This window comes from Rattus norvegicus, chromosome 15, assembly GCF_021556685.1.
Source record: "Rattus norvegicus strain SHRSP/BbbUtx chromosome 15, alternate assembly SHRSP_T2T, whole genome shotgun sequence".
Taxonomy (NCBI): Eukaryota; Metazoa; Chordata; class Mammalia; order Rodentia; family Muridae; genus Rattus; species Rattus norvegicus.
Window position 1 is genome coordinate 34,211,751 of NC_141548.1, and position 558,232 is coordinate 34,769,982.

Here is a 558,232-nt window from a genome sequence, read left to right on the forward strand (position 1 = left end):
GGGTCCTCGTTGCGTATCCAGTTTGTTAATCTATGTCTTTTTATTGGGGAGTTGAGGCCATTGATATTGAGAGATATTAAGGAATAGTGATTATTGCTTCCCGTTATATTCATATTTGGATGTGAGGTTATGTTTGTGTGCTTTCATTCTCTTTGTTTTGTTGCCAAGACGATTAGTTTCTTGCTTCTTCTAGGGTATAGCTTGCCTCCTTATGTTGGGCTTTACCATTTATTATCCTTTGTAGTGCTGGATTTGTAGAAAGATATTGTGTAAATTTGGTTTTGTCATGGAATATCTTGGTTTCTCCATCAATGTTAATTGAGAGTTTTGCTGGATACAGTAACCTGGGCTGGCATTTGTGTTCTCTTAGGGTCTGTATGACATCAGTCCAGGATCTTCTGGCCTTCATAGTTTCTGGCGAGAAGTCTGGTGTGATTCTGATAGGTCTGCCTTTATATGTTACTTGACCTTTTTCCCTTACTGCTTTTAATATTCTTTCTTAATTTTTGCGTTTGGTGTTTTGACAATTATGTGACGGGAGGTGTTTCTTTTCTGGTCCAATCTATTTGGAGTTCTGTAGGCTTCTTGTATGTCTATGGGTATCTCTTTTTTTAGGTTAGGGAAGTTTTCTTCTATGATTTTGTTGAAGATATTTACTGGTCCTTTGAGCTGGGAGTCTTCACTCTCTTCTATACCTATTATCCTTAGGTTTGATCTTCTCATTGAGTCCTGGATTTCCTGTATGTTTTGGACCAGTAGCTTTTTCCACTTTACATTATCTTTGACAGTTGAGTCCATGATTTCTATGGAATCTTCTGCTCCTGAGATTCTCTCTTCCATCTCTTGTATTCTGTTGCTGAAGCTTGTATCTACAGCTCCTTGTCTCTTCTTTTGGTTTTCTATATCCAGGGTTGTTTCCATGTGTTCTTCCTTGATTGCTTCTATTTCCATTTTTAATTCCTTCAACTGTTTGATTGTGTTTTCCTGGAATTCTTTCAGGGATTTTTGTGTCTCCTCTCTATGGGCTTCTACTTGTTTATTTATGTTTTCCTGGAATTCTTTCAGGGATTTTTGTGTCTCCTCTCTATGGGCTTCTACTTGTTTTTTTATGTTTTCCTGGAATTCTTTCAGGCATTTTTGCGATTCCTCTCTGTAGGCTTCTACTTGTTCTCTAAGGGAGTTCTTCACGTCTTTCTTGAAGTCCTCCAGCATCATGATCAAAAATGATTTTGAAACTAGATCTTGCTTTTCTGGTGTGTTTGGATATTCCATGTTTGTTTTGATGGGAGAATTGGGCTCCGATGGTGCCATGTAGTCTTGGTTTCTGTTGCTTGGGTTCCTGCGCTTGCCTCTCGCCATCAGATTATCTCTAGTGTTACTTTGTTCTGCTATTTCTGACAGTGGCTAGACTGTCCTATAAGCCTGTGTGTCAGGAGTGCTGTAGAACTGTTTTCCTGTTTTCTTTCAGCCAGTTATGGGGACAGAGTGTTCTGCTTTCGGGCGTGTAGTTTTTCCTATCCACAGGTCTTCAGCTGTTCCTGTGGGCCTGTGTCTTGAGTTCACCAGGCAGCTTTCTTGCAGCAGAAAATTTGGTCTTACCTGTGGTCCCGAGGCTCAAGTTTGCTCGTGGGGTGCTGCCCACGGGCTCTCTGCAGCGGCAGCAACCAGGAAGACCTGTGCCGCCGTTTCCGGGAGCTTCAGTGCACCAGGGTTCCAGATGGTCTTTGGCTTTTTCCTCTGGCGTCCGAGATGTGTGTGCAGAGAGCAGTCTCTTCTGGTTTCCCAGGCTTGTCTGCCTCTCTGAAGGTTTAGCTCTCCCTCCCACGGGATTTGGGTGCAGAGAACTGTTTATCCGGTCTGTTTCCTTCAGGTTCCGGTGGTGTCTCAGGCAGGGGTCCTGCTGCTCCTGGGCCCTCCCCCACGGGAGCCCAGAGGCCTTATACAGTTTCCTCTTGGGCCAGGGATGTGGGCAGGGGTGAGCAGTGTTGGTGGTCTCTTCTGCTCTGCAGCCTCAGGAGTGCCCACCTGACCAGGCGGTTGGGTCTCTCTCTCACGGGGTCTGGGAGCAGAGTACAGTAGAGTTTTTGTAAGCGAGTTCCTTTCAAGCCAAAGTGTCGTTAGGCAGAAACTCACGGCCTGAGCCCAGCATACCACCTCCTTGTCCCTGGACACCTAACAGAGACAGAAATAAGATCCCCCACAAGAAAGTAACTCTAGTCACCACATCAAGGGCCATAGCAAAGAAACCCAGAATGTCACCTCGCATGAGAAAGGGTGATGTGGAAGACTGTCAGGACAGGGCACAAAGAAAAGGGGCAAGTCTATGTCTACTACAGACATTCCTGCACAATATTGGTATTCTGTCTAAGCTCCACCCCCACAGTTGCCTGGCAACAGCCAGCTGTGCCTGACTATGAAGGGGGCTGCTTGCCCCCTCCTCTCCCTTTTGCTCTCTCTTCTTCTCGTCCCCCCTTGTCTTTGCCGCCAGCCTCCTTTCCTCTCCTCTCCTCTTCGTCTCTCACTAAAACTCTCCATGCGGAACCATGTTGGCTCGGTGTGTTTTGTCCAGACAAAAGGCCGAGATTTAAACCCCAACACACACCATGTCTTTACCTTCCCTATTCATAGTCAGGCAATGGAATCGGCCTAAATGTCCATCAACAAATGAATAATGCAAATGTGGCACATATTCCCAACAGAATTGTATTTAACCTTAAATAATAATATCTGGTGTGGGGTTCATGGGTCCCACGTCTACTCCACCACAGGGCTCGGCCTCTGTGGACGCAGGAGGCAGAAAGTTGACTGTGCTTGTCCCACACTGTTGGGCGGGTGTTGGGTGGCAGGGAAGCCCCAGAGGTAGAGAAGCACTGTCTGAGGTACAGGACACCAGAGCTGGCTTGGAGGTCTCCAGGCCTGCAAGGAGGCCAGGGCCGTCTGGTTCTCAGCACCCAGGCGCTGCATTAAGTGCAGAAAACGGAGTAGGGGCCTGAGGGCTGGATCTAGCCCCGGGCGAGGGGGAAAAAACGGGGGCTCTGACTGGTCCTGAGGGAAGAGTTCTTGTCTTGAAGGCTGCAGGCTGGCTTGAGCTTGGTTGGGAGCGCAGAGAGTACTTCTATGGGAGATTACACGGTGACTCTGTAGGTGAAGGCCTTCTCCATGGCTCCTTGCAGCAGATCCCGATGAAAAGAGACAGTCCACGTTTTTAAGGTGTTTATTGTCCTGGTGGAAAGTAGATGAGTAAAACCGTACCCACTTCTCAGGGTGGACCTGAGATTAAATACCTTTTGCAGGGAGGAGTGTCTGGGAAAGAAAGTTTATTGGCTAAGCCTCCAGGCCTTTAGGTACCTCTTTAAAATGGAGATCTGTCTTGAGCCTATGCGACCCTTAGGTCACATCCTTTACCTGTGTAGGGGCTTGGGACATTGCCCATAGATAACTGATGACCACAAATCTATGGGGAGCTGCTGCTAATGACAGGGGCCTGGTGCCTGGGAACAGGTGAAACGCCTACTGTCCCTTCAGGGTTTCCAGGGTTTCAAGCCTTAGCTCAACCAGGATAGATGGGATTGGGAAATATTAGTTAGTGAGATAACCCGTGTGTGTGTGTGTGTGTGTGTGTGTGTGTGTGTGTGTGTGTGTGTGTGTGCGTGTGTGTGTGTCTAGGCGATGAAACAAGAAAGGAAACCAGTAGGAGGAAAATCAGGCTTTAAGGACAGGTAGAGAACACATGTGACATAATAGTGGGATGGTGACTCCCAGAAAAGAACAAGCAAAGAGCAGGACAGGACAGGAGAATGAGGCAGTGGACTGGGTGACAGAAGGGAGATCAATGAAAGTAGTCCATATGAATTCCATAAGGAAATTTATTACTTGCTAACTTTAAATTTTTGAAAATTCAAATTAATAAGAGGAATAAGAATAGAAATACTTTTTTTTCTTTTTTTCTTTCTTTTTTTTTTTTTTTTTTTCCGGAGCTGGGGACTGAACCCAGGGCCTTGCACTTGCTAGGTAAGCGCTCTACCACCGAGCTAAATCCCCAACCCCTAGAAATAATTTTTAAAGGATCATACCCCAGGCCATATCCCTGCAAGTCTTATCAAATGGATGGGGTTGGTCCCATTATGTCTTGTTATTGGTATCCTCAGTTGTCATAGTCAGCAGAGCATACAACTTGATATTATCTGTTATGGAGTGTGAGGGAGTGCAAGAATTTCAGGATGAGTCACAGTGAAGTATGTGAGATTATTAAAAGGCAGCTATAGAGAGAAAAGAGGCAAAAAGGAGAGGCTTGGTCTGATCTTGGACAGGACTGTGTTTCTTCATGGCAAGGAGGCATTCTGCTACCTATGCGTTGAGAGGACATAAAACATGCAGGCCATGTGTGTTATAGCTGTTTTCTGCTGCTGTCTTTGCCAGAAGGATAGAATTTGAGTCCATGGAAGAGGGGGTCGTGTAGTAGGGGTAAAATCTTAACTGGATCAGCTGCAATGGATCAGGTGATTGCCATCCTGTACTCCTAAGAAACTTGGATATTATTTATTATTAGAAGGCTGGAAGCAGCAGATGACTTGGCTACAGAGTAGAACTGAAAAATTTCCCAAGAAGGTTGAGGGATATGGAGGAACAGAGTGGGCATAGAGTTGATTCAGGGTGACAGTGATTGGTCCTATAGCCAGGACTGTTGCACCAAAAATGAGCTATCAGAAGTAACAGGGTGCTACAGAGTATCACAGGAAGGAGACCGGGCTGGGGGGATAGAAAATAATGTAAAGAATTGTATCTGGTCTGGGGTGAAAGGATGAAGGTTTGTTTTTGCCAGGGTTTTTCCATAGCTTGTAAAAGATGCTTTTTGCAGATGTACCAGGATCAAATGGAACAACTGGAGCTGTTGTAGGGTGATAGTTATTAGAACTTGTGTGGAACATTTTGTTTGGGTATAGGATGAAGTCCAGCAAGTAAAACATAAAAAGACAGGTACAAAATGTGAGGATAATGAGGAGCAAAGACTGATCCCAGAAGAGTCAGAATGGGGGAGGAGTCAGAATGGGGAGGAGTCAGAATGGGGGGAGGAAAACAGGAGGGGGCTTGTGGTTGGATTTTTTTCTGGTTCCTGTCTATGGGAACATGCCTCAAAAAAAAAAAAAAAACTATTAAGCCCTGTGAGACAAAGACTGACAGAAGAGAGCCTTACTGAGTACTAGATGAAACATGCCAAGGAGGACAGAGATAACTGTCGGTAAAGTGGGAGGGTATTGCTGGGAGACTCGAGCAACCTTCAGTGAATAGTACAGGATTGAGATAGGATATTAAAGTGCTCTTTTCATGAAAATGAGATAGGTCGGTGAAGACAGGAATGGGTGTTTTTAGAAAAGTTTTGTCAATCCAAGTATGTTTTATTTGCCTTTAAGAGAAAAAGGAGGAGGTGGGAGGAGATGGGAAGAGAACCACTAGAAAAGGAAAAGGAAAACAAAGGCAAAAAATAAAATAAAAATCCCATTTCCCAGGCTGAAGGTGCAGTTTGGTGATAGATCCCTTGCCTGGCCTGCTTGAGGCACTTGCTTCAATGCTGACAACAAACCCACACACATACATACATATGCACGCACGCGCGCGCGCGCACACACACACACAGACAATCCCTTTGGCCTTGGGAAGACAGAGTAGTGAGCCTGATCATGTTGTCACTTGACTACTTCACCCTGACTAAGTCATATGTTTCTATAAGGCTTCTCCCTGCAAGTGTGAAGGAATCTTTCATAACTTCATCTTCTCTCTGAAGCTATAATCACAGTTGATGCCAGCTCTGTCAGACTCTCAGCTAGGACCGGCAAAACAAATTTAATGGCATATCTGACAAGGGCTGGAAGGTAAGGATGGCGCTTGCAACAAAACTAGCAGCCACAGACACCAGGAGACAGTATGAACTCAGAGCCGTGAAGTGTTTTCATTCTTTCATGGTGATGAACCGTCTTCTCTCCACAGAGAAGGGCATGTGGGAGAAGCAGCAGGTGTGCACTGCACTGCAGGTGTGCACTGCACCACAGGTGTGCATGCTCAGAACCAGGGACACACCCACTGGGAGGAATGCCTGGCACTCAAGAGATGTGCAGCCAAGGAGGAATGGAAGCATTCTGGAGACGTACCTTAGACAATAGGCTATTTTCTATTGGAAGCCAATCCTTGCTAGCACTTCAGCAGCATATACACTCACATTGGAACGACACAGATGAGGTTATGAATCCTTATAGCAGGATAACATGCACATCCATGAAGTGTTCCATATTTTTAACCTATATAACTTTTATTTCTTATTGATTGACAAAAAATAAATTTAATTTTTTAAGCAATAGAAAAGAAGTAAATCGCAAATATACTCCTTTTCTTTGCTCACGCTCAACAAAGACAGTTCACGGCCTGGGCTTGGATAGACTCCTCCCTTCTGAGGTTTACTAATGGTAATAATTTGCCCCATTGTAAACAAACCCAATCAACTAGGAAATAGGAGACAGTCGTCAGTAGATGGACGCTTGGAAACGCAGGGAGCTAAAGAAATGGTAGTGGACTATAGAAATGTAAAGACACAAAATGTGCACTTTATAACACAGGTCTCTTTCAGAGCAGAACACAGGCCAGTGCCATCTAGCACCAGGACATCTCCTAAAGGGCAGAATCCAAGCATTGTTTCTTTTTTTTTTTTTTTTTTTTTTTTTGGTTCTTTTTTTTCGGAGCTGGGGACCGAACCCAGGGCCTTGTGCTTCCTAGGTAAGCGCTCTACCACTGAGCTAAATCCCCAGCCCCCCAAGCATTGTTTCTTAACCCTTCCTGCTCAAGTTATTGTGTTCTTATAGTTTGTTTTGGTTTTATTCTTTTGTTCATTCATTTGTTTGTTTGTTCATTTGTTTGTTTTAAACACAGGAGCTTGCTATGTAGCCCTGACTGTCCTGGAACTCTACAGGTAGACTAGGCTGGCCTGAAGCTCATCTCCTAGGTGCTAGGATCAAAGGCATCGATAGCCACAACCAATTTATATTCTGTGTTTTTGTTGCCTGTATTTTCCTTCTCATCTAAGAAAACGCAAAAAAAAAAAAAAAAAAAAAAAAAAAAAACCAAACTGAATTTTAAAGTGAAAGCAGTGAATTTGCGCAAGATATTTATCCAAAAATATGTCATGGAATATTGAATAAATTATGAAAGGTAATAAAATGAATATCTATTATGAGAGAATTTTTAAAACAAAAATAAGAAATCTTATTGAAAATACCACAGAGAGCTAAAGCATCTCTAAACAAAAGATATAAAGAGAATTCTGAAAGGTCACACCCCAGAAGAGTATATTATTGATGGAATCTAGAATAAAGAAAAATTCTATAAGAACAAAACAGCTCAAGAGATGAGATTACAAAAGCCAAAAGGAACACTAAATGTGAGACGGTGTCAGCTTCACTGATCACTAGAAAAAGGCAAGTGACTGCTACACTTCTGAATTATTTTTATTAAATATAAATATGCTCTTTGAAATATTTTTATTAAAAATAAATAAAAAGCCAAGTGGCTGCTGACCCAAACATTTTTATGGTAGAATCTACCACAATTGGAATAAGCAGGTAGACTGAAAGGGCACACATCAATTTTGTATGCCCTTTCCTTCAGATAAACTCTCTCCTGTTAATCTAGAATGTTCACTTATCTCTGGATAGGTTTGGGATTTGAATAATGATCTATGAGTAATCCAAGAAAAGACTTGCCAGGACGGGGGCGGGGGGAGGGAAGGAGAGGAAAAAAGAGGCAGAGACATAGAAATACAGAGAAAGTGTAGAGCCTCAGGGTTGGTGGCAGGCATGGGTGATTTCAGTACTCAAAGATACATATAAATGTTGCATCTCTGAAGGGAAAGGGCTTCCCTACACAAGTGTTAGAGCTCTGCTCTGAGAGTTATCCTGGCAATCAGGAACCAAGGAAAACCAGGAATCACACCACACAACAAACCTCACATGAGAGATTTATTGTAAGGGAAAAGCCCAGAAGGGTGGCTGCCTCTGCTGGGGTGAGGAAGCAGCAGAGGACTGGGCAGAACACAGGGTTTAAATAGGGTTTCTTGGGGGTGGGGATGAGGTGGCCTAGGAATGGAGAGATTATGTGACCTGATATTGAAACAAGGTCAGGGATTGGTGAGATTCTGTTCCTTGGCCCTGGTCTTGGACTTGGGGTCAAGTCAGGGTCAGGGTGTTCTTTCCCTGGCCCTTTTACCCTACAGTACAGGCATGAGGAACATTGGCAGGGAATCAGTCTGAGATCTATAGCAAGTTCTAGGCCAGCCTGAGCTATATAGTAACATCTGTATGAACAAATAAACAAGTGATCTTAAATACACAATACCTTGGGGCACCAGGGGAAAAAAAAGCAAGAAAACTTAGAGAAATGAGTTTTTAACAGAAGCCTCACAAGATCCTAACGTAAGTACTTCCAAACACAAAATTATAATTCAATACAAAATAAGTCATCATGCATGAAAATCAGAGAAAAATATCAATTTATAGAATTAAATTCCTCAACAAGAAATAATTTAAATACTATAATATAAAATGTGTTCAAAATATTAAAGAAGAATCAACAGTTTAAAGCACATACTGATCTTGAAGAGAATTGGGGTTTGGGTTCCAGCACCCACATGGTGGCTTAGTCCTGATTTATCCAAGATTATTCAACTTCTGAGATTACCAAGGGCATAATTCTCTGCATCATGCTTGATGATATTCAGAATGCCACTGATATTCAGAAGTACCACTGTACGGTACCATTCCAGAGATTCATATTTTAGCCAAAATGAATCTATGCAAAGAGATTGTTACTATTTGAATTATACTGCTGTATAGTGTGTGTGTGTGTGTGTGTGTGTGTAGTGGTGTGTGCCTGTTTCTCCAGCAACTCTAGAAGCTCAAATAAGAGATCACCTGAGTCCAGAAGCTTGAAACCAGCCTGGGAAATATAGTTAGACTCTGACTCAAAAAGCAAAAGGCAAAATCAAACTAATACTTAATACCTAGAGGAAAAGACCGTAGCTACATGCTGAAGAGGTGGTCATCATGAGGTTTCAAATTCTAAATTAGCCTACAAAGGTTGAAAAGACACCAGTTGATAAAGAGGAAGGGGTGGGTGTTTCAGATAAGGGGGAAAGACTAAATGTTTTTTAAAGGTAAGAGTAATCAACATGTTGCATAAGAATACTGGCCTGATTAGCATTAGGAAGCACCTTAAATTCCATCCAGAGCCAGTAAAAACTATTGCATGGTGGAATGGGAACAAATTTAAACAACCATCTTTCCTAAAGGTAACAAGGCATAAGGATTTTTCAGTGGTAGCCTGCTTTTAAACATTTTTTTTTAATTTAGTCCATCATAAAACTTCTCAGTTAGTAAAAGTCTGCCCATTTTCAGATCTGTAAACATTGCTATTTTCAAAAGGCATTAAAAAAAGCAATCATATTCATAGTAATTAAGAAGTGGATAACACATTTAGATACGTTCGCTTTTACAATGTTTCAGTACGCATACACCAAACTCAAGGTACAAAATTGTTTTACAAAATATGTGAAAATGTCAGTTGCTGTTTTAGGAGGTGTGTGCCTCTGAACACATTTTTTTTTTAATATACAATCACATACAGAGCTGGAAAGAGAAACTATATGCACGGACTTCGTGCTTAACAGCTGAGTTGGACCTGCCACCTTAAGGCGCTCCTTCTGAAATACTATCGCTGAGCTGTGGGATTTTTTTTTTTTTTTCATTATTTGTTCACAAAGCCATTCCCATGCTTTCCTGATTAAAGGGCAAAGTCAGGACCTTTCAGAATTCTTCAGCTCCCCTCTCCGCCCTCCCCCACCAAAGTCCCACATTAAGGAAACTAGTCCCCTCGCTGGCTGAATGATTTATAAATTAATTCTTTAGCAGCCGCTGTTTCTCCCTGCTAAAAGTTTCTCTTTGAACTCTTTCTCCCTGGAATTCTTACTTCCTGTTCACTCCTATAGTACAAGTGGGGTTTTAGGATCTAGAGAAAACCTTGCAATGGCTAGAAAGACTTTTCCTAGCACTGTGAACCATACCGACTCCTTGTCTTCACAAAATACAGAAATGTCTCTCAAACAGAAATCTGTAAGTTTGCAAATTCTTAGCATCCCTGCTAGTGATATCCCAGGCTAATGACTTGTAGAAGAGGTACAGCAGCTGTTAGTAACGAGCATCCCTTTGGAATTAATCGGATCTCTCACAAGGGTAGCTAACTGACTTCTCCTCAACAGCTGATAGCAAGCTATGACAGAAATTGCTGCCCTGACCGAGAGCAGCCTGAGAAGGAGCCTCCTTCCCCTCCTCCCACCCCAGCGACGTGAGTCATAATACACAAAGCTCAAATTCGAGTTGATTAAAGGTGTGACGCGGTGGCTCTTGGGTAAGACTTAAAAAGTAAACTCGAGGCCTCTTTCTGGAACACAGGTGCCCAGGATAAAATCAAAAGCCCAGTACCACAGCCCGAGCACCCTGGGGGGGGGGGTGGGACCTAGTCTTTGCCTCCTGATTGGCTACCTATGGCCACCAGAGTCCTATGATTGGCCCTCGCCGCGAGGACTGCTGGGACTCGCACGTGCTGCTGCACCTCAGCTCTGAGAGGAGCGATGGCGGCAGAGGCTTCGTCGACTGGGTTGGCTTCCTGTCACCTAGCTGGGAGTAAGAGTGGAGCGCCGGGTGCTTCAGGGTGCCAGTGCACTCGGTGTGGAAGGAAGGCGTCCTTTGCCTCTGGTGAGGAGCCTGGGGCTGGCTGGGTGTCCCTGCGGGAGCTGTGCTAGGCCTGTGGTGTGGGTCAGGTCACGAGGGTCTGTGACCCGGGCCATGATTTCGGGCCATGGCTTGTGCACGGTTGGGCCCTCCAAGGTTCTCTCCACACACCCAGGAAGATGGAGACAGAAGAGGCGAGGCGTTTAGCTCTGCCAAGTCTCTGGAGCGCTTTTCTCATACTTCCCCAAGTTGGTAGGCTCATGAAACAGCAGGAGAGGAAGAAGGGTGCTTATTAACTGGAGTCACCCTCCTCAACCACAGCAATTGGAATTATTTCTCCTTCCGTTTAAAAAAGAAAAGAAAAAATGTTTCTCTGATCTTGTGATCAAGAAGAAATAAAACTCGATTTTCCTGGTTAGTTTCTCAGTTTTTCTTGTAGGAGTGTTAAGTACACTGAAAAGTTCCTAGATGGGGCAGAAAAAAAAGGCCCAATTTATTTTAAAGCGCAGCTGGAGAAAGTATAGTTCCTTTTGTGACTCTTGGGATATTGGTTTTTTTGTTTGTTTATTTGTTTGCTAGTTGGCTTTTTTTGTTTTTTGTTTTTTGGATTTTTTTGGTTGTTTTGTTTTTTGTTTGTTTTTTTTTTGTTTTTTTTTTTGTTTTTTTTTTTTTTTGAGGCGGCAGTTCTTAAGTGAGGTCATTTACAATCTTCAAAATGAACTTTCTTTTTTTTTTTTTTTCTTTCCTTTTGTTTATTGTTTTGTTCGGTTTTTCGAGACAGGGTTTCTCTGTGTAGCCTTGGCTGTCCTGGAAAGCACTCTGTAGACCAGGCTGGCCTCTAACTCAAAGTTCCGCCTTCCTGCCTCTGCTTCCCAAGTACTGGGATTAAAGACATGAGCCACCACTGCCCCGCTACAAAATGAATTTTTAAGTTCAGGTTATTTTAATGTAACTTGAGTACTTTAGAGAATTTTAACAGGTGTAAGTTACTGAATCAAGACTCTTGGAATGACTGTAAAGTCTTTTTTTTTTTTTATCTGTTTAATGTTTATACTTTAAACGTGAAGGTCAGTGGATTCTTTCAAGATGGATACCGTTTAGGAGACAGAACCTTCTGTAGAGAAATTAGTTGTATTTTCAGAGGGGAGCAACATCTCTTTGGAGGTATTTGTTTTGCAGTACTAGATAGTGAACCCAGATCCTTGTACATGCTAAGCAAACTAGCTGCCCTTGGTCCAGCCTCCTAAGTAGTTGGGATTATAGACTTTAGTATCTTTAGTCCTGGTCTTATTTAGAGTTTAGATCACTGTTTCTGTTAGGTAGAAAATGTCTATTTTAAAATGGAAATTATTAAAGAAAAATAAGGTTTTTGAGCATAACTTCTTAAAGCCAGAGGTTTGTCTATAAATTTATGTTACAAAATTTAGTAACTTAAGTGAAGAATTAGTTAATGCTTTGTAAGCTGAAGTGTGCTACAGGTCAACTTGTACAATATTAGAAATTTTATTAAAACAGTTGAAAAGTTTAATTGACCTGGTAATATCAGCCCTGAAATTTAGCCAAATTTGTACTAAATTTCAGTTTACCGAAAAATTAGAATATTCTTCTAAAAAGTCAAATTAATGAAATTATTATAATTTAGCAAGATCCTTTTAAATATGTTCTAGCAAAACATTACTAACTATAGTTTCCTTTAAAAAACAATAACTTTGGGGCTGGGGATTTAGCTCAGTGGTAGAGCGCTTACCTAGGAAGCGCAAGGCCCTGGGTTCGGTCCCCAGCTCCGGGGGAAAAAAAAAAAAACAATAACTTTGCTTTGGTGTATAAGTGTGTTTTGCCTGCATGTGTATCTGTGCGCCCCGTGTGCCTAGTGCCTGAGGAAAAAGCGGGCACCTGTTTGTAACCTTATGAGGAGACAGAAACTGATAGCTCTCTGGGAGTTACTTGCTAGCCATCCTAGCCTATTTGACATGCTCCAGGCCAGTGGATGACCCTGTCTCAAAAAAAAAGACTACTTCTGAGTAACAGATTCAAGGTTGTCCTCTAGTCTCTACATGACACACTTGAATAGTCACACACACACAAACAAAAAATAAGATGGCACTCTATTTTAAAGTTATATAATTTTTTAAACTTTATTATGTTAAGCTTCAAAGTCTACCTAGTACCTTTAAATATTAACATATAGATAGATAGATAGATAGATAGATAGATAGATTGTGTGTGTGTGTGTGTGTGTGTGTGTGTGTGTGTGTGTGTGTGTTGTACAAATGCAGATGCATGCATTTGAAAGCCAGAAGAAAACGTGCAGGAGCCCATAATCTTTATTTTGTAGGTTCTGGGGATCAAAGTCAGGTTACCAAGCTTAGCAGCAAGCACCCTTACCCAGTTGAGCCATCTTGCTTTGTCACATTTAAATCTTGATATTATGTTTTCACCCTAGGTTATGGTACTTTTCACAAATGCTAGGTTTGCAAAAATAATCTTAACGTGTGTCATAACATATGGTTTCTACCCTGGTTTGCAATCTTGCTAACATCTTAGATTACTGTGAGAGAATTCTTACCAGTGTTTCATTTCAGCCTTCCCTAACCCTCTCATAAGATAGAAAATATGGGGTGTATTATCAAACAGAATGAAGACTGTACTTGGAAACAGAAGGTTGGAGTTTGGATTAAACATTTTAATTAGCTAACTTACCAACATGTTTTTCTGTCTGTAGATTGGACACAATATTTGCAGCCAGTTAGACATATTTGCAAAGGTCAAGTGAAACATTTCAGAGCACTTTTTATGATTGTAAGATATGGCAGATTCATAGTTGTATTGGTTCAAAACTGTCTAGATTCATGCAAACATTATATAGCTCTGCATGATTTTGCTTCCTGACTTTTCCTCCCCACTTTTGACCTCTGCAGTTTCTCCTAAACGTTGTTTTAATAAGTTAGCCAATCTAACTAAACTAAGGATCTTTTATGTATAATAGAATACCTTTTTAATCTGATGGGTAACTATTCTCCAATTCTACAAATTGTAAAAAATTTTTATTGGTGAAATTTCATCAACAGGTCACCACCACGAGTATCCATGTGGTCATGCCTTTTGTGAACTGTGCCTGTTAGCACCTCAAGAATACACCACGAGTAAATGCACTGACTGTGAGGTAAGTTTTCTAATCTTTCATATTGAATACATACAAATGTTATAGGTTAAGATGTTAGACAAAATGTACCTAGTCAGAAACTGGACACTTCTAGCTGTTTAATGTCTGACTAAAGAAGCATTCACAGAAGGTAAGAGCTGCCATGGCCAGGAGATGCATCTTCATGTAGAAGCACTCAAGCCTGAAAACCTGCACTTGGATCCCCAAAACCCATGGAAAAGCCAGATGGGAGTTTTTCCTCTGACTACCACATTCATGCAGTGGTGCGTGTACATCCTCACTCACAGACATGTACACATGTGCACATGTACATCCTCACTCAGACATGTACAGATGTACACATGTACATCCTCACTCAGACATGTACACGTGTGCACATGTACATCCTCACTCACAGGCATGTACACATGTGCACATGTACATCCTCACTCAGACATGTACACATGTGCACATGTACATCCTCACTCAGACATGTACACATGTGCACATGTACATCCTCACTCACAGACATGTACACATGTGCACATGTACATCCTCACTCACAGTCATGTACACATGTGCACATGTACATCCTCACTCAGACATGTACAGATGTGCACATATACATCCTCACTCACAGACATGTACACATGTGCACATGTACATCCTCACTCACAGACATGTACACATGTGCACATGTACATCCTCACTCAGACATGTACAGATGTACACATATACATCCTCACTCACAGACATGTACACATGTGCACATGTACATCCTCACTCACAGACATGTACAGATGTACACATGTACATCCTCACTCAGACATGTACAGATGTACACATGTACATCCTCACTCAGACATGTACAGATGTACACATGTACATCCTCACTCAGACATGTACAGATGTACACATGTACATCCTCACTCAGACATGTACAGATGTAGACATGTACACATGTGCACATGTACATCCTCACTCAGACATGTACACATGTGCACATGTACATCCTCACTCACAGACATGTACACATGTGCACATGTACATCCTCACTCAGACATGTACACATGTGCACATGTACATCCTCACTCAGACATGTACAGATGTACACATGTACATCCTCACTCACAGACATGTACAGATGTACACATGTACATCCTCACTCACAGACATGTACACATGTGCACATGTACATCCTCACTCAGACATGTACACATGTGCACATGTACATCCTCACTCAGACATGTACAGATGTACACATGTACATCCTCACTCACAGACATGTACAGATGTACACATGTACATCCTCACTCACAGACATGTACACATGTGCACATGTACATCCTCACTCAGACATGTACACATGTGCACATGTACATCCTCACTCACAGGCATGTACACATGTGCACATGTACATCCTCACTCACAGGCATGTACACATGTGCACATGTACATCCTCACTCAGACATGTACACATGTGCACATGTACATCCTCACTCACAGACATGTACAGATGTACACATGTACATCCTCACTCACAGACATGTACACATGTGCACATGTACATCCTCACTCACAGATATGCACACATGTACACAAGACATAAACATTAAAAGAAAGAGAAAATGTTTCTATCCATTTTAGAGTCCTTCAAAGGGATGAAGATTAAATAGATATTGCCCACATATTTTGATTCCTATAAGACATTGGTGGAAAATTACCTCTTTTTATTTGTATCAATGTAGTATATGCCTTTTAAAAACCATTCTACCTTTCTGTGTCAAAGCCATAGAACAAATATGGGACTCTTATTTTTCTCTTCATCTCTCTGTTGAGAGCTGATGTTTTTACAAACATTGTACTATAATAGGACAGAGAAGCAAAACAAATGCCAAATGTTAATATTTACCCCAGAAGTACTAAGTTTATAACAGTTCAACTAGGTCTAAAATCTTTCAGCCCTTAAGAGTGAGAACAAATCAGTGTTTACATTTAGGACAAATATAAATACAGTTTGATTTCTTTCTATAATATGTTCCACAAGTTGACTGTAAAGTTCTGTAAACTTCCCATTCCCCTGGAGAGATGGATTAAATTTATATCCATTGGATTATAGTAGTTGCATTATCACCGTATATCCTGGCAGGGTGGTACGGGCGGGGGAGGGGGGAGTAAGATACAGATGCAGTTCTTGTTTTTATTAGTTTCATCTGAACTTCTACATTCATGAGCTAGAAATAATTCCAGCTATTTTTAAAATCATGATTTTAAGAATCACAGCTAAGTGATGTAAAAGTACTCTGCAGACTTCCAGGGCATTGATTTAAGCTTCCGTTATTTAGTGTAGATGCGTTGCCTTTCAGGTTATGTACAGTACTATATATGCCGAGATTTGTGAGAGCTTTAATTAGAACAGAAATTCCTGCTGCTTTGTTTGTCTTGGAATTACAAGTGATGCTCTTTACTGTGGGAGATTCCTATACCTTTAATCTTTGTGGCATGAGTTCTTGAGTTGTAGAGGTTATATGTTTGAAGACAAAATCCCTCATACCACATGATTATGGTGGTAGATTGTGACAGATTCAGTCTTGTAGAGGAAGCACACACAGAGCAAAAGAGAAAGCAGCTGGGACTATGTCTGCTGTTTTTCCCTTTATTCTAATGTTTAACAGTAACTTTTTCCTTTTTTTTCTTTTAAGCAAGTGATATGTGTATTCTTAGGATTTTTGAATAACATCATAGCATTTAGAATGTATTTACAAATAATGGTTTTGACTTTAGGATGGTGATAAATCTACTTTGAAACATTTTGACTAGTTGTATTGTTACTTTGGGAGCGATATAAACTGCTCCTCTTTTCCTCTGCAACTGCATCCCTAAGACCTGGTGATCAAGTTTATATTCAGATATTTGAGATGTCCTAGACCATCCCTATTTAATAAGTGAATTCTTCAGAAAGCCTTCCTGAAACTGTTGCTCAGTCCTTTTATATTAACACCTAAGACTTACTGGGAATAATGTTTAGAGAGAATGAAAAATCTACTCTAAATTAGTGAACAATCTGAATTTAAGAAATGTTGTTTATTGCTTTGGAATTGTATCTGTGCTTTTAAAATTGAGATTTATAACACTTGTATTTATAAATGGTTTATAGTTATAATTTTACATAGAGGTGCTGTTTGCTTAAAATTTAATCTGAAAGCTATTCATTCACAATAGGTATCATTTTGTTCTTCTGGATTTAGGTGAATATGATCTTCCATTTGTATTTCCTAGTTTTATGGTTTTACCTATATCCATGTCTACTTTTGATTAGTAGAAGTTAGTTGTTAATAATAATCACTATATGATTTTTAATGGCAAAGAGATAAGATTTTGTACTGAGAGAGACTCATACAGATAGCACTCTAGAAAGTCTACCTTTTTCTTGGCCTTTAGACTACTTTCAAAGTATGTTAGTTCAAGGTAAAAAGATAAATCATCCAGATAAAGAGATAATTATTAAAATGTCATGTGATTAAAAATGTCACTATATAAAAATTTCAGATAGAGCTGGTTGTAGTGGTGCATGTATATCTTTAATCCCAGCAGTATGGAGGCAAAACCAGGCTCATGTTTAAGTTTAAGACCAGCACGGTCTATAGTAAGTTCAGGATAATCCAGGCTATATAGTCTCAAAAAAGTAAACTAATCAGATAAATACAGTATCTGGGTCCGAAAACCTTGTTAGATATGACTGGAATGAGAACAATAGAGGAATGTAAAATTGACTTGATTGTAATCAAGTGTGGAGAAAACAAGATATGGAAGGAGAGGAATGATATTGGAGAAGAGGGAGGACACCAGGAAGAGGGAAGATAGGAAGAGTAATGAATGGGATGTGTGTCTGACCAGGGTACATAAGATGCATATGTAAAATATCACAATGAAATCATAGTTTTGCATAATTAGTATGCACTACTAATAAAAGTCACACTTTTTTTCATTTACAAGCAAGAAAAGTAACATAAATAGAATATAAGTGATAAGATGTGGGTGGTAGGGACTGGAGAGGTGGCTCAGCCTTTAAGAGCATTTGTTCTTGTAGAGGACCCAGGTTCAATTCCCAGCACTCACATGGTGGCTCAAAGCCATCTGTAACTCCAGTTTCAGAAGATTCAGCTTACTCTTCTGGCCTCCACAGATACCAGGCACAAACATGGTACATAGACATACATGCAGGCAAAACAATCATATATATATATTTATTTATTAATACATATTATAAAATATATGCATTTTAAGTTAGGAATCTTTATACAATTTTAACTGACATCTGGCATCATTGTATTTAATATTTTTGCATACTTTCTAGGAGAAATGTCCTCTATCAAGTCTGCTTCTGGGTACAGTAACCTCTTACTTAAAAAATAAGCTAAAAGAAGATTAACTAGAGATATAATTTCATAACTAACCATAAATTAAGATTTTAGCTCTCAATTTTGAGAATATGCTTAACAATATCCTTCAGTCCATTGTGGTTTGTTAAAGGTAACATTTTTCTTCCCTAGCTAAGCAAATAACATATAGGTAGGTAGCACATTTGACTTCGAGCCTCAGAAGAGCCTGGAGAGATGGCTTAGCAGTTATTGGCACTGTTCTTGCAGAACTCAGCTGCCCATGTTGGGCAGCACAGTCATCTATAACTCCCAACTGTAAGGGGAGCCAATGACCCTGTCTTTCACAGGTACCTGCAGACACATTCACACATAACAAATGCACATAATTTTTAAAAAATAAAAATAAATTTTGAATAATAAAACTTTATTAAAACATACTCTTCCATACCAAATATTTGTCTTTCATGATAATGATAATTAGTAGCCTGTAGTAATCTCCCTTATGTCTTAGCAACATTGACCCATCTTCTGAAAGTCCACAATAATAAGTATATAGTAAACAATTTTAATTAATTCAAAGTTTCATAATTTCTCAAACCCATTTCCTGTTTCAAAAACCCTGTAAGCAAAAAATTATGAGCAAAAAAAATCCTTGTAATTGCTAGCTCAGAAAGAAGTTTATATCTTGAATTGCCATGTCCTTTTTAATGTTTGGCAGTTTGATTGGGTCAGGGAAAGTATCTCCTTATTGATTTGCAGTTTTCTACCAATGAAACTTGATAGTCGTGACATGGAGTAGCTTTTCATGCATTGTGCATGTGAAGAAAACAACTGATAAGTCCTTAGCAGAGCTCTTGCATGTCTTCTTTTGAAGTATCTTTCTCTTAACTCTAAGACTACTCTCTGCAATGGAGTTAACACTTGCTTTGTGTAAGTATGCCTTCTCAACCTCTAATGTTGACTTTTAGTAAATTTTGCTGTTGGGAAGTGTTCCCTTTGTGGCTTACAGGATTTTTAAAAGCAGAGTTTCCTATATCCCAGTCATAGTATATATGTATTTTAGTACTTGTGTTATAAAGAACATATATTTAGGGCTAACTAAAGAGGTATCTCAGAAGAGAAAACAACACTTGTGGCTCAGACCTTATTATGTAGGTTCAAAACCCACAGTGGAAGGAGAGAATCAACTCCCCAAGTTGTTTTCTGACTTCTATGCATAGAATATATACACCTATACTCTCATACATATACAAAAGAATAAAAATATTTAGATTTTTAAAAGTATATATTTAGGAAAGATGGCTGATAACAGGCAGGCATGATTGACCAGAGTCTCCAGGAAATAACCTGGAAACACTGAAAACAACTATTTGGAAAGCATTCTAAACAACTGAGAGGAAAAGGCCAAGCCCAGGACAGTAGCAGCAATAGTAGAAGAAGCTGGGGGAACCTTTGGAGATAGATACGTGGTACTGCCAACCAACAGTAGAAACAAGATGCCATCTTGAAAAGACCCCGACTGCTGTAGCAATACTCCACAGCCTGAGAACCTTGTTGACACATACTCTCAGAATGTTCTTTTAAATGTTGTGAGACTGAACGCTAAAAAGTGACAGGTAATACTAGAAAACTGCAGGAAAGCCTTGAATTATTTTCCACTCAGCAAGCTGAAAGTTTGGAACCAAAATATATACCAGAACTTTTGACTCACACCCAAGCAGCTTGCACATAGACAGGACTGCATTCACAACCAGAGTCCTGAGAAATTTTCTCTGGTGCTCCACATCTGAGACTTCCCATGAAACACTGTCCGCAGAGTAGGACAGCATCAGTAATCCAGTATCCAAAGGAAAACTCAGAAGGGAGAACAGGTCCAACCACTGTAGAGGAACCGTAGTAACAAGACAACATTCCTGGAGCGAGAGAAAGAACAAGTGACAGTCTAGATGAGAGAAAGCCAACAATCAGGCCAGTCAGTTTTCATATCCTACATCTCCATGCAGCATGTTCTTATCCCATATCTATTCTGAATTTATGTGATATCCAGTGTCCTTTTAGCATTCGGCTTTGCCCCACTCTAGTATTCTCCCCCTTCCCAACTCCCTCTTCTCTACTTACTGATTTACTTTTTTCTCTCCATAAGAACATCTGGCCTGACATGCAGGATCTCTGCCTCAGGATCCTGAAAGAGGATGCTTTTTTTTCCCTGATAGGGTGTCTTCTTCCTCTTTAGGAAAATCTCATCATTTCCCTCCCACTTTTCTAAATCCCCTTCTGTTGCATGTAGCTATTGCTACCCTGCATAAGTTCTGGGAACAGACCCTGCTACCAGCCTCGCCCGGAGAATATTGGATCCTCAGATGAAAACACAAACACATATAATTGTTCAATTTCAACTTATCTTTTTGACACAATTGCTGGGCACTACTTGCTCCTGCTCTTATCAATACTCTTCGCTCTGCACCTCCCACCTGCTCTCAACTTCAGTTGTTCAGTTACGTCTGCTCCCAACTAAAGATCTCTGACCACCCTCCTGTAGAAGTGATCTGTGGCCACTTTACCCAAGATATCACATGGCCTCTTGGCTTTTCTCTCTACAAAGTATGAGACAAACTTCCTCTTTCTCCTGCATCTGTCTCTTGCCGGGGGGGGGGGGGGGGACTCAGGAGTCCCACCTATTCCTTCCACCCAGCAATTGGCTCATGACTTCTTTACTGACAGATCAAGAACTAATCGGGGAACAGGACCTTAGCATCAGAACCATCCCTATACCCTACAGTTCCTTCTTCTACATTTATTTTCTACTTTCTGCCATCCCAATACTAACTACTAGTCTTAATGCCTTTTTTCTTTCTACTTATACGCACAGTAATTAATATAGTACCCACAGGATTCAATGTTCCTTTTCCCTAAAATGATTAGTGCTCAAGGGTATTTCATGGTTGACTGTCACTTTGATTTTATCCAGTGGTCCTGAGTCTACAATTGAATAGTGACCTTTGTTGCAGATAGTATTCTGCTCAAAGGGGAACAGGAGAGATAGGCGCTGGTGCTCTGGAGACCAGTCCAAAAGATAAAAGACAAGTCATCCCTACCACAGACTAGTCCTTCCTGAACATGTAAACTCTTTCACTGAAAGAAGAAAGGTGACCTAAAAAAAATATACAACTAACAATCTACCTCTTAATGTCAAGTTCCAACTGTAAGCACACAAGAACATGAAAAGCCAGGGTAACATGTCTGCCAGTCTCAGAGGAATGGCCTCCCATAAGGGTAACTTAGGCAAAATTCCATACGAAGAATTCAAAGGATGATAAGTGTGTTTGAAGCAACTAAAGAGAACACTATAAACTTCTGAGTGAATCCCCTAAGCACAAAGATAGCCAAGTAATCAGGAAGCCAGTATATGACATAAGTTTAATTCAAAAAGGAGATGGTTTAAAAAGAAACCACCTTCAAAGATAATGTAAATGAAAGATTAAATGTTAAAAAAAAAACCCAGTTAAAATCTTCATTGAGTGGACCACAAGGAGGGCAGAGCATGAGGCTTGAAGACAGTATATGAGAATTGTTACATTCTGTTGACTTAATTTTTTAAATGGGGATTTTTTTTTAAAAACTTCAAGGTCTTTAGAACACCATGAAAAACTAATAATGAGTAGAGTTGGAGAAGAATTGTATGCTGAAATTATAGAGAACATTTCAGTACAATTACCGCAGAAAATCCCCTGTATTAGGGTTCTCTAGAGCAGCAGTTTGCAACCTGTGGGTAATGATAACCTTTGGCAAACCTCTATCTCCAAAAATATTTACATTAAAATTCATTACCATAGCAAAATCATAGTTATGAGGTAGCATAATTTTATGGTTTGGGTCACCACAACATAAGAAACTATATTAAAAGGTCATAGCATTAGGAAGGTTGAGAACCGCTGCTCTAGAGGAACAGAATATCCCCTATCTTTAAAATATATATATATATGTATATTATATATACATAAAATAAAGATAGAGGATTTATTAGAATGGTTTACAGGCTGTGGTCCAACTAGTCCAAGGGTGGCTGTATAAAGTCCAAGAATCCAGTAATCATTCCATCCATGAGGTTAATATTTCTTCTGATCTTCAGTATACACTGAATCCTGAAGAAGTAGACTCTAATTCCAGTGAAAATTTGACTTATTAGAGAGAGCAAGCAGACAAAGAGCTTTTCTTCCATGTCTTTATATAGGCTGCCAGCAGAAGCTGTGGGCCATATAAAAAGTATATTTCCCACTGCAGAAGATGTGGTAAAGTTGTATCTTCCCACTTCAGATATCCAGACTAGAAGCAGAGCTCCCCACTACAAATTATTAAATTAAGAAAAAAATAATCTCTCACAGGTGTGCCCAGCCATTTGGGTTTTAGTTAATGTCAGATTGTGATCAAGCTGGCAGTCAAGAATAGCCATCACATTCCCCAAAGTAAGAGGGGACTCATCCAAGTACAAAAGGCATAGAATATCAAACAGCACAATATAAGAACATTACCAGTGTCACACACAGTTAGCACACTAAACACAACAAAACAAAGTATACTGAGAGCTGCAAGATAGAAACACCAAGTCACAGATAGAGACCCATCAAATAGCAGCTGTTTTAAAGTCAGAAGGACATGGAACGATATACTTAAAGTCTGAAACACTACAGCTTGCAGCCAAGACTACTGTGCCTAGAAAAAATATGTCAGAATTGGTGGAGAAAGAAATATTCCATGATAAAAGCAGACTACAGTAATAAATAACTTAGCCACCTCTACAGAGGATGCTGGAAGTAATTCTTCAGACTGAAGAGAATGATAAACACTTCCAAAGTGATAAACACACAGAAAAAAAAAGATGCTAGAACAAATGAATTTAAAACACTAAACTCATCAAATAAACAAAAACAACAATTTAATTTACACTTTCAGTAATAACCCTATACTTTAATGCTTGTAATGCTCTATAAAATGACAGATTTGATTAAAGACCAAGATATATCTTCTTCCTCAAACTTGTATGTCAGAGACAAACACTATTTTATGGCTGAAGTGTGAAAACTAGTATTCTAAACCATTGAAATTAGAAAACCAGCATGCATCTCTAACAAAATAGATTCCAAACTGAAACTAGTCAGGACAGATAAAGGAACTTCCTACTGATTAAAAGAACAATCAGAAAGATACAAAAATTCTAGGTACAGGTGCACTAAGGTTCATAAGTACTAGGTACAAAGTCACAGATTAGCCCCAACACAGTTTTAATGGGTGACCCCCACCAAGAGATTATTCTGATAAAAACTAAACAACATAGTTAAATTACATTATAGACAAAATGGATCCATATAAATACTGCAAATAGACATTCTTTTAAGGATCCCATGGAAAGTTTGTAAAATAGATCACATTTAAGGCCACAAAGCATGTCTCACCAAATAGAAGAAAACTGAAATAGTCTCTTTGTATTCACAGTAGATAACTCTCGAAATAGAAAAGTTTGTTAAATGATGGATTGGTCACTAAAAAAAAAATCACAGTTCCTAGAGTTGAATAAAACCTGAAGCCACAAGACACCAAACTCTAGTGTGACGCAATGACAGCAGGCTCCATTATGGAAATCTCTATGGAGGCTTTTAAAAATCTAAACACAGAATTTCCACATGACCCAGGTATTTGGTCCATGGACATATACCTAAGAGATTCTATATCCTACCACATAGATGCTTGCATGTCCATATTTATTGCTGCTCAGTTCATAAGAGAGATAGAATCATCTAGATTTTCAGTAACAGATAAATGGATAATAAAAATGTGACACATGGGGTTGGGGATTTAGCTCAGTGGTAGAGCGCTTGCCTAGGAAGCGCAAGGCCCTGGGTTCGGTCCCCAGCTCCGAAAAAAAGGAAAAAGAAAAAAGAAAAAGAAAAAAATGTGACACATACACAGTGAAATTTTATTAAGCCATAAGGAAAACGGAATTAGGGAATTTGTAGGAAAGTGGATGAAACTGGAAATTAAGTGAGGTAACTTGGGCTCAAAAAGATAAACACCACATGTTCTCTCTAATTCCACTCTTAGCTTCTAACTTTCAGGTATGTGCATCTATGTGGAAGTGGATACATGTAGATCCCAGAAAACTAGATAGAGTTCATGGGAGAAGGACTCTTTAAGAAGAGAGGGTGGAACATATATAATTCAAAAGTGGAAGGCTGGATATTAGAAGTGAGAAGGTTTAATTTGGGAAGGGGAATAGGGAGATGGAGGAGAGGACTGGATAAGGTAGCATCAGACAAAACTAAAGGTATGTGAGAAGGCCATAAGAAAATCTGGTAATAAGATAATCAAAAATTTAACAGAATAAGTTTTAACAGAAGTACCTTGTTGATACATAAAACTGTTCCCCAAAGCCATAGGTTATTGTAAAAAAAAAATTACAGTGCCAGATTGACCAATCTGCAGAGACTCATAGATGGTCAATTCTCTATGAGTTGTTAAAGAAGATCCCAGAGGACCCCAAACAGTATAGGCAATTGTCACTCCCTTTGGTAGCCCACCAGAACTAGGCAATAGAAATCTATTGCTGAAAACATTAAATACTTTGGTCACAGGACCTAGAGAACTCAAGCTGGCACTGGGCTAGAAGTTTCTTCCCTGCCGCTTAGCCCTCATTGTGCCAGGAGTTATCATGAAGACTTGTTAGGGAAGACTCGTCATCAGTAGCATTAATCACCTGTAGACTTGGAACTCAGTCACTCAGGCAAGATGAGCCCACCAGTTTAATAATGGCCAGTCTGTTATGGATAATCAATGGCTTTCTAATTATATATGGTGGCTACTGCACAAGAGGGAATCCCCACCTGTTACTTTCAACCTGGTTAAAAAAAAAAAGCCATCGCTTTGGAGGTCATAGTGGAGATCAACTGCTGTTGATTTGCTAAGTAGACATGATGTGTCCATCAAGCTGCCTTCTAAACAGCTATGGGGTTTGCCCATAGATTAATGCAGCTGTCAGCTTTGGTCAGAGATGGTTCTTTTTTTCAGTGGTCAGTGGTGACTACAGAAACTCATAGGTGTCAAAATATTGACAATAAATGACTGTTTAATGCCCTTCTGCAAATGGGACATCACCAAGGCTCAGGGAATGCAGAAGAATGGACAGAAGCATGCAAGCCAGAGGAAAGAGTGAGAACACTGACTCCTGTTCCTAACTAAGAAGCTATATGTATTTGATACCTATGGTAAAGGAAAACACAGTTCCTCCAATGAAATCTTACTGAGCATATTAACCACACCCCCACATGTGCCCCACAAAAGAACTTAATGGTATCTTTGTAGACTACTGGCCTCATTTTGTTTTGTTTGTTTTTGTCTTACTGGTCTTTGTTTATTTTCATTTCAATTTTGGGGGATTTTTTTAAACAGTCTTGCTGAGTTGCCCATGTTGGTCTTGAGCTTAAGATCCCTCTGTCTTAGCATCTGGGGATACAGGTCTACACTACCAGGCCTGACTAATACTTTTATATTTGATGGATTTTAGGATATTAATTTGATCTTCAGAAAACTGGCACAATTATCCACTTATCCAATTCTTGTTTTATAACCAGTGATGTATTTAGAGTTTATGCTATATGGGATTTAATAGTTTTGATCAGAATAAAGATATCACACAGCGTATTCTTTAATAGCAATTTTTAAAGTGTTGTTGCAGTCATTTCCTTTAGAATTGTAACAAAGGGTTATTTGGGCCAATGTTCTGTGTAATAGCCATTAGGGTACTAATTTCCCCCATACTGATTAAGGTAAAACCACAAGTACAGTTTTCCCTTGACTTAGAGAATTTTACAGTCCTTATTGTTACCTGTTCCTTTTTTGTGAATAGTACACAAAAAATTATTTGGGCTCTGTATTAGTGGAATTTAATGACTATGAATTTGTTTAATCTTATTTTGTCTTAAGGTTCGTACAACTGTCACTATGAATCAAGGTCACTACCCAGTAGATGGATTTATTAAAGAAGATTCTTCTGTGGAAGCATTGCCACCTAAAATGTATGTTCTTGTGTGCATTTGCTTTAGCACTTTAAAGCTCAGTGTTACAATTTTAGAATCATTGATAAAATGTGACTGTTAAATGTGTTTTTAGCCTATTGTTTGTAGAGTGCTATTTATGTTCATTAATTTGTTTTGACTGTTCAGGATCTAGCTTCATAAGAAGGCAGAACTTTACATACAAATAAAGAAGTACAAGGAAACCTTCAGCCTTCTTTAAGAATCCAAAACTAGCCCAAGTTATTGTAGCTGAATGATAGCAACTTATAAAGAGAAAATAACTTCTCTGTTGATCTTAATGGCAGGAGTACAGTATGAGGTAAAAGGTGATTTGAGAGATCATTTATAAAAAGAATTATGGCAACCTTTGAGTTCTCTTATTTTTCCATCCTTCTGTGAGACTTGGCCTTCGAATTAGAGATTTTTAGTACCATTATAGTATATATGGTACCATTTAGTACCATATAGTAATAGGGTTTATTATGCTTTCATACATGCATATATTTTATCATATTTACCCCCTTTATCCTGGATAGAAATTTTTAAGCATAACTGAGCTAGACACAACCATTGTTATTCTTTTATGGCCTTAACCATTTAGTGTTTCAATCAAAAATTCCGGGCTAGTCTATAATTCTGTTAAGGAGAACAGAACCATCTTGTTCCTCTCTCCCAAGAGCAATACAAAGAACAAACAAGTAATATTTGTTAGATAGAAGCCATATTTTTATATTTTCTAGTTTTTGTGAATTCTTCTGCTAGTCAAGCTAATGTTATCTTTTTTTTCTAATATCATTATATTTTTTCTCCATCTTTATTAAATTGGGTATTTCTTATTTACATTACAATTGTTATTCCCTTTCCCAGTTTCCAGGCCAACATCCCCCTAACTCCTCCCCCTCCCCTTTTCTATGTGTGTGCCCTTCCCCATCCTCCCCCCATTACCACCCTCCCCCCAACAATCACGTTCACTGGGGGTTCAGTCTTGACAGGACCAAGGGCTTTCTCTTACACTGGTGCTCTTACTAGTCTATTCATTGCTACCTATGAGGTCAGAGTCCAGGGTCAGTCCATGTATAGTCTTTGGGTAGTGGCTTAGTCCTGGAAGCTCTGGTTGGTTGGCATTGTTGTTCATATGGGGTCTCAAGCCCCTTCAAGCTCTTCCAGTCCTTTCTCTGATTCCTTCAACGGGGGTCCCGTTCTCAGTTCAGTGGTTTGCTGCTGGTAATGTTATCTTTAAAGCTGGATTTTGGTGGGAAAAGAGAGATAAAAATTGACTTTTCAACTTTTTAAGTGATAATTTTCTTAATAACTATCTTAGTTAGGATTATTATTGCTGTGATTAAACACCATGAACAAAGCAGCTTAGAGAAGAAAAGATTTTCTTTCACCCACATTTCCATAGAACAGTTCATCATCAAAAGCAGTGAGGGCAGTAAGTCAAGCAGGACAGGAACCTGGAGGCAGGAGCTGATGCCAGTACACCAACTTTCTACAACCTTACCTAAATGATTGTTTGTGTTTATATAGATGTTAACTTTTTAAAGCGTATTTAAATGAGTAGTCATTTTGGAAATAAAAAATATAGGAGTTTTCAAGGAGCTGTCTCATTTTGGAACTAATTTTATAAGTAATAACAGGTAAATTATCCAGGTTTCTAATATTATTATTCATTTACTCCCTACAGATTCTTGCTATCCCACTATCTTTTATGTCTTCCATTGCTACTGCACCACTTAATTCTCTTCCTCGCTCTCATTTCACTTTCTACTCTTCCTTCCTCACTAGTTATCATGGCCTGTCCAGTTCAGATCCCAAATTCTTTAACTCAAATTACTGGATTTTTCACTATCCTACCATAGTTTTTCTTTACGACTGTAATGAGTTATGGACAAACTAAAGGAACGACTCTAATTGTATCTTTGGATAGAAACCTTTCACTGAAGTTTGGCATCTAGTTGTTAACAGACACAGTACTTCTCTCAACTCCTGTAAACATAATTCTCCAGTCACGTTCTCCATGAGCCCTGTGCAAATGATGAGACCAAAGCTTTAGGAAGCATTGTGATTCAGTGGTCATAGATCTGTCTCCATGGAGTAGCCATTTTTTATCAAATTTGGGGTTGCCATATTTGAATATTTGCAAAAGCCCAACAGATAATGTATTGGACAGTGTGGAGTGAGCTTAAACAAAGAGTAGACTTCATGGTAAATGAAGAGGGCTCACTCCCAACAGAGAAGGCAGCATTCTTCCTCCATTCAAGCCAGTCACTACCCTGTTAAGGCTGACATTCAGTGTTCTCAGAGATTTTTCTTCCCTCCAAACATCTTTACTTCATTTTGAAATTTTCTGACTTAAAACATCATACAAGTTAATGAAAGCATACTTCTGTTTATATAAGTATAATGAATGTCTAGTACAAGTTAAAATTTTTGTTCTAAATGACAAGGTTTTAAATTAAACACTGTATAAATTTATATTAGAACTTTCATTCCTAAATGTAATTTTGTTTAAACAGCTTTATATATAATTTGTTTAGTGTGGCATTCTGATGTTTCTGAAGTAGGGTGTCATGTTACCCAAACGTGTAAGGAAAGGGGTTAGACCATTCCTAATGCAAGTCCCTTCTAACAATCTGACAAAATAAGTTATTGGGCATTTTCTATGGACCATGAGCACTATGCTGTTTAATCCTTAACAAGGCCATTTTTAATAGCTCTTATTTCTGCATGTAAGTACTTTTTAACAGTGTTCCTCCATGGTTTCTGCTTCAGATTTTTTTGAGCTTCTGTCTTGACTTCTCTCAGTGATGGGCCATGACCTGTTAGCTGGGATGAGCACATCCCTCCCCTGAGTCACTTTTGCTTATCACAGCCCCAGAGCTACATGCGGCATACAGTACACTAGGTTGGTTTGTATTGTCCAGCTCTTATTTTCTTAATTAATTTTGTCTCAAAGGGCTCTTTAACTATTGCAGTATTTCAATAAAATCTTTATAACCATTGCCAAAAAGTACTTCTTATTTGTATTCTTGACTTATTTTAATTAATGAGCTTAAAACATCTCAGACATTATTAATATTTCCTGCCCAAGGACACTTCTGGTTTTTAGCTGGAGCCCCAACCTCGCTGATCCCAGCCCGCAGCTCACTGCTCCCAAACCCCTTGGGAGAGAGAGCTCACCGCCCAGACAGGTGGGCACTCCTGAGAGTGCAGAATGGGAGAGACCACCAATACTGCCCACCCCTGCCCACATCCCTGGCCCAAGAGGAAACTGTATACAGCCTCTGGGAACTGGAAGATAGGGGTGCTGGAGCTGCAGATCCCCCACGCTCCAGACACCACCCAGACCTGAAGGGACCAGATCAACAGTTCTCTGCACCCAAATCCCGTGGGAGGGAGAGCTAAACCTTGAGAGGGGCAGACACGCCTGGGAAGCCAGAAGAGACTACACTCTGCCCACATTTCTGACTCCAGAGGAAAACACCTAATGCCATCTGGGACCCTGGTGCACGGGGCCTCCTGGTTGCCGCCCTCACAGAAATCTCAAAAGCATCCCTCCACGAGTAACTTGAGTCGAGGGACCACAGGTAAGACCAACTTTTCTGCTCCAAGTGACCTACCTGGTGGACTCAGGACACAGGCCCACAGGAAGAGCTGAAGGCCAATAGACAGGAAAGACTACACTCCCGAAAGCAGAACACTCTGTTCCCATAACTGGCTGAAAGAAAACAGGAAAACAGGTCTACAGCACTCCTGACACACAGGCCTATGGGACGGTCTAGCCACTGTCAGAAATAGCAGAACAAAGTAACACCAGAGATAATCTGATGGCAACAGGCAAGCGCAGGAACCCAAGCAACAGAAACCAAGACAACATGGCATCATCGGAGCCCAATTCTCCCACCAAAGCAAACACTGAATATACAAACACACCAGAAAAGCAAGATCTAGATTTAAATTATATTTGATCATGATGCTGGAGGACTTCAAGAAAGACAGGAAGAACTCCGTTAGAGAAATGCAGGAAAACATAAATAAACAAGTAGAAGCCTATAGAGAGGAATCACAAAAATCCCTGAAAGAATTCCAGGAAAACACAATCAAACAGTTGAAGGAATTAAAAATGGAAATAGAAGCAATCAAGAAAGAACACAGGGAAACAACCCTGGATATAGAAAACCAAAGGCAGAGACAAGGAACCGTAGATACAAGCATCACCAACAGAATACAAGAGATAGAAGAGAGAATCTCAGGAGCAGAAGACTCCATAGAAATCATCCACACAACTGTCAAAGATAATGTAAAATGGAAAAAGCTATTGGTCGAAAACATACAGGAAATCCAGGACTCAATGAGAAGATCAAACCTAAGGATAATAGGTATAGAAGAGAGTGAAGACTCCCAGCTCAAAGGACCAGTAAATATCTTCAACAAAATCATAGAAGAAAACTTCCCTAACCTAAAGAAAGAGATGCCCATAAATATACAAGAAGCCTACAGAACTCCACATAGATTGAACCAGAAAAGAAACTCCTCCCATCACATAATAGTCAAAACACCAAATGCAGAAAATAAAGAAAGAATATTAAAAGCAGTAAGGGAAAAAGGTCAAGTAGCATATAAAGGCAGACCTATCAGAATCACACCAGACTTCTCACCAGAGACTATAGAAGCCAGAAGATCCTGGACAGATGTCATACAGACACTAAGAGAACAAAAATGCCATCCCAGGTTACTGTATCCTGCAAAACTCTCAATTAACATAGATGGAGAAACCAAGATATTCCATGACAAAACCAAATTTGCACAATATCCTCCTACAAATCCAGTGCTACAAAGGATAATAAATGGTAAAGCCCAACATAAGGAGGCAAGCTATACCTTAGAAAAAGCAAGAAACTAATCATCTTGGCAACAAAACAAAGAGAAGAAAAGCACACTAACATAATCTCACATCCAAATATGAATATAGCAGGAAGCAATAATCACTATTCCTTAATATCTCTCAACATCAATGGTCTCAACTCCCCAATAAAAAAGGCATAGATTAACAAACTGGATAGGCAATGAGGATCCTGCATTCTGCTGCCTACAGGAATCACACCTCAGAGACAAAGACAGCCACTACCTCAGAGTGAAAGGCTGGAAAAGAACTTTCTAAGCAAATGGTCGTAAGAAGCAAGCTGGAGTAGCCATTCTAATATCGAATAAAATCGATTTTCAACCAAAAGTCATCAAAAAAGATAAGGAAGGACACTTCATATTCATCAAAGGAAAAATCCACCAAGATGAACTCTCAATCCTAAATATCTATGCTCCAAATACAAGGGCACCTACATACATAAAAGAAACCTTACTAAAGCTCAAAACACACATTGCACCTCACACAATAATAGTAGGAGATTTCAACACACCACTCTCATCAATGGATAGATCATGGAAACAGAAATTAAACAGAGACATAGACAGACTAAGAGAACTCATGAACCAAATGGACTTAACAGATATTTATAGAACATTCTATCCTAAAACAAAAGGATATACATTCTTCTCACCACCTCAAGGTACTTTCTCCAAAATTGACCATATCATTGATCATAAAACAGACCTCAGCAGATACAGAAAGATAGAAATAATCCCATGCGTCTTATCAGGCCACCACCGGCTAAAGCTGGTCTTAATAACAATAAGGGAAGAACGCCAACATATACATGGAAGTTGAACAATGCTCTACTCAATGATAACCTGGTCAAGGAAGAAATAAAGAAAAAATTAAAGACTTCTTAGAATTTAATGAAAATGAAGGTACAACATACCCAAACTTATGGGACACAATGAAAGCTGTGCTAAGCGGAAAACTCATAGCTCTGAGTGCCTGCAGAAAGAAACAGGAGAGAGCATATGTCAGTAGCTTGACAGCACACCTAAAAGCTCTAGAACAAAAAGAACCAAATACACCCAGGAGGAGTAGAAGGCAGGAAATAATCAAACTCAGAGCTGAAATCAACCAAGTAGAAACAAAAAGGACCATGGAGGGGTTGGGGATTTAGCTCAGTGGTAGAGCGCTTGCCTAGCAAGCACAAGGCCCTGGGTTCGGTCCCCAGCTCCAAAAAAGAAAAAGAAAAAAAAAAGAACCATGGAAAGAATCAACAGAACCAAAAGTTGGTTCTTTGCGAAAATCAACAAGATAGATAAACCATTAGCCAGACTAACGAGAGGACACAGAGAGTGTGTCCAAATTAACAAAATCAGAAATGAAAAGGGAGACATAACTACAGAATCAGAGGAAATTCAAAACATTATCAGATCCTACAACAAAAGCCTATATTCAACAAAATTGAGAATCTGGAGGAAATGGACAGTTTCCTAGACAGATACCAGGTACCGAAGTTAAATCAGGAACAGATAAACCAGTTAAACAACCCCATAACTCCTAAGGAAATAGAAGCAGTCACTAAAGGTCTCTCAACCAAAAAGAGCCCAGGTCCAGACGGGTTTAGTGCAGAATTCTATCAGACCTTCATAGAAGACCTCATACCAATACTATCCAAAATATTCCACAAAATTGAAACAGATGGAGCACTACCGAATTCCTTCTATGAAGCCACAATTACTCTTATTCCTAAACCACACAAAGACCCAACAAAGAAAGAGAACTTCAGACCAATTTCCCTTATGAATATTGACGCAAAAATACTCAATAAAATTCTGGCAAACAGAATCCAATAGCACATCAAAACATGATCAAGTAGGCTTCATCCCAGGCATGCAGGGATGGTTTAATATACGGAAAACCATCAACGTGATCCATTATATAAACAAACTGAAAGAACAAAACCACATGATCATTTCATTAGATGCTGAGAAAGCATTTGACAAAATTCAACACCCCTTCATGATAAAATTCCTGGAAAGAATAGGAATTCAAGGCCCATACCTAAACATAGTAAAAGCCATATACAGCAAACCAGTTGCTAACATCATACTAAATGGAGAGAAACTTGAAGCAATCCCACTAAAAGCAGGGACTAGACAAGGCTGCCCATTCTCTCCCTACTTATTCAATATAGTTCTTAAAGTTCTAGCCAGAGCAATCAGACAACAAAAGGAGATCAAGGGGATACAGATTGGAAAAGAAGAAGTCAAAATATCACTATTTGCAGATGATATGTTAGTATATTTAACTGATCCCAAAAGTTCTACCAGAGAACTACTAAAGCTGATAAACAACTTCAGCAAAGTGGCTGTGTATAAAATTAACTCAAATAAATCAGTAGCCTTCCTCTACACAAAAGAGAAACAAGCCGAGAAAGAAATTAGGGAAATGACACCCTTCATAATAGTCCCAAATAATATAAAATACCTCAGTGTGACTTTAACCAAGCAAGTAAAAGATCTCTACAATAAGAACTTCAAGCCTCTGAAGAAAGAAATTGAAGAAGACTTCAGAAGATGGAAAGATCTCCCATGCTCATGGATTGGCAAGATTAATATACTCAAAATGGTCATTTTACCAAAAATGATCTACCGATTCAATGCAATCCCCATCAAAATAGCAATCCAATTCTTCAAAGGGTTAGAAAAATTTGCAAATTCATCTGGAATAACAAAAAACCCAGGATAGCTAAAACTATCCTCAACAATAAAAGGACTTCAGGGGGAATCACTATCCCTGAACTCAAGCAGTATTACAGAGCAATAGTGATAAAAACTGCATGGTATTGCTACAGAGACAGACAGACCAGTGGAATAGAATTGAAGACCCAGAAATGAACCCACACACCTATGGTCACTTGATTTTTGACAAAGGATCCAAAACCATCCAATGGAAAAAAGATAGTATTTTCAGCAAATGGTGCTGGTTCAACTGGAGGTCAACATGTAGAAGAATGCATATTGATCCACGCTTATCACCCTGTACAAAGCTTAAGTCCAAGTGGATCAAGGACCTCCACATCAAACCAGATACACTCAAACTAATAGAAGAAAAAGTGGGGAAGCATCTCGAACACATGGGCACTGATGAAATTTTCCTGAACAAAACACCAATGGCTTATGCTCTAAGATCAAGAATCGACAAATGGGATCTCATAAAACTGCAAAGCTTCTGTAAGGTAAAGAACACTGTGTTTAGAACAAAACAGCAACCAACAGATTGGGGAAAGATCTTTACCAATCCTACAACAGATAGAGGGCTTTGTATATCCAAAATATACAAAGAACTCAAGAAGTTAGACTGCAGGGAGACAAATAACCCTATTAAAAAATGGAGTTCACATTGATAAGTGGCTATTAGCCCAAATGCTTGAGTTACCCTAGATGCCTAGAACAAATGAAACTCAAGACTGATGATCAAAATGTGAATGCTTCACTCCTTTAAAAGGGGAAGAAGAATACCCTTGGCAGGGAATAGAGAGGCAAAGATTAAAACAGACACAGAAGGAACACCCATTCAGAGCCTGCCCCACATGTGGCCCATACATATACAGCCATCCAATTAGACAAGATGGATGAAGCAAAGTAGTGCAGGCCGACAGGAGCCGGATGTAGATCTCTCCTGAGAGACACAGCCAGAATACAGCAAATACAGAGGCGAATGCCAGCAGCAAACCACTGAACTGAGTATAGGACCCCCGTTGAAGGAATCAGAGAAAGAACTGGAAAGCTTGAAGGGGCTCGAGACCCCATATGAATAACAATGCCAAGCAACCAGAGCTTCCAGGGACTAAGCCACTACCTAAAGACTATACATGGACTGACCCTGGACTCTGACCTCATAGGAAGCAATGAATATCCTAGTAAGAGCACCAGTGGAAGGGGAAGCCCTTGGTCCTGCCAAGACTGAACCCCCAGTGATCGTGATTGTTGGGAGGAGGGGGGTAATGGGGGAGAAGGGGGAGGGGAACACCCATATAGAAGGGGAGGGGGATGGATTAGGTGGATGTTGGCCCAGAAACTGGGAAAGGGAATAACTATCAAAATGTAAATAAGAAATACTCAAGTTAATAAAGATAAAAAGACAAAATATTTCCTGCCAAAAAATACCAAGTAAAGGTGAGTAAGAAATTAGAACATGGTAATAAGGTATTACTTTTAGGAGTTTGCTTAAGTTAAATTTGTATTATGATTAAATTATATGAAAGTGATTTTTCCTGGATTCTTATTATTGATAATTGAGAACATATTCTTATAAGTCTTCATCTGAACTATTTTTGGTGTGATGGAAATGAGAAGACTATGGAGATTATATTCATGCTTGTATTTAAAACAACTCATTTAACCTTTTTCAGGGTAAATAACTGCTCTTCAGGTCTTGAAAAGACAGTGGACCAGCTTATTATCAATTTAGAACATTCATCCTCCATACACAGGAATGTTTCAAGCCCATCAGCTGTAATGTCGGTATGAAAAACATTGGTTATGAAGTATTGGGAAACCAAACATTGGGCTTTTTGTTAGGTAGCTGAACTTTGACTCTTAGGATTCCTACAATTATGGATTCCTTTAAAAAGCTTAAAAGTAAGATAAACCTACTCTCCTTACTTGAATTTTTTGTTTTGCCGTCTGATTGGACAGTCTTAGTGTGTTTTTATTATTAGCCTGTTTGTAAATCTCTCTTTTCCTGAGGCATACTTTGAATCGATTTCAAAGTTCTTGATACTTACTCAAATATAGTTTTCTCCTCTGTGAACCTAGTTACTTAATCCAAATTCCCTGAAACATGTACAGTTAAAATTTTCTAAATTCTGAATATAGTTTTCTAGTTATTTTAATGACAGCCAAGAGGCCTAGCTAACTGCATTTGTTATTGATGATGATATTGATTGTTGTTGAAGATTGAGTTTTACCTACTACTATTCTGAATAATGTTAATGATAACATTTCCTTCTTTGAGCTTAGAGAACAGACTCCAAAGTCTAAGTTAAATATATAGTCTTTCTGTTAAAAAAAATTAATAGTCTAGAAGAGGGACTGAAGTCTGAATCTTATTCATTTTCTTTTGTTTTAACTCAAATTAAAAAAAAAACAAGTAAAAGAATAGGGCCTCATGTTGCTCAAGCTGGACTTGAACTCACTACATACCTCAAGATGATCTCATCCTCCTGCCTGTACTCCCCAAATGCTGTCATTACAAATGTGTGTCACCACATAAGTCTTAGCAGAGCCTTATTTATAATCATCGTTCATTTATATTCATCTTTCCTAAAATCTGTATATATACTTTTTCCTTGATACATTTTTCTGAGATAATTTTAAATTGATAAAATGGATTCAAAGCATAGTTTTATGTTAAACACTATGGTGGCCTTAGTGGTAGATGTTTGTACTGCCAACACTTAGAAGACTGAGGCAGATGGCTCATAGGTCACTAAGGATGGTGGTATGTTCCTATAACCATGACACTGTAAAGACAGGGCAGGAGGATTATTGCAAGTTTGATCTACATAAGTGAGTTCCAAGCCAGGCAGAAACACATAGTGAGACCCTTTCTTACAAAGTGTGTGAGTGTATATGTGTGTTTATGGGGAAAAGTCTAGGATGCTATCAGAAAATGTTAATTGTTTCTACTGGCTGAGGTGGTAACTCCATGGTAGAATGCTTTCATAGCATGCCTGAGGTTCGGCATATCCATATAATGGGAATAAAATTGTTAATGTTCTTATTTCTAGATAAGTGGGATTAGAAGTATTTTTATTGTTGTTTCTTGGTTTTACACTTCTGTAGTAGATCTGTGGTACATTTGGAACCAAATAATAGTTCAAGTTTTTGCAACTATAATGTATCTAAGTATCTATTTTTCTGTTTTATATTTGTATATGATTCCCTCTCAGGAGACAGAAGAAATTGATGAAGCACTGAAGATAGCAGGCTGCAATTCTGAACAATTAAGTAATGCTATAAAAGTAAGCATTTTGAGTAAATTCTACCAGGAGATAAAGCATGACCTCTTTATGATAAAATAACCTACTTTTTAATAAGCTTTATTATAATAAGCTTGCAAATAAAATCATCATGCACTGAAATTCACCAGTTCTAAAGTCTATACATATCACTGAACTTCTGTACAGTTGATTCACATTAGACTTTATACTTTCACTACTGAATATGTTTTATTTACTTATCACTAAAAGTCCATGGCCAAATTAGAACTAAAAGGACAGTTAGCTTCATAGCCTTATCCACAGCTTATGTCCATTGCCTGGATTCAATCATTCTTTATTCCTTAATATTTACAATTTCTTTTTCTCTTTCATACATGTTATACTATACACAAATACACATATTTATATACATATATAAATATTACTGGCTATGTTCTGCATATGAGTTGAGAACATGTGGGTAATTTTTTCTTTTTGAGATGGTATGACTTCAGTTAATATTATATGTTCTAAGCCCATTCATTTCTTCTCAGTGCTCTGTGTGTGTATGGAGGCTTGAACCTAGAGTGCGATGCATGTGAAGCAAACACTACCATGAGCTACAGCCCCAGCGAAAATGACCTCTATAAATGTGTACATCTGGATGTGTATTACTGAGGTTAGGTAATCATAATAGAGAAACAGGATTATGCTTGTAGCATTGTTATTCTAAGAAGCTTAGTAAAAATCAGAGGTTTTGAGAAATCAGAGTATGTACTTTCTGTGAACTGAATTTTCATATTTGCAGATATCAATTACAGATAGCTTCTTGGTTAAGAATAAATCCTTGTCCACTTCTTCCTCTCAGTGTTGGGGCCTCATTTGTTCTGATCCTGTGCAGGTCTTTTGTGTGTTGCCACAGTCTCTGAGTTCATGTGTACATTCCTCTTGGTTACTTCTAGAAGACCATGCTTCCATGGAACCATCCATTACTGCTGGCTCTTACAGTCTTTTGCCTCCCTTCCACATAGATAGCTGAGTGTTGGTAGTAGAGGGGTTGTTGAAGACAGCTTGTTTCATGGGACCATTTGCTTAGAAAACTGTTTTCCAGCCTTTTACTCTGAGGTAGTGTCTGTCTTTGTCACTGAAGTGTGTTTCCTATATGCAGCAAAATGCTGGGTCCTCCTTCAGTATCTGTTGGTCTATGTCTTTTTATTGGGGAATTGAGTCCATTAATGTTAAGAGATACTAAGGAATAGTGATTGTTGTTTCCTGTTATTTTTGTTGTTAGAGGTGGAATTATGTATGTAGGTTTGTTGAAAGAAGATTACCTTCTTGCTTTCTGTACAGTGTAGTTTCCCTGCTTGTGTAGGAGTTTTCCATCTATTATCCTTTGTAAGGCTGGATTTGTGGAAAGATACTGTGTAAATTTGGTTTTGTCGTGGAATATCTTGGTTTCTCCATCTATGTTAATTGAGAGTTTTGCTGGATACAGTAACCTGGGCTGGCATTTGTATTCTCTTAGGGTCTGTATGACATCTGTCCAGGATCTTCTAGGTTTCACGGTCTCTGTTGAAAAGTCTGGTGTAATTCTGATAGGTCTACCTTTATATGTCACTTAACCTTTTTCCTTACTGCTTTTAATATTCTTTCTTTATTTTGTTCATTTAGTGTTTTAACTATTATGTGACAGGAGGAATTTCTTTTCTGGTCCCATCTATTTGGAGTTCTGTAGGCTTCTTGTATGTTTATGGGCACCTCTTTCTTTAGGTTAGGGAAGTTTTCTTCTATAATTTTGTTGACGATATTTACTGGCTCTTTAAGCTGGGAGACTTCGCTCTCTTCTATACCTATTATCCTTAGGTTTGATCTTCTCATTATGTCCTGGATTTCCCAAATGTTTTGGGTTAGGAGCTTTTTGTGTTTTACATTTTCTTTGACTGTTGTGTCAGTGTTTTCTATGATATCTTCTGCTCCTGGGATTCTCTCTTCTATCTCTTGTTGGCAATGCTTACATTTGTGTCCTGATCTCTTTCCTAGGTTTTCTATCTCCAGGGTTGTCTTCCTTTGTGCTTTCTTTATTGTTTCTATTTCCTTTTTTAGATCCTGGATGCTTTTGTTTAATTCCTTCACCTGTTTGGTTGTGTTTTTCTGTAATTCTTTAAGGAATTTTTGTGTTTCTTCTTTAAGGGCATCTACTTGTTTACCTGTGTTGTCCTGTATCTCTTTAAGGGAGGTATTTATGTCCTTCTTAAAGCCCTCTATCATCATCATGAGATGTGATTTTAAATCAAATCTTCCTTTTCTGGTGTGTTGGGATATCCAGTGTTTGCTTTGATGGGAGAACTGGGCTCTGATGTTGCCAAGTAGTCTTAGTTTCTGTTGCTTACGTTCCTGTGCTTGCCTCTCGCCATCAGGTTGTCTCTGGTATTAGCTGGTCTTGTGACTTTTCCCTCCTGTAAGCCTGTGTGTCAGCTCTCCTGGAGATTGTCTTTCTCCCGGCAGGATCTGGGTACAGAGAGTTGTGGGACTCCATCAGACCTGGGCGCAGGCCTGTTCCAGATGGGACTCTCAGAGCAGAAGTAGTGGTCTTAACCTCTGCTCTCAAGTGTGTTGGAGTTCCTGGAGGTGGGCTTTCAGCTCTGGGCTCAGGCAGAGACTGGAAGGATCCTGTCCTGACTGCTCCTAGGTTCCTATGTTCAGAAGGCTCTAGGCAGGTTCCTCTTGGTCCAGGAATGTGAGCAGAAGTGGTGGTCTTCCCTGAGCTCTCAGGATTGTCCGCACTTCTGTGAGTTCATACAGAGAGCTGTGGGACCCCATCAGCTCCAGGCACAGGCGGAAACCGGAAGCTACTTTCATGTCTTAAGATGTTTTCATTATTTCATTCAACTGTCTGTATTTTCATAGTCTTTACTAAACATTTATTCCAATCCTCTTAAAGTGCTTGAACATATTCCTAATTGCTGCTTTGAAGTCTTTGTGTTGTGTTTCGGCTAACTTGCATTTCTTGGGGCCTATTAGAATGGGTTGCAGTCTTCTAAAGGAGGCATATTATCTTGACTGTTCATATTTGCAGTTTTGCACTATTATCTGGGACTCTATGGTTATGATATTTTAGGCATTTCTTGGTATAGATATCACAATTGTTCTTGTTGAATAGGTGTTCATTCTTTGTTTTCCGTTGCCCATTCTTGATCCTAAGCAAGTATGTAGCTCTGGGGTCCCTGGTAGAGAGTGGGTCTGTGGACGATACAAAGGAATGGAGGTAGGCTAAGAAGAAAAACTAAGAAAAGAGGCAGTAGGGAAGAAATAGGGAAACCTGGGTTTCCGTCAAGGAGAAGAGTTCATGGGGAATGGAAGTAGTGTAGGAGGAGTGCAGTAGGACTAAGAATAAATCTGGAGACAGGAATGAAAGAGCTAGGAGACCCTGGGTCTGCACCAAGGACTGAAATGTGTTTTCTAACTTTGTTCTGGGTGTTCATTTTGTTTTATAACTTAGAGAATCCTGGCTGTAGAGAAAGTTAGTGGTCAAAAATGGCTTTTGTCTTAAAATGACAAAAAGGAATAAGAAAAAAGTTTATAAAACCAATCCGTAGAAACTCAGATGTTAACTGTTTTTTTTCCTTTGCTTTGTCAAATTATCAGTACTAAAATGTCTACAAGAAGTGATCTTACAAACAAGGGCCAGAGTATAAAGCTGAACTTGCTGGTTTGTTCTATTAATTAACACTGCTGTGGCTGTTTGGGAAAGTCCAGGAAGTATCTTCTATATTCAACATTATATTGATGATTCAACTACTACAGAATAAAAATACAGATTAGTTCATTGAATTATTTTTTTCCAGATGCTTGATAGCACACAAGATCAAACAAGACAAGAGACGGGCAGTCTAAGAGAGGTTGTGGAGAAACAATTCGATACACTTATTGCTTCTCTTGATTCCAGGTAATAACTTCAAAATACAGATTGAATGACACTGAAAGTTTTGTCATTCTGTTCCTTTGTTTGGCCTGAAGTAACATGTTACTTTAAAACAAGCCTGGAAGGTAGTGGGTGAGTCTGGAAGACTGATTTCCAGCTAGGTGTGGTGACTCATGCGATTAATCATAGCACTCAGAAGCCTGATAGAGCTAAGTTTCTGTGAAGTAGAAATCAATCTCAAACAGTAAGAGATTCAAAAGAAACAGGCAAAAAGGTTGACTTTGACACAAATTCAAGTGAAAACGTTTATACTTCCAAAATTTTATCTATCTGCTTTTTAATTCCAGAGCTAAGCTAACTTTAAGGTTAAGTAGATTCTCTCATTGTCCTTGTTCCTGCTCCTCATAGCTCTCACTCTCCTGTGCATGTGCCTGCCTGCCTGCGTGCGTGTGAAGATACAGAACCACATGATCCTCATGCTCCCGTTTCCCAAGTGCTATTTCAAGTCTAAGCCTCCACATTTCTTTATTACAGCAATTAACAAAGAAAAATGTTTTTCATAGCTGAACTCATATTGTAGAATTCATATATTTGGAGAAATGAAAACCACTTTTTCTTCTACATGGGCCTACCATTTTTTTATATGTGATTAAAAGAATGATATGTATCATAATCATATATGTGATTAAAGAATCACAAATGTAATTCTTGAAACCATATGTAAAGAAACAGGCTCCTGAGGCCTCTTATAGGACCAAAGCAGTATGTATGCTCAGTGAGTCATTTCCGTCTGCCTCTACACCAACGCTTAAGTTCCTTACTTCTTATGGCACTTTATGTTCTGTGCAAAAACGTTTGCTTTTCCTCCGTGTGGTACTCAAGACCTAGCACATGGTCGGCAGGTGTGGTGCTATTGAAGAATGTACCTGGGTGCATATGTTTTTATGAAGTTCAGATGATTTTTTATTTCTTTTTTATAGTTCATGCTTTTGGCTTCCTATCCAAGAAATACTTGACAAACCGACATCATGGTGCCTTTCCTCTGTGTCATTCTCATTTAGACCTTTGATTCTGTCCTACCTTGCTTTCTCTTGCTGTGGTACAACATTCTTAGCAGAAGCAACTTAGCTTATTTTGGCTGACCTTCCAGGTGGTAATGTGCCTCTGGGTGAAGTCAGTCAGAAGCCTAAGGCAGAACTCTTAGAGGGACGCTGCCTGCTGGCTTGTCCTCTGACTGGTACTCAGCTGGTTTTCATACATAAGCGGGGCCGTCTGCCCAGGGATGGTGCTGCCCACAGTCAGGTGGATCCTTCTTCATCAGTCATTAATCAAGATAACCTCTCATAAGCATGGCCATAAGCCAGTCAAGGCAGCTCTTTAACTAATATTCTCTTTGCTGGTGACTCTAGTTTATGTCAGGGAAAACCCACAAGCACACTTAGATTTCTTTGGATGTTGTCTTAGTAACTTTTCTGTTGCTGTGAAGAGACAACATAAGTGAGACAGCTTACAAGTGGTCGCTTGTGTAGTTTCAGAGGGTTAGTCTATATCCTGGTGGGGAGTATGGCTGCAAGCAGGCAGGAACAGTTTACCGAAGTTCTTTATCTGATCTACAGGTAGCCCACTGAGAGAGACTGGGCCTAGGCTTTTGAAATCTCAAAGCCCATCCTCAGTGACACACCTTCTCTAGCAAGGCCACACCCCCTAACCAACAGTTGGAACCAAACATTCAAATCTATTACCTTATGGAGGTCATACTCATTCAAACCACCACAGATATATACCCATATAAATATATATATATATATATATTAGATAGATATATATATAGATATATCTATATATATGTGTGTGTGTGTATATATGTATATATGTATATATGTTGTAGCTGTACGGTGGTTTGATTTTTGTTTTTTGTTTGTTTGTTTGTTTGTTTGTTTGTTTTTTGAGAAACCATTATACTACTTTCCATAATGACTGGATTGATCTACACCCCCATCAACAGTTTATAAAAGTTCATCTTTCCTCTACATCCTTAACAGCATTTGTGGTTATGCTCTTACTGATAGTCATATATCAATTCACTTCTTTCTTTTTTACTAATTTTTCTTTACTTTTATTCTATGTGTCTGGGTGTTTTGACTGCATGTCTTGTCTGTGTACCATGTATATGCAGTGACTGCTGAGTCCAGAAGAAGACATGGTATTTCCTGGAGCTGGGGTTACTGGTGATGGTGAGCTTCCACATGAGTGCTAGGTATCAAACCTGTGTCTTCAGGAAGAGCAGCCAATGCCTTTAACCTCCAAACCCTCTCCCGCCCTTTCCTGCCTCCTTTCTAACACAGCTTTGCTAAATAGGAAAGTCTGCTGACACATTTTTTCCCTTTCACGCTTTTATGTGTGTGCTTCGCTTGCCTTCAGGTCTTGAAAGTTCTCCTGAGAATCTGACCAGTAATCTTTGTAGGAATCAGTTGTATGTGACAAATCATCTCTCTCCTCTTGGTTACATGACTGCTGCTCTCTCTGTCAACAGATCAACTGTGTGGGTTTATTTTAAATGGGGTTGCTTTGTAGATATCTCTGTTTCATCAGATTTTGGAGAATTTTGGTGGGGCATTTATTTATTTACTTACCTGTTTGTTTTGTGGTGCTTCCCTATTTCCTGAGATCTTTCTTCTCCTCTGTTTGTCTGCCTATTGATATGTTACAGGTCCTGGAATCTCTTCCTTTTAAGTTTTTTCATTCATTTTTTGTTTTGTTACCCAGAAACAATTTTAATTGTCCTGTCTTCCAAGCTTGCTGCTTCCACCAGTGCCTCCTTCCTCTGCTTTGTTTATTTATTTGACAGGTTCTTGCTGTACAATCCTTATTGGCTTAAACTCACCATGTAGCCCAGGCTACTTCAAACTCAGAATTTTCTTGCCTCAGAAGCTGGTATTACGGACTTACTCCCCCATGCCTAGATTTCCAACCCAGGACCAATGCCAAGCAGGCATTCTACTCCTCAGAACATTTGCTGCCATTATTCCTTTTCCTGTTCTTTTCTCTTGATATTAGAATTTTATTCTTAGGCAGCCCTCCTGATTTCTTCTGCCTCTTTATTCATGCTCTCCTTTGTTTCTTTGAACATGTTTAAGACAACTGTTTCAAATCAGTCTACAAAGTCCAATGCCTGTGCTTCTACAGGAAGTCTCTACCTCTGTCATCCTCCTTTGAGCCACATTAAGTTATAGTTGTTATTCATTCATATCCTTTGTAGGATCTGTGTTGAAACTTTCTCAACACAGTCTGATTCTTGCTGGAACATTCTTCATAGAATGGCTGACAGATTTTTGAGCCTTGGGATTTGTATAAGACGAAAGCTTAAGGTCTGCTCAAGTTCAGCTTAGCCTCTCCTTGGTTTCAAGCTATATGTTGTATGTCTGTGTATAATCTCTGACCCTACAAAAGTGTCTCATTGCAGCTTCCTGCACATCCCCCAAGCCTTTCTGCTGCCTATGATCTAAACAAAAGATCAATCCTTCAGACAGCACAAAGCACACTTAACTCGTGTCATCTGTCTGGTCTGGTCTTCCTCTGGTTGGAGGTGAGGTGTTGGCAACTGTATTCTGCTTCTAGAAGACACAAAGTATCTTTTTAAAACATAATGTTTTCTAGAGTTCTCATCAGATGATATTAGCCAGTATGGGTTGGATTATTTTTTTTATAGCCATGGGAGAATGAGACGTTCTTAACTCCTTTCTAATATCATTCTATAGAGGCAAGCTTTTAGGACATTATTACAACTTAACAAAAGGGACATGTCACCTTTAAAAAGCCACTCTCAAAAACTATCACCAAATGGTTTGAATTTACCTTCAAAACCTAGCATTTTTTTTTTTAGTGTTAGCAAACTTGGGGTTTTTTGTTTGTTTGTTTGTTTTGTTTGGTTTTGGTTTTGGTTTTTTTTTGGGGGGGGGTTTGCTAGAGGCTAGATTTGATTTGGAGAAAATAATGAGAGAACATTTTGTTTAATGATTAAAGTACTTGAATTTTTTTCAGTTTTCAGTTCAGACATGTTTAAATTGCTATAATGAAGTAATTCTGCCCAAGAGAAGAGAAAGGATTTGAGTAATACTGTGTAGCTAGTGAAAACAACTGTTTAGTCAATCATTCAAAAAAATATCTTGAAGATGATTATTCATTGTCATCCAAGTTCTGGTTTGGTGCTGTTCTTAAATCTCATTATATACTCTTCATGGACTGTGTATCTATGGTAATATTTAAATATAAAATCAAACCCTGGCAGAAATGAGTACAGATATCTCTGTAGGGACACAAAAGGCTATGGGATAGATACAGAATCTCTCCTAGCTGGGAAGAATGCTCTAAATTATCCTTCATGTTTATGACATAACTATATCTTTTAAACTGTTTTCTGTTTTTAAGATGTATTTTTAATTATTTTAAAGATGTATTTATTTATTACTACATTGCAAGTGTTTTGCTTAGTGTCATGTATCAACATATATACCTGGTGCTCATGGAGGTGAAGAGAAGACATCAGACTCCATGGAGCAGCTGGAGTTGTTGTTCCAGTTGAAAGCCGCGATGTTGGTGCTGAGAACTGAACCCAGGTCTTATCAAAAGAATAGTACTAATCATTTTAACCACAGAGTCATCACCTCAATTACTTTATTTTTTAATTTTATATCTTAATTGTTTTTTAATGTGTGAGTGTGATGCTGGTGATCACAGAGGATAGAATGGGGTTTCAGATCCCCTGGAACTGGAGTTAGAGGTGGTTGTGAGCTGCCTGACTTGGGTGTGGGCCCTAAACTCTGGTCCTCTGCAGAAGAGCAGTATATGCTCTTAACAGCTGAGACCTCTCTCCAGCCTTTATTTGGTCTTTATTTATTTACACATGGTATTTCAGTTTAATTGAATGCCTCATTTAGCCACATTATATGTGAAGTTTATCAACTAATAAAATTAGCTTTTCACATGATGTTCAGTTAGAACATGCCTATTTTAGCTACATTATTTTAATTAGTCATTATCAGGGAAATGAATGTATTATGTTAGTTAAATTCATTGCTTAGTGAAATTAGGAATACTACTCAATAATAAATTTACATATTATAAATTCTAGTAAAAATCACAAAATAACTTTGTCTTAAAGGAAAAAGAGCCTGTGTGAAGAACTTGTAAGACGTACAGATGATTATTTATCAAAATTAGTAACAGTTAAAAGCTACATTGAAGAGAAGAAAAGTGACTTGGATGCAGCCATGAAGATAGCAAAAGAACTCAAATCAGCTCCTTCTCTGAGGACCTACTGTGACCTGACTCAGGTAATACCAGTGCTCCAGCGTGAGTTAGCGCTGGGGCCTACTCCACATACTACAGTATGGACTCGGTATGTAGGACCTACTGCACTAAACTCTGCCGTACTCCTTTACTACAATGAGATTCTAGTCAGATAAACCATTATCAAGTCAAAAATATTTTAAAACAAAATGTACTTAATTCAGATAATCTACCAAATGACATGACTTAGCAGCAGTGTACTTTAGAAAGTCCACTGCTTATTTTTAATGGTTTATTTTTATCTGTCTGTCTGCCTGCCTGTCTGTCTGTCTGAATTTTTAAGACAGAATTTCTCTGTATAACAGCCCTGCTGTCCTGCAATCTACTTTGTGGACTAGACTGGTCTCAAACTCAGAGAGATTTGCCTGCCCCTGCCTTCCAAGCGCTGGGCTTAAAGGTGTGCTCCACCATACCTGGCTTCATTGCTTACTCTTAGGACTTTGTGATTCTCTGCCACTGCCCAGCTCTGTAAGGATGGATCAGTTCACAGAGATTAAAAATAAAATTATGGTATCTACTGAATAATAACTGTTTTTGAGATATTATATAAAAACAATACATGTATTACATATTATATATAATATATATACATACACATACACACACACACACATATGAAAAAATCTTTGGGACTGTCTTTGTTGCTAATTGATAGTACTTAGCTGTTTGAATTCTTTTTTTGTTTTGTTTTTGATACAGGGTCTTTCTGTGTAGCCCTAGCTGTCTCAGAATTTGCTATATAAACCAAAGTGGCCTAAAACCCAGATTTGCCTATCTCCACCATCCAAATGATGTTAAAGGCAAGCAGTGCCACACCTGGCAGCATTTGAGTTCTAAGACAAAAACTGTTACATTTTAGCCTTTTAATATTTTTATAGTTTAAAGTATAAAATTTAAAACAAAGTAATTTGACAATGAGGTAAAACTGGGGTTTGTGTTACTTAGGTTTCCATCACTACAATAACTATCTGAGATAATCAACTATAAAAAGGTTAGATTTTGCTCACAGTTTTGTGAGCATTCGTGATTGGTTGGCTCTTTTGCTTTGGGTCTCTAGTACCCATCGTGTAGGAGAGTAAAGCAAAGCAAAAGCATGTATTTCATGGCTAGCAAGGAAAAGAGGGAGGAAGAGATTGGGATCTGACTGTCTTTTCAGTGACATTCTACCAGTGACCTAAAACCTCATATTAGTCCTTACCTCTTGAAGGTTCCTAACACTTTTAGTAGCACCACCTAGGTCTTTAGAGGACACTTAAGTTGCAGGATGTAGAAGAATTGTAAGACACTTGAGTTAAAGGACCCTTATAAGCAGCAAACAAAATGAGACTGTTTTCTTCTCATGAGTTTATAGCTGAACTTTTGACTTAAAATTTTAATTCACGATTCCATTCCTCCTGTCTCCTTATGTACACAATGTACAAATCAGGAAATAGTTATTTCATCCGGTCCTGTTTTATAATCTTGGGCCTAGAGAGAAAAGTTGTGCAAAACAGAAACATCTTTCTTAGAACACAGATTTTCAGGACAAGAATAACCATATCCTCTTAGCTAATTCTGCTTCATCTTCTTTTTTTTTTTTTTTTTTTTAAAGATTTATTTATTTATTATATATGAGTACACTGCCGCTGTCTTCAGACACACCAGAAGAGGGCATCTGATCCCATTACAGATGGTTGTGAGCCACCATGTGGTTGCTGGGAATTGAACTCATGACCTCTGGAAGAGCAGTCGGTGCTCTTAAACACTGAGCCATCTCTCCAGCCCCCTGCTTCATCTTCTAAGTGTGAGACTCTTCTATTAATCTTTATGTCCTCAGAGGTTTACTTTGCAGAAATCGAACAAATTCAAATGATGCACTGAGGTATAGAATTAGAAGCTATTGATTTGTCTCCAGAATCTCTAACTTTAAAGAAAGGGTGAAAAATGTGCCATTATCTTCTTCCTGATTCTCCACTAACTGTAAAAAAAGTAGTAAAATGTGTTGTTTACTCTGATTAACTTAGGAAGATGAGGCAAAAGAAGGAAGCGTTTAATGGTAACACAGGTGTGTATGAATCTGATCAGAACTTTCTATACTCAGATAGTTATACTCTGTTGGTTTTATCTGTTAATATTAATATGTATAACTTTAAATTTCTTTAGAGAATTTTGCAAGCATTTGATTTGTGCCCTTTGCGAGGCCAGAAGTAACCTTAAATGTATTAATTTAATATTCAAAAGATCATTTTCCTTCTAAAATCCTCTTTTAGCTATATTTTTAATAAAAGAAAATTCACATGTGAAGTGTACATCTCTCTTGACTGCAGATTATCCGGACCTTGAAGTTAAACTTTGAAAGTGAACTATCACAAGTTAGTTCCATAATTCCAAGGAACCCTCCCAGGTGAGTAAGTCTTACTTCAGGAAAACATACCAAGGGTTATTAAATACTAAGTGATTATAATTTGAATTTTTGGATCATTCATGCTTCCTAAAGTGACAACAAAATTAGAATAATTTTATAACCTATTTATTTTTTATTATAAGTTATTTAAATGCTGTTTAAGTTATCTAATGTTAGCAACTGTTGCATAGAGAAGAATTAAGTCTATGAGAACATTTATTTATATATTAAATTTTCAGGTTGAATATAAATTGCAGTGAGGTTATCTGCATGTTCAACAGTATGGGAAAGATTGAATTTGAGGACTCAACGAAGTAAGTATTTTTAAGAATGGCAGCATGCTGTTAATATCTGATAATACCTACAGCTAAAAGACAGGTGAATGTTTAATTTGATTCAAGTGCTAAGATGATCTAAAAGCTGCATTTCTATTACTAATTTCTGTTTGTAATACTTTTTTAAAGGCCTGAGAGATTATTATTACTGATTTATATGCTTTGAAGCTCTTTGAGATTCATTCAGTCAACAAGCATTGAAACGGATTTGTATGCTAGACCCCAACACTCTAGAAGACAGTGAGATAAACAGAGAAATTACAATATATAAAGTACAAACAAAAACAGATAAAATGTCTATGGTTGTGATAGTACAAGTAGACAGTAAAACTGATACAAAGGAATAGAATGGTCACTTCTTCTTGGTACAGTAGAGAACTGGAAGGATTCTATTTTCATTATCTGTAGAAAAATCTACAGTTGGAAAGGAGATGAAATGGAAGGTACACATCTGAGCAGCACATAGACGTAAACTAGCACATCATGAGAGCACCTGCTACCTTCATTCTCTATCCTTCTGTATCCATAGAAGCTAAATCCTTAAGGCTGTGCTGCTGTGTGACAGCAGTAAACTTGGTTTTCTACTTGCATGCTCTTAAGTATGATAGCTACTAGCCAGCTGTTGCTTAAATTAAAGACAAGTTCATTGAGACTCAATAAAATGACAGATTCACTTCTTTGGTTTCCTAAGCCAGATCTTACTTGTCACATGTCTTAGTATAGTCATACCACTATAACAAAATGCCTAAATAAAAATCTGTTTGCTCAGTCTAGAGTCTAGAAAGTTCAAAATCAAGGAACTGACAGGTTCTCTATTTGATGAGAGTCTTGATCTCTGCTTCCAAGATGGCAACTTACTAATATGCATAATGCCCTAGATTCAAACCTTAGTGCAAGGAGGGGTGGATAGGGTTGATAGTTTGTGTTGTTGACAGTTCTGTTGGATGATAAAAACCACTCAGAAGATTTTATACATGAAAATAAAAGTTAGATTGCATTTTTACTTTTTCATTTTATCTTCATTTTTATGGTGTGGTATGGTGTGTGTGTGTGTGTGTGTGTGTGTGTGTGTGTGTGCGCGCGCGCGCACGCACATGCCTGTGGAGGCCAGAATAGGAAGGCATCAGATCTTTTGGAACTGGAGTTACAGGTGGCTCTGAGCCACCTGATGTGGGTTCTGGGGACTGAACTCAGTTTCTCTGCAAGAGTAGTGGGTGCTCTTAAATGCAGAACTCACTCTCTCCAGCCCCATAGCCTACATTTTTAAAAGATACCTCTGGCCAGGCTGTGCACCTTTAATCACAGGACTAAGGAGGTAAAGGCAAGCAGATCTCTGTAGTCTAAGGCTGCCTCCATCCATGTAGGAAGTTCCAGGCCAGCCAGAGCTACATAGTGAGATAATCTGCCTCAAAAGAAGGAAATAAAGAAAAACTGTTTTATACACACACACACACACACACACACACACACACACACACACACACACACACACACGTACAGACATTTATACTAGGAATACAGGAACAAAGGTAAACTGAGCAGGGAATAGTCAGTATGTTCAGTTCCTATTCACTGGCCATCTGAGGAGGAAGGTGGAGGGCACTTGAGTAAATGGGCATGAGGCAAGATCTTGAACTTGATTCCAGAATTAGATTATTTATGTTGTTTTTTCTAGGAATTGAATTGTTTGGAATAATAATGAAACTGTCCTAGGTACTGTCCTTAATTGTCAGTTTAGCACAACCTAGAGTCATCTGAGAGGAGACGTCTCAACTGAGCAATTGCCTACCTTAGGTTGGTCTAAGCATGTCTGTGAGAAATTGCTTTATTAATCGATGCAGAAGGGCCCAGCCCACTAGGTGGTACCATTTCTAGTCCAGTGCTCCAGAGTCATGTTTAAAAGATAGTTAAGTATGATTCTACAAGTGAGCTAGCAATTATGTTTCTGCTTCAAGCTTTGCTTGGGTTGTCCTTACTTCCCTCAGTTATGAACAATGACCTGGAAGTAAAGGCCAAATAAATCCTTTTCTCCTCAAGTTGCCTTTGGTCAGTGTTTTATCACAGCAACAAGAAAGGAGACTAGTAGGGAGGGTGGTAATGGGGGGAGGATGGGGTGGGGAATCCCACATAGAAGGGGAAAGGGAGGGGTTAGAGGGATGTTGGCCCGGAAACTGGGAAGGGGAATAACAATCAAAATGTAAATAAGAAATACTCAAGTTAATAAAGATTTAAAAAGAAAGGAGACTAGTACAAATGGAACACAGGGTACAGTCTCCCCACAGGCAGTCCCTTAGGTTAGCTTTGGGGGTATCCATGGACAGTCAACAACCTTCGCAGGCTGTATGTTCTTCTAGATAAGGTTAGAGCTCTAATAGGGCTACTATCAGGTATTTTAAAGTTAAATATTATCCTGCCTCAGTAGAAAAGTCTTTGCTAATCTTCTGTTGATTTTAAATGAGTACTCTGAGTTAAATTTAAAGATTTATGACAGCAAGTTCTATAAGCTGCATGTTCTTATTATTGAATGACAGGTTTGCCCAGTGGAGCAAAAGTATTGAAAAAGGTCAAGGGTAATATCTAAATCTAAAACAATAAAAAAGTGACCTGACGTATAAATACAATTTAGATGGTGCAGGAAGAGAAAGGATAAAGGCAAACAGAAAAATGTGGTGATATATAAGGAAAGACTAGTGAGAGGGACTAGTTAAACATTCAGTAAGGTCTGAGGAGATTTATTATGAAAAGGTGTTTACAGTACAAGGTTGTTTACACACATAGATCCTTCCTAAAGGTCCTCCATACAACTCCGATTAATTTTCCTTAATGTCAGATGCATATTTTCTGTTGAAAGAAGCAGATAGACATATGTTGTTACTAAATTCAGTTGCCTCTCTCCAGTTTGTAAAGTGCCCACTACTGTTTCATGAAGAAATAAGACCCATCATGAACATGCAACCCCTTTGAACTCATCCTCTTGCATTTAAATTATTTAATTATAAATGTGATGGCCTAAAAGTGTCTGGATATGAGGACAAGGCAGAACAGTAGGAAGTAGGGCTGAGGAGATGGCTCAGTTAGTGAAGTGTTGTTCAGGTTCACCAGACAAAACCGGAGTTCAGATCTTGCCACCATGTAAAAAGCTGGGCACAGGAGGACCCAGTGCCCAATGTGGTGACCCTGTGGGTCGGGCTTCCCCCTCCACATTCTGTGGCTTGCACTCAATGTCGAAGGACATTGTGGGGCTGCTGCCTCTGGTGCTGTTAGGCGAGGAGACACCCAAGTGTGAGGACCTCAGAGTGAGACAATATATTTGTAAAGAACCAAAAACAAATGATGCTACGTAAGAACCGGTTAATTGTATAAACTACACAGCTCATGTTCAGTGTCTTCCAGCACCCAACACAACGTGTAAGGATTTGAAGCTCATTTTACTGGAAATGAGGTTGGTCTTCTCAAGCCCACATCTTGCCGAAATGTGAATGGCTATTCATACAAAGTGCCCGTTGCATTATCTCTTTTTGGGGGATGGCTGGGAGCAGGTCAATTTTACCTTGGATATCCTGCCTTAGGCATGTTCAAGTTTTGCACCATAGGATTTTGCAGAACTGGAAGCCTAATTGATTTCGTTCTTATTTCAATGCAGATTGTTGGACCTTAACATTGGAGGTAGTTACATTATAGACTGTTATGGAACCAGACTTAAGACTCGGCATTAACTAATGAGAGACATTTAGAAAAACACTGTTGTACCCATAAGTGTTTAAAAAGAGGAACAGATTTGAGCCTCCCTGATTTCAATCCAGAGCCCTGTGTGTGGAATTTCAGATTTTCCTTTCTCTTTAGTATCACTTTATGGATTCTGGGTGATGTTTTGACCTGTGCTTAACCTTGTTTTGTTGATTTAGTTAAAATATACTAAAATATACTATTCCTATATTCATTTAATAGTCTTTCTTATTCTGTCTCTGTGAGACAGCTAATCTATTACTCTGTTACTATTGTATTACTGTCATGTCCTTTACACGTTTCACACACACACACACACAGAGAGAGAGAGAGAGAGAGAGAGAGAGAGAGAGAGAGAGAGAGAGAGAGAGAGACAGCCAGGCACCACAGATAAATTCCCTGGAACGTGCTGAAGCCATACTCTGTGAGAGAACTTGTCTCAGCAAATAAATAAGAAAGACAGCAGTTACTAAATAAATAAATAAATAAATAAGGAAGATGCCAGAAATAAGTCTCTGATTCCACACATGTCTGTGGTACACACAAGCATGCACTCATGCATGCATGAGTTATCAGCAAACTAATAAGCATACCATACCCAGAGGATTGAGGTGATGGAAGTATGAACCTGGTAGACGCTTAAGATTGGTACCCACATTCGTTCCTAGTCTTTATTTTTAAGATGACAAAGTAAGTAGCAAATGATGCTAATATAATTTAAATGAAACACTTAAGCCAAATCAAAATGGCTTTTTTGGAAAATTCATGTTATTTTAGGATCAGATTATTATGATATATGACCGTTTGAAGTTTTCCTCAGTTTTTCAGTTTTGATACTCCTCCTTGACTTTAAAACCCTACAGGTAGACAGGTGAGCTGGCATACACCTGTAATCTCAGCACTTGGTAGGCTGAAGCAGGAGGATTATGAGCTAGAGACAGGCAAATTCCAAGCCAACCTGAATCCCTTAGACCCTGCCTCAAAACAGAACAGAACTAATGATCTCAAAGGCTGCTTGGAGCTTTAAGTAAGCAGTTTCTTTGGGAGTTTGAAAAGGGCAAGAGGGTTCTCTTGGGCCAGTGACTGTGTTCTAAAATTAGATTATATATTAGGGTATGCAACTCTTTTTTTTTTTTCCTTCGGAGCTGAGGACTGAACCCAGGGCCTTGCGCTTGCTAGGCAAGTGCTCTACCACTGAGCTAAATCCCCAACCCTGGTATGCAACTCTTAAGGTTACCAAAAGTCATTGCATTGTATGATAACATGTTTATGCTTCAACGAAGCTGTTTACAAACACCTCTAGCTCACCTACAACTTTGATCTTTTGGTTTGTGTCACAACTGTCAACTGAAAAATGAGAACGAAATAGCTTGAAGATCAATATTAAAGTAGTCCTGCTGTGTGTTTTTAAACAGATGTCACCCTCAAGAAAATGAAGTTGGACAGAATGTTCAAAAGAAATTTAATAGTAAAAAGGAACTGTGTTGTGATGTATACTCCTCACTAGAGAAGAAAAGGGTAGACACGGTCGTCCTGGCTGATGAAGCCCCTGTACCTCCTTTGCAAGCAGAGACCCCTGACAGGCATTTGGAAGGGGAAAACAAGCAGCCACAGAAAGAGGTGCTCGTGGTGGCTTCTCCTAAGACTGTTGCTGTACTGCCTCAACTGGGATCCAGCCCTGATGTGATAATTGAAGAAATTATTGAGGAAAACCTAGAATGTGAGTAAAATACAGAAAGATTTGTTATCTACAGTTAATGATCATGTGCTTAATAGAAACATGCTGCTCTAGTCTTGTCCCTCGTATTCTCATCATGGGCTAGCCCTGTTGATTCCACGCGCCTGCCTGCATACATCCCAGAACTGGACGGCTGCTGTTTAGCTTTTATCTGTTTACATTGGGTTTGAGGGGATGGGAAGAGTCTCACAGTATAATGCAGTCTGGCCCAGAATTCACTATATAGCCCACCAGGCTCCTATTTAAAGCAGTCCTGCCTTGGTGACTCGAATGTTGGGATCGCTAACATGAGCTACCATGCCTGGCTTGCCTTTTAAAGGCCTGTGTTGGAAAAGCCCTTTAATTCTAGCACTCAGAAAGCAGAGGTAGCAGATGTCTGTAAATTTTAGGCTAGCCTGGTATATATAGTGAGCCAAGACCTGGCAGGGCTACATGCTGAGACCCTGTGTCAGACAAACACAGATATGGTACCTGGAGAGTTGGCTCAGCACTTAAGAGCTTTATTATTGCAGAGGACCAGAGAACCTGGGTGTGGTTTCTAGCACACACATGGTGCCTTACAATCATCAGTAACTCCAGTTCCAGGGGATCCAACACCTCTTTCTGACCTCAGCAGACACCAGGCACCCATCCATAAACACATGTGTGCAGGCAAAACACCAATATATACATTAAAAAAGTAAAATTTTAAAATCTAAAAAAAGAAAATGAAAACTTCAGAGCTGCAACTTTAATATTTGATTACTTAGGGTATTTGACATTTTCAGGTCCATTATTGTAGGAGTGGACTGCTGTGCTGTATGTGATGTCATCAGTCTTCTTAAGGGCAACTTTAACACCATTGTTTGTTTTACTGGTTGACTTTGCAGACCAGGCTTTGAATTGAAATTTATTTGAAATATTTTAGTAGAATTTTAAACACAGAGAGAGTAAAAGCATAAAGAAAGGGGAGTAAAGCAGAACTCTATAAAGGGGATAATAGTGCATGCTTGAGAAAATGTAGGTTTCTCAACAGAGACCCAGAGTTAAATTTTAAATAAAAAAAGACAAGTCTTCCTCTAAATTGTCATCATCGATGTTTGGCTGACTTCAGATTGCCTATCATGACATTACTTATAAGAGATTGTGCCATTCCAGTATTTCACCAATTTAACCACAGCTTCTTAGACACTAGTGTCTGGTCACATTAACAGAATTCCTAAAGTTATTTTATTTGTTTTGATTAAAGCATGCTTCACAGATGAACCTATAGAGACTCCTAGATACCCAAAAAAGCCTCCTCAGAAAGAGCTGTCTGCTCCTGTTGCATCAAAAGCAGGTATTTGAACAACTGCCCACACATGATGGAGTTGAGTTTGCTGAATGTGTGGCGACCGTTTCTTTTTATTTTTTTCATTAATTTTTTCTCATTTCTATTTATTATCCAATTTTATTTACCAGTATTTTCATAGCTGTTTGATAGTGAAAGAGAATTATACTTTCCTATTTTTTGTGTTATAACAGGAGTGCTTCTTGTATTTTACTATTAAGTCTTGGCACTGACTTTTGTGTTCTAGAAATGTTACTTTGTCACAAAAATTAATATAGCAAACATTTCAAGCATCTTTCAATAGCTTATGTTATTTTCTTCTGTGTTTCAATATCTTTTGTATTGACTGACTCTTTTTTTTCCTTCCATCTTTATTAAATTGGGTATTTCTTATTTACGTTTAAAATGTTATTCCCTTTACCAGTTTCCAGGCCAACATCCCCCTTACCCCTCCCTCTCCCCTTCTCTACCGGTGTTCCCCTCCCCAGCCTTCCCCCATTACTGCCCTCCTCTAACAATCCTATTCACTGGGGGTCAAGCTTTGGCAGGACCAAGGGCTTCCCCTTCCTCTGGTGCCCCTCCTAGGCTATTCATTGCTACGTATGCAGTTGGGAGTCCAGGGTCAGTCCATGTATAGTCTTTGGGTAGTGGCTTAGTCCCTGGAAGCTCTGGTTGGTTGGCATTGTTGTTCATGTGGGGTTTCAAGCCCCTTCAAGCTCTTTCAGTCCTTTCTCTGATTCCTTCAACGGGGGTCCTATTCTCAGTTCAGTGGTTTGCTGCTGGCATTCACCTATGTATTTGCTTTATTCTGGCTGTGTCTCTCAGGAAAGATCTACATCCAGTTCCTGTCAGCCTGCACTTCTTTGCTTCATCCATCTTGTCTATTTGGTTTGGCCGTATATGTATGGGCCACATGTGGGGCAGGCTCTGAATGGGTGTTCCTTCTGTGTCTGTTTTAATCTTTGCCTCCCTATTCCCTGCCAAGGGTATTCTTGTTCCCCTTTTAAAGAAGGAGTGAAGCATTCACATTTTGATCATCCTTCTTGAGTTTCATGTGTTCTGTGCATCTAGGGTAATTCAAGCATTTGGGCTAATATCCACTTATCAATGAATGCATACCATGTGTGTTTTTCTGTGATTGGGTTAGCTCACTCAGGATGATATTTTCCAGTTCCATCCATTTGCCTGTGAATTTCATAAAGTCATCGTTTTTGATAGCTGAGTAATATTCCATTGTGTAGATGTACCACATTTTCTGTATTCCTTCCTCTGTTGAAGGGCATCTGGGTTCTTTCCAGCTTCTGGCTATTATAAACAAGGCTGCTATGAACATAGTGAAGCATGTGTCTTTTTTATATGTTGGGGCATCTTTTGGGTATATGCCCAAGGGAGGTATGGCTGGGTCCTCAGGTAGTTCAATGTCCAATTTTCTGAGGAACCTCCAGACTGATTTCCAGAATGGTTGTACCAGTCTGCAATCCCACCAACAATGGAGGAGTGTTCCTCTTTCTCCACTTTCTTGCCTGAGTTTTTGATCTTAGTCATTCTGACTGGTGTGAGGTGGAATCTCAGGGTTGTTTTGATTTGCATTTCCCTGATGACTAAGGATGTTGACTAAAGATTTCTTTAGGTACTTCTCAGCCATTCGATATTCCTCAGCTGTGAATTCTTTGTTTAGCTCTGAACCCCATTTTTATATAAGAATACACAAAGAACGTTTTACCATCCAGATCTCTTTTCCTTTTAATGTTGAAAGTTTTTATTACCTGAAAAATTACTTTAAAACTGATAGTTTTCTCACAGTTATAACCTCTGTTATACTTATATAGTTACTTTGGTTCTTCAAATTTAAAACTATTTAATTTATGATGCAAAGTAATAGGTTCCCTCATGACATTCTCTCGGACATTGTCAATAAACCTTGTCTGGTTTGTTCCCCTCCTGCCTGTGGCTTTCTCGTCCCTCTTCCCAGACGTCCCTCTGCTGTCACGTCACACGGTCCGTTATACTCTCTCTCCTTTGTTCCTTCTTTTCAATCTTACTCTCCTCTCATTCTTGACTGTTGACCTGTACACACACACATGTACACACTCACGTGCACACACACACACACACACATACACATTTAGATTCTGCATATGAGAGAACGTATACTGTATTAACTTACTGCCTCTGCCTGTTCATTTGACATAATGATGTCCAGTTCCGTCCATTTTCCTACAAATGTCAGGATTTCATTTTTCATGACCGCTTACTAAAGTTCCATTGTGTAGATCATTGCATTGCGTCTTGGATCAGTTCCTTTCCTGATGCCAGGACAAGACACCTGACTAAAGCAGCTCTAGGTTCTCTAGGCTCACAGTTAGGTGCAGCCAGCCCATGATGACGCAGGCAGCCTGGCAGCAGATCTGAGGACACTGCGTGCATTTTTCTGCAGTCAGGACAGAGGGCAGACATGTGTGTGTTCTACTTTCTTCTTATTCCACCCTGGAATAACATGCCACTAACATTCAGGGTTGGTTTTTCCTCCTGTTAAACCTCTCTGTTACTGCATTGAAAACATACTCACAGGTTTGCCTTCTGAATCCCGTCAAGTTGGTTATCACAGGTTCACCCTCTGTCAACTTGAAAACAAAATACTATCCTTGGCCTCAAATCTATGCGCACTTCACAACGCAATGTGAATGTCCATTTATAAGAGTCACCTGTGTGGTTTAACGTCAACACTGTTCACATGTTCATTTTTCTCTTGGATTAAAGAAGTGCATTAGTACTGCGAGGCTTGTGAGATTTTTGAAAAGGTAAATACTTGTGGTATACATTGTCACAGTGTAAGCATTCCTATTTTAGAAGTAAGGGACATGAGCATAGTGGTGGTTAATTTTATTTTGTTTTTGTCTGCCTTGAGCAAGGCTCAGCCTGGAGAGAGACTCAGTTGAGGAAATACCTCTATCAGATTGGCATATGGGCAAATCTATGGGGCATTTTCTTGATTAATGATTGATGTAGGAGAGCCCAAACCACTATGGTTGTTGCTATCCTTGAACAGGTGTTCATGGGTTATATGAAATCAAATTGAGAGAGCCATGGAGAACAATCCAGTAAGCCACGCTCTTCCATGGACTCTGCTCTCAGGTTCCTGCCTAGAGTTCTGACTCCCTTCATGACGGATTATAAGCTGCAAGAAAAAATAAACCCTGTTCTCCCAGGTTGCTTTGGTCATGGAATAGATCACAAAATGGAAATCAGACTAAGACACATAGCAAGGAAGGATTGGACTGATGCACTCTAAAACCATGTAGGGCAAACATCAAGTGCTATAATACTGTGCCCAGCACCTGGAGTTGTAATAGAATCCCGTGGACCCTGGTGGACTTGAGGAGGTCCCCATGCTTCCAGTTCTGCCTCCTGTACCACAGAGAGCCTCTCTGTTACTGAGACACCTTCTCTCCGGAGTGTCTGCAACTTTCCTTCACAGACATCCTGTTGTCTCAGTGTTACCCACATTCTGTGGTCTCCATTCCAACTTGGGCTTTAATCACAGCTTTACATAGTGGCCTCTTGGGGACTCTTGTAGGGAATTTGACACTGCCATGCATTGCCCATTCTTTTTTTTTTTTTTTTTTTTCCTAATTCCATTCTACCTTTTTTTTTTTTTTTTAGGTAGAATTTTTTTTTATTAACTTGAGTATTTCTTATATACATTTCGAGTGTTATTCCCTTTTCCGGTTTCCGGGCAAACATCCCCCTCCCCCCTCCCCTTCCTTATAGGTATTCCCCTCCCAACCCTCCCCCCATTGCCGCCCTCCCCCGAACAGTCTAGTTCACTGGGGGTTCAGTCTTAGCAGGACCCAGGGCTTCCCCTTCCACTGGTGCTCTTACTAGGATATTCATTGCTACCTATGAGGTCAGAGTCCAGGGTCAGTCCAAGTATAGTCTTTAGGTAGTGGCTTATTCCCTGGAAGCTCTGGTTGCTTGGCATTGTTGTACATATGGGGTCTCGAGCCCCTTCAAGCTCTTCCAGTTCTTTCTCTGATTCCTTCAACGGGGGTTCTATTCTCAGTTCAGTGGTTTGCTGCTGGCATTCGCCTCTGTATTTGCTGTATTCTGGCTGTGTCTCTCAGGAGCGATCTGCATCCGGCTCCTGTCGGTCTGCACTTCTTTGCTTCATCCATCTTGTCTAATTGGATGGCTGTATATGTATGGGCCACATGTGGGGCAGGCTCTGAATGGGTGTTACTTCAGTCTCTGTTTTAATCTTTGCCTCTCTCTTCCCTGCCAAGGGTATTCTTGTTCCCCTTTTAAAGAAGGAGTGAAGCATTCACATTTTGATCATCCATCTTGAGTTTCATTTGTTCTAGGCATCTAGGGTAATTCAAGCATTTGGGCTAATAGCCACTTATCAATGAGTGCATACCATGTATGTCTTTCTGTGATTGGGTTAGCTCACTCAGAATGAGATTTTCCAGTTCCAACCATTTCCCTACGAATTTCATAAAGTCGTTGTTTTTGATAGCTGAGTAATATTCCATTGTGTAGATGTACCACATTTTCTGTATCCATTCCTCTGTTGAAGGGCATCTGGGTTCTTTCCAGTTTCTGGCAATTATAAATAAGGCTGCGATGAACATAGTGGAGCACGTGTCTTTTTTATATGTTGGGGCATCTTTTGGGTATATGCCCAAGAGAGGTATAGCTGGATCCTCAGGCAGTTCAATGTCCAATTTTCTGAGGAACCTCCAGATTGATTTCCAGAATGGTTGTACCAGTCTGCAATCCCACCAACAGTGGAGGAGTGTTCCTCTTTCTCCGCATCCTCGCCAGCATCTGCTGTCACCTGAGTTTTTGATCTTAGCCATTCTCACTGGTGTGAGGTGAAATCTCAGGGTTGTTTTGATTTGCATTTCCCTTATGACTAAAGATGTTGAACATTTCTTTAGGTGTTTCTCAGCCATTCGGCATTCCTCAGCTGTGAATTCTTTGTTTAGCTCTGAACCCCATTTTTTAGAAGGGTTATTTGTCTCCCTGCGGTCTAACTTCTTGAGTTCTTTGTATATTTTGGATATAAGGCCTCTATCTGTTGTAGGATTGGTAAAGATCTTTTCCCAATCTGTTGGTTGCCGATTTGTCCTAACCACGGTGTCCTTTGCCTTACAGAAGCTTTGCAGTTTTATGAGATCCCATTTGTCGATTCTTGATCTTAGAGCATAAGCCATTGGTGTTTTGTTCAGGAAATTTTTTCCAGTGCCCATGTGTTCCAGATGCTTCCCTAGTTTTTCTTCTATTAGTTTGAGTGTGTCTGGTTTGATGTGGAGGTCCTTGATCCACTTGGACTTAAGCTTTGTACAGGGTGATAAGCATGGATCGATCTGCATTCTTCTACATGTTGCCCTCCAGTTGAACCAGCACCATTTGCTGAAAATACTATCTTTTTTCCATTGGATGGTTTTGGCTCCTTTGTCAAAAATCAAGTGACCATAGGTGTGTGGGTTCATTTCTGGGTCTTCAATTCTATTCCATTGGTCTATCTGTCTGTCTCTGTACCAATACCTGCAGTTTTTATCACTATTGCTCTGTAATACTGCTTGAGTTCAGGGATAGTGATTCCCCCTGAAGTCCTTTTATTGTTGAGGATAGTTTTAGCTATCCTGGGTTTTTTGTTATTCCAGATGAATTTGCAAATTGTTCTGTCTAACTCTTTGAAGAATTGGATTGGTATTTTGATGGGGATTGCATTGAATCTGTAGATCGCTTTTGGTAAAATGGCCATTTTTACTATATTAATCCTGCCAATCCATGAGCATGGGAGATCTTTCCATCTTCTGAGGTCTTCTTCAATTTCTTTCTTCAGTGTCTTGAAGTTTTTATTGTACAGATCTTTTACTTGCTTGGTTAAAGTCACACCGAGGTACTTTATATTATTTGGGTCTATTATGAAGGGTGTCGTTTCCCTAATTTCTTTCTCGGCTTGTTTCTCTTTTGTGTAGAGGAAGGCTACTGATTTATTTGAGTTAATTTTATACCCAGCCACTTTGCTGAAGTTGTTTATCAGCTTTAGTAGTTCTCTGGTGGAACTTTTGGGATCACTTAAATAAACTATCATATCATCTGCAAATAGTGATATTTTGACTTCTTCTTTACCGATCTGTATCCCCTTGACCTCCTTTTGTTGTCTGATTGCTCTGGCTAGAACTTCAAGAACTATATTGAATAAGTAGGGAGAGAGTGGGCAGCCTTGTCTAGTCCCTGATTTTAGTGGGATTGCTTCAAGTTTCTCTCCATTTACTTTAATGTTAGCAACTGGTTTGCTGTATATGGCTTTTACTATGTTTAGGTATGGGCCTTGAATTCCTAATCTTTCCAGGACTTTTATCATGAAGGGGTGTTGAATTTTGTCAAATGCTTTCTCAGCATCTAATGAAATGATCATGTGGTTTTGTTCTTTCAGTTTGTTTATATAATGGATCACGTTGATGGTTTTCCGTATATTAAACCATCCCTGCATGCCTGGGATGAAGCCTACTTGATCATGGTGGATGATTGTTTTGATGTGCTCTTGGATTCGGTTTGCCAGAATTTTATTGAGTATTTTTGTGTCAATATTCATAAGGAAAATTCGTCTGAAGTTCTCTTTCTTTGTTGGGTCTTTGTGTGGTTTAGGTATAAGAGTAATTGTGGCTTCGTAGAAGGAATTCGGTAGGGCTCCATCTGTTTCAATTTTGTGGAATAGTTTGGATAATATTGGTATGAGGTCTTCTATGAAGGTTTGATAGAGTTCTGCACTAAACCCGTCTGGACCTGGGCTCTTTTTGGTTGGGAGACCTTTAATGACTGCTTCTATTTCCTTAGGAGTTATGGGGTTGTTTAACTGGTTTATCTGTTCCTGATTTAACTTCGGTACCTGATATTTGTCTAGGAAATTGTCCATTTCCTGTAGATTTTCAAGTTTTGTTGAATATAGGCTTTTATAGTAAGATCTGATGATTTTTTGAATTTCCTCTGAATCTGTAGTTATTTCTCCCTTTTCATTTCTGATTTTATTAATTTGGACACACTCTCTGGGTCCTCTCGTTAGTCTGGCTAAGGGTTTATCTATCTTGTTGATTTTCTCAAAGAACCAACTTTTGGTTCTGTTGATTCTTTCTATGGTCCTTTTTGTTTCTACTTGGTTGATTTCAGCTCTGAGTTTGATTACTTCCTGCCTTCTACTCCTCCTGGGTGTATTTGCTTCTTTTTGTTCTAGAGCTTTTAGGTGTGCTGTCAAGCTGCTGACATATGCTCTTTCCTGTTTCTTTCTGCAGGCACTCAGCGCTATGAGTTTTCCTCTTAGCACAGCTTTCATTGTGTCCCATAAGTTTGGGTATGTTGTACCTTCATTTTCATTAAATTCTAAAAAGTTTTTAATTTCTTTCTTTATTTCTTCCTTGACTAGGTTATCATTGAGTAGAGCATTGTTCAATTTCCACGTATATGTGGGCATTCTTCCCTTATTGTTATTGAAGACCAGTTTTAGGCCGTGGTGGTCTGATAGCACGCATGGGATTATTTCTATATTTCTGTACCTGTTGAGGCCCGTTTTTTGACCAACTATATGGTCAATTTTGGAGAAAGTACCATGAGGAGCTGAGAAGAAGGGATATCCTTTTGCTTTAGGATAGAATGTTTTATAAATATCTGTTAAGTCCATTTGGCTCATGACTTCTCTTAGTCTGTCTACGTCTCTGTGTAATTTCTGTTTCCATGATCTGTCCATTGATGAGAGTGGGGTATTGAAATGTCCCACTATTATTGTGTGAGGTGCAATGTGTGTTTTGAGCTTTAGTAAGGTTTCTTTTACGTATGTAGGTGCCCTTGTATTTGGGGCATAGATATTTAGGATTGAGAGTTCATCTTGGTTGATTTTTCCTTTGATGAATATGAAGTGTCCTTCCTTATCTTTTTTGATGACTTTTAATTGAAAATTGATTTTATTTGATATTAGAATGGCTACTCCAGCTTGCTTCTTCTGACCATTTGCTTGGAAAGTTGTTTTCCAGCCTTTCACCCTGAGGTAGTGTCTGTCTTTGTCTCTGAGGTGTGTTTCCTGTAGGCAGCAGAATGCAGGGTCCTCGTTGCGTATCCAGTTTGTTAATCTATGTCTTTTTATTGGGGAGTTGAGGCCATTGATGTTGAGAGATATTAAGGAATAGTGATTATTGCTTCCTGTTATATTCATATTTGGATGTGAGGTTATGTTTGTGTGCTTTTCTTCTCTTTGTTTTGTTGCCAAAACGATTAGTTTCTTGCTTCTTCTAGGGTATAGCTTGCCTCCTTATGTTGGGCTTTACCATTTATTATCCTTTGTAGTGCTGGATTTGTAGAAACATATTGTGTAAATTTGGTTTTGTCATGGAATATCTTGGTTTCTCCATCTATGTTAATTGAGAGTTTTGCAGGATATAGTAACCTGGGCTGGCACTTGTGTTCTCTTAGGGTCTGTATGACATCTGTCCAGGATCTTCTGGCCTTCATAGTTTCTGGCGAGAAGTCTGGTGTGATTCTGATAGGTCTGCCTTTATATGTTACTTGACCTTTTTCCCTTACTGCTTTTAATATTCTTTCTTTACTTTGTGCGTTTGGTGTTTTGACTATTATGTGACGGGAGGTGTTTCTTTTCTGGTCCAATCTATTTGGAGTTCTGTAGGCTTCTTGTATGCCTATGGGTATCTCTTTTTTTAGGTTAGGGAAATTTTCTTCTATGATTTTGTTGAAGATATTTACTGGTCCTTTGAGCTGGGAGTCTTCACTCTCTTCTATACCTATTATCCTTAGGTTTGATCTTCTCATTGAGTCCTGGATTTCCTGTATGTTTTGGACCAGTAGCTTTTTCCACTTTACATTATCTTTGACAGTTGAGTCAATGATTTCTAGGGAATCTTCTGCTCCCGAGATTCTCTCTTCCATCTCTTGTATTCTGTTGGTGAGGCTTCTATCTACAGCTCCTTGTCTCTTCTTTTGATTTTCTATATCCAGGGTTGTTTCCATGTGTTCTTTCTTGATTGCTTCTATTTCCATGTTTAATTCCTTCAACTGTTTGATTGTGTTTTCCTGGAATTCTTTCAGGCATTTTTGCGATTCTTCTCTGTAGGCTTCTACTTGTTCTCTAAGGGAGTTCTTCACGTCTTTCTTGAAGGCCTCTAGCATCATGATCAAATATGATTTTGAAACTAGATCTTGCTTTTCTGGTGTGTTTGGATATTCCATGTTTATTTTGGTGGGAGAATTGGGCTCCGATGATGCCATGTAGTCTTGGTTTCTGTTGCTTGGGTTCCTGCGCTTGCCTCCTGCCATCAGATTATCTCTAGTGTTACTTTGTTCTGCTATTTCTGACAGTAGCTAGACTGTCCTATAAGCCTGTGTGTCAGGAGTGCTGTAGACCTGTTTTCCTGTTTTCTTTCAGCCAGTGATGGGGACAGAGTGTTCTGCTTTCGGGCTTGTAGTTTTTCCTCTCTACAGGTTTTTAGCTGTTCCTGTGGGCCTGTGTCTTGAGTTCACCAGGCAGGTCACTTGCAGGGGAAAAGTTGGTCCTACCTGAGGTTCCAAGGCTCAAGTGTGCTCCTGGGGTACTGCCTAAGTCCTCTCCGCGGCGGCAGCAACTGAGGAGATCTGCGCCGCTCTTTCCGGGAGCCTCCGTGCACCAGGGTTCCAGATGGCGTTTGGTGTTTTCCTCTGGCATCTGGATGTGCGCAGAGTGCAGTCTCTTCTGGTTTCCTAGGCGTGTCTGCCTCTCTGTAGGTTTAGCTCTCCCTCCCACGGGATTTGGGTGCAGAGAACTGTTTATCCGGTCTGTTTCCTTCAGGTTCCGGCGGTGTCTCAGGCGCAGGGGTCCTGCCGCTCCTGGGCCCTCCCCTACGGGAACCCAGAGGCCTTATACAGTTTCCTCTTGGGCCAGGGATGTGGGCAGGGGTGGGCAGTGTTGGTGGTCTCCTCCGCTCTGCAGCCTCAGGAGTGCCCACCTGACCAGGCGGTGAGGTCTCTCTCCCACGGGGTTTGGGAGCAGAGAGCTGCTGCGGGCCGGGCATTGCCCATTCTTAGCAACTCTCTGGAGTCTTTTTTTTTTTTTTTTTATTAACTTGAGTATTTCTTATATACATTTCGAGTGTTATTCCCTTTCCCGGTTTCCGGGCAAATATCCCCCTCCCCCCTCCCCTTCCTTATGGGTGTTCCCCTCCCAACCCTCCCCCCATTACCGCCCTCCCCCCATAGACTAGTTCACTGGGGGTTCAGTATTAGCAGGACCCAGGGCTTCCCCTTCCACTGGTGCTCTTACTAGGATATTCATTGCTACCTATGGGGACAGAGTCCAGGGTCAGTCCATGTATAGTCTTTAGGTAGTGGCTTAGTCCCTGGAAGCTCTGGTTGCTTAGCATTGTTGTACTTTTGGGGTCTCGAGCCCCTTCAAGCTCTTCCAGTTCTTTCTCTGATTCCTTCAATAGGGGACCTATTCTCAGTTCAGTGGTTTGCTGCTGGCATTCGCCTCTGTATTTGCTGTATTCTGGCTGTGTCTCTCAGGAGCGATCTACATCCGGCTCCTGTCGGTCTGCACTTCTTTACTTCATCCATCTTGTCTAATTGGGTGGCTGTATATGTATGGGCCACCTGTGGGGCAGGCTCTGAATGGGTGTTCCTTCAGTCTCTGTTTTAATCTTTGCCCTCTCCCTTCCCTGCCAAGGGTATTCTTTTTCCTCATTTAAAGAAGGAGTGAAGCATTCACATTTTGATCATCCATCTTGAGTTTCGTTTGTTCTAGGGATCTAGGGTAATTCAAGCATTTGGGCTAATAGCCACTTATCAATGAGTGCATACCATGTATGTCTTTCTGTGATTGGGTTAGCTCACTCAGGATGATATTTTCCAGTTCCAACCATTTGCCTACGAATTTCATAAACTCGTTGTTTTTGATAGCTGAGTAATATTCCATTGTGTATATGTACCACATTTTCTGTATCCATTCCTCTGTTGAAGGGCATCTGGGTTCTTTCCATTTTCTGGCTATTATAAATAAGGCTGCGATGAACATAGTGGAGCACGTGTCTCTTTTATATGTTGAGGCATCTTTTGGGTATATGCCCAAGAGAGGTATAGCTGGATCCTCAGGCAGTTCAATGTCCAATTTTCTGAGGAACCTCCAGACTGATTTCCAGAATGGTTTTACCAGTCTGCAACCCCACCAACAATGGAGGAGTGTTCCTCTTTCTCCACATCCTCGCCAGCATCTGCTGTCACCTGAGTTTTTGATCTTAGCCAATCGCACTGGTGTGAGGTGAAATCTCAGGGTTGTTTTGATTTGCATTTCCCTTATGACTAAAGATGTTGAACATTTCTTTAGGTGTTTCTCAGCCATTCGGCATTCCTCAGCTGTGAATTCTTTGTTTAGCTCTGAACCCCATTTTTTAATAGGGTTATTTGTTTCCCAGCGGTCTAACTTCTTGAGTTCTTTGTATATTTTGGATATAAGGCCTCTATCTGTTGTAGGATTGGTAAAGATCTTTTCCCAATCTGTTGGTTGCCGTTTTGTCCTAACCACAGTGTCCTTTGCCTTACAGAAGCTTTGCAGTTTTATGAGATCCCATTTGTCGATTCTTTTTTTTTTTTTTGTTTTTTGTTTTTTTTTTTTTTATTAACTTGAGTATTTCTTATATACATTTCAAGTGTTATTCCTTTTCCCGGTTTCTGGACAAACATCACCCTCCCCCCTCCCCTTCCTTATGGGTGTTCCCCTCCCAAACCTCCCCCCATTGCCACCCTCCCCGCATAGTCTAGTTCACTGGGGGTTCAGTCTTAGCAGGACCCAGGGCTTCCCCTTCCACTGGTGCTCTTACTAGGATATTCATTGCTACCTATGGGGACAGAGTCCAGGGTCAGTCCATGTATAGTCTTTAGGTAGTGGCTTAGTCCCTGGAAGCTCTGGTTGCTTGACATTGTTGTACTTTTGGGGTCTCGAGCACCTTCAAGCTCTTCCAGTTCTTTCTCTGATTCCTTCAACGGGGGACCTATTCTCAGTTCAGTGGTTTGCTGCTGGCATTCGCCTCTGTATTTGCTGTATTCTGGCTGTGTCTCTCAGGAGCGATCTACATCCGGCTCCTGTCGGTCTGCACTTCTTTGCTTCATCCATCTTGTCTAATTGGGTGGCTGTATATGTATGGGCCACATGTGGGGCAGGCTCTGAATGGGTGTTCCTTCAGTCTCTGTTTTAATCTTTGCCTCTCCCTTCCCTGCCAAGGGTATTCTTTTTCCTCATTTAAAGAAGGAGTGAAGCATTCACATTTTGATCATCCGTCTTGAGTTTCGTTTGTTCTAGGGATCTAGGGTAATTCAAGCATTTGGGCTAATAGCCACTTATCAATGAGTGCATACCATGTATGTCTTTCTGTGAGTGGGTTAGCTCACTCAGGATGATATTTTCCAGTTCCAACCATTTGCCTACGAATTTCATAAACTCGTTGTTTTTGATAGCTGAGTAATATTCCATTGTGTAGATGTACCACATTTTCTGTATCCATTCCTCTGTTGAAGGGCATCTGGGTTCTTTCCAGTTTCTGGCTATTATAAATAAGGCTGCGATGAACATAGTGGAGCACGTGTCTCTTTTATATGTTGAGGCATCTTTTGGGTATATGCCCAAGAGAGGTATGGCTGGATCATCAGGCAGTTCAATGTCCAATTTTCTGAGGAACCTCCAGACTGATTTCCAGAATGGTTTTACCAGTCTGCAATCCCACCAACAATGGAGGAGTGTTCCTCTTTCTCCACATCCTCGCCAGCATCTGCTGTCACCTGAGTTTTTGATCTTAGCCATTCTCACTGGTGTGAGGTGAAATCTCAGGGTTGTTTTGATTTGCATTTCCCTTATGACTAAAGATGTTGAACATTTCTTTAGGTGTTTCTCAGCCATTCGGCATTCCTCAGCTGTGAATTCTTTGTTTAGCTCTGAACCCCATTTTTTAATAGGGTTATTTGTTTCCCTGCGGTCTAACTTCTTGAGTTCTTTGTATATTTTGGATATAAGGCCTCTATCTGTTATAGGATTGGTAAAGATCTTTTCCCAATCTGTTGGTTGCCGTTTTGTCCTAACCACAGTGTCCTTTGCCTTACAGAAGCTTTGCAGTTTTATGAGATCCCATTTGTCGATTCTTGATCTTAGAGCATAAGCCATTGGTGTTTTGTTCAGGAAATTTTTTCCAGTGCCCATGTGTTCCAGATGCTTCCCTAGTTTTTCTTCTATTAGTTTGAGTGTGTCTGGTTTGATGTGGAGGTCCTTGATCCACTTGGACTTAAGCTTTGTACAGGGTGATAAGCATGGATCGATCTGCATTCTTCTACATGTTGCCCTCCAGTTGAACCAGCACCATTTGCTGAAAATGCTATCTTTTTTCCATTGGATGGTTTTGGCTCCTTTGTCAAAAATCAAGTGACCATAGGTGTGTGGGTTCATTTCTGGGTCTTCAATTCTATTCCATTGGTCTATCTGTCAGTCTCTGTACCAATACCATGCAGTTTTTATCACTATTGCTCTGTAATACTGCTTGAGTTCAGGGATAGTGATTCCCCCTGAAGTCCTCTTATTGTTGAGGATAGCTTTAGCTATCCTGGGTTTTTTGTTATTCCAGATGAATTTGCAAATTGTTCTGTCTAACTCTTTGAAGAAGTGGATTGGTATTTTGATGGGGATTGCATTGAATCTGTAGATTGCTTTTGGTAAAATGGCCATTTTTACTATATTAATCCTGCCAATCCATGAGCATGGGAGATCTTTCCATCTTCTGAGGTCTTCTTCAATTTCTTTCCTCAGTGTCTTGAAGTTCTTATTGTACAGATCTTTTACTTGCTTGGTTAAAGTCACACCGAGGTACTTTATATTATTTGGGTCTATTATGAAGGGTGTCGTTTCCCTAATTTCTGTCTCAGCTTGTTTCTCTTTTGTATAGAGGAAGGCAACTGATTTATTTGAGTTAATTTTATACCCAGCCACTTTGCTGAAGTTGTTTATCAGCTTTAGTAGTTCTCTGGTAGAACTTTTGGGATCACTTAAATATACTATCATATCATCTGCAAATAGTGATATTTTGACCTCTTCTTTTCCGATCTGTATCCCCTTGATCTCCTTTTGTTGTCTGATTGCTCTGGCTAGAACTTCAAGAACTATATTGAATAAGTAGGGAGAGAGTGGGCAGCCTTGTCTAGTCCCTGATTTTAGTGGGATTGCTTCAAGTTTCTCTCCATTTAGTTTAATGTTAGCAACTGATTTGCTGTATATGGCTTTTACTATGTTTAGGTATGGGCCTTGAATTCCTATTCTTTCCAGGACTTTTATCATGAAGGGGTGTTGAATTTTGTCAAATGCTTTCTCAGCATCTAATGAAATGATCATGTGGTTTTGTTCTTTCAGTTTGTTTATATAATGGATCACGTTGATGGTTTTCCGTATATTAAACCATCCCTGCATGCCTGGGATGAAGCCTACTTGATCATGGTGGATGATTGTTTTGATGTGCTCTTGAATTCGGTTTGCCAGAATTTTATTGAGTATTTTTGCGTCGACATTCATAAGGGAAATTGGTCTGAAGTTCTCTTTCTTTGTTGGGTCTTTTTGTGGTTTAGGTATAAGAGTAATTGTGGCTTCGTAGAAGGAATTCGGTAGGGCTCCATCTGTTTCAATTTTGTGGAATAGTTTGGATAATATTGGTATGAGGTCTTCTATGAAGGTTTGATAGAATTCTGCACTAAACCCGTCTGGACCTGGGCTCTTTTTGGTTGGGAGACCTTTAATGACTGCTTCTATTTCCTTAGGAGTTATGGGGTTGTTTAACTGGTTTATCTGTTCCTGATTTAACTTCGATACCTGGTATCTGTCTAGGAAATTGTCCATTTCCTGAAGATTTTCAAATTTTGTTGAATATAGGTTTTTATAGTAAGATCTGATGATTTTTTGAATTTCCTCCGAATCTGTAGTTATGTCTCCCTTTTCATTTCTGATTTTGTTAATTTGGACGCACTCTCTGTGTCCTCTCGTTAGTCTGGCTAAGGGTTTATCTATCTTGTTGATTTTCTCAAAGAACCAACTTTTGGTTCTGTTGATTCTTTCTATGGTCCTTTTTGTTTCTACTTGGTTGATTTCAGCTCTGAGTTTGATTATTTCCTGCCTTCTACTCCTCCTGGGTGTATTTGCTTCTTTTTGTTCTAGAGCTTTTAGGTGTGCTGTCAAGCTGCTGACATATGCTCTTTCCTGTTTCTTTCTGCAGGCACTCAGCGCTATGAGTTTTCCTCTTAGCACAGCTTTCATTGTGTCCCATAAGTTTGAGTATGTTGTATCTTCATTTTCATTAAATTCTAAAAAGTTTTTAATTTCTTTCTTTATTTCTTCCTTGACCAGGTTATCATTGAGTAGAGCATTGTTCAATTTCCACGTATATGTGGGCATTCTTCCCTTATTGTTATTGAAGACCAGTTTTAGGCCGTGGTGGTCCGATAGCACGCATGGGATTATTTCTATCTTTCTGTACCTGTTGAGGCCCGTTTTTTGACCAATTATATGGTCAATTTTGGAGAAAGTACCATGAGGAGCTGAGAAGAAAGTATATCCTTTTGCTTTAGGATAGAATGTTCTATAAATATCCGTTAAGTCCATTTGGCTCATGACTTCTCTTAGTCTGTCGACATCACTGTTTAATTTCTGTTTCCATGATCTGTCCATTGATGAGAGTGGGGTGTTGAAATCTCCCATTATTATTGTGTGAGGTGCAATGTGTGTTTTGAGCTTTAGTAAGGTTTCTTTTACGTATGTAGGTGCCCTTGTATTTGGGGCATAGATATTTAGGATTGAGAGTTCATCTTGGTTGATTTTTCCTTTGATGAATATGAAGTGTCCTTCCTTATCTTTTTTGATGACTTTTAATTGAGAATTGATTTTATTTGATATTAGAATGGCTACTCCAGCTTGCTTCTTCTGACCATTTGCTTGGAAAGTTGTTTTCCAGCCTTTCACTCTGAGGTAGTGTCTGTCTTTGTCTCTGAGGTGTGTTTCCTGTAGGCAGCAGAATGCAGGGTCCTCGTTGCGTATCCAGTTTGTTAATCTATGTCTTTTTATTGGGGAGTTGAGGCCATTGATATTGAGAGATATTAAGGAATAGTGATTATTGCTTCCCGTTATATTCATATTTGGATGTGAGGTTATGTTTGTGTGCTTTCATTCTCTTTGTTTTGTTGCCAAGACGATTAGTTTCTTGCTTCTTCTAGGGTATAGCTTGCCTCCTTATGTTGGGCTTTACCATTTATTATCCTTTGTAGTGCTGGATTTGTAGAAACATATTGTGTAAATTTGGTTTTGTCATGGAATATCTTGGTCTCTCCATCAATGTTAATTGAGAGTTTTGCAGGATACAGTAACCTGGGCTGGCATTTGTGTTCTCTTAGGGTCTGTATGACATCAGTCCAGGATCTTCTGGCCTTCATAGTTTCTGGCGAGAAGTCTGATGTGATTCTGATAGGTCTCCCTTTATATGTTACTTGACCTTTTTCCCTTACTGCTTTTAATATTCTTTCTTTATTTTGTGCGTTTGGTGTTTTGACAATTATGTGACGGGAGGTGTTTCTTTTCTGGTCCAATCTATTTGGAGTTCTGTAGGCTTCTTGTATGTCTATGGGTATCTCTTTTTTTAGGTTAGGGAAGTTTTCTTCTATGATTTTGTTGAAGATATTTACTGGTCCTTTGAGCTGGGAGTCTTCACTCTCTTCTATACCTATTATCCTTAGGTTTGATCTTCTCATTGAGTCCTGGATTTCCTGTATGTTTTGGACCAGTAGCTTTTTCTGCTTTACATTATCTTTGACAGTTGAGTCAATGATTTCTATGGAATCTTCTGCTCCTGAGATTCTCTCTTCCATCTCTTGTATTCTGTTGGTGAAGCTTGTATCTACAGCTCCTTGTCTCTTCTTTTGGTTTTCTATATCCAGGGTTGTTTCCATGTGTTCTTTCTTGATTGCTTCTATTTCCATTTTTAATTCCTTCAACTGTTTGATTGTGTTTTCCTGGAATTCTTTCAGGGATTTTTGCGATTCCTCTCTGTAGGCTTCTACTTGTTTATTAATGTTTTCCTGTGTTTCCCTAAGTGTGTTCATGTCTTTCTTGAAGTCCTCCAGCATCATGATCAAATATGATTTTGAAACTAGATCTTGCTTTTCTGGTGTGTTTGGATATTCCATGTTTGTTTTGGTGGGAGAATTGGGCTCCGATGATGTCATGTAGTCTTGGTTTCTGTTGCTTGGATTCCTGCGCTTGCCTCTCGCCATCAGATTATCTCTAGTGTTACTTTGTTCTGCTATTTCTGACAGTGGCTAGACTGTCCTATAAGCCTGTGTGTCAGGAGTGCTGTAGACCTGTTTTCCTCTCTTTCAGTCAGTTCTGGGGACAGAGTGTTCTGCTTTCGGGCGTGTAGTTTTTCCTCTCTACAGGTCTTCAGCTGTTCCTGTGGGCCTGTGTCTTGAGTTCACCAGGCAGCTTTCTTGCAGCAGAAAATTTGGTCTTACCTGTGGTCCCGAGGCTCAGGTTCGCTCGTGGGGTGCTGCCCAGGGGCTCTCTGCAGCGGCAGCAACCAGGAAGACCTGTGTCGCCCCTTCCGGGAGCTTCAGTGCACCAGGGTTCCAGATGGTCTTTGGCTTTTTCCTCTGGCGTCCGAGATGTGTGTGCAGGGAGCAGTCTCTTCTGGTTTCCCAGGCTTGTCTGCCTCTCTGAAGGTTTAGCTCTCCCTCCCACGGGATTTGGGTGCAGAGAACTGTTTATCCGGTCTGTTTCCTTCAGGGTCCGGCGGTGTCTCTGGCAGGGGTCCTGCCGCTCCTGGGCCCTCCCCCACGGGAGCCCAGAGGCCTTATACAGTTTCCTCTTGGGCCAGGGATGTGGGCAGGGGTGAGCAGTGTTGGTGGTCTCTTCCGCTCTGCAGCCTCAGGAGTGCCCACCTGACCAGGCGGTTGGGTCTCTCTCTCACCGGGTCTGGGAGCAGAGAGCTGCTGCGGGCCGGGATCCGCGGGTGTCAACTCTCTGGAGTCTTGATGAGAGCCTTCATGATCCTTTAGCCCTTGGATTTTGTTGTGTGCCTGAACCATTTGAACAGCATTTGCCAAGCCCTGCTGCCAGATTGAAATATAGTTTGGTACCCTTCTACCACAGCTATACATCTTTACCACAGGAGTTTAGAAAACACATTCCTAAACAACTGTTTTTCCACAGTATCTCATTCAGTTGTCTTTTAAAAATCCTTTTTTCCTTTTTATTGAAAAATAGATTCTTTTCCCATACAGTATAACTGTTGCTCCTCCCTCTACTCTTCACAGTTCTCCCACCTCCCTTCCCATCCAGATCCCACTCCCTTTCTGTCTTTCATAACAAAAGATTAGACTTCTAAGAGGTGACAACAGAACATAAAATATAAGACATAATAAAAACCATCACATCAAGACTAGACTGAGCAACCCAGCAGAAGGAAAAGAGCCCCAAGAGAAGGCACAAGAATTGGAGATCCACTCATTCACACACTTAGGAGTACTGATAAAAATACTAAACTGAAAGCTATAATATAATATATACACAAAGGACCTAGGAGACCCCTGCATAGACCCTGTGCTTGCTGCTTCAGTTTGTGAGTTCCTGTGATTTGGAGGATTTTGCTCCCTGGGCTCTGAGGAGAGGGGTTTGATGGAGACATCCCACTTAGACCTGTGTGTTCCAAGATGGGTCGCTCTCTCTTAATGCATATTGTCTGGCTGTGGGTCTCTGTATTTGTTCCCATCTGCTGCAGCAGGAAGTTTCTCTGATGATGTCTGAGTAAGAGGCTTATCTATGAGTGTAGAGAATGTCATTAGGAGTCATTTTGCTCTTCTTTTTTTTAAGACTAGTAGGAATTGGTTTTAGTCTAGGTCTCTAGGCTCTCTAGTCTCTAGTTCTTGATCACACAGTGAGTGTTGGGGATAGGTTCTATCTTCTGAAGTGGGCCTTCAGTCAAATCAGATGTTGGTTTCTTCTATAAGTTTTGTGCCACCATTGCTCTAGCATAGCTTGCAGACAGGAGAGCATTGTAGCTCAAAGGTTTTGTGGATGTGTTTGTGTTTTACTTTCTCTTCTGGTAGTCTCCAGATTACACTTCCATACCAGACACTAGACTGGGTGAAGGTTCTATGTATGGGCCAACTTGATCATCCCTTGTTCAATGAGTTGTGTTGGCATGGTCTTCAGGTAGAGGCTTACTGTCAGTTTGTGAAGAAGCACACTATTGTCTTGGCAACAGCCTGGGTTGTTTATTGATTCCCATGGGACCCCTCTGGTCAACAACTCAACTGGATGTAACCCAGTCCCAATGTTGGAAGCTTTGTTTGGTGACAAAAATGGCCAGTTGTCTCTCCCATTATTTGGAGACGTCATGAGGATCGCCTTCATATATTTTAGGGAGTTTGGTTTCACTGCACTAGGTTTCTATACCATCCCTCAGATGACCCTCGATTCTAGCTTCTCTCCCTGCATTTCCTCCCTCAGCCCTATCTTCCCTCCCTTCCCCTTCCCACCTGATTCTCCCATTCTCATCCCTCCCCAGTCCCCTTGATTTTCATTTATTTAATGGCTAATACTCATATATAAGGAAATACAGACCACATTAATCTTTCTGGTGCTGGGTTACCTTAGGATTTTTTCTAGTTTGATCTATTTGCCTGAAATTTTTATGATATCACTTTTAATACCCAAATAATTTTCCACTGTGCAAATGTACCATATTTATGTATCTTTATACATCCTTCTGTTTATGGACATCTAGGTTGTTTCCAGTTTTTGACTATTATAAATAGAGCAGCAGTAAACATGGGTGAACAAGTGTCCTTCTGGTAGGATGACACATTCTTTGGGTATATGCCCAAGAGTAGTATAGCTAGATCTTGAGGTAGAGCAACTCCCAATTTTCTGAGGAACCGCTATACTGATTTCCATGCTGACTACACAGACTTGCACTCCCACTACCACTGGGTGACTTCTCCTTATTCACATCCTTGCCAGCATGAGCTGTCAGTGTGTTGTGGTTTTAACTGTTCTGACAGGTATAAGATGAATGCAGTCGTGATTTGCATTTCCCTAGTGGCTAAGGATGCTGAGTATTTCTTTGTTTCTCAGCCATTTGAATTTTCGAATTCCCTGTTTAGATCTATACCCCATTTTTAAATAGATTTTTGGTTTTTTGATGTCTAGTTTCTTGAGTTCTTTATATATTTTGAATCTTAGTTCTCTACCTGATGTAGGGTTAGTAAAAAAATCTTTCCCTATTCTGTAGACTGCCACTTTGTCTGAATGATGATGTCCTTTGACTTAGAGAAGCTTTTCAATTTCATGTGATCTTAGTGCCTTAGCTATTGATGTTCTGTTCAGGAAGTTGTCTCCTGTGCCAATGCATTCAAGACTAGTCCCCACTTTTTCTTGTACCAGGTTCAGTGGATAGTTTTCTATTAAAGTCTTTTGATCCATTGGTCGTTGAGTTTTGTGCATGGTAATAAGTATGGATATATCTTCATTCTTGATGTAGACATCCAGTTTGACCAGCACCATTCATTGAAGATACTATCTTTCTTTTCCATTGTGTATTTCTGATTCTTTATCAAAAATCAGGTGTTAATACACACGAATATTTGTGCCTTTGTCTTAATTTTATTCCATTGATCCGCGTATCTTTTTATGCCAACGCCTGTGTTTTTTATTACAATAGCTTCGTAGTAGATTTGAAATCAGGACTGAAACCTCCAGCAGCTCTTTTATTATTTAGGATTGTTTTAGCTATCCTAGGGTTGTGTGGTTTTTGTTTGTTCGTTGTTTGTTTTCCATACGAAGCTGAAAATTGTCCTTTAAAGAACTGTAAAGAATTACGTTGGAATTTTAATGAGGATTGCATTGAATCAACAGATTGCTTTTAGTAGGATAGCCATTTTTACAATGTTAATCATAGCATCCAACTGATATCTTTTTTAATTTCTTCCTTCAGAGACTTGAAGTTTTTATTGTATAATTCTTTCACTTGCTTGCTTAGAGTTACCCAAAAATACTTTATATTATTTGAGGGTATTGTGAAAGGTGTTGCCTCCCTGATTTCCTTCTTGGTCTGTTTGTCATTTGTGTGGAGAAGGGCTACCAATTTCTGAGGTAATTGTGCATCCAGCTGCTTTGCTGAAAGTGTTTGTCAACTGTAGAAGATGCCTGGTGGGAATTTACCAGTCACTTGTGTTACTTCCATATCATGTGAAAATAAAGAAGCATTGACTTCTTCTTCTTCCGGTCTTATTTTATCCCCTTATTAAATGGAGTATTCTGTAGAGAGTGATAAGTCTAACTGCTGCATGATATAGTTTAGCTTTTGTTTCTTTATTGATTTTTAGCTTAAATAAAACTGTGTTGAATTTATCCACTATTGTTATATCAGTCGCTGCTTAGTTTTCCATGCCGTTTAATGCTTGTATTGTGAGAGAAGTCCCAACATTTACTATACATATATTTATAATTGTTAATCTTAATGTGTTATTAATATTGACATATCTTCTTAATGTATTATTGTTTCTTTTATTGCTGTGTAGTGGTCTTTCTCTTAAGTACTTTTGTCTTGAATAGCTATATCAATTTAATTTCTATTCACTTAACTCTTGATCTGTGGGTGTATTTTTCAGTATGATGATTTTCTTTGGAGACAACAGAATAGCCAGATGTTCTGTAATCCAGACAACTAATTTGTCTTTTTATTTTTATTCCTTCTTTTTTTTATTGGATATTTTTATTTTCATTTCAAATTCCCTTTCCCAGTTTCTTGTCCATACGCCCTTTATCCCATCCCCCTCCCCCTGCTTCTATAAGGGTGTTCGCCCTCCCCAAGCACCCCACTTCCCACCTTACTGCCCTGACATTCCCTACACTGGAGAAGGGGGGTTCCAGGCTTGGCAGTACCAAGGGCTTCTCCTCCCATTGGTGCACAACAAGGTCATCCTCTGCTACATATGCAGCTGGAGCCATGGGTCCTTCCATGTGTACTCTTTGGTTGGTGGTTTAGTCCCTGGGAGCTCTGGTTGGTTGGTATTGTTGTTCTTGTGGGTTTGCAAGCCCCTTCAGCTCCTTCAATCCTTTCTCTTAACTCCTCCAAAAGGGACCCAATTCTCAGCTCAGTGGTTTGCTGCTAGCATTCACCTCTGTATTTGTCATGCTCTGGTTGAGCCTCTGAGGAGACAGCTGTATTAGGCTCCTGTCAACATGCACTTCTTGGTTTCATCAATATTATCTAGTTTTGGTGGCTGTATATATATGGATGGATCCCCCAGGTGGGACAGAATCTGAATGGCCTTTCCTTTAGTCTTTGCTCCAAACTTTGTCTCCATATCCCCTCCTATGAATATTTTTGTTCCCCCTTTTAAGGACTGAAGAATCCACTCTTTCGTAGTTCTTCTTCTTGAGCTTCATGTGGTCTATGGATTATCTAGCTTTTGGGCTAATATCCTCTTATCAGTGAATACATACCATGTGTTTTTTTCTGTGATTGGGTTACCTCACTCAGGATATTTTCTAGTTCCATCCATTTGCCTATGAATTTCATGAGGTTATTGTTTTTAATAGCTGAGTAGTACTCCATTGTGTAGATGTACCACATTTTCTGTATCCACTCCTCTGTTGAAAGACATCTGGTTTGTTTCCAGTTTCTGGCTATTATAAATAAGGCTGCTATGAACATGGTAGAGCATGTGTCCTTGTTATCGGTTGGAGCATCTTTTGGATGGTATAGCTGAGTTGCCAGGTAGTACAATGGCTAATTTTCTGAGGAACCTCCAGATTGATTTCCAGAGTGGTTGTACCAACTTGTAATCCCACCAACAAGGGAGGAGAGTTCCTTTCCCCTACATCCTTGCCAATATCTGCTGTCTCCTGAGTTTTTGATCTTAGCCATTCTGACTGGCGTGAGGTGGAATCTTAGGGTTGTTTTGATTTGCATTTCCCTGATGACTAACGATGTTGAACATTTCTTTAGGTGCTTCTCAACCATTCACTATTCCTCAGCTGAGAATTCTTTTTTTTTTTTAATCTTTATTAACTTGGGTATTTCTTATTTACATTTCAATTGTTATTCCCTTTCCTGGTTTCCGGGTCAACATCCTCCAAGCCCCTCCCCCTCCCCTTTTCTATGGGTGTTCCCCTCTCCATCCTCCCCCCATTATCGCCCTCCCCCCAACAATCATGTTCACTGGGGGTTCAGTCTTGGCAGGACCAAGAGCTTCCCCTTCCACTGGTTCTCTTACTAGGCTATTCATTGCTACCTATGAGGTTGGAGCCCAAGGTCAGTCCATGTATATATAGTCTTTGGGTAGTGGCTTAGTCCCTGGAAGCTCTGGTTGGTTAGCATTGTTGTTCATATGAGGTCTCAAGCTCATATGAGGTCCCTTCAAGCTCTTTCAGTCCTTTCTAAGATTCCTTCAACGGGGGTCCCATTCTCAGTTCAGTGGTTTGCTGCTGGTATTCACCTATGTATTTGCTGTATTCTGGGTGTGTCTCTCAGGAGAGACCTACATCCGGTCCCTGTCGGCCTGCACTTCTTTGCTTCATCCATCTTCTAGTTTGGTGGCTGTATATGTATGGGCCACATGTGGGGCACTGAATGGGTGTTCCTTCTGCCTCTGTTCTAAACTTTGCCTCCCTATTCCCTGCGAAGGGTATTCTTGTTCCCCTTTTAAAGAAGGAGTGAAGAATTTGCATTTTGGTCATCCTTCTTGAGTTTCATGTTTTCTGTGCATCTAGGGTACGAGCATTTGGGCTAATACCCACTTATTTGAGTGCATAACATGTGTGTTTTTCTGTGATTGGGTTACCTCACTCAGGATGATATTTTCCAGTTCCATCCATTTGCCTATGAATTTCATAAAGTCATTGTTTTTGATAGCTGAGTAATATTCCATTGTGTAGATGTACCACATTTTCTGTATTCCTTCCTCTGTTGAAGGGCATCTGGGTTCTTTCCAGCTTCTGGCTATTATAAATAAGGCTGCTATGAACATAGTAGAGCACGTGTCTTTTTTATATGTTGGGGCATCTTTTGGGTATATGCCCAAGGGAGGTATAGCTGGGTCCTCAGGTAGTTCAATGTCCAATTTTCTGAGGAACCTCCAGACTGATTTCCAGAGTGGTTGTACCAGTCTGCAATCCCACCAACAATGGAGGAGTGTTCCTCTTTCTCCACATCCTCGCCAGCATCTGCTGTCACCTGAGTTTTTGACCTTAGCCATTCTGACTGGCGTGAGGTGGAATCTCAGGGTTGTTTTGATTTGATGACTAAAGATGTTGAACATTTCTTTAGGTGTTTCTCAGCCATTCTGCATTCCTCAGCTGTGAATTCTTTGTTTAGTTCTGAACCCCATTTTTTAATAGGGTTATTTGTCTCCCTGCGGTCTAACTTCTTGAGTTCTTTGTATATTTTGGATATAAGGCCTCTATCAGATGTAGGATTGGTAAGGATCTTTTCCCAATCTGTTGGTTTCCATTCTGTGCTAATGATAGTGTTCTTTGCCTTACAGAAGCTTTGCAATTTTATGAGATCTCTTTTGTCGATTCTTGATCTAAGAGCATAAGCCATTTGGTATTCTATTCAGGAAATATACCCCAGTGCCCATGTGTTTGAGGCTCTACCCCACATTTTCTTCTATTAGTTTGAGTGTATCTGGTTTGATGTGGAGGTCCTTGATCCACTTGGACTTAAGCTTTGTACAGGGTGATAAGCATGGATCGATCTGCATTCTTCTACATGCTGACCTCCAGTTGAACCAGCACCATTGGTTGAAAATGCTGTCTTTTTTCCACTGGATGGTTTTGGCTCCTTTGTCAAAAATCAAGTGACCATAGGTGTGTGGGTTCATTTCTGGGTCTTCCATTCTGTTCCATTGATCTATCTGCCTGTCTCTGTACCAATACCACGCAGTTTTTTATCACTATTGCTCTGTAATACTGCTTGAGTTCAGGGATAGTGATTCCCCCCGAAGTTCTCTTATCGTTGAGGATAGTTTTCGCTATCCTTGGTTTTTTGTTATTCCAAATGAATTTGCAAATTGCTCTTTCTATCTCTATGAAGAATTGTGTTGGAATATTTAATGGGGTTTGCACTGAATCTGTAGATTGCTTTTGGTAAAAGGGCCATTTTTACTATATTAATCCTGCCAATCCATGAGTATGAGAGGTCTATACATCTTCTTCAATTTCTTTCTTCAGGGACTTGAAGTTCTTATCATACAGATCTTTCAGTTGCTTGGTTAGAGTCACACTACAGTATTTTATGTTATTTGTAATTATTATGAAGGGTGTCATTTCTCTAATTTCTTTCTCAGCCTGTTTATCCTTTGAGTAGAGGAAGTCTACTGATTTGTTTGAGTTAATTTTATACCCAGTCACTTTGTTGAAGTTGTTTATCAGGTTTAGGAGTTCTCTGGTAGAATTTTTGGAGTCACTTAAGTATGCTAACAAATCATCTTCAAATAGTGATATTTGACTTCTTCCTTTCCAATTTGTATCCCTTTGGCCTCCTTTCATTGTCTGATTGCTCTGGCTAGGACGTCAAGCAGTCTGTTGAGTAAGTAGGAGTAGGGAGAGAATGGGCAGCCTTATCTGGTTCCTGATTTTAGTGGGATTACTTAAGTTTCTCTTTATTTAGTTTAATGTTGGCTGCTGGTTTGCTGTATATTGCTTATGCTATGCTTAGGTATGGGCCTTGAATTTCTGATCTTTTCAAGACTTTTAACATGAAGCGTTGTTGAATTTTGTCAGATGCTTTCTAACGCTGTGGTCATGCTTTGAGTTTGTTTACATAGTGGATGGATTTCCGTATATCCCTGCATCCCTGAGATGAAGTGTACTTGATCATGATAGATGATCATTTTGATGTGTTTGTGGATTCGGTTTGCGAGAATTTTATTGAGTATTTTGGCATCAATGATCATAAGGGAAATTTGTCTGAGTTCTCTTTCTCTGTTGGGTCTTTGTGTGGTTTAGTTATAAGCATATTTGTGGCTTTATAGAAGGAATTGGGTAGTGATCCATCTGTTTCAATTTTGTGGAATAGTTTGGACAGTATTGGTATGAGGTCTTTAGTGAAGGTCTGATAGAATTCTGCACTGAACCCATCTGGACCTGGACTCTTTTTGGTTGGGAGACTTTTCATAACTGCTTCTATTTCTTTAGGAGTTATGGGACTGTTTAGATGGTTTATCTGATCCTGGTTTAACTTTGGAACCTGGTATCTGTCTAGAAAATTTTCCATTTTATCTAGATTTCTCCAGTTTTATTGAATACAGGCTTTTGTACTAGGATCTGATAATTTTTTTAATTTCCTCAGATTCTGTTGTTATGTCTCCCTTTGCATTTCTGATTTTGTTAACTTGGATATACTCTCTGTGCCCTCTGGTTAGTCTGGCTAAGGGTTTATCTATCTTGTTGGTTTTCTCAAAAGAACCAGCTTCTAATTTTTTTTGATTCTTTGTATAGTCCTTTTTGTTCCTACTTGTTTGATTTCAGCCCTGGGTTTGATTATTTCCTGCCATGTACTCCTCTTGGGTATCTTGTCTTCTTTTTGTTCTAGAGCTTTTAGGTGTGCTGTCAAGCTGCTAGTGTATGCTCTCTCCAGTTTCTCTTTGGAAGCACTCAGAGCCATGAGTTTTCCTCTTAGCACTGCATTCATTGTGTCCCATAAGTTTGGGTATGTTTGCATTAAATTCTAAAAAGTCTTTAACTTCTTTATTTCTTCCTTGATAAGTTATCATTGAATAGAGAATTGTTCAACTTCCATGTATATCTGGGCTTTCTGTTGGTTTTGTTGTTATTGAAGACCACCCTTAGTCTGTGGTGATTTGATAGGATGCATGGGATTATTTCAATCTTCTTGTATCTGTTGAGGCCTGATTTGTGACTGATTATATGGTCAGTTTTGGGGAAGGTACCATGAGGTCTGAGAAGAAGGTATATTCTTTTGTTTTAGGATGAAATGTTTTATAAATAATCTGTTTAATCCATTTGGCTCATAGTATCTGTCAGTTTCTCAATGTCTCTGTTTTGTTTCTGTTTCCATGATCTGTTCATTGATGAGAATGATTCCATGATCTGTCCATTGATGAGAGTGGAGTGTTGAAATCTCCCACTATTATTGTGTTAGATGCAATGTGTGCTTTGAGCTTTAGTAAGGTTTCTTTTATGAATGTAGGTGCCCTTGCATTTGGAGCATCGATATTCAGGATTAAGAGTTCATCTTGGTGGATTTTTCCTTTGATGAACATGAAGTGTCCTTCCTTATCTTTTTAGATAACTTTTGGTTGAAAATCGATTTTATTCCATATTAGAATGGTTACTTCAGCTTGTTTCTTTGGACCATTTGCTTGTAAAATTGCTTTCCAGCCTTTTACGCTGAGATAGTGTCTGTCTCTGTCACTGAGGTGTGTTTCCTGCATGAGCAAAATGCTGGATCCTCCTTCAGTATCTGTTAGTCTGTGTCTTTTTATTGGGGAATCAAGTCCATTGATGTTAAGAGATATTAAGAAATATTGGTTGTTGTTTCCTGTTATTTTCTTTGTTAGAGAAGGAATTATGTTTGTGTGTGTCTCTTCTTTTGGTGTCCTTGCAAGATTACTTTCTTGCTTTTTTAGGGTGTAGTTTCCCTCTTTGTGTTGGAGTTTTCCATCTATTATCCTTTGTAGTGCTGGATTTGTAGAAAGATATTGTGTAAATTTGGTTTTGTTATGGAATATCTTGGTTTCTCCATCTATGTTAATTGAGAGTTTTGCTGGATATAGTAACCTGGGCTGGCGTTTGTGTTCTGTTAGGGTCTGTATGTCATCTGCCCCCAGGTTCTTCTGGCTTTCATAGTCTCTGGTGAGAAGTTTGGTATAATTTTGATAGGTCTGCCCTTATATGTTACTTAACCTTTTTCTCTTACTGCTTTTTAATATTCTTTCTTTATTTTGTGCATTTAGTGTTTTGACTATTATGTGACAGGAGGAATTTCTTTTCTGGTCCAATCTGTTTGGAGTTCTGTAGGCTTCTTGTATGTTTATGGGCACCTCTTTCTTTAGGTTAGGGAAATTTTCTTCTATAATTTTGTTGAAGATATTTACTGTCCCTTTAAGTTGGGGGTCCTCACTCTCTTCTATACCTATTATCCTTAGGTTTGATCTTCTCATTGAATCCTGGATTTCCTGTATGTTTTGGGTTAGGAGCTTTTTGCATTTTACATTTTCTTTGACGGTTGTGTTGATGATTTCTATGGAATCTCTGCCCCTGAGATTCTCTCTTGTATTCTGTTGGTGATGCTTACATCTTTGACTCCTGGTCAGGCAGAAACCAGAAGCATCCTGTCCCAGACTTCTCCTGCCTTTGTGGGACACCTGGTGGGTAGCCTGGAGCAGAAGAATTGGTCTTACCTCTGCTCTGAGGTGTGTCAGTGCTCCTGGTGATTGGCTTTCAGCTCTGGGCACAGGCAGAAACCAGAAGGCTGGTTTGTCTTTTAAATGGTGACTTGAGGCCTGTCTTGATTACTTCCTTCAACAAAGCCATATCTCCTAATTCTCCCCCAAACAGTTTTATCAACTGGGGACCAAGCATTCAATCAATATTACGGTGTCTGCTGTGGTTAGGACAAAACGGCAACCAACAGATTGGGAAAAGATCTTTACCAATCCTACAACAGATAGAGGCCTTATTTCCAAAATATACAAAGAACTCAAGAAGTTAGACCGCAGGGAAACAAATAACCCTATTAAAAAATGGGGTTCAGAGCTAAACAAAGAATTCACAGCTGAGGAATGCCGAATGGCTGAGAAACACCTAAAGAAATGTTCAACATCTTTAGTCATAAGGGAAATGCAAATCAAAACAACCCTGAGATTTCACCTCACACCAGTGAGAATGGCTAAGATCAAAAACTCAGGTGACAGCAGATGCTGGCGAGGATGCGGAGAAAGAGGAACACTCCTCCACTGTTGGTGGGATTGCAGACTGGTAAAACCATTCTGGAAATCAGTCTGGAGGTTCCTCAGAAAATTGGACATTGAACTGCCTGAGGATCAAGCTATACCTCTCTTGGGCATATACCCAAAAGATGTCTCAACATATAAAAGAGACACGTGCTCCACTATGTTCATCGCAGCCTTATTTATAATAGCCAGAAACTGGAAAGAACCCAGATGCCCTTCAACAGAGGAATGGATACAGAAAATGTGGTACATATACACAATGGAATATTACTCAGCTATCAAAAACAACGAGTTTATGAAATTCGTAGGCAAATGGTTGGAACTGGAAAATATCATCCTGAGTGAGCTAACCCAATCACAGAAAGACATACATGGTATGCACTCATTGATAAGTGGCTATTAGCCCAAATGCTTGAATTACCCTAGATCCCTAGAACAAACGAAACTCAAGACGGATGATCAAAATGTGAATGCTTCACTCCTTCTTTAAATGAGGAAAAAGAATACCCTTGGCAGGGAAGGGAGAGGCAAAGATTAAAACAGAGACTGAAGGAACACCCATTCAGAGCCTGCCTCACAGGTGGCCCATACATATACAGCCACCCAATTAGACAAGATGGATGAAGCAAAGAAGTGCAGACCGACAGGAGCCGGATGTAGATCGCTCCTGAGAGACACAGCCAGAATACAGCAAATATAGAGGCGAATGCCAGCAGCAAACCACTGAACTGAGAATAGGTCCCCTATTGAAGGAATCAGAGAAAGAACTGGAAGAGCTTGAAGGGGCTCGAGACCCCAAAAGTACAACAATGCCAAGCAACCAGAGCTTCCAGGGACTAAGCCACTACCTAAAGACTATACATGGACTGACCCTGGACTCTGACCCCATAGGTAGCAATGAATATCCTAGTAAGAGCACCAGTGGAAGGGGAAGCCCTGGGTCCTGCTAAGACTGAACCCCCAGTGAACTAGTCTATGGGGGGAGGGCGGCAATGGGGGGAGGGTTGGGAGGGGAACACCCATAAGGAAGGGGAGGGGGGAGGGGGATGTTTGCCCGGAAACCGGGAAAGGGAATAACACTCGAAATGTATATAAGAAATACTCAAGTTAATAAAAAAAAAAAAAAAAATATTACGGTGTCTGTTATAAGACCCCCTGGCCAATACCACTTACAGAAGAGTTTATTTGGGACTTAATAGTTTCAAAGCATTGGAATCCATGACTATCATGGTAGAGAGCATGGCACAGGCAGGCCTGGCACTGGAACAGTAGCTGGTAACTGGAAACATAACTATGAAACAGAGAGAGCATAATAGGGATGGCATGGACCTTTGAAACCTCAAAACCCACCCCTACTGACATAGCCCCTTCAACAAAGCCACACCTCCTAATTCTTCCCAAATAGTTCTACCAACTTGGGACCAAGCATTCAAATATATAAGCATATGGGGGTATTCTCATTCAAACCACCACAGGTGCATTTGCACATAAGGTCATTTTTGAGGAAGGTGTGCAGTTATTCATGGTTCTTTTTCTAGTTGTTTGGATTACTGGTTTTTTTTCCTTTCTCTTACTAGAATTGCTGCATTACTGTATTAGACATAATGGATCCCTTCCTAGATTTCCTGTGTTATATAACATGTTCTGTGATTTTGAAACCTCTCATGAACTTGAGTTCCAACTATAGAAAATATTTCTCAAATTAGACAAAGTATTTTCAGTTCTTGTTGCTAAAGAGTTCATAAAGGAGGCAGTGTGGTTCAGTGGTAGAACATTTGCCTAAGGTGCTTGCATAACAGCCAGGGTGTCACCTTGGCAACACTCACTCATACAAAGGCCATCCATTTGTTTTGTGGGCCTTTAAGGGTGGTTAACTCTTCCTGAGGCTTAATGAGTTTAGAAACTCATTTTAGCATGACTGGTTTGTTTTTGTTACTGGGTTTTTGTTTGTTTTGGTTTTGGTGTTTTGAGGTTTGGGGTTTGTTTTTTTTTTTTAGAAATTATAATTGCTTACCTTTTATGGTTTTTTCTATGTCATGTTTTAATAATGTGCTTTAAATATGAATTCTTGCCCAGGTTGTCCAGAGCTAGTTTTTGTAAGTCATGTCACACATCCTTGCCACTTCTATGTGCGAAAATATTCACAAATAAAAGATGCAGCCATGTTGGAGAAGAAGATGAAGCAGGTGTGCAGTAAGAGCTTGCACCTCGATCCCTCCGACACTCTGGAGCTGGGTGAGGCTTCCTCTGGACCGCGCAGAGCCGTTGTTTAAGAACTGTAATATTTGACCATTGGCCAAGCTGTATAGACTTGCTAAAAGATTTTTTTCTTTGTATAATATTCATGCGAACATTTTGGAATTCTTTAACATAAATTATTTAGGCAGGTTAGCTAACTATTAAAATCAATGTTAATACATGTTTGGAGTATAACAACTCCATTATGGAGTAAATTACTTTTCAAATAACAAAGCCCAAAGCACCCTCTTCAGAATGAAGTATGTTGAGAGGACAGGTTCTAGCTTACTGCAGTTCTCTGACTCACTGTGGTTTGAGCTAGACTTGCAGCCTCTCTTTGTTCTGTTGACACAGGCAAGACATTAACCCTTTCCTGCCCATCATCCAGACCACAGCCAGTGTTCTATAACATGACAGGCTTTACAAGAGAGAAGAAGAAATATATTAGTATATTAGTATACATAGGAGCTATAGAAAGTATGAAATGCAAAGAAAAGGCTAGATGGTTGAAGCCTAACCGTGCTGTAGAGAAGAAAGAACCAGGGTAGAAGAGAAGGAAGCTAGAGCCAGTAGTAAATTATTGCAAACAAAGTGTGTCTTATGCAGTGACAGCCTTCAGGTAATCTCTGACCTCAGAACAGATGAAGCACATGTTTCAGCTGTGTGGTGACTTTCTTACTGTCTTTTTTTCTGATGATTAATTTTTTTCTGGTTTTCTGACAATTGTTAGGGAGTTTAAGAGAGTCCTGTTCTTTTGGAAGTTCTCTTAGATAAGGAGCTTTGGGGAGGTTGACCTCAGTTTTGCTCAAGGGAAAATCCCAGGGAGGATTAGAAAGGTCTTGGGCCTGGCAGTTCATTTTGCTTAGTATGCCAAAATGACACATTTGACATACCATTTTCTGAGCCACATATCTCAATTTCCTACAGCAAAAGAACCAGCTCCATGTCAGGTGTAGTGGCATGTACTTTACATCCCAGGACTGAGGAGGTAGAGGCAGACAGATCTCTGTGAGAGTTGGAGGCCAGCCTGGTCTACATAGTTCCAGGACAGCCAGAACTATATAGTGAGACCTTGTCTCAAAACACTAACAACAGGGGTTAGGGATTTAACTCAGTGATAGAGCATTACACTAGCAAGCGCAAGGCCCTGGGTTTGGCCTCAGCTCCAGGAAAAAAAAAAAAAACCACTAACAACAAAAACAAGTCTATAGTATTATTGTGGAGAACAAGTGTGTTTGAGTACAAAAGGCTAAGAACATTGACAGCTCATAGGATATGTTCATATTCAGGCTTCTTAATCTTTTTTCATGGGCATTAATTTGAACTAAGTCCTTAGTTTATCCTCTCTTTTTCTAAATTGCACTGTTAATTAATTTTGGAATTTTTATATACTACTACTCATTGTATCTTAATTCTAACTCATATTTACCAAGAGAATGGATGCATCGTGTAAGTTAACAGTGATCTAGTGATCTGTGAAAGACCATCCTTTATTTCGTGATGGCAAGACAATCTCATTTGCCTGTGCTAATGTGGTTTGTGAAGCAAAGCTCCTCACTGAGTAACAGCTTATACTTTATGTTTTTAGCCTCTCAATTAGCTTTTAAGTTTTTGAAGTAAAGAAACTGCCACAATATATTGCCTTTTATTTTCGCAGCACTTGACAGTACTGTATAATTAGTATATCAATGAAATACAATTTCTTAGTTGGAAAACTAAGATACATATTTTAAGCTAGAGCTTTACTGGATTCTTTATTCATAAATGCTAATGATTTGTCTCTCTCATTATGTAGGTGCAAGAATATTTGTCAACAGTATTAAGAATAGAATGTGGTGTCGAGGAATTATCACTGAAATAATTCCAACAAAAACCAAAAATGTTAGAAAACCATGTAGTCCAACCAAATTCTCAGTCTGTGAAATTTCACTAATACAGATATTCATGGTAGATTTTGGAAATTCTGAAGTCCTGATCATCACGGGGTATGAATCTTTGTGACTGTTGTGTTCTTGGCCTGCTTAGAAACATTTATGGGAAAGAGGATTAAAGGAAGGAAGGAGGTGACTAATAGTTGAAGAGCTACCATCCTTCCCTTCTAAGGCCTCTGCTCTACTGTTGTATATTTGCCTTACAAATTAAGTTAAATGTTGTCCTTTATCAGTATTACTAGAAGATAAACTTGGAAAAGAGGTTTTGCTGTGCTCTAGATTGCACATCTTACGTTGTTTCAGAGCAGGGGCAAATGTAGCTGACGGTTTTAAATAAGGTACTACTAATATTTAGCTATTAGTTATTGGGTAAATTTTTTAATCTTGCTGATATAAATTTATTAAAGGATGCTTAAGTGTCATGCTGTCTGACTCTCTATAGGTATCCAAAACTCTGTTTCAAGTTTTGGAAAAAGAAGCTGAAACGATTTTGTATTGAGAGCCATTATTGTCTGTCACATGGTTACTTTATTAATGATCACAGCTTTCTGAGTATATGCATTATCCTTGTTAAGTTCAAACTAAGTGAGTTTGTGAAAGTTTAAATAAAGTCAGCCAAGGTTTACTTCTATGTAGTAAGACTGTCTGCTTATGGATTAATAAAATTATTAATAAAAAGTATTAAATTTAAAATCTATATTTCTACAAGATTTAACAAGGTAGTTATCCGTAAACATATATACCTTGTAAATAATAAAAGGAATTCAAAGATAGAAATATTAGTTTTTTATCTTTCTTGACATGAGGTCTTTCTATGCAGCCCTGGCTGACCTGAAACTGACTATATAGACCAGGTTGGCTTCAGACCAGCACAGATCCATCAACATCTCCCTCTGCCCCTCTGCCCCTCTGCCCCTCTGCCTCCTTGCTCTGAGATTAAAAGCATGCATGCTCACACCCAGTAAAGCATTGTTCTCAATATTACTTTTTCCTAGAGTTGGTGACACACATGTGGGACCAGAGCATGTTGGTGAGCAGCATATTACACTAAGTGACTTCTGTCTGCTTGTAAGGAAGTCGGAACCATATAGTGAAGAACTGTTGAAAGACATCCCACATTTAGCACACCTGTGCTCCTTGAAAGACATCGTTCCATACAATTCAGTAAGTGAGATAGAGAGCCATTCTCCCCCGAAGGCCTTGGAGTGTCAGTTGTGTTGCCAGTGAAGTCGCTGAGTTTGTCTGATTAACAGAACCAGTTAATCTTGACAAACACATTCTGTTTATAAACTATTAGTGCCAATAAAAGGTGCCATAAGCCTCAGCTTCTGTAAGTGAAAATGTTTGTAATGAACATTTGAGTTCAAGAAAGTTCATATGAACATAATAAATATTCAAGCAAAATACCACATTTTAGAGTCAATTTTGTAGAAAGTAATCAGTTAGAAAATGGGGTGGCATCTATTTCTATATATCCCCCTTCTCTGTATTTTATTCATGGCTCATGTTTTAGAATTATGAATCTTTTCACCAAGAAGTGCTAGGGGACTAGAATCATATATGCAGTCTAGGTGAGATTGCTGTGTTAGGAGGTCTGTGAAAGCAGGAGCGGGTGCTTTTGTTTGTCACCATTCACAGCACTTAGCAGCTCTCTTCTGCTGCACTGTAGATAGGGACAGATGGTGGGCAGAACAGACGAACGGACTCTTTAAGTAAGCGAGGCTGGACGATGGCCCAGTGGTTAAAGCACTTGCCGAGAACCCGAGTTCAGTGTCGAGCAACACATCAGACAACTGTTTTGGTTTTGGGTTTTGGTTTTTTTGGGGTTTGTTTGTTTGTTTGTTTGTTTGTTTTGTTTGAAATAGAATTTCATGTGGCCTACACTGACCCCAATTAGCCAGTATGACTTCTGCCTCTACCTTCTGAAACTAGGGTTATAGAGTTTGTCCTAGTTTGATTGATCTCTGTTGCTGTAGTAAAACACTGGCCAAAAGGGTTTCTTTGTCTTGTACTTCCAGTTCTCAGTTGTCATTGAGGGAATTCAGGGAGGAGCTCCAGGCCAGAACCTGAATGTAGGCCTGCTTGCTCTTCAGTCAGCATTACCTCTGACTAGAGAACTCACTCAGGCCAGGGAGAGCCTGAGGCCGGAGCCGGACGGACGGTGCTGATGCTCTTTGCTAGCTGGTTCCCTCACAGGCTCAGGGTTCGCCAACTCTCCTGAGCAGCCCAGGACCACCCGCCTGGCAGCAGTGCTGACCACAGCATTTGGTCCTCCTGCAGTAATTAAAAACCAAGACAATATTTATACGCATGCTCTCAGACCGACCTGTTCAGGTAACCTGAACTGAAGACTAGGGTGTGTCACGTAGACGACACTAATCAGGATGGAGACATGAGCACTCCTGGTTAATGTGGTCCGCATTATACTGCGAACTGAGCTACATCCCCAGCACCAAATTCTATCTCTTTTGTGTCCATTATTTAGTTTCTGTTGTACTGGGACAGTATTGTAGTCTTAAAGTATACATTCAGAATTGCCTTTTGAAATTCTGTAATTTAAGTGGAAAAGTCATATGCAACATACTTTTAAGTCATTATAATTTTCATTAATACTCGTTTTTAGCCAGGTGTGGTAATGTACATCTTTAATCCTAGCACTTGGGAGGCAAAGGCAAGTAGATTGCTATGAATTCAAGGCCAGCCTAGTCTACAAATCGAGTTCCAGGACAGCCAGGACTGTTCTACAGTGAATAGAACTGTCTTGGAAAACATAGATACACACACATATATACATACATATACACACACATATATACATATATATATAATTTTTAGATGTCCTTACCTTATATAATATGTATGAATGTTTTGCCTCCATGTCAGTAAGCATGTACCTGATGTCTGTGAAGGTGCCAGAGCCCCCTGGAACTAGAGTTACAAATGGTTATGACCCACCATCTGGGTGCTAAGAATCTTACCCCAATTGTAAGAGCAGCAAGCGTTCCATCCACACCACTGAGCCATTTCAATTTTCATGCTCTTCTAGAGTGACAAGCTTACAGGTATCTTAAGGTTGCATCCATATATTGTAGCATGCCTACATTGAACATATACAGACTGCTCTTGGTTTATGGCCTCAGCTCATTCCTAAATGCATAGGACTGGTTCAGTGCCTTTAAGTTGCAGGCCAGCTGATATACACACACTAACATTAAAGCTAATTATAAGTACTAACCACTTTAAAACTTTATTTTTCCCATAGAGTGAGGGCTGGGAAAAGGAGGCAAAAGTGGAATTTTTGAAAATGGTAAATAAGAAGGCTGTGTTAATGAAAGTTTTTGGAGAAGAAGATGATATCCTTATTGTAGATCTGCAGAAACCGCCAACAAATAAAATCAGCAGTGATATGCCTGTGTCTCTCAGAGATGCATTGGTTTTTATGGAACTAGCAAGGTAAGTAACTTGTTAAACTTAAATATTCAAGATTGAAGTTCTACAGGCTGGAGGATGGCTCAGGAGTTAGAGCACTGGTTGTTCTTGTAGAACACAAGTTTGGTTTCCAGTGCCACCCTCTATTCTCCTCAGACAACAGACACACGTGTGGCACGGATATTTACATGCAGGAAAAATATTTAGAAATACAGAGTAAAAGTAAATCTCTTTTGAAAGACTATAGCTATAAATAGGAAAAGAGAATTTGGAGGTTTTGTTGTTTTTATTTTGTATTTGAGACAGGGTTTCTCTTTGTGTAGCCCTGGTTGTCCTGGAACTCACTCAATAGACCAGAGTGACCCCAAATGTAGAGATCTACCTGACTCTGCTCCCAAATTCTGGGGTTAAAGATGTGTGCCACCGGGGTTGGGGATTTAGCTTAGTGGTAGAGCGCTTGCCTAGGAAGCGCAAGGCCCTGGGTTCGGTCCCCAGCTCCGAAAAAAAGAACCAAAAAAAAAAAAAAGATGTGTGCCACCACTGCCCAGTGAGAAGAAGAGTTGTAAAAATAATGGAATCTGGCCTGGGGATGTAGCTCACTTGTAGAGTGCCTGCCTGGCATGTGTAAAGCCTGGATTCAACCCCTAGCACGGTTGGAACCAGGCATGCACATTCCCGTAATCCTTGTACTCAGGGGGAAAGGCAGGAAGATTAGAAATACAAGGTCATCCTTGGCTGGATAGCAGGTTCAAAGCCAGGCTTGTCTATATGACACTTTGTTGTGAATGGTGATGATAAAAATTATAGGCTTGTGCTAGAGAGATTGCTCAGTGGTTAGGAACGTGTGCTGTTTTTATAGAAGACCCTGGTTCAGTTGCCAGCACCCACATGGTGGCTCAAAACCATCTGTAACTACATTCCAGGGTACCTGACTCTTTTCTTCTGGTGCCTGAGGACACCAGACATGCATTGTGTTGTATACACATGGATATAGACAAAACATTCATACACATAAAATCTAAAAATTATCATAAATGAGCTTTATCATGTCCTTGGTGGTTTCAAAACATTGTTGTCATGTTATCTAAGTATAGTTGTATATGAAAATTAAATTTAGTTTGCTTTTAGAAATAAAAAGTCATGGCAACTTTAAATAGAAGACTGAGGGAAATGGGTCAGTGGATAAAGTGCTTGCCACACCCATACTCAAGGGACTGAATTCTGATGCCCAGACCCAGAATAAAATAACCTCACAACACAAGCATCTAACCTCACTGCTCCTAGGGTGGGGTGGGAGGCAAAAGCAGTAGAACCTAGAGAAGCTCCACAGGCCAGCTAGCCTGACATACAGGGAAGAGGAAAGGAAATCTTATGTGAAACAAGGTGGAAAGCTAAGACCTGTACCTGAGGTTAAACTGTGACCTCCACTCATGTGCCATGAGCACCTTAATTTTCACACATATGCTACACACATTAGGGTAATTTGAAAATGTGTATAATTACTAAACATATTTGAAGTCCTGTAGGTTTCATAAAAAGCTATTACAGTTCCAGGAATTGTAATTTAGCTGTTTCTGACTTACATTATGTAGCCTTTGGAATGAGTTCATATCACTAAGTGATCCTAAGGTGACTTAAGTAGCTATGGAGACAGCAGAAGGTCCTAGCTAGTCTTATGTGACTCCAGAAATGGCCCACGTCGGTTTCCTTTAGAAAAGTAAAGGTAGAGCATTGAGAGTAGAAAGGGCCACAAAGATTCAACTGGTCTCCCCTCAGCACTACCATGGTCCACAGCAACCATGACATACATACCTCTGACCAGTTTCAGCTCCAGAGTGCTCTGGTACAAACTGGAGGGTTTATTACAGGGCTCCTATTCGTCCTGGCCTCCTAGGTAGAAACCATACCAAGTTGTAAGTTAGAGAAACATTGAAGATGGCATACTTTGGTAAATAAGTCAGTGTTGCACAAGCTTAAAACCTTCATAAGAATGAGTTAGCTTATTATGCTTTTAATTAGGTTTAGGTCACAATCACTGAGAAGTCACGGTGAAAACAATACAGCTTTATGCTATCGCCCACCCGCTTTGCCTGAAGAGATGACAGAAGTTTCAGTCATGGTTTGCCATATCAACAGCCCTACTGACTTCTATCTTCAGTTGGTAAGTGTGTACTTTCTTTAAAAGATTGTTTCATGTGGAAATGTGTAGCATAATGAATAAAGCTTAGTCAAGTCTTCTGTATATTTAAATTTCTTAGAAGCTGTAGCTATAAAAGGAAGTTCACAAGACTTACGGCAAAATAAAAATCTTCTACCAGTTAGTCAGTAATGGTAGAAAGGATAAGTATGTCCTTGTGTACGAGTGTCTCTTGCTTCCTCGTAGACAAGAGATTAGCAAAGCTAGTATCTAAGAACCATTATTACTAACTTCAAAGTGGAGTAAGCCTTCTGAGACTGAGACTGAATGTGTGGTTGATAAAGTAGTTTAGAGATCTAGTATAACAGCAGGCTTGTCATTGGCCTCTCACTGTGTTATATGAATTAGCTCATATATAAACCACATTCTCTCTGCGAAGTGATCACTAATGTCACAGAACTACTGTGGTTGGGGCTGAAGAACAACTCAGAGTTTAAGAGTACTGGGTGGTCCCACATGTTGACTCACTGCTGCCTGTAATTTCATTTCCATGGGATCTAATGCCCTCTTCTGGCCTTCCGTGGTATTACACATGCAAGTGGTACACAAGCATGCATGCAGGCAAAACACTTAGACACACGCAAATGCTGTGATAAAGATGCTACTGCCTCTGTTAGGTGGAGTCTGACCACATGGATAAAGCATCTTTTCGATAACCAATGGCTCTGAGTGCATACATCCGGGCTTGCACTGGGCCATGTTGCTTCAGAGCCTGTCACCTCCAATACAGCACCATCCTTTCTGGTTGCCTGAGTGATTAACGAAAGCTCATAACTTTGTAATAAACAGGACATGCATTTCTTTTTCTCCCAGTGCCTTTATGTTTTGGTAGATATGCATAATGTTCATTTACCATTTTAACATTTTTAATTATATTTTTTGAGAACTTCATAATTATTATATTTATACCATTTCCATTCCTCTCTCTTCCCACTCCTACTCATCCCTCGGTCTCCCGTGCCTTCTGAAATTCATGACCTCTTCTTATTTAATTGTTGTTACACACAAAAATACAGCCTGCCAAGTCCACTTGGTGGTGTTATATGTGTGAGATTTTATGAGTGCAGCTTGCCCCTCATATACTAGAAGGCACTATGTCAGGGCCGGTACCCAAGTCCTCTGTCTCTTACAATATTTCTGATTCCTCTTACACAATGTCCTCTGAACACTAGGTATAGGGATGATGTCGTAGGTATATTATCAATTGAAAGGTTGTTTGGAAAAACCATAGGAAAACATATTTTTGTTATTTTATATGTACAGGGATATATATAATTTGAATGAATTTATGCCACTTGGAATGAAAATATTCCTCTAAGAGCTATAAACTGTCTTAACAAAAATCCCAGTACTATGCATAGGAAACCTCCTTGGAGTTGTTGGTCAGGACTATAAGACAACCCTGTTTCAAAGAAAAGGGGATTTGTGAATTTACTGTATTCTTAAATAAAATAGGTTTCATTTATTAAACTTTAGGCTATTTGGTATGATCTGAACGTATTGTTTCTGAAGTTCCTTTACTTCCCTCTACCCTAATAAAGGACATTTGATTAGTTCTCCAAATGCCAGTCTTTAATGTTAAGAAATTCTGTTTCTTTGAGGCAAGATCTTGCTATTTGTCCTTGGCTGTCCTGGAACTCAGTACATGGACCAGGCTGGCCTCAAACTCATAGAGATCTGCCTGCCTCTGCTTCCTGAGTGCTGGGATTACAGGTGCACACCAACCCTGTTGCATTTTAGCTTGAGGGAATTACCAATTTATTTTAAAACTGCTAGGTAAATGATAAGGAAGTAGATATGTGTAACATCAAAGCTATCAGACTAATTAGTGAGCACAAGAAAAGATACTGCTGTTCGATAGGAGACATCAGAGTCACAGTCACAATTATGCATTAATGTTAGCGTTCTGGTAGTGTCTCTCTCTTCAGTATTGTATCTTCCAGTGTGTTAGAGAATTGTGAGTCACACAAAATCACCAGCAAAAGGTTAGCAAAACAGGGCTGGCTGCAGGATAACCAACCCTGTGGCTGTAGTGACTTTGCAGGAAGTACAGCAAGTACACGCTGCTCAGAGGAGGAATAGTAGTAGTACAGGAGTGCTGGCAAGATGGCTCGCTCACCACAGCAGACAGCCCGAGACGGGTCCAGGAAGCCACATGATAAAACCTGAGACCTGACCTCTGCAAGCTGTCCAGCTCCACAGGGTTGGTATAAGGATGCGGCCACATGAACCCAGAAGGTGGAAAATTCTGTGGAAAAAGAGGCTTTGATGTTTTGGTTTGTTCTGTAATCGTGCACATGTGTATATCAGAGGACAACTTGCCAAAATTGGTGCTCTCCCACAACCGTGTGGATTCCAGAAAACTCAGGTTGACAGCAAGGTTTCAGGCTTGTCAGACAGCACCTCTGCCTACCAAGCCATCTCACTGGTCCAGAAGAGGGTTTATTTTTTTAAGATTCATTTTTTATTATTTTAATTTTGTAAGTACAAGTGATGGGGGAGGCCAGAGACTATAGATCCTTCTGGGGCTGGAAGTTGAGGTGATTGTGAGCCACTTGACATGATTGCTGGGACAGAACGTGGGGCCTCTACAAGAGCAAATGCACTCTTAACCACTGAGCCATCTGTCCAATTCCGACTCTGAAAAGGTTATTTTGAAAAGATGGCTGTGCTAACTTACAGTTAGCTTATGAATTCTAGAGATAGAAGCAGAAAAATAATATAATCTTGGCTTGCATAATCATTCCGATGAGTTAGCGAAAACTAAATATTACTTTGAAACATTTACTGAAGCAAAATGAGAGCTGTTGGGAGAATGGTGGTCATGAAATTGTGCATTCAGTGGGCTGGAGGGGTGGCTCAGTTGCTAAGAGCATTGGCTGCTTTCCAGAGGACCTGGGTTTCTTTTCCAGCACCTACCTCCATAGTGGCCCACAACCATCTGGAACACTAATTCCAGGAGAGTCTAATGCCCTCTTCTGTCCCCATAGGTATCATGCCTGCACATGGTGACAGACATACATACAAGCACATACCCATGCACATAAAGTAAGAATAAATCTTTACACTTTATATATAGAATGACTATGTTTTCTAAACACTAAAGTTTAGAGTATATGTGTACACAGACATACTCTAGATGAATGTACAGTAAGTTACCCGTTGAATGGGATTTTAGTTTTGTGTAAATCTACACATACTAATTTTATACTGATTCTGAATGAAATAGGTCCAAAATAAACCTATATAACACCCAATTAATCTATATCTAGTATCAGCTTTTTAATGTTTATGAATTTCTGAGCAGTATTTATAATAAATTCAACATTCGAACTTCCATTTTCTATTAAGCTACAGTGTCATGTCCCTTTCTTCCTCAGATGGAGAACCTGGACTTTTTATCTCTTTTAAAAACAATTGAGGAATTCTATAAAGGTGAAGATGGAGAAAATCTGGAAATCCTTTGTCCTCTTCAGAATCAAGCCTGTGTAGCTAAATTTGAAGATGGAATTTGGTATCGTGCAAAAGTGATCGGTAGGAACGTGCATGTTATTTCCACAGGGAAATGTGCATCACCATCTGAACCGTTAGGAAGTAAATCATGGAGGTGTTACCTGCCCTTACCAAGTGCCCTGTCATTTGTCTTTAGAAGGCATGGTAACTTTAGAAGGTCCGGCTACTTGAATTTGATTTTCTTGATTAGAAATGGTTGACACTGGGACACTGGCGAGAAAACCAATAGAGGGTGAGAGCAGCAAAGCCCATTCTGAACGTTGGCTGCCTCTGCCCTCATCTGTTTCTTGCTGTTTTTTATTAGCTTGTTTGTTACAATGCAAATCTCTTAGTTTCCTTTCTGAATTACCACATCCCTCTTTCCTCGGGAATTGCTTTATTATTTAATTTTTCCTGTCTTACTGAACATTTTCTACACTCTACTCAAGTAATTGAGTTCAGTTAAAAAGTAATAGAATTAGAGCCAGGCATGATGGGATTGCAGCATTACACCTGTAATGCCAGCACTGAGGAAGCAGAAGCAGGAGAATCATTTCAAAGTCATCCTCAGCTACATCACAAAGTCAAGGCTAGTCCAAACTGTTTGGATGTGTGTGTGTGTGTGTGTGTGTGTGTGTGTGTGTGTGTGTGTGTGTGTGTGTATCTATCTCAGAAACAACAAAATTACTGCAATGACATGATCTGAAACTTAAAGGAAAGGCAGTGCGTGGTCTGCCTGTAGTCCCAGCTGCTAGGGAAGCTGGGGCAGAAGGTCCAGGGTCTGAGTGGCTTACACAACGCCATCTCAAACCAATCTGTGGATGTAGCTAAACAGCAGAGCATTGGCCGAGTATGTGTCAGACCTTTGCTTCAATTTCCAAAGCCACAAAAATAATACATATAAACAAATAAGGGTTGGAGGTTAGAGAGTTCTGAAAAGGAGGTATTGGCAACAAATCATGTGTGGTTGCTCTTGACCTATGGCTATGAAATAACAAGATATGAAGCCATTGGGTTTTGGAAGTTAGACACACCATAGGCAGTTTTGCCCAGTGTATTATGGTCTGGGTTTTTGTTTGGTTTGGTTTGGTTTTACCTCAGAAAACTTATGCTAAGACTTGATCCTCAGTGCAACAGTATTGGAAGGTAGAGCCTAATGGGAGATTTTGGGTTCGTGAGAGCAGTTTTTCTTGGAAGAGTGAACTTTGCTCTGGATTAATTACCAAGGGAGTGGGTGGTTTCAAAGCAAGGCTGCCTCTCACTGCCTCTTTAGCATACACCCACTTGCCCTTCCATTTCACCGTGAGTTGAAAGTCCCATCAGAAACCAAGTAAGAAAAGTAGCCATGTGCCAGCCACGGTGCTGAATTTCTTGACTATTCGCATGTGTATTTTCTACATTCTCCTTAAGTCAAACAATTAGATTTAATTTACAAAGTAATAAAATTAGAACTGTGCATGGTACTACATAGACTATTATCCCAACACTTGGGAGCTGGAGCCTCTCAAACAGTGAGCTACTACACATACCACTGTGTTTACAGGGTACATGACAGTTCGTTATATAGCAAGAGAAAGATGGGCTAGGTCCCGTTTGATTTCAGTGTCTGTAGGTATGAGCCTCTTTATTAAAAGGATTGAGTTTAGTTTGGCAATGTTTAAAATGTTGTCTCATTAACCTGAGAACCTAACTAGCTACTACTAAAACAAAGTTTCAAATCCTTTATGAAAATTACGTAGTCTTCCATATTAAGTTTCCTATCCTGTCGTCAGTGGTTTTAATTCAGTTAGTAGTTCATGCCTTAAGCTGGCTAAGCCTTTTTCAGATACGATTCTTTTGAATGTCTTTGTATTGCTATAAGGAAGCATCACAGACTGCGTTGGTTATAGGCAGTAGAAATACTGCTCACACTTCTGGAGTCTCAGAAGTCTGAGGTCAAGGCATGGAGTGGGGAGGTTCTGGTCTCCCTTCTTCTAAGAGTTAACCTCTGTTGCATTGTTCATTCAGACAGCGCAGATGCCATTTCCTTAACTGGCAGGAGGATAAGAATGAGTCAGTGTTCCTTCCACTCAAACATTTTACACGAGCATCTAGTCCCATTCACTAGAGCAGAGACTTAATGGCTCAGCCACCTCTCTTGTTGCATTGGGGTTAAGCTTCAATGTGATTTGGGAGGGAACAAAACTAAACATTAGAAGTAAAAATACTAGTCCAATTATCTTAAATACATGTGGAATAAATGAAACCTTTTATATCTGTTAAGTATTGGCAACTACTTTTAACATTAGGATTACTGGCTTCAAGTTATTGATTTATTGAACAGTGGGGCTCTTCAAGGACTGACACTGGAGAAAATCTCAGTTAGTCTTCATGGCGACTTTGAGGGTTAAAATGAAAATCTACGTCTGACTCAGCTGCTCTGTCTTCTTGCGTACTCCTTAGCGCTACTGAATGTCACACTGAGGACTACGTAAAAACTGGTTTGTTTGGTTCAGTTTGATTTTCTAGCATCTGTTACATTTACAGACTCATCTCCTTCTCAAATAAAGTTACTTTTTAATTCTTGAAACTGGATGGTTTTGTTTTTGCTTTGTTTGTCATTTCTTATAATCTTTAATGCTCCTCTTAAGGCCCCAGTTGCAGGTACTATTATACATCCATTTGTTTCTCTGAGAGATATTTTAGATCTTAGGCATTTTATAGCTCCTTGGTCTTCTCTCCATGCTTGTTTCACTATTTTAGAGTTCCATGTCCCTGCTAAGCTATAGACCCTAATTCTAGATTGTTCTTATGCCAGTTTTTCATTACATTATTTACTTTTAATTTATGTATTTTCCTAAGATAGCAGAAGTTTCATATGATTAAGCCTTTAGGATATTCCCAGTGTTGATGTAGTTGTAAACCATGGAGTCCTCCTTCCATGTTTCCAACTGTAGTCCTTAGTCTGCAGGATTGCGGCGCATCTGTTGTTCCAGAACTCATTTCTCCTGGCAAGACCTTCATTCCTCTCCTGTATTAGAGCCCTGTTTTCTGGATCCTGTGTCCATCACTTTAGTTTCCTTCTCTGTTTTGGTTGTACTGTCCTACATTGATTTCCTCAGAAAAGGGAGAGAATAAGAGGTAAATATGAGCCTGCCTGCCTACTGGCTCTGTTTTCATTTGATAATTTGGGTAAAGGGAAAAAATGCTGTTGGTTAAGTTTCATACTGTAGCTTTTTATAGTTTAAACTACATCTCAGTCAGAATCTTGAAGAAGGATAAAAATAGTAGTGCTGGAACAATTGGAAATTCCAGCCTAGGGATTCATATAGGAAACTGGGAGATTTCCCACATTCTCGCCTTAGACCTATGATAACAGGCACCATCTCAGCTCTCACGGATGCTTACTACCCCGGAACTAACCAGTGCTGTGCCACCTGCTTCTGCTTTTCCAGTCAGTAATGTCCGTTGCTTCCTCTGTTGGGAACACTGTGTTACTGCACCAGTCTTTCAGTTTTGAAATGATAAAACAAATTTCATAGCCCTGTATGTATGCTGAAGAGATATAAAGTCTGGACCATCCATTTGCGGTTATTTCATAAAAGTCAGTTTATTCTTATTCAAGTTTCTGTATAATTGAACTTCCCAAAGGAAGAACAGACTAACAGAGAGGCCTGTTAAATCTGTGATTCTTGATTTCATAACTTTTTAAGGATTGCCTGGACATCGAGAAGTAGAAGTTAAATATGTGGACTTTGGTAATACTGCAAAAATAACACTTAAAGATATGCGGAAAATAAAGGATGAGTTTTTGGAACCTCCAGAGAAGGTAATTTACCTGTTACAAACACTACAACTAGAATATTAGCCCTCATAGAAATCATTTTCTACATAGAAATGTCATGTTAATGACATTTTTGTCTATAAATAATGCCTGATACAAGGACTATAGACAGTGTTACTTTATAGATAAAAATACTCTTGAAGAAACACTGTGTAGGCCTAAAAGGTAGAGCTCTTGCCTAGCATGTACAAGGCCCTGGGTTCAGTCCCATGGTGTGTAGTAATAATAATACAGTGCCAAATAAACATTAATATTTAGTAAATGTGTATTTTGGTCATAAGTATTTACTGGTATATAACTTTTCATTCATCGTTATGAGCTCATGTCATGTGCTAAGAGTTTCAGTTTTGTGACATATTGAGTTATAATACTTATCTCAGAAGTACTTCAACTGTTGTTTAATTTTGTGTAGATAGCCAAATAGAGAAATGTGGGAGACTATGTAAAATACTTAACCGTATGATCTCAGTGGAGTGGGATAAGACAGAGGCTTATTTCTAGCTTATCTTTTCTTGTTATTTAAACTTCTACTAAAATGCCATTTTTAAAGATTTTTGTCACTTTTAAAAGTGCATTATATCTTATTTTTACTTTGCATGTGTGTGTGCACATACACAGCATGTCACAGTACTCATGTAGTCAAAGAGACAACTTGTGGAAATTGGTTTTTTCCTTCCATCATGTGGGCCCCAGGCATGGGACTCGGATTTTCTGACTTGGAAGCATTTCCCTTTACCTGTGGAGCCATCTTGCCAATTATAAAAAGAAACTAGAAAATGCCGATGAGCAAAATCAGTGGGGCCAGAGAGATGACTTCATTATTAAGAGCACTGGCTGTTCTTCCAAGGACCCAGGTTTGATTGCTAGCACCCAGCTGGTGGCTCACAGCCATTTGTAACTCCAGTTGCAGAGCCCCTAATGCCCTCTGTGGTGTCTGTGGGCACCGAGAGTTCAGGACTGCATGTGATGCACAAATATACAGAAGAACACTCACGTGCACTACACAAATAAATGGATATCGTATGATATATTTAATACTAACCAGGCATGGTGACACACACCTTTAATCTCAGTATCCAGGACACAAAGGCAGACAGATCTCTGTGAGTTCAAGACCAGCTTGGTCTACATACCAAATTTTGTACTAGCCAAGTTACATGGAGGACCCTGTCTCAAAAAACAAAACAAAAATACTGAGTGTTTTTACTTTATGTTCTTGAAGGATATGTCATTTATGGTGTTTTGTTTTGAGACAGACATTTACTGCCATCCTCTGTAGCTCTGGCTGGCCTGGAACTTGCCATGTAGACCAGACGGCCTCAAATTCACAAGAGATCCCCCTACCTCTGCTTCCCAGGTTCTGGGATTAAAGCAGTGAGCTACCAGGTTTGGTCATCTTTCACATTCTTAGCAGTTGTAGAATGAATATAAATTGTCCTGTCTCTCTGTATGTCTGCCTTTACAATATATCATAAATGACTTTTAAATGAATGCTTACTATTCTTGTATATGAATTGCAACAATTTCAACCAAATTGCTAATTCCAATAACTTTTGGTTATGAAGTTATTTCATGGGTACTTTATGCACTTGATGATTCCTAAGTAGTTTGAATTAGACAGTTTATTGATTTTGAGGATTTTACTTGATTTGTTTGGAGGCTTTCTTTCTTTGAAGCTCTGGAGTTAGAACCTAGGACCTCAGGCTTGCTTTTCCAGTGCAGTACTAACCAGGCTGTGTAAACGTTAGCTTTCTACACTTACATAAAACTTTAAAGTAACTAGAAATTAAGTTTATATTCTTAATGATGGAATTTTGTTTGATACAGGCAATTAAATGTAAACTGGCATTTATTGAACCAAGTAAAAGATCACACTGGTCCAAAAAGGCTAAAGAAAAATTTGAAGAAAAGACTCAAGATAAATTTGTGACATGTTCTGTTATTAGTAAGATATTTCTATTTTTCTCTATTATTGTTATTGTTATTATCATCTAAATAAGATTAACATTATTTAACAATGATCATATCTTAGAGCAAATTCAATGCACCTTGAGAAATAACATTCATTGAGAATTAGGATTGGGGGATTTTATCTCCTGTAAGCCTTACAGACAAAGCACACCAGACCAAAAAAACATAGCATTAAAGACTAAAATCATCCTTACGGCAGATATAATGGTTTGTACCTGTAGTCTCTGCAACTTGGGAGGCTGAGAATCACTGGGGCCCAGGAACTTGAGGTCAACTCAACAACATAGCCAAGCTCCATTAAAACAGTGAAACCATCAAGTCACCTTCACTGTGGCCCCTTGCAAACCTAAAGCCAGAAATTAGCTTGCTTGTCTGCATTTGCAGAATCTAAAGTTTAGTCTTAGGCAACTGAACGGAGACAGAACATGGTTGGTAAATAGCTTTTGTTTGCTTGCTTGCTTGCTTGCTTGCCTGTTTTTCTCTCCTTTATTTGTCCTAAGTGAATTCAGTTGTAGAGTCTCTCCACATTTTGAGAAAAGATATACCAGTTTTGGAAGTGCTCAGGTCTAAAACCCTGGTTGACCACTAACCCACAGTTTTCTAACACACACATGTTCTGAAAATCAAAGGTTGATTGTCTGAGTCTGATTTGAATTGTTAGGATGATAATCCTTTTTCTGGAAGCCTTATTGGAAAGCCTTTATCTCCTTTACAGTAAGCACACATCCTACCTCAAGATAGTAATGTGTGTGAACGCTTGCCCCATACTCCATTATGGTATTCATTGTATACAGTGTTTGTGCCTTCCTCAACTTGAAGAATTCTGAATCTCCAAACATCTGGCCCTAAAGGTTGTCAATAAGGAGATGGGAATCTTGGATAGAAACACACTCGTGCACGCGCGCGCGCACACACACACACACACACAAGAAAAAACTTAATATGTACATTCCTATGCAAATTTTATCTTTACCAACTAACATCTGCCAGAGTTGGGTTCAGTGAGTTCTAGTGTACAAGATGCATAGGCCATATTTATTTAGAGAGGATTTATAGCTGCTTCCCAATTCTGTCACATTATCATTAGATGAACCCAACTAGCATAAGAGGAGTCTACTGTGTACAGAGAAGAAAGAGAGCTGAGATGGACCACTGAAGGTTGAATAGCTTAAAAAATGATGCAGTGTCTATGATAACTTTGTTTTCATAAGAAATTTTCAAAAATATTCAGTTGAAGAGTAAAATAATTACAGAAATTGCATCCTTGGTCTGTAGAATTTTTACATCTGGCTTCTCTGAGATAAACAACAAAGTCCTTGAACGAATCCCTCTGAATTTGAAACAACTTTAATCTGATTAGCTGCTGCTCAACCTTTGTGTACAAAAACTTTGAGTTTAGCAGCTTTCTTCAGTACTACTCCATGGAAATACAGGGCATTTGTTTATCTTTATTACATGGGTTTGTTAGCAGGGGGGATAAGGCACATGCATGGACATCAGAGGAAAACTTACACCTTCCTTCCACCATGTGAGTCCCAAGAATCAAACTCAGGTCATGAGGCTAGGCAGTAGGTAGCTTGTCCCTCCCTCTCAACCCACCTCCCAGCTATCATGCTGGCCCTTGGATTTCTTTTTTAATTACTCTCTTTTTCATTTAATCATGTGTTAATACCAGTGATAGCCACCACTAATTATACCATAGTTGTTAACTAGGATAATTTGATTTAAGGAGTGCCAAAGGGTCCTGCACAACCCAGCCACTACCCACCACCACCTCCACTTCGTCCCTGTTTGCTTGTGAGCTGATGACATTGGGACTGTAGAACAGCCACGGCCGAGAAGGTAGCTCTCCAGCAGTGTGGATTCCCAGCTCATGGAGCAGGGAGCGTGGAGGAAATCCAGGGTGGCAATAAAGAATGGCTTGGAATGTTAGCCCTGTGGCATTTAAAGAACTGTGTACGAAGTAGGAGGGTCAGGGTAGCAAGACTCACCACTGCTTAGCCATCTGTTTATAGATAATTTCCATGAGACATTGAACAGTACCCCGAAATGATATTTCATTTGTTGAAAACAGTTTTCTAATATGTATTCTTAAACTATATAATATGTTACTGCTGGCAATTGGTTATCTTTTTATTGAATATCATTCCAATTAGCAACTACCAACTGCTGTTAATTTTGCAAAAGGTATAGTCATACATTGTCAGTATATGCTGGAAGTGGTGTTCTTACAGGCTGGAGAGAGGGCTCAGCAGTTAGCAAATAGATCTTCCTGAAGAAATGTGTTTACTTGTTCAGAACCTTACTAAGCAAGTTCCTTGCTATATACTATTAAGAAATAATTTCACCCTCAATTAACTCCTAGTTTAGATACAAAAAGGCAGTTTTCTCAGAGAAAAATTAGTTTGGCCTAAATAAACAAAAGTAACTGAAAAAATACTAGTTATTTGAGACTTCTAGATTTTTGTTTGTTTTAAAATCTTTATTAGCATTAAAACTATAAATCATCCAAAATAATCACTGGCCTAAGTTAATTTTCACTTACTTTTGTTCTTTTATTCTCCATAAAGCAATACATGAATATACAACAATATTTCTTCCTTTGAAAATATATTAATTTATAGTTTATGAATCCAAAACTTTAAACTGCTTTTGGTTCATTATAGAAAAAAATAGCACATTATAACTAAAAACGTATAGTACTCTATATGCTGTCCATTTGGGTAACTATTGGCAACCTCTATGGCTTCAGAATACTGCTCTAACTCCTAGGGAAACTAGCATTATTCAGCCAGAAATTTTACACATGGAAAAGTCATAAGTTGCTTCCAGTTTTTAAAAAACAAGTTTGCTGATATGTACAACTGTCAGTGTATATCTTTCCTTTCCCAAACTAGTCTTCATGGTTTCACAGAGATCCTGGAAAACGGTGTGCTCTTGGTTGAGCTTTTCGATTCCCGAGCTCCTGGAACAAGCGCTGTTAGCATTAATGAGCAGCTTGTGAAAGAAGGCCTAGCATCTTATGAAGCAGGGTAAGTAGTTGGTAGAGCATCACTTTAGTTCCTGGGTAATGTTTTAGTCACAAGAAGAGCAAGACATTTCCCTAGTCCTGCATCAGAGAAAAGATGGTAAGGGGGATAGTTGGAGGCATTCGTTTAATGAGGAGTAAAGCATCCTTCTTTTCATTCTTAGGAACCCTGAAACCCTGAAAATCAAGAGAAGGGTTTCTTGCCTAGAGGTAGTGTCACAAGCCTTTAATCCCAGCACTGGGGATGGGGTTGGGGTGGGAAGAGGCATGCAGATCTGAGTTTAAGGCCAGCCTGGTCTACAGAATGAGTTCCAGGACAGCCAGAGCTACATAGAGAAGCCTTACCTAAAAAAAAAAAAAAAAAAAAAAAAAACCGGAGGGAGGGAGGGAGGGAGGAAGGGAGGGATTCAAAACTTCCTGAGATCACCATTACTTCTAGGAAAAAGAGGCTTACATCTTACTTCCACGCAGAATCTGCTTAAGCAGCGTCTTGGGCCTATTTAGGAAAACCAGGACTAGAAAGCACTAAGGATAGTAAGAGTCTGCACTCCCAACCTTAGAAATTTTTATTTTCCTAAGTTTCTGAAGAGTTAGTTTAGCCAGGGTGAAGCATTATTGTCCTAAGTAAGGAGCAGTCAGTGACTGAGGTGATCTTAGAAGCAATGGAGCCTTTTGCAAAGAAGGTTGCCCTTACAGAGTCTCTTAGAGAACACCTCATGCCTGTATGAAGCCTTCAGAAAAGCCAGCGTTTACGCATCTGTTAGCATAAGCAGAGACAATAACCTGCAGTAGGGCTGCAGTGACTCCTACCAATAATGCCATCACCATGTTCCCCTTCACTGTCAAGTCACACAAACGGAAGGGGAAAGCTGAAAGTAAATACTTAATACTGTATTGAAACTATTCCCTCAAATGCGGGCTTTGGGGGCATGCATGTGTGCAGGCATGCATACATACACACAATCATGTACATGTGCATGTATGCAGGTGAAAATACATGTATCCATATGGAAACCAGAGGTCAGATGCAGGTGTCATTCCTTTGGAGCCATGCAAATTTTTTATGAGACATTATCTTTCTATCTGAGGCTCACATAGTATGGTAGGCTAGCTGGCCAGCAAAACACAGGGATCCTCCTGTCTCTGTTTCCAGAGAACATACATGTGCCACTAGGTCTATTTTTTGGTTTGGGAGGGGAGGGTTGTTGTTATTGATGTTTGGGTGCTGGGAATCAAACTGGGGTCTTCATGCTTGCATGACAAACACTTTACCAACTGAGCTATCTCTTTAGCCCCAAAGATAGGATTTCTTCAAGTTGCATAGATAATTAAGTTAATTTTGATAAACATGAAGTCATATACCATCAAGTTATGCTGTGACTTCTACATGTGCACAGCTACATGCACATACCACATACATACAAAGTAAATGTAAACCATAATCATAAGCCATTATCTATGGTGAATATGAAGTCTAGAGTAAAAGGAAATTATAAACTGTGGCCAAACAAACCTTTCTTCTAAGATCAGGAATAAAAAACTAAGTCAGTTTCAGAATTTCTGTTCAGCAAAATACTGGATTCATAACAGAGCACTTAAACAAGAACAAGACAAGCATCCAACATGGACTAGAAATATATAAAATTATTGTTGTTCATAGGTAATTTGATCTTACATGTAAAAGCATTTAAAAGGTCCACAAACTATTATAACTAATAAAGTTAAAAATCAGTGGGATGAGTTCAGCATGTTAGGGTCTCAAAATGAATTGCCTTCCAAAAAGGTTCTCAACAGTGGATGAGATAATTCAGAGTTGTGTGAATGTAGGGGCTTTAACACAGTCAATGAATTTATCCACTGATGGATTCATAACTTAATGGTGTTATTGGAAAGGATGTAAACTTTTGGAGGTTGGGACTAACTGGAGGATGGAGGTCACAGAGGCTGTAACTGTGGGGCCGTATTTTGGCTCAGGGTCTTCTCTGTCTCACTCTTTCCTAGCCACCTTGAGGTAAGCAGCCTCCACCACACACTCCTTCCATCATGCTGCTCTTCTGCCTCATCTCAGACCCAAAAAATGGGCCCCACCGGCCTTTGACTAGAACATCTAGAAACAAATCTTTCCTCCTTAGCTGTTTCTTCCAGCTATCCACCACGTGATAAAAAGGCTAACAACAAAAAGACAGCCCCACTTATGCAATAACGAGCATTTTACAAAGGATGAATGCAGTTCCGTCTATTGTAGCATCAAGAAGAGGAATGTGCTTTAAGAATTAGTCAAAACGAGACTGAAGACATGGCTCAGCAGCAAAGAGCACTGGCAGCTCTTCCACAGGAACCCAGCTCAATTCTCAGCACCCAGATGGTGCTCAGGACCATCTGTGACTCCAGTTCCAAGGGACCCATCACTCTGCCTTGGCCCTTGCAGGCACTACATGCACATGGTCCACAGACATTGGCAGGCAAAACACTCAGACATATAAAATAATTAACCAAGGAGGGAAAACTTATACAGTGCAAATCAGAAAACTTTTCTGAATGATGTTAAAGAAGACATCAATAAAAGGAAATTCATCCCATTTATGGATTAGAACACCTGATGCAATCAGTACAACCCCAAGTGAGCAAGAGATTAATGATCTATATCCAAATCCTAATCATACAGTTTTGCAGAAATAGAAAAATCCATACGAAAATTCATATGAATCTTCATAGTAAGTAGAAGAGTCCCAAAGAATCCAATGGATATGTACATCCTGATTTCAAATCTTACTACAAAGCTTCAGTAATCAAAACAGTATGACACTAGCAAGTATACGAAACAATAAATAAATACATAACTCTGGTACCCAGAAGAGATGTAATGGGTAAAATAAATAGGATTAGCAACATATAAATGAGAAAGCAGGAAACATAGAATTATTTCATTCATCTCTCAGTGAGGATGAAACCCTGTGGGTCATGTATGGGGTAGGGGTAAGATCATGAGCCTGAGTCAAGTAAAACTAGAAGCAGATAATACTTCAAAAAGAAAGAGTAGCTGTATTGAGTTCAGCTGAAAACTACCCAGTAGATTTAGCAAGAACAAAACAAAAACAACCAAACAAAGAAACCAAAGCAACAGCAAAATACCTGTCAGTGATCTTTGAACTAGATCTCAGCTTTTTTTCTTCATCCAGTTGTCTGAGGTTAGAATATAATCTGTTAAACATCAAATACTTAAGTCGTTTTACTTAATGCATTCTAGTGGTAGTTACATCCTTGTTAACAAACCGGTAACTTTTTACTGATTGATACTCTGTAGCCAACGGTTGATAAACCCTGAATTGTCTCTGTGAGTTCAGAGTATCAATGGGAAGAGTTGAAGTTATGAATAAGGTTGGTAAGCTTATCTATTTTTAAAGTAGAAAATTTGGGTTTAGCTTTTCTTTTGTGTGCTTGCTTTGGTGTTGGCTAAGTAGCCTTTTAGAAGAAAAAATCAACTTTAGTAATTGCTATTGATAACAAAGTTAGGAATCAGAAAATCATAGGTGAAACGTGTTCCTCTCTAAAAGTAAGCAAGTATTAATACTGTACTGACTGTTCTTTTTGCCAACTTCTGTTATTTTTCAGATATACCCTGAAAGATAATTCTAAAAAGCATCTTGAAGTATGGGACCCTTCTCCTGAAGAAATCATTTCAAGTGAAATAAACAGCTTAAGTCCTCTCTCTGTTAACTCTCTGGCTAACGAGAGTTTCCAGTCGTTGTACAACAAGGAGCTGCCTGTGAGCATATGTAATGTGCTATCCCCGGAGAAGATTTACGTCCAGTGGTTGTTAACAGAGAACCTACTGACGAGGTATAGAGTGTGTGAGAGCAACTGCCATGTGCCTTATTCTTCATAGTCTGTGCTTCAAATCGCTAGACTCCATAGTGTTCTGTTTTAAAAGCCAGGAGATTATTTCAACTAAATTGTCTCTAAACTCTTTTTCTAAAGCATAACATCTCTGTTTTAGTTATTTTCATAATACTAAAGTGTATTAGTGTTGAGGATTGCAGTAACAAATGGGCTATTCTTTGCTGACATAGGACTTAAATTATAGTAAAGAAAGCTGATGAATAAAACAATGTAGAGTGATGATAAAAGTAAAGTATTTGAGGAGAATGGTTTTAAGATGGTCAGAGAAAACCTCACAGAGACGATGGCTTTTCAGATGTTTCCTTATCTGAGCACTCAGGAGGTAGAGACAGGAGGATCTCTATGACTTCAATCAGCATGTTCTACATAGTGAGACCCTGTCTGAAAGAATGAGTAAACAGACAGACAGACAGACACCTTTAAGCTGTACAAAATGGAATATAGCTGTATGAAAGCTCATATCCTAAAGTGCTGTCAAATGTGTCCCAAGTGAGACGGGAGAGCATCGGGGTATATCTACGGGGCCTTTCTCTCAGCACAAGGAAGAACTACTTCAAAGGTTTGGAAATGCTTTATGCACTCAAGGAACATTGCATTCGAATTCGACAGAGTGAAGTGAGCAAAGGGTTTGGGTTGAAAATATCTGGTGAGAGAATTCCATAAGAAGTTATTTTAAATTAAAATGCTTTGCGTCTGCACAGTTTAGAGGAGAAGATGGTAGCTGCTTACGAGCACTCCGAATGGAAGCCTGTGAAGTGGGAGTGTGATATGCACTGCGCTGTTAAGATCCCGGCTAAAAGTCAGTGGCGAAGAGGCCAGATCATCAGGATGGTTACAGACACACTGGTAGAGGTGAATGCAGACCTAAAATGCAATTGTGAAAGTGCATTTTTCATTTCAATCAGTCCTATGATTACTTAGTTCAATTCTTTTTAAAAAAAAAAAAGGTTTGTTTATTTTATGTATATGCATACACTGTCACTGTCTTCAGACACACCAGAAGAGAGAACAGATCCCATTGCAGATGGTTGGGAGCCACCATGTGGTTGCTGGGAATTGAACTCAGGACCTCTGGAAGAGCAGTCAGTGCTCTTAACCGCTGAGCCGTCTCTCCAGTCCACTTAGTTCAATTCTTATTATGAATTTCAATTTGAAAAAAAAATTGTTGAAATTTCCCCTAAACTTAAATTTCCTGCTCTCATAGGTCTTGCTGTATGATGTCGGTATTGAACTAGTAGTGAATATTCACTGCTTAAGAGAACTTCAAGAAAATCTAAAGACAATGGGAAGATTATCTCTGGAATGTTCACTTGTTGATATAAGGTAATTTTTGGCTAAGTAAATTAATTTTCTCATTGTATATTATTTTAAATACTTTAGTATGGTTTCTTGTCAGTTTTAATTAATACTTTCTGAAACTTTCACAAAATTTTACTAAGGGTTTTTTTGGTGGGTGGGGGTGGGGTATTGTTGAGATGAGGCCCTTCCATATAGTCCTAGAACTTGCTATGTAGACCAGACTGGCCTCAAACTCACAGAGATCCACCTGGTGCATGCCACCATGCCTGGATTCATTAAGGATTTTAAGAAGAGGAAATAAATATTTGATTCTATAAATTTAATAGCATTAAATAAATACAGGGAAGCTAAATAGATTTTTAAACTGTTGAGAATAAAAAGTTTTGAAGAAAACTAAAGGCAGATAGAAATATGTTTCATAAATTTCCAATTATATAGAAAGCTAGAAGTGCACATTAATAATAGTAGTAGCACATAGTGTGGAAGACCAACAGAAAATAGAATCTGAAAACTGAAAAATCAACTGGGTACTTGTAATTCTAGCACTCATACGCTTAAAAATCAGCCTGAGCTGCATAGCGAGATGGGTTCAAAAAGAGGAGGAAGAGGGGAAACCAAGGAGGAGGAGAAGGAAGTGGAGGAGGGGAAGGAAAAGGAGGAAGAAGAAGGAAGAAGAGAAAGAACAAGGAGGAGGAAGAAAAGGATTGGGGTTAATTCAAAATAAGATTATTAGCAAAAAATCAGAGTTTGAAAAGTTGACAGTTCACAAACCTCCCCCCCCCATCCCACCCCCGCCAAATGAGAAGAGATCAGAAATGTGGACTAAACTGGAGAAGCACAAAAGCACACTGACTGCTGAGATTGCCCAGTGGGTAGAGGCACTTGGCCGCAGTGCATAGTGAGTTTAGTCTCCTGGACCCACGTGCTGGGAAGAGAAACCTCCACGTTTGTATTATTTATATGTGTATATACATATACATATATACATATATATACATATATATACATATACACAGAGTATAATTTTAAAGGAGAATGCAGACAATTTTAATTTTGAAAAGAAAAATCCAAAAGATTCCAAAATAAAAAGGTCTCTAACACCCAAGAAGAATCAGTGTAAGTTTAGCAGACACCCCAAAGACAAAGCAGATAGCAGTACAACAAAGCAGATACTACAATGCAATCCTCGGACATACACGAAAGACTGTCAGAACTGTGGATTGAGAGTGTGTGGCTTATCCAGGAAAATCAATCAGAATGCCGAACTCCCAGAGATAACTCAGTAAAATTGGCTTTCAAAAGAAAGAAAAGGGGTTGGGGATTTAGCTCAGGGTAGAGCGCTTGCCTAGGAAGCGCAAGACCCTGGGTTCGGTCCCCAGCTCCGAAAAAAAGAACCAAAAAAAAAAAAAAAAAAGAAAGAAAGAAAGAAAAGCCTAAGTCATCACTAGTGCGTTATAACAAGAAAAAGTTAAGTGACATTATAAATATTTAAGGAAGATGGAAGCTATAGAAGTTATATCCAGCCAAGCTTCAGTGTAGCTATAGGACAGATAATACAGAGATAAAAGGTATATTATATGTGTATGCATAATATATATTATATATAATATAGATATGTGTGTGTATGTACCTGTCGGGGGGCCAAGTATGAAAATAGGAAAATGTGAAAATAACCCAAGTCCATGTTAACATTTGTTTTTCACGGTAGAGGGTCCCAGCTGTGCATGTGATTACATTATTTCTCAATATCTCAACACTCTGTGGTACCTGTTATAATAAAATAGTTACTGCTTTTGCTTCAGGCCAACTGGGGGAAGTGACAAGTGGACAGCAACAGCTTGTGACTGTCTTTCATTATACCTCACTGGAGCTATAGCAACCATAATCTTACAGGTGGGTAGCAGGTGTGCTGTCTGTTTTGTCACCTTGACACAGCTAGAGTCATCTGGATGGTAGTAGGAACCTCAACTGAGAAAAGGACCCAGCCCATTGTGGGTGGTGCCATCCCTGGCCTAGTGGTCCTGGGTTCTTAATAAGAAAGCAGGTTGAGCAAGCCGGTAAGCAGCACTCCTCCACGGCCTCTGCATCAGCTCCTGCCTCCAGGTTCCTGCCCTGTGAGTTCCTGTCCTGACTTCCTTCTATGATGAGCAGTGATGTGAAAGCGTAGGCCCTTTCCTCCCCAAGTTGCTTTGGTTGTGGTGTTACATCACAGCAGTAACCCTAAGTAAGATACAGGGTAAAACAGTTACAACAGATTCATACTTATTATCTTGTTGTAGTTTTCACCTATACTAAGATTATTTTCTTGTTAAGAAAATAACAGCAAAATATTGGGACTGTATTTCCAAACTATGTTGGTATTATACCTGTATATGTGGCATGGAGGCGTGCAGTAATAATCCCAGAACTCAGGAGGTAGAAGGAAGATGAGGAGTTAAAGGCCTAGCAAGGCATGCTGTGCATGACTTTAATCCTAGCACTTAGAAGGTAGAAAAATCTTTCTGAGCTGGAGGACAGCCTGGCATACACAGCAAGTTACAGAGCAGCCAGGCAGGGTTACATAGTAAGACTGTCTTAATTAAAAATAAATAAACATATAAATAAGTAGATGATATACGTGTGTGTGCGTGAGTGCGTGTGTGTTAAGGGACATGGCTCATATGTAGAGGTCAGAGTACAACTTAAAGTAGTTGGTTCTCCTTTTACCTTTGTGAGTTCTGGGAATTGAACTCAGGTCATCAGGTTTGTCAGTAAACAGCTTTACCTGTTAGTGAGCTTGCCCACCCAGAAAAACTAAAATAAGTAAATGGGTAAACAGGTGTTCGCCACTACTCATGTGGCTGAAGCAAAGTATTTCTAAAATCACATGCCTGAGTTGAAATTTTTGTTTAAAATATACCATATAAACTAAAGGAACTGGTAAAATGTTATGTGTTTGTGAATGTGGATTTGGGAAGCATGTATTCTACTTTTCTGTGTTTTTACTTTATTAAATTTCTTATGTAACTCACTTTCCATGTTATACTTTTAATGTATACTTTTGTCACTTTGAGAACTTCTCATATGAAGGAGAGAGTTTTGTAGTAGCTTCTCTTGTGTGCTGTAAGGAAGTAAAGCACACACTGGAAACTGTACAGAGTGAAGGGAACGGAGAAGCATGCTAACTGCTGATGCTTCCTTTTACCTCAGTTGGGAAGGGGAATTTTTTTTTTTTATTTTCAGTCTACTTGGTTGTGGTTTTTTGTGTCCCATGAGAATTTTATAGTTTGTCTTGTTCTTGATCCATTTCACCCTGATAGTAAGATCTTCCTAATTCATTCACAAAACAAACCTGGAAAGGGAAAGGATTTAAAAAGATGACAGTGGGGGTTGGGGATTTAGCTCAGTGGTAGAGCGCTTGCCTAGGAAGCGCAAGGCCCTGGGTTCGGTCCCCAGCTCCGAAAAAAAAAAGAAAAAAAAAAAGAAAAAAAAAAAGAAAAAAAAAAAGACGACAGTGTCTGTGTGTCTGTCAGTACTGACTCTCTTCCATGCTGTTCCCCTTCTATATTTAATATCAAAGTCTTGTTGTCTGGGATGGTTTTCTTACATAGAAAATGTAGAAGAAATTGTTTTGAAAAATACTGCTCATAAGATTTCACTTTTATCTCATAAATCACTTCAGGAAAACAGCACAACGTGGCCATTGCCTGTGAAAATTTTCTGCAGAGATGAAAAAGGAGAACGTGTTGATGTTTCTAAATATTTGATTAAAAAAGGTTTGGCTTTGAGAGATAGAAGGTACAGACTTTCAATTAACTTATCGACATTAATTTCTGATGATGCTTCATAATTGCTTCTGTGGGTGTTTTCAAACCTGAGCTGCATTTTATTTGCTCTTAAGGATGATTGATAGTCTAACTCCTAAAGCACCAGCTCAGAAATAGACGGCTTGCCTTCAGTCATGGCCGTCCGCTCTTACCTACTGAAGCTGGCTTATCACATACTGGTTTCCAAGAATGTGTGTGCACTTCTCAGTGAGAACTATGTTATTGGGATCTTGGATAGCTAGATTTATGACTGTATTAACCCAGAGAGGATGATTTACAAGATGGAAGAAAGACAGAGATGGGAGGAGTTCCCAAATAGGATACATTCCCTTTTTGTCCTTGTATAGAGTTCTCCACATGTAACATGGCATCAGATTCATGATGATGGAGACCCAGAATTTTGAAAGATAATGTTGTGGAGCCAAGAGAAGAGTAGTTACCAATTGTCACCGGTTCCAGCTGGTCTGGGTAGATTTACCTTTGCTGTTTGAGCTATTGTTGTTAAGGAGCTTTCGTTATGGTGAAAGAGAAGAGATGGCCATTGTGAACATCATAGCAGGAGAAGTTGAAGAAGGGGAGGAAGAGAAAAAAGAGGGGAAGAGATCCCTGATGGTCCTTGCTTTTAACAACTTTCCCATAGAACAGGGAGCCTTGGGCATAGCTCAAAGCCAGTTTCAGGGATGAGCATCATTGTTTGACAAAAGGGACACATTTGTTTTGTGAACAAACATTTTCAGCTTTTTGTTGATATGAAAAAAAGAAACAGGAATGATTTTATAGGGAAAAGGTAGAGGAGAAGACTCAAGTGCCTGTCTCTGGGTCAGAGGCCAGCGTCTGGATTTATACATCATGCAGGCATCATCTGTGTAAGACTGTGTTGAAGAACCATGTGAATGACTTGAGCCAGTTTGTAACTAGAGAGTAGCCTACAAACAGAAGACAAAACATATATTTAAGGAATTACCACAAGTATAGGTCCAGAGGTCAATGAAGAGTTTGAAAATTGATTTAAAATAGAATTTGCTGATAAGGAGGAATGAGGTAAATGAAAAAATTAATAATAGACCTCTGAAATGCTTATTTTATATTTAAGATAGGTTATATGGAAAGGCATTAGTGGGTAATGAGTTTGTTATAGATGGCCTCAAATTGATTTCATTTTTTTTGGTGGTATTGATGTGGTTTGTTTTGAGACAGAGTCTTGCTATGTAGCCCTAGCTGGCCTGGAACTCACTATATAAGCCAGGTTAGCCTTGAAGTCGCAAATGTCAAACTGCCTCTGCCTCTTAAATGCTAAGATTAAAAGCTTGTCCCACCAAAGTTAATTTCTTTAATTTAATTTTGAGGTTTCTATTACAAGAATATTAAGTCACAAATAGAGAAAGCCTGACTACTTAAACCACAGAAAATAGCATCTATAGCATTCTAACTCTTCAAATTCCATGGTTGAAGTTTTGATACCGTGCGCAGCTGCTTGAAGTTCCAGCAGAGATGTAGCTTCCTGTCGGTGCCTCAGCTTACACAGCTTTTTGTTAGCCACATGGCCCGCCTTTGTGTGTGGTGGTATGTTTCATGTCCCAAGTTCCGAGGTCTGATGAAGATGAGACTGAGGTGTCAGGAAGATAGAGCTTCAGGAGAAAAATATTATCATCAAAGCCTCTAAGAAAAGAGCAAATCAGTATTTATAGAACGAATCTTTTGTATGATGCTCAGATACAAAACCCAAACAGTGGTAAATAAACCTTAGTCATTTTCCTGTGCAGTACTCCTAGTTCAAGAAACAAGCTGCCGGGGCTAGCGCTTACCTAGGAAGCGCAAGGCCCTGGGTTCGGTCCCCAGCTCCGAAAAAAAAGAACCAAAAAAAAAAAAAAAAAAAAAAAAAAAAAAAAAAAAAGAAACAAGCTGCCAAGGCTGCTTTTACCACAAGTTCTAGCAGATTAATATCCAAAGGCTTATTACAAAGGCCTGAATATCACAAGAGGGACTTTTTTTTTTTTTTCCGGAGCTGGGGACTGAACCCAGGGCCTTGTGCTTGCTAGGCAAGCGCTCTACCACTGAGCTAAATCCCCAACCACAAGAGGGACTTTTATACACAATTGGCCCTGTCTTTTATACACTGTCTTCTGTGTGCGGCTCCATGCATTCTGATTGGATGTTTAAACTATTAGTTAGTGATGGGCGAATGAGAAGGTTGAGGGAAGGAAGGCAGAGGATAGTTCAGTTGATCTGCATACTCACGGGGATACTGGCCAACCCATGTGACCGACCATTTCCTGTTTCTCTTTCTCATAGGGCCTCCTCCTCCGCCAACACTCCCAAGTAGTCATCTTGATTCAACAGTCATTTAAGCCAGAGTTTGTCAATGTTACCATGGAAAAAACAAAAAACAATAATTAAATATATATTAAATTTTTCCTATTGGTTTCTTGTGTGAGTCAGGGAAGCTAATGATTTTTAGCTCCTTTATGTTTTTAGCAATATTTTAGAGGTATTATTAAATTTTATTTTATCGTTTTATGTGTATAAGTGTTTTGCCTAGCACCCACAGAGGTCAGATGAGGGTATCCAATCTTCTTGAATTGGAGTTACAGATGGTTGTGAGTCACCATGGTGTTCTGGGAATTGAACCCAGGTCCTCTTCAATAGCAGCCAGTGCTCTTAACTGCTGAGCCATCTCTTTAGCCCAAGAATGATTTAAAAACAAACAAATGAAAAAAGGAGTTTAAATCTTGGACTGTTTTGTGCAAAAGCAGAAACTTCTGGGGTCTTCTGCTATGGTGGGGCTACACTTTCACCAATAGCTCTCCAGCAGACCAGTACCAGGTATCCCAGCAAAGCAAAGGTTTCACTGGTAGTTCTGGTATCTTGTTCATCAGAACCACAGAAATCCAATATAACAAATGGCCCCAAAAGAGCCATTAAACTTCCTGTGAAACGTCACAAGCCTGGCCTCAGTCTTATGTATTGCTCTCAGCATCCTGACCTTCCCAGCTCTTGCAGAAAGGCTCTCCAAGTATCGAACACTTCTTGTAAAAAGTCACAAAGTCCTTTCACATTCCTCCCCAAAACAACATGATCAGGTCTGTCACAGAATAGTCCACAATCCTGGTACCACCTTGTCTTAGGGCTTCTGTTGCTGGGATGAAAGACTGACCAAAAAGGAAGCTGGGGAGGAAAGGGTTTATTCACCTTGTTTCACATCATAGTCCATCATGATGGAGGTCAGGACAGGAACTCAAGCAGGGCAGGTACCTGAGGGTGCTGCTTATTGATTTGCTTCCCGTGGCTTGCTCAGCCTGCTATTATAGAACCCAGGACCTTCTGACCAAACATAGCACCACCCACAATGGTCTGGACCCTTCCACATCAATAACTAAGACAATGCCCTACAGCTGAATATTTTGGAGGCATTTTCTTAGTTGAGGTCCCTTCTCTCAGATGACTGTAGCTTGTGTCAAGGTGATATAAAACTATCCAGCACATCGTCAGAGATAATGAAGCAGGTTTTATAGTTTTTAGAGAGGTAGATAGCAGAGCTGCCAGGGAGGCATGGTCTGCACTCCAGAGAATGATCTGTATGCTGCCATCTTGGTCCACCAAGCCATTTCCCTGCTTTCCTTTCCTCCTGTGACTGTCTAGCATGGTAGACTCAAGTACATCCTGGACTAGAGCAAATGTCTTAGTTAAATGTTAACACATATTTGAATGATTTTTTTCATATTGTTTTCTACACAGTTTTATCTTTGCTCCCATTTAGATATTTTCTTTTTTGGGTGTTACAGAGTGAGTAAATCAAGTAACAGCCATTCGCCTGAGAAGTCTCTGGAAATACCCCTGGAGCAAGGAGATTCAGTAGTTACTAAGTGCTTTCAAATTAACTTTGATACTAACAAGAAAATTGCTGATAAAGTCAATGAACACAAAGTACCCGAATCTAAGGAAAAATATTCAGAAAGCAGAACCAACGGATTCTATAAACCACCAGCTGTTCCTAACACGAGTTCATTTGAGGCAATAGTGAGCTGCATTGGTGATGATGGAACTATATTTGTAGTGCCTAAATTATCAGGTAAGGTCCATTCTGCTATTCAGCTTTCTCCAGTGACTGGGCCTAGCAGCTCATTTTCTATGATAGACACACCTGGAAATCTTGGCAGGATTTAACCTCTCTGAACGTCATTTTCAGGGACTCGTTAGGGGGACTAGATGATTTCACCCAGAACATGCGGAATGCTTTTACTAATCTTAGATAAGCTATTTAAGGGTGTTTTTTAGTTATTTTAAATGATAAATTATTTCACCATACTGTTACCAGAGCTCCCCAGCCAGAGGTGTGTCCATGGGTCCAGTGTTTGTCTACATTACGAGAAATCAGAGCCTGAAAGATGACTAAGTGGTTCAGAGTACCTACTCTTTCAGAAGCCCCAAGTTCAGATCCCAGCACCCAACATGGGTTGCTCAAAATCTGTAACTACAGCTCCAGAATATCCAACATTGTTTTCTGACCTTCTTGGGTATCTGCACTCAATGAACATAGCCCTACATAGATATGTTGGCATACATATAATTAAAAATAAAAATAAATCTTAAAAAAGAAGCAAAAGAACAAGCTAGAAAGATGGCTGAGTAGTTAGGACATGAAATGTTCTATGATAGCCAGCAGGGTGGGGAGCATTGTGCTAAGGCAGACCGTTCCAGCACTAGATGCACTTTGCCCTCATCAGTTGACTGTCAGGTGCAAAGAAGGGAAGTGGCAGCTTTCCTGACAGACAGAAACAGTAATTATAAGGCTTCTTCAGACTACTCTGTTCACTTGATAAGTAATCCTGTTTACCTAGCCAGGGCCCTCAGGTTAGGACATTGGACATGGCCATTTTGAGACCTGCTTTGTAACCACAAGAGGCTGAACTTAAAGATGAACTTCAAAGCTTTCACTCTACAGCCTGTCATGGTGGATGCAGGAGTGAGTGAGTGTGTGTGTGTGTGTGTGTGTGTGTGTGTGTGAGAGAGAGAGAGAGAGAGAGAGAGAGAGAGAGAGAGAGAGAGAGAGAGTTTGTACGCACACGCGCACAAATGTACAGAAATGTGTCAGACCCCTGAAGCTGAACTCACAGATGTTTGCAGGGCCTGGGGGCTGAGATATGAACTCTGATCCTCACGACTGCTCAGCAAACATTTTTAACCACTGAGCCATCTCTCTAGCCACTTAAATTCTCCTTTTTAGAATCTCTTTTAGAACATCCTTATCATAATTCATGTAGCCAATACAAAATTTTTCAACTTCTATCATAAAATTTAACAAATGTTGCCTTATATTAAGAAAAAACTTAATATTTTCAATAAACTGTACTGTTTTAAATGTAGGATTGTAGGACATGGGGATCAAACTCAGGTTGTCAGGTTTACATAGCAAGCACTTTACCCATTAGTCTTCTTTCTTGCAAGCATCTTTTAAATATCTTATTTGTACTTATGTGTATGTGTCTGCCATATATGTGCTGGTACTGAGGAAGAAAGAGTACATTGGAGCTCCTGAAGTTTGAGCCACCAGTGTGAATGATAGATCCTTTGGAAGAGCAGTGAGCACTCTTAACCAGTAAGCCCCCATTTCAATAGATTTTTAAGAAATTAAGAATACCTAAATTTGGGGTTGGGGATTTAGCTCAGTGGTAGAGCGCTTGCCTAGCAAGCGCAAGGCCCTGGGTTCGGTCCCCAGCTCCGAAAAAAAAAGAAAAAAGAAAAAAAAAAGAATACCTAAATTTTTACAGTGTGACAGTAAAGATTGGTCAGGCCTTTGAACAGATAATCAAATGCAAAATGTATTTATATCAGAATAAAAGAAACTAAGACCACCTGCTTTTATTCTAAACCTCTTATTTATCATTTGTAATTATCCATATGTGTTGGGGGAGAGCCATAGGGCGTTAGATCTTTGGAGTTACAGGTGTTTGTCAGTCGCCTCAAACAAGCTCAGGTCCTGTACACGATAGGACCTGATCTTAACCACTGAGTCACTTCTCCAGACCCATAAGCCTGTTTGTTTAATTAGTTCATTAATCTTATGTGAATTGGGGTGGGTGTGGCTGTGAAAGCCAGAGGATAGGTCTGACATAGGTAGTTGTAACCTGGGCTCTAGACCTCTGGAAGGGCAGTGAGCACTCTTAGACTCTAAGCCATCGTTTCAAAACTTTCTGTAAATCAGTTTTGCTTGGTTTGGTCTACCCCTCAGTCTTGAATTCCAAAATTAATGTTTCAAAGAATTGGATCCTAGAGTTAACACTTTAATATCTACATTTCAGTTAAGTCTGACATAAAAACCTTGAATCACCAAGTTTATTTTAAAGGGAAAGAAAAAGACCAAAACAGGCAACTGTTCCAAAAATCTAAAAGTCATCCTTAAAATATTCATACATTTTAAATTAGGCATACCAAGGATAATTTTAGTATGTAGTGATTCTTTTAAATTAAAAAAAGTTGAAAATACATTCACAAATTATGTTTAGGAACCTTAGAGGGAGACAAGATTTTTACTCCCATTCTCTTTTGATACGTAATTCCTGTGAGATTGCTTCATCTCATGTGACCAGACACCTCAAAACTCCAGTTAAGATCCAAGTTACCTAAAATTACCTGGGGAGCCAAAGGGTGTATTTTTCCCTATAGAGTCTAAGGGACAACACACACACACACACACACACACACACACACACACACACACACACACACTCACCGCCCCTGCCAATGTAGGTAAATCTAATTTCTGCAACTATTAAATGTTCAGCCTTCTTTAGGTCAGTTTTGAAAGATCCACATTAAAACACAAAATGACACAAACACTTTACATTAATTCAGAAGCACTCTTAAGGGTGTGTGTGTGTCTGTGTGTGTGTGTGTGTGTGTCTGTGTGTGTGTGTGTGTGTGTGTGTGTGTGTGTGTGTGTGTGTGTTGTTCAATTGTTCAATACAGGAATACAGGATTTTACTATGTAACTTCAGCTAGCCTGGAACTTGTTTTGTAGCCAAGGGTGGCCCCAAATTCATAGAGATCTATTTTTTGTCTTCTAAGTGCTGAGTGAGATTAAAGGCACGTGTCACCTAAAACCCTAAAGGAATCAGTCAGCTAAACTCTTAGAGCCAACAGAATGCCATAGGCTTATTAGTATCCCCCTTGCTAACATAAATTACAAATATGTTTGTTGTTTGCTTTGTTTTTCAAAACAGGATTTCTCAATGGAGCCCTGGCTGTCCTAAAACTCACTCTGTAGACCAGTCTGGCCTTGAACTCACACAGGTCCACCTTTCTCTGCCCTTGAGTGCTGGAATTAAAGGCGTGCATTACCATACCCAGCTAGAGCTCTCAAATTATTATTCAATTCAGATTTAAGCAAGACAGGTGTCCCAAGACTCTTCATTTTGATTCCACATCACAGCAAAGGCTACACCCATGACTGTTCAAATCTCTGACAGTGAAGATACTTTATATCCTCTTGTACGCACACTGGCCAAGAAAAAGCCAAGTGACCAGACAGGGAGATAAAAATTAAGCCAGAGTCTCAAGGTGCAGCGTTAGGCAGCACTGAAAGCAGAGTGAGTGCTCTGCCAAACAAAACCTGATGGTTGTTACATAACCAGCCACTCAGCACGCAGCTTAAGGCATGGAATGGTGTTCAGCAGCATAGAATACTGCAAAGGTCTCTGTCACTGTAACTGGAGCTTTAGGCCACGCTCAGATACTGTAGCAGAAGAAACTTGAATAATAGAGTTGATATTATAAAGGATTTACTAAGCTTGCATAGAAGGCATTAAGTCATACAACGTAGAAATTAGCTAAGGGCATTAATGCCTCCTCCAAAATACCCCACAGTTGAGTTGTGTGCTAACCAGGCCTGTTACAGACAGGAGAATTTAGAATGGCAGGATGTAAATGTGTATTCACCAAGGCTGACCAGCAATTAGTCTTAATTCTCATACCAAAGGCAACAGCCCTGACTTACAACCAGCTCTTAGACCCATTTCTCTATCTGAGAAGATGTCTCTAAATAGTCAAGGGAGGATGACAACCATCTTTAAAACTTGGCCTGCCATAAACTCCCTGATTTCCTTCTTAAGAAAAGCATAATTTTCCAGGTGCAAGATAACAGCTATTTGAAAGGGGATGGCACTGGTATGTTTAAAAATAATTTTGCAATAGTATCTTTGCAAGGTAAATCCTTCTACCTGCCTAACAGGCAAGATTGGCAGTTGCCTGTTTCTGTTTAAATTGTTCAAAGTATAAGCTAGGACCCAAACCTGAAGGAGACTTACAGATGACACCATCTGTGAAATGATAAGTCCAAAGTGTTAAAAGCTTATAAAATTTTTACCCGTGGCCAGCTCACCTTTGCATATTAGCCAGAGCCAGATGTTACAGTAGCTCATTTTCCAGAGTGTAAAGTGAATTCTCACCCATAAAAACATGGGTGCATATTTCTGGTACAGCACCAGTTCTAAAGAGTCAATGTAGGACTGGAGATTGAACTTGCTGTTAAAAGTGTTTGCTTAACTTGCAAAATCCTTGAGTTTGAATCCCCAGCACCTTGAAAAATCCTTTTTTTCTCTGAAATCAGGGACATGTTCTACTGTATGATTTTATTGAAGACATGTACAGTTCCCCTTTTTTATTGCTTATTTATTTTGCCTGTTTTTATATTTCATTAGGGCGAGCAGGGACCTCTTTCTTTTTCCTTTTTTCTTTTTAATGTTTTGAGACAGCATTTCACTACGTGGTCCAGGCTGGCCTTTTGAATCTCCTGGGACTGCTTCTTACTGGTAGGACTGATTACAGGAATGTACTACTCAACCTGGCCTTAAAGTTTTATATGTCACATGAGTCTTAAATAACCCCATAACTGAATTTTAGAAAGCTGTGAAGAAGACATTTGGCTTCACTTTTGTAAAGGTTCAATAATTTTGGCCTAGCCCACTTGCTTGCTGAGCTTCACTTTCCACTGCTAGGTAAGGCTGCCTTTACCAAAAATCCTAGTTCTACTCTCAACAGCCTGGTTACCTGCACAAAATGTGCAGAGACCACACCAGCGGAAACAGACATGGATGGAGGAAATTCTCACAAGGTCCTACCCCAAGATGGATAGCCATGCATACACATAGTTGTATAAATGAGGTCATGCATTGGTGGCACAGATTGGGGACACAGGAGGAGTTGGATCCAAGAGGGAGGTGGAAAGAATAAAAACATAAAACCTTTATATTTAAAAAAAATATATAGTTCATAGATAAATGGATTTCTCTAACCTTTGCTTATTCTCTCTGTATATTCCTCTTAATCTTAATATAGTCTTTTCCCTCTTTAATATATATTGTGTAGTATGCTGTTCTATGTCCCATCTGTCAGTACAAAACACAGCATTAGCTCCAATGGGTATGAAAAAAATAAGTTATTCTGAGCAGTCTGGGAGTGACCATGACTCAGGAACATGGATCAAGTCTCCTTGAATGACACATGTTCCAGTGTGGAAGTGATTGCATTTTTTTTAAATAATCACAGAGCAAAAAGAACAGTCATAAATCAGTGCATTTGGAGGTTCTCTATGAAAAATAAAAGCTTGAATTTGTTAAAATAAGAAATCACAGCAAACACCTGAAAGTTGAGGGACCTTTGAGAAGATTTGGAACCTTCTTAAGGCTACCCGGGTTTGTATGCACATGCAGTGTGTGCTTTCTGAAGTGATCTCTAATTCACTCATGTGACTCTACCCCTCACAGTCTTAGGCTCAGCAGCTCCTTAGGGGGACACCAGATGATTTTAGTAGCTATGAATATACTGGCATTTCCCCCCAATATGTTAAGCACCTAAATGCAGTTTTTTTAGTTTGAGAAGCAAAACCTGTGAATACTTCAGACCTAGAATAAAAACAACTAATCTAGAACCTTTATTTGACATGTTTAATCATTACTAGAACTGTTTGGCTGTCATGAGTTGGTATCCCATCCAGTTTTCTTGGGTACAGATAATGTGGGTAGATGCTGGCATACACAATTTACAGAGAACAAACTCAGGTTTATACACCTACTTAAGACAGGGAAACTAAAGAAGCAAGACTGATAATCGCCCCACAGCTTGCCTTCATTGGAATCAGTTATGGGAGCATATAGATTCTGTGGAAATAATGGAGCAATTTGTAGTAGAAGAAAAATAGAGATGGGGCTCAGGGGATAGTTCAGTCAGGAAAGTACTTGCCAGACAGCATATGAACCTCAGTTCCACCTCCAGAATCCACTTAAAAAACCAAGTGTGAGGTCGAAAAGAAGGCTCAGTGGGTAAAGAGCTTGCTGAACTCTGATCTCTAGACTCAAATAAAACCTGGGTAGAAGCACATGTCTGTAACCCCCAAAGCTGGGGAACACAGATAGGAAGATTCTAGGGATTCACTAGCTAGCCCTGTTTAGTTAGCTAAAACAATGAATTCCAGGTTCAGTAAGAGATCAGTATCTCTGAAAATGAGGTAAAGAAACAATTAAGAGAATCTGGACATCAGTGTCATACTCCCCAAGCACTCATATGGGAAAGCATTCTGCATTCAACATGCATGTGTGCTCTTGTACTTTCTTTCTCTCTCTCTCTCTCTCTCTCTCTCTCTCTCTCTCTCTCTCTCTCTCTCTCTCTCTCTCTCAGAAAATACATTTATTTTTGAAAGTTGGCATGGTGACATGAGACAGTGACAAATGGATCTTTGGGGTTTGCTGGTCAGTCAATCCAATCTATAGCTAGTTCAGTAGAGTGAGAACCAGTCTCAGTAAGAAAAAGGTAGACCTGGCTGGAGATATGGCTCCTTGATTAAGAGCCCTGTTTGTTTTGTCCTGAGTTCAATTCTCAGCAACCACATGGTGGCTCACAGCCATCTGTAATGGGATCTGATTCTCTCTTCTGGTGTGTCTGAAGACAGCTACAGTGTACCCATATACATAAAATAAATAATTTTAAAAAGGTAGACCACTGAATGGCATTTATGGTTGTCTCCTGGCCTCCACATGCACCTTCACCCATGTATTCACACCAAGAAAAGTTAGAATTTTAACATATCTTCAGTATTATCTCTACCTAAACATAGACTTAATATATGACTTGTGCTATACTTCTCTGTGTTGTCAAACTGACACTGCAAACCCTTAGTTCTTTCTGGTTAAGCTATTTGGTATGTGTTTAATTGAAAAGAGTGCTTAGGGTAATAGTATATTCAGAATAACAAAGATAAATTATTCAAATGCTATTAGTAAAAAAAATTGTTTTGCTTTTTGGGACAAGGTTTCTCTGTGTCACCTACATTGTCCTAGTACTTGCTCTGTGAACCTCAACCTCACAGAGATCCACCTGCCTCTGCCTCCCACATGCTGAGATAAAGGTGTACACCACACCTGACAGTAAAACTTAAAACCAGGCAGCAAGTGCTGCCTACATCAGATGTTTACAGCCTCTGCTGGGAGCTGATCGTAATTCTTTGTACTGCCTACATTCTGAAGCTAATAGATTGTTGGTAAAGCATAATAATAACATTTTCCTAAATGTTTTATATTTTCAATAAATTCTACAGAGTTTGAGCTCATAAAAATGATGGATGAAATTCAAAGTAATTTAAAGTGCCTTGGCCTTTTGGAGCCATATTTCTGGAAAAAGGGAGAACCCTGTGCAGTGAGAGGATCTGATACTTTGTGGTACCGCGGCAAAGTCATGGAGGTTGTGGGAGGCACCATCCGGGTGAGTCTAATCACTAGAGGAATGCATGGTAGGAAATTAGATTAAAACACCTCTTGGTGAACTTAGGAAGATAAATATGTTACACTGTTATTTGTAACAATTTTTTTATTTTCTTCTGTTGCACTTGGTGTTTTTGTTCTGTTTGGGATTTTGATTTGAGACGTGGTTTCAGTATGTATGCCATCCACACCATTTGGTATTCTCCCATCTGAGCCTCCAAGTGCCAGGATTATAGACCTGCACCACTACACCTAGCCTTTGGTTTCAAATAGATTGGAAAGTAAATAATGAAGAAATGGCTTCAGGTGGGATGTGGCCACTCATGCCTAATGGACATATCATATCACTTAGTTGTAACTGGTAGGTAGCCCTGTGTGCACACATGCTAAATGAAACAACTTAATGTTTTAGCTTCTTCACAGATTTGCTTAAGACCTATCTTTCCAAGTTATGAGTTAGCTTACCTTACAAAGCAGTGAGATAGTATCTGCATTTCTTTCAGACTCTTTAAAGATAGCTTCATGTGGGCTGGAGAGATGACTCATCTGCTCTTCCAGAGGTCCTGAGTTCAATTCCCAGCAACCACCTAGTGGCTCATAACCATCTGTAATGAGATCTGATGTCCTTTTCTGGTGTGTCTGAAGACAGCAACAGTGAACTCACATACATAAAATAAATAAACCTTTTAAAAAATAGCTTCATGTATGAAAAATTAAAATATAAAACATAGGTATAAACATACCATCTTACTAAGTGATGAAATATTAAAAACATATTTCATTTTTGGACAGAAATTTACCTTGTTTGATGATAGTACATGATAATTATTACATAGCTCATGTTTCAGCTTCTTTTATATTTATGGATTCTGTAGAATTACTGTGCTTTTCCAGTGAGACATCACTCCAAGAACTTAGTGATTAATAAGGGAAGAACTCTTTAATAGTGGTGCACAATTGGTTCTAGCTAATGCTCAAAGAGGAGCCAGCTGTGAACAGATTTCTACTGGCTTACATTCATTTTCAGCTTATGCATTCCACATCTGCTGTTCTTACATCTCATTCAGGTCCCAGCTCCAATAATAATTGTACTCTTGGAACAATTTAAACAGAGACAGGAGACTGAAAGTCTGGTCACTCGGGCAGTTACAAGATTTACACAACAAGGATAGTGTCAGAATTACTTCTAAGTATATACACCAGTGTTGTTCTTTTCCGTACTTGTTATCCAGGGTCATCTTGCCCACCTGGCAGAATTACGCTTTTCCTGATAAAGGCACAGGGGACTTAGTGGTAGAGATTTTGACCCTGTGCTAACCCTTTGAGCTGGCCTGCAAAGGCGTGTTCTTTGATATTGGGGTAGGCCTAATGGCCACTTGCAAATCACAGCTGTCTCTTTCATAGGGAATGGAGCCTAATTGGAGGTCAGTGTTGGTAAACAAACATTAGCTGAACGGAACCCTAAACTTCAATTGTGGTACAGAATTTTCTTTCCTAGAGTTTCTAACAAGCCTGGCTAGTGAACAGTTTATCATCCAGTCATTTTGGAGGCAGCACTTCCTTAGCTAAAATCCAACTTTGTATAACTTAATATTTTCTCCAGTTTACTTTATAACGTCAATTTTGCTACAAGTTTTTTTTTAAGATTTATTTATTTTTTATATGTGAGTACACTGTAGCTGTCTTCAGACACACCAGATCTCATTATAGATGGTTTTGAGCCACCATGTGGTTGCTGGGAATTGAACTCACGACCTCTGGAAGAGCAGTCGGGTGCTCTTAACCGCTGAGCCATTTCTCCAGCCCTTGCTACAAGTTTCTTCTGCATCCTGAACACATTACCACACTGAAAAACATTTGGACAGACATTATTTTTCTTCAGCTACACAGAGAGATTGTGTCTCAAAAAACAAGCAAGCGAGAAATCTTATTACTACTTCTTATTTTTAAGATAGTTTAACAATTGAATTATCAAAAGTAAAGCATTTCAAAAGAAAGCTAGCTGAGGAATTTAATACTCAATTGTTTTGGTTTGGGTTTTAAACTTACATTTTAAATTATACACGTGTTTGTGTGTGGACATGTGCAAGTGAGTGCACGTGTTTGCAGAGCCAGATCCCCAGGAGCTGGGATTACAGGTGGCAGCTGTGAGCTGCTTGGTGTGGGTGCTGGGAATCTTAACTCAGAGCTGCTGCAAGAGCATGTGCTTACCTGCTGAGCTGTCTCTCCAGCCCTGTTTAGTGTAGTACTTGTGTGGTCTCATGTGCACTGCTGTCTGCATGTGGAAGTCAGAGGAAAGCTCTGTGGAGTCAGGTCTCTCCTTCCGTCTTTACATGGTTTCAGGGATTGAACTCAGATGTCAGGTTTACTCAGCAAGCACTTTAACCTGCCAAGTCATCTTACCAACCTTTAATACCCAAGTTTTAAAAATAATAATTAAAATGTTTGACTTACAGGCTACCTGTATGAACACTTCTTTTAACAATGAAATTTCATTCTCTGAAATCAGAGAATATATATTTTCCTTTTTGTTGAAAATAATCAAATCTTAATAGTTATCTTTCCAGAATATGTGTGTGGGATCTTCCTTTCCCTCTTTTACAAGGCATGGTCTCAATATGCAGGTCTGGCTGGTCTGGAACTAAATGTGTAGACCAGGCTGGCCTCTAACTCATAGTGATCCACCTACCTCAGTTCCTGAGTGCTAGGATGCCCTGCCGTTGGGTGCAACCTTTCAACTTGTTTTGTCTTTTTCAGACTGTGTAGCATAACAGGCCTTGAGGTCCAAACCTTCCTGCCTCTGCCTCCTGAGAGCTGAGATTATAGGCACAGGCCCTTGCCTTTCTGCTCCTTTGTGCTCACTTGTTTGTTGTTTGAGACAGGATCTTGCTAGTGAGCCATGGCTGGTATGTAACTCAGGTTGTTCTTGAACTTGTGGCAGTCCTGCTGCTGCTGCACTTAGAGCCACCTGAAGACTCGGTTCAGCTTTAAAATGTTTATCATTAGTGGGTGTGTGGGGCAGGATGCTTCCTGCCACACATGTCGGAGTCAGGACGGTTTGGGGAGTCAATTCTTTCCTTTCACATTTATATGCACACCAGGGATCAAACTCAGGTCTTCAGTCTTGGAGGGAGGAAGAAAGAGCGGGTGTTGTACGGGTGTTTTGCCTGCATGTGGTCTGTGCACCATGTGTATGCAGCAGAGCCAGAAGATAGTGTCAGATCCCCTGAAGCCAGAGTCACAGACAGGTTGTGAGCCGTCACGTGGGTGCTAGGCTTGGAAGAGCAGCCAGTGCTCTTCAGTGGTCATCCATAGCCCACCTGCCCCCGCCGCCACCACCGCCGCCGCCACCACCACCAAGTAAAAAACTTTTTAAAACTAGGAAATCCCCTTTATCATCCAGCCCTTAGTAATGCATTTTAACCAAGACTTTGCTCGGTCTGTTGTAGGTACAGTACTTAGACCACGGGTTCACGGAGAAGATCCCACAGTGCCATCTCTATCCCATTCTGCTGTATCCCGACACACCCCAGTTTTGTATTCCCTGTCAGCTCTATCAGACTTTACCGGTGAGCACATAGTAGTTTGTGAGTAATTTTAAATATTGTCTTATATTTTAGAAATTAGAGCATTAATTAAGTCCCCTTCAAATGTGATACAAATTTTTCTCTTAAGTTTTTGGTGGTGGGGGGCGGTTATTCTGTATCTTTCTAAAGGCAGGGTCTCACTGTATAGCCTTGGGTGTCATGGAACTCACTCTGTAGACCAGGCTGACCTCAAATTCATGGAGATTCTCCTGCTTATACCTCCCAAGCACTGGGATTAAAGAGATGCGTCACCATACCTGGCTAAGGGTTTGCTTTTGTTTTTGTTTTTAATGGGTCTGAGCTGAGTGTTTCGCCTGCATATGTGTAACTATACCATGTGCATGTAGTGCTCACAGAGGCCAGAGATGGAGTCTAGAGTCCCTGAACTGGAGTTATAGATGCTCCTTAGCTACCGTGTAGATGGAGTTAGAGACAAGTGTTAGACACCATGTGTATGCTGGGAACCAACCCAGATCCTCTAGAATAACAGTAAGTGTTCTTAACCACTGAGGTTTTTCTCCACCCCCCAATACAAAATTTAAAAATACTTACAAGTAAAAGACAGTTCCAGACTTTTAATGAGGAAGACTACAAAATTATATTATAGTGTATAAAACCTGTGAGTAACCAGCTTATTCATATCATTCATATATATATATATATATGTGTGTGTGTGTGTGTGTGTGTGTGTGTATATATATATACATGTGTGTGTATATATATATATCCAGGACCTCATGTGTGCTAGGCAAGCACTCTACCAGCTAAGCTGCATCCCCCACCTTAGTTTATGCTTTGAAAGCATAAGATGTTGAGTACAATATGGAGAAACTCAGACAAATAGGAGTTTTAAAAAGGATGTCTTGTCTTTTTCTAATATATGCATGTTGGTGTGTGGGTGTTTACATAAGTATGAATACCCACACAGTTCAGAAGGGGAGTCCATGTCCTGGAGCTACAGTTACAGGTAGCTGTAGGCTGTCCAACATGTATGCTGGGAACCAAATTCCAGTACTCTGAAAGAGGAGGAAGAGCTCACAGGTACGAACCATCTCTGCAGCCCCCAAATAGGACACTTTACAGATGGTTTTTGCTGACCGCCCGTGATGCTCATGTGTTTAGTTCTGCTACCAAGAGCTCCCTGCTTATGGCTACCTCTTTGTGTCTTACTTTATTCTTCCTTGGTCACACGTTATGGAAGTGTGTGTGTGTGTGTGTTCACTACACACAGGTTGGGAATGTCTGGCAGCCAGATGCCATAGAGCTGCTTCAGGAGCTGCTTTCCAAGAGAGAGGTGGACATTCACATTATGGTAAGTGGACTTTAAAACATAGTTGGGTGAGACTGTTTGCCACGAAGTAATTTGAAGACTATTTTTATGACAGGCCATGTTATATATGATGTTCACATGTAAATATAAGTTATTTGTTAACATCTAAGACATTGCTATTTTGGTTCCTATGCTTGTTTTGAGCAAGCCTAATTTTGAACAAGTTGCTGAGACGTTTCATAAGCTTTAAAGTGGATGATTGAAAGATTTGTCACTAATAGTTACTTCCTTACGTAAATGCAGGCAGTATGACATTGTTGATGTGGTATCAGCTGTCATACAGCACTGTGCATGGTGCAGACAGCCCTAGCAGAGCATGTCACAGTCCCTAGCCTCAGAGTCCTTCCCTAGTTAGTGAAGCAAACCATCCATACTGCAAACAGCATGAGTGAGCCGGGAGACTGATGGGAAGGCAAACACAGCAGGACGGACGGCAGGGGAAAGAATTGACGTGACAGTCCTGAGAAGGAAGCAGAGGCATCCTGGGACAGCTCAGGAAATAGTCTGGAAGAAGGATAGAGGTTGCTAGAAAGGGGAGGAATGCTGAGTAGAATACAAGAGTGGCCCTATGACATAAAAAGCTGAGCGGTGAAGTAATAAGGCTAGCCCACAACTGGTGGAGGCCTGGCGGCAGGAGAGAAGAAAATAATTAGGAAAATATTTCTGTATTCAAGAGCCACAGTATCCACCTAAGCTGGAAGGTTGGCAGTAAGAGTCCTTACCTAGTTACTCCAAGAATCCTCAAGTCTCCTAATGTAAGGTGGAAATTAATTTTTACAGAGTCAAGGTAGCTTTCTTTACAACGTAGCCTTCAATAAAGCCACCACTTGTTTTACAGACTGTGAATGCTCAGTGCTCCTTAGCCCACTTGACTCCATGCCTTGCCTAAATATGCTCCTCCAGGCTCAGGAATGCTACTGAGGCATGAGCAAAACAGTCAAAAACCATGCCTGTGGAGCCTCCACATCCATGGTGGAAAGCACAAAAAAGATTAGGTATAGTGGCCTCAGAGACGTCTAGAGTATACAGGCAGATAAGGCCTTGGCAGCATAGAACTCTGGTATGGAGAGATGCAGCTGTCACAGTGACCAGGTGACATTACAGTCAAAAATGTAAGGTGTGGCAAGACAGGGCATGCTGTTGTGGGAGAAGGTACCAAGGGCGGACGTGTAAGTGGCAGTGTTTGGAAGGGGTGGCAGAGATGTGGTTGTGAGGCCCTAGCCAACACTGCCACACAGGATCTGACACAAAATATATTCTAGTATTTACTCCTGGCTCCTTCATGACTGTCGGTAGGAAACAGACGCAGATGGAGCTACCCAAAACCATTTCGCCTTCCTCCATGAGGATCTGCATTTGGAGAAAAGTGGAAATAGAAATGAGGAGGGGATTACCAAAGATGAAGTCAGCATAACCAGCTGCGGACATGCCCGTGCACGGTCACTGTGTGTGGACCGTGTCGTCCGTACTAAAGCATCATCATGATCTCCCTTTTGAGAACATTGATTTCTTCTGGCTCCTGCCATTTTGGAGATTTTTAGTTAAAATTCATTTCATCCCCTCTTAACCTGCTCTTAGTATAAATTAGTATCATCTAAGGATGACCCATCTGTAGTTTCTAGTAAGTAACTAGGAAATCCGACACAGATACGCAAGTATGTTTTACATAAGTCAAGTATGTTTTACATAAGTATGCGTTACTGCTTCATAGTCTGCAAAATATGAGGAGAAGGTTCTTTGCAGTGAGTCACTACTCAAGCTGTGTAACTGTGCTGCTGTCAGAAACCCAGTTTCGTATTTGCTGACTATAAAATCTTAGGCACCAAGTAAAGTGTTTGCAGTAACTGTCTTCATTATTGAATTTGATAGGAATTACCTGACCATCCATGGGGGAAGTTGTCTGTCCATCTCTATTTTGATGGGATGTCACTTTCTTATTTTATGGCCTATCATAAATACTGTATTTTTGAACATACTGAGGAGATATTTAAAGAAGTAAGTGAACTGTTTTCCTATATAATGTACACTTTAGTTGATTCTAATTAAAATGTCACACTCTGTCTGTTGCTTGTCTCCTGTAGCTCAAGTCAGCCTTAAAATCCTAATCCTTGTTCCTCCTTAAATCCCTCAGGCTTCTGGGATCACAGGCAGATGCCACCACATTCTGCAGGTCTGGAATGTGACCTACCTACCTGACCTGACCTATTGGGGGGGGGTGGTGTCTAAGTCAAGAATTTCTCGATTCTTTTTTGAAAAAGAATTATCGTGCGTTATGTGTCCTGAAAACATTTCATTTACATAAACTTCTATTATTGTTTCTCTGCCTTCTACACTAGTCAGACATAAAGATTATGTTAGCTAGTGTTGTTGAGTTTGAACATGAGGTACACTGTATAAAATCTGTATAAAATTTTATGCCCGTAAAAGGCTCTGTCCCCACTTAAAATGTCTTTTGACTTGAACTAGAAGCCATGTATTACAAGATAATGTCCCTAAACCCAAAATTCAAAATATTATTATCTAAAATTGAAGATGTTTCGAATGCCAAAAGATACTGAGAACTAGCATTCAAGTTTTAGCTGAGCATGATGGAGCATGCCTGTAACTCCGGCATCTACAGGTAGAAATGGTGTTATTAGAAGATCCAGGTCATCCTTAAACTGCCTGATAAATTTAAAGTCAGCCTGTGCTGCATAAGACTCTAACTCAGAAAATAAGTAGGAGTGTTGTCTTGATTTTAAATGTTTTATTGTTTTAATTTTTGTTTTATGGTATGAATGTCTTGTCTCCACATGTAGTTGTGGACAACATGCATGCCTAGTATCCCAGTGGCATCAGAAAGAGGGTGTGAGATCTCCTGGGACTGCAGTTACAGATGTTAGGATTTGAACCCAGGTCTTCTACCAACAAAGCAAGTGCTTTTGACAGCTGAGCCATATCTCTGGCCTCTTACTTATTTTTAAGCCCCGGAGATAGAACCTACAGTCTTGTCTTATGCATGCTAGGCAGAATGCTGCCACTGAGCCCTACCTGAGCACCTCTGCTTCTGAGATAGGGTCTGGCCATGCTAGCCTTCAGCCCACTCTGTAGGCTGGCTTTGCACCCTGGAATCCTCTACCACAACCTTTTATAAGCTTTAACAGGCCTGTGCTGCCAGAGTCACCTAACATTCAGATCTTACAGCATTTCAAATTATTCAGTTTAGCAATGCTTGACCAATATTGGCATAAATAACCCCAAATCTAAACAAAAAATCGGATTTGTTCTGGTGTCCAATATAAGGGATATGGAACCTTTGTAACTTATTTACATTCCCGTGGGGCATTTAGATCCCCACACTGAGTTTGCCTTAGGAAAGCTTGTTCCAGTAGCCTGGGGTGGGAAGGTTGCGTGTACACATGGTGTGGGGAGCAGAGGACTAGTGTCCTCTCTCTGCTGGCCTGGAGCTCAACAAATAGACAAGGCTGGCAGACCAGACCACCTCCACTTTGCCAGTGGGTTACAGGTACACACACCACACCTGGAATTTTATATGACTTCTCAGGATTAAACTTTAGGCCTAAACCTGAGGGCCAGCACCTTACCAACTGAGCCATCTTCCCAGGCTTGGTGATTTTGCCTTCATTGGTTTTGGTATTTCATACTTCAAGCTGCTAAAAACTTCAGATCTGTGCACAATGACATATCACAAGATTGTTTGTCAAGAGTCACGGTTTAATTGTTAGGCTTGTTTTTTCCTTTCCTTTTTAACTTTTAAGTTGCATTTTATTTATTTTGGGTGTATGTGTGTACACCTATGGATGCTGAAGCACATGTGTGGAGGTCAGAGAACAACTCTCAAGAGCTGGTACTTTCCTTCCATCATGTGGGTTTCGGGGATCAAACTCAGGGCATCAAGCTTGGCAGCAAGCACCTTTACTGACTGAGTCCTTTCATCAGCCTTCAGTGGGGTTTTAGTATTATTAATACATTATTTGAGAAAACAGCAGATTGCAAGAAAATACTGAGTTTCATGTCAACATAAAAGCTTTCTGTGCTGGGTGTAAGGTGAGTGGTAGGGAACTTGTCCTGCTTCACGGCCAAGGTTCATTTACAGCACTGCCTTAGTGAAGCGGTGGGGAGCCAGTGTGGTGCAGACAGCACCGCGGGGTGGGACTCTCTGAGGCCGGCCTAGTTAAATAGCAAGGTCAGTGCTACAGAGTGCACACAGTGAGACCCTATCTCAAAACGTAACTAACAGGACAACCATGTCTTGTCACAGAAAAGCTGTGATGTCACTTTGTGCCTATAACCCTCACTGCAACTGTTTCCTTACAGCATAGGGGTGTTCATGAAAAGTGCTTATAAAGATTGTTTAGCTCTCCCTCTGGGTTCTGCTTTAATTAGAACTAAGGAGGAGGGTAGGAAATCACCACTGAAATGTTCAGAAAAAATTAGATTCTTGGAATTGGAATATAAATAGAATATGTAAATAATAGATATTCCTGTGTTAATCTGAAAAGCTATGTGAATGCCAGTATGTACATACGTGCCTTAAAGCAGTATTTCATTAGTAGATAAAAGCAGCTTTTTAGTGATGAATAATATTATATTATTTTAGAAACCAAGAGGTCAGAATAAAAAGTACGAAGATGAAAACTGGAAAATAAGATTTGAGGTAAGTTACAACTCAGATATTTTTAAAGCCTTTCATCAGGGGAAAGGATCTGATTCAGATTCATGGCCAAGCAGACACCCGAGTTTAATACCCAGAACCAGGTGACAGAAGGAGAGGCCTGGCTCTCAGGAGTTGTCTTCTGACTGTCACACATGCCCACCCTCTGCACTTGCTCACCACACATATTGACTAAAAAGTAAATTAAGAACAAATGGGAGACAGGGTCTCACTAAGAAACTATGTAGACCAGAAAGCCTCAAATTCACCAAAATCTACCTATCTCTGCCTTCCAAGTGCTGCTATTAAAGGTGGTGCCACATGCCCAGCCACATCTTTTCATTAAAAGAATACTTTAAAAGGTGAAAATCTAGAATCATTTCCTTCTCATGTCCTCTCTATCGAGCTACTATTTACATACTATAAATTCGTGTAATTCATTGGACTCAGTACTCAGTGAGTTGTGCAGCTAATGCCACTAAATCAAGAGCAGGCTAAAAAGAAAGGAAAACGTCATTTTCCATCCTCCCAACCTCCGTGTTTGGTAAACACTCAGTCTGTGCGTCTTCCTACTCAGGGAAGTCAAACAGCCTGCTCCTTTGTCCTCCTTTTCCCTTCACCTTTTTCTTTCTTTTTAAAAATAATAGTTCTTATTTTTATTATATTTATTTATTGGGAGGAGGTATGCACATACCATATCCCACATGAGGAGGTCACAGGACATCTTGAGGGAGTCAATTAGGTCCTTCCCCATCTGGGTCCTAGGGATTAAATTCAGGCCATCAAGTCTGTAGATAAGCACGTGTATGGGCTTAGCCATCTCACCAGCCCTCTCAGTCTGTTGCCAGTACTTGTGCATGTAATTTGTAGCAGTACTGGATTCTGTTCAATATCAAGCAAAGGCTCCATTCACTTGCCTGCTGAGGGACAGTGTGACTGTGGGCACTACTTTCCACGAGCATTATGTATCAGCTTGTGTAAGCTTCCTCAGGGTGTGCAGGAGGAAACATGCTCAGTCTGATGATCAGTAGGTTTGAGACCTCAAGGAGCTTGAGACCATACTGCACAGTGACGTCAACTGCTGTGCCCACAAATCAGGGTGTGCAGGTTTCTTTGTATCCTCCGCATTGGTGAGGACTTTTCTTTCCCATCTTAGGCTACACGTCAAATAGCTTATCATTGTGTTTTATCTTTTTTTTTTTTTTGATGACTAGTAATGTTGAACTTTTCCCATGAGGTTAATATTTTTAATGTTTTTTAGAAAAATTCAAATTCACTATTTAGTTCAATTATCTTTTTTATTCTAGTTGTAGGAATTCTTCATATATATTATATACAAGTTCTTTTCAGATGTGAGTTGACATTTTTTTGGTATGTTTTGTAAAACAAGTCCTTGAAAAGTAGCCCAGGCTAACCTAGGCATCCCTATGTAATTTAAACTGACCTTAAATTTATAGTAGTCCTCCTGCCTCAATCTCCTGAGTGCTGAGTGCCCCAATCTATAGCTTGCCCTTTATTACAGCAGACTGATTTTATTATTCTAATTATGTGTGTGAGTACCTATGTGGGTTTGTGCACAAGAGTGTAGATGTCTTCAGAGACCAGAAGAGGACATCACATCCCTTAAAGCTATAGCAGTCATAGGCTGTTATGAGTCACCTAACACGGGTGCTGGGAACTAAGTTCAGTTCCTCTACAAGAGCAGTGAGTGTTCTTTAACCACTGAGCCATTGCTCCAAACCTCGCTCCTCCAACCCACAACCACTGCTTCCAGAGCTTTTCAATTTAATGAAACCCAATTTGTCCTTTTTGTCCTTTGCATCAGTTTTGATTCCGGAAGAGTTTTTCTGTCACTTGGTTTTTAAGGTGTGGTGATCAGGTCCTGGTGCCTCACAAATGCTAGGCAAACTGCCATTGAACTATACCCCGAGGAGGAGTTAAGCCTTCTTGGCACAGTTTCATTTCTATGTTTATAAAATGTGAAGTGGTTCTTAATTTGTAAAAAGTAAAATTACAAAATGGGTGCCACTTTATATAAAACTTTCCTGTGTTTAGATATTTTACCCCCACTTGGAAATATTAAACAGTAACAAAGTAACCTACACGGTTGACTATGATGACTTTTTTATGTTACTACATTCCTAAGGAGAAAGATACTGCTGGCCTTTGCAGATACCCTGCACCTACACTGTACACTCCTTCGCTTTACTGCTGATTCCCGTGAGCCTCTTGAGAATTGAATGCGTTTGTTTTTCCCTTATACTTTATAGAACTTAAGAACCGTCTTACTTTAACTTACCTCTTGTGAGCATTTCATGTGTTATTTTAGTTTTCTTATGCAGTAACTACCTGTTACAAAAGCAAATACATGCAGTGGAATAAGTCCCCCTCCCCTGCCCCACATGGATATATAAACCTTTAATTCGAGCATTTGGGAGGCAGAGACAAGCTGATCTCTGTGAACTCCCGACCAACCTGGGCTACATAGTAAGGCACTGTCTCAAATAAAGGTGTGTGTGTGTGTGTGTGTGTGTGTGTGTGTGTGTGTGTGTGTGTGTGTGTGTCTGTGTGTCTGTGTGTCTGTGTGTGTGTCTGTGTGTGTCTGTGTGTGTCTGTGTGTAGGGGGTGGGTGGGTGGGGGGAGAACTGTCCCTCTGTACTTCAGCATCCGTCTGTACTTCATTCAGCATCCCAGTACTCTTAATAAGTGCCACTTTTGAGCACTTGTCAACCACACTCCATGTCTCCCCTGCCACAGACCAGGAGTCATCCCACCTGCTGCTCGTGACCATTGGTTGGTTGGTTGGTTGGTTTTGGTTTTTTTGTTTTTGTTTTTTGGTATTTGGTACATAGAAGAGCTTGGTTCGTGGTAATTGAATAAGTTGACACCATAATAAAGTTTTATGTTAATTTTCATGATTGGTATTCTAAAATTAAACTTTTTGTGTGGTGTTTTAGGACTTGCTTTTGCCTGAAATGGAGGCTCCCATTTTACCACCATATCTGTCTTCACTTCTGCCTCCACCAGAGGAGCTTTATGCGGTGCAAGTGAAGCATATCGTCTCACCTGATGAAGTACGCGCCAGGGCCAGGCCGGCTGGGAATAAGGCTCAGGGACACTGCAGGTGTCTCCGTCTCAAACACTGTCTCTTGTCCATCTTTCTAGCTCGACAGTGGGGATAGGTGGCCTCCACTTAGCCCCATTCTGTTAGGTCTTCAGACACTTGGTAGTACTTCAGGACACTGGTGTTTCTTAAGCCCCTGCTGATTTCCCAGAGTTGTCGTCCATTACTTTTCCACATGTTTATATGGAGTGCTTAGGTTTTTATAAATGTAAATGTATTCATAGTTTCTGCCTGCATGTATGTGTGTGCACCACATGCATTCCTTATGCCCATGGAAATCAGAAGAGGTCCATCAAGTCTCCTGAAATTGGAGTTAAATGGCTTTGAGTCATTTTGTGGGTACTGAGAATAAAACTCAGGTCCTCTGGAAAAGCAACAGCTACTCTAAGCCACTGAGCATTTCTCCAGCCTGAGATTAATTTTAAAATGTTTACTTTAAATTTATTTTTATTTATGAGTGTTTTGCTTCAGAGGTCAGAATTTGCTGCAGATCATCAGTAAGTGGGGTTATAGATTGTTGTAAACCAGCACATGGGTGTTGGATTCAAACCTGAGTCCTCTGGAAGAGCAGCCCTCCGTGTCCTTAACCACTGAGCTTTTTGTCCAGCCCCAAATGTATAGCCCAAGTGAGCATATCCTACTTGCCAGATTAGTTATATTTTTAAGTTGATCTTTTCCCTGTGAAACATTGAATCTCACTCCTGTGTCTCTCCCTGCACCAAGCTCGAGTGCTTTTCCCTACTCCATGATTTTCTGAGTTTCTTAAGCTGTTTCCCACATTGTCCTATTCATGGTGTTTGGCTGCCTTCCTCTCTAGAGGGTAATAAGTCCATGAAAATGGGGATTTAGTCTCTTCTTTATTATATCCTTATAACCTAGGGAATACCTGATATATGGTAGTCAATTAGTAACTATTGATTGAATAAATGCACTAAAGAAAATTTAGTTGATGTCCCTGGCTGACAAGAAGGTGAGGGGAAAGCATCAGGAAGCACTGGCAGCCCTTGCCTTTGCAAGGGAACAGGCAAGCGGGGTGGGGGGGGGTGCCTACTTACATGCTTTAGATGACCTCTCTTAGTTGTATAATGTTTGTATAATTTTTGTATTATTTGTTGCTATGTGACAAATTACTCCAAACTTAGCAGCTTAGAACACCACATACTGGAGCTAGAAAAATGGCTCAGTGCATCCCGTATCAAGCCTGATAGTGTGAGATCGATCCCCAGAACCCACACGGTGGAAGGAGAAAACTGATCTCCACACATGTGCTCTGATACCTATGTGCCTCCCCCATAATATGTGTAAAATAATTTTTAATTTAAAAGTGCACATTAGGGTCAAAAACCAGAGAGTTGCTTGATTGAGTCTAGCTCAAGAGTACATGATATTACAGCCGAGGTTCAGATGGGGCTACAGACCCCACTTCTGAAGGTCACATTGGCAGGCATGGGGAGACATACCTGCAATTTGAACGCAGGAGGTGGATGCAAATGATTAGGAGTTGAGGCCAAGGTCAGCTGCATGACACCCTGTCTCAGAATAAGTAAATACTCATGTGACATGTCCAGAAGGCCCAATGCTGGCTCTAGGACCCTTTTAGGGATTGCTACAAGACTGCCTTCCTGGTTCCCATCTCTACAGCCAGTCTTCACAGCCACACGGTCACTTCCATGTGGTCTCTTGGTACAAGATCAGTATGGCAGGACGCACAGAGCACTGTACAGGGCTATGTAGCAGGAGACCAGGGTCACTGGGCTCTGGCTGGAAGTGTATTCCAGAAATGTCAGACTCTGCAAGGTTGGTTTCCCTTCTCCCCTGCCTCTCCCGGGTAGGTGTATATTTGCCTGGACTCTGTAGAAAGCTGTACTCAGCTTAACAATCATGGTGACACGGATGACAGTGGAGTCAGCTGGGAGCCGGAGTCTGAGAGCCTGGAGGAAGCACTGCAGAGATTGAACAAGAATGTGGAGACCTTTCCTCCCCTCACGGATTTTAGCTCAGGTATGCTGTGTTCTGAGTGCCTGGGAGCTTGGTGAGATTTGCCTCTATCAACACCACAGGGAGGCCGACGGGCTATGTATAACGTTAACTGGAGTTTCCTCTCCTCAGCATCACGTGTATGAGCTCCAAATTCTAAAGACACACATTTTCTAGATTAGCAAGGTGACCCAAGTGGGTTAAGGAACTTACCACTCCTATGGGGACAGTTCCACTCTGCATGACTCTGGTGAGTTGGAAATTGAGGGTACAGTCACATAAAGACATTGTTTTTAAGTCTGAAGCTTTACCACTAGCTCAAACTGTGACCGTTGACTTTCAGACTCCAGTGGTAATGACTTTAACTACAAATCACCTAAAATGACAGCTTTGGAAGTAGAGGCTCGAGCTGCGATGATTTGTCAAGATCAGTTAACATTCTTAGTGTCCTTCATAATCGTTCTTCACTTCTTTACTGAACTGCTGCGGTTCTCTTCTGAGGAAAGTGTGCCCGCTTGCTGTTGACAGCCCCTGAAGGCAATCATAGCTACACATTTTGTGTGGGGCATAGGGCTACCTTACATTTTCCCTCTACCAGGGGTGCCTGGACACCACTGGCACACTGCCAGGAAGCAGGGCAAAGTCCAAAACAGGTCCATGGTGGTTCCTGGTCTCCTTTCTGGGCACCCAGGCATCACCAGAGTATCGTCTAGAGAGGGGGTTAAGAGGAGAAGTCAGGAACAGGTATGAAGTCTAAGCTCACCCTCAGGCAGGAAGAGGAAGTGAGTCCCAGATTGGGGGAATCAGGTCTGGTTGAGAGGGAGGCCAAGAGTACCGGAGAGGCTAGAAGAGGGAAAGCCTTTCTGGAGAGTATTAGGCTGGGCTCTTTAGTTGAAAGCCTTCTCCAGGCAGCTTTCTGAGATGACCCTTGCTTGTTCATACTTGTTTATTTGATGGTGGGTGTGAATGCGTACACTTTATTCAGGGTGAAGCAGGGATTAAATACCTCTGGTGGGAAGGGATACCCAGGAAGGGGAGGCTCATTGGCTGACGGTTCAGGGCTGTCTGGATATAATAGCGTGGAGAACTCAGCATCAGGCTACATGACTCAGCACCTGGAGTCCTTAGCGGAGTGTCTGGAACACAGACAGATACGAGTCTGAGCTCACTCACCCTTGGCGAGTTCTTAGTGTGTTTGGTAATGTGGTCCACATGCCCTATACAGAGCTATCTTTATTCTTGTGTATCAGAGTATGTTTAAACAAATGAAAAATATGTCAGTCGAACTTCTCGCCTGATCTAATTAGTTTAATAAGCTCTAATAGGCCATAACTGCTTTTGGCTGATTACTGCTTACAGATCCTTTTGCTTGGAGTGTTCTTCCCTCTGACTGTCTAGCACATTTGAAGTCTGTTGCTCAGGTCTCCCTTATTGGAGGTCTTCTCTTACCTTTCCCAGCATGGAGCAGCACCCTCTCCTCCTCAGCATTTTACAGAAGCACTGTGAGCAGGTACCCGTCAGGTGCATCAGCAGCAATTGGAAGGGCACTGTGCACATAGGCCTCATAGTTACCAAAGGAGTATAAGAGAAAACTTAGTAGATGGGCTTTGTGTGTACACACTGACAGCCCAGAAAGAAAAATCCCTCCTCATTCATACCTCCAGGGAAATCATAGTCGGGCACAAAGTAACGTCTGGGTACTTCAACGCCTCCAAGATTGTTTTCATTCTTAGTACTGAGCATCTAACCCAGGGCTCTGCTCGTGCTGAGCAGGAGCTCTGCCTATGAGCTTCATCCCCAGCCCTTGGCAATGTGATGTCGCCTGTGTGGAAATGCACCTAGGAACTCTGAGGGTGGGCAACTGCCTTTCCTCAGAGCAACCTTAGACATTAATAAGAAAGCTGGATAAAATGTAGGGAGGAAAAAGAGAAGCCACCACAATAGTCAGCTCTGTGTAGTGACCACGTGGTTCTACATTTCTTTGTACTTTTTGTGTTAAAATTGTGGAAGACAACCAGTAACAGTTCTGTCACTTGTCTCCTTTGTCTGCCTTTCCAGAGATGCCTTGCCTTGCAGAATATGCTGATGGTTTATGGTATAGAGCAAAAATTGTTTCCATTAAGGAATTTAACCCTCTATCTGTCCTGGTATTGTTTGTTGATTATGGGTCCACAGAGAAGTTGACAATAAACAGGTAAAGGGAAAGAAAAAGTGGGATAAGATGCTGTTTAAGGCATATTTATGTGTGTGGTATATATTTCTTTGTGGGTGTGTGCCTATGCAGAGGTCCAAGGTCAATACTGGTGTCTTCTATTCCTCCCCACCTTGCTTTTGGAGACAGGGTCTCTAACTGCATCTGCTTTCCATTTCAGCTAATGCACCCCTTTAATCTTAATGTGTGTTCTCTTCCATGCCCTGTTCTAGAGAGGAATGTGTACAATGATGTCATAAAATAAAAAGTAAATGAAATCTCCTGGAGTTATTTTTCTCCTTCCACCACATGGGATTCTAGAACTGAACCAGATCTCAGGCTCCTTAGCAGCAAACCACCAACCCGCTGAGCTGTCTCACAGCCCAGATTGAGTATTTAAAATACATTTGTTTTTATTAATTATGTAGAGGCTATAAATATCAAATCCCCATGTGGCTAGACTTACAGGGAGTTGTGAGCCATCGAACATGGATGCTGGATCTCAAAGTTGGGTCTTCTGTAAGAGCGCAGTATATGCTCTTAACCACTAACCTCTTGATCTTGAGCCCCCAAATTAGGAATTTTTAGCATGGGTTTATAATCTTGATAAGATATGCATAAGGTTCACCATCTTAGTATGTAGATATACTCAGTATTTATTTAGATTAATTGGCTTCTAAATACATTCACAGTATTATTGAACTTTACATTTTCCAATCATTTTTAATCAATCTACACAGAAAGTCTTCCATCAGCCATGATCCATTTCACCCTCACCTAGCCCACTTTCTGTCCTTTCTGTGCCTAGTCTTCAAGGTTCACCCATGTGCACATGCCACAGGTCACTTCCTAAGGCAGTTATCTGTACATGTCTGTCAAACCTCAGACACTCTTCATGTGCTGACTGACGCTGGGATGTTTACTTCTTCCTACTCTGAGCAAGACTGTAGTGAACACAAGCATATGGGCGCCTCGAGACCCTGCTTCCAGTGTTTGGAGTGTAAACAGGAGATGGGATTGGCTGGATTGGCTGGGCCACATTCTGTTTTTACTACCTAAGGAACTCCCACAACTGTACATCACTAACAGTGCCCAAGGGGTTTTGGCTTTTCTGAGTTTTTTTGGCTATGTCATCTTTGCCAAATCCAGTATCATGAAGCTTTCCTCCCGTGTTCTACTGAGAGTAATATAATAGAGCTTTCACTGAGATTTAAATCATGGCATTCTGATCATTTTATCACTCTCTTGTAACAGATTACGTCAGATTCCTATTCAGCTTATGCAGTACCCAGCCCAAGCCATAAAGGTGCTCTTGGCAGGGTTTAAACCTCCCTTGAGTGACTCAGGAAAAACAAGAATACCCTACTGTCCCAGGTGGAGCATGGAGGCGTTGTGGACTATGATAGACTGTCTCCAAGGGAAACAACTTTATGCTTCCTCTGTGGTAACTATGTCTTAATTAGCCAAACCATTTTAAAGCTATTTCCATAAGCCCTATTAACTTCATAAAGTGTTTTGCTTCTACTTAAAAAATAATAGTTAAAGCATATAAAGCTATGTGGACTCTAGAAGTCTGAAGACAAGTTAAAATGTTTTTATTTGGGGCTTGGGATGGAATTCTACTAACTACCACAAGTTAGTCATCACCCTGGGCCCTGTCACACCTACCAAAGAAAAAACTAGTTTTAACAAACTAAAGTGATACATATTGAGTAATATAAAGTAATAAATATGCTTATATAATCCAAACACTTTGAAGGTAATGAAAACAAGCATACATACCATTGACTGATCTGAGGTAGACTCAAAGTACACTAGAGGTATAGGTAACTGTGGGCGGGGGAGATATAAAAATGACTGTTTTCATCTGAAGAGACCTGGAAAGCTGCTTAAGAAACGTGTTAGTAGGTACTCAAGTGACTCACTAAGTAAGCAGGGCCCAGAAAGTGACACACAAGCTGCACCCTGAAAACTAGGGGAGCTACACTGGAGAGGCTTGCATTGTAAGGTGGCTAGACCTGTTTCCAAGCTGCAGGTGGGAACTGGAGATATGGCTCAGGGATTAGAGGTAGAGGGACCCAAGTCTGGTTCCTGGTGGCTCACAACAGTCTCCCAGTTCTGGGATTAGATGCCCTCTTCTGAGCTTGCTGGTACTATAAACACTTGGTGATCTTAGATACATGATAGCAAAGAACTCATACACATTAGATAAGTTTAAAATATTTTAGAAAAAACTCCAGATGGAAAAGTAATCTCTTTTTAACTTATGTTGTACAATAGTGTCCCACAGGCAAGCAGGAACCTAGTTTTGCATGGTATTCTAGAACTGAACATTTTTTTTATCCTTACACACACACACACACACACACACACACACACACACACACACACAAATTTGTTTCTGGGTTCTAGCTCAATATTATAAAACCCAGAATTGATAAACTTCCTCCTTGACATGGCCCTGGGCTGGGATGATGATATAGAAGGTGTCTGTGAGTTAACCTTGGTCCTTGCAACTGGTATTCAGGCCTGCCTGCCTCCCTCCTTTGTGTTGTCAGGTGCTAGGACAAAGAATCCTGTATACTGGGGTTGGGGATTTAGCTCAGTGGTAGAGCGCTTGCCTAGCAAGCGCAAGGCCCTGGGTTCGATCCCCAGCTCCGAAAAAAAAAAAAAAGAATCCTGTATACTGCCTTCCACAGGAATGAACTCACAAGACAAGGCCATTACTAGAAAATGCTTTTGGACAGTCCTGTTATCTGTGCACTAGCATATACATAGTTCATGAAAGGTGTTTCTAAATAAGTGAAAAAATACAGACAGGTCAAATATTTATTACAAATATGCATTTCTTTACTTCTATGAATAACAGCCCAATTTTAGCCTCTACATAGTAGATAAAGTATATGGTGTATAGAATGTAAAGAAACCTTTACATTCTAAAATAGTAAGACTATTGACTATCTAGGCAGAGGAGAATGGAAGGAATAGGATTTAGCAGGAAACCATTAGGTTTGCCCTCTGAAAATAGAGTATGAATGAGTCTTGTGCCTTCCTCCCTAGGAGAGCAGCCAGAGCGGGGAGGGAAAGGGCACCAAAGACAGTACTGTGTTTTGTTTGTTGGTGTTGGTTTTTGTTGTTGTGTGAACTTCCTGCTTCTGCCTCCTGAGTGTTAGGATTATAGGTGTGTTACCACAACATTACAGGTGTGTACATTGTTTTTCTGATAACTATCTTTCAATTTTAGGCTCAGGCACCAGAACAGATAGTGACATTATATGAAGATGAACAATACCCAGTTCACATGTCCTTGGTAGAAATGGGGCTTGCAGATAAAGATGAATGATGTAAGTGTACTTGTTAGTCTCCTGTTCAGTCAGCACGTGTGTCTGCACAGGACTGCTGTGACCACAGAGATTAGTGCTTAATTGCTTATAAATGCATCTCATATTATTTCTCAAAGGTGACATTCTATAAGAACTCTCTTCCATATTTTGTTGCCTGAGGCCTTTCTACCTCTTGAATACCATTATCAATGTAGAAGTTGGTGTGGGGCAAGCAGAACAGGACGACTTGTACCACAAATAATTTAGGCTCAGTACCAAATGGCAGGCATACAGAACCACTGGGGCCCTAGCTAGCTAAATTCCTAGTCAGCCAGAACGGAGGACAGCGTTGAAGCCAACTCTAAAGGAATACTTTCTGTCTTTCAGGTGTACAAGAGCTCCTGCAGCTGTCCAGAAAAAGTTTTGTTAGATTTGTACCATTTCAGGTTTGATTTTATCTTGTTCTGCAGTGCTGTCTTTTTTTTCCTCCTTTAGTCTTACTTGGTAAATTGTTAAGGAATTGTGTGAAAAGTTAATGTTTTCTTTGAAACATTTTTGTTTTGTTTTTATTTTTATTGTAATTTCAAAATAAAAATTAGCCATATAGAAATTTTAGTTCATGTTATTAAGCTTCTGCTTAAGGAATAGCAGAATTGTCTAAGGTCCCGAAATGTCTCACTCATGAGCACCTCACTCAGAGGTGAGTATAATTGGGATGGTGTCTGTAATGACTTCGTAAGTCTGTGTGGTTTTGCTGAGTAATGGGAAACCTAGGTAGCATTCTCATGGTCCTCACTGCCCATCTGAGTGCATGGTCTGTTGTCAGTTACTGGGCGCTTTTTGTTGTTTCTTAATTGTGTGAGAGGTTTACTTATATGTGCACAGTAGAGAGATTTGCTGGGTCAGGGGGCAGTTACTTTTGAAAAAGTAGCTACACATTCCTGAAATGTGTAGTTTCTGTGAAATGGCAGTTCACACCACCATTTCCTTTAAAGTGTATGCCTCATGTCTTCTTCTGCAGCCTAAAGTAATGTAGCTTTTGCTTTTCACATTTCTTTCTTAAATCACGCAGAATGGCTATTTTTTAATGAGTAACTGTCAAGACCTGTTGTTCTAGTCATAAAGGTACAATGGGCAACTTTCCCTTTCTTTGAGCATGGCTTGTTTGTGCTGCCTACCACCTCTGGTAATAACAGGGGGCTGTGGTTGGCACACACCAGCTACTTCCTGCTGTTTTTGACAAGTTATGTAGCATCCTGGTTGTAACTGTTTTCGCCTAAGATTTGTTAGTACATGGTCTGGCCCGTCGGTGCTTGTCTCCATTCTTGTACAAGTCCTGAGCCTTTGTACGGACAGCAGTTTTCATCTCAGATTTGGCTGCAGTACTGTTTTGGCTTTCACTTCTTAGTTCACATCCCATGGAACAAGTATTTGGTATACTTCTTTTATTTTTGGCTTTTCTTATTTTGAAAACCTCTACAAGCCATGTGTGGTGGTGCATGTCTTTAATACCAGTTCTGGGGAAAGAGAGGCAGGTGGCTCTCTCTGTCTCAAGGCCAGCCTGACCTACAGAGTGAGTTCCAGCACACACAGTGGAGACTGGTCTCCAAAAGGCAAAGATATATATATATATATATATATATATATATATATATATATATATATATATATATATATATATATATATATATATATTATATAGTTTGCAACAAAGTAATGTTTTCCTAACTATAGAAAGATACATACACTAGATAAGCAGCTTTTGTGTTTCAAATAATGTAAAACAGAGACTATATGGCAAAACTTTAATTTAATTTTAAAATTCAAACATAATCTTTTTATTTAGACACACGTTATATAAATTAAACAACTGAACACATAAGAAATGTACATCCTCTGAACAGAAAACCATTTAGTGTTACTTCATGATTAATCCCACAAAGACCTTTCACATTTCTGTGTCCATTAGCACATTACCATCTTTGTCCTTCACTCTGACTCGGCCAGAGGTGTACTTTGTCTCCTGATGACCATTTGCATAGACAGTCTTAACAGTCCCATCGGGGTATTCTCGTCTCTTGAACTGGGCAGTGTGGAGCTCTCTTTGGCCATTATTAAACTCTATGATTTTGTTGCCATCACTGTAAAATTTAAACCAGAATATAATTTCTTTAAAAACTGTATATATCCTTATGGTCTCCATCTGCACCCAGAGCTAAGGCTGTCCCACAACCCTACGGACCCAAAGCCTGCCCGCAGAGAACTGGTCTCCCAGGAGCATTCTCAACTCCTAAGCCCACAGATGAGACCCCACTTCTGTTCAAAGAGGGAACTGCCAGGAGCGCACCGGAACTTAAGAGCAGCTGGGACAGGATCCTTCCGGTCTCCATCTACACGCAGAGCTAAGGCCCACAGCTCTACAGACCCAAATCCTGCCTAGGGAGGGCTGGTCTCCTAGGAGTGCTCTCACTCCTAAGATCACTGGCCCTCACAGGAAGGACAAGCTCCAGACAGAGACAGCAAGACTAACTAACATCAGAGATAACCAGATGTCGACAGGCAAGCACAAGTCTTCTTCATCAGAACCCAGCTCTCCCACCATGCCACAGAAGCAAGATTTGGATTTAAAAATCAAATCATAATGATGATAAGAGGACTTTAAGAAGGACATAAATAGAGGTTAGGGATTTAGCTCAGTGGTAGAGCACTTGCCTAGCAAGAGCAAGGCCCTGGGTTCGGTCCTCAGCTCCAGAAAAACAAAAAGGACATAAATAACTCCCTTAAAGAAATATGGGAGAACACAGGTAAAAAAGTAGAATCCTTTAAAGAATCACAGGAAAACACAGCCAAACAGATGAAGGAATTGAACAAAACCATCCAGGATCTAAAAATGGAAACAAAAACAAGAAATCACAAAGGGAGACAACCCTGGAGATCAGGAGTCATAGATGCAATCATAGATGTAAGCATCATGAACTGAAGAGAGAATCTCAGAGGCAGAAGATATCATAAAAAGCATTAACACAATAGTCAAAGAAAATGCAAAAAGCTCCTAACTCAAAACATCCAGGAGAAGACCAAACCTAACCCCTGACCTCAACAGGAGCTGGGCACAGTGGTAGGTACACAGCTGTAATACCAGCCCTCAGGAGTTTGAAGGAGGAGGACTAGATGTTCAATACCAGCCTCAACACAAAACCTTGCCTCACCTCCCCTGAAATTTAAAATAGAGCTGGAGGGAGCTCAATGGAAAAGTACTTGCCTAGTGTGCATGAGGCCTTGATTCAATCCTCAATACTATGGGAGAATAAAAAGAAAAGAAACGTATACCAGGAAAGCTGGATAAAAGTAGCCTTTGATTTTGGCAATTGCTTCTTCCCCTAAACACACTACTTGGTCCAATACAATTGCAAGTTCTGTTTGCAGTATTTCAGTTCAGTTCCCACTACCAAATCAGCCTTTACATGTGACCATGAAACGTTTCTACTAATAATTTATATAGATTATATCTTTATAAAATATATAAATATATAAAAAAGTAAATTAATATAAAGTAAATTATAAAGTGTTTAGTTTTAATTTTAGATGTGTTCAGCCTCTGAAATTATTTTTATTTTTTTGCAACAGAGTCTCTTTATGTAGCCCTAACTGGCCTACAACTCATTATGTAAAGTATGCTGTCCTCAAACTCCCAGTGGTCAGCCTGCCTCCTCAGTTCCTTGTGTATTCTATGTAGCAATTCTATGAAGTGCAGCTTGGTCTTCATGCGGGTGCCCCGACAACTGGAGCTTGGGCTGTCCCTTAATCTGTGGCCCGCCTGTGGATCCTGCTGTCATAACTGAGCCGTCTTGTCTGGCTTCAGTGGGAGAGGATGTACCTAGTCTTGAGGGGAGGGAGAATACCCGGGTGGGGGGTCCTCCTGAGAAGGGGGCCTGATATTGGGATGTAAAGTAAATAAATTAATGAAAAAAAAAAAAAAGCTTGCATATATCACCATGCCCAGCTCAAAGGTGGTCATCATGTTTAAATTTAGCTACTCAGTTTCCTTGGGGGGAAAGTTGAGATAGTTTTTTTTTTTTTTTTTTTTTTCACTAAATGAAGACTGCCTGAGTACTTAGAACAGTTAACACCAAGTGGATTGCTGGGCATATCTATGGGACACTCACAATGAATTTCCATGACCAATAGTCTGGAGTTACAGACTGGGAGTCAGCAATTCAGGACATAGATGGGCAGGTGTTACCAGCAGAACAGTCTTGTGCCACATATGTGTGTGAGACACAAAAGCCATTCCAAAAGCTGATGCTTCCTCAGGGGATTCCGTGCCCCATCATAGCTGCAACTGAACAATCCAGGTGATTTCAATGGCACACTACAATATAAGAACCACAGCTCTTAAGGAAAAAATAATCCTGACCAAATACTTGGTATTTGCCTATGAAAATAAGAATGGCTATATGTTGAAGCTAGATGCATTAGTACATAGTTTTCTTTTCTTTTTCCCCCGGAGCTGGGGACCGAACCCAGGGCCTCGCGCTTCCTAGGCAAGCGCTCTACCACTGAGCTAAATCCCCAACCCCCAGTACATAGTGTTCTTATTTCTCTCTTTACTACACAAAACCTGAAAAGTAAGAGTAAACAAAATCTTAAATGTGTAGTTAAACTATTCTACACTAAGGGAAAACACTACAATGACTGTAAGAAGTCCATGTACCACCTGGATTCGTTCTACTTCCTTGGCGAGTTTTACCATCAACTTGATGCTGATCCGTGTTACCTATTCTCATAAAAGGGGGTATTCAGTTGTCACATCCTAAGATGACAAAGGAAAAGCTCAAAATTAGATGTGGCACAGCTTCGCCAGGCTGTAATTAAAATGGTGGGATAAAAGGCTCTGCATCATCTGTACACACATGGGAGGTGAAGGCCAGCCTAAGGTACAAGAAACTCTGCTCTATAAAACAAACAAAAGGGCTGGAGAGAGGGCTCAGCGGTTAAGAGCACCGGCTGCTCTTCCAGAGGCCTTGAGTTCAAATCCCAGCAACCACAAGGTGGCTCACAACCGTCTGACGCCCTCTTCTGGTGTGTCTGGAGACAGCTACAGTATTCTCATATATAATAAATCTTTTTAAAAACAAACAAAAAACAATACTTTTAATTGTAGATTGGGCCTCCAGGGACCACATAAAACTAACCTTCAGAAATGTAATATTCAGAAGGATAAAGAGCTTATTGATTTTGAAAGTTTGTATCAAATATGCCAAGAGATTAAACGTGTAACACAACAGAGAGCTTGAGAAATTGAAAATACAAGCAAGATGGGAAAGTCTAAGCATGGTTCAGGGGTTCTGTCAACTGCACACTTGAGGGCAGCCTGCCTTCTGCATCTCCTGAATTCAGAATTCACTAAATTTCTAAACAACTTCCCCCCCTGAGTTCTGTGCAGTTTCTCTAAGTCCCATTAGCTCACATTGCTTCTAAACTTGTCAGTGCAAAGTGTCTGTGCTCACTTCTTGTCACTGATGCATTTTGCTTTATATTTGGGAGGCTGCACGCTCCCTTGAATGCAAAGCCAAAGAGGGACTCGACTCTATTCCCTTAGGACAGGGTCTCTCACTCAACTGGAACCTTTCGGATCAGGCTGGGCTTCCTGGAGCCACCTGACTTTCCCTACCCCATTCCCAGCACTGGGGTCACAGGGACATGCACCCATGTCTTTTATAGGATGCTAATTCCAATTCAGATCTTCACTCTGCACAGCAAGCGCTCTTCTCTACTGATAGATGCCCAGTCCCAAATGTTTCAGATTTATTTTAAAATTGACCCATGAAAATTGGAAATATAGAAACAGACTTAAGAGGTGCCATACCGTTGTACTCGGACAATTGTGCCATCTGGAAAGATGCTCTCTTCTTGACCATCAGCAAATAAAGTCTTAATGGTCTGGTCAGGAAATGTGATTTCTTTTCTTCCATCTGGGAAATGCTTTTCTGTTTTAAAAATGATTGTTATCAATATATTTTCTTAAAGGAAGGTTAGAGTTTAAAGTGGAAGCAAAGTAAGTTTGTACCTATTTGCCCGCTTGAGAAATGTAAGACTTCAAGCCCTTCTGGGTACGTGGTATGTGTGGTCTGGGCAGCAGCATAGTAGTAGACCTGCAAAGACATTTAGTCAATCTGCCCCTCTCCGGAGATGACGCAGCTAGAAGCATCGCCCTGCGCATACATACCACTCTCTCATCTGGCATGACCTGTTTGACGTCACCATTGAAGAATGTAACCGTGATGCTCTTCCCGTCCGCACTCACTTCTTTCCGAGTTCCATTGGGAAACAGAACAACCCGGCATCCATTTTTATAAACTTTTTCTACCTGAAAAGATACAATGGTAAAATCCTTAGTTACCCTCCCCAAACAAGTATTTATGTCCCTTTTTCTCTCCTCCTTTTGGTCAGCACACCCACTTTTCCCAAGGAAATGGACCACAGAGATAGCTTGCAGGTTAAAGGCACTTGCTGTCAAGCCTGAGAACCTGAGTTCTTAGGACCCACATGTTGGAAGGAGCACCAACTCCTGGAAGTTATGCTGGGACTTCCCCATGTGCCTACACAAATAGCTGTAAGGCCAAGGACAAAGTTATGCCAGCTGGTAACAGACCGGGCTCCAGAGCAGTATTTTGAAGACCACAGAAGAGAAAATGCAGGAGGCCTTGTAGCTTTGTGTAATGCAAAACCAAGGGACAATATTCCTCCTTTTGTTTGTCACTAAATGTTCAAGCCCCACAGTCCATAAGGTAAGCACCATCCACAGCCTTCAACACACAGCCATGGATGGGCCATGTGCATAATACTCTCCCTACTGGTAAATGAAGCAGGAGAATCTTTATTCCCTTCATCCCAGCCATCCTCAGGCAGCACAGCATCAAGGTCCTGTGTTTGTGGTGATGGCTGTAAGCCTGTGCTGACAGTTACAGGAAAGTACATCACACAATCACATAAAGTGCTTAGAAGCTGATGTGAGACAGCCACGTGGCTGCTTTGTGTCTTTTCCGTACTGTGCTTTTATTCTAGCGCACACTCCCATATAAATGTTTATGTAAACACCATACATGTGTTTATATCATCACAACAAAGTCACCTGTGCTTCAGCTTCTCTGTCGCTTTGTTCATTTGGGCCCTCAGAACAGCTCTACCGTATACATTCCTATGCACACACCCCCCACATACATTCACACACGTGTGGCATGGCCCGAGTCTGACGTACATGATCTCATAGGGCTGTGGAAGCACATTCTAGGATGTTCACATTGTAATACAATCTGTAACAATGCAACAGCTCTCAGAATAGGTCCCTGTGGTAAAGTGACAAGTGATACTCTTTTTTTCAGAGTCTAGGCTCCTTATTTTAAAACATACTTATTTTGTATCACATTTTTAGTGACTTATTGATTTTTATTTTTATGAGAATCAATTGGTGTTCTGCCTGCCTGTATGTCTATGGGATAGCATCAGATCCCCTGGAACTAGGAACTAAAGCTACAGAAAGTTTTAAGCTGCTACATAGGTGCTGGAAATTGAACCCAAGTCCTCTGGAAGAGTAGCCAGTACTCTTAACCACTGAGCCATCTCTCCAGCCCCAACACAACCATTACTTTAAATAAGTATGTCTTTAACCTTCCCATCAGGATGATTGATTTCTCCCTGAATTTCTTCCTCTTTTTCCTCTTTGTTTTTATATTCAAGGTCTGGGAAGTTCACTGGTTGAAGAGGCTCTCTAGGCAAGGCAGCCTACAAGACAAGACATTTTAACCAGTCACAATCTGCACCTATTAAAAGCTAGATTCTGAAATTACATGATTCTATGACCAGTGTTTGTTATATAGAAAACATTTGCAATGTTAAATAAAAGCCCTCCTTTTTACATGGTTTGGAAATTTAACAAATCTAGTTCAATCCTGAATAAAGTACATTGACATATTAACAACATAAAAAGATTTACTTGTCCTTTATCCAAGCTGCCTAAATCACGAGGCGGCACAGACTTGGATCTTCTAGATGAATTTCCTGTTAGAAAGTAATTGTCAGAGTTAGTTTTGATGCTTAATGAAAATATTTAACTTACTGGTCTGGTAAAACAGTTCCTTTGGGCCCAATGAGATGGCACTCGCAACATTAAAAACCTTTAAAAATTAATCCTTGGCTGGGTTCGGTCCCCAGCTCCGAAAAAAAAAGAACCAAAAAAAAAAAAAATTAATCCTTGGGACCCACATGGTGGGAAGAGACAAGAACCCAGTAGTACACACATTCCCACACCAGACACAAAACATTTCCTTTGTCAGTGCTGTTGTATTAACCCAGCTTCCTTATTTTATTTATGTGTCTATGTGAGTCTGTCTGTGTATACATGTACTCAGAAAACAGGAAGAGATGATCACATGCCTCAGCAGTTAAGAACCCTGTTGCTCTTACAGAGGACCCAGGTACAGTTCCCAGCCCCAACATGGCAGCTAACAACATCAGGCAAACTCCAATGCCCTCTTCTGGCCTCTGCAGGTACTAGGCAGGCATATGGTTCATAGACTTACAAACAGGCAGTACCATCCATACACAAAGCAAAACTACACCTTGCAGAGGAAAAAGGCCTAGCAATATTAAAATAATTTGGGTTCACATAGGCCAGCCTTAGCTGCAGCTCAAGACTAACCTGAGCTATGTGGGACTCCATCTTTTAAAAGAAAGGTTGATAAGCAATAGGTTAAGAAAAGGTTTTGTGATGTAGGTAAATCAGATTGGTTAAAGACCCAAATAATTTTCCTTTTAAAAAAAGGTCAGTGCTGGAGAGATGACTGAGTTTTTCAGTACCTGCCTTGCATACAAAAGCCTGAAGCCTTAAGCCTTGGGTTTCAATTCCTGGTAATGAGGGGGTTGGGAGGAATGTTTAGTATCCACATAGCTAGTTGCAAAGGGAATGGTATTCAATGCATTTAAATGATCGTGGAAATGCAAATTAAAACAACAATGACACATACGCTTAACCTGTTAGCAAAAAGTCAAATCTGGCAGTATTGAATGTACTGGGCAAGTATGGAATCCCACACTCTCTCAGTTACTGAGAGTATAAAACTAGGGCTAGGGAGATGGTGCTGTAGGTAACACAAACGCTGCTGGGAAGGTCCAGTCAGAGGACCCACGAGGGAAGTTACTTTCTGGGAAGTTGTTTTCTCAGTCCACATGTGCCGTTAAAAAATAATAAATAAATGTAATCAAAACTTTAAGAATGTATTAGTATATTTTGGAAATAATTTTGATACAATCTGTTGGTATTAAAAATATTCTCCCAATTGTCCAGTTATTCCAGCCCTTGCTATGTACCTCGGGAACGGCATGTGTGTATTCCAGATACAGAGAAGAATGTCTGTGGTACTGCAGCGTCACACACTGACTAATACAGATAAATTTGTTGAGGCTGGAGAGATGGCCCAGCAGTTAAGAGCACTGGCTGCTTTTGCAAAAAACCCAGGTTCAGTCTCCAGCCTCCACATGGTAAATTCATAATAATCACGGAAACAAGCTGTCAAAACAATTTATAAATTGTATGAGCATACATGAAATGCTATTGGGAATTATCTGAGGAGTAAGACTGATATAGACACCCTAAAACAAGCCCTACAGGGTTCAAGTTTCTCCAGAAATCTCATGGTGGGGGAGGGAAAGGCTACCGTGCAGGCTCCAGAGGAGGAACTGGCGTCAAAAACAGCACCCAATCCTGGGCACTTACCTCACAGTTAAGTGAATACATGCATTTCTGGTCTTTCTCTTGTCTTTTCTATAAAACTTAACCATTATAGTTTATCCAAACTGTAAATGAATCCATTCTTCTTTACCAATTTGTTTCCTCACTTCTGAAACAGAGACTAAAGCAGTCTGCAGAGGCTTCAAGATCACTCTGGTTTGATTCCTTGAATGTAATCCTCTCTCCTATTCCCATCCCTTTCACCAAGCCAGTCTCACTTTACCAAGTACCAGATTGGCCCTGAACCTGTGGTAAGCCTCCTGCCTGATAGGGTAACAACTCATGTCACCAAGCTTAGCTCAAATTACCTATTATGTTCTGAAATATAAAAGAAACATGTAGTCTCTTACCTTGTGCTGGCAAATACTTTTTCTTATATTTTTCTCCCTGGACTCCTAAAGAAGCATGACTCTTTTGAAATTGAATTGATGAGTTCTATAATATAAGAGATAATTTTTAATATAATTGTTATTCTACATTTTATGACACTGAACAAAAATAACTCAGTAAGAGCTGTTCTTCTGTACTCTCAATTACCATAGGAGGTCAGGTAAACGCACACACATACACATGCAGACACACACACTATCCTCCAACTCAAGACACAAAACAGACCTTCATGTCAGCTAGCCTCTTCTGCAAACCTCCCTCATGTCCCCAATGGCTGATGAAGCTGCCTGACCTGACTCCCCCATCGCCAATCTGTGCCTATCACCAGCACTGTCGGGACCTCCCACCTCCCTGTCTGTGACAGTATCTTGGTCTCATAACCTAACCCCCCCCCCCAACCCATCTGCGCTATCTGTCCAGCCTCACCTTAGGACAGTCCCAGAAATTGCCACCATCAATTGTATTAATTCCTTCAATAAACAGATGCACAAATCATAATTTCAAAACAGTTCAGTTACAACCAAACAATTAGAGTCAGGGACACTTCATAAAATGCTAAAGTACTTAAAGGCTAGGAGCCATGATTTGTACCAGCTCCTTTCAACTGCTTTGGCCACACAGCACAGTGAGATAATTCATAGCAGTCAGAGCAGGGACGGTTCAGGACTCTGTCACACCCCTGTGACCTCCTGTCCACTAGGAAGCTTCTATGATGAAGCATAGAGGACAAGTAAGTGCCTCTTCTCGGAAACTATATCCTATCTTCCCAGATCATGCCCTAACCCTCACCTGGACAATGTCCACACCCTAGAGCACACAGTCTATTAATCCATGCATGCTTGCTATGTCCCCTGCACCAGTGGCCTTGGGCCTTCTGATACACTGTACATTCATGGTCACTCTTAAACATTGCGAACCTACATCATCCTCCCCTGTGCAGCAATCTTCACCTTTGCCAAAATCTAAGTCTACATCAAAAGAGCTCAACAACAACCAAAAAATAAAGCAAATCATCTTACTGAAGTGCAGGGTCTCCCACCCATGTGACCCCACTGCAGCTACAAACCTGCCTTCCCTGCTGTCCTGGTTTGTTTTCTGTTGTAATAAAGACCATGACCAAAAGCCAGGAAGTGGAAGGCATCCCAATCAGAATCTATCACTGAGACAAGCCATGGAAGGAACAGAGAAAATGGAGGAACACTGCTTTCTAGCATACTCTTCATGGATTGCTTAACCTAGCCAAGGCCACCTGTGGGCAGTAGCCAGGACTACAGTAGGTTAGGTCCTCCCACATTAATCATCAAACAAGTAAATGCCCCACCAGCTTGCCAATAGTCCAATCTGACAGAGGTATCTTCTCAACTAAGGCCTCCCTGTTCAGTTGACTCTAGTTGGCCAGCTACCTCCCCAGGATCTTTGGTTTCTATTCTCAGTGTTCCCACATCTACCTTCTGCCTCATGCTTCTCCAGCTCAATGAGTGTGCTCCTGTTTCCCCAAGAAAGACAGAGCTTTAGAAGACTTCCCACCAGCTGCCACTCTGTATCAGCCTGGCCTGGACTTGCCTCACAACAGACTGCATCTAGCCAGAGCCAGCCCTCATCTGTTTTAGGATGCTGGCCCAGCTATTCCCTGCTTCCTCCTGCAGCTGTGTCCTCTTCACTGAGACACACTTAACCTGTTCATTCTCTTACCTAAAATAACAAAACCCTTACCCCAGCCTCTTCAACCACTGTCAACATCTCTACAGGGCTATTATGCTCTGCCCGTATCTTCTCTGCATCCTTGCCACCATAAGCACATAAGGGTCTTGATGTGCTGCAGTTTGGGGCTTGGGAAATAACCTGGCCATTAGTCCTCCATGGGCCCGGCAGGTCGCTCTCTCAAAGAACCCTTCAGGACACTAGGACAGCCTTTTCCCCTCCTCACCTGCTTTATCACTAAACCAGCTTTTCTCCATGAAGCACAAATTCTGAATGCATCAAGTGTCATCCACAGTCTGCACTTTCCCTAACAGCAGTCTAGGGCAACATTCCCATATTACAGCTAGGAGAACTGCCATGCTTACCTCACCACCTGAACTCTACGGTGGTTGAATGAGAATGGCCCCCATCGGCTCATATATCTGAATGTGTGCTTCCCGGCTGCCGGGACTGTTTAGGAAGCATTAGGAGGAGGTATGTCACTGGAGACAGGCTTTGAGGTTTCTAAAGTCCATATCACTTCCAATGAGTTAAATGGAAGTTCTGCCTTTTAAATAGAAGCTATTACCTGTTCCTCAAGCACTATGCCTTTCTGCCTTGCTCCCCACTGTAATACTCATGGACTCTTAGCTCTGCAACCATGGGCCCCAAATAAATGCTTTCTTTTGTATGTTTCCTTGGTCATGATGTATTGTCACAACAGAAAAGTAACTAAGACAAATGGTACACTACACAACATCCCGAATTTTGCTCTTGAATAAAGTTTACACTGGAACTGCAGTGCTTCTGACTTGAACAATTATCACCCTGTCCATCTCTAGAGCTTTCAGTCTTGTGACAGTCTCCTGGATCTGTGTAACACTAACCTCCCATCCACTAGTCCACCATTCCATTTTCCAGCTTTATGAGTTTAAATGTGCAAAACAGTCGCCATGATTTGACAAAATGGTTCCCAAACCTACCATGGACTCATCCTTTTTTGTGGCCATTATGTACTGGCAGGCCTTGGGACTGTTCTCAATAGCTTCTGCTCTCTTCCAGGCCTCCAGTCGGAATCTTTCCATTACTTTTATTTCTTCTCGGAGGTCTGTATTCTCTTTGACTAGCATTTCTATCTGGCTTCTGAGGCGACCGTGTGTACTTGACCATTTTGTTTCCTTCCTTTTCAAGTCTTCCTGTAATTCCTGTATTTGCTGTTTCAAAGCCTCACAAAAGAAAAAGTTACAGAATTAAAACAAGGCAATGGGAGAAGAGATGCATTAATAAAACAAAATGCCAGCCCAGCACAGACAGCAGGAGAACAGGCCTAGGCAATAAATGACACTGGAGTTTTCAAGAGCTGAGATGTAGTCAGGTAAATGCTCACCTTACATTGTCAACAAATGATCACAAGTCAGGGCAAAGCAAATTCAGCCCTGAGTATGGCACGAGGAAATGCAGCCTAACCTAACCACTAACTAAAATGGGTAAACTAAAAAAAAAAAAAAAAAAATGAATTCTTGAACAGAAGTCGACTTGTGCTAAAGAGAAAATTGAATCTAAAGTCAAAGCCACTTGCCCTGAAAATAGATTAGCCAAAATCCATGAGCAAGGCTGTCCAAAGGTGGTGTTACCTCTATTGACTGTTCAGTCAGTGCAAAATTGAATTCCTTATTCAAAACCCCACCCCTTTCTCACTACTGCACTTGTCATTAATGAGTAGAAAGCAATATTAAGAAAATGAAGGAGGCACTATGTTTGCCAAGCATGTACAGGGTCCTGGGTTTGGTCCCAGCAGCACAACAAACAAAAAGAAGAGAAAAAAGGGAAGAAAGGAAGGGGAGGAGGGGAGGGTGAGAGGCTGGGAATGTAGCTCAAAGGTAGAAAACACTTGTCGATTTCCCAGTGAGATTCCCCAGTAGTGAAAAGAGAGAAATGAATTGTTCTAGATGGAAAAACAAAACGAGTGAAAGAACAAACTGCAAACGTACACACAGAAATCAAGGCTACAGTCGGCAAAGAATGTCATCAGTGACTTGACAACTGCAACAAAGAAGCTAAGGGGCAGCACGAGACAGTCTGCCAAATAAAACAGGCATCCCATTCACTGACTCACTGCAAAGACCCGAGAGCAGAGTACCTGAATGGAACTGCAATTGCTAGAAATGGGAAGGACGGAGAGATGCTGCCGGCCTTCATATCAGATTATGTACCCTGGGGACTGGCGGCAGGCCTCTCACAAGGCTGAGGCATGGCTTTCATGGCTGCCTAATTCATGTTAGGCATTCGAGTTTCATAAAATCAAAAGGGAAAAGACACTGTAAAATTCATTCTCGGAAACCAGCATTACTCTGATAACAAAGCCCACACAAGTACACAACACAAATTCTCATTTCTGCCCATCATCCTGCTAACTGGGGTTTGAGCATGCTGGGCAAACACTGACTTACACCCTCAGGCTTAAACACTCAACAAAATGAATTCTCTTTTCATGAGACATACACCCCTGGGTGAGAGAACTGCAGGGACAAAAATGGAGAAGAGACTGCAGGAGAAGAAAGGAGGTCCTGTGACAGGCCCAAATTGGGATCCATCTCAAGGGGAGGCTCCAAGGCACTATTACTGATGCTATGATGTTCTTACAGACAGGAGCCTAGCATGGCTGCCCTCTGAGCGGCCCAACAAGCAGCTGACTGAGATAAATGCAGATAGATACCCAACCAATGGACTGAAGTCGACCCCTATCATTGAATTAGGGAAAGGCTGGAACTTGTTGAGGAGGGTGACCCCATAGGAAGACCAGCAGTCTCAACTAACCTGGATCCCGGAGATCTCATAAGACACTGAGCCACCAACTAGGCAGCATACACCAGCTGGTACAAGCCCAACACACATACAACAGAGAATGGCCTGGTCTGGCCTCTGAGAGAAGATGCACCTAACCCTGGAGAGACCTGAGGCCACAGGCAATGGGAAGACCTGGCAGGGTGGGGGATGTTGGATGGGGGATATCCTCTTGGAGATGGGGGAGGAGGAATGGGATGAGGAACTGTCAAAGGGCAGACTGGGAGGGGAATAATGACTAGACTGTAAAAAGAAAAAAAGATTAAAGATAATTAAAATAAATAATTGTCATCACTTGTTCCTGTTGACATGACCTTGAATAAGTGCTTATGTTTTAATGTCAAAAATTTCTCAATAAAGGTCTATGCAGACCAAATTAAATGCAGACAAAGTAAATAAGACCATATAACAACATGATTGGGTTGGTTTCATTCCAGGGATGCAGGGCTGGTTAAACATGTGAATAATAAGTGTAACACAGGGCTGGAGAGATGGCTCAGCAGTTAAGAGCACCCAACTACTCTTTTCAGAGGTCCTGAGTTCAATTCCCAGCAACCACATGGTGGCTCACAACCATCTGTAAAGAGATCCGATGCCCTCTTCTGGTGTGTCTGAAGACAGCTACAGTGTACTTATATGTAATAAATGAATAAATCTTTAAAAAAAAAATAATGTAGCACACTACATAGAAACAGATCGCATTATCATCTCAGTGGAAACACCTTGACAACATCAATATCCCTTCATGATAAGAAGCCTTAAAGAAGCTAGAACCAGAAGGCTAGAGCAAAAAAGGCAAGAGAAATAAAAGTAATACAAAAAAAGGAATTCAATAATCCCTGTGTGCAGATAACATGAGCCTATACTCAAAAATAGATTTTAGAAATAAGACTTCCACCAGAAAACCCTCTAAATCTGACGCATTCAGCAGAATGGCAAATTACTGTATATAGTTAATGAGCAAAAAATACTAAACTGCTAATATATTAAATCACAATCACTGATAGGATGTGACAGAAATCAAGAAAGCAGTGTCCATTATAATTGCTTTAAAATACACATATATCAGATTTCATATATCCTTGGATTAAATCTAACCAATACGATAAAAATTCTCTACAGTGAAAACTAAAAGACTATAAATAAATACATACATACAAAATACATACAAAAAAAATAAATAAAAATTGAACAGGACACTGAAGAGTAAGGTGAGTTCCCACACTCATGGGTTACCAGAATACACTGTGAAATGTCTGGACTACCAAAAGCAATTTTCAGATTCAGTGGATTCGAATTCCCAACATTCTTCACAGAAATAGAAAACAAATCTGTAAATGCATATGAGAGTACATGAGACTCCCAAAGCAATCTCAGACTGAAAGAGCCATGAGAGAGGCGCTGCAGAGCCTAACGTCACATAACATCGCCACAGAGCTGGGACTAGACACGGCTAGAACAGACGTCCAAGGTAATTCTATACATACAACTACAACCACCTACACTTGAAAAACAAACTTTGGAAACAAGAAGACCAAGTCACCTCTAGACTCTACACATGCCTTGTGGCTGGCACGTGCACACCCGCACACACGCGCACACATGCACATGTGCGCACGCGCGCACACAAACACACACACACAAACACACACACACACACACACACACACACACACACATTAACGTAATACAACATTTAAAAGATGAAAAATACTAAAGGTAGATTTAAGTGGTCAGAGCAAGGATGAGATATTGGTTCACCTTTCTATATGTTTATAATGGAAGTATGTATTACCTCACCTTCTTCAAAGGTTTATTGAGCACACCACAAGGAAGCGGTGGGCAAACACAGAGCTTTTCTATACATTACCTTTTAAGATGGGATTCTTACTAAAGCATCAAATCTAACCTGTATTTAATAAACCAAAGAACCAGAGTGTAACAGCACGTCTCCCTACTTAAATAAGCTAACAGAACAAATACCTGAAGAGCCAGGTACAGCGGTGCCTCAACCACCCAGGATGCTGCAGACGTAGGCTCTCAAAGCCAGTGAGGGCTATGCAGTAAAACCCTATCTTAAAATAAATAATAAAATAAAAACACAAGTGATATATGGTGTGTGGTAACTGCCGAAGACCAGCTCTGGAGGTCTGGTTCTCTCTTGAAGGAAGCTGAGAGAAAGAACATCAGCAGGGGCAAGACCTGGTCTGGCACAAGATTACGATTGCTTTCTATAACATTTACCTTATCTTGGCCCAGGTCCTAAGGCTGAAAGTTTATTTAACTCCTTGTCAGCTAGGTAAAGTTGCTCGCAGGCAGAAAAAGAGGAGACAGTTTGAAAAAGAATTCTCATCTTTATTGCTAAGGGAAAGTGAAAGGGGGGAGGTATCAGACTGTATGTTCTCTTAACTTCTAAGTTACTCTGCTGTCCTCCTTCCTCCTAGTCTTGCTCTCTCCTTCTGCTCTAATATCATCATTTCTAGTTTTTGTGACCTTTTTAGGAAGGCAGATCATATGTTTTTCTAAGTATCCTTTTTTTGCAAGTTCAGTAAAAGCTCAAACATAAATTCAAATCATAAATTGAATAAGAAGTTTACAACAGGTGCTCACATTGTTCCCATTACAACTAGTTATCTAGCTAGGCATTCATTATCAGTTACTAGTCCACAAGTTGAAAGTCTAAAACTATAATATTTTAGTCTAACTTAGCATTGAAGTTGTGTATAGATAAACCCAGTCAATATTTCATCTTCTGTCTTTGCATCTACAGTAAATCATTCCATTTTATGACCTTTGGTTAATTGTTTTATAGCTCCAAGGAATGTATTCTAAGTTGTAAATGCCCACTTTCTATCTTAGAAGCAGTTAACCTGTGACACATGAAGACTGACAGGGTTCTCATTGCAGTTTTTTTACATCAGAGAGGACTTTAGCAGCAGTCCTACTATAAAGGGCTTAGTAGCTATTAGTATAATTTTAGGAATTCTTATGAAATTATCATTAGTAATTAAGAAATCATGTGATCTGCAGAACTCTGCTCGAAAGGATGGACTAATACTTAGTGATTGTTATATATATTTAATAATAACAGCAAAGGCATATTAATAGCAGCAATCTCTCCTGAAATGTCATCCCCCTGGCCTTGCCTACAAGGGTTCATTCATTGTGGTTCATAGACCACAGTGAAACCACCTCAGGAAGCTACCTGCTGGCTTTTAGCATTTAGTCCTAGATGGCCTCTGGCAGGCCATCTACAGGTCATCTAATGCTACAGGTGTGCAAATGAAAAACAACACCAAAGTGCAGATGCCTCAGTCCTCCTTAGAAGGGGGAACAAAATCCTCAGGGGAGGTAGAGGGAGGGGTAGAAGAAGGGGTGGGGAAACGGGGAGCAGAATCAGGTATGAGAGGAGACGGGGATGATATACAGAGGGTCAGGAATTTGAACAGAGGTATGCAGCAATGGGGAATGGGGAACTGGAGTAGCCACCAGCAAGTCCCAGATGCCAGGAAAGCAAGAGGCTCCCAGGACCCAACAGAAATGAGATTAGCTGAAACACCCGACGAAGGGGAAATAGAATCTGTAGAAACCATATCCAGAGGTTAGGCAAACCCCCAGTTGGGGGATGAGGCCACCCACCCTTCTCAAAATTTTAACCCAAAATTGTTCCTTTCTAAAGAAAATACAGGGACAAAGAATAGAGGAGAGACTTCAGGAAAGGCCATCCAGAGACTGCCCCATCTGGGGATCTATCCCATATGCAGCCACCAAACCCAGTCACTATGACTGATGCCAAGAAGTGCTTGCTGACAGGAGCCTGATATGGATGTCTCCTGAGAGGCTCTGCCAGAGCCTTACCAATACAGATGAGGATGCTTGCAGCCAACCATTGGACTGAGCATGGAGACCCCAATGGAGAAGTTAGAAAAAGAACTGAAGGAGCTAAAGGGGTTTGCAACCCCATATGAAGAACAGCAATACCAATCAACCAGACTCCCCAGAGCTCCCAGGGACTAAATCACCAACCAAAGAGTACACATGGAGGGACCCATGGCTCCAGCCACATATGTAGCAGAGGATTGCATTGTCTTGCATAAATAGGAGGAAAAGCCCTTGGTCCTGTGAAGACTTGATTCGCTAGTGTAGGGGAAGGCCAGGTGAAGTGGGAGTGGGTGGGTGGGAGGGGGAGCATCCTCATAGAAGCAAAGAAGGGGTGGGGGGGGAGCAAGGAAAGGGGATTAAATTTGAAATGCAAATATATAAAATATCCAATAAAAATTTAAACTGACTTCTTCTGCTCACATTCCTGGTCCAAGAAGAACCCACCTAGAGCCCTCTAGACCTAGGAGCAGTCAGGGAGAGGATCCTTCCAGTCTCTGCCTGCGCTCAGAGCTGAAAGTCAGTCACCAGGAGCACTAACACACCTGAGAGCAGAGGTAAGACCACTACTTCTGCTCTGAGAGTCCCACCGGGAAACCTCAGGACACTCAAACCCAGGAGCAGTCTGGGACAGGACCCTTCTGTGGGCTGACCCAGTCCCACAGCTCTCTGTACACAGATCCCGCAGAAGAAAGCTGGTCTCCAGAAGTGCTAACACACAGACTTACAGGAGGGAAAAGCCACTGTCAGAGATGGCAAGACAAGCTAACACCAAAGACGACCTGATGGTGAGAGGCAAGCACAGGAACCTAAGCAACAGAAACCAACAATACTTGGCATCATCAGAGCCCAGTTCTCCCACCAAAACAAATACTGGATATCCAAACACACTGGAAAAGCAAGATTTGGATTTAAAAATCACATCTCATGATGATGATAGAGGACTTTAAGAAGGACATAAATAACTCCCTTAAAGAGATACAGGACAACACAGGTAAACAAGAGATGCCCTTAAAGAAGAAACACAAAATCCCTTAAAGAATTACAGGAAAACACAACCAAACAGGTGAAAGAATTGAACAAAACCATCCAGGATCTAAAAATGGAAATAGAAACAATAAAGAAATCACAAAGGAAGACAACCCTGGAGACAGAAAACCTAGGGAAGAGATCAGGAGTCATAGATGCAAGCATCACCAACAGAAGAGATAAAAGAGAGAATCTCAGGGACAGAAGATACCATAGAAAACATTGACACAACTGTCAAAGAAAATGTAAACCGAAAAAAAATCTCCTAACCCAAAATATTCAGGAAACCCAGGACACAATGAGAAGATCAAACCTAAGGATAACAGGTATAGAAGAGAGCAAAGACTCCCAACTTAAAGGGCCAGTAAACATCTTCAACAAAATTATAGAAGAAAACTCCCCTAACTTAAAAAAAAAAAGAGATGCCCATAAACATACAATACGCATACAGAACTCCAAATAGATGGTACCAGAAAAGAAATTCCTCCTGTCACAGAATAGTCAGAACACCAAATGTACAAAAGAAAGAAAGAATATTAAAAGCAGTAAGGGAAAAGAATCAGGTAACGTATAAGGGCAGAACTATCAGAATTACATCAAGACTTCTCACCAGAGACTATGAAAGCCGGAAGATCCTGGGCAGATGTCATACAAACCCCAACAGAACACAAATACCAGCCCAGGCTACTCATCCAGCAAAACTCTCAATTACCATAGATGGAGAAACCAAGATATTCCATGATAAAACCAAATTTACATAATATCTTTCCACAAATCAGCCCTACAAAAGATAATAGATGGAAAACTCCAATACAAGGAGGGAAACTACACCTCAGAAAAAGCAAGAAAGTAATCTTCTTGCAACAAATCCAAAAGAGGAGGTTCACACAAACATAATTCCACCTCTAAAAACGAAAATAACAGGAAACAACAATCACTAATCCTTAATATCTCTTAACATCAATGGATTCAATTCCCCAATAAAAAGACATAGACTAACAGACTGGATACGTAAAGAAGGCCCAACATATTGCTGCCCACAGGAAACACATCTCAAAGACAAAGACAGACAATACCTCAGAATAAAAGGCTGGAAAACAATTTTTTAAGCAATGGTGGCAAGAAACAAGCTGGAGTAGCCATTCTATAGTGACTTTCAACCAAAAGTTATCAAAAAAGATTAGGAAGGGCACTTCATATTCATCAAGGGAAAAATCCACCAAGATGAACTCTCAATCCTGAATATCTATGCTCCAAATGCAAGGGCACCTACATTCATAAAATAAACCTTACTCAGCACACATTGTATGTCACACAATAACAGTAGGAGATTTTAACACCCCACTCTCATCAATGGACAGATCATGGAAACAGAAATTAAACAGAGACATAAGAGAAGCTAACAGAAGTTATGAGTCAAATGGACTTAACATTTATTTATAGAACATTCCATCCTAAAACAAAAGGATATACCTTCTTCTCAGCACCTCATGGTACCTTCTCCAAAATTGACTAGATAATCGGCCACAAAACAAGCCTCAACAGATACAGGAAGATTGAAATAATCCCATACAACTTATCAGATCACCACAAACTAAGGCTGGTCTTCAATAACAGCAAAAACAACAGAAAACCCACATACACATGGAAGCTGAACAATGCTCTTCTCAATGATAACTTGGTCAATGAAGAAATAAAGAAATTAAAGACTTTTTGGAATTTGATGAAAATGAAGGCACAATATACCCAAACTTATGGGACACAATAAAATCAGTACAAAAAGGAAAACTCATAGCTCTGTGGGCTTCCAAAAAGAAACAGGAGAAAGCATAGACTAGCAGCTTGACAGCACACCTAAAAGCTAGGTAAAGAACAAAAAGAAGCAAATACACCCAAGAGGAGTAGAGGGCAGGATAATCAAACTCAGGGCTGAAATCAGCCAAGTAGAAACAAAAAGAACTATACAAAAAAGTCAACAGAAGCAGGAGCTAGTTCTTTGAGAAAATCAACAAGATAGATAAACTCTTAGACAGACTAGCCAGAGGACACAGAGAGAGCATCCAAATTAGCAAAATCAAAAATGAAAAGGGAGATCTTCCTGGTTGCTGTGGCCGCGGAGAGCTCATAAGCAACACCCCACAAGCAAACTTGAGCCTCGGGACCACAGGCAAACTTTTCTGCTGCAAGCGACCTGCCTGGTGAACTCAGGACACACAGAGGCAAAATTCCTCTAGGACCGGACACTTCCGGTATTTAGCAGGAGTCCCAAACCGGCGGATCCCTGCCCGCAGCAGCTCTCTGCTCCCAAACCCCGTGGGAGAGAGCCCTCACCGCCTGGTCAGGTGGGCACTCCTGAGACTGCAGAGCGGAAGAGACCACCAACACTGCCCACCCCTGCCCACATCCCTGGCCCAAGAGGAAACTGTATATGGCCTCTGGGTTCCCGTAGAGGAGGGCCCAGGAGCAGCAGGTCTGCTGCATCTGAGACGCCGCCGGAACCTGAAGGGACCGACCAGATAAACAGTTCTCTGCACCCAAATCCTGTGGGAGGGAGAGCTAAACCTTCAGAGAGGCAGACACGCCTGGGAAACCAGAAGAGACTGCACTCTGCACACATTACTGATTCCAGAGGAAAACACCAAACACCATCTGGAACCCTGGTGCACGGAAGCTCCCGGAAAGGGCGGCGCAGATCTTCCTGGTTGCTGCTGCCGCGGAGAGCTCATAAGCAACATCCCACGAGCAAACTTGAGCCTCAGGACCACAGGTAAGACCAACTTTTCTGCTGCAAGCGACCTGCCTGGTGAACTCAAGACACAGGCCCACAGGAACAGCTGAAGACCTGTAGATAGGAAAAACTACACGCCTGAAAGCAGAACACTCTGTCCCCATAACTGGCTAAAAGAAAACAGGAAAACAGGTCTACAAGACTCCTGAAACACAGGCTTATAGGACAGTCTAGCCACTGTCAGAAATACGAGAACAAAGTAACACTAGAGATAATCTGATGGCGAGACGCAAGCGCAGGAACCCAAGCAACAGAAACCAAGACTACATGGCATCATCGGAGCCCAATTCTCTCACCAAAGCAAACACGGAATATCCAAACACACCAGAAAAGCAAGATCTAGTTTCAAAATCATGTTTGATCATGATGCTGGAGGACTTCAAGAAAGATGTGAAGAACTCCCTTAGAGAACAAGTAGAAGGGCTGGAAAGATGGCTCAGCCGTTAAAGGCTAGGCTCACAACCAAAAATATAAGAACAAGTAGAAGCCTACAGAGAGGAATCGAAAAAATCCCTAAAAGAATTCCAGGAAAACATAAATAAACAAGTAGAATCCCATAGAGAGGAGTCACAAAAATCCCTGAAAGAATTCCAGGAAAGCACAATCAAACAGTTGAAGGAATTAAAAATGGAAATAGAAGCAATCAAGAAAGAAGACATGGAAACAACCCTGGATATAGAAAACCAAAAGAAGAGACAAGGAGCTGTAGATACGAGCTTCACCAACAAAATACAAGAGATGGAAGAGAGAATCTCGGGAGCAGAAGATTCCATAGAAATAGTCGACTCAACTGTCAAAGATAATGTAAAGTGGAAAAAGCTACTGGTCCAAAACATACAGGAAATCCAGGACTCAATGAGAAGATCAAACCTAAGGATAATAGGTATAGAAGAGAATGAAGACTCCCAGCTCAAAGGACCAGTAAATATCTTCAACAAAATCATAGAAGAAAACTTCCCTAACATAAAGAAAGAGATACCCATAAGCATACAAGAAGCCTACAGAACTCCAAATAGATTGGACCAGAAAAGAAACTCCTCCCGTCACATAATAGTCAAAACACCAAACGCACAAAATAAAGAAAGAATATTAAAAGCAGTAAGGGAAACAGGTCAAGTAACACATAAAGGCAGACCTATCAGAATCACACCAGACTTTTCACCGAAACTATGAAAGCCAGAAGATCGTGGACAGATGTCATACAGACCCTAAGAGAACACAAATGCCAGCCCAGGTTACTGTATCCTGCAAAACTCTCAATTAACATAGATGGAGAAAGCAAGATATTCCATGACAAAACCAAATTTACACAATATCTTTCTACAAATCCAGCATTACAAAGGATAATAAATGGTAAAGCCCAACATAAGGAGGCAAGTTATACCCTAGAAGAAGCAAGAAACTAATCGTCTTGGCAACAAAACAAAGAGAAGAAAAGCACACAAACATAACCTCACATCCAAATATGAATATAACAGGAAGCAATAATCACTATTCCTTAATATCTCTCAACATCAATGGCCTCAATTCCCCAATAAAAAGACATAGATTAACAAACTGGATACGCAACGAGGACCCTGCATTCTGCTGCCTACAGGAAACACACCTCAGAGAAAAAGACAGACACTACCTCAGAGTGAAAGGCTGGAAAACAACTTTCCAAGCAAATGGTCAGAAGAAGCAAGCTGGAGTAGCCATTCTAATATCAAATAAAATCAATTTTCAACTAAAAGTCATCAAAAAAGATAAGGAAGGACACTTCATATTCATCAAAGGAAAAATCCACCAAGATGAACTCTCAATCCTAAATATCTATACCCCAAATACAAGGGCACCTACATACGTAAAAGAAACCTTACTAAAGCTCAAAACACACATTGCACCTCACACAATGATAGTAGGAGATTTCAACACCCCACTCTCATCAATGGACAGATCATGGAAACAGAAATTAAAGGGACGTAGACATGCTAAGAGAAGTCATGAGCCAAATGGACTTAACAGATATTTATAGAACATTCTATCCTAAAGCAAAAGGATATACCTTCTTCTCAGCTCCTCATGGTACTTTCTCCAAAACTGACCATATAATTGGTCAAAAAACAGGCCTCAACAGGTACAGAAAGATAGAAATAATCCCATGCGTGCTATCAGACCACCACGGCCTAAAACTGGTCTTCAATAACAATAAGGGAAGAATGCCCACATATACGGGGAAATTGAACAATGCTCTACTCAATGATAACCTGGTCAAGGAAGAAATAAAGAAAGAAATTAAAAACTTTTCAGAATTTAATGAAAATGAAGGTACAACATACCCAAACTTATGGGACACAATGAAAGCTGTGCTAAGAGGAAAACTCATAGCGCTGAGTGCCTGCAGAAAGAAACAAGAAAGAGCATATGTCACCAGCTTGACAACACACCTAAAAGCTCTAGAACAAAAAGAAGCAAATACACCCAGGAGGAATAGAAGGCAGGAAATAATCAAATTCAGAGCTGAAATCAACCAAGTAGAAACAAAAAGGACCATAGAAAGAATCAACAGAACCAAAAGTTGGTTCTTTGAGAAAATCAACAAGATAGATAAACCCTTAGCCAGACTAACGAGAGGACACAGAGAGTGTGTCCAAATTAACAAAATCAGAAATGAAAAGGGAGAAATAACTACAGATTCAGAGGAAATTAAAAAACTCATCAGATCTTACTATAAAAGCCTATATTCAACAAAACTTGAAAATCTGCAGGAAATGGACAATTTCCTAGACAGATACCAAGTACCGAAGTTAAATCAGGAACAGATAAACCAGTTAAACAACCCCATAACTCCTAAGGAAATAGAAGCAGTCATTAAAGGTCTCCCAACCAAAAAGAGCCCAGGTCCAGATGGGTTTAGTGCAGAATTCTATCAGACCTTCATAGAAGACCTCATACCAATATTATCCAAACTATTCCACAAAATTGAAACAGATGGAGCACTACCGAATTCCTTCTATGAAGCCACAATTGCTCTTATACCTAAACCACACAAAGACCCAACAAAGAGAACTTCAGACCAATTTCCCTTATGAATATCGACACAAAAATACTCAATAAAATTCTGGCAAACCGAATCCAAGAGCACATCAAAACAATCATCCACCATGATCAAGTAGGCTTCATCCCAGGCATGCAGGGATGGTTTAATATGCGGAAAACCATCAACGTGATCCATTATATAAACAAACTGAAAGAACAAAACCACATGATCATTTCATTAGATGCTGAGAAAGCATTTGACAAAATTCAACACCCCTTCATGATAAAAGTCCTGGAAAGATTAGGAATTCAAGGCCCATACCTGAACATAGTAAAAGAAATATACAGCAAGCCAGTAGCCAACATCAAACTAAATGGAGAAAAACTTGAAGCAATCCCACTAAAATCAGGGACTAGACAAGGCTGCCCACTCTCTCCCTACTTATTTAATGTAGTACTGGAAGTCTTAGCCAGAGCAATCAGACAACGAAAGGTCAAAGGGATACAAATTGGAAAGGAAGAAGTCAAAATATCACTATTTGCAGATGATATGATAGTATATTTAAGTGATCCCAAAAGTTCCACCAGAGAACTACTAAAGCTGATAAACAACTTCAGCAAAGTGGCTGGGTATAAAATTAACTCAAATAAATCAGTAGCCTTCCTCTACACAAAAGAGAAACAAGCCGAGAAAGAAATTAGGGAAACTACACCCTTCATAATAGACCCAAATAATATACAGTACCTTGGTGTAACTTTAACCAAGCTAGTAAAAGATCTGTACAATAAGAACTTCAAGACTCTGAAGAAAGAAATTGAAGAAGACCTCAGAAGATGGAAAGATCTCCCATGCTCATGAATTGGCAGGATTAATATAGTAAAAATGGCCATTCTACCAAAAGCGATCTACAGATTCAACGCAATCCCCATCAAAATACCAATCCAATTCTTCAAAGAGTTAGACAGAACAATTTGCAAATTCATCTGGAATAACAAAAAACCCAGGATAGCTAAAACTATCCTCAACAATAAAAGGACTTCAGGGGGAATCACTATCCCTGAACTCAAGCAGTATTACAGAGCAATAGTGATAAAAACTGCATGGTATTGGTACACAGACAGACAGATAGACCAATGGAACAGAATTGAAGACCCAGAAATGAACCACGCACCTATGGGCACTTGATTTTTGACAAAGGAGCCAAAACCATCAAATGGAAAAAAGATAGCATTTTCAGCAAATGGTGCTGGTTCAACTGGAGGTCAACATGTAGAATAATGCTGATCGATCCATGCTTATCACCCTGTACAAAGCTTAAGTCAAAGTGGATAAAGGACCTCCACATCAAACCAGATACACTCAAACTAATAGAAGAAAAACTAGGGAAGCATCTCGAACACATGGGCACTGGAAAAAATTTCCTGAACAAAACACCAATGGCTTATGCTCTAAGATCAAGAATTGACAAATGGGATCTCATAAAACTGCAAAGCTTCTGTAAGGTAAAGGACACTGTGGTTAGGAAAAAATGGCAACCAACAGATTGGGAAAAGATCTTTACCAATCCTACAACAGATAGAGGCCTTGTATCCAAAATATACAAAGAACTCAAGAAGTTAGACCGCAGGGAGACCAATAACCCTATTAAAAAATGGGGTTCAGAGCTAAACAAAGAATTCACAGCTGAGGAATGCTGAATGGCTGAGAAACACCTAAAGAAATGTTCAACATCTTTAGTCATAAGGGAAATGCAAATCAAAACAAACCTGAGATTCTCACCAGTGAGAATGGCTAAGATCAAAAACTCAGGTGACAGCAAATGCTGGCGAGGATGCGGAGAAAGAGGAACACTCCTCCATTATTGTTGGGATTGCAGATTGGTACAAACATTCTGGAAATCAGTCTGGAGGTTCCTCAGAAAATTGGACATTGAACTGCCTGAGGATCCAGCTATACCTCTCTTGGGCATATACCCAAAAGATGCCCCAACATATAAAAAAGACACATGCTCCACTATGTTCATAGCAGACTTATTTATAATAGCAAGAAGCTGGAAAGAACCCAGATGCCCTTCAACAGAGGAATGGATACAGAAAATGTGGTACATCTACACAATGGAATATTACTCAGCTATCAAAAACGACTTTATGAAATTCATTGGCAAATGGTCAGAACTGGAAAATATCATCCTGAGTGAGGTAACCCAATCACAGAAAAACACACATGGTATGCACTCATTGATAAGTGGCTATTAGCCCAAATGCTTGAATTACCCTAGATGCCTAGAACAAATGAAACTCAAGATGGATGATCAAAATGTGAATGCTTCACTCCTTCTTTAAAAGGGGAACAAGAATACCCTTGGCAGGGAATAGAGAGGCAAAGATTAAAACAGACACAGGGGGCTGGGGATTTAGCTCAGTGGTAGAGCGCTTACCTAGGAAGCGCAAGGCCCTGGGTTCGGTCCCCAGCTCCAAAAAAAAGAACCAAAAAAAAAAAAAAAACACAGAAGGAACACCCATTCAGAGCCTGCCCCACAGGTGGCCCATACATATACAGCCATCCAATTAGACAAGATGGATGAAGCAAAGAAGTGCAGGCCGACAGGAGCCGGATGTAGATCGCTCCTGAGAGACACAGCCAGAATACAGCAAATACAGAGGCGAATGCCAGCAGCAAACCACTGAACTGAGAATGGGACCCCCGTTGAAGGAATCAGAGAAAGAACTGGAAGAGCTTGAAGGAGCTCGAGACCCCTTATGAACAACAATGCCAAGCAACCAGAGCTTCCAGGGACTAAGCCACTACCTAAAGACTATACATGGACTGACCCTGGACTCTGACCTCATAGGTAGCAATGAATATTCTAGTAAGATCACCAGTGGAAGGGGAAGCCCTGGGTCCTGCTAAGACTGAACCCCCAGTGAACGTGATTGTTGGGGGGAGGGTGTCAATGGGGGGAGAATGGGGAGGGGAACACCTACAAAGAAGGGGAGGGGGAGGGATTAGGGGGATGTTTGCCTGGAAACCGGGAAAGGGAATAACACTCGAAATGTAAATAAGAAATACTCAAGTAAATAAAAAAAAAAAATGAAAAGGGAGACATAACAACAGAATCTGAGGAAATTTAAAAAATCATCAGATCATACTATAAAAGCCTATATTCAACAAAACTGGAAAATCTGAATAAAAAAGACAATTTTCTAGAAAGATACCAGGTACCAAACTTAAATCAGGATCAGATAAACCATCTAAACAGTCCCACAACTCCTAAAGAAATAGAAGCGGTTATTAAAAGTCTCCTAAACAAAAAAAGCCCAGGACCAGATGGGTTTAGTGCAGAATTCTATCTGACCTTCATAAAGACCTAATTCCAATATTGTCCAAACTATTCCACAAAATAGAAACAGAAGGAACACTACCCAATTCCTTCTATGGAGTCACAATCAGACTTATACCTAAACCACACAAAGACCCAACAAAGAAAGAGAACTTCAGACCAATTTCCCTTATGAACATAAAAATACTCCATAAAATTCTTGCAAACTGAATCCAAGAGCACATCAAAACAATCATCCATCATGATCAAGTAGGCTTCATCCCAGGCATGCAAGGATGGTTTAATATATGGGAATCCATCAACATAATCCACTATATAAACAAACTCAAAGAAAAAAAAAAAACACATGATCATCTCATTAGATGCTGAGAAAGCATTTGACAAAATTCAACACCCCTTCATGATAAAAGTCCTGGAAAGATTAGGAATTCAAGGCCCATACCTGAACATAGTAAAAGAAATATACAGCAAGCCAGTAGCCAACATCAAACTAAATGGAGAAAAACTTGAAGCAATCCCACTAAAATCAGGGACTAGACAAGGCTGCCCACTCTCTCCCTACTTATTTAATGTAGTACTGGAAGTCTTAGCCAGAGCAATCAGACAACGAAAGGTCAAAGGGATACAAATTGGAAAGGAAGAAGTCAAAATATCACTATTTGCAGATGACATGATAGTATATTTAAGTGACCCCAAAAGTTCCACCAGAGAACTACTAAACCTGATAAACACCTTCAGCAAAGTGGCTGAGTATAAAATTAATTCAAATAAATCAGTAGCCTTCTTCTACTCAAAGGATAAAAAGGCTGAGAAAGAAATTAGGGAAACGACACCCTTCACAATAGTCACAAATAATATAAAATACCTCAGTGTGACTCTAACCAAGCAAGTGAAAGATCTGTATGACAAAAACTTCAAGCCTCTGAAGAAAGAAATTGAAGAAGATCGCAGAAGATGGAAAGATCTTCCATGCTCACGGATTGGCAGGATTAATATAGTAAAAATGGCCCTTTTACCAAAAGCAATCAACAGATTCAATGCAGTCCCCATCAAAATTCCAACTCAATTCTTCATAGAGTTAGAAGAACAATTTGCGAATTCATTTGAAATAACAAAAAGCAAGGATATCGAAACTATCCTCAACAATAAAAGAACTTCTGGGGGAATCACAATCCCTGACCTCAAGCTGTATTACAGAGCCATAGAGATAAAAACTGTATGGTATTGGTACAGAGACAGGCAGATAGACCAGTGGAACAGAATTGAAGACCCAGGGGTTGGGGATTTAGCTCAGTGCTCGTAGAGCGCTTGCCTAGGAAGCACAAGGCCCTGGGTTCGGTCCCCAGCTCCGAAAAAAAAGAACCAAAAAAAAAAAAAAAAAAAAAAGAACTGACGACCCAGAAATGAACCCACACACCTATGGTCACTTGATCTTTGACAAAGGAGCTTAAACCATCCAGTGGAAAAAAAGATAACATTTTCAACAAATGGTGCTGGGCACCAAAGGGAGGAGAAGCCCTTGGTCCTGCCAAGGCTGGAACCCCAGTGAAGGGGATTGTCAGGACAGGTAGGTCAGAAGGGGTGTGTGGTTGGGAGGGGGCAGGAACACCTTCATAGAAGAAGGGGGACGGGGGATGGGATAAGGGGTTTATGGACAGGAAACCAGAAAGGGGGATAACATTTGAAATTAAATTTTAAAAAATCTTATAAAAATTTTAATTAAATTTAAAAAAAGAGACAGAGAATCAGCATTGCCCTGTGGTGCCATGCAAGTATGGGAGGCAGAAAGTGAGCTTACACTTGATCAGCACAGGTACAGTTGTGTAAGCTGGGGTGTGTAACTCTAACGTATGCTCTGGATTTGATACTTAGCTAATGAGTTTCCTTAGGAAGCTGTGCATGTGTCAGTGTACAGACTCAATCTAGCTTCCTCTAGGTTGACAGTTCTCACACAGGCACTCATGGAGCTGGAGACAGCTCAGTGAGGAAGAGCACCGGCTGCTCTTCCAGAAGACCTGAGTCAGATTCCCAACACCCACTCGGCTTCTCACAACCATCTGTAACCCTAGTGCCAGGAGCTCTGACACCCTTTTCTGATCTCCAGCAGCACTGCACATATGTAATGCACATGCACATGCACACACGCAGGCAAATACCTACACATGTAAACGTGCACTCACTGTTTTCAACTGTTACTTCCTCTGCTCTGCCCACGTCCACCTCTAAGGTGACCAGAGCCACTGCTCGCCCTCTCCGTTCCCAAGTTTTGGAACTAAATCCCTAGTTAGTACGTGGACATAAAACAGCTATGAATGCAAAGAACCCCAGCAGCCACCGTGCTGGTCAGGATGAACATACAGCACTGAACTGGTCACACCCGAGTCCTGGCTCCTCCCTCCCCCTCTCCCCAGTCTCTGCAGGAGCTGTGTGACTGAGTGAAGGACTGGCAACTGTGTCTGTCAGAGCCACACTGTGATGAGGTGTCGCAGACACCACTTCTCTGCCCACCCACCCCCTTGAGACAGCGGTTCTCCCTCCACACCTCTAAGAGCTGGAATTAGTGGCACACATGATACCCAGTTCACACTTTCTTTCTGAAACATCAAAGAACTCTAAGGGATTCTTACAAGATGGCTGCCTTTATTAACCTGGAATGTGGTACAGAGCCAGCTACCTGTATTTCTTCCCGCTCCTTTTTATCTGGGAATGTTCTTGCAGCTGCTGTGTACTTCTCGAAGACTTTGCGCTCCTTTTGTAGTTTCCTCGTCTCCTCCTTTTTATACTCTTCTATTCGAGCCAGTTCTCTTGCTTTTTGTTGCTCAAAGTCAGCAATTTCTTTCCTTCAATAAACATAGCACACTGTCATGGGACAGTCTCAGTATAATGACCTGTGTACACCCGAGGGTGAAGGTATACACCTTCATTCCTAGCATTGGGTGGCCAAGGGTACATACAGGATCCCTAAGATACAGAAAGACTCAACCCCAGCCCAGGAAACACAGTGACACCCTCCATCACAAAACTAAAACAAAAAGCACTGAGTTATAATCCCCAGTGCTAAAAATAAGATCAAGTAAGTAACTCAGCCTATGACCCACTGGCCTCCAGGGCCAGCCAGTTCACTTGCCCTAACATCCGTTCATCAAGCCTCCATCTGGGCCCACTGTGAATCCAGGAAGGCGGATGCCACAGCCTCTTACACTGCCATGGGACAGACAGACAGTGACAGGGCCAGGGAGATGGCTCCGAGGGTGAGTCCTGAAAACTGTCCTCTGACCACATTGGTACCATGCCGTACACGAGCCTCACAACACATGCACGACACCCAAATGGTGAAAATAAGTAAGCGTGTGGCGCATTAGAAACATGAGGAAAGTAGAAGAGACGTGAGGCTATCTCTGGCACACTCGCCAGCAAGTGTAAACGTACTTTTTAAAACTGTAGTAAGTGTGGACGATTGGAGTGCACTAGCACCGTGGTGCTACGGACTGGATTAAAGAGGACATTTAAGGAGGCACACGACTCAGAACCAGGCTGCTGAGCTGGAACTGTGGCCCCTCCCTTAAGAACAGGCAGCCTCTGGTCAGTACCTGTTTCCTCATTTCTAACAATCCCTGAATCCTTTTATGATGTCAATGTTCTTGAAAAGTATAATTCTAATGAAGTATAGAATTTGAAGTTGCCTTGAGCGAAGACGACATTTTAATTAAGTTCCTACTTTCTACCCACAATTATTTTTAAACCACATTCTGTTTTAAATTACATGTGAATGTCATATGGGTGCACATGTGCATGGCACCTAATTCGTCTCTCTCTACCACGTGGGCCCTGGGGGCTGGCCTCAGCTTGGCAGACTTAGCAGAAATGCCTTTACTAACTCAGCCAGCTTGTTGGCCCACAAGCCTACTTTTAAAATAAGTATACAGTTGAGTTGGGGATTTAGCTCAGTGGTAGAGCGCTTGCCTAGCAAGCACAAGGCCCTGGGTTCGGTCCCCAGCTCCGAAAAAAAAAAAAAATAATAAGTATACAGTTACAAGATATAATTGTAAAAATAAAGACTTTTTCATTAGAAAATAACAAGAAGCTATTCTGCACCTTATTGTTAAACTCATCTCAGGAACACGAACCGTAACTGAGATTCTCTGTTAAGTGGGTTAATGCTGGTCTTTAATTCTTTATCTCTATTCTCTGAGGCCAAGCATATTTTAGAATTTATACTTTTCTAAATTTTTAGAAAAGAACAGAAATGGTATCAGGAAAGATGGTGGAATAGGAAACTGGAGAAACTGTCCTTTCACCTAAACAAACTAAGGCAAGAGGAGGCAACAAGCTCAGAACTCAGCTCTAGAGAGGTGAGCATCCAGCCGAGGCTGTGAGTCAGTTCCAGCATTTCCATAGGAGCGTCTAGTAACCTTAGGCCTCCTGTGGATAGTTCTAGGGACCATGCCATCCTTCCTGAGGTACCCTACTGGTGCAATGCTGAGAGAAACATGAGGCCTCGAGCTCTGGCCTGCCCCACGCCTCACTGAGGGCAGGAGGAGCCAGACTGATGCTCCCATGTCCTTTCCAGAGAGGCTTGTTGAAAGAATTCAGAGACAAAGCAGCTCATGAGGGTCAAAATGGCTAACCAGAAGTGCCCAGCACTCGCCTGCTTCTCCACAAAGAACTAAAGCAACATGCACATGGCTGCTCTCCAAGGTGAGCAACCAACACAAGAACAGCAGGAGAAAATGGAGCCCTGGGCCAGGCCGGTGAGGTCGCTCAGTGTGTGGGGTAAGTTTGACCCCAGGACTCACCCAGTAGAAAGAAAAAACCAATCTTGAATGTTGTCATGCATTCCCATGTAACTAACACACACACACACACACACACACACACACACACATTTTGTTTTGTTTTTGAGACAGGGTTTCTCTGTGTACCACTGGAACTCACTTTGTAGACCAGGCTGGCTGGCCTTGAACTCAGAGAGCTACCAGCCTCTGTCTCCTAAGTACTGGGATTAAGGGCTTATACCACCACACCCAGCAGTAAATGTAAATTTATATATTCTTTAAAAACAGAAACCTTGTAAACTGTAGACATCTAGGGCAATGGTATAACAAAACCAAAATACCCTCATGTGTTACCCAGTTCCACAGACAAGGACTCTGTTCTGCAGGGATGGGAGCATTAAAGAGAGTCCTAGCAAACTCGAGCACACAGATGTTCCCAGCACTATCTGTTGGCAAGTTCCAGTTCTCATGGGTTTACAATCACAAGATAAACTGAAATCTGCACTGTAGTCTTGCTTTGGAAAAGAATTTCCTATCTCCCAGGGAGCTGGGATCTGAAATTAAACTGCTCTGTGGGTCAGAAATCCACGCATATTCTCATATCTGTTCTACACTAGCACAGAAAATAAGGTAAGGAAACAGACTTAGCCCAAAAAAGTAGGCTGCCTCAAACCCACAAAATGCCCACACTGTAGGAGTTGGGTGTTTAGACAGAAGAGACGTGCAAGGCATCGTCCCAACCCCAACACACCGATAGACGACAGAAGTTTGCCCTCTACAACCTTTGGAATGACCAATGGCATATAGATTCGTGCCAGTGTGAAGACTGAAGGCACCACCCTTACGGCCATCTCCCACCTGGCACTATCAGTCCTGTCTAGCCAAACAGGCAAAGCTCTCTGAAGCTGCAATGCCCTGAGGGCGCTGGGGTGTAAGCAGCACTCGGCTGTCGTCCCACCCCAAGGGCAGGCACACAGCTTACATGCATCTAAAAGGAAACTACATGTACTAGCATTTAGCTTCTGCTCACTGCAGTCAAGAAGTAAGTCAGACAGAGACCACTACAGAAAAGCACAGCTAATCAAAATGCAGAATCGTGGACTCCGGTCCCAGTGGACACATCTACAAAGCACTCTAGCAGCCAATGCTCAGGGACATTGTAGAAGAGACTGCAAGAGCAGAGGACCAGGGAGTCTGCTGTGAGACTGTGTGTCCTAACAATGTAAGAAGCTCAGTAACTTAACTGCCGAGAGCATGAGCTGGACAAGGATGATCCTCAGAAAAGCACACCAGTTAGTTATCCAATACCAAATGGTCAGCCCTGAAAACCCACATACAAGGAGCATTACACAGACTGAGCGAGTGGGTTGCATTTAGGAATGCACATGTACATACATACACATATATGAATGTAATAACAATGAAAAAAGAGGTCATGAATTTAAAAGAGAGCAAGGGGGGGTGTGGAAGTGTTTGGTGGAGGAGAGAAAGGGAAGGGAGAAATGTTATAATTAGGTTATAATCTCTAAAACAGAGTAAATGAGTGAGAAGAATGCAAACTACCCCTAGGTTAAAACATACCTTTGTCTCTGGGTTAATCCATACACCAATTGAACCTAACTGCCTCACAGAGAACACTACCCAGCTGTAAAAGGTGTGTCCTTCTCAACTATGAATAGTGCATTCCTGCCGTAGCGGACCATCTGTAGGCCACGCAATCTGAGACAAGTGACATCATGCAGTACCTCCTCTAGCCAGAGCAGAGCAAAACCAAGCAAGCATACGGGAAGGCACAGCTCTGAGGGTGTCTGTTTGGTTGGTTTGGGGGTTTCGTTTCTGCTTGTTTATTAGGTGCATGGGATTGATAGAGCCTTATTCTGTCATTCTGTTACCCACAGTAACCTCACATCTGTGGCATCCTCCTGCCTCAGCTTACTCAGTGATAGGATTACAAGTCTGAGCTACCACCTATTTTAAACTATGTGTTTGCAGTCATTTATGAGTCTAAAGCATCCTTTTTCTTAGAAGGCTCTAAAGGCACATTTTATCTGTATGCATAGGGTCCCAGTCTAAAGTGTCCAGTTTCCTAGATACATAAACAATAATAACAAAATACATTCACGCTCTTAAAATTTTAAATCTGACTGAAATATACACATATATTAAACTACAGAAAAATTAGCGGGTTTTTTTTTTCAGCATAACAGTCTGACCTCCAAATTTGTTTTATGATTGGCTTCAATTTCTAAAACATTCTGTGTAATGAGGGAAAAGGCCATATGAACTTTTAATGCTAAAATCCCATTTTAAACATTGCTTTTATGCATATATGGGAAACAACAAAGGTAGCCAACTGTACCTCAAAAGTAGTTATGTGTTATTGAATGTTGTGCTTACACAGTTCAATTAACTGGCATTTTAAAGTAACGTAAAACAATATACTGCTCCTCTTTATAAAATTTTCTTCCAAAGGATCTTGGAGAAAATAGTGATGAATTGGAAAGCGATACAAAGTATCTCTGGACAATTCTAATTGTTCTTGGAATACAATAAAAACATGCCAGGGTTTCACACAAGGCTGCTGTAAGCTCAACTCTTCATATAGTAGCATACTTTCATGTTTCTCACTGGACTCAAATTGGGACAATCTTAAGAGATGAGCTCGCTGTGATTACACAGTTAATTCAACTGCTGCTGCTGAAGCATAACGGCCCCAACATGCTAGGCACATGCTAGGCACAGGATCATCCAATATTGTTGAATTTAGGAAAAACAACAAAGTAACAGGCCAGGAGAAAAAAATTAAAAACAAATGAACAAAAAACTCAAAAAAATCCAGCAAAGTAAGATCATGATTTGCAAAAAGGGGATACCATAAGATTAATTAAAAAGTTCCACACAAGTTTTAATATTGACAAAAATAAATATTGTTTTCAGTCTTAAGGTACATGTTTTGAAATTCAGAAGCCATAATGTTTATAAGGGACAGGTAATTTTCTAATTTTTTTTCTATTTGGCTCTTATTATAGCAATAATTTTCACATGTTGGATATTTTTAAATAAATGATGGATTTTATTTTAAAAAAATCTCCACACAGATCCTCTGAATTCATGTAGACTATTTCATTAAATTATTCCTGAGTTTGGAGGTACAGCTTTAGTGTTACAGTAACTATAAAATATCAACTGTTTTATCAAAAATATTTATACATAGTAACATTATATTGCTTTTGCCCTCTGTAACTGCCAACCCAAAATGCATAAAATGCATTTAATATAAATGCTAGAGTTTGAGGTGTCTGCGGTCCAGACCACTGTACAAAATGGTGAAATTAAAAAGTCTGCTTATAACTTAGAACATTACAACATATATATATATATGATACAACTTACACACACACAAGATAACTAGATTGATGTAAGTGTACAATGCATGTCATTAAAGGGTTAATCATGTTCATTAATTTTGGAAGATCTGACTAAATATCCTTGAGTGTTTAGACTTGGGAAATGTGCAGCTAACACAATGTCTTGGTTCCAGCTGATCGGAAGTCGTCACTCTTAATATTAAATAAATGCTGATGTTCTGAGCCACCACACCCAGCTTTTTGGTTTGTTTATTTTATTTATTTTTTTTTTTGCAGTACTGGAGACTGAACTCACAGCCTCATGTCTGTATATTCAACCACTGACCAGTTTTGACTATATTGGGAGACTCAAAAATTAAATAAGAGAGAAAGGTGAGAGTAGGTGCTGCCTAGACAGAGAATCAGACAGGCAGAAGAAAATACTACATGAAGTTAAAAACAAGAGAGAATGTGGCCATGACACCACAGAAGCAGAGACTTCAGTGATACTCGGGCCAACCAAGGACCACCAGGAACTGCCTGCCTCAGTCACCAGAAGGTGGGTGGGTAACAAAGATCAGCTGGAGGTCTGGACTTCAGCCATCCAGCTTCTAGAAACATGAATTTCTATTGGTACCCAAGTAAGTCACAGAGCTTTGTTACAACAAGCTGGGAATGACTATGACCAGCCAGTCGCCACTGGATTCAGAACTACAAACTGATTTATGAATTTCAACTTATCTTACCACTAAAAACTCCCTTTAATGTATGTGGCTAAACTGGGTCATTTTGTATAATTAAAGTTTTGAGATAGGTCCTCACGTAATCCAGGCTGGTCTTGAATGCACTGTATAGTTGAGGGTAACCTTGAACTTCGGATCCTCCTACCTTCAACTCCCAAATCTTGGGGGTGTAGGAGAGTGACACCACACCTCAAGTTCATGGGTGCTGGGGACCCAAACGTATGACTCCTCACGCATGCACGGTAAGCATTCTAGCAACTAAGCGATATTCCCATAACTAAAAGTACATTGATAACAAAAATGTGTCCTCTTCATTTATATTTGTTACAAGTGATCAAACTTTGAACATAGTCTTAATGAAACAATTAAATCATTGTATTTTCTCTTTTCATAAATGAAAACTTACCTCAGTTTTTCCAAGGCACTTTCTCGTTCAATACGAAGTTTAGCTAAAGATGTGTTCTCAGCTTTAAATTTTTCTATTTCTGATTCCAGTTCAATAACTTTCTCTCTTAAGACCTGAGATCGAACACTGTCACCTATAAAACAGATCATATATTCAACAGCCTTTACAACAAAACACTAGCCATCTATGAATGTAACAGTCAAGGTTTGCCGCTGGCCTGTATAGATTTGGGAGTTGAAGGTAGGAGGATCAGAAGTTCAAGGTTACCCTCAACTATACAGTGCATTCAGACAGCAGGAGGGAACAAAGAGCAGGGCTTTCTAAAAGCAAACAATTAACCTTAAGAAAGAATCAAGGCTGGGCCGCTGAGTGCCTGCAATCCCAGCACTCAGGAGGCAGAGGCAGAAGGATTACTCTAAGTTCAAAGGCAGCCTGGTCTACATAGTGAGTTTCAGACCAACAAAGGACTAATATTATAGGTAAAAAGAAAGTTTAACTCAGATCCTTTAAAACAGACAAGTATTGAAAATGAATTGATTCGCATGAGATCTGAAGAGCTAATCAACACCCAAACCAAATGTAAACAAAAGAAACACCAGCTGGACATGGGGACACGGTTGTGATCCTAGCACTCTGGAAATTAAGGGGAAAGATTCCAAGTTCAAAGGCAACATGAGGTACACAGCAAGCCCAGGCCAGCTACTGAATTGGTCATCATCCTATCTCTAATATACATGTGCGCGCGCGCACACACACACACACACACACACACACACACACACACACACACACACACGCACACACAGGAGGCGCAGGGTTTGCAATTTTTTTTCTTATTAAATTTGCTATTCAAAAAGTAAATAGCTCAAGTTTTTTGTAAATATTTTTATCATTTAAAATTATACGTACATATGTGTCTGCATGTAGATATACATGTGAGTGTGGTGCCCAGAGGCACCTGGAGCTGGAGTTACAAACAGTTGTGTGCCACATATGGGTGCTGAGAACTGCATCTGGGTTCTCTGTGAGAACGGCAGTGTCCGTAACTGTGAGCCACCTCTCTGGTTCACCCTGGAGCTCAACAATCCTAATGTGGCTGTTGCTCAGTCCTGCCCTCCTGAAAACTGCATCGGGTCTACATAACGGGATAAAAGCATGTGCTATGTGGAACACTGTAATACATGTCAGTGTCACAACAAAAGCAACAGGAAAAGTGTCTACAAAGGAAACCCCAAAAATGGTATGGAATTTACCTTAGGAAATTTTAATTATAAATGTTTTTGCTTTGTTACATTTCAAGCATTCGAATTTCCTGCATATTTGAGTTAATGTGTTAGAGCACTCTTAAAATGTCACCTTCAACGAAGAGCTGGAGGAGATGATGTGGCTAGCAAGAGCGCTCGCTGCCCTTCCAGAGGATCTGACCTGGTTCCCAGCCTCATGCAGGGGGTTAACAAACCACACACACACACACACACACACACACACACACACACACACACACACATACACACACACACAAACTCTTTTGTATCTTAAATAAGTCATAGAAAATTGCTCTAAGAAGCAGCAATGATATTTTAATACATGCGTACATACATACATTTATTTTTCTACATTAAAATTATTTCAGAATGCATAAATGCAATGAATGGTAATGTTAATACCATCATGAAAGGTCTAGGGAAGGAAAAAATATAATTGTATAGCAGAAACACACATACTTACACACACACACTCCACACCTTATCAACAATGAATTTCTCAGTTTCAGTTCCTAATCGTCAACTACAAACCACATGTATTTAATAGAAAATTCCAGAAGTTATTTTCAATTGCATTCCACTCTAGGTAGCAGCACAGTATCACACTGAAGTCCTTTTGGCCAGCATATATCCACGTAACTCACAGTCACTCATTCCACATCAGGTTATCAGATCCACTGCTGCAGAACTGCAGTGTTCATATTTAACCCTTAATGCCCCTAAGGACACGAGTGGGGTGCTGGCAATCTGTGTCAAAGATAAAGTGCATAAGTAGGTGCACAGTAAAACGACAGCAGTGTAGTGGCACAGCCCTGCCACGTTTTCTCATGCCTTGACTTACCTGGTGGTTGATCTTGACTCAGGCTTAACTTGGGTTCATTTTCTACGTGTGAATCTAATTTTGGCTTTGGTTTCAAAGAAGGGAAGAATTTTACCATCAAGTCAGATGGAGGAGGACTTACGCTCCTGTCAGACTTGCTGAAGTCTTCTCCCTTCTTGACTGGTGCAATCTTCCTTTTTATTGTTTTGTCCAGAACACATCCTTCACTTGTACTGTGGCAGTGTGTCTGGGAAGTACCAGACATGGCTTCCTCTCTGGGAACAACACCATGTTCATGTGGATTCTCCTCAAGGTCTGCCCAAGATCTTTCATCATCGAAGTCGACTTTACTCCCGTCGTGAGAGGAGGGCAGTCTCAGCGGCTCCAATACTTGACTGCTCAGACTTTCAACTGTGACAGACTCGTCACTGCTACACTCTTTATCAGACAGATCCAGGTCTGCGTCTCTCCACTGATCTTCTTGAGCCCCGGTGTCCCGAGAAGGTCCTTTGGCGTCACAGACTTGTGGACTATCCTCTCTGTTGCTGAAGACCCTGTCCTCAGCCTCGGTGGACGGTTTGATGGTAATGTCATGCTCCTCAGACTCAGAGCTACTGTCGCTGTTGGCAACGTCACCATCCCCTGCATCCCATCGGCCCTGGTTCTCAGAAGTGCTGTTTTGGAAGGCTTTCTTACTAAGTTTACAGGACAGTTCCCTCAAGCCAGGTGACCCTGAACCCCGAGACAAGAGCATGGCCTCAAACTCACTCTCATCCTCATGTGCAACACTGGGGCGGGGAACCTCACTGTGGTTACTCTGCCCCCAAGGATCTGCCTGCTGTGCCTTCTGGGGCTGCACAGCTTTGACAGGGGTGGAAGACAGCCTGTGACCTTCATAGATCTGTTGGTCCCTTTCTAAGATTTTCAGAACAAAAGAGGAATTACTAGAAAATGATATTTCATCAGCAGCCCGTTCCAAAAATAAAAATTCATCTAGTTCCAAGTTTTCCTTTTCTTTTTCTCTCTCCCAATTCTCTAATTTTTTCTGAAGAGAAATATCAAGGGAAGATTCTGTCTGTCTATCTGTCTCAGGTACCAAACTCCTGGAGACCACACAGCCAACCGGCCCTGTGGAAAGAGGAAGTCTGTCTCTCCCCTGTGTCTTATTCCACACCTTGCAGCCAGCACCCCAGGGCTTTATGTACGCAGGTACATTTTCCTTATTATTGGTGGGCACATTTCTCTCTAATTTGACCTGGGGTCTAAATTGTCCATCACATTTCTTCCCCGTCTGTACTTTCCGTCCCGGCGGGGATAGACTGTCCCTCCTATTGGTCTTGGTCACTTTGGGTTTCTGCCTGAGTGAGGCCGAGCCAGCCTTGGACCTAGCTTTACTGTCCTTTTTAACAGAGGTGGTGTCTGCACACAGGTCCCTGTTTATGAGCGCGGTTTTCCTCTGCAAGTGCTGTCTGTCTACTTTAGGCACAGACTGCTGCTCTGACGGGCTCTGGGTACTCGCTAGCTTGCTTTCTTTCCCCTTCTGAAATTTACATTTAGCATTAGTAAACCTCGCTAAACCTTCTCCTCGTTTTAAAAATGGCTGCTTGGGTTTCATTTTCGTTAGTAATGGTCCTTCTGCTTCCTAAAATAAAAGGACAAAACCTAATTAATTCACATACATGAGCCATCTCAGTCATTTCCAAAGCTGGCCTCCCTGAAGACAGAGAGCTGTGACAACAGCGCTCGGCTCACCTGCAGCTGCTTCTGTCTCAGTTCTCGCTCTTCCAGTCGGATCTGCTCCTCTAAGTAGTCCTCGAATGTCTGCTGCTTCTCTCTAATGGCAGCTTTGATTGGCCTAGTCATAAAAACCAAGACATGAACACTCAACTTACAGGGTGAGTGTTTATACTCAGTGTGACAGTCAGCCTACCTCAGCCTACTCTATCCACTAACGCTTTCCAGGGCCAGGGGCCAGGTCAGAGTTTAACAGCAGAGCGCAGGCTTTGCATGTCCTAGACCCTGCCATCTCCAGAACAGAAGAGAAAGAGCAGGTACGCTAATAACTATGTTAGCCATCCTAGCACTCAAGGCACTAAAGCAGTCGAGGCCAGGCAGAGCTACACTGAGACTCTGTCTCAAAACAAAACAGGGCAGGTAGAGGTGCCTGCTATGCAAGCCTTGAGAGCCAAGTTCAAAACCCAGAGCCTACAATGAAGAACCGATACCCACAACCTCTCCTATGACCTACATGCACTGTGGCACACATGTGCCTGCCCATGCATGCACAGAGCAGAAAGAAAATAAAATTGAAATAAAGTAAGCAAAAAGACCTCTATTTACCTTCCCCTTTGAAAACCTAATGACATCTACAACCCGACTCTAGCCCCACAAAATACAGAACTACGTAACTCCACATAGGACTTGGCACTAAAGAACCCTCCCGAGCTCCACCCACTGACTGCAGACATATTCACTGCATAAAGTGACATAGTTGTTATTTAACCTTAAACATTAATAAATAACATTAAGTATATATTTGTAAATTTTTTTTCCTTTTGTTTTTTTTCGGAGCTGGGGACCGAACCCAGGGCCTTGCACTTGCTAGGCAAGCGCTCTACCACTGAGCTAAATCCCCAACCCCCATATATTTGTAAATTAAGAAAGGTTGTCAAGTAAAGCCATAATCAGAAGTTATCTGGCCTATAATATATATGTGAGAAATTCAAAGATATAAAAGAATAAACTAAAAATACTTTTTCTTTGAAATACTTTTCGGTTTTGGTTTTGAAGACACGGTTTCTCTGTGTAGGTAGCCCTGGCCACCTGGAGCTTGCTGTACAGACCAGGCCAGGCTAGAACTCATTAGAGATCGTCTGCTCTGCCTCCAGGGTGCTGGGTCAAAGGCGAGCGCCACCACTGCCCAGCTGAGATAACATTTCTTAATTCCTCTAACTTTAACTAACAGTGTGCATATAATGTGTAACCAACACCAAATGTTAAATTCCAACATCCGGTTTTCCTTTCTCTGTGACTATTTAACTATAAGGCAACATTTTTTTAAATAGGAGGGGGCGCATCAGGTCGCCCTGTGTATCCCAGGCTGTCTTCAGGTTTTGCTGTGTGGCTTCAGTGCTAGGATTGCAGGCCTGAGCCACAAGGCCTGGCGGGAGGTGTTTGCTTGTGAGATAGGAAACTCCTCACAAAGTTCTTCCTGTACAACGTCACAACTACTTCAACTGTCCTTAGTCCCCAACCACTGCCCCTTGCTTAAGAGTACGCAATGGGGGGGCTGGGGATTTAGCTCAGTGGTAGAGCGCTTACCTAGGAAGCGCAAGGCCCTGGGTTCGGTCCCCAGCTCCGAAAAAAAAGAACCAAAAAAAAAAAAAAAAAAAAAAAAAGAGTACGCAATGTGTTACGTCATCAACCTGATGCTCTGAGGAGAAACAAGAGAGCACAGATCTCTCCATCATGGTGCTCAGTAAGGAAAACACCACGTGGTTCATTTCTTACTTTAGTACTTAGAGTATGAGCCGTACCTCTCTTCAATATTAACCACTCCTGAGGAATCTCTACTTCTTTGTAAGTTCACATCCTTCCCTTCCTGGCTCTTCCCCATCTTCTTTTCCCAGCATGGCAAAGCACCTTCCCCTAGAATAAAAATTAGGGACAACTTAGTTCAAAACCTGCAGAATAAAGTTTTAAGACGTAAGACGATCACAAGTTACTAAAATATTTAATTAAATGTGGTACATACGGCCTTGGATTTAGCCTAATATAGATCACTTGCCCAGAACACAAGCCTTAAATTTGATCTCCAGCACCACAAAAACAAAAAGAAAGAATTTAAAATAGCCAAGTAGGCTGACATATATCTCTAATCCCAGCACCTGGGAGGCAGAGACAGGAAGACAGCCATAAATTCAATGCCAGCCAAGACTATATAGTAAGAACCTATCTCAAAAAACAAACAAAAAGAAAAAGAAAAGGAAGAAAATATTTACACCAAAAAAAATTAGAAAACTTAAGGATTTTAAGAAAGAAAAATTATGAAACTACAATTAAGATAATTAAGATACATGACATTCTTCCAGAAACTGTCTTTTAAAAGTAAGTATTGAAGTCTGCCCCCCCAGTATAGCTGCAGCCATTTTGTTCCATGCCTACCAGTCATTCGATGTTGTTACTGACACAGAAAAATAGCTTTGACTCAGAACAGGGTCCAGCTTACCACATACCCTGTTATGTTCTGAGGTTTGTTAATCTTATAATTCCACAACTGGGGCTGGAGAGATGGCTCAGCGGTTAAGAGCACTGACTGCTCTTCCAGAGGTCCTGAGTTCAAATCCCAGCAACCACATGGTGGCTCACAACCATCTGTAATGGGATCTGATGCCCTCTTCTGGTGTGTCTGAAGACAGCTACAGCGTACTCATACATAAAATAAATAAATTTTTAGAAAAAAATCCACAACTGTAAGCTTGTAAGCTCTATTTCGGACCAATTGGAGGAAAGGTCAGTTAGAACTGTTCTGTGCAGCTAGCCAAAACAGCTTGAGTCAGAGCCGACCACTGGGCAGAGCTTCCCGCACCTGCACATGAGCTCATTGTGGGTTTTCCTTTAGAAAATGGCCCTAAGAAATATCCGGAGCCCACAGTCAGCTCCTGAGTCTGGTCTGTGGTCCTGATCAATCAGTCTTGGGATGTATGTTCAATAAACCAACCCTGTTTAACTGATATGACTGTCTGAGTGTTTTTGTAGTGATTCCAAGACCTCAACATTAAGCATATTGCTGGTCGTGCGTGGTGCATATATCTGATCCTAGCACTCAGGAGGCAGAGGCAGTCAGACTTCTGAGTTCAAGGCCAGCCTAGTCTACAGGACCAGGACAGCCAGGGCTACAGAGAGAAACCCTGTCTCAAAAAACAACAACAATGAAGTAGGGATGTTTTAAAGTTACAACAACCAAATGCGATGCAAAATTTTGATTGGATCCTCATTTTTTAAAAAACACTTTAGGGGGCTAGAAAGATGGCTCTTCAGTTAAAAGCACTTCCTGCTCTTGCAGAAAACCTGGGTTTGGTTTCAGTACCCACGCAGCAGCTCATAACGTCCTGTAAATTGGGTGATCCAGTTCTGAGGGATCCAATGCCCTCTTTTGGCTTCCTCGGGCACTGGGTCTGTGTATATATGTTTATATATGGCAGCTACATATATATACAAACAAATACACATATGAAATACAAGTTTTTTTTTTTAAACTGTAAAAGATCATTTTAGGGTAAATAGAAGAAATTCCTAAAATAGGCTTCAATATTAACATCCTTATATATAATAAAAGTATAACTATAAAGACATTCTAATTTGTACGTAATATATAATAAAATACTTCAAATAGAGCTATGATGCCTGAATACCACCTACAATAAAATGTTCAACAGATAGACACACACACACACGCATACATATAGCCAGATTCATATATACATATATACATATTCCTGTATATAGCAACAATGTAAATATGCAACATATTAACCCCATAATCAGTGATCTTTCCATTCTTCTGGGTATTTGAAATTGTCCAAAATAAAAAGAACCTGCACTGTGTAAAAAGAAGGAAAGGAGCCAGCGGGATGGCACACACCTTTAATCCCAACACTGGAGACCAAGGCAATGAGTTCGAGGCCAGCCTGGTCTACACAGTGAGGTCCAGGACAGCCAGAGCCATAGAAAAACCCTGCCTCAAACAAACAAAGAAGAAAGAAAGGGCTTTTGACTTTCCCATATCACTGGCTTCCTCTAAGTTGGAAAGAATGCATGAGGCAAAAGGAGTTCTAATTCTAAATCCTGAAGAGTGGCTCTCTTTACTGTGCTGTCTTTCTGTAGCTTTAATTACAAAACATTCATGAAACATATCCAATTTAAATTGTAGAAATACTGAAAATAACTGACTCTCTATAAGAAGTATTAAATAGATGTATTGTGTGATGGTTATTCTAATGACGATTATAGAGCATAAGAATTTTCAAAAAAAAAAAAGAATTTTCCAAGTTAAATAGAAAAAGTACACAGTATCATATGATATTCATAATTACAAAACTGCAAAGAAAGGGAAGGGGGACAAGAAGCATGGCTGTTTTGTTTTAAAGATTGGCTGGACTGAGGAGACGGCTCAATGATTAAGCTCTCGCCATGTTAGCATGAGGACTGGAATCTGGAGCTCCAGAGTCGCCTTAAGTGCTGGGTGGGAACAGTGACAAGCTTAATAATTCTAGCCTCAGTAGGCAGACAGCTGATCCGCAGAGCAGGACCGGACACGCTGGAGAATCTGACTGAGACTGAGACCTAATCAATAATATGGTCAAGAGTAATTGGGATGATTCCCAACATCAACACTGGGCCTCCACATGGATATGCACACACACATACATGCATGGGCGTTAAAATGGAAAAGAAAAAAAGATTAGCTAGACGAGTGAAACACTGTGGTAGAGCACTGATCTAGCATGTGTAATGTTCTACATTCTATCCCCAGCCTGCCTGCCCTGTCTGTCTCTCTTACACACACACACACACACATACACACACATATAGAAAAGAGAAGGAAGGGAACATACATCAGAAAAGCCAGGTAGCTCAGGAGTCTGTTACCACCAAACAGGAGACCGACCCCCTGGCAGGTAGGAATGTGTCTCTTGCTGGGGACACAGCAGCACTGTGAGGACAAACTTGCAGCTGGTCCGCTCACCTGCCACAGCTATCACAAAGACTTTTTAACAGCCCCAAATTCTCAAAAACACTTGATGCAGAACTCACTGCCTCCCTCTTTGAAGACGCCACGCTATCTGTGAAGTCTGAGGTAGGAACCAGGACCCAGCTTAGGGTCAGTGCTGGGCAGCATGGGGGATCTTACGACTAAAGCAGCAGAGGATAGGGTACAATGTGAAAGGATGCCCTGGTCCTAGGACAAACCAACAACTCAGTTATGTGACTCACCTGAAGGATGGTTATGGCTTTCCTCCTTTAAATCATTTCTTCTCACATGTGCTTCATGATATTGTGACTCATGAAACAAATCAGAAGCATTTTTTGAAGTTAAAACAGAATCTTGTTGAGTGGCTCTACAGAAGTTACTTTGTTCATCTGGTAGAAGGCTGGAAGCACGGGAGTTGTCTTGGGTTGGATTTGGGTAGCTGGGTGGTGACAGGGTGGCCCTCTCTCCTGAGGCTGAGTCTCCTGGAGAGCGATGCTTCTGGCTCAGCTCATCAGGCAGTAATGAACCTCATAAATGAAAAAACATCAACAAAGCTCAGACCACCCTACAACGCTTTCACTTTTATGCGGTAGAGACCCTTCACCCCACAAAGTAGTTGCCAAGATAACAGAAGTATTTTTCTCCATATTAGTACATCATTTAATGAAAATATAAAACCTTAAAATCCAAAGTAAACAAATGTCACACACTTTAAGGTTAGAGAATATTTATACTACACTTTCTATACAGACTGCAGATGGCATAGTTACAGTACACTGGCTCGGAAGGCGCCATTCCTGGGCCGTCTGTGAAAACACCTTGGCAGCTGCCAGCCCTGTCGTCCAGGACAGGCGGGCACAGGTGCAAAGCCATGCAGTGAGCAGCTATACAAACTATCAGAGCTGCCATTAGGACTGATGACCAGTGACTAATCATCCCTCCTTCAGACCAACCCTGAAACTTTCATGCTGTTGGATAAAGGGATTACTGCTGACTTCTTAGTTTCTAAATGTATGCTGCATTTGTCTATTTTGTTTACGTCAGCTGGGCTGTACGTATCCCTCTGAGCATCACTTCTCAGAGCATGGAAGGCGTACCATGTGCCCTGTCTGCCACACCAGCCCAGGAAATCCTGCTGCCAGCCTCGTTCAGCTGATTGCCTCACCTGAATTTAGAATATAGACACCTGGAGGCTAAAAAGACAGTCCCTGTTGCTGGGATCGGCAGAGCGCTCGCCTGGCATGAACCAGAGAGTCTGTTCTGTCCCCTCACTCCATAAAACCAGACATGGTGGTACATACCTAGAATCTCAGCACACAAGATGAGGGGAAAGGATCTGAAATTCAAAGTCATCTTTAGCCAAATACTGAGCTTAGGACCAGCCAGGGAAATATGTGACCCTGCCTCAAAACACACACGCATGTGTGCACACACACAGAATAACAACACCTACCTATTACACACCCACCTCATCCCCAGCCCACATCTAAAATGAGAAAGGCAGGCAGGGCCCCACACTGTCAGCTTCAACTTTTCATCTTTTGCAGTATTACCTCCCCACACACCCCAGCATGGAAATATTTTTGAATGGCAGACATTGCAGCTGAATCTGAAGAGTTCTTTGATAAAAGATCTCAGGGTAGCCAAGATATGATCTATTATTCATCCCTAAAGATCTTCAAGACCCTGTCAGGAAACCTACCAAGGTAAAATTACTTTTATAAATTATCTATTGGTAAAGAAGGCAACCTAGAGACCTGCTGGAACCTCAGTTCAAGGAGGGGAGCAGTGCTGTCAGCAGCCACAGTTATTACCTTCCCCTTAGAAATGCCACAGCCAAGCCATCACAGAGCCCACAGACGCTACACAGGACGCGGGAGAAGAGCCACCAACTGCCTTACCCATGCGGACCCCACAGGCTACTGGACTGCCAGGTAACACGTACCCCTGTGCAACAGAGGAATGACTGTCACGGGGTAACTGCTTTCTTACTGAGTTTGCAGCCTGCTCCACAGAAGGAAGTGACGTCTAATAACACTGTAAACCTGGTCACGCGCTAGTCTCTGGGGAGGTTCTATGCCACAGGAAAGAAACCAACTAGTATTGTTTTGCTAAATGGCTACTAGAAAAAGGAGAGTGACTTTTTTTTCTCTTTTTTAATGTTTCGAGATTTTTGTCTTGTTTTGTTTTGAGAAATGTTTTTTCTGTAACACAGTCCAAGCTGACCTGGAACTCGCTCCATAGACCAGTCTGGCTTCGAACTCAGAAATCTGCCTGCCTCTCCTCCCAAGAGCTGGAATTAAAAGGATGTGCCACCACAAGGAGGAGAATGCGTTTCCTACAGGCATGTGGACCCTGGTAGGCTGCCGTGTTCCAGTAGATGGCCCCAGACTCTTGGATATACAGGCAGCACTAACTGAACTAATGACCCACGAAGGGTGTGCCAGGTGCAGTGACATGGCGTATGGGAGTAGATATAATCAAAATACAATAAATTCTCAAATAATACCCAATCTAAGGCCAGCCTGGTTATCAAGAAAGTTCTAAGCCAGATGGAGCTATAGAATGAGATCCTGTCTCAAAAAATAGATGTTAAGTAATTTTATTAAATTTTAATTAAATAAAATATATTTAAAGAAAATTTCATATATTTTAAATTTAAATGTTTAATTTTATGAAGCCTCAGTCCGTGAGCAGTGGCACTTACACATAACTCGTGCCTACTGTAAGCCATGAAGGGGCTGTGAGACGGAACTGTAGGCTCCCCTTACACAGGGAACAACACTCTGATTTACAGGAGTGAGGAACAGTCAAACCATGATTATGTAAACCTGTATTTTTGACAGATATTTTCTCAAAAAAGAATAAATGCTGTGACCCCAAAGAAAGCAGTTCACAGTATATGTTGCTAAAGATAAAATTTGATCTTTCAAATAAAAATTGCAATTCTGGAAAGCAGCCCCACAGTGAATCTGGCAGCTGTCGGGGACTGGGTCTAATGCTCTCATTTCATCGGCAATCTGTGTGTCCAAACGCTGAAGGTCCTTGTCCTCAACTGGTTTTTAACTGATCAATAAAGATGCCAGAGGCCAACGGTTGGCAAAGGGAGATGGGTTAGGACCCTTAGGTTTGCATGGGCTAGGACGTGGGCGAGAGGAACAGAGAGAATCACCATGATGCAGTGGGAGACGATCAGACTTAGAGCTGCAGGACAGAAAGCCAACCAGCCATGTGAGATTTTGCGTGGGTGGCTACTGGCCACTTCCCCAACTGGGCCTGGAGTGGCAGGGGAACAGCCTTTGGGATAGCCCAGGCATTTTAAAATTAACTGGCACGTGCGTGCGTGTCTACCATTCATGAGTCCAGACAGCCCCTGGGTGGGTGGCTGGAAGCAGGTAACCGCCGGGAGCACAAAGCAGAACCCATATTTACTGCTGCAGCAGCTTTCTAGTACTGTAAGACATTTAAGATTGGGTTCGTGGTAATATTAAAACATGCGATTTCTGTTGTTGAGATAGCATCTCACTATGTATAGCTGACTGACTGACCTGGAACTCACTATGTAGACCAGGCTGGCCTTGAACTCACAGAGATCAGCCTGCCTCTGCCTCCCAAAGGCTGGGATTAAAGGCTTGAGCCACTACATCCAGCCACATGCAATTTTTTGTATTGTGTGAGATCTGTCAATGTTCTGAAAACCTACAAAACTCATCAAATTACTATTTTCTGGATGACCAATGCATTAAATCATATATATATATATACATACATATATATATATGTATATATATATATATGTGTGTGTGTGTATGTGTGTGTATGTATGTATGTGTATGTGTATGTGTATGTATATGTATATGTATATATATTATAAAACAATTCAAAATGTCTAGATACTCAACTGACTATGAAAAGTTCATTGTATGGTTTTAGATTCGGAACAGCCACTTAAGAAAAGACCACTTGTTTACCACGCAAAGAGGAATATCCACAATTATCTGAGAAGATAGTAAAGTACTCCTTTTCCCTAATAATGTAGCCATATAAAAAATAGAGATTCTTTTCAAATACTTTACACTGAAATAGTATCATCCCAGAGACCAGGTACATGAATCAGCTGACTTCCCTTGATCCAATCAAGACGGAGAGTCTTTTGGGTATCTACAAAAAGTCTTTTGGGTGGAACAGTTACATCTTGTGGTAGATCAGCTCTCAACTTTTTGAGGAATCTCCATACTGCTTTCCAGAATGCAGCCCCCACGGGGACATGACAGACCTTTTAGGAGGTTTAGCCAAGTTAGAAGGAATTAGGTTATTGAGGGTGTCTCTCTCTCTCAGCCATCGGAAAGTGGGCAGCTCCCCTGTTACCTACTCCCACCATAGCACATGAAGCTGCCACAGAGCCCCAGCAACCGGGCTGAAACCTCAGAGCAGGGGGCAAACCAACTGTGCCACTTTCCGCACTGTTTATCTTGGGCTCCCATCACAGCAATGAAGGGCTGACTAAAACTGTAAGCCACTCACTACATATCCTTCACAACAGAAAGAACCTTGGATCATCAATAATTTAAGAGCAGTTGGGGGCTAGTGAGATGGCACAGAGGTTAAGAGCACTGACTGCTCTTCCAGAGGTCCTGAGTTCAACTCCCAGCAACCACATGGTGGCTCACAACCATCTGTAATGGGATCCGATGCCTCTTCTGGTGTGTCTGAAGAAAGTGATGGTATACTCATAAATAAATAATTCTTTAAAAAAAAAAAAAAGTACTAGTTGGTGAGGTGGTTGAAAAGAGGGAAGATAGACAGACAGACATACCAACTGTGACCATAGTCCAGTGAATATACATGTATAAACTACCGCAGTGAAACCCACTATCTTTAATGAAAAGTGAAAATGAAAAGAAATTAAACCTTGTCATTAAAAAAGAAAGAAAAGAAAAAGAGAGGGAAGGAGATAGATTTTTGGGACTTGAAACCGATTCCCTGTGCTGACAGCAACAGCATATGCTTGGCAGGTATAGGGCTCTAGGTCCACTATCCAGCACCACGAAAGTAAGTCAAATTAAGAAAATTCAGAACCCTGTTGTATTCAAGCTAAGTGTCCCAAAGTCAGTGTGGCTCGTTCTCACATTAGTAACTTCAATCTGCTCCTGCCACCCTATCATATCTGTACGATAAAAAGTCATAGCCTTGTATCCAAATCATCTTTAGTGTTTACAGATTCTTCAAAGCAATTATAAACGATTCAATTATGTTAAGATAAGCTAAGTGTGGTGGTGCTCGTGGGAGATAGGGGTAGGCAGAGCTCTGAGTTTGAGGCCTGCCTGGTCTACATAGAGTTCTAGGGCAGGGAAGGCTACGTAATGATAGGACTGTCCCTATCTATATTGTGTGTGCTCACGTGTGTGCGTATAAACAGATATATTAACTTTTATATTGATATAAAGGGTAGAGGCTTTCTATATTTCTCCAAAAAAGCATCCACATTTCTTATGCCCCCAACCCTCTTCCACCTAGCCACATTTGGCACACTCATTTAAAATATTCACACCAATGTCTTCTCCATATTCTCAGTGTCCGGCATAGTAACTGAACAGAGCAGGCCCTTCCTGAATCTCTGAGGTGTGTCTCTTACAGAGTAGTGCCAAAGAGCAAACGCTGCTCCAGATCACTGCTTGTAATTTATGAAACATGATCCATTGACAATGCTATGCTCAGATGACAATGTCCTCAATTATGGCTGGGGACAAAGCCCAATTGGAACAGTATTTGCCTGGCATGCACAAGGCCCCAGGTTCAATCTCCCAGGCTGACGAGACTGAGCGCTGGTGCCCACTGAAATCTCAGACAATGGAAACTCTCGAGACTGCTCACACCAGGGCAGCAGTAAGCACTGGTGTGGAATTTGCTCATCCTGAGTCAGGATCGAGAATGTTTTTGTTACTATGGAGTCTGGTCAGAAAAGCTTTCAAGCCACTGCTCCAGATCAAATTTCACCGTGGTTTTCTCTGGTAAGCTCCTGATGCTTTCTGTTAACAGACAGGCATACAAGAGAAGACTGCCACCTACTACCCTAGGAAACACAGCTCTTCAGTCAGGCAAAATGGTTTCTATGGTTTGACCACCGTGCCCTGAATAGTTCCCATGCATCGGCCAGGAGCTGGATACCAGTAACTATACACATAACTTAGCTTCTATTCTGCTCCGGTTCTTCCCCAAATCAACGACTGCTGGCTGCGCATGTGGCTCAGTGAGCCCGAGCTTAGCGCGAGTGAGGCCCTGGCCAGCCCTCGTAGGAGCACGAAGTCAGAGAGCACGCCGCCGTGAAGGACAGCGCACGCCGGGGTACCAGAGCGCCCCCAGTGCAGGCACTACTGCATCATCACTTCACACTCATCGCCCTGGCCCTGAAGCGGCGTTTCCGATGGGAACACAGGGATGCAGAACTGGGCTGCCCGGCAATTAAGATAAGAAGAAGCACATGTAGTAGCCCTGTCTCATGTTAACCGATGGCCATGTATGAGCAAAACATACCTGGAAACATGTGCTGCCCAGACACCATGGTGAGCAGCTTCTCTTGCTCCTCCATGAGCCTCTGCAGTTGTTCAAGCTGCTGCCTCTTCAGCTGTTCCTGCTTCTTCTGCTGTATTTCTTTCAGCTATTTAAATGTAAAATCAAAGTAGTGTTATGCCCCTGACATCCCTTACCACTGACATTAATGTCCTCATCCTCCCTTCTCAGACTATCCCCGACAATTAATTCAGAGAAAGACACCCCAAAAAGTAAATCTTGCCACAAGAACGAATTTGTCTTACAAATGTTCCTACCAACTTCCCAATTAAAGCCACCCATTTTTGGGGTATTTACCCATTGTGGTAAACATTTGCACAAGCTCGATAAAATCTACTTTCTTCTAAAGGAAATCATGTCAGTATCTCAAATAAGAAATGGGGAGGGGGGGACAACCCCTTTGAGTTTTATACGAGGACGGGTGTACCAGGACATCAACTATTTTCTGGTATTTGATCACCCATTTCTAACTTCAGTCTTACCAAATGAGGTGCAATGGAAAAACATGAATTTATCTTAACTGCTTCATTTTGTGTTTCTATATGCACATGTATACCAAACATATCAACATTTCACATTAGATAAAATTGGAATTTTGAGGGTTCTGAGTAAAGGGGAAACAAGATGACCGTCATACACTGCCTATAACAATACAAATAAACATCTATACAGTCAAACCCTACCTGCTCCAGTTTTTTAAAAAGTGGGTTTTTATTAGCCACTTCTTTGAATTCACTCTTGAGATCAGGCGTAGCGGCATTTCTGTTACCCTCCTGGCATCCTGGGGCATCCTGACATGATGCTATTGGCTCCCTTCTGACTGAAGCAGAGACTGGATGAGCTTCCGGGTCTTCTGACCGTGGTTTATAAGGTCTTCCAGCCTCCAGCGTCTGTTCTTCATGAAATGAATCCTCTTCACTACTAATACTGAAGCTACTTGAAAAATGGGCGGCTTTCACGGGAAAGCTGGCAGAAACAGTTGTAGCTGCTTGCTTCTCATCGGCATCCAAAATAGGAAATTCTCGATTTAATATGACCCCAGCCCGAGAAGGACTAGTCATCCACTGGGTGAGGAAGTTCTGCCCAGTGTTTAATTCTGAAGAGGTTGGCATCAGGAACATTTTCATCTAATGACCCAATCTGAACACTGGGAAGTCCTCAACACCTACTGGCTTCCACCACCTGTGAAAAAGGAAGCAACATGGATGCTCACTGAAATCTATGCTTATCCCAAGCAGCCCAAGCCCCAACCCAACACAGAGCTAATATTAAATATGCAAAACACTCTATCAGGGAATGACAGGTCGGTTCAGTGGGCAAAGGTGCTTGCCACCAAGCCAGATGACATGAATTCAATCCCCAGGTCCCACATAGTAGAAGAAAAGAACGATTCCAACTTGTGAGTTGTCCTCTGAGCTCAGCATCCATGCACAGCATCAATTAAGACTTTAATGAGGGGTTGGGATTTAGCTCAGTGGTAGAGCGCTTGCCTAGCAAGCGCAAGGCCCTGGGTTCGGTCCCCAGCTCCGAAAAAAAGAAAAAAGAAAAAAAAAAAGACTTTAATGAAAAAGCAATTAAGCAATAAACTGCTTGGCTGGCTTGAGTTCTGCCTTAAAAATCTAAAGTGAGTAGATGAGAAGCCTTGGAACACGGCTGATACAATCATTCAATCACTAAGATATACAAGTACTAGATCACCTAGGAAGGCACAAGCAGTGTCAGGTACTACACACTGGTTCCTTTGCACTGTTGGGGGTGAACAAGAGTCATCACCCTAACACCCCACACACAGCCCCACCTGCCTGCTGGAACATTCCTCCTGACCTACAACTCCTTAGCCACTGGCAGTCCTTGTCTGTCTTCCAGATGGCCCTTCATGAACAGTTAGCACTAATCTCAGGATTAGTGACATCTTGATGATTCACTCTACCAAACTGTGGAGATCCTAGAAAAACCTATACATCTCCACTGCCTAGCCACACACGCATAGAAGGAAAGCGGTGATTTGCTAAAATTGCTAAAAAATAAAATAAGCCAGAAGTTTGCATTTAAAATAAACTCGGTACTCCAGAGTATCTGTGCTCACTCAGTGTTCAACAACACAGTGACATTGGCTCAAGTTATAGGAGCATCCTGTGTGAACCATCAGACTTCAGTGTTGAACTACACTGCGTGTAAGAAAAGACAGGGAAAGTGGGCTCCTCCCCTTAGTATGTTTGGTTTACCCCCACTGACATTCCTAACTTCCTGTTCTATTGTTTTAGGCTCTGGATACATGTGGCTGTTAGGGTTTCTGCTGCTGTGATAAACACCATGACCAAAAGCAACGTGAGGAGTAAAGGGTTCATTTCACCTTACAACTTTTAAGTCCATCACTTAGAGAAGCCAGGGTAGGACCGCAAAGGCAGGAGCTGATGTAGAGGCCATGAAGGAGTGTTGCTTACTGGCCTGCTCTTCATGGCTTGCTCAAGCTGCTTTCTTACACCACCCAGGACATCCAGTCCAAGGGTAGCATCTCCCAGTGAACGGGATCCTCCCCCATCAGTCACTAATCAAGAAAATACACCACAGACCCTGTCCTCAAAGTGCTCCCCAACTGCACCATCACCCTGACTCTGAGACATCAGAGATGAAAACTCATTTTTTGGATTTAAGTTCTTCAGAAAGACCTCCCTGGTCCATGCTGCCACCAGAGGCCATATTGAGACCCAAGTTCTGTGTGCCACTGGAGGCCATGTGGATGTCTGCAGTCCCTGCTGCAGCTAGCAACCATGTGGAAGTCTATGATCCACGCTGCCATGAGCTGCTATGGGCAGGGAAGCTCCTTCTGCATTGATATCAATGACTGCAGACTCCTAACTGAGAATGAGAGACATTGAAGGTTTCTGTGACAAGCCCCCCCAAAACAAACAGAAACAAACAAACAAAAACCAGAAACAGTCCCGACAGGAAGCTACTGAAGAGAGTCCTTTCTTAAAAACTGTGACACGGATGCTGGAGTGTAGCTCCTCACAGTTTATGGCTTCTGGTGGGGGCGTGGAGAAGGACTCAGTTTTCTTTAAGGGGCTTGGCCACCAGGAGTTTGATCATGCCCCTGGGAGTACATGGGCAACACAAATTGGACTCGATGTATTTTCCTTTTTAGAGGGAATGGGGTGGCACAAGGGTGGGAGTGTGGACCTGGGAACAATGGGAATCAAATGTGATTGGGGTGCATTGTGTGAAATCCCCAAATGATTAATAAAAATATTATGTTGGGAGAGGAAGAAATAAAATGAAGTTTGGAAGGAAGGGAGGGAGGGAGGGAGGGAGGGAGGAAGGAAGGAAGGAAGGGAGGGAGGGAGGGAGGGAGGGAGGAAGGAAGGAAGGAAGGGAGGGAGGGAGGGGCGGGCAGGCACCAGAGGCTTGCCCACAGGCTGGTATAGTGAAGGTATTTTCTCAATAAAGGTTTCCTCTTTCAAAATGACTCTAGCTATGTCAAGTTGACATAAAAGTAGCCAACATAAGTAAGAGTCTAGTGTGGAAAAATATTCAAGTAAGCTACATTATATGAGATAGTAAACAGTAACAACTGGAAGAAAATAAAAGTTGAACAGGGGAAAGAAGCCATAAGCTTAGGCAGGGTAGACATAGGGGACTCATTTAGAGAGGGTGGGTGGAGCTAACAAAATTAGAGCTACGAAGGGCAGAGGAGAGGAACCATCACCTAGACTCTCCAGTCTTCACCAACAACCAGCTCCTACTATCACTACCCACTGTAAACTCTGCAAACTCATCTCTTTCTGCAAGGAAACCTATGTCCAACAAAGAGTCCTTGGCTCCCAGCCGGTCACCCCGCACCTCAGCCACAAGACCCTCCTCTTCTCTCACCTGCACTGCACTCTAGTGACTGGTTCTCTCCACTGCCCAATGTCTTCAAAGCCAGTGCATCCACCAGTGAAGTGCCCTACGCACCCTTCCCCCTTTGTCTATTTCTTCGCCTTCCTGAGAACGCCTGTTCCAGTGAAGCCCACACTCTCGTACCAAGGGGCTTGGAAGCAGAATGTGCGTTCTTACATTCTTAGTTCTCCGGGACTCTCCTTCAAAACACACACACACACACACACACACACACACACACGGGGGGGGGGGGGAGGGAGAGAGAGGGGATGGGGGAGGGAGAAGGGGGAGGGAGGGAGGAGGGAGAGGGGGAGGGGGAGAGAGACCCAGCTCTGAATCCCATACAGTAAAAACTGTATGACCCAGTGTTCCCCTTTACCATCTTTCTCTCACTTCCTGATAATGTGAGAACAGAGCTGCCACTCACGGAAATGAGAAGACTGGGGAGTAAGGACTAACTGCAGGGCCTCTCCCCACAGAGCTGCACCTAGAGGATCGAGATCCACAGTGGAAGGATGCCCGCAATGCTTTGACGTGTGACTGCAGACTTCAGCTTTATCAAATCTATGCTCACAAGTGTGCGCTTCATAGGAAGAAGTGTTCTGAGGAAATCAAAGAGACGTACAAAGGAGGGAGGATACACGGGACACTGACAGGAGACAGTGGATGCATTGGCTGTGGAGATGTAACTTAGGAGTGGAGAGAGTTGGGTATTGCGTATAAGGCAGATGAGAGAGTTAAGAGGTTAGAGAGGAAGAGGTGAAGGGCAGCCTGGGAGCCTAGGGCTTCCTGTGGACATAGGTTTAATCGCACACTCACACGCACACACACAAAGGAAAGGTATCTAGCTTTCCAAGTGGCATATAGAAATATACAAAAGATATAAGCAGAAAAATAGATATAAAAAGAAAAGATACATCAAAATGTGTTCACTCCTGTGCCACTTTTCTGCCCCCATGCACTAGGTTGACAAAGACTAAAAACTGCTAATATTCAATATAAAAAATTATTTTATTAAATTATCCTTAGATATATAACATATTTTGGAGAGTTAAGGCAGTTAACTAACCAAACCATAAAATGCACAAAAGCCTTGATCTAGCAATCTTGCCCCGAGGCATTGTGTACCACTGTTTAAGGGGACAGGCTCACCCTTGAAGTGAAGAGAAAGCAAGCCAGGAACTGAGACCCCACCTGTTATTCGAGCACTGAAGAGACTAAGGCCGAGGGAGTTCCAGGCCAGCCTGAGATTCAGTGTAAGCCCCTGCCTCAGACGTGGTTTTCTGAAGTCTGTTCACCGTATGTGATGCCCTAGATTCAGCACCCTGTATTAAAGTTAACAGGCAAGCCAAGCACCGTAGCCCGCCTGTAACTCCAGCACTTCGGAAGCTGAAGCACCACGAGTCCCAGCTTACATCATGAGCTCCAGGCCAGCTGCCCTACAAAGTAAGATCCTGCCTGGAAAAAACCCACAAGAGGCTGGAAAGAGGACTCAGTGGTCAAGAGCTCTTCCTGCTCTTCCATAAAACCCAAGCTGAGTTCCTGGCACTTACACAGGTCAGTTCACAACCACCTGCAACTCCAGCTGCAGCGAGTCTGATGCCCACCTCTGCCCTCTGCCAGCACCCACGTGACACACATTCATTACATTTACACACACACCCACAAATAAAACCTAACGAAGTGATCCAAGGCATACCATTAATCATAAAGCACCGAGCAAGAGCAAATGTAGTATAAGAAATACAGACTGAGATGGCTCTGTGTTAAGAGCATGTGCTGTTCTCGCAGAGGATCTGAGTTAAGTCTCAGAACCAACACAGTGCCTCAAAACCGTCCGAAACTCCAGTTGCTGGGAATTCAAGCCCTCCCTGACCTGTGAGGGCACTGGGCACACAAGTGGTGCACATGCATAAAGTTAACTGGTGAAGCAGAGAAAAATGGAATTATAAAAGCGAGAATAGTGGATACCAGTGCCGGCTTATTTCTCTTCACTTAGGATAAACGACCCTCACCTGAGGAACTGCCTCTATCAGACTGGCCAGCCATCAAGCTGCTTGCACTAGACATGTCGTTGAGGCATTTTCTTGATTAATGACTAGTAACCGGAGGGCCCAGCCACCGTGGGCAATGCCTCTCCTAAGCAGGTGGTTCAGGGTTATGTAAGAAAGCCAGCCATGAAGCATGCTAATAACATTACTCTTCCATGGTTTCTGCCTCAGTTCCTGCCTCGCCCCTACCCAGGCTTCTCTGCATGATAGACCATAACAGGTAAGCTGAAATACACTCTTTCCAATTTGCTTTCAGTCAGGATTTTATCACAATATGGAGATCCAATCTAGAACACCCAGACAGATAGGGGCTGGTTCTTACTGGGAAAGGACTCCTCCTGCAGGGAGTATATACACTTAAGAGTAACACATACAAACTAGCTACCTGTATCCAGTAACTCTTAATTCCTGAATAGTAATTTCCTTTAAATCTCTTGTAAGAAAAATAATCCTAATTGTTTTTACATTAGGCAAGGTAGGGGGTTTTCAGTTAACCTTGGTTAAATTTCAACATCCTTAGTAAGAAATTTTTTTAAATCAAACCTGGGAGCTCACAAGTGTAATCCCAGCACTGAGGAAGGAGCTGATCGTCACGGGTGTGAGGCCAGTCCGGGTACACAGCAAGTTCCACAGGACAGTGTGAGTGTAGAGTGAGAAAATGTCTTAAAAACAAAAAACAAAGAAGTCAGAGCTGGAGAGATGGCTCAAAGTGGGTAAAGTGCTTACCCCACAAGCCTGACAATCCGAGCTGGTCCTGCAACCCACATAAAGGTGAAAGGAGAAACCGACTCCATCAAGTTGTCCCTGCTCTCCATACATGCATGACATGCATGAAACCAACGCATATACACATATACACAGCAACAGTATTTTTAAAAGGTAATCTTTAAACTAAATAAATTTTTAAAATCTTAGTTTAGAAAGTAAACAAGTGTAATGTGAAAATCATCAACAATTCCCTATTAAACTGACCAAAGTGTAAGGATCTAAGGCAGCATCTTAACATCTTAACACACACACACACACACACACTTTTTTTTAAAGCACTAAAACTTCTGTACCTTTGCTACTTTACTACATTGCTACATTACTATGATCCTAAAACTATACTTACTGCCAATTTTAAGTATAGAAATATTAATTCACGATTGGGCATTGGTGATGCACACCTGTAATGAATGCAGCGTTCATGATGGAGGGCCAGCTTGGGCTATACAGCAAGTCCTTGTCTCAAGAACGCTAAAAATGTTCCCCTAAATCTGTTTTTTATTAAGTAATAAACTATATAACCTGCAAATAATAGACTGTCTAGGACAGTCTATTATGCAAACTCAGACATTAAAATCCAAGGTACAACACCACCTGCTTATCAAGCGATAGGCGTTACCATAAATTAATTGTTCATCGATAAAGCTGCCTTTAAAAAAAATTCGACTAATTGAAAGCTTTGACATCTTTAAAGCTATCTGTACAAAACATAAATTATCTGCACTGGAGGAGAAGGAAGATACCAGACTATTCAGACCCTGAAAACTTTCAGCTGACAGGTCCGCCTCCCCTGAAACACAACTTTTCTTCAAAGCAACAAAGCTTTTGGAGAAGCCCGGATAAGGCAAGGCGACATGGACCCTGGAGGATTGCAAGCGGCGCCACTGCGCCCGGCCCGGAGAGACTGAGTCCGGAGCACGTCTCCCGGGACAGAAACACCCACCCCCGCCAACCCCTTGAGAAGCGATCTCTCGGGTGCTCGGAAGAACAAAGCGGGCTTAAACCCCGGAACCACCGCCGCCCGCGGGCTCCCAGTCCTCCGCGCTATGCCAGCCCCAAAGCCCAAGCTGGCCTCTCAGGAAACAGGCGGCGGACGGGCTTCTCAGCTCCTTTCGCCCACCAGTTACCGTTCCACGAAGACACAGCGGTTCAGACCGCTTCGACCAGTGATAAAGTCACCTTTGAGCAGGCCCGGCATTTACGAAAGAGCCGCCACAACCACCGCCGCAGCCAGAGCCCCGCCTCCTGGACTGACCCCGCCCAGCCCTCCTCCAATGACTCCTGGGAAATGTAGTTCTTACAGCCCCTATGAGGTTGCGCGCAGGCGCCTGGGGCACATGCAAACTACAACTCCCAGCAACACCACCATAAACGTTGCTAGGGGTTGCGCTTTGCGCGCTCTTTGGCGGCGGGCACTGATCAACAGCTGTTGTTCTGAAATCAACCCATTGAGACCTGACCCCTGCGGTAACAGAGGGTGCACTCCACTGTGCCAGGAACACGAAGACTCAAACCACATCTAAAAGACGACAGGTTTGGGAGAGTTTCGTTGTCTTCGCTTTTCTCTTTGGATGGGTTTGATTTAATAAAGACCTGTTTAAAACAAAAAGTGACATTGTTTGGTAGAACAAATAAGTGAAGATAACCGTGGAAAAAAATTACTGGAAATAATCACCTGTTTTGTGGCTAGTTAGTGGCTTCACAAAGTGTATTCATTCAGTGTTTAAATTTTATATGAAATACTGAAAGTGCAGATATTTAAAAAAAAAAAAAATGCTGAGCATAGATTTTACTGTTTATTTGTATTGCCACCAGAGGGCTTCCAAAATAGACATGACCCTTTACTCTAGGATGCTACAACACTTCATGTTACCACAGTTTTCAGACCAGGTTTGAACAACATTGTAAACTAAATAGTATCTATTTTTATAAAAAAAACTAATTTTATTATTTTATTTTTACTTTATGTGCATGCATGTTTTGTCCGAATGTTAGTAGGTGCCTGGACATGTGTGCCTGGTACCTGTGGAGGTCAGAAGGGGCCATCGGATCCCATGATCCCATAGAACTGGAGTTACATATGTTTGTGAGCTACCGTGTAGGGGCTGAAAACTGAACTCGATCTTAGGAGAGAGAACAGCAAATGCTCCTAACCACTGGGCCATCCCATCTTCCCCTCTCCAGTTGATCAAATGTGTGCCTAATATGTTCTATCCCTGGCACTGTATAATCCAAAACTGGTGGCCAGTCTCTCAGATCCTCCAATATAGAGTGAGTTAGAGACCAATATGTAACACGAGATTCTATATAAAAAGGACATCAAAAAGAATCGCCCTTTATGCTAACTCAAATAAATCACTATCATTAAAAATTTATACAGATGCCTCAAACCTGGAGACTTGGGGAAAGGCTTTGAGATTTTGTTTTGGTTTCGTAGGTCACATCATAGATGAAGAAACCAAAGTTCAGACCTTCCGAGATCACATGCCTAAGATGTCGGAAACAGAATGGAGCTCAGTGGGCAGCAAAGCCCTTGTGTACCAAAGGCCCTGAGTCCCATCCACAGCCCTACAACCCATCAGTCAGTAAATTGGGAGTTTAAGATGTGAATGAGGGTTCAAATGGTCTTCCTTTGGCCTGAAAGCAAGCCCAGAAATCTTTGTTTTAAATGTGTATCTTTGGGGTTGGGGATTTAGCTCAGTGGTAGAGCACTTGCCTAGGAAATGCAAGGCCCTGGGTTCGGTCCCCAGCTCCGAAAAAAAGAACCAAAAAAAAAAAATGTGTATCTTTGACAGTAAACAATATCCTCTACTATTTCTGCCTACATTTTATTCTGTATAGTGCATTGTGCCACATTACTTGTTGACTGAATAAATGAATTTTATCAAACTCATCCTTCTTGTCTGTCTGTCTGTCTGTCTGTCTGTCTGTCTCTATCTCCTGATCCTCTTGCCTTCACTTCCCAGGGTATGTGCCACAAAGCATGTGTCCACATTCAAGTTTAAAGTAGCTTTTAAGATTTTAATGTAGAAGTTATCACCTGGAGCCTACATTTAAAAAGTAGTAGGGTTTAATGTCATCCTGTCATCCCACCACTTGGGCAAAGGAGGCAGGAGCAGCCTTGAACTAGCTACTTAGAGTTGAAGGGCAGCCTGGACTACATAGCAAGGCCCTGTTTCAAAAGATAAATGAGCCAGGCATGGTGGTGCACAACTTTAATCTTAGCACTCTGAAGGCAAAGGCAGGAGGATCTCTGTGAGTTTGAGGCCAGTCTGGTTTACAGAATGAGTTCTAGGACACCCAGGGCTGCTATATAGAGAAACTCTATCCTGGGGGAAAAAGAATAAAAAATAAAATAAATAGCACACTATTCAACTGTTGGTTGTGTGACCGCCTCCCCAAGTTCATAGCCTGGGCCAAAATCATAAGCAACATCATCCCGTGGGCTAAAGACTGAATTGAATTTTAGGAAAGCAGACAATACTCATACTTCCTGACTGCAGACAAGATGTGATCAGAAACCTCCTGGTCAGACCTACGCTGACAAGAAGAACTGTACACCCTAGAACCGTAAGCCAGCACACCCTCTCCTTCCAAAAGCTGCTTTTATCAGGGCAGTAAGACAAACTAGAACTGTTTCCTTTTCTGCTTTGTTTTCTAAGAGCGCACTAAAGATCTCTACCTCCACATTGCAGGGTTCCAGACATAAACCACCAAGCCTGTGTTTAATACATTGTAGGGACTGAATCGAGGGCTTCACACAAGCACTTTAACCTGCTGAACCGTATCCCTAGTCCAGTAAAGAAGTTTCTAGGGATGGGGAGGTGGCTCAGTCCCTAGAGTGTTTGCCTTAGAAGCATAAAGACCAGAGTGTAGCACACAATACCAACATTTTGAAAACGGCTAGAAGCCAGCTAGGTGGCTCAGTGGGTAAAGCATTTGTCCTACAAGCCTGACGACATGAGTCCTGTTCCCAGAGTCATGTCAAAGTAGAAATAAGCACACATACGTGTACACATGCAAACAATAAATATATGTATATATTATACTTATAAAACCACACGGGGCTGGGGATTTAGCTCAGTGGTAGAGCACTTACCTAGGAAGCGCAAGGCCCTGGGTTCGGTCCCCAGCTCCGAAAAAAAAGAACCAAAAAAAAAACAAAAAAAAAAAAAACAAAAACCACACATACTGGTATGTGCTTGTAATCCCAGTGCTGGGAGGCAGAGACTGGTAGATTCCTAGTGCTCACTGGCTAGCTAGCCTAGCATATTTAATGAGTTCCAGATCGGTTGGCACCCGAAGACATCACCCAAATAAAACATGTCACCAAAATTCAGCTCCACCTTTTACATTCAATTCTCTAGTCTAGACCTTATATTCTCATTTCATCGTATTCTGAGGAATCAAATTTTTTTCTAAATCAGTCCCTACTCAGTACATTTCTGATTCTAGCACCCAGGGCCCACACGTGTGAAACGAATAACCAACTGAGCTGTAGAGCCCTAGTCCCATCGTTTGAGTGTCTCCGATTAGTGATGGATGCTATTGTGCGCTCCAAACTCAGAAGTTCTCATTTTCTTCCACTGTTGATGCTGAAAATCCAACCCAGGGGCCCACAAATTTAGCCAAGCCCTCTACCAAAGACCTAGCTCTTCAACCCTAAATTCTCTGTGATGTCAAACCTTTGGGAAATTTCTCACCTGCTCTGGGATTCCAGCACGCTACTTAGCCCCAATCCATGATAATTTCTCGGTCAAAAGTCGCCATCTGTCACATCTCCCAGATTCAAATTTTGGATTTACCCCTACTGGCAATTTACAGTCTGAAAAAGAAACTGAAAGTCCTGAAAGCTAGGCTGATCTTGGAAGCTGAGGCCACGCCTTCTCGCCAGCTGGCAAAGTGATAGGGACAGTCTCAGGGAACCCCGCTAAGGGGCGCTGGCAACTTTGAGCATAGGTCCAGGGTTCAGGAGACTCAGCCACGGCCCCGCCCTGACGCGCCCCACCTCTCCCGGAAGCACAGAGGCTGGAACGCTGGCTGTGGGGCTCCGAGGAAAGGATCATCCGACCCCAGGAAGGGCCAGGAGGGATCTCCAAGCAGGTGCGTGGGTGCCCCAGGAGGCTGTCTGACAGCCCGAGGACCCCGGTAGTCCCGGGTGGCCATGACCTTCGCTGAAACTTTGCTCAGGGGTCGCGGCCCTAGGCCGGGTGCGCTGGAGAGGTCAACTTTGTCTGCGCGATCAGACCCTCTGCTGTTCTGGGAAAATAATGCAGCAGAACACAACATGTCTTTACTTTCTGAAAGTTGAATTTCCAAGGAAACTTATGGTAGAAGAAATTAACTCATTGAGGTCGGGAGTTGAAATTTAGCCAAACCTGACTGACTGTAAGGTTTAGCTCCCGGTCCTACTAAGACAAAAAGAATAAATAAATAAAAAGAGGAGAGTGGGTTAATTTGTAGTTTTAGCCAAGACTGGGAATAGAGAAATTCTTAATCTGTCTAGGCCCTACCTATGGCAGTTACAATTCATTTTAATGAAAAAGAGGAAGGTCAGGAAATAAGCCTTTTTTTGTTTTGTTTTGTCCTTGTGTCGGATATATGCCTCTGCCCTACTAAAAGCTACTTCCGGTGCGATGGCTATTCTTGTCTGTTAAATTGACACACCTAGGAAAAGTGAACCTCAACTGAGAAATGGCCTCCATCAGATTTACCTCTGGGGCGTGTCTGCAGAGCATTTTCTTGATTGCTAACTGAAGAGAGCTTAGCCCAGAATTGCGGCTTCTGGGCAGGGGGTCCTGGACTGTATAAGGAAAGCAGGTGAACAGAAGCAGAAAGCAAGCCAGTAAGAGCGTTCTCCCTTGACTATTAATCAATTTATTTATTCGCTTTACATCCCAATCGCATCCTTTCATACAGTCAGTTCCTTAAACTGTGCTACTGTTATGAATCGTTATGTAAAAATATCTGTGTTTTCCCGTGGTCTTAGGAGACCCTGGCAACGGGGTCGAGACCCACAGATTGAGAACCACTGGCTTCCAGGTTCCTGCCCAGAGTTCATGCCCTGCTTTTCGTGTTTGACCGTACGTAAGCTGTGAGATGAAAGAAACCTTTTCCTCCTCGAGTGGCTTTCGGTTATGATCTTTCTAACAACAATAGAAACGATTAAAATAAGGCTCTCGAATGAGCCTCGTTATTCCCAGCCAGGAGTTTCTTGCAGAGATCCTGTTTCCTACGGCCCCTTACAGAAGACACGGGTCTGTAAAATAGTTCCTGCGGGGGTGCAGAATGATTCACTGGGGGACGGAGCGGGTAGACCTCAACCTTCTGTGGATTCTGGACTACTAAATGACAGTACAAAAATAGCGACAACCCAAGTGTGCGTTTTCGAGGGAGAAAGTCACTCTAGAGAATGAGTGTGTTGCAGAATTTTTTATCACATTTGACTCCATCTTTATTCAGGAAGGTCTTACTAGGTAAATAAGTTTAACGCCCTGTGCCACGAGGATACATCTGCTTTCCAGGGAGTTAATCCTTCCATTACAGAGGTGTGTTACCGATGCCATTTAGTCTGGCCATGCTGACAGTATCAGAAGGTTTTTCCACAATCATGGGCTTCACTTTATGTGCGAGTGCGGATTCTAGCTTGTAAATAAAGCATAGCTCCTAAGTAGAATTAGCCCTCATGTAGAACCGAAGACAAGAGTGGAGAACAGCCAATGAGAGAAGAGTAACTGTGTGGTCAATGCTGGGACCTATCTCAGGGCAGCCAATAGGAAGACAGTTCTTGATGGGCAACCCTGGGACATCCTAAAAGGAAGAAACGTAGGTGATGAAAGCTACCACTACCGTTTACTAGAGAGGCAGCCTTTTCTCCACTGTGTAGTTTCTTACGCTTTTGTCAGGAATTCGATCTCTGCGGCTGGGTGGGCTTGTTTCTTGAGCCTTCTGTTGCACCCATGTATGTCTGTTTCTATGTCTGCACCAGAGTTTTTGTTACTGCGACTCTGTAATGTGAATCAGACATGAGCCTTGTTCCTCCTGCTAAGGGTCGCTCTGGTTACTGTGAGTCGTGTGTGCTTACGTGTGATTTTTTTCCTCTTCTACGAAGAATATCTTTGGGATTTTGGTGAGGATTGCTTTGAACCTGTAGATCATTTTCAATAATACAGGAACCTTTATACTATTCTGCCAACGCATTCACAGGGAAGGCCTCCCTTGTACTTTCTTCTTTCGTGCTTTAAAGTCTTCATCAGAGAGGTATTTTACCTTCTTCATTAGGGTCATTAAATTAGGGTCATCCTAATTTGATTTGTTTTGTTTTGTTTTTCAAGACAAGGTTTCTCTGTGTAGCACTGGCTCCCCTAGAACTTGCTCTGTAGACCAAGGTGTTGTTGAACTCAGAGATCAGCTTGCCTCTGCCTCCTGAGTGCTGGGACCAAAGGCATGCGCCATCACCACCAGGCTTTAATTTAACTTTTAAAAACTATTGGAAATGACTTTTTTAAAATGCAGGTCTTTTTGACAAGTTTGTAATTGGTTCAGTGAGAAGATGCTTACGCTTTGTTGGTTTTTCCTGCTACTTTTCTGAAAGTGTTTTTCAAGTCTAAGAATTTTCTGGTAGAAGCCAGTCATGGGGACACACACCAGTAACCCTAACACTCTGGAAGCTACAGCAGAAGGATCACCATGAGTTTGAGACCTGCGCTTCACAGTGAGATCTAGGCTAGCAGGTACAACAGACTGGATCTCAACATTAAACCAGGCTGGTGAGGTATCTTGGTGCACACCTTTAATCCTAGGACTTGGGTGAGAGAGTTAGATGAATCTCTGGTTTACATAGCAAGTTCTAGGCTAGCCAAGGCTACAAAAATGTAACGCAAACCAAACAAATTCAATAAAAACCAACAACACCTAGTTTCTGGTGGAGTCTTTGGGATCTATTGGGGATTGTATCCTGTCATACAGAAATAGGGATGAGTTGGCTGTTCCCTTTCCCATGTGTATTTCTCTTGTTTCTCTCTCTTTCTAGTCCAGTAAGACTTCTAGTACCATATTGAAAAGAGTGGAGAACAGCCACTCCTTTCTAACTTTAGAGGAAATCCCCATGGAGTGTAGTGTTGACTACAAGCTTGTCATATTTAGCTCTTACTACATTGAGGTGCGTTTCTTCTGTCTCTAGTTCCACAGAGGCTTTGTCACGAAGGATGTTGGACTTTGCCAAAGGCCTTTAATGTGTCTACAGATGCAGTCATGTGATGTTTGTCATTACATCTATTCAGCCATTGTGCTCTATCCATAGGTCTGGACATGTTGAGCCAATCTTATATGCCTGGGGTGAAACTAATTTTATCACAGTGTTCTTGAAATTGATTTACAATATTCTTAAGAAATATGGTGATTGTCAGAGGATTTGGTCTGTAGTTTTCTTTTTGTTGCTCTTGTGTCCTCTCTGGTTTGATGTGCAATGGCTTTATAGGATGAGTGTGGGAGTTTCCCTTCCCTTTTTACTTTGTGGAGCATTCTGAGAAGTGCTGTCTTCTTCTTAACAGCATGGGGCAATGTGGCTGTGAACCCATCCCATACTGTGTGAGACTCTGTGGGCATGTTTCATTACTGTTTCAGCTAGTCTCCTGTTGCATCTGCTTACGTTGTTTATGTCTTCTTGATTTGATTCTGATAGGTCAAGAATATCTAGGCAAAGTCTTTTTTTTTTTTTTGGTTCTTTTTTTTTTCGGAGCTGGGGACCGAACCCAGGGCCTTGTGCTTCCTAGGTAAGCGCTCTACCACTGAGCTAAATCCCCAGGTCAAGAATATCTAGGAATGTATTTATTTCTTCCAGATTTTCTACATTTTTTTTGGTAATTCAAGTTAAAGTATTGCTTAAGATACTCTACATTTTATTTCAAGATATTGTAATATTCCCTTTTCATCTTCAAATTCTTTTTTTTTCCCCAATTCCACTCCTTCTTAAAAGGGGGGAAAATATCCATAGGAGGGGATATGGAAGCAAAGTTTAGAGCAGCAACTCAAGGAATGGCCATTTAGAGCCTGACCCACATGTGGCCCATATATATATACAGCCACCAAAACCAGATAAGATTGATGAAGCTAAAAAATGCATGCTGAAAGGGACCCGAAATAAATCTCTCCTGAGAGACACAGCCAGAGCATGTCCAATACAGAGGTCAATGCTAGTGGCAAACCATTGAACTGAGAACAGGACCCCCTGGGGGGAATTAGAGGAAGGATTGAAAGAGCTGAAGGGGCTTGCAACCCCATAAGAACAACAATGCCAACCAACCAGAGCTTCCAGGGACTGAACCACTACCCAAAGACTACACATGGACTGACCCAGGGCTCCAACTGCATATGTAGCAGAGAATAGTCTTGTTGGGGCACCAGGGGAAGGGGAAGCCCTTGGTCTTGCCAAGGTTGGACCCCCAGTGCAGGGGAACATGGGGGGGCAGGAAGGGGGGTGGATGGGGGGGATACCCGTATGGGGGAGGGGGAGGGGATGGGAGATTATGGACAGGAAACCGGGAAGGGGAATAACATTTGAAATGTAAGTAAGAAATATATCTAATAAAAATTTTTTTTAAAAAATAATAAACAGATGGGTCACTCTTTTACCCCCGTTTTCACCCAAGAAGCAAAGGGGAAATTCTATACTTTGTGCTAACATTATATGAACTAGAGTGGAAAGTCAGGGTGAAATTTTGCCCATATTAGGGCTCTACCATCTATCGGGAAGTGTGGGATGATGTCATTAAGCAGGTGAGGCAGGTACAGGATAGAAGGAGGCCTGACATTGGACGAGAAGGAAGGATGGTGGGGAGAAAATTTGAGGGAAGAGGAGGAGACTGGAATGGGAGGAGGAAGCTGTGAAGAGAACATGGAGACTGACGTTAAGATTCTACTCTGTGTATTTACAGGTTGTTATGAATATTCATCTCCAAATTCTTAACTTGGTGCCTTCTATCCATCTATTTCTATCCATCTATATCTATCCATCTATATCTATCTACCTATTTATCTATCTCCATTCTCCCTTTACGGCCTTATGTAACCATAAAGACTTACTCAGACTTACTCATCTTACTATATAGCTGAGGATAACCCTGATAGTCTGACCCTCTACCTCTACCATAGACATGCACCACCATGAACCAGTTTGAGCTGACACTGAGGGTCAAGTCCGCCACTTCACTGCACTCTGCAAACCCAGTGACACCTCAGCCCTTCTCTCTTTAGTTTGTCAGTCTTGCTTATCTTTTCCAAGAAGCAGCGTTTTGATTGGCTAATCCCAAGTCTCGCTCCTCTACCCCTACTCCCTTCTCTACTTCCGCTCCACCACCTACTGTTTGTGCTTTCAGCTCCTTCTTGCTCTTGCTTTTCTAGGTAGTGGGGGCAGGGGGATCGTTAGGTGTTTAAATTTCAGATTACACTGATTCATTTTTCCTTTTATCTTGTTAAACATCTTTTAAAAAGCATATATATATATATATATATATATATATATATATATATATATATGGGTACTTTGTCTGCATGTGCATCTGCACATCAGAAGACAGCATCGGACGGTTGTGAGCCACCGTGTGGTGCTAGGAAACAAATTCAGACCTTCCCAAGAGCATTAAGTGTTCCTAACCACTGAGCCATATCTCCAGCTACTTATTTTATTTTATTTCTGAGATAGCGTTTCACTATGTAACCTTGGCTGGCCTGGATCTCACTACGTAGACCAGGCTGGCCTCAAACTCACAGAAACCACAGGCCTTTGCCTCCTGAGTGCTGGGATTAAAAGACAGGCACCACCACACTCAGCCTTACTCTGGTCTTTTTATTGTAAGCACTGATAGCCATGGATAGGTGTGGCCTTTGCAGTCTGCATGGAGCCATTTACATTTAAGGGTATCACCGAGAGATGTTTACTACTTCATGTCACTTTGCTGGTTGTTTTTCTGGGTGGATGGATTCTTTTCCATTGCTGTTGGGAAGTTGCTGGTTTACTGTGTTGGTCGTAGCTTTGTCCATCTGTCCTTCCAGAAATATAGTATTTCCTCTGCTCTTCTGTTGAGGATCCTTTCCCTCCTCTGTGGAGAGAGAGTATTACAATATTGTGTAAGCATCTTCTGCAGTGCTGGCTTGCTGGCCATGAACTGCCCTGGACTGTGCTTTTCCTAAAGTGCCCTTACTTCACAATCAAATTTAACAGATACTTGCTGGATACGATGATCGAGGTCATTGATTATTTACTTTCAGCAGTTACAGTGTGCAATCCATCCTTTCCTGGATGAGAGAGGTGATGTCACTGCGTGTCTCTGTAGGCGAGTTGGTACTTTCCCACGACACTCCATTTATTTTCTTTCCTCGTATTTTTGACATTTTGGAAAGTACCTTTGGCAGCCCCGTCAGTCTGGAATTCTAAATGCCTCTTGTATTTGGCGGTCTGTTTTCATTCTCTAGATCTGGAAGATTTTCTGTTACAAGTGACTTGAGTTGGCAAGGAAACAGTAACAATCTAAGAAAGTCTGACAGCCTAGGAGGAACCTGTGGGGAAAGAAGCCCAGTGTGGTAGCTCACACCTGGAATCCCAGCGTTTGGAAAGCTCAGCAATCTCACGAGTTCAAGGCCAGCCTGGGGTAGAGAAGGAGAAATGAAAAAAAAAAAAAAAAAAACAAGGAAAACAAAAAGATTTGCTCATAGTGACAAAGCAACTATGAATAAAACGAGATAAATAGAAACATAAAATATATCCATTTGGGGATAATTTGTAATATGGTAAAAAATGAAAATATTCCTAAAAGTGTAGTTAGTGGGAATGTAAGGCAAAGAAGGAGAAGGAAGAAAGGCGGAGTGTGGAAGCAGCCTCTTTCTGGTCTTAGAAACCTGGAGAGGTGGCTCAGCCATAGAGGATTTACCTTCCTCGTCAAGCACTGAGTTTGGTCCCCAGCACCACTTCAGATGGCTCACAGCCACCTGTAACTCCAGCTGTAGGGGATCTGACACCCATTTCTGGCCTCCACGGTCACTGGCACATACACAGGACACATATGTACACCCCAGGCACACACAGGAAATAAATCGATCTTTAAAAAGAGAAAACTAGGGGTTGGGGATTTAGCTCAGTGGTAGAGTGCTTGCCTAGCAAGCGCAAGGCCCTGGGTTCGGTCCCCAGCTCCGGGGAAAAAAAAAAAGAGAGAGAGAGAGAGAAAACTGGACACTGCCTGTTGTGTATCAGGGAAGCCAGTTGGACTTAGGGACTCTCCCCGTGTTTATGTTGGTGTTGACTGGCATGCCCGATTCGCGAGACCCCCAAAACGACCACCAAGAAACTGTATCCGATGCAAATACAAGAAAGTCTATTTGTGAGCTCAGCTCAGACTTGCTTGATCTGCCCTGACGCTGCAGGGTAGGACGGCAGCAGCGAGGCTTAGGGAATCAGGGTTTATAAAGGAAAAAACCTGCAGGCGCAAGTGGGGGCAGGAGGGGAGAGGGAGGGGTGTGGGGAAGGGTCTTCTGTGCCATGGAGTTCCGTGATTGGGAAAGAGTGTACTGGGGAATGGGCCAAACCGCAAGCGGTGTTTCTAAATCAAAAAAGAGAATAACACAATCGGGTGTTGATTTTCCCGCTGACTGATCCACTGTGAATGCAGGTGGGTGCATCTGGTTCAGCTGAGAATGGACATCTCATGGTCCTTCTTTGAACTGGGAGGTCCCGGTACCTTGGTGGTGGGGGAGGCGGAAGGGCTGTGACAACCGCCAATTTCCCCTTTGTTTTTTAAACAGAGACTTCCCAGTACCTGGGAGGGTGGGGAACTGGAGACTGACAGTTCCTGTTTCACTGGCCCTGTGCTGCACAAGCGTCCAGCACCCCCAGCACCTGATCGTCACTTCAGTAGCTTCTCTCTGCACGCCAGGGGCTTCTGCTGCTCTTGCTTAGTTTCACAGTCTGTGGGCAGGGCAGTTTGTCTCACCCTCCTGAAGTTGCCCAGATCCTACTCACTGGCTAACTTGAAAATGTCTCCCAGGCGGAATGTGGGCAGCCACCACAGCACTGAGATCTGTTCAGGCGGAGGACCTGTTTTAGTGCTTTCAAAACTATTAATCACTTTGTTCTCAGCCCTAGCTGTGAAGGGCGGAGAGGTGGCCCCAGAGGCTGAGTCACACACGGTCCTCGGGTCCTCAGGTCAGGGATATTTTCAGCTTGTCAACACTCACCCTTACTGTTCTGCAGAATTTCCTCCCAGGACTTCAGACTGTGACACTTAGATTCAGACTCTCTGACAGCAGCACTTCCCTGTTATGTCAGCCAGGAGATTGACAGGCCCAACTGGATTAACTCTTATGTTTTGAGTAGCTTGGAATCTTAGGTCTCCATCCAGGCCAGAGAAATTGCTTTTCTCCAAGGAGCCTTGATCAAAGCTATTGTAGCATTAACAGAAAGAAAAAAAAAAAAAAAAAGAAAGTGAGTTTGACATCTTCTAGCCTGGCTCTTAGACCAGTTCCTGCCTTGACAAGTTGATCTTTAAAGGTCAAGAACTAAGCTTTCTCCTCTTGTCCCACAGATTTGGAGGAGCTCACTGCATATCCTATTATCTCAGCTAAATGAGCATGTCTTATTAGTTTTGAGGTCTATCCCAAGAGGCCTGCTGTCAGCCACTCCTACCCAGGGCTCCTTTTGGCTGAGAGAACCCATCTCTTTTCCATGTTCCAGCTAAGGAGTTGAAGCTAGTTTGGAAGGGGACTGTGGCAGGAAAGGTCACATGTTCATACTTCTCCAGCATCACGACCCTCTGAGCAGGTAGCAGACTGGCCCGTTCCTCTGTGGAAATTGAAAGTCATTGACTAATAGGGCCTGGCAGATAAAGACACAGCTGATCGGATCTTTGACAAACGGCCTTCATTACAGTCCACCTCAAGATGACATAGAAGTCAGATCTTTAGATGCCAATCCATTCCCAAATTCCTAAACAGAATACCAAATTTCTGAATTAAGCTAATTTAAAGATTCGATTCCTGGGTTTGGCCTGTGTGTCAGGCAGTACAGAGCTGTTACGTTTTCATTAACGTGTGCATTATGAACCTGTAGAAAGAATTCTTAGGTCATAAGATCAGCCAGAAAAACTAAAAATAAATAAATAAGTGAGTAAAAATTGAAAAACTACACATTAATATTGCCACAAGCTGGGATAGTCATGTTAGTGCTGGCTTTTGGATAGAGTTGGGTCTCAGGAGGACCCTGACAAATTACTAGGGACTGAGGAGTTTGGTAGAAGAGTTATTAACTCCCTGAGCAGAGAGATGAATGGGTAACACCATGCTAGGGGTTCCAAGGAGAGCCCTGGCACAGTCAGAGACCTCATGCCTTCTTTTCATACTGTCTGTCTGGGAGAAGGTGCACAGCAAGAACCTGCAGCTGGGTCCTTGATTTGTGGCAGGAGGCAGGAAAGGGGACAGGGAACAGGATATGGCACCACTTTAATGTCCCTGTCAGCAATATTCACTGAGAAGTGACCTCTTAAGAAATATGACTTGAGCTAGCTGTAATCCCAGGACACAGAGACTGAGGCAAAAGGGTCATCACATGCTCAAGACTGGATTACAAAATGTATATACCAGGCCAGCCAGCAGTACATGAGAAATAAGTGTCTCAAAAATTGTGTGTGTGTGTGTGTGTGTGTGTGTGTGTGTGTGTGTGTACACGTGTGCACACATGAGTTTGGCTTGGGAAAATGTCATAATGCCATTGTAGTGCATAATTAAGATATACTCATAAAAAAACATTTTAGGGGTCTGGAGAAATGGCCTCACAGTTAGGAGTGTACCCTTCTCTTATAGAGGACACAATTTCATTTCACAGCTTCAGTGACAGGGGCTCACGAATGCCTGTAACTCCAGTTGTACTTGGAGGTAACATCTCTGACCTCCAAGGGCCACCGCACTCCTATGTGCGTACCCTAGCCCGTGAATACACGGACACATAAATAAAAATTTTTAAAAATATTTCCTAAATGGAAAACTAACTCAAAAGCAAGCAGACTATCCTTCCAAAGAGGGCTGGGAGTGTAACAACGGCAGAGTGTTTGAGCCTACAGGTTACACCCTCAGCACCGTACGCAAAGGTATGGAAATAAATCCACTTAACATGTACTTAAAATACTTATCCTGAGCTACAGGTACAGCCCGATACCACAGCATGCGCTTAGCTTGCCCCAAAGCGGATGTAACCTGATTAAACCAACCACTGAAAGGCAAATATGTATTCTCTCATTTGTCTTTCCAAAATTTCATATAAACACAGAAAATCACACATGTATGTGTATGTATGTAACATATATGTATATAGAAGTAAAACTGTCTATCAGGACAAAGAGAGACAACATAAGGAATGAGAAGGATACAGGGATGTGAGAGGGAATGTGTTCCATGTGTAATATATACACACGAAGCTTAAACGTCACATAATTACAACAAGTCTAGGACTCAAAATTATCTTTTTTTCTTTCAGGATGACTTTGGGCATCTTTGCAAATTGTATATTCTGCTTAAAAGTCAAGTACTTACCTCGTCAGCAGAAGAAAAAGCTGCAAACTGATATTAAGGAAAATGGCGGAAAGTTTTCCTTTTTATTAAACCCTCAGGTATTTCCAAATCTCACCAGTTACTGTCTGATTAATAGGATGTGTTCGGGGAACACTGCTCGTGACCAGAGAGTAAGCAGAGGAGACTGGGCAGGTGACAACATGAGAAGGCTGGAGACACTGAGACATGGCCCCCTTGGGGATAGACCAGAAGAAGCAGAGGATGCCGGAGGACCCAGCCCAGCCCAGCCCAGCTCAGCCCAGCCCAGCCCAGCCCAGCCCAGACTGTTCTACTCTGAGCAGTTTATAACACTGTCTCTACCTTGTCAACCTGATCTTTGGGGCTTAGCCATAGATGTAAATAGAATTTCAGAGCAGCACCAGTTCTCAAAAGAGAAAAGTCATACTGTGCACGTTTGCAAAGGGCACACGGCTGGGGGCGGAAGTGCAGTGTGAACGAATCTTTCTGTGGTAGCTTATGGAATACAAGCTGAAGGAGGCTACTGGGCCTCAAGAGAATTGTAGCTCTCAACGTTTAGATACAGAGTTTCACAAGTGGATGTAGTCTTGAAAAATGTTAAGGCAATGTCCTCTTTTATTTAAAAAGAAAAAGGCAATATGGAAGTCTAAAGGCATTATGTCCCAGACTATCTGACCCTGTCCTTAGTTCTTCCTTCTGTTGATAGGTCTGACCCTGGCCTACTCCGTCCCAGGCAGTAGCCACAGTGAGCCTCATCTGTTCTGAGAGGCAAGGTCAGCTCCAGCAGGGTATTCCATTCACCTCCAGTTCAGGCAGAGCAGTACAGACCTCTATCACAGGGAGACTCCCAGCCTCACCACATTCATGGGTGGAAAAGTAATCCACTTAAAAGTAATAAGTAAGCTGCCTCCTGGGTGAGAGTTGCCCATGGTCTCTGGTGTTCAGGAAACTCTTACATACTGTATATGAAACATTTTGGATTCTTACTCTTCCTCTCCCTCCTCCTCCTTCTTCCCAATGTATATAAATGTTTGAAGTATGCAAAGGAGACACAAAGCCAGATGTGGTGGCATGTGTCTATAATCCCAGCACGTGGAAGGCTGAGGCTGGAGGATTAAATTCCTGACCAGGCTGGGCTACATAGTGAAAATGCAATAAAACAACAATAAGTAAGCATATGTATGTATGTTTGTATGTATATATGTATATATGTATATGTGTATATATGTATATGTGTATGCATGCACATGTGTGCGTGAAGTTATACCTGTTGTCTATAAAGAAGAGCTCTAGAAAGTTCTATGAGGAACAGATCATAGTAGCACCTCTGGGGGAGGGCACTGGGAGCAGTAGGCAGGGAGGATTAGCAAATACCTATCACTGCTTTATAAACGCTTACACCATGCATGCTGTATAAATCTGGAGGCTGGGGTGATGGTTCAGTGGGTAAAGTGCTGGCCACACCATTGTGAAGACCTGAGTTTGGACCCCCAGAACTCATGTAAATGAAGAAGCACGGTCTGTAATCCTTCAGCCCCCACAGTGAACCGGGGGAAAATCAGAAGAATCCCTGTAACCTCGTGCAATATCTGTGGCAAGTGACAAAGAAGAGACCCTATCGCAAACAAGGTGGATGGTGAAGACTGACACCCACTGCCATCCTCTGACTTCCACACGCACAGTGTGGCTTATGTGCCACACTCACACAGAGGAGCAAACACATCACACACATGCACACGTGTGTGCAGCCCCAGCTTTTTCAAAAACTACATAGAACTACAAAGTAATTTTGTACCTCCCTCTCTTGACTAAAGAGATAATAGACCAGAACGTAAAGATGTGTACATGATACTGTTCACAGCATGGAGGACTGAAGCCACCTGTAATGTTACCTCCCACATGCGTAGTCTGATCACCGTGGCTTAGGGCAGGGGATGTAGCTTGGTGGCAGAGTGCTTCCCTAGCAGGTCACAGCCCTAGGTTGGATCTAGAACTTGGAGGTTTGGATGGGACAGCCTGTTTTTGTTTGTTTCAGTTTTTCTAAAACTGTAAATTATGTTTCTCTGAAATCGCTGTGAGCTTCCTTACCTCTCTGGGTACAGAGTCAAATGCTGTTCTTACGTTTCACTTTTACCGCTGTGTGACAGACTTGCCATTTATCCGCAGTGCACACACGTCATCGTTGACAGTGCTGACGTCCTGAGCCGGTGTCATCTGAACTCCATCCAGAAGAACGATGTCCAGATAGCAAACCCAGCCTTCATCGAGGACTCGGTCAGACAGCGCAGACTCCTGGATGTGAAGAATTACGATCCCATGTCGCCGGCTGGGGCAGCGCCTCCAGCTGAAAAGATCAGTTCCAGTGAACTCGTCCTGCCGAGCGCTCACTATGTTATACATGGTAGACACTTTGACATGTCAGAGGTGTTATGGGGGAAAAATGTCCAGAAATACTACAAATTAGTTATGTTTCATTTGACCTCAGAAACAAGAAACAAAATCCTGAGAGACCACAGGCCAACTCAGCAACAGATCGAGATTTTTTTCTACTCTGGTCAGACTCAAAATGACTAGTCAACCCTGGTGGTTTCAGAATATTTGATATACAATTTTAAAAAATATTATATTTTAATTAATTTTTTTTGCTTATGTGTGTGAATGCATGTCCCATGGTACACTTGTGGAGGTCAGAGGTCAGTCGACCTGGGGTATTATCATCCTATGGGATGCTGTCCACCTCCTTTCCAACAGGGCCTCAGTGGTATGGAGCTCACTAATTAGCCTACGATGGCTGCCAAAGGAACTCCACCTCCCCAGCGCTTGGATTACAGGATCGCCCAGCCGAACTCAGCTTTGCGAGGACCTCATGCCTGCCAAGTAAACGCCTTACCAGCCGGGCACCCCAGCCTCTGCGTACACTTTTAACTGGGGATAGAGTGATACTTGATGTTTTTAAAGTTAGCACTGGGCTGGTAAGATGGTGCAGGGGGTCGCTGGAGCCTAGGAGTCCAGGGCCAGCCTAGGCAACTGCTGAAACTCCCTAAACCAAATAAACCAGTAAAACAAAAACACCGCTGAGGCTGGCAGCGCAGCTCAGCAGCAGACTGCTCAGCCAGGACACGTAAGGCCCCAAGTCTGAGTCCCCAGAACACTGAAGGGGAGGGGAATATACAGCCAATCTCTGTATGTAAGAATCATAACAAGCCCGACTGCGGTGGGCACACCTTTAATCCCGGTGCCTGGGAGGCAGGTGGTGGGTTCCAGGCCAGCCTGGTCTACACAGTGAGTTCTAGGGTTCTAGGGCAGCCAGAGATATACAGAGAAAGCCTGTCTTGAAAAATCAAAAAAAATAAAAAATAAAATAAAATAAAATAAAAAATAAAAATAGAAAAATAAAAAAAAATAGCAGTTAGTTTAACAGTAATTAATTGTAAAGCTTTGAATTGTCAGCAAGTTCTCTTTTTAATTCTAGAAGTGCAAATAGAAGATCCGCCTTTGGACAACACCCCGGAGAAAGAAAACATCGAAGTCGTTGAGTAAGTGAAGTACCCTGTTAGTGTCAACCGTAGTATTACAATTGCAAATGATGCCGAGGGTGGGATGTAAGCCAGCACGTGGGAGGCTGAGGCAGGGCCGAGCTGCCACTAAAACCAAACCAAACAAGCGAAGGACAGGTGACACGGTGGGCTTCTTCATATTGTAAAAGGACTCGACATAGCCCAGAATACTGATGCCATTGCTAGGAGCCAGAGCCCCTACCAGGCACAGTGACCAGAGAAGCCAGCAGCCTGCCCTCCCCTCCCTGTGCACCCAAGGTTCTGGGTGTTAGTGCTAAGGAATGACGAAGAGGAGGGTGGAGATTTCCCTGATCATTCCTTACTGTGTGCACAAGTTAAATGCTCACGCTCCAGCCACAAATATGTAAAATCAGAAAACAGTAATAAATTAGTTATGCAGAAGACGGCTCCAACTGGTTCTCACAGTTGTTTTAGAAACCTAAGGATTTGCTGTACCTTCTGGGGACTTATTACATACATAAGGAATTAGGGGCTCTCCTGGAAGGTTCTGTGTGGTCTAAAGTTCCATTTCAATCATAAATGTTGAATTATACAAATTTCAGGGTCTCTGCGGAGAATGTTGAAATTCCTCCCTTTCTTCAGGACTTTGAAGTTGTGAAATATAACGTCTTGAAAAAAGTAAGAGTCTGATTTGCACCTTGGGAAAAGAAACTGAACGATTTCTGAAAACATTTCCTCTTTGGTGATTTTCTCATTATTTTGAAAAATTGTCCATATTCTGAATATTGTATATCCTGTAGCACGAGTTGGTTTACTATTCAGAAAATGTTTGTTTAAACTTTTGCCTGGGGTGGTGGCTCATGCCCACAGTCCCAGCATTAAGAGGTCAAGGCGGAGGGTTCCGAGTTCAGGGACAGACCTAGCTACACAACGAAACCCCTTCTCAAGTAAAACCAAAAGTTAAGTGAATTTTAACAGAAAGAAAACAAACTTTTAGTGTTCTTCATGAAAGTAATTCATGCTCACAATACATAATGTTTGTTTTTGAGACAGGATCTCGTATCCCAGGCTAACCTCAGACTTACTACCAGTGGAAAATGACTTTGAACCTCCTGATCCTCCTGCCTCTGCCCCCCAGATGCTGGGTTTGCAGTGTGTGCACCCAGTTTATGCGACACTTGGGATCAGGGCTTCAGGCCTGCTCAGCAAGCTACACTCCAGCCACTCACAACACACAATTAACGATATAAAACGTCAATATGGCGTTAGAGATGAACCTCTCCCCCGTCATTTACAGTTTCTCATATCTGGACAGGACAGATCGACATCAGATATTTATGCCATGTTGAATTATTCCTTTTATGTTAAAGGAAAGCTGAAAATTTTACTGCACAGTTACACAAATTAAAATCAACATTTGATCGCTTCTCGGCCTTTTGGCTAAGATCAAGTGTAAAATCAACATTTGCCCTTGAAGTGGTGTCCCACTTATATTTCTAGATGCTTAAATAAAATATAAATGTTAAAGGGTACTTTCCTCTATAGTAAGAAAAACGTGAAAAGCAACAAACATACTATAAACACAGAGAAAATGAAATACAAAAATATTGATAGCGATTATATCTCTGTGATTCTGACTCTCTTGGCACTTCTGTGTTGTCTAAGATTCTTCTCCAGAGGAGCACATTAGCGGGCTTTTCAGACGTGGAGTGTGGCTAGCCCCACAGCTCTGCTCCTAAAACGTACCCTGTATTGCAGATGGGAGCAGACGGAGGCCCAGAGACGGTGGTGGTGGAGCTGCAGAGCTCCCGAGACCCGGGGAGCTCCCCCTTTGTGATAGCAGCACACTTCCTCCTGGCTGAACAAAAGGTAGCGAAGAGCCCCCTCTTCAATCTCTCCTTCCTCCGACTCTTCCTCCTCGGTCTTTTCCTCTTCCCATCTTTTCTCCTTTTTCCTCCTCTTCCTCCTCCCCTTCATCCTCCTCTATTTTTCTCCCCTCCATCTTTTCCTCCTCCTCCTCCTCTTTTCCTCCTTCTCTTCCATCTTTTCCTCTTCCTCCATCTTTTCCTCTTCCTCCTCCATCTTTTCCTCTTCCTCCTCCATCTTTTCCTCTTCCTCCTCCATCTTTTCCTCCTTCTCTTCCATCTTTTCCTCTTCCTCCTCCATCTTTTCCTCCTCCTCCTCTTTTCCTCCTTCTCTTCCATCTTTTCCTCTTCCTCCTCCATCTTTTCCTCCTCCTCCTCCTCTTTTCCTCCTTCTCTTCCATCTTTTCCTCTTCCTCCTCCATCTTTTCCTCCTTCTCTTCCATCTTTTCCTCTTCCTCCTCCATCTTTTCCTCTTCCTCCTCCATCTTTTCCTCCTCCTCATCTTTTCCTCCTTCTCTTCCATCTTTTCCTCTTCCTCCTCCATCTTTTCCTCCTCCTCCTCATCTTTTCCTCCTTCTCTTCCATCTTTTCCTCCTCCTTCATCTTTTCTTCTCCTTCCTCCATCTTTTCCTCTTCCTCCTCCATCTCTTCCCCTTCACCATCTTTTCCTCTTCTTCTTCCTCTATCTTTTCCTCTTTCTCCCCCATCTCTTCCCACTCCTCCATCTTTCCATCCTTTATCGCCCCCCCTTTTTTAAATGAGACAAGGGTCTCACTCTGTATTCCAGGCTGCCTCAAACATGGCAGTCCTCCTCCATTGGCCTCCCTAGTGCTACGATTACTGCCATGAGCCACACACCCGCCTCACACCTGATTCTTCCCTGGGATCCCCTGTGACAGTCCTGACACTGCTGTGCATGGGAAGCACTCAGGGGCTCATGGTCATAGCATGCTGGACATCACAAGGGTGGCTTTGCAAAAGAAGCCATGGCCTTTGTCCTGCATCAAGTACAGAGCCAGTTGTGATCTAAAGCAACTCTGAATTGAAAACGAATCCAGAGCAGCTCCCTAAACGCTAAAGTACACAGCAGGCAGCACCCACCAGGGTGTCTTCTCACAGAGAGTCAGCCGTCTAGATCTACTGTGGCCAGAAACACAGCGGCTGCCAGGCCCGAGTCCATTCTCCAGGGAGGGAGGTCCCCACCTAGATCCGCACAGGCTCTGGAAGCTTCTCATCTCGTCCCTAGCCCAGGTCTCACTCCGATGGACAGGAAACTCACATCGAACTAAGACATGGTTCTAGATGACCATGGAGATGTACCCAGTTCTACACTGCTCTCCAGAGAGGCCAAAGCTCCAGTTTCACCGTGTGTGGCTAAAGTCCTCGTCTCTTTGCAGTTTAGCAGAAATGTCACTACAGTCATAGCTCACTGTGTTTGGGGAGGCGGAAGGCCTGCACTCTGAAACCGATCTCACTCTCGCTTCAGCCTCTCATGTTGGGGTTGAAGTCTACACTACTGTGCCAGCCTTATAGCTGTATCGGGTTCCCATGGGAACAGAGCTAGATCCTTAGTCCAGGGGCAGATGTGTCCATGTAGGAGCCATTTAACCTTGTGCCCCCAAATATGTGACTACTTCATTATTTGGATAAAAAGTAATTCAAAATCAAATCAAACACCATAGTAGACTGTGTTCTGTGTTTATAGAAGAGTAACAGTGCATAGTCCCTACGGTGCTCCTCGGTGGTCTCCCATCCATAGCAAGCTCAGGCCTGAGCACTCTTCGCTGTCCACCTGCCAGGGGTACGCCTCACCTAGCAGCCATGATGGCTGTTCTGTGAAGAGTTTCCTCCTGCTTGCCCCACGTCATGAGGCCCTCAGAGCAGAAATCTCCAAAGTGTTCCATCATTAGGACACTCTCCATCTCTGAGCAAAACATCTGAAATAATAAACTTGTAAAAACAAAAGACGGGGGCCAGAGAGGCGGCCCAGAGCCCAGTGCTCACCTCTTATCCAGAGGATCTGAGTTCGGCTCTCAGCATCCATTTTTAACAATTGAAAAAAAAGAAAGAAAAAGGAAAAAGAAAAGCTTTCTTCTCAGCGATAGAAGCCTTGTGTAGCGGGTTTGAGGCCTCTGTGGTTCTCTTTGGCCCTGGGACGATTAAAATCTAAACTCTAGCATCTACCTTTTAAATGGAGTGGCTTGAGCATATACTTTATTTCTATAGGTTTCAGAGATACCCTGCAGTGAACAGTCTAGGAGGGTGACATCTTCCTGTAGCTGGACACTTCAGAGTCAGGCCTAGCCATCATCTAGGGGACATCAGGACACCCAAGTGGGGACGATCTCCCTCTGTTGTCTGGGATCAGCATAAGTCGAGTTGCTCCCTGTCATGGGATGGGTTTCCAAGAAGAGCTGGAAGCCTCCACTGCAGGAGGAGCCCGTGCCTTTCACATCATTTGTCTGACCACAGAGCTTTTCTGCCCTCTCCCAGGCCGGCAGCTCATTTTGTTTTGACTGATGCCTGCCCCCAGCAGTACCATCCTTTATAAGGTATTTTTTTTTCTCCTTTCCAAACCTTGGTTGGCCTTCCACATTTCTGAAAAGGAGTAGGATGCCAGTCTTCAAAGTTCATTAAACCAGTGTGGAAACAAAGACTCCATAGGCTCTGACCAAGTGCTGGGATGAACGCTTCCCTTCCCCATTAGGAGTCCTTTCTCTCTTCTGCTTTTTCCTCCCTTAACTCCACCTTTAAAGGCTATCTTTGTAAAGAACTGAATGTTTAAGTGTTCCTTTGCATCGCTTTTTGGCCTTTTGGCTGAGATCAAGGGTAGTGTTCCTTTTCTACACTGTGATAAAAACACCCTGACCAAAGCAAAGTACTGGAAATGAGTAAATAGGACGCTTGAAGCTGGAAACAAAGCTGCCCCGCCCTCATGATGCACGTCCTCCCCGCCCCCGGCAAAGCCACACCTCTAAGCCACCTCAAAACAAACAAACAAACAAACAAACAAACAAAAAAACCAACTAGGGGCCACGCTCTGCCATCAGGGCCTGTGGGAGACATTTTCATTCACCATCATAGTAATCCCTGAACGCCATGACAGGATGTAGTCACTGAAGATGAGTGTGTACTGAGTTTCTGTGTCTCTTCCGTGTGCTGCAATCCCCAGACGAGAAGAGCGAGCACTGGAAAGCAAACCTCCAAAGGTGCAATCGAGTATTATGAGAGTTATGTGGAAGACCTGAAGAGACAAGGATTCCTGCTCCAAGAGCACTTCACGGCCGAAGCAACGCAGTTAGCATCCGAGAAGCTGCAGGCAGTAAGCTGGCTTTGATTCGATTGTGTCGGGCCGACTGAACTGGGAGGCGTGCTGTGGGATGGTTGTTTGGTTTGGTTTGGTATTTTAGATAGTCTCTCACTCTAGTCCAGGATGGCATCAAACTCAGACAAACATCCTGCTCCAGCCTCCTAACTGCTGAGATTCTAGATGGGCACCATCATACCCAGATGGCTGATTTTTTTTCTTTCCTTTTTTTTTTTTTTTTATTAAAGCAAAGTCATGCAACTCTGGCTGGCTTAGAAGCTTAGAACTCATTATGTAGACCAGGTTAGCCTTAAATTCACAGAGATTCACCTGCCTCTGTTTCCTGGGTGCTGTGGTTAAAGGCTTGTGCTTCCGTGCCCAGCAATTTGAATATATTTTTTAGTTATTTTATGTGTATGGATGTTTTGCCTCCTGTCTGTGTGTTACCTGTACTGACAGGAGCCAAAAGAGGGCATCGCATTCTCTGGAACTGGAGTTACAAATGGTTATGAGCCGATATGTAGGTGCTGGCAGTCAAGCCTAGGTCCCCTTGAAGGCAGTACTTGCTCTTAACCACTGAGCCATCTCTCTAGTCTTCTTTCAATATTTTTAATAGAAATATTAATATTTTTGGTCAACCATGGAGGCTTACACTTATAATCCAAGCATCTTGAAGGATGAGTTGAGAGGATCTGGGGTTCAAGTTTATTCAAACCTAAATAGTATCTTTGAAGTCAGCCGTGGGGGTTGGAGAGATGGCTCAGTGGTTGAGCGCACTGACTGCTCTTCCAGAGGTCCTGAGTTCAAATCCAGCAACCACATGGTGGCTCACAACCATCTGTAATGGGATCTGATGCCCTCTTCTGGTGTGTCTGAAGACAGCTACAGTGTACTTATATATAATAAATGAATAAATCTTAAAAAAAAAAAAAAAGAAGACAGCCTTGGTTTCATGAAGCCCTATATCAAAGAAAGAAATACTGTCTATTAAAAAATAATAAATACCCAACCGCCTGGTCAGGTGCGCACTCCTGAGGCTGCAGAGCGGAAGAGACCACCAACACTGCTCACCCCTGCCCACATCCCTGGCCCAAGAGGAAACTGTATAAGGCCTCTGGGCTCCCGTGGGGGAGGGCCCAGGAGCGGCAGGACCCCTGCCAGAGACACCGCCGGACCCTGAAGGAAACAAACCGGATAAGCAGTTCTCTGCACCCAAATCCCGTGGGAGGGAGAGCTAAACCTTCAGAGAGGCAGACAAGCCTGGGAAACCAGAAGAGACTGCTCCCTGCACACACATCTCGGACGCCAGAGGAAAACACCAAAGGCCATCTGGAACCCTGGTGCACTGAAGCTCCCGGAAGAGGCGGCACAGGTATTCCTGGTTGCTGCCGCCGCAGAGAGCCCGTGGGCAGCACCCCACGAGCGAACTTGAGCCTCGGGACCACAGGTAAGACCAACTTTTCTGCTGCAAGAAAGCTGCCTGGTGAACTCAAGACACAGGCCCACAGGAACAGCTGAAGACCTGTAGAGAGGAAAAACTACACGCCCGAAAGCAGAACACTCTGTTCCCATAACTGGCTGAAAGAAAACAGGAAAACAGGTCTACAGCACTCCTGACACACAGGCTTATAGGACAGTCTAGCCACTGTCAGAAATAGCAGAACAAAGTAACACTAGAGATAATCTGATGGCGAGAGGCAAGCGCAGGAACCCAAGCAACAGAAACCAAGACTACTTGGCATCATCGGAGCCCAATTCTCCCACCAAAACAAACATGGAATATCCAAACACACCAGAAAAGCAAGATCTAGTTTCAAAATCATATTTGATCATGATGCTGGAGGACTTCAAGAAAGATGTGAAGAACTCCCTTAGGGAAACACAGGAAAACATTAATAAACAAGTAGAAGCCTACAAAGAGGAATCGCAAAAATCCCTGAAAGAATTCCAGGAAAACACAATCAAACAGTTGAAGGAATTAAAAATGGAAATAGAAGCAATCAAGAAAGAAGACATGGAAACAACCCTGGATATAGAAAACCAAAAGAAGAGACAAGGAGCTGTAGATACAAGCTTCAACAACAGAATACAAGAGATGGAAGAGAGAATCTCAGGAGCAGAAGATTCCATAGAAATCATTGACTCAACTGTCAAAGATAATGTAAAGCGGAAAAAGCTACTGGTCCAAAACATACAGGAAATCCAGGACTCAATGAGAAGATCAAACCTAAGGATAATAGGTATAGAAGAGAGTGAAGACTCCCAGCTCAAAGGACCAGTAAATATCTTCAACAAAATCATAGAAGAAAACTTCCCTAATCTAAAAAAAGAGATACCCATAGGCATACAAGAAGCCTACAGAACTCCAAATAGATTGGACCAGAAAAGAAACACCTCCCGTCACATAATAGTCAAAACACCAAACACACAAAATAAAGAAAGAATATTAAAAGCAGTAAGGGAAAAAGGTCAAGTAACATATAAAGGCAGACCTATCAGAATCACACCAGACTTCTCGCCAGAAACTATGAAGGCCAGAAGATCCTGGACTGATGTCATACAGACCCTAAGAGAACACAAATGCCAGCCCAGGTTACTGTATCCTGCAAAACTCTCAATTAACATAGATGGAGAAACCAAGATATTCCATGACAAAACCAAATTTACACAATATCTTTCTACAAATCCAGCACTACAAAGGATAATAAATGGTAAAGCCCAATATAAGGAGGCAAGCTATAACCTAGAAGAAGCAAGAAACTAATCGTCTTGGCAACAAAACAAAGAGAATGAAAGCACACAAACATAACCTCACATCCAAATATGAATATAACGGGAAGCAATAATCACTATTCCTTAATATCTCTCAACATCAATGGCCTCAACTCCCCAATAAAAAGACATAGATTAACAAACTGGATACACAACGAGGACCCTGCATTCTGCTGCCTACAGGAAACACACCTCAGAGACAAAGACAGACATTACCTCAGAGTGAAAGGCTGGAAAACAATTTTCCAAGCAAATGGTCAGAAGAAGCAAGCTGGAGTAGCCATTCTAATATCAAATAAAATCAATTTTCAATTAAAAGTCATCAAAAAAGATAAGGAAGGACACTTCATATTCATCAAAGGAAAAATCCACCAAGATGAACTCTCAATCCTAAATATCTATGCCCCAAATACAAGGGCACCTACATACATAAAAGAAACCTTACTAAAGCTCAAAACACACATTGCACCTCACACAATGATAGTAGGAGATTTCAACACCCCACTCTCATCAATGGACAGATCATGGAAACAGAAATTGAACAGAGATGTAGACAGACTAAGAGAAGTCATGAGCCAAATGGACTTAACGGATATTTATAGAACATTCTATCCTAAAGCAAAAGGATATACCTTCTTCTCAGCTCCTCATGGTACTTTCTCCAAAATTGACCATATAATTGGTCAAAAAACGGGCCTCAACAGGTACAGAAAGATAGAAATAATCCCATGCGTGCTATCAGACCACCACGGCCTAAAACTGGTCTTCAATAACAATCAAGGAAGAATGCCCACATATACTTGGAAATTGAACAATGCTCTACTCAATGATAACCTGGTCAAGGAAGAAATAAAGAAAGAAATTAAAAACTTTTTAGAATTTAATGAAAATGAAGGTACAACATACCCAAACCTATGGGACACAATGAAAGCTGTGCTAAGAGGAAAACTCATAGCGCTGAGTGCCTGCAGAAAGAAACAGGAAAGAGCATATGTCAGCAGCTTCACAGCACACCTAAAAGCCCTAGAACAAAAAGAAGCAAATACACCCAGGAGGAGTAGAAGGCAGGAAATAATCAAACTCAGAGCTGAAATCAACCAATTAGAAACAAAAAGGACCATAGAAAGAATCAACAGAACCAAAAGTTGGTTCTTTGAGAAAATCAACAAGATAGATAAACCCTTAGCCAGTCTAACGAGAGGACACAGAGAGTGCGTCCAAATTAACAAAATCAGAAATGAAAAGGGAGACATAACAACAGATTCAGAGGAAATTCAAAAAATCATCAGATCTTACTATAAAAACCTATATTCAACAAAACTTGAAAATCTTCAGGAAATGGATAATTTCCTAGACAGATACCAGGTACCGAAGTTAAATCAGGAACAGATAAACCAGTTAAACAACCCCATAACTCCTAAGGAAATAGAAGCAGTCATTAAAGGTCTCCCAACCAAAAAGAGCCCAGGTCCAGACGGGTTTAGTGCAGAATTCTACCAAACCTTCATAGAAGACCTCATACCAATATTATCCAAACTATTCCACAAAATTGAAACAGATGGATCACTACCGAATACCTTCTACGAAGCCACAATTACTCTTATACCTAAACCACACAAAGACACAACAAAGAAAGAGAACTTCAGACCAATTTCCCTTATGAATATCGATGCAAAAATACTCAACAAAATTCTGGCAAACCGAATCCAAGAGCACATCAAAACAATCATCCACCATGACCAAGTAGGCTTCATCCCAGGCATGCAGGGATGGTTTAATATACGGAAAACCATCAACGTGATCCATTATATAAACAAACTGAAAGAACAAAACCACATGATCATTTCATTAGACGCTGAGAAAGCATTTGACAAAATTCAACACCCCTTCATGATAAAAGTCCTGGAGAGAATAGGAATTCAAGGCCCATACCTGAACATAGTAAAAGCCATATACAGCAAACCAGTTGCTAACATTAAACTAAATGGAGAGAAACTCAAAGCAATCCCACCAAAATCAGGGACTAGACAAGGCTGCCCACTCTCTCCCTACTTATTCAATATAGTTCTTGAAGTTCTAGCCAGAGCAATCAGACAACAAAAGGAGGTCAAGGTGATACAGATCGGAAAAGAAGAAGTCAAAATATCACTGTTTGCAGATGATATGATAGTGTATTTAAGTGATCCCAAAAGTTCCACCAGAGAACTACTAAAGCTGATAAACAACTTCAGCAAAGTGGCTGGGTATAAAATTAACTCAAATAAATCAGTTGCCTTCCTCTACACAAAAGAGAAACTAGCCGAGAAAGAAATTAGGGAAACGACACCCTTCATAATAGACCCAAATAATATAAAGTACCTCGGTGTGACTTTAACCAAGCAAGTAAAAGATCTGTACAATAAGAACTACAAGACACTGAAGAAGGAAATTGAAGAAGACCTCAGAAGATGGAAAGATCTCCCATGCTCATGGATTGGCAGGATTAATATAGTAAAAATGGCCATTTTACCAAAAGCAATCTACAGATTCAATGCAATCCCCATCAAAATACCAATCCAATTCTTCAAAGAGTTAGACAGAACAATTTGCAAATTCATCTGGAATAACAAAAAACCCAGGATAGCTAAAGCTATCCTCAACAATAAAAGGACTTCAGGGGGAATCACTATCCCTGAACTCAAGCAGTATTACAGAGCAATAGTGATAAAAACTGCATGGTATTGGTACAGAAACAGACAGATAGACCAATGGAATAGAATTGAAGACCCAGAAATGAACCCACACACCTATGGTCACTTGATTTTTGACAAAGGAGCCAAAACCATCCAATGGAAAAAAGATAGCATTTTCAGCAAATGGTGCTGGTTCAACTGGAGGTCAACATGTAGAAGAATGCAGATCGATCCATGCTTTATCACCCTGTACAAAGCTTAAGTCCAAGTGGATCAAGGACCTCCACATCAAACCAGACACACTCAAACTAATAGAAGAAAAACTAGGAAAGCATCTGGAACACATGGGCACTGGAAAAAATTTCCTAAACAAAACACCAATGGCTTACGCTCTAAGATCAAGAATCGACAAATGGGATCTCATAAAACTACAAAGCTTCTGTAAGGCAAAGGACACGGTAGTTAGGACAAAACGGCAACCAACAGATTGGGAAAAGATCTTTACCAATCCTACAACAGATAGAGGCCTTATATCCAAAATATACAAAGAACTCAAGAAGTTAGACCGCAGGGAAACAAATAACCCTATTAAAAAATGGGGTTCAGAGCTAAACAAAGAATTCACAGCTGAGGAATGCCGAATGGCTGAGAAACACCTAAAGAAATGTTCAACATCTTTAGTCATAAGGGAAATGCAAATCAAAACAACCCTGAGATTTCACCTCACACCAGTGAGAATGGCTAAGATCAAAAACTCAGGGGACAACAGATGCTGGCGAGGATGTGGAGGAAGAGGAACACTCCTCCATTGTTGGTGGGATTGCAAACTGGTACAACCATTCTGGAAATCAGTCTGGAGAATCCTCAGAAAATTGGACATTGAACTGCCTGAGGATCCAGCTATACCTCTCTTGGGCATATACCCAAAAGATGCCCCAACATATAAAAAAGACACGTGCTCCACTATGTTCATTGCAGCCTTATTTATAATAGCCAGAAGCTGGAAAGAACCCAGATGCCCTTCAACAGAGAAATGGATACAGAAAATGTGGTACATCTACACAATGGAATATTACTCAGCTATCAAAAACAACGACTTTATGAAATTCGTAGGCAAATGGTTGGAACTGGAAAACATCATCCTGAGTGAGCTAACCCAATCACAGAAAGACATACATGGTATGCACTCATTGATAAGTGGCTATTAGCCCAAATGCTTGAATTACCCTAGATGCCTAGAGCAAATGAAACTCAAGACGGATGATCAAAATGTGAATGCTTCACTCCTTCTTTAAAAGGGGAACAAGAATACCCTTGGCAGGGAAGAGAGAGGCAAAGATTAAAACAGAGACTGAAGGAACACCCATTCAGAGTCTGCCCCACATGTGGCCCATACATATATAGCCACCCAATTAGACAAGATGGATGAAGCAAAGAAGTGCAGACCGACAGGAGCCGGATGTAGATCGCTCCTAAGAGACACAGCCAGAATACAGCAAATACAGAGGCGAATGCCAGCAGCAAACCACTGAACTGAGAATAGGACCCCTGTTGAAGGAATCAGAGAAAGAACTGGAAGAGCTTGAAGGTGCTCGAGACTCCATATGTACAACAATGCCAAGCAACCAGAGCTTCCAGGGACTAAGCCCCTACCCAAAGACTATACATGGACTGACCCTGGACTCTGACCTCATAGGTAGCAATGCATATCCTAGTAAGAGCACCAGGGGAAGGGGAAGCCCTGGGTCCTGCTAAGACTGAACCCCCAGTGAACTAGACTGGTGGGGGGAGGGCGGCAATGGGGGGAGGGTTGGGAGGGGAACACCCATAAGGAAGGGGAGTGGGGAGGGGAATGTTTGCCCGGATACGGGAAAGGGAATAACACTTGAAATGTATATAAGAAATACTCACGTTAATAAAAAAAATATATATATAGAAATAAAAAAAAGAAATCTCAAAAAAAATAATAAATAATAAATAATAAAACCAAAACCTGGCAGGAAAGAAGGAAAGCTAAGAAAAAGATAAACTTGAAGACATGGCGCTGGACAGTGAGATGTGGGACAGCCACAGGTGTGGTATTTATCTCAGCGACAAACTCACAGCTTTGAAAGACCTTCCTACCATCTTGGCTGATTCCAGGCTCCTTAACTCATACTGTGTGTGCTTAATGCCACTGATGGGCTAAAGGGAAAGATGAGAGAAAGAGTGGAAGGAAGGTGATAGGAGAGGGGTATTTACAGGGGTATGTGGCAGAGAGGGATGAGGACCAGGAAGCCCGGAGGAGAAAGGATGCCTGAGTATACCAGCTGCCTAGAGTCTCTTGTGTGGCTGTCACAAGAGGCTAAAAACTTTATAAAGTTTATTTGGTTCACATCTGGTGGCTTGAAGGTAAAGTCCCATGGCACTGGCATCGATTGTAGGTCCACAGTGGGGCCAAGCTGCCAGCACTTGAACCTTGAGGGACCCTCAAGTCATTCCTAGCCCTAGTGCCCAGGTATGGGAGTGGGGGCCTCTCTTGGGTGATTTTTTTCTCATGCTTTGTTTCTGGGTCTATTCTGTTCTGTTTGTTTGGTTAGTTGGTTGGTTGGTTGGTTGGTTTGTTGGTTGGCTGGTTGGTTGGTTGGCTGGTTGGTTGGTTGGTTGGTTGGTTGGTTGGTTGGATGGTTGGTTGATTGGTTGGTTGGTTGGGTTGGTTGGATGGATGGATGGTTGGTTGGTTGGTTGGTTGGTTGGTTGGTTGGTTGGTTGGTTGGTTGGCTGGTTGGTTGGTTGGTTGTTTGGTTAGATGGTTGGATGGTTGGATGGTTGGTTGGTTGGCTGGTTGGTTGGTTGATTGGTTGGTTGGTTGGATGGTTGGTTGGTTGGATGGTTGGTTGGTTGGTTGGTTGGTTGGTTGGTTGGTTGGTTGGTTGGGTTGGTTGGTTGGTTGGTTGGTTGGTTGGTTGGTTGGTTGGATGGTTGGTTGGATGGTTGGTTGGTTGATTGGTTGGCTGGTTGGTTGGCTAATTGGTTGATTGGTCGGTCAGTCAGCTGCTTGCTTGCTTGGGAGATTGGAAATGGAACTCAGGGTCTCAGATACACGAGGCAAGTGCTCCACTATTGACCTACACCTGACCAGCTCCCATGTCTGTTTTACACAAAGCGCTCATGAGGACGTTTCTTGGCTGTAATTCTTGGTCACTTTGTGTTTCAGTTGCTTTTGGAGGAGGTCATAAGTTCAGGTACCCTGAGCCAGGAGGTGACTGATTTTCTGGAGGTGATCTGGACAGAAGCTCTGGGCCACCTGGAGCACACGCTCCTCAAGCCAGTGAACAGCATGAGCCTGAATGACGTAAGTCGTGTGTCACTGAAGCACCTCAACAAACCCACTTCCTGGTGGACAGGGGTAGCACGAGTGCTAACATTCACTCACGTGCTGCCTGGTCTGCTCTGAAGTCCTCTCCTCACTGTTCTTCCCTCTGTCCCTAAGGAACAGATGGCCCTGTTGGTTCACAGTGGTGGCCAACATAGGCCTCAGCATTGGTGCCAAGGAACAGAGGGGTAGTGGCACTTAGATACCCAACTCCTGGCCTGCATCACAGCATCTCTTTCAGCTTTCACCTTCTTGCTGTCTTCGGGAAGGCAGGGCTGCTTCTAGAACACGAGGACATGACTGAGTGGTTATATGAAGACAATGCAGGGAGTGTTCCCCTATGGAGTGAAGCTAATTGTGTCAGGGAGAAACAGACTTCCTATGATTAGGTCCACAATGCACTCGCATGTTTAGGTACATGGCCCTGGTTTGATGCTGACATCGCTCTACGTCTCCCTGTAAAAAGTACGTCTCCTACAGTTCCATGCACATGGCTGTCTGCTGTGTGTTCCTGTGCACACATTTATAGAAATACGATGCTGCATTTTTCCTCAGTAGTGTAGGCCCTGACAAACTGCTGGTGACCCAATGAATAACCCTGTGTTTAAACAAATGGAAGAAACCCATGGTAAACTCAGTGAGCTTCTTAAGAAATAACCTTCTAATGTCCCCTCCACTTCCCTGAAGCACCTCCCCAGAGAGTCAGCCTTCAAGCATGACCTTAGAAACACAGTCAAGACCCAAACTAACAGGATTGAAGTGGCAAAAGAGTTAATAAAAGATGTCCTATTTCTTTTAAAGCCTGAACTGTAGCAGCAGCAGTCTGTAGAAAACTCATGGTCCCGATGTCCCTGGCAGCTGTTTTGGATGTTTTTATGGCTGTCTCTTCAGTTTTGTGACTATCGAGATTTAGGTTTTAAGAAGTACATTTGCTTTTGTGTCTGCAGGTGAGTAAAGCGGAAGGGATTCTCCTTCTGGTAAAGACAGCACTGAAGAATGGAGACTCTCTGGAGCAACTGCGGAAGACAATGGCCGAGTTCTACCGGTTGCTGCCTCACAGACATCCAGCTTCAGAGGAAGTTAACCTGAGGCTGTTAGCTCAGAAAGAGGACCTTTGTCAGGTATGGTCCTGGAGAAAGAATTCTCTTTACAATGTGTGGCTGGCTGGGTCATCCCTTTAAAATATGGTGAGTTAGGGCCGGACAGATGGCCCAGTGGTTAAGAGCACTGGCTGCTCTTGCAGAGGACCTGAGTTAGTTTCCAGTGCCCACAGGTGTCTGTAACTCCAGTCCCACGGAACCCAGTGTCCTCCTCTGGTATCTGTGGGCACCGGCATGCATGTGGTGTATAACGCATGCATGTGTGCAAATACTCACACAGATAAAACAAAGTAAGTCTTTAAAATAAAATAAAGCTGGGCATGGTGGCTCGCACCTTTAATCCCAGCACTTGGGGGACAGAAACAGACAGATCCCTATGAATTTGAGGCCAGCCTAGTTTATGTAGTGAGTTCATAGATAGCCAGAGCTATGTAGAAAATCCCTGTCTCAAAAAACAAATGAAAATGTGATAATAATACTAGTAACAATAATATAAAAATAAGATATATATGGTGAATAAGCCCAGGATGGTTATGTGCACCTATAGTCCCAGCACTCAGGGAGGCAGAGGCAGAAGGACCAGGAGTTCAAGGGCAGTCTCAACTACACAGCAAGTGTTAATCTAGGCATGACTACATGAGGCCCTGCCTCAAAAACAAAAACAAAACAAAAGGACAGGCTGTAGAGACGGCTTGGCGATTAAGAGCACTTGTTGCTGACCAGGTTCAGCTCCTAGCGCCCACATGGTGGCTCACAGCCACCTATAACTCTAGTGCTAGAGATCCCATGTCCTCTTCTGACCTCTACCAGCACCAGACATGTACACAGTTCATATACATACATGCAGGCAAAACATTCATACATATAAATTAAAATATGATTAAGTCTTTTTAAAAAGTGTGTGCCGGGCAAGTGCATCTCAGCACTCGGGATGCAGAGGCAGGTGGCTCTCCTTGAGTTCCAGGCCAGCCTGGTCTACATAGTGAGTTCTAGGATGGCCAGGGCTGTATAGGGAAACCATGTCTCAAAAAAAGAAAAAATAAACAAAAGCGCTGGGGTCCAAGACTGAATAAGAAGGAGAAAGTGGGATGGGCATCAGGATCTCTCTGTTTCCTGACAGCAGAGACAGTGTGACCACAGGTCTCACAATCCTGCTGCCCTGCCGCCAAACTTTCCTTCCTTCCTTCCTCCCTCCCTCCTTCCCTTCCTTCCTTCCTTCCTTCCTCCCTTCCTTCCTCCCTTCCTTCCTCCCTTCCTTCCTTAAGTTGCCTTTGTCCGGTATTTTGACACACTAATGAGAAATTTAAATTGCTAGACTAATGTACACTTTTATTGTGCTCTCAGGGAGCGAGTCTATCTATCTATCTATCTATCTATCTATCTATCTATCTATCTATCTATCTACCTATCTACCTATCTACCTATCTTTTTTATCTATATTGGGAATTTCGCTATGCATCCTAGGCTAGCTATGAACTCCTAGGCTTGAGTAACCCTGCCTCAGTCTCCCAAGTAGCCAAGAAAACTGTTTTGTACCAACCCTTCTGATCTTTAAACCTTTATTTTTACTTTTGAGACATAGTCTTACACTGCAACTTGGGCTAGCCTGGAACTAACTATATAACCTAAGCTAACCTTGAACTTATTGCAGTCTCCCTGCCTCCTCTCCCCAAAAGCTAAGGGTAAAGGTGTGAGCCACCATGCCCAGCATTGTGACCAACATTTTTCCAGTTTATTATACTACCAACCTCAAATATTAATAAAAAACTTTGTTGGAAAAAACCCTAATTTTTATCTTTTTGGAAACTATTAATTTAGTATGCATACTAACTTGGATATGTGGTGTCTCTAACATCTCTGCATCATTTCTATCCACAGCTGGTAAGAGACATGGTGAATGTTTGTGAAACTAATTTATCCAAACCCAACCCACCATCTCTTGCCAAATACCGAGCTTTGAGATGCAAAATCGAGCATGTTGAAGAGAACACTGAAGAATTTTCCAGGGTTAGGAAAGAAGTGTTGCAGAGCAGTCGAAGGTAAGCGTGAAGCGAGTCTCTTTAACAGTGCAGTGCCTGAGAGATCCTGTCAGCAAGTCAATCTCGACATTTAGAGAATGAAATCTTCTACATCCCAACAATGCATCTGCGGACCATGACGAAGAGTTACTGTCTGTGTTTGCATTGTCTTGAGGGACTGAGGAGATGACCCAGTGGGTCAAGAAACTTGCTGCTAAGGCCAACAACCTGAGTTTGATCCCCGGAATCCACGAGGTTGTTCTCTAGCCTTCACAGGAGTGCCATGACACCTGTGGGGACACACACACACACACACACACACACACACACACACACAGAGAGAGAGAGAGAGAGAGAGAGAAACAGATGCAATTTTAAAAGGAAAGTGAGTCTTACCTGGGGGGAGGAGTATCCTATGCTAATAAGTATATCCCATTCTCCCACTCAGCTTTCTGGGTGACCTGATCTTTTGGTGCTATTATGATGATGATTGTGCATATATGGTGCGTGCACGTGAGTGTCGGTGCACATATACCATAGCATACATGTAGCGGTCAGAGGACAACTTTTTGGAGTTGGCCTTCTTCTTCACTGTAGGCTCCTGTTTACCTAAAGAGCACTTTACCAACTGGACCTTCTCGCTAGCCTGTGACCTAATCTTGTTGAAGATTAAGTTTAAACTTCCAGAGGCTATAAATGTAGCTCGGCAAAGGTGGCCCAGCTTCTTTAGCATGTGTAGGCCTTGGGTTCCATCGAAACATCACAGCAGCACATACACAGCGCAAGAGCATTACAGAAGAAAGGTTATTCTATTTAAGATTTAAACACACAGTAACATAGGTGTGTGCCCTTCTGACATGTCCATTCAAGGTATGAAAAATGCGCTGAAGAACTTGGGAAACGTGTGATGCTGGTTCAGAGTTTTTATTATTGTTGCATTTTATTATATTATTTATTTATTGCATTTATTATATTATTATTGTGCTGTGGTCTGTGTGTGGAGGCCATAGGACTACGTTGGGAGTCAGCTCTCTCCTTCTACCACATAGGCCTCAGAAATGGAACTCAAATTGTCACGTCTGGTGCCTGCCAGCCCTGTGCTGGTCATGTTTGAATAGGACTTGACATAGTATGTCACATGGGAGTGTGTGTAGGGGGCTGTCTTGATTATTAACTGAGCTAGGGAGGCTGGGCAGCACCGTTCCCTGCTTTGGGGTCCTGAATAGTGTAAGAGAGAGAAAAATGTAGCTGAGAGAGAGAGTAAACCAGTAAGGATCTGTGCTCTTATTCTCTCTCCTTGTTCTCGTTTGTGAGTGTGGGGTGACTCCCACTCTGAGTTCAGCCTGTACTTCTCATCAGTACTAGACCACAGTCCGGAACTGCAAACCAAAAAAACCCTCCCCTCCCCTCCCCTCCCCTCTCCTCCACTCCCCTCCCCTTCACTCCCCTCCCCTCCCCTTCTCTCTCCTCCCCTTCACTCCCCTCCCCTCCACTCCCCTCCCCTTCTCTCTCCTCCCCTTCTCTCTCCTCCCCTTCACTCCCCTCCCCTTCACTCCCCTCCCCTTTACTCCCCTCCCCTTCACTCCCCTCCCCTGAGTTGCTTTTGGTCAGGGCACTTCACAATAGCAACAGAGATGACACCAGGACAGAAACCATTAAATAAGAGTTGCGTTTGTTCCCCAGCCTGTGATTAGTGATTCCTCCACATTACTTTTTTTTTTTTTTTTTTTTGGCTAAGACTGTCTGGTTTGGTTTAGTTTGAGACAGGGTCTCATTCTTCAGCCCATGACAGCCTTGATCTTACTTGGAGAGATCCTCCTGCCTCAGCCTCCAGAGGGCATGAACACCATGTCCAGCTAAGACAAATGTATGTTGTGAAAGATTAGAAACCATGTAAAACTACAAAGGAAGAAATATCTACCAACCTCACTGTCACTGCCCATGGGTAACGCAGCCCCTTAGTATCTTAGGGTGGAGCATATTTCACTGTGAATTATCCTTTCATTGTTCACCGTGTATGTGCTGGTAAATCAGCTCTCTGGATTAAATGCCCTGATTGTTAATGACCTATTTTACAGGTGAGTGGGTTGAGATAGGGTCTTCCTATGTAGTCTAGGCTAACCTGGAACTTACTATGTAAACCATGCTAGCCTTGAACTTGTGCAGTCTTCCTGCCTGTTTCCCAGCTGCTAGGACAGCAGGTGTACACCGCCATGCACAGCCTTGATTGATATTAATCTTTTCTGTATACCAATGACCAATGTGAAGTTACAGCAGCATGCTTCTGACCATGGTGTCCCTCAGCAGTGTCCCAGTGTCCCAGGCCTCCCCGTCTTGGCCAGTCATTCACAGCCGTCATGAATTCTTCCTCCCACCACATCCTGCCCCTTCAGTCCTCAGCCTCTCTCCACTTGTGCTGCCATCATCTTCGGTGAGGATGACACCATCCCATCCAGGCTCTGCCTCATCCTCCCCAATGCGTTTTCCTCTCCTACTCACCCTGTCCACTTGAGTCCTTATAACAGCCGTTAGGTCGTATCGCGTGCACTGCCTCAGACTAATATTGCAGTAAATGTCTCCTCAGAAGAGTGGCCTTTCCACCATGCTTTTTTCAGGACCTAGTTGGTTTCCTTAGTAGCACATAAATAACTTGTTAATTCTTTCATTAGAATCTAAACTCCATGAAACCAGAGATCCTGTTGTCTTATTTCTAATTCCTGCGCACAGTATGATTGTGAATGCTAACTGAATGCATTTCTAACCCATGGTCATAGGGATCCCGCTGTAGCTTGACACAACTCATGGATGGCGTGATTATACCACAGTTCGTATTATATATATGAACTGCTTGGTTTCCATCAACTAGACACAAATTACAGTTGTCTGGAAAGAAAGAACCTTAGCTGAGGGGCTGCCTCTATAAGACTGACCTGTAGGCAAGTCTCTGGGACATTTTCTTGACTAATGATTTGTATGAATGGCCCAGCCCACTGGAACTGTGGAAGCCCTGGACATATGATCCTAGCTTGAAGAAGAAAACAGGCCATGGGGAGCAGCATTTTTCTGTGGTCTCTGCTTCCATTTCTGCCTCCAGGTTTCAAACCTGCTTGAATTTGGCTTCCCTCCATCACCACCAACTATAACCTATAATCCAAAAAGCAAAACAACAACAATAACAGAACCTTTCCTTTCTTTTGGTCATGGCAGCAACAGAAAGAAAAACGTGTGTGTGTCTGTCTGTCTGTCTGTGTGTGTGTGTGTCTGTGTCTGTGTCTGTGTGTGTATGTATGTATATGTATGTGACTATGTATGTGTGTATGTATGTGTGTAAGTGTGTATGTGTGTATGTGTGTATGTGTATATGTATGTGTGTGTATGTATGTGTGTATTTGTGTGTGAATATGTATGTGTGTATATGTATGTTTGTAAGTGTGTATGTGTGTATGTATGTGTGTATGCATATATGTATATGTGTGTGTATGTATGTGTGTATGTGTATATGCGTGTATGTGTGTATGTGTGTATATATGTGTGTATGTGTGTATGTGTGTATGCGTGTATGTGTGTATGTGTGTATATATGTGTATATGTGTGTATGTGTGTGAATATGTATGTGTGTATATGTATGTGTGTACGTGTGTATGTATGTGTGTAAGTGTGTATTCATATATGTATATGTGTAACTGTGTATGTATGTGTGTATGTGTATATGTGTGTATGTGTGTATGTGTGTATATATGTGTATATGTGTGTATGTGTGTATATGTGTGTATATATGTGTATATGTGTGTATGTGTGTGTATATGTGTGTATGTATGTGTGTATATGTGTGTATGTGTGTGTATGTGTGTGTATGTGTGTATGTGTATGTGTATGCATGTGTGTGTGTATATGTGTGTATGCATGTATGGGTGTATGTGGGTGTGGGTGTGCATGCATTTGCCACTGTGTGCATGTAAAGATCAGAGAATGGTTTGTGGTGGCTCGTTCTCCCTTTCCACCATGTGTCCCCAAGACTTAGTAGCAGGCTCGGCAGCAAGCACCTGTACTGAGTCACAGACTTCTGAGTTTTCTGAGATTCTTACCTATGAATGACTTTTGGTTTTCGTCTATTTTCCAGTGAAGGCCCCATCGATGTCTTGCAGATATTTAAAGTTGGCCGAGTGAATGAAGCTATGGAGTTTGTGAGTAACCTGGGCAACGTGCAAGCCCTGTTCCATGGATCTCCTGTGCGGAACATTCTCGGAATCTTGTCCCGGTAAGATGCACATAGTCTTTACATTTTAGTTTTTGGACTCGTGAATGTGAGATGTTCCCCTTCTTGTGTAGCTTTTGTCTTTGATCCTAAACAATATCACAGTAAATGAACAAAGCACGTGGGCTTAAGTTAAAAGCAGCAAACCTTGTCATGGAGAAAATTATGTCATTTAAAATTATGCATTTGTGGTTATATATTATATATTTGTGGTCTTTTTTAAGTATTCTATGTAGGTTTGAATTGCTCCTTGAGATTTGGGCGTGGTGATGCCTTTAATCCCAGCAGGCTGAGGCAGGAGAATTGCATCTGGTTCAAGCCCAGCCTTGGTACAGAATGAATTCAAGGCCAGCAAGGGCTTATATAGCAAAACCATGGCTCAGAAAAACCAAGCTGCAAATGAACACACACACACACACACACACACACACACACACTAAAACCCAAACAATCAATTTCTCCTTCATGATCCTTTATATGAAAAGGAGCTGGTCTACAGTGCACAGTGTCCAGGGAATGTGAGTTATTTGTCCAAAGCACAACCCTACTTTTCTGATTGCTTTGAATAATCACATACTATTGGAGCAGAAGCTGAAGTTACTGGGGCAAGGGGAATTATGAGTATATTTCAGTCCTTTAATTAAGCAACTAGGAAAATTAAGAGATGCCTAGGTGTGGTGATTATTCTGGAGGATAAGGCAGAGGCAGGGGGATCTCTGTGAGTTCAAAGCCAGCTTGGTCTACCAACCCAGGGTACATAGTGGGACTCTGTCTCAGAGAGAGAGAGAGAGACAGAGACAGAGACAGAGACAGAGACACAGAGACAGAGACACAGAGAGAGAGGGAGACAGAGAGAGACAGAGAGACAGTGAGAAACAGCGAGAGACAGACAAAGACAGAGACAGACAGACAGAGAGACAGACAAAGACAGAGAGACAGGGAGAGGAAGTAAAGAAGAGGAGGAGGAGGAAGAGGAGGAAGAGGAAAAAGAAGCTGAAATTTAAGGGTTAGGGATGTGACTTAGTGAGGGAGAGTGTTTGCCTAGCAGGAGTGAGGTCCTGGGTTCAATCCCAAGGACTGAAAAACAAACAAACAAAGTAATTGTATAGAAATAACCTTTCTATATAGGCCCAAATCCCAAAAGCCATCTTATAAAATCAATCTGATGTAAAATTTAACAATTGATGTTTCTGTAATCACGAACAGAAGCTGGCTTTTACCTGTCAGTGTAGAGAACACCATGGTGTCATGCTGAGAGAATCCCTGGGATTCTCTGGGAGTGCAGCAGGAGCCTGAATGAGAGCCTAAGCAGTGAGAGAATCAGTCATCACTGGGCAGACTCACTCTGTGTCCTTGCCTAGAGGCAGGAAAATGGCAAGATATTGTGGTCTAGACAGTGGTGGGGAAACAACCATAGCTGGTAACATGTTAATAGCACATGCTGCTTGGGAGATTCTAGTGAGGCTTAGTATCTAAGCAGTTGCTTCCAGAACTTTCTCAGATGCTCAAACCTCTAACATTCAAGGGTCTTTTATGAAAGAATTTACATAGAGTGGAGCTGGCTTTTCCCATAGACTTTAAGTTATATCTATGTGATTTAACAGTGTCTAACACAGTATGAATGTTATGGCAACTGCTGACAGGAAGTGTTGTGTAGAAATTAATGACAAGGATTGGAGAGGGGACTCAGTGGTTAAGAGAACTGACTGCTCTTCCAGAGCTCAATCCCCAGCAACCACTTGGTGGCTCAGGACTATCTATAATGGGATCTGATGCCCTCTTCTGTCATGCATATAAACAGGAAGTTGGAGTGCTCATATGCATAATTAAATGTATCTAAAACTAAAACAATGACAAGAAGTACATATTTAATAGAGATGGATTTTTTCTGCATATTTTGAATCCATGGCTGGCTGACTATAGGTATGGAGGGCCAGTTGAACTCTGACCTAAAGTTTGTAAAGACAGCAAACTTCCTGTTGGTCACTGAATCTAAGGGCTTCGTGGCAGAGTCCTTTCCTTTCATGATCCTACCCTTTTCTTCCAGAGGGCTGCTCTTACCTAAGGTAGCGGAAGACCGCGGTGTGCAAAGAACAGACGTTGGAAATCTGGGGAGCGGGATCTACTTCAGCAACTCACTCAGGTTAGTGACTTCTGCCTGAGCCCCATCACAGAGGGATCCTCACAAACCTCCCTCTCTTTCTTTACTGAGGAAGTCTCTCGCCCACTGAAGCATCTCGGAAAGCAGCCATTGCCACAGCATACTGCAAAAACATGGGTTCTGTAGTGAACATTTGGGAAAATTATGTTTGAAGTCTTAGTGTTTTTCTTTTGCTCAGAGCCTTTAAATGTCTATTACTTTGATCTATTTATCTAGTGTGTGAACGTGTGTGCGCATGTGGGGTGGAGGTGGGGGAGACGTGTGCATGCCCCAGTGCATTCGTGGAAATCAGATGACAACTCGACGGAGTCGGGTTTTTCCTTCTACCAAGTAGAGCCCAGGGATCAAACTCAGGTCCTCAGGCTTGGTAGCGGACACCTTAACTGACTGGGCCAGCCCGTCTCAGCCCGTCTCAGCCTCTACATACGTTTTCTAGCTGCATCTTCTCCAGTGCCCCTCATCTCCTCTACTCTCAGAAGCCACCCCACAGGCAATTCTCATTAGCACAGATGGGGACCTTGAGGGCACCAGGGGGCGCTAGCCTCAGAACGGTCGACTAACACGGGTCACATGGGGAGCAGACCTTTGCTGTTTTGTTCTTTCTCCAGGACAGTGGTATTAGTTGTTTTCCTGATGGAAGGTGGAGTTTTGTTTTGGGTTTGTGGTTCCAAGGAATGGAGGCCCGACTTCCGACTTCCGGAGCCTGAAGCTAAGGGCTCACTCTTTCAACTACAAACACAGAATAGGTCACACTAAAAAAGGCCTGAGGTTTGAAACTTCAAAACCAAACCCCAGCACACACCTCCTCCAACTCCACTCCCTCCTGAGCCTCGATAATCAGTGCTGCCAACTGGGGACCAAGTGTTCAAAGCCCAAAACTGTGGGGGAACTTCTCATAGGGGTTCATGGCGACTGAAGCATCTATGGGCCTGTGCTAGGTCTTCTTCTATGATGCGGTTGTCTAGCTTGGGGTGTTTGTGGGACTCCTAACAGTGGGAGCTGGGACTCTCTGACTCTTTTGCTTGCTTCTCGGGCCCCTTTCCTCCCACTGGGTTGCCTCATCCAGCCTTGGTATGAGGGAACACGCCAAGTCTTGTTACTTGCTATGTCATGTTCTGTTGATATTCCCGGAAGGCTGCTCCCCCCACCCCCGCCTTTGCCCCGCCCGCTCCCCCTCCCCCCCTCCGTCCTTTTAGAGTGATCTGGGGAAGAAGAAAGGTTGGGGGCAGAGACTAGGAGGAGAGGAGGAAAGGAAAACTGGGGTTGGGATATAATGTAGGAGAGAAAAAACTGCCTGCAGCTTTGATTTTCCCCAGTCTTGCACACTTCTGATCTGCTTTTTAAAATGGGAGTGTAAAATAGAAGAGTTATTTTTATGTGGAAAAATGTTTTCCTTCTTATTCATTGCTCTGGCATTCCTTGCAGTACAATATAGATATTTTTAGTGGCTGACAGAGAACAGAGCACTTCGATCGTTATCTGCCATAAAGAAAAGCACTATACTCAGTTACCTAATTGTTTTTATTCTTTTTGAGAGGGGGTCTCACTATCTAACCCAGGCTAGCTGGAAACTCATGTATACTAGGCTAGCTTGGAACGTGAAGTGATCCTCCTGCCTCAGCCTTCAACAGACTAGAGTTACAGGTGTGTGCTACACTGGGTTTTTTAAATGAAAAAGTACATAGTGAACAACACAGCCTCCTCCTTTTTCTCTTCCCCCATTCATCTCCCTCCTTCTCATCCTCTCTTCTTCAACAGGGATTTAGTGTGTAGCAGAGGCTGGCCTTGAACTCATGAGCCTTCTGCTCACTTTCCCAAGTGTTGGGTTATAAGTGCACACCTACCCAACTTCTCACCATGAAGTTCTAACTTGTATGTTTGGAGTTATTGCTACAGTGGTAAACTTGGAATGATCGCTCTAGAAAGTCTTTCAACAATGCAGTCTGAGCATCCCTTGTCTGAAGGACTAGAAGTTGGTTTTTTGGGTTGTTTTTTTTTTTTTAAGATTTGGGATTATATGTGTGTACACAAAGAAATATCTTTCGGAACACACGAATCCAAATATGGAATTCATTTATGTTCATCTACACTTGATAAACGTAGCCTGGTGGTGATTTTACACAATATGTTTAGTGTGTGTACCTCAGACTCCTACCATCTCAAGATTAGGGGTAGAACTTTCCATCTGCGCTGTCCCATCAATCAGTGATCAGCGTTTTCAGTTCGGGCCGTTTCAGATTTTGATTCACAGTTGTGGGTTAGAGGTGCCCAAGCCATGTTTCTTATTTGTACAGTGAAGTAAGGCTGGCCTCGTGTTCATGACTTGTGTTTATTTCCTTTTTCATGCAGTACGAGCATTAAGTACGCACATGCAGGAGAGACAGATGGCTCCAGGCTCCTGGTCATCTGTGACGTTGCCCTGGGAAAGTGTATGGACTTATTCAAGAAGGACTTTTCTTTAACTGAGGCGCCACCAGGCTATGACAGTGTGCATGGAGTTTCGAAAACAGCCTCTGTACCCACAGACTTTCAGGTATTTTGGGAGGGGAGACACACAGACCCAGGGTTACAGGTCAGTGGTCAAGCCCTCACCTAGCACTTTAAAAAGAATCAAACAGTAAAAAAAAAACAAGAAAAAAGCCAAAACAGGCAAAATAGGTGCAACTGTGCAAAGACCAGCCTCAGAGGCTGGCTTCCGCGTTCATGAAATGTTTTCATTTAAGGCATGCCGCCATCTTTGCTAAATTGAGAGCAAATAGAAGAGTGTGCTTTTCGGGGAGATTTTGGATGTACTTCTCTTCACACATTATCTCCTGTCAATTCCTGTTTGCTTTAGGACGATGAATTTGTTGTATATAAAACCAATCAAGTTAAAATGAAATACATTGTTAAATTTTGCATTCCTGGAGATCAAATAAAGGAATTCCATCCTCATGAAAACACTGAATTAGAGGAGCACAGAGCTGAGCTCTCAAATGTTCCAGAGGTTGAAGGTAAGACAGCTTCTTTTCTTTTTTTCTCCTTTTGGTTTCTTGAAACAAGGTTTCTGTGTAGCCCCTGCTGTTCCTGAAACTGACTATGTAGACCTTGAACTCAGAGATCTGCCTGACTCTGCCTCCCAAATCCTGGGATTAAAGGTTTGCACCACTGACTAGCAGGATTGTCTTATGGGATAACATAACCCTGAAATATATTCTTTTTCAAAAGCATTTGCATCCATGTTTGGCAGCAGCATCTATAACCTCCTATTTCATTTTCCTTTTGTCCTGAACATATAAAAAACAAGATGCTTAAGAAAGATAAGCGATCTCCACATCCTGTGCTTTGTCACCAGCATGCCTAAGGTTACTTTAGAGTGGCTTAATAATACAATTCATTTTGGGAGTCTTTATTTTTTTGTTGCTATAGCAAAATACTGAGGATGTTATAAAGAAAAATATAATATTTACGTGTGTGTGTGTGTGTGTGTGTGTGTGTGTGTGTGTGTGTGTGTAGATCAGAAAACAATTTGTAAGAGTTTTCTCTTTTTACCTGTGGACCCTGGGGATTTGAACTCTGGCCTTTAAAACTTAGGAGGCCAACACAGGAAGATCTTGAGTTCTAGACTATCTCAAAACAAACCAAAACAGAAACTGTCTGATTGACAGTTTCAGAGGTTCAGAGGCCTGATACTGCCTTCAGTTTGCCTCTGATGTGGACCTCAATGTAGATAGCATCACAACAGAACCATGGGCGAGAAGGAGAGGTCACAGCATGAGACAGTCAGCCAGAGTACAAGCAAGGGTCCTGTCTTCTGAGAGGGTCTACCAAGCAGCTGACTGAAACAGATACAGAGACCCACAGCCAAACGTTGGATGGAGTTTGGGGGCTCTTATGGATTGAGGGCCCTGCAGGGGGTAGGAACTCCACTGAAAGACAGAGTCAACTAACCTGGACCCTTGGGGTTCTCAGAGACTGAACCACAGACAAAGAGACCCAGGCTGGAGCGAGTGTCTTCCACCCCCACACATATGTAGCAGATATGCAGGGTGGTCTTCATGTGGGTCCCGTGTCCGAACAACTGGAGTGGGGACTGTCCCTAAAGCTGTTCCCGTCTGTAGAATATTTCCCCTACGTGGGCTGCCTTGTCTGGCCTCAGGGGGAGATATTGCGCCTAGCCCTACAGAGACTTGATCTCCTAGAGTGGGGGGAATAACCAGGGGGTCCTCTACCCTCTCAGAGGAGAAAGTGAGAGAGGGCATGGAGAGAGTCACTGTGTGTCTGAGGACTGGGAGAAGGGGCAGTGGTTGGGATGTAAAGTGAATAAATTAATCAATGGGAAGTTTCCATCCACTCCAGCATCACCATCCTGGTGACTAAGCTTCCAACACATGAACCTTTGGGAGATGGACTATCTCCCAGCCATGGCACCCATGGAACTAGGTCAGAGCTCAGTAGTACTATGGAGGCAGGTAGACCAAGCGCAAGACACAGCTATAGTCAGAAAGCTCGTGTGTGACTGTAACCACTGCTCAGCAGGCTTGGACATTGACCCCTCAGATATGAGAGTGTGTCCTTGTTTTTAAGTATTGCTGTAAGCATTGAGTGAGAAAAGAGAAAGGGCCCCACAAAGTGTAATGCACACTAACGTCAAATAGCCAAGCCTCCTGGCAGACCATGGCCCCAGCTCTTATAATATCACCAATGAGACAATAATCACATACTACAGGGAAGCCATGATGGTACAGCTTATAATCCCGGTGCTTGGGAGCCTAGGGAGGACACTTGCCATAAATCTGAGCCTGCGAGGGATACATAGCCAGACCCCCGGCAATATACTTCCCCCCACAACTAATACTTTTATTGATGACCAATTTTGTTTTGGTTCGTTCCCGTTGTGATGCTAGGGACTGATCCAGGTTCTTGCACCTGCTGAAAAGTACCACCACTGAGTCCCCACCACAGTACTCTCATTCCTACTTATGTTTTCCTGTGCGGAGGATTGAGCGGAAAGGCTCACACGTAACACAAGTGCTCTATTGCTGCTCAGTTACATCCTAGCCCTTTAGTGCTCACTGTGTCATCCCACCAGGGTTTGGACTTTCATTTCTCTCCCCTCACACACAAACATCTTAGATAACAGGTCTATACTGTCTTAGTTAGCGTTACTCCTGCTGTGATGAGACACCATGACCAAAGTAACTTGGGGAGGAAAGCGTTTATGTCACTCGCAGTCCATCATCAGAAGCAGTGAGGGCAGGAGCTCTCAGAGTGCAGGAGCCTGGAGGCAGAAGCTGATGTGGAGGGGAGCTGCTTTCTGACCTGCTCCTCATGGCTTGTTCAGCCTGCTTTGTTATAGAACCCAGGACCACCAGCCCAGGGGTGGTACAAACTACAACACTGGGTACTCCCCTGTCACTCACCAATTAAGAAAATGCCCCTGGAGGTTAGAGAACAGCTTCGGGAAGTCAGTTCCCTCCCCCTACTGTGTGGGTTCTGGGACTGAGCTCGGACCCTCAGCCTTGGCAGGGAACCCTCACTTGCTGAGCCATCTCACAGGTCGGTCATGAGTGCTGGATGCACAAGTGTTCCACAAAATCAACCTGCCCTTCTCAGAATTTCTATCCACTACTACCAAGGTGCTAAGGAGAAATCTTGAGTTTGTTCCTCGCCAAGCAGAGCTCCTACTATGGCTTCCCCTGTGCTGTGTCATGGTGAGATCTCAGTAGCAGGTTCCTGTAGTGTGTTTTCATACCCACTGGCTTTGATCAAATCCCCTCCTCCCTTTCTCCATCCCTCTCACCGCCCCCCAAGTCCTCCTTTTCTCTCTATCCTCGTAGCACTCACATCTAACACCGTCTCTACCACTCTCCCTTGAAGTCCATGTTCCCTCTGGAGAACTCTTTTCTTGTTTCCCAGGTTCTGTATTCACTCACCCACATAAACACACTTAGAAAAATTAGAAAACAAGGGCTGATTAGTGACTCAACTGTGAAGTGCTTGTTGGACAAGTTCTATCCCAGAACCCATGCAAAGATTGAAGAAGAGAACTGACCTTATACAGTTGTCCTGTCCTCTAACCTCCACACACGCACAAACATACACACACATACATGCACATACACTCACAAACATACACACACATACATGCACATACACACATCAATAATAAAACAATTTTTATAAAAGCTAGGATTGGCACATGAGAGAGAACATGGGGCATTTGTCTTTCCAGGCCTGTGTTACCTCACTTAATCGTTTCCAGTTCCACCCATTCTCCTTCAGAATTCCATTGTGCGTGAGCGCCAGATTTTCATTATTCCTTCATCTGCTGGTGGACATGTAGGATGACCCCATTTCCTTGCTATCGTGAATAAGCAGTAATAAGTGGGGATGATCTCTGTGGTAGACTATAGAGTCCTTTGGGTTTATGCCCAGAAGTGATTCAGTGCCTAAGGTGGTTCTAATTTTAGTTATTAAAAAAATTTCCACATTGATTTCCATAATGGCTGCCCCAGTTTATACTCCCAGCAATAGTAAACAGAGATTCTTCTTGCCAGCATTGTGTCATTTGGCTCCTTAGTGTAGCCCCTGTGACAGGGATGAAATGGAGTCTCATAATGGTTTTAACTTGTGTTTCCCTGATGTCTAAGGATGTTGAGCTCTTTAAAATGTACTTGTTGGCCATTTGTATTTCTTCTATTGAGATCATCCAGGTCCTTAGCCCACTACTGTTTTGTTTTTTAGACAAGATCTTACTGTGGACCCATGCCTGGGCTGGAACTCACTGTGTAGACTAGGCTAGCCTCGAACCACAGAGATCCACTGGACTCTGCCTCCTGAGTGCTGGGATTAAAGACGTGTGCCAGCATGCTTTATGTTTGCTTGGGTTGGGTTGGGTTTTGCTTCTTAGCCTACTTTTTTGATTGGATTCTTTGTTATCTTGTTCAGTGTTTTACTTGTTTATATATTCTAAATATTAGTAATCTGTTAAGTGTGTAACTGACCTAAAAGCTCTTTATCAAGTAATCGTTTCCTCAGTGGACAGCACTTTTAATTCCATTTGTTCATAATTGGCCTTTTCTTAGTGACTAGAGTCCTCCTCAGAAAGTCCACACCTGTGGCTGTATCTTGAAGTGTGAAGTCTGTCCTTTTCCCTCTAGAAGCACCATTTTCCCATTTTATATTAAAGTCTTTGATCCATTTCAGGTTGTTTTTGGCAGGGTAAGAGGTAGGGATCAAACTTCATCTTCTATCTGTAGATACCTAGTTTTCCCAGCACCATTTGTTTTTTTGTTGTTGTTGTTGATGTTGTTTCTTTTCTTTTTTTCGGAGCTGGGGACCGAACCCCGGGCCTTGTGCTTGCTAAGCAAGCGCTCTACCACTGAGCTAAATCCCCAACCCCCCAGCACCATTTGTTAAAAGGGCTCTTTTCTCCCCAAAGGTTATGTTTGACATCCTTGTCCAAATTGGTGGCCATAACTGTGTGGGTTTGTGTCTCGGTCTGGTCTTCCACTGGTCTATGTGTCTGTTTTGTGCCAAAACTCGCTGTTTCTATAACTACCCCTTTGTCATATAACTTTAAATCCTGCATGGCGATACCCCAGCACCACATGGCTGTAGCTATCAGAGATCTTTGTACTCCAAACAAATTTTAACACTGTTTCAGTTTTGTTTTTGTTTTTATTTTTGTTTTTTGTTTTCTGTGGAGAATGGCATCGGTGCTTTGGTAGCGCTTGTATCTAGATGGCTTTTTTTTTTTCTTTTCTTTTTTTCGGAGCTGGGGACCAAACCCAGGACCTTGTGCTTGCTAGGCAAGCGCTCTACCACTGAGCTAAATCCCCAACCCCCCCAGATGGCTTTTGATAAAGTCGCCATTTTCACAATATTCATTCTTCTAAGCCACAAGCATGGAAACTCCATCTTCTATCTTTTTCCTCTATTTCTTTCTTGGGTGTTTTAAACATATATTTATCTTTATTAATTTATGTATATACATGTGTACATGTGTATGTATGTATATGTATCTGTGTGTGTGTGTGTGTGTGTGTGTGTGTGTGTTTGTATTACATGTGTGCAGTGTGCTCAGAGGCCAGCAGAGGACATAGGTCCCCTGGGGCTGCAGGTAAAAGCAGTTGTTCTGAGTCCCCGCGTGAGTGCTGAGAATCTTCAGAGGAGCAGGAAGCATTCTCCATGTGCTGTATCAGTTCTTCTGGTGAAGAGTTGGGGATTTTGTGTCTAGAATCACAGCATCTGCAAATAAGGACACTCTGACTGCTTTCCCACTTGGATCCCTTGGTTGCTTCTCTCTTCCTGTTGCTCTACGTGGGACTTTCAGCGCTATGTTCTTGACTTCTGTGGCGGTGCTTTGAGCGTCTGCCTATTCAATACAGTGTCAGCTATAGTTTTGCTGTTTATAGCCTTTATTATGTTGTGATTTGCTCTCTTCTGACTTTCCTCAGAGCTTTTATCATGGAAGGAGGTTTGGTTTTGTTAAATGCCCGTTTCTGCGTCCGTCCAGATGACCATGTGATTTCTATCCTCGAGGCCATCCATGCGATTTTGTTTGTTAATTTACCTATGTTGAATCCTTTTGTGACTCTATCCATTAGGGAAATGGATTTACAATTTTCTTTGTTGTTGATGTATGGTTTTGGCATCAGGATAATACAGTCCATAAGAATAACTTGGCAGCATTTTCCCTTTCCTGTTTCATAGATCGTTTGAGAGACTTTGAAGACTTTTTTTCTTTGAAGGTCTGGTAAATTCAGAGTAAATACAACTAGGTCTGAGCTTTTCTTAGTTATGAGATTTTTTTTAAATTACTTGAGCATTCTTTACTTCTTTTTAGAGCTCTGCTTAAATTATTTGTCTAATCTTGGTTAAATTTGGAAAATCGGGGGCTAGAGAGATGGTTCAGGGTTAAGAGCACTGGCTATTAGTCCGGAGGTCCCAGGTTCTATTCTGAGCACCCACATGGCAGCTCACAATCACCTGTACCTCTAGAGGATTCAAGGCCTCCACCCTCCAGGAGCACATGTGGACAGGCACAGACACACATAGACAAAATACCCATGCACATAAGATAAAATCCTCTTAAAATTTTGGTATAGATTATATACATCTAGAAATTCACCCATATCTTTTAGTTTTTTTCAAACTTAGTGGTATGCATTTTTAAGATATATCCTAGTGGCTCTGAATTCCATTAGTGGCTGTTATAATGGCTCTCTTTCATCACTAACTTTATTATTTTGAGTTTTTCTATCTTTTTTCCGGTTAGTTTGTCTATCTTAACAAATATAGGAAAAACGAAAGGATTCCTTGTTTCCTACCTTATCACGGTGGGAGAGAACGGAAAGTCAGAGGGCTGGATAGATGGCTGAGTGTTTCCGAAAGCTATCTATCCCTCCAGAGGATCTGGATTCAATTCCCAGCATCTACGTGTGAGCATCCCAGCTCGCAGCTATCTGTAACTGTAGTTTCAGGGGATCCTACACCCTCTGCTGGCTTTTGTGGGTTTCAGGCACATGCTTGGTGCATAGACATGAATACAGGCAGAAAATGCATATAAAGTAATTTTTTAAATAATTTAAAAATGGAAGCAACACAAAGAATCAATGAAACAAAGAGTTTGGGTTTTTTGTTTTTGTTTTTGTTTTTGTTTTTTAAAGAAATAAAATTCAGGTCCTATTTTGATTTCAAACACAAATAAATAATAAAGAAATAAAACTGTTAAAGGTTATTGTGTGTGCACACGTGTGTAGATCAGAAGACAGTGCCTTCTTTTCTTCCCATATGGAAAGCTTTATAGGCTTGAGAGCAAACGCCTTTGTTCACTAAGCTATCTCAGCAGCCCGATAAAATAATAATCTTTGATGAAATAGAAAAATAGGAATGATTTTGACAGTGCTTTCCTCCGTGGGTTTACTTTTCATAACTGGGTATTAAAAATCACAGTGGCCCTAAGGGTGGTTCGGTTGGTAGAGTTGAGTGGGGCCCAGTCAGTACAGTGTTCGCTTCGTGTGCATGAAGCCCTGGGTTCGACCCTCCACTGCCACAACGAAAGCAAAAAGACAAGACAAAAGCCAAGTTATAAAGCAACAGCTAGACGTGGTGGCACACGCCCCTGAGCCCCGCACTTGCACTGCTGAGACGGAAGTTTTCCATTTGAGAGTGGACAAGGCTGGCTGCACAGAGGGAGCTTATCTTAAACAAAGAGTCATCGAAATCTGTGAGTGTAATATCATTTTCCCATCTTTGCTGAAAGATCATGTCTAAACAAAGTAAAGAGAAAGGATGGTGACGACAAAAAAAAAACAAAAAAAAACAAAACAAAAACCAGAGCCGTGGTTGTTTTAAAGCTGACGTTGTGTTTGAAACTTGCAGATTTCCAGTTACCAGATGTCAAGTCCCTCAAAGACGTCAAAGCCGGCCTTCAGGACGCGTCTGCAAATCCTGTCCCTCTTGAAAGTGTTCACATCAGGGGAAGAATAATAGACTTTGTAGCCCAGGTATATACTTTTTGTGGTTTTATGACAAACAATTAAATGAATATAAGTCATAAATAAGAATTTGGTTGCAGTCAACTAAATGAAATACATGTGTCACTTTTTTTTTGTTTGTTTGGTTTTTTTTTGGTTCTTTTTTTCGGAGCTGGGGCCCGAACCCAGGGCCTTGCGCTTCCTAGGCAAGCGCTCTACCACTGAGCTAAATCCCCAACCCCCATGTGTCACTTTTTTAAGGGAAAAAAATTTAAACTATGTACTTAATGCAAACACATGTTATTTTTCCCAAGTATTCTATCTGTAGTTGGTTGAAGAAGACCAATTGTATGTTATTCTAAAATCTACTCATTGAATTAATTTCTCACTTACATTTTTTAGCTTATCATGATTTATTGAGAGATGACCCATCGTAGGGCCAGGAATGTCTGTATTCCAGAAGTTCCCAGCCATGTTGACACCTGGGAGGCAGCAAAATCCTTAGCAGGAGAGGGTTTTGTTGACTCCTACTCTAAGTCAGGCCCCTCTAAATGCATTAAACATACAGTTGGTGCACTGGGTCCCATGACATGAACAATCCACTGTGGTCATGGAAACCATGGACCCCAGAAGCCAGGCTTGTGAGTTTGGAGGACATGTTGGAAATGTAAGGGGTTTAAACTGTCACGGTGGTTCACGCATGTAATCCCAGCACTTGGGAGGTGAAGGAAGGAAGGCAGGAGAATCCAGAGTTCAAGGTCAACATCCATACAAGTTCACATGTCCCTGTCTCAAAAAAGCAAAACAAAACAAAACAAACATGTTAGGATTCTGAAGTGAGTATGTATAATTCTTTTCATTAGTTGTTCTTGTAAATGCTCCATGTCATTTTATCAATTATATGAGGTTTTTTTTTTTCCCCCTCCTCTTTCAGGTCATTGTTTTTCAGACATACACAAATCAAAGCCACGTGCCTATTGAGGCAAAATACATCTTCCCATTGGACGACAAGGCAGCTGTGTGTGGCTTCGAGGCCTTCATCAACGGGAAGCACATAGTGGGAGAGGTGAGAGGAGGAAGGGTGTGGAGTCCTCATCTACCCAAACCGCCATTATCCGAGTGCCTGTGCTGCAAGGCTAGGAAGTAGCAGCACTAAAACCCAAAATATCCTTTGAAGAATGGCCTCACACAGTTGGTCTCTCTACAGTCTCCTCCATTTCTGTTTGTTTAGGTAGTTTAAACATAGAAAGTTACTTCCTTTTGTCTTTCTTCCACATTTTTTGCTGTGTTTTTATTTGTGTGTGTGTGCATCCATGCACACACATAAGCCAGGCCCTGTGTGTGAGGGTCTGAGGAGAACTTCAGGAGTCAGTTCTCCCTTTCCACACGTGGATCCCTGGGGTCCAGTTGGCACCGTTAGGCTTGATGGCACATGCCTTTACCCACTGAGCCGTCTCACTGGCCGCAGAGGAAGTTATTTCAGTGTCTGAAGTTTAAGAGACAGAGGAGGGCACAGTGACTTGGGCCCGCCATACAAGCACTCAGGAGGCTACAGCAGGGTCTGAAGATCAGGGTTCACTGTGCAGCCCAGGATGACCTCACACTCACTCTGCAGCCCTGGCTAACTTTGAACTTGCAACAGTCCTACCCCAGCCCTCTGAATGTTGGGATTAAAAACATGCACTACCACATCCGACTTCTTATATAAGTTTGCAAAATGAATCCAGTCTCACTGAAGTGAATTTTCTCAGGAAAAAAAACCCCAAAAACAAAAAAAGCCCTACCCAAAAAAGTAGTAGAAGCTAGATGTGAAACTAGAGGTATAGAGAGCACTGGCTTAACATCCACAGCCCTGACTCCACTAAAGACTAGCCTGCGTTGCAGTTATAATCCATGACTTGCTAATTTTAAAGTAGACTCTGGAGATGAAGAATGGTTCAGTGATCCAAAACATTTGCTGCTCTTGCAGAGGACCCTGGTTCAGTTCCCAGCACCCACAAGGAAGCTCACGACTGTCTGTAACTCAGTTCAGAGGATCCAACTCTCTCTTCTGGCTGGACAGACATACACGCAGGCAAAATACTCATTCATATAAAGTAGAAGTAAATATTTCAAAGGAAATCACAGTTTAATAAACCTGACTGTAAAGAATAACAAGAAGCTGATGTGATGGTGCCCAGCTTTAATCCCAGCACTCAGGAGGCAGGGGCAGGCGGATCTCCGTGGAGTTCGAGGCCAGCCTGGTCTACACAGTGAGCCCCAGGTCTACCAAGACTACATAGTGAGACCCTGTCTCAACAAGAGGAAGAAATAAGAAAGAGGAGGAAGAGGAGAGGGGAAGAGGGAGGAGGAGAAGACTCACTATTTTAAAAATAATACATGAAGTAAACACTTTTGTTGTGTCTATTATAAAGTTCCAAAGTTTTCATTTTCAACTTCTGACTGGAGTCTGGTCCTAGGGTGAGGAGGATTCTCTCTAGTTGGCCTTTTCTAGTCCCGATTCCTATCTGGCAGGACACTTTGGTGATCTGTTTATGTAAGTTTTTGTTCACCTAGACTTAGTTTCCTAGCTTTGTCTAGGCTTTTAATAAATACTGGGTCAAGTCTGAAATCACTTTCCCTATAATGAGCATTTTTTTTTTCGGAGCTGGGGACCGAACCCAGGGCCTTGCACTTGCTAGGCAAGTACTCTACCACTGAGCTAAATCCCCAACCCCTATAATGAGCATTTTAAAAATCTTTCCCAACGTTGGGCATGGCACCTCACACCTGCCATCTCAGCAGAGGCAGGAGGATTGTTGCAAGCTCAAGGCCAGTCTGGGGTACATGGTGAGTTCCAGGCCAGTCTAGGACACAGTGAGACCTTGCCTCAAAAATTCAAAACCAACAAAATCATCATGACTGGGGACTGGAGAGATGGCTCAGGGGTTAAGAGCACTGTCTGCTCTTCCAGAGGTCCTGAGTTCAATTCCCAGCAACCACATGGTGGCTCACAACCATCTGTAATGGGATCTGATGCCCTCTTCTGGTGTGTCTGAAGACAGCTACAGTGTACTTGTATATGATAAATAAATATATCTTTTTAAAAAATCATGATAATTGTCTTTTTCAGATAAAGGAAAAAGAAGAAGCCCGGCAGGAATACCGAGAGGCTGTCAGCCAGGGCCATGGTGCTTACTTGATGGACCAGGACACTCCGGTATGGCTTGTTACTCATCTTGTAGCCAGTGCATCATGGGAAATGTAGTAGGCATTCATAAGAGAAGCCACCATCTTTTACAGTACTCTGGGCTTATGAGATTCCTCATAAATGCCACACAGGGCGGTATACACCTGCTGCAATTTCAAGGCCCACCTGCTGTTCTACACTGTGAGCTCTAGGCTGTCAGAGCGACCTAGACACACTAATGCAAACCCCCTCGGAGTACAGGAGGCCAAGCCAGCCATAGCCATGTGCATCGACTAAAGGGGAAATAAAGTCAGTGTTGGACGAAGCAGGAAGAACTGGTGCCGCCGCCAGGCACTGGGCTGCCAGAGCTAACAAGAGAACACACACTGGGAATACAGTCTTCAGATGTAAAATGTAATCTATTAATATCTCTCCCAGAACTAATCGCCGATCAATATGTCCACCTTCCACCAAGCCGTGACGCAGAAGGCATCCCTGTAAGGTCTTTTAGAAATCCAGTGTTTGGTTGAAGGAAGAGCACACTGAAGGTTAATGCAGATCTAAGGGATAACTTGCTCTGTGCTTACATTTGGTTAGTTCGTGTGCGTATGCACACACACCTCAGAATGTACACAGAAGTCAGAGCACGGCTTTCTATCTGAGTTGGTTCTCTTCTTCCAGCTGCGGGTCCAGGAAACAGAACTCAGGTCGCCAGCCTGGTGGCTTGTTCTTTACCCGCTGAGCGATCTCTTCAGCCCATTCCAGGGCTTCCGGCCACATACTTAAAGGATCAGCACTGTGGCTTCTGTAATAATTGCCCCTTCGTTGTTTTAGTTCCTTTCTACAGATAGAGATACGTAATATCAGAAGCAATAATTTAAGGCTGGCGAGATGGCTTAGCAGGTCAGAGTGCTTGCTGCGTAAGCCTGACACCCAAGTCGGCTCCCCAGAACCCATGTAAAGGTAGCATGAGAAAATGGAGTTCACAAAGTTGTCCTCTGGCCTCCACGTGCATACGCAGAAGGCAATAACTTACATACAAATCCACACCATGGCACATGCATGCTTACATGCACACACAGTGCATGCCCACACTCAGACACCTCACACACATACATGATACACACATACACCTCCTGCACACTCATGCTTCTTGCACACACACACCCTCAGTAGGTTTAAAAGCAAGCAGCATATTAATAACTTAACGCTTAAGCCTAAATTAATCAGTGATCCAAATGTGCTATGTTTTCATCATAGAGGGAGAATGGCCAGTATAGTTGGAGAAGTTGAGATGAACTCTCACATTGCAGGAAATAGGTACCTCTAGATAGTTGTAGATCTGGACACATAGTGTCACAGAATTAACAAGCCCTCCCAGTGAGAAGTCACTCCAGCATTAGAGATAAGTAAGAGAGAGCTCTCACGATAGTGCACGACCTGTTCTGGCTAATGCACAAAAGGGAGCCAGCCCTGAACAGGCGCCCATGTCAGCTCATGTAGGTTCAGAGACAGAAAGTCCAAGGTTTGGTTGTTTGGACAGATGGGGAGATTTACAACGTAAAATACAGTCTTCATGCTGCTTCTCCCAGGCGGCCGCTAGCCCAGGTTGTCCGTTTGCCTGGCTGAACTATGCTCTTTCTGGTAATAAGAGAGAGGGCCGGAAGTGCTGCTTTAACTAAATTCCGCTTTGTGGGACTTCGTATTTCCTGGACAGTCTTGGGAGATGCTCAATGAATCCATTTGTTAGCCTCAATCTCTCCTGGATCAGTAGCTCAGGCAGAAAAGCGCTGCCATGGAACCCTGGGTTCCCCTTACCAGGCAAACCAGGCGGGAATCTCGGCACTCATGAAGCAGAAGTTCATCCTTGGCTGTAGAGTGAGTGTGAGGCAAGTCTAGGATATATGAGACTCTATCTGAAAGGAGGGAAGGAGAGAAAGGAGAGGAAGAGGGGGAAGGGGGAAGGAATGGAAGACGTAATTTCTCCTTTTTCTGTCTTAGCTGCTCATTAGATCGCCAGCTTCTACAACAATTATCAACATTCCATGCAAAGAATGTTAAGTACATTTAAAAGTACAATTTTTAAATTTAAATTTAAAGGGTTTTAATGAGTAGATTAAGCATCACACAAGCTTAGAGAATGCTGCTTTCTGCAGCCACTGGGGAGCCAGTGCCAACAGCCATTAAGACCAGAGAAGCCGTAGGTCCTTCCAGGAAGGGGTTACATGGAGACACCCATGTGTCATAGTGTCCGCACCTATGGTATGGAGTCCCTTGAGCAACTTTCTTAATGACCAGCCTCCCTCTGCCTCTCCTCAGATGTCACCCTGTCCCCATTAGTAGTGAATTGTCCCAGAGTTCCCCTTTACACTACTAAATGGTATCTCACCATTTTCTGGGGAAGAGCTTGGCTAATTGTCATTAATCCCTTTAGTAATACAAGGAATTAACCAGCAGCACGTGGACGTGCTTTTGAGCAGCTGTTTGTATTTTAGGACGTCTTCACTGTAAGTGTTGGAAACTTACCCCCTCGGGCTAAAGTTCTCATCAAAATCACCTACATCACGGAACTCAGCATCCAAAGTCCCGTGGCCATCTTCTTCATCCCTGCCACTGTAGCGCCCTGGCAACAAAACAAGGCATTGAATGAGAACCTTCAGGTGGGTACGCTTAATGTGAGCCTTGACGGAAGCCGTGTGCAGCGCGTGTACTTGGGAGGATGAGGTGGGCAGATCTCTGTGAATTCAAGGCCAGACTGGACTACATAGTGAGTTCCAGGACAGCCAGGGCACCACAGTAAGACTCTGTCCCAAAAAGTCAAAAATAAAATAAAGGGGATGGTGCTAGAGAGACGGCTCAGTGGCTAAGAGGACTCGATGCTCTTGCAGAGGACCAGCACCGTCTAACTCCGGCTCCAGAGGATTCAGCGCCCTCTTCTGGCCTGCTTAGGACTGCATGCATGCAACACACACACACACACACACACACACACACACACACACACACACACACACACACACACAAGCATACACACAAAACATCCATACACCTAAAATCAAAAAATATAAAGTAACCTTCAAAGAAATCTTTGTGGTAATTGTCAGAGGTATCCCTGACATTAGTTGAATTTTTGAAGTTAATGTCATCCCCTGACCCACTGCTGTGTATCTCGATGCTTGGGAATGAGACTGCCTGTCTGGATGCTGTCAGCTATGCCCAGCAGAGATCACCTTAGTACCCTAGAGGTCAGTGGAAATTCTATTATTCATTACTCTTTTCTTCTAACAGGACACAGTGGAGACGATTCGTATAAAAGAAATCGGAGCAGAGCAAAGGTTGGTTCCCAAAATATAAATCCTGTGGGTTAGCGCATCCAACGGGCAGTGGCTTTATAGCTTAAATTTTCATTTGCGGATGTTAGAAGTGCTGGGGGAGGGGTTTGGTTCGGTGCTAGAATGCTTACTTGTATGCATGGAGCTCTGGCTTTGATTCTCAGGGCTGCAAAAAAGGAAGATTATTTGAAACAACTGCAGGCGGAGACTTAAGACCTTGTACTAATACAGTCTCTTCATTGTCGGCAGCTTCTCCCTGACCATGTCCATTGAGATGCCCTACATGATTGAATTCATTTCCAGTGACACACATGAGCTGAGACAAAAGGTCAGTGAATCCTTTGCTTTCTGAAGGGATCTTAGCTTCCCATTCTTTTTTGTTGTATTGGAAATATACGCACGTGGTATGAAAGTGACCCAGTACTCACCAGCTTCGACAAGCAGCAGTCAGTGTGGGTGAATCTTTGTATTCATCCTTCAGATTAAGATACAAGAATACGGTCAGCTGGAACCAGGGTTTGCAGAAGATGAATGAGAAGCATAAGTGGTTAGGTGTTAACTTACTTTTCTCTCCCCTAAATGAAGCAACCCTGTGCTCTAGGCTTCATCAGCCTGGAGCTTTCAAGTCTGGGCTCTCTCTGGTCAAATTCTCTTCAGTGACAAAGTGTATTTTCAGGTTTGCTCTTCCTCCCATTAAGATGAAGCAGAGTCTGAAATGGTGGGGTCTGAGGAATCCCAGTCCGGCTGTGAGTGGGGTGGGATGGGAATTTTAGCGTTACAGCTCTCAGACGGTACTCAGGGAAACAGCTCTCTCAGACACTCTTCAGGAAAACAGCTTGTGCATACACTTTATTTGGTGTGAACAAAAGCTGTATATGAACCTTGGGGCACGGGGAAAACGTTTTCAGGGTGAATGTAAATCATAGGCTGGAGTTTGTATTCCAGGAATCCCGGTACTCGCTAGGCAGGATCTCATTCTGAAAGAAAAGAGGAAGCTGTAGGATTGCCAAGGACTATGTGACCTTCTTCAGGTGACAGGTGTAGGAGTTAGTCTCCCCAGATAAGGCCGGAGAAGGGGAAGACCCGCTAGAAAAAGGAGTCCTCCATTTTGTGGTGAGCTCAAAGGAGCTGCCCCACATGGTTTCCCAACAATAAAGCTCCGGTTTTCTTTAGGGGGAGATGAGAGTAACTGGCGCTCACTGCTTGGTTTTCCCGAGTCGGGAGGCTCCTGGGCCTGAGCCCTTGGCACATGACCCGTTCACTTACTGTATTTTCCCAGTAATGTGTACCTGCAGGCTGTGAGCCTTCCTTCCTCCGCTCCTCAGAGCTGGCGAGCACTCGGCTGGCTGGCGTCTGTCTCACTTGGGTAGCAATCATAAGGCTGAGTCACCTACAGCTTCACGATTACTCATTCCCCCTAAGACAGATTAACAGCTTTCTGTGTGGCTGCTCCCAAGTCGGCTTATGGCCTCACATCGATTCTCTTTCATCATGAGATCTTACGGCTCCTCCGGAGTGAAAGTCAGTGCAAGTCCTCCTCACTGGCTACCTTCCTCGCAAACAAATATTCCCACAACTCTGCGGCTTAAAATATCGAGCAGTTTTTATTCTCAGGTCGATGTGGCTGGGACAAGATGGTCTAGGACCACCTGCTCACACGTAGCTTCTGGCCTGTGTCAGTTTGTATGGCCACTGTGTGTTTGCATCGCTCAGGGACATTCGTGTAGTGAGAAGTTTAGTCTCTCTAAGAGAACAAGTAAATGTTACAAGAGTAGGTTTTCATTTTAGTCACAGTTGTGTGGTATGGGTGCTGCTTGAGACTGTCCTTAATGGCTGACTATGGTTTGCCTCGTTCGTGCTCTAGGAGCATGGTTTCACCAGCAGCAGATAGTTTCTGCGATTATGTGACATTTGGAATTCTGGGGACTTTTCAGAGGGCCCTGAGAAGTCTGGGTTGTTGGTTGTAGGTTATTGTTTGCTGCTGGTCTCATAAAAAGGAAAAAAAAGAAGTTAGATATCCTGACAGCAAAGAGCAAACTTGTCCCAAGGAACTCCATGGCCCTAATCATCAGGAAGCAGTCAGTGATAACATTGCCTCCTTTCCTACCCTGACTTTATTTGGAAATTTCTTTCTCTTTATACCACTTTCTCTTCTATCTAAAAAAGAAAGTCTCCTGGGCTTGGGGATTTAGCTCAGTGGTAGAGCGCTTGCCTAGGAAGCGCAAGGCCCTGGGTTCAGTCCCCAGCTCCGAAAAAAAAGAACCAAAAAAAAAAAAAAAAAGTCTCCTACCAAAAGTCTGGCTACACATTCATGTGGTGATGGGAGAGTCCCAGTAGCAGCAAGCCCAGGCTAGCCCTTTGGCATGCTGTTCAGTCTCCTGCTTGCATCACACTTGCCTGTAGTGTTGATCAAAGGAAGTCACATGGTCAACCCCATTGGTGAACTCACAGATATCATTCCCAAGTGAGGGGTGCTCCTTAAGTCCCTGCAAAAGGCTTAGTGTCCCGGAGCACGGAGCCTTGTGGTCGTTTTACAGTGTTGTCATCATTATTTTAAATTATATCTTCAAAAGCCAGTTTATATTTGTGAATTCATACCTTAAAAGTGAAGTATAATCCCAAGACGTCTCGTGAATGTTAGGTTTTATTATTTCAGGTCCTGCTTACATAGTGTGCTTTCTGCTATATCCAGATGAACAGACAGATCTGTCATCCTCAGATACAGAAGTGATCGTCTCATACTTAACCAGATTTGTAGTGTACAGCAAATGTAGAGCTTCAGGAAGGTGACCAATGTGATAGTGGTCACTCGCACTTTTCAGTGTATTACTGCAGTGTTGATTCATAATGGAGTTATATAAGTAATGCGAGTACTTACCACCCGGCTAGTCAGCATGGATGGCGGTCAGCACAGATGGTGGTCAGCACGGACGGCGCTCAGCACAGACTGCACTCAACACGGACGGCGCTCAGCACAGACAGACAGGGTGCCATTATTCCCTTGCTTACTTTGTTGTGTGCCCGTTTTGTGTTGCAGAGCACAGACTGCAAAGCTGTAATTAGCACCGTGGAAGGCAGCTCCCTGGACAGCAGTGGATTTTCTCTCCTCATTGGTTTGCGTGATGCATATCTCCCAAGAATGTGGGTTGAAAAACATCCAGAAAAAGAAAGCGAGGTATGGTCCCTCTTACTTGGGAGTAGGAAACACTGACAGATGTGGCAGTTCACTTAGAGAAGCTGAGGCAGGAGAATGACCACTAGTTCAAGGCATGCTTTGGTGACATAGCAAAAAAACACCAGCATACACACACACGCACACACACACACACACACACACACACACACACACACAAAATAGTTGGGCATAGTTATTGCCAGAGTTTCTCAACCAGCCAGCTTCCAATAATGACAGAGACTTATTTATTTATGAATTCTTCAGCTGAGGCTGATGAAGCTGGATCATATAACTTCAATTAACCCATTTATTCTGATCTATGTTCTGTCACATGGCCATTACCTCTCATCACCAGCACCTGTTCTTTCTCTGCGTCTGGCTGGTGAATCCCCCTCCTGATTCTTTCCCAGAGTTCGTGTCTCTGCCCTGAAGCCCCGCCCTTCATTTCCTGTCAGCCCTTTATTAAATTAATCAGAAGTGATGGAGAAAAATGTTTATGAAACACTGAGACAGGTGATGCTTCACAAAAACAACAATACCAAAGTCTGGACAGTTCTTGGCATATGTGACATGCTGGTACAGAAATCGACATTTGAAATAATACAAAGACGACCTTTACGCAGTGCACAAGAGATCATCCCAACACACAGTGCCTGCTGCCTATCAATCCCAGGCCTTGGGAAGTAGAGGCAAGGGAAAATCAGGAGTTAATGTTATCCTTACATCAAAATTTAGGACTGGCGTGTGCTATATGAGAATGTCTCAAAGATGATGATGATGATGATGGTGTCGGTGGTGGTGATGATGATGATGATTGGAAGCACTTACCTATTGGGAAAAAAGTATGACTAAATATACTATTAATGTTGGAATTTCTTTCTTTGAAACAGGGCCTTTCCTTGTAGTTCAGCCTGGTCTTGAACTTTCTTTGTATTCCACACTGACCTTGAACTTGTAACCTCCCAGGTACTAGAAGTACAAGCATATGCCACCCCATTCGGTGGCAGTGGGGTGAGGGTAGCTCTTGGTCCTTGTTTCCTTGAAGGAAAAAAGACAGTATAATGGTGCACACAATTTAGCCAGTTCGTTTAGCCCAGCTAAGCAAAGCAAATGCCCCAAGGAGATTGAAGTGGGCTGCTCCAAAGGCAAGCAGCCCAGTGTCTCCTTCATGGATTTTCAATGTTTCATGAACACTTACAGAGTGGGATAAGGTAACCCTTCCCCTCCCAAATCCTGGTGGCTCAGTCCTTCCTCTTAGGGTATTTCTTCCTATGCCCTAGAAAAGTCCCAGGTGAGTATCACAAATCATAGCCTAAGGACTCTGCAAGGACAGCAGGTCTTTTAAGGACGCAGACTGTGCCTTAGTACACACATGTGTGAAAGTGCCCTGGTGCCTTGGTTGCTATGTAGCAGGAACAACACTTGGAGGGCACTTTATATACCAGGAGACACAGCTACCAGGATGTGGCTGAAGTATTCCTCAGTTACCTGGAATCCACAGAGTGAGAAGAGACCTGACTTCTACAACTTGTCCTCTGACCTCCACATGAGCACATGCCAGGCACACACATACAAATATATAAAGAATTATTTATTTATTTTATATATACGAGTACACTTCAGCTATCCTCAGACACACCAGAAGAGGACATTGGAGATACACCCATTACAGATGGTTGTAAGTCACCATGTGGTTGCTGGGAATTGAACTCAAGACCTTTGGAAGAGCAGTCAGTGCTTTTAACGGAACTATCTCTCTAGTCCTACAAATATATAAATGATAAATAAATAAATAAATAAATAAATAAATAAATAAAGGCCAGAGAGATTGCTCAGCACTTAAATGTGTTTGCCTCCAAGCCTGACAACTTGAATTTAGACCCTTGGAACCCGCATGGTAGAAGGAGAAAACTGGCTCCCAGAAATTTTCCTCAGACTTCTATGTGTATACAGTGGCATGTGTGCACTCTACACATACACACACACACACACACACACACACACACACACACACACACGCACACATGCACACATGCACACGTGCGCATACAGACACACCAAACAAATAAGTAAATAAATAAATAAGCAAGCAAAAAATGCAATGAAAACTTTTTTTAAATAAATAAAAGTACTTATGGCCATAATACAATTGTGCGTGTTTGTAACGAAGAATTGCTTCTTCATTTACAATTAACCTGAGCCTTGGGGCCAGCTTGGTGGCTGAGCTGATAAAAGCAAGACACGGATGAAGCCTGAAGACCCATGTGGTAGAAGAGATCAGGCTCCTCCACATTGTCCTCTCACCTCCACACACATGTGAACATTCATATGTATACACCCAATAAACAAACAGTAAAGTAATTTAGAAATCAGGGAAGTGTATGAAAATAACTTAAGGGGCTGGAGCGACGTCTCAGTTGACAGGAGCACTGGCTGTCTTCCAGTGGATCCAGGTTTGATTGATAGCACCCACTTGGTGGCTCACAACTGTTTGTGGCTGGTTAAGAGGGTCTGACATCCTCCTTTTGCCTACATGGACACCTGGTATACACATGTTGCATAGATAACCATGCAGACAAAATACCCACACACATAAAAAATAAGATTAAGGGGCTGGGGATTTAGCTCAATGGTAGAGCGCTTACCTAGGAAGCGCAAGGCCCTGGGTTCGGTCCCCAGCTCCGTAAAAAAGAACCAAAAAAAAAAAAAAAATAAGATTAAAACAATTTAAAACTGAAGCTTACATGACAGCAGAACTATACTGTGTGCTGCTTAGCAATTGTTCTGTGCATGTGTTTTTGTAAGTGCACAACATCTGTAGTTCTTTTAGAATAGTGTGTGACTGAGAGGATTCATACATTCACTATTTGTACAAGGTTAGAGCCTGTGTGTGTGTGTGTGTGTGTGTGTGTGTGTGTGTGTGTGTGAAGATAGTCTATATTTGAGGGACCAGGGTGTTGTGTAGCCCAGGCTGTCCCAGAAGTCATTAAACTTCTGATCCTCTTGCCTCTACTACTTGTGGATAGGAATTAGAGGGGACTACCACCTCCAGTGTTATGCAGTGCTGGAGATCACCCCAAGGCCTTGGTGTGTACTAGATGTACCAATGAGCCATGTCCCAGACTCCAGTGTAGACCCCTGAGTCCTTGGGCATTTTCATCCCAAGTGTTTGCATCTTTATCTCTAATATTCTACTCTCTTTGAATGCCTCAGCTGCCCCTCCCAACACTAGTAGGTCATTGTATCACTGGAAAAATAATAGCTATCAGTGGTCAAACATCGCTCTGGGAGAATAGGCAAGAGATCAGAATCTACAGTCACCCTCAGCTACTTAGCAGATTTTAGGTTAGCCTTTCCTACACAATGGAGACTCCATCTCAAAAGAATAAAAAGAGAGATCTTACCCATTTTGGTTTGGTAGCATCAGTTTACTAGAAGGCTTGCGTGTGCATGTGCCTGTGGGTGTGTGTAAACGTGCCCTAGAGTGCATGTGAAGGTTAGAAGAAAGTTTTTGAGAAAGGTTCTCTACCTCCCTGTGGCTTTGGGGACTGAAGCCGGTCACCAGGCTTGAATAGAAGGCGATTTTTACCTACTGAGCCTGTCACAGGCCCGAGACACTTTCAGAATTGTGAGTATTTCCTCGAGTAGGTTGTGGGAACCTCTGACCCACTCTCTCCTCTTTTTAGGCCTGCATGCTTGTCTTTCAACCGGAGCTGGCAGACGTCCTCCCTGACCGCCGTGAAAAGAACGAAGTGATTATCTGTCTTGACTGTTCCAGTTCCATGGAGGGCGTGGCATTCACACAAGCCAAGCAGATCGCCCTGTATGCTCTGTCTTTGCTGGGCGAGGAGCAGAAAGTCAACGTTATGCGGTTTGGCACAGGTGAGTGCGCCATCCCCAGTCCTTAACCCAAGTATACACTGTGCAGAATGGTGACCACTAGGGCGGGCCTCGTCCGTGCAGGTGGAGACGCCTTAGCATGAAGTGGAAGCACAGAACTCTGAAGTCAGCGCCTCGTGGTGAAGACCTGCCTCTACCATTCCCAAGCTCAGTAGTCGTCCCTTGGGGCAGGTCAGCTTGAACTTTCAGGGCCTCGTCTACGTGATAACAGCCCTACATCTTAGTCTCCCAAGGGCAGAGATAGTCTGTGCCAAGGATTTTAAGCTTTGCGATACAGTGAGTGAGACACAGATGCGACCAACGTAATCATCAACTGAACAAGGTGCAGCCTCGGTTTATTCAACAGGAAGGTCCGAAGAGTTTGCAGTCAGCCCAGTCACAGATGACATGGCAGACGTGGGCTCAGGCAGCACCAGGCCAGCACTGTTACTAGAAGATCAATGTCACCTTCCAGGAAGGAGGGTGGGGACAGCTCAAGAATATGGCAGGGCAGAACCAGGAATGACTCAAATCTGTGAATCAGGGGCTGGAGAGATGGCTCAGCGGTTAAGAGCACTGACTGCTCTTCCAGAGGTCCTGAGTTCAACTCCCAGCAACCACATGGTGGCTCACAACCATCTGTAATGAGATCTGATGCCCTCTTCTGGTGTGTCTGAAGACAGCTACAGTGTACTCATATATAATAAATGAACAAATCTTTTTTTAAAAAAAATCAATGGATCAGGTTAATGGCTTAACCACTAAGTAGGAGTTACATAAGATGGTTTGAAACAGGTTGGCTATGCCATACTGCTTGGATATTGGCTGATGGTAAAGGGATTACAAGAATAATCTCAGGGTAACCAATCACATGGCTAACAGTGCCTTTGGGCCAGGCATGGTGGCTTACTTCTGAAATTCCAGCATTCCAGAGACTGAGACAGGAGTGCTAATAAGATAGCCTGGGCTATATTGTGAATTCCATGCTAGCCTGAACTACAGAACAAAACCATATCTCAAAGAAATAGCTAAGTAAGGTATCTCAGGGGTGAAGGAAGGAGTGTAGAGTCAGGGGTGGTCCTGCCTGATGAGAATCCTCTATGCATCCACCTATCCCCTTTAACAATGAAGCTGGGTGGTTCTGAAAGACCCCCAGAGCGGGGAGACCCTCACTCAAGTCTCGGGATGATGTGACCCCCCCAAGAACTCATGTGAGACTGTCCTTGCTGTAATAAACATGAGGTTTATTGATAGGAACCAGTGCACTTGGGTCAAGACTCGTATCCCACGCAGGGGCAGTGGAGCTCGACCCCGAGAGGCTGGGAGAAGAGGTATTTAAAGGGAAAAACCACAACCCAAGGGGGCAGGGATGGCGTCATTGGAAAGTGTGAAGAATACCAGTGAAAAATCACAAGGAGAAACTCCCTGTTTCTCAAGATTGTTTAACTTTCTGGTCTGCTAGCTCCTGGGAGAAACTGCTTCCTGCTTCTCAAGATTGTTCTCTAAGATTCTAATCTAACTTCATGGTCAGCTAGTTCCTGGGAGAAAGATGTTGAACCAGCCGATGTAATTACCTATTCTGTAGCCCTAGGAGAGGTTTCCTGGAACATACAATTCTGGGGCCTAACCTGTTTCTTTCTTCTGCCCTAAACTTTGTGTCTAGGGGGGCAACTTTAACTTTTGCCTTTCAGTTCTGCCAGGAACATGGGTCATATGGGGATGGCAGGCACTTTGCTGGGGACTCTGCCCTGCCCAGGCTGAGCTGCCCATGCCGCTGACGTTTATTATACCTTGGTTTGCATAGGTGATGCTGAGATCTCTGCATGGAGCTTGACTTGGAGCATCTCATGTAGAACAGCTTGCAGAATGTGTTTGAAATGTGGTTTTGTATGCCAAAACGTGTATCCATGGTCTTCTGAAAAGGAAGCACACACATAGCATTGCTTATGGTAGAAACAGTAGCATTGGTGGTCAATGGTGGTCAGTCTGTGAGTGTTTAATGGCAATATATCACACCTTCTTATCACACAGGTTACAAGGAACTATTTTCATATCCTAAGTGCATCACGAACAATAAATTGGCCACGGAGTTCATTATGGTAAGAGAGCTCTCTTCCCCTCCTGAGTGTCTGCGAGGCTTGAGTGGTTCGTCCAGGGCCTGGTCCCCGAATGGTTTGCACACTGGAGGATGCAAGTGAGCTTTTCTACAGATGCATGAGATAAACCTACTTGTAAGGAGGAGGATCTCTGGTCTACACCTGCAGAGGTCTCTGTCTGTAGGTGCTTAGCCATCTGCCTTTGGTCCTTTAGCAGAATGACATATTACAGCAGAGGGAGGAGGGTCATTCACCCAAGGGCTCAGAAGCGAAGAAAGGCAGGAAGGAATCAGGGACCCTTCATAAGGGCACATGCCCCAGTCTGAATCCTAGCACAATGGGTCCCATCAACTCCCAGTAGTACCCACAGGCAGGTATAGAGCCTTTAGGGGTGGGAGATATCAGTTATCCACCCACAGGAGGTGCCTGTGATGCAGATGGTGCTTTTGGGGATGAGGGTGATGGTGAGGATGATGGTAGAGACGGTCATGGTGGGTTTTTTATTTTCCTATATTCACTCCCTCAACATTAAGATTTATTTTTATTTCATGTATGTGAGTACACTGTAGCCGTCCTCAGACACACTAGAAGAGGGCATCGGATCCCTTTACAGATGGTCGTGAGCCACCATGTGGTTGCTGGAAACTGAACTCAGGACCTCTGGAAGAGCAGTCAGTACTCTTAAGTACTGAGCCATCTCTCCAGCCCATGACCTTTCTTTAACTGGGAGTTAACAACAGTGAAAACAGAAAACTCAAACCTGTAATTTCAGCACTCAGCAGGGGGAGGCAGGAGGATCAGGAGTTCAGGAACAAGAAGGTCAGCTATTAGTAAGTTTGAGGCCAGCCTAAGGGGTGTCTGTCTCAAAAAAAAAAAAAAACTAAGATAGTGGCTGGTAAGATGGCTCAGTGAGTAAAGGCAGTGGCTGAGTTCTGGGACTCACAAGAAGGAGAAAACTGGTTTATGCAAGTTGTCATATGACCTCCACACATACACCATGGCACCTGTGGACTCCCCCTCATACACACACATATAAACATACACATATACACACATATATACACATACAACCTCATGCACACATACATGCATATACATGCATACACACATATACAAACATACATGCATGCACACACATACATACACATGCACAGAGACATAAATACACATACACACATGTACACATGCATACATACACAGACATACACGCACACATACACACATACATATACGCATATACAAACACATACATACACACATGCACATACATACACACAAACACACATACATACATGTGCACACAAATGCATACATATGCAGAGACATAAGCACACACATATGTACACACATGTACACATGCATACACACACATACACCAGCCAATATAATAAAAAAAAAATCAAACAACCAGGTAGAAAATCACCTACATTCTTACCATCTACTATGATTCCACAAACATTTTAAGCATTTTGGAAATTTTCTTCTGTCCATCGTTTTAAAATGAACAAGCTGAAGATGGCCACTCACACCCCCAAACCAGCAAAGCCAAGGTGCTTTGATGGCGTGTTTCTTTGCACAAATGTTTAGTTCTTTAAAAACTGTTGGGGTTGGGGATTTAGCTCAGTGGTAGAGCACTTGCCTAGCAAACGCAAGGCCCTGGGTTCGGTCCCCAGCTCCGAAAAAAAAAGAACCAAAAAAATAAATAAATAAATGAATAAAATAAAAAAATAAGGGGCTGGGGATTTAGCTCAGTGGTAGAGCGCTTACCTAGGAAGCGCAAGGCCCTGGGTTCGGTCCCCAGCTCCGAAAAAAAGAACCAAAAAAAATAAATAAATAAATAAAAATAAAAAAATAAAAACTGTTGTTTGCTTTATTTAAATGCTGAGTAGTAAAAATATAGTTGCTATGGGGCACAGGACAAACTAAAAGGACATATAAGTATATATGAGTGTACAAATCTTTATGACGACATTGTATCTCCAGGTTCTCCATAGGAGACGAGCTTGCCTCAGTGAATGATGAATTCCTAGCAGGTGTCCATGATGACACGGAGAGAGGCTGGAAGTAATAAAGCAATGTTATAAAGGACTCAGTGATAAACTTGCTAGGGATATTAAGTCACACAGAATAGAATGCAGCAGCTACAAGAGTGCCACTCCCACACGGCTGGAAGGTGCAGTAGCTGGACTTGTTGGGAGCTGCAGGAACACAAGAAAAGTACAGCTGGCTTCTGATGTAACTTCGCTCAGGCTTACCAACACTTCTGTCAAGCTTTGTCGCCAAGACTACCATCCATTAGCCGCTATTCCCATATAAAAGAGCGTCACTCTGCCTGCCAGGCAGCATGACCCCAGCTCACAGCTGCCCTAAAAGAACAACGCCAATCTGATTCAAAACAACTGGGACAGTAGTTTTGCTGTGCACAGCTCCCACTTGTCCAAAATGGCGGCGCTTCCGTTTCTGTCTCTTTAAACATGTTTAATTGCTGAGAGAATAACTCGGAGCTGGGCCCTAACAGAGATTTTCAGATGACAGCATATGTAGAATATCACAGCTCAAGATCTATCAATGCTGTAAAAGATTTCTGCTCAGGACCAGCTTCTCTCTGGGCATTTGCTAGATCAGATGTGCGGTGCTGTTAAAGAGCTTTCTCCTCGTTACTCCCTGGGTGCTTGGAGTGAATCTTCGCTGGGGTTAGGGGTGATAAAAGGAAGCTTAGTTTGTCATAACAGCTAGAATGTAGAGGCTATCATGTGCAGCTGCACATAATGGATGGACATGTCTTAAGATTGTGACACTTGCTCTTCTGCAGTCTGCAGCACCTTCCATGGGGAACACAGACTTCTGGAAAGTTCTCCGCTATCTTAGTTTCCTGTACCCTTCAGAAGGGTTGCGGAACATTCTCCTCATATCCGATGGCCACCTTCAGAGTGAGAGTCTGACCTTGCAGCTCGTGAAAAGAAATATCCAGCACACCAGAGTGTTCACCTGCGCTGTTGGGTAAGTTCCAGAGATCTGGTCACCATAGCGACAAAGATGGCTAGTGGACAAGTCTTTACGCTGTCTGTCCGGGAACTTTGCAAGCTTGGAAGTTGGTATAAGACATGAAATCTGTATGCTGCAAGGAGCTGAGCTCTTCTTGCCTTAGGACGGTGCTGCCAGAGGCTTACAACCGCAGGGACCCTGAGCAGGTCATTTCATTTGTAAAATGGGCCTCGTGGGACTGTTACTTAGCACAACAGTTCAGATGACCAGCTTGTCCTGAGCAGCCTGGCACAGCTCCCTGGGGCATGTGCATGGTTGGCAATGCCTGCTCTTGGAGCTGCATCTGCCTCTCACCTGCCTTCTCCCTCTCCTGTGTTATCAGGTTTCTGCATTTGCATCGAAGTCCAGGGGTCATAGTCATTCCTCTAGTTGTTGGAATGGTAGCTGGCATCTGTGTTAGGAAAAGGCAGGGAGGGTCTCCTGCTGTCCCCGCAGGGCCCCTGCCTGGTGGCTGGCCCTGAAGCCCAGACATTCTTCCTGCACAGCTTCTACCCCAGGACACCAGGAACCCCTGTTCTGAGGCAGGAGGTAAGGCAGATTAGGAGATGGTTTGTAGACTGCAAGTGAACCCTGAGTACAAGCTCTGGGCTCTATCCCAGCTTCCTCAAAGCCTCTGAAGGCACTCCACCGCTACTGATGATAATGAAAGACCAGGGGGGTGGGGAAGACCCCCACTCAAATCTCGAGACAACACAACCCCCAAGAACTCACAAGAAACCGGTCTTGATGTAATGAACAAGAGGTGTATTTGAGGAACCAGAGCTCTGGGAACGACACGTATCTCACACAGGAGACAGAAGAGTCGACCCCGAGCCCAACTAGGGGAAGGTATTTATAGGGAAAATTACATAGGCAGTTGGCAACAGCCACACAAAGCAAAGCAATTTTACTGGTTTGTTTACATTGGCACACATGATCTAGCTTGGGCTCAGTCCAACTCCAGTCCACCCTGCCTCTGGGGTAAGCTGACCCCAACTCTTTTTCCTCAGGACTGGTAAGTCAGGCCTTATTGAGGCCAGGTGTCTTACGTTGAGTCAGGCCTTATTGAGGCCGGATGGTCTATGCAGAGCTAGGCCTTATCGAGGCCAGGTGGTCTATGGCCGGACTACTTTCCCATAACATGTGATGTTATTCTTTTGTGAGGTGCACTGGCCCTCACAGCAGGGACAGTGGGGGATAGTTTAAAAATCTTTATTCTTTCAATAAAAGTGGAACTGGCTGCTCCCACACCTCTCTCCACACCTCTGTTTATTTTGTTTCCCCTTTGTATCGGTTGTTTTGGTTTGTTTTAAGACAAGGTCTCACTCTGTAGACCAGGCTAACCTCAACTTAGAGATCTACCTGCCTCTGCCTTCCAAGCACTGGGAATAGAGGAATGCAGCGCCAACTGCCTGGCTTTATTTACTGTTTGATATTTCTGCTGTGGAGGTCTCTGCAAACACCCTGGCCAGAAAGAGTGTCATTTGTGTGAGGCAAGAAAGAAGTCTGCTTCAACACAACTCACTAGAAAGTGTTCATTCACATTTCTAGAGTCTGAACCGGGACGTTTATTTTAGGCATATTTGAGCACAATACATTTGGGGGGGGGGGTTTCTTGGTATAAAACAATCCTGTGTGTACAATGAAGCTTAAGGCATAGTCACATCAAAGCTCTTACAGGTTACCTTAAGGGAGCTATTGTGGTCACCATCATGCAGATAGCACAGAGGTCACCAGACTACTGACCATCTCCACTCCCCGCCTTCGGGGTAGAAAACAGGTTGCACAACTCTTCCTTTGAAGAGGCAACCCTGCATGATTAACAGTCCTGGATTTCCTAATGCTAATCTGCACAAGGACTTTGTACCCCCTACATTTTGCCAAGGCTACATTGACTCAAGAGCCCCACTTGCCTTGGGTATGCTTGACCATGAGCAGCACCCTGGCTGCATTTAATCTGTTTAACTCGGGAACAGAAAAGTAAATTCTTCCCTCATTTTTCTTGACATCGTTAACATCTGTTTACCAACTATGTCTAGAATGTCTTGAAAATTACTGGGTGTCATGGCACAAATTTATAATCTCAGCTAGTGACAGGTTGAAGTTAAGAAACAAGTTCAAGGCCAGCACAGGCCACTGAGTAAGACTAATGCATCTCAGCCCGTCATAATGTTACATACCTGTAAGAGGTGGAAAGGTTGCCCCAAGTTCAAGAATAGCCTGGGTTATAGAATGAGACTTTTATAAAAAAAAAAATAATAATAATAATTAAAATTCAAAAGAAGAAGAAAAAAATGAGGCAGAGGCAGGTGGATTTCGGTGATTTCGAGGACAGCCTGGTCTATAAAATGAGTTCCAGGACAGTCAGGGCTATTATACAGAGAAACCTTGTCTGAAAAAAAAAATGTCTTTAATTAAAATGTGTGAAATGTGCTCAGTTCTACAGCGAATCGTCACATCCTAAGGACCTTGTCTCAGTGTGGTGCTGGAGTGTTTGAGTATTTTAACTCAAAATCTAAGCACAGTTGGAAAAAACAGGTATGTAGGTTTCTTTTTAAAATATCTTATCTGTACTCGTTTGTTTACATATAGAAATCCTGTCTTCTTACAAGTCTGGTAGTGACTTCTACCTTTTGTGAATAGGCAAGACCTACAAGGAAGTCAGAGGTTTTTTTTTTTTGGTTCTTTTTTTTTTTCCGGAGCTGGGGACCAAACCCAGGGCCTTGCGCTTCCTAGGTAAGCGCTCTACCACTGAGCTAAATCCCCAGCCCCGAAGTCAGAGGTTTTAATACATCTTTAATAATAAGAGAGGCCAAGCCGGACAGGGCAGTGTATGCCTTTATTCTCAGCACCTCTCTTCCCTGTGCCCCACAGCACTGGATTACAGACGTGACCACACCCCATGGCTAGTCCTTCATCGTGATTTGCGTAAATCATGATGCCCACAAGACTTACAAATCCAAAGTGGTCTAACCATCATTTCCAGCCATTTTCAGAACCTCACATCTAGTCTACAATAATTTAATATAAATTAAATATAATAATAACTCTTATTGCCTTCAGTGCTGGACAATATCTGTTCTATTTCCAATCTTTTTGAGTTTGCCTTTTCCAGATATTTCTAGATGCACAGGCATAAAACATTTGTTCTTTTGTGTCTGGCTTATTTAACTTAGCGTAATGCCCACAAGACTTATCGGTATTGTGTTGTTGACAGAATTTCTTTTCATTTTAAGGCCAAATATTTTATTCTTTTTTTTAATTGGGTTTTGATAAAAGGAATCTCATGTAACCCAGGATGAGCTGAGGATGGACTTGAACTCCTGACCCTACTGCCCCATCAATCCAAGTGTTGAGATTACAGGCATGGGTCACAATGCCCATCTGAGGGATGAATAATAGTGTGTCAAATACTCATATATGATTATTCTATCATAAATAGGTGATAAAGGGAGAGATAGAGAGAGACTGGGAGAGGTGCACAGACACCTCGTTGTATTTGGTAATTATCAGTGAACGTGGCCTATTCCCACCACAGGCTGCTGTGAATGGTGCTTGCGTGAATGCTGGCACACACTACCTGTCGAGCCCTTCCAGTTGTTCAGCTCTGGGTTTGTACTCAGGAGGGGAACTCTTTTTTGCACAGCAGCTGCACAGTTCCCATTCCCACTGGCTATGATCCAGAGCTGCCCAGCTTGTGTGACAAGTGCTCCCATTGTTGAGCCATCGCCACAAGCTGAAACAAGAAACTTAAATGTATTTATTTAAGCTGATGGCACCTTTAATCCCAGCACTCAAGAGACAGAGGCAGGTAGATCACTATAAATTTGAGACCAGCCTGGTCTACAGAGCAAGTTCCAAGTCAGCCAGGACTAGATATTAAAACCTTGTTTAAAATAAAATATCTCCCCCAGTGACAGGAAGGGAAAAAAAAACTATAAAATCCTCAAAGACATAATGTAAGTTTCTAAGTGTTAAGTAACTATTTCTGGGTTTGTTGACTTTGCCATACTAGAGATTGAAACCATACAACCATTTATACAAGGCAAGCACTCAAGGGTCCGGCCAACTGGCTGGCTCTGTGTTTGTTTTTAGATGTTAACATTAAAGGAGAAGTATTTTCTCTTGTATTATAGATAGAAGCCCAAATGGCCAGGATACACTCCCCAAGTTGTCACTCCGTCTCTGTGAAGTGGCAGCAGCTTAGCAGAGATGCCCCTGAGCCCCTGCAGGCTCCCACGTGCGTGCCCTCCTTGTTTCACAATGATCGACTCCTGGTCTATGGATTCATTCCTCATTGTACACAGGTAAGAAAGGCAGAGCTCCTTACACCATGGGGAAGACGATGGATTTCGCTATGGTTCTTCCCCTCTTCTTGGCACTATGGTTCCCCTCTGGCCAGGGAAGCTCTTGATTTCTCTTGGGAGAGGAGGGGGTGGCCAGAAGGGGTGCGGCACCATTAGCACACACTGGGAGCAGAAATGCTAACAGAGCACTTGTGTTTCTCCTGTTTCAGGCATCCCTGTGTGCATTCATCCAAGAGAAAGAATTTTGCACAATGGTGTCAACTACAGAGCTTCAGAAGACAACTGGGACTGTAAGATTCAAATCTCAAACTGCCAGGCTGTGGGTAGAACTCATTGGGAAAGCACTAGCCAAGCAAATTGAGGGCTCTGCCATTTCCAGGAACTCACAAACTTAAGCTATGGGCAGAAAGTTATAATTGTCAGTTTTCACATATAAGTTCCATGTATTTCCTATGTCATTCTATGCTGATAAGTCAGCACACACATGGAGAGTGGTCAGGAGGTTATCTGTGCACCTGGGATGGGGGCACGGCTCTTTAATGGGTCTTCATCTGGGAGTCTTGGATCCGTCCAGGGGTAAGATTAGCTTACAAGTAGATATATTTACTTGTAATTGTGTGTTCATTCTTACAGCCCCAGTACTTGAGAGGTAGATGCATTAGGATTGGAAGTTTGAGTTCATCCTTGTCTACAAAGCATGTTCCAGGCCAGCCTGGGCTACATAGGCCTTTTCTCAAAACAAAATGTGGTTCTTTTGTTTCCATTTGAGATACTATCTAACTCGAGATGGCCTTGAACTTGAAGCCTTCCTGCTGCCTCGGCCTCTTGAGTGCTGATACTACATTCCTGCACCACCACCTTCCGACACTGTCTAGTCTTTACAGAGCCCCGGGGTAAGAGCATAGCACCATAAACTCCCCAGTTCAGGTGCCAACTGCAAATGTTGTTACCTACTTGTCCAGTTTGTCAAAATTGGAGAGGAGTTTCTGGTTCCATAAATCCTCTCAGAACTCAAGAAAACAGTTCATTAACCGTTGTTGATTATTAGTGAAGGTCCAAATTACAACAATTCAAAGACCTTTTTTTTTTCTCTTTTTTCTCCAACAGTGTTTTTAATTAATTTTTTATTCTTTTGAGAATTTCATACTTGAGTACTGTATTTACATAATTTCTATTCTTCCATTCCTCTCCAATTCCTTGGGAGTCAACTCCACACTCTCAAGTTCATGACCTCTTCTGTAATCCCCTCCACCTCCCCCAATCCCCTACCCCTTCTCCTCTTCCCTCTCTCACCCTCTCAAGCGTGCGCATGCCCATGCACCCACATACGTGATTCTTGAGCCCATTTAGCGTTGCTCTTGTGTGCACCGGCTTAGGGCCGACCCCGCAGAACTGAATAGTCTGTGAGGAGGCTCATTCCTAGACAAGACTGATTGTCTCTCTCTCTCGGCAGCCACTGATTACCTATAGGCTTTCATCTGAATGTGGTGCTATCATGTGGGTCTTGTCAAACAGCCATATTGTTGAGATCTCCTGGGTGCAACTTCCCTGTTATTTCTGAAAGAAGCTATCTCACAGAGGCATCCTGCTCCTCTCGCTTCTAAAGCCTTCTCCCCATGATGTCCCTGAGCCTTAAGTGTAGACGTTCTATTGTAGATTGTACTGGTTAGTCTTGGTCAACTAGATACAGAATAGAGTCGCCTGTGGAAGGGACTCTCAACTGAAGGATTGCCTTTATCAGATTGGCCTGTGGAAATGTGTGTGGGCCATTTGCTTGATTAATTGTTGGGAGTGGGGTGGGGGGCATTTTCACTGTGAGAACTGGACCCAAGATGTAGATGTAGAAAGGTAGCTAAGCAAGACAGGAGAAGCAAGCCAGTCAGCATCATTCCTCCCTGGTCTGTGCTTCGGTTCCTGCCTCCGGGTTTCTGCCCCGGCTTCCCTAGGTCACAGGCTGTAACCTGAAAAAACAAATAAATCCTCTCCTTCTCAAGTTTCTTTTGGCCACTGTTTTATAACAACAATGAAAAAAAACAAGCTAGAATGTAGACGTCAGTTGGGAACCTCGCAGAGGACGATGTGCCAATCGGGCAGTTACAGATCTCTGCCTGCTGCAAAAGGAAGCTTCTACGATGAGGGGTGGGAGCTATACTTACCTGTGGGTATAGAGCGGAGTATTTAAATCTAGTTAGAAACTATGTTAGCATAGAGAATGGCAGTAATAGGCTTTCTTCCATTTCCTTCTTCAGGTTTTTAACTTTTTAATTGTAGAGGGCTTTCACCTCCTTGGTGAGGTTAAATCCTATATTTTTTTCTTCTATGTTGAAATTATGAGTGAGCATGTTTTTCATGAGCTCTCTCAGCTCACTCGTTACAAATATGTAAAAGGCTTTCTGCCAATTGATTTTGTATCCTCCCGCTTGCTTTTCTGAACTGACCGGGAAGCCTCCTCCCTGGAGACCTGCTCACATAACATCAGACGGTGCCGTGAGAGCTGCCAATACGCAAGCCATACTGTAAGGCCTGTGAGTTTAGAGCTCCTCCTTGGTTTTACTTTCATTTCTAGAATCATTTCATAGAACATGGAAGAGCATATACTTACATGTGGCAAACTGTGGGTTCAACCTAAATAACAACAAAGTTACTCTTCTAGGCACAGGCTGAGAGCCAGAGCCTACGTTCTCATGAGGACCAGCTGGCCTTGCCACCTAACCAAGGACTTTAACCTCTTTCTTTTAAAGATTTATTTTATTTATTTAAGTGCACTGTCGCTTAAAGACACTGGAAGAGGGCATCAGATCCCATTACAGATGGTTGTGAGCCACCATGTGGTCGCTGGGAATTGAACTCAGGACCTCTGGAGGAGCAGTCAGTGCTCTTAACCACTGAGCCATCTCTCCAGCCTGGACTTTGACCTCTTAAGTGCTGGAGTTACAGGGGTGTGCCATTATGCCTAGCTTCTTTTGATTTTTTTTTTTTGGACCTTTTTTTTTAAACTGAGGATTTTGTATCTGAAGATGTGTTATAATCAAACCCAACCCCCACTCCCTCCAACTCTTTCCACGCTGCACACCACTGCTTTCCCTCCCAAGGTCGCGTGCTTTCTTTTAACCCCATGGGTCATTTGGTGCTGTTTGCATGTGCACCAGTATAGGTTCTACTCGAGCACGAGCGGCCCAGCAGGAAACATCTCTGAAGCAAACGGACTCTTCCTCCTTCCCACAGCCAGCAGCTGCCAGCAGCTCCTCAGCAGGGGCTGGCTTCACCTTGCAGGTCTTGCATATGCAGTCAGCTGCCCCTATGCTTGTGTGCCGCGCCCCTGTCCCATCCCTACAGTGCTGATTCTTGCCAGCTTCACCACCTCTGGCTGCTACAATCTTTCTGTCTTCTCTCCTGGGATGATCTGTAATCTTTACATTTCTGTTACATTTATTTACTCACTGTGTGTGTGTGTGTGTGTGTGTGTGTGTGTGTGTGTGTGTGTGTGTGTGTGCGCGCGCATATATCCATGCCACAGCATTGCTGTGGAGGTCAGAAGACAACTTGTGACAATCAGTACTTCTCCTTCCACCATGTGGGTCCCAGGGATTGAACTCAGGTCCTCAGCTCTGGCTACAACTGTCAGCTGTAGCTCTTTCTGTGGAGCACCTCATGCTACTGACCCCTCTTCTTAAAGTTTGATTTTCTTTTATTTTATCTTGGCCTTTTGTTTTGTTTTGTTTTGGTTTGGTTTTTTTTGTTTTGTTTTTGTTTTTTTGTTTTTTTTGGGGGGGGGACCTCATGTATCCAAGGCTAGCCCAGAACTTGATTTGTAGCTCAGGTTAGCCCTGAATTTCTGATCCTCCTGAGTTTTATCTATTAAATGGTGGGATTACAGGCATGCATGTCTACACCTAGAAACAGTGTGCTTCTTACATTACATGTGTGTTCCTTCTATTTTGTGTGTTTGTGTGTAGGCGTGAATGCCACAGTGCATTTGGGGAGGTCAGAGAGGACTTCCACCATGTGAGTTCTTGAGTCAAACTCAGGTTGACAGGCTTGGGAGCAATGACCACACACTGCGTCATCTTGTCAGCTCTAAGTGCCATTATTAATGCTGAAATTGTAAAACTTAGAATTATTGAGAGCAGACATTGACAATATGTCAGTATTACTGGTGTGGTGTAAGACAGTCTTCTCAAGTTTACCACAATGGCTCACGCCTGTAATCCCAGCACACAGAAGGCAGAGGCAGCAGAACCATCGTGTTCAAGCAGCCAGCCTAGGGAGGGTAGGGAGCTGAGGACATGGTTCCTGGGTAAAAGTGCATACTTTACCATGCAAATCTAACCACCTCAGTCTGGATCCCTAGAACACACATAAAAAAGGCAGGCAGAATAGTGTGCACGCCTGTAATCCCAGCAGAGCCCTGAAGGAGGGAGGTAGAAGGCAGGCCGCTCTCCAGAAGGCTGCTGGCCAGCTAGCCCAGCTAACACAGCAGCAAAGAAACCCAGTCTTAAATAAGGTCAAAGGGCAAGGACTGACACAGGCTCTGACCTTCGCATATACACTTTTAGCGTGTCCGTGCCATACACACGAGTAAGCACACACAGGCACTCACACGTCTCTCACACACATGTAAAGCCAATTTAATTCTTTTCCCCCTCACTTCTTAAACACAGATGATTCACAAGCTGGCAGCCCGAGCCCTAATCAGAGATTACGAAGACGGCATCCTCCACGACAACGAAACCAACCACGAGGTCTGCTCTCCTGCTAAAAGCCGATGTGCATTGTTCTATGTCACTCCTAAGTTGATTTATTCATAGGAATATAAAGTAGGGATCACCGAATAAAGAAGAAGGTGATGCTGGGGCATCCGTCAGCATCTGCAATGCCAGTCCTGGGGTGTGGGTGCTCGGTGGCTGTTTGCTGAGTTCATTAGTAACAGTGACCGTCTGGGACTTCTGTGATCTTCCCCCATGAGAACAGTCTGGAGGGGGGCTGGGTGTGCTCACGGAGTGCCGGGAATAGCCCTCACCTCTCACCACCCGAGCTGCAACTCAGCCGCTCAGGGACAGGGCTGTGGTAAGAGGCCTCGGACGGTAGGCGGAGTCACATTCACCTTGTTCCCTCTTTGATGGTCAGAGGAGAGTCCTGGCAGAGGGCCATCTTGGCCAGCTACTGTGACAGTCAGGCTGCGTTCTTCAATGAGTTTGAGCATTGGTGTTCAATGCCAGGCCTGGAAAGGATGCCAGAGTACCATGTAGGGAGGGCCCAGTGGCCATCACAGCAGGTACCACATGGCCCGGTGCTTTCCCTGCTCGTGACCACGGGATTAGCCTCTCTGTGCTCCCTTTGACTTGAGGCCCACTTAACGCCTAGTGCGTCTGACCAGCTGTGCCTTAGATAATCCTAAACGAGTAAAGATATCTGTACAGTTCTCCAGCTTTACAGTGGGAGCCATAGACTCACAGCCCGAGACCGTTCTCTGGAAACTGCTGTACAGCGGTCTACTGTATACCTGAATACGGAGGGCTGAATAACTGCCTTGCTTCTATGACTCAGCTAAGTGAGCCGTCTCAAGTGACCTAGCTGTGATATTTAGACAGGACTCCTGACTCCGTGTCTAAGGCAGGAGAGACAGCTGAGCTGGAAGAGGGCTCGTGTAGCATGTGCACGGCTCCATGTGACTGTGTCTCCAGGTGCAGTGATGCACACTTGGGAAGTAGAGGCAGGAAGAGTTCGAGGTCAGCAGCAGCAACCTCGCTGAGTCCCAGGCCAGCCTAAGATACATGAGATGCTTTCTCAAAAGAAATGGATGGGCCAGAGGTGGCTCACACCTTTAATCCTAGCACCCAGGAGGCAGAGGCAGGTGGATCTCTGTGAGTTCAAGGCCAGCCTGGTCTACATAGCAATTTCTGGGGTACATAGTAAGACTTTCTCAAAAATAATATGTTTTGAAAAGAAAAAAAAACACTTTGCTCATTACATATAAACAAACTAACACAGTTTCATTTCATCCTAGATGAAGAAAAACATCATGAAATCTCTGATCATCGAACTCAGTAAAGAAAATTCTCTTATTACACAATTTACAAGCTTTGTGGCAGTTGAGAAAAGGGTATGTATTATTATTAATTTAAGATTAAACTTTTTATTTAGTCACTTTTGGGCTGGAGATGTGGCTCAGCCAGGACCCAAATTCAGTTCCCAGCTCCCACAGACGGCTAACAGTAGCGACTCAACTTCCAAAGGATCTGGCGCCCTCTTCTGGCCTCTGTAGACACCACACATAAATAAAAATACCTTTTTTTTTTTCTTTTTGAGATAGTGTAGACCAGGCTGGCCTAAAACTCACAGAGATCCACTCACACATATCTTTCCTTCCTGAGTGCTAGGATTAAAGGTATTTGCCACCACACCCAGCTTAAAATAGTTTTGAGGGGGGGGGTGTTTTTGTTTTTTTAAAAAACCTCACTGGAAGTGGTGTACAGGCATTTAATCCCAGCACTTGAGGGGCAAAGACAGGTGAATCTCTGTGAGTTTCAGACCATCCATGGATACACAGTGAGACCCTGTCTCAAAACACAAAAACAAGCAAGTAAATAAGAAACTTTAAGACCAGTACTCATTTATCTGGGTGTGGAGGAAGACCGACAGCCCTAGCACTAAGGAGGCAGAGGCAGGAAGAGGTTGCATGAGTTCAGCCCAGGCTACTCAGGGAGATTGTGTGTCAGAACAGCAACAGCCGGTTATGGTGGTGCATACCTACAGTCTACCTCTTTGGAGGCAGAGACAGGAGGATTGCCACAGGTTGGAGGGCAGCCTGATCTACATGGTGAATTCTAGGCCATCCAGGGCTACACAGGGAGACTGTATATGAAGAAAACAACAAAACCCAGGTCACTCTTGCCCTGATCAGCAGTAAGGTGACCAGTCCAAGGCTAGGAAGGGGACATGGATGGAAGCCGGGAGGCAGGAGCCAGGGCTTCTCGTCTGTGGGTGCTTGCACTTGCCATGATTCCTCTAAATGAATCATGTGTTGTTCTAGTTAGGCTTCCATTGCAGTGGTAAAACACCCAAAGCAATCTAAGGAGGAGCAAAGGGTTTCCTCTGCCTTAAAGATTATACCTTTACCCTGGCGGAAATCAAGGCAGGAACCTAGAGGCAAGCGGAGGCCATGGAGGCTTGCCCCTCCTGACTTGCTCAGGACCACCCATAATCAGCTGGGCCCTTCCAAGTCAATCCTCAATTGAGAAGATGCCCCAGAGGGTTGCTACAGTCCAGTCTGAGGCAGGCATTTTCTCAGTTGAGGGTCCTTTTTCCCAGATGACTCTAGCTGTGTCTAACTGGCACATATGTGTTAGTATTTTCATTGTTTGGATTACTAACTATCTGTATGTATAAAATATACATACAGATATAAAAGCAGGGTGGTGGTGGCACATACCATAATCCCAGGGGAGGCAGAAGCAGACTGATCTCTGAGATGAAGGCTAGCCTGGTCTACAGAGTGACTTTTAGGATAGCCAGAGCTACATATAAAAACCATGTCTTTAAAAAAGAAAAGAAAAAAGGACACCTATGGTAGTTTGGGACTTAGATGTGCCAGCTTACTACAGCTAATCCCCAATACACAATCATGTGCCAAAAAAAAAAAAAAACCCTATAATTTTATTACTTTTTTTAATTTCTAGATTTATTTTTCAGATTGGTCCTTAGGCAAGCCTATGGGACATTTTCTTGATTGGTGATTGATATAAAAGGGTCCCTGATAGCCAGAGAGATATGATCCAAGTATATGCCCAAATAATTTAAACCCAATTTCCGTAAGACTTCAGAATGCGTTAATTATTTAATATGATAATATCTTTTTTAAAAATTGTAACCCAGTTGTTATCCTACATAGGACGTTAATGAGGTTCCTTTGGCTAACGCCCCAAGTATTTCAGAACTTGTTGCCAAAGAAGATGTAGACTTTCTACCATACGTGAGTTGGCAGGAAAAGCAGCCTGAGACCTTCACATCACAGGTGAGTGCAACCCCCAAATTCAGCATTCATTGCTTGACAATGAAGACGTATTCTGAGAAGTATGTCAGTAGAGATTTTTATGGCGACAGAGTTAAAGATGGCCTCACTCTACCCCACCTCAATTGTTATATGAACAATTGTTATATGGTCTTCACCCATATGAAGACCAAGCTGCACGTTTACTACAAATGTGTAGATGGCCTAGGTCCAGCTCCTATGTATTCCCTGATTGGTGGCCCAGGTTCTGTGAGCTCCCATGGTCCCAGGTTAGTTGACTTCGTTAGGTCTTCTTGTGGTGTTCTTGACCCCTCCAGCTTGTTCAGTTTTATCCCCACCCCCACCGCCTGCTCTTCACAAGACGCCCCAGGCTCCACCTGACGTTTGGCTGTGGTCTCTGCATCTGCCTCCATCCGCTGCTGGGTGAAGCCTCTCAGGGGACAGTTGTGCTAAGTTCCTGTGTGTAAGCAGAGCAGAGCATCAGTAATAGCGTCGGGGGTAAGAATATACTCTGAAAAGATGGTTTATAAAGGAGTCTGGGAGCTCAGTGTGACTCACACACAGTTCAGAGTTGTCCTTAGCTGCAGGACAAGTTTTAGGCCAACTTGGGAAACGTTAGATTAATTAGAATGACACAAGGCTGCCAAGATGCTTGAGCAAGTCAAGGCACCAAACCCTACGAGCAGTTAAATCCCCAGAAGGAGAAAAGCAACTTCTTCCATTTGTCCTCTGGCTTCTACATGCACAAAATAAACAAGTTAAACGCAAAAGGATTCTAGGGGCCAGGGGCCAGGGGACGTTTCACAGAAAAGAGCATTCGCTGCTACTTTGCACCGAGTTTGATTTCCAGCACCCACATAGTGCCTCACGACTCTCTGTAACTCCAGTTCTAGGGGAACTGACTCCAAGAGCCCCAGGCACACATGTGGTGCACATATATGCATGCAGGCCAAACATTCATACATATAAAGAAATAAGTCTACAAAGTTTTAAACAATTACAGCACAGTAAATACATCAAACACTAATGGCCATTTGTTGTCATTACACGTTACAGAGTGGCGGGGCTGGAGGACAGCCCAGGCAATCAGAGTACTTGTTCCTCTGCAGAAGACCACGGGCTACAACGCTCTCTTCTGAGCTCTGCAGACACCACACACATGTGGTCCTCATACATATATGCAGGCAAAACACAGATACACATAAAATACAGCGAAAACTTCTTTTAAGGGGGTGAGGGCTGGAGAGTTGGCTCAGTGGTTAAGAGCACTGGCTGCTCTCCCAGAAGACCTGGTTTTGATTCCCGGCACCCACATGGCCGCAGCTCACAACTGTCAGTAACTCCAGTTCCAGGGAAGCTGAGGTCCTCTCTGGCCTCTGAAGTCCTTGCAGTCACTTGGTACCTGCATACATGCCGGCCCGTATACATAAAATAAAAATAAAATAAACCTTTAAAAAGCACTGAGGGGGGGTGTTGGGGATTTAGCTCAGTGGTAGAGCGCTTGCCTAGCAAGCGCAAGGCCCTGGGTTCAGTCCCCAGCTCCAAAAAAAAAAAAAAAAAGAAAAGAAAAGAAAAGAAAAGAAAAGAAAAGAAAAGAAAAAAAAAAAAAAAGCACTGAGGGGAACCCTTGGCTAGACAACACCTCTCTTGTCTGTATGTAGGAAGAGTCTCCTTGAGAATGTAAACTATTCATGCGCTGATGAAGATTCTGGTGTAACACTGAGACAGCAGCCATATAGGAATTCAGCTGTAAAGTTCAGGAGAGAAGGGCTGACAAGCTGCCCATGGATACCGGAAGCTCAGTCATTAGGAAGAAAATAATTTTTTGAGACAAGCTCTCAGTATTCTGTGCTGACTTCAAACTTGCTATACAGCCACAACCAACCTTGAGCTTTGATCCTTTGCCTCTGTCTCTGAGATGTTGGGATTACAGGAGGGCACCACCATTCCTAGATTCCTGTCATTACAAGATATCAGAGGGTCGGGTGTGGTGGCGCATGCCTTTAAGCCCAGCACTTGGGAGGCAGAGGCACAGGCGGGGTTACGTTCAGTCACAATTAGAAAATACAGACAGACAGACATCATCACCAATCTTGTCATCAGCCCTGTAGCTCCTATTTAAAGAATCTAAAGAATGTCACCTCCAAAGCAAACACATTTTCTGTATGACAGTCTGCCTTTAGGCTGGCAGTGTTTGCTATTTAAAGCACTCCAGACAAACAAAACCTATCTGAACCGGCCTTTTTATGAGTCACAAGTAATAATACCTAACTTCTTCTACTATGTGTTTTGCTATCTACGTTATGAAGTAGGAAAAGTTTATTGTAGTCAATCTGTCTTATTTACTGAGTTTTATTCCTTCAGGAGTATAACCCGTGAGTCCTTATCTTTACTACATTTATAGAAACCTCTACGCTACAGTAAAAAGAGACCTTGAATCTGTAAGCCGTTCTCCCGGCCAGTCAGAGTTTGTCAATTGTCTGCTTGCCCTGTGTCAGTTATACTGCTTGAGTTAGTTCCGGGGCAAATACCCAAGAAGATCCCCAGAGTAACGGCCTCATCTAGCTCTGTGCTTATCCGTGCTTACGACGTCCAGGGCATAAGGAGACCTCTGGCTAAACAGTGGCCAGATAAAGTTAGATTTAGGATTCTCCTAAAACGACTCAGACATAATTCTTCTCAGGAAAAGATATAAAATGAATCATAACGCAGAAAGTCCCCAACAATGAAACACACAGAAACCAAAAGCCACACGTCCGAGGCAGAAGGACAGCGATTGCAGCAATCCGCTCAGCTTACTGGAGCTGTGTCAGGCAGCGGTGTTGGCTCCGAGACTCTCACCGTTTCCAGTGGACATGGCTGTGCTAAAACACATCATCTGGTAAAATTAAGTTTCTAAAGGCAGGGCCTCGCTGGCCTCACCTTTGCATCAATCCTCTTCTTCCCTCTCCAGAGTGTTTAGACTGAGTGTGCACCGTGCCTGGCTTTTAAAATGTTTCCTAATCTGTAAAGAATTTCTGTGAACTAAGAACAAGACCAAACCAGGCAATAGGGACACACACCTTAGTCCTAGCACTCAGGAGGCAGAGGCAGGTGGATCCTATGAGTTCAAAGCCAGCCTGATCTACAGAGTGAATTCCAGGACAGCCACAGCTACCCAGAGAAACCCCGTCTCAAGAAAACAAAACAAACAAACAAACGAAGGCCATAGGTGCTATGAGCAAACTTCTTGGACATGAATCTCAGCCTTTGCTGAACCCTGTGGAGTGGAGCGTCTGTGTGTCTTCTCTGTGCCCTGAAATGGGCACAGTATAAATTGAGTTTCCCCAACCTGGAGTTTGCTCCTAAGCAGGGTAGTGGTGGTACATACCTTTAATCACAGCACAAAGGAGGAAGAGGCAGGTGGATCTCTGTGAGTTCAAGACCAGCCTGGTCTACAAAGTAAGTTCTAAGACAGCCAGGACTATATAGCAAGACTGTTTTTAAAATTAATTAATTAATTAATTAATTAATTAAAACGCCCCCAAATCTTTAAAGTGTTGAGCTCCTCTATAACTTTGCAAATGGAAAATTCTGTGACAGGTGCGGCTCAATAAAGGAACTCTAAAAAGATTGTAGCATTGCCCTTAGGAAACAAAGATGACTGTAGCACAGAAATGAAACTCATGCTCAGATCTGCATCCCAAACCTGAGCTATCTCAAGGTATAGATTCCAGTATTCTGAAAATTAGGAAAAAAATCCCAACTATGAGGCATTTGGGGAAAAGTCCACCCATGTGACTTCAGGGTTACGAAGAGCAAAGGGCCTGGTCCCATTGCCCTCCCCAGCATGTCTCACCATGGCAGCTGTTATGTCAGTTACCATGGCTACCAAGGATTTCTGAAATGGATTCTGTCTGTCAAGCCAGACGTCTCAGGGACTATCCCAGCCTGCACAGCCTTTGTTTAGGACACTGTGTCCACATCTGTAGAGCCGTTAAGCATGAGATATCTCATGCTCAGAAAAGACTCCCTAAAGCAGGGTGTGCACAAGAAGCAAGAACGTTGTGAGAACAGTTTCCACGGTGTCCAATCTTCCTATAAAAAGAACAGGACACAAATGTATTTGCTTATTGGCTTACTTTCTTGTTTTTGCTCTGTTTTATAAAGCTTCCTTTTTTGTGGTGCTGGGGACTGAACCCGGTACCTTGTGTGTGCTAAGCTGGGGTTGTACGGTTTCAGGAGAGCAGCTAAGTGGCACAAGGTGGAGAGAAGAGGTGTTAAAGGACACAAGCTTTGTCATAAACATCTGTTTGCATACTTCTACTGCTGTACCATAGGCAGAGATGGAGTCTTCCAGACTAAAGCAAGATAAAGGCAGCAAGGGCAATGGATTACGACAGGGGTACCATTAAACAGAACTAGGCATGGTGAATTTTCAGAGGAAAAAACCTATTTTTCCAGTTTGCCATTTATCATGATTGATTTTTATATTTCTCTGTGTGTGTGTGTCTGTGTGTGTATCTGTGTATGTGTGGTCTGTGTGTGTGTCTGTGTGTGTGTCTGTGTGTCTGTGTATGTGTCTGTCTGTGTGTGTGTCTGTGTGTATGTCTGCGTGTCTGTGTATGTGTCTGTCTGTGTGTGTGTCTGTGTATCTGTGTCGTGTGTTTGTGTATGTGTCTGTCTGTGTGTCTGTGTGTCTATGTGTGTCTGTGTGTCTGTGTGTCTATGTGTGTCTGTGTGCATGTGCCAGGGCCTATGTGTGAAAGTCAGAGAACAACTTGGGGAAGTCCATCTCTGTTCCCAGCACATGGGTCCCAGAGAGAGAGGCCACGTTTATCAGTGAGTGCCTTTACCCACTAAACCATCTCGCTGCCTCCCTCCCACCCCTACCCCCACCCCATTCTATATTTCTGGAAGACAGAGTTTCACTATGTAGCCCAGGCTGGCCTCAAACTCCTGATCCTCCTGCCTAAGTCCCCTGGGTACTAGCATGCCAGGCATAGTCCTTGACTGCCGCTTGTTTTGTAATTTTAGTTATTTTCTTTTGGTCATGCACAGTCTTTTGTTTGTGCTACTTGGGCCTCAGCCTTCCAAGCAGCCGATACATGTTAAATTTTTAAAATGTATTCTATTTTATTTCTGTGTGTATGCTCATGCGTGTATGTATGTGTACAGCCATGCACACACATGCGTACAGGTGCCGTAGAGGCCAGAAGACCGTGTTGGATCCCCTGGAGCTGGATTAGAGATGGCTGTGAGCTACGAGAGCACATGGGTTCTGGGAACTGAACTCAGGTCTCCCGAAAGAAAAGCCTTCATCCCAGAACCGTCTCTCCAGCCACTCTACCACATTTTAAATGTTTTTAATTTCTTGCTTTGTACATGTGTGTTGGGGTGCCTTCTATTTACCCTTTGACCGTTTCATATATTTATACAATGAATCTTGGTCATATTCACACCAACTCTCCCTCCCAGTTCCTGGCTTTCATTTATTTATTTTCCCACTTTGCTGTGCCTAGAAATACTTTAGCACTCATAGGTTATAATTCCCCCTTCGATTCTTTTAGGAATGCTGTTTTATTTTGGTTTTGCTGTGAGAGAAGCCAGATCTTCCATGTGCTAGAATGGCTCAGAACCACCCAGCTTCCTCCCTAGGTCTGCTCGTTCTATGTCTACGTTTAATTTCTATCACTGAAATGTATCCTGGTGTTAGATAAAGTGGAAAAGCCAACCCTCTTCCTCCAAGAGTCACCCAGTCTCCCCAGCACTTAACTCAAAAGGCCACATTCCCTGAGTCCTGTCCTAAGTGTCAGGGTCCTGTGCTTTAGTAGCCACGCCTGTACCATCTACTCTGTGACAACCATCTGGTTATAATGTTACCAACAGCTTTAACATGTGAGAGGCAGGCCCAGTCCATCACCATTCATCTTTCTTAATATTCTGGTTTCTCAAGAGACATGATGGCCTAGGCCTATAATCCTGGCTACTGAAAAAAGCCAAGGCACAGGTATCAAAGCCAGTCTAGGCCACAGAACAAGTTCAAGGCCAGCCTGGGCAATTTAGTGAAACTGTTTCAAAATAAAAAGTAAAACTACTAGATAGATAGATAGATAGATAGATAGATAGATAGATAGATAGATAGATAGGCAGGCAAGCAGGCAGATAGATACCAGGCATAGTGGTATAATACTTTTAATCCTAGGACTTGGGAGGCAGTGGCAGGCAGATTGCTATGAGTTTCAGGCCACCTTGCCCTACATAGTGAGTTCCAAGCCATCTGGGCTACACAGTGAGACAATGAGACCCTGTCCCATTCTGTTGTGGTGATTAAATGCCTTGGCAAATGTAGCTTCAGGGAGAGGTGTTTATTTTGGTTCATAGTCCCATAGGGCATACAGACCACTGTGGTACAGAAGGCACGGGGCATGGGATGGCTTAGTGGCTTAACACAGTGTTGCATTAGCTAAGAGAGCCCAGCAAATGGCTACAAAACCTCAAGGCCCACCCCCAGTGACAAACCTCTGCCATCAGGGCTCCACTTTCCTAAAGGTTCCATGATCTTCTCAACAGTGCCACAGCTGGGAACCCAGAGTTCAAACAAGTAAGCGTGGTAGACATTTCACATTCAACTGTAGCACTAGGGGTGCAGGCTCATGGCTGTAATCCTGGCTCAGGAGACGAAGGCAGGAAGAATCATAGCAAATTGCAGACCAACCTGCCTTGCCTATCCAGTGTTTTCTTCGACTTGGTTTTTTCAAGACAGGCATGGACTCACTTTGTAGACTAGGCTGGCCTTGAACTCATAGATATCCACCTGCCTCTGGCTCCTGAATGCCACCACACCAGGCCTTTGGCTATCCAGTTTTATGTCAGCTAAGAGTAAGACAATGTCTCATGGGTCAGCAAGATGGTTCAACAGGTGAAAATGCTTATCTTGTAAGTCAGTCAGACCACCACATGAATTTGATCCTTAGAACCCACAGGAGAAAGACAGAACCAACTCCCTAATGTCCTCTGGCTTCCACACATGCATTATTGCACACATATGCACACATGCAAGTGCATTAACAATAAATGAAACAGAAAATTCCAAAGGTTTTGACTCAGAAACAAAGAGGCCTGGTTTGTAGTTCATCAGTAGCAGGCTTCCCTAGACTGTGCTAAGTCCTGGGTTCTATTCCTAGTTCCCTGAACAAAATATGAGAAACAACCCCCCTTTCTCTTTGTTGTTGTTCTTTGAGACAGTCTCACCGTAACACAGGCTGACCTCAAACCCAAGATCCCCCTGTGTCAGCCTTCCAAATGCTGGTATTGTAGGTTGGCTCTAGGCAAGATGTTTCCATGTTTAAGGACTCACATGGATGCACAACTTTAATAAGACAATGCAATTTACATATTCTTTAGAGTTTTAGTTACACGCATTGTGTGCATGAGCCTGAAGTCTGATCCCCTCAGCTGGAGCTGCGGTAGGCAGGTTTGACTCACCAGAGGTAGCTGCTCGGTCCTCTGGAAGAGCGGCGTCCAGAGAATCCGTATTTAAAGTAAACAGTAGGGCTAGACAAGGTGACACACACCTTTAATCCCAGCACTCAGGATGCAGAGGCACAAACCTCTGAGTCTGAGGCCAACCCAATCTATGTGACAAGTTCGAGACTGTTCAGGGCTACAGAGTGAGAACCTGTTTCAAAATACTACTACTACTACTACTAATAGTAATAATAATAATTAATAAAACAAAACAGGCAGAGCAATGGAATACATCAGAATCCACTGGAGGAATAGGAGGTCACATGAGCAGAGTTGCTCGAGGGCCCCCGTTATTATTTGGGGCCTCCTCCCAGAGAGAAAGGAATTTGGTTGCTGAGGGGTGTGGTTCATGTTTCTCTATACTACAGTAGATTAGGTCAGATAATTATTTTTCTATTGCCCACGTCCATTCTGATTTTAATCATAAACATGCCCAGTTACACATCGGCATAAGAGAGTAAATAGAAGGTTCTTCCACAGGTTCACTTTGAGGACACTATTTGCCTTACCAAACACCTGTTTGCACCTAAAACCAGTTCAGGCCAGGTTAGGCTGTCTGTTCTCTTATCCAGATACATTAGGGATATTTTGAACAGACAATATCTAAGTTTGATTGTTGTTAATGACGAAAAGACTCTCTTACCCAGAGAGGGGCGTATGCATGGACGAGGGCAGGTGGGGATTGAAGGGGTCCTGAGGTTGCTGGGTACACTGTTCAGAGAAGACTATGCATGTGTGCATGCGGGTGAAGGAACTAGGGCCAGGTGACTTGTTACCAGAGTTTGGGATGTGCATGAGCAAAGCCAAACAGGATTCCAGACTTGGCACTCGCTGTGCCTCCTTGCCTCAGGCCTGTATCCATGGCTCCAGTTCTCTTCAAATCATGTTTGCCTCTTACCATCGGTCTTTGTCTATTAACACATTATAAAACTTCTAGCCAGGAGTGATGTAATCTTACACTCAGAAGCTGAAACAGAAGGATTAATATGAGTTCAAGGCCAACCTGGGTTGCATGATAAGACCCTTCCTCAACAAGTAAAAATAACTAAATACATTTAGGCCTTAGGTATAGATCAGTGGGAGAACACTTGATCAGAAACAAACAAAAGATAGGCATTACTATATTTTACTTATTTACTTGCATTCTGGGGTGTGTGCGTGTGCATGTGTTCCTCCAGAAGCAGCAGGGAACTGGGCAAAACACAGGATTCATATAGGGTTGGGTGGGCGGAGCTTTCCAGGATGGCCTGGGATTGGAGGAATTATGTGGTCTGATCTTGGGACAAACTCAAGTATGGGTGGGATTTTTTTTTTTTTTTTTTTTTTTTTTTTGGTAGAGTAGAACCTGGCCATTCTCCCACCTTGGGGTAAGGAACATCCATTGCAGCCCAGTGGGTAGGCCTTTTGGTGGAAGGAGGGGCTAGAGCTCCTCAGGAGAGTGTGTGTGTGTGTGTGTGTGTGTGTGTGTGTGTGTGTGTGTGTGTGTGTGAGTGTGTGTGTGTAGGGTACGGGTGTCTCTGAGATTGACTTTGGGCTGTGGAAAGTACCTGTGTGCTGTACCATCTCAGCGTCCCACACACTGCTTTTATTTATCTTTTCTTGTTCTTCTAGTGGTGTCCCTGAGTGAACCAGAGTTGGGTTTGCTCACACAAAGGAAACATCCCATCCCCAGCCCTCGAACTTTTACTGTTGTTGCTTTGAGTTGTTTTCTCAGTGTAGCTCTCGCTGTCCTGGAACTCACTCTGTAGGTCAGGCTGACCTCAAATTCAAGAGATTTACCTGCCTCTGCCTCCCGAGTAAGGATTAAAGGTGTGTGGGCCACCACTGCCTGTCTTAAATTTTTATTTTGAAACAGGGACTCACTAAGTTGCTCAGTCTGGCCTTGAATTTAGGATCTTCCTGCCTGAGCCTCCCAGTGTAAAACTAGGGATTGAACCACTACACCATCCCTAGCTGACAATCCCCCCCCCCCACGCTGGTTTGGCTTTCCTGCAGGGCTAATGGTCCTCGTTCTGTGATCTTGTGGTCACTAACAACCCAATAGTCCAGTGTCCCGTCCCTCAGGGCAGTCGACCAGGGTCTGGGGGTCCACCTAGGAGAGAATGGGGGACAAGAGACAAAAAGAACAGACAGCAAGTCAAGAGGTCTGATCAAGCTGACAATTTTTAATTTTTCTCAGGCAGAAGATATACTGGTAGAAGCAGGATGTGGGGAGGGGTTAGGTAACCACAAAGGAATGAGCCTGGCTTGATGACCAGGATATTGGCTGGGTAAATCGGTCAGCGGGAGGAACAGTACAGGGTGGGTTGCTTAGTGACCTGACCACCAGTGCTAAGCGACCTGACAAGATTTATTCTATCTATTAAGTTCAAGCAGAACTGCAGGTGCAGACTTAAGTATCTAACATAAGGCTGAAATATGGTTGCTTTTGATCTAACATAAGGCTGCTCCCAACAGTCCAGCTGCTTGGAAGAATGTTCCCTAATTTATTTTATTCCGTTTTTCTCTTCACGTGCACAACCTTCCCTCCTGGGCAGCCCTTCTCCATCTCTTCTGAAGGGAATGAGGAACTGTCACTGCTGACTGCTGCTAAAAAATGTAAAGTAAAGACTAGAAAGATGCGTAATCTAAAAGTTTCCGAAGATTTTGAAGGAACGCCCGCGATGGCACAGTCACCCACAACAGCGCAGTCTGACTTCCACCTGCCTCTCAGTGTCTGCCCACAGCCGGTGAAGCTAAAGAAAGGAAGAAAATTTCAAAAACTGCGTATGGCAGATGAGCCTCGAAAGGCGCCTGTTTCCATGGTTTCTTCTGCTCCGGCAGTCACAGCTGGGTTTTCTTTCCTTTCTGCTCGTCATTCCAGTTCTGCCTTCCTATCTCCTCTCTGCAACATCAGTCTTCCGCCTCCTCCTCCTCCTCTCCCTGGTACTACTGCCAGCCCCCCTCCTCCCCCTCCCTCTCTCTTTGGTGGTACCCATCTTCCTCCCCCTCCCCCTCCTCCTCTCCCTGCTGGCACCCACCCTCCTCCCCCTCCCTCTCTCTTTGGTGGTACCCATCTTCCTCCCCCTCCCCCTCTTCCTCTCCCTGCTCGCACCCACCCTCCTCCCCCTTCCTCTCTCTTTGGTGGTAACCATCCCCCTCTCCCTCCCCCTCCCCCTCCTGGCACACAATTTTCTCTTTCTCCTGTAGGATTCATCCCAACTAACTCGTGTCGACCTATGTCCAACTATAGCCATAAACTTGCTAAAGCTACAGACATCTGTGACTCAGAGCCACCTCTCAGGGGCTTTAGGGGTGCCAGCCCTAAGGATACGAGCTCTAGGGGTACGGGCTTTAGGGGTGGTACTTTCTCTGATAGCTTCGCTGGTTCAAAGGATTTTGATCCAGGTAAATTTTCCCAAGACCTCAACAACATCGTCTCCTCTCCCAAAGCCCCTGAGCTGGCTGCTACTCAGAGGTCACCTTTACGCAGTCCTCCTAAACCACTTTCTGTCCCTCCTCTAGTCGTCTGTGAGTTTAGCTCTGAGCTTCCCCAGAGCCATTCTTTTCACTTTCAAAGTGGCTCAGTCCACCGGAGCCCTAATTACAGAATGTCAGACATGGCGTCACTTCGGTCAGCTCTCTCATTAGATTATTCTGCGTGGGACTGCGTTCTAGAAGAGGCTGACTCACTGGATGGAGGTTCTTTCGAAACGGAAACAGATGAAGCAGCAGCATATACAGCATGCGAGTTTTTAACAAGTATGGAGACTCCCTCACATGAGGAATTTGTCATCGGTGATGATGAAGGCCGGCAGAGTCCCGTGTCGTGGACTTCACTCTTTGCTCTACAGACTGAGGTATTTATCTTATTTCTGCTTAAGTCTGTGGTCAGCTCACTTCACAGTTTACACCAGTGCTTCTCAAAGCAGTTGGTCAGAGAACAGTTCGTTCCCAGTCTAGTGGTTCAGGGCACGTGTCAGTGTGGGAGGCTGTATCTCTCAGTGAATGGTCAGCGGGACCAAACTCTCCTCTGCATGTGGTGCTGGGGGTGTTCGTCATGCTTTGTCGGTGACTATTAACATTCCTCAGTCGAAAAAAAAGGGGCCATGGACTTATTTTCTAAGTTCTCGCATCGGGAATTGAAGTTGCTAGAAATTTCCTCCTGCCCAGTAAACATAGGTGTGGTAAATATTCTAAATATTTTCCTATCGGTCTAGAGATACGGTTAGCAGCAGCAAATATGTGTGCTGAGGCGCTCAAGGAAAAGGAATCTTAGCAGTTGAGAGCCAAGGGATACCGCAAAGTCACATCGTGCAACAAACCTCACCTAAGAGTTACTGGGAGGGAAAAACACGTGAGAAACAACAAGAGGTCTGAGAAGGAAAGCCAGGCTTATATAGGATATCGGGGAGGTGGGGACAAACTTTCCAGGGTGAGGATTGGTGGGATTTTAAGTCCTTAGTCTGGTGGAGCTCAGGCATTGGTCGCTTTTCCTGTTCCGAGATTGGTGGATTTTCGTGATCAGGTGGGTTTCTGTGGCAAGCTCAGGGCCTGGTGGGATTTTTTTGGGTTGTTGTTGTAGAGCAGGTCCTGCTCTGGGAATAACAGAGATTGTTAGGGAAGTCTGGGGGGCAGGGCCTGGCACCACTGGAGCTCCTCAGGTAGAGGCCTGGCCGTGTCCCTGCCTTGCTGGTTTACAAAGTTTACAAAATATACAAAGTTTACAGAGGGAGTCTGAGGTAGCTTCGGTTGTCCTGTAGTAATTTGCAGCAGTGTGGAGGGGCACAGTACTCCATCTGTTGAGCTAGTTAACACCTTGTATCTCTGACTAGCTCCTGCTCTGGCATTGAGACCCAGGCTCACATGTGCAATCTGAATATGGGGCATCACATCCGTAGGCAAGCATTGAACCCCAGAGCTATAGTCCTAATCTTTTCTCATTCTTTAAAATTTCTTTACTTGTGCGTATATGTACCTGAGTCTGTGTGTACACGTGTTCATGTAGGTGTGAGTGTGTCTGTGTGCATGTGCACATGGTAGACAGAGGACTACGGTGAGCATCTCCCTCAGTTGCTTTCCACATTATTTATTTTTTAATTTAAAATTTTTAGGGGTTGGGGATTTAGCTCAGTGGTAGAGCGCTTGCCTAGCAAGCGCAAGGCCCTGGGTTTGGTCCCCAGCTCCAAAAAAAAAAAAAAAAAATTTTTAATCTATAACCAGGTATAGTAGTACTTATCTTTAATCCCAGCACTCAGGGAGGCAGAGGCTCTATGAGTTCCAAGCCAGCCTAGTCTACATAGTGAGTTCCAGGATAGCCAGGGCTATGTAGAGAGACCTTGCTTCAAAAAAAAAAAAAAACAAAAAAAAATATATAAACAAAGAAATGGGGAGTAGTTTGTTTGGGATTTCAGGGGAAAGGATTTATTTCTATTTCTGTGTATGATGTGTGTATTGGGGGGGGGAGTGTCCATGGAGTCCAGAAGAGTGTGTGTGCTTGATCCGCTCGAGATAGGGTTATAAGTACTTAGTTACTGAAGTCAGGGCCTCTGGAAGAGCAGGAAGTGCTCTCAGTCCTCGCTCCACCATCGGGGACTTGTTCTTTTTTGCTGAGATAGGGTCACATATAGGAAAGTATCTTTGGGAACATCTCCAGTGGATCAGTTTTAGGAGTCAGTGCACTGACCCTCCAGGTAAAGGAGCTTGCTGCATAGGCTTGATAACTTGAGTTCAATCCCTGGAACTCACAGTGTAAAGAGACTGACTTCCAAAAGTTTGTCTCTGACCTTTACACTGTATGCATGTACACATGCATAATCCCCCACACTATGTACATGTCTGCATATTCTCTCTCTTTCTCTTCTCTCTCTCTCTCAGAAATTTACAGTCTCCATCTGCTAACCTAGGCCTAGTCCTGGAAGTTTCTGGCCTCCGTACAATCTAGGCCTACAATGTTTTCAGCCTCTGAGACTTGCTACTTGTGGTGGTTTGAATATGGTTGGCCCAGGGAGTGGCACTCTTAGGAGGTGTGGCCTTGTTGGACTAGATGTGTCACTGTGGGACTGACCCTGGTCCTAGCTGCCTGGAAGCCAGTCTTCTCTTGTTTGCCTTCAGAACAAGATGTAGAACTCTCAGCTCTTCCTGTGCCAGGAAGCTGCTATGCTCACACCTTGATGACGTTAGACTGAACCTCTGAACCTGTGAGCCAACCACAATTAAATGTCGTCCTTTATAAGAGTTGCCTTGCTCATGGTGTCTGCTCACAGCAATGGAAACCCTAATTAAGACACTACTGAATGAGGTCACCCCTTCCTAGTTCTCTCTGCTGTCTGGCAAACTGATTTAACTCAGCTGTTCTGACGCAAACTCCTCTCCAAGCTGACTGATTCAATTTGGTTTCTTTCTCAGCCTCTTGATTGTTTTGCTCTACTAAGCTTCATACTATCTTTGGCAATCTGTTCTAATTTTCTGGTTCCTTGTCATTCTCTGGCTCATTCTGTCTTCATCTGTGTCTAGCTCGTTCTCGCTCTGCAACCTGTCTCTCTATCTAACTGTCCCTGTAAAACTGCCTCCTCTCCCCCTCTCAGTCAGCTCTTCTTCTGTTCCCCTGAGAGTTGGGTATATCCTATCCTGTCAGATCTCTCTCAGATTTGTCACTTTGTTTGACCCTCAAATAGACATCACTTTCAAACATGGCTGCCTCCTTCTACAAACTAACTTTACCTTCATTGTTTGGGATTAAACGTGTGTACTAAGGGTGTGTCTATATTCCAGCCAGAGGGATTAAAGATGTGTTCTAAGGCTGAGACACACCACAAGTAGAAACACATTTTTCCAGTTAGCCACACAATCTCAGGGTTTGCAGTGTGATCAAATATCCTTTGTCAAATGTATATTTTTAAATACTGAAAAAGAAATCATGCTAGAGAAGTACAGTATGACGTAGGACCTATGACTAACAATATAACTTTTTTTTCTTAATTTTACAGGATGGTTTTTGGAAATTGACACCAGAACTAGGACTAATACTAAAACTTAATGTAAATGCTCTGCTCAATTCTCTTGAAGAGAAGGGCATTCGATCTCTAGGTAAGCCACTGTTTTTCAGTTAATTAAGTCACTATGTTCCTTCATTTTCCAGTCATTTATAGACAAACTCCTCATTATAGTAAATTATTTTGTAAACTAGTACATTCATTTGGAATGCACCACTTTTGTATGTGAGTCTCTTGTCTTCAGACACACCAGAAGAGGGCATCAGATCCCATTACAGATGGTTGTGAGCCACCATGTGGTTGCTGGGATTTGAACTCAGGGCTTCTGGAAGAGCAGTCGATGCTCTTAACCACTGAGCCATCTCCCCAGCCCCTGGAATGCACCACTTTTGGAAGTCGTTCACATGTAACTTTTGAAAGTTACATGTGACTAAAATTAGATTTTTTTTTTTTTTGAGTCAGGGCCTCACAATGTAGCCCTGACTAGCCTGGAACTCTATGTAGAGCAGGCTGACTTTGAACTCACAGCAATCTGCCTACCTCGATTTCCCAAGTGCTGAGATCAAAGGTGTGCACCACAGCTTTACCAGTGATGAAAGTATTATCTTGGTAATTTTATTAGTTTACATGGCACCAACTATTGAAGAAAAACAGCCCTAAATCTGAGAATAGTAACATATACTGGTAATCCTTCTGTGTGGCCTTATCCCAAAGACAGGTGGATCGTGAGCTTGAAGCTAGTCTGGGCTACATTGCCAGATCCTGCCAGTAACAGCAATATCCAAGAGCTCAATTTCACATGCTCAATAATTATTTTCTCGGCCATAACATATGTACCTATTGGCCAACAGGGACATCCTGTTTCACTTAGTGATTTACTTGGAGACCTTTGTACTTTCTACATTGTGACCCTTCCATATTTAACACCCAGCTTTTAGCGTCAAAGAAAGACAAATCAAAACTACACTGAAATTCTGTCTTACTCCATCAAGAAACAATGGAGGCTGAAGAGACCCATGGTTCTGGGTTAAGAACAAACACTGCTCTTGCAGAGGACACCAGTTTGGTTCCCATGTCAAGTGGCTGACAACTCCCTCTAATCCCAGTTCTTGTGTGTGTGTGTGTGTGTGTGTGTGTGTGTGTGTGTGTGTGTGTGTGTGTTTTGAGACAAGGTCTCTGTATGTAATCCTAGCTAACTCACTGTACAGACCAGGCTAGCCTCAAACTCACAGAGATCCTCCCAAGTGCTGGGATTAAAAGTGTGTGCATCACTCCTGGATTTAACTCCAGTTCTAAGGGATCTAACTACCTCTTCTGGTCTATGAGGGCAACTTCATTCACATGCACAGCAAACTGGAGAAAGAAAACAACAAATACCCCTGAGGACGGGGCAGGCCAAACCTTCATATACTGTTAGTGAGTCACTATGGAAACCAATATGATGGTTCTTCAAGAAAACCTAAATAGAATTATTATATAAGCCAGTTATACCACTCCTGGGCACATGTCTGATCAATTCTAAGTCAGCATATCACAGAAATACTCTTCTGTCCATGTTTATTGTGGTACTGTTCATAATATCCATGATATGAAACTAATCAAGATGCCCATCAACCTCTGAATAAAGAAAATTCAGTGAGGCAATGGTGGCACACACCTTTAATGCTAGCACTTGGAAGGCAGAGGTAGGAGACTCTCTTGAGTCGAGGACAGTCTGATCTACAGAGGATTTCCATGACAACCAGGGTATACAGAAAAACAAGCAAAAGAAGAAGAAGAAAGAAAGTGGGGGTGGGGTGGGGGTGGGATTCAATACTATACAGAATGAAATTGTATTCAGGCATGAACCAGGCATGGCTCATGCCTGAATCCAAGCACATGGGGAGGTTGAGGCAGGTGGATTGCCATGAGTTTGAAACAGCCTGAGCTATAGAACAAGGCCCTATTAAAACAAAACAAGGGCAGAGAGACAGCCCAGCAGTTAAAAATACGTGCTGACCTGAGTCTACCCCCCTCACCCTCCCCCCCAGCCACATGGCATCTCACAACTGTCTATCACTCCAGTCCTGGGGAATTCAGTGATCACTGCACACATGCAGTGCATGTGTATACATGCAGGCAAAACATTCATACACACAAGATGAAAATGATTAAATCTTTAAAAACAAAGCAGACGGGTTAGAGAGATGGCCCCGCCATTAAGAGCACTGATTGTTCTTCCAGAGGTCTTGAGTTCAATTCCCAGCAACCACATGGTGGCTCACAACCATCTGTTATCCAATGCCCTCTTCTGGTGTGTCTGAGGACAGCTACAGACACTCATGTACATAAAATAAATAAACAAATCTTTAAAAAAGCAAACAAACAAAAACCAAAGCAAAGACAGTTTAAAAAGCAACATCGAGGGGTTGGGGATTAAGCTCAGCGGTAGAGCGCTTGCATAGCAAGCGCAAGGCCCTGGGTTCGGTCCCCAGCTCCGAAAAAAAGAAAGAAAGAAAAAAAAAAAAAGCAACATCGATGTAGTTTCCATGTGATATGGCTTTGTCCATCCCCACTACAGAGCCCCATGACTCCACAGTAAGACAGTGGTCCTCACAGATTTAATTGTGGTATAATTCAGTTGGGTGTTTGGTTTTGTTTTCAGACAGGGTCTGGCTCTGTAGCCCAGGCTGGTCTAGAACGCACTATGCTCATGGAATTCTTCCTGCCTTAGCCTCCCAGGTGCCGGGGTTACAGGTAGGAGCAACCACACGTAGCCTCGTAATTCCTCGGTAGAACTTTAAGGCACAGAGGGCATTAGTTAATTACTTTTTTGTTGTTGTGCTTAAAAAAGCTAGAAACAACTTAAAGAAGAAACTTTATTTTGGCTTGTGGCTCCAGAGTGTTAGAATCTACATTGGTAGGGATGGCATCACAGCAGGTAGCTTGGGCAGGACACTGGCTGTTCACATTGTGTCACACAATAGGAGGAGGCTATGCCACCCCTAGTGAGCTTCTTCCTCAAGTACGACTCCATGTCCTGAACCATCCAAACCTCTCAAATAGCAACACCACCTGGGGACCAAATGTTCAAATACACAAATGAGCCTAGGGGGACACTTCTTCAGACCACCACAGGAAGTAAAGGAGATCTTTGTTTTTTTTTAGGTACAAAAGGAAGAGAGCGTCTTCTGGACCTGATTGCCACTTTACTCGTACTGCAGTTTCTTTATACCAAGTTGGAACAAGAAGGAATGGCTGCCAAATCTCTGATAAAGATGGATGACGTCCTCATTTCTAGGTGCTTCAATGTCATAATAAGAAATGTTTTGAGAATTTGGTATATACCCCCCTTATATTTTGTTTGTTTTTTGAGACCAGCTCCCACAGGGTGATTTGGAACTTGCTATGTCAGTGAGAACAACATCAAATTTGTAGCAGTCTTCCTGTCTCCCAAATATTCGAGTTGTGGGCTGTGCCATCATGCCTGGTTTGTAAATGATAATCTTAAGGGAGAATTTGTTCACAGGTTACAGCTTGCTCTGAGGTTCTTGTAGCAGGATGACTGACATGGGATTTTTATGTCAGTCTGCATGGGAACAAATCTCAGAATGCATGTGCATGTTGATGCCAGAACATAGCTTTTTGGGCTCCTGGTTTGGTGCTCCACACTGGAGTTGCTCATCTGTGCCTTTAGAAGAGCCACATTGTGATTGTTGGCCTGTTCCAAACAACCGTGTGGTCTGCAACAAGAGTGCAGATGGGAACCATGTGCCCTGTGTCTGAGTACTTAAAGTCATGGACCAATGCTGGGACTGAACCTTAGTGAGAGAGAACTTGCCTAGTGTACACTGAGACCTGGTGCGCTCTCTCTCTCTCTCTCTCTCTCTCTCTCTCTCTCTCTGTGTGTGTGTGTGTGTATGTGTGTGTGTGTGTGTGTGTGTGTGTGTGTGTGTGTGTGTGAGAGAGAGAGAGAGAGAGAGAGAGAGAGAGAGAGAAAGAGAGAGAGTAAATCAAAGTATCAACCTATTCAAGGTGGCACATTCCTGTAATCCACCACCAAAGAGGTTACAGATGAAAATCATAATTTATGGGCCAGCCTAGGCTACAGAGGAGGACCCTGTCCAAAACAAAAACAGCAGAAAAAACTATCAAACTATTAAATAAAATACATTAGAACATTCTTCCTGGAATAGTAGTGCACATCATTAATTTCAGCACTCAGGAGGCAGATACAGGTGAGTCTCCTCTCCTCTGTGAGTTTGAGGCCAGCCTGGTCTACATAGCAAGTTACTGACAGCCAGACCTATATAATAGAGAGACTCTGTCTGTTTTAGTAAGGGTCTTCCTATTGCTGTGATGAGACACCATGACCATGGCAACTCTTATAAAGAACAGCATTTAGTTTGGACTGGCTTACAGTTTCAAAGGTTTAGTCTATTATCATCATGGTGGGAAGCATGGCATCATACAAACTGTCTTAATTAGAGTTTTATTGCTGTGAAGAGACACCATGACTAAGGCAACTCTTACAACTAAGCAAACGTTTAGTCGGGGCTGGCTTACAGTTTCAAAGGTTCAGTCCGGCATCATGATAGGAAATATGGCAGCGTGCAGACAGACATGGTGCTGGAAGAGCCAAGGGTTTTACATTTTGATCCAAAGGCAGCTAGAAGAGGCTATCTTTCTATACTGGGCAGAGACTGAGCATAGAGATCTCAAAGCCCACTCCGCAGTGATATACTTCCTCTGATGAGGTCACACCCACTCCAACAAGGCCACACCTCCTAATAGTGCCACTCCCTACGGGCCAAGCCTTCACACACGTGAGTCTAGGGGCCATTCCTATTCAAAACACCACTGCGTCTCAGCAAAACAATTTTTTACCTTTCAATCCCATAACCACCTGGGCAGTCAGGCTCAAGTTTAGCTTTGTTTAGCTCCCGGGTAAAGCTCTACAGGTTCTCAGAGACAAGTGAAGATAAACACCCAGCTCCTCACCCCCGACTGCACATTATCATGACCACTTCCTCAAAGGAAAAAGAATGGAAAGACCTAATCTTTGAGTTTGCCCCCAAGGGTCCTGGGGATTGAACTCAGGTCACTGGACTTGGTGACAAATACCTTCACCTGCAGAGCCTTCTCACCAGCTCCAAGAAACCGGTTTTGTTTTGTTTTGTTTTTTGCAAATCAGGTATCTCTGGTGTCTGGAATTCACTATGTTGACCAGGCTGACCTTGAACTCATAAAGATCCACCTGCCTGTCCCTCCCAAGTGCTAGGATAAAAGGTGTACACTACGGGGTTGGGGATTTAGCTCAATGGTAGAGCGCTTGCCTAGCAAACGCAAGGCCCTGGGTTCGATCCCCAGCTCCGAAAAAAAGAAAAAAAAAAAAAAAAAAAAGGTGTACAGTACTACAGCCAGCTAAGATTTTTTTTTAAGAAGGAACCTCAAGTATCCCAAGTTGGCCTTCAACTCACTGCATAGCTGAGGATAACACTGAACTTCTAATCTTGTCTCTACCAACTGAGCCAAACCCCAATAGAATTTTTTTTTAAGAATCTTGTAAGGTAGGTGAAACAGCCCAGCGGGTAAAAGCACTTGCTGTGTAAGCCTGATGACCTGAGTTTAAGTCCCATGATCCACAGGTTGGAAGGAGAGAACTGACTCTCAGAATTGTACTTAGACCCCCATATCCAGCTATGGTCATGTGTGTACTTGAGTTTATATTGTATTTATCACACACACACACACACACACACACACACACACACACACACACACGCACATGGGCACAGTTGACCTGCTCTGTAGCCAGCAAGGCTACGTCTCTGAGGATAGTCTAAGACCTGTGTAGTGCATCAGACATTTGAGCTCATGAGTAGTGTGAACAAACTGTAATGATTTAAATATGCTTGACCCATGTGAAGTGGCACTATTAGGAGGTGTGCCCTTGTTGGAGGAAGTTCATCAATGTGGGGGTTGGCTTTGAGGTCCTATGTTCAAGCTCCACCCAGTACAGAAGAGAGCCTCTTCTTGGCTGCCTGTGGAAGACAGTCTCCTCGATGCCTCGAGATGTAGAACTGTCAGCTCCTTCTCTAGCACCGTGTCTGCCTGGATGCTGCCATACTTCCTGCCATGACGATAATGGACTGAACCTCTGAAACTGTAAGCCAGCCCCAGTTCAATGTTGCCCCTTATAAGAGTTGGTCATGGTGTCTCTTCACAGCAGTGGAAACCCTAAGACACAAGCCAAGCAATAATGTCCCACACCTTTAATCCAGAGGGAAGGGGATCTTTGAATCTGAGGCCAACATGGTCTACAATGTGAGCTCCAGAACAGTCAGGGCTACAAAGAGAACCCTGCCTTCAAAACAAAAGAATAATACAAACAAAGCACTTCTCACTTTTATTATTAAAGTAAACATGGTATGAAGCACTGTTCACGATTAGCTTAAACAGAGAATATACTGGTGTTATGCCTTATCATCGTTGGTCATGTAAGAGCCAAGAATACTATACTCCTCCCAGGCCTTTGTCTTTCCCACGAGATAATGTGGACATGCAAGGGCGTGTCATGGCCTTGGTTCTGGTACACTTGTTGTGATAAATATTATTTAGGGGTTTCTACCCCAGCTTAGGTCATTTAGTTCCAAAATAAGTGACATGAAACTTTTATATTTATAATAAGCCTTAAAACCCTAGAGCTCAGCAGATAGCAACCCTCTAAGCTGTCCTGTCTACTCTCCTATCGGTAACCCCGAGAGAGCACTTGCCATGTTTTACCCGGGGCCATTCCTACTTCATCAGGCTGGCCCCCATGGCCATGCTCTCATAATCCACTACTCCATGGTGGCTTCTCCTTTTCTCTTCATCTCTCTTTCCCTCATGCTTCCAGCCTCAGACCCCAAGACCAGGGATCGTTCAGCTCCACCTCTCTTCGGCCCAGTTACAGGCTGAGGGCATCTTCATTAAGCAATCGTGGATAACCTGGGGGTGGGGGGCAAGATTTACACAAGAAAATCCGGTATACTTGAGGATCAACATCTTGGAGCAACCAGATTCGGGGGTCTAGAAGCTAACATTTGAATCCCAGCAGCACCAGACCAGTCTGCACACAGTCACTGATTATAGTTTATGCAACTCTTTCTACAAGTCTTAGTCAGGGTTACTATTGCTGTAATAAAACACCATGACCAAAGCTACCCGGGGAGGAAAGGGCTTATTTTGGTTATACTTTTACAGTTCATCAGAAGAAGCAGTCAGGGCTCGACCTCAAGCAGGGCAGGAACCTGGAGGCAGGAGCTGCTGCAGAGGCTGTGATACAGAGAGGCTGCTCACTGGCTCCCTCCTCACTGTCTGCTCAGCCTGCTTTCCTATAGAACCCAGAACTACCAGCCCGGGGGTGGCCACACCCACAAAGGTCTGGGCCCTGCCCCATCAATCACTAATTAAAAACTGTGCTACCGGCTGGCCTGCAGCCTGATCTCTTAGAGGCATTTTATTAATCGAGCTTTCAACTCCGATGACTTTGACCTGTGTCAAGTTGACCTGAAACTATTAAGCACAGCTACCTTGTGGGAAGAACATTGTGCCCTCTGCCCTATCCATAGTTTACTATGAGTTCACAGCTTTCTTACACAGGCTACACACACACAATAAATTAAATTACGGGGTTAGGGATTTAGCTCAGTGGTAGAGCGCTTGCCTAGCAAGCGCAAGGCCCTGGGTTCGGTCCCCAGCTCCGAAAAAAAAGAAAAAAAAAAAAAAAAAAAAAAAACTTCGGGTAAGGGCTGGCAGCGGGTGTGTGGGGATGGGGGTGTGGGGGTGGGGGGTGGGGGTGGGGTTAGGTCTTTACAGCTGACTCTCGGGTGTTCATGCATCTGGAACAATTTGAAAACTCCCAGACAGTGGATGGACATTGAAACAAGGGCTCAAGGACACTAGAAAAGGAACTACAGGAAACAAATACAAAGCAAGAAAAAGCTGCAGCTCTCCCAAAGGAGCAGGAGTGGGGAGGTGGGGTGGAGGGTTTGCTGGGCACAGTGGGAGCTGGAAAATGAAGCAGGTAAGAAACTAGAAATGTGCTGAGTTCAAAATCCCCATGACACATGGGGATCTCAAGATTTTACTTTTATTAAAATCTTCATTTTTTGATAGAATCATTTCATCCAATACAGTGTTATAGATTTGGGACCACACTGCCCTTCACTTATTCTGAACCAATACAAACTTTTTTTTTAATCTAGGAATATTCCATGGGCTTTTGAGAACATAAAGAAAGCAAGAGAATGGGCCAGAAGAACAGAAGGACAGTATCCATCTATTTGCCAACGGCTTGAGCTGGGTAAAGACTGGGAGTCAGCTACAAAGCAACTACTGGGAATTCAGCACCAAGGCAACACTTCCCTTCACCGAATTCTACACTACAGTCAAGGCTGAAGCCAATGGAATTGCACTGTAAACCTTTCTCATAAATCTTTTGTTGCTCTTTTGGTTTTGTTTTTTCAAGACACGGTTTCTCTGTGAAGCCCTGGCTGTCCTGGAACACACTCTGAACAGCAGGCTGGCCTCACATTCAAGGGACCTGCTGGCCTCTGCATTCCAAGTGCTGGGTTTAAAGGTGTGTGCACCACTGCCCTGCTGCCTTTCTCATATTTAGAAAATAATCAAATAGTAAAAGGTATCAATAATGACATGTAATCTGTTTTAAGTGTAGCTATCATCTCCTTTAAAATAAAATTAATGGAAAGAATTGATTAATCATTTAACGACAATAAAAGCTGTAAGAACTAGATGCTGTCTCGTGTCTTGGTAGGGACAGGGGTGGCTCCTCATGTCTTCCCTCTGGGTGTCCAGTGGAAGGCTGACAGATTGAGCAAGATAGAAAGCAGTCGGTCTTTGGCTAGTGGCTGTGTTCTACGCCGGTGCCTGTTTCTAGGAGCCTGGTCCTCAGGCAGTATGACTTGGTGCAATGCTTCCTCGTGTGTCTCTTCTGTCTGCAGATACCTCAGTTGATACTTGGTGTCACAATGAGTCTTCTATGGGTCTTGTTTTGTTGTCACATCCTAAAAGTCAGTCAACAAACCAATAGTCAGCTATGTTCTCTGCTATTTCACCTTCCAGACATTTTCCAGGTTTGGAGTTTTATGTTTGGAATTATGATCCTCATTGAGTTACCTGGCTTATTGTTACATTTGGGTTGGCTAAGAAATGTCTTCTACATAGGCTCACATATTGGGAGCTTGGTAGTCAATGGATGAGCCTTCAGGAAGTGCATTGCAGACCTCATCCTTGCAGTAATCCCTTGATGAATTTCTCAGCTGATGCCCTTGTTGGAAAATGCTGAAAAGCAGGAGATAGGGTCTGCTTAAAAGAAGTAGGCTGATGGGCTGGAGAGATGGCTCAGCGGTTAAGAGCACTGACTGCTCTTCCAGAGGTCCTGAGTTCAAATCCCAGCAACCACGTGGTGGCTCACAACCATCTGTAATAGGATCCGATGCCCTCTTCTGGTGTGTCTGAAGACAGCTACAGTGTACTTATATATATGAAATAAATAAAATCTTTAAAAAAAAAAAAAAAAGAAGAAGTAGGCTGATGGAGGCTCACCTTTGTGGGATGCACCGTCTCTCACTCTGCTTTTACTTCTCACTTCCTGTCCTGAGGTAAAGCCACTTTCCTCAGCCCGTGCTTTCTGCCCTAACGCTTTGTCTCTCCCTGGACTGAACCGGCTTCCCTGCTTCCCTGTGTGAAGAGCAGAAAGGTTCCCAGGGCATAGTGTTTCCCAGCCTTTGACTTTGAACTATGGGAGATGGGAGTATTTGACATTATAATGACACACATTTAAATTCAAATTTAGGGGGGGTAAGAGGGAGAGAGAGAGAGAGAGAGAGAGAGAGAGAGAAAGAATGGAATTTCCTTGTTTCTTTTTTGCTTGTAGCTGCTCTTTGCTACTTTGTGGGCTCTTCTGTTTCCCACCCTTTATCACCCTGGTTTCACCCACTATCAGTAGATAGGAAAGAGGAATAGAGGAGAGAGAGAGAGATCCCTGCATCTAATTTCTTTCCTTTTGTTTCTTCTTTGAGCATGACTACTAGCAAACTGAAACTAACCCTGAACAACCCATCACCAATCACCAAGCCTGCCTACTGGAGCACTAGCATTTATATCTCCTCTGAAAAATTTCCAGAATTCCAAATATCACCCAGTCACAGAAACTATCTGCAACTGGTTGCCTCCGCTTGCTCTAGCTGACCACAGTCAGCTGCTGCAAAGCAGCACATCCTGTATCCCACACCTGGGATTGAGATGAAGCGTATTCTTATATTCTGTATTTTTTTTTCTTTTTTTCAGAGCTGGGGACCGAACCCAGGGCCTTGCGCTTGCTAGGCAAGCGCTCTACCACTGAGCTAAATCCCCAAACCCATTTCTGTATTTTTTAAAAGGAACTAAAATTCCAGAATTTTCATTACAGGAAAGGACCTAAAAAGTAAAGAATAACAAAAGAGAAATTACTGTAAGTAATTGGAAATTTCTTAAATAATGGTCCAAAATAAAACCCTTTGCCTTTTTAAAATTTTTTAGTTATGGGCTGGAGAGATGGCTCAGCAGTTAAGAACACTGATTTCTCTTCCAGAGGTCCTGAGTTCAATTCCCAGCAACCACATGGTGGCTCACAACCATCTGTAATGGGATCAGATGTCCTCTTCTGGTGTGCATGAAGACAGCTACAGTGTGCTCATAAAATAAATAAACAAATCTTTTAAAAACTATTTCTTTCTTATTTTTATCCATACGAATGAAATGTCTTCCCGAACACCAGGGAGGAGGGCATTGGATTCCATTATAGATGGTCGTGAGCCACCATGTGATTGCTGGGAATTTAACTCAAGACCTCTGGAATCACGGAGCCATTTCTCCAGCCCTTTTTCTGTTTTTCCTTTCAGCCTTGGCTATCCTAGAACTCTGCTCTGTAGACCAGGTTGGCCTCAAACTCATACAGAGAGCTTGCCTCTGCCTCCCAAGTGCTGGGATTAAAAGCATCGGCCACCACCACCAGACCCAACCTTTTTTGTTTAATAGTTTCCCTAAGGTATTTGTCATAACAGAATTCCCACTTCCGCCATTGGTCTAGTCCTTCGTATAAAGCCCTTGTGTATAAAGCACTTTAACACATAAATCCTGTCTTGTGGGGATTCAGACTTCTCTCTGTTCTCTTCATCAATATTTACCTGAAGCCAGGACTTTCTCTTGTTTATCTCTCGCTTAGGCAGCCCAGCATCTCTGTTCCCACTGCAACCCTTGCTTGCCTCCTTTTCAGTGATTTTGGCTGGCACAGCCTGCCTGGCTGAATGGGACTCCCTTTTGTTGGGAGTCTAAAAGGAACAGAACACCAGGAAATTTTATTTGCAGCACATAAGGAAAGGGAAACACTTCCAAAGTCACAGGTCCCCAAGCTAGGCAAGCTGTCACTTATTAGGATGGGGAGACATATGCAGAAGTTAAGAGGGACAAATCAGTAGAGTCATCTAGGGTAAACCCTGATGAAGAAGTTTTCTAAGGAAGTACTGACACCTTGAAGAAATCATGGTAGAAAACAGTGATTGTTTTCTGCGATTTATAGAGTTGTTTTTCTGAGGAGGCATTACAGCCTTTGCATGACTTTAGTTACAAGACGGTCCTGGCAAACATGGACTGTCTTGTGTTACTGAGTACTGCAAACAGTGCACAGTAAGGCCTGAGATTACAAGGGTGGGGAATTCCTTCAAGGACCATGTAGATCAGATCTTGGGTTGGGTTTGAGGGAATCGTTTTATTCTAAAAATAGCTTTTGTTTCACAATCAATAAATATCCTTCTACACGGCTGTATAGGTTCAGTCCATTAGAGGCTGGACCTCTCGGGTGCCTGAAGTCACCATCTTCCTTTGATCATCCTGGTGACTGTAAAACAAACACAAGAGGCAGAGCCATCAGCACCTCGGTACAATAGGAGCTGTAGAAACGAGGCTTGGGCTCTTCTCCGGCTGAAGATTTGGATATGGATGAATGGAAGAACTGCACAGGCCAGTGAGATAGCTCGATGAGTAAGGCACTTAGCATGAAAGTCTGAAGATTTGAGTTCAATCACCAGATCCCACATGAAGATGGAATGAACGAAGTGACTCCACGAAGTTGTCTCGTGGCCTCATACATATCGTGGACATTCCCACAACAATAATATCTACATGACGACGACGACGATAGAATTTATTTGTAGTCTTCATACCCATTTCACAGTGTTATTTTTTTTTTTAAGATTTTATTTTATGTATATGAGTATGCTATTGCTGTCTTCGGACACACCAGAAGAGGGAGCCAGGTCCCATGGTGGTTGTGAGCCACCATGTGGTCGCTGGGAATTGAACTCAGGACCTCTGGAAGAGCAGTTCAGTGCTCTTAACCGCTGAGCCATCTCTCCAGCCCCAGTGTTATCTTTCTAAGACAGATACTTACAACTTGAAGAGCCCAAACAAAGACAAGGCACAGTGTGAATACCTATAGTCCTAGCGTTTGGAAACTAAAGGCAGGAGGATTGTCATAAGTTTGAAACTAGCCTAGGTTATGAAGTAAGTTGTTCCAGGCCAACCTGAGCTACGTAGCAAGACCCTGTCTCAAAACAAGTAAATAAGTATGTAGCCATGTTTTTATAAATCTACAAGTCTCTTTCATTTCTGTCTTGTGATATGGAGAAACAATGTTAACTGCCCAATCAGATAGCTCATATTCTGGATTTGTCACACACCCCCCTTTCTTTTTATGAGTTTAATTTTATTATGTTTTGCCCGCATGTATGTCTGTACCACGTGTGTGGCCTGGTACCCTTAGAGGTCAGAAGAGGACATTAGATTATTAACTGTGGCATGAAGTCCAGCAAAAGTTCCAGTCTCTTTGAATGTAAGAGACATCATAATACATTTCCAGTAAGCAAAATGTTCCCCACCACAGACTTGTTACTGACTTTAAATTTAAAGCTTCAGGGTTGGGGATTTAGCTCAGTGGTAGAGCGCTTGCCTAGCAAGCGCAAGGCCCTGGGTTCGGTCCCCAGCTCTGAAAAAAAAAAAATTAAAAAAATTTAAAGCAAAAAAAAATTTTTTATTGACCTTTTCCAAATTCCATTCTCAGACTTCTTCCGGTTAATTTTCTGCAAAGAATGAATTAGTTATAAAAAGCTGAAAAAGAGCTGCAGTGTCCATGGGCCTTGGGGCTTAAAAATATTAGAGATCTAGTTTTCATCAGATCCATACACAAAAGAATTTTAAAAGGTAGCCATGATATAAAACAGCAGCTCCTGTAACTTCTGCAAATGTCACCTCTTCAGAAGTTGCTTCAATTCAGTTTGCCTCATTCTTAGAAGCCCCATCAAAATTCTCCATCAAAATTCTCCACCAGATCTGGAACTTGATCATCTTCCTCCTCTCCAGAAGCAAGTGCTGCTTTTCCATCCACAGATTGTTCATGAAGAGCTTCAGCCGGTCTCTAACTGGTCAGACCATCTGCACCAAGCTGTTTGAGGATGCTGGGAAGCATTTCTGTCAGCTGCTTTGTCTCACCCGAGGCCTGTCATGGTGAAGGTGTTTGCTGCCAAAGACCCTAGACTTTTTTTTTTTAATTAATTAATTTATTTAATGTATACAAGTACACTGTAGCTGTCTTCAGACACACCAGATCCCATTACAGATGGTTGTGAGCCACCATGTGGTTGCTGGGAATTGAACTCAGGACCTCTGGAAGAACAGTCAGTGCTCTTAGCCGCTGAGCCATCTCTCCAGCCCCGAGACCCTAGACTTGAGGGTTGTAAAATGGATCATTGTTCCTTGGTTTGTAAACATGTTCACCTCTTCAATACCAGAGACGTTGTTTACCGCTAACTTGTTTAAGGAGAACCGCAGTTTCTTATCATCTGCAGTGCTGTTCTATGAAATATCTCCTTTCTTCGAGCAGTTCCTTTCCCACCCATGGGCACTTGTCCCTGCAGTTTGGTGAGGTTTTGTTGGTTCCTGATGGTTTCTTATTGGAGTGGAAATGGGGCCTGCTGAGGGAGGAGGGTACTACAGTTCCCATTCAGGAGGGTCTCTGGCAGACCAGCTGAGAAAAGGCACACACATTTGGGGACACAAGAGGCTAGAGGAAGGCTGGAAGTAACGCCAGAAAAATGTTTTTTTTTTTTTTTGTTTTACAGTGTCTGCAGCCAAACTTATCCCCAGGTCCCAGGTTAGAGCACCCAGGGCCCATGAGCAGCAGAACTTGTTGTGGCAGCCATTAGAAAAATGTCTTTTAAGTGACTTTTCCTAGCAGTACTGTACGAACATCAAACAATTGTCAGTTATTCATAATCTGCACAAATCATTTTGTTATCTCATTCTCTGATGTATGTTGATAATATCTATGTTGTCTTCCATCTATATCTGGTATCTATCAATCTAATCTAAATGTGTTTTTTAAACCAGTCTGGCTTTGAAGTCTTCACTCTCCCCCCTTAGCCTTAGCCTTTGGAAGGCTGAGGTTATAGGAATGTGACCCGTTCTAAAGTTAGTGTGTCTTTCTGGTGAAAATTCACTCCACACACTTTTTTTTTTTTTTTTTTTTTTTTTGGAGCTAAGGACCGAACCCAGGGCCTTGCGTTTGCTAGGCAAGCGCTCTACCACTGAGCTAAATCCCCACCCTTTGATTAGCCTTTTAAAATACCATGAATCTGGCTCCAGATAATGCTCAAAGAGGGGCCAGCTGTGAACAAATTTTTACTGACTTACATTCATTTTCAGTTTATGCATTCCACATATGCTATTCTTACATCTCATTCAGGTCCCAGCTCCAAGTTACTCTTGGAACAATTTAAACAGAGACAGGAGACTGAAAGTCTGTTCACTCGGGCAGATACAAGATTTACACAGCAAGGATAGTGTCAGAATTACTTCTAAGTATATACACCAGTGTTGTTCTTTTCCGTACTTGTTATCCAGGGTCATCTTGCCCACCTGCCAGAATTATGCTTTTCCTGATGAGGGCACAGGGGACTTAGTGGCAGACTAGGATTTAATGATAGTTGTGACTTGGGATTCAGCCATTGAGCTGTCCCTCAGAGGCATTTTTTTTTTAATAAGGGGGATAGGCTTAATAGCTGATTGTACGTTAGGATTGTCTCCTTTTGTTGTGGGAATGGAGGCTCATTGGAGGTCAATCTTAGGGCACAAACACTAACAGAAACTTTCTCAGCAACCCAAAAACTTCAATTTTGGCCCACAAATTTGTTTCCTAGACTTTGTAATAAGCCTGGTACCTTCCAGTCATATGGGAGGCAAGCTTCTTTGTGAACTCTTTGTAGCATCATTATTACTTACGTTTCTCTTGCATCAACCCCATACCTGCCTCTGTTATTTTCAATTTAATAAGAAGCAAGGGAACTTGGGGACAAACACATACATGGTTTTGGCTTGGTTTATCAGGTGTGAATGATCCAATTAATTAAATATAGCCCAAACCGGGGCAAGCCAGGCAACCTGAGCTCTCTATTTCGAAGGAAAGAACCAACTTTTACTCAGGTGCTGGACTATGCCTCCAACCTTCACCTGCCAGACACTCTATCATTGAACTACTTCCAAAGGCCAACAAGTAAATTCAAAGGCCGACAAGTAAATCCGATAAATTATTATTTACTTGATATAGTGTCTTGCTGTGTAGGTTGACCTTGAATTCTTCAAAAAATCCTGCAGTCTCAGCGTCTTCAGTGCGGGAATTACAGACTTGAGCTTTTCATTTCCTTCCCTCCCTGCCTCCATCAGTGTTGTGTATGTGTGTGTGTGTGAGTGTGTGTGTGTGTGTGTGTGTGCGCGCGCGCGCGCAAGAGATTGAGGGAATTTTCTCGCTTTGTGGATCCTTAGAAATTAAACTCAGGTCCTAATACTTAGCGATCAGAGCGCTGAGCCACCTCCCGGGTCCCCATTATCTTTAAATGCTACTCATTAAAATGAAATATCCCTATAGGCTATATGCAATTGATTCTACTACTGACACCATTTACGCCAGCCAAAACCGTATGTAAGTGTGAAAACATTCCTGGGCAGTCATTCCGCAAAGACCAGTCTCGTTAACACCGAGGGTTCCTTTCCCAGAACCCTCAAGGTCTCCCTGAGATTATCCAAACAACAGGTCTCCACAGACAGCCAGCCTCCCTGGCGTCAGGGAGGTTACATGCTAGGACCGCCCCTCGCACTCTACCCCCCCCCCCCGACCCCTTCCGCTCGACCCCGAGGCAGCGTTCTTCCTCAGAAAGCCTTTCGACCCGCCCATCCACTTCCCGCGAACTCCCCAGGGCTCCTGGGAGCGCCCCTTTGCAGGATTGGCCACTCTGTGTGTCAATCCGAGACTCGACGCCCACAATTGGCTGGCTTCTCCCACTGTCGAGTCACGCCGCAGAAGCGGATTAGGGCGGAGCGGCCAGCGCGCGGAGCTGTCTCGCCGTACGTCGCTGGCGGTTTTTCGCGTTGGTTTGCACAGCGTTTGTGATGGCGGCGGCTACTGAGGAAAACATGAGTGTGGCCGCGCTAGTTATGTCAGTTCCGGACAACATTGGCCGATCTCCCGAGGTGGAAGGAGGTGGAGCAGCGGGCGAAGAGAAGGACGCAGCCACCAAGGGAACGGTGGCGGTTGGGGACAGCGAGGAGGATGGGGAGGACGTTTTCGAGGTGGAGAGGATCCTGGACATGAAGTGCGAGGGAGTACGTGGGGGCTGCGCGGCGAGGACGCGGCCAGAGGGCAGGGGCGGGGGCGGTGGGGGTGAATCCGAGTGGGACGCGGAACAGCCTGGAACAGCCTAGAAGGATGGTGCCGGTCCGTAAGCGCAGACTGACATCCTGGAGAGGACCCTGACCGCAGTCTGTGGAGGATGGATGCTTAGGGTAGTTCTAAGTGTTTTGGCAGAAGAGACGAAGCAGTGACATGGAATGTTGAGAGTCGTAGGATACAAGGCAGCTGGTGGGGGACTTCTGTGGCCTTCAGTATTCGGGTATACGGTTAGGGCTACTGCTTTCCGTTAGGAAGGACTGGAGGAAATCCCACGAGTCGTCATAGTCCCTTCTCCACACCGTTGTCCCAATGTTTTCTAGAAGTAAAAAATGCTCCTTGACTTAAATTCAGGAATTTTCATTCGTCTTCACAATTAAACCCCAGTCACGCCGAGTGCTCGGGACGGTAAAGGTTTCCCAACCCAGTGTCCCTTTCTTTTCTGCTTGTTTTATGATTGTAACTCAGAGATTTAGAGTTAAGTTTGAAAGGAAAATCTTCACACATCATCCTCGGGCACTTAACATCCTCCTTACTGCAATTGTCGTCCCCGGCGGAAATTCCAAGTCTTGGGGTCCATCTGTTTGTGATACCTTTAACACACCACACACACACACACCCGTTTCCCTTACCTGAGAAAAAGGTGCTTTCACGTCTGTCCTTAAGCTCTGTGGAGACCTCTATTTAAGGCCTTGTCTTTTATCTCTACATTTGTCTTTTCTGCTCTAGATTGTGGGCTCTTTTAATCGGGGGATGTGGTTTATATTAATGCTTGAATCACGGACACTTAGTCCAGTAACAGCATGGGCAGATTCGTTATCTGATACTCGAACCCAGGGTTGCAGGCATGCTAGGCAAGAGGTTTACAGCAGAGCTCTGTCCCCCAGCCCCGGGATTATTAAATGAGTAAATGAAATGGGAGTTTGGAGAAAGGAGAAGGTAAGCGCTGTAGATAGGTATCATGCCTATACGATGGTTTGTTTCTATTGTATTTTCTGTCATTTGTTACCTACCATATGCCAACTTTCACCTGTTAATTTTCAATCCAATGGCAAACTTTTTGTTAATGGACTGCTGTTTACCCTGTGCCCTGTTGGCTTGTTGGTAGAGATTTCTTTAAAGTGGTGCTTTTCTCTGAGAACTCCTCTTTTGTTTTGTTTTTGACACAGGGTTTCTCTGTGTAGACCAGGCTGGCCTTAAAACTCACAACTTCCTGCCTCTGCCTCCCTATTGTAGCCTATTTTTTATGTGTATAGTTGTTCAGCCTGTATGTCTGTCTGTCTGCACTACATTTGTGCCCAGAGAAGAGGGCATTTGTTCTCCTAGAACTGAAATTACAGATACTTATGAGCTGCCACATGGGTGCTGGGAATGGATCCCAGATCTTCTGCAAGAGCAGCCAGTGCTCCTAATCACAGAGACAGCAGCTCCAGGCTCCCCTCTGCAGACCTAAGAGGTCGGGTCTCTGAAGTCCAAGCTAGCATAGAGCCTGAGACCTTCCTGCAGTTACTAACACAGGAAACATTTCATGTCAAGGGAGAGTTAAATTATTGAAATTCACTATCGTTATGGAGCTAGAGAGGTAGGGCCAGAATTCAAATCCCCAGAGTTGATGTAAAGTTGAATGCCAGTCTATAAACTTGGTGTTCCTGTAGAGGGGTGGGAGATGGAGACAGGAGAATTACCTGCTATATTATCCTCTTGTCCAGTTGAATAACCAGACTCCCTATCTCATGGTGAAAGGCAAGTTCAAGACTGAGTTTGTCCTCTAAGGTCTACCAGCAGCTGTGGCACACCTATACCCACACAAGCTGGCACTTGTGAATGGCTAGAAGTGGATTCTGGAAAACAAACGAGGGCCTTCTATAAGATCAATAAGCAGCTTTTTTTTTTTTTAAAGATTTATTCATTTATTATGTATAAGTACACTGTAGCTGTCTTCAGATACACCAGAAGAGGGCATCGGATCTCTTTACAGATGGTTGTGAGCCACCATGTGGTTGCTGGGAATTGAACTCAGGACCTCTGGAAGAGTAGTCAGTGCTCTTAACCGCTGAGCCATCTCTCCAGCCCCAATAAGCAGCTTTAATGATTGCTCCAGCTTTTGACTTCCTTTTCTCCCTCCAGACCCTCCTATATACCGCACCTTGCTGACTTTCAAATTCATGATCTCCATATCTTTTTTTTTTTAAAAGCTGAGCTTGGTGGAGTGGCACACTCCCTCAATACCAGCATTTAGAAGATAGGACAGTCAGATCTCTCCTGTGAGTTTCAACTGAGCTGCTAATTACCTCTGTGATTCTTGACCAATTATTTATTCTATCTACAGTTTTCAATTACAGAATAAGTGATAGCGTCATAGGCTATTGTAAAGATTAACTAAGCTGTTGAAAGTAGATATTTAGATAATTTATGGCATTTTGTAAAGGATATCATGAACCATTCATGAAGCATTGTTTGAACCACGTGTCCACTTTATATATGCCTGTGTATTTTTTTCTTTAGATTTTTATTTTATGTGCATGTGCACCACATGTGTACCTTGGGCTTAGAGAAGTCAGTAAAGGGTGTTGGGTCCCCTAGGTCTGGAATTACAGGCACTGTGAGCCTCCATGTGGGTACTGGGAATCAAAACCAGGCCCAGTCCAGGTTCTCTTCAAGAACAGTGGGTACCTGTGCTCTTTTTTTTTAATCCCCCCATTTTTGAGACAATTCTCACAGTATAGCCCAAGATTGCCTGAAATTTGCAACGAAGCATAGGCTTGACTCAGACTCCGTAACTGTTTTTTCTGCTTTTTCTCAAAGGATTGTAGGTGTGTACCACCATACCCAGCAGCACACTTGATTTTATTTTTTTAAAGATTTATTATTTATTTGTTTTTAGATGCCTTTGGAGACCTGAAGAGGTTGATCTCCCCTGAAACTGTAGCCAGTAGTGAGAGCTGCCTATTGGTGTTGGCAGCCAAAAAGGCTCTTTTTTTTTTTTTAAATTTTTTTTATTTATTCATTTATTATATATAAGTACACTGTAGCTGTCTTCAGATACACCAGAAGAGGGCATCAGATCTCTTTACAGATGGTTGTGAGCCACCATGTGGTTGCTGGGAATTGAACTCATGACCTCTGGAAGAGCAGTCGGGTGCTCTTAACCGCTGAGCCATCTCTCCAGCCCATGGGCTCTTAACTGTTAAGCTATATAGGTCTCTGCAGCCCCTACCCCCACCCCACCCCGCTGCCATTTTGTTGGTTCCCTCTGTCTGTGTGGTGTCTGGGTCTCTTACCTCACGTTTACCACAGAAGCACCTTTGCCTGCTCAGCCCTTGTGCTGCTCTCCATCCCCTTTTAAATCTCACCTCTGAGAATAAGATTGTCAGAGAAGGACAAGGGTACCACTGCTTCAGGTGGTGTTGGTACACACTTTTAATCCTAGCGCGCAGGCATGTTGCTACACAGAGAAAAAACATGTCTCAGAAATTTAAAAAAAAGGCAAAGAAAAAATTCTAAACAATGTTGCTTGTGTGATAGAATAATCTCTGTTTATTAAAAATCATTGAATGCCTTGCCAGTTTTTCATTGCTATTTTAAGAGTGCACATTGCTTAATAATCAGAACAAGACATCAGTCTTGTTTTTTTTTGTTTGTTTGTTTGTTTGTTTGTTTTTTGTGGGGGAGGTTTTTTTTTAAGACAAGGTTTCTCTGTGTAGCCCTGGTTATCCTTAGAGATCCACCTGCTTCTGCCCTGCACCCCTTCCAAGTGCTGGGATCAAAGATGTGGGCCCCAGCTGCCTTTTTTTTTTTTTTGGTTCTTTTTTTTTTTTTTTTTTTTTGGTTCTTTTTTTCAGAGCTGGGGACTGAACCCAGGGCCTTGCGCTTCCTAGGCAAGCACTCTACCGCTGAGCTAAATCCCCAACCCCCCCCAGCTGCCTTTTTTTTGCCTTCCCACACAGGGATTTTCTGTGTATCCCTGGTTGTCCTGGAACTAACTCTGTAGACCAGGCTGGCCTTGAACTCACCCAAGTTCTACCTGTCTCTAAGCCTGACCGCACCCCAAGTCTTTTAAAAACAAAACAGGCTAATGGTACCTTGCCCCACTCCGTGCCCCAAGATGAATGTGCATACTCTGAATTTGCTGTTAGTCTTCGTGTTGATGCAGTTTTCAAGTTCTCTTGCTCCACAGCTGAATGGGTTTGAAATTCGAATCAGTAATGTGCTTGTTTTTAATTTATGCTATAGGGTAAGAATCTTTATAAGGTTCGATGGAAAGGATATACGTCTGATGATGACACTTGGGAACCTGAGGTTCATCTGGAGGACTGTAAAGAAGTTCTTCTTGAATTTAGGAAGAAAGTTGCTGAGAACAAAGCTAAAGCAGTAAGGAAAGATATTCAGGTATCAAGTTTTATCTCATTCTTCTTTGGTTTGATATTCATAATTTTATTTATACAAAGTATGTATAATAAAAAATTTATAAAAATGCAGTGTCCAGTAGTTCTTTTATGAATTCCATTTTGCTGTTTGTTCTCACTGCTTCTGGTGATTTTATTCAACTCTTCTTTTCCAACCTATGGTTCTGTTTGGCAGACAAGTATAGTTTGCATGTTGTTAGTCAGTTTACATTGTAATGAAATACCTAACGTAATCTAAAGGCATGTTTTAATTTCATCTTATAGTTCTAAGGTGTTAGTCTACCTCTGATGCCTCTAATAAGAAGCACCAGGGAGCTGTGAGCTCCTTGTTTTCACAAGCCAGGAGGCACAAAAGAAACCAGGGTCCCCAATCTTCTTTGAAGTCATCACAAATGAACTAAGAATTTCTTATTAGGCTTCACTTCTCTAAGATCCACCACCATTGATATGAGCAACAATTCTTTATATGTGGAGAACATTGCTGTAGTTATTTTTTCTAGTTCACAGTATTGTTAGATTATAACACATAGATTCATATTTAATTTGTGTTATTAACATGACTTTATTTGACCTTTCTGCTAGTTAAATAACTCTTTCTTGACCCAAAGTCTCATAAGGTAGCCCAGGCTGGGCTAGAAGTGTAGCAGACTAGCTGGTTAATCTGGAACCGTGTAGATCAAGCTAGCCTTGAACCTATGATTCTCCTGCCTTTGCCTCCTGAGTGTTGGAATTACGGGTAGCATACCTAGTATATTAGTCAGGGTTTAACTGCTGTGAACAGATACCATGACCAAGTCAAGTCTTATAAAGGACAACATTTAATTAGGACTAACTTACAGATTCAGAGGTTCAGTCCATTATCATCAACATCTAGGCAGGCATAGTGCAGGCACAGTTGAGAGTTCTACATCTTCATCTGAAGGCTGCTGTGAGGAGACTCACTTCTAGGCAGTTAGGATGAGGGTCTTAAAGCCCATACCCACAGTGACTACTACTACTACCCATACCTACTCCAATAAGGCCACAGCTCCAAATAGTGCCATTCACTCCCTAGGCTAGGCATACTCAAACCACTACACCTAGCAAAACTAGTTTTTATCCTCCCTTCCTCATTTTGTTATATGTTTTGGCAGTGTTGTATATTAAGCTGACATTTTACCACAGAGCTAAATCTTCAAGTCCAACCACTTCAGGTTGTGGCAGATGTGTGTGGGCATCTGTTGTGCTCTTGTCATTGCTTTATTATATGAAAGTTCACAGAGGTTCAAAAGATTTTTCTTTAGAATTACTCAGCAGTGCCACCACATTCCCTTACCATTTCAATCTTGGTGACATTTGTTCATCCTTTCTGTTAATTTATTTGTATAAGCCAGTTTTGGAAAATGAGTAATAAAATTAGTATGCTCAAGTTTTTTGTTGTTTATATAAATATCTTTTTTTTTTTCCTGAGGCATGGTTTTTGTGTAATCCTGGCTGTCCTGAAACTTGCTTTGTAGATCAGGCTGAACTCAGAGAACCCTTGTCTCTGCCTCTGAGTCCTGGGATTAAGGGCATGCAAAAGGCATGTATTGCCATACCTGGTTAAATATCTTCTTCTTGAGCTTCTTTTTAGAGTAGGAAAACATTTCAGTAGGAACTATTTAAGATTATACAATACAGATCAGCCAAATATGTAAGATGTCTATGTTAGTGTGCTTGTTCCATATAACTTAAATAAGTTTAAGAACATTCTAGAAGGGCTGACAAGATAGCTGAGCAGTTAAAGGTGCTTGCTTTTATACCTGATGAGCTGGGTTTAATTCTCAGACATCATCACTTGATGGTGAAAGAAACAAAATTCCTCAGTTGGTCATCAGTGCATGCTTACACATAAAAAAAAAATTTAAATATTCAATTACAGCCCATTTATACATGAGACTTAACTTTTTAACTCAGTTTGATGTTTCAGTTTGATACCACTGAAAGCACTGACATTTTTGTTCTTTGTGTCTCCTTTTTTTTTTTTTTAAAGATTTATTCATTTATTATATATAAGTACACTGTAGCTGTCTTCAGATACACCAGAAGAGGGAATCTCTTTACAGATAGTTGTGAGCCACCATGTGGTTGCTGGGAATTGAACTCATGACCTCTGGAAGAGCAGTCAGGTGCTCTTAACCACTGAGCCATCTCTCCAGCCCTTGTGTCTCCTTTTTAAATGGACATTCATCACCTCAATCTTCTAGGTCAGAAATAAAAGTAATACACATGTTAAATTGAAGTAATTAATTGAGGTAGTTAAAGAAGTCAATTTTGCGGGGTTGGGGATTTAGCTCAGTGGTAGAGCGCTTGCCTAGGAAGCGCAAGGCCCTGGGTTCGGTCCCCAGCTCCGAAAAAAAGAACCAAAAAAAAAAAAGTCAATTTTGCCAAAAATGTTTCCATTAGATTTCATCAGTACTGCCTCTCAAAACCCTTGAACATATGTTAGTGTTTTAACCTTATTTTAACTTTATTTTATAGAAACTATCTTTAAACAATGACATATTTGAGGCAGACAGTGATATCGACCAGCAAGGTGACACAAAAGAAGATACGTCACCAAGGAAGAAAAAGAAAAAAATAAAGTACAAAGAAGATAAAAGTCCAGATGATCTGAGGAAGAAAAGGGCAAAGATGGGAAAACTAAAAGATAAGTTCAAGACAGAGCTGGAGAGCACCTCTGAAATTTTAGGTTTTGATGTAAAGACAAAGAAAAGAATTTTGGAAGTCAAAGAAGAATTAAAGGACTCCAAAAAACCCAAAAAGGATGAAATAAAGGAAACCAAGAAAACTAAAAGGGCTGACATAAGAGATTTAAAGATTAAAATAAGAGAAGATGTCAAAGACAACCGAAAAACAAAGAAAGAAAGATATATAGACTCTCCCCTGGAGTCCGAGTCACCTAATGATTCCTTCACTCTAGAGGATGAGAGTGAAGACTTTCTTTCCGACAACAAAGAGAAACAAAATGTAAGAACTGCAAAGGATAAGACAGGACAGGATACAGTGCAAGAGAGCATTTTTGAGAAACATCTGGATGACCTTATAAGTATTGAAGAGGCTGGTACCCGAGTTAGAAGGAAGAAGAAACAGCCAAGGAAGTTTGAGGAACCAAAAGAGATCAAGAAGCTTGAAAACACAAATAACTTTTTAGAAAGAAAAATGATACCCAAAAAGCAAAGAAATCAAGACAAAGGCAGAAGTAACCCAGAGTTAAGTAAGTTACCATCACCTGTGTTTGCCCAAACCATGAAAAGTTTGAGACTGAGTGGGGAAGAGAAGGGCCTAAAGTCCTCTGACTTGGCAGAAGAGGTAAGGATGATAGAGAATGTGTAGAGAACAAAAACGGCCGGTACAGATTACTGTGTTGTATGGTCAGGAGCTCTGACGAGGAATGAGTCAAACTAGAATAAGTGTGACTCCGGTAGTTAGTGTATATGGTAGCACTGAGGGCAGCTGCCTGTGCTCAAATATTAAGCACTGGAACCCCAAGTTTACCTTTTTTTTTTTCAGAGCTGGGGACCGAACCCAGAGCCTTGCGCTTGCTAGGCAAGTGCTCTACCACTGAGCTAAATCCCCAACACCCCAAGTTTACCTTTTTGTGCCTTGTCTTTTACCAAACAAGACAAAAGTAGCCCGTAGAGTTAAATTTGTCAACAAAAGTCAGAAATTTTGTAGATTTGTGCAGCATTTTATAGTCATGCCTCTCAGCTTCATCAACTTAGTAAATTTTCATTTGGGGTGTGTATGTTCTCTGTTTTAAAAATACTGAGATTTTGATACAATGCATCTTGATCTTATTTCCCTCCACTCTTTCCCTAACTTCTTCCAGATCCACTTTTACTTCTCTTTCACCCAGCTTGTGGTCTTTTTTTTTTTTTAAGCTTCATCATGTCCAATTTGTCCATATACTCCTCCTGAGTGGGGCCATCTACCGGTACATGGTAGATTTACCAGGAGCTACAAACCCACTTAAGGAAAACCTTCTAGAAACCATCCAATAATCAGCTCCAAAGCTCCTCAGTTAGGGGTGGAACTTAATGACTCCTTTCCCCTTTCATGTTAAAATATTGACTAGCTTGATCTTGTTTTTTCATACTTCCTCCCTGTCCCTCTCTATCAAAATGTCTTACACTGTAGCCCAGGCTAGCCTTGAGCTGATCCTCTGGCTCCTCCCTACTGGGTATTGGGAGTTGGGGTTATATGCTTTCACCTTTTTTTTTTGTAAGATTTATTTGTGTAGCTTGGCCATGGTAGTACCTGGTGGAGGTACCCACCTTTAATCCAGCGCTCAGGAGGCAGAGGTTGGTGCATCTCTGAGTTCAAGGCTATCCTGGTCTGTAGAGTGAGTTCCAGGATAGCCAGGGCTACTCTAGGGAAACCCTGTCTTAAAAATTAAACATACGGGGCTGGGGATTTAGCTCAGTGGTAGAGCACTTGCCTAGCAAGCGCAAGGCCCTGAGTTCGGTCCCCAGCTCCGGAAAAAAAAAAAAGAAAAAAAAAATTAAACATACACACAAAGACTTATAGATTTACTGGTAGGAATGTTTTATTTGCATATATGTATGTATGCCTGGTGCCTGGAGAGTCCAGAAAAAGGTATCAAATCCCCTGGAATTGGAATTATTCATTTGAGTGCTGGGAACTGAACCCAGGTTCTTTATAGGAGCACCATGTGCTCTTCACGTCTGAGTCATCACTGCAGCCCCAAGATAGTTTTAAAAGAGTTTAATTTTGTAGCAGTTTAGTTTTTATTGTACAGAAGAATATTTCACGTTGACGTTTCCATCCCTACTGTAGTGAATTGCGAGACTTTTTGTTTTGCTTTATTTGAGGAGATTGAGGTTGCACTGCATGACTGAGCTGGTCTTGAATTTATGTAGATCTGTCCCTGCCACCCTATTGCTAGGATTAAAGGTTTACACTGTCGTGTAAATGTATACTCAAACATATTAAGTAATAGATTTTTAGAAGAATGGAGAGACAAGTATTGAATTTTGAGTTTTGTTTGTATGGCTTAGGACATCTGAAAGATGATCTTGATCGAGGGAGCACCAGGAGAAATGTTGGATAACCGGCAGCTGTGCGTTCAGGCACGTGCAGAATGCTTTGGTTTGCTTATATTACAGTACCAGCTCTTTATCTTTTATTTTTGGTTTTGTATTTATTATTCTTTAGGAGAAAGAGAGAAAAAATGAACCCAAAGAAAAATACCAGAAAAGGTATGATTTCGACAAAGAAGAAAAAGCCAGAAAAGAGCCAAAGGGATTAAAGTGTAAGTATAAAAATTAAAATAGTTCCGTGTTCATTGCCATTGCTCAAAAATTATTAATTGATTTCATGTGTATTAGTGTATACCTGGGAATATATATGTGTGTGCATATGTATACCTGATTTGTTATAAAGGTTGAGTGTCTCTACTCTGAAATATTTGGGACCAAAAATGTTTCTGATTCCTCTTCCTTGTTCAGTGATATTTATATGTACACATAATGAAATTTCTTAGGAATGGGCCCAAGTTTAAATCCAAATTTTGTTTTATATGTACATAATATGCAGTCTTTATGTAATATAACTTTTTAATGGTCCAGTGTTTTTGTATCTTATTAAATGACATTAAGAGTAAAATTTTCTACTTATAGCTTCATACTGGCTCAGGTTTAATTTTAGAGCATTTCAGAGTTCTCTTGTGTTTTAATGCATATATGTGGTATAGGCAGATGTGGGTGTGCCTTTGCGCAGTGCACTCAGAAGGCCCAAGGAGGACATGGGATTCACTGCTCTGTCACTCTCTACCTTACCCACTGTGTCTGAAGGTGTGCTGGCAGCAATCCACTTGTCCACACCCACATAGTTTTAGAGTTTTGGGTACTTAACATGTCTAGCTTTTTATTTGGGGGATTTGAACTCAGGTCTCATAATTGCACAAGCCTTCTTACATGTTATGCCATTTCTTCAGCTTTCCTGACTTCAAGAGTTTTGTTGTTTTGTTTTTTCAAGGCTGGCCTCAAACTCCCAGAGTCCTACTTTTCCTGCCTTTGCCTCTGGGATTAAAGAGGTGTACTACCATACCTGGCCAGCCACACACATTTTTAATACTTCTTCTCCTCACCCTGTTGGAGGTGGAACTTAGGGTCTTGTTCATGCTAAGCGAACGCTCAGTTGCATCTTCAGTTGTAAAAGTAGATTTTATTTTAGGTGTAGACTCAGACATGGCAGTAGTAATGCCTGTCTCAGTGGCTCATACAGAAAGTACTATAAGAACTGCACCTATTGAACAATACAAGAAGCACTTACTACATTTCAGAGATTTGTTGCAGATTCAAAATACTCTCAAATTAATATCTGGGCAAGCCATTCCAGGGTGAACACTGCTGATTCTGAACTGCTCTTCTGAGATTGTGACAAAGGAGTACTGAAGGAAAGAGGGAGCCTCTGATCCTGTCACACCTTACCTTTGGACAGGCACACTAGAGCTTGTGCAGAAGTTGTTTCTGGTGCTGAGTGGGAAAAGAGTGTGGTGTAAAAGCACCACCCACACACCTGATAAAGCAACAAAATTCTACCAGTTTTTAACTATGGTGGCATGCATGCTTACCATATAAGGTTCTACCTAGGTTTTATCTTGAGCACCAAAAAGCTGGAGTGAGGGAGTAGGAAAAATATGTAAAGCACTAGAGAATTTGGAAGAACTTTTGTAAGTGCTGGTTACATAGGTTTTTACCAGCAGGGATATTGGAAACCATTACTCAACAAACATGAAATAAACAGTAGTTCAATTTAAGAAAAACATGCATTGGAAATTGGCATACAGGATGAGGGACCTGGTCTGGTAGAGTGTGTCCAGCATACACAGGGAAATCAATTGTCCCATCCCCAAAAAATACAGGAAGGAAGCAAAAGTTAACTCAAGTAGATATGAATACTTCTTTGTCACAGCTTTCTGGATACTGAGCAGCTAAAAAGACTAGTTAAAATGACTTCGATAGTACATTTAAATTGCTTCATAACCAAGGTAAGTAGTATTAAAACTACAAAAAATACTTATTCAATATGAGTACAGATTTTCTTTTGATTGTAACATAAATTTGTAACTTATAGTTAACTATTGACTTTAATTTTTTACACTAGCATTTAAGGAAATCAGAAATGCATTTGATTTATTTAAAAAAACAGCAGAAGAAAAAAATGATCTTGAAAATAATTCAAAAAGAGAAGAAATCTCACTGGATTATAAAATTACACATGATAACAAAACCAAAGACAAGTGTTCACTTAGAGAAGAGAGAAACACTAGAGATGAGACTGACACTTGGGCATACATTGCTGCAGAAGGGGATCAGGAAGTTTCAGACAGTGTATGCCAAACAGATGAGAGTTCTGGTAAGTTTGCTTGGCATTGTTCTCATAGGATTTCGGAATGCCCCATATTGTCTTTTTTTCTCTCAGAATATAATGTTCTATTCGGATCTAATAAGTAACTTTTAATATCGAAGACTCAAGTCATTCTTTGACATCTAAATGCATCAAATATTTTCTAAGTTCTTATAATACACTTATAAAGATTTCTACTTTCCATCTTAACTTGTTTGTTTGTTTGTTTGTTTGTGTTTGTTTTTCAAGACAAGATTTTTTTCTCTGCCCTGGAACTCACTCTGTAGACCAGGCTAGCCTCAATCTCATAGAGATCCTCCTGCCTCTGCATCCTGAGTGCTGGGATTAAAGGCATGTGTCACCACCACCACCCAGCCCAGTTCAATCTTTTATCTTGAGCTTTCATTCCATAGTGATGGTAAAAACTGTACATGGTGGGTGACACTATTCTTCAGGTAGTGGCAAGAGGGCTGAGACTTGAAGGTCATCCTCAGCCACATAGGGAGTTCAGGATCCTCCTGGCTCTACATGTTAGGGATTGGGGACGGTAAGTGTGTGCCATCACTCCCTGCTATGTATGAGACTATATTGTAAATGTTAGGGAAAATTTTAAGAAAGGAAGGATCTTGTGTAGAATACAAAATACAAAAGCTATGGCAAGAGGAGATTTAAAGGTGTACCTGTATATAAATATAAATGAGATAGCTTGATCCTATATGAACTTATTTAATCTATGACTCTGAAGGAATAGTTTAAAATATGTTTCTATAAGTACATTTTTTTTATTTTGTTGAGACGTAGTCTCACTTCATAGCCTTTGTTGGTCTGGAAATACTGTGTAGATGTGTCTGAACCCCCAGCTTAGAGAAATCCTCCTGTCTTGTCTCCCAAGTTGATTTATTGTAATAGTATTATACTTCTCTCCTCTTTTTCTCCCCTCCCCCTCTTTCTCTCTTCTCCCTCCTCCCTCCCCATAGCTTCCTTCCCCCCCGCCCCCCGTCTCTCCTCTCCCTCATGTTTCTGTGTGTACTTGCGTGTGTGCGTGCGTGCGTGCGTGCACCTGATGCCCAAAGAGGTCAAAAGAGGGCATTGGATCCCCTGAAACTAGAGTTACTGATGGTAGTAAGCCACCATGTAGGAACTAAAAATGAACCCTGATCCTATACCCCTTGCAAGAGGAGCAAGTACTCTTAATCATTGAGCCATCTCTCCAGCCTGGTATCGAGATTTAAAAAAAATACAGAATATATAACACTATATGTTTTAGAAAACCTCATCTCCAGATCCAGTTTTGCATAGTAGACTTGTAAAAGGATTGTTTTTGTCTTGAGGTAGGGTCTTGTGTAACCTAGACTTCCTTCAGATTCCTAAACCTACCACAGCCTTCCAATTGTATCACCATTCCTGTAACTGTTAAGCAGCATGTAATACTTAAAAGATTGCTAAAAAATATGTTAAGATATGACATAAGATCTTAATGGAGAAACTTGTAAAAATATTTTTTGGAAGTAACTAAACATCTGATGCCTAGCTTCTATGAAGACCTGGGTTTGATACTCAGCACTGTAAAGAACCGATTAAAATCTTTAAAGGCCATTAGCTGTAGGAGTAGAATGTTGTTAGACATACGATGACGCTTTGTTGCCCTATTGGAGCATTTGGCTTCTGTCAATAAGGGAAGCATCATAAACAACGGTTTGTATTTGCATGCAGACTAGTTTATACATAATGACTTAATGTAAATAGTTATAGCAATGTGTTTCTAAAGAGAAGACAGAAAGACTTAGCAGAGCCTTGGGACGTAGCTCAAGTTGGTAGAGTGCTTGCACAGCTTGCTCGGAGCCTGGAGTTCCAGCTCCCTGTGCCATATGAGTATGGAGGCACATATGTGAAATTCCAGCACTTAGGAGATGGAAGCAGGAAGATCCTAAGGTCAAAGTCACTCTTATAAAACACTGCTCCCACCCAAATCTATATTTAACAATTATATATTTATATTTGCCCAAGAAATTTTAAATTTAAGCAGAGAAAGAAAAGATTGAGTTACATACTGACCTGTGTTAAAAGCATACTTATCAATCTGGAGATTTCTTTAAAAAACAAAAACAAAAAAAAGTGGGCATATTATACCCAAAGAACTTTATATCTTACTACAGAGATATTTGCACTTCTTTGTTCATTGCCTCTCAGCTCATAACAGCTAGGAAATGTAATCAACCTGGATGTTTATTAGTGATGACGAGATAATGAAAATGTGGTACGTGGACTTAGCTGTAAAGGAAAATGAAATTTGCATGTAAATAAACTAGAAAATGTACCGGATGAGGTCACACAGGCTCAAGAAGATAAAGGTCACAGGTCTTTTTCATAATGAGAGGTCTTTTGGGAGTTTATCACAGGACACGTGCAGAAGCTAGGGGCTAGAGATAGGCCCTTTGTTGGGTCTGCACTAAGGGAGGTTAGTGGGACACAGGTGGAGTGAAAGTGGGAAAACTGAAGGCAAGACAGTTGAAGCAGCTAGGAGTGGTGAGGACTTGGGCCTGAGGAACCAGGGGAAGGCTCAAAGGAGCTGTGTGGGATCCTGTGGTTCTGCAGTTCAAATAGACAATACAAGAGGGCATAGTCCAATATGTGCCTTATGAAAGGTAGGGTAGGGAGTACTGTGAGCTAAGGTTTAAGCTGAGAAGGGGTTGGGTGGGTTAGCCAGAACAAGGAAGGTGACTGCACTAGATTGTAATCTGTTGTGGTTTGTTTTATTTGTTTGTTTGTTTTGTTTTGCTTTGCTTTTGTTTTTAAAGAAAAAATTGAACCTAGGCGATGCACACCTTTACTCCCAGCACATGGGAAGCAGAGGCAGGCAGTTTGAGACCAGCATGGTCTACATCAAGTTCCAGGACAGCCAAGACTACACAAAGAAACCCTGACTCACCCTCCTCTCCCCTCCACTAAATAAAGTCTAAATGTAGAGGGGTTGGGGATTTAGCTCAGTGGTAGAGCGCTTGCCTAGCGCAAGGCCCTGGGTTCAGTCCCCAGCTCTGAAAAGAGAAAAATAAAAAAAAAGAAAATCTAAATGTAGTATATATAAAAGTTTGTTTAAAATGTGACAAGTTTAATAATCTTAGGGTTTAGGGGCTGGGGATTTAGCTCAGTGGTAGAGCGCTTACCTAGGAAGCGCAAGGCCCTGGGTTCGGTCCCCAGCTCCGAAAAAAAGAACCAAAAAAAATAATAATAATCTTAGGGTTTTGTGGGGGTTTTTTTGTTTGTTTGTTTTTGTTTTTTAAGGTACACCATAAGGTCGTGTGTTAATGATGTCTTTGTGTGTTACAGATGGCAAGCAACCAATTTTGAGTTTGGGTATGGACCTGCAGTTGGAGTGGATGAAATTAGAAGATTTTCAAAAGCATCTTGATGGGGAAGATGAGCCCTTTATCACAGCAAATAGGATTCCCAGCAGTAAGTGACTTGCAGATTATTTGCTTTTTCCACAAATGTCGATTTATAAACTAATGTAATTTTCCTTATAGATTTGTTGAGGGATGCTGTGAAAAATGGAGATTATATTGCTGTGAAGGTTGCACTGAACTCAAATGAAGAATACAACTTGGATCAAGAGGTACTATGTTTTTTTGGGAAAAAAAAAAAATCTCTCAAAGAAGCATAGAAAGTGGTTGGGGATTTAGCTCAGTGGTAGAGCGCTTGCTAGGGCCCTGGGTTCGGTCCCCAACTCCGAAAAAAAGAAAAAAAAAAAAAGAAGAAGCATGGAAAGTGGTTGTGACACAGTATGGTAGTTCAGTTGTTTTCTTAGAGAAGTAATACATGATTGTGTCACTTTAAGTGTGCATTAGAGTTCTTAAACTTCCAGCCCTCCAGAGTGACTGCTTTAGTAATATTTACTGTTCTGTTGCTGTAATAAAACGCTCTGACCAGAAGCCACCTAAAGAAGGGAGAGCTGATTTGGACAAACCCTTCTAGCGGCATTGGAGTTCATGTTGGCACAGAGTCTGGGCAGCAACAGTGTGATGGCAGGAGCAGGAGTCTGAGAGGTCATGTCCTCAGACACAAAGAACAAAGCAGAGGCAGTCAGTCTGAGGTAGAGCAAGGATCTGTCTGTCTCAAAGCTTATCCCCAGTGTCGTACTTGCTCCAGCAAGGCTGCACCTCTAAATCATTCTAGACAGTGCCACCAACTGGAAAACCAGTGTTTAAATACTTGAGTATATGGGAGACATTTCTCACTCAAACCATGTCTGGGGATTTATCCTGTGCTGTAGTGGTAAGTAGTATAAAAGAACTTCTGTTTTTATGTGGCTATTATATGCTTTTTTATTTTTTCAAATGAATTTTAATTTTTATTTTATATGCATTGGTGTTTTGCCTGGTTGTATGTCTGTGTGAGACTTTGAAATCTTGGAGCTACAACCAGTTGTGAGCTGCCATGTAGGTGTTGGAAATTGAACTTAAGACCTCTGGAAGCAGCTAGTACACTTACCTGATGAACCATCTCTCCAGCCCCTTTAATTTTTTTAGTTCAGATAATTAATTTTAATGTGTATGAGTGTCTACCTAAGTGTGTATATATATATATATACATATATATATACATATATACATATATATACATATATATATACATATATACATATATATATACATATATATATATATATATATATGTGCACCATGTGCATGCAGGAACTTGCAGAGATCAGGAGAGGAGTTAGATCCTCCAGAATTGGAGTTCTAGCTACCTGTGAGCTGTCATCTGAGTGCTGGGAATTGAACTGAATCCTGTAAGAGCGACAAGTGTTCTGAACCACTGAGCTACCCCGCCCCCAGCCCAGACTGGCCTCAAATGCAATGCTTATGTAGGTCATATTGGATACAAACTTGCAGAAATTCTTCTGCCCCTGCCTTCTAAGTGCATGAGCCATCATACTTGCTTGCTTATACATGGATGTTGTAAAATTTAATAGTAATGCTTATTTTTTTTGAAACAGGAACTCACTGTGTATTCCTCACAGGCCTGGAATTCAGAGAGGTCCACTTGCCTCTGCCTTGAGTGTTGGGATTAAAGTGGTTAATTCACCACCATGCATGACAGCAACCTTTATATTTTTAAAATTCTAGGAGCTAGGGATATATCTTAGTATATAAAAACCTTGCCATGAAATATGAGGACCAAAGTTTGAATCCACGTAAGGCAAGCACAGTAGCTAGCATCTGCGATCCCAGTGCTACTAGGGCAAAATAGGAAGTGGAGACCGGAAAAATCGGAGATTTGTAGGCTAGCTAGCCTGCTGTATACAGTAGAACAAAAGAAGTGACCTTGTGTTTAACAAGGTTTGTCCTCTGATCTCCACCTATGCCCACTCGTGCTGTACACATCCTAGGGCTGGGGATATGGCTCAGTCAGAAAAATGCTTACCACACAATCCTGAACTTGGATTCTTGGCACATAAAGAAAGAACAGGGTCAATAGCACATATCTGGGTGGCCGAGAAAGTAATTTATTCCTTGGGCTTGCAGACCAGCCAGGTTAGTTGAATTTGATAAGAAACCTTGATTCCGAGAAGAGTAAAATGGAGGGCTGGAGAGACGGCTCAGTGGTTAGGGTGTACTTGCAGGGGGCTGCATTTCAGTTCCCCGCATGCAGATGGCTCCCACTAGCCTGAAAACTAGAGGTCAGGAGATCCGATGTCTTCTGGGCTTACATGCCTATAGCCCCACAGAGTACATAGACTTACTACATAATTAAAAGTAATAAAAATGAATCTTAAGAAATAAGATAGTGAACATTTGAGGAACACAATAGCCTAAATATGCATGTCCCATATGAATACTTACTCACAAAAGTCTAAAGATTTTTTTTTTCTGATTACTTACAAGAATATTTTGGTGAGTAACTGTCTTAGTTAGGGTTTTACTGCTGTGAACAGACACCATGATTAATGCAAGTCTTATAAAGGACAACATTTGATTGGAGCTGGCTTACAGGTTCAGAGGTTCAGTCTATTATCAAGGTAGGAGCATGGCAGCATTCAGGCAGGCAGGGTGCAGGAGGAGCTGAGAGGTCTACATCTTCACCCAAAGGAAGCCAGAAACAGACTGAACATCCTCAAGCAGCTAGGAGGAGGGTCTCCAAACCCACCCCTCCAAACACACACTTCAACAAGGCCAAACCTTCTAATAGTGCCACTCCCCAGGGCCAAACATATACTAACCATCACAGCAGCCTAACCTAAGTGGATGATTGACTCGGTGTCCTTTAGTGATTTCTTCTTGAAATATCTTGACTAAAGAGACTTGCTTCTAAAATGTTTCTGATTAAAGACTAACAAGGTTTCACTGTCACAGGATTCTACTGGGATGACACTGGTGATGTTGGCTGCAGCAGGGGGTCAGGATGACCTCCTCAGACTCCTTATCACCAAAGGAGCAAAAGTGAATGGGCGCCAGAAAAACGGGACTACAGCTCTCATTCATGCTGCTGAGAAGGTTTGAGACTTGACTGTGAGGGGAAACTGAGAATCTTTTTTCCTAGTAAAATATAATGGTCATGTGTCGTGAAGCCCTACTTTGTAGTTTCAGTGGGTCCGTGACATGAGTCTGCTACTAGCAGTACTTTGTAATCACATTTAAAATTGATTACCAAATCAGCAGTTTATAGTGAGTAAAACTTCTAGTTACATTGCCAGTGTTTATTTCAATCTTAAATGATTTAAAGAACTCACAGGTAGAATTTCTCACCTGCGAGCTACAGGACAGGCTGCAAGTGGCACTTGGCTGACAAATCATCAAAGGACTAGACCGAGGAGTTGGCCTTCCGTGGCCCTCCAGTGGGAAATCAGGGAGCCTGTGTCCAGTCCCCTGTGTGGAGTAGAATGTACTGAGTCTTTCCTGTCTGCAAAGCATCTAGACTGTAAACCTGTCTTTCACAGAGATCTTGGGATTCAGTTTATTTGGGTTGGTTTTTTTCTCTCCATTTATTCATTTGTGTTTCCTGTTCTTTAATAGAACTTTCTAACGACGGTAGCTATTCTGTTGGAGGCTGGAGCTTTTGTCAATGTTCAGCAAAGCAACGGTGAGACTGCACTCATGAAGGTAAGCCTTGAGTTTCACAGTGGATGTGTGTGTTGGTGCTGCAGACTGGGAAAAGCTTAGGGACAAGGCCATCGTCCCCGAACCTCAGCAGCTCTCATATAATAGAGGTGGATCTGCAAAGCAGTATAACATAGTGGGTCAGTGATGTACTGGTACCCAGCGAGTCATGGGGTGAAGGTCAGCAGGAGTTGGGGGAGATGGAAGGAACTGCGGGTTTCAGTGAATGATAACTATGCTAGGAGTAAAACGTGCCGGAGAGAGGCAGGCAGCCCGAGATTACACACGGTGTAGGTTACAGATGTCTTAGGTAGTTTCTAGCCAAGTGGATGCATATTCCTCAAAGCAGAAGGAAGAGTGCGCCTGCTAAGCTAGAAAGAGAGGCTTTTCCTATTATCAGTATGTCCAATGCCAGTTAAGAAACTGACGTCAGAGGTCCATACACATTGGCTGAATGCCTTTTTTTTTTTTTTCCCCCGGAGCTGGGGACCGAACCCAGGGCCTGGCGCTTCCCAGGCAATCGCTCTACCACTGAGCTAAATCCCCAACCGGCTGAATGCCTTAATGACTTTGTCTAGCATGAGTCAGGTCATGTGCCAAAGGCGTAATTACAGTACAGTCAGGGTCAATGTCACATGAATGGGTGCCCAGTATCCATCCTCATAGGTTTAGACACCTGGGGGTAGGAAAAGAATGTGCTCTCATTGTTTTGTATTTTGTGACTCCATCTCCTACGTAATTGTGACTTATAGGTATGTTTTGAGTTCCTGCTGTTGCCCACCACCCTGTTTATATCTTTCTTTGAGTGGCAGATTACAAGTACCTCACTAGCCTCAGCCCAGAGTGGCTCATTCCTCCGCAGTAATTCTAGGTTTCTGGTCCACAGTGCTGCTAGGACTCAGCAGATCCAGTTGTCCATAGCTGGCTCTGTCTTCCTAATTCTTCCCACAGGTACAGCTTTGCTTACGCTGTGATCTAAGCGGGGATTTCTCTGCAATGCCAAGTTCTATCCTGTCAGATGTGAGGAGCGAATTGGATTGCAGTACAACCACAGGCTTGTCCTGAACCTTGTGTTCTATAACACTCTTTCTCCTGGGCCTCCTGTCAGACCCTTAAGGTCTAAGCCTTGATCATTGTTTTGTGATTCCTCTCTATGGCTGATTTGGGTTTGCATAGTGTTATTCAGGAGTCTAAGCTTACATGTATGTGTAGTCTTTCTGAGTATGGCTGCCTTTTATCACGTAAGTACACCAAAGGTAGCACTCAGTAGTGTCTTACTGAGAAACTACTTGACTGCAGATGCTTAAGCTCAGTAGAAGAAAGATCACAGGAATGGAGAGGGTCGGGGCACGCCACCATCTTCTAGAGGACTATCCAGGATTGGGGCTGTTCTAAGGGCACGTGGGAGAAGTTCCCAGATTAAAGGGCGGTTTTATTCTAATGCTCCCTAGTTCAGTAGGGAGTGTGTTCTGGAAAAGACAAGCAGTTTGAAGACCTGAAAGGAGAGTCCTGAAGTTAAGTGAAGTAATATTAGTCTGAACATAAATAGTTTCAGGGATCAAGTGAGCAGTTCTCCAACACTGTATGGGGTCAAATTGGCAGGCCATGGCAACAGGTGAGAGCTGATTTCCCTGAGTTAGGGAGCTGTGGTGGCCAGAGGTAAGCAGGAACTGGACATCAGCTGTGAGAAGACACCATTGAAAGGTAAAAGGCTGCTGGAAAAATGAAAGTCTAGAGGGCCTGGAGAGGGTGTGTCCTAGCAGGTGCCCCGGGGACTGAGCTGTTCCTCGAAGCAACCTCTAGTTTACTTCTTCACTGCTGTCCTGTTGCTAATGCTTGCTAATACCCGTCCCCAGGTTTCTTCCCTTTGCTTTATGAGGCTTTGTCCTCTTCAAAAAGAGCTGCCAGCCACATGTAGAGAAGCTAAAGTTACCATGGTTTACAATGCCACTCCTCTCTCCTGACCTAGGCATGCAAAAGAGGGAATTCGGACATCGTCCGTCTTGTGATTGAGTGTGGAGCTGACTGCAACATCCTGTCAAAGCACCAGAATAGCGCACTGTACTTTGCAAAGCAGTGTAATAATGTGCTTGTATATGAACTGCTGAAGAGCCACTTGGAGACGTAAGTGTCAGGTGAATGGACCAGGGTCACGTCAGAGTGGGAAAAATTTATAGACGACATATTTGGAATGGTTTGTGTAGGGAAATGTTCAGAAAAGATTATCCTGAGGGTTTCTCTCTTCAGTAGATTGTGAATTAATAAGTGGCATATTTATTGTTTCTGTACAAGTTACCAGAATCTTAGAAAACCATGAGAACATCTCCGTAAAGTGTTAAGTCTAGGACTGGAGACGTAGCTGAGTTGGTAAAGAGCTTACCTAGTATGTACAGAGCCCTTGGGTAGTCCTCTTAAAACCAAGCCTATAACAGCACTATTTAGGAGGTTAGGACAAAAAGAAAAATCTCGAAGTTAGGGTAGAACTAGGGTAGATCTCTAGAATATGGATACATAGCTAGTTCATGACCAGCCTAGACTAGACTGTGTAAAATGCTTTAAAAATTTAACCTCTATCCTTAATTTGGTAAAAGTGTGTGTGTGTGTGTGTGTGTGTACACCCCTGTGTCAACCAGAGACTGACATGTTTTCCTCTCTTACTCTCTATTTGTGTGTGTTATTTTTCAAGCAAATTCTGAATCACATTCTGAGTTTGTCTTATCACTGAAGAATTCCTTTGATGGGCTGAGGTGTGGTTCTGTGGTAGACCTTTTGCCTAGCATGTTAAAGTCTGCAGTTCCATCCTGAGTCCCACATAAAAACGAAATTTTAGCAACACCTGCCAAAAAACACTGCTAGAGGGGATGAGGTCCTTATTTGCCCAAGTAATTTTATGAGAACAGCCTGGGAGAGACAGCCCCACGCTTTATTTTGTAAACTGGGCACATGTTGTAAACAATAAATTTAGGCAAGGAATTATGCCGCACCTTGCCTGCTGTGTCTGCCCGAAAGCCTGCCCTGGGCATTTCCTATGAAGAGTTTCTGGGAGCCAGTTCTTCCTGCTTTCTTTGAACAGAGGAAGAACTGCAGAGAACCTGTCAGTGAAGTAGCCAGCCATCTTCCTTTGCTCAGGAGTGAGGGGCTCTCATTTCTCATCTTCTTTGTATTGGTCCAATTTTAGTATTTGTGCTGCTGAAGGGAGCAAGTGGGGCTCTTATTAATGATTTTTCATTCTTGCATATAGACAAGGGCTAAGCGACTTTTTGTGCCAGCCAGCCACTGTTTCAAGGGTTAATATTATGAAGATAGCAAAAGTTTCCCTTGGTCAACCTCTGGTCCCGTGCGAGGAGATGGATGAGAAGGAAAGTGAAAGGCTACTATCCTGAGAGGAAAGCCAAGTGAGGCCAGAGTTGTGTGTAGGTCCTTCCCACAAAGGTGCTGCTGGGTTGTGGCGTCACGCATAACTGCAGCTACTCAGGCAATTAAAGCATACAGATTGTAAATTCAAACCCTACTTGGGCTACAGAATGAGTTAAAGGCCAGCCTGAGCAAAGTTTTGTATCAACATAAGAAATGAAGAGAGATTGGAGGGAGGTGGTTAAGAGAGTACCAGGGTTTAGCACCCATGTGAACAATGTGAACATGGTCTCATTCACATCTGTAACCACAATACACTGAGATATGAGACAGGAACTCGGTGTTGGCATCTCTGGGTGCCAACCTAACTGGATAAAGAATCCCAGATTCAGGGAGAGAACTGTTCCAAAGAAATAGGGCAAAGAATGATAAAGCGCAACACAGTGCTGTCTTCTGGCCTCCACATAGCCACACAGGGGCAGGGACAAAATGAAAATTGGAAAAGCAGTTTCTAAAAGGTAAGATCAGGGCTAAGGCTAGCTCAGTAGTAGAGCAATCGTTTTAGCCATGTGCAAGAGCCTAGGTACTACAAAAAATAAAATAACACTGGGCAGTGGTGGTGCATTCTTTTAATCACAGCACTCAGGAGGCAGAGGCAGGTAGATCTCTTTAAGTTTGAAGCCAGCCTGGTCTACAGAATGAGTTCCAGGACAGCCAGAGTTACACAGAGAAATCCTGTATTCAAACACAATTAAAAATGCAGAGTTAGAGGGCAGGCTTTTATGGGCATCGTACAGTATAAATACATCTTTTGGTGGGTTCCTTTTGCAGAGGGGGTAAAGGGAAGGCAGAGTCTGTTTGCCAGTCTTCTTTCAAACTCACTGTGACTAAGGCTGGCCTTGAACTTCTGATCTTCCTTGTGTTCCTCCTAAGCACCAATATGATGGATGCATGTCGTCATACCTGACATGTGCTGCTAGTGATCAGACCCTGGGCTTCCTGCGTGCTAGGCAACGGACTACACCCCCAACCCCTGAGGGGCATATTTTAAATTTCAGTGGTACAGTGGGATACAGTGTCATAATGATGCAGTACCTAATGTTTAATTATCAAGTCAGGGTAACTGAAGGATTTTAATTTGTTAACAATAATTACAGTTACTAATGTGGTATAGTGTAATAATTCAGTACATCTTCATTAAAAGTTTTAAAGATCGGGTCTTGCTCTAGCCATCCTGGCCTCAAAACTCTTGGTCATCCAACATTAGCATTCTGAGTTCTGAGGCTTGAGTCGCCACACCCAACATTAACAGTTTTCCTGTGTTGTGTTAGCCTTTCAAGAGTTGCAGAAGAAACAATCAGGGATTACTTTGAATCTCGCCTTGCTCTACTGGAACCTGTTTTCCCAATTGCATGTCATCGGCTCTGTGAGGGGCCCGATTTCTCAACAGATTTCAATTACATGCCCCCTCAGAACATGCCTGAAGGTAAGCTATGTCCCATTCAACTTCAGTATTTGTAGCTGTAGTGTGTATGTAAGGATGACTTTGAAGGAACTCTGGAGAAGACACGACTGTGAGAGCTGGCAGAGCTGCCCTAGCAGGAAGTCTTCCCATCCGCCTTACCTGGCACTGTGAGTCCTCTTTAAAATATTGCTTCATGACTCTTAAACTGGAATCATTTTTTTTTTTGTTCAAAGTTTTATTATATCCACTAAGTTCCTCCTTGTTTGGCTTGTTGCTTTTTGAGATAAGGTCTCACTCTGTAGCCTTGCTTGTCCTGGAACTTGCTGTGTACATCAAGCTACCCTTGAACTCAAGAAATCTACCTGCCTTCTCTCCTGTGTGTTGGGATTAAAAATGTGCTCTACCATGCTGGTTTGGGGCTTGTTTGGTTTTTTTCAATACTCTTGGTCTTATCCTCCTGTCTCAGCCTTCTGAGAGTTACGATTAAAAGCATGAACCATTACCTGGCTTAACTTTTTAAGAAAACCTGGGAGGGCCAGCAGGTACTGTCCTCCCTCCCATTGGACTTGTGACAGAGCTATGAGCAGTTAATGGGTACTGGGTGGGGGTCATACTCCTCAGCAGAAGAACTAATAGTAAGAGCCTAAGTGACTAACCCAGCCGCGCTCATGCAAGAAACCATAATTAACTGGAGTGGACCATCAAAGCAAAAGGAAGAGAGGGACCTATTGGTTTGGTGGGTGGGTGGAATAAGAGTATATAGTATATGATCAGAGTATGAATACCTGAAATTGGAAAGGAATAAAATTAGAGTCCACAAGGGAGGGCAGAGAACTATCTCTCTCCCTTTAAATGGAAAATAAGGCCTTGGCTATTTTGTTAAACATCTTTATCTACAATGTTAACAAAGTATTTAAGACTGGTGAGGGGTTGGGGATTTAGCTCAGTGGTAGAGCGCTTGTGGCCCTGGGTTCGGTCCCCAGTTCCGAAAAAAAGGGGGAAAAAAAAAAGACTGGTGTGGTAACTCAGTGGGTAAGCCCTACTACCAAACCTGGTGACCTGAGTTTGACCTCTAAAACTCAACATGGCAGAGAGAACCAACTCCCTAGAACAGTCCTCTGGCTTCCATACACCATGTGCTGTGAGGGTGCTGTATGCTACATAATGTGTTTGAGTGGATTACTGCTACGGGCACACGTGAACAATTCCAGGAACTAAAACAGATGCAGATGTTTATTCGTACATATAATAAAGACAAAAATGTGTATTTATCTTAAACCTGTCATCCTAGCACTTAGAACATCTTCACATTACACACACTTGTAAAGGACAGTCAGCTTTCAGAGCTTTTGGCATCCAGTTCCAGGGCTTCTTAAGTACCCTTAAAGGTCTCTGCAGGGAGCAGGCACACATGCATGATAAAGAAGGAAGCCACCACATAAGTCTCTCTTGTGGGGTCACTTGGACAAGATCTGTAGAGTTCTGAAAACTGTAGGATGAAGTCCAGGTGCTGAGTGATGCTTTAGGAGCATCTATCTTGTCTCCTCCCCATCTGTCCCTAGGATCTGGTGTCCTCCTCTTCATTTTCCATGCAAACTTCTTGGGTAAAGATGTCATTGCTCGGCTTTGTGGACCATGCAGTGTGCAAGCCGTGGTGCTAAATGATAAATTCCAGCTACCTGTTTTTCTGGTAAGATTTTTTTGGTGGTTCATTTATTATTGAAAATTGTGATCAGATCCAGGTTACATAATATATGTTGGTTTTTGGAGTTTTTAAGACAGGGCCTTTAAAATAATATACATACTTGACCACCTTGGTATAAGTGTGAGGATCAGAGGGCAAACTGTGGTCTTTCCATCATGTGGTCGCAAGGGATAGCCTTGGGTTATGCTTAGCAACAAGAACATCTATCCACTTAAAACAGGTCTTGTTGCACAGACAGCTCAGACTACTGGCCCTCCTGCCTCTTGAGGTCTAGAACTGTGGGCATTCAGTATCAAACCTGGCATAATTTGGAGGACTCATGTGAATGCTGGGCATACATGGCAGTCAGCTGTCTTGCTTGACCAGTGAGCTTAGGGTGTAAGAGACGACTCCACATTTGTCCATGTAAATGTATGCATGCATTCAGTACATACACAAAAGAACGTTCAAATAAAAACGTGTATTTCCAGTATCAGTGACATTCACACAACCCCACTTACTATAAAAGAAAATGATCCAAACATTGTTTTGAAACATTTAATGTTCACGGTAAATCATGGGACCAACAATGTGAGAATATATTCTTAGGCCTGAGAATATTGTGTTCATGCTTGTTAATGGTAGTTTGTTTTTTTGTATAAAGGAATGCTTTTTGGTGTTTATGGTTTGATTTGGTTGAAATACTAAGTTGGCCTTACACCTGCTTATGGAAGAGCACACCATCAATTTAAGCACTGTATTGAATGTAGCCATAGTGTTTATATTTTGGCCCTAGGTAGTCTAGAACTCAGTGCAGACCTGGTGAGCCATGAACTTGATACTTACATCTCTGCTTCCCAAGTGCTGAGATAAAAGACCCAATAGAAATAGTTTAGTGGTTAAGAACATTGTGTATGGGCTGGAGAGACGGCTCAGTGGTTAAGAGCACCCGACTGCTCTTCCAGAGGGCCTGAGTTCAATTCCCAGCAACCACATGGTGGCTCACAACCATCTATAAAGAGATCCGATGCCCTCTCTTCTGGTGTATCTGAAGATAGCTACAGTGTACTTGTATATAATAAATGAATAAATCTTTAAAAAAAAATACATGCTTGAAGACAGAATACTCACACACAAAGTAAAAAAATAAAAAAAAGAGCATTGTGTACATGCATGTGGTGAAGACAGATGATGCCAGGTAGTCATTCTGGAGTCTAGAAGGTGAGCTATCAAGTTTGAGGTTTTTCTGGGTTCTGGGCTACACAGGGAGATATTATCTCTAAATTAAAACACACACACACACACACACACACACACAAATACCCTTAAGTTCACTGGTCTAAATAGGTTCCTGGTCTTTATTGTAGATGTCACAGCTCTGATTCTGACTTTATCTTATCTCTCTCCCCTCTAGGACAGTCACTTTGTTTATTCATTCAGCCCTGTTGCTGGCCCCAATAAGTTGTTTATAAGGTTGACGGAAGCACCCTTTGCCAAGGTGAAAAATCTCTGCTTCATATTTATAGACAGTAACTGCTCATTTTTTCCCTTTAAATTATACATCCTTATAACACTGAAATGTCGAAGAAATAAGATGTATATGTTGGGCAAATATGTGTCTTGAGTGTAGACTTTGGCTCAGGTATGCAGGCCTCCCTCCTTAGCAGCCCAAACCCTACCTTCAGTACTAAACTGCCACTGGGCTCTCTAGGAAGGAAGCTGGATTGCTGAACCATTCTAATGGTTCCACTGATGAGCAGGATTATATTTTTACTAAAAACAGCAATAACCTTAAAGATGGGAGCTGTGTGTACTGACACATTCACTTCTCTTCTGTAGGTGAAGTTGCTAATAGGTGCTTACAGAGTACAGCTGCAGTGACCCATCTCTCCTCAGCTGGATCCCCGAGTACCTACCGTCTTCGTTGCAGTTTGGAATTGTGGTGCACTGAAATGTTCATCCGTAGTTTTAACTATAAACTTACAATGTAAGCCCTGCTGCCTGTTTAGCTTTGTCTACCTATTTGTGCCATTGTTCGAAAACGTTCAATGTTCTGCTTAGTTTTTCCACAATGTGGAATATAAGAAATATTTAAGGAAATTAAAAACTTTTGAATTGAAATTTTCTACTAGTCTTTGTGAGTTTGTTCTTTGAAAAAAACAAAAACCAGATTCAGGCTGGGCCACACAACTGAGAGTTGATGGGCAGCCATGTCTACAACATGAACCCTTTACAAATCAGGTCACCACAAGTGGTGTTCATTTAAAGCAACTTAATTCTTTTTCTCCTGACCTCTCTATTCCCAGAATAAAGACTTGAGACTGAATTAAAAGCTTGTAACTCAAACAACCCATTTATTCTAGTCCTCCCTGCTGGAACTCCACCTCCTATTCCTTCCTGCCCCAGCTAATAGGCCATCAGCTTCTATGGACAGGAGATGTTTCCATGCAGTACACAACAGATGTTCTCCACAGTAGAAATGTGTCCTGTGGCATGCAGACTTCAACGCTTGCTCCATAAAGTTCTGGATTGCTGCTTTTGTGTCAACAGGAGGTTTTCCTCACAGCATGCTGTGACCTGTAAGAGGCAAGGCCTTTGTCAGAAAATAGGAAGGATAGACACACACACAGGCATCTTGTTTTAACATGGCCCCACTGGCCTCAAGTCTGATTACAGGTATGCCCCACTGACCATGCCTGAGTTACTATGTACTGTGTGTATGCACCTCTGTACTCTTAAAGAGGTTTCAGCCCTAATCACCATGTAGCAAGCTTTAAACAGTCAGTACATTTCCTATTGGGGCTTCTCTAATCTAGTGATTAGAGAAACATACCTTAAGATCATTTTTCTTTTCCTTTAAGCCCTGGCTGTCTTGGGAACTCACTATGTAAACCAGACCGTCCTCAAATGCACAGAGAATCTCCTCCAAGTGCGCCAACAAGACCTGCTTTTTCTTCAACCAAGTTTTTGCCAAGTGTCCTGGGCTAATTGGACAATTCCATGTAGCACAAGCTGGCCTTGAACTCACAGAGCTGCCGATGCCCCAGCCCACTGAAGGCAGGGTTTATAAGAAATCACACTACTACACCCACTAAAATGGCCACCAAAAAAAAAAAAAAAATCTATTATAAAGCAAGTGCTTTAACTAGTGCAAAGTGTACTTACAAGCTTTTAAAAGAATAAAACCTTATTTTCTGCCTCTCTACCACGTGGGCCAGGCAGTGGTGTCACATTTAATGCCGGCACTCAGGAGACAAGAGACAGGTGGGATTTTGTGAGTTTGGAGTTAGTCTGGTGTACAGAGGACAGCCAGGGCTACACACACACAAAAGGAAGAAACCCTTTCCCCTGCGGATGGGGATTTTGAGAAATAAAGATTTAGGCCATGTGGTTCCACAGCTTTCACTCTGACATACACAGCCTATGTGCAAAGATCTCATATTCAAATCACTGCTTCAAATTTTACTTAATGAAAGGGAGAATCTACATATATAGCCATCTGAAAACTTAATTTCAATAAGATAACCACAGAGTATATAAACTTACTCTAAGCATATTTGAACAGTTAAGCCATAATTGCCCAAAGGGCTTTTAAATTTAACACTGGTACTAATCCAGTGACTGCAGCAGGCCAGGACCAGGCCTAGGTACAGTATGTTATGATTGTCTAAAGGCCAGGCAGCAGGATCAAACTGCAAGGTGTCCTTCGTAGAGCGACATAAGAGGAAGCAAATGCATACCTTAACTAGTGCCCACGGGTCTTCCAGGGCCTTGTAACAGTGGATATTCTGACTCAACCCTGCGTGTCCTGCCCACACATGTGCTCTCCAGTCTTGGACAACCATCACTGCTGGTCCACAGTGCCACCCCTGAAGCAGCAGAACAGGTCAGGTGGCAGGATGGAAGTTCCAGGGGCTTCTCCATTTTGTTTTCAAAACGGAAAATTTATTGATTCTTTATTCCTAAACAGATGAGAAAGGAGCCACTATAACTTCACATATATACTTCACATTACCCATTTTAACATCATACTTACCAAAGGAACATAAGGTAACTGGTAAATTTGGGACTTGAGAGGACCTCTAAAAGACAGAAGATAGGACAGCATGGCCAGGCGGTCGGTAAGTGTTGTCAGAAAAAAATCCATTCAAAGAAACTAAGAATTTAGATGGGGGTGGATGGGGGAGATATATCCCAAATATGAATGCTCTTGAAAGAAGACCCTTCCCTCTAGGCCTCACTAAACATTTCCATTCTAGACCCTCACCTACCCACCCATGCACATCAATATGGAAACACAAGTCTAGACTCTGTGACTAGACCTAATGCCTCACCCCAAGATCAAGGACAGACATAACTCTGGAGTGGCAGTAGGAAAGGATCTATCCAAGTGAAAGCCCTCCAGGCAACCACTGCAAGTCTTTAGAAGGTAGGGATGTTTCAGAAGGCAAGTCACTGCCCTGGATTTCCCTCCCAGCTTGGTGCATGAGTGATGGGAGGGAACCTATCAGGAGCTTAGGGCTACACTGCACCCTTCTGTGCTGACATCATCAGAGGCAGCAACTTAGAACAAAGAAGAAAACCCATATATGTACTGATTTCATCACCGAAGGGCTCCCTTCTCTCTCTCCCTCCCCTTAACCCACCTCACGCCCCTTATTCATGGCCACTTCCCTGGCCTTCATCCTTGGTGCCAGGGAACTCACCCACACAAGAGCAGGTTACTAATAAACCTGCATTTAAAGAACAAAAACAGAGGGGTTGGGGATTTAGCTCAGTGGTAGAGCGCTTGCCTAGCAGGAGCAAGGCCCTAGCAAGGCCCTGGGTTCGGTCCCCACCTCCGAAAAAAAAAAAAAAAAAAAAAAAAAAAAAAAAAAAAAAGAAAAAAAAAGAACAAAAACAGAACATGGAAAAGACTTAAACTTTTTTCTTTCTTTAAAATACGGTCTCTCGTTGGGGATTTAGCTCAGTGGTAGAGCGCTTGCCTAGGAAGCGCAAGGCCCTGGGTTCGGTCCCCAGCTCCGAAAAAAAAAAAAAAAAAAAAAATACGGTCTCTCTAGATTTAGTCCACTGTCCTGGAATTAAAAAATAAAAACAAAGAAGCAAACACCTCTTAGACACAGTCGTAAGGTTTCAGCTCAAACAAAACACCAGGCAGGAGTGTGACACATTCCTTCAGTCCCAGCACTGGGAAGCAGAAGCAAGGTGAACTGGAGGCCAGATTGGTCTCAGTTTCAGCAAAAAACAAGAAAGACAAAGAAACGAGGATTCTACCCAAGGTGTAAGTTAGGTGACTGGACGTTTGCATGTGCAAAGCCCTGGGTTCAAAGCCACAGAAGCACCAGACACAAATGAAATGATCTGCATGGTACATGCCTAATACCCAGCACTCACTAGCTAAGGCAAAGGGATTAAGAGATGAGGATGGCTCTGGTAAGAAAGAGACTGGCCAAACTTCCAGAAAGCCTAGGTTTGACTCCCAGCACCAACAGCAGAACTCACATCTCCAGCTTCGGGGAATGCAATGCCTCCTTCTGGCGACTAGAGACCAGGCACACATGTGATCCATAGACAGACATGCAAGCAAAACGCTCATACACAGAAAGATGGGAGGGAAAACAATCCAGGAAGAGCTGGCTACACAGTGGGTTACACAATTAAGACTGTCCCACACCAAACGACGACACTGGGACTATTACCTATGGCAAGTGTAGTGAGCCAATCCGAACTGGAGCATCCAGAATTGTAAGCAGCAGCAGCAGCTTCCTTTCTAAAGTAGGAGACCCAAAGGACCTAATGCAGCAGTCTAAGGCCAGCATTCTGGGCTGTTAAGTTCTTCTCCAACAGACCAGGGTCTTCAGTAGATTCATGTTGTAACAACCTATGGATAGAAAAATTTTAGAGCATTAAAAATCAGACATTGTAACAGGTCTGAAGTTCTGAACAGTAATCAACATTTAAGTAAGATACCATTGCGTCTTGCATGGTCTATTTTTAAATTTCATTTATTCATTTACTTATTTATTTTTAAAGATTTATTGCTTTTAATGAATGTACGTATACTGTTGCTGTCTTCATGCACATGGGAAGAGGGCATTACAGATGGTTGTGAGCCGCCATGTGTTTGATGGAAATTGAACTCAGGTCTACTGGAAGAGCAGTCAGTGCTCTTAACCCTTGACCCATCCATTTCTCACCATCCCCCGTGTCAACTTATATTTTGATGAATTATTTTTATTCTGTGAGTAATTTCTCCAATCCAAAATAATCCAAACTTCATCTAAGAACACTGACTAAATTAAGATTTAGACTAATTTGGGGTTGGGGATTTAGCTCAGTGGTAGAGCGCTTGCCTAGCAAGCGCAAGGCCCTGGGTTCGGTCCCCAGCTCCAAAAAAAAGGAAAAAAAAAAGAAAAGATTTAGACTAATTTAATACCATGGCAATAAACACTATAAACCCTAAAATCTGCTAGCAAGTGAAACATTTTTATTTACGCTGTATCTGTGAGCATGTCACAACTTCTGGGAAGACGTTCTCTTCTTCTTCCACCATGTCAGTTCCAGAGATCAAACTCATGTGGTTCACACTTAGCAACAGATGCCTTTATCATGGTGCCATCTTGTGGTCAGAAAGAAGAGAAAACCGTTTTATCTAAGTCTTCATCATGGTTCTAGATTACAGGTGCCTTGACACAACTTAAACCCCTGTGATAGGGCCTCACATGTGAGCATCCATTCAGTCGCTCCCAAGTGACTGTCAACTCCAGTTCTAGGGGAATCCAATGCCTTCCGGCCTCTGTGGGTACCAGGCACATGTGTACCAATGGAGCACACATACAGAACACACAACTGCATTCTTAAAAATGATAACGCACCATATGAAAATCTTAACTTCTACTATATCTACAAAAACTCTTATGCCAAGGCTGCATACATTTATCTACAAGAAAAATACTTTACATAATGTTCTCCAGAGAGCACAAATGTCATTTTTAAGTAAGAGAAAGGTGTAGAGTTTATCTGTTCCTTGCAAAATGTGTTTCCATAATATCCTGGAAACATTATTAAAGTAGGATACAAAAGCAATGTAAAAATCACAACTATCAGACTTCAGGGTTTTTGTTTTTTTTTTTTTTTTTTTTTTTTTGGTTTTTGTTTCTCTTTTCTTGGTGGCGTTGGTGATGATAAGTGTTTGAGAAAGGGTTTTTTTTTTTGTTTGTTTGTTTGTTTTTTTCCTGTGTGGCCCTGGCTATCCTAGAACTCACTCAGTGGATTCAGTCTGGTCTTGAACACAGGAAGTACATAACCACAAAACACTGGAACTCTACCTAGACCAGTACAAAAATGTTGCTTAGGTCTTAAACCTGACCTAAGAAATACTGCCACAAATGATAATTCTGGATGGGATATTGATGCAAAACAAAGGCTTACAAAATTCTGCACACACTTACTGGGGACTCACTGGCCTACTAATATGTACCTTCTTGAGTTAAAGAAACCATAACAATTTATAGAAACCACGGTTTTATGTGCTATAAATCAAATTTAAAAACTGTATTAGCAAAGTATGAGGAGAAGGGAATCCCTAAGTAGGCCAAAAAATTAAACAAGGCATTTTCATAGACTCAGATACACAGTACCATGCATAGTCATGATCACAAGAATGTTAAAGATACTGTATTCCTAGGAAAAGAGCCACTCTCTACCAATGCACCATTGTCTGGGCCTTCTGAGTGGTAGAAATGATCGACTTTTGCACCTTGTATCAGATATAATACATGGTACCTATTTACACTCAGTGTATTAGAAGCTAAGGAAGCCTAGGTAGAAGAGATAATACACACAGCCCAATACTGTGGAGGCTGAGTTATTCAAAGAACACACACACAGTAACAGCTCAAGGGTATTTAAAGGGAAATATTGAAAACCTGCTGCTGTAAAGTAACCTAAATAAATGGTGACATTTCCTGATTACCTGCAGTTGTCCAGCCTGAAAGAATGACAATCTACTAGTCCTCCCTACTCAGCATGATTCTTTCCCAAGCAATGCACATTTCGTGGGGACTTATTAGGAAACAAGATCACAACAAAGACAGAGAGACCAGTGCTCACAATGGCCCTTCCCGTGTGACAGACACAGTAAGTGACAGTGATCTAGGAGCTTTTCTAAGGGAAAATGAAAGTTTTTTAGTAAATTTTCATGTGCGTGTCTGTTCAGTCTACACGTGTGCACTACATGTGGGCCCGTGACTACAGTAGCAGGGTCATGGGCCACCATCTAGGTACTGAGAATGGAGCACAGGCTCTTTGGAAGAGCAGCCAGGGTCTCAACCACCGAGTCAATTCTCCTATCATCTCACTTTTCCATTAAAGGTCGAGGTTACCAATAGGCTTGTAACATAAAATCTAGTAATTTACAAACCAGTGATCTCATCAAACACGGTTTTATTTTTGTTCCCAAGACCTCGTGTATCACAGTAACTTTGCGCTTATGCCACTGAGGAAGACCTTCAACTCTGACGTCCTTACTCTTTATCTCCCAAGTGCTGGAATTATAGTGTGCACAACCTCCAGTGGACAAGTAACTTCAAAGAAAAAATAATTAAGCCCAAGTTCAGATAACTGCACTTGAAACACAGCAAACTCCAGCACAAATGTAAGACCATGCAGAAAGTCAGATGTAAGGAAATGACAGGAAGGGGGCAGTGCTGAGAACTGCAGCCTGGCTCAGCCTCAGGTCCACACTTCCCCTCCTCTTTTACTTTGTGCTTTTGAGACACAGCATCCACAGCCCAGCCTAAATCTAGAATGCAGTGTGGGCCAGGCCTCGGGTGAATCCTGCACCTGCAGCAGTCCTGCCCTCCCTATGGGGTGGCAGATGCTGGTTAGTTACAAGGGACCGACCACTTAGCATCACATCCGTCTCTTCTTGGAACTAAGTTGCTCAAACTCCCCCTGAACTAGCTCAGAAACACACACAGACTTGAAGCAGTGATCCTCCTGCCTCAGCTTCTGGAGCAGCTGGGATGACAGACCTGTGCCACAATGCCCAGCTGGACTGAGCATTCCAAAACAAACCTCCAGCATGTCCTGTGTCGTTTCCTGTGCATGTCAAAGTAAAAGGCTAGTCAAGGAAAGCCGTAAGAGGGCCATCAAGGATGGAATGGACCAGTCATGAGCGTTTATTTCACTGCTTTCTAAGCTACTGCCCCACTATGTAAGCTGGCCTGGAGCTCAGGCTCCTCCTGAGCCTGCCTGTCACTGTGGGGAGGCAAGTAGGGAACAGCACACGACGACAGTTCAGTTCACATGTGGTCTGAGGAGGATGAACTCAGATAGCTGCACTGCTTTCTTTAAAAGGCCAATTTTAATTGTTACAATCTCCAAACGGCCAGCTGCTTATTTAATATATAAGCCAGTTAATACATAGAGAGGTGGAGAAATCACTCAGCGGGTAAGAGCATCGGCTACTCTTCCAGAGCACCCACATGGCAGCTCCTAACTGTCTGGGAACCAAGATCTTCATTCAGACATACATGCAGGCAAAACAAGTGTGTGTGTGTGTGTGTGTGTGTGTGTGTGTGTGTGTGTGTGTGTGTGTGTGTGTGTGTAAATAAAATAAAAATAAATTATTAAAAGGCATGAGAGGGGGGTTGGGGATTTAGCTCAGTGGTAGAGCGCTTGCCTAGCAAGCTCAAGGCCCTGGGTTCGGTCCTCAGATGGGGGGCTGGGGGCGGGGGGCTGCATGAGAGGTGAGAGAGCCCGCAGTAGTCAAGGGCACTTGCTGCTCTTACAGAGGACCTGGATTGTGTTCCCAGCACCCATAAGGAAGCTCTGGATCCAGCTATGAATCTTTGTTCTGGCCTCCTTGGCAAGAGGCATGTGTGTGAATGCTTGCAGAGAAAACTCATACACATAAGAGAAAAACAAGTCTTTTTGTTTTCATTAAAAATGTTAATGGTATCAGCAAATATCAAATAATGTTCAAGCTTTTCTAACATTTGTTAAAACAGCACCCTGCAGAGAAAACCAAGCCTCCAGGCAAAGCATTTCATGGGTGTCATTAAAGCCATGTGCATATAAACTGTCCAAATGCAGCACGAGTGGAATCCAAACACCACGTGGACTGTGCCTTTAAATGAGTATGGAAGCAGGTGCTATACAGACTGCTGAGGGAGGGAGGGTACCCCCCAACAGGCAGGACCCACCAGCAAGTCCACCCAGGCATGACCTGAGGCTGAGGTCCTCATTTTCAGTCTCCAGGCTCTCATTTTCAGTCGTCAAAGGAGCTGCCAGGGTTGGTTCTTCCCAGTAAACTCAGCCATAATTTCATATGATCAAATGTGGATATATGAACCTGACAGACTTCCCCAACTTCACAATCTTTGCCACTGTCAGAAGGCAGTCAAGGAGGAAGGGGCTGGGCCTTCGGACACAGGAAGTAACCCTAGCTACCAGGAAGGCTAAATACGAGGCCAGTCTGGGTGACAGAATTTCAGTCATCTTTGTTAAAACAGCAATTTAAAGCAATTAGATCACAAACTATACTAAAGAGTATACAAAAATCAAGTGTAATAAAACTCTTTAAACTTCACATCTCAAAATTTCATGCCTCCATGTGACATATGGTGAGGCCTTCAGTGCCTTTCCCAGTACAAGCTCTGGGCAAACTGCACAGCGCCTCCCTTAACTCATGGCATCCTTAATCTTCACTGTGCCCCATTTCAGTCACAACCAGCCTAAACTACAGGGCAGAAAACGAAGAAAAACCCCATTCTGATTGTGCTGATGATCCCAATACCACCCTGAATAAAATGCCTGTTTACTAATTCAACAAAAGTGCAGTCAGCACCAATATAAGGTCTCTGTGCCCCAACAAGTCCCCCTTAGCAGGGGGCCAAGAACTGCTCAATATGGATCACAACCCAACGGAGACGAGTTAGAAGCTGTGAGAAAGGTGCACGCCCGAATGCTGGCCAGAGACGGTGTACAAGTTCTCGGGAGGGAACTGGACAAACGCCTTCAACAGCAGACCCAGCTCACGCTACTGAGACCAGTGAGCTGAGGAAAAGAGCCTATGGCTTCAACCACCCCAAAATGTCCCCTTGGTTCCTCTTAGAAGTGACTATGAAGGAAAAACTCAGGCTCTCAAGGTTACTACCATCTTGTTTCTCACTTGTTTCCTTTCAAGTAATTCTGCAGAGCGCTCAACTTTCACTTCTCTTTGCCTAGGGGACAAGTCCAGCTGTCAGTCCTCTCTAGTCCTACTGGTTTATGCACTGTGTTTTGCCCACAGTCTCACAGCACACCCTACAATGGCCTTGAACGTACGATCGCTCTGCCTCTAGAAGACATCAAGTTTACTTTCAAATTTTTTGTTTTTTTGTTTTTTGTTTTTAAAAAAAGACAAGTAGAACCATGGTGACCAGGCTGCCCTGAACTCCGAGATCTGCTCCGAGTGCTGGAATTTTGGATTAAAGGTGCACACTATAGCGAGGGTCACTTGTTCATTATCAAGTTATCTTGTAAGTTGTTTACATATATGTAAGCAGGTACATGAGTTCAGTTCACAGAGGGGACAGAGAAGGGACAGAGGGGCTGCTAGATCACCAGGAGCTGGTTTTCAGATGTCACATGTGTGCTGGGAACTGAACTGGGGTTCTCTGAAAGATTAGCAAGTACCCAGCTGAGCCATCTCTCCAGCCCAATTGCTATTACTTTTACTGATGAGTTAGCACCAGTTTTTATGTGGCACATACTTTTAAATATCACAAGAGCTTTCTATGTGGATATTGATCTTAATTCAATTGATAATTTTCAAAGCCAAATATCACCTCTACACTTTCACAAAGATTCCCAACACCCAATTAACTAAAGTCCTGAGCTTCAAATAACAGTAACTAACCAATAAGGCTTATGTGTCACTTGGGCTCCAACCCAGGCCATCCTTGTGCACACTTCCATGTGCTCTACCATTCCATGCCAACTAGCAAGTCTCGATTTCTCTACTCTGAAATCCCACTTCCTGTGCCCTAACTCTGGTGTATAGTCTGGGACACTTAAAAGAGCTCCCCAAATTGCTAGTTATCTAAACAACAGATACAAATGTTTTTAAAGTGTTTAACATCCAAGTAGATTGGTGTATAAAATGGTACATGTGTGGAAGCCAGAGAACAAGTTAGGGAGGTCACTTCTTTCCTTCCCGAAAGGGGTACACAGAAATTAGACTGTCTTCAGGCTTGGCACTAAGTCACCGTCCCTCATTGTACTTTAAAGTGGCAGGTGCCACTTTCTCAGGCAAATTGGCTTTGAACTCTTGCCTTTTCCTCCCAATTAGTTGGGTCTAGAAGCACCTATCACCATGCAGAACTTCGTTGGCATGACTACCTTGCAAAGAATCCTCTAATTGGTTCCTAAATGGAACTAGATCTAGCTAGTTTCTCATTATTTTTTTTAAAGATTTATTTATTTATCATATACAAGTACACTGTAGCTGTCTTCAGATATACCAAAAGAGGGCATCAGATCCCATTACAGATGGTTGTGAGCCACCATGTGGTTGCTGGGAATTGAACTCAGGACCTCTGGAAGAGCAGTCGGTGCTCTTAACCACTGAGCCCTCTCTCCAGCCCCCTAGTTTCTCAGTCTTATTAGGGATTCCTTACAGCTTGTGTTGACTTCCCAGATCCCAACATGTTCTATGAGGAAGGGGCTATCTGTTCGTATATACCACCCAAAACAGACATAACCAACTGAAAACTGACACTTCATACCAACCAAACCCTGGACAACAGGACTCCTATTGCATTCAATGCTTAATACTTGCGTTGTCCTTTCTTCATGTATATGGAAGGCAAGTCTCAAGTTAACCTTCTAGTTCTAGAGCTCCTTTGCCGACCCTTCCTACATTACTGTGGTCAGTGCTTCCTGTCATTTGCGAGATCATGCCGAGTGCCTTAATGTTCAGAAGACAAAACACTGGCTAATTGGAGCTTTGATTTGGTCTCCCACACACATCAGAGAGCCAGACCCCTAATCTAGGACTGCTTCTAGAAGCTCCTTTTGGGAGACGAGTTCTCACAATACAACACAGAAACTCGACTTCAGCCATCTGTAGGCCGACTGTAAAGGTGCACACCATCGCACCCAGCAACAGCTTAGCACTCACTCTTAAGCCCTACAAAGGTTTTAAAAATAAAGGATTGACCAAACACTGTGTTGCCTTTATTACTTCATCTGTGTGGCATGACAGTCATAAAATATTTGTATATTTTTACTATACATTAAACAGCCCCAGGCCCCATGCCTAGAAGCTAAATGTGCTAGATTTTGCCATTTTTGGTAGGAAGGGATTCAGAGGGTGTGTGTGTGTGTGTGTTATGTATGTATGTATATACATATATATAGAGAGAGGGAGGGTTGTTGTTTTTGTTTAGATAGGGTTGGTAGCGACCTACTGAGGAAAAGTGAGTCATGTGGGTTTTACATAGAGTGGTGCTCAGTAGTCCTCACAGGTGGCATTTTCTACTCATGCCAGTTGCCCTAAAGTTTCACATTTGGAATCTTTTGGATTTTAGACTTTCAGACAAGGAATAAGTCCAGCTCTCGACCATGATGCCTCAGAACCCAAATTCTGGGACATGGGAAAAGGTGTATGCTACCATGCTTGACTGTAAATTACTTTAACAGTGTAGGAAACTTAATTTAGAAGGAACTCAAACTCACTGTATTGCTTCTATGCATTGTTTACTCCTGTAGTACCCAGGTGACTTTGTTTGTGATGCAAAGGCCAGCGGAAAAGAACTAATGAAGGACAAGCCGAAGGAAGGAAGGAAGGAAGGGAGGAAGGAAGGAAGGAAGGAAGGAAGGAAAAGATAGATAGATAGATAACCATCCCAACCACAAGTCCTTCTATTCCAGAGGGAGCTGTTCTGGATAAAATCAGCTCAGACCAGCGCAGAAGAAGCAGGCCTATACAGGGGAAAACTAGGGCAAGGCTGGGAACCAGAAGTAGGGTAAAATAAACTTGGGATACAGGAAAATAGTAGACACTGAATTACATATAAAAACCTATGAAGTTTATAAATACTACTCCAAAGAGCTAATAAAGAGTCTTTAAAAACCTGTTCCCTATTCATTCTGGAATAAAAGGATAAAATATTTATTACTTTACCATATGTATTAAAATATATTTGTTTTGTATTGGCTATATAGAACAAACCAGTTTTGGCTAATTTGAGTCTATCTGTGTGAAAAAGCAAGCACGTGCACGCACGCACGCACGCACGCACGCACACACACACAGAGAGAGAGAGAGAGAGAGAGAGAAAGAGAGAGAGAGAGAGAGAGAGAACTATAACTAGTGCAGCAGCAAAGTAACACAATGAACCAATAACATAACTTGAAAAGTTCCAACCTCCTTCCTTTCAGGTACCGTGAGGTGAGGCACATGCACTATGTGGCCTAGAGACAGGAGCGAGCCTGTGCTCTGCAGCACGCACATGCAACCTTCAGTTACAGAGTGCAGAAGGACATGGTGTGCCTTATAAATGAAGACGAGTGATGCAAACTCCATAAAGAAATATCAGCAGGGGTTGGGGATTTGGCTCAGTGGTAGAGTGCTTGCCTAGCGAGCGCAAGGCCCTGGGTTCGGTCCCCAGCTCCAAAAAAAAAAAAAAAGAAAGAAAGAAAGAAATATCAGCAAATAAGAACTAATATCTCCTTTAAAATATTTAAAATCATCCTTGGAAAATCTCATTTTGAGTAGTGTTTAAAATCTGAAGAGTCCCCTACTGAACAGAACCAACTCTTAACCCAGAGACGTAGGCACAACACCCGCCATTTAATCTCCAACAACGGAGTGAAAGCAAGCCTGTGAAAACACCAAAGAAACCTGGGAACCTTGAAGAGTTCTCCAATTTTTTGTTGGTTTTTCCAGCACAGGGTACGTGTCGTCCTGGCTGTCCAGTAACTCAGTGATCCACCTACCCTTGTCTCCTGTGTTGGGATTAAAAGTGTGAGCTACCGCTACCTGGCTTCTCCAAAGTATTTAACAAGCAACAGAAGACCAATTTAGATGTTTGGGAAGTAGCACCAAATTATAAATTACGTACCCTTACAATGGGATTGCTAAGTCTATGCCACTCCCTGGGGATTTCGAGCCCGCTGGCCAGCACTCCGCCACTGAGCTACATCCCTCGCAGTCCGCTCAGTTATGTTCACAACCTAGCAACGTGCTCATCAAAACATGGTATGTCCTGTCATGGCAATTATTAGAACTTACACAATTAGATATCCAGTGTGTGTGTGTCTACCCATGCAGAAAACGTGCATTCACAGGGCATGGATGGATCAACTTCTAGATCCACTCTTGGTTACAATCTTATTATCAATGCAGACAAAATAAAAGGAAACAAACGTATAAGCTTATAAAACCTGGCTGGCTTAGTTTTATCCTGAACCAAGAGGAAGGCCATTTCCTGCAGATACTGTTGGTAGGCCTAAGAAACTTTTAGATCCTCCGGTCTTCATGCTTGGAAATCCAACACCAAACACATGATGTAGAGCTGACACTGTGATTTGTTTTAAGGTGTACCATCAGACTGCCAGCCTGGTCATTAGTTTCCCAGCCTCAGAAAAGGATGCACTGGTACTCAGCCCTTAGCTCCCTCTTTCCATGTGATTTTATTATATCCTACTGAAAACTGGGCGGTTCTTGACTGGCTTCTTGGTCTGACACAGCAGTGCAAAGGTGTAGCTCAATCTTTTTATGGGCTTTCTTCCCACAGTTCTCCTGCCAACTAGGAGACGTCAAACTCAAAGAACCCACTGTATTTTCTCTCATATCACAGGCACAGACAGAGATATTCAGTAGTATTTATTGAATGAGTACACTATGAGATTCTCAATGACATACTTTTATTGGTACTGAAATGTCCACTATTCACTCTGTAGCTTAGTCAATGCTGGTCTTCAATTTGAGATCCTTACCTTGACTTTCTGAGATACGGAACTACAGGTACGTACTTTCATACTTTCCTTAAGGAAACTCAAGTTTAAAATTAAATCCTATTTTTTTATCCTGAAAATCTCTTATCAGTTTGAGAAATAAAGCCATCACTTGGAATCCTATCAGGTGCAGGATAAAACGCTGGGGACCATGAATGAAACTTATGCAAAATCCTCATGCAGATCCTAAGTCACAGATTACTAAAATCTAATTAGATGCTAAAGACATGAACTATAGTGCACTTACACCACCAGAATAACGAATATTTACAACTGTGGTTGACTGAGCCCATCAATTTGGAACTTGTAGAGCAGGAGCACACTGCACTGCATGTGGATCAGAATGTGTAGATATTCTGAGCACTGATAAGATAGGTAAAACGCAGTAGAAGAACTGAAGACAGATACGCTTACAGGGTACAGAAGTGACAAGCGGTGACAAGTCAAATACAACTGTCATTCCAGATGCAGAGCTATTCCATCTGGAGAAGAAAAGAGCTAGAGGCTACTCCTTTAAAAGGAAGCACTCAAGACTTTGGTGGAGACAATTACAGAAGGACGGCAGGCAGGGCTACTGTCCTGGTCTAAGGTACTAAAGAGGATATGCACTTGCCTTTATGTATGAATGTATGTACGGATGTACATAACATATATGCATGCAGTGCCCATGGAGGCCAGAGACAAGGGGTGGGTGTCCTGGGCATGGGTTGTCCATGGATCCAGCTGACCATTATGGGTAGAGCGAGAACAGACCCAGGCCATCTCACCTGTCCCTGAAGACACTATCACACGGAAAGGCTTTTTATAGTTTTAAATCCCACCAAACCACTGCTAAGCATTGTTGCAAGAAATGGAGCAAAAGTTCTCCATTTAAGTCCACACTTCCACTCTGAACTTACCATCAGCATTAGAACCTCTTGGAACACCTTGTATCTTCCTCTTTTCTGGCAACAGGAAAGCTAAACTCGCTCTGAATTATTCACACGAGGACTCCAAGTGTCATCTGGTGTCCTAATGCCATGGGTCTGTGCTGGCGCATCTAAGGCCTCTGCTCCTGAACGTTCCTATGTACACCCAGGCTAACAGCGATCCAAAGCTACCTACTCGATCTGTTTAAACCTTACCATCCAAGTGACTTCTTCCCAAATTACTCAAAAGAAGTATTTGCTTCCAAGTTTCCAAAGTGCTTATAAACACCAAGCATGTGGAAGTGCCTGTCCCAGAAAGAGGAAAACTCTCAGGAGGCAGTTTTCTCCATCCACCACATGTGCTCCAGGATCAACAGGCGTGTGTAGCAAGAACCTTTACCCCCAGAACACTTGGCACCCTTTCTTGATAACTAACATATTACCACCCTCCATATACCACTAAATTTTAAACCCTAACTACAGGGACTTGCATTTGCAGATCAGAGCACATTCATTAGGACACACCACATCTGTGCTTGAACTGGTATCATTCATTCATTCATCAAACACTAAGGACTAGCTAGGAGAAAAGCACAAACCACTATGGAATGGATAAGGAGTCACCATGGAATGATAAGGTTCTACACTGTTGGGGCTGGTATCTTCTATTCCTCCCTGTGATACTAGGGACTGCACCTCAGCTGTGAGGCAAATCCACCACCATTGAGCTACTACATTCCTGCCATCTTGGATGGTGCCAGTTTCTTCCCAGCAGGACCTTGTGTAACTTCTCTCAGACACTAGGTATTTCAGAATCATGTTGAATTTGATGAACTAACAATTTTAAAGTTTGTGATCTATTGGGATAGGACAAAAATGAACACTATACACACATTTAAGAAAACTTTTGTAAAATAAATCCTTTTTCAGAAATTGAATATATGCATCTTTTAGATAAATCAGGTAATAAATACAACTAATAACAATAAAATTGATACAATGTAATTTATTTCCAGAGACCTCCCTGCTCCAAATCCTCCCTCGATGAATGGCAAACACCCAATGTTTTGATTAAAGAAATAGATCTAATTAATACAAATTCAAATGTGTAATGATATTCAAACTGCTTATCATGTTTGTACAGGGCAGGGAGAGCAAGTGGCTTGCGCATGCTCAACAAATGTTCAATAATGACTTAACACACCCCAGCACTCAAAGTTCAGCATACCATTAGTCATATTTATGGCCTATGTAACGGGATTCTAGGAACACAAATAATGAGATAAAGTTTGGCAAATTCACTGTGTTGGACAAGTCCTGTCTAGGGCATTAACAGTTTAAGTTTCTAAAAGTAACCGATGCTATTACCCAAATGGTTTATTTGAGCCCAAGATATTCTAATTATCACCCTAACAAACAGCTAAAATAAGCTACTTTACATTTTTATTGATATTAGTCTTTCTACAGCTAATTCAGGCAATTTCCTTGTTAAAAGTCTATAACTGAATACAAAGAGTGAAGGTACAAAAATCTAATACATTGTTCAGTGAATGATTAATACTGTATTCAATGATTAGATTATAAAATTTAACAAGTCTCACAGACTCACTAGGTCCAAATACACACTCAGAGCCATACATGCACCACTGAGCAGTACAGTCTATCAAGCTTCACTGCATCCAGTTAACTATTCACAACCTATTCTGTAAGCACTGTCTTCTTTCAAAAACTTTACACTATCTGAAAGAGGGTGCCTACCATTTGCTTCTTCCCTTTCGACTACATGGTAAACTCTTTTCATGGTATTTGCTCTTCTCAACTACAGAATACAAACCCATGGGTGTCGCTGGAAAAGTAGTGACCCACAGACCCCACAGAAGACCAAGTACAGTTAAACTCAAGGTCACACACAGCACAGCAGCCGAGGGAGACAAGTTCGGAATTAAGACCATCAGATATTGCTAAAGTATTTCACATATACTTAATAGTAAACCAACTTATAAAATCTTAAGGACCAACTTGTGACAGGTTATCTTCCTATGGCTCCAATATTACAAAGCAATTCACATTACGTTAACTGTCGTTTCCAACAACCTATGAACACTACATTGAGAAGTCTCAAAGCAGATATGAAACCTGAGGCTTGCTTTATTTCACCTCTATTCCTTGTGGCACAATTAAAAATAAATTAAATACATTTTATTTAAGGCAGAAAGAATATCAATAAATGTCATTTTCCAGAATTTTCTAATTTTCTTCTGATTTTTAGAAAACCGCAATGGCTCCAAATAAGTATTGACATGTGACAATGAAAGTGAAGATACAATGTTAATTTCAAGGCTGATTAGCATTCATAAACTTAAAATACCAGGAAGAGATTAAATACATCCTAAAGTGTCAATGTATTTTTTAAATATTTATTTATTTATTTATATGTAAGTATACTGTAGCTGTTCTCAGACACACCAGAAGAGGGCATCGGATCCCATTACAGATGGTTGTGAGCCACCATGTGGTTGTTGGGAATTGAACTCAGGACCCCTGGAAGAGCAGTCAGGGCTCTTAACCGCAGAGCCATCTCTCCAGTCCAAGTATCAACGCCCTAAGTTTGACATAGGGAGTAAACCCATGTTTAAAATCAGATTTCAGTCATCTTCGGCATGGCAAATACAGCAATCATGTCATTTGTCTTTTGAAGTGTGTCATCAGGAAAACAATACAGCTCCAAGAACAACTGTCTATACATAAAGGGCAGAGGCTATCCCCAAAGCCCCTCCCTGTTTCACTGAATTCTTGTGTCTAGAAGTAAAAAACTGAGTTTTGGAAAAATGCAACTCATTTTCATGCAACAGGACTCAAATTGTTTCTTAAATTAAGAAAACTACCAATAAAATATTCACAGTTTAATGTGTCATGAAATTTAGTATCTGTATTAGATACAGACACTATGATTCTATAGAGCAATAGCCCATTTGGAAACAGGTCCACTCATTACTTAACCATCTTTCTATAGGAGGCCTATACCTTAGGCCTCAGGTACAAAGAGGACTCATCTGACTGTTGAACAGAGAAAGATAGAGGAATCAAGTACTCGGCATAACATTAAATGTTAAAAACCAGTGCCTGGTGGTGGTGCACACCTTTACTCCCAGCAAAAGGAGGCAGAAGCAGAGGCAGTAGATCTCTGAGTTCAAGGCCATCCTACTCTACAGAGTAAGTTCTAAGACTGTCATGACTACAAGGAGAAACCCTGTCTTGAAAACACATGCACGCACGCACGCACGCACATGCTAGAAACCTGGGACTGGTTCAATTATTTACAAAGGCATAAGGAAATTAAGATGTAAGTAACATGAATACAAAGTTAATAGGCAGAGTCTTACACAGTTCTTTGAATACCCAGAAACATGCAAAATCTTATTTAGCCTAGTTGACTGAAAAATATAAAATATCTTTTTTCATAAAAAAGGTTAGAGCACCAAAGAATTACTCTTAAGAAACCAGTAAGGACAAAAGTGGGAAACATAATGAATGAGTGTGGCTTTGAAGTTGTGACACTAATGCACTGTGCACCTTACAGGACACATAAGTTTGTGTAACCGCAACATGACCAAAAAAGTTTTAATAAGATTATCAAAGATTAAGTCTTCAAGGTTAGTAAAAACTGCTCCTATACGACATTTAAGAAATGTAAGAAAGTCCTCTATACATGTCCTACTGACTAACATACAGGAAAATGAGAAAGAAATCTGCTCAAGTTAAGGAGACAAAATTCTGCGAATTTTAGTCATAATTTTGGATCTGAAAACCTCATAAGGAACTGAAGTAGTTAAAGTTTACAAGATAGGACAAAGTACTTCTGTAAATATTAAGCAGCCTTTAGTTTGTTTTTTAGTGAGACCTATCATTTTTTAAAAAAGATTTATTAATTTATTATATATAGGTACATTGTAGCTGTCTTCAGACACACCAGAAGAGGGCATCAGATCTCATTACAGATGGCTGTGAGCCACCATGTGGTTGCTGGGATTTGAACTCAGGACTTCAGTCAGTGCTTTTAACCAGTGAGCCATCTCTCCAGCCCTCGTTTTTTAAAAAGATTTCTTTATTATGAGTACACTGTAGCTGTCTTCAGACACACCAGAAGAGGGCGTCAGATGTCATTACAGATGGCTGTGAGCCACCATGTGGTGCTGGGACCTGACCAGTCCTCTCCGAGGACCCAGAGCTCTTCAGCACTCACTGACCTCCTGAGCCCCTGGCAGCTGCTTTTAAACAGAAAGACACTGAGCCAGAACTCTGACTCAGAATATGTTTGAAGGAATCTATTTTCGATGTGAATTCCTATCTCATTATTGTCTATACTGAAAATTTCAGTAACTTACACCTGGAAATAGGTTATTTCTGATATTCAATGGGAAACAAAATATAAGTCGAGCCAGCATTAACTTAACAAAGTAAATGAATGCATAAATAATTACAAGGGACTTTTCAAGGTGTCTAGACATAGTTAAGTGTTTTCATTCAAAGTTTAAAGCACTATTTTATTTACTTATTTGGATTTTTTTTTTCTTGAGACAAGAGCTTTTCTGTGTAGCTCTGGCTGTTCTGAAACTTGCTTTGTAGACAAGGCTTGGCCTCAAACTCAAGAGTGCTCTGTCTGCCTCTCCCTCCCTAAGATTAAAGGTATAATCACTATTTAGTAATATAGAAACAACAAAAAACATTATGCTTGTGACACAGAAAGTGTTTTTGATACTTAAAACATAATTTCTAATTTCTGTAAACATAAAAGAATTTCATACTGAGATAATTTTATTTGACATATACAAATTGATATACCGCGCTAAGTTGGATTTAAAATACAATTTTAGAAGCTACAGGTAAAAAGTTATCTACAACTATTCCCTTCGACACACAGACACACAGAAAGAAAACTTGGCTTACATATTTAGCTAGAAGGTAAAGAGAGGACAACAGTTAACACTTGTATCCCAAGAGACAGACAGCCACTGCTTAACCTTACCTACTGGAGAATGAATCCAGGGCCTTATCGGAGCAACCCTGACCACACAGACCACGCCTGACTTTTCCTTATTATGTCTGTCAATGCTGGCTGATCCGGACCAGCCATATAGTCCAAACTAGTCTTCAATTTAAAATAGTCCTCTGGTCTCAGCCTCTTGAGAGCTGAGCCTACACATTTGACAGAATTGGGGATTTTGAAAAAACTTTTTTTTAAAGGTTTTATATTTTCGTTTTCTGTTGGTGGTAGTTCTTGGGGTTTACATCTTATGTCTCCAAGCAGTCAGAGAAAACTTGTCAGAGAAGGTTCTCTCCCTCCATCACGTGCATTCTAGTGCTTCTACTCAAGCCATGAGACTTGGTAGCAAGGGCTTTCAATCACTGAGCCACCCTGTCTGTCGATGGTACGGTCATATGTTAATGTCTTTGAGGCCCTGACAAAATTAATATCCACAAAACATTTAACTACCACTTGATTCTTCAGGAAGCTTTGTTGATTTACACTGTAAGGACATATTCCACGTATTTTATATTGACACTTTCCTGTATCCCAAACTGGCATTCTATTACGAGCGGTGGAGTTAGGTAAGGGTTGTTAAAATACAGTCCAAGAGTAGAGTCCTGGGAGAATCCTGACTGCTTTTGAGAAAATCCCAAAAAACAAGGTAAGAATAATGTGACCTCACTTTCTTTAAACATACAGCATCTTCCTTGGGATGTGCTTCCCCCCCCCCCCCCCCCCCGTGTAGTGGACAGAGCTGACTCACCTCCGACTATTCACCAGTGGTCATTCCTATTTGTTTATCCACGTCACTGTACACTCTACTCATGTGACTCTCCATGTGCCCAGAGTATAAACTGGCTGATGCCTTAAATAAAGGTGGCTACTGCATGAGCCTTTGGTCACCTCACTTATCAGCTCCATTTCCCAGGTCCCAGTGCATCCAGAGCAGTAAACAAAGGATTACGAGCTTTTATTTTGGCCAGCATTGCCTGACACTGAATTCCAATTCCTTTAAAGCCTTAACCATACATTTGATCATAGTTTTCATAAAATTTCATTCATTTGAACATTTGCATCTTTTCCCTTGTTCATAATCTATGTTGCAACTGTTAACTTAGCTTCCTGTTATTACCCATTCACAATGATACTTAACAACAGAAAGTTTAAATATAAATACCAAGATGCTGTAGTATTCAACAGTACTTCTGAATAAACACTTAAATTATAATTTAGTGTTTGGTAAACAAGAGCCCAAGTCTTCATGTGCATTGATCCTATTGCTATTAAAGGCCAATCACAGCCAGGATAATCTCCCAAATATAATGACATTTCTAAAATAAATAGCTGATATTTCACTGAATGATGCTGAACACAGATTGCAGAAATACCCCAAAACGTCAGTGTACGTTAAAATTTACAGAACACAGATAATCCAAGTTTTGTATTGAAAACAAACAAACAAAAACTCCACATCAGACAGGAAGGAAAAAAAATCAATGTGTTGACTTAAAAAATAAAAAGGAAATTCCAATAAAACAATTATAAAATTAGATGTTCCTTTATTTTATGAATATTAACTACAATTAGCACAAGCGTCCTGAATTCTGCAAGACTTTAAATTTATTTCAAGACAAGAAAAGAAATAAGACTGTAGTACTATTATAAGATTAAAATGTTAACTTTTGTTGGAAAAAACTATAATGGCACAAATGACATCATTACACTAAATTGGGAAAGCCAAAACTATTGTTTTCTGAATCTTTCCTACTAATATTAAGCAAATGATACTAAAATCATCTATGGAATACTAATTAATGAAATTTAAAGATCTGAATAAGACAGCTGTGACGTTAGATAGCTACACGAAGCCACTAACACCTGAGTGACTGAGTGACTAGCCGTTCATGATGCTCCACTTGACTGTCACTCAGAAGCTGACTCCTCTCAGAGAAACCTTGGTAAGCACTGGAACAGGTTTCTTGGTGTAGAAAAGGCTGTGTTGACTCTTTTTCTTGGTGCGAGAGCTGAGCCTGGACTCAGGCTCTCAGGAGTCTAGGGCAACTGAACATCCTTGAAGAGTAATATAGTATCACAGCCTTGGACAAAGGCAGTTTGGTGTTAACAACAAAAGATTGAGCATCTCCAAATCTTAATTCAGGATTGAATAAAATACACTGATGAAAACTGCTGAAGAATTATACATACTAGAAAGACAGTTGAAAATATTAAAAAAAAAAACCACTAGAAGTTGAAATTTCTGTAAGAACGCATTCGCAAACTAATGTTACAAGTTAAAACAAAGTGCACACTCCCCATCAACTTAGATTCATGAAATATGTAATTAGAATTAGTCTGCCTATTATTTTAAAATCTCAAAATCATTTAAGTGAGTATTAAAAACAAAGTTTCTGATTATTGTAAGTTTTTAGAAAATAAATATATCCTGTTGCTTTATCTAAAAGAAGTAGAAACACAAAGTGATAAAACGAACGATTATTTGGTACAGAAGATTACATCTCAATCATGGTTTATAACCAACTGTTTTACGTAAAATTTCTGATTGACAGATATAGCCTTCTTCCCTCAAAACCAGGAAGGAATTATTCACATGAGTAAAATCTACTGCAGTGGGCTGCTTTTCAGAGGTGTTCTTTAAGAGGACAATGTATGATCACATGTAAGTGTCATGAGAGAAACAGCTGCTATGATCATGGGCTGGGCAACTGGATAGTCAAAGAGGAGACTCCATATACAGAGATATATACATACACACACACATACATATAAAATCAAACTTTAAATACATGTAAATGAGGATCACAATACAGCATCAGTCTCTCTCAAGCACTAAAAAAGAAAATTCAAAATCATTTCCTAGAAGGACCTGACAGATGTCACAGACCCTACTGGACTGAGGAAAACAGAGGAATAAGCATTTGAACAGGTATTCCTCAAAAATGAACAGGTCCAACATCAGACAGGATTTACTGGACAGACTTGGAAATATTCCAATACGGCAGTCACACTACCTTTTAAAACACTTCTAGAAAAACAACAAGAAATGATAAGTGGCTAACCTACTGTTCAGGAATAAGAGGCCACACCAGCCTTCCACTGCCATCCTAACAACACTGTCTGTCTGACTGGATGGTTGTTGGGTTAAAACTTAACACTAACTCTTAAAGTGGTAACTGGGAGAAATGTAAATGGATGATGGCAAAAGATTAAAACCAGGAATTATTTTATAACCAAAAGAGATTTACTTTCAAACATTTTTAAGATTCAAAAGATTTATTTGGAAAAATCAGCACAGAACAAAGATATCCTCAGTAACTTTTCTCAGAATATATGAATAGTGAGACTCTATGAAATGTGAGCAACAACTCTAACTTTACACAGTGTCTATGGTTTATACAATCTCAGCCCCCATGCCTCCCACCCACTAATACACTACAGCATTGACCCCTTAGTGACATCAGCTTTCACTAACAGTCTGACTTAAGGTCTACGGGAACAAACAGAAAAGCAAAATCATTTTCACTGTTCAATAGGTAGGATTAGCTAAAGCAAACACAGTTTTTGTTAGGATCATGAGGGAATACCACTAAGAACATTTTAAATTAGGCAAAATCGTTTCTTTATTGAGATTAAGTAACTACATAGATTTAATAATAATGCCACATAGCTATCCATAGCTAAGGTCACAAACACATTTCAACATTCACAATGATGGGCATCTTTTCCACTAAGCTAATCTACAAAGCTTATGAATAAAGAAAATACAAAAAAAAAACCCCGTTTTACAAAAGAAAAACTTCAGTCTACATACATTAACAATAAAACCATTTCTCCCGCGTAACAGACAAGGTGTAAAGTCATTGAATTTTTTTCTAAACAGCCAGGAATGAAAGAATTTTAATATCTCCGACGCTTATTAGGGCCTTCAAAATTGCCCCCTTGACTCCCTCTGCCAAAGCCACCAGGACCACCACTCACAGGCCCTACAGCACTCATTGGTGCCTGGGGGGTTTCAGAACCTGTTCTGTTTCCCATAGGCGAACCCATTTGGGATGGAGGACCTTGGGGAAACCTATCATTGTGCTATCATGACATATAACAAAGTCCATTTGGAACACGCCAAAATAAAAGTGACAAGAAAAATTGGCAAAATCCCAAGTGGTGGTGTCAGGAAGTTCAGCAGAAAGTCCAGCAGAGTCAGCATCAAACATAGAAGGAAGAAAGGAGCAGGTTAATTAGTTCCTGTTTCAACAATCACAACAATAACACTAACACTAAGCAGCACGTGCAGAGCACCATTGCAAACGCTGTGCTCCGTGTCATGGAAAGAGCTGATTCTGACATAAGCAAGTGCCTCCTTATGCCCAATCAGTGTACAACACTACTCTGATCCCTTTTGAAAAAGTTCACACGACATGAAACTATGAGGTAAAGAAAAGAGTATTGTCATGTTGCTTCAAGATAGTCTTATGTAGCCCAGGCTGGCCTGTACCTCAGGGTTCTCCTGCCTTGGCTTTTGCCTCCCAGGTGGGGGGACTATATATAAACATGTCTCACCAGGCCTGGTGAGAAGGGAACTTTTTAAAAAGAAATCAGAGATGTATAACTGAGGAGCAGCACCATACTGTTTTCAGAAGGAAACATTCTAGAAACTCAATTATCAGTGCTTCTAAGAAACAAGCATTAAGAAATGTATCATTAACAACACGAAGCCCAGGGACTCTAACATCGAGACACATGAAGTGCTTTCCTTTAAAGACTAGTGTTAAGAAGAGAAGTTTTAAGAATTGTTTAATAACATGAATAATTAATTAAAGCACATTAAATATCTGAGTCATTTATTCTGTGAAATTTTACAAAGGTTAATCTTAAGTGAAGAAGATAATTTTTAAGTGAAAATGAAAAAAAAAAGACAAAAAAAGAAAAAAAAAACCCCAAAACTTTAAAATGTCATTGAAATTAATTTTCCAATTTTAGAAAAGTGTGTAGGAATATAGCCAATTGTGTCTATGTTACTGCTAATGATTAGGTGTTGAACAGAGCAAAACTTCAAGTTCCAGGGATTGCACTATATAAATGCTGCCCCTCATCAGGGACAGAGGCACTGACCACTCTGTGTGCCGTCTTTCTGTCCTGGATACTGTGACCCTGTCTCTTTACCTCCCTCAACAATGGATCTGAAAATGATATCAAGAAAGATCGTGTATTCTTCAGTCCTACACTGCACAATGCCTTCCTCTTCATCTCTTCCTGGTCACCACAGATGCATGCGATGGCCCAGATTAACGACTGCCAGTGCATTTTCCTTCTTACCCAGCAAGGACTGCAAACCGCAGTGCTGTAATCTCAAAGCCAAACAGCTTTTTTGAAATCTGGTCACCTATTTTTTTTTTTTTCGGAACTTTAAAGAAGCATCACTTGAGGAAGAAATGATTTTCTACTAGAAAACTTCAGACAGAGGTGGTTAAGAGTCATTTGTCCTGCTAACTGGTATGTAAAGATGATAAAAATTACAACAAAGAAAATTAATTTTTATGTTTTTACCCACAAAGGTATCTTCACACTCTTCGATCAAAAATCTATATTTTAAATTTAGTAATAAAAGCAATTAATAATCCTATTGAGACAGTATAACAGTAGACCTTTAAAAATGTTAAATAAAATTCTAATGTTAACTTTTTTCAACAAAGAGAAATGGTTTGAAATAAATCATTACAACATGATGCACCAAAACTAAAACTTGTTTTTTCATACACAGTAGAGTTTGTTTCTAAAGGTAAATAGTCTGCACAGGAAAAGCGCAATAATAACATTTAGCCTTGCATCCATCCATCCAAAGGCAGACATGAGTTAAAAGCACTGCAAAATACCTGTAGCGGCCCATGGACTTGCTCTCTATTGAGGAAGAAGTGATGGCGATACTAAGAAAACATCTGGCCACTTATAATTGTCCCAAATTAATTAAAATGTAACAAAGTTGCGTTCTCGTCAATGGTTGTACATCCATAATATCAAAAGTGATGACACCAAGTTTTATTAAGTGTGAAGTTATCTTTGAGGCAGCAAAATGCTTAGTGACAAAATATAATCAAAAAAGTTTTAGTGATACGTTACCACTGCGCCATTATCTGGTATCATTGGAGTTCCCATATTTGCAGCTCCTTCTGGTCCCATGGCAGGACCAGGACCCATTGGTGGGCCAGGTATAGTTCCTCTGTTGTTCATATTCATACCCATCATTGGAGGAGGCCCTTGGGTACCAGCAGGTGCTGGGCTAAATGCATCTATGCAAAACAATCTACACTTAGAGCTGTCCTATCTTAGTTTAGTGAACATTAAAAACTTTACAACTCAACCTATACACAAAATTATCATCAAAATAACAGTCCTTCTTGGAGAATAGAACACTAAACCAAACAATGAAGAATCATATACACAGTAAAATTCTCATTACTAAAACAAGCCTATGGAAAATAAATAAGGGCATGTCAATTTTTTAGAGCAACTGAAACTAAGATATTCAAAGTAATATTAATATTAGGTATAGCTTAGAATTAAAGGAAATGACCCTGAATAATTTTATATTCTACGAACTTTAATAAACAGTGATGGTTTGGCACTCAAAAATCACACTTGTTTTTCCTTAAAGTCAGTGCTAAAAATATCATATAAAAACAAAAGTCTTAAGAATTACTCTAAGATAGCTGTAAACTAATTCCTTGACTTTTATATGAGTACTAAATACTTTAAAAACTTATCAAAGAATGGTTTTCAATTTTATATTAAAATATATAATCTAAACAAACAAAAAACCCCAAAATACAAGGATAAAACTATGTTTTAAAACACAGTTACATCCAAACAGATAAAATCATTTCCGTGACTACTTCTAAAAAGTAAAATTCTAGAAAGGGAGATAATCATGATTCTAATTCGGTCATCAAATTGTCATGTTACAATATTTATTATCTGAGCTGTACTGTAAACATATGGTAGTCTCAAATAAACAATTTGATTGTTTAAAAAAAAGTATATGTACCTTTTAATCATAAAAATCCACTCAAAAACTGATGCCAATTTAGAGATCTCTCTACTTACTTATGTTCAGAGTTGGACTTCTAAAATAGACATATAAAGCACTGGGGTGCTCTGAGGGCCACAGAACAATGACTGCTGCAGCTCAGCAACCACAATGCCAACCAAGGCTGAGGGCAGCAAAGGGAGTCGCACTCCCCAGCAATCCATCGCACCACTGCTCTGCTACTTAAACTCTGATTCAAGAAACAAGCAATTTTAAGGGAAAGAATAATTTCCTTAATCCCAACCTATTCTTTCTAAATAATCAATACTTTAAGCTTACAACGTCTACTTCCTCAATATGGCTTTAAACATATATAATAGAAACAAAAGGTGGACGGTGACATCTACAAGCCCTCTTAGCTAAGATTTCCTGAAGAAGAAAAGAGGTACTGTTTTCTTCTCACTACTTTTAAAAGGAAGGTGAATTGGGTGAGAAGGTTTTGTTTGTAGTCTAGGGTGACTTGCTGTCAGCTGTCACATACTCTGCTGCTCATCTCTCTCCCATGACAGAATTATAGTTATGAGCCATCATGGCAAGTTCCCTTCCTTATAATAGTACATAACTTAGACCGTTAATAATATAAATCAGAATGTGTAAAATAATACCCCCAATTATCAGTGATGTGGAACCTTATTTTCATTCTTACATCTTCTGCCTGTACAGACCTAAGAAATGTATCTGATAGATCCACTGATATACATCAAAAAATGATGCTGCCATCAACAGGACACATGTTCTTGGGAATACAGGGCCTTGAGAACAACCACTGAGCACAACCTACAACTCTAGGCTGATTAACAAAGCTTGAGGGGCTACAACAGTTTTACCAACTCATAAATTCAACAGAGGCTGACAACTGGAATAAACCGTCGAGATATAGTTTAACAATAAATATTAAAGAAAAGGACCAAGAGAAAATGCTAACAGACTAGTTTTCCAATGAAAATTATAAAATTCTAAATTTTTCCTGAATTAAGGAATTCAAAAGCAGATTCTCCTCATAAAGGTTTTAATCAGAAGCTGGAGAGATGGCTCAGTGGTTTAGGACATTGGCTGTTCTTCCAGAGGTCCTGAGTTCAATTCCCAGCAACCATGTGGTGGCTCACAACCATCTGTAATGGGATCTGATGCCCTCTTCTGGGTGTGTCTGAAGACAGCTACAGTGTACCCACATACATGAAATAAATCATTAAAAAAAAAAAAAAAAAGGTTTTAATCAATTGAAAAAATGTTTCCAGATCTCTGGGCACTATTAGAAATAGATTAAATTTTACATTTCAAGGTTTGATTCTAGGGTTGGGGATTTAGGCTCAGTGGTAGAGCGCTTGCCTAGCAAGCGTAAGGCCCTGGGTTCGGTCCTCAGCTCCGAAAAACAAAACAAAACAAAGTTTGATTCTGAGGTTAATGAAAATAATTATAATTATCTTTGATACTTAATTGAATCTTCCTCTAACCGTCCTTGAAACTATATTTATTGCCTTATATATTACCCAAAAGCTATTATGAAAAAATACAGAGCCATATCACCATTTTATACAAATCTGCTTACACTAATGACCCCACATGTCTACACACTACCTGCACAGTTGGGTCCACAGTTTCATGCTGCCTTTGCATGCCATAAATGCGAAAGTCTGTACACATTGGTTGCAAAGGCAAATGACCAAAAAACCAGTAATACACTAGATTATCTGACTAAAATAACTGAAAGTTCAAGAATTTTTAATAGTTAGCCACAGAAAATAACCATGGACACACTACTTAAACAAGTTTTATCTAATATTCTAAGTATTTTAAGAACATATGAGATGTGTGGAGACTGTCTATTCTGATAGTGTAGTTATTCAAACAGCATGTACAGTTGAATTATACAGATGTTAATTTCATGAGAAGTTTCTGTGGGACAATTTAATATAACAGTGAATATATAGAAAATAAGTCATTATTGGCCACTGATTAACATATGCCACTTCAAATTGTAAATTTATTAATAATAGCCATGATAGTCCACATATTTTCTCCTCGGTTCACAACACTATTTCACTATACGATAATGAATTTTAATGTAATTACTTTCTTAACATTTTTACAACTCCTCTAAAGACATCACATTTCCTCAACAAGCTACTGAAGAGTTTTGAATAAAAACTTCAGTACTAAATACTGCAACCAAGGAAAACATTTGAAATATACTGTAATATAAATAAAAAGTCTAAACCTCAAATAAAAACAAACAAAAAACAAACTTAAAATAGAAATTCTAAAATCACTTAAAAACACAACTCAAACTATTAGTATCAGAGGTAAAATGTGATTTTTGCAGTATGACAGAACTGTATTTATAACTCACAATGATTAAACTGGTCGCGCCATGCATAAAGACCTAGTTTAGAGGTTTCTTTCACTGACTGTATCAAACCATGTGATTTTCTTGTAAAATATTCTTCCTAAGATACATTTTATTGCAGTTATTAAATATAAAAGATAACACCTTCATAACTGTTTGCATGTCTTAGTTTCTCAGCATACAGATACCAAAAACAACATACAGTCCCCAAAAGAATTACAAGTAAGTCTTTTGCTTCAAATCCCTACCTCCCATGTTTATTGCTCCACGGGGACCCATATCACCCATTCTCATTTCCTGTTCTCTCTGTAAGTAAACATAGTTGTCAGAGTCAACCTATCGATCTTATGATTTGCCATTTCCCATCTAAAATCAAACAAAAAAGAGTGAGTTGGGATATCACTTTCCATTAAAAATTCTGAAATTTTCCAACAATATTTACTTAAGACTACTAGAAGAGGAAACAAAAAGGAAAAACAAAAACAAAACAACAACAAACCTTTCAAGCGGCCAACACTAATACACATTAAGTGCTTAGAATACCCAGGTTACACTTGAAGACTAGACTCCAAATGAACCAAACTATGTTCCATTATTCAGTAATGCTGGTATTCCAAAGAAACTTGCCTAGACCTTTTATCAAAGAAAAACCCAGAATTAATTATTAATGTCAATATATATAGATTCCAAGGTACTAAAGTCTTAAAAGTTACAGACGGTTTTCATTATATAAAACTAACAAATGAGTCTTGCATTTCTACTTAACTGACAGGTCTAACTCCACCTATGTATGATCTACAGATACAGCCTAAGTCTTCAGTAGACACAAGGGATTATTAAAAGTTTTATGTAATATTGCTTTCTATTAAATAAGCAGTCGTGTTACTTAAAACATAAATAAATTCTCATTTGCCAAGTTCTGAAACGATGCGCTGTAGAAGTTAATTATAACACAAGAGGCAGGTCATATAAATTAACACCTTGTGAAATTCCATGACAGCAGCGACTTCATAGGAATCATTTACTACCACTTCAAAATTAAACCAATGAAATCTGTGTGAAATTACTCAGTAATAATGAATTTACAACACTACCTGAACAATGCACTAAGCGTCCAAATCATGAAAAGCACTGAGATAAAATTATTAATGAATGTTTCAAGTCAATCCACAGCTGAATGAAACACAAATTATTTTTCATAAAATCAAGTTTTAGTAAACTAAATAGTTATTTCATGATAGAACACTGAAGAAAGTACCATACAAAACCAAGGCCATGAAATGCTCCAATGAAAAGAACGCATGGCATTAATAAGTGATTTCTTCAAAGACATCAGCAGTGTTTAACAGTAGAGCAGTTCTGTCTGCCAAGCACAGAGTCCATGGCTGGATCCCCTTGCATAGGTATGCCCAGTTAGTCAAAGGAAATACATATTTTAGTGGAACAGTAATAAAAGCAATGTAAAATGAACAAAGTTATAATTCAAACAAAATAAATGTTTTATCACATTATTTAGAAAATACAAACACAACATCTTCATAAAAGCTATTTTTTAACTTTCCTAGAAGTATTTTTTGCCTTCTCATAAAATTTGCTTATTAATAAATACTATCATTAGCACATCAAAATGTTAAGACTAAAGCTGGACATGTAGAGCATGTCTTTCATCCCAGCACACCCACGAGGCAGAGGGAGACAGGTTATCTCTGTGAGGTACAGGCAAGTCAGGTAGGTCTATTTGAGATCCTGTTCTCAAAACGAAAAAAAGAAAATCATAAGATCAAAATGATAACCAACCAAGCATCATATGGAAAACATTTTAAGCATTTAATTATTAAGTTTCCTTCTCATGTCTTCCAGCTGTTACTTTCTAGATACTTCTACTAAAACGCAAAGGAATCAAAGCTTATATAACACAGTGATTTTATTACCTGAAAGAGAGACTCCAGAGTATCAATTATCTACAAGTTAAACAATTTGCAACTGTGTGCCAACCCCAGGAACTTCTTTTAATGATGTTAGAAATCAAACTCAGAGTTTCAAGAGGACAGGCGAGAGCTGAGCCTTTAATATATTTTAAATTAGAAAGAAGGATAACATTTTCTTGACCATAACTATTACTTTACTGTAAGTATTATTATAGTGTAGGCTGAAAACACACAACAGAAAAAACTATAACCAACATCCCAACAGACTTTTAATAGGGGATAGAAAACTGGCTCATAATTAAAAGCAACTGTTGCCCTTCCAGAGGACCTAAGTTCAGTTCCCAGCACCCCCATACCTGGCAGCTCATTACCACCTCTAATTCTAGTACTGAGGGACCTCATGGCCCCAAGCCTCCAAGGTACCTACCTGAACATAATGGCATGTACTCACAAAGACACCTAAATTCTAAGAAAAAGAAACCTAAAATGAAAAAATCATTTTGATACTACCTAGAGAGGTGGTTCATGACACTTAAAGAGCAATTATTGTTCTTGCAAAAAGACCCACGTTTCATTTCTGAGCACACAATTGGGTGGCTCACAACTGCTAGGGAAAATGAAACCCTTTTCTGGTCCCTGCAGGTACCTGGACATGTGTTATGGAAATTAATTCGTGCAGACTCATGTACGTGCACAAACACACACAAACACACACAAACACACACACACACACTCTCTCTCTCTCTCTCTCTCTCTCTCTCTCTCTCTCTCTCTCTCTCTCTCTCCCTCTCCCTCTCCCCCTCCCCCCTCTCACAAGTTTCAAGATTTCCATCCAGTAAAATAAAACTATAATAAAAACTTGAGTTTTAAAGCAGATAAAACCCTGTTGGGCAGAATCTTTGTGTATGTGCATGAGCACCTGTGTTATATGCAAAACTCTGGCACATGGTGAACCAAGGTCAATGCTGGGTTTACTTCTTCAATCCCTTTCCAGTTTTTATTTGGGGAATAAGGGTACAATTTCACTGTTTAAACCCAGCTGTCCTAGAACTTGTTATGCAGAACATACTGGACTCAAACTCATAAAAATTCTCCTGAGTGTCAGGATTACTGGAGTGCAAACTCGCCTTCCACCATGCTTTTGAGACCTTGGCTGGCCTGGAATTTTCTATGTAACGTGTAACCTTGGCTGGCCTCAAACTCATAGCAATCAGACTGTCTTTTCCTGAGTGCTTGGGATTAAAGCACTCACCACTGTGCCAGACCCAGCTTTTTATTTGGAGGCAGAATCCTTTCATTGAACCTCAAGCTGATGAAGTAGGCTAGAAGGACAACAAATTTCCGAAATGGGCCCAGGACATAGTCCCTAAGAATGGAATTGGAGGCTTATACAACCATGTCTGGCTGCAATGCCTGGCTTTGATCATTGGTTCTGTGGCCTTGTGAGTGGATGGTAGGCAGGTTACCACCTGGGCACCAGTCTATCTCTACAGCTATTCCCCTGCAGCAGAAGATAAAACAAATACAGAGGTAGTAAACAATTTGTTCAAAGAGAAAATGACTAAGTTGTCTTACAAAAATTCTGCTAATAAAACTCTTAAAATTCCAAGATACTTCCGTTCTTCAACAGTGCCAACAGTAAAAACAAAGTAACTGAAGCGAACTTGTAAAAACTGTAGAGTTCCATAGAAGAATTATAAATGAACAAATGACAAAAGCAGCAAAGTACAACTGTTTTCCAAAACCAAACACAGAAGCATAGTCCAGGGTAGCAGTTTATGAAGTGTTACTTAGAATATCCAAAGACCTTTCAGAAATAGTAAAATAACAAAAAATTCTGTTTAACAACAAAAGCTATAATACTAAATTATAATACTGAGATCTTACCATGCATTTTCATGTCGATATTCATGACATTCCAATATGGTAAAAACAATGGTCATGAGAAAATCCTCATGTATTAACACAAATCAGAGAAACTGGAACCACTATATAATAATAGGAACTACCACATTAGTGACATACATCTAATATAAAATATATAATTATCTGAATGAAGCACCAAAACCTGACTAATTTTATAAACTTTTATCAACACCTAAATAGATTTAATTAATACCCTGAATAACTAAACAGGGCACAGAGTGTTTCTACTACATTATAAAAGATATTTAAAAAAAACAGTTCCTATCTGATTGGGTTACATAGTAAACAAATCAGTTTCAACACTCAGTAACATTTTTACCTAGGACTTTAATATCTGACTGCCTGACAAACAATTAGATGATTTGATTTAAAAAGCAATAATTTTCTAATAATTTAAATGATGCTTAAATTTTTTTCATGGTGAAAAGTACAATCCCAAGTTAAAGGCAGACCAAAAGGTTTTAGAGCAAGAGCATTTCTAAGATACTATCATTCAAGTATTATTCATGTAAGAAAAATTTTTTTAAATAACTTTGCATGGGAAAGTAATATAAAATCTCACTGTGTAGCCCTGACTAGCTGAGAACTTGATGTATAGACCAAGCTGACCTCAAATTCAGGGAATCTGCCTATATCTGCCTCCCAAGTAATGGAATAAAGATGTACACTACCACATTTGGCTTCAGGAATATATTTGCAACTCTTGAGATACAAAAATCAAACATGGGAAGATTAACTATTTGATATAGCAAAATATTAAACAAGTTGACAAGTTTACCAATCCCCCTACTTCACAAAGTTCAACATTAAGACACTGAAACGTAAAATAATAAGAGTGCTATTCCTAATGTAGACATTTTTAAAGCTTTGTTTCTTTTATAAAATGTTTTATTTGTGTGTGGTATGTGTGCACATGTCCACAAGGCCAGAGGAGGATGTCACAGATGGTGGTGCCACCATAAGGATGTTAGTTAGCAGCAAGGGCGCTCAGCCACTGAAGCACCATTTCTACAGTCATTGCATTTTTAATGCGCTGCAATTTGCAACATGGCAAATAGTAATAAAATTAAAATGCTCTTTCAGGTTTTTAGTAAATTTTAATAAAGGAATTTAGATTTCATAAACATTGACATCGTATTGCTTTTGTTGTTGTATATCTTTCTGTTTTGTTTGGAAAGATCTCACCTATAGGATCTCACCTTATAAGAGCTACACTGGATCTTGATAAGGCTGGCCTTGAATCCCAATTTAATTCTCAAGTAATGGAAGAGACATATGCTGCTAATCGCACTTGAAAATTTTCTTTTGCGAATATTTATCTATTACTACTACATATATGTGTGTTTGTGTGCATGCACACACTTTGCTGTCCTGTGTATCTACGCACTACCTGCTTGCCTGGTAGCCACTGAAAAGTGAAGGACACATTGGATGTGGATGCTGAGAATCAAATCCTGGTCTCCTCCAAAACCACACAATGCTCTTAACTGTTAAGTCATCTCTCAAGCTCCTCTTTCATTTTTTATCATGTGTACATTACATTGATGATATGTACCCAGACCTGAGTGTCGGGATGGGTGGCTAAGCTGGAGGCATCAGACCTAGAGCTGGAGTTACAGGTGGTTTTGAACCACTAACATGGGTGCCAGGAACCAAACTCAGAGATTCTGGAAGAGCATTTCATACTCTTAAATGCCGAATCATCTCTCTAGACCCTAGAGAACTCTTTAAAGTTCTAAACATTCCTCTTCAATTAAATTATAATGAAGGAAAAAAAGGATACACCAGTGTACATGAATCTATACCAAAGCACGGTAAATGTACCACTAGTGGCATCTGATACTATATTTCCTTCAATATTCAGGACAAAAATATGATTTCGCCTTGTATGCTTGTGCTTCTTACAATTATTGTGTATACACATACAGAGTATGTGTTTATATAAAACACAAGGGACTTGAAGAAAATGATTCTTCCTTCCGTCAAGTATCCATGGATAAGACGCAGGTTACTAGGCTTAGCAGCATAACATATCAACATATCGCTTGCCTGGTGTGTTTTGTTTTACAGCAATGTCATTTTAAAGAATCATATCATGTGCAACTCACAAGTAAAGTTTACTTTTTATTTTCTGAAAGCAGTCTCACTGGCCATGATCAACAACGCTTAAATGCCGCTTAGACGCTTAAACGTTCTAAGAACTGTCTAGGTATCAACTTGTAACATTTTTAAGTATTCAAATACACAAACAATGTAGTTGTAAAGAAAAAACTAGCATGTTTTTACAGTTAAAAAGATTCATCCTTGGTGCTAGATAGATGGTTCAGGGGTTAAGAGCACTGACTGGTCTTCTAGAAGTCCTGAGTTCAATTCCCAGCAACCACGTGGTAGCTCACAACCATCTGTAATAGGATCTGATGCCCTCTTCTGGTGTGTCTGAAGACAGCTACAATGTACTCACATACATAAATAAATCTTAAAAAAAAAATAGATTCAACCTTATCAATTAATATTTATAAGTCTTATTATGACCCACACATAGCATCTCTTTTCTCCTGTTCTTTTGTAAGAAAATGTAACAGGGTACTAAAATTAGATAAATGACCAAATTTCCATGAAAAACATTTAAATACTGTTAACGAACAAAAATATTAGCAAACACACTACTACTCCTAGGCACAAAGAATAACACAAAACCATCACCATGTAAGATATTAACAAAATAGGAAGAAAGGTTTTGCAGAAACTGGCTGCTGTCAACATAACCAATTTAAAAAAAAAAAAAAAGGCTTATAAAGGTTGCTGCTTTCTTTTCTCTTCCAGCTTTCATTTCAAGCCAGTCTTTTCTGGCAAAGATCAGCATCCCATAAAAGCAAGCCTCCACCATCAGTCCCACAAATGCTGGGATTACAGGCTCATACCATGAACCCTGACTAAATGTATATTTTTATTTTTAATTCAGTTAATTGAAAGCAATATCCAAAACAACATAACTCCATTTAGGGAAGGAGTAAATACCTGATGAAATATGATTTACAGCATTTAACCTGGACTTCTTGCCTTCAATGTGAATACATGTATTCTAAAATGTTACCCATTCGAACTACAGGATATATTCCTCAGTTTTATCATCATTAAATAAAATTTCTATCACATATAATTACAGAATTGAAATTTTAAAGAGACTAGACATATGACTTGGTGGTTAAAAGCACTGATTGCTCTTGCCAAGGACACAGTTTTAATTTCCAGCACCCACAGGTGGCTCATGACCATCTAGAATTCTAATTCCAAGAGATCCAATGCCCTCTTCTGGCCTCTCCAGGCCCCATGCACACGAATGACACACAGATATACATGCTGCCAAATACATTCATACAAATGAAATAAAAATAAACAGAAGAGAAAAAAGAGGAGGAGGAAAAAAGAAAGGAAAGAGAAGAAAGAAAAACCAATAAAAGAGTAAGCATTCAAATAGCCGAAGTGGAACAGTCAATGACACTACTGAATGCTGTAAGGACAGGAGGACCCGCCACTCACTGTTAGTGGTGATGTGGAAAGTAGCATGAACTGTCAAAGACAGTCTGCTGATGACTTAAATCTTACCATATGGTCCAACAATCGTCTCTTTGCATTTACTCAAGGGAACTGAAAACTATCCAATCAAAATCTGAACACAAATGGTAACTAACAGTAAATAAAATTTGAAATCAATAAAATTTTCTTCAAATAATTTACTGTAAATCTAGGAAAACAGATTATTTATTCAACACTAAAATATGATCTCTCAAAGAAGCAAAAAAAACTTTAACTTTAAATAAAAAGTGTCTATGTAAAGAAACTACACACTGGGGCTGGAGAGATGGCTCAGCGGTTAAGAGCACCAACTGCTCTTCCAGAGGTCCTGAGTTCAATTCCCAGCAACAACATGGTGGCTCACAACCATCTGTAATGAGATTTGGTGCCCTCTTCTGGCCTGCAGTCACATATGTAGGCAGAATGCTGTACATAAAATAAATAAATCTTAAAAAAAAAAAAAAGGAACTACACACTTTATTATTCTAAATATGACATTCTAGGAACAATAAAACATGGGCACACTACAAGTAACAGATTGTAAGGATACAGAGGGAAAGCTACCAGAGCAGAGAAAAGGATTATGGCAGGGGAGAGGTACATGTGTAAAGATACTCTGCCCAACACCAGAATGGTGAATGTCATTATACATTTGTGAAACTTCTCTCAATTGTAACACATAGAATGAACCATAAACTATTGGCTGTAATTGGTAATGGTGTGCCAATGCAGGCTCATCCAAGTGCTATCAAACACGCCACGCTTGGAGAGATGGTGGGTGGACACAGGCGATAACACATGATGGAAATCTCACACCTTCCAATCAGCACTGCTAGAACTACCTGTAGGAGGGTACTAAATAAAAAGGGGAAGGACGAAAGGAGGGAAAATCAGAAAGTAAAGAAAACACGTGGATAGGATAACTAGCCTCCAAAAATATAAGTGTGGGTTGGGGATTTAGCTCAGTGGTCGAGCGTTTGCCTAGCAAGTGCAAGGCCCTGGGTTCAATCCTCAGCTCCGGAAGAAAAAAAAAAAGTCAAAAATATAAGTGCTTCATGTTTCCATTTTAATAAATAATTATTAAATTTATGCTTTAAAAATTAGTCATAAAAATATCAAAATAATTCATATTTGCCCAATCAGAAATCAAAGTAAAAAAAAAAAAGGCAGGAAATTACTTAAGACACAAAGGCTTTCACTCAACAGTACATTTTTCAGATCATAAAATGCAGCAAATAGTTGTTTTTTAATTCATGGTATTTCTGAGACTGAATTATACAAAGCACATAGAATCTAACAGGTAATAGCAGACAAAAGGGAACACATTGTATATAAACTAATATTTGTATGTAAACGCATATATCGGGTTGAAAATTATATTTTTAATGCATTTGCCAGAGGACATTCATTAATGACTAGAGTTTAAAATAATGGTTTTGCTTTGCTTCCTGAGGTAGTGTTCTAACTAAATCTCTTGCTCCTTCTGTCTCAGCATAACCTACCTACTGGGATTACAGACATTTGCTGCTGAAAAGATGCTTGTAATTGCTAGAATGTATCAGTAATATTTAATTACTCCTCTAGTTTACTTTAGTTTTTTTCTTAATAATACCAAACTACTACAGGAATGAACAGTGGCATCAGCTACACGAGAAACACTACTGTTAGACAGTGACAAAGCCTTCTAACACCAATGGGAAGGGAGGTCGGCACCCCTTTACTCTCTCTCTATCACCGGGTATGTTTTCTTATGGACACTCTGCAACTCTATGACTAGACAGGTAAACCTATGAACGATGAACTAAAAAGGCAAACATCACAATGCAGGAGACAATCTGAAAGTGGTCCCTGGAGAAAGGAAAGCAAGACAAGAACACATCATCTGATCCAAAGTTATGAAGCGTCACATACATCAAAAAGGAAGTGGTCATTATCTGTTCCTTTGCTGCTTACATCGCACCAACAGTTTCACAGGAGCACTGATGTGCTAACAGAGACATCACTGCTGATACGCAGCTCAAAGTAACACCTTTAGTATAATGCTTAGACCTCAACTACTAAATAAAAATCAGTTATATGAAATTGCAAAAGAAGTCTGTAACTGAGTCAATGTTGACGATGCAGAAAACGTACTAATATAGCAAAAGAAGTCAGCTTACATCAAATATGGTTGGATTTACAACCAAGTGACGAGATTTAAAATACAGAAGATATATGACAAAAAGCAATGCATTCTGTTTGAAAGTTTTCAAGAAGTCTTTGAAAAAAACAAATATAATTACAACAATCTTATTTAAGCATATTACCAGTAGAGTATGTTCACAAAGTTTTACACCTCTAGCAGTTAAAAGTAAAATGCCCATTTATCAAGCTTAGTTTACAATTTTAATATCTAGGTAATACATAGATAGCTTCATGATCTCAACAAAGCATTTAAATATTAGGTACAGGCGATCCTATAAACATTTTCAAAATATAATCACCAAGGAAAAGAGTTCTTGCAAAATGGCTCTACACTAAACAGAAGTAACAAGCTAAACATAAATATGCCTTCTTCAAGTCTGTTACTAACTGAAACTTACAAACTAAGTCTATCGATTTATACGTTTATCGATACGTTTATAAGTTTATCGAATTATACGTATCAACGACAGTTCCAAAGCCATGTTTAGCCCAGCCACTTCTATTCTCCAATGCTGATTCTCTTCTCCATTTACTCAAAACAGGTACATATCTGTTAAAAATAAGATCTTACCATTATGAACCAAAAATTTAAACTTACCATTTCAAACGAAAAGGCATTGGTATACCTACAACACAGCAGAATAATAAACCAATTTTATCAGTTAAGATTTTAGAAAACACTAAATTCTCAGTAACACTTCCCAGCATAGGACTTGATTCTCTAAACCTCAAGAATATTTTAGCTCTATCTCTTAAAGGTCCGTCCCTGCATAAACACTCTGTACCAAAAATGCCCAGAGCACAGGCAATAACATGGAATTTTTCCCCCCAAATGGAAAAATGTTCTTGTAATAGAAACCAGTCTTCCTATAAAGTGTGTAGAATCTGCCCATTAAAATGTTAGATTTGCTAACAACCAAGCATGCACAAAAAAAGTTGGTCATTTGACATTGAAAAAAACCTATGTATTCACTATGAAGTTTATAAAAATAGTCCAGTAGTCTAGTCTCAGCGCCACACTGTGTTTTTCCAACAATGCACAGTCTAAGACAATATACCAAGGCTCAATATTTAATAATGTACATTTAAAATTTTTTCAGATTTTCTACCTACTTACACATTTTTCTTTTAATGCTCAACATATGTAGCGACCCATGGTGGCCTCAAATTTAGATCCCCCTGCCTAACTCTTTAAGAGTACTAGGGTTATAAACTTGAATCCCATATGACCTACAACAATGGCAGGTGGGTGGAGAACACACACACAGCTATTTCATTCTGTTAGCTTCTAAATAACTGTATTACAAATATACAAATCCTGACCCCTAAATACTCAGCATAACAGTAAACAAAAACACTTTAAAACTTAGAATGTAATTTGTAGGGACTTAAACATACCAACTCCAGGAAGAGGGAGGAGGGGGATATATCTGGGTTATAGACTCCTGAAATACCAAGTTGTCCCTTGATAAGAAGGTGAATAAGATATAAGATATTCTCAAAACTTCCATCAAATTTATTAAGAAAAAAATTGACATACTAATCATAGAGCAAAGAAACCTGTTTATAATCTTATTTGATTGACTGTGATTCTACTAACAAAGCCAATTTTATGTCTTTTATTTAAAAACTAATAGCCGGGTGTGATAGTACAGAGGTCTCTGAGTTAAGGAGCCCCTGGTCTACATGGAGAGATAACCAGTTTCAGGAGAGCCAGGACCACACAATCGTGCTCTCTCTCTCTCTCTCTCTCTCTCTCTCTCTCTCTCTCTCTCTCTGTCTCTGTCTCTGTCTCTGTCTCTGTCTCTGTCTCGGTCTGTCTCTCTTTAAAAAAAAAACCAATTTAGAACAGTATTTATTTGCTCCAATTTATATGAAAACTTGCAAGGTTGCAACTAAATATTATTAAAATGAGTATTTCAATATAATTAAAGAATTAAGTATCTAAATAAAAATAACCAGTATTTTTATGCATGTGAATATATTTTTAACCTCCATGTATCTCTGTGAACCACAAGTATGCAGTGCCCTTGAAGGTCAGAAGAAGGCACTACATCCTTTGAAGCTGAATTACAATAGGCAGTAAGCCTGCCAAATGTATGGTGTGGGAATTGAACCCCGGTCTGGAAAAGCAGCAAGTGCTCTTTTTTTTTGGGGGGGGGAGGGGGGTCTTTTTTTCGGAGCTGGGGACCGAACCCAGGGCCTTGTGCTTCCTAGGCAAGCACTCTACCACTGAGCTAAATCCCCAACCCCGCAGCAAGTGCTCTTAACAGCTAAGCCATCTCACCAATTCCCTTACCAGGACTTTCAATTCAAATGTATTCTAATCATCACAATGCTAAAGAACAGTCCCAATAACATGAGTGAATATCAGCTTGACAAATGTTTTTGTCTAATCATGAGTCTAAGTTGTTCCAATTACATCCCCCAAACTACAGATGGTATTCTAATGAATTACCCAGACTCCCTGTTCTTTTCTATTAAAAAAAAAAAAAAAAAAAAACGGGCTGGAGAGATGGCTCAGCGGTTAAGAGCACCAACTGCTCTTCCAGAGGTCCTGAGTTCAAATCCCAGCAACCACATGGTGGCTCACAACCATCTGTAATGGGATCTGATGCCCTCTTCTGGTGTGTCTGAAGACAGCTACAGTGTATCCATATACATTAAATAAATAAGTCTTTAAAAAAAAAAAAAAAAAAACAGTTCCTAAAAAAACATACCCACCCTAATATTTAGAAGTCCTTAGCTTATAGAAAACACCTATTAAGTGAAAGAATAATAACCAAAATTGGGTAAAGATAAAACCTTCAGTGTGACCACTGCAACACCCCTCCATCATTCACTTGGTTTTATCAGCATGTCCAAATGTCAACGAGCTGACCAGCAAGGCATATCAAGCTCTAAAACAAACTTCCTTGAGTATAATTCCCTCAATTATCTCCACAGAATGAAAAGGCCATGTAAATTACTTATAAAATACACCTTCAATTATTTGACTCCTCCACTTCTCTGGGAAAAAAATTTTTTTCTATTCCAATCAAATTACTTGTTCAATAACTTAGAAAGAATATTCGAATGAGCCATGTAGAAAGCACAAAATTAGAGCTTGTCTAAAAAATACACAAACTGTTTCAAATACACAAATCCCTCTTGTTAGTAAGATACAATAGGTGTCATTTCTCTTTGCTAACTCAAATTACTGAGATTTTATCATTACGAAACCTTCTGCTTTGAGCCTGTACATGTCACACCAGAGCAAATCAAGTATAATTAAATCATGGAGGTAACGCAAAACAATACCCCAAGACACAAAATCAATACCGTACCAAAGTTGACACTACTGATCAAGAGGAAGCAACATTAGAGAGAATACACTTTAAACCTCTATCAACAGAAGGAAAAGCATCTGGAAACCCGTAAAGCCTCCTGCTGGGCAGCATCACTTTAGCAGATGTCTCTTTGACTCTTGCTCTGACTTTTACAAGACTATCATGAACCTAATTTGGATTCCTCAGGAACCTTGGATCTTACGATATGAGCAGATCTGCTCAGTGGGCCTCTAAAAACACTGGAAAGGAAACATAAATTAATTAATTTGCATTGTAATTTACCAACTGTTGAGTTTGGATAATGAGTTCCCCCTCCCCCCTTTTTTTTTTTTTTTTTTTTGGTTCTTTTTTTTTTCGGAGCTGGGGACCGAACCCAGGGCCTTGCGCTTCCTAGGTAAGCGCTCTACCACTGAGCTAAATCCCCAGCCCCTCCCCCTCCCTTTTTTAAAACTCCCCCAATTATCATACTGATTCTAGATCAGGGAGTAGCAAACAGGGCCAAGTAGTAAATATTCTAGTCTCTGCTTGCCATAAGCTTTTTTTTTTTAAAGATTTATTCATCTATTATATATAAGAACACTGTAGCTGTCTTCAGACACACTAGAAGAGGGCATCAGATCCCATTACAGATGGTTGTGAGCCACCATGTGGTTGCTGGGAATTGAACTCAGGACCTCTGGAAGAGCAGTCAGTGCTCTTAACTGCTGAGCCATCTCTCCAGCCCTGCCATAAACTCTTGATATAGTATCTTATATTGTTTACAACTAGTCAACTTAGCCTCTGTAAGGCAAAGCAAAGGTTAACAAATCTAACAAATGGATTTAAAATTAATCAGAAAAACAGAAGGCATGCAGATTGAGCAGGCCTTCTCTAGTCTGCTGATCCCTGGTCCAGATGAAGTCACTAAAAACTAACAGTACCATTAACGTGAGACTGTATCTCCTACATGCATATAGTGTGAACAACCAACGGAAGGCTGACATCCAGATCCACAAGGCACTATTCATACAGAATGCTCTAGTATTTAAATTTTATGTATGAATCCCCAACTCTCTCCCATGTTTCCCCAAGCTCATTTACAACTAAAAACTTGTACTATGACCATGATGATTTCAACACATTTAAGTGCATCTTAAGCTTCAAAAAGAGTTAATAAGTTCCAACATTTTAAAATACAACATGTGTCTCCAACATAAACCTACTGATTTAAAAATATTGGTGGATCTAAGGGTTTTTCATTAGTTTATGGATAAACTACTACTGTTACCTACTGGTTTAGCAAAACACTCTGCCCAGGCATACATGCCAGAATCTAATCTAATCACACAAACACAAAATTCTTTCTAGGTATAAAATGTAGGTATTTACTGGGAACAAAGGTTTGTCAGACTCTTACTCCCAACAATAAGAAGGTGAAGAGGTAGGGAGATCTCCTTCCAATAGGAAGGTGAGAGGTAGGTCTAGTTTGAAACCTAGACCTTCTGACCCTGCTGCATCCACCTCTCCAATACTAGGATCACAAGGCTAGACCATCCTGCCAGTTTGTGCGACATGGGATGAACTCGAGTTGTACTAAAGTTAAATTAAGACTCTTTAGGCTGAGTTTCATCCTCAACCACGTTTCCAGCCTTGACAGGAAGGAGTCAATGGAAGACCACTGACAAAAGAACAGACCTTGAATTAATAATTGCCACATTATAAACTATTCCCAAGTATATCATGTGCACTTATCAAAAATTCCAAGGAGAATACCACTGGCCGTAGTAGTGCACACCTTTACTCCTAGTACTTGGTAGACAGAGGCCAGCCTGGGTTACAGAATGAGTACCAGGACAGTGATGGTTACACAGAGAAACCCTGTCTGAAAAAAAGGAAAGAAAGAGAGAGAGAGAGAGAGAGAGAGAGAGAGAGAGAGAGAGAGAGAGAGAGAGAGAGAAGGCATAGAAAAACAAAACAGAAACATATATATATAGGGTCCTAGACAGGTAGCTCAGTGGTTGGGTACACAAGCAGGCCTTTCAGAGGACCTGGGTTCAATTCCTAGCACCCACATGGCAGCTCACAACTGTCTGTAACTCCAGTTCCAAGGGATTGGATGCATTTTCTGATCTCCATAGACACAAGGCAGACATATATACATGTAGGTGAAAAACACACATATACATGAAATAAGATAAAAATTTGAATATATACATACATATGCACATATATACACACATATATATGTGTGTATATATATATATATTTAAGATAGCCAAGTAAGACATATTACAAGATTGAAAACTGTCACATTTAATTTATAATTACAGCAGCTATTAACGAATTTGACATTTTCTAAGAAGAATTAAAGCATAAATTAAGACTCACAACTTAAAATTTCTATCTCTGAAATTCTAAAAAACATGTATGTCAAAAATAATTGTTAAAGACTGTCAAAAAAAGTCAGTGCTGTTCCTCATCCTATGCTACACTATTCCTGAAGAGATAAAATATACACTCCATGGTCTCCATCCATGCACTTGGTGCTGTTCAAGTATAGCCATGAGTGGAGGACAAGCTGGCAGGAACACCTTAAACTAACCGAGGAAACCTGCTTAGGCTCTTAATTGGGAAAAGCCAACTTACCATTAGACTCGTTCCTTTAAACTGAACAGTGAAAAAAGAGAGAAGACATAAAAATATTCTAATTTTAAAGTTCAAAAAAGATTTAAAACTAATACTTTTTCCAAAGGCACGCTTTCTAAGTAAAAGAATGTGAAAACTGCCTCACAATATTCCTATGAACAGTGTTTTGCCCATTAACAAAAAATTATTGAGATGAATAAAGTACTAGTTTACTACTTCTTTTAGAATTTAGTTTACTTAGAATAAATAACAGTAAGCATTATAAAGTTAAAGGCCTTGTGCTTATCGTTTCTCATCTACTGAAACCTTCTAAACCACAGACATGGTGTACGTTCCTTTAATCCCAGCACTCCAGAGGTATAGGCTGGCGGATCTCTGTGAATTCAAGGTCAGATCCTATCTCAAAAAACAAACAGGGCTGGAGAGACTGCTCAGCAACAAGAGCACTATCTGCTCTTATAGAGGTCCTGAGTTCAATTCCCAGCAACTGTACAGTGGCTCACAACCATATGTAATGGGCTCTGATGCCCTTGTTTTGTATGCAAGTGTACATGCAAACATTATTCATATACGTAAAACAATTCTTTAAAAACTAATAAGGTCGAAGTAGAACCTATGAATTTCCCTGTAAGTATTAATTCCATTCTTATTAAATGATCAAGCTCATTGAGTATAATGAAAATGACTGCTCTCCAGAAAATAGAGGCTGTACAGCCTTCCAAAGTAAGTATTTAAGAATAAATTACAAATATTCTAACTGATGACTCAATATAATTCAAGTATTGAAGTAAATGAGAATTAGTCTTTAGTACCTTTCTTCCATTTTCTCATCTTTGCGCATTCACTCACTACACACTTGTGCTTTGTGTTTTATGTACATGGATGTGGAAGGAAAACTCCTGAGAGCTGTTCCACACTGCTGTGTCGTCCTCAGACTCTAATCAAGGTTGTCTGACTTTGAAGCCAATGCCACTGTTGCTGCTGAGGTTCTTTCCTTTTAATCAACAACTTTTTACTTTTATTTTTGGGTTTTGATTTTGTTGTTTTGGTTTTTTTGTTTGTTTGTTTGTTTTTTGTTTTTGAGATGGGCTAGTCTTGAGCTGGCAGCAAACCTAATGTTCCAAAGTACTTAGAATATAAGTATATATCAAAGGACTTAGAATATAAGTATATATCAAAGTACTTAGAAAACTTTCAACCCTTCAATAACGTGTGTGCCATGGGAAGCCAGATGAAGGACAGGAGTTGGCAGGGGGAGTGTCTTCCTCAATTCCTTCTCTAATTTGGTTTTTGAGGCAAGGCCTCTCACTGAACCTGGTGCTCACTCACCTGGTCAAAAAGGTTGAAAAGGGGTCAGTCTTTGCGTGTCTCCACTGTCTACCTTCTATGGCCGATCCTGTGAGATTAGATATGCCTGGCCATGTATCAATCTCAAGGCCTCGTGCTTCCACAGTCAATATTTTCTACTCTCTGTTCACATCCTGGACAGGTCAACAATCTGTGACTTCCTGTCCATGATACAGAGTGTGTGTGTGGAGGTCAGCGGACAACTTCTGGAAATCTTCTGTATCCTTTCATAGAGTAGATCCCAGCAAATGAACTTAGGTGTTTAGGCTTGGCAGCAAGTGCTTTGATACACTGAGCCACCTAGAAGGCCTCTCAAAAATCTGTTTATCTTTAAAATGTGGTAGTATGACAAAGGGTAGTAGTCCCAGGCTATAATTTAATAGCCTAAACAGATGTTTTATTATGTGGCTTTAAGCATGCAAAACATACTTTTTCTAACAGCTTGAGAAGTATCTAAATATTATTCTAGTGAAACAATCATGTGAAACAATAAACAATTCACTTTACAAAAGCCAATAAAACCAGCCTGAGTATTTTAAATATCTAATTTATCTTATTCTCCAAGTTCACAAGATAGTTATAAAATTTTAACTTAAACATTTCCTGAGGAAAAATGATGTTTTTTATGAATTTAGAGGCTGAGCACTTATAGCTCTGCCAAAAGATCAGGTTCAAATCAAACCTTCAGACAATTCATCCCGGTTCCAGGGATTACTAACCTGGATACACCATACACTCTCCCAAAGATGTGTACCTGATTATTTTCTTTATCATTTTAAAACAACAACAACAACAACAACAACAACAACAACAACAAGCCACACAGTAGTAGTGGTGCATGCCTTTCTGTGATTACAGCACTTGGGAGACAGAGGCAGAAGGATCTCTGTAAGTTTGAAGAAAACATGGTCTACAAAATGAAGTTCAGGAGAGCCAGAACTAGAGAAATCCTGTCTTGAAATGAAAAAACAAAACAAAAAACAAAATCTCACAGGGCTAGGACATGAGTAGAACTTTATGCAACACAGACAACTGAAGCTCCATCCTAGGAAGCCACAATGAGAAGAAAAAGGCAGCTCCCAAAAGCTGGGCTCTGAACTCCACACCTGGATACCCACATCCATTCACAGCCACCGCTACTCACACACACAGTTTTTCCATAGGAAATTCAATGAATTCATAACTCAGTTTTAAAATGAAAAGTTTTCCAAGCCATAGAACATCTTAACATTACATTCTATGGTAGAAAAATAAAATAAAGAGCAGTCATTCATCATTAATATCTATAGGCATATTAATATCAATGTTAATTTTCACTAAGCAAAAAATGCCATTATTTCAAAAACAATCTACAACTGCATTTATGATATGATAAACTAGTATTAGAAATAAAAAGATTCTTCTTGAGCTGGAAAGATGGCTCAGTGGTTAAGAGCACTGACTGCTCTTCCAGAGGTCCTGAGTTCAATTCCCAGCAACCACATGGTGGCTCACAACCATCTGTAATGGGATCGGGTGCCCTCTTGTGGTGTGTCTAAAGACAGCTACAGCATACTCATACATGAAATAAAATTTAATAGAGAGTTTATAAAAAATAACAAAAATAAAAATAAAGATTCTTTAAATTGAGAAATAAAATATTTTACTTAATCCTTTCTTTCTAGTCCACTACAATGACAGTATTAAGAATACTACAAATAATTATATTCATTATAAAACATGTATACTTCATGTCAGGAAAAATACCAAGAAAGTTAATATTTACCTATTTTACTATGAGAAAGTCTTTATTTTTTTTTTTTTTTTTTTTGGTTCTTTTTTTCCGGAGCTGGGGACCGAACCCAGGGCCTTGCGCTTCCTAGGCAAGTGCTCTACCGCTGAGCTAAATCCCCAACCCCATGAGAAAGTCTTTTAGTAAATATTCAGGTAAATAAAAAGAATAGGTAATACTTCTTAATCCTCAGTGTAAATTGTGTAAGAAATGTATCATATATGTCTTATATATGATTATTACTTAAAGACTGAAAAGCAATATTAGCCTGAAAATGTTCAATTCCACTTCCTTTTATATTATACAGTATCTCTACATTGATAAATCCAACAGATTCGTGTTCAAAACTGAGATGTAGTTTAAAATAGATGGTTAAATGCTTAGTATCCAAAGGTAAAGCTACAAATTATATGAATAAAAATTTCTCAAAAGGCCTAAAAATTTCTTCACCAGTTAACTTGGTGACAGAATTATGAGCATTTCTTCAACAGAATTTAAATGCCACATAATTTCCATCCAAAACATATACAGTTGATAATAGGATAAACATTTTTTTCTTGTTATTACCAGTTAAGATTTTTTACTATGTGTTTATAGGTTCTAGTTAAAAACAAAACAAAAACAAAACTAACCATTTCCAGATACAAAAGAATGAGAGAAGAAATAAAAAGCTCCAAAGGCTTGATACTCTCAGCCTCAGAAACGTATTAACAAGTTTTAGTTCCTAAAAGAATCATTGCTTTTGACAATAGAAGAAAATAACAGTGACTATTTTTCAGAATAAAGACTATAGCTGGTATTCTTTCAGGTGTACAGTCAAACTCTTGCTTAATTATCATTAAGAACTTGGAGAATTTGGTATTTTTGAAGTATTTATAGAACAGCCATCATTGGGGAATAACAAAAACAAAGTCCTGAACCCAGAGAGAAGTCATCCGCCGAGCAAGCCTGGAAACCTGAGTCTGACAGAAGGACTACAAAGTTCCCCTCTGACCTCCACACACAGCATGGAACAAGCCACCAACACTTAATAATTAAAAAAAAAAAAAAATTTAAACCTAGACTACCTTGAAGAAAATTCAGGGATAAAAACTGTGTTGAATAGCCTGTAAACAGAAAGTCGAATGGATGAGTTGCTCTAGTCTACATAATGGTGCACTGTGTGAAAAGGAAGAAGAAAAGGTGGAGGGAAACTCCTACAGAATCACACTAATGGGAATACATCAGGGAACAATAAAAGGACACTACACATCCATTTAAAAGAGCTTTGCAAACATGGGCCTTCCACAGTTAATATTAACATATTGATCAACAAAATTAGATATTTTGTACAAAATAATTGAGAAAAGGTAACGTACAAGATGAGAAGGTTCACTTCTATGTTTAGGTTTTACAGTTGGACACTATATAAATATATATCTGGAACTTTAAAAAAAAAGACATAAAACAAAAATTAGGCAGAGCAGATGCTTGTATCAAGGTATTCTACTGAAGAGCATGTACTTTTTTTATGAGTCAAGTAAAACAGAAGAACTATAACAGCCATTTTATAAGTTATGAATATGACTTCAGAAACAAATGTACTACTACTACTTATAAGACATTAACAAAACCACCAGTTTAACAACCATGAAAACTTCAGAAATTAGGAAAAAAAACTATTAAAAAAACCAAAATCTAAAAAGTTATAAATACACAGCCTCTGATATATAATCCTTCGATCATTCTGGCTAACTGGTATTTCACTTACATTTTCCATATAGTTTGGTTTAAAGCCCTCCTGCTGTCGCCTCAGTTCCTCCTGTTCTCTGTGTCTGATCATTTCTTCTTCACGACGACGATGTTCCTCTTCATGTCTGAAAACATTTTTTGTTTTTAGATTTCAGCACTACGACACGTGAGACTGCAGCTACTTTATTCACGCGGGCGGGTTGGGAGTTGTGGGTAAAACACTCTGTGAAATACACATCGTGCATACCAAGCTTGTGACTGAGGACTGCTGATGGCATGCTAGATTTCACCTTGTATTTTGTTACAAGCCTCTACACCAACAATAACCAAAACACAAAATCCAACTATGCACATATCAAAGAACCTAACCAACTTGGTAGTAAGACCTATAGTATCATCAGTGAAGCACTGAGATAGAAGGATCACACAAGTTTAAATCATGGGGGCTGGAGACATGGCTCAGCAGCATTTAAGAGCACTGACTTGTCTTCCAGAGGACTGGACTTTAATTCCCAGCACTCACATGACAACCCATACCTGTCCATATCTCTAGTTCCAGAGCTTCTGACACCTTTAGACAGACAAACATGCAAGCAAAACACCAATGAACACTTACAAGAAAACAAAAAAATCTAGCATGGACTACCTGCTAGGGAATTGTCTGAAATAAGTCAAAGCCAACAGATGGAGCTCAGTGTCTGTAAAAGACTGGTCTAAAATGTACAAAGCATGAATCAGAGGAGTTCAAGCTAGCACTAGGAGATAATAAGAGGGAGAAAATTAAAATAGGAAAGTCTACAATCTAGTCTGCATAGCAAAATTCACACTCAAAGTCTAATCAAAGATGAGAAGAAGGGGGACAGCAGGAATGAATGGGAAACAAGAAAGGATGATGGGGTTGGATATGGTCAAAACAGGCTACACATATACAACACTGTTAGAATGAACTCTCTAATGTATAATTAATATATAATAATAAAGTTTTAAATAAAGAAATCAAAAGGACATTAAAACAAAGAACCAACTACCTAAAACTACAGTTATGCATAGGAAGTATTATAAAAAAAATTTCTGGGATGGGGAGATGGCTCAGTGGTTAAGAGCCCTGACTATGCTTCCAGAAGTCCTGAGTTCAATTCCTAGCAACCACATGATGGCTCACAACCACCTGTAATGAGGTCTGGTGTCTGAAGACAGCTACAGTGTGCTCATATTCATAAATAAATAAATATTTTTAAAAAAGGACCTGTAGGGGTTGGGGATTTAGCTCAGTGGTAGAGCGCTTGCCTAGCAAATGCAAGGCCCTGGGTTCGGTCCCCAGCTCCGGGGAAAAAAAGAAAAAACACACCTGTAAATCAGTCATTTATTGTCTACGGCTACTTTAGGGCCATAGTAGCAAAGTTGAACTAAATATCAAAAGACCTAACATAGTTACTATTTTGTCCTTTTTCAGAAACATTTACTATGCCTAGAGAGACAGCTCAGTAATTAAGAGCATCTGCTGTTCTTAAAGAAGACCCAAGTTTGGTCCCTAACACCTACATAGTAGCTTATAACCATCTGTAACTCCAGTTCAAGGGGATCCAACACTAACTTCTGACCTACATGGGTAACAGATGCATGTGTGTCTAAGATACATACACACAGGCAAACACTAAAACACATAATATGTATTATTATATATACATCAATATATATGTATAATTAATATATAAAATAATATATATCCTGGAACTCGCTCTGTAGAATAGGCTGACATCAAACAGATCTTCCTGCCTCTGCCTCCAGAGTGCTGGGATTAAAAGTATCTACCACCACCACCTGGCTAAGAAGTATGTTTTAAAAAGATAAATATTTCTTGACACTGGTTGAGAAAGCAAACTTCACTTTTATGTACGTGTACAATATTATTAAAATCATAATTAAGCTATACAATGATTAAGACAATAAACAGTTATACTAAAGTAAAATTCTTGTAGTACTAGTATTAAATCAGGTCAAACTGAAATATGTTCATACACACACGTAAGTAAAGTAGTGAACTAAGTAGTAAGAATAGAGGGGCTTAAGCCATTAATCTCAGCCCTCAGGAAGTGGTGACAGGCTTTTCTCTGAAGTGCAAGGCTGGTTAACAAATCAAGCTCCATGAGAGCCAGGACTATACAGTGAACATGGATCTCCAAACAAAGGAAGGATACAGACACAGGACTAACAACTGTATGATGGCTTATGGATCACTGTTCTAGATGAAGAAATCAGCAAAATTCTCAAATTGCAAGATAGTACTGTGTGGTTTATGTATAAATTTTACCCACAAAATACATGTTTACTAAAGTATTTTTTCCATTGCCAGGAGGAAAAATTTCTGGAACTGGAGAGATGGCTCAGTGGATAAGAGCATTGCAATAGATGAGTTCAGTTCCCAGCATCCACAAAGAGTGGATCAAAACAGCCTCTAGCTCCTGGTCAAGGAGATCCAATGTTCTCTTCTGGCTTCAGCAGGCAAATCTCATTCTCATTCTCATATTATCCTCCCACCCCCATAGCTACAGACACACACATGAAAAGGAACAGTACTGCTGGCCTAAAGTTCAGTAGTAGAGTTATTTGTCTGGGATGCTCAGGGCCCTATTTTCAATCTCCAAGACCCCACTAAAAATGTATTCCTATTATTATTTCTTTCTTTTTTTTAAAAAAAAAAAAAAAAAGATTAAATTTGGGGTTGGGGATTTAGCTCAGTGGTAGAGTGCTTGCCTAGCAAGCGCAAGGCCCTGGGTTCGGTCCCCAGCTCCGGAAAAAAAAAGAAAAGAAAAAAAAAAGATTTATTTTATGTATATGAGTACATTGTCACTGTCTTCAGACACACCTGAAGAGGGTATTGGAACACATTACAGATGGTTGTGAGCCACCATGTGGTTGCTGGGAATTGAACTCAGGACCTCTGGAAGAGCAGTCGGTGGTCTTAACCACTGAGCCGTCTCTCCAGTCCCTATTATTATTTCTAAAAATCATTTGTATAAATATGGAATGGATGGTAAAAATCTGAAGCCACATGTGTTGGGAGTCATTAGGATAGGCTAAGGCTAGCAGGTGGCCTTCCTGGAGGTGGCCCACTATTTTTGCATAGTCTGCAATGGGTGAGCTCCATGGTAAGGTCCCAAAGGGACTTCATCTCAGGATTGCTTCTTGCAGCTGATATGCCTCTCCTGTCATTATTAAATTAGTATAATAATCCCTGGTCATTAGCACACCCCATTGATTAGATTTCCTGCAGATCAATATAAAAAGGAGCTTTCATGGATTAATGCAGTTTAGATGAATTAATGATTGTGTAGAATTCCCGATTTGATTCAAACAATTTTATGAACAAAGTTTTAAGAGATGGTATTAGTTGTTTTTCTAGAAAGGTGTGATAAACTTAGAATGAAAAACAGAATGTGCCCACTCCTCATATAGTAAATAAAAACTGCATAATAAGAAGTATGGTGGGGTTGGGGATTTAGCTCAGTGGTAGAGCGCTTGCCTAGGAAGCGCAAGGCCCTGGGTTCGGTCCCCAGCTCCGAAAAAAAGAATCAAAAAAAAAAAAAAAATAAGTATGGTAAACTTTCAATCATAGTAAAGACAAATAGGCTTGAGACAAATTTGTGTTCAAGGAAAAACATCTATGTCTAAGGATGAAGCTACAGGTGTGCACTATAAGGCAAGACCATGAAAAACACTGTTGCTTAGAACTTATAATGAGCACATTAGAGTGAAACACTGCTTTGAACTTAGTATCAACATCTTTCTGTAACTCCCACTGTATCTAACATTTTATATCTGAGATAATTTCCTAAAGAATTTTTTTGTCAAAGAAAATATAAAAGGACTATAGAAAAGAAATATAGTTAGATAGACGGATTGGCTTGGGGGGGGGGGCTCTGCCCCATCCATCTATCCACATATATGTATCTATTTGTCTGTATGTACATGTATAGGGGTATATATGTATGTTTGTAAGCACGCATGAATACTTGTGAAGTTGTTGAGACAGATGATGGACTGCCTGGCCAGCGTTACGGTATATGTATATGTATCTGTCCATATTTACCTATATAAAGCATTTTAATTCTTTTCTTTCCTTCCAGTTCACAGAGACGCTTCAGCTGCTTTGACAGAAAGAGAGGAGAGCTCTAGCAATAAATTCTTCACCTAACTACCATCACCACCACCACCTACCCTGCCCCTGCTGTTAGCAACAAAGGTCAATAGATCCAGAGGCTTGCAGTTTCTGGCCTTCGTGTAGCTTAAAGTCAAGATAGGCATAAGTTAGTATATAAAGCAACCCTACACTCTCACCAGACCAAGTCTTGCCCCCACTTATGATCTTCCCCTTTGGCTGCTTCAGAGTACCCAGCCACGGACTAGTGTTGTGCACCCGGCCACTGCACACATCCTTGTTCCTGGTTAGCAGAATGTCCTTCAATCAACCAAAGGGTCCACTATACCCATTACAATAGACTGAATGGCTTAAGGAAGGAAATAAAGCTGGGTGTGATCGGCTTTAATCCTGGCCGGCACTCAATAGGCAGGGAGAAACAGATCTTTGAGGTCTAGACTGCAAATTCAAAGCTAGCCAAGGGCTGTATAGTGAAACCCTGTCTCAAAATATTAAAAAAGATTAGAGGAAATCCACACCGAGAAAACAGCTCACCTGGTAAAGTACCTATTTCATTCAGTGCAAGAACCTGTGGGCAGGTCCCCAACAGTCTTATAAAAGATGGCCACCCTAGGTACATCTATAGCCAGGGGGAGGGGTCATGTGGAAGGCAGATCTCCTTAATAAGATATAAGGTATCTTCCTAATTATCTCTCAATTCTATTTACTAAGAAGCAAGAGTCTCTCACTTAATACAGAACTCATCAACTAAAAGAACAGAGGCAACCTGCCGCACTGATTAACCCTTGTCTCCACTTTCTGCGTCATGGAAGTACGAGAGGCTGCTAGGTCAAGGCAGCTTCAGTAGGTGCTGGGGATCCAAACTAAATTCCTCAGGCCTGCAACAGCAAGTACTTTATCCACTGAGCCGTCTCCCTAGATATACATCCTCACATCTCTTAAACTGGGCTTTTTGTTTTTGTTGAGACAGAGTCTCATTTATACAGTACAGGATGTCCAGAAATTTACTAGGCAATGCAAAGCGGGCCTCAAACCCAGAGCAATACTGCTATCTTAGCCTCCTAAGTGATGTGAATACCCAGTGTGACCTAAGAGTGTCATCATACCCAGGTAGAATGCAAATTCTTTTTTTTTCTTTTCTTTTTTTCGGAGCTGGGGACCAAATCCAGGGCCTTGCGCTTGCTAGGCAAGCACTCTACCACTGAGCTAAATCCCCAACCCCAAAATACAAATTCTTAATTGTGAAAGAGGCTCACTAGTTACCAGGTAAGACAGGCATGTAAGATAGCCAAACGCAAAGACTGCCAATCAAAGGCAAGAGAAAGAGATGTCTTAGCATTTGCTGCTCTTGCAGAAGACCCAGGTTTGGTTTATAGCACCATCTGTAAAGAGTCCGATGCACTCTTCTGGTGTGACTGAAGACAGTGACAGTGTACTCACATACATAAAATAAAAAATAAATAATAATAATAAATTTTTAAAAAAGATTCACTCAAAGCTGGGTATGGTGGCACACGCCTTTGATCCTAGCACATAGGAGGCAGAGGTACGTAGATCTCTGATATTTCAAGGGCATCCTGGTCCACACAGTGAGTTCCAGGACAGCCATGGCTACACAGAGAAACCATGTCTTTTTTTTTTTTTTTAAAGTGAAAACAGTCGAGGCAAGAGTTTGAAGCCACTCTGGGCTAGACATTTTGAATTAGGAGGGAGGAGAAAATGCCAATCTTTTTGCAGAAATATTATTAGTGTTCTGTTTCTTCTCCTTAATTTTAATGACTTAAAATTAAGATAACATAATAAAAGCATAATAAATAAAACCTAAAATGTATAAAAAAACACTTATAGTAAGTAACTAACAACTGGAATAAGTAACCTATTACAAATGTGCTAGTACTTCATATTACCATACATGTGGGGCATATTAAAGTCTGCTAAACTCCTTTACTAATCAAAGTTTCATAGAGGCAGAGTTTCTTTTTCTAATGTTTTTAGATTTATAGAAAAGTTTAAAAAAAAACAGGAGACTTCACCAAACATTGCACAGTATTATTAGCTTTCAAATAACCACCATGGAATTATGAAAAGATAATCACAAGCATGACGTTAGCATCTACAACAACTTGTGATTAGATTTCAATTTTCAAAATTATATTTATGTATTTGGGGGCATGCACACATAACATGCCACAGTGTACACAAGAAAGTCAAAGGACAAAGGACAAGTTACACAAATGTCACCATCGTCTGCAATGATTAGAGCTCCATGAATACCTTCAGCCACATGACACAAAGTACATAACATCTTTGGTTCAACTTTGACAAATGCCCTATTTCTCCCTTCCTCGTGTTTTAGGGCCTTACAAGAATCAAGAATCCTGTATTTCATTTGATTAGTATCTCTACACTCCACCACTGTTTGGAGCACAGAGATCCTTTCTTGTACTCAAAAGAAGCACTAAGAGAACGAAGAATGTAAAACATACAGCTTATTCTCCTCAATGGAGAAGGTAAAATCAAATACCTTCATTCCATTCAGAAAGCTGAATGGAGGCTGTTAATAAACTAGTGAGCTTTTCGCTATCTGAAAGGACAGACCTCATCCAATTTCCCCAGAATAATTTATTCCTGACCCATCCCTCCTCAGACCATTATCTCTCCTGACAGGAGATGTCATGGTACTTCATAGCCTGCTGTCCGCTATACTATCAGTCAGAGACCACACAAGATTTAGCTTTGACAAAGCACCCACATGAGGTCATGAAGTTACATGTCTCTATGTAGTCACACCTGAAACTTTACTGTGCATCTGGATTAGACTGAATGCACTGATTGCTGCTTGGAAACCTTTTCCCAAACTGTACTGTTTTGACAATGAACTGCCTTCTCCCCCTAAGTCTGATCCAGAGTCAATCTGCACCAGGTTTTCATTCCTGTCTCTTCACAAGCTTACTTCCCTAGATGACACCTGCAGTGAATTCCCTTGAGTTCACATGCATACGAACACACACACACACACACACACACACACACACACACACACACACACACACACACTCTCCTCCCCCCCCCTCTCTCTTATACTTTTATACTTTCCCAGGTTTAATCTCAAGGCACCAGGCTCAGCAAGGACCTTTATTGCTCAAACATCTTGGGAGTCTTAATTACTTTTCTTCAATTTCTTATACTTAAGATTCTTTTAAGAAACTGCCCCCATTTTTGAAAAGCAAAAGCAATTTTATTATGAACTTGAAAAACAGAACAAACAAGATATAAATCTCTTCAGTTTCTAGGAGGGAGATAGAAAATGGAAAAAAATATTACCACTTTTTGAGTCAGAGCCCAAGAAAGTCTCCTCAATAGAGGAAGGCAGATGGCTGAATAGTGGGCAATCAGAGGCACTGCAGAAAAGGGTTAAGAGGAGTATCAGAAGAATGAAAAGGGACAAATGTGTAGGGGACAGCATGTCTAGACTTTGACCAAATATCTCAAGGAAAGAGAAAGGAAACAAAAAAAAAAAAAAAAAAAAAACTCAAAAAAGCCTGACAGGGGCTGTGGAGATGGCATGGCAGTTAATCTTACTGCTCTAGGAGGGGAAGACCAGAACTAGATTCCCAGCACACTCATAAATGCCTGTACCTCCCAACTTCAGGGTTCTGACACCCCATTCTAGCTTTTCTACCCATGCACATAAATACAAAATATGAAAAGAAACATAAGCTGCAGTGCTGCAGGAGAGAAGCTTTCAAAAGGGATTATCATTTTCTTATTACTTATTTTTGAGACTTGGTAACATTAATTCAGGTTACCCCCAATGCACTGTATTGTAGCTACCTCTTAAGCATTTATTTTCTTATTTGCATGCTAGGATTAAAATCATGTGCCATCGTGTCTTTGAAAAATTGTATGATTGTTTTTGCTTTGTTTTAATTCTATTTTTTTCATGTGAATGTAGAGGTCCATGCATGCCAGACCCCCTGCATGAAGGTCAGAAAACACCTTTTTGGGAGTTCTCTGTCTTCCACCTTGTTGGGACAGGTCTCTCAATCCTGCCTTCCTACTGTATCCTCCAGATTACTACATGCGCCAAGAGTCCACATTCTACTGTTTGCCTTCTATCTTTAAGTAGAAGTGCCAGGATTGGGGTTGGGGATTTAGCTCAGTGGTAGAGCGCTTGCCTAGCAAGCGCAAGGCCCTGGGTTCGGTCCCCAGCTCCGGAAAAAAAAAGAAGTGCCAGGATTAGAGACCTGTGCCATCCTAACAAACTTTTCTCCTGGGTTCAGGAATCCAATTCTGGTAAAGACTTGCACAATAAGTGCTTTTACCCACTACGAAATCTCCCTAGCCCTCACTCCATCTCCCTCTCTCTCTTTTTAAAGTTCATCTATTTTAAAAAAAGAAAAGAAAAAACCATACAGTGGTGGCACACACTTTATTACTAGGACTTGGAGAGGCAGGCAGATCTCTGTAAGTATAAAGCCAACCTGGACCATAACCTGGAATGAGCTCCAGGATAGCCAACGATACAGAGAAAACCTGTCTCAAGATACAAAACAAGCAGACAAAAAGAATTATTTATTTATTTAAGCCAGGTATGGTAGCACACACCTTTAAAGGAAGTGTGGAGCACTTAGAAGCTGGAGTTTAAGACCACACTGGACTACAGAGTGAGTTAAGACAGCAAGGTTATGGGGCTGGAGAGATTGCTCAGAGGTTAAGAGCACTGACTGCTCTTCTAGAGGTCCTGAGTTCAATTCCCAGCAACCACATGGTGGCTCACAACCATCTGTAATGAGATCTGATGCCCTCTTCTGGTGTGTCTGAAGACAGCTACAGTGTACCCATACAAGATAAATAAATAAAATCTTAAAAAAAAAAAAAGACAGCAAGGTTACTCAAAGACAAACTAACAATTACGTTTTTATTCTGTGTGTGCGTGTGCGTGCGCGTGTGTGCATGTGTCATGAGCATAGTTGTGGAGGTCAGCAGGTACCCTGGAGCTAGAGTTATAGAGTTCTGAGCCAGGATCTCTGTACAAGCAGGATATGGCTCTTAATCACTGAACCACCTCTGCAGCCGGCTCTGACTTCACTGCAGTGGTCTAGTATTTTGTCCTAATGAGAATGAGGCTATGAATATTTAGCAAAAATGTTAGAGAAGATATCAGACACTGAATCTTTACTGAGTAATCAATAGATACCTAATATGAACTGTCTCATTGTACTTGAGAGATGGCTCAGTGGTTAAGAGCACTGACTGCTCTTCCAGAGGTCCTGAGTTCAATTCCCAGCAACCACATGGTGGCTCACAACCATCTGTAATGGAATCTGATGCCCTCTTCTGGTGTGTCTGAAGACAGCTACAGTGTACTCATCTACATAAATAAGTAACTCTTAAAAAATAAAAAATTGGGCTGGAGAGACGGCTCAGTGGTTAAGAGCACCTGACTGCTCTTCCAGAGGCCATGAGTTCAATTCCCAGCAACCACATGGTGGCTCACAACCATCTGTAAAGAGATCCGATGCCCTCTTCTGGTGTATCTGAAGACAGCTACAGTGTACTTATATATAATAAATAAATCTAAAAAAATAAATAAATAATTTTTTTGTCATTTAGTTGTAGTGTTATCTCCTGGGTTTCTATACTTTAAGTTTATTATTTTTCTACTTGAACTTAATACAAAAATTTTTATGTTTGTAAAAATAAATATATAGGGCTGGAGAGATGGCTCAGTGGTTAAGAGCACTGGCTGCTCTTCCAGAGGTCCTGAGTTCAAATTCCACCAACCACATGGTGGCTCACAACCATCCGTAATGGGATCTGATGCCCTCTTCTGGTGTATCTGAAGACAGCAACAGTGTACTCCTATATAATAAATAAATAAATAAATAAATAAATAAATAAATAAATAAATAAATGGTTAAAAAAATCATTCTTAATGATGTATGTGTAAATGTCTGTGTCTGGGTATTAAGTACAAATGCTCAAGTGGCAAAGAAGTATCTTGTTTCCCAGGCTGGAGGGTGCCTAAAATAGGCACTGAGAATCAAACTGAGGTCCTCTGCAGAGCAGTCCACTGAGGCTGAAGAGACCAGTCAGCAGTTAAAAGGACTGGCTTCTTGTCCAGAAAGCCATTCCCAACACCAACATTGCAACACAACCATTTGTAAACGCAGCCCCAAAGAGTTTCATTCCCCCTTCTAACCTCAGGGGCGTTCTAGGCATGCATGTAGTACATAAACATACAGACAAAACACCTATGCATACTACATAAGTAAAATCTAAAACATACATGCTCTCAACCACTAATCCATCTTCCCATACATATAATTTCTCTGAAGATTGTTGTATGAACATTTGTGCTCATGTGCACATACTACCTAAGAAGGCCAGAAGGAATTAGATCCTCTGTAACTGGCATTACATGTGGTTGTTAGCTGCCATTTAGGTACCGTGAACTGAATTTGGGTCCTGTGAAAGAACAGATAGTACTTTTAACCACTGAGCCGTCTCTCTCTAGCCCCCAACAAATAAACTATTAAGATAGAAATATTTGTATTAACGCTATGCAAAAATCCTATTGTTCCAGGTTTTAACTACTTTCATATTCGCCAATAAATCTTCTCTGGATATGGGTATGATAGGTAGAGCCAGTCATAGGGAGACGGAAGCAAGAAGACCCCGTGAAATACATGAAACACTGACTCGAAAACAGTAACCACTATTTTATTGGTGGGGCATGTGGTCTGTGCCAGAGAAGAACTAGCACAGAACTGATAAGTTAGAGCACGTTCAAACCCCGGAAATCTCAAGACTCGAGACCAAGAGTAGAAGTAGTAAAAGACTAGCTCCTTCTGAGCTGGTAACCAGGCTAACCCCAACCAGGTAGTCAGTCATGTACTCAGCACTGAGGCAACTCAGTACATGAGCTTTCAGTCAGATGACCTTTTCCCACCCTGGGTAGTTTCACTCCAATAAAGTTTACCCAAGTACATTGTATGCATTCAAACCCACCACCAATAAAGAAACATAAACAAGCTAAGATCATCTTAGAGAGCTGTCTCATTAAAGATCATTGGTCAGGGAAGGCTACTGCCTAACAGAGCCTGTGCACCCACCCCCCCAAGCCCCAAGCAGACCAGGATCCTGACTATCAGGCAGTAGTATCTGACAACCTGTAGGAAGAGGCAGACTGTGGACCCCATCTACTCAAACGTCATCCAGTCCTCTGTGAGCAGGTATATTGGCGTCAGTGTCCAGATACCCCGAGAGAGGGAAAACCCAGAACTCTAACTATTCACTTTTATCAGTGAGTTAGCCCTTTTAATCTTTTTCTTTTTACTCTGTTAAATGAAATTCTACTGTGAATAGTTGTTTTTTTCCGTTATGTATTTATCACTTAATACTTTTAGCAGTATAAACTTACAGGAATTTTGTTCTAGGTTTAAAAGCTAATGATCTCATTCTCAGTGTCTTGGTCTCAACCTCTCTAACTTTCTCCTTCTTTCGATGAAACTATTTGGCCACTAAAAGCTATCATGTGGGCTGGAGAGATGGCTGAGTGGTTAAGAACACTAACTGCTCTTCCAGCGGTCCTGAGTTCAAATCCCAGCAACCACATGGTGGCTCACAACCATCTATAATGGAACTGAATGCCCTCTTCTGGTGTGTCTGAAGACAACTACAGTGTACTTATATATAATAAATAAATAAATTTGAAAAAGAAAAAAAAAGGGTAATTTCCCTGTATAGGCGGAGTGATGTCATCTGGACTCTTACCTGCTGCACTTGGCATGCCTAAAGAGCATGGTTGCACTAAGAACCTCAGAAGCGTCTCATTTATCTTCCTCATTTACAGCCCAGGAAGTGGCAGCCCAGAGAGGGTATTGAGAGCATACTAATAAATAATAAATAATTTTTTTTAAAAAAGCTGTCATGTTGGCTTCCATGTTCTTCTGACGCAAACTACCCTATTTTCAGTACTTTCCTACTACTGATAGAATGTCTTTGTTATTAGGGAATGTGGGAAGTAGGTTTGCTCATTGTTGCTGAGACATTACTGTTTCAGGGCCTTTTACTGAACAATGCTGTGAAAACATTAGTTTAATCACATACTTGTATTCTGTATCTACCTATCAACACTAAACACCTCTGACCTCACAGTACTAAGTGAGTTTAAGCCAGCATATAGAATTCATTTCTTTCCTCATTCTCCAACAGTGAGAGACTTGAGTCTCATATTACAATTACCAACTGTTCACTTAACAAGGACTATACAATGCTGGGTGAGGGAGTACACACCTATAATCTCGATACTTGAAAAACCGAAGCAGGTAAGCTGTGCCCATTGAATGTACACATTCAACTGTACATGTATGTCCCCAACACAAAATGGTTATATAAAGGAAGCAGTCTGGGAAGGGCTAACCACACCTTTAAAACTAGGTTACAGAATGCATGTATGATTTGCTGTGTGCATGTACATGCGTGGTGTGTGCCTGTGTATCCATTTATTTTTGAGAACAGTTATGGTTCTGAAAACCGAGTGGTAGATTGTATTCCCAAATACCTCCTCCACTCCTAAACCCACAACAACCTACTGTCAACATGCCCTGAGTGGCACATTTGTTAAAATCCACCTTCTAGAGTTCAATGGTTCTGTTAGGTTTCAGTTTTAATGTGCATGCTCTAAGTTCAAAGAAAGACAAAATGTAGCATCATACAAACCAGTCTTACTGCTGTAAAACTCTTTAATTTCCTGAAGAGGGCTCAGAGATTAAGAGCTGCTTTTGTGGAGAGCCCAGGTTCCCAGAATCCACACAGAAGCTTACAACTAACTTTAACTCCAGTTCTGAGGAATCTAAGGCATGTTTCTGGTTTCCACTGCATGTGCAGCCACTCTCATATACATACAAAATGAAAATAAATCTAGAAAACAATTTCCCTCATCTTTACCTCCATTCACTAACCTTTGACAATCACAATCATCTCCTTAGCTTGCTGTTTCCATAGTAATTGGAGTCTGTGGTGGTTTACATTTTCTTAACCCATGGGAAATAGCACTATTAGGAGGTGTAGCCTTATTGGAATAGTTGTGGAATTGTGGAGGAAGTGTGACACTGTTTAAGTGGACTTTGAGGTCTCCTAGTGCTTAAGCTCTGCCCGGTGCAGAAGAGAGCACCTCCTCCTGGCTGCTTATGGAAGGAAGTCTCCTCCTGGCTGTCTTTGGATTAAGATGTAGAATTCTCAGCCTCTCCTCTAGCACCATGTCTGCTTCCTGCCAGAAATGATATGGACTGAACCTCTAAAATTGTAAGCCAGCCCCTATAAATGTTGTCCTTTGTAAGAGTTGCTTTGGTGATGGTATGTTTCTTCATAGCAATGAAACCATAACTAAAAGTCATACAGTATTTGGCCATTTTAGATTGTTATCTTTTATTTAGCAATAGGCATATAAGGTTCCTTCCATGTCTTCTGACTTGATAGTTCATTCCTCTACAGCATGTCAAATATTCTATTGCTAAAACTTTCAGCTTACTTAAGTTGCTTCTTTGTCAATGCCAGCTGCAGCTACATAATAAATAAACAACATTGGGGGCCCCTCGTTTATTTGTATTTCAGGTGCATTGGTGTTTTACCTGCATGTATGTCTATGAAAGGGTGTCAGATCCCCTGTAACTGGAGTTACAGACAGTTTTTTTTTTTTTTTGGTTCTTTTTTTCGGAGCTGGGGACCGAACCCAGGGCCTTGCGCTTCCTAGGTAAGCGCTCTACCACTGAGCTAAATCCCCAGCCCCAACAGACAGTTTTGAACTGTCATGTGGGTGCTGGGAATTGAACCCTGATTCTCTTAACCACTGAGCCATATCTCAGCACCTTACAATTTTTATATAGTACTTTGAAAACAAAAATTGTCCAAAACAAAAATGTCAAGTTTATTTCATCTAGCATAGCTTTGTTTAAAACACTAACTTTGGGAGCTAAAGTTCAGCAGTTAAGAGCACTATCTGCTCTTCCAGAGGTCCTGAGTTCAATTCCCAACAAGCACATGGTGGTTTTCACAAGCATCTACACTGAGATCTGATGCCCTCTTCTGGTATGCAGGTGTACATTAAGATATAGCACTCTAAAAGCAAACAAACCATTAATTTTGACTTTTGAATATCTGAAGACAAAGTACTTTACATACTTTTGAGCTAGGGTTGTAACTCACTTGGTAAAGTGTCTATCTACCATGTAAGAGCCCAGCACTATATAAACTAGACTTAGTGGCATAAGCCTGTAATTCTAGCACTTAGAAAAAAACGTAAGGCAGGAAGGTCTATACTTTGAAACCAACCTGGTATACAACAGAGTGATGAGCCAGCCATGTTACATAGATGCTGCCTCAAAACAAACTAAACCAAACAGCAGTCCAAATGTATGTCTATCTGAAACACTGGCAAATCATAAGAGCTTGAGAATTCTTACAATACATTGCAATGCAATCAAAGTGACCTTAACCAGATAAAGAATCATAACAAGAACAAAAAAGAATTATGGCATATTGTAATTTTCTGTGTGGCCAAACCAAAAAAAGTTTTCTTTTGTATTCCTACTTCTTTTACCACTTGTTTAATCAATAAATGATTGGAATCTTCTCAATGAAACACATTTATATTAGATGTTCTTTTACCTCAGTTGTATTTGCTTTCGTTTCTGCAGTTCTTGATTTCTGAGTTCTTCCAAGCGTCTGAGTTCTTCTTGACGTCTCATTAGATCTAGAAAATATTAACTACATATTAATTTTTTACAGTCTATTTTTTAAAAATATTTATTTTATGCATATGGATACAACACAGCTGTCTTCAGACACATCAGAAGAGGGCATCAGATCCCATTACAGATAGTTGTGAGTCACCATGTAGTTGCTGGGAATTGAACTCAGGACCTCTGAAAGTCATGGTGGTTTGAGTCAGGGTCTCATGGAGTCCAGGCCAATTCTGAACTCACTTATAAGTGGCCTAGGATAACCTTAAGCTTATCCTTCAGACTCTACATGTCTACAAAGGTTGGTAGCACAGGCACAGAGCACCACATGGTCACAAACATCTATTATACCAGGTACAGTGGTGCACACCTATTTCCAGAACTTGAGTGAAGAATCAGGAGACCAAGTTTATTCTCCAGTATACAGCCAAGTTTGAGCTAAGCCTGGGCTACATGAAACCACACCTCATCTAAAAAAAATATGTAAATAAGTAAGTAAATAGGCAAATAAACCCACTAGAATTTTTTAAAGGTAAAAGAACAGAATGAGGGCTGGATAGTGATATACTTAACTCTAACATTTAGGAGGTAGAGGTAGGAGAATTAGAAGATCAAGGTCATTTGTAACTACATAGAAGTTCAAAGTCAGCTTGAGTTCTACGACAAGGCTAGAAAGACATAAGAGTCTGGGCTACTTGCTCTTCCAGAAGACTTAGGTTCAACTCCCAGCACCCACATGACAGCTGGCAACCAACTGTAACTCTAGCCCTAGGGAATCTGACAGCTTCTAGCCTCTGAAAAGACTGCACACATGTGGCTCACAGACACACATTAAGGCAAACACTTAATACACATAAAAACAAATAACTCAACAGAATCATATCTATATACTAGGAAAATTAAACCTCCTGGACTTGCTTCCAGCAATACTACTCACATAGGAATTTTTAATATATAAATACAGTGTTTCCTATAATCCAGACTGTCCTGGAACTTACTGACCAAGGATACTTCTGATCCTCCTGCTTCCAATTCCCAAGTCCTAGGAATAAGGGCATTTGCCAACCACTTCCACTTTAAATCTAATTCCCTGGGCATGCATGCCACCTACCAATTGAACTACAAGCCCAGCCTACTAACACTTTCTCCCTTTCATTTGTATGTGTATGGTTATTTTGCTTCACCTATGTGCATTCAGTACACAAGGAAGCCAGATAAGGCATCAGATCCCCTGGGGTTGGAGTTACTTACAGTTGTGAGCTGCCATTCAGGTGCTAGGAATCGATCAAACCTGACCTCTAGACCAATGCTTGTAACTGCTGAGGCATCTCTCCACTCCCCTCAGACTTTTACAGGCTGAATAAGCAGCCTTAATTGGAAAAGCTAAAACCCAGAGATCCAAATCTGTAAGGAATCTGCTCCCAAACTTTTTAGAGGGATACTCAATCCCTACTAAATTTCTGACTTTAAAAAAAAATTCTCAAAAGGCAGTGGTGGCTTATGCCTTTAATCTCAGCACTAGAGAAGCAGAGGCAGGTGGATCTCCAGGTTCAAGGCCAGCCTGGTCTATAAGGCTACATAGAGAAACCCTGTCTTGATAAAAAACAAAACAAAACAAAACAAAACAAAACAACAATAACAAAAACCCACAAAAATAAAAAATGTCTCCCCGGTTATTATGGCTCTAGTCTGAAATCCCAGTACTCAAGATAAATAAGGTGTTCAAACAGTGCCTGAGTTACCAGGTAAGAAGACAATCTCGTCTTTAAAACAATAGAAAAAATTTTAATATATTAAGTTACAACTCATTTCTGAACTCCTAATTGGCAAGTTAATACTAGCACACAGCACTCAAAAGGCAGAGACAAGCAGATCTCTGCAAGTTCAAGGCTAGACTGGTATACATAGGAAGACCTTGTTCTCCAAAACCACAACTAATAATAAAATACTAATAATATCTACCACTGGCACATCTCTTTACCTTGCCTCATTAGCATTAACTGGTGTTCATGTCTAGCGGCTTCCATCTCTGCCTCCAGTTTCTCCTTGGCTTCTCTGATGTTTCTATCAACTTGTTCACGCTGCTGCTTCTCCATTTCATCCAGAGCCTTCCATCGAGATGCATATTCAAATTCAAATGTCCCAGGTTGAGCAAACCGTGGTGGCTGTTCTCTTTCCCTGTATTAACATTAAAAACATACAAAAGTGTGTACTTAAGAAGTAAGCAACCTGGGTTGGCGAGATGGCTCAGCGGTTAAGGGCTCTTCCAGAGGACCTGAGTTCAAATCTCAGCAACCACATGGTGGCCCACAACCATCTGTAATGGGATCTGATGCCCTTTTCTGGTATGTCTGAAGACAGCTACAGTGTACTTATATATAATAAATAAATCTTTTAAAAAAAAAAGTAAGCAACCACAGAGATTAATAACAACTATCAATTATCGGACATTTATGGCCTGAACAGTTAGGCAGCATACATTATCTCATGGCAGGATCATAAAATAAAATTCTATAAACACAAATTTGTGAAATTTCCACATAGTGTCCAATTAATAATGAAGCCATGATTCAAAAATTATAAAATGCAGTGCTCCAACCTGTGCTAATATTACTACCTCTCATGAGACTTCCTTTGGTTTTCATTCAACTACTACACATACTGAAACCTGCAACATACAAACCCAATGAGCCCTAAGTTAATAGTCTTAGAGTCAGATTTTCTTAGTAATAAATGTTTTGCCATGTACCAAGCTAAGCGGCTAGACTAAAGATAACAAACCAACTCACTCTACCTGTAATTACATATTTAACAGTTATGTCCTTATAAGACATTACCAGTCGACTATTTAATCTCAAATATGTAGTACAACAGCACCCATCCTGAGCAGCTCATCAACAGCTTCCACTCCATCTCTAGGGGCTCCCATACTCCGCTGACACCTGTACTTGTGCATACACCCACAAGCAAATTCCAGGCCGGCCATAACTGCACAGTAAGACTGTTTTTAAAAAGAGAGAAAGAGAGAGAGAGAAGAAAGAAAGGGAAAGAAAAGGAAAGAGGAAGAAAAGGAAGGAAGGAAGGAGGGAAGAAGGAAGGAAGAAAAGAGAGGAAAGAGGGAGAGGCAAGCAAAGAAAAAAGCTTTTCTAAGTAAACTTAGCATGTTTTATTCATGTATACAAAGAGGAAATAATGAGGCCAGAGTGATGGCTTAGCAGTTAAGGACAATTACTACTCTTACAGAGGACCTAGGTTTGGCTCTCACAAATGAGCTCACAACTATCTAACTCCAGGAGTTCCACCCAATGCCTCTTCTGACATCTGTGGGCTCCTACACACATGTAGTTCATATATATGCACTCAACAGCATATACACATATACATAAAATTAAATAATTCTTTCAATAAAAATAACATTCCATATAGACCAAACCACTCTATCAACCAGGTTATATTCTAATAGTACTTCATAAAAAAGGTAATATACCCAAGACAATATATATCTAAAATATCTTTAATAATCAAGCCTTACTTATGGTACTGTTGAGTTTTCTGCATTAGCTTCTCTGGCAAACCATCTTCATCATCAAACTGCTCCATGGGTTCTACAATGACTGGACGAGGTGTTCTAGATAAAAATATAAAGGCATCAATAAATATTAATTTCATGACTATAATTAACATCCTTTCCTAAATTTTATAATAATAATGTTCACTTAAAAAATGTAAGTTAAGGGCTTGGGGATTTAGCTCAGCGGTAGAGCGCTTGCCTAGCGAGCACAAGGACCTGGGTTCGGTCCCCAGCTCCGAAAAAAAGAAAAAAGAAAAAAAAGAAAAAAAAAATGTAAGTTAAGGGCTGGAGAGACGGCTCAGTGGTTAAGAGCACTGATTGCTCTTCCAGAGGTCCTGAGTTCAAATCCCAGCAACCACATGGTGGCTCACAACCATCTGTAATAGGATCTGATGCTCTCTTCTGGTGTGTCTGAAGACAGCAACAGTGTACTTAGAGAAAATAAATAGGGGTTGGGGATTTAGCTCAGTGGTAGAGCGCTTGCCTAGCAAGCGCAAGGCCCTGGGTTCGGTCCCCAGCTCCGAAAAAAATAAATAAATAAATAAATAAGTTTAAAAAAATGTTAGTTAAGAAAAATGTCTAAGCATCATGCATATTCATAGATAAAAATAATGCAAGGCATGGTGGCCCACAACTGTAATCCTAGTATCGCAGAGGAAAAGGCAGAAGGAACTATGAGTTTGAGGCCAGCCTGGTCTATAGGGTGAGTTCGAAGACAGCCAGAATTATGCAATGAGACCTGACACAAAATTAGCTAATTAATTTTTAAGATCTTTGTCAAAATAGGTAAGCATGGTTGCTGTGTTGGTTATTTTGTCTACCTGAGACAAGCTAGAACAGTCTAGGAAAGAATCTGTATTAGTTTAAATGAGAAAAGCTCCCCATAGTCTTGGGCATTTGCATACTTGGCCCCTAGCTAGTAGCACTGTTTGGGTCCGCTTAGGAAGTATAGGCTGGTTAGAAGTAGGTTATATATAGAGAGTTTTCAGAATTTCAACAACTCCTACAATTCCCAGTTTGCTGTCTTTGTGCTTGCAATTCAAGATGTGAGCTTCTGGCTCAAAGAGCCACACCTTTTTCACTCCACCATCATAGAACTGACGGCTCCCTCCGGAACTGTAAGGCCAAATATATTCACTCTTTCCCAAGTTGCCTTGGTCATAAGTTTTTTTATCAGACCAAGAGAAAAGTAACTATCACAGAACCTCAACTATGAAAATGTCATCAACTGGCCTGTGGACAAGACTATAAAGCATCTTCTTGGCTGGTGTGTAAGGGGCTTAGCCCACTGTGGGCACAGTAAAACCCAGAACAAGTGGTCCTGGGACATAGCAAGAAGCAAACTCAACAAACTCTGATAGCAAGTAAGCAGTACTCCTCCATAGCCTCAGCTTCAGTTCCCATCTCCAGGTTCCTGTCTTAATTTCCTTCCCTGGCTTCTCTTTATAACTGACCACAACTATAAACAGAAGTAAACCTTTTCTCCAAGTTGCTTTTGGTCAGTTTACTTTTCTGCAGCAAAAGAACCAAACAATAGTTTACACCTGAAATTCCAGGACTACAGACGCTAAGGGGGGTGAATGCCAGCCTCCACTACATACACAGTATGTATAAATGTATAGTTCCTGATCTGTGTGCAAAGTGAGACCTTGTCTCAAGTAACAACAGAGTAGAAGAGTATGGGTTCAACCCAGCACACACAATCATCCGATCCAGATTTTATATATATATATATGACTTCATCTCTCAGTCCTTCAAACACTCAGATTTGCCTATTTCTCAGTCTTCCTCAGTCTAGCAATACTGTTCCATCTTTTTTAAAAAATTCCACAACAGAAGCCAGAGAACTGGCTCAGTGGTTAAGAGCACTGGCTACTCTTCCATACAACCCAAATTCAATTCATTCCCAGAACCCAAATGGCAGCTCAGAATCATCAACTCCAGTTCCAGAGGATCCAACACCTTCTTTGTCTCCTCAGGCACTGCACACACAATATACAGACATGCACGAACACAAAACAACCACATAATTTTTTTTAATTTATTTATTCATTTATTTAATATGCATGTTCTACCTACTTGTATGTCTACACGCCAGAAAAGGGAACCAGATCCCATTACAGATGGTTGTGAGCCACCATGTGGTTGCTGGGAATTGGAACTCAGGACCTCTGGAAGAGCAGACAGTGCTCTTAACCACAGACATCTTTCTGGCAACCCCCTCCCTTTTTATTTTTTAAAAAATTCTATTGCAGGTAATCCTTAATCCTTCCTCACACTTGTAACAGTTCTCAATCTTCCTTAATAAAACCATGATCTCAATGTTCCAAAAAAAAAAAAAAAAAAGCAGCAGAGTATGGTGGTGCAAGCAAGCACATATTATTCTTGTAAGATACAGGGGGTAGGAAGATGAGGAGTTCATGTCATGCGATCCTTTAGGGAATGTTCTAGGCCAATCTGGGCCACAAAAGGCCATGTCCTTGTCTCAAATAAGACAAACGAAATGAACCTAAACAAAATGAAACCTAAATCAGGCATGGGGTCGGGGGAAGCCACAGGACACTCGGAACAAATTAGGGACTGAGAAGAGACAGGAGTGGTTACTGAAAGATATGCCTAGAAACCCTTCTCACATTACTGTGGTCTGAAGGTAAAATGGAAAGAAGAGTTCATGAGAAGAGCAGATGATATATTAAATGTTTTTCTGCTATCAGCTCATCACCATACAAGCAATATGCCTTCAGAACAGTGATACTTGAAGAAATACAAGTCAAGCTCCTAACATCTGAGGTGTAACCCTAACTAGAGGAAAAACACAAAATGAGTTAAGTATTACTCAGTAGACAGTACTTGCCTATTATACATAAAATCTTGGGTTCAGACCCCAGAACTGAGTAAAGCAAGACATGGCATTGCCTATAATCTCAGCACTCAGGAAGCACAATCAGGAGAAACCGAAGCTAAATGTTACCTTAAACTACATGCAAGTGGGCTACAGAAGAGCCCATTTTAAAAAAAAATAGAGGGTGGGCTGGAAAGAGGACTCAGGATTTAAAAGCACTGGTGCTCTTCCAAAAGACCCAGGTTCAATTCTTGACACCCACATGGCAGCTCACAACCTCACAACAGAGATCCAACCCCTCTTCTGGCTCCACCAACAGTAGGCATGTATGTGGTCCACAATACATGCAGACAAAATAAACGTAAATAAAATTAAATTAAATAACTTAAAGGAAGAATGAAGGAAGAGAGAGAAAAGGTTGAACATTATTTCTTCAAAAACTAATTTCTAGCCAGGCCTTTAATTCCGGCACTTGGGAGGCAGGGAAGGATGACTTCTGAAATAAAACCTGACAACCCCACCCCCTTGTCCAGTTCCGGAATAGACACAGGAGCAAAAAAGAGCCAAGATTAGTCACAAGCCTTTTTTTTTTTCTTTCTATTTTTCGGAGCTGAGGACCGAACCCAGGGCCTAGCAAGCGCTCTACCACTGAGCTAAATCCCCAACCCCAGTCACAAGCCTTTTTATCACATAATAAAAGAGGAATCTGAGGTATAACTACTTAAGGAACTGTCCCATTTAACCTTGCTCTGTGATCTCACTATGCCTACCACTCCTGTGGAAGCGTCCTTTGTCCATTATCTCACCTGGTTTTGTAACTTAAACATGCAGATTTGAGCTCAACCCCCAGCATCCACTACAAAGGCAAGTGACGCAGGCATCTGTAATCCCAAAGTTGGAAAGGCAGAGACAGACTTATACCTGGAACTCACTGGCCAGCTAGCAGAGTTAATCATATCAGTGGGTCTCGGGTCTTAGTGAGACCTCGCTTCAAAAACAAGGCAACCCACTCTAGAAGACAACAACCAACATTGATCTCTGGCCCTCAATGATATTTACACAGACACACACTAAAACAAACAAACATACAAACAGAAATCAAAAACAAAAAACAAAACCCTGAAGTTTCAGTTTTGTAAGACTTCTCCCACCCCATTTTCCCACCTAATGCATTGTTTGTTAGGAACTTGAGAGGTATTCTATTGTGGGGAATAATGGAGGGTTTAGTTTAGTAAGTCATCAGGTGATAGGACAAAGCAGCGAAGGGTGGGGTATCTTTGGGGGCCTGTGCAAACCTGTGCTGCTAAATAAACCCACACAAAAGATCTAGTGCAAGAAGTTTACTTGAGGAAGTTTACTTGAGGGGACAGCAAAAGGCCATCTTGGAGTATGAACATAAGGGAGGGAGAGAAGTAGACAGAAAGAAAAAGACGAGGAGGGAGGGTAGAAGGGAGGGAGAGAGAAAGGAAAAGGAAGGGGGAGGGAGGAAACATTAGAACAGGAGAAACACAGGCAAGGGACTGAGTAAGACAAGTAGGGAATGGGGAGCAGGGTGGGCAGTGCTCTTATGCACCTCACCTATTAGCAGCAGGTGATCAGTAGGTGAGATGCCTCTAGGTCCCTGAGGGGAGAGAGAGATATGACCCAGCAGTCAAGTGCAATACTGCTCTTCCGGGAGACCCGAATTAAAGTGGGTGGTTCAGGAGCACCACTACCTCCAGCTACTGCTGTTCTTTGAAAATCACTATTTAAAAAATTAAAATGTCGCTCCAGAGTAGAGGCTCTCAACCTTCCTAATGCCACGAACCTTTAATTGTTTAATTAACAATCCTCATATTGAGGGGTTGGGGACTTAGCTCAGTGGTAGAGCGCTTACCTAGGAAGCACAAGGCCCTGGGTTCGGTCCCCAGCTCCGAAAAAAAAAGAAAAAAAAAAAAAAAAAAAACAATCCTCATATTGTTGTGACCCCTAAGCATAAATTATTTTGTTGTTTCTCCTAACTGTAATTGTCTACTGTTGTGAACTGAAATGTAAATATCACACACACACCCCCATAGGTTGAAACCCACAAGTTGAGAACCACTGTTCTAGAGAGATGGCTCAGTGGTTAAGAGTACATCCTGGCTTTGCAGAAGAGACTAGTGCTTCTCACACCCATATTTGGCAGTTCACAACTGCCTAAAACACCAGAATCTATCTAATGCCTTGCCACCTCTAGCCTCCAAGGGAAACTGAAGTCATGTGCACACATACCAACATATACATATACATATACTTAAAAAATAAAACTTAAAAATTAGTAAAAAAAAAAAATAAATAAAGTGCACACCACAGGGCTGATGTAGCTCAAGCAGAGAGCTTGTCTACCAAATACAAGGCCCTAGATTCCACCCCATGCACTGCCCATGCTTCCCAAAGCACAGGCCACAAGCTGGACGTGGTGTTGTGGCATGAATCTTTACTCACACTACTTGGGTGGGAGGCAGAGGAGGATGGATCGCTGGGAATGCAAGGCTAACCCGGTATATAGAGAATACATAGTGAAATCCTACATCAAAACAAAACAAAGGGGTTGGGGATTTAGCTCAGTGGTAGAGCGCTTGCCTAGGAAGCGCAAGGCCCTGGGTTCAGTCCCCAGCTCCGAAAAAAAAGAACCAAAAAAAAAAAAAAACAAAAAAACAAAAATGCAAGCCACAAACTAAAAGAACTATTTACAATACTGATGTGAACCTAGATTATAAAATTCACAAAGAGGGCAAACTAAACAAAAATGGGCGAAAAGTTTCAGATACTTCATGATTGTATGTATATCTGATATAACTGGGCAAAAAGTACACAAAAAGATGTTCAACCTTTGTCATCACAGAAAATCTAATTTAACCTGCACTGAAATTTGTCCACATATTTAAGTCCAGAAATAGAAGTAGGTAGGACTATAAAACAACTAAAGCCTGCCATTCATTACCACTTTGTAAAAGTCTGACAGGTCCTGAAGCTAAACAATCAGCACCTTATTCCAAGGCTGAGGATGGTAGCACACATCTGTAATGATATAGACACATATACATCAGAACGAGTTCAAAGTCATCCTCAACTGCACAGAAAGTTTGAAGCCTGAGCTGGACAGATGGCTCAGAGGTTAAGAGCACTAACTGCTCTTCCAGACGTCCTGAGTTCAAATCCCAGCAACCACATGGTGGCTCACAGCCATCCATAACGGGATCCAATGTCCTCTTCTGGTGTGTCTGAAGACAGCTACAGTGTACTTATGATTGATTGATTGATAGATAGATAGATAGATAGATAGATAGATAGATAGATAGATAGAAAGTAAATTTGAAGCCAATCTGGTTTATACAGCAAGACTATGTCTCAAAACAACAACACAGTTCACTGAGCCAGACTTTAATTTTAGTACTTGGGAAGCTGAGGGAGGAAGACTATATAAACTCCGTATGCTACACATACAGAGGGTTCCAGGCCAGCCTAGACTATAAAGATAAGACTCTGTATTCAAAAAAAAAAAATTTCACTGGGTTCTACACTTAAAACAATTGGGTTTTTGATATGAGAAAATTATACCCCAAGCTACAATTCCTAAGGATTACTCTATATGACTTCTAGTGAATTCTACTTATCCTATGCAAACATGGACAAATATTATTCCAGAACAAACCACCCATAATGACACACACTTACTTGTAAACCTAACACTGAGGCTGGGCAGGACTGCTGCAAGTTCAAAGCCAACATCTGCAGCCTAGATTTCAAAAACAAAAAACTGTCTCAAAAAAAAAAAAAAAAAAAAAAAGCCCAGGCCTAACAGCGCGTGCTCACCTTTAATCCCTTTGCTCACTAGTCAGAGGCAGGTAGTTTGAGATCAAACTGTCTCTATAGTGAGCGTGGGGCCATCCGGAGCTACATGCAGAGAGATCTTGTTTCAAAAAATTAATAAAATTAAAAACAAACAAACACAAGTCCATATTTAACTGGGAAGAGGACAAGAGAGTTAAAACTTACGTTGTTAGCAAGAACGCCCCATCACCACATCTCTCCAGAGCCTTTCGTGCAGGAGGTTTCGCTGCAAATTCTACAAAACCTTTTCCTGTAGCTCTACCACGATCATCCACAACCACGACAGCTTTCTCTACTGGACCAAACTGGGAAAATGCTTGCTCTAGAAGCTCATTGGAAACAACTGGAGACAGGTTCTTGACTGTTAGGGCTGCTCCATGTGTAGCAAAGCGAATTCGGAGAGGTCTGCTCTTCAGTATGGTACCATCCAACTCTGCTTTTGCAATTTCAGCCAGTGTTCTGGATTCCTTTTTAGGAGGAAAAATCAATTTTTTAAAAGTTGAGCAACAAAAAATTTAAAATAGTGATTTGGCTCTAAAAAGACTGGGTATCACTGAGAAACAGATACTAAGGTTCCTTTCATCTTTAACTTTGGCATCACCTGATTTACTATGTATTCAAAACATCATTGTGAACATTTTAAGTTAAAAACAAAACAAAACAGTCATTAAGCATTCAGAGCAGATGTAGGTTGATCTCTAAGTTCAATGCCAGCCTGGCCTACAGAGCAAGTCCTAGAACAGCCAGGCCACACAAAACAAAAAAAAAAAAAAACCATTATTTTTGAACACAAGTTATTTCATCACACATATCTCAATGTTTGACACTAGTTGGTTGGTTCTTTTTTTTTTTTTTTTGGGTTCTTTTTTTCGGAGCTGGGGACCGAACCCAGGACCTTGCGCTTCCTAGGCAAGCGCTCTACCACTGAGCTAAATCCCCAACCCCGGTTGGTTCATTTATTTATGGGATTTTTTTGAAACAGTCTCCCCAAGCAGCCTAGGCTGGCCTCAAAGCTGTCCTTTCTCTAACCCCACCTCCACAGTCACACACACACACACACACACACACACGTCTGGATGACACTACAACAAATCATATTCTCAATGTCAGCCTATCCTCGTTATCTGCAAACACTAGCATTAGGTCTTGTTAATCACTCCTCCTGAAATACCTGCCTGGGCTATGAATTTTTTGCTATCATGGGAGAAGTCAAATTCAAATTCATGAACTGTTAAGTTTTCTCCATTATACTGAAAAGCAAGTGATACATTCAGACTTGAACATTTCCCTCCCAAATGCTATAATTTACAGGCATTTGCTATTTCCTAGAAAGTTCTCACAAATGAGTGTGCTTTCTAGTTTGTAAGTACCTATGTGCATTTACTTCTTAACAGGAAGGCAAGAACTGTAATTACAGTCCACAAATTACTTGTTACTTGATTTGCAGTGAGACCCTATGTCCCAAAGCAAACAAGCACTGTGCCAGTGAGATGTCTCAGCAGGTAAAGGCACCTGTCACCAAACACGATGACTGATGTTTGATCTTCAGACCCACAAAAGGTAGAGGAGGACAGACTCCTAAAGGTGTTCTCAGACTTCCACATGTGTGCTACTGGCTACTGTGTGCATGCACTCAGGCAAACATAAGCACACACACACACACACACACACACACACACACACAAATAAAATCTAACAAAAAAATGAAAAAAATTCCTTTCTATTTATAGATTTCACACTTGTAAGGTAAGTATATATAATAACCAACAATAAATTTAGTAGAAAGAGTCTTCATTGTGCTCAATCCTCAAACTTAAAAAAAAAAGCCTTCACCGTATGTATATACATACATACAAGTATGTGCACACAGCATGAGCAAGCATACACACAACTTTAAAAAATAAGTTAGAGGGGCTGGAGAGATGGCTCAGTGGTTAAGAGCACTGACTGCTCTTCCAGAGGTCCTGAGTTCAAATCCCAGCAACCACATGGTGGCTCACAACCATCTGTAATAAGATCTGATGCCCTCTTCTGGTGTGTCTGAAGATAGCTACAATGTACTTATATAGAATAAATAAATCTTTAAAAAAAAAAAAATAAGTTAGAGGTAGGAGGCTAAAGATAGCTTGGTGAATAAAAGCACTGGCTGCTCTCAATCAATTCCCAACACTCATATGGCAGCTCAGACCATCTGTGACTCCAGTCCTAGAAGATATGATGACTTCTTCTGGTCTCCATAGGCATTGCATACACATGATGCAGACACACATTCAGCACATCCCTAAGACAAAAATAAATGAAATCTAAGATAAAGAGACATTTGTTCAATTCTCCAGAACTGTCATTATCGGGGCTGGAGAGATGGCTCAGAAGTAAAGAGCACTCACTGGCTGCTCTTCCAGAAGTCCTGAGTTCAATTCTTAGCAACCACATGGTGGCTCACAACCATCTATAAATGTACTCTGATGCCCTCTTCTGGCATGCAGGTTTACGTGCAGACAGAGCACTCATATACATTACATAAATAAATCTTAAAAAAAAAAAAAAAAGAAGAAAGAAGAAAGTATTATAAGGGGTTGGGGATTTAGCTCAGTGGTAGAGCGCTTGCCTAACAAGCGCAAGGCCCTGGGTTCAGTCCTCAGCTGGGGAGGCGGGGTGGGGGAGTATTATAAGGAATTCAAGATCATCCTACACTACAGGGAGAGTTTGAGGCCAGGTTGATCTGTACTGGTCCTTATCACACACAGAAATATAAAAGAAATTTGTGTTTTAAAAATTACAGGGGTTGGGGATTTGGTTCAATGGTAGAGCGCTTGCCTAGGAAGCGCAAGGTCCTGGGTTCAATCCCCAGCCCCGAAAAAAAAGAAAAAAAAAAAAAATTACAGAATTGGGTTGGGGATTTAGCTCAGTGATAGAGCGCTTGCCTAGCAAACGCAAGGCCTTGGGTTCGGTCCTCAGCTCTGAAAAAAAGAAAAAAAAATTACAGAATTAAGGTTAAGCATGACATCTTTAGTCCCATTACTCTTGGGAGGGAAAAGCAGGCACAGTCCTTCCTGTGTGTTCTAGGCTAGACAGGGTTTCATAGACCATGTCTCCAAAAATAACTATTACCAAATAAAAGGAATGTCTATGAACTACAGAGACAGATCAGCAGGTAAAGACAAGCTGCTGTGGAGCCTGGCAACCTAAACCGTATCCCTGGATCCACACAGTGGAAGGAGAAAAATGACTCCTACAGGTTCTTTTCTGAACGCTATCCATATGCTGTCATGCACATGCATACATATAAAAGCAGAAATAACAAAAATGCTTTTTAAAAAAGTATTTCTAGGGGCTAAAAAGACAGCACAGCACTTAGGAGCACTTGTTGCTCTTTCAGAGGATCTGGATTTGGTTCCCAGCACCTACATAATGGCTTGCCACAATCTATAACTCTAGCTGAAGAGAATCTAGTGCTTCCTTCAGTCCTCCATGGGCACAGGCACACAGAGGGTTGTAACTAATCTTTGCTACCCTGTTGGTTCTTTTTTGGCCACCCTTTATCTCCCAGGGTTCACGCCCTATCACTAGATAGGAAAGAAAGAATAAAGGGGAAAGATATGGAGATTCCTAAATCTAATTTCTTTTTTCTTTTGTTTCTTCTTTGAGCCCAACTACTAACAAACCACAACCAACCCCCTCCCCCCCCCCCCCGAACAACCAACCACTACAATCCCTGACTATGGGGTTCTAGCATTTATATACCCTCAGAGAAGATCCCAGAATTCCAAATGTCACACAATCACAGAAACTATCTGCAGCTGGCAAAACTATGCTTCTGATAGAGCAGGAGACAAATCATAGTCAGCTGTTGCCGACAGCCCCATAGCCCTTTAAAAAGCACATTCTTACGCTATTTCTGTATTTTTTAAAGAAACCAAAAATCCAGACTTGTCACTACACATAGTGGACACACACATGCTGGCAAAGCATGAACACATATATTTTAAAGTTGAAGATGATAATACAGTTTTTTGGTTTTCAAGACAGGGTTTCTGGGTAGACCTGACTGACCTGGTCTCAAGCTCACAGAAATCAATCTGCCTTTACTTACCAAGTGCTAGGATCAAAGGCATGCGCCTGGAGTGATAATACATTTTTAAAAGTGCTTCTAGAGTACAGCACTGGTTCTAACTATAATCTCAACACAATGAAGGTTGGTTACACACTCAGCCTGTCTCCCTTAAAAAAGGGGAGTTGGAAAATCTCTAGAAATACAAACCAGGCAGACTTCATATCAGTTTTATAGTCATTCTACCATCTACTTACAAAGTCACTGTGTATCAATATTTACATTTGCATCTACTATACAATTATATGCATTTCCAATTGAAAAAATATACTTAAGCAACACTTAGAATTTATAAATTTACCTATCCACAGAATTCACATTATACTGTAAAATTACCTAAAAAGTTAAATTTCTGTAAGTTAACTCCTAGTTTCCAATTAACAGGTCCTTTTATTCCTACACAAAAAACTCTGGATACCAGGTTTAGAGAAACACATTTCCCATCCCACCCCTTATCCTGCTTTTCAGACGTGTCTGTCTATTTAGTCCTGGCTATCTTGAAACTTACTATGCAGACCAAACTGGCCTGGAACTTACAAGAGACCATCACACCTCTGCCTCCCCAGAGCTAGGACCAAGTGTGCCATCGTACCCAGCTTACAGGAGTTTGTCCTAAAGGAGCAAAAGAGCAGTCTGTTCATTTCCTACTTTCTAATTCCAGATTTGAGGTGGGTGGTGGGGGATGTCAAGACAGTATGGTTTTTTTTTGTTGTTGTTTTTTTTTTTTGGTTCTTTTTTTCGGAGCTGGGGACCGAACCCAGGGCCTTGCGCTTCCTAGGTAAGCGCTCTACCACTGAGCTAAATCCCCAGCCCCGACAGTATGGTTTTTTTTAAAGATTTATTTATGTATTATATATACAGCACCCTGCATTCTGCCTGCATGTATGCCTGCAGGCCAGAAGAGGGCACCAGATATTATAGATGGTCATAAGCCATCATGTGGTTGCTGGGAATTGAATTTAAGACCTCTCTCTGGAAGGGCAGCTATTAAGTACTCTTAACCTCTAAGCCATCTCTCCAGCCCCAAGACAGTGTTTCTTTGTATAGCCTTGGCTGTCCTAGAACTACTCTGTAGATCAGGCTGGCCTAGAACTCAGGGATCCGACTACCTTTACCTCTCCCTCCGGAGAACTGGGATTAAATATATGCTCACCACCACCACCACCACCACCACCACCGCCGCCGCCACCACCACCACCACCACCACCACCACCACCACCACCTAGCCAAAAAATTATTTTTAAATGAGAGGTAGCCAGATTACAGCTCACACCTACCTGTAAACCCAATGCCCAGGAGAGGAAAGCAGGATAACTGCCAGAAGATCAAGGCTAACTTATGCTATGCAACGAGTTACTGGCCAGCCTGGGCTATAGGGTGAGGCTCTTATCTCAAGATATGTATCTCTCATTACGGTAAGACACATTTTAATCCCTGAGCCCCAAGAGACATAAGTAGATGGGTCTGTATGATTGAAGCCAAGCTGGTCTACAAAATGAGTTCTATGCCAGCCAGAGCTGCAATAGCCCTATCTCCAAGGCTGGGGGTTGGGGAGGACTTATCAGAAGACAAGCTGTTGCTCTGCATCTGAAAAATAAGTAAATGTATTGAGGGCTGGACAGACAGCTCAGTAGTTAATGGCACTGGCTGCTGTTCCAGAACACCCTGGTTCAATTCCCAGCACAGTTCTGTATTTTTCACAACTGTCTCTAATTCCAGGGAATCCAATGCCTGCTGACATACATGCAGGCAAAACACAAAAATACCCATAAACATACAAAAAATTAAACTAAATGTTTTCTAAGTAATATTTAACATTAATTCTAAGAAAATTTCCCACTCTCATTAGTATCTTGCATTTATCCTTCAAGCCACATACATTTTCAAGTCTCTGTCCCAAAAATATAACCAATTATAGTTAATTTTCTCTATATATTAAATCTACATCAATAAAATTTCAAAACCCAACAATCTCACCCATTGGTCGTGGCATTTTCCTTTAATCCCAGCACTAGAGAGGTAGGAGTAGAAGGATCTCTGAGCTCCAGGCCAGCCTGAGTGAGTTCCAGGACAGCCAAGGCTATACAGAGGAACCCTGTCTCTAAAAACCAAAAATGAAAACTTGAAACCCAGTCTCAAAACAAAGAAACAAAAACAATCTCACTAGATGGCTGCAGAGACGGCTTTTCATCTGAACACTTGCTGCTCCAGAAGGACTCAGGTTCAGTTCCTTGCTTTGCACCCGCACTGGCATCCTCCCCTTTTAGTCTTTGGTCTCAGAGGGCCAACACTCATGCTCATATACCGACACACATGCACAAACACAAACAGCAAAAATAAAAACATTTAAGAATTTAAAAAATAAAAATAAAAAGGTTCCAATAGAAACTTTCTCCAAGCCCTCTCACTGGTATGTCTCTAATTCCAGTAATCACAATACCAAGTCAGAGGCTCCTGAGTCCCAGTCCAGTCTGGGATATATACTGAGGCTGTCTCAAAAATGGATAAAAGTGTAGTCGGATTGCAATTAACATATCAGGTATAAGCTAGGTGGTGGTAGCGCTCGTGAGCCTCTAATGCCAGAGCTCGGCAGAGGGAAGCAGATCTGACTTTGAAGCCAGCCTGGTCTACAAAGTTCCATGGCAGTCAAGGCTATATAGAGAAACCCTGTCTGGAAAAACCAAAAATGAATGAATGAGTGAGTGAGTGAATGGTGACAAACTAGGCATTTTTTTTTAACCTAACTGGAATTTTTTTCTTTATTTAAATTTAAGAGGGTATAGAACACTACTTTAATGCTAGGATAAGTCAAATAAACCGTAGCGCCCACCCTCGCCCCCAATTACTGTCAGGAGTTTGCAGACCTGGGTGGCTTAGGGTAGACAACAGGCAATGCAGAAACAGAGGGCGAGTACTTGCTAAAATGCTGAAGAAGGAACCATGGGCCTTGAGCATGCTAATGCTAGGCCAAGTTCTGCCACTGAACTACACCACCCAGTCCTTCCAGGCACATCTCCTTGAAAGCAAAAGGAAGATACAGATCATTCTTTTAAAGGGAACAAGTCCGCTGCTGAAATTCCTTAAGTTCATTCCTAATTCACCTCCGTGACAACAAAATTTTGTCCCGCAAGACCATCAGCCCTCCGCCGCCAGCCCTCCTTGACCCCGCCCCCTGCCATAGCGGCGCGCTCGCGAAGTTAGCCTCGCTGCGCCCAGCACCTAGCAAGGACCGATGCCCTGCGGCGCCCTCACGCCGAACCCCCCGCAGCCCCCGCAGTTTTTATGTTTGTTTGTTTCCTCGCGCCCCGCCGCAGACTCACCAGGCGGATGAAGCCGAAGCCTCGGTCGCGGTTGATGAAAACCTCGCTGGGCTCGCCGTAGCGCTCAAAGAGCCGCTTGAAGTCCTCCTCCGTGATGTCGGTGGGCAGGTTACCCACGAAGAGGCGGCAGCGCTGCGTGTACGTCTTCTCGCCGGGCTTGAGGAAACTCTTGATGTCAATGGTGAAGCCCATCTCCTCGTCCGGGTGCTCCTCCGAAGGAGCGGGTGGCGGCGGCTGCTCCCCGGCCAGCGTCAGCGCCATGGCCGCCGCGGCCACCGGCTCGCTCTCTCCGGCCGCCGACTCCAGGGCGCGAAGGCGAGCCGGATTTTTCTCAATACGTACTTGCTTCAGGTTTCCTCTTAACATCATTTTAGCTGGTTCGCTTGGGATGCTGGATACCGCCTAGACGTCTGTGTACCCACGTCTCCACATATAGCTATGGAAACGAAGCAAGGAAAGCCTGGTAAAGGAGGGGAGCCCAGCCTCCCCGCAATCACGCCCGCGGTGGCCGAATGCTCAAAATGGCGCTGCTTCAAACTGCAGTTGGAAGAGACTCGGGCAAAGAGTCCCGCCCCTCCGCGGCGCGCCTGCGCAAAGCCCGTACCCGCGAACTGTTTGCTAGCATGGCGCGTGCGCACACTGTGGCGAGCCTTAGTGTTCACTCCTAAGGACATCGCAACCTAAGAGTGGAGACTATTGTGGGAGGGGGTTGTTTTGTTTTCTTGCTTTTTGCAACTGGATGTGTATGGACATATATACCCGAGACTAGCCTTGGCTTTCGATCCTCCAGCCTCAGCCCTGGGACACCTAGGTCAGACACTGCATGTGAGGAACAAAGTATTAAATGTGCAGTACGGTGTGAAAAATACAGTAATTTAGGGAATGTATTTGCCCTTTTAAATATTACGGCAACTGTCATTGAGTGGGAAAAGGAAAACTTGCATGTTATCAGCACTGGGTAGACTAGGGAGGGAAGATGTGCAGTTCAAGGTCAGCCTGGGCTACACAGCAAGGTGGTATTAAAAAAAGATAAAAGAAAAAAAATGCTTCCTTTTATTTTTCTTGAGACAGGGTTTCTCTGTATGGCCCTAGCTATCCTGGGACTCAGAGATCCACCTGCCTGTGCTGGAATTAAAAGCATGAGCATATTTTGTAAACAATTTTTCCAGCCAATTAAAAACACTTTTTGACAGGTATGGTAGCTTACACCTGTAATCCTAGCTAGTATTTAGAAAGCCGGAAAAGGCTGACAAAAATAGTAAAGCTCTTAAAAATCATATTTCTGGGCTGGAGAGATGGCTCAGTGGTTGAGAGCACTGTCTACTCTTCCAGAGGTCCTGAGTACAAATTCCAGCAACCACATTGTGGCTCACAACCATCTGTAATATATCTGATGCCCTCTTCTGGTGTGTCTGAAGACAGCTACAGTATATTTATATATAATAAATAAATCTTTTTAAAAAATCATATTTCCTGATTAATCCAATTTTATTTTTTCAGTGCTGGGAAATGAACTCAAGCCTTTGCATGTGCCAGTACTGAGCCCCACAGCCCCACAATCCAATTTTCTGAAACAATCGTGATTTCACTTTTTGGGGGGGTCTCTCTATGTAGCCCAGGCAGTCCTGGAACTCTCTACATAGGCAAAGCTGGCCTTGAACTCACAGAGATGTCCTAACTGTGTTTTCTCTGCCTCTCTGCCTTTCTGCCTCACTGCCTCTGCCTCCCAAGAGCTGTGTTTAACGATTCACACCACCCTAGCTGTGTTGTGGATTATTAACTTCAGAGAAGAACTCCCTGGAATAGATTATAAAATTAATACGATCAGACCATGAATTCCTATGAACCAGACACCAAACTTTAAATATCACAAACTTACTCTGTAAGGATTCAGGTAGCAAGGGTTGGGGATTTGGCTCAGTGATAGAGCGCTTGCCTAGCAAGCACAAGGCCCTGGGTTCAGTCCTCAGGTCTGGAAAAAAAAAAAGGATTCAGGTAGCAAAAAGTTTGTGTGGGCAATTCTGAATCTCTCACCTCAACCCTCTACCATACAGCTCCTGGCATATTCAAGGTGAATCTTCAAAGACGACAAAAACTCACCACTCTACAAGGCGTTTCTCATGAAAGTAAACTTCTTTCCGGAGCTGGGGACCGAACCCAGGGCCTTGCGTTTGCTAGGCAAGCACTCTACCACTGAGCTAAATCCCCAACCCCCCCCCCCTTTTTTTTTTTTTTTGACAATATGAAACTCAGGAGCTGGAGAGATGGCACAACTTTTTGAGATTTATTTATTTAATGTATGTGAGTACACTGTAGCTGTCTTCAGACACACCAGAAGAGGGCACCAGATTTCATTACAGATGGTTGTGAGGCACCATGAGGTTGCTGGGAATTGAACTCAGGACCTCTGGAAGAGCAGTCAGTGCTCTTAGCACTGAGCCATCATCTCTCCAGCCCCTAGCCTTGAAATTATGACATTATGCCTTCATTATTCAAATGCATCATGAATGTGTATCACCAGACCTTGCTACAGCAGATGAAGAATGCTGTACTTTTTTTTTTTTTTTTTTTTTTGAGACAGGATTTCTCTGTATAGCTCTGGCTATCCTGGAACTCCCTATGTAAACCAGGCTGGCCTCAAACTCAGAGATCCACCCAAGTGCTGGGTTTAAAGGCATGTTTCTTTTTTTTTTTTTTTTTTCTTTTTTCTATTTTTCGGAGCTGGGGACCGAACCCAGGGCCTTGCGTTTGCTAGGCAAGCGTTCTACCACTGAGCTAAATCCCCAACCCTAAAGGCATGTTTCTAAAGATACCAGAAACAGACAGTTTATTAAGAAGTAAAAAGGCGGGGTTGGGGATTTAGCTCAGTGTTAGAGCGCTTGCCTAGCAAGCGCAAGGCCCTGGGTTCGGTCCCCAGCTCCGAAAAAAAGAAAAAATAAATAAATAAATAAACCACCAGGAAGATATACACTATCCAAGTTAAATAGAAAGTGCTGAAAAGGTGGCTCAGTAGTTAAGAGCACTGTCTGCTCTTCCAGAGGTCCTGAGTTCAAATCCCAGCACCCACATGGTGGCTCACAACCATCTATAAAGGGATCTGATGTCCTCTTCTGGCCTCTGCTGCATGTACACCCACATGCCAGATTCTAATCCCCCAACTACCCTCTAGACTCCCCAGTCTGCTCCAGTTTCCTCCACCCCTTCCCACTGTTCCAAAGCCTTTAGTGAACTGAGTCTTCAGGAAACTATCAGCAAAAATCCTCCAGCCTCATGTTTTTCTCAGTTGTCCTGCTCCCTCTGCTTTAACTGAAGCTCATCCCCTCTGAGGACTGCTTCTATCTCTCTAGAAACTACCCGGTATGATTACAGATTACCCACCTGTAGTCAGCGTTTGACAGGCTGAGAGACGAGGAACAAACATGTATAGCCAACATGGATGACAGAGAAAATTCCCACCCAAGATGAGCTACAAAGATAAATTAGCAGTGAGGTTGTGGCACACATATTTAATCCCAGCACTTGGGAGACAGAGGCAGGTGAATCTCTGAGGTCCAGAACAGCCAGGGTTAGATGTTTTATATTTTGTCACGTGACTTAGATGTGAAAATATATTATCTCTCAACTTTTAGACCATTTATTTCCTTTTTCCTTTGACAAAACTTCTAAGTCACGAAAGTTCATTCCAACATCATTCTGTGTCTGGCTCTCTTCCTCCCTTAATTTGTGTGATATCTATTAATACAAGTATCTTGTGGGGCGGGAACATCTATATCCTTCCCTTTTCTTTTTTTTTTTTTTTTTTTTTTTTTTGGTTCTTTTTTTCGGAGCTGGGGACCGAACCCAGGGCCTTGCGCTTCCTAGGCAAGCGCTCTACCACTGAGCTAAATCCCCAGCCCCTATCCTTCCCTTTTCTAAACTGATTTATGCTGTTATCTTCTTCCTCAGAGTAACACCTCTCTTCTCTCACATGAAGCCTATACCTTCCAGTCTTCCCCCTCCCCCACACACTGAAGAAAGGACACTTTATCAGGCTAAAGCTACCTCATCAGCACAAGGATCAGCTTACTCTTTCCTGCAGCCTCCCACTCTTCGGGTCCCTGAGAATAAAATGCCAGCGTTTTCTCTACAATTACTAGTCTTGTTCTTTGCTTGGGCAGTTACCCTATCTACCTGATGTAAACTGAGCAATTCTTGATCTGTACTGGAGCTATTGTTCACCTAGACCGGAAAAAAACAACATCAAGCTTAATGTGTAAGGCTGAGGGTGGAAGTGAGTGCCTGAAATTCCAGCACTTGGGAATGGAGGTGGAAGATCAATTCGAAGTCATCCTCTGCCTCCTAGCAAGTTCAAGGTCAACTTAAGATCCTGCCTTAAGGGCTGGAGAGATGGCTCAGAGGTTAAGAGCACTGACTGCCTTCCAGAGGTCCTGAGTTCAATTCCCAGCAACCACATGGTGGCTCACAACCATCTGTAATGGGACCTAATGCCCTCTTCTGATGTGTCGGAAGAGAATGACAGTGTACTCATATACAGTAAATAAATTATATTAAAAAAAAAAAGACCCCTACCAGCTTTGAGTGTGGAGGCACTCAGTGGCAAGAACATGGCTGACCAAGTGAAGGCCCCGCTTGTTTGCAAAGACTAGAGCCCAAGCCCTGGACCCCAAGGCTGAGCAGGCATTGGAAGCCCACTAGTGTGTCCAGAACCGAGTGATCCTCAGGAATTAACATGTGTTTTTTTGTTTTTAAAGATTTATTTATTTATTTATTTTATATGAGTACACTGTAGTTGTCTTCAGATACACCAGAAGAGGGCGTCGGATCCCATTGCAGATGGTTGTGAGCCACCATGTGGACGCTGGGAATTGAACTCAGGACCTCTGGAAGAGCAGTAAGTGCTCTTAACCACTGAGCCATCTTTCCAGCCCAGGAATTAACATGTGAATAGCCTGCTGCTCGGGAATCTCGCCCTGGATCTGTACATTTCAGAGCCTTGATAGTAGAATAAACAGTTCACGGAGCTCCAGGAAAAAAAAAAACAAAAACAAAAACAAAAACAAAAAACCTGTCTTAAACCAACACTCTAAATTCCCACAAAACCACCTGTTCAGACCAAGGCTCTCGATATTCCACATGATGCTCACCCAGTCCCTTCCACTTCTTGAAATCAACCGTTCATACTGAAGTCTTAAAAAATAAAAAAATAGGGCTCACAACCATCTGTAATGAGATCTGATGCCCTCTTCTGGTATGTCTGAAGACAGCTGCAATGTACTCATATATAATAAATAAATAAATCTGAAAAAATAAATAAACAAAACAAAACAAAACCACATAATCAGTATCCAACCAGCAAATACTCTTGGTTCTATCTTGCAAGGATATCCCAGGTTGAAGAGATGGTTCCCCTGTTAAGAGCACTTACTGCTCTGGCCGAGGACCCAGTTTAGTTCTAAGCCTCAACAGGGTGGCTGACAACCGGTCTAGTTCCAGGAAATCTGAGCTCTCTTCTGCTCCCCTGAGTACCTGCATACATATAGTGTATATAAACCTTTGGGGCATGTGCAAATACAGATAAATAATAAACTTATTTTAAAAGATGGCCCATATGCTAACTTGTCTTCTGCTAGGTACTAATTATTATCTAATAATGACTACTGAGCTTTCAGACATGTTCCTGGTTCTGCCCTTGCTCTATTAGGCAATGTGTTCTCTCAAAATTGCTAGCTCCATTCCATCAGTATGTGACCACATTTGGAAAGAGGGTCTCTAAAGAGAGAATTAAGATTAAATAAAGTAAATGTTTGAAATGTAAATACATAAAATATCCAAGAAAAGTAAAATTAAAAAGAAAGAGTAAGGGCTGGAGAGACGGCTCAGCGGTTAAGAGCACCCGACTACTCTTCCAGAGGTCCTGAGTTCAATTCCCAGCAACCACGTGGTGACTCACAACCATCTGTAAAGAGATCCAATGTCCTCTTCTGGTGTGTCTGAAGACAGCTACAGTCTACTTATATATAATAACTAATCTTTAAAAAAAAAAAAAAGATTAGGGGGTTGGGGATTTAGCTCAGTGGTAGAGCACTTGCCTAGGAAGTGCAAGGCTCTGGGTTCGGTCCCCAGCTCCGAAAAAAAGAACCAAAAAAAAAGAAAAAAGATTAAATAAAGTCAAAAGGATGGAGGTAAAATCAACACAACTGTCATTATGAGGAGAAAAGATGACTCAAAGACAGCTACATCATATAATCTATCCCAGCATGGGTGATAGCTCACAAATGCACAGCCGGCAGGCAGCTCAACATAATGGATACTGTCCTTTCCAAGTGACTCAATTGGTCTGAAGCATTTCCAGAAAGCTTGGCTGGTTTCTTCTTCCAGGCAGATGCTCTGCTCTCAAGTAGCTTGTAGCTTGCCTTGTCTAAGTCTTCTTTGCATTTCTGTTTCTTCAGTCTTAGAGGGACTCTCAGCCTTTATTGCCTACTCTGGCAGGAAGTGGGTCTAGTTAATCTGGTCAATTTCAGGGACTTCCTGAAGCTCCTTTGAGTGTTCTTTTAACCTTCCTGTTTGAGGAGCTTCTGTGCAGGATGGAGTATTTCAAATTTGAGAAAACTGTCACACAACACAGATCTCTCCCAGTTTTTTCACATATCAGTAATATCAGTCAGGATGTTCTTCTTTGATTTGGGGGCAATACTCAGAAGAGAACAAGAAGACCTAAGAAAATCTATTGTTTGTTTGAGACAGGGTTTCTCTATATAGCTCTGGATATCCTGGAACTTACTTACTAGACCAAGCTAGCCTAGAACTCAAAGGGATCCACCTGCCTTTGCCTCTCAAATGCTTGGATGAAAGGCTTGAACCAGTGCAAGCATGGATTTTTTCCCTTTTCTTATACAGACATGTGGTCCCACCTCTCTAAGCACTTCTTAACTCTGAGAAGCTGACCCAAGCACTGGGTACTTCTTGTACTCCTCCCAGAAGGAAAGGATTGCATAGATGCTTGCATTCAGTTCATTTTCCTGTGCAACCCTTGCCAGGCACTTGTCTCTATGGAGTTCCTGCTAAAGTTGACTTCAAGTTCTCCTCTGACCTCCCTATTTTTGCAGAAGAACCAAGTTCACTTTCTAGCACCCATAACCAGCAGCTCACAACTGCCTATACCTCCAGCTCCAGACAGACAGACAGACAGACAGACAGACAGACAGACAGACAGATTGAAGTTGACAGTCTCTGTCTGATTGAGGCCTAGAGAACATTGATTAGGTGAGGCTGGCCAACCTTTAGTTCAAGGAGTCAGATATCTGAAGTGTTTTTCATAAGGGCACCAAAATAATATTTACCGGGCTAGAGAGATGGCTCAGTGGTTAAGAGCACTGTCTGCTCTTTCAGAGGTCCTGAGTTCAAATCCCAGCAACCACATGGTGGCTCACATCCATCTGTATTGAGATCTGATGCCCTCTGCTGGCGTGTCTGAAGACATCTACAGTGTACTCATATACATAAATAAAATCTTAATAAAAAATATTTACCTTCTCACTATGTTTTCTCCACTGACAAGTACAAACAAAATTATCCCTGTGTCCCAGCCAAGTATGGTGGTGGCATTTTCCTGCAATTTCATGTTGAGGTAGGAGGATTGCCAGTGTGAGGGCAATCTTACCTACAGTTATTTCAAAAGCCAGCTTCACCTAATCAATGTTCTCTAGACCCCAGTTAGAAGACACTCTCGGGGTTGGGGATTTAGCTCAGCGGAAGAGCGCTTGCCTAGCGAGCGCAAGGCCCTGGGTTCAGTCCCCAGCTCCGAAAAAAAGAAAAAAAAAAAAAAAAAAAAAAAAAAAAGGAAGCGCAAGGCCCTGGGTTCGGTCCCCAGCTCCGAAAAAAAGAACCAAAAAAAAAAAAAAAAAAAAAAAGAAGACACTCTCATCCCCCAATTCTCTCTCCATTCTGTGACACACACATCTCCACCCCCACGCCTCACAAAAATGTAATAGAAATCAGGAAAAATGCATCCCAACTGATTTCTCTTATTTAAAACGTTTGTTTGCTTTTCCCAGGTGGTAGTGGTGCAAGCCTTTTATCTCAGCACTCAGGAGACAGAGGTAGGAGGATCTCTGAATTTGAGACCAGCCTGGTTTAAGGACCTTTCTGCTGGGGGAAGAGGGCAGGGGGTGCACCCCAGGGTGCCATCAGCATACCTCCATGGAGAGACAGGGCAAAGTCTGAAATAGGGAGTCCACAGTAGTTCCTGGTCTCTGGTACCAGCTGCAGGGAGGAGTCAGGAACTTTGGGTCCTAGGTTTCCCTTTTCCCTTGGGGTGTCTGCACACGCCAGGCTGAGAGAGGAGGGGCAGCCCAGGCCTAGCAGAATCCAGTTTAATTGGGAGCAAGAGCCAAGTGTACCTACCAGTGGGGCTGGAGAGGAGAAACATTTCTCAGGAGTCCTAGGCACAGTTCTTCAGTGGAAGGCTGCGATCCTTACTGAAGCAGTTCTGAGATGTTCTTGCTTGGTCATGTTGGTTCATTTGGTGGTGGATGTAAATACATATACTTTATTTGGAGTGAACCAGGGATTATAATCTTTTGTGGGGAATACCCAGGGAGGGAAGCTCATTGGCTGAAGGCTCACAAGATAGCTCATTAGCAGGGAGTACAACTCCAGGTATTACTTTATGTGACTGGACTGCCCGTGGTCCTCTCAGTGGGGTGTCATGGCTACTTGTTCCAGAGCAGGTATAGTGGCAGGTAGGGAGTGGCTCCAATTCTACTGGTCTCAGATCTGATTCCTAGGATCTGAGCTCACAAAACCTTGGCAATTCTTATGTTTGTCTGGTAACACGGTCCCACATGCCTTAAACACATAGTTCCAAGACAGCCAAGGCTACAGAGAAACCATCTTAAAAAACAAACAACTGTGGTTTGTTTTTTACACGATGGATTGAGTGATTAAAGGCATTTGCTGGGTTGGGGATTTAGCTCAGTGGTAGAGCGCTTGCCTAGCAAGCACAAGGCCCTGGGTTTAGTCCCCAGCTCCGGGGAGGAGAAAAAAAAAAAGGCATTTGCTACTCTTGTAGGAGGGTTCTATTTACAGGATCCACACATCTTAGGCATCTCCTAACACTCCACTTCCAGGTTATTTGATGGCCTCTTCTGGCCTCCAAGGGCATCTGCAAGCATGTGGAACACATACATTTAAAACATGTTTATAATGAAGTAGCTGATTGTGGTGGTGCACACCCGTAAGATTTGTTGAAGGAGGCAGAAGCAGGAGGATCACGAGTTCTAGGGGAGCTTGAGCTACATATTTGGGGGCCGGAAAGATGGCTCAGTGGTTAAGAGCATTGACTGCTCCTCCAGAGGTCCTGAGTTCAAATCCCAGCAATCACATGGTGACTCACAACCATCTGTAATGAGATTTGATGCCTTCTTCTGGTGTCTGAAGACAGCGACAGTGTATGTATATATAATAAATACATAAATCTTTCTTAAAGAAGTAGCAGATATAGTAGCACAAGCCATTAATTCCAATATTCCTATGAAGAGGCAGATAGCTCTTTGTGAGTTTGAGGCCAGTCTGATCGTAGTTCTAGACCAGTCAGGGCTACACAGTAAGGCCTCATATTTAAAAAAAAAAAAAAAGTTCTACAATTAAATACATGATGTCAGTATTGTTTCCTTCCTGTATTGCTAATTCTAGAACTGGGGCATGGTGTGTATGTATGTGGGGGAGCAGAAAGAAAAAAATTAATAAACCCTATTTTCTTTCACTAAAGAATATCACCAAATGGACTTGGACCCAATTTTTATTTCCAGTTGAAATTGGTATACATGATACTGATTCCCAAGAGGCAGAATACTCAAATGAGTCAACTTCCTACCACCTTTGTCTGAATGTCAGTCATAAACTGAGTATTATCATATACTTTTTTATTCAAGTAATAGAGCAGCCCTGCCCTGGGAAGTAACTCAACAATAAATATGTGGGTAGTGGAGAGGATCACTCCGACAGCAGAACAATGTTATTTTCACATTGATGTTCTCAGCACAACGCAGATCAAGACAGCAAAGAGAACTATGAACATTCAAACCACAGAGAATCCAGGCTTCGTTCCTATCACTCAAATGGGAGCTAACAAACATCTGTGACTTCTGTTCCAGATGTGACCGCCTCTTCTAGCCTCTGCAGGAACCAGGTAACCATGGTACATTTTACATACAGGCAAAACACTCCTACCCATAAAACTAAAGTGTCAAATTCTCTAAAGTATCCTCAGACCTGAGTGTAAAGTGACATTTTGGAGATATCAAAAAGCTGTATTTACATTAAAATTAGCCAATTTCTATCTTATGAGCATAGCACACTATAGCTTATGCTGGCCTGGGAACTCACTACACACCCCAGGTTGGCCTTGCATTATTAACACTCCTCCTGCTTTACCTTCCTCAGTGCAGGGATTACAGCTGACAGCCACCGTGTCTCACTTAGATCCAAGCCGGAATGATTAAAAGCCACTTTCTTCTGGAGACAGGGTGGCTTGGCATGTGCTGTTTGCTTCTAACACCCCAGTGATAAAGCTTACATGCTTGCTGCCACATGGTTAATGAAGTCTGCAGATCAAACCCACACTTTTTTTGTGTGCTAAGGCAAGCATTCTACTAACCAAACTATATCCTCTGCCTGGAAAGGAATAACGTACCTAGAATGGTTTAGTGGGTATTCTAGAGAACACGACTGTTCCTCAAGTGCTCCCACACAGGAGGAAGCATCTCCTTAGGTCATTGATAATGACACTGTTTTGCAAGAAAATCTCACATATCCCGAAAGAATTAATAGATGATAAAATTAACATCAGAAATCAGAAACAAAAAATACAACTATCAAATTCACAATCAGGACCATAGATGGTCATCAAACATTAGATTTGCTTCTTTGTGAAAATGCCAAGTGGCCAATGAACCTTGAGGGCCTGGTGGCCCAGGGAGTTGCAGTAGTGTTCATGGCTTGGAGGTAGGACAGGGAGAAGCTGGAATGCCTAGTCAAGGACATGAAGATCAAGTCCCTAGAAGAGACCTGTTTGTTCTTCCTGCCCACTAGGGATTCTGAGATCATTGAGTTTTTCCTGAGTACATCCCTGAAAGATGAGCCTCTCAAGACCATGCCAGTGCAGGAGCAGGGGCTGGCCATCTGTCCAGGTAAAGGCTTTTGTTGCTTCTGGGGACTACAATGGTCATAGTAGTCTTGGTGTTAGGTGCTCCAAGGAGTTAGCCACTGCCATTCAAGAGGTCACCATCATCTTGGCTAAGCTTCCCACTCTCCCTGTATGGAGAGGCTACTGGAGAAACAAGCTTGGCAAGTGCCACAGCTCTATGCAAGGGAACAGGCAACTGTGCCTGTGTCAGTGAATCTCGTCCCTGCCCCACAGACACTGGCCCAAGAAGCTACTGTTGATGGCCAGCCAGTATTGATGACTGCTACCCATCAGCCAGGGATTGTGCTGCCATCCTTGGCAACTGTGTTGAGGCCACCCTAAGACCTACTGCTACTTGGCCCCCAGCCTCTGGAAAGAGACTCTTCACCAAGTTTCCTTCCCAGGAATTCACGGACAATCTTGTGAAAACCCCCAACAGAATCTTCATCCAGAAGACCCAGATCCAGTTGTAGTTACCAAACAAGTTTTTTCTTTGTCTCTTTTGTGTGTTTGTTTTTTGAGATATGCAGACCCAGTTGTCCTGAAACTCACTCTGTAGACCAGGCTGGCATTGATTTCAGAGATCAATCTGCCTCTGCCTCCTGAGTACCACCATTCCCAGTTCCACATAAGTAAGAGCTTTTATACAAGAAAACAAAAATGAATTAAGTCTGAAGAAAAAATTTTTTAGATTCATAATTTCTCAAATTTCACACATGGAGTATACTTTCACAGGAAAAATTAACTATAACACTGAAAAGTTAACAATATATACATACATATGTATATATACACATATACATATATTTTAATGTTTCTTCATACTAACATAATAGCTATTTATAATTCTCATAACAAGACTAAACATTTACACATTAAAATGAAAACAAAAATATAAAATCAGTAAAACACAAATTACCTCTATTTATCACAACAACTGTTTTGCTCAAATAAAAAAAAAAGTTTTAAAGAAATGAAACTCAAGAATTTGGTTTAATAGAAACAGCCATAGCTTCTTAAGCTGTTTGAATGCATTTTCTTTTTTCCCTTCTTTTTGGTTTTTCAAGACAGGGTTTTTGTGTGCTTTGGCTGTCCTGGAACTTGCTCTGTAGACCAGGCTGGCCTAGGTACTCACAGACATCCAACCATCTGTATCTGAGTGCTGAGACTGAAGGTGTGTACCAACCTCCTTGTGGCCTGAATATAGTTTCTTTAGCTTGTTATGGATGCATCTTGCCTTTTCTTGCTCTTAGGCCATTAAGTGGAAGTCCTCCAAGAACACTTAACAAGGTGAGAACCCTCAGAGTGACAAAGCTCAAACTGCCTTTGCTAAGATCTACAAGAATGCATTTAGATTTAGAACAAGAACAGTTTTCACTATTTATTTGCTATTAGACATATTGCTAATTGTTCCTCTTACACAGTGTATGGTACTGGTTCCGGGCACAAAACTTTTGATGACAGTGTCTGGGTAATGCACACACTGTCATATATATAGAACAGACAGGGTGTTATATGTACAACAGTTGCACAATATTTTCCCCACCTTCTGTAGCTTCGTTGGTTTTATTTTGCAAGTTAGATTTAAATTTTGAATATTTAACACTATTGTTGATGTGCATTTCACTTTCTTCATGTTTACTAAGAATATGTGACAAATGGTGCCAATCTTTGCACCCATTCTCATTTCTCAGTTGATTTTTTCCTTCCCCAAAGAGTCTGCAATATAGGCAAAACACAGAATCTTTAGAGACTGAATAGAGTAGCCAGGATCTGGTGGTCTTCTCACCATTTGGAAGAATCTGTGTGTAGTATGTTTCTGAAAACTTCTTGCCTATACTGTCTTTTGGAAAATTAAAATTTCTTACTTGAGGTGGCTCTGTTTTGACAAGAAATTCACGTTGTTTCATATTCAAAATTCGGGGCCATGAACCTGGATCCAAAGAAAGTACAACAGATGCATCAAATTCCTCTGAATTTTTGTCTCCTAGTTGCTCTTGAAATTTATCAGATACTGCTGCCACAGAACAAGGTAAATTCACATTCCGTTCCTCTGATGATGTATCTAGGCTACAGTCTGCTGCAACTTTTATTATTTCTGAAATCTTTTCCTTTTTTTCTGGTATTTCTCCTGTATTTCCTGAAAGTGTTTTTGATGATTCATATAATTTTTTTTCATTTTCTTCTCTGATGGCATTCCTTTTTCTGTTTTGTAAAAGCAGTATTTTTGATTTTGCTTCCATTATCTGTAAGGAAATAGATGATAATTTATTGGCATTTTAAAAATTGAAATGAAGAAATAAGAGCAGGTAATAGTTCAGTATTAGCCATCATAGACAAAGTATACCATGGCATGCACTTGTTGTACGTGCGTGTGTGCACGTACGCAGCAAAAAACTCATAAAATCAATCTTAAACAAAAATCAGGCACAGTACCTTACACCTACCAGGATGGTTACTACGGAGAGACAGTGTCAAACGGAAACATGATGTCACTCAGCCAAACTAGAACATCACTAAGGACTTTAACATGGTTTAAGTCAGTTTCATAAAGCTTTGGCAATTTATCTACCATTATTAACACATGACCCATATAAACAAATTATATATCTAAGATAAATATATGTTCACACAACTATTCAATGGAATGTTAACGGCAATAAAAAATTAAGTAAAAACAGGCCAAGACTGCACACACCTCAAGTTCCAGCATTTAGGAGACAGAGGCCGGCAGATGTCAGCCTGCTTTGGGTGACATGTTGAGTTCCAGGCCAGCCAGAATACATAGTAAGACCCTATCTAAACACCCCCACCACCACCACCACCACCACCACCACCCAAAGAAACAAAAAGGAAAAAGAGAAAGGCCAGTGTGTTGGCTAGTTTTATTTCAGTGTAACACAGTTAAAGTTATCTGAGAAGAAGGAATCTTGGTTAAGAAAATGTCTCTGGGGGTTGGGGATTTAGCTCAGTGGTAGAGCGCTTGCCTAGCAAGCGCAAGGCCCTGGGTTCAGTCCCCAGCTCCAAAAAAAAAATAAAATAAATAAATAAATAAATAAAAGTCTCTGAAGCAGGGAGGTGGCAACTCATGCCTTTAATTCCAGTTCTTGGGAGACAGAGGCAGGCAGAGCTGAGTTCCAGCCTAGCAGTGACTTCTAAGACAGCCAGGGAAACAGAAAAAACCTATTTCCAAAAGCAAACAAAAACTTCTTTTTCAAGGGAGGTGTCACTCTGTAGTTCTGACTGTCCCGGATCCCACTATGGAGGATCAGGCTGGCCTCTGCCTGCCTGCCTCTAGTGTGAACAAAGGAGTGTACCACCATGCCTAGTTAGTCACTTTTATTGTTTTAGGTGTATTTTATACAGAGTATCTTGGCTCCAAGTACGTATCATGTGCATGACTCTTGCCTGTAGATATTAGAAGAGAGCATCAGATCCTTTGGAATTGGGGTTAGGATGGTTGTGAGACATCATATGGGTACTGGGAATCAATCTGAGGCCTCTGTTAAAGGGACTCTAAACTGCTTGATCATCTTTCGAGCCTCTCCCCCAAAGAGCAATTAGTTTTGGTCTTTTTCCCACATGGAAGGTTTAATGAGAGAAGAGAAGAGTGGAAAGGCGGCCAGCCATGGGCATGTGGAGCAGGGGGATAGGAGCAAGAACAGAGAGGAAAAAAGAGGAGGAGGGTAAGAGAGGGTAGGAGGGGTAAGAGGAGCAGAGCAATTAGTTCTAATGTTAAAACTGCCATAACCCTTTCTACACACGTGGGTAAGAAGTTCAGTTATCCTTACAGTAGCCTAGAGACCCTGTCTAAAGCAAAGCCAAAGGAAACAAGAACCAGAAAGTCACTCCGTTGTTCAGTGTGTAATGCTTTTGAAGACCTATGTTCGGTCCACAGTACCCGCGCTGAGCAGCTACCTCACAAATGTCTGTAACTAAAACTCCAGGAGATCTGATGCCTTCTTCTAACCTCTAAGGGGAACTGAAATCCTATGCACATAATACACCCCAACACACACACTTAATAAAATAAAATATTGGGGCTGGAGAGATGGATCAGTGCTTAAGAGCTCTTGTTCTTACAGAGGACCTGGTTTTTGATTCCAAAAATCTACATGGTAGCTCACAACTATTTGCAATTCTAATTCAGAAGTCAACCCATTCCTGACCTCCAAGGGCAGCAGGCATAAACACAGTACAAATTTATACACATAGGCAATACAAAGAAAATAAAAATATACTGCTTTAGGGTTTTATTGCTGTGAAAAGATACCATGACTAGGCAACTCTTATAAAGGAAAACATTGAGTTGGGGCTGGCTTACAGTTCTGAGGCTCAGTCCATTATCAACATGATGGGAAACACAGCATGATGCAGGCAGACATGGAGCTGAGAGTTCTATTGACCCACAAGCAGCAGAAGTGAATGTCACACTGAGCCTAGCAGACCTCAAAGCCTGCCCCAACAGTGACACAATTCCTCCAACAAGGCCACACCTCCTAGTAGTGCCACCCACTATGGGCTAAGCAAACACATGAGTCTATGGGGGCCATTCCTATTCAAATCACAACATTATATGTTAAAAAAACAAAACAAAAAACCAAAAAAACACCCCAAAACCTTACATGGAAACATCGTTTACTTAATTTTGTTTCTTGGCTTTTTTAAGACTTTTTTAAAAATTGTATGTTTAGCTTCCAGTTTAGCAGTCAGTGCTCTTAACCGCTGAGCCATCTCTCCAGCTCCTTACTTTGTTTTTAAACAGGACCTCCCTACATGCCAGACTGGCCTCGAAACTCTGACTCTTCTTCCCTGCACTGGACATGCCAGCATAGTATTTTAATTCAGTATACAATACTTTTTAAAAGATTTTTCAAAAGCCAGGGTTTTTTTTGTTATTGTTATTTTTATAAAACGGACTTTCATGTAGCCCAGGCAAGCTTCAAATTTGTGTTCCCTAACCAAGGAAAATTTTGAACTTTTAGTTATTTTGTGTGTGCGTGCGTGCGTGTGTATGTGCACGCGCACGCGCCAGTAGAAGCCAAATGTACCTGATGTGGTGGCAGGGAATTAAACTTGAGTCCTCTGGAAAAACAGCAAGAACTCTTAACCACTGAGCCATCTCTCCAGTCCTGTTGACCACTTTGAAACAAGTCAAGATCTACAAATACAGTTGAGCCCTATTTTGATTACACATATTTCCCCATCTTTTTTTCTTTAATTTATACTCAATGTGCAAGGCTTATTATTATTTTTACATATGTGTTTATGGCACATGCACGTGTGCACTAAGTATATGGATGCATGCACTCCTGAGCATGTTCAGTCATAGAACAGCAGCATTAGGTATCCTAGGGCAGCCCTACTTAAACTGTTAATTACAAAACAAACAAAAGACATTGTGGTAGTTGGAATGAGATCTCCAAAAAAGCTTTGAGGTTTAGATACTCCTATCATTTCCTTGCCTACTGCTAAAGCTGCCTCCACCCCACCCTCTTCAATAGTGAACCCCAAATAAACCCTTTCTTCTATGAATTGCCTTAGCCATAGTATTTTACTACAACAACAGAAAAGTAAGTAATACAACAAACATGAACATAGGAAAGGGCTTCGGAGGGGCAGAAGTTGACAAGGTGGAAATAAGGGCAAGGAATGAGCGTAATGAAAACAAAATATATTACACATGTGCAATATATTTATGTGTGAAATTGCTAAAGAAAAAATTGATAATATTTAGTCAGCTCTCTGTGACACGAGGTCTTGCTTTGCAGCCTTGGCTGATCTCACTTTCTAGGTAGAATCAGGTAGCTTTGGCCTCCCTAGTGTCAGGATCAAAGGTATACGCCATCATCCCTGGTATCAAAATGTAAAAGTCCGGGGTTGGGGATTTAGTTCAGTGGTAGAGCGCTTGCCTAGCAAGCGCAAGGTCCTGGGTTTGGTCCCCAGCTCCGAAAAAAAGGAAAAAAAAAATGTAAAAGCCCAGTGTGGTGGTATACATTTAAATCTGAGTGCTCCTACACCACAATGGGAAACAGCCACACAAGAGAATCATCAGAAGCTTGAAGGTGAGGTAGCCTGGTCTATTCCAGGGATCTTGTCTCAAACAAGGTAGAAGGCAAGGAAAGACCTCTCAGGTTGTGCTCTAACCCTCCCAACACACAAGCAATTATGCAACCGCACACGCACAGTAGATCTGGGCTTGATTGCTAGATACTTACATGGTGGCTCATCTGTCTGTTAACTATAGTTCCAAGGGATCCAACATCCTTTTCTGGCCTCTGAGGGCATTAAGGATGCATGTAGTGCACAGACAAACATGCAGGTAAAACACCCATGTATGTAAAATATACACATTACAAAACAAAACAAAGAATTACCTCTTTATATTCGTCAGCACAACTCAGGCAGCAGAATCTCTTTTGCTGTCCTGTAATCAGAATGCTGTGTCCAGTACTCTTGGGCATATATTTGCTACATTGTTCACAGCAGTTCATTATGAGACCATTGGTCAATCTGTATTCATTAAAGCAACTGTTACTACACAGTTTATGTGTTATACTGTTAACACTGATTTCATGGCGAACCTAAAAGAAAACAAAATTTCTTAAGACAGTATTTTACAATTTATTGCCCTACAGTATTTAGATTTTTCCCTTATGAGTATTTGGGAAGTAGATCAAGGGAATCATTATCCACCCTTAGAATGTACAGTAAGACGGTTTGAAAGCTGTAACAAATAAATGTACAACCTTGATTGAATGGCTCCCAAAGCTACTCAATATCTGATTTAGTTACCAAGGACAACGTAAAACAAAGGACTGCCTCAATGTCCTGGTCCTCCTCTTGAAAATGTATCAAACCATTTGTTCCACATTCCTGTAGGATCTGTGGCTTCATTATCCTGAAATTACTGAATTATCGCAACTAATTCCACAGAGACACTATGAGAACTCTGTGTGTGTTGTGTGTGTGTGTGTGTTGCTATCTGTTTAGTACATAGAACTGTCTGTCCTGGAACTCACTAAGTACACCAGGCTGACCTCAAATCCACAGAGATATGCCTGTCTCCACCTCCCAAATGTTGGAATTAAAGGTGTTCACCACCACTCAGTAGTAAATTTTTTAAATAAAGAAAATTCTAACACCCTTAGTAGTCCTTCCAATCTGAATATTTAGGATATGGACATTGGGTAGATGGCAAAGCCTAGACTAGAAGAGTCTAAACAGTAACAGTATGAAGAGCAGACCTCTCCTAATTTATTACAGATTATACATCTTGACTTAGTAAAAACTTCTTTCCTAAGACTCTGGCAGTTTTCATAGGGAGATGGAGATGCACTATGAAATTCTCGTAAGGACTTGCTTGACTCCACTGGAGGAACAATAGTTGTGGGTTTCACAGGAGAATCTCTGAAACGCAAAGGAGAAAGAAACATCTGAAGAACACTGTACTTTAAAATCCACTTTCAGCTTTACCTACACTGCTTCCTAAATAATACAGGATAAAACTCAAAGGAAAACTCTCGAACATTAATGCTTCTTAGCATTCCAGGATTAAAAATACTAGAACTATGGACTCAACAGTTAAGAGCGCTGGCTGTTATTTGCAGAGGACCCAGGTTCAGTTCTTGGCATCCACACTTGTGGCTCACAACTGTCCAAAATTCCAGCTCCAGTGAACCCAGTAACTTCTGGTCTCTGAGGGCACCAGGTCTGCAGAGTACACTTACAGAGACACAGGCAAAACCACATACAGATTAAGTTAATCTTTAAGAAAAACACTGGGGGTTTGGGGATTTAGCTCAGTGGTAGAGCGCTTGCCTAGCAAGCGCAAGGCCCTGGGTTCGGTCCCCAGCTCCAAAAAAAAAAAAAAGAGAAACAAAAAAAAAAAAAAAAAAAAAAAAGAAAAGATAAACACTGGAAGGAAAAAACCGATACTGGTGGTGCTCAATGGATGGTTTACTGGTATATGCTTGACCCTCATAAGGACCTGAGTTTGAAACCTAGCCTATATCAGGCAGCTCAGGTTGACTTTTTTTTTTTTTTGGTTCTTTTTTTCGGAGCTGGGGACTGAACCCAGGGCCTTGCACTTCCTAGGTAAGTGCTACCACTGAGCTAAATCCCCAGCCCCTCAGGTTGACCTTTTAACTCCCAACTGGAGTGGGATGCAATGCCTCTGAGTTTTGTCAAACACACACACAGAACTTAAATTTTTTTTCTTTATTTTTATTTTATGTGTACGGTTATTTTACCTCTGTGTATGTCTGTGTACCACAAGGATGCAATGCCCACAGGAGCTAGAAGAGGGCAGTGGATTCCCAGGGACTGGAGCTAACTCCAGTTAACATGGATACCGAGAATCAAACCAAGGTCCTCTAGAAAAACAGCTGGTACTCTAAAACACTGTGCCAACTCTCCAGCCCATACACATAAATATTAAAAATGGTTGGCAGTGACCTCTGGAGACGGCTCAGAAGGAAAAGGCACTGACTGAACTGGTAGGTTGGGAGAACTAATATGTAAGACGTAGAATGGAAAAGGCAAGCATAGCTACTGAAAGGAGGGTACTGTACTTCTGTACCTAGATCCATTCTTTGTTAAAACTACACTATAGCCCAATCCCAACCAATGTGAAAACATCTGACACATCTACCACAAGTCTAGCTTACAACTATATCCAGGGTATTCATTTATACTGAGTGATAAACCAGATGGAGAAATGTTGACGTCTGCTTACTTTTTACACATTGCACTGCGTGTCTTTCGAGTGCGCTTATGAGAGAAAGAAGAAAGGCAGGTGGTTGAACAAAAGAGGTGAGCTGATCCTTTTCGTTGATAAGCTGTCTGCCCCTTCTGTAAAGGATTTTTGCAGTTTGCACAAATAATTTTATTAGCAGGTTTAGTAAGATGTTGGTTTGAGGGCTGGAAATTCTGTTTAGGAAGTGAGGCCACTGGTGATAAAGAATCCGCCCCTTGTTGTTTCTGGTTACGGGGAAATGATGCTGACTGGGAGATACAAGAATCTTAAAAACAAAATGAATAAGAAAAAGACATGGAGTAAATACAAATACATATTAAGACAACATTTTAATTTAAGAGTTTAAAAGAGATTCATAGCATGTGGTTAAGGCAAAATAACTTTAACAATCAATCTAGTATTCTTCCTACTATTCCTCTGGGTATGAAATGTTTCCCTTAAGTTCATTTGTTTAACAGTTGGTCTCCAGTTGGTAGACACAGAGCCTACCTACCTAGTAGAGAGAGGGATTTAGGGAAGGGCTAAAGGTTATAGCACTAGCCAGGTTGAAGACCCAGTACTCTCCTGTAAGAAGAGTTCTATTGCTTGGTGGTACGACTTATTATCAAACTATGATTCAAATAAGGACAGAATGACTACAAGTTTGAGGCCAGATTGGGCCATTGCAGCAAGACTGTCTCTAAAAGCAAATGTTTTAGGCAGCTGTTACTGGTTCCTGGCTTTGGAGCTGCCTGTCATACTTCTTGGTTGCAACAGATTGTAGCCCTAAACCTATGAGCCAAAATATGTCCCTCCCTCCTCCCTGAAGTTTCTTCTTTCAGGTACTTAACAGATACACATATACAAACCCCCACAGCCACAGCCACAAACCCACACCCACACCAATTTGCATTCTAAGAATATTTTCTTTTATCAAGGAAAAAAATGTTTCCTAAAATTATGCAGTACGGTAAACTACCAGTCACTGCCATTCATACTCCTTGAGTATAAAATTCTGTCTCCTGAATAGACAACACCATGCAAGCACAGAGAGTTCTGAGTTCGTGGTCTCTCTGTGGGGCTGGAGATAAATATGCTACGTAAGGGCTCTTCCATTTAGCTAAATTCTCAGTCCTCTGGCTTTCTTTCTCTTACAAATTGAAATTATGCCTAATTCCCCAGTCTTATAAGGAATAAATAAAATACATATTCAACTGTAGAGTAAGTAGAAGTTATAATCTGGGATCAAACTTTCTCTGCTTATTTAAATGTAGACAGCAAACAGATTAAAGCTGCAGCAGGAATAAAATATAACAATTTTTATAAGATTTGTCAATGTTAATACTATGAGAAAAATAAACCTCATCTCCCCAAATAGTTTTGTTTTATAGACTTACTTATAGAAATATATTTGTAAAGAATTAGTAAAGTAAGATACCAGTATTACATTGCTTAAAATGGTAATTTGTTTTGTTTTGTTTCTGAGACAGGGTTCTCTGTGTAATAGCCCTGGCTGTCCTCAAACTCAAAGAGATCTGCCTGCCTCTGCCTCCTGCGTGTGAACATTAAAGGTAAGGCATAAACCAACATTCTTAGCTCTTACAATGGTATTTATCTTGGAAAAAAAAAATCACTTCCGGTTTGGCACAAAAATAAAACAAGTATGTCCATTTTTACAATGAAACTACTTAAATTATTTAAATTCTTAAATAAAAGCTTTCAGTTGGGTATGTTACTGCACACTTGTAATCCTAAGTGCTCCTAGGCAAGATGACTAGCTGAGTTATAGGCCAGCTTCAACTATAGCTATCCTGTCTTTAAATAAGTTAATTAACTTGCCGACTGGGTGAGGTAGATATTAGTGTTTCTACTCAAATTGAAGTCTTAGCCAAAAATTCCCATATCCCATCTTCAAGATACATTTTAAGACCAGAAGCGTCAGTTTTAGTCACTATTCTATTGCTGTGAAGAGATATCACAACAAGGCAAGTCTTATAAAAGAAAGGGTCTAATTAGGAACTTGCTTACAGTTTCAGAGGATTAGTTAGTCCATAATTATGACAGAAAGTAGAAAGGCATGGTGCTGGAGCAGCAGCTGTAAACTTTATACTCTGATCAGCAGGCAGTAAGATCTTGAGGCCTATATTATTTAGCCCGAGACCTTTCCATATAATATATAATATATACAAGAAAAAGTAGGTATGAGGGTACAGTCCTTTAATCCCAGCACATGAGAGGCAGAGGCATGAGGACTTCTGTGAGTTTGAGGCATCCCACATAGTGAGTTCAGGGACAGCCAGAGCCACATAGTGAGACCCTATCTCAAAAAAACAAACAAGAGGTTGGGGATTTGGCTCAGTGGTAGATCCCTTGCCTAGCAAGCGCAAGGCCCTGGGTTCGGCCCCCAGCTCTGGAAAAAAAAAACAAAAACAAACAAACAAACAAAAAACTCTCTATAAACACACACAGACACAAGGACAGACAGACAGACAGACAGACAGACACACACACACACACACACACACACACACACACACACACACACACACACACACACACGGGAAATTAAGAATTAGAGGTTAGAAAATTCACCCAAAGTTTAGGAAGTACTACAATCACTGTCAAGTTTGTGTTCGTTTCGCCCTGCAACTTAATTCATTTAGTTTGGCTATCTAGTTTGCTCCAGAGATTACATGACTCATCGCCCATGTGCTGGGATTTTAGGAAGGCTGAAAAACCTACCCAGCTTTTATGCGGGGTCTAGGGATCTGAACTCTGGCTCTCATGTTCAGAGAGCAAGAATTTCACCTGTGAACCATCTTCCCAACTGGATATGTTATCAGTTTTTATGTTGTCCTAAATATCCTCAGTGGAAACAGAAATTACCTAGTCACTAAAGGACAATTCCTTGAATCAGTATCATAGAATGATTTTCACACCTAGAAAGGTTACTAAAGCAAAATAAAAACAAAACACAAGGATGATAAGACCAATTTCTATAGGTTCTTTCTTTGGGAGGGGACAAGGCCCACTGTGTAGCTCTGGCTGGCCTGGCTAAATAGAAATCCACTGACTTGTGTCTCCTCAGTGATAGGATGAAGGTCTATGAAAACACACCTGGACCTTTGCTTCAGTTTTTCTGACATAAAGTCTCACATTAACTAGGACCCTCTTACTGCCACTTCCTCAGTGCTAGAATTACAGGTAGGCACCATTAACCTCATTTTGTGTTATTAGGTCATTTACTTTTTAGTTCTTTTTTGTTTTTTTTTTTTTCCAGAGCTGCGGACCAAACCCAGGACTTTGCAGCAAGCACTCCTACCACTGAGCTAAATACCCATCCCCTTTTTAGTTCTTAAAAGTCAACACCCTAAAAAAAACACTAAAACTCAAACTCCCAAATTAGTCTCCTCTCAGTCCCTAAAACCTCACAGAGTAGTTTTAGAAAAGCCCTAGGAGACATTACTCCAGCCCTTAAAACAGTTAAGATGTGAGTAACTGTAGATTAAAAAACAAAACAAAACAAAACAAAACAAAAAACTACCTGGGGCTGGAGAGATGTCTCAGCTGTTAAGAGCACTGACTGCCCTTCCAGAGGTCCTGAGTTCAATTCCCAGCAACCACATGGTGGCTCACAACCATCTATAATGAGATCTAATGTCCTTTTCTGGTGTGTCTGAAGACAGCTACAGTGTACTTGTATATATGTAAAATAAGTAATTCTTAAAAAATAAAAATTACCCTCTCCAAATTACAGATACAAAATAATTATATTTCACAATTATATTGAGTAAAACATTCTATCTTAATATGAAAACCAGTAACTTATTTTATACAGAATATACCAGATATGAGTTCTAAAAAGAACACCTATGGGAGTTGAGGAGAAGGCATAGCTAGTAAAAGGCCTTCCCACGAAAGTGCAAGCATGAAGACCTGAGTTTGATCCTCAGTACCCAAGTGAAACTGAACGAAATATAGCAAACAGAACAAAACAAACAAAAAGCAGGCCAGTGAGATACCTTACTGGATAAAATCACCTGAAGCCAACTTGACAACCTAAGCACGATCCTTAGATCCTATATGGTAGAGAGAACTGGTCCTTACAAGCTGTCCTAACTTCTGCATGAGCTGTAGCACGTGCATTTGCATGTACACGGAAACACACACACACACACACACACACACACAATGCAATCTGGAATTTTTTTAAAGTTAAGCCAAAAATAGCATCTCATACGTTTAGTCCCCCAAATCAGAAGAGAGGCAGGAAGATCTCTGAGAGTCTGAGGTCAGCCTGATCTAAATAGTGAGTTTCAGAGCAACCATGAGTACATGGTGAGACCTTTAAAAGACATTTTTTTTTTTAAGGTTAAGAAAGAAAGAGGGGGTGGTTGGGGATTTAGCTCAGTGGTAGAGTGCTTGCCTAGCAAGCGTAAGGCCCTGGGTTCGGTCCCCAGCTCCGGAAAGAAAAAAAAAAAAAGAAAGAAAGAAAGAAAGAAAGAAAGAAAGAAAGAAAGAAAGAGAGAAAGAGAGAGAGAGAGAGAGAGAGAGAGAGAGAGGGCTGGAGAGATGGCTCAGTGGTTAAGAGCACTGACTGTTCTTCCAGAGGTCCTGAGTTCAATTCCTAGCAACCACATGGTGGCTCACAACCATCTGTAATGGAATTTGATGTCCCCTTCTGGTGTGTCTGAAGACAGTGACAGTGTACTCACATACAAGAAATAAATAATAAATCTTTAAAACAAAAGAAAGAAAAACAGACAGACAGAAAGAAGACAAAGGGTTCTCTAGTGTTTGCCAGCTAACCAATCTAGCTGAACTGCTGAGCTCCAGGGTCAGTTAAAAAAAAAGTTTCAAAAGTAAGATAGACACCAAGATAGGAAGCTTTGGCCTCTTGGTACATGAGTACAGATTCACAGAGAAAGCTAAATTTACCTGAATACAAGGCAAACAATACCATTTATTGCTTACCAGGATTGGGATGAACTGCAAATCTTCCATTGTGAAATTCATCTGTAATATCAATCCTACCCGGATTAAAAGGTCCTACGGCAGTCTTGGTCTGTGAAGTTAAAGATGAGGCATATGTTTGTATATTAACACTAAATCCTTTAGTGACATCTCCCAAGTTGGTACACTATAGTGATGTACAATCCTTAAATTCCTCTCACCCAGCAGTTAGGGCTTATACCCACTTCTAAAGGTGATACTATTAGTAACCCTTCCTGAATTTACCTTGCTTCTTGATAGACTGGCAATGGGGAAATCCACAGTTTTGGTACTATTTTTATTTCCATGAGGTCCCCATTCAATAAAGTTGGTAGGATTTCTCTCCTCCCCTCCATTTGTTTCTGTGTCCCCTTCATCATCAATTATGATTGTTTCACATATATTTCCCTTGTGAAAAGTCAAATCTCTCGAGGAAGGGGGAACTGTGGAATAATTTCCTCGTGGATTTTCATGTTTTGAAGATGTAAATATAAGGTTTCTTTCATTAGATACTGCTGGACCACAAACTGCAGGCTGTACTGACTCAACAAACACAACATCGTCATCTTCCACAGGTGTGTATCTGGCTGTACTGCCTACAGAACTACTTGGGCCATCAGATGATTCTGCATCTTCCAGATGAGCTTCCATGTCCAAGTCCAATGTAAAGTTAACTAGTTTTCCCCAAAGACTCTGTAAGAGACAGAGAAAAGAGGTTTTTTAATTTTACTACAACAATTTTAGTATTTTTATTTATACATAAATAAATAATTCAACAACACCAATAACACTTTAAAATTCATTGTTTTTTCTGTTAACCACTTTTTTGTGCAGTTTGATAGAAAATATGCAATTTGATAGTCCTTAAAAGTCAATTATTCTCACTTTGTGCTACTTTCCACTCAAAACAAAAATAGCCTAAGTTTTGTTTGAATTTAAAATAACAAAATTTGGGCCGGAGAGATTGCTTGGCAGTTCAGAGTGCCTATTAGTCTCATTTATGTAAAACCTCCATTCAGTTTCTAGCATCCGTACCAGGAGAATCACAACTGCCTGGAACTCCACCTCCAGAGATTCCAACATCCTCTTCTAATCTCCATAGGCACTGGTACCCACATAACCACACACACATACAAGTTAAACAAATACATTTGATGGGGCTGGAAAGAAGGTTCAGTGGTTAGCACTGGCTGCTCTTCCAGAGGACCCAGGTTCAATTCTCAGCAACCACACGGTGGCTCACAACTCTAACTCCTATTCAAGGGACTCAACACCCTCACCAGACATCCTTGCAGTCAAAACACTAATGTACATAAAATAAAATTAAATAAAGTTTTAAAATATTAAAAAAAAGAAAAAGAAAGCTGGGCATGGTGGGACAGGCCATTGATCCCAGCAGAGATAGTGAATTTGTAATTTTAAAGCCAATCTGGTATATAGAGAGAGTTCCAGGATAGCCGGGCTACACAGGGAAACCTTGTCTTTTTTTTTTTTTTTTTGGTTCTTTTTTTTCGGAGCTGGGGATCGAACCCAGGGCCTTGCGCTTCCTAGGCAAGCGCTCTAACCACTGAGCTAAATCCCCAGCCCGGGAAACCTTGTCTTAAAACAAAACAAAGCGGGCTGGAGAGATGGCTCGGCGGTTAAGAGCTCCCGACTGCTCTTCCAGAGGTCATGAGTTCAATTCCCAGCAACCACATGGTGGCTCACAACCATCTGTAATGGAATCTGATGCCCTCTTCTGATGTGTCTGAAGACAGCGACAGTGTACTCATCTACATAAATAAGTAACTCTTAAAAAATAAAAAATTGGGCTGGAGAGACGGCTCAGTGGTTAAGAGCACCTGACTGCTCTTCCAGAGGTCATGAGTTCAATTCCCAGCAACCACATGGTGGCTCACAACCATCTGTAAAGAGATCTAATGGCCTCTTCTGGTGTATCTGAAGACAGCTACAGTGTACTTATATATAATAATAAAAAAAAAACAAAAACAAAAACAAAAAAAAAACAAAAACAAAGCAAACTAGAAAATTCCTCAGTTCCAGGCCAGCCTGGGGTCTACTCAGCACAGTGGTTCTCAACCTGAGGGCCATGACACCTTTAAATTTGCACATCAGTTGTGTTACCACAACATAAGGAACTGTATTAAAGGGTCACAGCATCAGGAAGGTTGAGAAGCGCTGACTTAGCAAGTTCCAGTACAGCCAGGTCTAGCTAGCTCAAGAGTCTTGTCTCAAAAGAAAAAAAGCCCAAAAGACCATAAAATAAAAAGTCCTGCTGGGTGGCACATACCTTTAATCCCAGGCCTCCAGAGGCAGAGGCTTGAACTCAGATGTCTCTAAGTTCAAGACCAGCCTGATCTATTAAACAGATTCCAGCACAGCCAAGGCTATACAGAAAAACCTTGTCTCCAAAGTCAAAACCAAATCAAACAAAAAAAGTTTTCTTTATTTACATGTCAATTGTTGTCACGTACAAAATGAATCTCTGGACAAATGGCTAACTGTGGTACCTATTAGCACAGTAAAATGTCTGCTGACCTCCAGGCTCCTGTCAGCTCTTCTCACCTGCCCCTTATCCTAAACTTCTCCATTCTCCCAGTCTCTCCCTGCCATTTTTGCCATGTGCCCTCTTGGTCTTTCTCTTCTCCACCCTCCTCTCTAGCTACCTACCTTTCACTTCCAAGGCCATGTTCAGCCTACTTCCTCTCCCTGCTCTAGACTCTTCAGATACTTCTGGCTGTACTCTCACTCATACCTACAATGAAAACCTTCTCAACCCTGCGAGGGAGCAGTCATGTCCTCCTTTCATTCAATTGTAAGTTTTCAATGAGTTGTTTGGATTTGTGTGCTCTATGTTGTTTTTATCACAAAGATTGTTTTCAAATAATAAAACTCATGGTATTCATAGGCATTAAAAATTGCATCTCAAAATGAGCTGGTGTAAATTAAAAGCTTAATAGCAAAAAGGATGGAGATAGTAGAGTGCTTTGTGCTGGTAGTTTCCTTTCTTACCAGCCTGACACAAGCTAAAGTGGGGGGGGCACGGACGGACCTGTAGACACTATCAGACTGGCCTGGAGGCAAGCAAGCCTGCGGGTACAATCGATTCTAAGCAGTAGAAGACAGGCAGATGCACATGGTAAGCTACCAAGCAAGAAGCTTCAGTTTCTGCCCCAACTTCCCTTTATGATGGGCACTAAAATGTAAGAGAAGAGTGTGAAGGAAAATCCAGCTGCTGGAAGCATGGCTTGGGATGTCTCAGAGGGCAGCAAAGACTAACAGGGTCATTTGTGTGACATCATGAAAAACTGACTGGGATAAACAAGAAACCAGCATCATTGAGGTGAAAGCTACAAAGGGTCCAGTGCACACAGCGATTGGGAGGCACAGGCGAGTTTGAACTCATTCTACAAAGTGAGTTTCAGGACAGCCAGGACTACACAGAGAATAGCCATGCTCTTTTCTGTATTGACTGTGTATGGGTGTTCTGGGCTACAGGGACTGGCTGAGTGAGCCCTCTCTCCAGCTCCTGGCTTTGTACTTTTAAAGCAGAGGTTCTTAACCTGTAGGCAGAAACAGCTCGCACACATAGAAGTAAACAGACCAGAGCTGAGTATAAGATATAATCTGGCCACATAGCAGGAAATAACGCCAGTAGTCAGGTTAGAGTAATCAGGAGACTGCTTAGCAAAAGGAGTCCCCACACCAAGTGCAGTGCATAATTTGCTGTTTGGTTCTAAAGGATTCACTGCCCTCTTCTGGACTTCTTCAACACTGCACCCAAGTGGCACACAGACATATTTTACATCTATTCGTGTAAAATATACTCTTTTAAAAAAATAATCTGTGATTTGTTTTTCCTCAACCTTAAAACATGTCAGTAATTTAAAAAATATTTCCCGTTTATTTTAGATAATTATTTAGTGGTTTAAAAAATACAACAGCAGAGGGCTGGGGATTTAGCTCAGTGGTAGAGCGCTTACCTAGGAAGCACAAGGTCCTGGGTTCGGTCCCCAGCTCCGAAAAAAAGAACCAAAAAAAAAAAAAAAAAAAAAAAAAATACAACAGCAGAAAGAAATCTGGAAAGGAACACAAAAATGTTAAGTGCACAGCATCTTAGGAATAAGACCATAGTCCTATTTAGGAAACCTAGACGACAGCAATGTTATAATATCCACTAACACACTATAGGAAAGCTATACAAAATGACTCACAATGGAGATGTTTTCCTTATTTCTGCCAAATGCTTCTTTAGAGTGGCTTGAAAAATCCTAGAATAAAAGGAAATTAAAAAACAAAAACAGGGCTGGAGAGATGGCTCAGCGGTTAAGAGCACCCGACTGCTCTTCCAGAGGTCATGAGTTCAATTCCCAGCAACCACATGGTGGCTCACAACCATCTGTAAAGAGATCCGATGCCCTCTTCTGGTGTATCTGAAGACAGCTACAGTGTACTTATATACAATAAATAAATAAATCTTAAAAAAAAAACAAAAAAAAAAACAAAAACAAAACAAAACAAAACAATACACACACACACACACACACACACACACACACACACAAACCGTGAGCATCAACAGCTCTGAGGTAGCACCGAACCCTGAACGCCAAAGGAGGAAATAAATCAAGGTGAAGTTATTCCCAAACTGTTCTACCAACCTCCAAATAAACAATGGATATCAAGTATTAAAGAACGACAGCAGGCCAAAGCTCAATATATTCTTTCCAGTTTCGGAATTAGGAGTAGAGCGCACAGCTGAGCAGAAGAGTAAACGCTTCCTCCAAGCCAGCAAGGGGTTCATATTTCCCCTAAGCAGTTACAACTCAAGTACCAATCCGACCCGAGAGCGGTTCAACAATTGGGTCTCATCTGCCGCAAGCACTTGACCTGGGCCTAAGGTTCCTATTTCTCAGTTCAGCAACCCGGGACTAGCACCAGTCAGCCATTAGAAACTGGCCCAAACGAGATTAAAAGCTGCGACAGGCGAGAGCGAAAGAGAAAACGCTGCGGGACCTAAGCTGCCGCCCCCTAACACGGAAAACTTGGGGTCTCGGTCCGGCAGACAGGGAGGAGTGCGCCCCGCCAGACCGAAGGGCCAAAGGGCTCCTCCCCGGCCCGCCCGGCCTCAAGGCGGAAAGGAAAACACCCGGCGACCTCCGGCCGCCGCCGCCCGCCTCACCCAGCCCGCCCGGCCGCGCCCCCGCTCCTTTACCTCTCAGGCCGCAAGCGAAGCCGCCCAGGACATGAGCCCGGCCCTCAGCGCACCCGGAGGCCCCAACGCAGGAGCGGCGACGCCGGCCGCCCCGGGCTGCAAAACCCGGCTCGGTGGGAGGCTCCCGGCCCTCGCCCATCTCCGCCTCCCCAGTCGCCCCCGCCTCCGCCTCCTCCTCCCGAGGCTGCGCTGCTCCCAGCCACCCCCACTCTCCGCGGCCCTCGACAGGAAAGACAGCGGGGAGAAGCCTCACCCGGTTCTGGCTGCAGCTCCGCCGAACGAACCTACCCTCCCGCGGCCCACTCCCCTTGCGCCGCACAAACAACTACGCTCAGCTCCGTCCAGTACCGTCTTCAGCGCTGGTGAGGAGGAGGCAGAGGAGGCGGTAGAGGAGGCGGTGGCGCCGCGGAGTCCGGGAAAGGCCCGCCCTCCGCACGCTCATTGGCTGCTGGCGAGGGCGGCCCGGAATGCCTCGGGCAGATTCCATTGGCCCAGTCGGCCTTCTTTCAGGACCCTTCTCCGTGAGGTAGTCACTGCGGCTGTCCGTAAGCCGTGGGCCACGCCCTCCGGCCTGTCGGCCCTCCCCCCACCACCCCCGCGCCGCCTGTCCCGTGCTGGGCGGGCCCTACCTCCCTCCATCCCTCCCTCCCTCCATCCCTCCCTCCCTCCATCCCTCCCTCCCTCCGTGCCCCCGCCCCGCCCCGTCCCGCCCCCACTCGCGGGGTCTGCCCGGGTCAGGAGCCCGAGTGGTGCTGCATGCAGTACGCCTCGCGCTTCGGCCTTTGGGCTGGCGGTCTTCGTCGAGGCTTCCCGTGGGCCGGGGATCGGGACGCCAGGCCTCGGCCTCCAGACGGTCGCCGCGGTCCCCTGCAACTCTGCCAGAGGAGAGACGAGGCCTCTATGTCCCGGCATCCTCCCTATCCAGGCCCCCAAGGCCCGGGCGACTGGCGAGCCGGGCAGTGGCTGCGGCAGACCGAGGGGGCGAGCCCGGCCGCGGCTGGACTGCAAAGGCACTGGTGCGCTGGCGGCCGTGCAGGCGCTTCCACCTTGCCTGGCCTGTGGGAAGGGTGTCCCTCCTCCGCCATGGCTGTGGCGGGAGGAGATGTCGGCCTCCATTTTGTGGGATCTGTTGGGAGAACTTGGGACCCATCAGAACCGAAACCGTGGGGATGAGAAACTTGGCCCGGAACGGACCCGATCGCGCTCTACCGTAGGCCTTGCCCTCGGCCGCTAACGGCGTGCGCGCCTAGATTGCGGCGGGGCCACACGACGGTGCGGGCCCCAGACTCGCCTCCGGGCTCCCTTAGCGGGCTCGCGCCCCTGCAACCTAGACTGTCTGAACTCGACCGTCGGTGCCTGGCCGAGCACGCGCTCCCGGGCCTGCCCGGCGCCTGTCCTCCACGTTGACGGGACCTTGGGTCACCGCATGCTTTTCGCTTCAGTCCTGTCCCCGTGGGTAGTGACCCTCGCAGGGGAGTGCCACCGGGCGCATTCGAAGCGGAGCCGCTGGAGAGTGGCACGAGGGTCTTTTGTTCCTCTACACCTATGTCTTCCGCAGATGACATGGTGCCAGATTTCCAGGACTCCCTGGAACCTAAGAAATGCACCTCGCCCTGGTGGTTGTTAGTGGGATTACAACTGATGCCTTTGGCTTGGATTGAAGTACTTGTTAAATAGTATGTGAAAATATTTGACTCTTTCGGGACTTGGTGGAGCAAGCTTTTAGATCCAACACTCGCAGGCAGAGGCTGGTGAATTTCTTGAATCCGAGGCCAGCCTGGTCTACAAAGTGAGTTCCCAGACAGCCAGGGCTACACAGAAAAACCCTTCCTTGAAAAACCAAAGAACAAAAAATATGAGGCTCTGTCTAGCATAGCCTGACCTGGATCTCTGTTATCTTTCTTCTGTCTCTGCCTCTGGAACATTGTGATTGTAAGCATGTCACCCCTGCTTTCTAGGAAAGCACACACCTAGTAGCACATGAATGGAGTTCCAGTATTTAAGGCTCAGAGGTAGCAGAATCAGTTCAAAGCTGCTGTGGGATACATGATAATGTCTGAAGAAAAAAAGGCAGAGGAGTGGAAGGCTATAAAGAGATGGCACAGAGGATAAGAGTGCTTCCCGCTGTCCACATTTGTACCTGCATATGCAGTTTCCAACTGCCAGCCATTCCAATTCCAGGAGCTCCAAGCCCTCTTCTGGTGTACCTACACACACAGGTGTGTAGATACACACAAATACATTCATGAGCACACACACAAAAGTACAAAAACCCTGAAAAGTTTCAGTATTTAAAATGCACGTCCCCCCATTTTTTTCTTTTGAAGCCCGATAAAAGCATGTTCATTCAGTGGCAAACATATAAACCTAAGTCATGTTTCTTGTCCCTGGGTTGGTTGGTGGGAGAGTTAAGTGAGCCTTTATATCACATTATGCTCTGTGGACATTACCAACATCACCAGCATTTTATTTAAGTCTTCAATGACTGAACATAAGTGTGTTAATCATAGTAACATTTCCATGACAGCTGAACATGATAACCATCCCCTTTTTTGTGAAGCATTTGGAAATATGAAGCTGTAGGTACATTGAGTTGACACACAATGTCTCTCTAGATTTGGAGCGACTAAATGTTAGGCTTGGTAGCTACAGGTCATGTATTTTCTGAAACCCCATTTTCACAATTCTTTATAATTAGTACTGTTCAAAATTAAAATGTACGTGCTTTCCTTAGCAATGAGGAGAATGAGCACTGTCCCTTTAGTACGCTGCCAGGTTGAGTGGGTCAGTTTGATACTGCTATGCCAGAGTTCCACACTGTAAATTAGAACTACACAAGTTTATTTGGCTAATGATTTCAGAGGCTGGGATTTCAGAAGGGAGATGTATCTCGTAAGGGACTTTGGAAGTGTTGCAAGTGCTAGAAAAGAGGGAAGGAACAGAACATTCTAGAAACTCACTTTCATAAAGGAGCCACTCCTGCAATAGATATTTGACTCCCAGAATTTCACCATCCATCCCCCTAAAATGGTAGAATACTCATGACCCAGGTGTCTCTCAGTGTTCCAATTTCCTTTGCAATCTCAGCAGCAGGTAACCAATATGGGATTTGGAGGGAACATTCAAAGTATAGAGTTTTGAAATTCAGGAACAGAGTTTATTCATCGTTGATAATTGGTGCTTTCATAAATTTAACATCAGAATTGTTTGAGATGAGTGTGGTGGCTTTCTTCTTTTTTGCCAACAGTCAGTAGGCAGAGGCAGGCATATTTCGGTAAGACTAAGGGTAACCTAGTCTACGTGGTGAGTTCCAGGCCTGTCAGAGCTCCATAGTGAGACACAATCTCATAAAACAAATGGCAAAGCTTTTTCGAAAATCACAGATTCTGAAAAAGTAAACTACAGAGGCAGCAGGATGTTCCTACATCAGATTGGACTTTGCATTCAGAATCTTTTTGGAGCTGTGTATGACGGCTCATGTCTATAACACCAGCATTTGGGAGCTGAAGCAGGAAGATTGTGAGTTCAAGGCCTACCTGAGTTCAGAGATCCTGTGTCAACAAAACAAAAAAATAAAAATGGCTCTCTGCCTCTTTTCTCTCTGATTCTATTTCTCCCTCCCTCCCCTTCTCCCCTTCCTTCTCTCCATGTGTTCCCAGCTGACCTCTTCTCTTTCTCTCTCTCTCTCTCTGACCTCTGTTCCCTCTCTCTACCTCTGTTCCCTTCTCAACTCCCCTTCCCATGCCCCTGAATAAACTCTATTCTGTACTAAAAAAAAATTAAAAATGTCTAAGTTTTTCAAAATAAGCCCCAGCCAGAGTGCCATAGTGGTACAGACTGGGAACCCATATCTTTGGAGGCCAAGGCAGGAAACCGGAAGGCTGAGCCCAAGCCTGTGCAAGACAGTGAGATGTCTCAGAAAACATTTCTCCTCAATAAAATATGAAATGTTATAAAAATTAAAAGTAATTGAGATAGGGCATAAACAATTTTGGAGTGTTTTATTAGATATTCCAGAAGAAGTCTGAGGCAATATTTAAAAAAATTGCTGAGATTTTTTTTCTAGAGTGCATGAAAGATACATTTCAGAATGGAAAAATACTTGGTTAAGAATAGAATAGTTAGGGGCTGGGGATTTAGCTCAGTGGTAGAGCGCTTACCTAGGAAGCGCAAGGCCCTGGGTTCGATCCCCAGCTCCGAAAAAAAGAACCAAAAAAAAAAAAAGAATAGAATAGTTAAAAGCAAACCCCTTTCTGGACAGCCAGGATACATCAAGAGATCCCGTTTCAAAACAAGCCCCCAACAAATCTTTACAAATATGTCCTAAAGGCAGACTGCTGGGAAGGTTGGAGAGATGGCTCAGTGGTTAGGATCCCTGACTGCTTGTCCAGAGGTCCTGAGTTCAATTCCCAGGAACCACGTGGTGGTCCATAACATCTCTAATGGGATCTGATGCTCTCTTCTGGTGTGCTTGAAGACAGCTATAGTATATTCTAATAATCCCTTTAAAAAAATAGAGGAAAAGGTTCTTTTTGTTGTTTACGTTTTTAGACAAGCTCACTATGTATCCCAGGATGATCTGAATCTTGTATTCCTGCCCCAACCTCCGGGTGTTAAATGCACAAATGAATGTACAGCACTAAGCCAAAAGATGGGGGGGGGGGCGGGGGGCGGGAAGAGTGATAGAATTACAAACTTTTTTGGGTTGGGGGTGATAAACCATGACTGTAATCTTAGCATTTATGAAGTAGGGGAAAGAATTTCAGAAATTCCAGGTCATCCTCTGCCACAGAGTTTGAGGCCAGCTTGGGCTATGTGAGACCCTGTGTCATCTCTAGAAAATAAAGAAAACCTTTGGCTGTGATTGAGTCTCTATTCAATGGTGTATAAATCAATTCACAAAATGTGGTATACATCAATATGCACCCATAGAAAAAAGAAGGGCATTCTGACCCTGTTACAATATGAAGAAACTTGAAAATACCACAGTAAGGGAAGTTTGAATTACTGTAAAACCCAACCAACTCCATTTTTAGATGAACTTCATTTTGTGTGAGACCCGGGGCTAAACTCCAATTCCAGGAAGAAAAATCACACCTGAGCAAAGCATCCTATGATACTCCCCCTCCACCCTTTAGCAACAGCCAAGCTACAATAGTGGCAACAAGGTTCACAGACATCCTGCAGAGAATAGATAAACTGGCCTTCCAGTTTGCAGGTGGTTCTGCTCTTGGGGTAGATTCCTGTAGATTACACCAGAAATGCAGTTTTTAAAATATTAACTTGCTGACCTGTTCCCAAGTTTGCTGTAACTTACATTAAAGATCCTGAACCCGAGTCTCCGGGCTCTTACTCTGACCTGCTGGGCTACGAGAGTCTGAGAGACTTGCTAGAGAGCTCAGCTAGAGGTAATAAAGACTTAAGTGTTTTGCGTAGGAATCGACTCCTCGGTGGTTTTTGGGTATCTGCAGCTTGGGCATAATGTTACTGTAGGGTTTCATCCTTATGAAGTATTTAAAGTACCCGGAGGTAGGAATGGGTGTAAATAGAAATCAGTTATGCCGCGGAAGGAAGAGTGGAGTGACTAAACCAAGACAGGAGCTATGTGGAAAATACCTGGCAACGGGTCTTCATCAGTAATTACTTTAAAATTAAACGAATCACAGTCACCATTTAAAAGAAATAGACTGGGCTGGAGAGCTGGCTCAGCGGCTAAGAGCCCCGACTGCTCTTCCAGAGGTCCTGAGTTCAATTCCCAGCAACCACATGGTGGCTCACAACCATCTGTAATGAGGTCTGATGCCCTCTTCTGGTGTGTCTGAAGACAACTACAGTGTACTTATATATAATAAATAAATAAATAAATAAATAAATAAATAAATAAATAAACAAACAAACAAACAAACCGGCATGCAACCACGGGGTCCTCAGGCTCAGCGCTGGAAGGTGGCTCCTCACTTAGTCCAGGCATTGGCAGGCCTTCGTATTGAAAAGTACTCACAGAATTCAGTACAGCACCTCCCAACCTGTTAGGAAAACAGGACCAGCCTGGAAACAACCACTTCTGGTTCAACCTGTTTTGACTTCAGAGAGATTGACTGCTCTCAAAGTCAAATCAGCACCAAGAGACAGGCGGTGGGAGCTAATAAAGCCACCTCAATCTCCTGGAAAGGGGAAAAAATAGTGACTTTGGAAACTGCTTTGCTTCTCTGAATTAATTTTGTTCTCCTTCACCATTATTTCTTATTAATTCAACCCAAGAAACTGGGAGTTAGAAAGACTAGGAAGGCAAACAGATAAGGACAGAAATCCCTTTGATGGAGAGGCTCAACGAATTGAAAGTCGGCTTAGCAAACAAGTCACAGCACAGTTCTGGGCCAATCAACTACTTTAGCTTCCTTCAAACTGGCCAACCCTGAATTAGGGGAGGAAAACTTTTCAGAGTCCTCAGAGACTTTAAAGTCCCCAGACTCCCTTCAGAAAAGACTGGATTTTCCACTTTCCAAATCCGCCTCCGCCCCTTCCTGCCCCTCCCCTCCTCCACCCTCTCTCCTCTCTTGTCCTTGCCCAGTGTCCTCGACTTCCACACTATGAGTCCCCATCTCCCAACCCTGTTTGTGTGTGTGTGTGTGTGTGTGTGTGTGTGTGTGTGTGTGTGTGTATGGTGTCGTCGTCTTCGGCCCCTGCTTTGCAGAGGGTCTTTTTCTCTGTACCTCTGGACTGCTGAGTGCATGTTTTCTCAGCCCCAATAACCACCTTCCTTTAAATGCTGATTCTGGCTGCACTGCTTGAAGTTTTTCTGTGGCTACATGCTGCAGTACAGATTTTCTCTGCCTTTCAAGTCTTCAACTGACAGAGAAAACAAGGCCAATCAAGACCCCCCTAGACTGCCTTAGTCCCGTCTACTTTTTTTTTTTTTTTGGTTCTTTTTTTTTTTTTTTTTTTCCCCCGAGCTGGGGACCGAACCCAGGGCCTTGCGCTTCCTAGGTAAGCGCTCTACCACTGAGCTAAATCCCCAGCCCCCCAGCCCCCCCCCCCCCGGTCTACTTTTTACCTCACATCTATCTTCCTTTCTCTACTATCTTAAACTTTAGTTAGTTAGTTACTTACTTACTTATTTAGAGATAGGTTCTCACAAAAATCCCTGCTGGTCTCAAATAGGCTATGTGGCCCAAGCTCTGTAACAAGCCCCCAGACCTTAACACACTGATTTCCTGATAGAAGTACCATTCATGCTACAAAACTCAGCATGTAGACAGCACAATCTGCTAAATCAAAAACAAAGCCCTAATCTAACAAAGACCATAGTTCTGGAAAAGTCTCTAAATGTGCTAACTTCGGCTTTGGCTTCTGTAGTTCTGCTTCTGGCTAATTGTTCCCGTTAACATTAGTATGACAATCCAGAATATGTTTTTTGTGCCTAAAAGCTTACCCTAAGGAAGTCTGGGCACTACATTGGGATCTCAAACCCCCAGTGTAGTAGCTGACTAATAAAGACTTTCTAGGGCTGGAGAGATGGCTCAGAGGTTAAGAACACTGACTGCTCTACCAGAGGACCTGAGTTCAAATCCCAGCAATCACATGGTGGCTTACAACCATTGGTGATGGGGATCTGCTGCCCTCTTCTGGTGTGTCTGAAGACAGCTACAGTGTACTCACGAACATAAAATAAATAAGCCTTAAAAAACAAAAACAAGGGGCTGGGGATTTAGCTCAGTGGTAGAGCGCTTGTCTAGGAAGCGCACGGCCCTGGGTTGGGTCCCCAGCTCCGAAAAAAAGAACCAAAAAAAAACAAAAAAAAAACAAAAACAAAAACAAAAGACTTTCTCTTGGTTTAAGTCTATATTAGAGCAGTCTTAGAGTCTTACAGCTCCAGATCCTCCAGCCTCCACCCTCCACCTCAAAAATAGCTGAGAGTACAGTCTATCACAGTCCAATTTGCACCTTTCTAAGAAATGCCCACCTGCTGTATTTTGTGTGTGTGTGTGTGTGTGTGTGTGTGTGTGTGTGTGTCAGTTTTTGTTACTTGTCAGTACGTTTGGCTATGATTATTTTATTTGTTTTTGTTTTGTTTTGTTTTGCTTTCTTTTGTTTGAGATGGGATTTCTCTATGTAGTCCAGGTTTTCCTTAAGCTTACTTTGTAGACCAGGCTGGCCTAGAACTCAGAAATCCTTCTGCTTTGCCTTCTAAGTGCTGGGATTAAAGACATGCACCACCAACTCTTAGCTTAGTTCTAATAATTCTAAGTTTTTGGTTTATCCCACAAGTACACTGACTGGATCTTCATTTTCTCATCCATAATGGGGATTAGTAATTAATATTTCAAATTATTATTTTTTTTTTACTACATTTGACTATCTGGTTTCTAGGCTAGTAATAGTGGCCCACACCTGTAATATCAGTATTTGGGAGGTGAAGGCAGGAGGGTAATAATTAAAAAATGATTTCTCTAGTATATTTACTATCTTTCTTTGAAGCTTATTGGAAAAATACTGTGATATTCAGCTGTGATATCTGAGGAAACATAAATGATTGTTGGGGTAGAAATCTTGGCTCATGTCCAGACAAACCACAGCAGGCCAACATGGTTCCACATGGAAAGATTTAACAAAAGAAGACGAGTAGAAGAGGAGAGGAGTAGAGGCCGGCCATGAGCACGTGGAGGGAAGTGGGGAGGGAAGAGGGGAGGAGAATGGGGAGAAAAGGGACAAAGGGGAAGTGGGGAAGAGCAAGAGAGCAGAGGAGGGGGCAAGCAGCTCCTTTTAAGGTGTTGAGTATGCCTGGCTGTTGCTAGGTAACTGTGGGGCGGAGCATACCTGGCTGTTGCCATGTAACTGTGGGAGTGGAGCTTAGATAGAATGCCTACAGGGATAAAAGAGGGAAATTCAACTTCTCTACAGAATGCTTCACAGAACCAGCCCTATAATCACCCTGCAGATAATTCCTTGGAACTCTCCCCACAACTGCCCTAAAGATGAGTTCTTGCGAATAGCCCTATACATACCCTACAAACAACTAGGAACCAAGCTTCACTCAACTCTAATGAATCCTACTTCTTAGCAAGATGGTGTAGATACTTACCACAGTGCCATGGCCTCTTGCTGCCTGTATAGAGTGAAGAAATTCCTCTTCTTATGCTATCTTGGTACAAAAGTTCATACCCCTGATTATGACCTCAGTTTCCACCTACCACTCTACCATGGTTTTCCTCTCTTAAGTCCTGGACTGGGTGATAATCCTTAATGCCCAGCTTCTTAACTGGCAGGAGCGGTGTACCAGGTCGAATGGCACTAAAGCAACACCCAAGCTGGAGGAGCCAGGACGTGTGGCTTAACTCCTTCTCATGCCTCCCCTGACATCGACATCGGGTACTGGTGCACCAAGACAGGATCAGCCTGGGTCTTAAGCTCCACATACACAGCCTACAGATACACATGACCTAGCCCAGACATTTCAATCCAAGCATTGGGAAACTTTTCCAGCCACCAAGCGATTGCCTCTGTTTTTTCGGTACTGGTCTCAAAAATTTTGTATTTGTCCTCCAGCCTAATAGTAAGGACCTGGACAGGTTGTTCAGCAGTTCAGCCCTCAATTGAGGGCCCTCAGGAAGGAAGTGGATTTGAGCCTCCATTTTGGAGAGCAGATCTCTCCTGAGCAAGGGATAGGGGCAGTTAGGGATGACCATGAACGTGTAGACTGGCCATACCCAAGTCTACAACTCTTTGGGTAGTCCATGTGAAAGGAAAATTATACAGACTTAAGGTTTAAAAATATGAAGTTAAGGGGTTGGGGATTTAGCTCAGTGGTAGAGCGCTTGCCTAGCAAACGCAAGGCCCTGGGTTCGATCCCCAGCTCCGAAAAAAAGAAAAAGGAAAAAGAAAAAAAGAAAAAAATATATGAAGTTAAAAGAGTATGTTTCAAAATTCACAACCTCAGGACTAAACACTGTGAAAAGCAAGCCCAGGCAGTCCCGCCCTGCCGCTAGAACTAACAGACCATAAAAGGAAAGGAATGCAGAACAGACCAGGAGTACCGGATCTGACTCACAGGCCACCTGGCAGGAAGAGATAAGCCCCCAGCCCTCGACATCCAGGACGCCCCAAACCTGCCAATGTGTGTAGCTATACCTTATAGCTCATCATGTGAAATAACCAATCATATGTGAACATGTCTATGTGCCTCGTTTGAATCCACCAATCCCCGTAACTATGCATCTGCTTCTGTACGCCCGCTTCTGCTTCCCCAATCCCTATAAAAGCCCCATGCTGGAGCTGCTGGGCGTGCAAGTCCTCCGAAGAGACTGTGTGCCCGCAGGTACCTGTGTTTTCCAATAAACCCTCTTACTGATTGCATCCGAGTGGACTCGGCTCGGTCATTGGGCGCTTGGGACTCCTCCTGAGGGAAAGATCCTCTCTGGGGGTCTTTCACATGAATATTGTTAAGTCCCAGTGGCCACTGGGACCCACAGATTTTTTGCTGGAGACTGGCCCATCAGCTTGGAGGAGGACTGAGTGTTGGGTCCCAGTATTCACTAAGAATTGGGTAGGTTTCCCTTTCATTTTCAAGGTTACCCTGGGCTTGGACAGGGGGTCTGGACCTAGTCACTATCTTCCCCCAAGGCTAACACCTTCACCATTTCGAGGTACTTTTCCTAAGGCCTGGAATTTCCTGCTCCCTGGCTTCCATTTGTTGGGAAACTATCGGGCCCAGTGGCCCCTCTTCTCCCAATATGCCACTGGTTCCTTTCAAGGGGTTTTCTGTCTCTCTTTGGTTGGAGTCTCTCTTCTCTGGTTTCCCTAACTACTGTAGCCAGGATTCTCTGTAAATTCCTTTCCTGTCAATTTCCTTTTTTCATCTCCCTTTCATCTTCTTCCTTTCTCTTTCTCTGCTCTTTCTCCTCCTCTGTCTCCATGTTATGGTAGACTTTCTCAGCAACTGGCACTAAATCCCTCAATGACTTATCCTGTAGTCCGTCTAGCCTCTGAAGCTTTTTCCTGATATCTCTACTAGCCTGGTCTGTAAAAGCCATAGTCACAGTAGCTTTGTGCTCCTCACTGCTGGGGTCATAAGGTGTATATTGGCAGAATGCCTCCATGAGCCACTCTAGAAAGGCTGAGGGTGACTCATCTGGTCCCTGCTGAACCTCACATACCTTGGTCAAATTGGTGGGTCATCCTGTGAACCACTTGAGACCTGCCAACGAAGTCCGGTGGTAGACCTTCAGGTGCTCCTTACCACCTGCCATATTTAAAGTCCCTGTCAGGTCCTAGTCAGAGGAAATCTACTGTCAATGACAGCCTGGTCAATGGATGGTGCCCCCATTCTGGCTTCCTTCATTATCCTCTCTTGCTCTCCGGTCATGAAGAGCACTCTCATGAGTGGTTGGATATCATCCCAGGTGGGCTGATGAGTAAATAAAACAGTGTGAGATTAATCAGCCCCTTGGGGTTATCTGAAAAGAGGGCTGTTGGGCCTTGCAGTTGTACAAGTCAGCTAAAGAGAAAGGCCAATATTGCATGGCCTGACTGTCATCCTCATCTATGAGCTGGTAGGCTCGGAGCAGGAGGGCCACTGTTGTATCGGGTAAGTGGCCCTTTTGCTCCATGTCTCCATGGCCAGTCCTGGGTCTGAGGGTCCCTTCCCACCATCCCCCTTTGCTAAGGCTGGAGGAAGGTGGGGTAAAGGGATGCTGAATGAGGGTTTAAGGGAGATCCTTGAGGAGGGAACTGGAGCCATGGTTGGGGGGTAAGGGGTGGAGGATCTGTCAGTAGTGGATTCACTGTGGAAGGGTCCTGGAGGATGTCAGTGGTCTCTACAGGGTTCTTCTCCTTCATGGCTAGGACCTGTGTGAGTCTTGGAGACAAACAAGTTTTTATCCAAGCTTTTATCCTCCACTAGATCCTTCCAGGTAACTATATAGGGTACTTGGTCTGGGTGCCTGGGGGATCCTGGCCTAAAGACTCTTTCCTTTACTGCTTTGATCACCTACAAATCAAGGGTCCCTATGGGTGTTCACCCTACTCTGAAGGTGGGCCATTTAGAGGAGCACAGAGTTACTAACCTGCCCTTCTTTACTACTACTGACAAGTTTTTTCCTCTTTCCCCAACTTCCCTCCAGTGGTTAACTAGGATGTTTAATGGGGTAGATTCAGTCTGTCCCATATCCAAAGATAGCATCGGCCAAAGTCCAAGTCCAAGAACACAGAGAAAGACAATCAACACACAGACAGTTTCACCCCTGCCACGAGTGCAGAGCAAGACTTGATTAGCTCCTGCCTATGCTGAAGTCCAAAAACAAAGAGAAAGACAATCAACACATAGACAGCTTGCCCTGCCACAGGTACAGAAACCAGGTAATCAGGTGACTCTGCCAATTCATGCTGGTATCAAATCCAACAGGTGACCTGGCCAGCTTATACCAGTATAGAGTGTAACAGGTTCCAAAAGAATCAGAGTCCTGGGCTGGAGAGATGGCTCAGTGGTTAAGAGCACCCGACTACTCTTCTAGAGGTCCTGAGTTCAATTCCCAGCAACCACATGGTGGCTCACAACCATCTGTAATGGGATCTGATGCCCTCTTCTGGTGTGTCTGAAGACAACTACAGTGTACTTATATATAATAAATGAATAAATCTTTAAAAAAAAAAAAAGAAGCAGAGTCCTACCAACTCCCTTGGTGGTGGTTGGGAGTTGGGGGGATGTGAAGCATCCTCCAGATTCCCTGCAGTCACAACCTTAAGGCCAGCCACAATTTGACTGCACCAGTCCAGAGGCTCTCTAAGCCCTACAGACACTGTCAAGCAAACCAAAAGCAAGACAGACAATACGGATACAGACAACTGAGGTACCTGACATCAAGCTCAAGCTGTTCCTCCGATCACCATTCCTTAAGGCCTCATGGGTGGAGAGAGGATCTGGCTTCCCAGCCAATGCACCAAATGTAAGGCTCGAAGTGAGTCTTAACTGCCAGGAGACCACCTAAGTGAGACATGAGAATGGAGTTCAATGCAAATGCCAGAGATTTATTTTTCCGGTGTGTCAGGGTTGACCCTCAATCAGCCCCTCATGGCGATTGACTAGAAGGAGACCCTGAATGGCTATAACAGCAGTTTTTATACTTTTTAGGGGTTCAGGTTACATCAGCAAGGTTACAGTTTAAACTTATTGGCTAAGCATATTGACCTTTGAATCTATTGGCTAGCAAACATATGACATGCATTCAAACGCTACCTGGGACCAGAGGGTCAGATGACTCTCAGTCAGTACATTCTGTGGTTTTTGAAGAACATTCCTGCTCCTCCTGAGAACTGAGGGTGGAAAATAGTACTTGACTTAGTCTTGACCTTAGGCAATGGGTGTAAGGCTGGTGAAATCTCCTAGGGTCCTTCAGTGACATCAGAGCAGGAAGAGAGAGCCAGACTAGGAGAATGCAGAGTAGAATGACTTAGAAATTATAAGGCAACTTTAAAAATTAAAAGAACAATATGCAGAATGCAGAGGGAAAGAGGAAGAGAGCAGAAGGAGCAGGCAGGCTTCTCCTTACCATGGGACAGACAGGACTTTCTTACTAACAAGGCAGGCTTAGTCTTACGAAAGAGAGCGTAGCTTTCTTCTGATAAACTTGGGTATAATTCAATTAGCAATAAAATGATAGAAGCTTTTTCTTTCTCTATGCAACAAAGATTGTAGCACCTGGTGTGGTCCAGGGCTCCTGCTGTGCAGTGCTCACTGGAAACCTGGCAGAGTCAGGCACTCAAATCCATCCTGCCTTTCCAAGTTATTTAATCCACTGGCTTAGACTCACCGGGAGGAGTATGTGTCTGTCTGACTTAATTCTTCACCATGGCCTCTCACAAGACCTTCATGATCAAGCGATTCCTGGCTAAGAAACAAAAGCAAAATCGTCCCATCCACAATGGATTCAGATGAAAACTGGCAATAAAATCATGTACAACTCCAAGCGAAGACATTGGAGATGAACTAAATTGCGTCTAAAAGGAACAACACATACTTACGCTTTTTGAATGTTATCAATGTCTGTATCAAGTTTACAACATTATCATTGTCTGGAAAGCTGAGTGTGTTTATTAGGAATATGTTTTCTTTCTTTCTGTGCTCTTGTGGGTTCATTCAGTAGTTCAGGAATAAAATGTGAAACCATTTGTTTAGAAGAAAAAAAAGATTGCAGCTTATTTTTCATCCAGAATGAATGAGTTCTTTCTTCATTGGCGCTTGGTCTACTGCTTCATATACATATGTAAGTACATATGTGTGTCTGTAAGTATGTAATTAGAAGTATGCAGCTGAGCCCAACTGATGTAAATGGAGGTTATGCATATTTATACATGAATATGTATATGAATTTATATGCACTTAATCTATCTTTGCTTGTGTAAAAGTTTCAACTTCTGTGACTGTGACTCTCTTCTGCTGGTTCAATAGAAATTTGTTGATTCAAATTTCCCCCCAGCCTGACAAGTGAGACACATCTGGCCAAGAGGAAAATGCTCTAACAATTAATCCCTTACATAATCCTGTGCTGTTTTATGAGGAGGTGCTAAACACCAGAAGACTGCAGTTTCTGGCCTCAGAGGAACTCAGACAGGCAGGTCAGCTACTACAGCAAAAGGCCTCAGACTAAGTCAGGTAAACATTTACTACAGCAAAAGGCCTCAGACTAAGTCAGGTAAACATTTTGTTATCAAACAGCAATCCTAAATATCTGGCAAGACTAAGTTTTGACCCCACTGACACTCTTACCCTCAGCTTACCTCAAGAGAAAACCAAGAAGAGACAAGTATCACTGGGACTGGTTCCTGGCACCATGGTATTCATATAATTAAAAATTAAACTTTCATTTTAAAAAAGGGGCAGGTATGTCTGGTTACAAAAATAATGGGGGGATTCAACATCTTATTCTCTTTTCAGATAGATATACATACAAAAGCATTTACAAAGAGGGGCTAGCAAGAAGTCTTGGTGTGCAAAGGTATGAGACACCAATGCCTGAGATCACTCCTCACACCTGACATGCTAGGAGAGAACTGACTGACGTCCTATGTGCTCCTCTCACTTTCACATATGAGCCATGACATGTGTGTGCACACACAAGTGTGTGCATGGGCACATACACACATACATATGCATATGTACATTTTAAATTTTTTCAAGAGAATTCTTGAAAACAGAGTTTAAAATGCTATTATATATCAAAAGACACCAATAGACACTTGTGAAATATTCCACCTAACACTTGGAAACACATATTCTTCTCAATAGCCTATGGAACCTTCTCTAAAATAGATTATATTTTATATAATGAATAAAAAATGAAATAATTTCTTGTATCTTATTAGGTAATATTGAAATAAATTAGAAATATGGAGAATTAACAGTATACTTTTTGTTGTTGTTTTTGTCAGGGTCTCACTATGTAGCTGTATTCCTTGTAGAACTCATTCTGTAGATCTATCAGGCTGGCCTTGAACTCACAGAAATTGGCTCTCCTCTGCCTCCCAAGAGTGGGGCTCCACTGTTTCTCATAGTAATACACTTTTCAATGGTCAAAATGTGCAGTTCAAGAAATTAGGGAGTATGATGGTTTGAATATACACAGCCCAGGGAATGGCACTATTTGGAGGTGTGGTCTTGTTGGAGTAGGTGGGCCACTGTGGGCTCTTGCTTTAAAACCTTCATCCTACCTGCCTGGAAGTCAGTATTTTCCTGGATGCCTTCAGATGAAGATGTAGAACTTTCAGCAACTCCTTTACCAAGCCTGCCTGGTTGCTGCCATGCTCCTGCCTTGATGATAATGGACTGAAACTCTGAACCTGTAAGTCTGCCCCAAATAAATGTTGTCCTTATAAGAGTTGCCTTGGTCATGGTGTCTGTTCACAGCAGCAAAACCTAAGACAGAAGTTGGTACCAGGGACTGAGGTACTGCTGTGATAGGCCTAACCATTATTTTGTTTAGCAGAATGTCGATTGTGGGACTTTGGATTTAGAAAGCATGTATACTGTGACATCCTTTAAGTGGGACTTAATGGGTCATCCTAGTAGGAATATGGAAGACTTTGTTGTTGAGTCAACTGTATAGACCAGGCCCAAGAGGTTTCAATGGAGAAGAAGCTTAGTATGTGGCCTAGAGACTGTTTTTTGTCATAGTTTGGTGAAGAACCAGTCTGCTTTTGGCCCTTGTCTGAGGAGTCTACCTGAGGCTAGGGTGAAGAGACTCAGTTTAATTGCATTGACAAAGGGAGTCTCAGAAATGCCCATCATAGGTTTTATTTTCTGGTTAAGTCTCATGAAGAACATTTTGAATAAGCATAGCAAGTTGAGAAAGACAAAATATAAAATACATGGTCTGAATATTAAGGGAATACCAGGAAGTGAAATGGGACTGAATCCTGTGTTCAAGGATATTAAATTGAATTAAGGGAGCGGTAACCTTAGAGCAAGAACCCACCCAGCTAAATTTAAGTCCAGGCATTATAGTATAAGCCTTTAACCCCTGGAGGCAAAGGCAAACAGATCTCTGAGTTTAAGGTCAGTCTGGGACAGAGCAGGTTCTAGGTGAAGAAAAACTAGTACATGCCTTTAATCCCAGCATTCAGGAGACAAAGACCTCTGATGTCCAGGTCAGTCTACAGAGCAAATTCCAGGACAGCCAAACTTAAGCAGTGAAGGAGTTGGAAAACAGAAAGCTGGTGATAATGTAATAGAACAAAGGGGGCACGTTCCAGTTCAGGCAAGCAGCAGATAAGCCAATGAATAAAGTTAGAGGTCCAGAGGATGAGATGACACCATCACTAAGATCCAGACAATCCCTAATAAACATCTGAAAATGATGCTCTAATACACTGTAAAACCTGCAATACAGGAATAAATTCCCAGCACATAATGGCCATTAAAATCGAACTAAGGGGGTTGGGGATTTAGCTCAGCGGTAGAGCGCTTGCCTAGCGAGCGCAAGGCCCTGGGTTCGGTCCCCAGCTCCGAAAAAAAGAAAAAAAAAATCGAACTAAGATATATCAACAACTTGAACAGATCCATATACATGACAATATTGACACAGTAATAAAAGGTTTCTCAACAATTAAAGCCCCAGGATTCACTGAGGAATCCAAGTAAACCTTTAAAAAGGAACTATCATTAATGTGCTTCAAATTCTTCCACAACGTTGAAAGGTAAGACATGCTACCATGCTCATTCTGTAAAGCCAATATTATCATGATACAAAGTCAGATAGCTTTTAAACAACAACAAAAGAAAGCTGTAGACAGATTTCCACTATGAAACCAGATATAGGGGTTGGGGATTTAGCTCAGTGGTAGAGCGCTTGCCTAGCAAGCACAAGGCCCTCGGTTCGGTCCCCAGCTCTGAAAAAAAAAAAAAAAAGAAAGAAAAAAAAAAGATGAAACCAGATATAGAAATTTTCAATAACATACCTGCAAACCAAATTCAACAACACATTAAACAAAATTAAACACCAGGATCAAGGAAACTTCATTCCAGTATGTAAGAGTAAGACAACACATGAAAATTAACACATGTAATATTACACATAATTGAATAGAAAATAAATAATCACTATAGCCATTGCATATTATTCCAGATGTAGTTAGAAGATCATGAGTTCAAGGCCATCCTTGCCTAAAGCCACAGCACTTAGAAAGCCAAACAGGGGGGTTGGGGATTTAGCTCAGTGGTAGAGCGCTTGCCTAGGAAGCGCAAGGCCCTGGGTTCAGTCCCCAGCTCCGAAAAAAAGAACCAAAAAAAAAAAAAAAAAAAAAAAAAAAAGAAAGCCAAACAGGAATATCATCAACTCGATATTATCCTCAAGATCATCCTCAGCTACATATCAGGTTTAAGGCCAGCCTGGAAAACAGGGGATTCTGTTGAAAATAAAATCTAGTAAGAGGTAATAGTTTTCTGAATACACTCCTATGACCTAGAAAATAATAGCAAGAATTTATACATGGGACTGAATGAAATCTAAAAAGCTAATTGGTGCTGGAGAGGCAGTTCAGAACCTGCTTTTCCAGAGGATCTAGGTAAGTATTAATTTTTTTCCTTTCTATTTTATGTATATAGGTGCTCTTTGCCTGCATGTATGTCTGTGCATCATATATGTGCAGTGCCCTCAGAGGGTACTACATCTCCTGGGAATAAAGTTATGGGTGATTATGAATGGATACTGGGAATTGAACTCAGGTACTTTGGAAGAACAGCCAGTGATCTTAACTACTGAGTCAGCTCTCCAGCCCTGAGATAAATAAGCCTTTTATTAAAGCTTTTTTAAAAACAAACAAACAAACAAACAAAAGAATGAACAAATCAATGTAAGACTGTAGAGTGGGGGAATTCTTTGTTAACTATACATCTAACAGATTAATATCCAGAATACATTAAAAAACAAAAAATACCAACTCCACAAATAATCAAGTTAATAATTGGCAAATGAACAGTCTTCAAAATAAATATAAATAGCCAATGAATGAAATGAAATGAAATGAAATGAAAACAAGTTCATCTCGAGTCATCAGGAAACATATCAAAATTATCTTGACATTACATCTCAATACAACAACAGGTTGGCTATTATTAAGAAAATAAAGGAGGTGGGCATAGTGGCACACACCTTTCTTCAATCAAGGTATCTGCGATTGAGGGCAGGCTAGTCAACACAGCAGATCCCAGGCCCACTGGAGCTAGAGAGTGAGCCCCTGTCTTAAAACAATGACAAACTATGAGGGGATGCTATAAAACTCAGGACTGTGTATCTGAAGGAATCTATGTCAGTGTGTCACAGAGACACTTGTGGGGTTTTTTTTAATTATTTATTTTTATTTTATGTGCATTGATGCTTGCCTGCATGCATATCTGTGTGAGGTTGTCAGATCCCCTGAAACCGGAGTTACAGTCAGTTATGAGCTGTCATGTAGCACTGGGAATTGAATCTGGGTCTTCTAGAGGAACAGACAATGCTTTAAACTACTGAGTCATCTCTCCAGCCCCCTTAAATGGTAATAAAAAGACAGCAAATGTTGACAAAAATGGGGAAAGAGGAATCCTTATTTACTGTTGGTGAAAATTTAAATTTGTAAAGCCTCTATGAAAATCAGTATGAGGGTTACTCAAAAAAACTACAGAGTTACTATACGGCCCAGTTAGCCCACTCTTTATTATTTGCCTAATGGACTCTAACTCAGTACTGAGATTTTGCATATTTAGCTCATTGCTGCAGTATTTACAGTGTCTTAGTGAGGGTTTCATTGCTGTGAAGAGACTCTATGACCAAGGCAACTCTTATAAATCACAACATTAAATCAGGATTGGCTTTCAGGTTCTGAGGTTCAGTCTACTATCATCATGGTGGAAGTAAGAGAGCACTCAGGCAGGCCTGGTCCTGGAAGAGCTAAGAGTTCTACATCTTCATCCAAAGGAAGCCAAGGGAAGACTGTCTTTGGGCAGCTGGAAGGAGGGTCTCAAAACGTCATTCCCACAGTGACATGCTTCCTCCAACAAGACCACATCTTCTAATGGTGAACACTTCCTAGGCCAAGCATATTCTAACCACCACACGCAGTAACCAGGAAAGAGAACCAGCTTAAATGTCCACTAATGGATGAATGGATAAAATCAATGTGGTACTATATTATGCATATAATTGAACTTTATCAGTCATAAAGAAAAATGTAACCAGGACACTTGCAGGAAAATGGAGAGATCTGGAAATCATTATGTTAGGCAAAATAAGTCAGACTATAGAAGACGAATATGCTTTCTACAAGAGTAGAAATAATTAACGCTCTCTCTCTCTCTCTCTCTCTCTTTCTCTCTCTCTCTCTGTGTTGGTGTTTGTGTGTTGGTGTTTGTGTGTGTGTGTGTGTGTGTGTGTGTGTGTGTGTGTGTGTGTGTTTATATGTATGGGTATATTTAGTTGTCAAGATGACTCAGCAGATAAAAGCACTTGCCGGGGTTGGGGATTTAGCTCAGTGGTAGAGCGCTTGCCTAGCAAGTGCAAGGCCCTGGGTTCGGTCCCCAGCTCTGAAAAAAAGGACCAAAAAAAAAAAAAAAAAAAAAAAAGAAAGATATTGCAGAAGGAGATAAAGAGATTTGGGAAGTGGTGATCACAGGGCAAGATCTTACCCAGCAAGGTTTTTATTTGTACTTACAAAGGCAGATGGATTCCTGAGTTCAAGGTCAGCCTAGGACAGAGCTAGTAGTTTGGGCCCAGGCATGGTGGGAATGGTAATCTCAGGACAGGATCCTACCTAGCTAGCTTATTGTCTATTTTTACAAAGGAAGCAGATCTCTGAATTCATTTGCAATGTTTTTTTTTTTTTTGTATTTGTTTTTTTTTAATGTGCTTGCTGTCTTTTTCTAAGAATCATGGGGTTAAAGCTGTGGCATGCTGATTCATGGATAATCAAAAGGGAACCTGGAGTAAATGACCTAATCAATATGTACGTAAAAGACTGGGCCTTGGTCTGCTAGAATTGAGCTATCTGGTTTAACAGTCTGGAGGTCTCCAGAGAAAACTGTCTCAAGCAGAACACAGGCCTTCAGCTTGTACCCCACAATTGAACTCAAGTTGTTTCTTTATCAATGTCAAACTCCCCTTCTCTCAGGAACCCCTCTCCAGTCCGAGGCTGGTCCTGGGAGAGATAGTGTTGTGGTATATTTAAAAAAGGTTTCTTTTAACCCACATGGCATCTGTGGGATATTTTCATCTCAGTCAGCAAAGTGTCCTACCTGCTAGGCTCCATCCCATATCACACTGCTGATGGCTACTCTCTGAGCCTGGCAACAATCTCTCCACCCATCTAGTTCCCAAGGCACGTTGCTACCATGCCAGACATACACATGCCAATTCTGTGGTGGACCCTTTGTGTCCCACCACCACATACTCTCTTGAACTCAATTAAATTGCCACATGAAATTGTGGCACAACACAATAACCTCTGATCCAGTTGATAAGATATAATTGCCCACTTAGATTAGATATATTTTGTTCATCTAGACATACAAAATCCTGTATACATCCATCACTTAAGGATATTCATAACAACCTGTAAATGCAGAGAGAAATCTTTTTTTTTTTTTTTGGTTCTTTTTTTCGGAGCTGGGGACCGAACCCAGGGCCTTGCACTTGCTAGGCAAGCGCTCTACCACTGAGCTAAATCCCCAACCCCAAGAAATCTTAACATCCACTGCCATGTTCTCTCTGCTACTCCCTCTGCTCTCGATCCGGTCTCCTCTCCTCTCTAAAACTTTTCTCCTGGCCATCCTTCCTTCTCATCCAGTGGCAGGCCTTGTTCTATCCTGTACCCACCTTTACGTGTATCAACCTACAAGATAGCTTAGATTTTATTTATTTATTTTGTATGTGTATGAACGTAAGTATAGGTTGGTGTTCATGAGGGTACAGGTATGCATCCATATGAATGTAGATATGAGAAGGTCAGAGGTCAACCATGGTGGTCATTCTGCCTGAGCCAACCTCTTTTTAAAAAAGATTTATTTGTTTATTTTATGTATATGAATACACTGTCACTGTCCTCAGACACACCAAAAGATGGCATTGGATCTCCTTACAGATGGTCGTGAGCTACCATGCTGTTGCTAGGAATTGAACTCGGGACGTCTGGAAGAGAAATCAGTGCTCTTAACCACTGAGCCATCTCCTCAGCCTTAGACAAGCACTCTTACAGGAATATTTTCTTAAAACAAGGCATCAAACAAGGCAAGGTGGAGCATTCCTCTCATCCCAGCCTGCTCTAGAGGTGGAAATAGGTGTATCTCTGTGAGTTCAAGTGTAAGAGACCCCAGACTTCAGCCACAACTGACATCATGGTGGAGGAATTGTTCTGGTGACTCTAGCTCCTGTCAAGTTGACACAAAATATCAGCCAGTACGTCTCACTTGTTTGCAGGCAGTTTCCGCTACAGCCATACCAGTAAATGAAGCTGACAAATCACCTTCAGGCCAAGAAATGTTCTCAACAAGGCCATATTCTGTAGAGACTTCCTGATGGAGACCTCAGAAAGGTGGATTTCAAAGGCCTGAGTAACATATTGTCAAGCACTTCCCCTGGAAGAACCCTATATCTGATTCTATAAAACTTCAGCTATCAACCCAGCTAGTCTGCTGCCAAATGATATAATCCAGGAGGGTCATTCCGTAATTGCCTAGAAGTGACTGATGCAGTCCAATTGGTCACACCTGACCTCATGGGTGTCCTGGTATGAGAAGCAGAAGACATATTATACATTGATAGGAACAGTTTTGCTCAACATAGAATCAGCTATGCTGTGGCCACAGTTGTTGCCTTGTAACTGTGTGCTTTCCCAACTGCACATCACCTGTGTGCAATTACCTGTTTTGTTTGTTTGTTTGTCTGTTTTTATTCTATGTTCTGTCATGTGGCTCAGTACGTGGTCCTCAGTTTCATGTGGCAGTCATTTTCTCTGTCTCAAGGCAAATCCTCCTCAATGCCTATCTCTATCCCAGAATCCAACCTCTCTCTACTTGATGTCCCACCTTATAATCCTGCATCAGCTCATTGGCTAAAGCCTTTTTTATTGACAGGTGAAACTTCTATATATTGCACAAAAGTTTTCCTCTACAATTGTTGGCCTAGTCTCTTAGCTGAGGGACTTCAACACCAAAGGGCTCAGCTCCTGGTGTTAACCCAGGTACTTTGCTGGGGGAAGGGCAAAACCATCCCTATTTACACAGACATGTATTTGTCACAACCCATGTTCATGAGACCCTCTGTAGGGAGAGGGATCTACTTACCTCAGGTGGAAAGGAGAATTAGAAACTAATTCTGGCCTTACTAGAGGCCATAGAACTGCCAAAACAGATAGCCATTGCCCTTTAAAAAGGGCATTACAAAAATTTTTTTTTCCTGAGTCCCAAAGGAAAAAGGCATAGACCCGGCCATCCAGAATGAGGCCCTGGGACCAGAGGAGCCTCTTCAGATCTTGGTTACCTTGTATAAACATAAATTACTCTAGTTCCCAACCTGCACATAGGAAGAAACCATAGGCAAAAAGAAAAGATGCCAAACAGGAGACAAAAGGGCAGTGATTCTTGCTGGGTGGGAGCCCTGCACTCCCCACTACTATAGGAAGGTAGATGGTAATGAAACTCCAGCAGGCCAACCGTCTGGGGACATTCAAAACTGCCAAATAACTCAGGCCCAGATGTTATATCCCTCTAGATAATCCTGTCAAAGACATTGTGTCTGGACATACCACTTCTATACAAGTAAAACCAAAGGAGAAAGAAAAGGCCCAGACAGAATCCATGCTTGAGGAAGCACCACAGGGAATATTGGGAACTAAACTTTATCAAAATCAATTACACAGTTCTTGTGAAAGACCCCCGGAGCAGGGAGAGCCTCACTCAAGTCTCGGGATGACGTGACCCCCCCAAGAACTCATGTAAGACCGTCCTTGCTGTAATAAACATGAGGTTTATTGATAGGAACCAGTGCACTGGGGTCGAGACTCATATCCCACGCAGGGGCAGTGGAGTTCGACCCCGAGAGGCTGGGAGAAAGGGTATTTAAAGGGAAAAACCACAACCCCAGCGGGTAGGAAGGGCATCATTGGAAAATGTCGAGAATACCAGTGAAAAATCACAAGGAGGAGCTTCCTGTTTCTCAAGATTGTTAACTTTATGTCCATCAGTTCCTGGGAGAAGCTTCCTGCTTCTCAAGATCGTTCTCTAAGATTTTAATCTAACTTTATGGTCAGCTAGTACAGGTAGAGGACAGGGTCTGGAATTTGAGGTATTTAGGGCTTTTTAAAAATTTTTTTTAAAGATTTATTCATTTATTATATATAAGTACACCGTAGCTGTCTTCAGACACACCAGAAGAGGGCATCGGATCTCTTTACAGATGGTTGTGAGCCACCAAGTGGTTGCTGGGAATTGAACTCAGGACCTCTGGAAGAGCAGTCGGTGCTCTTAACCGCTGAGCCATCTCTCCAGCCCCTATTTAGGGCTTTTTTAAACTTCTGACTTCTTAGCTGCATTTTTTATTCTTTCACTTGGCTCTAAATATTTGTTAGTTCCATAAACACCTTTTCTGAATAGGTGGAAGCCTATGATACCTGACAGGAGACGGCCTTAGTGGTCACCAAGAAACTCCTTCATGTGTTGATTCCTAGAGCCCTCTGCCTGGAGTCTGACAATGGCTCCGTCTTAACACCAACATTTCCCCACATCTAACAAAGGTCCTAAATGTTGATAGGAAAGTACATTGTACCTATAAACTGCATTGTTTGATAAAGGTAAAAAGGATAAACAGGTTCTTTTTTTTTTTTTTTTTTTTTTTTTTTTTGGTTCTTTTTTTCCAGAGCTGGGGACTGAACCCAGGGCCTTGCACTTGCTAGGCAAGCGCTCTACCACTGAGCTAAATCCCCAACCCTGATAAATGCCCCTGCCAGCTGGGACCCAGTTATTTGTGGGGGTCGAGGGGGACCTATACCTGCGGGAGAACGGGCGAGAAAGAGGAGCGAGACCAAGCAGTGTCTTTGTCTAGGTCTGTTTATTGAGAGGAATGTACAGCATTTAAAGCTCTGAAGCAGGAATTGAAGCAGGAACTGAAGCTGGGGGAGGGGGGCGTGAGTACTGGGAAGTGCCCAAGGACATAAGGTGAATCATTAAACTGCAAGATATTCTCCTTAGACAATGAGCCAACAGTCTTCCGGGGACAAGTTCTTTGAAAAGGTCAAGCCCTTCTCAGGAATCTGCTCAGGGCAGGGCTCTAGCTTTCCTTAGGTGGAAGTCCGGTCCCTGACAGATAAACAGGTTCTTTTTTTTTTTTTTTTTTTTCTTTTTTCTTTTTTTCAGAGCTGGGGACCAAACCCAGGGCCTTGTGCTTGCTAGGCAAGCGCTCTACCACTGAGCTAAATCCCCAACCCCAGATAAACAGGTTCGTTTTTTTTTTTTTTAAAGATTTATTCATTTATTATATATAAGTACACTGTAGCTGTCTTCAGATACTCCAGAAGAGGGCATCGGATCTCTTTATAGATGGTTGTGAGCCACCATGTGGTTGCTGGGAATTGAACTCATGACCTCTGGAAGAGCAGTCGGGTGGGTGCTCTTAACCGCTGAGCCATCTCTCCAGCCCGATAAACAGGTTCTTAATGGAGACTTTAGCTAAATATGTCCTTAAGACCAGCAAGAATTCAGATAACTTTTCATTTTGGTTCTCCCAAGAGCTGGGTGCATGCCATACCAAGAAGTTATATTTCACCCCTCTTTGGGAGATTCCCGTCTGTCTTAGTTAGACCTTCCATTGTATTGAAGATAGACCATGAGCAGGGCAACTCTTATAAAGGCAAATATTTAATTGGGGCTGACTTACAGCTTCAGAAGTTCAGTCCACTATCATCAGACCAGGAAGCAGGGTAGTGGGAAGCACGGCAGCATGGAGACAGACTTGGTGCTGTGGGAGGAACTGAGAGCTCTATATCTTGATCCAAAGGCAGCTGAGAAGATACTGGTTCTTCTGCATTGGGAGGAGCTTGAGCATTCAAGCTATGAGGAACTATGAGGAACCCTCATAGCTCGCCCATACAGTGACATACTTCCTTCAACAAAAACATACCTCCTGGGGTTGGGGATTTAGCTCAGTGGTAGAGCGCTTGCCTAGCAAGCACAAGGCCCTGGGTTCGGTCCCCAGCTCTGAAAAAAAGAAAAGAAAAAAAAAAAAACATACCTCCTAATAGTAGCACTTCCAATGGGCCAAGCATATTCAAACCACCAACCTGGCTGGCTTATTCAAACATATGTGTCAACAGGAGCCATACCTAGCAAAATACATTGAGTCCAGCTTTAAAAGTCCTACAGTCAATAACATTCTCAACAATGTCGAAAGTCCAAAATTCGAAGTCTCTTCTGAGGTTCATCCAATACTTAACTGTAATCTCCCAAGAAAATCAAAACCGAAAAGCATATCACATACCCAACATCACAGGATATACATAACTATTCAAAAATGGCACAGGGTGGGAATACCGGACTAAAGCAACACTAAAAAGCAGCTGGGCTAACCACAAACACTGCATCTCCATGTTTGATGTCAAAGTGATCTTCAGATCCAGCCTCCCTCATCTTTTATGACTACAACACACCTCATTCTCTTATGCTGGTTCTTCTCCCTGTTTGCAGCTTTCCTCAGCAGGTATCCCACAGCGCTGGCATCTAGAACATTTTGGGGTCACCAAGGCAATTTCAACTTCACAGCTTATTCCAGTATCTGGGATCCACATGTGATCATCTGGACTCCTCCGAAGGACTTGGATCACTGTAGGGCGCCCTCCAGTGGTGAACAACGGTACTGCGCATGTGCAGGTTTTTGCACCTGGTGTCAGTTGGCCGTTAATATGCTAATGAGGGGCGGTACCATGCTAGTGAGGTGATTCATTCTCCACCAATCCCTGGAGGACAAGTAGCGGGGTGATAGTGGGGTGATCCGTGCCCCACCAATCCCTGAGAGATTGTTAGCATACTGTTGTGTATATAAGGCGAGCAACTTTGCCGCTCGTGTTCCCTTGTCCCTGCTCAAGAGAGCTGTACAGTAAAGGCTTGTTCGAAGAAGAATCCTGTTGCCCTGCATCATTCTTACTGGCGAAACGTTGGGCGCGCGACAAGTGGTGCCGAAACCCGAGAACCAACATCGCCGGTGCCAAGGGGACCCTTCAGTGTGCTGAAGAGGATTCAGAACTGCGAGAAGGCAAATTAAAAGGTTAGCTTCAGGCTGGAGAGATGGCTCAGCGGTTAAGAGCACCCACCTGACTGCTCTTCCAGAAGTCATGAGTTCAATTCCCAGCAACCACATGGTGGCTCACAACCATCTGTAAAGAGATCTGGTGCCCTCTTCTGGTGTATCTGAAGACAGCTACAGTGTACTTATATATAATAAATGAATAAATCTTTAAAAAAAAAAAAGGTAAGCTTCGAGAGGCATGCCCCTTTTTGGAAGAGAGCATGTCAGAAACAGAGCAGAGTGAGAAATTAGGAGCGCGCAAAAAGAAAAAGGTTACTAAAACAAAAGTGAAAGAGATACAAAAGGTGGAAGAAATGCCGCTGGAGGAAAAAATAGGTGTGCCCCGGAGGAGGAAGTACAAGTCATCTGGAGAGGATACTTTGTATCCATTAAAAGAATTAGAAGCCTTAGAACTGGCTGGCAGTGACTCTGAGCAAGAGTTGTCAGAGTTGGAGGAGGAGGAATTAGAGGAAGAGGCAGCCAGATATGAGGAATAAAGATCTGGACATAGGTGGAGAGCCACTGTGAAGAAACCGGAAGTTATGGATCCTTTGTGGGCAAGGCTGGTAATTTTGTTTCTTTTTTTCTTTGTGTGGGATAGAGAAGCCACTGACGGCAAGCTTAAGCCCGGACCAAAACCTCTTTGGCGAACGGTCCCTGCCTGCTTAGAGGATAAACGATGTAAGGAAGCCGTTAGAGCCGTTAGGACAGGTCAGAGGGTCCTTGCAGAGCAACAAGAAAGTATGTCAGAGGGAGAAAAGGTCTCAAAAGAAAAAAAGAAAAGAAAAGGAGATAAAAGGAACAGAGAGAAGGCAGAGATAAAAAAAAAAGAGGATAATCAGGACCAGGAAACAAATAAGATATATTCTTCTTTAAAAGCCTTGACCTTAGAAATGTCAGACAATCTAGAAAGCATCACCAACAGCTTAGAGAAAGTGAAACTAAAGGTAGAACCATCGGGTCCCGGCCCTCCCACAGAGCAACAAAAGGAAGCGCAGGACTTGACCTCAGTTCCACCACCAGACTCGTATTGATCCCTCCAATGGGAACTCAGGTGGTGGATACAGATTTTAAAGGCCGCAGTAAGCAGAATTCAGAAGGATCTCAGAAATTGAAAGCATGTGCAAAGATAAAGATTTGGGGTAGTAGTAGTGGTCAAAAGGGACAAGGTAATAATGGTAATATGCTTTTGTGTATGTGTTCTTTTAGAGTTATGTTAAAATCTAGAGAAGCAAAGTCGATTCTCATAGATGCTTTTAGTCTTTGGACCCTGACTAGAGACAGTTTACACCCTAGACAAGAGAGAGAATGGGGTTGAGTAAAACAGTCCTCCCGAACTCTCCACAGATGCTTTGGCAAAAGAAGGAAATGAGCTTAAACTTTTTGGAGCTCTCCTGGGAACAGAAGGAGGTGGGAGACGTCTTGCCTCCTTGCTGGCTCCTATTGGAGAAGTGCTTATTTCTGGTTCTGGGTTTTTTAGGTAGGATGTCTGGGTCCCTTTGGTGGAACACCATCTAGTTCTTTTCCTCTGTGTCTATTGTCTGTCCTTGGTGCACCAAGCTGTCCATGTATGTCAATTTATGTCTGGGTTTTGCTTCTCGTTACTTGAATGTTTTGTGTTTCATGTTTAAAAGAAAAGGTTAAAATTTTAAATGCTGGTTGATTCAACCATTGATGTAGCTTTAACTCCTTTCAAGAAAGGAAAAAATAAATAAAAAGTTTCAATTGGCTTTTGGAGCCTGCATCTGTAGCTAGAAGCCTAAGTTGGCTGGGCAAGCTCCCCAGGGGGCTGGCTAAATGTTTATACTAGCCGATCCTAAAGACACCAGGAGCTTCACAGCTTCTGAGGTAACGGAACTGATGCCTGTTTCTCGTAGAAAAATCTTTGACTGTGATTATTGAACTCAACAGGTGACAAGGTGTTTCTCTTAAAACTACAGCTAGAAAAAGTAAAAATGGTGATTGATTTAAATATTAAAGGTATGTGTAGCCACTTCAATTTTGTTTCTGATTGGTTTTAAATGTATGAATATTCTCTACATGCCTTGGTTATGGACTATTGGCTTTTAAGTTATTGGTTATGGTTAAAAAAATTGTGACATTGGCAACAGAAAGTTGACATAAAACTGGTAAATTTGTATGGAGTCATTCTAGACAACATGTGGCATGAGCCAATCTAGGGAAACAGGTCTAAATTGGGATAATATTTTTATGGAAATCTTATCCTAGAAACCAGGCTTCTAAAAGATTTTAAGACAATGTCTCTTTATTTAAGTATTGGAGACCGCACCATCATGTGTTCACATGTAGGAATTGGCAGTCAAATCTTGTAGCATGAAGGATAGACTCGGTGTTTTGGACACTGGATTTTGGGATGATGAGGCTGATCTCAAGGAAGAGGCTGCTCAGTGTGAGAGGGAGAGATATGATCCAGACTGCCATGCTAGTGCACGTGGCAACGAGGCAGACAATTAGGCAAGAAAGCAGTTATACCAACAGCACCTCTGTATAACCCTCAACATAAAAGCATGGTGAAGCCTACAAAAGCTACTTCCTTTTGCCCAGAGGTGTGGGAAGAGATGGGATTAATAAGACCTTTGAATATTACCCTTCTGCTGTTGCACAGTTTACTTTGTTAGGCATTAAATCTTGTATTCAGCATTTTGGTATTCTACCCAAGAAAATTATTATACAACTGCTCAGATAGAAACATTGTGTGCCTTGATAGAAAATCTCTAGAGCTACAGCTCGTGATGTGGTGTTACGTTGCCAAAATTGTGTTCAATTTCACCACCCTCCTCATGTGGGGATTAACCCTCGTGATCTGATCCCACTAAAACTTTGGCAGATGGATGTCACACACATATCTCGATTTGGAAATTTAAAATATGCTCATGTTTCTGTTGATACCTGTTCCGGTATTATACACGCTACTCTGATGACTGGTGAAAAGGCTCGTAATGCCATTAGCCATTGCTTAGAGGCCTAGGCAGCCTGGGGAAAGCCTGATAGTCTCAAGACAGACAACGGGCCTGCCTACACTGCAAAGTCCTTTCAGGCATTTTGCCAGACAATGCAGGTCGGTCATACTACAGGCTTACCATACAATCTCCAGGGTCAAGGAATTGTGGAAAGAGCACATCGTACTTTAAGTGCTTTGTCTCTCTCTCTTTTTTTTCTTTTTCTTTTTTCTTTTTTTCGGAGCTGGGGACTGAACCCAGGGCCTTGAGCTTCCTAGGCAAGCGCTCTACCACTGAGCTAAATCCCCAACCCCCACATCGTACTTTAAAAGAGCTTATACAAAAACAAAAAGAGGGAATTGCCAGTGGTCGAACACCAAAAGAACAACTTTCTTTAGCTCCCTTTACTCTAAATTTCTTTTTCTTTTTTTTTTTTTTTTTCGGAGCTGGGGACCGAACCCAGGGCCTTGCTAGGGCCTTGCTCCTGCTAGGCAAGCGCTCTACCACTGAGCTAAATCCCCAACTCCTACTCTAAATTTCTTAATTCTGGATGCGCATGGCTGCTCTGCTGCGGATCGCCATGCTACTACTACACCTATAACTAATGCAGAAGTAAAATGGAAGGATGTCTTAACTGATGAATGGCGTGGCCCAGATCCCGTGATTTCGAGATCTAGGGGAGCGATTTGTGTTTTTCTGCAGAATCAAGAAAATCCAATTTGGGTACCTGAGCGCTTGACTCGAAGATTGCCTTCTGTTCTTCCTGAAGATGAGACTACGAACCCTACTATTACTGGGAATGGTAATCCAGGTTGATTCACTCATCTTGTGGGCTATTGCCAGATCCTGGCCAGTACCCATGCCAGTTATAAGCTCTAATGTGAGCAATGTACCCATTTGGCATCTGGCTTTCTATTAGCTAATCAAAGGATAGATTTCATTCAAGAACAAATTGAAGCACTGTGTCATATGACACAGCTGTCCTGTGTTTCTGCCTTTAGAGGTTTATGCATCATTCCTTTGCGAGCTAACTTTTCTCAGCATTCTCAACAGAGCAAAGAAATCTCGAATTATCTGAAAGGAAACTGGTCCATGAAAGCCGAGCATCTATCAAAACAATTGCTGATGCAGATTGCTGTCCTCAACAGCACTAGGTTGGACCCCATCACAGTTGAAGATTTGACCTCATGGATTACCAATGCTTTCTCCCTTTTCAAGGAGTGGGCGGGCATGTTTGCCTGGGGAGCTATTGTCCTCCTGGGATGCGGAGTAGGTCTCTGGCTTATTGGCCATTTAAAAAGAGAACATGCCAGACACAAAGTGGTTGTTTACCAGGCTATGACCACCATTAAAAAGGGTGCTTCTCCCAACATATGGCTGGCCTCTTTGAAAGATTAAGAGTTCGCCCTAGATCATTTTTGTCACTGTCATGTGGAGTCATTGTATCCAGAGACGGGCAACTTTCCTCGAGCTCGGACCAACCTAAGACATGGGGCCCGGTGGCGATAGAGTAACTCTATGACAGGTAAGGCCGAGTTTGGATGAGAACAACCTAAGACAGGAGCAATGACAAGATTGACGTGACACCCAGATCTAGACCAGTCATTTTATTAAACAAAAAAGGGGGAGATGTAGGGCGCCCTCCAGTGGTGAACAACGGTACTGCGCATGTGCAGGTTTTTGCACCTGGTGTCAGTTGGCCGTTAATATGCTAATGAGGGGCGGTACCATGCTAGTGAGGTGATTCATTCTCCACCAATCCCTGGAGGACAAGTAGTGGGGTGATAGTGGGGTGATCCGTGCCCCACCAATCCCTGAGAGATTGTTAGCATACTGTTGTGTATATAAAGCGAGCAACTTTGCCGCTCGTGTTCCCCTGTCCCTGTTCAAGAGAGCTGTACAGTAAAGGTTTGTTCGCAGAAGAATCCTGTTGCCACGCGTCGTTCTTACTGGCAAGACGTTGGGTGCGGGACAGATCACTATGTCCTCTGTAGCACTCTAGTCTCTGGTTGACTCCACTCCACTGCTGCTGCTGTTCTTGGTGGGCATACCTTGGTACTGACATCATCAACATGTGGGGGTTTTTCACTGCAACTAGGCTTCACCAATAGCATCTCATAGACTGACTTCATGGTGCCAAGCCTTAACTTCTTTACATGACCACTTTAGTCCTGGGTTGTCAACTGCAACTGAGGCTTTACCTCCACCAACGGCTTTTTTCTGACCTCTCACAGTACCAAGCCTCTACTGCTCTTCATGACCCCTTCATTCCTTTAAAACCAGCACCACTGGGTGACTGTCACAAATTGCAAAGTTCAGCTGAAGCGTGAGATACGACCTTGGCTATTTCTGGAACACGGATTCTATGTGCTCTCAGAAAACACTTCCTAGAAGATTTTACCTCAGTGATGCTGGTCTCTTCTTAATCAGTACTAATTTCTTACCTCCTGCTAACCAGCATCAACTGTCCCAGTAATCCCTTCTATCCTTGACTCTGAAGCCTGAGGCACAAGGCTGAGGCTATGGAATTATGCAAGTTGTTGGAGCTGGAACATGGTTCCCTGTCAGAGCCTCCTGGGTCCCCAGCAGTGTTTCACCCCCTTGTCAGACCCTTCTGGGTCCCTTGCAGGGTTTGACCCCTGCTGAGCCCTGCTGATGCATGTGGAAGCCTTTTGTTCCTAACAAAGGTGCAGTCTGGCCCGGTACCAGGGCAACGTCAATTCGTTCCTGTCTTTTGTTTTCCCAGTCTTTTGTTTTTGAGACTTAGGCTGGTTTTCCTGATTTCTGCCCAGTAAGTTGGGGGCACATATTTGGTCTTTTGTTACCGAAGTCTAGAGCCTGGGGTTTCCCACTGTGCTTCCTAGATTTTTCCACCTGGTCGACTTGGTATATATATTTGGAAAATAAGCTACAGAATGGGCATTCTTTTTTTTTTTTTTTGGTTCTTTTTTTCGGAGCTGGGGACCGAACCCAGGGCCTTGCGCTTTCTAGGCAAGCGCTCTACCACTGAGCTAAATCCCCAACCCCATGGGCATTCTTTCTTAACAAGAATAACCAGAATAACCCGTGTGTGTGTGTGTGTGTGTGTGTGTGTGTGTGTGTGTGTGTGTGTGTGTGTGGTTTTTTTTTTTTTTTTTTTTTTCCGGAGCTGGGGACCGAACCCAGGGCCTTGCGCTTCCTAGCCAAGTGCTCTACCACTGAGCTAAATCCCCAACCCCCATGTGTGTGTTTTTTAATCCCGCAGGCTTATGGCCAGGTTCTCGATGCCATGTCGGTGCAGGCATCGACAGCTCCCTTGTTCAATGACATTATTATCAGTGTTCTGAGTCCTTCACTGCCTAAGTTTGGCTGCCCTGGAACTTGCTCAGTAGACTGACTTTGAACCCAGAGATCTGCATGGCTCTGTCTCCTGAGTTCTGGGATTAAAGGTGCATACTACCATGCCTGGACCGAAGCTTTTCATGGACACTATGCTTCAAGATGGAGATCAAAAGCTTGTGTTATCCCAATTGTGATATCCAAATTAAAAGCCTGTGTCTTCTAGACTCAAGATCTAGATCACAAGTGTGCCCTCTACTTTGGGATTGTAGTTCATTCTAGATTAAAACTCTGAATGAAAACAGTAACCAGGTAATAATTCCTAATATGATAACTAGCCCTTGTTCAACTGCAAACACATAAACAATAACCTGAGTGCGATCTTGACTGGATGTTACCACTCCCTTAATTCTATCCCTGAACACAGTATTTAGTTCCCTGGCACTTCCTGGTTCCCCTTTAATACTTGAACCGTCACACAGTTTGTATTTTTTCCTTTCTAAACTTGCTGTGCTCGATCAAAATGCTTTTCATGAGAGTAAACCAGAGGACAAAGCCTATGTTGAGCGTTTGGAGACTTCCTTTGCCAAAGGGGAATTATTAGGAGCAAATATGTCTCAACAAAAGATAAATAACTTTAAATCTCAAATTTTGTGGATTTCTGATGTTTTTGAAAACCATCTATCTATAGAAGACCATCTGAACTGTTGTCTTTATATCTGAATTTTGGACTGTTGTCTTTATATCTTAATATTACCTTGAAAGTACTCTCACAAAGTCAGAGCCATGAATTTGTTATTTGGTCCTGAACTCACATGTGTGATCAACTCAGAAGTTTGTAATGACATCAATAGAAGGACAGGCTCTCAACCTTGTACTTTTAAACTTTTTTGACAAATAAATTCTATTCCAAAGCAAAGATATGATTTTAGCTTATTTACCAAATGAGATTATGACTGTATAATTCAATCTAGCTAATTCCTCTCTGTTAAATTATAACAAATTTTAAATTCCTCATAAAAACAACTTTAGAATAACCGCTTTCAGCCCCCCAAAAGTCCAGAGAATTGGGGCGGCGACTCCTCCATAACTTCTTCAAGCTGTACATGGGCGTTGAGATATCCTTGTGGGTAGGGGGTAGGAAGAATGAAGCAAATGCTGTAGCCAATGTGTCCTGACTGGACCCAGCTGAAAGTCCTTGAGACCAGGAATCCAAGTAGGCACACTCTGTAAAATACAACTCTCAAGACAAAAGTTTAGAATCGAGATATCTTTTTGTTTGATTCTCCTGAATCAAATTTTCAGGTGGTTTACCTCTATCAAATCTGATCAATATGACTCTGTGAGGTCCCCAGAGCCTAATCACACTTTTTAAAAACACAAAGACAAAATCTTTTTCCCAAAATACTGTGTTCCTTAGTCTGTAACCAGAAAAGCTTGTATCTTGCATTCTCTCCCAGAGTAATAATAGAACCATAAAACTCAAAGTCACACCCATTGTGAAGATTAAACAAATTTTTAAAAAAGGAAGTAAGCTAAACAATGTGCCTGATAGGCTTTTGTACTCTATGATATCAGGAAATGAACCCAAAATTCCTGTGGAGCCCATGTTAAGAGAATCCGAGCGCCCTGTTGTGGTAGATATAAAAGGTAACCACAAACCCTTGCTAGACGGCATCAAGGAGCCATATGGCCTTTAGCAGGGTAATTCATAAAACAAACCAAATACCGTCTATCAATTCCAATATCAATAAGCAACATATCAAACCAGGACTTTAGTCCAAAATATATCCATCTGTTAAGCTCTCTACCCGGAGCCACAAATTCTTATGTATCCTTAATAACTTGTAAATATCACAATACTCTACTTGGAGTTTGTGACTAATTTTTCCTTAAGTTCTGAACCATGGAGGAAAATCCCCACGTAATTCGGATAATCTCTGTACTCTCCTTAAAACAAACTTAAACACCTATCAATTCTAAAACCAATAAGCAACTTAAAACTCAGGATTTTAGCCCAAAATATATCCATCTGTTACGCTCTCTACCCGGAGCCACAGATTTTTCTTTAACCTTAATAACTGCATTCACTTAACCTGGAGTTACAGACATCCATTGACAGGAAAATTATACAGATTTGAGGTTTAAAAATATGAAGTTAAAAGAATAAGTTTTAAATTCAGACTCAGGGCTAAACACCGTGAAAAGCAAGTCCAGGCAGCCCCGCCCTGCCGCTAGAACTAACAGACCATAAAAGGAAAGGAATGCAGAACAGACCAGGAGTACCGGATCTGACTCACAGGCCACCTGGCAAGAAGAGATAAGCCCCGGCCCCCGACATCCAGGACGCCCCAAACCTGCCAATGTGTGTAGCTATACCTTATTACCTCATCATGTGAAATAGCCAATCATATGTGAACATGTCTATGTGCCTCGTTTGAATCCACCAGTCCCCGTAACTATGCATCTGCTTCTGTACGCCCGCTTCTGCTTCCCCAATCCCTATAAAAGCCCCATGCTGGAGCTGCTGGGCGCGCAAGTCCTCCGAAGAGACTGTGTGCCCGCAGGTACCTGTGTTTTCCAATAAACCCTCTTGCTGATTGCATCCGAGTGGACTCGGCTCGGTCATTGGGCGCTTGGGACTCCTCCTGAGGGAAAGATCCTCTCCGGGGGTCTTTCACCATCACAACTCTCTACTTTCCCTGTCTAAATTCTGAACCATTGGTGAAAATCCCCACCTGATTCAGATAATCTCTTTACTCTCTTCTTTCTAAAAACAAACTCGGGGCTGGGGATTTAGCTCAGTGGTAGAGCGCTTACCTAGGAAGCGCAAAGCCCTGGGTTCGGTCCCCAGCTCCGAAAAAAAGAACAAAAAAAAAAAAAAAAAAAAAAAACAAAACAAACTCAATCACCTTTTAATAATGCCTGTAATTAAGAAGTAACTTGTCTAACTAGGATTTCAACCCAAAATTCCCGTGGAGCCCACATTAAAAAGAATATGAGTATCCTGAAAGACTTTCTAAACAACTTTCTTTTTTTTTAATATTTTATTTATTTATTATATATGAGTACACTGTAGCTCTCTTCAGACACACCAGAAGAAGGCATCAGATCTCATTACAGATGGTTGTGAGCCACCATGTGGTTGCTGGGATTTGAACTCAGGACCTGTGGAAGAGCAGTTGGTGCTCTTTTTTTTTTTTTTTTAATAAATTTATTTATTTATTATGTATACATCATACAGCTTTCTGCCTGCGTGTATTCCTGCAGGCCAGAAGAGGGCACCAGACCTGATTATAAGTGGTTGTGAGCCACCATGTGGTTGCTGGGAATTGAACTCAGGACCTCTGGAAGAGCAGACAGCGCTCTTAACCTCTGAGCCATCTCTCCAGCCCAACAGTTGGTGCTCTTAACCGCTGAGCCATCTCTCCAGCCCCTAAACAACTTTCTTTAAAAAGCAGCTTTTAATCTCCAACTCTGTGAGCTGCCATTACTTATCACACAGCAGGGGACCTACAGCCTGCCAGCCCAGGCTACTTCCCTTTTTCTTTGTTTGGATTCCCGCTCTTGAGAGATCACATGACTTAACATGACGCTGGCCGCCTCTTACTTGGAAAATAAAACTTTCTCTCAACTCTTAGGATTACTAGTGGATTCTTGCCCACCACATTAGTTTGCCATCTGTTGTTGTAAAAATATAAAAAATAAAAAAGTACAGGATAAAAGCCTTCTACAGGAGAAGGAAGCCGCAGCTCTGTAGGCAAATGGCTTCCCCGTGGCTCCCCACAATGGATCTTGATAAAAGCGACAGTGCACATTTCTAAACAGTTTATTGGATGTTCATGGTGGAGAATGGATGCATTCTGTTCCGTAACCACTTCTCAGGTGGACCTGAGATTAAGTACCTTCGGTGGGGAGAAATGTCTGGGAAGGGAAGCTTACTGGCTAAGCCCGCCTTTAGGTACCTCATTAGCGTAGAGAACTCTGTTCTGAGCCTACGTGACCACAGGTCACGTTTCCTTCCGTAAGGAATGTGGTGCGTGTTCCAGGCCAGGAGTCTGGCAGAGAGCGGGGAGTGCCTAAATCTCAGGTGTGTGCGCACGGAGTCTCCAGGTCTCAATCTGCTCTACCTTACCAAACTTCCTGGGATGGTTTTACTGTCCAACACGCCCCTGGGTCTGAAAATTTTAAAAGTGTGTGTTGGGGGTGGGAGTTGGTCAGGGAGCACATAGCCAGTCTTTCCACTGAGACCCAACTCATTTTCCAGGTAGACTTCTGAAAACTACTATGTCCCGAGACTACTAGAGGATACTTTCATCTCTCCAGGGGGGGAACACCCCGATGGGGCTGCTGGTCCACAGGTGAAAAGAAATGGCTCTAATCTTATCTAGTACCATGCCTGCCTAGCTGACAACTCCCCAAGCTTCCAGGAGCTAGCGGAGGGAAGCTAAATAGGGTTGTGAAACTGGGTTTTCCTAGGCACGTTCATTCCTAAGATCCATTCACAGTCTAAGAAATGGGACCATCACAACTGACTGACAGCCACAGGCAATGCCATCCCGTACCCATAACCTTTATAGGTTAGGACCTGGCAGAAAGCCAAAGGTCTTTATTGAAAAACCAGTAAAACCTGGGGAGTCAGATTATATATCAGTGGTCTAGACCCAGACAACAAATTTACTATCAAAAAAGTCTGGCACTTTGAGTCACCCAGCCCATCAGCCCGAGCCTGCCTATTGTGCAACCCCTGGAAAATGAGCCCCTAAGGTGATGAACCCTAGTCTTCCTATTTGCCAAGGAGTGTCTTCAGTAACTCAGGGTGTAAAAGTCAAGGAGGCAGTAGAAGCCTGAAGTGCAAACTTCTAGTTTCTTTGAAGAGTTACGTCAAATGATGTTTTCCTGTGGCACACAGGTGAAAGGATGTCTTGCTAACGTGGACACATGAAAGTATGTTTTCCTGAAACAGACACAGCTGAAAGGCTGTTTTGGTATAGCAAACCCCTGTAATGAAGGAATATATGTGTGTGTGTATATATATGTGTGTGTGTGTGTATGTATATATATGTGTGTGTGTGTATATATATATGTATATGTGTGTGTGTATATATATATACATATATATACATATATATATATATATATATATATATATATATATGACCCACAGACAGTGGGAGACGAGCACTGAGCATTGGTTTAGTTCGCTCTGTCTCACTATTCTTCCCTAACGACATGCGTGTATTGGCTCTCCTTACACAGTGTTGTAGAGCTCAGCTCGTGGTAACACCGCCTTTGAAAGAAACTTGCCAAAGAACTGCTGGCGAGGTTCCTGCAGCAACTTGCTGCTTCCCCAGCTTTACCTCAGGCCGATTGATGAGCCTTGTGGTTCCTTCAGGACTGAACAACAGCTGCTGGTTCATGTCTGGTGTATGCCTGCCCAGAGGACTGGTCTGAGTCATATTTGGTGTTTGCTACAGAACTGAACTGCTGCCAAAGAGAGTTGAGCTCGCCCCCAAGGAACTGTTGCTGAACAGGTCCACTTCCCCCATGTCCTAATAATTTTTCTCTTCTACACCTCTGTTGGGTGGTGGGCTAGAGGAGAGGTTGAACCCTCATTAAAAGTAGCTTGCAAGGGGTTGGGGATTTAGCTCAGTGGTAGAGTGCTTGCCTAGCAAGCACAAGGCCCTGGGTTCGGTCCCCAGCTCCGAAAAAAAAAAAAAAGAAAAAAAAAAGTAGCTTGCAAAAAATCTATACCTACAGAAAACAATTCCTTAGGATGCTAAGAAAGGTCTATGAGTTCCTTAACCATCCTCAACTGGACATAGGTCAGGACCCTGTCTATGCTTGGACCTTAAACCCCCATATTATATTGGGATTGATACTAACTAAACAATAAACTCCTCTTCCAATCCTGACAACTGTAAATTCAACCAACCTAGGCTAAACCTGGGGGCCCTCCAAGGAAATATACCTACTTAATCACGAACATTATCTTTTAGATAGTTCCCTCATGCAGATTCCTGTAACCATAGCTAGCAGGTTAACTCTAAAAACGGCAGTCGAGCGTGTTTCTAGGCCCCAGAGACTACCTGGTTTGCTTGTATTAAGAGCTTAATCAATTGTACATCCGAATTGTTTGCATCGAAGGAGACCCCACTCCTTTGCGTTTTGTGTACATCATACCACAGGGGTTTGTGATGGAGAAGAGAACGGGGCCCATTTAAATCTTGATTCTGGGCTTCCTTGGAGCTGTGCCATCCCTCTCCTTATTCCTCTGTTGGTGAAGGCAGGCATGGCAGGCTCAACTGCCATTAAAATCTCAGTTCTCATTTTGGGGAATTAAAACTTGAAGGAATTCAATGCTCAAGCACACTAAGATCTGGCCCATCTAGAAAATTCTGGTCTCCATCTAGAAGCCCAACTTTTTTTTTTTTTTTTTTAAAGATTTATTTATTTATTATATATAAGTACACTGTAGCTGTCTTCAGATACACCAGAAGAGGGCATCAGATCTCTTTACAGATGGTTGTGAGCCACCATGTGGTTGCTGGGAATTGAACTCAGGACCTCTAGAAGAGCAGACAGTGCTCTTAACCGCTGAGCCATCTCTCCAGCCCCCCCCCCCCTTTTTTTTTTAAGATTTATTTATTTATTGTATAAGTACATTGTAGCTGTCTTCAGACACACCGGAAGAGGGCATCAGATCTCATTACAGATGGTTGTGAGCCACCATGTGGTTGCTGGGAATTGAACTCAGGACCTCTAGAAGAGCAGACAGTGCTCTTAACCGCTGAGCCATCTCTCCAGCCCTAGAAGCCCAACTTGTTAGCTGAGGTTGTCCTTCATATTTGAAGAGGACTGCACCTCCCATTCAGGAAGTCTTTGTATAGCTCTCGGAGTAGTAGTTGTTTCTATGCCAGTCAGTCAGAGATAATTAGAGAATGTTTAGCCATGGTCAGAAATAACTGTTCTTGCTAACCAAACTGTGCCAACCAGAATGTGGATTCTGTGCAAAGAATGGTGAGCCTCAGGCTGCATGATTTAGGCAAGTTCCCAGTGTAGCTGTTAGTCAGCAGTACATATATTCTATCCAGCTTTAAGAGTGTCCTTGTATGTTTTCTGGTGGAATCACCATTCATGTGTCTACAAAGCTGCTTTTGGGCCAGCTACGGGTACATAGTGAGACTCTTTAAAAACCAACCAACCGACCAACCAAACCACCACCACCACCAAAGGAAAAAAAAACAAAATCAAAACTGATGCTCTATCAAACCAGGCTTGGTGGTATAGGTAATGCCTGCACTTGGGAGATGGGGAAAAGATGTGTTTGGATATATTTGAAGTTGGTCTGACTACACAGTGACTTTCAGGACATTCTGAGAGACAGGGAGTCCCTGTGTTAAAGAATGGTAAAAGAAAGTCAGGCAAGGTGAGACACACACATTTAATCCCTACACTCAGGAATCAGAGTCAGGGGGTTCTCTCAGTTTGAGTACAGCTTGGCCTACACAGAGAGTTCCAGGACATCCAGTGCTACATAGAGAAACCCTATCTTAGGAAGGAGAGGAAGAGGAAGAAGAGGAAGATGACAACCAAAAGAATTGAAATGAATCAATTAAAAATAAAAGTAAAAAATAATAATATCAAGTATGTGCTTTGAAAAATGTCTCCTAAGATTATGATTTGAGTTTATGATTTTTATTTTTTTCTTTAATGCTGGGAATTAAATCAACCAACCAACCTTTCTTCCTTCCTTTCTTCCTTCCTTCCTTCCTTCCTTGTACTCTGTATCCCTGCCTGCAAATAGATAGGGAGTGCTGGCATTAAAGGTGCACAGCACCACACACCATTACAGTTTTGGCAGGAGTTCTACCACTTAGTTACATCTCCAACTCTGATTTGTCCTTTGTTTCTGTGTGTGTGTGTGTGTGTGTGTGTGTGTGTGTGTAAGCACATACTGGAGTGTCCAAGAAAGTCAAAATAGGGCATCAATCGCTCTGAGCTAGAGTAATAGGTATTTGTTTGCCGCTTAACATAAGGTTTGAAGTCTGAATGTCAGTATTCACGATTGAGCAGAAAGTGCTCTTCACTGCTGTGCTAGCTCTCTGGCCCCCTCCCCCCATTTTTCTTTTGAGGCAGACTTTCATTTAGGGCAGGCTGACCTTGAACACACAATGTGGTTGAAGATGACCTTAAAGTTCTGATTTTCCTTCTCCTAAGACTTTATAATAGCTGGGTTAAAAAACTTAAGAAACGGGGTTGGGGATTTAGCTCAGTGGTAGAGCGCTTGCCTAGGAAGCGCAAGGCCCTGGGTTCGGTCCCCAGCTCCGGAAAAAAAAGAACCAAAAAAAAAAAAAAAAAAAAAAAAAGCAAAAAACAAAAAACTTAAGAAACAACTTACAGAACTGGAAGTTGCGTGTAGATCTCTTTCCTTTTGAAGCCATCGCTGGATCGTAGCTGCCAAAATGAAGATCAATCCCTTCATTCGTGACTTCTGACCGAAGCAAGAACCACAAATGGCATTTCAATGCACCGTCTCACGTTCAGAGGAAGATCACGTCTTCTCCTCTTTCCAAAGGACTGAGACAGAAGTATAATGTTCTGTCTATGCCTTTTCGAAAGGATGATGAAGTTCAGGTTGTTCGAGGACACTACAAAGGCCAGCAGATTGGCAAAGTGGTCCAAGTGTACAGGAAGAAATACGTCATCTACCTTGAGCGAGTCCAGCGAGAGAAGGCTAACAACTGTCCATGTGGGCATCCACCCCAGCAAGGTGGGTATCACCAGGCTAAAGCTGGGTAAGGACCACAAGAAGATCCTGGAGAGGAAAGCCAAGTCCCGGCAAGTAGGACAGGAGAAGGGCAAATACAAGGAAGAAGCGATCGAGAAGATGCAGGAGTAGAAATCTCATGTTCGGCTTTCATTAAAGACTGCTTAAGTTAAAAAAAAAAAAAAACTTAAGAAAAAAATTCTTATCTTAACATACAAAGTTTTAGGCTTCATTTTGACATTATTATACATTACACTCATATAGTATACGTACTACTGACATGCATTAGTCTCATTAGACCTCTTTCTTACTCCCCTGCTCCCTGTACTGCCCCTCCCCCTTGCTCTCTTGCTGTTCCTCTCCTTCTGAAATTACCCCTCCCCTTTCATGTCATATGAATTTCATTATTCTCTCTCCCCCACCTCCTCACTGTTAAGATGTATCTAATGGTCTCTGTTATACTTTTATCTCTCTCTCTCACACACACACACTTAAATATATATGACAAGAAACACATGGTATGGGCTGGAGAGATGGCTCAGTGGTTAAGAGCACTGGCTGCTCTTCTAGAGGTCCTGAGTTCAAATCCCAGCAACCACATGGTGGCTCACAACCATCTGTAATGAGATCTGATGCCCTCTTCTGGTGTGTCTGAAGACAGCGACAGGATACTCACATATAAATAAATAAATAAATAAAAAAGCAACTAAAAAAAAAAAAAAAAAAGAAACACATGGTATGTGTCATTCTGAATCTGGCTTATGTCATTTGACATAATTATTTCCAGTCGCATCCATTTTTTTCTGCAAATGTATGACTTCACTTTCCTTTAAGACTGAAAAACATTACCTTTTATTTATAAACCACATTTTCTTCATCCATTCATCTGTTTGTGGACATCTGGGATGGTTCAGCTCCCTAGCTAGTGTGAATAGTGCAGCAGCTAACTTGGATGTACATGTGGACCTTTGACTTAGACCCTTCAGGTATGGACCAAGTGCTGTGTAACTGGGTCCAAGGTAGTTCTATTTTAAGCTTGTTTTTCATTTTGATACATGGTCTCGTATAATGCAGGCCGCCCTCAAACTCACTAAGTAGCCGGGAATGAGCTTGAACTCTTGCCTGCTCTGCCTTCAGCTTACCAGTGCTAGGATTACAGATGCATATCACAATGCCTGGTTTATTTTAATTTCTGAGGAACTTCCATGCCAATTCCATCGCAGCAGCAGTTAGCATTCTCACAGTGGTGTGTGAGCATGTCTTTCCTACTGGGCACACACATCTGCAGATATGAATGCCTTTTGTCTTTGGATGTCCATTTCTTTCTTTTTCCTTTTTTTTTTTTAAAGAAGCATTTATTTTATGTATGTGAGTACACTGTAGCTGTCTTCATACCCATCAAAAGAAGGCATCAGATCCCATTACAGATGGTTGTGAGCCACCTTGTGGTTGCTGGGAATTGAACTCAGGACCTCTGGAAGAGCAGTCAGTGCTCTTAACCACTGAGCCATCTCTCCAGCCCTCTGGATATCCATTTCTCTAGATTTTTACTATAATTTCATTGAATAGATTATCCATGTCTAGGTTCTTATTTCAGCTCCCTTTCTAGCCTATGAACTCTTAGCTTTGGTCTCTTGATCATATCTCAGAGTCCTAGATGCTCTGGTGATGATCAGTAACTTTTGCTCCTTTGCTGTTTGAGTGTAGTATTCTTTGGCATTGCCCTCCAGGTTTGATATACTTCTGCTTGGTCAAGGTTATCGGTAATTTTTTTCACTCTATATTTTCATTTGATTCATCGAATTTTCATTGCCAACATTTCTAATTTTTTTTGTTCTTCAAAATTCCAGTTTCTATCAGTTCTTTTCTTCCATATTGCTACTTTTTGATCCATATTTCTCATCCATCTTCTGATTTTCCCCCCCTCTTTGAAACTACCTTTCCTCTCTGGGTCCTGGATTGAAATCATTGCTGGTTTGTATCATCTTTGAGGTTATTGATCATTTTTTTTCTCATAAGTTTTTGGCCTCTTCCTGCATTTTTACTTATTTTAGTATCTTTGAGTTTAGTAGTTGAGGACTTTTGATCATTTGGAGGACTCAGGTTACCTATATTGACTTATCCCTCTGTTGCCTCAGTTTTATGTAGAGGTCTTCTCACTGAGGAACATACTTGAATCTAATCATAATATTGAAACAGATTTAAGGTCAATGAAAACCCACGAACATCATCAGAAATCATAAAATAGACAATGGAAAAGCTGATGGAGTGTGGTGTGATGTTAAAATCTTTAGGATAAACATGGAAACAGTAATTGGTATTGACAAAGGTGGAAGTCAGGGAGAGGGCAACAGTATGAGAGAAGGAGCAGATGGCCAACACAGAGAAGAATGTTCTGGAAGGGAAGAGGAAAGAACACATTAAAATTCAAACTAGGGAGTGGAGGCTCATGCCAGTTATCTGTGAGGTTAGGGCAGGATAAAGAGTTCAAGTTCATTTTGAAGCCAGTCTGGCTATATGAGACTCTTTCTCAGGAAAAACTACCAAGCAAATGACAGTTATGACAACTCACTCTTTTTTTTTTTAGATTTATTCATATAAATTTTATTCATTTATTATATATAAGTACACTGTAGCTGTCTTCAGACACCCAGAGAGGGCATCAGATCCCATTACAGATGGTTGTGAGCCACCATGTGGTTGCTGGGAATTGAACTCAGGACCTCTGGAAGAGTAGTCGGGTGCTCTTAACCGCTGAGCCATCTCTCCAGCCCAAATCTTTTAAATCTTAAAAAAAAAAAAACCTTAGTAATATAAAGTTAAAATGCTAACAGTATAATGAAGAAGAGGTTGATAGAGGGCAAAAAAATGGAAAAAAGAATAAGAAATAAGAAATAAAAAATTAAATAATGAATATATAAATAAAATTATCTGAATGTATGGAAGTGGGTTAGTGGGTAGAGCTTAGTGTCCTGAGTTTGATTCTTGAACCTGAATAAAAGTGGAAGGAAAAATATCAGCTCCATGAAGTTATCCTCGTATTTCTGTATGCTCATAATATCACACAAGCACACACACGCACACACACATACACACACAAATAAATGAAAAAATAATGATAAAGTAAAAACATGGCTAAATGTGTAGTAACAACAACAAAGAAATCTGGTCATGACAGCTCACAGCTGATCTCCTAGCTCTTGGGAGGTGGCAGAGGAATCAGTTCAAGGCCAGCCTCCTCCATGTGAGGCCCTTTCTGAAAACAAATTACAACTACAAAATAACCCAAGCAACCAACCAACCATCCGACCAACCAACCAACCATCCAACTAACCATCCAACCAACCAACCATCCAACTAACCAACCAACCAACCAACCATCCAACCAATCAACCATCCAACCATCCAACCAACCAACCAACCAACCAACCAACCATCCAACCAACCAACCAACCATCCAACCAACCAACCAACCAACCAACCAACCAACCAACCAACCAACCAAAACCAGCAGCCGCCGCAGCACAGGGCTACAGAGATGGTTCCGCAGTTAAGAGCACATACCAATTTTCCAGCTGACCTAAGCTGGATTCCCAACACTTACTTCAGGCAGCTCACAACCACCTGTAAATGGAGCTCAAGGAGCATCTGACTGGCCTTTGGTGGCACCTGTCCTCTCATATACACGCCTGCACGAAGACACATACATACATATAATTAAAAATTATTTTAAAAAGTGATTTAAAAGAAATGGTTTCTTTGCCAGAGGACTTAGGTTTGATTCTTAGCTCCCACACTATTTCTCACAACTGTCTGTAATTCCAGTTCCAGGGATCTAAGTCCTTCTTCTGGCCTCCTCAGGTACATGGTTTACAGGCATGCATGCAGAGAACACACCCCATACATGTAAATAATATATTCTTTTAAAAAAGCACACCAGAAAAAAATGAGAAGAGATTAAATGTTGGACAATTTTTTGTTTCTCTTGTAGGGTATCCACCAGAGAAGACTGTTAGGACACAGAGTTAAACCAATAGAAAGCCTTTATTAGTCTGTGTATTATTCAGGGTGCTCCAGAGTTATAGAATTTATGGGTAGTCTCTTTGTAGTAAGGGAATTTGTTGATGACTTACAGTCTGTAGTCCAACTCCCCAGCAATGGTCAGCAGAAAATGTGAATGGAAGTCCAAGGATTTAGCAGTGGCTCAGTCCCACAAGGCAGGCAGGCAAAGAAGAGAGAATCTTTCTGAAGGTGTGTACCACCACGTCTGGATCTGGGACAGCCTGCTAGCAATTACACTGGGTGTTCCCTGTTCCAGTATATGCCTGAACCTTCCTCCAGGTGAAAAGAACATCCTTGGTTGAGAAAACACCTCTATCAGTTAAAGTCTGTAGGGCATTTTCTTGATTTATGTGGGAGGACCCAGTCCACTGTGGCAGGTAGTCCTGGGTGGTTTAAAGAAAGCAGGCTGAGCAAGCCATGGAAAGTAAGCCAATTGTTAGCCTTGTGTTTTATAAAACAGTGGTGGTGTAATGGGCAGGGGTGGGGGTACCTCAGTGGGCTCAGTCAAGATGTCCCCTGAACAATTAAGCCATGCAACAATATAAAGGTTTATTGCTAGGATGGGGAAGGGGACCTGGAGAAAGGGGTAGAGGCAAAGAATGGAGGACAGAGAAGGGTGGAAAGAAGAGAGAGGAAGAGGGGAAGAGGCAGACCAGAGGCATGTAGGGAAGAGAAAGGGAAAGAGGGAGGGGCAAGGAGGGGGAAGGAGGGGAAGGGAGGAGGAAGGAGGGAGAGGGAGAGGGAGGGGGAAGGAGGGAAAGGGAGGAAGAGGGAGGGAGGGAGTGGGAGGGAAGGAGAGAAGTTCTTTCTTACTGGGCAAGCAGCTGTTGCTAGGTAACTGTAGGGCAGAGCCTAAAGGAATGCTAACAGTATACAGATGACCCTGTATCTGCAATCAGAGATATGTCATCACATCACGTGCCACCACCAGGTGCACCAGGTGCGTTCCAGCTAAAGGGCCTGTGGCCATTCCAGAAAATCTGGAATTCCAGAGAGCTCATTTGCGATCTCTCCCTCTCCCTCTCCCCTCCCTCTCCCTCTTCCTCTCTCCCTTTGTCCCTCTCCACCTCCCTCCTCCTCCCTCTCTCTCCCCGTCTTCCTGTCTTCCTCTCCCTTCCCTTCACCATCTCTCTCCCTCCTCCTCCACTTCTTTCTCTCTGCCTTCTCCCTGTCCAGTCTCCTCCTCTGTGTCTCCATGGTGACTTCTCTGGCTTCATTCTCCGAGACCATTGAACCTACCCCTCAATAAACCTGCTTTTTTACTTTTAAAATTTGGATTGGTTTGGTTTATTTTATTGGCAGAGAAACTTACCATCTGAGACAGAAACCTATTACTAGTAAGCAGCGATCTTCCATGGCCGATACTTTACTTCCTGCTTGATTTGCTGCTCTGTCTTTTTTTTTTTTGTTTGTTTTTTTCCGGAGCTGGGGACCGAACCCAGGGCCTTGCGCTTGCTAGGCAAGCGCTCTACCACTGAGCTAAATCCCCAACCCCTGCTGCTCTGTCTTTAATGATGGACTATATGCTGTAAGGTGGACTAAAACTTTTCCTCCCCAAATTGCTTCTGATTATGGTGTTTTATCACAGCAATCGAAAGCAAACAGACAAACTAGTATCAGGATTGTGGGGTATCATGTTGTTTTGGGGAGGATCATGGAGGAAGCTTGGAATTTTGAGCTAAAAAAGACATTGAGTGCTCAAAGCTTAAACTATTATGGGAAATGGGGAGATAAGAACATGGACAGAAATACAGATGATGGAGGCCTGATTTGTGAGATTTCTGAGGGAAGTTTGAAAAGCCAATTTGGGACAGGATAAGTGTTTCTCATTAAGTCCTGTTTGTCCTGGAACTCACTATGTAGACCTGCTCACGATGTAAACCAGTCTGACTTTGACTCAGGGATCCATCCGCCTCCTAGGCCTTCCAGTGCCGGAATCAATGTGTACACCATGAGGCCCAGTGACATTGGGCTCGAAAGAGAACGTGGCATTTACAGCGTTGAAATTCTTAAAGATTGCGGAATTTTTAAAGCTATATCACATTCTATATTGTGATATTAAAATGGGATCTTGGGAATAAATAGAAAAGATAAAAGGTCTGTTTAATAGTGATATACTTGTGTGTCAAGGTTTAGGATAAGCACTAACCATTGTACTGCCTAGTGTTTTGTCAGCTTGATACAAGCTAGGGTCGTCAGGGATGAGGGAACCTCAGTTGAGAAAATGGCTCCATAAATTAGCATTTTCTTTCTTACTAATGGCCCAGCCTTGGATGGTATAAGGAAGCAGATTGAGCTGGGTATGGGTGCTCGTGTCTTGAATTCCAACACTGGGAGGCAGAGGTAGGCCAGTTTTTTTCCTGAGTTTGAAATCAGCCTGGTCTACACAGTGAGTTCCAGAACAACCAGGGACACATAAAAAGATCCTGTCTCAAACAAACAAACAAACAAACAAACAAACAAACAAGCAAAACCATGAAAAGATCCTGTAGAATCAGCTCAAGTTTGAGGCCAGCTTGGGCTCCATAGTGAACACCAGGCCATCCTTGTTTCAAGGGTAAGACATCTTTTAAAAAAAAGAATTATTAATGAATGGTGAACTAGAAACTTCCTCCAAGTATAAAGGAGATAAAATAAAAGGAGAGACTCTATTCCAAGCAGAGAAAAGGGAAGAGCTTTGGAAATCCACAAAGTCTCCATGAAACTGCCAAGTGAGGGAGAAACAAGGCTCCGGCAGGAGGGAGCCCTTCTCACAGGGACGAGGGGAGGCAGACGCCTGATCCACATGGTCTGCCAGGGAGCGCTGGTAAAATACTGGCTGTCCCACCATCAGACAAGCAAACCTCTCATCAGCCTCAAAGCCAGCTGAGTTGTGGGGAGACAGTGATCCCTTCGGTAGATAGCAGAAGGGTATATAATCTTGTGAGGGATCTGAATGTCTAAAACAGAGCAGCCCCCAGGACCTAAGAAGAGAGAGCGATCACTTACTCAGAAGCCTGAATTTAATGTGGCATACCCCCCCAGGCCAGAGCCAGCTCTGGAAGAGTAGGAGGGCTAGATATGACAAGCAGAGGAGCATTTGACCGGCCCGCACGTTTAAACGGGGTGTAGCCACCTCTGTCTTAGGATTGACCTTTCAAACACCAGCCTTATCTGTCATAGGATCACCTTGTCGCCCCCAAGGTTCCTATCTTAGATTGGTCAAGGGTCAGAGGAAGTTGCCCATCCCTGAGGATAGCTACATTGGATCATCTTCTCATTTCTCTTACTTGAGCCCAGTGGCGAAAGAGTAGGAGCCAGATGGCATTAATATAAGAGATTGTGGAAATTGAGCCTCTCCAGATAAGTTGTAGGCACCTCATCTTGTTCGTTGTCTCTCTGGTTCTCCTCAGCTGCTATGGCCATACCACCAAGGGCCTAGTCAAGCCTCTCCTGTAATAAAATTTAGAATTCCCAATTGTTAGCAACTACTCCAGAAAGTTCACCCACTGTGCTTGCCTAACAATAGATTGGGGGAGGGTAGCTCCAGACACTGCAGACACAATGGCTGCAGCAGTAATGGCTGCTACAATAGCAGCGAAAATGCCAAGGTCTTTCCCAGGACAGTTCAGGATCGGTCATTCTTCTCTGGAACAACCAGCAGGCAATGGAACCATGTCTGAGATCTGCAAAACCAGGGCAGAGTTCCCCAGTCCACAGCAGCTTCCAGCAAGCAGCAGTGCATAGAGGGTTGGAGCGCAGGCCGCGGTGGGACAGGACACAATGACTGCAGCAACGCCAGAATTTCTGTGATGACAAAAGATGAGTGGGAATCCTCCATATTCCTCCAAGGACACAGGAATGACTCCAGGGACCCGAACCAGGAGAGCTGAATCTTCATGCTCCCAGGATCAGCAAGTCTCAGCAACCACCTCTGGCAGCTGGCATACTCTTGTAGCATCCTGTAGAAAAAACACAAAGATTCCCTCTTCCCCATATAAAATATCTGAACAGGATCATGCCAATATGTGGATCTTTCTATTTCACCTAGGCAGAAGTATGCCTAGTTGTAGGGTGCCACAAACTCAGAGTGTTCCTTGGCATCCAAATTTTAAAATTGAAATAAAAGGAGTATTATTAAATAATTGTATAGCATACAGGGATGTAACTCCCCTTTTTATTTATTAAAATATTTTTTTAAAGATTTATTCATTTATTATATATAAGTACACTGTAGCTGTCTTCAGATACACCAGAAGAGGGTATCGGATCTCTTTACAGATGGTTGTGAGCCACCATGTGGTTGCTGGGAATTGAACTCAGGACCTCTGGAAGAGTAGTCAGGTGCTCTTCTTAACCGCTGAGCCATCTCTCCAGCCCCCTATTAAAATATTGTTAAATATTATTTATTAAGATAAGTCCTTGAGGATTAAATTGAGGACACTGAGCACTTGTATTTATAAATTGACTTTTATACCAAATTATTGTCTCCAGCATTATTGTTTTGGATATATAAAGAATGAGATTTTTTGACTAACTGTTCCTATGTAAGGCCTATAATCTGCCTGGTATCATTGTCCTCCCTTGCTAAGGGGTCCAGGAAATCCAGTTTGAGTTCTTAAATGGCCTATAAAGGAACAGTACTTAGTGCTCTTAACCACTAAGCCATCTCTCCAGCACCTCACAAGTTTTATTTACCTAAACATAAGCATTAATTAGAAATGCCAATGCCTGTAAACATTGTCCAGATTCAGTCGTACTAGAAATCCCTGAGCTGGCAGGGTTAGGCTGGGAATTGAAAGTAAGCAAATGGAGTCTTCCTCTTTTCATGAGGGTGTGTTATCAACTCCATTACCATTTTTAAAGAGCTGGGTATGAGTCTATATGGTTTAATTTAGTTGTCTGCGCCAGAGCTCTAAAAGGACAGTGAGTTGTCAGACATTCACACTGAAATCATCACTCACTGATTTTAAGTAGAAAAACCTGCCTCTAATAAAGCATTAAGTAATTGTAAAATTTGAGGGCTAGTACTATCTAAAAACGGAAACTTTTTAATCAACTGTAAACCATAAGCCATACATTGGCTATCAGTATATGAATTGAAAGCTTGATTTTTTTTTTTAATTTTAAAAACAGTGGCTACGGCACGTAATTTAATAATCTGTGCTGAAGCAGGGGAAACTGAAGAGAATAAACAAGTGATCCAATCATACATGTAGCCTTTTCATTAGATGAACCACCTATAAATACAGTAAGCGCATTTCCTATGGGTTGCATGTACAAATTTATAGGAAATACAAAAGCATGCAAAGAGTAAAATTACCAACTTTGCCTGAAAAATTTGTATATGTAATAGGCCAAATATCAGTATTTTGTAATAACCAATTTAATTGCTGTTTGGAATAAGATATGTCTTACCAGGTTTCTTTCTTTCTTTTTTTTTTTTTTAAATACTTTCAAGACTCTAGCCTACAATTCTGTATTAACACAACTGAAGCTTTATCTCCATAAGGCTTGTGTTGCAGGGCAACAGCAGATGTCCTTGCAGCACCGAGCTGGACTCCGCCTTCAGATAGCCCTAAGTAATTCTCAACTCTCTTTTGTGTCTTACTAAGTCTTTAGCATCAGGATTCCAATCTGGACACTATCCTAACCTACACACAAAGGTCATGACTGCCTTTTAGAACTTCTAAACTTATACAGGTTGTGATCCCAGAGGCACAGTCCCAAGAAGTGTTAGGAGTACTAACATATGCAATGTTACATCATTTGCAATAGAAATCAAGCCTATCCCCACACCTATCCCAAAGGAACCCAGGGCAAACCTGAAATTCTTGTTTCTCAAGCACACTCAAGTGAGCATTATAGATTTCCTGTAACAGCCACTAACAAGCATCCCAAGTGGGATGGTGAGAAAACAAGAAGAGAGTCCAGAAAATAGAGGTCTGGGGCTGGAGAGATGGCTCAGTGGTTAAGAGCACTGACTGCTCTTCCAGAGGTCCTGAGTTCAATTCCCAGCAACCACATGGTGGCTCACAACCATCTGTAATGAGATCTGGTGCCCTCTTCTGGCCTGCAGTCACATATGCAGGCAGAATGCTGTGCATAAAATAAATAAATAATTCTTTAAAAGAAAAAAAAAGAAAATAGAGGTCTGCTGAAGAGGGCAAAAGCATTTAGTCACATAGAAAGACAATCAAAAGATTAACAGACAAAAAAACAAAAGTGCGCACAAAACAAAAAACAAGCGGCCGCCACAAGATTGCCACAAAACTGAGCTGATTCAGATTGGAGCTTCCATGAGCTCAGCAAAGACAGATGAACAGGAGCAGATTCCACATCACTCCTCCTTCCCAACCAGAATCTTCCCATTGTCAAAGTCACAAGTAACACAAAACAAAGACCTAAGACACACAGACAAGGACCACTCTGGAAATACAGACAGCCGGAAAGGCGGGTCTTTTCTCCAATCCATGAGAATCGCTGAATCCTCACCGGCACCCAGACGGGAATCTCCCAGGCGTCCCTGGGGTCCCTTCTTACCTCCTGGGACGTCTCCCAGGGCAGCGCAATCGGTGAGTCCCTGGCACATCTATTGCTCACATTTGCGTCTCTCCTGAGACACGATCCTCCCTCTCAGCCTGAGATGGGAGCAGCTGCAAAACCAGAACTCCAGAACTCCAGAACTCTCGGGCAAATACAGACCCAGAGTTTAGCCGGCACAAAACACAAAGACACAAAGACACAGACACTACCTCCTGAATCGGAACCGCCTAGGATCCTTTTTCTTACAATAAGACATTTAAACACTTTCCAACCTTATTCCAACTATAGGATTTAATTTCTGCTCCTTCAATAATAAACCAAGGACAAGTTTCTCACACTAAGACAAAAAAAATTCACTTAAAATTAACCATGGACACTTTTCATCAATAAAACAAAAGAACTTGATTAAATCCTTTTTCTTAACTCTTAATCCTCTCTCCCTGAGTGAGCGCTTGATCTCTCCTATGAAACAAGCCTCCTAAATCCATACCTTCCCCATGGCAATTAGACGACAATTATTCGACCGGTCCTTACCTCCCTCTCCAGCGATGACGAGCTATACGGCCTGAAGAGTCCTCGATTCCCGCTGCAGCTCTCTTATCTCTGTCGTCCTGTAGTCGGCCTTGCTTCAGGGTCCCTGTTCGGGCGCCACTTGTCCCCGCCAGCGGGGACCCAGTTATTCAGGGTCCTGAAGAGGCTTTCTACCTGTGGGCCAAAATGGGGGTGAAGAGAAGAAGGAGACCAAGCAAAAGTTCTGTTGTCAAGGTCTCGTTTATTGGGATGAACGTTACAGCTTTTAAGGCTTTCAGGTAGGGGGAAGTGACCTTTGTGAAATATGAAGGAGGGGGGAGATGAGGGTATAGGCAGTGATAGCTGGAGGCAAAAAGGTCAGGCGATGAAGTCAGGTGGTGGAGACACTGGGTGTAGACTGAGGAGATAACTGGTATCTGCTCGAGCTGAGGCATCCCTTGAAAGTTATCTTCCTGTGCCGTAAATTCATGGGAGAGGCTTTGTCCAACAATCTTAAGACTTATGACAGTGGTCTTAGGGGTGAGTCTCTGTGGCAAAACAGCCCAGAGTCACCTAGCCACTTTGAGCCAAGCAGTTCAAAAAGCGGCTAGGCCCAAATCCAATATGGCTCCGTGCAGACAAAAAGCAAATTGGGGAAGAGAGGATTTGTTTCATCTTACAACTTGTAGCTGTCCATCATTGGGGAATAATTCAGGGCAGGAACTCAGGTCTGTTAGGTGATGCAGAAGTCATGGAAGAATGCTGCTTAGTGGCTTGCTCAACCTGCCTTCTTAGAGAAGCCAGGACCATCATCTTGTACCATCTGTGGTGAGCTGTGCTCTCCCACATGAATCATCAATCAAGAAAATGCACCACAGGCCAGGCTAGTTGGGACATTTTCTCAACTGAGGTTCTCTCTTCCCAAATATGTCAAGGTTTGTGCTAAGGCGACAAAAGCCAACCAAAACAACATTCAACCTGGGATGCATGAGACCCTGTATCAACACACACACACACACACACACACACACACACACACACACGCACACACACACACACCACATATACCATACACATGCACACACATACATACACACACACGTACACGCACACACGTACACACACACACATACACACTCTCACAATACACTTACACATGTACTTACATACATACAATGATGTACTGTTGGTGTCAGACATTGCCTTCAGCAGGGACACCATTTGGCCACTGTTGCCATGGCAATGGCCATATATTCCCAGAAGACCTTTAGGCTCAATTCGCAACTCCACCTGGGAGTAGTTACATCACATTCCAATAAAAGGCAGACACCTTCTGCCCTCACTCTCTCTCTTCTCTTCGCTCCTTTCTTTCTCTCTCCCCTTCCCCTTGTCTCATTCCTCCATTAAATCTCACCACGTGGAACCATGTTGGTGTTGGTTTGGTGTGCTCTTTCTGGACGGGCGTGGCCGATATTTAATAACAACAAGATATTTAATAACAACACACACATACACTCACACACATACTCACAAACACATACACACTCACATACATACACTCACTTGCACATTCACACTCACACTAAGACTCACACACACACATGCACACACATTCAGACACATATATGCACACACACACAATACACTTACACATGTACTTACATACACATACTGCTAGTATCAAGAATTGCCTTCAGCAGGGACACCATTTGGTTACTGTTGCCATGGCAACAGCCATACACTCCCAGAAGACACACACACCTCTATTGTGGAATCCTGTCCTCCAGACGTGACATGGCCATTGTCCTTTTGAACTCTCAGCAGCTGTGATTTCATGTATGAAGCCTATAGAAGACTGTTCAGTAATGTTTCTTCAAGGACAGAAGAAAAGAGAGGCTCATGGATCCTATCGCCAGATGGTGTGTAAGCAGTTAACTGCTGATGGGGTAAGGAATTTCCTTTGTTGGTGTTGTTATTACATTTTGCCTGGCATCTGTGTAAGTAGGTGTTTGCTCATGAATGCCATGGTGCACATGTTGAAGTCAGAGGACCACTGGCTCTTAGCATCTTTTTTCCTCTTCTGCAAAGTTCCCTGAGCCCTGAGGAGGGTGCTGGCCTGTTTACTGGGTGCTACTGCAGAGACCTGTGGGACTCTGACCCAGCCAGAGTGGCCTCAGAAGAGGAAGGGAGTTGGATCAAGACGAACTGCCAAGCCTCCTCCTCAGTCACAGCTGCTCTTGAGTGAGCGTGGTGTGGTGTGGCAGCGAATTGGTGGAGCACAGTGGGCAGCAAGGAGCCAAGGGCAGAGCCACGGAGCTGGAAGTGACTGTGGTAGGCTAGAGCAGCTTTCAGCAATGAAAGCTTCAGGAGAGAATTCTCGTCCTCAAAGTGTTACAGCTCTGTAAGACAGAGGGTCTCAGACAGTTCTTGGTGAAGTAGCTCGTGTGTTTTATTCCTTGTGGACAGCGTCTTACATACATTCTGGTGTGGGTTGAGGTCTGTGAGTAGATGCTATCTATTGGCTTGCTCTGAAATGTTACGGATGCCTCATCTGTATGTGGAGGGGCTTTGGTCACTGCCCTTATGTGTCACGGTCCTCTCCATGGGGTGTTTTAGTCATGTGTTCCCGGACGGGAACCTGGTAGATGAAACTCCTACCATCCCCAGGTATGAGAGTGCAGGGGTTTCTGAATCCACTTGTCTGTACCAAGTTTTTGTCTGGTGATACAGTTCGATGTGCCTGACAAGAGGAGTTTGATGAAGATATCCCGTTTACGACTGTTCCAGCCAGGCATGGTGGCACACACCTTTAATCACATCACTCAGGAGGCAGAGGTAGGCAGACCTCTGAGTTCAAGGCTGGCCTGGTCTACAAAGGAAGTTTCAGGACAGCCAGGGCTACACAGATAAACCTTTTCTAAAAAAAAAAAAAAAAAATCCAATCAAACCAAACCAAAACCAAAACCAAAACTAAAACCAAAAACCAAGCCAAACCAAAACCAAACCAAACCAAACCAAACCAAAAAACTAATAAGAACAACAAAAACAGGGCTGGAGAGATGGCTCAGTGGTTAAGAGCACTGAGTGCTCTTCCAGAGGTCCTGAGTTCAAATCCCAGCAACCACATGGTGGCTCGCAACCATCTGTAATGGGATCTGGTGCCCTTTTCTAGTGTGCTTGAAGACAGTGACAGTGTACGCATATACATAAAATAAATAAATCTTTAAAGGAAAAAAAAAAGAACAATAAAAACAAACCACTGCCACCACCAAGAAAAACCTCCCTGAGTGTTCCAAGGCCTCTCACTCCCTGCATGTTATCCACGTGTGGGGCTCTGTCTCATCTTCTGTGGGTGGAAGCCTCTCTGCTGACAGATGAGACCTGATATTTGGATAATTAGAATGTGATTAGGAATCATTATATTGCTATGTCCTTTTAGCAGTTCAATAGGTTTTGAATTCTCCCCAGGTCCATGGCCTATCTAGTCTCAAATTCTTGGGCACCCAAGCAGTGTCAGGCCTGGGTTGCATCTTATAGAGCGGACCTTAAATCCAACCAGACAGTGGTTGGTTACTGCACTGGCTGGTTCTGTGTGTCAACTTGACACAGGCTGGAGTTATCACAGAGAAAGGAGCCTCCCTTGAGGAAATGTCTCAATGAGACCCAGCTGTAAGCCATTTTTTCAATTAGTGATCAAGAGGTGAGGACCCAGCCCACTGTGGGTGGTGCCATCCATGAGCTGATATGATAGTCTTGGGTTCTATAAGAGAGCAAGCCAAGCAAGCCAGGGGAAGCAAGCCAGTAAGAAACATCCCTCCATGGCCTCTGCATCAGCTCCTGCTTCCTGACCTGCTTGAGTTCACAGTCCTGATTTCCTTTGGTGATGAACAGCAATGTGGAAGTGTAAGCCGAATAAACCCTTTTTTCCCCAACCTGCTTCTTGGTCATGATGTTTGTGTAGGAATAGTAACTCTAAGACAGTTAGTTATTCCCACAATGTTTGTGATATGATTATCCCAGCTTTATCATGCAGTCAGGTCGCTATTGTAGATCCAAGGGCCTGTAGCTGGGTTGGTGTTTCCATTTTTCCTCTCGTAGTGGGGTAGGGTACCTTCTGGTACCACGGATGCTAGTGATTTGGGGTGAAGGCCCTAGTTGGACACCAGCTCAACTCCGTGTTTAATGAGATATGGAGGTGTTGTGTTCAGCAATAGGACCTTACCATCAGTTTGTGGAGAGCAACCAGTTGTCTTGGCAACAGCCTGGGTTGTTTGGGAATCCCATGGGGACCTTTTGGCCAACTCAAGTAAATGTGAGCTATTTCTGGCATTTGGAGGTCTCACTTAGTGGTGAGAGAAGTCTAGTTGTAGCTTTGTTTCCCTTGTTTAGTGATTACATTTATGTTTCTTTCATATATGTACATATTTTAAGAAAAATCTACTATAGTAGGTTTTTATATGACCCTTCCAATGGCTCTTAGTTTTAGCTGTCCCTCCTGTGTTCCTTCCTTTATCCCCTCTTCCCTCCTCCTCTCCATTTAATCCTCTAATTATGGCCCTGTTCATCTTTTCATAACTAAATAATTTATTTCCCCTTCTTTGGGAGATCTTTTCACCCCACCATAGTCCCTGTCTTAGTCAGGGTTTTTATTCCTGCACAAAACATCATGACCAAGAAGCAAGTTGGGGATGAAAGGGTTTATTCAGCTCACACTTCCACACTGCTGACAGCTCTGTAGTCTACTCAAGATATCTGTCTAGACAGATCTCTAGGTAGCTCATGGGTTTTCCGACCAAAGTCAGAAAACCTAGACAAATTCCAAAGGAGCTGTAATAGCTCTCTGCATAGTTTTCATGTTTTCTGACTAAAGTCAGAAAACCTGCTAGAAAAATTCTAAAAGAGCTGCATTACCTCTCTAGATAGGTTAGCTTTTGCAGACCAAAGCCCAGCCTTTTGTTTGTATATTAATTCAGTCATTTACCAGGTTCCCTTTCAATTATCCCATGAATCATCATTTTATGACTTTAACCCCTTGATTCCTAGAAAAAGACACCAAGTACATTTTTAACATAGCAAGTCCTATGTGGTTCACTGGACACAGCACTAGTGTTTGGCACATCTACACAGAGAGGCTATTTTTATGTGAGAAAGTTAGCTTTCTGTTTTCCAACTCTTAGCTGCTTATAGTCTAATGCTAACTGGTTTCCCCAAATCAGTTTGCAGGAGAGGGTGTGCACATAGCTTCTGGGAACCTGCCCCCAGTTATTTCAGATTGGTAAAGAAACCAGCTGCCAATAGCTGGGGAGCAGAGAAAGAGAGGTGAGATTTAGGGTTCCTGGGATTGGGACAGTGAGGAGGAGGAGAAGGGAGGAGAGATGCCATTCCTGAGGGGTGGACAAGAGAGCAATGAGTTGCCATGTAAGGAGGCCAGGAGGATGCAGCCCAGAGGGCTGCTCAACTAGGTCTAGAGTAGCCAAGATGGAACATAGAAATTAGTAAGTAGTAACTTGGAATTATCGGTGGGAAAGAGATTTTAACAGCATGAAGGTTAGGCAGTTGTCCATCTATTGTGCTGCTTAGAGCATATTAAAATATAAAGTCTGTGTGTGTGTGTGTGTGTGTGTGTGTGTGTGTGTGTGTCTGTCTGTCTGTCTGTCTGTCTGTCTGTCTGTCTTTCACTCAGGAACATAAACCATTGAGGTAGGAAACAACCCCACAACAGGACTTATTAATAAATCATTAATACAATACTACTCTTTCACTGCCTAAGCTTGGCTGTACTGGAACTTGCTCTGTAGACAGACATTGAGCTCAGAGATCTGCCTGCCTTCGTAACACAAACAATAAGCTTATCTGAGTGGAATCCCATCCTGAGATCACCACTCCTTTACTTCCTGGTGCCTCCTTATTACTTGAATCATGTTCATGCCTTGTTATTATTTATTTATTTATTTATTTATTTATTTATTTATTTATTTATTGGTAGCTATTCCTTTCCCTTTATCATCTCATTAGTGCAGCTGCCTCTGTTCTTTCTGGTCCAAGATGTCTCTTATACAATTCATATTGCATCCTTATATTTTGCATAGGTCAGAATTCCTGCTTATATATATGTTTTTTAAGATTTTATTTATTTATTATATATAAGTAAACTGTAGCTGTCTTCAGATACACCAGAAGGGGCATCAGATCTCTTTACAGATGGTTGTGAGCCACCATGTGGTTGCTGGGAATTGAACTCAGGACCTCTGGAAGAGCAGTCAGTGCTCTTAACCGCTGAACCATCTCTCCCGCCCTGTATATTCTTGAACTTATGTTTTCAGAGTTCTTTTCCACAGCCCTAAGGGCTATCCTGAAGGTTACAGCACTTCCATTTTGCTGAGGAACATTAAACATAGCCCGGCCTCCCAGAATTGTGCTGTTTCTGATTATTATAGAGTAATTAATCTTGGCAAGGAGACCATTCCCTGAAGGAGGAAGTAAAAGATTACATTATTACACAATTAGCCTCATGCCTACAGCATCCATCAGCACTTGAAGAGACTCATGCCCTGATGGCCCTGCTCCACAGACAGGTCCTGTCACAACATCTATGCTGGACCTGGCATATAAGTTTATACTCCCACCTGCAATGAATGAGTGTTCTCTTTACCCCACATTCTCACCAACATGAGTTATCATTTGTTTTATTGATTGTGGCCATTCTGAGTGAAGTAAGATGAAATATCAAAGTAGTTTTGATTTGCATTTCCCTGACAACTAAGGGTGTTAAATATTTCTTGCATTGGTTCACAGACATTTGTATTTCATCCTTCAGAACTATCTAATTAGATCTATACCCCATTTTAAAATTGGGCTATTTGTTTTCTTTGATATCCAGTCTTTTATTTTTAAGTTCTTGATATATTTTGGATATTAGCTATCTATCAGATATATATATACATATATCTATCTATCTATCTATCTATATCTATATCTATATCTATATCTATATATATATATATCTTTCCCCATCTTGTAATGTGCCATTTTGAATGACAGTGTCTTTTGCCATACAGAAGATTTTCAGTGTCATGAGGTCTCATTTATATTTTTGGTTGTGAGCCTAGCCTTTAACGGCTGAGCCATCTCTCCAGCCCGAAGTCTCATTTATAAATTGATGTTCTTAGTGCTAATGCTTGGGGCTGGGGATTTAGCTCAGTGGTAGAGCGCTTACCTAGGAAGCGCAAAGCCCTGGGTTCGGTCCCCAGCTCCGAAAAAAAGAACAAAAAAAAAAAAAACAAAAAAAAACAAACAAACAGTGCTAATGCTAATGGTATTCTGTTAAGAAAGTCTTTTTTTTGTGTCAATGTGTTCAAGACTATTTCCCACTTTCTCTTTTACCAAATTCAAGATATCTGGCCTAATGTTGAGGTCCTTGATCCATTTAAAGTTCGAGTTTTGGGCTGGAGAGATGGCTCAGTGGTTAAGAGCACTGACTGTTCTACCAGAGGTCCTGAGTTCAAATCCCAGAAACCACATGGTGGCTCATAACCATCTGTAATAAGATCTTGTACCCTCTTCTGGCCTTGCAGGCATATGCGGGCAGAATACTGTACATAATTAATAAATAAATCTTTAAAAAAAAGTTGAGTTTTGTGCAGGGCAATACAGATGAACCTACTCGCATTCTTCTACATGTAGCCATCCACTTTGCTCAACACTTTGTTGAAGATGCTTTCCTTTTTCCAATGTGTATTCTTGGCTTTTTTGTTTAAAATTCACTGTCCATAGATATATAGACTTATATATGATTCTTCAGTTCAGTTCCATTGATTCATATGTCTGTTTTTATGTGGCTACCATGCTGTTTTTATTTACTATAGCTCTGTAATACAATTTGAGACTGAGTATGGTGATATCTCCTGCAGTTCTTTTATCATTTAAGATTCTTTTAGCTATCCTGGCATTGTTGTTGTTGTTTGTGCTGGTTTGTTTCCATATGAAGCTGAAAATTGTCCTTTCAATATCTGTGTGTTGGGATTTTGATGGGTTGGGCACAAGCGAAAGAAAGTACAAGTAACATCTGTGCTAAATGGCCATTCCTGGAGTTCCAAAACCTGGCACCTACAGAACTAATCACAGTGAAGAGGAACAGATCAAGGGAGAAGTGATAGATGATACACCTTGAACTGTCCTTTAATCCAAAAGAAGGGAAGATGTATGTACAGTTTGTAGATGGAAGCCTTAATTATGGCCCAGGACAGGAAAATTCAATAATTGCTATGTGGTGCTGAATGCCTTTAATCCCAGCACTTGGAAGGCAGAGGCAGGGGAATCTTTGAGTTCAAGGTCAATCTGATCTACAGAGTGAGTTCCAGGATAACCAGGGCTACACAAAGAAACCCTTTACTGGGAGAGGGGACCAGGGAATAAAGAAAGAAAACTCAATAACCAAGGCATTTTCTCTTTCTGAACCACTTGGGTGGCTTTTTAAACTTTAATTGGTGTGTGTGTGTGTGTGTGTGTGTGTGTGTGTGTGTGTGTGTGTGTGTGTTTGAGTACAGGTGCCTGTAGAGTCTAGAAGAGGGTGTTGAATCTACTGAAGCTATAGTAACAGGCATTTGTGGGTCACCCAACATGGACGCTGAGAACCAAACTTGGTCCTCTGCAAGAGTAGGTAGTACATGCTCTTAACTATGCTGTCATCTTTCGAACCCCAGGTCTCCCCATAAGAGAGGCCAATTTATTAAGTCCTTACCATCTGGCATTCATCTGCCATTATTTTATTGATTTTGGTGATTCATTCTTTTAAAAGATTTATTTATTTTATGTATACGAGTACACCGTAGCTGTCTTCAGATATAGCAGAAGAGGGCATTAGATCCCATTACAGATGGTTGTGAGCCACCATGTGGTTGCTGAGGACTGAACCTCTGGAAGAGCAGTCAGTGCTCTTAACCACTGAGCCAGCGGCTCCAGCCGCCATTTTGGCGATTCTTTGTGTGTTCTGTGATACGCTTGTGAATGTAGAGACCAGAGGTAGACATCAAGTGTCTTTTCTCCATTGTTCTCTGGCTTTATTTTTTGAGATAGAGGCTCTCACTGAACCTGAAACTCAGGTTGGCTAGGTGAGCCAGCCAATGAGCTTCTGGGATCTTATCATTTTGCTCCCGTGACACTGGAGTTACAGGTATGTGGGTTCTAGGGCTCTAAACTCATGTAACCATTCCTCAGCAGTAGGTGTTTAACTCAACGAGGCTTTCTCCACCACGGATTCTTTAAATTTTTGAAATTATTATTGTATATGTGCATGATGTATGTGTTAGCAGAAATTCTGCCGCATGTGTGTGGAGGTCAGAGGACAACTTTCAAGAACTGATTTTTTTTTTCCTTCAAATTTCATGCGGGTCCTGGAAATCAAAGTCAGCAAGTCAGGCTGGATCAGCCCGCTCTTTATCTGTTGAACCATCTTACCAGTCTCCCATTTTTCTTGTCTTTGAGGCATGGCCTTAAAACCATAGCCAGGGGGTCACTCAGGCTAGCAACAGACTCAGATTGATCTTTGCGTGTACTGCTAGAGATTGAACCAAGGGTTTCGCATAGGCGAATATTCTTCCACAAAGCTGCCTATCTGTCCCCTGGTGAATTTTGTGGGTTTTTTTTTGGAGTGTTCTAGTCTAATAAGTTCCATGATGTGACGAGTCACAGATATGTTATTTACTTTCTGTTTTTTTTTTTTTTCTAAAACTTTTTTTTTTCTTTCGGAGCTAGGGACCAAACCCAGAGCCTTGAACTTGCTAGGCAAGCGCTCTACCACTGAGCTAAATCCCCAACCCCCTGTTATTTACTTTCTATCTTTAGCACTCATGCATCTAAAATAGCATAGAGTTTCAATACTGGAAGAATGAATTGACAACACAACTCTGCATAAAAATTTGACACTGTCTCGGGTGTTTGGAGAGATGTCTCAGTGGTTAAGGTCATGGCTGCTCTTGCAGAGGACCCAGGTTGAATTCCATACCCACATGATACCTTACAATCACCTGTAACTCCAGTTTTGGGAGATCTAACATTCTGTTTTCTTCATCGGAACCAGCCATGCACATGCTACATAGATGCACATTCAGGTAAACTACCCATTCACATGAAATAAAATAGATAAATCTAAAAAAATAAATATATAAAAATTCTAGGGCTGGAGAGATGGCTCAGCGGTTAAGAGCACTGACTGCTCTTCCAGAGGTCCTGAGTTCAAATCCCAGCAACCACATGGTGGCTCACAACCATCTGTAATGGGATCTGATGCCCTCTCTGGGTGTCTGAAGACAGCTACAATGTACTCATATATAACAATTAAATAAATCTTTGAAAAAAAATTCTAGTGGTGCAGTGGTGGTGCACGCCTCTAATCCCAACACTTGGGAGGCAGAGGCAGGCAGATCTCTGTTAGTCTGAGGCCAGACTGATCTACAGAACGAGTTCCAGGTCAGCCAGGGTTACACAGAGAAACCTTGTCTTGAGAAAGCAACAATAAAAAAAATCTACTTTGTATTAATAACAACGAATAAGTAAGTATTAGAATCAGTATGCCACATCTAAAACATGATGACTTGAGGTGATAATCCCAATCCTTGGCAAAAGTTTCAGGTTAGCACGGAAGAGAAAAGTGTAGGATGGGTTCCTAACAACAGACGTGGTTTCTCGGCAGCAGTTCTCACAGACCCACTTATGTTTTGTCACCACATAATCAATAAAGGCATCCGTAAAGCTTTCCTCTTCCTGCCTTCCCTCCGGTGCCGTGTGCGTCGGATGCCACTTCCCCATGAGTGTGTCCTCAGATCTGATTTCTTGCTGACCTTTCAGAAGCAGCAGGCTGCTGTGGTGCGGCACTCCAGTAATACCATCCTACTTGTTTCTACATGTGTTTCTTCTTAAGCTCTTTTTGCTTATCTATTTCAGTTTCCTATTGCTATGATACTTAGAAACTGATAGCTGCGGCCAAAAGCAATTCAGGGAGGAGTGGGTTTGTTTCACCATCATTGGGGGAAGTCAGGGCAGTAATGTGTAACTGAAGCAGATACCCTGGCTTCTCAGAATTCGTTTTAAATAGCATCCCTGCCCAGAGGTGGTGGCACTACCCACAATGGGCTGGGCATTCCCACATCAATCATAATCAAGAAAGTGTCATGCTGCAGGGGTGGCTAGGGGTTAAGAGCACTGACTGCTCTTCCAGAGGTCCTGAGTTCAAATCCCAGCAAACACATGGTGGCTCATAACCATCTGTAATGAGATCTGATGCCCTCTTCTGGTGTGTCTAAGGACAGCTACAGTGCACTCACATATAAAATAAAATGAAAATAAATAAATCTTAAAAAAGAAAGGAAAGGGGGTTGGGGATTTAGCTCAGTGGTAGAGCATTTGCCTAGCAAGCGCAAGGCCCTGGGTTCGATCCCCAGCTCCAAAAAAAAAAAAAAAAGAAAAGAAAAAAAAAAAAAGAAAGGAAAGGGAAGAAAGAGAGGAAGGGAAGAAAGGAAGAAAGGGCTCCTACAGGCCAGTCTGATGGAGACTTTTTCTTAACAGCTTCTTCTTAGATAACTCTAGCTTGTGTTGGCTTGGCAAACAAAAACAAACACACGAATAAAACCAATCAGGACACTACCCATCAAGAGCAAAATGAGGATGCTTATTTCTTTTCTGGGACAATTTTATTTTCCTAAACATCATCAGCTCTTTCCAGAATCTCTTCTTTACTTTCTTCCATGCCTGCTAATGTCCCGTCTATGAAATCTCTGCAGCAGCTAATTGTATAAGGGAAGCTCACTGGCTGAAAGGTCGAAAGTGCTGTGGACTTTAACATTGTCCAGTGTGGATGATGAAGTATGGGCTTAAGGAAGGAGCCACACTAAAACAGGAAGCCAGAGAGAGACTTGGGTGGGAGGTGGTGTGGAGTCCTCTTCAGCCTTCAGAGGCAGCAGAGAGACAATACTCAGGAGACAGGAGGAAGGCTGTTCAGCACAACTGGACACAGTTCCTGGTGTTGGTTCAAACTGCAGGAGTCTGACCCAGAATGGCTTCTTTTTTTTTTTTTTTCCGGAACTGGGGACCAAACCCAGGGCCTTGCACTTGCTAGGCAAGCGCTCTACCACTGAGCTAAATCCCCAACCCGAGAATGGCTTCTTTTAGACATATTTAAGCATAGCACCATTTGGTGAAAACTATTCTGGTGATGACACAATCCTGCTATAATGAAGGATGCATAAATCTCCTTAAGGAACAACATAAGTTAAATATGGATCAGACACGACTACCAAAACTCTTGGTAATGTCTATAAAGGAAAGTTCTACAAACTGACTGAGAGAAACGGGTTTATGAGACTGGAACTGGAGCAAGGTGCTGTGCCTGAAAATCTTCAGCCACATAGATTGCACAAAGGTCACCAGCCTAGAAAGCAGGCCTTCTCCAGACTTCTGGGCAGAAATAAGGCTTTGTAGTACTTCCCTTGGAGGGACGGAATGATTCTGTGTACTTGATTTACAGGTTCCCCTAGTTCATGTCTGTGAGCACAAAGACCTCCATGCCCCCTGTTAGGTTGGAACCCCCAATCCTCCAGTTGGTACTTCCCAGTTATCCTAGGACCTACCACCAGGCCTCACCTCATGGAGGTTCCGCCTCCTCTCAATAGTGTCACCAGTGAACAAGACCTCCATAGCACAAACCTGGAGAGATACACCACACGTGAGCCACGGCCTAGTCTTAGAATGAAAATGAGCAGTGCAGTTCCTTTGGAGTGGTATACGGGAAAAACAATACTGCTTTATGTATCATTTATATGGAAAACAACAATAGCTGGGCATTGTGGCACATACCTTTAATCATCGCACTCACGAGGCAGAGTGAGGTGGGTATCTGGATTTGAGGCCAACTTGGTCTACAAAGTGAACTTCTGAATAGCCAGGAATGTAACCCAGAGAAGCCCTGTCTTTAAAAACAAAAGACAAACAAATAAAAATGTGTGTGTTTTGTGTGTGTGTGTGTGTGTGTGTGTGTGTGTGTGTGTGTGTGTGAGAGAGAGAGAGAGAGAGAGAGAGAGAGAGAGAGAGAGGCAGACAGACAGACAACAGTAAGATACAATGATATATCTAGATGTTAAGAATTTTGAATTCTTGGAAAGTCTTGAGGCTGATGTTCAAGGAACTTTTATTGTCAATATGTACTCTTCAGGATGTAGATGATGGGGAGGCTGTATAAATGTAGGGGTAGGGTTCTCATTGCCGTGAAGAGACAACATGACCATACCAATCCTTGTAAAGAAAACATTTAATTGGGGCTGGCTTACAGTCCATTATCATCATGTCCAGAAGCATGGCGGCTGAGAGTGCTACATCTTGATCTGAAGGGAGCAGAAGACTCTGTGCAACATTGGGCATAGTTTGAAGACATAGACCTCAAAGTCAGCCTCCACAGAAACACACTTCCTCCTTGAAGGCCACACCTCTTAATAGTGCCACTTCTTATGGCCAAACATTCAAACACATGTGTCTATGGAAGCTGTTGTTGTAAAAATATAGAAAATAAAAAATGTATTGTCTTTTATCCCACTAGGTCTGCACCACAGTGCCCCAAGATGTCTGCTAGATATCTTGGCGGAAACACATCCCAATTCCGTAGCGGCCCAGTGTCTCCTGCCGCCACACACTTTCCTACACTCAAACTGTCACATAAAAGAACACACAACACAATAAATCTTTGACCCAATTGATAAAATATAATTGCCCACTTAATCATACAAAGCCCAGTACCATCCATCCCTTAAGAACATTGATAACGGGGTTGGGGATTTAGCTCAGTGGTAGGGCACTTGCCTAGCAAGCGCAAGGCCCTGGGTTCGGTCCCCAGCTCTGAAAAAAAGAAAAGAAAAAAAATAACATTGATAACAACCTGTAAATACACAGGGCTGAATCTTAACATGGTCCTGCCGCTGCTTCTCCCTTCTCCCTCCTCTCTCCTCCTTTCAGTTCCAGTCTCCTCCTCTTCCTTCAAACTTCTCTCCCGCCCATCCTTCCTTCTCCTCCAATGACAGGCCTCCTTCTATCCAGTACCTGCCCCTCACCTGTACTTTACAAATTCAATGGGAGAAGGTTCTGGTGAAGTCACCAGATTCCTGAATACTTACTAGGCAGATGTCCTTGGGGCAGTGGAATTAGCATCAAAATACAGATAACTCCAGGGCAAACCACAACAGGATGCCATACTTATTCAAGGCACCACATGGGAAGTCTCTTTTTTTTTCTTTTTCTTTTTTTCAGAGCTGGGGATCGAACCCAGGGCCTTGTGCTTGCTAGGCAAGCGCTCTAAGGCTGAGCTAAATCCCCAACCCCGGAAGTCTCTCTTTTTTACTTTAATTGGTAGGAGCATAAAAATTTTCAGGAAATATTACAGGAGTCATGTGTGAATGCCAGCTTTATCGGTTGCATTTTCTGTTGTGTTTTTGGGTTTTCCTATACGTATCTCTCTTTTGTGTTTATTTTTTTCTGGAAGTCATTGAGGTTATAGTTTGGAATGTAGGAAAAGAATTTTGTGACAGAAATGGGATTATTCAAAACTGTTGGACATGCTTAATTTTAGCCTTTTTATCTTAGAGAAGAGTTATCCAATGCAGATATTCAATGATCAGTAGTTTACAATATAAGGGAAGATTAGGAGGGTGTTATGCCTTATACCTTAGGTGTCCCCAAAAGTACACAAGATAAAACCTGGCCTATGACCTGGGGCACTATTGAGAGGTGGTGGAACCTATCAAAGGTAGGACCTACTTAGAGTAAGTTAGGGTCCTTGAAAGGGACTGTGTGGCCTTGACCTCTTCCTCTCTCTGCTCTCAGTGTCAGGAAGTGAACAACTTCCCTCCACCAGGCTCTCTACTCAAGGTGTTTGCTTTACTACAGGCTTTAGGCATCGGAGTCAGCTGGAGCCTCTGAAACTACAAACCAAGACAAATCCTTCCCTCTCTGTAAGTTGGTTTGTTTTGGATAGTTTGTCACAGCGATGGAAAATTGAGTACTATATTGGCTTACAGTTTATCCTTGAAAGAATTGTTTTTATATCATTAATTATTACTATCCTCATTTGTTTGGTCTTTTGAGACATGGTGTCACTATAGAGTCCTGGTTGGCCTAGAACTCCCTGTGTAAGTCATGCTGAGATTCAGATGGCTGTGACCCTCATCTGCTATTCAAGTGCTGGGACTGCAGGTCTCATGTCCTGTGTAGTTGTCATCATCATTGTTCTTATTTGGGGGTTTTTGAAACCAAGTGTCACATAGCCTAGGTTGAGCTCTCTGTGCAGCTGTGGCCGACCTTGAGATACTGATCCTCTCGCCTCCACCTCCTGAGTGCTAAGTGATAGCAATGTTCCAAACCTCACCTCAGTTTATTATTGTTTTTCTTTCTTTTTATTTGTGTATTTTATTTATTTACATTTCAAATGTTATCCCCTTTCCTGGTTTCCCCTCCAGAAACCCCCATCCCATCCCCCCACCTCCTGCCTCCATGAGGATGCTCACCCACCCACTTCCACCTCCCTGCCCCAGTTTATTATTTTCTAAGCTCATAAAATTCGATCGATTAGTATGATCTCTAAAATAGTCTAATATAATATTGTCTTTTACAAATATATTATGGGAGGCTGGAGAAACGGCTCAACAGTAATGAGCATTTATTGAACTTTGCATAGGCCCTGGGTTTGGTTTCCAGCATCGACATATGTCTTAGTTAGGGGTTTATTGCTCTGAAGAGACCATGACCATGGTAACTCTTATAAAGGAAAATATTTAACTGGGGCTGGCTTACAGTTCAGAGGTTCAGTCCATTATTGTCATGGCCTGAAGCATGGCAGCATGCAGGCAGACAGGGTGCTGGATGGAGAAGGAGCTAAGAGTTCTGCATCTGGATCTGCAGGCAGCAAGAAGAGACAGTGAGCCACTGGGACTGGCTTGAGCTTCTGAGACCTCAAAGCCCACAGCTCAAATCACACCCAGCACCACTGTTGTCCATGCTTCTATGCCCCCTTAAGCCCTGCTTACAACGATCAATTGCTTTTCTAGTCCAATGCCACAATGTTCCATATTCCTCCAAAAAAAGCATAGTCAGGCCTATCACAGAAATATTCCAGTCCCCGGTACCAACTTCTGTCTTAGCTGGGGCTTTACTGCTGTGAAGAGTTGCCATGACCAATGCAAGTCTTATAAATGAAGACTTTTAATTGGAGCTGCCTTATAGTTCAGATACTCCGTCCATTATCAAGCACGGCAGGAAAACACAGCAACAGGCAGGGAGACATGTTGCTGGAGAAGGAGTGTAGCAGTTAACTTTTATTTTCCTGTAGTAATTGTTGTCTTGAAGGCTTCCTGCCTCCATTTGTAACCTAGGGCCAGTCATGGAAGCTTCTGGCCTCCATTCAAGATCATCTATGCTCAGAAGGTTTCAACCTCTGAGACTTGCTGCTGAGTAAGCTCACCCCTTCTTGTTCTTTCTGAGCTCTGGCTGTTACTGATTTACCTCAGCTGCTCTGGCTCAGTCTTCTCTGCAAGCTGACTCAATTTCACTTCTCTCTCCCCTCTCCTGGATGTCTCTGCTTGATCTCTAACTCTATCAATTTGTTCTAAGTTTTTGGTTCCTTCTCACTCTCTGGCTCATTCTGTCTTCACCTGTGCCTAGCTTGTTCTCTCTTTGCAACCTGTCTCTCTGTAAGTGTCCCAGTAAAACTGCCTCCTCTCCTGCTCTGCACTGCTTTCTCTAAGTCACCTTTCTTCCCTCTGTTCATATGTTGGGCATATCTGATTCTGTCAAATCTTTATCTGATTTGTCACTTTTCTGCCATTCAATTAAATATCACTTTCATACATGGGTGCTTCCTTCTACGAACTAACTTTACCTTCATTGTTTGGAATTAAAGGTGTGTACTAAGGGTGCGTCTGTATTCCAGCCAGAAGGATTAATGGTGTGTGCTAAGGCTAACCCACCCTGCAACTAGAAACAGGTTTTTTTTTTTTTAAGTAAATAATACAATCTCAGTGTTCATACTGTGATCAAATATCCTGTAACAAAGGAGCTGAGAGTTCTACATTTTGATCTTCAGGCAGGAGAAGTGAATGCCACACTAGGCATGGCTTGAGCTTCTGACACTTCAAACCCCAGCCCCCCATAGCGACACACTTCCTCTAACAAGGCCACACCTACTTTAACAAGGCCACACCCTCTCCAACTAGGCCAATCTCCTAATAATTCCACTCCCTATGGGCCTATTGGCCCATTTTTACTCAAATTACCACATGTATAACCATCTGTAACTCCAATATTTTTTTCTGACCTCCACAGGCACCAGGCACGGACACATACATGCAGGCAAAATATAACAGGGCTCCAGATCTGAATAAGCCCCCAAACTCTAGCACAACTGACTCCGTGCTGGAAGTGCCATGCAGGCTGTACAAGTCAGCGTGGAGACAGTAGCCTGTGAAAACAAAAGCGAAGTCCTCCATCGAAGTTCATAGTTCCAGGAAGGTCTCTCAATGTACTAACCTCGCTTTTTAACTTCTGTAGCTTCCCTTCTGGCTAATGGCTCTTGTCAACCTAGAACATATCTTCGTGCTTCAAAGCTCATCCCGAGAAAGGCTCAATGTTGCAGTGGGATCCTGAACACCCAGTGTTGCCCACAGGCTAAGAAAGACTTCTGTTGGCTTAAACCTGTGTTTGAGTCGTCGTCTTCTAGAAATCCCACAACACAAAACACTCCTTCACATAAAGTGAATGTAAATAACTCTTTAAGAATAGTAAAGCCACAAAGGAAAGAAAAGGATATTAGCAATAAGCTAGGGGAGAGAGAAGGAAGTGGTCAAGGTGCTGGGATTGGCTTGCACAGATCAGAATAGACAAAAACAAAAGCTTTCTCTCAAGGAACATAGAATGTATAATTCTTTCATTTTACTGAAGAAACTCAGGCTCCAAAAGACTCAGAGTTGTAGCGTTTTTCCATTCCTTTAGAACTCACGGTCACCATGTTTGTCAGTTCAGGAAACAGAGGCAGAATAATCGGAACTCACTGCTATATAGTGAGTTCAAAAGTCCAGGTTAGCTACAGCAGACTCGATGCGTGTGTGTGTGTGTGTGTGTGTGTGTGTGTGTGTGTGTGTGTGTGTGTGTGAGAGAGAGAGAGAGAGAGAGAGAGAGAGAGAGAGAGAGAGAGAGAGAGAGAGAGAGAATCACACAGGGTCAAATTGTACTGTTATTGTGACAACACTGAGAGAAGTAAGTTAGAGTTTATATCAATGGGGTTCCCCCCTTACATATTGATTAGATGAATTAGGAGTCCCTTATTTAGGAGTGTGGTCACCTTTCCGGTTTCTGCTCTTTAGCAGTGTGCTGCTGCCCATACTGAGGCAAGAAGGCTCTTCCCACTTGGCACCTCGATGAACTTCCCCAAATCTAGAATGAGCTAACATGTAGGGATATTGTTTATAGGCACCGTGTCTCTGCCCCTTCCTTGCCTGCCTAAAGCATCTCCTGATTGGTTAAAGCCTATGGCCTATAGCAATGGCGCAATAGAAGGCAGAGCATCAGTCAGAGCAAGGAATTCTGGGAAGGAGTCGGGTGAGGGAGATTCGCCTTGGAGATGCGGAAGTTAAGTGGAATGCTACTGAGATGTAACCAGGCAGCAGAGCTTAGGTGAGACAAAGTAGGAAAATGTAAGAGAAGAGCTAGCCGGGGATCAAGGCTGCGTGAAGGCCAAAAGCACTGTGAATAGATATAAACCTCCGTGTCATTATCCAGGAACTGGGGCAGGCATAGGAAGACCCACAGCTACAACAATTCATTTCCATTCTTTATAAATTATGCAGCCTCTGGAACTCCGCTGTGGCCTTCAGAACAGGCAGACAGCCACAGGGTTAGCAGAGAGTGGAATCAGCAACATCTTCAAACGCTGAGACACTCTTCCAGTCCTCCTGACCCCCCCCCCCCCCCCCACCCAGAGCTGAGGACGGAACCCAGGGCCTTACGCTTGCTAGGCAAGAGCTCTACCACTGAGCTAAATCCCCAACCCTCCTCCTGACTCTTGTTACTTCTCCAGACGTTTTGCTTGTTTTTGCTTTAAGAGAGGAAAAGAGGTACTGGTCTGTGTCAGCACCAAGGCCGCTATGTACAGACCCTAGATGCCAACTTCATTTATTGCTTTCTCCCTCCAGACAGAAGTCTAAGGAGCCCTTCTTAGGCAAGAGGCCTCCTCGTTCTCCATCTTCTCCTCCTCTTCCTCCTCCTTTTCCTTCTCCAAGGTCTTATATAACCCAGACTAGCCTTGACCTTAACATGTACCTGAAATTGACCAAGAATGCCTAATCTTCTTGCCTCATTGTTTGTTCATTTGTTTTTTTTTTTTAGATTTATTTATTTATTATATATAAGTACACTGTAGCTGTCTTCAGACACACCAGAAGAGGGCATCGGATCTCTTTACAGATGATTGTGAGCCACCATGTGGTTGCTGGGAATTGAACTCAGGACCTCTGGAAGAGCAATCAGTGCTCTTAACCGCTGAGCCATCTCTCCAGCCCTGTTCATTTGTTTTTTACAAGACAGGTTTTCTCTGTGTAGACTTGGCTGTCCTGGAACTCACTTTGTAGACCAGGCTGGCCTTGAACCCAGAGATTTATTTAGTTCTGCACCCTGCCCTTGGTGCTGGGATTAAAGGAGAGTGGCCCGCCTCAGTTCCTGATTGAGATTATACTCATGTGCCATCATGCTCCTGCCCCACTCAGGAATAGGATTTTTATGTCATAATCAGCCATCTTTTTTTTTTTTTTTTTTTTTTTTTGGTTCTTTTTTTTTCCAGAGCTGGGGACCAAACCCACGGCCTTGCGCTTCCTAGGCAAGGGCTCTACCACTGAGCTAAATCCCCAACCCCATAATCAGCCATCTTAAACTTGCTTCTTTCTTCTCCTGAGGTGGAAACTTAAGGGTTCTTTGGAAAGTCAGTTGTGTCAGATGGTGTTTTGCTGTGGCAAACACATGAAGGACCATTTAGCTGAAGCAGACACAGGAGAAAGTATGTTCGGCTAAATCCAGCCTGTGAAAGGACAGGTGATGAAGGATGCTTTGCTCATGGCATGCATGTATTGGTCTGCCTTACATTGTGTAGTTGAGCTCTATTTGTTGGAACTCCACAGAGAGAAATGCACCAAAAAACTCCTGGTGATATTCAGTGGCTTCTTGCTGCTTCTGTGAATTCTGGCTAATTGTCAGAGTCATGTTAGCTGAGACAGACTCACATACTGAAGCAAGTCACATGGTGAGGCAAGAGACATGGTGAGGCAAGACCCGTGGAGGACACATGATGTTTGGAGGGAGTATAAATAGGACTCCACGACTGTGATGGAGGCTGAGTTAGGCTTGCTTCTAGAGCTAGCTGTTCAATGCTTGTTGGCCCTGGTACCTGCTGCTGACTCTTGCCAATTTGGCTGAGGTCCAGCTATCTCTGCTCGGTAGTGCCACTGCTGCTGATTCGTGTTGCTCTACTGAACTGGACCGCCGGTGTATCTTTGAAGTGTTTATGAGTAGATTTGAGCTGCTGCTTTCCTGTGGACTGATCTGCCGATTTCCTGACAACAAAGATTGGAGTTGCTCCAAAGAACCATTTCTAAACAGATCCACTTCTCCCATATCATTCCTTTTCCACTACCTCTGGTGGACGGTGGACCAGAAGGAGGTTAAAGCGTTTAGGGGTTGGGGATTTAGCTCAGTGGTAGAGCACTTGCCTAGCAAGCGCGAGGCCCTGGGTTCGGTCCCCAGCTCCGAAAAAAAAAAAAAAAAAAAAAGAAAAAAAAAGCGTTTAAGAACCATCATTAAAAGTAGGTTTTGAGGGGGCTGGAGAGACACTGACTGCTCTTCCAGAGGTCCCGAGTTCAATTCCTGGCAACCACATGGTGGCTCACAACCATCTGTAATGAGATCTGATGCCCTCTTCTGGTGTGTCTGAAGACAGTGACAATGTGTTCATATAAATAAATAATTTTTTAAAAAAGGAGGTTTTGAAAAATAGAAGTTACATTCTCCCTTTTAAAAAAAATCTCCTTAGTTCTTCTATGATTACAGGATTTCTTTCTTTTCCATGGGAAAATTCTAGTTACCTAACTAGGCTTAAACAGCTTTTAGATTAGAACTATTAGTCTTTTAGTCCCCATATTGGGAGGATGGAATAAGTTACATTAGCAGGGAAGCTCTTTGTTCCTATCATATATGCAATGCACTCACTGCAGTCCATGAATAAACTTGTCTTTACCTTAAGAAAAGTTACACTAGGGGTTGGGGATTTAGCTCAGTGGTAGAGCGCTTGCCTAGCAAGCGCAAGGCCCTGGGTTCGGTCCTCAGCTCCGAAAAAGAAAAAAAGAAAAGTTACACTAAACTTTCAGAAACAAAAAATGTGTTTCATTTAAAGAACTTCTTGATCAGTTTTCAATCATCATCTTGATTACATATGAGCACAGTATTGGTGGTAGATATCCCAATATAGACCTCATAAAATATTATACACATTTTTATTTCTGCCCAAGCAAGAGAGCAAAGTTCTGTAAGCCTATCACTTGTTTCTTTGTGACAGGATCTCCCTGTGTGGCCTAGACTGGTCTTAAATTCATAATTTGTATTCTAGTTGGCTTTCTATAGCTGTAACATTTGGATTAAAACCAACTTGGTAAGGAAAAGTTTATTTGGCTTACAAATTCCAATCACATTCTATCATTGAGAGAAGTCAGGGCAAGAACTCAAGAAAGGAACCTGGAGGCAGGAACAGAAACAGAGGCCATGAAGGAACAGTGCTTAGGACTTGCTCCCTCTGGCCTCCTTAGACTGCTTTCTCACACAACTCAGAACTATGTGTGAGAGCCCCTCAGAGGGCTAGGACCTCCCTTATCAATTATTAATCAAGAAAATGCCCCACAGTCTGCCCACAGGTCAGTCTAATGAAGACATTTCTCACTTGAGTTTCCCTCTAAGTCAGATGACCCTTGTGTTGTGGTAATATTAAAAAGGATTTTTTATATTGGTTCCTGCCAGCTGGATCTGCTCGCTCCGGCTGCTACTCTGCCACTTGGTCTGCAAGCCCTCTCCGGGCTGTCTCCCTTTTAGCTGCCCTTTCCGCTCGGTCCCCTAGGCAGTAGTTACCACACCTGACACACACACACACACACACACACACACACACACACACACACACACACACACACACCTTGTTCTTTGGGCCCTGTGCGTTCTCACTCCACGCAGGCAACAAAACCAGATCCCCACGCTCCAACTCCCCCTCAGCCATTTCTTCCACACACTGTCCTCTTTAGCCCGGTAAACCAAAGTTCCAGAAACTTGTAATTTAGCAATTAGATTTACTTGTTAAATTCCCAATCCACAATACATCCACACAACAAACTCACTGCCAATTAATAAAGATTTGAACGGCCCACCTAGACAAGAAAAAATCGACCCAGTCCACCTGGATCTGGATTATCCTGCTCGGTTGTCTCCATCTTGATTCTTTCCGCTCCCCTTTCTCCTCCCTCCTTCCTAGACTTTTCCCTGCCCACCCTTCCTTCTCATCCAATGATAGGCCACGCCTTATCCTGAACGCACCTTGTTGCATAATGACATCATCCTACACCCTAGCTTGTGTGAAATTGATTAAAAAACTCACTGGTACAATCCTGCCTCTGCTTTATCAGTACCAGAATTATAGATGTGCACCATCAAACCTAGCTAAAAATTATATCTCTAATAATCTACTGAGCCCATTATGTTAAGCTGGGGTGGTTTGAATAGCTAAGGTCTCCATAGACTCATGTGTTTGAATGGTTGGCCCGTAGGGAGTGGCAGTATTAGGAGATAGGGCCTTGTTGGAGTGTGCCATTGTGGGGGTGGCTTTGAGGTCTCCTATGCTCAAGATCCACTCAGTGTGGCATGCAGTCTTCTGCTGACTGAGGATCAAGTTGTAGATAGAACTCTTGGGTCTTTCCCGCTCCTTGTCTGCCTGCAGGCTGCCGTGCTTCCCATTATGATGATAATGAACTAAACTTCTGAAACTGTAAGCCAGCTCTAGTGAAATGTTTTCCTTCATAACAGTTGCCTATGTCATGGTGTCTCCATAGCAATGAAACTCAAAAAGCCTAAGCACTTATTGAAGTCTACAAGTTGCACATATGGGTGCCCATTGTATCTCCGAAAGGAGGGCTCTCTGTAGTTCATACACGGAGAAGCAGGGTGCGAGAAGTTAACGCAGGCCTAACATCATTTGGTGGTAGGGGATGCTGGAGCTCGAATGCATCGGAGTTTATACCATCTCCTTGGTGATTTGTTGGCCCTCAGAGCACTAGAACACATTTTCTTTTTTCTTTTTTCTTTTCCTTCTTCCTTTTCTTTTCTTTTCTTTCTTTCTTTCTTTCTTTTTTTTTTTCTCTTCATAAAGCAAGTTTCTTTCTGCTGAGGAGGTGTCTTACATTCACATCCAGGGAAGCAGCAGAAAGAAACTCCCCCTCTTAGAACTGGGCCCCTGAGTCAGCAGCACGCGGTCTGTGTTTCAACCACCTTTACTGGGGACCAAAGGGGTTGGGATCATGACGAGTCAAACTAGCTACCCAGCTGTTCAAAGTTACCCGGGCTCCAAGGTGGACATGACAGATTTTCAGGGTCAAGAGACCTGCTGTGACACGGGGGCTGATTGAGGGTGAGCGAAAGGTCAGTGTGATACTGGGGCAACCGAAGCAAGGCCTGACACCCTTTGCTACCTGTTGGTTCTCTTTAGCGACCTGCTGCTTGCCAGAAAGGAACCAGGCATCTTGACAGCAGCCTCTCAGGGATAAGTTCTCCAAACAGAGAGGCTGCACAGAGAGCACACGCACAGCCCTAGCCCCCTGCACCCCGCCAGTGCCCTCAAAATGGTACCGCGCAGCCGCTGTGCCCTGCACGTGGGCCCCGAGTTCCAGAAGTTCTATGATCAGACTCTGGTCCGTCACAGGATGGCAGAAAGCTTCTTGGTTGTCTGGCACCAGTCGGAGGTCACTCACATCAATGGCCCCTCGGGGGAGGATAGTGGAGAAGGCGCCTCTGAACAGTGGACAGTTTCTGGTGGGCTCCATAGATACAGTACTTGAGTATGGACATTAGCGAGGTTTTATAGAAACCCACACGGGTCTTCGAGGTATCATTTCCCGTGGTGTTCCCGGAGCAGCCACTACCTCCTCCGGGCTACTAAGCTCTTGGACCTTTAAGATCTCTAGACTACATTTTCATATCACCTTCACAAACCTTGTTCAGTCCAAATAACAGTTCTGTATTGCTTTATCATAGGAATGAGGGGAAAGCCTCAAAGAGAAGGGACATTTCCGAGAGTGTGATAGGCTAAAGGCATATTTGAAATAGGAATTTAATGCTCAGATCTGTTTTTTTTTTTAACTTCCACTGTTACTTTCTTTAAAAATATTACTTATTTATTATATTTGTGGTCATATACACACCACAGTAGGCGTAGGCAGTCAGAGGACAGCTTCTGGGAGTCACCACTCCCCGTTTACCATGTAGGTCTTGGGGATGGAAATCCAGTTGTTGAAATTTGATTGAACGGTGGCTTTATTGCCCGAGCCATCTCACTGTTGACCCAAACTGTTCCTTTCCATAACTTGCCCCTCACATCTTCATCTTGTCACCTTTCTACGAACATCTGCTAGTGTTAAATAGAGCTTCCTATGAAGTTGAATAAGAATTAAAGGTACATCTAGGGCCTGTCAGCTCTCTCACTGCTGTGAAGATGCTACTGCCAAGGCTGGCAGCCGGAATCCAGTACCCAAGAGATGCAATGTGGAAAGGCAGAACCCACTTTTGCCAAGATATCCTCTTACCTCCGCACACGCAAGTGGGACGTGTGCACCCACTTTTGTGTGCACCCACTTTTGCGTGCATGCAAAATCAGTAAAAATATATTTACAAAAATGTACCTCTGGCAAAGAGTAGTGGTTCATGACTTTAATCCCAGCACTCGTGAGGCGGAGGCAGGAAGACCTCCCTGTGCATCCGCATTGCAATTTTCATACTAGCTCCGGCTACACTGAGAAATTTTGTCTTTTTTTTTTTTTTTTTCGGAGCTGGGGACCGAACCCAGGGCCTTGCACTTGCTAGGCAAGCGCTCTACCACTGAGCTAAATCCCCAACCCCGAATGGAGACTCTCTTAATAAGACAGCTACACACTTAAGGAAGTCATGTAAGACTATTATGGCACAAGTACCCTGGTGCACTTGTAGAGATCAAAGGATGTGTGACCTCTTTTCTCTCTTTCTACCTTGAGGATCCTAGGGATGGAACTCAGGTTGTCAGGCACCTTTCCCTGCAGGATTGTAAAAGTAACTTTTATTTGCCAGATTCTATTGTCATCTAGGAGGCTTACTGCTGAATAAGCTCACCCTTTCTAGTTCTTTCTGAACTTGTTCAACCCAACCATTTTGGCTCAAACTCTTCTCCAAGATAACTGATTCAAACAGGCTTCTCTTGGCTTCTGACTGCAGTGCTTTGCTTGGCACCAAGCTAATTCTAGCAGTCTGTTCTAATTTTCCTGTTTCTTCTCATTCTCTGACTTGTTCTGTCTCCATGTGTGTCTGCAACCAGTCTCTGTAAAACTGTCCCAGTAATAACTGTGTCTGAACTCTCTCCTGTGCTACTCTCTCTCCTGTCTGATCTCCTGTGAGTTGTGTGCATCCTATCTCTGATTCATTCTGTCAAATGTTTCTCTGATTTGTCATTTTGTCTGCCCCTCAATTACAAGTCGCTTTCAAATATAGCCTCTTCCTTCTATAAACTAACCTTACCTTCTTTGTTTGGGATAAAGGTGTGTACTAAGGTTCCGTTAAGCCAAAACAGGATTAAAGGTGTGTCATTCCAGGTAGATCACACAGACCTAGGAGGGCTTTGGGGGTGATCCCTGCCCGGAGAGGCCAGGTTGCTTAATTAAAGTTTGTTCAGACTGAGTCATCTTACTGTACAGCCCCTGCTTTTTTTTTTTTTTTTTTTTTTTTTGACAGTGTCTCAGTGTGTAGTTGCCATTGGCCTGGGACTTGTTATATAGACCACACTAGCCTCAAACTCAGAGATCTCTCTCTGCCTCCTGAGTGCTGAGATTAAAGGCCTTTGCTACCATGCTCAGCTAAATGCTAAGTCTGTTATCTGCTCTGTACTCAGTTGTGTTGGGGCAACCTTTCTTCACATTGTGTCTCTGTATTATCTATCAATGGTTATTTCTGTACCAGCAAAGAAAAACCGATGGACAGGATTCTGGTATTGTCATTTCCATGGCCCATCTCAGAGTTTTTCCATTTTGAAAATATTCTTCTATCTCACTTGCCTAAGCAGTCAAGAGTTGTTTCTGGTTTTGTCTTAGTGATGGTTGGTTGTAATAAAGAGCTGAAAACCAATAGCTATGGCAAGAAAGAGGAGGAGGGCGGGACTTCCGGGCAGAGGAGTAAGGCAGGGAGAAACAAGCAGAAGAGGAGATTCAAAACCAGATGCAGAGGGGGAACAGGCACAGATCAGAGCGAAGCAGAGAGGTATAGAGCTAGCCAAAAGTCATGTTTTTCACCAGTCTTGTAACCAACAAGCATTGTTGCTGCAGTTTTATATCTCAGGTTCAAGAATGATCTGTGAGGAGACCAGGAAGCCCAATGTGTTACTACTAGTTAATTTCCTTGGGGCCAGTAATAGGGTTGTGACAAGAAGCAGCTTACATTTATTTTAGCTTACAGTTTAAGAGGTTAGAGTTCTTGAAGATGAGGAAGGACTTGGAGCAGAAGCAGGAAGAGGGTAGCTTCATCAAATGCTCGGTTAGAAAGCAGGGCAACAACAGGAAGCAAGCCCAGCTTCAAGACCTCAGTGACCCACTTCTTATAGGTATGGATCCAAGGCCCATGCTAGCTGGGGACCAAGTGTTCAAACACGCGATACCATGGGAGTGTTTCTCATTCAACAGCCAATACCCACCTAACCTGGAAGAAAGCTCCAGTGCCAGTCAGTCCTTCTTTCCTTCTTACTTTTGCCTCTCTGGTTCACTCCATGTGCAGCCTAGTTTTTTGCCTGAAAACTACAGATTGTGTCTCATCACCCCCCTTCGTGATAATATTCTACATTTTAAAGGTTTACTGATGTGTGTGTACACGTGTTGTTTACTTCAGCGCCATAATACACATATGGTGGTCGGAGGGCAGCTTGTGAGTGTTGTCATCTTCTCCATGTTCTTGGGACCTTCACATTTAGTGGCAAGTGGTAAGTGAAAGGTTATGTCTCCAAGGGTAAAGTGAGCCAATTCAAGACAGATTTAAAAATATGTACATAAAAATGTGTACATAAACACAGATTTATTGGGAAACTGCTCTCAGGTTGAGTTTCACTGGTCTCAGGGAATTCACTATGGGGAAGGAGTCAGGAGGGGAAGGGAAAGAGAGACAGTACATGGACAGAGAGAAGGAAAAACAAGGAGAGAGGCCTAAATGTCTGGATTATATAGGGAGGAGTCTCTGGGGAGGGGCAGGCCAGTCCCAGGGCTGGAAGTTCAGGGTTGGGAGTGCCAGCTTGGAACTGAGGGATGCTGGGGGACCCCAGTGCCCAGATCTGTTTTTGTTTTGTAAAATATCCACCTCAGCCTCTTGTCTGGGGTCTCAAATCCAGCACTATATACCTTTATTCAGCCATCTTTCTAGTCTCATGATGATATTTTAAGTATACACTATACAGCCTTGTGCATCTTTTCTTTAATGCAGGAGAAATTTGTTCGATTCTCAGTTCCTTTCTTTCTGTTTACAAGTAATTATATTTAGCAAGTTTTGCATTGGTGGTTACTAATTTGTTGAAACATATTTGGTAGATCAAGCTATTTTTTTTTTTTTTGGTTCTTTTTTTTTCCGGAGCTGGGGACCGAACCCAGGGCCTTGCGCTTCCTAGGTAAGCGCTCTACCACTGAGCTAAATCCCCAGCCCCTAGATCAAGCTATTTACTCCATCCCTACTTTCTTTTTCTTTTTTGAGACAGGGTCTTGTGTAGCTGTTCTCAAACTTGATATGTGGCTGTAGGGAGCCTCAAGTTCCTGAATCTACTGCCTCCACCGCTCCTCAGTGCTGAGGTCACAGGTATGAACCACTGTGCCTGTCTTTATTTTCCTTTTTAAAATGGACAGGTAAGGTAGGTGTGGTGACTCAGACCTATAATCTCAGACCTAGAGAGTCTATGGCAAGAGGATCAAGAGCTGAAAGCCAGGGCCCTGGTAGTGACTTACTGGGTAAAGACTGTTGCTATCAGTCCTGAAGATCTCTGCCTTATCCCTAGGACATACATGGTTGAAAGAGAGAACTGGGGGTTGGGGATTTAGCTCAGTGGTAGAGCGCTTGCCTAGCATGCGCAAGGCCCTGGGTTCGGTCCCCAGCTCCAAAAAAAAAAAAAAAAAAAAAAAAAAAAAGAAAGAGAGAACTGGCTCGACAAATTATATTCTGACCTCCACACAGCATGGTGCACATGTGCCTACACACAGTAAAGAGGTAAGAAAATAGAGCTGGAGCCGGAACCTTGCTGATCCTGGCCCACATTCCCTGCTCCCAAATCCCTTGGGCCAGAGAGCTCACCGCCCAGACATGTGGGCACTCCTGAGACTACAGAGCTGAAGAGACCACCAATACTGCCCACCCCTGCCCACATCCCTGGCCCAAGAGGAAAGTGTATAGAGCTTCTGGGAACCAGATGATAGGGGCACCCAAGCGGCAGGTCCCCTGCGGTCCAGACACCACCCAGATCTAAAGGGCCCCAATAAAAAACTCCCTGCACCCAAATCCTGTGGGAGGGAGAGATAAACCTTCAGAGGGGCAGACAAGCCTGGGAAGCCAGAAGAGACTACACTCTGCCCACATTTCTGACTCCAGAGGAAAACACCTAACGCCATCTGGGACCCTGGTGCACAGGGGCCCCAGGAAAAGGCGGTGCAGGCCCTCCTGGTTACTGCCCTCATGGAGAGCTCAAAAGCAGCCGCCCAGGAGCCACTTCAGCCGAGGGACCACAGGTAAAAACAACTTTTCTGCTCTAAGGGACCTGCCTGATCGACTCAGGACACAGGCCCACAGGAACAGCTGAAGACCAGTAGACAGGAAAAACTACACGCCTGAAAGCAGGACACTCTGTTCCCATAACTGGCTGAAAGAAAACAGGAAAACAGGTCTACAGCACTCCTGACACACAGGCCTATAGGACGATCTAGCCACTGTCAGAAATAGCAGAACAAGGTAACACCAGAGACAACCTGATGGCTAGAGGCAAGCACAGGAACTTAAGCAACAGAAACCAAGACTACATGGCATTATTGGAGCCCAATTCTCCCACCAAAGCAAACACTGAATATCCAAACACACCAGAAAAGTAAGATCTAAATTTAAAATCACATTTGATCATGATGATGGAGGACTTCAAGAAAGACATAAAGAACTCCCTTAGAGAAATGCAGGAAAACATAAATAAACAAGTAGAAACCTATAGAGAGGAATCACAAAAATCCTTAAAAGAATTCCAGGAAAACACAAACAGGTGAAGAAATTAAAAATGGAAATAGAAGCAATAAAGAAAGCACAAAGGGAGACAACCCTGGATATGGAAAACCAAAGGAAGAGACAAGGAGCCGTAGATACAAGCATCACCAACAGGATACAAGAGATAGAAGAGAGAATCTCAGGAGCAGAAGATTCCATAGAAATCATCGACACAATGGTCAAAGATAATGTAAAACAGAAAAAGCTACTGGTGCAAAACATACAGGAAATCCAGGACTCAATGAGAAGATCAAACCTAAGGATAATAGGTATAGAAAAGAGTGAAGACTCCCCGCTCCAAGGACCAGTAAATATCTTCAATAAAATCATAGAAGAAAACTTCCCTAACCTAAAGAAAGAGATGCCCATAAACATACAAGAAGCCTACAGAACTCCAAATAGATTGGTCCAGAAAAGAAACTCCTCCTGTCACATAATAGTCAAAACACCAAATGCACAAAACAAAGAATATTAAAAGCAGTAAGGGAAAAAGATCAAGTAACATATAAAGGCAGACCTATCAGAATCACACCGGACTTCTCACCAGAGACTCTGAAAGCCAGAAGATCCTGGAAAGATGTCATACAGACCCTAAGAGAACACAAATGCCAGCCTAGGTTACTGTATCCAGCAAAACTCTCAATTAACATAGATGGAGAAACCAAGATATTCCATGACAAAACCAAATTTACACAATATCTTTCTACAAATCCAGCGCTACAAAGGATAATAAATGGCAAAGCCCAACATAAGGAGGCAAGCTACACCCTAGAAAAAGGAAGAAACTAATCATCTTGGCAACAAAACAAAGAGAAGAAAAGCACACAAACATAATCTCACATCAAAATACGAATATAACAGGAAGCAACAATCACTATTCCTTAATATCTCTCAACATCAATAGACTCCACTCCAATAAAAAGACATAGATTAACAAACTGGATACTCAATGAGGACCCTGCATTCTGCTGCCTACAGGAAACACACCTCAGAGACAAAGACAGACACTACCTCAGAGTTAAAGGCTGGAAAACCACTTTCCAAGCAAATGGTCTGAAGAAGCAAGCTGGAGTAGCCATTCTAATATCGAATAAAATCAATTTTCAACTAAAAGTCAAAAAAGATAAGGAAGGACACTTCATGTTCATCAAAGGAAAAATCCACCAAGATGAACTCTCAATCCTAAATATCTATGCTCCAAATACAAGGGTACCTTCATACATAAAAGAAACCTTAGTAAAGGTCAAAGCATACATTGCACCTCACACAATAATAGTAGGAGATTTCAACACCCCACTCTCATCAATAGACAGATCATGGAAACAGAAATTAAACAGAGACATATCCAGACTAAGAGAAGTCATGAACCAAATGGACTTAACAGATATTTATAGAACATTCTATCCTAAAACAAAAGGATATACCTTCTTCTCACCACCTCATGGTACTTTCTCCAAAATTGACCATATAATCGGTCATAAAACAGGCCTCAATAGATACAGAAAGATAGAAATAATCCCATGCATCCTATCAGACTACCACTGGCTAAAGCTTGTCTTCAACAACAATAAGGGAAGAACACCCACATATACATGGAAATTGAATAATGGTCTACTCAATGATAACCTGGTCAAAGAAGAAATAAAGAAAGAAATTAAAGACTTCTTAGAATTTAATGAAAATGATGATACAACATACCCAAACTTATGGGACACAATGAAAGCCGTGTTAAGAGGAAAACTCATAGCTCTGAGTACCTGGAGAAAGAAACAGGAGAGGGCATATATCAGCAGTTTGACAGCACACCTAAAAGCTCTAGAAGAAAAAGAAGCAAATACACCCAGGAGGAGTAGAAGGCAGAAAATAATCAAACTCAGAGCTGAAATCAACCAAGTAGAAACAAAAAGACCATAAAAAGAATCAACAGAACCAAAAGTTGGTTCTTTGAGAAAGTCAAAAAGATAGATAAACCCTTAGCCAGACTAACAAGAGGACACAGAGAATGTGTACAAATTAACAAAATCAGAAATGAAAAGGGAGACATAACTACAGAATCAGAGGAAATAAAAAAAAAAATCATATCCTACTACAAAAGCCTATATTCAACAAAACTTGAAAATCTGCAGGAAATGGACAATTTCCTAGACAGATACCAGGTTAAATCAGGAACAGATAAACTATTTAAAGAATCCCATAACTCCTAATGAAATAGAAGCAGTCATTAAAGGTCTCCCAACCAAAAAGAGCGCAGGTCCAGATGGGTTCAGTGCAGAATTCTATCAGACCTTCGTAGAAGACCTCATACCAATACTATCCAAACTATTCCACAAAATTGAAACAGATGGGGCGCTACCGAATTCCTTCTATGAAGCCACAATTACTCTTATACCTAAACGACACAAAGATTCAACAAAGAAAGAGAACTTCAGACCAATTTCCCTTATGAATATCGACGCAAAAATACTCAATAAAATTCTGGCAAACTGAATCCAAGGGCACATCAAAACAATCATCCACCATGATCAAGTAGGCTTCATCCCAGGCATGCAGGGATGGTTTAATATACGGAAAACCAACAACATAATCCATTATATAAAGAAGCTGAGGGCTGGAGAGATGGCTCAGCGGTTACGAGCACTGACTGCTCTTCCAGAGATCATGAGTTCAAATCCCAGCAACCACATGGTGGCTCACAACCATCTGTAACAAGATCTGATGCCCTCTTCTGGTGTGTCTGAAGACAGTGACAGTGTAGTCATCATATATAAAATGAATAAATAAAATCTTTAAAAAAAAAACTGAAGGATAAAAACCACATGATCATTTCATTAGATGCTGAGAAAGCATTTGAGAAAATTCAACACCCCTTCATGATAAAAGTCCTGGAAAGAATAGGAATTCAAGGCCCATACCTAAACATAGTAAAAGCCATATACAGCAAACCAGTAGCTAACATTAAACTAAATGGAGAAAAACTTGAAGCAATCCCACTAAAAATCAGGGACTAGACAAGTCTGCCCACTCTCTCCCTACTTATTTAATGTAGTACTCAAAGTCCTAGCCAGAGCAACGAGACAGTGAAAGGAGGTCAAAAGGATACAGATTAGAAAAGAAGAAGTCAAAATATCACTATTTGCAGATGATATGATAGTATATTTAAGTGATCCCAAAAATTCCACCAGAGAACTACTAATCCTGATAAACACCTTCAGCAAAGTGGCTGGGTATAAAATTAACTCAAATAAATTAGTAGCTTTCCTCTACACAAAAGAGAAACAAGTTGAGAAAAAAAATTAGGGAAACAACACCCTTCATAATAGTCCCAAATAATATAAAATACCTCGGTGTGACTTTAACCAAGCAAGTGAAAGATCTGGATGATAAGAACTTCAAGCCTCTGAAGAAAGAAATTGAAGAAGACCTCAGAAGTTGGAAAGATCTCCTATGCTCATGGATTGGCAGGATTAATATAATAAAAATGGCCATTTTACCAAAAGTGATCTACAGATTCAATGTAATCCCCATCAAAATATCAATCCAGTTCTTCAGAGAGTTAGAGAGAACAATTTGCAAATTCATCTGGAATAACAAAAACCCAGTATAGCTAAAACTATCCTCAACAATAAAAGGACTTCTGGGGGAATCACTATCCCTGAACTCAAGTAGTATTACAGAGCAATAGTGATAAAAACTGCATGGTATTGGTACAGAGACAGACAGATAGACCAATGGAACAGAATTGAAGACCCAGAAATGAACCCACACACCTATGGGCACTTGATTTTTGACAAAGGAGCCAAAACCATTCAATGGTAAAAAGATAGCATTTTCAGCAAATGGTGCTGGTTCAACTGGAGGTCAGCATGTAGAAGAATGCAGATGGATCCATGCTCATCACCCTGTACAAAGCTTAAGTCCAAGTGGATCAAGGACCTCCACATCAAACCAGATACACTCAAACTAATAGAAGAAAAACTAGGGAAGCATCTGGAACACATGGGCACTGGAGAAAATTTCCCGAACAAAGCACTGATGGCCTATGCTCTAAGATCGAGAATAGACAAATGGGATCTCATAAAACTGCAAAGCTTCTGTAAGGCAAAGGACACTGTGGTTAGGACAAAATGACAACCAACAGATTGGGAAAAGATCTTTACCAATCCTATAACAGATAGAGGGCTTATATCCAAAATATACAAAGAACTGAAGAAGTTAGACTGCAGGTAGACAAATAACCCTATTAAAAAATGGGGTTCAGAGCTAAACAAAGAATTCACAGCTGAGGAATGCCGAATGGCTGAGAAACACCTAAAGAAATTTCAACATCTCTAGTCATAAGGGAAATGCAAATCAAAATAACCCTGAGATTTCACCTCACACCAGTGAGAATGGCTAAGATCAGAAACTCAGGTGACAGCAAATGCTGGCGAGGATGCGGAGAAAGAGGAACACTCCTCCATTTTTGGTGGGATTGCAGACTGGTACAACCATTCTGGAAATCAGTCAGGAAGTTCCTCAGAAAATTGGACATTGAACTACCTGAGGACCCAGCTATACCTCTCTTGGGCATATACCCAAAAGATGCCTCAACATATAACAAAGACACGTGCTCCACTATGTTCATAGCAGCCTAATGTATAATAGCCAGAAACTGGAAATAACCCAGATGCCCTTCAACAGATGAATGTATACAGAAAATGTGGTACATCTACACAATGGAATATTACTCAGCTGTCAAAAACAATGACTTTATGAAATTCATAGGCAAATATCATCCTGAGTGAGGTAACCCAATCACAGAAAAACACACATGGTATGCACTCATTGATAAGTGGCTATTAGCCCAAATGCTTGAATTACTTTAGATGCACAGAACACATGAAACTCAAGAAGGATGACCAAAATGCGAATGCTTCACCCCTTCTTTAAAAGGGGAACCAGAATATCCTTGGCAGCGAATAGGGAGGCAAAGTTTAGAACAGAGGTAGAAGGAACACCCATTCAGAGCCTGCCCCACATGTGGCCCATACATATACAGCCACCAAACTAGATAAGGTGGATGAAGCAAAGAAGTGCAGGCTGACAGGAACCGGATGTAGATCTCTCCTGAAAGACACAGGCAGAATACAGCAAATACAGAGGCGAATGCCATCATTAAGCCACTGAACTGAGAACAGGACCTCCGTTGAAGGAATCAGAGAAAGGACTGAAAGAGCTTGAAGGGGTTTGAGACCTCATATGAACAACAATTCCGAACAACCAGAGGTTCCCAGGACTAAACCACTACCCAAAGACTATACATGGACTGACCCTGGACTCCAACTGCTTAGGTAACAATGAATAGCCTAGTAAGAGCACTAGTGGAAGGGGAAGCCCTTGGTCCTGCCAAGACTGAACCCCCAGTGAACAGAATTGTTGGGGTAGGTCGGAAATGGGGGGAGGATGGGGAGGGGAACACCAGTAGAGAAGGGGAGGGGGAGGGGCTAGGGGGGATGTTGGCCCGGAAAGGGGGAAGGGGAATAACAATTGAAATGTAAAGAAGAAATACTCAAGTTAAGTAAGATGGAAAAAAAAAAAAGAAGAAAATAGGGGTTGGGGATTTGGCTCAGTGGTAGAGCACTTGCCTAGCAAGCGCAAGGCCCTGGGTTTGGTCCCCAGCTCCAAAAAAAAAAAAAAAAGAAGAAGAAGAAAATAGATTAACATATTATTTTCGAAACAGAATTCAAGGCCAGCCGTCTATCCCATTTCCCAAATAAAAGCATTAAAACAAAATCAAAGTCTGCAGTTAAATGGTTTTTCGTTTTATCGAAGCTATCACTTTTATTGATTTTAGAATCTTTTCTTTAAAAAAAAGATACCACATGTCTTCAATCTTTCACTTTCCCACCTATTTTTAAAATTGAACCTTCGGTGGCCGGTCTCCCTTCTGTGACGTGCACCCTACCTTCCCAGCTTTGCGGAACAGCTAAGTGGTTTGATGTTTTTATGGATTTGTCTATTTGGTTCATTTCACATAAAGGGAAGTATACAGTACGTAGTCTTCTGGGTCTGGCTTATTTCATCTAAGATAATCTCTTGAAGGGTTATCCACACATTTATGGGAACTTCACTCCTGTCTATGGTTTAGTAATATTCAATCATATGACTATACCAGGTTTTATCCCTTCATCAGTTGGTGGACACTCTATTGGTTTATAACATTTTGAAATTATGAACAATACTGTTATGAACATTCAGATGGTTTTTCTTTAAGAAGTTAAAGATATATTCATCTGTTGTGTGAGTCATGTGCAGAGGTCACAGGACAGCTTTAAGGAGTTGGTTTGACTCTTCCGCCATATGGGTTTGAGGGATCTAATGTTGGTCACTGGACTTTTTGTCCTATGTGCATCTGTGTTCTGCATGCCTAGTGCCTAGAGAGGCCAGAGAGGGTGTTAGATACCCAGGAGCTGGAGTAACAGTTGGCTGTGAGATGGACACAGAGTTCAAGTCTCAGTAGTTACGTTTCTGCTGCTGCTGAAACACTCCAGGCAGGACTAACATCCATCAGGAAGGGATTATTTGAGATTACCATTCCAGAGAGAGAAGCCGCCATGATGCCACGGGTGGGGGGCGGGGGGAGGCTGAGAACTTTAACTGCAATGTCTAGCAGAGAGAGTAAACAGAGGAAGTTCTTAGCTCTCACAGTGTACCCATAGTGACATGTTACCTCCTGCCAGCTGACCCCTCCTAAGCTTCCCCGAACAGTGCCACCAGCTGTCAAATGTAAGAGTTTATGGAAGCCATTCTCTCTCAAACCAGAAAAAAGGTCCTCTGCAAAAGCAGCAAGTACTCCTAACTGTTGAGCCAAGTCTCCAGTCCCCTCTATGATTTTTGTGACACGGTATCATGAGGTCTCAGACTGTCCTTGAACTCCTGATCTTTTTGTTCACCTCTCCTAAGTGCTAGGATCCCAGATGTGCACCACCATAATGGATAACATTCAAATACTTATTTGGTTAGTTGAAACAGGTTCTTACAAAGTCCAGAATGGCCTTGAACTCAATTATGTAGCTGAGGAAGACCTTGAATTCCTCATCCTTCTACCTCTCAAATTCTGTGTTAAGCAAGTACCCCAAGCCCTGCTCAAAAACCTCTCGTACTTCAGGCTGACCTCGAATTTACAAGGTCACTGAGAATGACTTTGGCTTCTTGATCGATCTTCCCTATACCTCCTAAGTTGAAGGATTACAAGCATGTGCCACTGCACCTGGCTGATGTAGTACCAGAAGTTTCTACCCACAGTCCAACAGTCTTAGCCCTTAAATGTTTATTTTATTGCTCTTATTATCTTGGATTATCATTATTTTGGATCTTTTACATTTTCTTTCTTTTTTTTTTTTCTTTCCTGTCTTCCTCATTCCCTTTCCTAGAAAAGGTTTCTCTGTGTACCTCTGGCTATCCTGGAACTCACTCTGTAGAGCAGGCTGGCCTCGACATTCAGAGATCTGCCTGCCTTCTGAGTGCTAGGATTAAATGCTTGTGCTGGAATTCAAGGCCAGACTGGGCTAAATAGTGATATGCTGCTAGCTCGGAGTTCTCTTTTTCTTTATGCAGCCCTGGCTGGCTGTCCAGGAACTCCTTATGTAGACAATGCTGTCCTCGAACTCAAAGATTTGTTTACTTCTTCTTTCCAAGTGCTGAGAGCAAAGACATGTTCCCCATACATTGCTGTCAGGAATTCAGCAGAGAAGACTGCTCAGACATCGGTTTAAGCCAATAGAAAGTCTTTAGTAACGGGCTATTGACTACACAGGGTGTTCAGGGTCCCAGTGTAGCCCTGAGCCTTTTTCCAGGTGAGCTTTTAAGCACAAAACTATGTTCTGGGTTGACAGACTTTTGTTGACAAGAAATGTTAGCTAGAAGTGGACCCACAGAAGCCAAACAGCAAGCTTAGTACATTTAGAGACTTTCTCAGAGCTACGGACTTTGACAGACTGGGTTTCGTTTGTGTGTTGGCTGGAGGTGCTGTCTCTGTGCTGAGTTTTACTCTTGAATGGCACCTCCATCGTGGGGTCAGTTTTGCTGAGGTCTGGGGCTCTGGTAGAAAATGGCTATTTTAAAATGAACTTTCAAACAGTATTGAGTGTAATTTGTGTTTAAATTATCATGTTCTAACTTCCCACCTAATGTTGTGGAATGATGTCCTCTTGGCATGACCTAATCCTTGTACTCTTGAACCCTGAGCAATGGTAATTACTCATGCAAGACCTGTAAGATTTGGCCTATTATTGTTTATCATAATGGCGGTAAGGGGTTCATAATCTCCTCCTCTGTAGATGTATAGGCAGTTAACAGTTGGTTGGGGGAAGGGCTCAGGAAACCCTGCCTCATCCCAAGAATATATAGGCAGTTAACAGCTGGTGGGGGAGGGGTTCCCAAGGCCCCTCTGGCTTCCTAAGAATAAGTAGGTAGTTAATAGTTGCTCGAGGTTGTGTAGGTGGTGTTTGCCTTCCAGAGGTGCTGCCCTCCAGGGTGATATAAAATATTTTAACAGCTTTTGGGGAGACTTTTCTTCAATGTAAATTGCCTATGTTCTTGTAAATAGTCATAATTAAACCCATCATTTACAACATTCTACTTGTGCGGAGTCATTTCTTTGGTTTGACTTTGGTACCCTACCTGGGGGTAATGAGTATTTGTTTCTCTCCCTAGGAGAAGTCCACATCACATGTGGCTCAAACTTCTTATATCTGCCTTTAAACTCTGCACTCAGCAGGCTTAGACAGGATAATCTCTGTGAGTTCCAGGACAGCTTGGTCTACATTTTGAGTTTTAGGACAGTCAGGCTAAGGAGTGAAAGATTGTCTTAAAACAAAATTAAAGATTTATTTTATGTATGTGAGCACACTGTCACTATTTTCAGACACACCAGAAGAGGGCATCAGATCCCATTACAGCTGGTTGCAAGCCACCATGTGGCTGCTGGGAATTGAACTCAGGACCTCTGGAAGAGCAGTCAGTGCTCTTAACCTCTGAGCCATCTCTCCAGTCCCTAAGTTGTTAAGTTTTATGGACAAAAGAAAATGAACAAAGTATTATATCTCATCTTCCACATATTTTAATTACTAAAGTTATATCAGTGTGTGCACATGCATGTGTGAATGCACATGTGCACATGTAGGTAATAGGCAAGATCAAGAGTCCAAAGTCATCTGTGATGGTTTGTACATGCTTGGTCCAGGGAGTGGCGCTATTTGGAGGTGGCCTCATTGGATTAGGTGTGTCATTGTGGGCGGGGGCTTTAAGACTCTAGTTGTAGCTGCCTGGAAGTCAGTCTTCTCCTAGCAGCTTTCCAGTGAAGATGTAGAACTCTCAGCTCCTCCTGCACCATGCCTGCCTGGACTTTGCCATTTCCTATCTTGATGATAATGGACTGAACTTCTGAACCTGTAAGCCAGCCCCTTGTCCTTATAAGCGTTACCTTGGTCATGGAGTCTGTTTACAGCAGCAAAACCCTAACTGAGACACCATCCTCAGCTACAGTGTACAGTCCAGGACAGCCTGGAGCATATGACTCATTTGAGTGGTGCTTGGTGGCACATGCTTATCCCAGGTTTTTGGAGGTAGAGGTAGAAGGACCAAGAATTCAAGGTTCTTCTTAGCTACATATTTGAGTTCTAGGCCATCCTAGAATGTAAGAATCTTTGTTAACTAATCAAATAAAGACTTGAATATTTTCCAGGAAAGGTGATGCACACTTGTCTTCCACCATGTGGGTTCCAGAGATTGAACTCAGGTCACCAGAGAATTATGAAGGGTAAGATAGTAATAACATCAGAGAACTGGTGGCAGTACAAAGCTTCTCCCATGTAAACAGCTTGTGGCAAACCAATCACTGTTTATCACATAAAACCACTTCTAACAATAAATTCAGTGAGTTGATTTAAGATAGGACCCTGATATCATAGGCCCCTCCTTCAAGGCTCAGGGGTGTTTTCAGTAGGGGGATACATTGTAAGAGCCAGAGGTGGGAATGACTCTGAGGAATACCAGGACTGACCTTTCAGAGAGTCTGATACAGAACTTGTAGGACCTGCTGGGGTTCAAACTTTAGCACTGTAAGGGATAAATGGACGTGGATTCTCACTCCTATCAGGAAGGTATTTGCAACAAGTATCTGCTGGCAAATGGAAACTCAAGTTTTTCCAATGGAGTGTTATAGAGTATATCAACCACCCTTCAGGGTAGGCCAGGTACCCAGGAGTATTGAACCAACTCCATGCTTTTCTTTTTTTCTTTTTTCTTTTCTTTTTTTCAGAGCTGGGGACCGAACCCAGGGCCTTGCGCTTTGCTAGGCAAGCGCTCTACCGCTGAGCTAAATCCCCAACCCCAACTCCATGCTTTTCTTTGTGGACTTTTTTTTTTTTAAACGTTTTGTTGGTATTATTTGGTTTTTCAAGATAGGGTTTTTTTTTTTTTTTGTTGTTTTTTTTTTTTTTTTTTAGTCTTACCAGTTTCCTATTTGTTTTGATTTTGAAAGAACGGGAACTTGGGGTAGGAAGGTGAGGAGGAGCATTTGAGAAACTGGGGGAGGGGAAAAATGATGAAAATACATTGTGCACAATCTCATATAATACTTCCATGTTGTCAGTGAATTTTACCATCCCTCACGTTTATAAAAATGTTCCTGTTGTGACACCATGTCAAAGTAAAATGGTATTGTGAAATATGAAATTTCACAAGAATCTTTTAGTATTGAAAAATGAGAAAAATAATTTCCTTATGAAAGTTTTCTGAAGAATAACTCTGAAAAGCTGGTTCATATGTGTTGGAGTTCTTTTCTTCAAATGGTAAAGGAGTGCTGTGTATGTATGGAATTTAAACGAGGGTGAAAGCACTCTTCTATTGTAAGATGAATGTTTCTACCAGGTTATTCTTTGTAAATGGTATCCACTGCTGTCTACACATTAGTCTGAGACATTAATCAATAATTCACTTCATTAAAAATTTCATATTCATTTTCATCCTGAAGAGCTTTAAAATGCAACTTCATATGGCTCATTAATAGGCAGTATTGTCAATTCGGAAATTCAGAGGTCTAATTTAATTCATCCATTTGGCTGGGGAAGTAACCAACAACATCAGTTGTAATCCCGCTAACAACCACCAGGGCGAGGTGCATTTCTTAGGTTACAGGGAGTCCTGGAAATCCAGTACCAAGTCTGCCAAAGACGTAGGTGTAGACGAGGAACAAAAGACCCTCGTGCCGCCCTCCAGCGGCTCCGCTTCGAATGCGCCCGGTGGCACTCCCGTGCGAGGGTCACTACCCACGGGGACAGGACTGAAGCGAAGAGCATGCGGTGACCCAAGGTCCGGTCAACGTGGAGAACAGGCGCCGGGCAGGCCCGGGAGCGCGTGCTCGGCCAGGCACCGACGGTCGAGCCCAGACAGTCTAGGTTCCAGGGGCGCGAGCCCGCTAAGGGAGCCCGGGGCTCCATCTTGCCCGGAGGCGAGTCTGGGGCCCGCACCGTCGTGTGGCCCCGCCGCAATTTAGGCCCGCACGCCCTTAGCGGCCGAGGGCAAGGCCTACGGTAGAGCGCGATCCGGCCCGTTCCGGGCCAAGTTTCTCATCCCCACGGTTTCGGTTCTGATGGGTCCCAAGTTCTCCCAACAGATCCCACAAAATGGAGGCCGACATCTCCTCCCGCCACAGCCATGGCGGAGGAGGGACACCCTTCCCACGGGCCAGGCAAGGTGGAAGCGCCTGCACGGCCGCCAGCGCACCAGTCCCTTTGCAGTCCAGCCGCGGCCGGGCTCGCCCCCTCGGTCCGCCGCAGGCACTGCCGGGCTCGCCAGTCGCCCGGGCCTTGGGGGCCTGGACAGGGAGGATGCCGGGACATCGAGGCTGCGTCTCTCCACCGGCAGAGTCGCAGGGGGCCGCGGCGACCGTCTGGAGGCCGAGGCCTGGCGTCCCGATCCCCGGCCCGCGGGAAGCCTCGACGAAGACGGCCCGCCCAAAGGCCGAAGCGCGAGGCGTACTGCGGGCAGCACCACTCGGGCTCCTGACCCGGGCAGACCCCGCGAGTGGGGGCGGGGCGGGGCGGGGGCACGGAGGGAGGGAGGGATGGAGGGAGGGAGGGATGGAGGGAGGAGGGAGGGCTGGCCCAGCCCGGGGCAGGCGGCGCAGGGGGGGGGGGGAGATGGTGGTGGTGG

General features: G+C 42.0%; 6 protein-coding genes, 2 long non-coding RNA genes, 2 other non-coding genes and 5 pseudogenes across 40 annotated transcripts; 7 read left to right on the forward strand and 8 right to left on the reverse strand.

The window, feature by feature from the left end:
* The first annotated feature begins 10,669 nt into the window (after positions 1-10,669).
* On the forward strand, positions 10,670-148,683 carry Rnf17 (ring finger protein 17). The gene is made up of 37 exons (NM_001191685.1): positions 10,670-10,793; positions 13,838-13,932; positions 26,268-26,359; positions 35,653-35,764; positions 37,195-37,266; positions 41,070-41,170; positions 46,308-46,479; positions 48,802-48,878; positions 49,118-49,192; positions 54,355-54,659; positions 55,906-55,995; positions 87,100-87,258; positions 89,057-89,246; positions 90,188-90,356; positions 92,455-92,645; positions 94,641-94,782; positions 98,199-98,352; positions 102,003-102,118; positions 103,961-104,078; positions 107,019-107,136; positions 110,745-110,972; positions 111,734-111,884; positions 112,237-112,355; positions 114,134-114,224; positions 115,993-116,108; positions 119,920-120,206; positions 127,725-127,888; positions 131,337-131,456; positions 132,706-132,786; positions 134,674-134,799; positions 137,405-137,461; positions 140,416-140,532; positions 142,415-142,583; positions 144,618-144,753; positions 146,005-146,194; positions 147,995-148,094; positions 148,461-148,683. Exons 1-36 carry the CDS (start codon positions 10,670-10,672, stop codon positions 148,091-148,093), a joined length of 4,923 nt encoding a protein of 1,640 aa, NP_001178614.1. The 3' UTR covers position 148,094; positions 148,461-148,683.
* Positions 52,343-53,083, forward strand: LOC148000963 (TM2 domain-containing protein 1 pseudogene; annotated as a pseudogene).
* A 1,181-nt stretch (positions 148,684-149,864) lies between the features above and the next one.
* Positions 149,865-213,037, reverse strand: Cpap (centrosome assembly and centriole elongation protein). Of its 21 annotated transcripts, none has more exons than XM_087585668.1 (18): positions 209,390-209,448; positions 207,998-208,104; positions 202,196-202,694; positions 201,477-201,600; positions 195,185-195,469; positions 191,725-191,836; positions 189,941-190,043; positions 188,210-189,830; positions 186,104-186,236; positions 179,507-179,672; positions 160,917-161,159; positions 158,214-158,298; positions 156,070-156,134; positions 155,745-155,858; positions 154,303-154,443; positions 154,144-154,228; positions 153,943-154,063; positions 149,865-150,214 (listed from the first exon to the last, which is right to left on the reverse strand). In XM_087585668.1, the coding sequence occupies exons 3-18, from the start codon at positions 202,637-202,639 to the stop codon at positions 150,022-150,024; spliced, it is 4,035 nt and encodes a 1,344-aa protein (XP_087441794.1). In that variant the 5' UTR covers positions 202,640-202,694; positions 207,998-208,104; positions 209,390-209,448; the 3' UTR covers positions 149,865-150,021. The 21 variants fall into 21 exon arrangements, 14 of the variants coding, with proteins under 14 accessions (XP_087441794.1, XP_087441790.1, XP_087441795.1 ...); XM_087585664.1 differs by having other exon boundaries at positions 207,986-208,104; XM_087585669.1 differs by having other exon boundaries at positions 209,338-209,448.
* Positions 209,606-211,103, forward strand: LOC148000964 (uncharacterized). Its single transcript, XR_015638806.1, has 2 exons — positions 209,606-209,743; positions 210,648-211,103. It is a non-coding gene; the product is annotated as an uncharacterized LOC148000964 (long non-coding RNA).
* A 194-nt stretch (positions 213,038-213,231) lies between the features above and the next one.
* On the forward strand, positions 213,232-315,517 carry Parp4 (poly (ADP-ribose) polymerase family, member 4). The gene is made up of 34 exons (NM_001427093.1): positions 213,232-213,313; positions 223,728-223,860; positions 225,947-226,181; positions 227,253-227,316; positions 227,901-227,976; positions 229,057-229,167; positions 232,336-232,485; positions 241,111-241,248; positions 242,217-242,390; positions 244,248-244,408; positions 248,508-248,645; positions 250,690-250,785; positions 253,153-253,336; positions 253,640-253,796; positions 261,172-261,296; positions 262,201-262,332; positions 264,379-264,465; positions 266,931-267,095; positions 267,724-267,770; positions 268,017-268,095; positions 270,805-270,942; positions 274,629-274,824; positions 276,853-276,920; positions 279,730-279,917; positions 282,380-282,479; positions 284,078-284,248; positions 284,458-284,538; positions 288,910-288,990; positions 290,256-290,351; positions 292,140-292,262; positions 302,306-303,607; positions 306,737-306,836; positions 309,890-310,022; positions 314,971-315,517. The coding sequence occupies exons 2-34, from the start codon at positions 223,729-223,731 to the stop codon at positions 315,161-315,163; spliced, it is 5,421 nt and encodes a 1,806-aa protein (NP_001414022.1). The 5' UTR covers positions 213,232-213,313; position 223,728; the 3' UTR covers positions 315,164-315,517.
* LOC148000965 (uncharacterized) lies at positions 267,899-269,284 on the reverse strand. Its single transcript, XR_015638807.1, has 4 exons — positions 269,057-269,284; positions 268,332-268,744; positions 268,196-268,242; positions 267,899-267,933 (listed from the first exon to the last, which is right to left on the reverse strand). It is a non-coding gene; the product is annotated as an uncharacterized LOC148000965 (long non-coding RNA).
* Positions 315,518-320,937: 5,420 nt separating the features above from the next.
* Positions 320,938-321,100, reverse strand: LOC120097219 (small nucleolar RNA SNORA5; annotated as a pseudogene).
* Positions 321,101-323,193: 2,093 nt separating this feature from the next.
* On the forward strand, positions 323,194-351,063 carry Mphosph8 (M-phase phosphoprotein 8). The gene is made up of 14 exons (NM_001017375.2): positions 323,194-323,476; positions 327,774-327,929; positions 330,446-331,276; positions 333,143-333,239; positions 335,096-335,347; positions 338,666-338,791; positions 338,863-338,951; positions 341,692-341,832; positions 342,352-342,438; positions 344,405-344,559; positions 347,121-347,275; positions 348,817-348,944; positions 350,353-350,436; positions 350,778-351,063. Exons 1-14 carry the CDS (start codon positions 323,264-323,266, stop codon positions 350,817-350,819), a joined length of 2,556 nt encoding a protein of 851 aa, NP_001017375.2. The 5' UTR covers positions 323,194-323,263; the 3' UTR covers positions 350,820-351,063.
* On the reverse strand, positions 350,352-433,870 carry Pspc1 (paraspeckle component 1). Of its 3 annotated transcripts, XR_015638016.1 has the most exons (11): positions 433,353-433,870; positions 426,087-426,388; positions 419,186-419,281; positions 417,635-417,831; positions 415,580-415,664; positions 400,766-400,871; positions 380,578-380,635; positions 377,016-377,185; positions 354,638-354,819; positions 352,679-352,900; positions 350,352-351,515 (listed from the first exon to the last, which is right to left on the reverse strand). XR_015638016.1 is itself a non-coding variant. In NM_001025672.2 (9 exons), exons 1-9 carry the CDS (start codon positions 433,719-433,721, stop codon positions 374,799-374,801), a joined length of 1,569 nt encoding a protein of 522 aa, NP_001020843.1. In that variant the 5' UTR covers positions 433,722-433,861; the 3' UTR covers positions 374,504-374,798. The 3 variants fall into 3 exon arrangements, 1 of the variants encoding a protein (NP_001020843.1); XR_015638017.1 differs by lacking the exons at positions 377,016-377,185; positions 380,578-380,635; NM_001025672.2 differs by lacking the exons at positions 350,352-351,515; positions 352,679-352,900; positions 354,638-354,819 and adding an exon at positions 374,504-374,984 and having other exon boundaries at positions 433,353-433,861.
* Positions 433,871-443,123: 9,253 nt separating this feature from the next.
* Zmym5 (zinc finger MYM-type containing 5) lies at positions 443,124-463,895 on the reverse strand. Of its 9 annotated transcripts, none has more exons than NM_001433029.1 (9): positions 463,735-463,865; positions 462,481-462,537; positions 462,250-462,345; positions 458,513-458,959; positions 458,249-458,339; positions 453,275-453,560; positions 451,785-451,947; positions 450,915-451,121; positions 443,124-446,783 (listed from the first exon to the last, which is right to left on the reverse strand). In NM_001433029.1, the coding sequence occupies exons 4-9, from the start codon at positions 458,915-458,917 to the stop codon at positions 446,049-446,051; spliced, it is 1,887 nt and encodes a 628-aa protein (NP_001419958.1). In that variant the 5' UTR covers positions 458,918-458,959; positions 462,250-462,345; positions 462,481-462,537; positions 463,735-463,865; the 3' UTR covers positions 443,124-446,048. The 9 variants fall into 9 exon arrangements, with proteins under 9 accessions (NP_001419958.1, NP_001419959.1, NP_001419960.1 ...); XM_087585678.1 differs by lacking the exon at positions 463,735-463,865 and adding an exon at positions 463,482-463,673 and having other exon boundaries at positions 443,134-446,783; NM_001433030.1 differs by lacking the exon at positions 462,481-462,537.
* Positions 463,896-477,324: 13,429 nt separating this feature from the next.
* On the forward strand, positions 477,325-477,506 carry Rpl39-ps4 (ribosomal protein L39, pseudogene 4; annotated as a pseudogene).
* Positions 477,507-503,960: 26,454 nt separating this feature from the next.
* Positions 503,961-505,456, forward strand: Rpl26-ps5 (ribosomal protein L26, pseudogene 5; annotated as a pseudogene).
* Positions 505,457-521,200: 15,744 nt separating this feature from the next.
* On the reverse strand, positions 521,201-521,259 carry LOC120097207 (U7 small nuclear RNA). Its single transcript, XR_015639169.1, has one exon. It is a non-coding gene; the product is annotated as a U7 small nuclear RNA (small nuclear RNA).
* A 13-nt stretch (positions 521,260-521,272) lies between these two features.
* On the reverse strand, positions 521,273-521,334 carry LOC120097205 (U7 small nuclear RNA). The gene has a single exon (XR_015639168.1). It is a non-coding gene; the product is annotated as a U7 small nuclear RNA (small nuclear RNA).
* An 18,687-nt stretch (positions 521,335-540,021) lies between these two features.
* Rangrf-ps4 (RAN guanine nucleotide release factor, pseudogene 4) lies at positions 540,022-540,676 on the reverse strand (annotated as a pseudogene).
* Between the last annotated feature and the right edge of the window lie 17,556 nt (positions 540,677-558,232).

Coding starts and splice junctions, on each gene's coding strand:
- Rnf17 (NM_001191685.1), top strand. CDS start 10,670: ATGGCGGCAGAGGCTTCGTCGACTGGGTTGGCTTCCTGTCACCTAGCT. Junction 110,973..111,733: donor ACAGAGAACCTACTGACGAG/GTATAGAGTGTG, acceptor GCGTCTGCACAG/TTTAGAGGAGAAGATGGTAG. Junction 144,754..146,004: donor GAGAAGTTGACAATAAACAG/GTAAAGGGAAAG, acceptor CTCTTGTAACAG/ATTACGTCAGATTCCTATTC.
- Cpap (XM_087585667.1), bottom strand. CDS start 202,639: ATGAAAATGTTCCTGATGCCAACCTCTTCAGAATTAAACACTGGGCAG. Junction 155,859..156,069: donor GCAGCTTGGATAAAGGACAA/GTAAATCTTTTT, acceptor CTTGTCTTGTAG/GCTGCCTTGCCTAGAGAGCC. Junction 154,444..155,744: donor TCAATCATCCTGATGGGAAG/GTTAAAGACATA, acceptor GTATCTTTTCAG/GTAGAAAAAGTTTATAAAAA.
- Parp4 (NM_001427093.1), top strand. CDS start 223,729: ATGACTTTGGGCATCTTTGCAAATTGTATATTCTGCTTAAAAGTCAAG. Junction 261,297..262,200: donor TAATAGACTTTGTAGCCCAG/GTATATACTTTT, acceptor CTCCTCTTTCAG/GTCATTGTTTTTCAGACATA. Junction 279,918..282,379: donor GTGTTCACCTGCGCTGTTGG/GTAAGTTCCAGA, acceptor AAATGTGCTCAG/TTCTACAGCGAATCGTCACA.
- Mphosph8 (NM_001017375.2), top strand. CDS start 323,264: ATGGCGGCGGCTACTGAGGAAAACATGAGTGTGGCCGCGCTAGTTATG. Junction 331,277..333,142: donor CCTCTGACTTGGCAGAAGAG/GTAAGGATGATA, acceptor ATTATTCTTTAG/GAGAAAGAGAGAAAAAATGA. Junction 350,437..350,777: donor CGGAAGCACCCTTTGCCAAG/GTGAAAAATCTC, acceptor TCTCTTCTGTAG/GTGAAGTTGCTAATAGGTGC.
- Pspc1 (NM_001025672.2), bottom strand. CDS start 433,721: ATGATGTTAAGAGGAAACCTGAAGCAAGTACGTATTGAGAAAAATCCG. Junction 417,832..419,185: donor AAAACTCAACAGTACCATAA/GTAAGGCTTGAT, acceptor ATGTTAATACAG/GGAAAGAGAACAGCCACCAC. Junction 415,665..417,634: donor GTTAATGCTAATGAGGCAAG/GTAAAGAGATGT, acceptor AATATTTTCTAG/ATCTAATGAGACGTCAAGAA.
- Zmym5 (NM_001433028.1), bottom strand. CDS start 458,917: ATGGAAGCTCATCTGGAAGATGCAGAATCATCTGATGGCCCAAGTAGT. Junction 458,340..458,512: donor CCAGTCTATCAAGAAGCAAG/GTAAATTCAGGA, acceptor TTAACTTCACAG/ACCAAGACTGCCGTAGGACC. Junction 446,784..450,914: donor GTGCTGACGAATATAAAGAG/GTAATTCTTTGT, acceptor ATTTCCTTACAG/ATAATGGAAGCAAAATCAAA.